The 452,857-nt window shown below is 41.2% G+C and overlaps 2 protein-coding genes across 2 annotated transcripts; both read left to right on the top strand.

Moving 5' to 3' along the window:
- The first annotated feature begins 4,277 nt into the window (after window positions 1-4,277).
- Window positions 4,278-14,831, top strand: TMEM212 (transmembrane protein 212). The gene is made up of 4 exons (XM_038416891.2): window positions 4,278-4,442; window positions 9,347-9,406; window positions 10,009-10,332; window positions 14,448-14,831. The coding sequence occupies exons 1-3, from the start codon at window positions 4,278-4,280 to the stop codon at window positions 10,327-10,329; spliced, it is 546 nt and encodes a 181-aa protein (XP_038272819.1). The 3' UTR covers window positions 10,330-10,332; window positions 14,448-14,831.
- Window positions 14,832-79,886: 65,055 nt separating this feature from the next.
- FNDC3B (fibronectin type III domain containing 3B) lies at window positions 79,887-439,854 on the top strand. Its single transcript, XM_038417217.2, has 26 exons — window positions 79,887-80,203; window positions 154,004-154,142; window positions 168,389-168,464; window positions 259,630-259,706; window positions 272,718-272,961; window positions 276,824-277,117; window positions 308,284-308,342; window positions 318,324-318,481; window positions 320,612-320,671; window positions 328,435-328,573; window positions 329,739-329,792; window positions 343,681-343,805; window positions 347,481-347,655; window positions 348,709-348,795; window positions 354,619-354,757; window positions 356,304-356,375; window positions 357,963-358,081; window positions 359,879-359,984; window positions 361,840-362,012; window positions 363,327-363,440; window positions 365,267-365,416; window positions 372,310-372,590; window positions 385,300-385,512; window positions 407,285-407,451; window positions 414,412-414,539; window positions 436,373-439,854. The coding sequence occupies exons 2-26, from the start codon at window positions 154,032-154,034 to the stop codon at window positions 436,682-436,684; spliced, it is 3,633 nt and encodes a 1,210-aa protein (XP_038273145.1). The 5' UTR covers window positions 79,887-80,203; window positions 154,004-154,031; the 3' UTR covers window positions 436,685-439,854.
- The last annotated feature ends 13,003 nt before the right edge of the window (window positions 439,855-452,857 follow it).

The following is a 452,857-nucleotide window of genomic DNA, read 5'->3' as shown; positions in this document are numbered from 1 at the left end:
TCTCATGTAGACAAGCCTTTATCTCGCCAGTGCTATCATTTTGGTATCCAGAAGAAGTATTAAATTAAAAAGAGAAACCACTGCTCTCATTAGGTTATGGCCACTATTGCATAGATTCTGCTCCATAATTACTAGTACATCTCCAGTACAATAACATCCTCTGGGATTCTCAAAACAAATCCATGAATGGTTCCCTTCTTAATCTAGCTCCGTCCCTCACATACTATGGGAGGGAACAGATTTGTACTGTGTTACATGCATAAATATGTAGGCATCTAGGTAGGGAGTAGAACTGAAAGTACAAAATGCTGTTACATGTATTTTGTTGTGGGCACACTTTCATTAAAGACAAAGGCCTGGATCATTGTTTATTCCCCACAGACTCTCCCAAGGGGGAGGGGTGGACAAAAGGGCCAGGAAAATCTGTGACATTCAGGTCTATAAGGAAAAGCCACAGTGTGCACAGGGGGCCTGGCTACTGAAATCCACCACCCCCAGGGACCTGCCTGAAAGTGATGAGTGGAGGCAGAAGCCTCCATGCTGCCCCCGGCTCCCTGCCGCTGATAGCAGAGCTCCTAAAGGTGCTGACTTCCGCATAACTGCAGAATAGAAGTTGCAGAAAGGACATTGCAGGAGTTGTACTGCTTGGTTTTCACACTGTGCTGTTATCTGCTCTTTTACTGACATGCCAGGTTGCTTTAACCTCCAGATAAAAGATTCAGTAAAAGTCAAAGCATGACTCAGACAATGGACTAAATTATTTGTACGCTACTGTGCAAAGGTCCCTCTTCATCAGGGAATGAAATACAACCCTGATTACCACTTAACAGCAAGAAAATATGAAATGTTAACCATTCCGGTCATGAGAAAGGCATTAAAGAGTGTTTTGGAAACATGCAGCCAAAAAGGAGATCAGAGCTGTGATTTGTTATTAAGACATTCACACTAGATGGGAAGCACTAAGTAACATTAAGCTGTTAGGCTCTCTTTCTTCACTCTACGTGCAGGAAATTACATTTTAAAGTAGTGTATGATCTTTCTAAGTCTTTAAAGGGGTCACGCACTATGAGCATCTGGTATGCTTACGTTGTCATTCAAGACCATGAAGTCATCTTGCAACTTGCATTCCTAATAGAGCCAATAGCGTATAATTTTCCATGTGTCACTTTATTGACTTGCTAATAGAGCAGAGATTAAAGGTAATCTAAGAGAAAACAGACTGTGCATATTTAACAAAATAAAAGGCCTGCTAATTTTAATTAAATTAAATTGGAGTTTGGATAATATTTCATAAAGAAAGTCAATGTTGTAAGAATAAATATTCTTTTTCAAACTTATGGTGACAACCTATAGATCAATTAAGTGCCAAAAGAACCCCAGACTTATCCAGTGAAATTAATATTGTGAAATCCATCAAAGGCACACATTCAAAGTTAAGGTTGAGGTTCAACCTTCATGCCCCGCTTTACTGAGTTATTGCAGTTCCTATTAATCCTGAGTGTAAGAGCATAAGAACATAAGAACGGCCATACTGGATCAGACCAAAGGTCCATCTAGCCCAGTATCCTGTCTTCTGACAGTGGCCAATGCCAGGTGCCCTAGAAGGAATGAACGGAACAGGTAATCATCAAGTGATTTCTCTCCTGAAATCCATCTCCACCCTCTGACAAACACAGGCTAGGGACACCATTCCTGCCCATCCTGCCTAATAGCCATTGATGGACCTAGACTCCATCAATGTATCTAGTTCTTTTTTGAACCCTGTTATAATCTTGGCTTTCACAACATCCTGTGGCAAGGAGTTGCACAGGTTGACTGTGCGTTGTGTGAAAAAATACTTCCTTTTGTTTGTTTTAAACCTGCTGCCTATTAATTTCATTTGGTGATCCCTAGTTCTTGTGTTATGAGAAGGAGTAAATAACACTTCCTTATTTACTTTCTTTACACCAGTCATGATTTTATAGACTTCTATCATATCCCCCCTTAGTCATCTTTTTTCCAAGCTGAAAAGTCCCAGTTTTATTAATCTCTCCTCATATGCAAATGCTCCCTACCCTTAATCATTTTTGTTGCCCTTTTCTGAACCTTTTCCAATTCCAATATTTCTTTTGTGAGATGGATCTGCACGCAGTATTCAAGATGTGAGCATACCATGGATTTGTATACAGGCAATACAGTATTTTCTGTCTTATTATCCATCCCTTTCTTAATGATTCCCAGCATTCTGTTCACTTTTTTGACTGCCACTGCACATTGGGTGGATGTTTCAGAGAACTATCCACAATGACTCCAAGATCTCTTTCTTGAGTGGTAACAGCTAATTTAGACCCCATCATTTTATACATATAGTTGAAATTATGTTTTCCAATATGCATCACTCTCCATTTATCAACACTGAACTTCATCTGCCATTTTGTTGCTCAGTCACCCAGTTTTGAGGGATCCTTTTGTAGCTCCTCGCAGTCTGCCTGGGACTTAACTATCTTGAGTAGTTTTGTATTATCTGCAAATTTTGCCACCTCACTGTTTACTCCTAAGGTCATCTGGTTTCTGGGGTTAAAGGTCTACAATTCATTGCATTAAGGATTGTGTCCCATGTCGTCTAACCAGATGTCCCGATTTTATGGGGACAGTCCTGATATTTGGGGCTTTGTCTTATATAGGTGCCTATTACCCCCCACCCCACCCCGATTTTTCACCCTTGCTATCTGGTCACCCTAGTCGCATGCCACCTTGACTTTCCAGGGCTAGATTCTCTAGCCTGTTTGCACAACTGCAGCCATGAAACTGGAATCGTGTCACATCTTGCTAGCTCAGAATTCTCCCAACCTGGTGAATTCCTCAGCTGGCTTAGAACTGGCATGGCACCCCCTCCTCTATCTAGTCCTAGGGGACATAAGTGGCAGGAAGAGAGCTGAATCTCTGTTTGTTACCAGCTGGTGTATATTAGAGCAGCCAGGGCCAACAAAATTACAGCCTGAGAATTAGGGAGCCACAGCTGGATGTTTTGCAGCCCTTCTGACCTCTGCTGGGCCCATTGGACACTAGGGTGACCAGATAGCAAGTGTGAAAAATCAGGATGTGGGGGGGGAGGGGAATAGGCGCCTATATAAGAAAAAGCCCCAAATATTGGGACTGTCCCTATAAAATCAGGACATCTGGTCACCCTACTGGACACAGTAGTGACCCTGAACTTGCTGTCAGTTCTTGTCACAAATAAACTAACATTACACAGGTAGAGATGTGTCCACTCACTCAGGAGGGCTGGAAAATAGTTCCCTTCTGCCTCTGTGTAATACCATTGCCATCTCAGATGCCACCCTAACTGAAGCATCATATAACCATGGCAACGCTCCAGGGGCAGCATGTTTGAAATGAGTTCTGCTGTTTTCAGTATTGTGCAGTTGTGACTCAGAAGTTACGTGTGATAATGTGCATCAAATATAATGACTTAAGTCCTTTCAGTCAAAATATTTGCCGTTGCAGGTACAGGAGCAACTGGGGAACCTGTTCAGTAAACAGTGTAATTTGTGGTAATCACTAGTCCTGCTCCGATTGCAGTCAATGGCCATTTTGCCCCTGAGTTCAGTGGCAGCAGGAACAGGCTCCAGAATCTTCCCAAGCCCCTCTTCTGTCCCATGCTTGGAACTGAAATGATCTGCCTGTTTTTGGGGGGATGATCGAAAGTTAACAACATGAATTGTGCAAGGCACTTGATTTTAAAATAGAAACAAGCAAAATCCCCAGTGAAAATCTCCTGACACAAATTTTATGTTGCTAGGGGAGAGCATGGTCACATGCAGAGACATATTCATCTGTGTTCTGCACATGCTGACCTATAAGACACAAAGGATATTGGGTTCAGTCTTGGCTCTAATACACTAGTCAGAATTGGAAACAATGACTATAGTGCTGTCAGCAAATTTCTGGCTCTCCACAAACTAGGAAGTGGTCACTCCTCATGGGAAGACAGATGAAGAAGTAATTCAAAATCACTAGATGGGTTTTTCTGCAGCTGAAAATGGACAGGGATTATTCTTTTAAAGAAAGCTATTTTATGTTATTGGGCACATTAGGTGCCTTTTCGATTCCACTTGTGGCTATGTAGGATTAATTTAAGTTAACTAGAATAATGTTTTGTCATGGTAGGTACACAATCTGCATGCGTCATGACTACAGTCTCTAAGAAACTTCTGTTTATAATGAAACGTCTTTGACTAGGCTTTAGTTACTAATCCTTGATGTGGATCAAGCAGAGGGAGAGAGAGAGACTCACAATGAAAACAAAGAGCCTGTATGAGGGTACCGGAGGGACACTTATTACCTTTGGGATTATAAGCATTTTCTCTGGAATTTTTGCTTTCTTTCCTGTTTTTTCTTATAAGCCTTGGTTTGCTGGCTGGAGCGTTCGAATCGCCTGTCCCATCTGGAATGGAACTTTGGTAGGCCACAACAAAAATGTTAGCAGGGAAAAGATATTAGAGAAGTTACTGAAATTCTAAGAAAAGTCAACCATGTCTGAATTTGATTCCTATTAATATAAACTCTTTAAAAAGAAGTACTTGGAGTATTCAACATTAAATTAAATACAGGAGCTCCCTGCAACTCCTTGATAAGATTTAACTTTGCAATAAATGTTAAGATATTGATTGTTTCAGGATATTTGGCTCTCACAATTTTTCTTTGCTAGCAAAAACGAAACTCTCCAACTCTGGGCCAAATCTGGATTTCAGTTACACCAGTGTCAATGTGAAGTAACATGACTGGAGATATACTCTTGCAAGTGATATCAGAATTTGGCTCCTCTCTCACACTGATTTGCTGCTCTTGGGTTCATGTCCTTTAGTTTCAGCAGAAGCCTGTTTATGTTTTAGGTTTCAAACTATGTATACAAGTGCAGCAAGTTTTTGAGTTAAAAATGATGCAGCCACAGACCCATGAAATCTCTATAATAGTTTAAGACTCAAATTCTGCTTTGACTTACACCTAGTGCATCCCCACTGAAGTCAGCTCATTGCAGGGGGCTGTATGTTATAGGGCAGAATTTTGTAACAAAGTTAAGAGATTGCAGCAGTTACAAGTTACCAGGCTGGTCCCATTGCTGCTTGGGTGGAGCGTAAAAGCAAGGGGAAGCTGAGTCAAAAGGAGAATTAAAGGGTGTCCTTCCTTCTTCCCTACTAGCTGGTTCCAGTGTGGGGAGCCTTTAGGGGATTATTGCTCAGTGTTTTTTAATTGATCTGCTTTTGGTTTTGTGATTGTTTGGATGATAATACAGCCCTGAGGAAAGGGCTTTAAAAGGATGGGGGCTTGGAGTTTTCCTTCAGTTCCCTGGTTCATGAAATCACCCACCAGTTTCTACCTTCATTTACTAGAAAAGAGGCATCAAAAGATGCTCAGTTAAAAATCCTTTACTCTGAGCGCCTTGGATTGCTGACATTTTTGAAAGTTACTGATGTCCTGCAGATGTTAGGATCCAAATAATAAATTACATTAAAACAATATGCCAGAACTGATTGAATTATGTTCTATGATCCTCATCCTATCCCTTCCACCAGTGTTTAATTGCAGTTTGGGGTATTGCTTTACTTAAAACATTGCTGTTGATAGGATTAGGGTGTTTCTAACAGTGACATCTGTTTAGGGATGATTTTGTGTCAACTTCTTCTGGTACATTCCACAAAGAGATGTGGACAAACATGGAGTGGGTTTGATTTAGCAAAATGAAAATAAGGGTGGTACAGCTATAGATCCCATTTTATCCAAGCCACTAAATTTAAACTTCCGGCTTTGCCTCAGCTCTGATTCCACAGTCCCCCTTGAACTAAGGAAAAACTATGGTGTTTCATCAGTTTTTAAGCAGAACTTTTCATTGCCTTCAAGAGGGAGGTTAGGTTAAAACTGGATGGAAGACTCTGGCTCCAAGTCCTGAAGCTGGTAATGCCATTGCTAATCTAGTGAACAAATAAGTTGTTACATGTATGATCAGATTTGTTTTCACTGTGATGGCCAAGATACCATATCATGGGAATAGAAAAAATTCTTCACATTGCTTATGTTTGGCCCTGCCCATTGATCCAGCACCATTCATCCAAAAGTACAGAGACAGACAGTGAGTGCTAAGTAGAGCTGGCTGAAACTTGGAATTTCTGGCTTGCAGGAATTTTCAACTTTTTTAAATTTGGTTTTGTTCCAAGTGTGAATGAAACCTATTTATTTATTTATTTCCTGTGAACCAGAAATTCCAACAAAGGTTTGGTTTGGAAACACCAGCACAGGAAATGAAATACACTCCATGGACCCTTGCAGCTGCCAAAAATAGCAGCAGTGAAACTGACAAGAATCACGTCAGCTTCACAAGCTGCTGCCAGGACTTCCAAGGTCTGTGGCTTCTGAGAAGCCCCACCACAGGGTCTGCCTAGAGCTTCCAAACTCCTTGGCCAGCCGGCTCTCCTGTCTGCCTGATTCTCAGGGCAGTTCACTCACCAGGCTGTGGGAGTCAGGCAATCAGGGGTTTGGATGCCCTAGCGTCCCTGGCCCGGAGAAGCCCACGTGGTGGGGCAGCCTCTGAGCCACAGACAGGAGAAGCCCATTCCAGGACTTCCATTCTCCCAGCTGTGCTGTAGAGAGAGCCTGGAAGCTTGAGAGCCCCAACCTGAGCCCCACAATGACTGGGATATGGTGCATTAGGGGGTATTTCTGTGCAAACCACCAGGCATCTTTAGATTTTCTAGCCAGTGGTTCCAAGCCTGGTGGCAGCTGTCACAGGACATCCCAGACACTCCACTGTTTGTGAGGGGCCTGTTTGGTAGGATGTGCTGAGACTGGGGTCAGTCATCTCTACTTTAGCCTTGCACTTATGGCCAAGTCATGACCGAGTGGAAAAAGAACTGTAAAAGACAAATTGGTTCAATGGATTAGGAAAAGCTGCTTGAAGGGGGTGAAGGTGAGAGACAGGGGGCTGCTGGGAGGTGGCTTGATGCACAAAGATGATTGCATAAGGGGGATGGAATAGACACACAGATGTGCCTGAATGATAGGTAAGGGCTGGTAACATGAAAGTGATTGGGTGCTATGGGAGGGTCTGACAAAAGAGGTACATGGGGGCTGGGGAAAGTCATTGGAAGTGTACCATTTTGGTGGGTTACTGGCATTTGGTAGGGGAAGATCAGGCCAGACTGGGTCCGTGTGGAGCAGGGGATGGGGAAGGAAATTTGAGCTGATGGTGGTAAAAGGATGTTTCACTGATGGGCAGCCCATGGAGAACTGTCTGGAGGATGGGTCAAAGCAGGATCATGCACTTGGTGCTGAGTGCACGCGTATATGGGAAGAACACAGACTGAGCACAAATACAGATTACACAGCACAGAGGGAAATCTGACTCACCGTTCTCTCTATCCATTGAATGTCTGGAGTCCAGGAGCAGGCGGTGGAGTGCATCATGTTCTGTGGCCTCGGGTACTGACGGTGCTGAGGGGGGATTCCAGTGGGAGAGGAATATGACTCCTTTTCCTTCTCCAGCTCCGAACTAGATAATGGTAATGGCCTTGTAGATGTAGGAGCTGCAACAGGTGAACATGGTGTAAGACTGCAGTGTAATTGTTTCAGGCAGACACTGGTGCACAGAAGCTGACCTGTCTCTTATCACTTAAAGGTTGCCTCGCTTGTGTGGAAAGTCCTGTTAGGCAGGGCAGTACTCAGATCCCAGGATTCTGTAGCCTCCATATTTAGGTGCGTACATGACCCCAGGCAGTGAATGGGGAGATAGGTGGCTAAGTGCCAACTACTTTAGGACTGAAAATTCTGCTAGGCAGCAGCCTGTTTAGGGAGTTTGGCTGTACAGTGCTGAGCAATGCCTTTAAAAACAGACCCTGAGTCAATGGAAAGAATCCCATTGGCTACACTGGATCAGATTAAGAATTAAGAAAAAAACCCCAAAATGGCAGTGCTTATAAAACTGCAATGTTATGGCATTTTAAACTTTGGGATAGAAAGTAACATTTCTTGCCAGAGTATTTAAAACAAACTGGAAACTGATCATCTACTAGTTTAAATTATCTGCCTGGAGCTAAACCAGCATGATGTATAATCCCTCCCCTGCTTTTATCCATCTTCAGTTTTTCCTTTGTTCCACGAACCACATATGCATTAAGTGTAAATTGAACCCCTCTCAGTTGACAAAGAAGATTGTGAAAGAGTTTGGCCCTCATCTTATAGTGCAGCCTCAGTATTACAATTATTCTTAATAGTGCTCTTATTTTGTAGCCTAATTTATTCTGGCTAGAACCCTGTAGGATCCCCTGCTTGTGGCTTTTCTTCTGATTAATTTAGCCAACAACCACTCATGACTCCAGATGTTTCTCCTTTTATCCATGAGAACTTTATGTTATGGCTATGCCAAGATTATCATTTCAGGCTCGGCCTGAGGAGAAGTATTTTCAAATTCCCTAAATCAAAAATTTTAAATACAAAGTACCATGAAAAATTAAAATCTAGGTCTTAAAACATTTAACATGCCAGAAATGGGAAACAAACCACAAAACCATATTGCTCAAGGTTCTGGGTTTTCAAACTTGTTGATACATTTGCCTCTGTGTCAGCAATGAGAGCCCAAATTATGCCATTTTCTGATCTTCTGACCTTCAGAGTCTTGTTTCAGACACATTTGCCTTTGATGGTTCCATTCATCAACAATATATTATTAGGAGCAAAGATACAGGCAGATCCAAGATTCATGGGCTGGCAAAAAGTTGAGCACAGTGAGCCAAATTCATTTCTGATATATTTAGCAAAATTGGAGTTGTGCCTCCAGTGGGGAATTCAGCATAGTAACCACACAGGTCTTCCTCATCAACTTCCTATTGATGAATTGGCGTATACTCATTCTCCTAGCTTCAGCCAACCTTGTTAGCCTACCCATTGTGCAGGCAGAGTCATTAAGGTTAACAACTCTCTATTGTCCATAATCTTATGGGTATGTGCTAAAAGCCATCAGGCCATGGTGGACTCCACATGTACACAGAGGTATTTTTTATATATATATATATATATATACACACAGTAATTTTCACAGTAACAACTTCATAATATGACCCAGAATTCATTGGCTGTACAGAGTTCCCAAATCATCATCACCACATACAGTCAACCTCAGTCTAATTGCTACCCTCAGTTACACCTGTGCCACCCCACTGGGAGCGATGCAGGTTTAATGAATATTAACGAAGGCAGAATTTGGCCCATCAAGTTATGATAACAATTAAAATGTTTGCAGAGCATTTCAGAATTTAAATTACTACTAACATTACGAAGTATTACGGGTGTAACTGTCTGTTTCCCTCATCCACAGGCTGTTATTGCTGGTGTACTTATTCTTTTGGCTGACAGAGGACAAACACAAAGATCACTTGTAAGCTTATGTCATTATTCTATATGTTGTCTAAATACAGCAGAGAAGTCTTGGGAACTGCAGAGTTAATCCAGATGATATATTCAAGAAGAAAAAGCATATTTTGCTACTAAAATTGTGGATCAAATACACTATACAGGGCTTAAAGCGAACAAGCTTTAAATGTTCTACCAGCTTGGTGATTCTATTAGTTCCAGAGTTACTTCCTGTCTTTAAAATAGGGATTTTTGTTAGTGTTCAAGTTTGGAAGTTAAGGCTGCCCACTGCAATTTATGTCTTTCTGTGATACATAACAAATGCAGAAATAAAATACATCTGCTTTAATTTGTTCTAGTGTTTTTAGCAAAATTTGGTTTCCCTGCATTCATCTTCCCTGTAGAGAATCCACATCATTTTTTATAGCAAGTGGCATGTATGATATTGATTTTGCTTATTTCCCCCTCCAATATGTTTCTTGTTCTGATCACATTAGGGTTTAGAATAGAAAAGAAGAAGAAGTGAAGTAATAGGAAATCTCCCACTCTCTTTAGTCAAAGGTTTTTAATAGATTTTTTTCTCTCATTAGTCAGAAGAGTAATAGTATGTTTTTGTCTCAATTTCAGTGGGAAGCTAGCTTCACCTTTGGCGTATTGAGCATCGTGAGCTCCCCAGTTCAATTTGCTGTTGCAATTGTCTCCATCCTGCTTGGTCCATATTGCTATTATTCATTTGCTGGGATTGCAGGGACCAACTATCTCGGTTATGCAGTTTTGTTCCCTTTTCCCTACAAGGAATTTATGTCTCTTTGCAAGGACCCATTGCACTATGAGTGGTACCATCTGGTTCTACAAATACTAGACCTTTGCTCAAGTTTTGTCATGTTTTGTGGTTCTTTGACTATTGTGATCAAGCTCGCTGCAAGACTGCTCCAATTTGGACATTAAAATGTGAGTATCAATCATTAAGGGGAAAGTGGATTACTGTCGGTAACACAGTAGCTATGACTACCAACTTCCCTTTACTTAGTGGCATGTCAAACCTGCTCAAGGTTAGGCCAGATCCTGAACTCACTCACACCAGGTTTACACTTCAATAACTCAACTGAAGAAAACAGAACTATTCCAGATTTATGCCCATTCAAATGAGATAAATAAGTGGCCCTGTGTATCCTTTGTGCCCTAATACTATTTCAGCTAAATGGGATATTCCGTTAGCATATGCAACATGGGCCTGTGATATTAGGACCTGATCTAACACCCTCTGAAATCAAGTGGAACCTTTTCTTTGACTTCAATAGAGTCAAACCCTTGGAGTAGAAGGTCTTGAATTCGCTCCTCCTTTATGACTGTGAAATTCTGACTGGTTACAGTGTGAGGTATATTTAAAAGCTATGCAGGCACAGACATGTTACCTGAACAGCAAGGCAAGGTGCCAAAAATAATCATCATTAAAGGTGTGACATCCCTACTCTGTGTGCAGATTTATCAGGCACTGTCTCTGAAAAAGCATGGAAGACTCAAGGCTAATGTACAGGTAGTGCTAGGAGTCAAGGCCAAATTTCTTGGCAGTTAGGAGCTGTCAAGGCTGAATCCCCTCTCTGTCACTCTGAGTGCAGAAAGTGGGGGCCTGCAAGGATTCTAAAAATTAATACTTGCCACTCCAGGCTTGTACTGAACTCCCAAGGTTACAGCTGGTGGTTAGAGAGCCTGCATGTAACTGCAGCTGAGTGTGTCCCTACCTGTGTGAATGCTGGTGAAAGTGCAGCCTGGAGGGCTTTGCAGCTTGTCATAGTAGTACAGTGTGAAAGGGAGCCCAGGCTGGGAGGAACCTTTCACAGCATGGACCTCACCTTCTTATTTGGCACTGTTGGCACTTACTGAATAATGAATCATGTCACATCAATGGCTATTAAAGGGCTACAAGCCTAATGAAATGGTTGCAAGTCATGAGCCTAGTTTAAAGTGAGGTTCAAAAGACCAAAGAGTTTGCAATCCACAGCACTGGACATCTCTTGTATTTGTATTTCCCATGAGCTTTATTGATATTGTTCATAATTTCCCTGTCTTCCATGGTATTTTTCAGAAGACATGAACTGAACTTTTGTTATTTTTATGGATACTACTTCTCCTCCAATATATATTTCCCCAGATGGATGTTCCTGCATTCTGTTGACCACTGTTAACCACTTCCTATTCTTCATTGAGAGTTCAGTCCTGTTGATACTGAACATTCTGGCCCTGATCCAGCACTCAGTTAAGCACATGCTTTGAGTTAAGCACATAAATGGTCCCATTGAAGACAATAGGACTATCCACAGATTTAGGTGCTTTGCTGGGCCAGGGCTTGGATGCTCAGCACTTTGCACAATCAAACCCTGATTATCTAAGAGTTTTCTCCTACAAGCAGTACAGTCAGTACCCTGCCTGCAGACCAGCCTCCAGCTGAACACCTAATTGATCCACCAGTCATGAGACTCTTTTAAAACCCATCCTTCCCTGCCTCATTGCTGAGTCCACCCTCAACAAAGATTTATGAGTGCCTTAGCTGTGGATGAGACTGCAAAAGAAATTTGAAAGATTTGATGCAGAGCTAATACAAGCTTGATTAAGACACTACAATAGTCTCCCTTCATATTTGTACCTTATTCTGTACTGCACTAGATCATTTCCAGCATGTGAGCATGGCACCCAGATACATAGGAGCAATTCAAAAGTAAAACCTAAAAGAGCAGTGGGGAAATGTGCCAGCCTGACAATGGGGTTTCATTTAATAAGTATAGTTCCAAGTGTGGAAATCAAATCTGAAACAGTGACAGACAGCATTGTCTGCATTCTTGGAGCAGCACTAAACTAGCAGAAAGAAAAGAAGTGAGACACTGGCCCAGACATGCTCCAGCTGGCTGCAACTATATCTTCCCTCCTCCATGAAATGTAACCATTCAGCTTGTTTTCATTTAATTATTGGAGGGTATTTTTGCAACCTGCCAGGAAAAAAAAAAAAGGAAAAACATTCTTTTAAACGCTTTGGTATTTTTTTAAATGAACCTGTGGTTATTCACGTAACTTGTACTCCTTTTACATTGAGCAACTTACAATTAAATAGCCATCTACAACATCCACAGAATCAGCTACAGCTGCTGCCAGGTAGCTGTACATTTTACACTCTTTTTTGCCAAATTTTTCAATTCTCTTCTATGAATTCCCATGTGCATGTGGGAGAACAGCCGCTCTTTACTCTCATTATATTACTGGCTAGCAATGTAAATCAGGCATTTAATGAATTCATCTAAGGCAGGGATTGGCAAGCTTTGGCACGCAGCCCATCAGGGAAAGCCACTGGTGGGCCGGGCCGGTTTGTTTACCTGCAGTGTCAGCAGGTTCGGCCGATTGCAGCTTCCACAGGCCGCTGTTCACCATTCCAGGCCAATGGGTGCTGCGGGAAGGACGGCCAGCACATCCCTTGGCAACCCTAACGCTGCAGGTAAACAAACCGTCCCGGCCTGCTAGCAGCTTTCCCTGGCAGGCCGCATGACAAAGCTTGCCGATCCCTGATCTAAGGCCTGATCCTGCAGACTTTTACTCCTGGGTGCAGTTCCATATCAACTGGAGGCTCAAGCTTTCACTTTGTTCCCTGCCTGAGGGGTGAGCCTTCAAAGAACAGAGTTCATCAGTTTTCATTTTACAAATATTCATATTCAAAATATGCTACTGTGCAGAGATACTTGCTCTCTGCCCTCACCTTGCAGAGCTGGTGGAATTCCTGCTTTGGTCCTTATTTGAGCAGGGGGTTGGACTAGATGACTTTCTGAGGTCCCTTCCAACCCTGATAGTCTATGATTCTATGACTCTATGACTTCCACCTTGGTCAAAAATTGAAAAGCTTTGCTGAATTCAGATCAAAGTGAAATTTCAGGAAGAAATAAAATTCACAGCCACCTAAAGGCAGTGACTATACAGAGTCCCACAGAACATGAAAGCCTCATTCTCACTATACTCCTTGGGCAAAATTCTCTCCTCAGTTTATACCTATGCAGTCCAACTGAAGACAATGGGCCAAAATTCTGCCTTAGCTATGTGGCAGCCCTGCTTGAAGTCAATGAAGTTGAAAGAGCTGGTCCTAGGAATATGTAGCAAGTGCAGTTATATGTGACTCATTACCTATGCTACCTCCTTGTTAGCCATACTGATGGGGTGCAGCTTGATGGCTATAAAAAAATGTACTTTAAATAGGGAGCTGATATACAGCGTGACAACTCTGGGAACCACATGAAGGGGCTGGTTTTCATCAGTGGAGACACCTGGTGATGGGAGAGGACAATGGAAGAAATTGGAGTCCCAAAGCATCTGCATATCACGTTAAAACAGGGTGGACAAAAAAAAAATTAAATCAAGGAGTTTTTTTAATTTAAATTGGATGTTTTTATTTTGTCATTTAATTTATAATAAGTTTTTCTCTTTAAAATAAGTCAGTTTAAAATGAAATCTGAATTTAATATAAAATATGTAAAGGCCTAAATTTATTATAATCTCTTAACACATTTAAATAAAAAATAAATAAGCTGAATACATGAGCCTCAATCTAAAGCTTTGAGTTAAAGGCTGCTTTTCTATAAAAAGAAAGAAGCAGGGGAAAAACATTTAACTTTTGAGGTCAAGCATAATAAATATGGCACAATAAGTCATGTACTTTATTGAGGGCTTGTTTTGTTTAATAAAAATGAATTTTATATGCTGTTTGTGTGTGTTTAATTAAATTCCACTGGCCAACCTAATGCAGCTTGACACAAATCATAAGCAAAAAGTTAATTATCTAGTAAATAAGCAATATATCATTCACTGTTTTCTAACATGCTAAAAATGTACAATTAATTAATAAGAATTTGAAAATATTAAGCTATATAATTACTTGTATAAATGTCTGTAGTTATAGCACACTCTCCTAGGTAGCAAAAATCTGTACCAAATGTCATGTAAAGGCTCTATTTAGTCATAAAACAATATGTTTTAATGGTTATTTCAACCAACAAAATCAAATGGACCATCACCTGGCTATTCTTTGGCAGGAATAAAGGTGTGAGTGAGAAATTTGCATCTTGGCAAAGAAGCAGCTGGAGGTTCCCATCCCCACAAACTTTCTGTCTCCTGAACCCCAAGTAGAGATGATTCTCAAAGAAGAGGAAAAAATATCAGAATGGGGGATAGACCTCCCAAGTTCTCTCTCCCTCCACCTCTACTCACAACATTGACAACAGTGCAGAACAAAGGAAACAGCATTGGACTAAGGGAGGGATTGTGACTGAAAGATTCAGCCCATAGGACTGCTAGAATATGTGATGAGAGATGTTTGCTTTGAATTCATTTAGCTTGTTAAGTTAATCTTGTACTTTTTATTTACTTGTAATCAATTATGATTTTATGCCTCATTACTTGTAGTCACTTAAAATCTATCTTTCTCCAGTTAATAAACTTGTTTTATTGTTTTATCTAAACATTGTGCTTGGACTGAAGTGTTTGGGAAACTCCATTTGAGATAACAGATTTGTGCATACTATTTTCTATTAATATAGCGATGGACTTAAGTGAGCTTTTATTGTCCAGGAGAGGACTGGGCAGTACAAGACACACATTTCTGAGAGGAAAAGGAGTACTTGTGGCACCTTAGAGACTAACAAATTTATTTGAGTGTAAGCTTTCATAATGCATCCGATGAAGTGAGCTGTAGCTCACGAAAGCTTATGCTTAAATAAATTTGTTAGTCTCTAAGGTGCCACAAGTACTCCTTTTCTTTTTGCGAATACAGACTAACACGGCTGCTACTCTGAAACATTTCTGAGAGAAAGTCTGGAACTGGGAGCCTGCTGATTTTGCCCTGCAGTGTATTCAAGAATGGTTGGACATAGCATTCATAGCATATAGCTAGGAGGTATACACATGCTGGAGGCTGTGTATGAGCAGACCAGAAATGGTTGCTGCCATAGCAAAGCAGTGTAAAAGACCCCCATGTTGGAGAATTGAGGGGACACAGCTGTTCAGCAGTTCATATTGTAATGCCACAGTGACTTGTGTAATGCCACAGTGACTCCTCCAGGATTCCTAGAGAGGTTGAGGGGGAAGCAGCCAATCAGAGAGAGGCTGCAGGGAGCAGCCAATCAGAGCCCAGCAGCTGCATATAAAAGGAGCTCCTGGAGAGTGCAGTTGCAGGCCGGAGCAAGGAAGGTGAGCAAGAAAAACCTCAGTCCTGAGATAAGGGAAGTGGTCAAAGGAAATGCAGACAGGAAGCTGCTACTTATAAGTTCTCTGGGTCTGGACCCAGAGTAGTGGGTGGGCCTGGGTTGCCCCCCAGCAACTAGGGAAGTGGCTTAAGCCCTGAAAAGGGAAGTAGCCCACAGCCACAGAGCTGAAGTCCCAGAGACAGGGTCAACATTTGTGGGACTTTTGATACCACTTCGGAAGGGGGTTGAACTATAAAAAGTGCCCAACTGGAGAGCGGAAACCACAGGTGAAAAGCTCCCAGGGAGGAAGCCCTGGGGGTAATGCTCCATATCACAGCAGGGACAGTTTGAGAGACAGTTTAAAACAGGGTACTGTGAGAGAGTCCTGTTGGACTTGCACCCCAGGAGGGGTTTGTTTGCACTTTGTTTGCAGTTTAAACCAGGGTACTATGAGAGAGTCCTGTTGGACTTGCACTCAACTGGAGGGCTGAGTCACTGAAATTCTCCTAAGTTTAACTGCCAGCAGAGGTCACCACAAGCAGCACAATGCAGAGGAAGTGCAGGTGTAGACACACTTGGGCAACAGGTGCACTCATGTGAGATGAGTGGCCCTGTCACAAAGTTGTTGGTTTTTGGTTTTGTTTTTTTTAAATGTGCCTTCTGGTTTGGGAGCCTTTTAGGTTACACTTGGGTCACATTTTCATGCTCTAATTACCAAACCTGAGGGCTAGATATTTTATTTTTTCAACAGAAGTTGAGTCTCCTGTAATAACCTGACTCAAGGAGCTGAGGCTTTAAGTAAAATATCACGTCATGAGCCTGGCCTTAAAATCAAGAGTTGGCAAGACTGCTGACTGCTGGGGTTTTATAAAATCAGGGGAGAATCCAATAGCCTCCCATTGTGCTGTGGGGATACAAAGGGATTTTGTGCAAAAGGCTCTTTGGTAATAGTTAATCAAATTTGGGTTTACCTGTACTAAAATAAGTATGTGTCGAAAGTATCAGATGCCTTGTCTCTGTGCTGTGCATTGGGTGATGGAGTGTGATTGCATGGATCTGTTAATCTGACATACTTAAACATAGCCACAACTCTTTCAGTGATACTTTATATTTCATTTGATAAATTGCTAAAAGTGTTTGAAATAGTAAATTTCATTTTATTTATCTGCCTTCTAGGGACAAGCATATATGGTAAACCAGAATCTTCACTAATCGTGAAACATTTCTATACACTTATTGGAATGCTATTGTCATAATATTAGTCGTAGGTAAAGCATGTTTTCATTAACGTGGGGGTACACAGTTAACTTGTTCTCCTTCAAAATGTTGTTTTTAATCAGGTAAATAATTGGTTGTGCAGTTCTAGATTTGAAAATTTTAAGCATTAACCAAGATTATCAAGGGTTTGTACAGTAGCTGACAGCTACATCTGGAGTAATATTGTCTAGTAAGTAGTAATTATTTACCTTGCATGAGCTTTATCCTGCTTAGTCTACTTTCACTTTTGCATAAACCACAGGAGCTCTCACTTCTGCTAAGCAATGCTGACAGTATAAAGTTGGTCAGTTCAAAGAGAAAAGGTCTCCTATGGCTTCCACTCAAACACTTTCACAAGCCACAGCAATGGCATTTGTCTGTAACTTGGGAGAGAAGGCAGCCAGGCACATAGGCATTCTGTAGAAGATGAAAGAACATATCAGTGTGACTGCACCCTATCCACCTAGGTGCAAAGCTGGTATACTGGGAAACCTGAATTCATTTTAGATCTGGCTGAATAATGGGGAAATGTGAAAAATTATTTTGAATTTGTTTCCATTTCTCAGCATTCAGCTGGACCCATTTTTGTCTAATTTTTTAATCAAAAGAATTTTTAAATACTTCTCAATCTGTGTTTTCCTATTGAAAACTTTTTTTTTCAATAAAGGGGGAAAATAACTATTCAAAGAATGATTTTGATAAGTTCCACAATTTCAGAGAAACACTTAAGAATCTGCTTAAAGTTAAGCCCATGAGCAGTCCCATTAACGTTAATAAGACTGTTCACATGCTTAACTTTCAGCACTTACTTAAGTGTTTTGCTGGATGGGGCTCCGGTACTCGGCCCCTTGGAAGATGAACCCCAGCTGTTACCAGGATTAGCCAGCTGATTATACACAGATCTCAGCAGCCTGCATGGCATCACCTACACACAGGTCATGGTAAGTACAAATTCTAGATTACTTCATGAGGATCGTAACATTCTGTGCGCCAACATAGCTAAAGCACAGTGGGATCCAGGGTGCTGATCCAGAGGCCAACGACATCAATAGGAGACTTTGTGATTGGTCTGTGGATCAGGTCCCATGTGAACAGAAGCTGCTTTAATCCTGGGCACAGGGGACCAGTTAGGGACAACAAAGCCTTATGTTAGCGTTAAGTTATCAACATTTATTTTTTGTATTGCATCCTGCTGTGTGGCAGCCTCCAGTACACCCAGAGAAAGCCATTGATGGGATGGTTGCCTCAGAGGTATAGTAGCACATGTATTGTTAAGCATGCATTGAAACTAGGGTGACCATATTTCCCAAAGGGAAGATGGGACACTGCGTGAGGCTAGCCTGAGCCCTTCCTCCCCCACCCCTCAGTGTGGGGCTCTCCTGAGCCCAGGGGTGCTGGACTAGTTTGTATAGTGAGGGTGCTGAGAGCCATTGAACCAAACTGTAAACCCTGTATTTAATGAAAACCACATCAAACCACAACTACCTCAGTGCCCTTAGTTCCAACACCTATGCATGAGCTGCTCACCTGAGTACCTCAAGGCTGGCCTGAGATGCTTGCCTGAGTCCTGCCCCCACCCCTTTGGGTGGGGCTAATGTCGTTGCTTGCCCGAGCCCTGCCTTCCCCCTGCAGAGGGCTGGCATCACTGCTCATCCCACACATTCTTCTACACCCCAATTTTGCCAAAAAAGGTCAGGACCCAGACAGGGCTCAAAAAAGAGATTGTCCCAGCCAAAACGGGATGTATGGTCACCCTAACTGAAACCTCCAAACACAATGCCACATTAGCACCCACTTATGGTGATCACTTCAGGGAGCACTCTGCATTACGGTGCAAATAATGAGTATCAAGTATCCTCTTCAGAGCCCCTGACAAGGGAAAAAGCAATTCTGAAATCAAATCATTGGTAGTAACAGCCTTTTGGCTTCAGCTATAAAAACTATATTCCATCAGTTGTTAAGGTACCTCTAGAATGCTAGGCACTAACCCACAACACCTGAGTGAACAGAGATTTGCCATGTGCTTCCTATTTGATTGGATGAGAGCTGAGTGGATTAATTCTTGCACACCATTTAGATGTAAAAGCTCCCATTCTTACCCTTACCCCCAGTTTCATCCCATCAAAAACCTTCTCAGCAATCCTTATGAAAAGGAGTTGGGGTATCTCGCTTAAGCAATCTGAGCATATACTGATCTATTGCAAGATATTTGGCTACAGGTGACAGCTGATTTATTGAAATTGGGAATATTTTGTATGCCAGCCAAGGTGAGGGAATAAGTGAGGGGGTGGAAAGGCAGGGGCAAGAGACCTACCTAAAACAGTCTTGATCTAGAGAGAAAATAAAAGCCCTTATTCATCAAAGTACTTAAACGTGCATAACTTTAAGCAGATATGTAATCCCTATCCCACTGAACCTAATGCAGCTTTACACAAGGATTGAATGTGGCTTGGTGTTTTTGTATGAAACAATAAGGATTCATGCAGAGCTGGGTGGATCTGAATTACAGCTATGCAATAAACTTGTATTTTTCATCACTGGGCTATTTCCCCTCCTCCTCCAGCTGTCAACCACATGTTAGGAGTACAGTTTAAGTTAAATATGCAGGTCAGTCCTTCTAAGGATCATAGACGGTTAAGGATGAAGATCAAAGCTTCCAGTGTTTTGAAGTGACAGACCGTGTCTGTTGCCTGCCCATACCCGCTCACCTCTCCCATTCATACTCCACTGAGAGTAAAATTGTACTTTTTGATAGCACTGAGAACCACAGTCTACTTTGCAAAATTATTCTTTTGCCCAGCAAAACAATTTGCAAATCTATAGTTTCAAAGTTTTATTTAATTTTCTTCTTCAATTATTTAAGTACCTTTTATGACATGCATCTCCTTTTTGTGAAAGCACTAATGTTCTTTTCAGTGCCTTTTTTGCTAACTGCACTCTTGAAATCAGATTCCTCTGCTAAAATTTGAATATATTTTGAGAGTTTTTCATCCAGTTTTAGCAGCTATTTGTGAGGCATTCCAAAAAATAAACACAATATACAAACCCAGGCCTCTATCCTGCAAACCCTGGCTCCATGTAGGTCCAGGTATCCATCTGTAGAGAACAGTTTGCTGGTGGCCTGATACTCCAGTCTTCACTCAGACAAAACTCCCACTGAAATCAATGTACCATTGCTGTCCCCAGTTCTGCTCCCTCAGGGGTAGCAGTGGTGAAAGCACTGATGTAAACCATGTCATCTAGACCTATTCTAACTAGGATAGTTAAACCCTGGCAGCTTGTCTACCCCAGCACCATCATTGCTACCATTGATAGAGCTGCACCAATAACAGCAACAGTGGGAAATCTTTTGAAAGAAGTCTAGTGTAGGCAGAACCTATGTACCTCAAATCTGTCGTCTAGGCACAAGGGGCTTATCCTGTTCCCATGATCATTTATTTATTTGCCTCTCTGCTGAGAGTGGCAACAAGGGTGGCAATTAGAATAATCTGCAATGGGGTGGGGGTTATGATTGTAATGTGAGGAGCTATAAATGAAGACCTGAACTGAGCCCACCAATTCCTCTCTCACAGATGGAGGGCTTTAATTCTGATAATACATCCCATAAACAAATATAGCCAAATCATCTTTACACTGAAAAATGTGAAGAAAGCTGTGGTTTCCAAAGAATGCAGGGCTTACAAATTTTACGGAAGACTTGAAAACGTGAAGTCTACAAACTACCAATTAAGTAAGGGACACATTTTCTCATACATACAAATATAATTATGCTTTGTGCAAAGAAAGGTTATTCAAGTTCACATTTCCCAAACATTTTTTAAAACATCCATCATCCTCTTGATCTTCTTACCTAGACATTTCCACTTTACTGATCTCCCTGCTGAAATGTCTGGTTTCACAGCAACCTCTTCTCAAGTTACTATTCAAGTGCAATCATTTATGTTTGACCTACATTAGCAAATGCTGGACATTAATCCTACCAGGCAGGTACTAATAACACTGAAGAAAACAACATCATTAAAGTCCCCTCTCAACCTTTCCCTCCTCAGGACACCTGCTAATGATTTATTATTGACAAACTATTTCCTGCTTTGTTTTAACATGAGACTTTACTACAAATGCTAGTCAGTAGTAAGAGTCACCTCACCTCGCATCTTTTGCCTGCAAGGCAATTTAGTTTAAAGTCAAACCACATGAAACAAGACAATGTTTGTCTGCATTTACAACTAGACAAAAATTGCCATCTGATATAACAAAAAGGCAATTTTTGTAGCTGGCACTGAAGTGTGGCGGGTATAATAGGCCAGGCAGGCTAAGCCTCCCCTGGTAGAGCTGTGGCCACCGGTTGCAGGGTTTGAACGGGAAGTTTTTTCTTATAGCTGTCGATTAATCACAGTTAACTCACATGATTAACTCAAAAAATTAATCTTGATTAATCGCACTGTTAAACAATAGAACACCAATTAAAATGTATTAAATATTTTTGGATGTTTTTCTACATTTGAAAATATATTCTATTACACCTCAGAATACAAAGTGTACAGTGCTCACTTTTTATTTTTATTACAAATATTTGCACTGTAAAAATGATAAAAGAAATAGTATTTTTCAATTCACCTCATACAAGTACTGTAGTGCAATCTCTATCATGAAAGTGCAACTTACAAACGTAGATTTTTTTTTCTTACATAACTGCACTCAAACAAAACAATGTAAAACTTTAGAGCCTACAAGTCCACTCGGTCTTACTACTTATTCAGCCAGTCATTAAGACAAACAAGTTTGTTTACATTTACGGGAGATACTGCTGCCTGCTTCTTGTTTACAATGTTACCTGAAAGTGAGAACAGGTGTTCATATGGCACTTTTGTAGCCGGCGTTGCAAGGTATTTATATGTCAGATATGCTAAACATTCTTGTGTCCCTTCATATTTTGGTCGACATTCCAGGGGGCATGCTTCCATGCTGATGATGCTCATTAAAAAAAAAATGTGTTAATTAAATTTGTGACTGAACTCCTTGGGGGAGAATTGTATGTCTCCTGTTCTGTTTTACCTGCATTCTGCCATATATTTAATGTTGTAGCAGTCTCAGATGATGACCTAGCACATGTCCGTTTTAAGAACACTTTCACAGCAGATTTGACAAAACGCTAAGAAGATACCAATGTGAGATTTCTAAAAATAGTTACAGCACTCGATCCAAGGTTTAAGAATCTGAAGTGCCATCAAGAATCTGACAGGGACAAGGTGTGGAGCATGCTTTCAGAAGTCTTAAAAAGAGCAACACTCCAATGTGGAAATCACAAAACCCAAACCACCAAAAAAGAAAATCAACCTTCTGCCAGTGATATCTGACTCAAATGATGAAAATGAACATGCATTGGTCCACTCTGCTTTGGATTGTTATCAAGCAGAACCCACCATCAGCATGGACGCATGTTCTCTGGAATGGTGGTTGAAGCATGAAGGGGCATTCAAATGTTTAGCATATCTGGTACATAAGTACCTTGCAACGCTGGCTCCAAAATGCCATGTGAATGCCTATTCTCACTTCCAGGTGACATTGTAAACAAGAAGCGGGCAGCATTAGCTCCTGCAAATCGTAACCAAACTTGTTTGTCTGAGTGATTGGCTGAAGTAGGACTGAGTGGACTTGTGGTGCTAAAGCTTTACATTGTTCTGTTTTTTGAATGCAGGTTTCTTTGTACATTCTACATTTGTAAGTTCAACTTTCAATAAAGCAATTGCACTACAGTTCTTATATTAGGTGAATTGAAAAATAGTATTTCTTTTGTTTTTTACTGTGGAAAATATTTGTAATAAAACAAATGTAAAGTGAGCACTTTACATTTGTATTGTGTTGTAATTGAATCAATATTTGAAAATGTAAAACACCCAAAAATATTTAAATAAATGGTATTCTATTATTGTTTAACAGTGCAATTTAATCATGCAATTAGTTTTTTTTAATCGCTTTACAGCCCTTAAATACAACTTATTATTATGCCCCATGAATGTTCTCGGCTGGCTGAGGCAGCATTGTGTTATTCAGCTTCCGGGGCTCATCAGTAATCTCCCTGGGGCAGCTAAGTAACACAGACCGCCTCTCAGCTACCCTGGAACCTGCATTGCACATATAAAAAGCTCAGGTTCTTCCGGAAGAGACAAGGTGTTCCTACATAGCAGCTTGGAAGTTCCGGTTGAAAACTGGACATCTGGCAACCCTATCCCAGTTGAAAAGGGACCCTGGCGGCTCCGGTCAGCACTGCTGACCAGGCTGGTAAAAATCCGGTTGGCGGGGCGGACAGCCTCCCTACCTGGCTCCGTGTAGCTGACCCTGACAGCCCGGAAGTGGCAACATGTCCCTCAGCTCCTAGGCAGAAGCATGACCCGGGAGGCTCCGTGCGCTGACCCTGCCCCAAGCACCGGCTCCGCAGCTCCCATTGATTGGGAACCACAGGCAATGGGAGCTGAGGGGACGGCTTCAGTGGGCAGAGGCAGTGCGCAGAGCTGCCTAGCTATGCCTATGCTGAGCAATATGTCACAGCTTTTGGGGACCTTCCCAGATAAGTGCACCTTGGACCCCACACCTTCTCCCACACCCAAACTTCCTCTTGGAGCCTGCACCCACTCCTGAGCCCCCTCCCGCAATCAAACTCCCTCCCAGAGCCTGTACCCCGCACACCCTCCTGAGCCCCCTCCAGCACCCAAACTCCCTCTCAGAGCTTACAGTAACTCAGCCAGAGGCTAGGGGATCTATTTCAGGAGTGGATGAGGTTCTGTGGCCTGCAATGTGCAGGAGGTCATGCCGATGGTAACAACGGTTCCTTTTGACCTTAAAAGTGTTTGAGCCATTGGCTTTTTGTTTCTTCTACCTGCAATTTGGATGTGCTCTGACTTTGAAAGTGGCTCCTTTCATTTTGGAGAAAGGGTGAATCTCACAGGAGAGTTTATAGCTCCAGAGGTGGTTTGTATTTGAAAACTGTGAGTTTGCTTGTATTGTATGGAGTGCCCCATAGCAGAACTGAATGTTTACTTCCCAAGGAATTGTTTTGCTGGGAATATTCTAAAATCTCATGATGATGTTGTTGTTGTGTGACACTCCCTTTCCATCACCATTACTGAGTTTTGATTCCAGAAGTATTACAATGCGGATGTATGTCCAAAAATAAATACCAGAGTATAATTATGCCCAGATACTATTGTGGTGGTCAGCTGCAGAAAACTCTTAAGATAGACATTCTAAATTATATCAAATATCTGTACTGGAGGAGGGCCCTTGGCAAGAGGGACTTGGAAAAACTGACTAGAAGGAATTAATATACAGATTTTATTAGCCCATACCTACCAGAAAGCACCAAATAAATACTCAGGTTTCGCCTAGCTATGTAAAAGCAGACACGCAGAAATATCTTTGAGTGTTGATAGATTCCCATAGATAGTTAACTAAGCAGCTTGTAAAAATACTAGCAGTAAAATATAAGTGAAATGACCTGAGTGAATACACTCCGCTCAGGTCGTTACAGCAATGTCACTATGAGGTTACTTCTAAAATTATACTTTCATTTGAATCCAAAATGGGACAGGCCTTTCCAATTTTAACATGCCTGCAGGAGTATCCTGGGAAAGACATAATTATAGCTCAACAAAAAAGTCACCATTCATTCTGCCCTGTCATTTAGGCTCTCTAATTGACATATTATTAACAAAGGACTGTACTTCTGCTGACATATTTTTTCTACCAGTTGTGGTCTTAGGGTACAAAATTCAGATTTCAAACACTCCCCATTAAGTTCAGAGGTTTTTAGAACTGGGTTTTGGGCTCTCTCCCTTATAGAAGTAAGGGCCAGTCACAAAAAGCTGAATCCCAGATTTGAACTGAGTCCATTCTTCCCACCCTTATCCACCTCAAAATGGAAAATTAAGGGTGTTCAGTTCCAGCGCTTTGGTCCAGGTAAGTATCTATTTCCCCCAAAAAACAAGTGGAATATAAATTTCAGAGATCGGTCCAAAGGGAAATTCCTACTCCCAGGACACCAAAGATTATAGCCAGTTATCCATATGCACTCCATACAAACTATCAAGTCTTTTCCCAAATGATTGAATACTCTGGCGTTTGGATGACTCAGGCAATTGGTGCAGGACTGAAGATTTTTTTTTTTTCAGTCACCAGGCTGAATCCAGCCCCGCTAATGACTGAAAGTCCTTGTTCTCTGTTGGTTGTTACTTGTTTGGGGTCACCGTTCAAGCTGGTAGCCTTTCAGTCTAGCGCTTGTCACAAGAACACAAAAATTAAATAATCTGAGGAGCAAGTGGCCTTCAAGGAATAACTGCTAAAAAGGGAAGATGTTTTAAGTCATGGTTGAATCCTCAGGGATTTACATAACTCAGTGATAAACAATCAAAAATGACACCTCAGTATCATCTGAGCAGACAACAATAACAATTAGAAAATGAGATGTTTAAGGTACATTAGAATTTCCCCCTCTCTGGGGCATAATTATGAAAGATGAATTAATGACAGAGACAGCAACTCATGAAACAGAGTGTCACTGGTAAATAGGAAGTCTGGTAACGGTGTGAATACAGGCCAGACTCTATCAGCCTCTTCACTATCACAATTGAGGAATGAATGGAAAGATGAAGATATTTAGTATTGATTAAGTAAGATTTTACACTAGCTGCAGCTCTGCTTTATCTAGCAGGGATGCGTTTCTCAAGGTCAAGAGCTCAGTCGAGTCACAGAATCCTTTCTATTTTGCCACTCCATTGTTGCCTTCTATAAAGAGTACAAAGGGGTGAAGACTCAAAACTCTGCCTATGATTATGCTTCCAGCTGACCTGAAGCCATCCCATGGGCACTGGTGATTATAAAGCCCAGTTGAATTTGGATATCAGGATCAAGAGAACCTTTCTGATGTACAGCTGGGTGTCCAAGTACCTACTTGAGATGGACTTAATTTTGAGCAGCATTATGAATAAGTTCCAGGGACTGAACATCCAATACAATGGGTCTGGAATACTAACAGTAAGTCCAGTGCAGAGCAGAACTTGTCCATTCAGGGAAGACCTTGACTCAACCCTCGGGGATTGCTCTACCATGCAGCCTAATGTGCTTTTAGCTAGCCGGGAGGTTTGATGCAATTCTGTGGTGAGGGGCAAGGAAGAATAACACCATATTCATGGACTGGGCAACCAGGGACCTGAGTAGCTGGACTGGGAGATGCCCAAGATCTTGTTAGGATCTCAAGATTTCTTTGGGGAGCACCAGGATGCCACTATAGCGATGGGGACGACCGCCAACCTGGTTCAGCCAGTATCGGAGGAGGGGTGACAGGCCTCCAACAACACACAAGAAGTTATTTTATTGAAACATTACAAACAGGGTCTGATTGTGAATGCTGGGGGAAGAGATTTCCAGGTTCTATTTAGCCTTTTTGAAAGCATGAATATTGCACATTAGGGAAGAAGCATCCATCTCTCCCCCAGCTCTGCCAGTTCCTGCTGCCCCATCGTCTTCTACCCCTTGCCTCCACCACTTTCACTCCCTACCTCTGCAATGCTGGCAGCTAGGTTATGTTCCTCACAGCCCAGAGATTTGTTCTCCCCATGCTGCCACAAGCTCAGTAATACTTAATACATGCACTCTCTCCTCTCTCGCCCCTTTATGGCTGTAAGGCTAGCTATTCCTAGCTAGATCGGGAGTGCCCAGAATGGCATGAACAGAATTTGACTTATCTGTACAAGACCAAAATAGACAAGCAAGATCCCTAAACAATAAACGATATTTCTGTAAAACACACAAGTCCCATCTACATTGCAACTAATGCTTGCATAGTAATTTCCAGAGACTCAGTTAAAACATGAGCTGAGTTTTGTTGGGGGACTAACATGTTTGTTTGACTCAGTAGTGAAGATGTGACCAAAGGGCAGAGCCATCACTTGGATAGGGCAAATCAGGGTGACCACTTGGGCCCTGTGCTTTGGGGGGCCCCATGGGCCGGTGCAATTGGCCAGTGCAGTCGGTCCCGGAAGAGACAAATCCATCACTTCCGCCTCTGGTCCCACGCCTCCCTAAGGACAGCCCTGTGAAAGGGAATATTTAAATAGAGCTGGGTAAAAATTTTTGATCAAAACTTTTTTTGGGGCAAAAAATGCACATTCAGTATCATGGAAATGTTGTGCAATTTATGTTAATTTCACCAAATTTGTTTCCATTAAAAAAATCTAAAAGTAATCAAAATATTTTGTTTTGATGTTTTCAACATGAAATGTTTTGGTTTCATTTCATAATGACTTTTTTTTTCCCAATGTTTCCTTGAGTTTTATTTAAAAAGGAATCAAAGACATTTAAAAATGTTCAGAAATCAAGACAATCAAAATTAAAAATTTTTTGTTCTAAAATCTTTTTTCTATGTTTTGATTTTCCCCCAAAAAATTGTTTTTGGTTCAAACAAAAAGTGATTTGGAGGTACTTTTTATTTTATTTTTCAGAATTGCCAGCAAACAGAAAAATCCTTTATTCACCCAGCTGTACTCCCTAAGTTTTGATTAATTTTCCCCTTTCTAGAACAAGAGTACAGGCTGAACAGGGGATGGCTGGCTGTGCCTGCACTCAGCTATTCTGGTGGAGAAGCAGGGATGGACTTATTTTGGTGTATGTTTGTTTTACAGTAGTATGCTTAGGCAAAAAGATGAAGAGTAAAGGAGGCATTTATACTGAAAAGGCTAATTGAAATATGGCCATCACCATGAAAAACTTTATGGAGATTACACAGATGTGCTGTACATTACATATGAGCCTCAAGGTTCCTTGTCCCTCTTGAAGATGATAGACAAAAAGACCTTTCCCTTTGTTGTATTTGGTAAGAGTCATATTAAATGGAATACCATGCATTTTTGCCTGTTTAAAAAACTCTGTCAAAGACTCTCAATAAAAATATTCTGCAATATTCTGCTCTGTGCACGATCTTGGAGCTGTGTTTCCTGTGGGGGGTTTTCACTGAACCTCAGTGAGGACAAATTACTTGCTAAAGGTAGTTTTGAAAAGCTATGGTAGTGGTGAGTTACGGCAGTAAATCACTTAAACTTTTGTTAAAGTTTTGTAGATTAGATTGTTCAAGGGGCAATAAAGGGCTAAGGAACTTTACCCATAGTCCACTTGTTCAGGTTGAAGTTGGGCAATTGGTGATCAAAAAATCTTTACTAACAGATGTCTGTTCAGCATCCTATGTAGTGAGTTTGTCAGCCTCACGCTATCTTCACTGCGAAAAAAAAAAAAGAAAAAAAAAGAAAAAGTGCTTTTCTATCAAGATAGCTAACTTGCATTAGCTAAGCCCTAGTGGAGACCAGGCACTGTACCTTTTACTGTGATGTAGCTAATCAAGGTCCAACCTATACCACCACCTGGTGTTGATACCTACTAGCTACATCATGGTTAAAAGCTACCTGTGCTTTGTCTCTATTAGCTAATTTGAGTATTTCAGTATAAAGCCTATCTTGATGAAAAAAGACAAACAGTTGGTTTGCAGTAGAGACAAACCCTAAAGGTCTGCTGTCCTTCAGTCTGTTGAGTTATATTGACAGGTATGGAGAAGCTTGCATGGTCTGTGCCATGGTAAACCTCCTCTGCATATAAATGGAGACTTCATTGCCAAACTGTTAATCCGCAGTTTTACGAGACCTAACATCATGCATACACAAACTTTTTTTTTAATACTTCCAAAACTTTTTTGGAATCTTGGGGGAAAAAAAAAAAAAAACCCTAACCTTGCTCTAGGTTGAAACTCTGCTAGCCACGTTGAAGTTAGGAAAGCATTGGGTTGTTGGGTTTTTTTTTTTAAACCACAATGCTTATAAAGCTGTCTACACTACAAGTGGTACAGTGACACAGTAGCAACTATGCCGCAGTAGCATACATGCTTCCTACATCAATGGAAGGGGTCTTTCCATCAATATAGTTAATCCACCTCTCTGAGAGGATTAGCTAGGTCGTCGAAAGAATTCTCCATAAATCTAGCTGTGTCTACACTGGGGTTTAATTGACCTAGCCATGTCATTTAGCATGCAAATTTTTTCACAGCCCTAAGCCACATACATAGATCAAAACAAATGTTATGTTATGGCAGTCATATTTAACTGACAATAAAGAAAAGGAGTACTTGTGGCACCTTAGAGACTAACAAATATATTAGAGCATAAGCTTTCGTGAGCTACAGCTCACTTCATCGAGATTCCTAAGAATGGTAGAATCTCAGGCTCAGGGCATGTCTCCACTACAGAATTAAGTTTACTTAAGTTAGGTCGACCTACAGCCACTACAGTAATTAAACTGCCTCTTCGTGTCCCCTGTAATGGCTCCTGCTGTCAGCCCTGGAGCAGTAGGGATCCAGCCGTCAAAGGCAGCCACAGGCAATGCAAGCAACACAGTGTCTACACGGCCACTGTGTGGACCTAACTACATCGAACCAATCACTATGCCTCTCACAGAGGTGGAGTTATTAGCTCAGCATAGTGGGCGAGTTACATGGGCAAGAGGAACATTTTAGTATAGATGTTTACACCATTAGGTAGACATAAGCTGCCTTATGTCGACCTAACTCTGTAGCGTAGACCAGGCCTTAATCTTAGAGGGGCTATTGCAATGCTGTTATTTTTGGCTACCAGACAGCAATCAATGTGTTCCATCTCTCATTTTATCAGTTAGATTTCCTGTTTAATAGATTGTTGTAAACCTCGGTCAAGCTGATGTGTGAACACACCTTTCACTTAAGATAGTTGTAAGAAACAGTTAAGGGGCCACACCTAAACCAAGGGCTAATAGAAACTGCCCAGAAACTAGCGCCATGTGGGTGGGGGCTTCCACTGGGTATTGTGCCCAGGTGGGGGTAGGGATGGGAGAGAAGACACAGAAACTGGGGACAGATAAGAACAGAGAAAAACAGAGGCATAAAAGCAAGAAAGCTAAGCAGGAGCCTGTGAGTCTCGGGAAAGCTAGAGAGCGCACTTTTGGGGCTGTTGTCTAATCAGACTTAGGACTATAAGATAAGAAAACTGATTCTTTTGTCTTTATGGTTCATCCTGAATTCAGAGAAGCAGGACTTTGTACATTTCTTGTAAATAAACAAGACGGCATAAAAAAAAAGACCAGACTCCATAAATTTCTACTTCCAACTGCAATATCCCCAGCACCCCAAAATTTGATTAGCTCTTTGGGTCAAAAAGAGGCAGTATCTTAGTGCAATAAGTAATTTTAGCAGCTGATTAGGATCCATTCACAGAGGTGTTAGTCTGTGTGGCTGATATTTTTCTACCTTTATCATGAAGTTAAAGTAGCTCTTATGTCAATCTTTTGATAACTTATATTTTGTCTTGTAAGCATAAATTACATTAAGACTACTTTCAGAGTAGCAGCCGTGTTAGTCTGTATTCGCAAAAAGAAAAGGAGTACTTGTGGCACCTTAGAGACTAACAAATTTATTAGAGCATAAGCTTTCGTGAGCTACAAGCTCTCTTCATCGGATGCATAAGCTCCTCTGTTTTTTCCACCAAATGCATCCGATGAAGTGAGCTGTAGCTCACGAAAGCTTATGCTCTAATAAATTTGTTAGTCTCTAAGGTGCCACAAGTACTCCTTTTCTTATTAAGACTACTGTAAAGCTAACTACTCTTAGTAAGTAGGAAAACAGCTCAGCTCGGATGTGACAGATTTGTCACTCTTGTTAGTGAGGATAATGGGGTGATTACTACAACAAAAAAGTATCCAGAGATTTCTGGAGGACAATGTCTGTGTCAACTTGATGAGCTACTAATCTCAGACCAGGAAACAGATGGCATGTGAATCAGAATCTAGCTTCCCCACCTTTAATTCTTCCTAATTCTCATAACCTGGGCTGGGCACAAAACATAGACTAAAGGTCAAATTTTGTACCCCCTTACTCACATGAGTAAGATGTATTCACCCAAGGATAGTTCTATTGAGCGATTCCTCACCAATGTGAATAAGGACTTTGTCACCCATCCCTTAAAGGAAAGAGGTAGCTTTTTCAGGAAGAAGGCATGTATGCTCTCCTTGCTTGCAGTTTAATACAATACAGTCATTTTTAAATTGCTACTTATATTCTGCACTGAAAGTAGTTTTATGCATCATGTTCAGCAAGGGAGTTGTGCAATGGCTCAGTTACCTGTTCTCATGTCAGGCTGAAAACTGCAACCTAAGGACTTGTTCACAGGATGCTTTAGTGCATACTAGAGGGGTATACATTTTAGTATGCACTAGCATATTGTGCACTAACTGGCCTGTGTAGATCTTCCTAGCACACACTAGTTTTCCTTCTCTCGTGGGGAACTACCAGCATTCTGCACTTTAGGTCACTGAGGTGACTTGGCCCTCCAGACAAGTTACAAAAGGTCCACCCTTCCAGGGGTAGAAACCAAGTCCAAACATAACCACTGCAAGTCTTTCACCCCAGTCTTGCAGGACACAGTCCTTCCTGCTAAAGGGGCTCTTCTCTTTTGCAACACACTTATCCAAGCCTGCCCTTCTCCTAGGCTCTGCTCTAGCTCTCTTGGGCTTTAGTCAGTCCTTTTTTCCACCCCCTGCTCACAGGGTCACCACATCACCTCACTAGGCAGCAGTATGCACAATCTCCCCATCCTCCTCTTAATAGCAGGGATCACTGAACCCCCCCCCCACTTAGAGAATGACAGTATAGGGGATCCTAAATCCATACTCTACTATGGGATCCCAGCTCTAGGAACCCTAAACAGCCAAGTTATTTAGCTTCCATTGCCTCACCCAGCGCTAATTCTTCCCAAGGCCTCTTCCTATACTCCCTGCCCTCCCACGGTTGATGAGCACCAACTCCCAGGTCTCTTTGGTCCCTGAAGTCTCACCTTCCCAGATCTGCTCTCCCTCTGGCCACAGCCTGTTCTTATCCCCCAGGACTGATCTTACTCAGATGTGCCCCATCACATGACGTCAGCACTCATTCCGTCTGCCTGAGGAGGTGAGTTAAGTGTGGCACAGGTGCAGCTGACCTCGGTCCTCTTAAAGGGCCAGCTCACCTTGCTATGGAAAGAATACAGCAAACTTCATAAGAACAGCTGCTTGTTCATCAGTTATTATGTAAGCTAGAGAGTCTGTTAGTTAAAGGGCACTGGGTTCTTCTGTGCTGTGCAGCTTTGGCTCAGAGCCCTGAAACCAGAAGCCTGCCTAAAGCTTCCACCAGCCTGGTTACTCCTTTCAGGATGACACCAATACACCTCCCAGTCTCAGGTCTCCCCAGGGTCCACTCCAGTGATGGATGACACAATGGCTTTTTGCCTCCGCTTATATCTTCCCAAAGTTCATTAACCCTGTTTCAAGAGACCAGAAGGTTTTCTGGCTGTGCATTCTCCATCCCCCATCATGATTGTTCAGTGATCATATTCCCCCTCTTGCTCGCCTGATGGCTTTGTTTACCTTACATGTGACTATACTTTTCATTGTCTTTGGTCTCACCTTGCTTAATTTATGGTGGAGACATAGTCAAGCTGACGAAACAACGTTCTTTTGTCTAGGGCAAGCTGGGCTTAGACATTGCCTGCCAAACACATTTTTAGGAACATATTTCCAGCACACTCCTACAATTCTTTATACATCACTTGTACGTACATCATGCAATTAAAGTATTGGCCAATTCGTATGTGACACCTTACACAACACCTTGTAGACACAGATTCTGACAACAGTGAGTTGGGTAATGAGTATGTCAGGTCTGATGAGAGTTATGGTATGGTGTGACCTCTGCTAGTTGGCACTAAGGGGTTCCCTGGGTCCAGTGGGTATACTGCTCTCCAGAATGAAATCTGGAGGCACTGACTTTTTATTTGCTGCTGAACCAGCCAATTCACTCCACTGTATCACAGAACCCAAAGTTCTTTGTAGAGTTTTCACCTGTATGTCCAGCTGTATTAAAGATGCAGATAAGTATTGAAAATGTGCAGGATCCCCTCTCTGCTTAAGGAGTGCTCCAACAATTTAGAGCTTTTGGAAGGAAAGCCACTTAAGATTTAATATTAGAGATTTCTCATATTCCAGCCAGAATTGTTGATGTTTGGATTAATGAACCTGAGTACAATTCACAAGAACGATAGTTCCTATGTTTCTGATGGGTTACTAAATACCTAATACCACAACACTGGAAACCCCCTACGCCTCCCAGGATGAAATTCTGATACACTGCATCAAGATCTAAGTTTTCAGAAGTGACTAGTTTTATTTGAGACATCTCAGTTTTGGCTGCCCAACTTGAGACACCTTAAAGGGGCCTGATTTTTAGAGTCGGTGCCCACTCTCTGAAAACCAGGCTCCTTTTAAGTATCTCACTTTGGACATCCAAAATAACTACAGGTTAAGCCTCTGTAGTCCGGCACCTGACCGGATGCAGAACCAGAGAATTTGCCAAACCACAGGAGGTCAATACTGTAGCAAGTGGTTCTCTTTTTATTTTTATCTCACTGAGGCAAATAAGCAGAACAACGCTTGCAATGCCGCCTAGCCAAGGCTTACTGGCTTGCTTCATAACAAAGTGTTAGTGTTGTTATGCAATTTTATTGTCTTGGCACAAGGAAATAAATAGATAAAGCATAAAAAACATAAAATAAAATCATGCCGGACCGTGGATGTTGCTGGACCATAGAGTGCCAGACAAGAGAGGTCCAACTTTTAGTCATTTTAGAAAAATTAAGCCCATGTGACATATCAGCCCTTAAAAGAGTATCATATATTACAAAAATTGACCCTTGGGCCAACATTTTTCAAATGGAAATGCTTAAAATTAGGCTCCTAACGACATGTGGCCTGATTTGCAGAGTTGCTGAGGTTCCACAGCTCTTATAAACTTCATGTGGTTATTTGGCACCTCTGAAAATCTTTAGATGCCTAAGTATGGATTTTAGACCCTTTTGATGGAATTTGGGTACCTAACTCACTTAGGCTCCTTTGAAAATCCCAACTCAGGTGCCAAAATTTGAACTAAATTAAAATCTCATTTTTATATTGGGTGCTGCCCTTCCTTCTCTTTATAACTTCCTTGTCCAGGGCTGGGTCATCATCTTTATCTTTCAGTAAGAAATTATTACATACTCCAGATGGGGTGTGGAGTCATACAAATCCTTTTAGCTAAATACACTGGTTATTCTAAAAGATTGGAACATAAAGGGAGTTGGTGAATCTTTCAAAGTATTTGAGCTGAAAGGACAGTTTTATCTCTGTGGGAGTCACACAGACACAATACAAATGTTTGTCTTACTCTGTCTCACTCCTTTACAAGGCCCCTTATAGTTTTCAAAGGAATAGATTACAGGACGGTGACAAAATTGGCAGCTTCCTGGAGAATTTGCAGTAGACTGCTCTAGAGAGGCGGAAGCTAAAGGAGCCACCCAGACAGTCATTGCCTGGGGTTGATTACTGTGGGCAGAGGTATTCTGGGATAACAATGAGGAGAAAACAGCAGATAAAATAGGGAAGAACTATGCAGTGAAGGGAGAGAGAATTATCCTGCTCCAAACCCCTGTATAATGAAGGGATTTTTGAATAGTAAACTAATTAATAATAACAGTAATCTAATCAATCCTCTTCCTATTCCTTATTCCACTCTTCTCACAGAGCTACTTCACTGTGGCCCAAATCTTGAAATCCTGAATATAATTTTCATTCCTACCTCAAGTCAAACTCTTATTGGGCCAAATTCAAATCTTGGGTACACTGGTGTAAATCCAGAAAAACACCATTCTTTTGGGGAGTAAACAACTAATTTCTGGTCCCATAACTGGGTTGTCTTATATTTCATCAGCAAAGGGGAAATACCCTTTTCATCCACTTTACCTGCTAGAGTTGAATGCAAAGTACATCTGATGCAGCCTAGTAAAACACAGTACTGGGGGGGGGGGCACGGTGGGGAGAATCAGCTTGGCACCTCAGCAAACTTTCCTTTCTCAGGTTTCAGAGTAGCAGCCGTGTTAGTCTGTATTCGCAAAAAGAAAAGGAGTACTTGTGGCACCTTAGAGACTAACAAATTTATTAGAGCATAAGCTTTCGTGAGCTACAGCTCACTTCATCGGATGCATTTAGTGGAAAAAGCAGAGGAGAGATTTATATACACACACACAGAGAACATGAAACAATGGGTTTATCATACACACTGTAAGGAGAGTGATCACTTAAGATAAGCCATCACCAGCAGCAGGGGGGGGGAAGGAGGAAAACCTTTCATGGTGACAAGCAAAGTAGGTTTCAGAGTAGCAGCCGTGTAAATTTGTTAGTCTCTAAGGTGCCACAAGCAAAGTAGGCTAATTCCAGCAGTTAACAAGAATATCAGAGGAACAGTGGGGGGGGGGGGGAGGGAGAAATACCATGGGGAAATAGTTTTACTTTGTGTAATGACTCATCCATTCCCAGTCTCTATTCAAGCCTAAGTTAATTGTATCCAGTTTGCAGTTTTCCTTTCTCACCGAGCCATCAGGTAATGCAGTATCTTAACATACATATCATGAGTATGTGCTGGGTCACATTTGCTGACTTACTAACTTGTTTTGTTTGAGGGGCACTTAGAAGGCTTTGACATTTACAGGTCTCCAGGAAATGTGACAGCAAAGAATAGATCCTGTATCTTCAAGCTACCAGCTGCTGGTAAATGTTCACTCTAGGCACCAACCATCCACGTGCAATCAGAAGGCATTATTAGGGACAGAGCTTGTAGCTCACGAAAGCTTATGCTCAAATAAATGTGTTAGTCTCTAAGGTGCCACAAGTACTCCTTTTCTTTTTGCAAATACAGACGAACATGACTGCTACTCTGAAACCTGATTGGTCTGTAAATGAAGAAATGGTACCAGATTGAATATATTGAAACAAAGTAGGGGCTGAAAATGTAAATCCACTTTTAGGTAAGAGTTGGAGTCTATGGAATGTTGTATTGCATTTAGAAGGCTTTCTATTGATAGCATGTAAGTTGAGTTCAGAAAGCTGCCTAGACTCTGTGGTTAGCAGCCATGTATCATATACTGAGTGCACACTGGCTATCCTAAGACACTTAAGCTGAACGGAGTTTTAAGATTTCAGAGTAGCAGCCGTGTTAGTCTGTATTCGCAAAAAGAAAAGGAGTACTTGTGGCACCTTAGAGACTAACAAATTTATTAGAGCATAAGCTTTCGTGAGCTACAGCTAGATGTTTTCCTTGACTTTAATTGCAAGAACAGTTTTGTCTCTGTGTGAGTCACACAGACATTATACAAATGTTTATTCTGCTGCATGGCTCCTTAACAAGGGCCTTATAGTTTTCAAGGAAATAACATGCATAAATGTTACTAAAGGCAGAACATGCAAGTATCATTAAGCTTTAAGTGCTGTATGAAGTTATGTTATTTTCCATAGATGTAACGGTTATGTTTTAATGTGTTAGTCCTGACAATTGTTTCTCTTTAAAAACCAATGAAGAGAACCTATTTTAATACTACCCCTCTTAACAATAAACACGAGAGTCAAACATGATCTTATTATAGCATCTTGTCCATTCTGCTTTGGCTAAGCAGCCAGTCGTACTACAATATAATATTTTCTACTTAAAGCAACTTTTATCTTTCTTCTGATGGGCAAGAAGGAGCTAAGGAAACTAGTTGGTGTGTGTTGCCTGTGTTAGCAAAGCTGATACCATGCTACAACTGTACTGTATTAAATACAAACTTTAAAACCACTGAAATAAGGGACAGATTCTGTTATCTTTAATCACACTGTGTAGTACCTTACTCTGTGAGTACACCTAATGATTTCAATTAGACCACTCATGGAGTAAGCTGCCACAGGTCTAGTCAAGCTCCCGCTCTTGACCACTCACCAGACTGCTGTGAGGGGATCCAGCTGCAGAACCACTAAGTGTTTTAAGTTTCCAGCCTCTGAACAAAGTCAAGCCCTGATGCTATTTTGGAGCCTCTAGCTGGCACCCCTCCTGAGAGCTACAACCACAAGGCCCATCAACCAGTTCCTGGGACCAGTGCTGACACCTCAAACACTCCCTGTAACTTAAACATACCCCCTCCTACGATTCCAGCGATGTGGGTGTTCTAGGACCAGTTTAACTCTTGAAGGGCCATGTGGTAGGTGTAATGCATAACATTCACAGACACTTTGCATGGGATTCTAACACTGCTCTTTACTTTATCACATGGTCAGTTAAGTTCTGACAGGCAGAGTTCCTCCTGTTTCCCTCTGCTTGAACTGGAGAAAATGGCCAAAAACCACAAGTCAAGCAGCTTCTGCCCATTTATAAACTTCCAGTCCCTCTGTCAGGTGATCCTAGACCCCTACCAGGTGACTTTGCTGCCTCTCCCCTGACAAACCAGTTCTCCTGGGTACTGTTCCCTCTAAGCTGTGCATGTGTGCACGCGCACTCAGATCCTAAACCCCGCACACACAGCAAAATACCGTGCACACAAAAATTTGCACAGAAGCACAACAATTTGCAAAGAAGGAATTTTTTGCACACATGACCTGTCAAAAATTTGCACAGAAGACATTTTTTGCTAACACGGCCTGTCAAAAATTAGAGGGAATATTGCTCCTGGGTGGGAGCCAGTCTATTGTCTAGGATGTTTGTCTTTTAATAAAGGACCATCCAGATTTAATGATCTTCTATTGTGAGTCCTGTATCACTCTCATTTGGAATTTCAGTCAACATGGTAAAAGCATAAAAGAGAAGAAAAAAGGCTGCAGCTTCAAAGTAGATCGATCTATCAATCGATCTATCTATCTGGAACTATATATTCACCCTCTCTTCCCTACCTTTGAGGAGTAGGTGCATCATGATAGTCATTCCCCCATATGCCTTCTCCAGCCCTTGGATTCTCTCCCTCCTCCCACGAGCTTCATTTGCTTTGATCCAGGCAGTAACCATTCCTGAAGCTGGGGTGAAATACACAAGGGCAAGGGTTCTTATACTTTTATAGCGTGTATCACACCTCCATCTTGAGATCTCTTCTGTCCCAGTCATGATCATATAACATCCCGGTGGCAACTATAGCAAGGGCTTGCATGAAAAAGTAATATTGGGAAAGTGTTTGTCATGTGATTTAGCAGCTAGAAATGAGGGGAGCCTGCCTCATGTGACCAGCCAGTTCTCAGCAGACCACCTATAAGTGCTTCCTGCGCTGACACCTGGGGACACTGTCTCTAGCAATGCTCACAACCCACACCCATGCCTGTCTCCACAGGCCTTTTGGGAATGGAATGCCAACACTCCTAATTTCTCTAGAAACCCAGAGCCTCCTCCCCAGTGATGAGAGAAGCAAGGAGTTGCAAGTAGGACATACTTGCAGTCATTCCCACCTCTAGGGGTAGTCACTGAGAAAACTGGCACCTAGAAGTGTTCCCATCACATCGTGCCACCACCAATGGCTGTCTCCAACAGCTTTCGGGTAATGGAGCTCCAAAGCCCCCCAGCTCTCTCCCAGAGGCTGCCCCTTCACATACTCTGCGCTTTCCGACAATCTGCTCTTCTTACATACTCACCTGCATCCTGTGCCACCAGAACAGCACACATCTTCAGTACCACTTAGCTTTTCCTCACTAACCTGCCATTCATCTGCTTTACACCATTCAAGGACATAGGCAAGGCTTAACATAATTTGAGCAAGGGTTGAAGGTTAAAAATAGATGCAAAAGGCCAGGGTTAGATATAGCTAATACACTCAAAAATAGGAAAGGTTGTGATTAGATCTGATAACTAGAGACAGAGGTTAACAAAAGGCAGGGGTTTAAATTGATGTCAATATAAAATGTGTTATATAAAATAAGGCAGAGTTAAATATATATAGGCAGGGTTAAATAGGAAAAAATAAAATAATCTAAACATTAGGGTTAAATATAAATAACCATTTTAATAAATACGTAAATAAAGGCACTAATGAGTTGCCTAGCAGTTATCATCCTGACAATTTTACTTCTGTGATGTATCCTGCTCCCTCTGCCTTCATCAGTTCTGGTCCTTGGCCCAATCTAAAAAGGCTAAGGCCTGAATCATTATTCAATTCCTAGCACGAAAGAGCCCCAGTCTTGATTTGGTGATGCCACTAATGTCTGCAAGCAGAGTATACATTTCTGCTAGCATCTATCAGCAAGTAATTGCTGAGAAGTTATGCATTTTGGTTAGGTCTGCCCAGCAGCTAGAACAGCAAAGAGAAAAGGCCTGAAGTTAGTTAAGAAGCTGAGCCATATTAAAGAGGAAATAGAGAAGCAAGAGTAAGAGATCTCTAGTGAATCACCCAAGCAGAACTACTGTAGAGAGTTTATTATTTGATAGTTACAAGTGCTAGGGAGGTACTGGATCACCAAAAGACATCTGCACAATGTTTTCATCAGCTTAACAGTGCCAACGTCAACATCAGCCAACAGGAACTGAGCTAAGTATATTAAATAAACTGGCCAGTATTAACCTGTTAAAACTTCATGAATGCTCTACTTAGCCAAGTCCTTCTTCGTTACACCTGGAGAAGCATATGGTTCCATAGCCCATATTGGTTTTAAAACCAGGGAAGTGGGGAATTAGTAATGGGATACAAAGCCTTCCACCTCTAGGTCACTGGGTCAAATCCAACCGAGATCAATAATGACTTTCAGTCACTACTATCCCATAGATGGTTTGTATAAAATTGTTTCAGTTACTGTTGTCATTTCATTTCTTAGTGGACATGTGATCACTGGAAACCTAGCTACCAGTGTCAGCAGAGAGGTCTGGGACTGAATGGGCCATAGAGATGGAAGTACACTGTCAGCCATTTTGGCAATCCCTCTAGGTCATGGGAGAGTCACAGTGGTGGGGAAAGTTGTTCTACAGCTGCTTGGTCTGTGTTTGGGCTGTGATTAAACAGAGGACCTCAGTCTCAGGTTTTCAATCTCATATTTTGTTTTAAAAGCACTACATTTGACCGGACTAATTAAAATGACAGACAACCTACAGAGCACATTGTAGGGCTTGTCTACACGGCCCTGCTGTGCAGACTAAGGGGATGTGATTTACAGCACACGCTAAAGCGTTGTGCTGTAACTGCCCTGTGTAGAGCCTGCTAGCGTAAACTACAAGGCACCTAGTTCATGCTAACACAGTCCCATTTGAAACCGGAGAGAGAGAGAAGAGGAATATAGGCAGAGTATTTCTGACAGAGCCTGCTTCACTCTGTAGGTTTGTAACAGTTTTCAGACCAGATGGAAGGTAGGGCAGCTCCATTGGAGTTAGTCCACTAGCATAACACTTGCATTTGACCCCTTAGTTTTGCAGTGTGATACCTTCATTATCTTTTGGGACGTTTTCTATTATTTTCTACCATACTATGTCCAGTCCAGTGGCTCAACAATGACTCATACTCAGGAGACCTTCCCCAGAAATAGCTCCCTGGAGAAAGACTTTCCTATCTGAAGTAGGACAGGCGTACATTCCATGTGACTCTTGTTATTATATAATCCATGGTAAATGCACCCTTTGGCTTGGATTCCTGATCTTAATCCTCCCATTTTAATATCCTACATAGATGTACTAATGTACCCGAGTGAATGGCATCAGATTTTCAAGAGCTTGTGATTTGCCTCCTCTAATTACTAATCTATAATAAGGATACACTAAATCATATTACTAATGACAACAAATAGAGTTCCTCCTTTTGGCTCAAGCCAAAGGAGAGAGGGAGGCATTTTTGGAATATGACCTATATTTTCCCATGCCACATGTACATGGTACAGTTAACAATGTTGGTATCTGTATACAGTCTGTATGTAACCAGAGATCATTACACAGTGAGTATTTTGGGGCTGACTAGCACCATGCTTGGGTAGGCCTGACCTGGAAAGATCTAGTTCTTCAGGGTGAGGGGTGGCACATACAGTAAGGCAAATACTGAATCCAACTATGTTGCCTTCTCCTAGAGCAGTAGGGCTTTTTCCTTTGGGGTCTGTACTGGCACAAGCTACTTCCTCAATGAGTCTTGGTTTTCTTTGGCAGACGAGGTTTTATTATTCTTGCATAATTTCTCTTCCACGTGGTACAGTCTCTGACTGCTTTAAAAAGTATTTGGCAGTCTTTTTCTCATCCCCACTTCGGCTGTTCCTATTTTCTGGAGCTACTAATGCAGTGATGTATTTCTGCTGGGTGACATTTACTGGCATATTGCCTGGCTTGACAGGAACAGTAAGTGAGCTACAAAGATTTTCTGTGGATAAACTTCCTGATAGTGTGTGTGGTTGCTGCTTTCATGTCATGTACCAGCTGTGTTAATTACTTCATCATCATCCTGGTACAAACCCCACTCAAATGTCTGACAGTTCTGCTGCCTGGAATTAAGAGCCCCAGGTTCGGATGAACCCAAAGAAAAGATTTAGAACTAACTCTGACCTTTCCCAGGGAGTTTGGGTATGGGGTTTTGATTCAGGTCCATCACATCTTTAAAACCGTGGCCATCATTAGGAAGTGACTAATACCAAGTCCCCTAGCAGATGTTTAACATCAGAAAGATGACAAGTGGAATATGGAGTTCTGCATTTACTCTCAATAATTTCACATCAACCTTTTCAGCTTTACAAGTTGAGACATTACTCTTTTGACTGGCAAAAGAGCAAACACAACCTATGATTTTTGTGGGGAGAGAGAGGTTGGAATCTCTGTTCTGTCACTTACAGCATCACCAGTAACAAAGATGCTGAATTTGGTACATAAATGGCAGCTTGTATGATAATGAGGGTATGCAGGGCAGAATACATTGGGTTTGCATTGTGCTTTGAAAGTGTCAAGTTTCATGCTTAACCTGATCTCTTAAGGGAGTGAGTTCCAGATTCAGGGGCTATTTGCCAAGATAAGTCCTCTATAGACATAAATTTCACTGAATTGACTGCTCCATTGTTCTGGTGGAATGCAGAGGTTGTGATAGGTTAAGAGCATATATAGGTAATATGGGCTATATTCATGGAGGACTTTAAAGGTGAGAAATGAGACTTTGCATATGATCTGCTATTCAGGGGATGTTAGTGAAGAGAACAGAGCATGGAGGTGAAGTGCTCTCCTTGGGTCATATTGCTGTGCAGACCGACTGCTGTATATTGTCCCTGCAGTATAAACATTAATAATGGGCTTTCAATTTGGAGAACACCGGACTCTGAGTCATTCCTGAACTTGAATTGCCATGTGAGATCACAATACTTAACATGGAGATGTTTGAGGCTTAAGTTATTAATATTTGTAAAGCATTTTGAGATCCTTGGATGTAAAGCAAATTCATTACTGTTTGGACAGTAAGAGAAACCTTTTTCATTTAAAGAAAAGGAGTATTTGTGGCACCTTAGAGACTAACAAATGTATTTGAGCATAAGCTTTCGTGAGCTACAGCTCACTTCATCGGATGCATCCACTGAATGCATCTGATGAAGTGAGCTGTAGCTCACGAAAGCTTATGCTCAAATACATTTGTTAGTCTCTAAGGTGCCACAAGTACTCCTTTTCTTTTTGCAAATACAGACTAACACGGCTGCTACTCTGAAACCTTTTTCATTTAGAAACACTCAGGCAACAGATGGAGAGAACAAAGGCTGCAGTTCAGCAAAGCACATGCGTAACTTTAAGTGTGCAACTTCCCTCAGTCACCTAAAAGCTTTACTGAATTGGGGCCAAAAATATCATTTTTTACATAGTCGCTTCAAATGGTATTACTGAAGCAAGTTTATCCTGACTGCTATCTAAGGTGTGAGTTCCAGAGAATATGAACAGATGGGAGGTCAAAAAAACAGCAACAGGCAGGTCGGTTACAGATTGCCTTTTGTAAACAGATTTATTCTTGCAGCTGAAAATGAAACCTATGTGCACTGTGCTTATTTTCTGTGGATATGTTATCGACTGCATTTTAGTGCAAATACATGTAAACACTGCAGCCTTGCCTTAATCTGTTGTAAAACCACAGATTTTTTTCTGATTCTTATTACACTGCTTTTAACATTTTAAAAAGCTAATTACATGGAGAAATTATTAGCACATATAGGTCAGCCTAGGGGTAAGTTCACCATGATTTCAAGTATAGCAGACTCAATCCCACTAAGAACTGAACATCCACAACTTCTGTGGAGGTCAGCTCAGCATCACCTTGCAGGATTGGGCACGTTATGGCTGAGTCATGGTCTGTTTTTATCCTGCACTAAATTGTAAGCGCTAATATTTACCCCAGTTTAAATAGCTTTTTAGACTGGATATTTCAATGGCCTTGTAAGGCTCTGAAGTTATGTTTTTTATTTCGGGTTTAAATGGGTAGCATTTCAACAAGTCAATTAGGTGCTCTCGTGATTAATTTCTTTGAAACAGTCATTTGCTCTATGTTGCTGTGTCCATGACTAGAAAAATTGTCCTCCTGTGATCAGAAATATTTTACAATCTTACATCCCTTCTGGGTGCTTCTCTGTCGTGACTACAGAATCAAACCCACCATCAGAAATTCTGTGTATTTGTCATGGCATTCAGTTTATTAAAAAGAAAAATAAGCAAATAATTGAGGGGAGAAGCAAGTTAGAGAAAAATCTATTGCTTATAATTGTGCTAAGCACTACCCAGGACACAGCAATTAGAGATCTTGTCTGAAGATTCCACATACACAATGACACATACAAATGAGACAAAATGCCTTGGGCAAACCAGAGAAGAGAGACAGCTGAGATTTTTGTTCTTTTAGTGCAATCTTAGGGTAGGGTGAGCATTCCGCATAGGTTAGTATTTATGGGTTTGTAGCTCTTGTGGAGTCTTTAGGAGATCTTTGATTTGATGGAATGGGATTCTGAGCTCATTCCACGTATGGGGGAACATGGAGATGGAAGAGGGATCGGATATCAGTAAGGTATACAAGCTGGCTTACTGGCAGAACAAAGGACAGGGATAAGACTGGCCACAAGGTAAAACCTAACGTAGATGTGTCCAGGCCGAGAAGCACAGGGCCTTGAAGGTGAAGACAAGATATTTATATTTGACACAGTGAGTGAGTGGAAAAATATGTTGTTGCCAGAAAACTAGTGAGGATAAGAATCTTAGCTGCATTTTACTTGTATCACACCCTTTTAGGGTACCAGGCACATTGGAGAAAGAGGCTGAAATAATCAAGAAGGGTGATGGGAAGAGCCAGATTGAGGCTGCTATTCAGTGAATACTGTTCCACATCCCTGTTCATATATTACCAGACTCTCATTGTTTTATGTGGCTACAGAGCTTTCCCTATAAAAATACAATGGCAGGCTGGAACTGAAAGTGCAGAGCTGTGCAAAATATACTAAAATAACAGGGCTGAATGTTTAAGGATACGCATTAAACCTTTGTTCTGGATTTAGTTCAAGTTATGGGTAAGCATTCAAGTCACTTATTATTTTATCCAAACTAGTTTTCCATCCCTAACTAGCTGCTGGCCTTGCCAGTTTAGGTGAAGAAGAAGAGAAGATGGTGCAGGGGTATCTTCTGTGGCAACCTTTCCCTTGCTCTCATTCCTGCCTCACCGTGGTCTTCTGCCACTTGATGTACCTACCTCTGCTTTTTGTTCCGACTCTCAAATGAAAACACTCCTTTAGTGGTAGATGAGCTTTTCAATTAGATGGGTCAAATTCTGCTTTCTTTATAATACTTGTCATGGTAGGATATTGGTTGTCAAGATCATGGCCCATTTGTGCTAAATTTTGGAGAAACCTAGGGGTAGACATGATCCCTGGCTTAAAGCATTAGAATCCAAGTACCCATCCCTGCAATCACTTGTGTGATCTTAACTTTACCCACCCAAGTCTTCCCAGGGGGGAACACAATGAGAATAGAATAAAAGTCTCTTGCCACCCTATGTGACAACATGGGTGTTACACTTGTAACTAAGAGCAGAGCATTAGTAGCTAATGGTCTGTAGAACGTACTTATTTTACTTCAATTCTACATTGGCTTAGTAAATTACATCCCCTTATCATTACTAGTGGAAGTGAGTATGCCAGGGTGTTCACCCCACACTCGCCCTGAAGGGGTTAATACAGGCAAGGGAGGTCGATTAGCCATATGTTGCACCTTGAGGGGAGCTAGGATGCAGTGAGACCTAACTGGGTATGAAGCTCATCTGGGCAGAAACAGGCAGGTCTTCTATAAAGCCAGGATGCTGGCAATGGAGAAGAGGGGATGTCTTGCAGTCACACTCCTTGACCCTTGTTATGAGAGAGGAGCCTGTAATAGACAGTATAGGAAGCAGTCCAGGGAAGGAGCAGTAAGGGCTGGGAGAATAAAGACCTGAACTGTTGAGTAAAGGATCCCTGGATTAGTACCTAGTGTGGAGGGTGGGCCCATGTTCCCCTACAAGCCGCTGCAGGAGTGGCATGCTGGGGTAGCCTGTTTGAGATATGTTTGGAAGGAGACTTTGATAATACCTGAGAAAGTGGTGGTGGGGACTTCAGAGTGGGCTAAGAAAGATGTGAAGAGCTCCAGGAGTGTGAGAGAGGCCACGCTGCTAGTGAGTGGGATGCTGGACTGAGCAACTGCAGGAAGGGGAATCAGACCATGTGGTGAGTTAATCCCCCAGATAGTCCACTAGGAGAGCAGTAAGAGAGTGTGTCCTGTCCCACTGAGACTCATCTTGCATCATACACATGCATGTCTCTTATGAGTCCTGCACAAAACAAGCCTATCTGGAAGGAACAGGCATTAGATTAAAAATGGTGATATTAACCAAAAAAGTACCAGAATAGACTCTTTTGAATGGAGTCATGTGACTCTCATTTTTTGAGCATTGTGTAAAAGGGAAGTTTCCATTGGAATGACTGATTATTATTTACACGATTGTGTATTACAGCTGGGGTTGCCAACAGTCCCTTTTTACAAGGAATGTCCCTCATTTTTTCATTTCTGTACAACAAGATTGGGAGTTGCTGAGTGCTGCAAAAAGTACCACTGGGAATGTGAGTACTGCTTATTATTAATAATTTTGGGAGGAGGTGGAGTGGGGGTGCTAATAAAACAGTCCCTCATTTTTTGAAATAGAATGTTGCCAACCCTAACTGCAGTGGTTCCAAAACAGTGATTTGTAGTGCACTGGTGGTCCACAGAGAGATGACTGGTGGCATAGAGCTGGCCTCCTTGTTTTCAGCTGCTAACTTGCATTGGAAGACGGCTTAATACTTTTCCATGGAAGTTAGTGTTGTGGTTGCCATGGGGATGTCATGAGCTCGCAAATTGGAGGAGAGGTGGCTCACACAACTGTCTCATGGACACTTCCCCTCCATTTCACAATCTATTAAGATGTGGGCTGCACTATGGAAATTCCTTAGCGTATTACATATACTGTAATCATACCAGACAGCCTAATAGGTCCTTCCAGCTAACTTCTATGGTTCTACCTATTAAAAACAGTTTAATATTTTCCTGCCTTTTCTAATGTCCCATATAGGATTCCAATAGGACCCAGGAGTAGAGGCTAAGTTGGGGCTATGTAGAACTTACCCTCCACCATTTGTATATCTGGTGTTCTGGGAGAGGATAATAATGATAATTACATCAAGGTACAGCATAGGCCCTGATTCCGTAGTGGTCCCTATGAGCACAAATACACGAACCTATGCAAAATCCTACTGTAGTCTGTGGGTCTCTCCACATATGCAGTCCCTACCTCAAGATCTGAGATCAACTTTCATCCTTTTGGCCTGACCCTGCTAGATTTGCCTGGGTAAGGATGGCCCTATCAGGTTCACTTTCTTCTACCATCACCCTGGGTTAACATTTATGTTGGTGCCTTATGATTTTAACCATGCAGCTTTAATTTGCATTAACAAAGGTTTCTTTGCATTTGAGGAAAAGGGCCAGGTAACAAGAAATAAGAGTGAATGATAGAGAAGAGAAAAAGATTCAGGCTTGTGGATCTTAGAAGCTTTGCATTCTGAGATCATTGAACAAAATGTCTGCTCCTTTTATCTTGTCTCCACAGCATCTCCCCACAAAGTCATTAATGTATGTGTTCTATATGGGTTTCTATGATGTATAAAAATACTGTATGTGTGTCTCTGCATATAGTAACTTATTAGTGCTGAGTTTAATTAGGAGGGCAGAGGAAGAGAACCCACACAAATTTGTTCCTCTGTGGCTTCTGGTAAACTTAGAGCTTCAGTAGCTGAGGGATGCAGTATGCTTCTCAGTCTGAAGTTTGAACTAATATAAACTCTACAGTTACATTACACAAATCAAAGTAACAACTTATTTATGTTCGGGCTGCACTCACTTGTTCTCCATGTCACTCTGGATATTTTCTTCTGTACTATGTTTTTTCCCTCCTGTTCTACTACATACATAGGAATATTTTACTGTGCCAAAAATAGGCAGTTCTTCCAGTTTAGGGAAGAAGTGGAGAAAGCTATTGGAATGTACCTATTTATCTGCAAAATGCAGAGCCATTCATTCTCTTACTAATGAGTTTCTGGTCTGTGTAAAGTCAATTTAATACAGAACAGATGGCAGATACAATTAATGTATATATCTTATTGGACAATGCCAGTTCAAGCACAGCTATTTTATTGTGCTTCCACCACCCCTTCCCCCCCCACCCATCATGAGGGCCAGAAGTTTCAGAACAGCCGCGTACCCACAAGACAGATTTTCAAATTGGGTGCTGAGCCCTTCTGACAAATTTGGCCATAAATATTGTTACAAGGGCTGCTGGATGTTCACCATTTTTAAAGTCTGGCCTTGAAGGAACAAGAATCACTCTGCAACCTACTCAGTCCAAATGCTTTACGATTGGATGGAGGGAAGCATTGCTATGCTTTACGATTGGATGGAGGGAAGCATTAGGAAATGGGTTCCAAAATTATGGGAACAGGGGATCAGTTAATGGAATTTTCCTGTTAAAACAGAGTGGGGAGAATGTATAACATACCTAAACCAGAACACAGAATCAGCCTGATCCCCAAGGTTGCTTATGCTATGAACAACACAGAAGGTGGGAGTTAGGCATTTCGTTTAGGAATGAAGTCCTGTTTCTTGTTCATTTCTGTACTGATAACTGCAGGAAAGAGTCAAGTGTTGGAAACGGAACTCTGCATCCATAGCAATATGGTCATTTAACTGTTTAAAACAGAGTTAGGTCTTTTGCTCTTTAGATTTTTTTTATATTTTCAAAGTTTATATCAGCAAAGGGACCTCCATGGAGGCTTGGCATGTTCTGGCCATTAGTGACCAGCTGAGTTAGAGGCCTTCATTGAATCTAGTCATTCAATGCCAGGAAGTGTCTTCCCTTGTTTTTATGTACTGCTTTTTTAAAAAAAGGAGAATTGCTAAGCAATATCAGCTTTGGTTTTTGCTCTTTTTGGATGTATGAAGACAGCCTCATACTACTATTTCAGGTGAGACCCTTTTTTGGCCTGCTTTGACATTTGAAATAGGTGGAATCTCAAATCCTCACCCTCTTTTTGTTGGAGTGTTAACGTCACATATGGCTGACACCTGAGCAGCAGATCTTCCCTGCAACTGAATAGGGGAGGGATCTATCACTCTGTTATTATGGCCCCTACCACTGTAACACCCCAATAGCTCAAGAGTTAGGCCATGTCTACACTACAAAGTTAAGTCAAGATCGAGCCTCCAACTTAAGCAAGTCAATCTTGCCTGTCCACACTACACTCGTTGTGTCAGCAGAGTGCATCCTCACTAGCAGGGCTTGCATCTATGCCACAGTGCATGTAGCCAAGTGGAATTTTGGGTTGGGCTTGCAATGCCTTATGGCCCGGGTTCTCAAACTGGGGGTTGGGACCCCTCAAGCGTTTGTGAGGTTATTACATTGGGAGTCACAAGCTGTCCGCCTCTACCCTGAACCCCACTTAGCCTCCAGCATTTATAATGGTGTTAAATATATTAAAAAGTGTTTTAATTTATAAGGGGGGTCACACTCAGAGGCTTGCTGTGTGAAAGGGGTCACCAGTATAAAAGTTTGAGAACCACTGCCTTATGGGACCAAAACGCTGGAACACGTGGTTCTGGGAACATGACATTAGCCTCCCATGATGCACTTATCTCCCTCCCTGAAATCAACAGCAAACAAACCAAGCCTTTTTCACAAGCCTGGGTTACCCATGTGGATGCCATAGCACAAAAAGCATGGCCTCTGCTCAGCTGTACACTGTTGTGAGCATCACAAACACCTTGCACCTTATCCCGCAGTATTTACACAGCCAATAGAGAAGCTGCCCTGTGGATCCATGTGATGCCACACATGCAATCCTGCTGGAATACATAGAGCAGAGCAATTCACAGTTCCTGGTGACAGTCACGCATCAGCTTGACATATAGCTTGGTGCCGTTTCTGGGCCCTGGAAACAAGCACTAACTGGTAGGACTGCATCGTTATGCGGCTATGGGATGACAGGCACTGGCTGCAGAACTTTCAAATGTGTAAGGCCACTTTCCATGAACTGTGTGACCAGCTTTCCTCAGCCTTGAAGCACAGCAATAATAAAATGAGAGCTGCTCTGACAGTGAAGAAACGAGTGGCAATAGCTCTGTGGAAGCTTGCAATGCCAGACTGCTACCGGTCAGTAGGCATCAATTTGAAGTGGGTAAATCTACCGTGGCATCTGTTGTGATCAAAGTTTGCAAGGCCATCAACAAACGTCTGCTAAGAAGGGTAGTGACTCTGGGCAACATGCAGGACATAGTGGATAGTTTTGCCACAATGGGGTTTCCTAACTGCAGTGGGGTAATAGGGATATGCGTTCAGTCTATCTTGGCATCAGACCACTCTTTGAGTACAAAGAGTACATAAACCATAAGGAGTACTTCTCAATGGTGTTCCAAGTGCTGGTGGATCACAGGGGCTGTTTCACCGACATAAATGTGGGATGGTCGGGAAAGGTGCATGACACATGCATCTTTAGGAACACAGGTCTGATCAGAAAGCTGCAAGCAGGGACTTTCTTTACAGACAAAATAACCATTGGTGATGTTGAAATGCCAATTGTAATCCTGTGAGACCCACACTACCCCTTGCTCCCTGGACAGCAGTAAGGACTGGTTCAACCATTTGCTTAGCAAGTGCAGAGTGGTGGTGGAATGTGCCTTTAAATTAAAAGGTCGCTGGTGTTGTTTGCTTACTAGGTTAGACCTCAGTAAAAGCAATATTCCTATTGTTATTGCTGCCTGTTGTGTGCTCCATAATATCTGTGAAACAAAGGGAGAAAAAGTTTCTGCTGGGGTGGAGGGTTGAGGCAGATTGCCTGGCAGCCAATTTTGAGCAGCCAGACACCAGGGTAATAAGAAGAGCACATGAAGGGGCTCTGTCTCCATGAGGCTTTGAAAACCAGTTTCAGCAATGAGCCAGAGTAATGTAAAAAGAAAAGGAGTACTTGTGGCACCTTATAGACTAACAAATTTGTTAGTCTATAAGGTGCCACAAGTACTCCTTTTCTTTTTGCGAATACAGACTAACACGGCTGCTACTCTGAAACCAGAGTAATGTGACACTTATCTGTGTTGTTCCTTACCGAACTGTCCCCTCCCTTGCATTTTCTCCCCTGTAAACTCTACCCCCACCAACAACCATGTGTTGAATGAATAAAGAGCCTTTTCTCCTCAATCTGTTAAGTTTTATTATGCACACAAACACAAAGACAGCAAAGAAAAGTAAGATAATCTGGGGCAAAAGGGCTGATAACGCTGTGGGGGTAGAAACAAGGAAAACTTGCTTACAAATGCACTGCAATAACAATCAAAGGTGAGGGAATAGGCGCCTTCTGGTCCTTGTACCCTCCCCTGGTTTTGAGTGCAAGGGATATCAAACTCTCTCTCCCCCCACCCCCAGGACATTTGGGGGAGGAGGATGTAAAACTTGGCAATGGCTGCAGGTTCAGCATAGGCTGCAGAGGGACTCTAGCATCCAGCTGCCTTTCTTGAACCTCAGCCAGATGTCTCAACATGTGATTGCTCCTTCATAATCTGCCGCATCTCTTCCTGCATGGCACGTTCTTGTTCCCTACATGCTCTCCTGTCCATGTCCAGGTTCTCGGACAGTGTAATCCTCCATGCTCTGAACCCGTCTTGTCACTCTCAGGGCCATGCATTAACTTATTGAATATGTCCTCCTGAGTCTTCTTTTTCCACCTTTTAATCTGAGTAAATCTCTGTCCTGGTGTAGAGGATGTGCCAACAGACAAGGTTTCAACTGCAAGGAATGCAAAGCACAAGGGTAGCACTGACAGTGCATACATTGTTTCTGGTGAAAGGTTAATTTTTTATATATATATATATATATATATATATATATAAAAATCCCACCCCTCAATACACTTTACTGCAAGCCACAACATAATCACAACCGCTGACCATTGCAAGAGTTGGTTTGCTGCTCCAGCCATGGTGAGTAAGGCCACGAGGCATGAGCAAGAGGTCTTGTGCTGCTGCTTTTGTGAAGACATCTTTGGGATCCCGGGTTGGAACTTGAGAAAAGCTCCCTTTCTCCTAGCAACCTGGATGGTGCTTGAGAACAGGCATCAGTGTAAAGCCCCCCAAATGCTTTTGTAAAAAAACTAACACCGGGATGTGGGGAAAGGGAGACAAACAGGAAGCCAAACCCCCGCTTTTTTTCTTCCATCCAGTGCTTCCCTTCCAACCACAACCATGGCATGTTTGGGAAAGTGTGGTTGTGTGACCCAAATTTCACCAAACGGGGGGGCAGATTACTTGTTGAATTATTTGTGGTTTAAGGGCTAGCATTGAAAACTTCCCCTGTTTCTCTTAGGTGACCCTATGTGATATAACTCTCCTGAGGGTAACAGAGACAGAAAGGGAGCAGATACTGCGAGCATCTGGGTACAGACCTGGTCCTCATGCTGCAGTGCTGTGTGCTGCAATGATGCCAGCAGAGTGGCACAGGAAAGTGTCCTACCATGGTGGATGAAATAAGGCAGCCCTTCCCAGAAACCTTCTGCAAAGGATTACAGAGTACCTCCATGAAAGCTTCCTAGAGATCTCCATGGAGAATTCCCAGGCCACCCCAGTGCACAAAAACAGTCTTTTTCGGAGAGCCCCCTCTGCGTAGCTGGAGTGGCCACCAATACCCACCACATCTACTTTTTTGTTCAGATTAAACATAAAAAATAACCCCTGTAATCCCTACACTTTGATTGGAAATGTGTACTCACTAGAGGTGCCTTCCCTGGCATCATGCTTTGTTGCCAACTGGTCATGTGAAAGGATGGGCTACAGGGTTAAAAACAGTTCTTGGCTGTTGGGGAGAATGGATCGTCCACTTGCCTGCTTCACATTGTCCTCAACAATGTCCTCCTTGTTGTTGCTAGAGGTCATCCTGGGCTCCTGGGAGGTATCCATGGAGCGTTTTGGGGTAGTGGAGGGGTCGCCGCTGAAAATCACATGCAGCTCCTCATAAAAGTGGCATGTCTGGGGGACAGAACCAGAATGACTGACTCCCTTGTCTTCTGATACATTTGCCGAAGCTCCTTTGTTTTCACCTGGCACTGCTGCGTATCCCTGGTTTAGCCCTTCTCCCCTATGCCCTGCATAATCTTGGCATAGATGTCAGCATTTCTTCTGCTGGATCAGAGCTCTGACTGCACAGACTTCTGCCCACACAGCAATCAGATCCACCACCGCCCTGTGTACTCCATGCTGGAGTGCATTTGCGGTATTGAGACTCCATGATCAGCTGTGCTGATGAGCTCGGCACAATGATCAAGCAGGAAATGAAAATTCAAAAGTTCCTGGGGCTTTAACAGAGGAGCTTCTGTTTCCTGTGTACCTGGCTGACATGCAGTGGAGTTGAAAGTGTTCTCCAGAGCAGTCACAGCGGAGCACTGTGGGACACCTCCCGGAAGCCAATTCATTCAAATTACACAAAGCAGCAGTTACACTAGCCCCATGTCGACCCATGGATGTTGAATCAAGTGCTACGTCTCTCATGGAGGTGGAGTACAGAAGTCAACTTTACAGGCCACTTAGGTCAGCAGAAGGGACTCGGTAGTGTAGACACACATGTTATTAGATTGACTTAACGTGGCTTATGTCACTCTAAGTTTGTAGTGTAGGCCAGGCTTTAGTTACTTTATACACACAGTACCTTTTTACAGATGAAGAAACGTGGGCACAGCAATCCTTCTACAACAGAGATAGGAAGTGAAGCCACACCATTCCAGTTCCAGTCTAGTGAACTAGCCACACGACTGTCCTTCCTCCCTTATTTATTCTTAGGTAGGCTAGTTTTCCCAGAAGGGATGGGTGTGGTGGTGGACAGTATGCTCCCCTCTCCAATAGACATACACAGAAGCAGACAGGAGACCACGCCAAAAACCTGGTGGATTTCCAGTGAAATGCACCATTTCTGGCCCCCAGTATATTCCTCCCCAGCAGCACTAGAGTTGCTCAGCAGGGTCCTTTGGCAGTGGTGTCCCCACCCCGGATAGGCTGTGTATAATATATAATGGAACCTGCGTTGTAATATCTTTTCTGGTCCTCTTTTGCTAGCACAGATGAGATACACTGCATTGGCCCCACTGCCATTCTGCACAGTGTCCCTATCCAAACCCTGAAAAGAGACAGTCACAAGAAATGGAGAGGACAGATGAAACTGCTGACACAGATGAGCCCTATTTCATGCAAAACAGGTTGGACCAACTTCTGTTGGTGAGAAAGAAGCTTTCAAACCACACAGAGCTCTTCCTGAGGTCTGGGAAAGGTACTGAGAGTGTCACAGTTAAATAAAAGATCAAACAGATAGTTTATCATAAATAGTTAGCACATATTCTAAGGGACCACTCAAGGTGACGTGGCCTGTTACTACCTCTGTTGTCATAGGACAAAAAAGGAGGGATGGTGAATTACAGATTATTGTAATGAACCATAAATCCACTGTCTTTTTTATTAAGATCATGATTTTTAGTGTCTAGCAAAGTTATGAATTTAAGCTCCCAGGCTCATCTTTTGAAAGTGTTATGTAGGTTTCCTTGGAGGATGATAGATCAGATACAGAGAGTGATTGCTCTCTCACCAACAGAAGTTGGTCCAATAAAAGCTCACCCACCTTGTCTCTCTAATGTCCTGGGATCAATGGCTACAATACTACTCCATCCCAACTATATTTTTCACATGAATTCACTGGGTACAAGCTTCCTCCCCCCCCCCACGCCGACCCCCGACCCTTCCATCATCTGACAATACATCTTAAATGGGAGGCAAGGCTGGCATGTGAAGTGAGGCTCTTCCCAATTCCCAGAATTTAAGCCAAAATTTGACCCCTAACTCCTACTAGCTATTGGGTAAGATCTCAAGCTGGGCATTTGTTTCCTAGGGTTCTGTTTCAGTATAAATGGCTGCAGCTCAGCACTGAAGTTAACACTTCATTAAGATTAATGGAGGAAGTTCACACCTTTGTTGGAGCTGTGAGGGTTTATCTTCCAGATTCAGCAAGATGGAAGTGCCTTGATTTACACTAAGAAAAGGAGTACTTGTGGCACCTTAGAGACTAACAAATTTCTTTGAGCATAAGCTTTGGTGAGCTACAGCTCACTTCATCGGATGCATAACTGTGTATGATAACACCCATTGTTTCATGTATATAAAATCTCCCCACTGTATTTTCCACTGCATGCATCTGATGAAGTGAGCTGTAGCTCACCAAAGCTTATGCTCAAATAAATTTGTCAGTCTCTAAGGTGCCACAAATCCTCCTTTTCTTTTTGCGGATACAGACTAACACGGCTGCTACTCTGAAACCTTGATTTACACAGTCTTTGTAGCCATAACTTTTATTTTATTTTATTTTTTGGGGAAGGAGAGGTAAATGCAGATTACTGAGAACAGAGTAACAACTGAGAAATGACCCTGCTTCCAGAGCATGGCTTCCTCCCAATGAGGCGCCGGATCCTTCACCTACTGAAGTGAGTGGAAATTAACAATAATACTGGCACTTAGTGCTTTTCATGGGTAGATCTCAAACCATTTTACATGAGTGCGAAAGCAGTAATAATCCCCATTTTACCAGTGGAAGGGGGGAACCAGAGACCGATGTTCAGGCCAAAATCTCTAAACTCTCCACTCATTCTGGGAGCTTTGATTTTGCATTCCCTAGAGTCAGTCATAATCATAGAATTTAAGGCCAGAAGGGACCAGCAGATTATATAGTCTCACTCCTGTATATCACAGGCCACCAACAGCACCAGAATCTGCACACTAACCCAACAAGCAAAATTAGACCTCAGTATTACAGCCCACGGGAGACTAAACTATTCTCTGCCTGTGGTACATAATAGGAAGGACTGAGGTGCACAAGTGCCTGAGGCCTCTGCATTGGCAAGGAAATAATTAAGTGACATACCCAGATAATCCTTGCACGTGACCCAGATTCTGCAGAAGAAAGCAAAAACACTGCAAAGTCATTGCCAGTCTCACACTTTTGCTCAGTGATTACCCCAACGTTAGTCAGTGGAAGAGAGAAGGAACAAAGTCAAAATCTCCTGTCTCTCAGGCCTGTAGTCAGTCCACTAGACCACACCCGTTAACTTCAACAACAGAATGGGGACATTTGGAGTTGGAAAATCAGAAGACAAAACTGAAACAAAAATTAAGATTAGATTCAAGTTACATAATTTTGAGAAGAACTGGGGAAAGGTTTTGTGATGATTTCCCCGCACCCTCTAAAAAAGGGAATAAAAATGTTTGAGTGCCTTTGCAACATAGGAGTGCAATGAGAAAGATGCATCTAAACTAGAGCAACGCAATGGCAAACTATTGCTACAATAGCACTAAGTACATGTATGGGGGGAACCTCATGGTGAGAGCCTCTTTTTTGTCCATTGCAAGAGCATAATTATGTCCCACTTACAATCATATCACGTTTGTAAAAGAATTGAACAAGGTAAATATCAGATCCTATACCACGTGTCAAAGTCCATATTCAAAACAGATTTTATTCATAATCAAATTTCATCCTTAAGAATAGGTAAACCTCAAAATCCTTCACAAGAATGCATATAAACCACTGTAGCACTGGGTTAAGAGAATTCTCCAATCTGGAGAGGATTACTTCCATAATAAAGACGAGGTTGATTTCTTCCATGATATCTGGTCAGCATTTTGAGAGGATGATGTAGTGTTTGAGAGAGTTTTCATACTTACCACTTTGTGCAAGATAGCAGAAACATTCCTTATAGTACAGTCAGTTTTTGGTACTGCTTTATCTTCCTTTTACTCTATTTATTACCTGAGGAAAACAAATTTAGAAATAAGCACCAAGTTTCCATTATCTTGAGTGAAATCCTGGTGCTAGTGAAGTCAATGGCAAGACGCCCACTGACTTCTGTGGGATTAGAATTTCAATTTTTGAGTGCCACTCATCTCTATTCGCAGTCCTTGAAGCAAATTAGAGATGGCAACCTTGCATCTGAATCCACCTAGACTCAGGGGTATGCCTACACAATCCAGTTGCAGTACAGGGGCCACAGTGAATCTCTTAAAAGTAAGAGCATAAGGGATTTTACCTTTTTTTTTTTTAAGTGTAGGTTTCAGTGTTAGTATTAAAAGCCATTAGTATTATTTTAAAAGGAGGCTGATTTAAAAAACAAAACAAAAACAAAACTTTACAGCTGTGACACTGCACCCCACATTCTTCACAGTGATATTATTATGATACGTGACAGGGTCGGGCCAGATGGCTATAGGAGAGTAATAGAAGGCAGATATATAAGCCCCAGGCTAAGTAGGTCCCTTTTCCTGGGGTAAAGTAACAGGGAAGGTTCCAGAACAATCAGGAACCTTCTGGAGACAATTAAGACAGGCTGCAGCCAATCAAGAAGCTGCTAGAATCAATTAAGGCAGACTAATCAGGGCACCTGGGTTTCAAAAAGGAGCTCACTTCAGTTTGTGGTGTGCATGTGAAGAGCTGAGAGCAAGAGGTACTCAGAGCTGAGAGTGAGAACGTGGACTGTTGGAGGACTGAGGTGTACAAGCATTATCAGACACCAGGAGGAAGGTCCTATGGTGAGGATAAAGAAGGTGTTGGGAGGAGGCCATGGGGAAGTAGCCCAGGGAGTTGTAGCTGTTGCACAGCTGTTCCAGGAGGCTCTCTAGACAGCTGCATTCCACAGGGCCCTGGGCTGGAACGTGGAGTAGTGGGCGGGGCCAGGTTCCCCCCAAATCCTCCCAACTCCTGGTCAGACACTGGAGGAGTCGAATTCAGAAAAATGGCCAAGCTGAGGGACGCCGTGAAGCTCCAAGGCGAGCAAATATGCCAATAAGCACAAGACCCACCAAGGTAGAGCAGGAACTTTGTCACAGATATTATAATATATTTTATGCAAGATAAATGAGATGTCATTGAAAAGGTTATGATTTGCTGAATATGATTATCTATTTGTATGCATGTATCATTTTTGCATCTGAAGTTAGGAATATTGACTATATATCTCTGTATGTCAAGACTGAACTGAGGAAAGTGCTGGACCCAGGCTAAAGGGATTTTTAACCTGTGGATGAAACACCTGGGGGTTCCTAGCTGTAAAGCAAGTGCAGCTTGCCCCTTAAGAATCTGCAGCCTGCTTGTATCATCTCTTAGGATGAGAATTTGCTATTCATATCCAATCTATTTAGTATATAGAATTTAGTTTGCATTTTTTGTTTATTTGCTAGGTAATCTGCTTTGATCTGTTTGGTATCACTTAATCTTTTATAGTTAATAAACTTATTTTTGTTTGATATAAACCAGTGTGTGGGAATTATAACTCAGGGCAAAAGGCTATTGCATATTCCTCTCCACATTGAGGGAAGGGGCGAATTTTATGAGTTTACGCTGTACCGTGTCCTGTGCAGCACAAGACTATATAATTTTGGTTTATACTCCAGAGGTGGTGCTTGCCTAAGGAGCTGGGAGTAGCTTTCCCATGAAGGGGCTGGTCAGAGATCCTGCTTATAAGTGCAGCAGGGTGTGTCCCTGTCTGTATGTATGCTGGTGAAAATGAAGGCTGGAAGGCTGTGTACCTTGTCACAGCAGTGCAGTGTAAAAGGGAGCCCACGCTGGTGGGTGAAGGGGCTCAGTTGTACCCCAGTTCCAGGTGGCACTCTGCGGGGAACCTGTCACAACAACCATTTCCCTCTCCTTCCCCAATTTAATATAATTAGGCTTTTTCTTAATATATGCCATAAAGACTGCATCTGAAATAAGAAACACCAGTGTGAGAAAATAAGAGTAACAGGAAAGCTTACTTTTTTATGCTATCATTGTGTGTGTAGCAAGCAGAGCATCAATTAAAAGCTACACCTATGGAGCTCTTTAGAACTCCAGGCAATATGGCTTCTCCTTAGAGTTTCTTTCTCTGGAGAAGCTAGATCTCTTCCTGGCATTCTGCTAGCAAAGCCCAAACAAAGAAAGTGAAGAACTTGTAAAAGATTTCAAAACCAAACAGCCCTTCCTCATGGCTTTTTCCTCCTAGGCATTCCTGCTTGGGTCCCAGACTTTCTCTAAAGAGCTAGCACTCGACACCCAAGAGTCTCTCCTATACTCTGGGAGAACTAGTGTCCACTCCAGCCACAGCCTCTCTTGTTCTGACCAAAAGGAGGCTATTTATACAATGTTCCCTTTCCCACCATGCTCTTCTGGGAAGGCTCAGGAATCCTAGGACTGCATCTAGCCAGAGGGAAGCCTGTCCCATGCATACTTCCCAACAGACTAGACTGAGTTAGCAGTCTGACATCTGCTCAGATCACAAACTGACATCAGAGCCAGTGCTAACCCACTGGGGGCCCTAAGCAGGAATATTCCCCCCACCCACAATACTAAACCAGGCAAGTTCTTATAATAAAAAGTGAAGGGGGGGGAAGGGTGGTGTCCCTTGAGTGCTCAGGACCCTAAGCAATTGCTGCTTGTGTCTAGCACTGGTTCTGTCTGGTGCCTCAGGGCCTCCTTTCTCTCAGTGGCTGCCTCTTTTCTTCCCTCAATCTGCATTTATTGAAACAACCCTAGAACAGGTTAGAATGGTCCAGCGGCAGGGTTTGAATTGGGCCAGGACAATGACTCGGCTTTTTTTTTTTACGGTTATGAAGAAAATGTTGAAAACGTTAATTGAGTATAAACTGAGAGGCCTGCACTGATGCCTGTCTGCAGCTGCAGAGAGGACACTTGTTATGAGAGAGATGAGCTGCCCCATTCATCTCTAAGGGGCAATAACGCAGAGGATGATAGTTAATAATGTTCATATTTAAATTTATGTCACCGTTACCAAATCCGATGAAGTGAGCTGTAGCTCATGAAAGCTTATGCTCAAATAAATTTGTTAGTCTCTAAGGTGCCACAAGTACTCCTTTTCTTGTTACCAAATAGAGGATGGATCACAGATCTGCACAATCTACACTATAAATGATGCCTCATTTTGGCTTCTGAAATGGGCGAAGTTTGGCTTATTCACCAAGTTTGGAGTCCCACTGTAAACCCATCCTATTCCATAAATATTAAAATAGACATGTGCCAGTTCCCCTAGACAGCCATTGGGGGATTGGGGTGTGTGTGGGGAGGTAAGAGCTCACTGATAGTAAAATGGGCGTTATAATATCCCACTCACAGTTTGTTTGTGTCTGGTCCTCAGCTATTACAGGCAACCCAATGACCCAGGAGGTCCCTTCCAGATGCACGTTTTATATTCCTCATTATTGTCCTTATATTTCCGTATATATTCCAGGTACAGATAGATGCAGGCAATGGCTTCCTGGCTGTTGTCTACAAAGGTGCCAATAAAAATGCTGCCAGAACCCCACTGGCTAGTGCAACCTAAAGAATGAGGCCCATTGCATTGTCATTGATTCAAATTTAGAAAGGGCATTTGAAGATGTAATCTAAATGGAGTGACCTTTGGTCTCCTTGGATCATATAAGTGGAAGTTACAACATATCCATGTATAATGTGTGTATTTTTTCAAAATGCTTTTTGGAGCAAATATTTGTGCAGGTGAAAGATCAGATACTGGCTGTACTGGAACTTGAAATCCCCTGTTTGTTCACAGGTCGGGTACAAATCAGATGGCTAGAGCACAAACTGCCCTAGCTCTGACCTCCATTGTGATCCTTTGTAAGAAAATCTAGGTTAAGTATAACAAGGTTCTGTTGGCATATGTTAGAGGGCCTGTTCTATTTTCACAGCAAAGCACTTCACTAGAATTTTTAAAACTCCAGTTTCATCTCTATTAGCAACTTTTCTACACAGCTACACAATAAAGTGGTGATACAGCTCAGCTAGACAACCATTTCAGAACCCCTTTTTATAGGAGAAAGATCTTCCTACATAGGAAGAGTAAGACTGGATTCCTCTGTTACTGGCTTTTTAAGAATGGTGGAGAATTATACAAGTAGCTTTAAAAGAAAATAAAAGAACGTCTTCAATTGAATATTTTAAAACATTTTACATATGTGCTACTGTAATACCTTACGTGTACACTACTAGTCATCTTGAAGAACCAGACTCTAAACTAATTTGTACTGGATGTTAACACTGAAAGTTGAATGCAGGCACTAGAGGGGGCATACTAACCAGTGCCAGCAGCACTGTGATGGGTAAATAGAAAGTAAAAAAGTAAAGTAAAGTAAGAAAGTAAAAATAGAAAGTAAAATATCTACTTAAAACAGCAAGGGAAACTTAAGTAGGAGAGATTGCAGTTATCTGTGTTTGAGTTTAGCTAGGGCACCCATATTCACCCCTCTTGGAAAAGTTCTGTGAGAACTATGGGTGATGCCTTTTGCCTGTGATGTGCAGGAGGTCAGACTGCATGATCATGGCAGTCCCTTCTGGCCTTAAAAATCTATGAGGTCTTTCAGGACCATTAGAATTCATGTCCTCAGTTATACAATCCATCCGAAAGGATGGCACCTCCATCAGCCCACTGCTGGTAGCATACCTGGACACTGCTTTAGTTCTAGGTGGTCATGAGGCTCTGTAGGGTCCAGTTTGTCTGATATTCACCAACTGGTGTGTTCACAAAGGCTAGCACCAGAGCTGCTTCCAGGAACATTTATATTTATGAACTTGCAGCAGGAATGGTGCATTTACCTGCTCATTCTGCCCAATGAGAGGCAGGGAATACCTGTCTCCCTTCCCCACAAAAGCCATTTGGATTGATGGAGCAGTGGCAGACTGCAAAAATATTGTCTGACCCTCACCTTCATGAAGATCAAGGAGAAGCCAGTTTAAAGATAGAGGCCCTTGCAGCCTGGAATGGAAGAAGGCAGATGGGGAAAGTATTCATTAGTTGAAGGGGCAGGCAGTACAAACAGAAATTTTTCTGCAAGACATGCAATTTATTTCCCCCCATTTCCAAACTGTAGCAACTGAATCAGTGGTTCAAGAGACTGGAGAATCCTTTTTGGTCAAATCAACTAACCTGAAAATACCTCACTCTGCATTTGGTTGGGAAAAATAGCAAGGTTCCTGGCTAATTAGTCATAGTTAATGGAAGGAAACAAAATTAGTGCCAGATTCCATATCCGTTGTCTTTGTTAGAGGTTATCAAAGATAGGATCTATGTCAGATTTAGCCTAAAACCAAATCAGGATTAGGATTTAGATTTGAGAGTGCCAACATCTCATGAATTGTTCGTCACAATTTTGGCTCCAGATAGCAGAAGTCATGTGACATCAGTAAAGGCCCACTCTTTATGTTTTAATCACCTTGATCCTCACACTCCTTTTCACAAATATTTGTACTCTGTGTGGATGTGTTGCAGGAGTATCATAAATCCCTAGTGGTAGTAGGCAGGCATTCTGAGAAACCCTATTTCTGCACTGAAATGGAGATAAATCAGCTCATTTGCCATTTACTTCACATCCTCATCCCATCTCTTGTGAGAGAACACAGATTCTACTTTGAGTCCCAGTGGCCAAGGACATCCTGATATCTTGCTTGTGTTCTGTTTTCCTTAGTGAATGAAGAGGTAATTCTACAAGCCTATAGCTTTTATATTACATACTAATGTGTTAAAGGAATTTCACCACACAGCTGTTGGCAGATTTTTAAAAATACAAGAGAGGCCTGTGTTTTATTTGTTTTAGGTCTCCCTCTCACCTCTTTTTCACTAAGGTCAAGTTCCCAGATGACTGCACAGTCTTGAAGGCTGCAATTTGTTTAATCTAGTTTTAACCTTCCTTTTCCTGTTTTGCTATTTACTTTTCAATCCATGCCAGGCAATACTGTAGCTCCATTATCTCCATAGCAAGACCCTGGAAATGTATGTGTTGGCTTAGGTCTGTGTGTGCGTGATCAAATAAATACATACTTGACCAATAGATTCTTTGTACAATCAGTTTGAGGACAGAATTAATGAAGAACCATCTAGGAATCTCCCTCCCTCCCAGAAGTCAGAAATATTAAGGCCACTAGTTATACAAATGCATCCGATGAAGTGAGCTGTAGCTCACGAAAGCTTATGCTCTAATAAATTTGTTAGTCTTTAAGGTGCCACAAGTACTCCTTTTCTTTTTGCGAATACAGACTAACACGGCTGCTACTCTGAAACTAGTTATACAGTTTCAAAGGCAGATATAATGTCTTAAAAACTGCATCAGTCAAATAGTTCACTCTGAATGCAAATGTTCTTCCTAAAAAATATTTCTTAACTTACTCCTTGGTATAAGGAATGAAGGGGAAATATTTTAAATTATACTTCAGTTCTTATAACCAAAGTTCAGAGGCGTTGAAGAAATAAAGTCCACAGAGGGCAGATATTTTGATCTTCGCTTCGTTTTTCTCCTTTTTCCTAATGATACCAATAGTAAGCGTCTTAACTAAACACTGAGTTTACAATCCCCAGGTCTTTTCATCTGAAGATGATGGAAAGTCAAGACAAACTTTGCTAAATGCTTTTTTTACTCCTGCAGGTTTTCCTTGAATTGAGACACTCAAACAAGTTATTAGGAAGAGTCTAAACAATGCCAATAGTTTGGCTATATTAAACCTCTTGCTAGGTAGGGTACAATCACGGGTACCTATTCTAGGAATCCTCATTCTATCATGTATGTTGGTTCTCCAGGTAAAAAGGCAACATCCCAATAAGATCCCAAAGGCCAAATGCTCTCTTGACTGCACAAATAGAGGAGAGAAAAAAGCAGCAGATAAGAGCAAGGGAAATAGGGCTGGCTCCATGATACAGCCCCTCGTTATTTCCCTTTTCCCTGGAGCCCATGGAAACCCGTAAGCAGTGGCTGCCTAGTTGGTGAGGCAGTGGACCAAGGGCAGAGCTGAGGGGAATGTCTCCTCTCCATGCCAATGTTCCTTCCAGCAATCTTAGGGGCAAGGGCAGAAATAAACATGCACTCACAGCTTTAGGGCACCCTCTCACACCTGAACACAACACTGCAGGGAACTTTACCTCTTTCACCTCCCAGGTGGCCAGTTCCTTGGTCTGCAATGGCTTCTCATCCTGCATGTTCTCCTGGCTGTCCCTCTCAGTGTTCTGTGGCTTGGTCTCCACACACATCACATAAAAGTCTAAACCCTTTCTTAGGTAGCACAAAAAAATCCCACACGAAAGTACAAACCCTCCTTCCACTCCCTCTCAGGCTTCACTATAGTACCCTTACTGGCTCTCCCACAGCAGCCTAACTTGCTCCTGTAGCATTCTTCTTCTGTTGTATTCTGTTAAACCCTATACCAGGGCTTTTCTGTGTCAAACAGCCCAATCTTCCCTCCCACAAATAACTGCCTTCAGTCTACTTATAAGGTTTAACTCTGCCTCCTCTGGCCAGGAGACTCATGCCACAGGTGCAGAGCGTGACTTACTGGTTTCTTTCTCTTGCCTTGCAAGGGATGGGTTAAAACCCCATTACAGTAGAGAAACCAACATTATTGTAACAAACATTTCTCCCTCTGGCCCTGCTCCCCATACCTCCAAATTAAAAACTCTGTGATGCCTGGAGATTTAGGGAAATGACAACACCACACTCATTAAGAGAGTGAAAGCTAAGCACTTGAGAAGGGAAGGTATTTTTAGTCAGACTGTTTTACTTTTGTTTGTTTGTTAAATGTAGTTAACTGCAGTGACTATGGACCATTTGAGAGCGGATTTCTTGAAAGATTCTGCACCACTGATCCCTTTAACTAAAATACAAGAGTATGCGCTACTCAGAAACTCAGACATCCAGGAGGTCCTCCAGCAAAACCAAGGAAGAACAGACTTGACCAGGCTTTTAAACCTTTTGGGCTATCATAAATAAGCCCAAAAATCTTTTGCATACCTTTTTTAAAAAAAGAGACTAATTCCTTTAATCACAGTGGATTGTTCATCAGAATTAAGCAAATTTCATTTTGGTCAGATTTGCAGACCCAGATTTGCTCACCTCTGAATCATGTACCCTGAACTGTTAACAAATAGAGAAGATAGTCCTTTAGTTCAAGAGTAAGGGGCTTTTGTTTTGGAGCAGGAAGAGCTGAATTCTTTTCTTTGCTGTAAACTTTTCCGTGGCCAGGGTGTGCAGCATTCTGGCAGCCATGAAATCCTAGCTGGCAACAAATTCCTTAGTGTGTTTCTAATATAGATGGCTATTAATACACAATGATTTGGTGTTGCCTGCAGCACTCTCCTTCTGGGAGGTAGACTCTAGCTGCAGAAGATGAAGAGATATATTTGCAGAAAATCCAGTGGTACTAAGATTATTTTACCCCCAACTTCTTGGGTCATGTGCCTGTTGACTCAGTCTCCACTTCTTGGCTCCCCAATGAATAACGCATGCATACAGTTCAAGCAATATCCCCCCACTTGAGGTCTGGCTTATTAGACACACAAGTAAAAGGAGTTGCTCCCCTTGCGCAACAGGGACTTCACAAATTTGCCTGTCACTCATACCCCTTCTGCCTTAATTCTTTTTTCTCTCTTTGTGAAGCAGGGTCTCCCAGTTTGCTCTGGGCTGTGTATTCTGTTAGCCTTCGACTTGGCTCAAATACCATCTCATTCTCTGCAGCCTTTCTCCAAGGGTCTTCAGTGTAGTCCCATCTATGGAGAGCTATTAAGCACACACACAGGCAGGGCCACACCCAACTGCAGAACGAAACAGACACTGAGATCAGTTCTGGGAAGGCTCATCTTAAGGGACTTGCCCCAGCACTCAGGTGTCTACCTCCCTTGGAGTGCAGACCCAAAGACATATTATGAAATCTGCCTCCTCCCTCAATGTGGAGGAAGGTATGCACAGCCCCTTGCGCCTCCCCCCCCACACAGTTATGAATTGCACCATCTGGGTTATATTATAAACAAGAAATAACTTTATTAACTACAAAAGGTGGATTGTAAGTGAATATAAGAGATAACAGACAGAACAAAGCAGATTACTAAGCAAATAAAACCAAACACACAAACTAAGCTTTTTCACTAAAGAAATTGGTTACAAATAGTAATTTCTCATCCTATATCTTGAATTTAGGCAAGATGCAGAATTTCTGTAATTTCTGCAGCTTTGAGTTCCAGTTATTTTTCTTACAGACTGGACCCCTGTCTCAGTCTGGACTCACCCCTGCCTTTCCCTTCAGGTTGGTTTCTTTGTCCCATCAGGTACTTTCAGCAGTCTTCTTTCTTGGGTAGGCAAAAAAGGGGAGTCCCGTTTGTCTTCCTCCCCACCCTTAAATAAGATTTACATAAGGCAGGAATCCTTTGTTTTCCAGTGGAAAAACCCTGGCATTCCAAAAGGGGAGGAAGGGTGTCCAGTACCAGGTGACTCAGACCCATGTCTCTGCATGGCTGTGGCAGCCATTGCTCGTAGGCTGTCTCAGCGTCCACAGGAAGACTAAGCTCTTTGACAGTCAATTGTCTTTGCTAATGGGCCATTAGCCCTGTCTGGCTTTTCCATTGTTGTACCTGAAGGGCTGGTTGGGTGTGACACCCAAAGTAACACAATTGAAATACAGATACATAGTTAACATTCCTAACTTCAGATACAGAAATGATACAGGCATACCAATTGAATAATCACATTCAGTAAATCATAATCTTTCCAGTGATATCTCACATGAGCCATCTTGCATAAAGTATATCTCAGTTATGTCAGATCCATATTATAAGTATATTTTCATAAAGAATCTGAAGTGAAACGTCACAGCGAGGTCAACCGTGGGTAGGTGGTAGAGGGCTGGCTTCCACTAGGATTTTACAGTACTATAGCTAACGCATGTTAGTTATCTCACTGTGTTTATAAACAAACACCTTCTTCAGTTGTTAAAAACTCCTGTCTGCTGCCCCGCCTGAGCAGCAGGATGTCTTATATCAGATTTCCTGTAGGTCACATGCTTGCTTCTGGTCATGTATCCACTGAGACTACAGCTCCCAGCTTTAAAGCACGGGGGCCCATACATGACTCACTGGGGCATTCCATAGTAACCACTGCATACTGAAGTTGAATGTTGCTTCACTCCATTTTCTCCAGCACTGACTGTTTCTGCAACAATGCAGATTACAGTTCATTGTGCACATGGATATTGTCTAACTATAACAAGACAGTTGGAAATAGTTAACCCTGGTTGCAGTGAAAATCTTTCTGCAGGGAAGCTGAAAGGCCTATGTTCATGACTCAAGAAATGCCCTAATTTCTTTTCTTTTTCTTTAGAGATGAATGTAGTGCATGTGAAAGATGCCAAGCCCAGACATTGGAGTCCTCTATTTATCCTCAGCACAGTTAAAAATACAGGTAGTGGCTGTGCAAGCATCCTCCGTGCTACCCTACTGATGTCTGAACCCTGACCTGGGGGAACCTCTTTTGTGAGTGACAGATTAGTTCAGTCTCAATGGCCAATTTAATCATAAACCTCTTCTGGGATTGCCAACAATGTAGTCAGTTAGTGCTAATTGTCATAAAACATTTTGTTGGTCCACTGAAGAATCATCAAATGGGGACAATTTTGACTCATGACCAAACTGTGCTGGATTAAAATTTGTGACCTAGGAATGAAAGGCTCCATATCCATGATCCAACCAATTCCCCACACTTTCTGCTATGATAGGCCAATATTTTATTTGGCTCCTTACTACTATGTTCTGCGTAGAAAGCACTCATCAGGATATGTAGATAGGTTGTGCAACTGAAGAACTAACTTGATTTCTATCAAAGTTTTCGTAAGTAAGATGTAAGTAAATTACACTCTTCTGCTTGGCATGTTCATTGACATGGTAATATCCAGAATGCTCTTTCAGCACACAACTAAGTCAAAGAAGTGTCGGAGTCTGGAGAACAATCTAAATAGTCTGGACATACTTCTGTTTGCACAGTAAATGAGGCTGGAATTAGTTTTCCTTGGGGACAAGACCCTTTGCAGGTGGATGCTTCTGAGAACTGGAAACATCTGGGAGAAGGAGTACAGCAGCTTTCCTAAACATGGAAAAGGAAGGAAAGCCCATGTGGAATGATGAAAATGTTTGGAAGGGAGACTTCCCTAGGGTAGAAAATATTGCTTAATTGGATTGTTTGAAATGTCCTGCCTAAGCCTAACCTTCCAAATTCAGTAAATGCTTTAGTTAAAGCTGGTCGTTTTCAAATGTTTGTAGCCAAAGTCAGTGAGTGCCAGAATAAAGATTTCTCTGGAACTGTTATTTTTCTTCCTCCTTGATTTTTGGAGGGTGATCAGAATTAGTCCTATATTTGGAGTACAAACTATAAATGACTAAGAGTGAGGGAGGACTTATAATTTCTGTTTCGTTCTCTGATATACATGCATGCCTGGGCTAATATCCTCTATACTTTGCTCTAGCCTGACCTTCTCTTATTGTATGGTGTCAAGCCATTTGTTTATATATGTCTCAGAGATGAATCTGAGGGAAGAGTCTGGCCCTGTACGTCATCTGTATTTCACAATTATAAATGAAAAGGTAAAAAATTAAGGTTTATTTTATTTTTTCATACTGGGGGTCAGTACTGGGTTTACAATGGTGCCAGTGGTGCTGTGGCACCAGGCCCACACTTGGAAGGTCCCATAATGACTACATGCAGGCTCACAAATATGTCTGGCGCCAGGCCCACAAAAGGTTAATCCATAATCCAGCCCTGCTGGGGGTAGTAAAAGAGCAATGTGATGCTGGTTGCTATATGTTCTTCTCCTAAATAATGGTGCAAACTAAGGGTATAGCCTTGTTCTTCTCATGGATCAGAGACCATGATTTATAATGAGACAGAAATTCAAGCTTCCTTTGATTTCCTCATCCCAAAAGTTTTGTGATATTTTTTGTTTAAAAGTTATTCTCAAAACAGCAATGAGTATTTACTATAAAGTGTCTTGTAATAATGATTAATTATATTGACTAACGGCTCAATTCAGTGCCCATATAAAGGGCAGTCAAACCTGACAAATCCAAATGCTTATTGGCATGTTTATTTTCCTTGAAATTTTTGCTAAAGAAGAAGCACACTTAGGTTAAGTGGCTTTCCCAAAGCCACACAGGAAATTTGACTATCCCAGATTCAAGATGCTGATATACAAATTATCGCAGGCATTACTTTTTAATTCTGGAAAGTTATAAACTAGGTAATCATTTCATAGCTCAAGTAATTTTAAAGCAACTTTTAGCCACTTTCGTGTACCCTTTGGAAGTTCTAGGAAAAAGTCTGATTGGTATAATGATATCTGACACGAAGTAAATGAGTGGAGAGTGTAACACTATATGGAATCTGGGAGACACGTTATGATATTGTTAATACCAATATTAAAAAATTGCAAGGAATCTGACTAGATATGCCATGTGAGGTATCTGTGAAAATGTTATAATTTGTCAAGTATGATAATCTTGTTTCTTTGTTTGTATCACGTTTGTATTATGAGTTATAGATATGTATAGTATATCTGTATTTTCAAACTTGTGCTGTGTTTCTGGGTGACACCCCCAGACATATTGGCATCAGCACTAGGCCCATCAAGGGACATCAACTGTACAATGGATCAACTGAAAGGGCCAGGGACTACATCTTATGACTCAGCAAGGCATTCAGGGGCATGCCTATGGAGAGAACTCTAAATCCTTTCAATGCCACGTTCTGTGAGTTTGTGTTTGGAACAAAGGAAGTACCAGACACATGTCAAAAGGACTATAAAGGGCAGCTGCATCATCTCCATTTGTTTTCAGTCCTGCTTCTTGTCTTCATTCCTGCTTCTTACCTCTTGAGAAACTTTGCTACAAACTGAAGCTCTGAACAAAGGACTGAATGACCCATTCAAGCTGTGGATGTGTTCCAGAGGGACTTTCAAGACAGAAAACTCACTAATTCTGTTAAGAACCTGATATATAGATTTTGAGGTCTTTGTATGTATGTGACTGCTTTACCATTTAACAAACTCTTTTTTCTTCTTCTTTCTTTTTTCTTTACAATAAATCTTTAGTTTTAGATGCTAAAGGATTGGCTGGCAGTGTGATATTTTGAGTAAGATCCAAACTCATATTGACCTGATAACGTGGCTAACCCTTTGGGGTCAGAAGAAGGTTTGAATATGTGCACAGTTTTAAAATAACTTCTCACTGTACTAGACCTAGGTGCTGATTGGGAGCCAGAGAACTGGAATGCAATAAGGGGGCTGTGTGATTTCTTTTTTTGCTTCTTGATAACCAGCGTGGGGATCAGAAGCAGTTTGTGACTGTTGAGGAGTTTAACTTCAGTGTTACTCCCACAACTGATGGGTATCTGGTCGTCTTTTTGCAGCTTGCCCTGCCCTTGGTATTTCCAGTGAGGGCTACCCCAGACACACTGGGTCACAGAGAGCATAGTTATAAACTTTGTGGATGACACCAATCTGGGAGGGTTGCTACCACTTTTGGATGACAAAATTAAAATTTGTAACAACCGTGACAAATTGGAGAACTGATCTTAAATCAATAAAATGAAATGTAATAAAGACAAATGCAAAGTACTACACTTAAGAAGGAAAAATCAAATGCACAAATACAAAATGGGGAATAACAGGCAAGGCAGAAGTACTGCAGAAAAGGATCTGGGGGGGTTAGTGGATCACAAATTGAGTATGAGCCAAAAACATGAAAAAGGCTAGTATCATTCCAGGGTGTTTTAAGAGGAGTATCGTGGGTTAGACACTGGGCGTAATTGTTCTGCTCTGTTTGGCAGTTGTGAAGTATTATCTGGAATAATGTGTCCAGTATTCAGTAAAGTGTGGACAAATTTGAGAGAGTCCAGAGGAGATCTATAAATCTGATAAAAGGTTTAAAAAACCTGACCTATGAGAAAAGATTTAAAAAAATGAGCATGTTTAATCTTGGGAAAAGAAGAGTGATGGGGGAACCTGATAAAATTGTTTTTTGTGTCCACTGAAGGTAGGACAAGAAGTAATCAGCTTAATCTACAGCAAGTGAGGCTTACGATGGATATTAGTAAAAACTTTCTAACTATAACAACAGTTAAGCACTGGAATAGGCTTCCAAGGGAGATTGTGGATTCCCCATCACCGGAAGCTTTCTAAGAACAGATTAGACAATCACCTGTGAGGGATGGTCTATGTATACTTGGCCTGCTTCAGTGTAGGAGGCTGGACTAGATGGCCTCTAAGGTCCCTTCCAGTCCTACATTTCTATGATTCTCTGATTAAGAACCCATATGTAACGCTTCCTCTTAGCAGAAATTTCAAGGAAAAATAAACATGCCAATAAAGCATTTTGGATTTGTCAGGTTTGACTGCCCTTTATATGAAAGGGTCTGTATAATCTGCACAATCACCTGAAGGAAAAAAAAAAACCTAACAAAGGGAAGGTAGTAAATAGGCAGGCGATACCATCTGATAAAAAACTACTGTATTAGAAAAGGGCAAAGGATCAATTTAAGAGCAGTGGTATGTCCAAAAATGACAACATCTGAATATTTACAGTGAGTAGAGTCTATTAAGCTTATTTCAAATCATCTGTGTTTTGTATTTTCAACAGTCAGCCCCTATGTAGTTTTTTTCTTTAATGACAAAGAAGAAACTGGGAGTTGTAAAAAGTGCTGCAGGGGAAACACTGGGGATATAAGCATCTAATTATGAATTTCCTGAATTTACCACATGACCAGGAGCAACTGGATAAGATTAGTATTGTAGGCTTCATTTTCAGTTGTTTCATTAATATCAATCTGCAAAAACTTCCAGCAGGAATTTTTCTGTGGACCTGCTTTTCATTTTGACATTCTGTTGCTTTCTTTACTGATGACAGATTGCCTGAGCTGAAGGAAGAGCTTATAACAAACAAACAAACAAAACCAAGGGAGCAAAAGAATTGCATAGTGCTAAGGGAATTCGACTAGATACGTATAGGAAAATCAAAAGAGCATCCTTGTCTTTGGCAGAAGTGGAACTAAAACTGAGAAGACGGATGATTTTGAGACAGCTATGAAATTGTATTTCATTCTGTCAGAAATTGTTGTCTTGCCTGAGCACCACTTATGAGTAATCTATGTAGCAAGCTTCTTGACCAGGGTAAATGTCAATGCTCTTTGGAAACACTTGGCAGGTGGGAACCATTTATTTAGTAAACACAATGTAGGCAAAATAATGCAAAAAATGTAGTGTGCACATCCTCAGCTTGCATGAAGACATGTTACAAGAACAAAGATGCTTCTGACTGAAGGGACAATTAGAGAGAGCTTTTTTAAAGAATTCTTCCTATGATGCCCTTGCAAAGCTTATGGCACAACTAGTAGACTAATGTTCCTGAACACCAGCTACCTTTACCCTCACAAATTAAACCATTAGCATAATGAAACTATGCTGACTTGCATATAGAAGACTCAAACTACCTCCTGTTGAAGTCAACAGGAGTGTTTCTACTGACTTCTAAGGGAGCTGAACCAAGTCGATATTGCTTAGCACAGAGGTTCTCAAACTGTGGTCCATGGACCACCAGTGGTCCACGAGCTCTATTCAGGGGGTTCGCGGATAGTTCCCTCTAAGGTGCACGCCTGAGCGGTTGCACACAAGAGAATGAAGGGCCACCCACATAATTAGGTGCTTGGACCCTGGAGAAGATGCACATGCAAGGTGAGGTGGTAGCCTTGGGGGGGAATAGAGGTGGTAGATGGGAGGGGGTAGTGAGTGAGAAAAGGGGGTGGGGGGAATTTAGAATTTGCAGGGCTGTGGTGGCCAGAGAAAGGAAACTTTCCCCAGCTCCAGGGCTGTGGCTTCTGGGGAGAGATGGCCCGCCTTTCCAGCCTAAATTCTGTGCCTGCTATGGCGGGGGAGAGACCCCCTGCTCCTTCCCAGCCCCAGCTCAGGGAGGAAGAGTCCCCCCACTCCTTCCCAGCCCCAGCTCGGGGGCTGCTGCGGTGGGGGAGAGAGGAAGAGACCCCCTCCTTCCCCGCCCCAGCTTGGGGGCTGCCATGGTAGGGGAGAGGGCACATCCATCGCATTAGAAAGGTAAGATGACTGATATTAAAATGAGTTGTGCACTTTTATTTGAAGAACAAAAAAAGTTTACTAAGTTTTTTATATATATATATATATATATATATATATATATATAGTGCTTTTACTATAGTTTTACAATAGTTAGCTAACGGTACAAACAATATTTGGAAAGATCATTAAGTAGTCCGCCGAGACCCTCAGCAATTTTCAAGTGGTCCACAAAAAAAAAGTTTGAGAACCACTGGCATAGCAGTAGCCTGGAAGACTCAAACACCAAACTAAAGGCTTTGCTCCAAAGCCCGTTTAAGGCATGGAAGCACACCCAATAACTTCTGTGTACAAAGGAATGTGCCCTAGATGAATGTGTAAAGCCAAATTACTATGTAGTCCACTAAAAAAGAGACTAGGACAATTTTATTTTAGAATCTTGGAGTAATTAATCTTCATAGTTCACCCTGGCAATAAAATTCTGGATTCTGATTTCACCATGTGTTGTCACAGGTGTTCTAAAAAGGTAAAAGACGTGTAAAAAATAACATGCATCCAGGCTGCCTTTTGGAACTTACTTTGTTTTATGGAGGTAATAATTATTGAAGTACGTTTTGAGCATTTAATTACTCAATGACTGGGTTTCACTTGCTCGAAATACAGATGTACACATAGAAACCCTGATTCATGCTAATGTTTATAAGTCCTAGCTCTGCAATACTTAGTCACCTCCAGAATTTTGGATCCCATGACAAGATTTGTCATAAAGACCTCTGCTCTCCACCTACCCATTTTTTCTGGCTTGTGCTTGTCCCCCTCTAGAGCCATGATGCAAAGAAAGCAGAAGAGTGAAAATGGAAGGAATTCAGTTCTATTCCAATATATAGCATTTAACACTGTACTTACATTTCAATTTCTATTTAATCAGATAACAGACCTAAAGAAGAGCCGCTGCAGCCAGCAGCAAAGATATGATTTTCTTTGCATAATTAACTATTTAAATTGTAGAACCCTTTAATTATTTACGGTACATCAAAAGGTCTAGCATAGTGACCTGAATAAGGATTTATTAACAAGTAAAGCAGGTTACTGTATCCTTTGCAGCCCCTTCTATATACAACATGAAAAGCAAGTTACTGTACATGGTCTTAAAGCAGGAAAAATGCCTCCTGGGTAATTTTGATCTGGAGTTTCTTTGAAGAGAATCATTCAGTTCTTTCATTTGTGTATGTTGCCCACTCCAAGGTCGCACGACACAAAAACCTTTCTGGCAGAGGAAGACCTGATTGGGGACTGCTTTGGAATCCATCAGTGCCCTAGGCTAGTCAGTGGGTTTGCTACAGAGTCAGGTGAAACCAAATGTGTCTCTCTTCCCCAATCTCAGCCTCTCCTGGCTCTGAGGTCTGAACTCAGGTCTCAGCCTGAACTCAGGTCTCTTACAATATAAGTGAAGATCATTAGCCACTGGAATACGCAGTCAGACCACCCGACAGCTATTCCAAAGGCATAATAATGTGTACAGAAAAAGGTCCTGTGGTACAGTCTATCCAGTGTTTGGGTAGAGACATCATCTGTACATACCAGTGTTATGTGGTATTTGAAAAAATGACTGAAGGCAGCATGCCTCAGGTAAAACAACAATATTTAGCAAACAAACTAATCAAAGCTTTCTCTGTACAGTGTTAAACAGAACTGATGCCAAGATCCCAGCCTACTTGCCTTCCCAAATACAGTATGTACAGTTTATTAAAGCAGTCTAAGTTAAAGCATAATCCCACCAGAGAAACCTGAGAGAGGATGTCTTGGGAGAATAAAGAATCTCTTGTAGCGTCCACGCTGCCTTTGAAATGATGTCTTACCTAAGACGTCAGACAGAGTTATGATTGTACTAAGAGAGCTCTTCTCCTTCCACAGCTGCTTCTCTGGAATTTTTCAGCTACTGGGACAGATGGCTGAAGGGACTGAAAAAGGAATACTGAACCTTTGACCAGTTTGAATCCAGCCCCAGTCAATAGTGACTTCAAGTTGTTACCGTCTGATGACTGTTCAGTGCCTGTTAGAGAGGAGTCAATATTTTCAATCCAGTTCCTTGCGGATAACTATCCGCATCACAGATACCACCATAACTGGTGCATAGGCTCAGCAGTGAGATCCAAGGAAGGCATGGGAATGTTGGAAACTGAATGCCCCTTTCTGTCTCTTCTTCTGCATCAGGGCTTAGGCACTGTTGCTCCTTGGCAGCGGGATGTGAGAGAGACTTGCACTGCCGCTGTTCAGGCTCTACCCCTTCTGAGAATAAACAAAAGAATGTTATTTTTGACAAAGAAAATAGTGTATATTAATGATAGGGTAAAGTGGAAGGACAGAAGCTGGCAAAGTCTTTAAAAAGGAAAAGGTTGGCCTCTAAGGCAGTAGAATGTGTAGCAGTGATGGGAGGTTTAGAAAAGCACCCTCAGATTTGGAAGTTTATCTTAACTTCTTGCGTCTCCAGAATTAGGCTGGAAATTTAGCAAAAGCAGACTTTCTCATGAGATTTCCAATGCTCCCTGCTTCCCTTTGAGTCTGAATCAGGCAATGGAGAGACACACAACAATGAAAACTAATGAACCTGGAAAAGTTAAAGGCACCTTTTCACACTTCAGGATTCAATTGCTGTTTGTTTATTTGGATGGAGGTTCAGGTCAGTTTTTATTTTCTCCAAACTAGTTTGCTCAGCCCTGATGTGTAGTTATTTGGGTAATTCTCATCCCTTTCAGTTGTAGAGGCTGAGATATGGTTCCCTGTTAATGCTGTTCCTGGGTCAACTGGCCCAGGGAAAGTTGATGATCTTTTTATATGCTCAGTCACTGTGGAAATAATTTTATCTATCCCTGTGTGTTCTTTTAAAAACAACAGTCCCCTCCCTTTTCCCTTCCCACTTCCCCCCATTCATCCCTAACTGCCCCTCCCCAGTTATATCATGTACAATTTCTGTTGAGCCATTTTACTACTGGCTGGCTACACTTGGTCCTTGGGTTATTCTGTGCTGTATATTATTGGTACAGAATGACTGAGTAGAAGGCAGTATATCAGGAATATGTTTATAATGGTTTCAGATCCCAAACTCAGACCAGCCTTGATGTGTTTCATATGGACCTGGACAATGTTATGGTTTCAGGTGAGACTGGAAACCATATGAAAGAGACTACGTACATTTTGTTCCCAAACTTGGCAAAGTGTGGTCATTGCAACTGAATTTCTCTTGGAGTTGTGCTCAAACCTAAAAATCAAAGTGAAACCAGTGGGAACTGAAAAAGCTTTATACAGCCCTATGCCAGTGTAAAGGGCTGAGGCAGGGTAGCTGGAGACATAGTGCATACATATTTAGATTTCATATACCCTAAAATTAGAGTGTGTTTGGATCCAGCATTTTGGTTCAGGCCCATCTGAGAGAAAAACTGCAAATGAGTTTGGGAAGCTATACAGGCAGGTTTATCTCAGTGATAATTGGTAACCTTCTTCTCTTCTTTGCATCTATCTTTATCTTCTCTTACACAACTTTGACTGTGATTACTCTTCAATTTTATCTTTTTACATTTTTTCCTAATTTAGGTCACTGATTTGTCCCTTCCACAATGAACCACTTGTTCCTGCTTCCCTGAATTAACTCACAAGACCACAGCATTCCCTCCCAAATGTATGATGCCATGAGTGCAGGGGACTGGACTAGGTGACTTTTCAAGGTTCCTTCAACTCCTACGATTCTATAATTTGGCTCAACCTCCTTCTCTAAACTCAACCCAGGAAAACATCTCTTTCTTCCCACTGCACAGGTGCTGGGATGGGTTACTTCTTGCCCTTTCTGTGGCAGAGGTGCAGGTCCCTCGTGGGTTGCACTGAGGTGGCTTCCTCACTCCAGGGATTATCGCAGGTGGATGACAAGATGTTTCTTCTCCCTAATCCCATACCAAGGACCAGACAAGGGGGAATCTGTAGAGGTGTTTCTTCCCTCTCATTACTGCAGGGGCCTCTGCATGGTCAGGAAGAAGAGGGAGTGCTTGGCAGCAGAACTGTATGCATGTATTTAGTGGTTCCTGTGCTGGCAGTGTGCTCTGCAATCCACAAAAGTAAAGACTGTCCCTGTCCCAAAGAATTTACAATCTACACAAGATGGATGGAATCAGGATTCCCCAGTTGGGTACTGGGGATCAGGAGGGAGGGAAAGGTGTGATGGGGCAGGGACTGGGGCAGAAGGGGATGCATGGGGTAGACACTGCGGGTCAGGAGGGAGGAGATGAGACAGGAGGAGATGGGTGGGGTAGAGACTGGGGTCAGGAGGGAGGGGATGGGGGCAGAGAATGGGGTCAGGAGGGAGGAGAGAAAGGGTGATGGGGCAGAAGGGGATGGGGGATAGAGACTGGGGTCAGGAGGGAGGGCCTGGGGGACAGAAGGGGACAGGCGGGGCAGAGACTGGGGTCAGGAGGGAGGGGCTGGGGGGCAGAAGGGGCCGGGCGGGGCAGAGACTGGGGTCAGGAGGGAGGGGCTGGGGGGCAGAAGGGGCCGGGCGGGGCAGAGACTGAGGTCAGGAGGGAGGGGCTGGGGGGCCGAAGGGGCCGGGCGGGGCAGAGACTGGGGTCAGGAGGGAGGGGCTGGGGGACAGAAGGGGCCGAGCGGGGCAGAGACTGGGGTCAAGAGGGAGGGGCTGGGGGGCAGAAGGGGACGAATGGGGCAGAGACTGGGGTCAGGAGGGAGGGGCTGAGGGCAGAAGGGGCCGAGCGGGGCAGACACTGGGGTCAGGAGGGAGGGGCTGGGGGGCAGAAGGGGCAGAGCGGGGCAGAGACTGGGGTCAGGAGGGAGGGGCTGGGGGCAGAAGGGGACGGGTGGTGCAGAGACTGGGGCCTGGGGGCAGAAGGGGACGGGCGGGGCAGAGACTGGGGTCAGGAGGGAGGGGCCGGAGGGCAGAAGGGGCCGAGCGGGGCAGAGACTGGGGTCAGGAGGGAGGGGCCGGGGGCAGAAGGGGCCGAGCGGGGCAGAGACTGGGGTCAGGAGGGAGGGGCCGGGGGCAGAAGGGGCCGGGCGGGGCAGAGACTGGGCTCAGGAGGGAGGGGCCGGGGGCAGAAGGGGCAGAGCGGGGCAGAGACTGGGTCAGGAGGGAGGGGCCGGGGGGCAGAAGGGGCTGGGCGGGGCAGAGACTGGGCTCAGGAGGGAGGGGCCGGGCGGGGCAGAGACTGGGCTCAGGAGGGGGGGAAGGAGGGGCCGGGCGGGGCAGAGACTGGGGGCCGGGGGAGGGGCCGGGGGCAGGAGGGGCCGGGCGGGGCAGAGACTGGGCTCAGGAGGGAGGGGCCGGGGGGCAGGAGGGGCCGGGCGGGGCAGAGACTGGGCTCAGGAGGGAGGGGCCGGGGGGCAGGAGGGGCCGGGCGGGGCAGAGACTGGGCTCAGGAGGGAGGGGCTGGGGGGCAGGAGGGGCCGGGCGGGGCAGAGACTGGGCTCAGGAGGAGGGGCGGGGGGCAGGCGGGGCCGGGCGGGGCAGAGACTGGGCTCAGGAGGGAGGGGCCGGGGGGCAGAAGGGGCCGGGCGGGGCAGAGACTGGGGGCAGGAGGGAGGGGCCGGGCGGGGCAGAGACTGGGGTCAGGAGGGAGGGGCTGGGGGCAGAAGGGGCCGGGCGGGGCAGAGACTGGGCTCAGGAGGGAGGGGCCGGGGGGCAGGAGGGGCCGGGCGGGGCAGAGACTGGGCTCAGGAGGGAGGGGCCGGGGGCAGGAGGGGCCGGGCGGGGCAGAGACTGGGGGCAGGAGGGAGGGGCCGGGGGCAGGAGGGGCCGGGCGGGGCAGAGACTGGGGGCAGGAGGGAGGGGCCTGGGGGCAGCAGGGGCCGGGCGGGGCAGAGACTGGGCTCAGGAGGGAGGGGCCGGGGGCAGGAGGGGCCGGGCGGGGCAGAGACTGGGCTCAGGAGGGAGGGGCTGGGGGGCAGGAGGGGCCGGGCGGGGCAGAGACTGGGCTCAGGAGGAGGGGCGGGGGGCAGGCGGGGCTGGGCGGGGCAGAGACTGGGGTCAGGAGGGAGGGGCCGGGGGCAGGAGGGGCCGGGCGGGGCAGAGACTGGGCTCAGGAGGGAGGGGCCGGGGGCAGGAGGGGCCGGGCGGGGCAGAGACTGGGGGCAGGAGGGAGGGGCCGGGGGGCAGAGCGGGGCAGAGACTGGGCTCAGGAGGGAGGGGCCGGGGGGCAGGAGGGGCCGGGCGGGGCAGAGACTGGGGGCAGGAGGGAGGGGCCGGGGGCAGGAGGGGCCAGGCGGGGCAGAGACTGGGCTCAGGAGGGGGGGAAGGAGGGGCCGGGCGGGGCAGAGACTGGGGTCAGGAGGGAGGGGCCGGGGGCAGGAGGGGCCGGGCGGGGCAGAGACTGGGGGCAGGGGCCGGGCGGGGCAGAGACTGGGGTCAGGAGGGAGGGGCCGGGGGCAGGAGGGGCCGGGCGGGGCAGAGACTGGGGTCAGGAGGGAGGGGCCGGGGGCAGGAGGGGCCGGGCGGGGCAGAGACTGGGGGCAGGAGGGAGGGGCCGGGGGGCAGAAGGGGCAGAGCGGGGCAGAGACTGGGCTCAGGAGGGAGGGGCCGGGGGGCAGGAGGGGCCGGGCGGGGCAGAGACTGGGCTCAGGAGGGAGGGGCTGGGGGGCAGGAGGGGCCAGGCGGGGCAGAGACTGGGCTCAGGAGGGGGGGGCCGGGCGGGGCAGAGACTGGGCTCAGGAGGGAGGGGCCGGGGGGCAGGAGGGGCCAGGCGGGGCAGAGACTGGGCTCAGGAGGGGGGGCCGGGCGGGGCAGAGACTGGGGGCAGGAGGGAGGGGCCGGGGGCAGGAGGGGCCGGGCGGGGCAGAGACTGGGGGCAGGAGGGAGGGGCCGGGGGCAGGAGGGGCCGGGCGGGGCAGAGACTGGGCAGGAGGGGGGGGGCAGGGGCAGGAGGGGCCGGGCGGGGCAGAGACTGGGGGGAGGGAGGGAGGGGCCGGGGGCAGGAGGGGCCGGGCGGGGCAGAGACTGGGCTCAGGAGGGAGGGGCCGGGGGCAGGAGGGGCCGGGCGGGGCAGAGACTGGGGGCAGGAGGGAGGGGCCGGGGGCAGGAGGGGCCGGGCGGGGCAGAGACTGGGGTCAGGAGGGAGGGGCCGGGGCAGGAGGGGCCGGGCGGGGCAGAGACTGGGGGCAGGAGGGAGGGGCCGGGGGCAGGAGGGGCCGGGCGGGGCAGAGACTGGGGCAGGAGGGAGGGGCAGGGGCAGGAGGGGCCGGGCGGGGCAGAGACTGGGCTCAGGAGGGAGGGGCCGGGGGCAGGAGGGCGGGCGGGCAAGACTGGGCAGGAGACTGGGGGCAGAGAGGGAGGGGGCCGGGGCAGGAGGGGCCGGGGGGCAGAGACTGGGGCAGGAGGAGGGGCCGGGGCAGGAGGGGCCGGCGGGGCAGAGACGGCAGGAGGGGGCCGGGGCAGAGGGCCGGGCGGGGCAGAGACTGGGGGCAGGAGGGAGGGGCAGGGGCAGGGTGAGAGGGGAGTGGAGCAGCAGGAGGCAGGGTGTGTGAACAGACAATGGGGCAGGGGCTGCTCCAGGCTCCCGCTCCCCGCAAGCGTCACGCCACAAACACCCTGCTCGGCCAGCTGGGTTCTGCGGGGGGCCGGGCCCGTGCGGCTCCAGGCGGGGGCGAGGGCAAGGGGCCAGGCGGGGTCTTGCTGGGCGCTGAAGTCGGCCCCGGGCGGCCGAGCGCGTCCCTCCCTCCCTTCGCCCGCCCCCCGTTCCCCGCCCGCCTCTCCTCTCCCGCCGCGGATTTTTTCCACGGTAGCTGCTACTCCAGACTGTACGGTAGCGTGGGCTGGTCGCAAGTCCCCATGTGGTCCCGACATCATTGACATGGCGGAATCCCCCTCCGAGCTCTCCTGGTAGCCCCCGCCGCCCGCCGGGCTCTCACCGGACCGCCTGCCGCCGCCGGGCTCGCCGCGCCCGGGCCGCTCCCCCCGCCCCCGTTTCAGCCCCTGCGAAGGTAAGGCGGCGCCCCCGGCCCGGCAGCGCCCCCCCGGCGGGGCTCACGCCGAGTCCCCGCGGCTGCAGCCGCCCGGAGTTGGGGCAGGACGAGCGGAGCCCCCGGAGTTAGTCGGTGGCTCCCCGCCCGTCTCGTTTCGGCGGGGAAGGGCCGAAGCAGGGGGGCTGGGTGGGCGCGCCCCGGAGCCGGGGGGCTTGCGCGGAGCACGGGAGGCGGCAGCACTTTGCAGAAAGTTTCCCCCCATTTGCCGGTGCCGGGAGGAGAGTCCAGCCAGCTTGGGCCTCGTGGCCCCCCGTTTCGTGGCTTGATCCCCCCCCCCTTGCATTTATGCACCCCCTTATCTCTGACCCCCCCATCATAGGGCTTGTGTAACGCCCCCAGCCCTCGGGGGCAACCGGGGGAACTAGACCCAGCCGAGACCATCTGTCTGCTCCTGGGGCGGCCCCCCTGCAACCCCACGTTGCAGCGCAGAGCGGGGGGGGGAGGATGTTTCTTGGGGGGGACGGGACGGGTCTCCAGGGTGGAAAGTGGGAATTTTACAGCCCCGGGGGAATGGGGGGGGGGTGAAATGCTGGCACCTCCCCTGGAGCAGGCTGGGGAAGGGGCTGGTGTCGGGGCTCGGCCCGGGGAGTGGAAGCAGCAGTTTGTTTGGGAGCCGGGAGACGCTCCATCAGAGCCTAGTAATCCAGAGAGGCTCCGCGGAGCGCTGCCGGACTCAGCCTGCCTGGCCTGTCCCTGCCCCCTCCCCATCCCCCGTCTCCTCTCCCCGGTTCCCCCACGGCCGCCGCTTCCTCCTCCTCCTCCTCTCGCCTTTCTTTGATAGTCATCCTGCAATGGCAATCTGAGCCGGAATGGAAAATCGGCTTTAAACTTGGAGGAGATTTGTGTGTGTGTGTGTGTGTGTGTGTGCGCCTCCCTCCTCCCCAGCTTCTGGCTCCCTGCAGGAGGAGCTGGGTGTGTGTGTGTGTGTGAGAGAGAGAGAGATTAGAAGGGAGGCTGGAAATCTGTGCCCTGCGGCTGGGTTTGGGAGCAGGAGGCGATGGGTGCAGGGAGGGGAGACAGAACCTCCGCTCTGCGGCCAGCACGTACTGTCTGGCCCCTCTGCCCGGCTTGGGGAATGTCACCCGGGTGAAGAAGCCAAGGCTCCTCCTCGTTGCACCAGCAGAGTCTCCAGCTATCTACAAACTCTTTCCAAAATGTCTGGATCCAGGGGGCACGTTGGAGAAAAAGAGCGAGAGACAGACCGACCCAGGCAACATCCTCCCAGCCTTCCTCCCTCCCACTTTGTGAAGAAAAAATCCTGGAAACTTTATTTCTTGTGCCAGACACCTTTAAAAATGGAACCTTACCAGGAGAGAGAGAGCTTGAAAAATATAATTCTCTTTTAAGTTTATCCTCTTTCAGACTCAGCTTAGCTCTTTTCCCCTCACTCCTGTCAAATATTCCGTTTATATACTAAGGTTTTGGCTAAAGTTGTGTGGTCTGGAGTTTAAAGTAAGGAGCAATTCATGCCATCCATATTCATTAGAATTTTTAAAAAATTTGTTACACATAGGCTTAATAATAATAATAATTAATATAGCTTGCATTTTAATAGCACCTTCCCTCTGAGTATCTGTAATCACTTTAAGGAGATAGGGCAGCACTATCTCCATTTCACAGACGGGGAAACTGAGGCACAGAGCGATTACTTAACTTCAGGTCCCACAGAGAATCAGTGCCATGGCTGGGAACAGATTTCAGGTTTCCTGGTTCCATGTGCCTTCATCACATTCGTTCTACCCTCTAACTGTTTTCCTTACTGAGAAGCTTAGGGTAGACCACAGTTAGATAATGTTTTTTAAAAGGTGTTAAACTCTAGTGTAGATAGTGTTTAACAACATGTTAGCTGTTAGGTCATGTTCAAAAACATATTTTCCTAGTCTAGACGTGGGCAGAGTGCTGGCTGGACAGCCTCCTTGGTAAGAGATATGCTATCCCTATCGTCATCCCCCATATCCCTCAGGAGTCAACTGGGTTGGTAAATTGGATGGCTCCTTCTATTAGTAGCAGCATTCTGCTTCCCTCACCCACTACTTTCTTACCACCTGCATGTCTCTGGGCAATAGTAGAGGAGCTAGTTAGGGAAGTATGCTGTTGTTGCCGCCATAAGAGGAAGACATTTCATGGCAGCATGCCCGGGTCATTCAGGCTATGAAGTGCTCTTTTCTTATACACTGTTCTCAGTGGAGTCTTACACAGAAGCAACCTGTCAGTGCTCTTCTCCCAGTTTCTTCCAATATCTGCTCTGCCCATCATCAGTCTCAAGGGTGCTGTATTTTGGTGATTACATCTCAGAGCCTAATATGACACAGGGTTCTACTGGCCCAAAAGTGCCCTATGTCCTTCATCCCAGTTTGGTATTGTTTGAGTAGCTTATGCTCTTAATGTAGCCCAAGGCATGGAAGCTGAATCATTTACCATTTTTGAAGTCGATCTGCTCATGTGGGTTCATCTGAGGTCATTGCTCGGACATTGGTGAGATTTTTCACTTTTTATCTTACCCACTACCTGGCCAGGAGATAAATGAAGAATGTCAGCTTCCAAAACAGACCGTTATAACTGAGTATATAGTTTACATATACTCAATAATAACAAATATATTTTGGATGGGAAGCTTGAGATTGTGTCTATGGGAAGCTTGCAGTTTGAAACTATCTTCTCAATAGTGCTGTCTGTTAATTAAATTTTTAATTGGAAGTGATTGTACTTTGGCTCCCATTTTCATAAAAGCTCTTTAGGTTATAATAGTAATCACCTAGAAGTCAGAATAAATCAGAAACTTCGTGCACATAAATTTTTCATCAGATGTAAATTTCATTAATCTGCTCACTTTGTCTTCCATCAGCACCCGTAAGGAAAGGGATGGGGAATCTGGACTTGTGTAAATTTAACCCCCTAAATTTACACAGGTAAATATATGAAGTGTGTGTGTGTGTGTGTGTGAGGGGCAGTTTATTTGTGAACTGTTTAATTGGTTTTTTTTGCTCAAATATTTAGGGCCCAATTTTGCAAACACACGTGAGTCAAGTTTACAGTATGAATAAATGGTTTCAGTATTGGGACCTTACTTTTAACTTCTAAAATGTATATTATTAGAAAAAGTATCACACAACTGAATACAGCAAGTGACTTTGTTCAGCCAAAATTATCTTTGTCTCTCAATCCATTTAACCACCTCTCCCGCCCAAGCAAAAGCCTGAGAAAAGAGATTGACCTTTGAGATCAGTACAAGGGCCGGCAAACTCCAACTCTGTCAGACTACCAGGCAAATTAATTCCAGAGTCGAGGACCCTCCACAAAGAATGGTTTGGTATCAGGCCATTAAATCTGGGGACTTGTGTGTCTCTGTAGATCATAACTGTGTGGTGAAACATACTGCAAGTCAGCAAGACTGAAATTTTAATTTCTGTATAAGCCGACGTGGAGCTGAAGGATTTCTCAAATAAGCAGTTAACTTGCTTAGTTGATCTTCCCAGCGCTACCAAGATACAGCACTTGAGCAACAGGGAATCCTTTTAAACAAGAATATCAGAAGTAGGGTTGTTTATGACCATGGTTTAGTGTCACCGTGTGATCTGCCCCTGGAGACAGAAGGTATGTGGGAAGAGGGAAGTTCTTCAAACAACAAAGTGGAAATAGGAGCCAATAGATACACAACGGTAACAGGCCATCTACAGGCAGGAATGTTCGTGAATTAGAAAATAGATAACTCCTTAAACAGTTTTCCAGTTGAGATGTGTGTGTTTGCATTTTAATCATCAGTTTTAAACATATCCTCCCTCAACATAACAAATTCTTTATTGGATTACAGATATCCAGGGAAAAAGATCATTTAAACTTGTGCTCTGTTATGGAATTTGTAATAGCACACTGGAGAGATTAGTCTCCTTTGAGAGCATGCTGTTACATACACTAAATCTGTGCCCATAATCTGGATGCAAAATCATGACGGTATCAGTATGTTCACTAGAAGATAAGTGCAATCACTCTAAACTTCAGTTTTGCACAAAAAAGCCTGTAGAGTTTATTAATGATAAGGCATTGAAGGACAATTTAAGTTTCGTTTCCTTGTGAAAGGATAGATTGCCATTACATATAATACTAAAAAGTTTAAGGTTAAAATATACCACTTTTTGAGTGACACTTTCTGTTGTTAAACTAATTAATAATCTTGTTACAAATAAACTATACTGTAGATATCTTCGGTATCTTCTAAGTAAAGAAAAGTTGAAAACGATCTGCATCTGTAACATATAAACAGCAAAATGTCAATTTTAACTAAGTATATTATAAGAGTCCTTTTCTAACAAAAATGTATTATAATACATTCAATATGGTATTCTCAAAAATAACAGCATTTTCCGCCAATACATTTTTGTCAGAGCTGTAAAAGTCACAAACTCCATGCATAGATGTACATTTTGGAATAAGTATAGCACTTAAGTAGACTATTGTAATTTAATGATAAAAAGCCAGACATTGATTTTGGTACTTACTCAACTCTGTTCAGGTCTGTTTATAAACTGAGGTCAATGGCAATTTGCTCAAGGTAATGACTAAGTAGGGGCAATAGGATTTGTCCCAGAAGTGTACATAGTAAATGTTTTTGAGATAATTTCGGTAAAATATAGCTAGAATTAGCTGTATGAAGGACTTAGAATGAAAGTTAAAAGGATCCTTAATTTATGATGTTGATATTTTAACTGTAAGAACCATATGGTAAAACTTATAAAAGAATTGGAGCAAATTAAAATACTTTGCAACTTCTTAAAATTACCTATTAGTATATTGCATGTAAAATATTCTTTGTGCAAATCGTGGCAATTAAATGTGGGATGTAAGACAAATCCTGCTAAATACAGTTGGCTAAATTTTGCCCTTATATGTGTTTGCTGTTCTCAGTGAAGCATTTGAGGACAAAAATTGAGTCTTTATGACTTGCAACTTCCTGATGTATGTGAAATTTGGTATGCTGCATAGCTTATTTGTGTTAAAAGTACAGGTAAAAGTATTGAAATTTAAACGCATGTTTTTCCTTGTCTACTGAATTATAAACAAATAAGCTGGAAATAGGACTGGAGAAGATTATAGATTTTATATGATCACTAATTTTCTGTTAAGTTATATTACACAATCTGTTATGAAACTCACAAGCCGTTGACAAATAATGTACCCTTGTAATTTGTCAGCTGTTAGCTGCATAAAAATACATGTTAATGTATAATTACTGTATAGAAAGCATTCCCTGTTTGCCTTTCTGAGTAATACTGACTTATAATTATAGCGGCATGCAGTTATTAGTGAATGATGGTTACCATTTGGGATAATCTTCCATTTACTAAACTGAGATCATTACAATGCCGTCTTATAAGAGTGACTTACAAAACATAAATCTAACATTATGAATAATAATTGTGTTGCTTTTTTTTCTCTGGAGAAAGCAAACAATGCAGCTAATTGTTGACATCCACTATCCAGGCACCTCCTATTGCATTTGTGCTGGATTCATCCCTGGTGTAACTTTGTTGGCTTCAGTGGAGTAATGCCAACAATTAATTTAAATGTTTCACTTTGCTTTTTTGCTCATCATAAAAGATGAACATGGGAATTTTCTGGAATCGATAGGCTATATGACTCCTTGCTTTCTCTACTCTGTGATTTAAGTTTTAGTATGTAGTTGTTCCCTTGCTAAAGAGTGTATAACTTTCCTCTCCTTATGGTTATATGACATAAAGCTGCTTTATATAGGATTATATGGAATTCTTTTGGAATGGTCTGTCGAACACTTAGTTTGAACACGTGTATTAGATTCTCAGGGAAGGATGAATTATAAACAAGGAGTATGTTTTGTCTCTAAAAATGTGCTTTATTCTTTCGGAAGTATGCTTCATGAAGCATATTTTGAAAAGATAAGTGAGAGAAATTGCTCTTTATGCATGGAAGTGCTTGGAATGTCATAGAACAGTCTCCCTCACCCCTGTAATCTAGTTAGAAAAAATTCAGACACATCCCACTTAATGAGTTTTTAGCCAGTTTTGTCAGGGCCTGGCATAGGGGTGGTAACTTTACTATAGTAACTTTTTTTTACTCCTCCCCTCCTGCTTCCTGCAACTGAATATTAGTGTTTCATTACATTATAGAACAAAGCAAATTCCACATCTGTTGATCTCCATGTTTTTGTAGTGTTGGTTAGTGAAGCTGAGCCCTGCTATAAAGTGTGATGGTAGAGCTCCTGAACCTTGGATGCAGAAGCTGAATTAGAATGGATAGGTTTGATTTGATTTGTTTTGGGATTCCATCTCATTGATCCATATTTGGTACTCGATTGCTTAGCTACTTGCACCCATGCTCGTGTATTATGATGCCATTGTCAGGGAAGTACATGCCTGTTTTATGACAAAAGATGAGTGTCAGTGGGCAGCCTGGGTAACATGGTAAGTAACTTCACTTGTAGGAAGTTTGGTCTCTGGCCCGGGTGCCTCATTAGTGTCACGTGCCTCTTGAGTGTTATTTAGCAGTGTAGAGTAACGGAACAGGAAAGGAAAGGAAGATACAGCTTTCATGGATACTTGAAAGGATTAAATAGATTTCCTGTTAGGTAGTATCCAGGAAATCAAATAACGAGAAATGTCTAAACAGACATGAGCAAAGAAAAATGCTTTCAGGAACTGTAGTTTAGAGCACACATATAGCAGGTAATAGTACCTACATACCAGGTCAAATCAATAGAGCAAAGATGACGGAGCCGAAAACACAAAGGTTCTGGACTTGAGACTTGTGAGTAAAGTTAGACGCCCAATAACCTGTCTTAGGTATCTAACAATGTAAGTAGTAAAGTTTAAAAATCAAGCCCAAATTGTGCATTTGCACTTGGAAGTGAACATTATTATTAAGTCTCATGATTTTGGGTGTCTTTTCTTAAAGCCTGAGTTCCTGGAACCTTGTAATTGAGAATCTCAGCTTTCATTTCAATGAAAAAAAAAAAAATTTGAAAATGTGAACCTCCAAAGACTCCCAAATCAGAAGGCAGATATAAAGAACCCAGTGCGTGTGTTGTTTTTAAATCTCATGATTTTTTTTTAAGCCTAACTCATGATTTTGCATGGCATGACTTGTGACTTTGGAATGCTTGGATCTGGCAATACTAAAAAAGCCGGCAGAAGGGGATTATTCTTGATTAGACCCACTGCTCTCTGCTTGGTACTAGTTTATGTAGGGAAAAAAATACAAAGCATATAGTGGTTCTCTATGAACTTACTGGGTTAAATTCAGAGGTGATATGTAAGTTACACAGTGGTAAGTAGGTCTAATGGGGTCCAGGCTGGTATAATTTGTGTCATAGGGCTGGGAGAATTTTGTAAACTGCACCAACTTAGTCACTCACAACTTGTATACTGTCTTTGAATTGGCCCTTTATGCCCAAAGGGGGGAACATGGGCTAAGATAAGAACATAGCAGATGGATACTCTACTAAGCCATAGCCAGGCAATGTACAGAAATAAATTGAGAATGTGAGTTTTATGCTTGAGTCTGTTAGCTTTTTGCTGTCAGAGACTTGACCAGTGTTCCCTCTATTTTTTCCCAAGCATGTGCGGAATGAATTTTGTTGTGTGTGACGGTGCACCCCATAAGGCTTTATGGAAATATGCTTATGAATGTATATATAACATAACTGGAATATGTTTTATGCTACGTGTGCCATATAATCTATCTCTGTAAAGGTTATGATCTACTGAATCTATTCATCCTATTTGTAAGTATGTATCATTTTTGTATTTGAAGTTATGAATATTGGCTGTGTACTTGCTTGATTTTTAAGTAGACTTAGTAAAGCATTTGGTCAGCTTCTTGAGAAAGGAATGTGCAAATTAAGTGCTCAATCAGAAGCACTTAATGGACAATGGATCTTGGAAGCCTCCAATCCACATAAGAAGTCTACATGAGGACGTTAAAGGTAGCATGTAAACCAGGGGTCTCAAACATGCTGCGGCCCGCCAAGCTCCCCCGTGCCCGCCCAGTTATTTCCTGTGGCCACCAAGCTCCCCCTGCCAGTGCGCCTCATCCCCGCTCCTCTACCTACCTCCAGGCGCTTTCTGCTGCCAAAGAGCTGTTTGGCGGCACTTAGTGGTTTCTAGGAGGGAGGGAGAAGCTGTGTGCTCAGGGGAGGAGGCGGGGAAGGGGTTGGAATGGGGCAGGGAGGGGGCGGAGTTGGGGTGGGGACTTTGGGGAAGGGGTTGGAATGGGGGCGGGGAAGGGGTGGGGCGGGGCCTCATGGAAGGGGTGGAGTGAGAGCCAGGGTGGGGCAGCAGGGGGGGCAGGGGCAGTGATGTGGCCTTCGGGCCAATGTATAGTCTTCATGCGGCCCTCCTGGTAATTTGAGTTTCAGATCCCTGATGTAAACCATGGCTGCTACCTGTAAGTTCTGAGTCATGCGTGGACATGTGACTTTCCCATGTGACTCCAAAACTCCATCTTATAGCTGGAATTCTGCACAGGGGGAGGGAGGGGTATTCATCCACAAGAGAATGTCTATTTAAACTCCTGGGAGACCCCCTCCATTTTGTCTTCAGCTGGCTGAAGAGAAAGCCTCTCCACCCCCAAGGGTACCTGAAAGAAACTGGAGCAAAGGACAGTACTACAGGGGGTGTGAATGATTGCTAGACCTAGATTAGAAGGAGACTAGTCTGTGAAAGGAAGCTTACTGGAACTCCTCTTAGGGTGAGGTTTTATCTGTATTTAGTTTTCTTACTGTATTAAGCATAGACTTGCAGGTTATTTTATTTTATTTTACTTGGTAATTCACTTTGTTCTGTTTGCTATTACTTAGAACCACTTAAATCCTACTTTCTGTATTTAATAAAATCACTTTTCATTTATTAATTAACTCAGAGAATGTATTAATACTTGAGGGGGAGGGGGTGTGTGTGCAAACAGCTGTGCATATCTCTCTATCAGTGTTATAGAGGGCGAACAATTTGAGTTTACCCTGTATAAGCTTGATAAAGAGTAAAATGGATTTACTTGGGGTTTGGAGCCCATTGAGAGTTGGGCATCAGAGTGTTAAAGACAGGAACGCTTCTTAAGCTGCTTTCAGTTAACCCTACAGCTGTTAGGGGATGTGGTTCAGACCTGAGTCTGGGTTTGCAGCAGGCTAGTGAGTCTGGCTCAAACCAGGCAGGGCACTGAAGTCCCAAGCTGCCAGGGCAGGAAAGCAGGGGCAGAAGTAGTCTTGGCACATCAGTTGGCAGCCTCAAGGGGGTTTTTGTGATCCAACCCGTCACAATGTACACCAATATGGAGGTAATGTGTGATACGCAACCACCATATTGGTGCACATAACAAAATTCATGTGGTCGGGGTGGGGCTGAGGAGTTCAGAGTGTGGGAGAGGATTCAGGGCTGGGGCAGAGGGTTGGAGTGCGGTAGAGGGTGAGGGCTCCAGATGGGGGTGCGGGCTCAGGGCTGGGGATGAAGGGCTCAGGGCTGGGGAAGAGGGTTGGGTTGAGGGCTCTGGCTGAGGGTATGGCTTGGGGATGGGGCCGGGGATGAGTGGCTCAGGGATGAGGCAGAGGGTTAGGGTGCGGGGGGGAAGTGAGGGCTCTGGCTGGGGGTGCGGGTTCTGGAGTGGGACTGGGGATGAGGGGTTTGGGGTGAAGGAGGGGCTCTGGAGATACAGCAGAGAGAGAGGACTCCCCCCAGCTCTCTGTTCCCCCAGCTCTCTCTTCCCCACAGCATCTCTGGGCCTGGGCTGGGGCTGGGGAAGGGGCGCCTCTCCCCTGGCTGCGGCAGGTCCGTCCGCAGTTTGGCCCACTGCTGTAAGGCTCCTTTCCATCTGCCTCGCCCCCTGTCATTGGCAGGCAGCCTGCTAGCTGAGAGGAGTGAGTAGGTGCAGCGGGGAGAGAATAAACTGAGTATTATCTGGGCTGGGCTGGGTCAGGGCTTGTGGAGGGGCACTATGGGAAAGGCATCTCTCCCTGCTGCAGCCCTGAGTGCCTGTGGGCACAGCAGCACAGCTTAGAGGGAACCTAGGCCTTGACATATGTTCACAAAAAACCTATGCAATTTCTTGCGTGGGCAGTCAGCTACAGTCATATTGTGTGTCAGCCACTGAGCCCTTCCTGGTGTTCTCACATTGTAAGACTTATTCCTGAGGGCATTCTATGCCAAAAAATAAAAAGTTCTGCGCGTAATATTTTAAAATTCTGCAAAATTATGTGAGAATCTCAACTTTATTATCAAAGCTGTATCTTTATTGTCAAATAAATGTGGAAGCTTGAGCATAGACCACTGGAGAAATCCCTGGAAGATCACTGTGTATCCCCCCCCTCCCCCAGGACATGGACTCAGCAGTGAGGCTGCACACAACCCTGACATAGTGCAAGGACTGGACCTGCCCCAGAAACTCCCCAGAGCCCTGCCCCTCTGTGCCAAGTCCACCAGGTGTGGGCATGCAGGCTCAACAAGGCAGGATCCAAGTGTGGAGGGGTTTAGTGTGGGGGGATCCAGGTGTGGGTTGAGAGTGTTCTATGTGGGGCTTGTTGAGGGTTTCTGGGTGCAATGATAATGGGACTCTGCAGGTGTCAGAGTAGCAGCCGTGTTAGTCTGTATTCGCAAAAAGAAAAGGAGTACTTGTGGCACCTTAGAGACTAACAAATTTATTTGAGCATAAGCTTTTGTGAGCTACAGCTCACTTCATCGGATGCCATCCTATGAAGATTAAGTGAGCTGTAGCTCACGAAAGCTTATGCTCAAATAAATTAGTTAGTCTCTAAGGTGCCACAAGTACTCCTTTTCTTTTTGGGACTCTGCAGGGGGGGTCTAGGTGAAGGTGGTAGGGACTAAGTGGGGGGGGTCTGGATGTGGGGGGGAATAGAGCTCAGCAGGGGGGTCTGGGTGTGGAGCCTCAGTGGGGGTCCAGATGCTGGTGGGGTGGGGATCCAGGTACAGCTGGTTGGGGCTCAGTGGGGTGGGGATCCAGGTGTGGGTGGCTCATTGGGGTGGTCCAAGTGAAGGGGGAGAGGGGCTCATTGGGGGGGTTCTGAGTGTGGGGGAGTGAGGCTCAGTGGGAGGGTCTGGGTATGAGGGGGTCTGGATGCACGGGGGTTGGGTGGATGAGGAAGCAGCTCCCTATACAGGGATCCCTCCCCCTGCAGCTGAGGAGTGATGGGTGTAGGAAGTATGTGTGTGAGGAAGTGGGGGAGTTTGCAGAGCTTCCTGCAACTCAGGGAGAAATCTGGGGGTGGGTCTGACCCGGTCCTGGATGCCGTGCAGGGGGAGAGGAAGTCCCGTCCTCCCTAGCCCAGCCGGAACTAGCAGCTGAGCCTGGCGCAGGGTAGGAGCCACCAGCTGGGTTTTCCCCAGTCCCACCCCACAGTGATTTAACTCTCTGCCAACTGCCTTGGGCACCCAAAACTTACTGCTCGGGAGGGTTGCGTGACTGCTGTTGTGGCTTCCCTTTGCTTCCCTGTTAAAAGGTAATTTTTCTGTGGGGAAGAAAAGGGTCTGAGGGAGAAACAGCTTCCTGTTTGACAGTGTGGTTGGGTAGCCAAAACACCCGTGGTTGATTGTGTTCCGTACACACCATATAATGTATGTCTGGATACACAATTAATAGTTTGCATCTAGCAAACTAAGTTTAGGTTCTAAATTCAATTCCATGAATGGAGATACTATGGTGGTGAGTGCTATAGAAAACCCGAAGTAAGCAGGTAGCTAGAGGACAACTTTCTTGAAGGGAATTATAGTTGATGATTCGTGTTACTATATGGTATGTCTCCTCAGTGAAACGGTTGATGTTTTTTATACATTCCTCCTCTGTCCACCAAAACCCCTTCTGGATGGGTGGAGGGGATGAGGAGGTTTCTGCAAGACCTTGCTGGCACCCAGAGAATTTTTTGTTCATTCACTTTTCACATTTAGTTCTCCCACATTTAGTTTGTTACCTACTGGAGGCAGAAAATGTGTGTTCTCTTTGTTTGGACAGTAACTTGTACACCAGGAATTGTAGATGTGATTGCTATACAAATAATAATAATGATTAATAAAAACACCCTGTGTTGTGTTTTTTGTTTAGTTTTTTTTTTTTGCTAAACACACTTTCTTCTGGAGCTTGTGAAATTGCCAGAGATGTCTTCATTGACTGACCTAAAGCTCTTCCTCCTCCCTCCCTCCCACATGTGTAGGGTTGAATGAACTGTCAGTACAGTGGCGGTGGGACTATCTACCAACTACCTACAGTGTTAGTGGCTTTTGTGGTGGTATATCTGGCCAGGGCTGTGACCTGCATAACAATGACAGTCATGGCCCCTGACTGCCAGCGAAACTGTGCTGGGGCAGGGAAGACTGGGGGGTACTTCTCTACCAGATTTAGGAAGAGCCCCTTTCCAGTGTTGTCCCACCTAGCCAGTGGAGGAATTGTTTCCTTTCATAGTCATTGCCTCTTAGCTGAGTTGCCTCCCTGACCCCCGTAATGTGTTTTGCTTTATAGAGGGCACAGCATTACCTATTGTGGATCTCTGACATCTAACTATTTTTTATAATTGGGGTGGAAATACTGAAACCTTTACAAGTGAATACATTTCAATAAGTGGAGTGATTGCAATGTGAAGAGTTGGGTAACTAATGTGGCATATTAGTTCAAAATAAATTGGAACTTTCTGCCACTGTGGATGGGTTAAGCAATAGCAAGTGCTGAAATTACTGACTAGTGTTATATCATAAAAACAGAAGCTTGGAATGCACTTTGAACCAAGTTTGTTTTTTCAGCTAAAAATAAATTTGTTTGACAGCATAAGATAGTGTAACGTGCTCATTCTTTTGTAGCAATTCTATAGGAACAGTTGCATTGCCAGATGGAACCTGATTTACTTTTTACTGTTTGCTTACTGAACATTCCTCAGCTTGGATAGTGAAACTATATTGGTCCATTTCAGTCAGTTGCTATTCCATTTAACTTAGCAGGTGCTAACATAATGTTGTTGTGTCTGGGTTTCCAGCACTTCAAGGGAATACTTATTTCTACAATCTATTTTAAATCCCCTCTTTCCAGTCACATACAATTAATGAAAGTCTTTCTATTCAAATTAGATTTTGTAAAATCATTTTTAAGCAAAACGTGTTGGGCCTGAATATGCGACTTTAATTCACCATACCATAGTTAAGTGTGGTTGGGCTGGAAGGCTATTGCTTTAACAAAAGTGAGAAATTTGTTCCTATTCAATTGTACCTAGTATAGGATGACAAGAAGTTTTTCAAATGCCAGTTTCCACTGAGTCATCTCTTGAGTTCAGTAACGGGGCACTGCTAGCGGTTGTCAAGTATTCTGCATTGGCAGATTGACTAGGGAACTTGTTGTACGGTCTGCCTTGAAGAGGACTGTTGCAAGCGTTATTTTGTAATGGTGGAAAGTGTTTGTCTGAAATACTGTATCTCAAAGCAAAATGCATTAAAGGAAGTAACTGTTTATCTTACTGTATGTTAAAAAAACAAAGCACTCTTCTGCTAATGAGATGTTTCCATCTGTGGGATCATCATGTGTTTCAGTGGATTTGCTCCATCTAGCTTATTCATTAATCAAGCACACATCTGATAGATTTGTCATTTTTCCATGTACAGTCAACCGAAAAAGCAGCTGTTCAGTCATTTTTACTATGCAGTGATGATATTATTTATTATTTGTATTATGGTAGCACTTAGAGACCCTAGACAGCCTCAGAGTCCCCGTCTTCTAAAGATTCAAGAAAAAAGGGTCCCTCTCCTGAAGAACTAATGATCTAATGACTGTACTAACTGAAATTTTCTTTTAAAAAACATGCATTTAAATAGGCCAGCTCTATGCAGATATAGCTGTTTTAGATTTATATCCTATTTATAAAAAGAAACAAAATACAAATGTCAAAAGTGCCTGCTGGCCATTTACCTAGCCCTAATCAATTGGTAAGTTTCCCATAGGCATCAGTTAGAAGTGGGGCTTGAAGAGAGATTTGCAAGTGGGGTAGTGGTTTTTCTGATTGATTTGCTGAGGGTATTCCTTGCATAAGGAGCAGCATAGAAGAAAGTGAAATTGCTTGTGGGACCAGTGAACAAATTGATATGGAAGCTGGCATCATTGGTAGAGTTGGGGGCAGGGGATGCTTCACAAGTGGATACATAGGAAGGAGCTAAGTTGTAAAAACTAGAAACTTGCACAAGATCCTGTGGGGGTTTGGGGGAGGGGCGGGGGGAGAAGGCAGGAGAGAACAATATGGTCAGAATGACTAGACAAGATAATCTTCACAGTGTTTGAATGGACCTGAAGGGAGTGAGTTGGATATTAGGGAGGTTTAAGTGGAGGAGGTTTCAGTAGTTGGGTTTTAGTAGCAGGAGACAGCAGATGATGGGTTTCTGAATAGCAGTGTTAGTTGTTTGGACAAATGGAAAATAATGTATTTTGGAGAACTTATAGAGGGTAAAAAAACAGCAAAGTTTGGATATGGCCTAGATGTGTGGGTTAAGAGGGAGGTTGGAGTCAGGTCACCCAGGTTGTGCTTTGGGTGGCAGGGAGGGTGCATAGTGTTGCCAACAGCAATGGAGAGTAGGGAAATGAGGAATTAAACTTACCTCTGAAATTAAACTTCAAAGCACAAACTTCAGGCGGTGTTGTCAGAAAGGGTCCCTAAAATGCTTTACGCTGTGTTTGTAGAGCTGAACATTGTTTTTTTTTTTTTCCCCCCCTTTTAAATAAGAGACATTATTAGGTATTGGAGAAGAAAGAAGAGGCACCAGAGACACAAAAAGGATACTGTTACAAGAACAGTTTAAAGAAAAAATGGAATCTTAAATCTTGTGCGGTGCAAAATGATTTGTTAATTTAAGTGAATGCTCCATTAAGGAGAATTAACTTTTTATGCTCTACTTGTGCATGTTTTCAGCTCTGTTTGGAAAATTACAGTCCTGTTTTCTGTTGGAAGACAAGTAATACAGTAAATGTCTTGGACATAAAGACAAGGATTAATTTTGTAGGTTTAAAAATTGAATATATTGCCATTTAGATTCATAACTCTTTAGGCTGTTAGACAGACCAGTATATCTCATTGTGCCAAAACAGTGGAAATTCTTGATCTAGTTATTATAGGTGCTCTGGTAGTCTCAGTAATTCATTTTTATCTACTCTGAGGATCAGAGCAAAACAGAATTTTCTGAGAATTGTCCACGTGCTTATGAGTCTTCCTGCTTTTATGCTGGAACAGCTGTTACCTCTGTGACTTCCTTGCACAATGCTTGATTTAATATCCTTAGGCTATGTTTGTCAATAAAATAAAAGAGCAAATAAAAAAGGTGCTTCATATCAGCTGAATCTCAGTGGAGAGCAACCTACATGTCAAAAATAAAGTGACTGTTGTTTTCATATTTATGTGGGCACTAGATGTGTTGTGTTAAAGTTCGGGAAATGTCACACTGGATCGGTCATGGTGTCTCAAGTCATAGAAGTTATCAAGACTATTTCCTAGCATTCCTCCATTGCATTCTCACCCCAAATTCTGGATTCTTTCAGTACAAAGATCAGCACTGTCCCTCCCATGAATGTCAGGACTGGTAGCTGTCTTAGCCCTGGTCTACACTACGAGTTTAGGTCGAATTTAGCAGCGATAGATCGATTTAACCCTGCACCCGTCCACAAGACGAAGCCATTTTTGTTGACTTAAAGGGCTCTTAAAATCGATTTCTGTACTCTTCCCTGACATGGGGATTAGCGCTGAAATCGACATCGCTGGGTTGAATTTGGGGTAATGTGATGCAAATCGACAGTATTGCTCTCCGGGAGCTATCCCAGAGTGCTCCATTGTGACTGTTCTCGACAGCACTTTCAACTCAGATGCACTAGCCAGGTACACAGGAAAAGCACCAGGAACTTTTGAATTTCATTTCCTGTTTGGCCAGCATGGTGAGGTCATCAGGATCTGTTTATCACCCTGGAAACTGGACCCAGTACCCCCCGAACCCTCCCAAGGCAGGCTCCCGGACCTTGAATGTGGAGAAGGCACCTCTGGTGAGTGTACCTTTGTAAATATAATACATGGTTTAAAAGCAAGCGTGTTTAATGATTGATTTGTCCCGAAGACTTTGGATGCATTCATGGCCAGTACAGCTACTGGAAAAGTCTGTTAACGTGTCTGGGGATGGAAGGGAAATCCTCCAGGGACATCTCAGTGAAGCTCTCCTGGAGGTACTCTAAAAGCCTTTGCAAAAGGTTTCTGGGGAGGGCAGCCTTATTCCATCCTCCATGGTAGGACACTTTACCACGCCAGGCCAGTAGCACGTAGTCTGGAGTCATTGCATAACAAAACACGGCAGCGTATGGTCCTGGTGTTTACTGGCATTCAAGCAATATCCATTCTTTATCTCTCTGTGTTATCCTCAGGAGAGTAATATCATTCATGGTCACCTGGTTGAAATAGGGGAATTTTATTAAGGGGACATTCAGAGGTGGCCATTCCTGCTGGACTGTTTGCCTGTGGCTTAAAAGAAATCGTCCCCACTGTTAGCCATGCAATGGGGGGACGGGTGAAGCGATCATCCCAGAAAATTGGGTGTGTGTGAGGGGGGCACATGTGCTATGTAATATTAACAGCTTGGTTCACTGTGAAAGAGTCTACCCATTGTTCTCTAAAATGTCTTTTTAAATACTACTCTCCCTTTTTTTCCTCCCACAGCTGCAAATGTTTCAATGCTCCCCCTATCATCTCCATCCCAGAGGCTAGCACAGATAAGAAGGTGAAAAAAATGTACTTGCGATGAAATGTTCTCTGAACTCATGCAGTCCTCCCGCACTGAAAGAGCTCAGCAGAATATGTGGAGGCAAACAATGTCAGAGTCCAGGAAAGCACAAAATGAACGTGAGGACAGGTGAGAGGAAAGGTGGCGGGAGCAAGAGGAGAGATGGCTGGATCAAGATGATAGGTGGCGGCAGCATGATGAGAGGAGGCAGGATGCAATGCTGAGGCTACTGGAGGATCAGACTGATATGCTCCAGCATATGGTTGAGCTGCAGGAAAGGCAGCAGGAGCACAGACCGCCGCTGCAGCCCCTGTGTAACCAACTGCCCTCCTCCCCAAGTTCCATAACCTCCTCACTCAGACGCCCAAGAACGCGGGGTGGATGGGATGGGACGGGACGGGACGCTTCGGGCACCCAACCACTCCACCCCAGAGGACTTCCCAAGCAACAGAAGGGGGGCATTCAATAAGTTTTGAAGTGCAGTGTGGCCTTGTCCTTCCTTCCTCCACCACCTCACCCGGTGCTTCCCTCCTCCCCCACCCCTCCCAGGCTACCTTGGCAGTTATCCCCTATTTGTGTGACGAATTAATAAAGAATGCATGAATTTGAAACAACAATGACTTTATTGCCTCTGCAAGCGGTGATCGAAGGGAGGAGGTCGGTTGGCTTACAGGGAAGTAGAGTGAACCAAGGGTGAGGGTTTTCATCAAGGAGAAACAAACAGAACTGTCACACTGTAGCCTGGCCAGTCATGAAACTGGGTTTCAAAGCTTCTCTGATACACAGCGTGCCCTGCTGTGCTCTTCTAACCAGCCTGGTGTCTGGCTGCACGTAATCAGTGGCCAGGCGATTTGCCTCAACCTCCTACCCCACCATAAACGTCTTTCCCCTTACTCTCACAGATATTGTGGAGCACACAGCAAGCAGTAATAACAATGGGAATATTGGTTTCGCTGAGGTCTAACCGAGTCAGTAAACTGCACCAGTGCTCTTTTAGATGTCCAAATGCACATTCTACCACCATTCTGCACTTGCTCAGCCTGTAGTTGAACAGCTCCTGACTACTGTCCAGGGTGCCTGGGTGTGGCTTCATGAGTCATGGCATTAAGGGGTAGGCTGGGTCCCCAAGGATAACTACAGGCGTTTCAACATCCCCAACGGTTATTTTCTGGTCTGGAAAGTAAGTCCCTTGCTGCAGCTGTTCAAACAGACCAGAGTTCCTGAAAATGCGAGCGTCATGTACCTTTCCCAGCCATCCCACTTTGATATTGGTGAAAGGTCCTGTGTGATCCACCAGTGCTTGCAGCACCATTGAAAAGTATTCCTTTCAGTTTATGTACTGGCTGCCAAGGTGGTCCGGTCCCAAGATAGGGATATGCATTCCGTCTATAGCCCCACCACAGTTAGGGAACCCCATTGCAGCAAAGCCATCCACTATGATCTGCACATTTCCCAGAGTCACTACCCTTGATAGCAGCAGCTCAGTGATTACGTTGGCTACTTGAATCACAGCAGCCCCCACAATAGATTTTACCACTGCCAACTGATTCCCGACTGACCGGTAGCTGGTGTTGCAAGCTTCCAGAGGGCTATCGCCACTAGCTTGTGAACTGTGAGGGCTGCTCTCATCTTGGTATTCCTGCGCCTCAGGGCAGGGGAAAGCAAGTCACAAAGTTCCATGAAAGTGCCCTTATGCGTGTGAAAGTTTCGCAGCCACTGGGAATCGTCCCAGACCTGCAACACTATGCGGTCCCACCAATCTGTGTTTGTTTCCTGGGCCCAGAATTGGCGTTCCACGGCATGAGCCTGCCCCATTGCCACCAGGATGTCCAAATTGCTGGGGCCCGTACTTTGAGAGAAGTCTGAGTCAATGTTCTCGTCTCTCTTGTCACCATGCTGCTGTCACCTTCTCGCCTGCTTTTGCAGGTTCTGGTTCTGAACATACTGCAGGATAATGTGCGAGGTGTTTACAATGCTCATAACTGCCGCAGTGATCTGAGCAGGCTCCATGCTTGTCATGGTATGGCGTCAGCAGGAGAGCAGAGTTGCAGCGGAAGCAGTGGCTGATGATGGATGCCTCGAGAATAGATATTTATAGAGAACGATGAGAGGACCTGCGAGGTGGATTCATGAGAGCAGAGTTGCAGTGGAAGCAGGAGCCCATGACAGCCAACATGGAGAAATTCGCTATCGAGACAAGAGCAGGAGAGCAGAGTTGCAGCAGAAGTGGTGGTTCGATGACGACAGTTAGCAGTCCTACTGCACTGTCTGCTGAAAGCAGTATGGCATCCGCATGGAAAAAAGGTGCAAAACGATTGTCAGCCATTACTTTCACGGAGGGAGGGGCAACTGACAACGTACCCCAAACCAGCTGCGACAATGTTTTTACCCCATCAGGCATTTGGAGCCTAACCCAGAATTCCAATGGGCAGCGGAGACTGTGGGAACTGTGGGATAGCTACCCATAGGGCAATGCTCCGAAAGTCGACGCTAGCCATGATACTGTGGACGCACTCCGCCGACTTAATGCGCTTAGTGGGGACACACACAATAGACTGTATAAAATCGATTCCTAAAAAACTGACTTCTGTAAATTCAACCTAATTTCATAGTGTAGACATACTCTTTGACTGCCTTATTACTAACCACTCTTGTGCTATACCTGGTTTAGTTTAATACTGCCTTTGTCTTCTAGGACTTGATCCTGATCCTAGTGACTCCAGTAGGAGGTGGTATTTTTGTTTTGTTTTGTAACCTCAAAGAAAATAGGATTGCTTGTGGATCCTCAGTTCATTGTATCCACTGGCCTGGTTGGGTATCTCCCCTTGCAGCGTGTTCGCTGATCTCTATCAACTTTTTTGTGCAAATGCTCCATAAATGTTGTTCAGCTATTTACCTGTTCATTCACCTTCCTGTCCACCCACTCACTGGCACACACAAGTCCACAAAATGTCAAAAGTCATGGACATTTTAAAAAGCTCATGGGGAAATAGTGGTCTCTGACTCCTGAGACCTGTATGCAGTGTTGTTATAGATATTAGAGAGCAAGGTGGGTGAGCTGTCAGCTCGAAAGATTGTCTTTCTCGCCAACAGAAGTTGTGCCAATAACAGATATTACCTCACCCATCCTGGAGAGCTGTTACAGATATGCAGACTTAGTATAGCTAGGTTAAAATCAACACCCCATCAAAATCCAGTAAACTCATAATTCGGGCTGGTATTAAATCCATAACTCACTTTGCTGTATGCAGCTGCCTGAGGTACAGCAGTTTACACAGAATATCAAATGAGTTTGTGCTGAGGTCCTCCCTGATGTAGGATTGTTGTGTGCAGTGTCCTTAAGGTGCAAATTAATGGTGAGCTAAGAAAGAGTGTGAGCCTCAGCTATGAATTTCCAATTTTAATTTCCAGTTTAAGGTTAATCCGAAACTATTTTAACTGTGATTTGTGTGTTTAAATGTGTTTGCTTTTACTTTTTAACTGCTATCCAAAAAGTAATTCTGGTGGAAGTTAGAGAAGGAAATGTTCAAAATTCATATTATTTACTTCATATTTTGAATGCTGAAAATGCAGATATGTTTTCAAAGGAATGGAATATGCTTTTATTTTTTAAAAAAGTATTATATATCTGACTGTTACTTTAGAGCCGGCATGGTTGCCTGATGCATATGTACTTGAGTCTCAATGTTTTGTTTTTTTTTTAAACTTGATAGAGCCACATAAAACTGGTCTGTTAAACAATATATAAGAGCAAAGTCTTTTTGTCGTTTTTATCAACCTGAATTTAGGGCCAAATTTTTGCCTGCACAATGTGGGCCCAATCTGCATTTGTGCACACCAATGGGTTTTTCCAGGGTCTGTGTTCATTCTTGCAAATGCATGACTTGAACCCATAATTAAAAATGTGGTTCTAAGTCACACGTTCAAAAAAGTTTTGGCCTAATCCTTGTTGTCATTTAACCATGGAGTGGACAGGATGGAACTATTCAGTGATAGATTATTTATATGACAATCTAACAACTTCGTTATTTCACTTTCACTAAGTCCACTATAGTAAAAATAGTTTGGATATTGTTTGCATAGGTACTGTTTTAAAGATATTTTTCTAAATCAAGTAATTTGACTATTATGGGCCAGATTTTCTTCTGAAGTAAGTGGACACAGTTTAATTTGCTTCCACTTATGACAGCAGAGAATTTGGCCCTGTATCTGCATCCAAAGTCTCCAAAGGGTGAAAAGAAAGTGAGCAGTCTCAGGAGTTTAGAAGCTCTAAAATAATGAGCTTTAAAAATTGCTAAATTTATAAATCCTACTCTGGTTTTAGTATAAAAACATTCTCTCCCAAACTGACATTGTTAATGCCATCCTTTATTGCAAATTTTTATGGCTGGAGTTATAACAAACCTTAGAAGAGCTTAGAGCCACACAAACAGCGCTACTATAATAAGAATTCAATAAGACACTCTCAGTGCTATATCACGCCATTATTACAACATTAGGATAATAAATCCTGTTAATAGGCAAGGAGCTCATGGTTGATTGAGATTTTGTCATTGTACGGTATGTTCCAGCTTTGATTAATGAAAGTCTAAGAATTTGATTCTTCTAATGTGATTTCACATGGAACACCTGGACTGCTGCTGGTGTACCATAAGTTGCATGATATTTCAAGTGTTAGGTAAAAAGAAACAAAGGGTCAAATTCTGTAGTACTTAATGGTGTAAAACTCCCATAGAACTTGGTCCAAAATAAGGGTGTGGAAATGACCCAAATGACCCTGTTAAATAAACACTCACCCTGGGCTTTAATTTAACAGATTTGATGTTAGTTTTTCATACCCTGTCCCTGTGGCGTAATTTACCTGTTTGATTAGGCTCTATTGAGCATATGGCTGGGGATTGTTTTTGCTATTCCATAAACTGTTCTAACAGGGTTATATTTTTGCTGACTTGGCCAGTTCATTGGTGCTTATCATAATAACCAAACAGAAGATACATGTCTTGATTCTGTCTGTCTGAGACTTATTTAGACATAGAACATGGACTGTAACTCATTTAAAATCCATTAATCACATGGAGATGTGTTACAGGTGGCAGTGGTTGCTATGCACAGCTGTGACAATGGCTATGCTTTCTGGCAGTAATGAAATAGAGAGAAATGGTGTAGCTACATAATTTTCTTAGTGTTTTTATAAGCTTTTATACGGGCAACATTTTATCAGTTATATTTCCTTTCCCCCTAGATGATCTTAGCAGGAGCATCCAGATCTATTAAACTGCTTTGCACAATGGCTAGGAAACGGTTATGTTTGTGCAAGTTATGCAGCCCTACTGCAAGGAGCTGTGTGGGTAACATAACTAAAGGGATCTCTGATCTTTTTCACAGCAGTGATCGTCTCGTTCTGGATAATAACACAAGATGTAGGAGTGAGCCAGGTCATTGAGAAACTTCTGTAACAAAAATCTGTTTACCATTTAGAGATGACTACATTTTGATTTTCAGTGTTGCCTGAATAGCCTGCATCAAGATGTTGCTGGGAGTTGTTGGATTGGCCTTCATGGACAATGTTTATATATAAACATATACACATTGAAGTTACACATCAATGGTTTTATTTCCTCTTTATATTTCTTGCTCATTCAGTAAAAGGAATACCCTAGATCTTGAGCAAGCTGTGGTATGACAAAAAGAAAAGGAGTACTTGTGGCACCTTAGAGACTAACAAATTTATTAGAGCATAAGCTTTCGTGAGCTACAGCTCACTTCACGAAAGCTTATGCTCTAAAAAATTTGTTAGTCTCTAAGGTGCCACAAGTACTCCTTTTCTTTTTGCGAATACAGACTAACACGGCTGCTACTCTGAAACCTGTGGTATGACAGTTTCAGTTTCTCCAATTTGCTAACTGTGGCATAGTCTTTCTGCTGGCAGTGCTATTGTTTTAAATATCTGTCTGAGCTAACTTCATGTCCCTTATCCATCCGGTAGGTTGTTTGGGACATAGCTTATTAAATGTGACATACTTTAAAGTGTCATATTGGTTATGAGGAGACAAAGCGAATGGGGTTACTGGTACTTATCTGCTCTGCAAACGGAAATAGAAAAGATAAGAGAGGTAGAACATGGAGGGGTAAGAGAGAGAAGGTGTAAGCAGAAGCAAGATGAAGGGAGGGAGCAGGCTGAGAATAGAGAGCATAGCACTATTTCTGATAAATATGGCATTTTTGGAGCACTTTTCATCTGTGGTGTTAGGGATTGATAATTACAATTATACAAGATCCATGACAAGCTGTAGATAGTTTGTTGGACAAGTGCCAAAGAACCCCCTCCTAAACAGATGGACCAGTGATAATTTTAAGGTTTCATATCTTCCTTTCTGTCAGACTTGGAATTAGATATTATGTACCATTGGAGAGTTAGAAATGCTGTTCCTATTCTCAGGTGTTGTCTGTATGGCAGTGATAAGTGCTTCCTTCAGGGCACCAGACAAGCATTACTCAAATTTTGAGACTGTTGGCTTTGTGAACCTGTCATCATTTAAGAACCTACAGTATCCTGTAAATGAAATATGGACAAACCTATTAACGTCCTGTCTCTCATGTGACTATGATTGGCTTTGCTCAAAGGTGACATTATCACTGTTCGGTTTTAGCATTGAGGATAGGGCAGATTTATTTGGAAACACTTTGGTTTTACTGCATCTGTAAAACTCCAGGGCATGCTGGGTAGGATATGAGGTGCTCCCTTCTGGCTATGCATTAGCAATGTGGCAGTTACTGATCTGTCATTTTACTTTGAGAAGGAATTACAAAATTTTGGCCCAATGCCTGGTCTAGCTCCAGATGGTCAGAAAATATTTTGTATTCAAGCAGAAAGTATATTGGAACTGCAGGCTGGATCGGTCCACTTTTTTCTCCTCTTCTATCTGCTGCAGAGTTATTTTTCTATTAATTATGTGAAAAATGGTTGCCTCAGTTCATTGCCTTGACTGCTCAGCTGTGCCCAGGCTTAAGACAGTAGAAGGCTAGTGCGTGAGGCCTTCTACCTCTTCTTTTTTTTTTTTTTTTTTGTCTGGTGCCTCCTTTAATAGGGCCATGTTGGATGGAATGTTTCTGGTTTTTCATCGAAGTGGATAAGACCCAGATCGTCAAAAGTATTTAGGCACCTAAATCCCATGAGGATGTGGGATTTAGTTGTATGACATGAGATTAAAGGTGTTTCTCTGAACACTGGATCAGAGAGAGATGAAACTGCTTGCAAGATACCATTGAGAATAATTATGTTTAAAGATTTCAGAATGTAAGTGTTGAGAAATACCGTTTTTTCCCACCCATAGTCAAAAATTTTTTCTTTAAGCAGAGCGGAAAGGCATTTTTCACCAGGAAACTTTAAAATATGTTTAGTTTGTATGTGAGGGTACTTAATCTGAATTTTGAGACCAAATTTTAAAATAAATAAATAAACTCTATATTTAAATACTGGATGCTCACACACTGTGTTCCATGGCAATGCTATTCTGACTGTTTATTAATGTAGGAAATTTGAAGATCATTAAGAAAATGTTATATTTCATTTACACCTCTATAGTACCCATGGTTACACTTGGTGTTAATATGAACACACAGACAGGATCTTCATGTGCTCTTGGTTTTTGTAGATTGCTCTGGTTGACAGACACAAACAATTTAATGAAAATTTAATTAATATCTTCTGTATGATTCCCAAAACTTGTATCAACTTCATTAGTAATCCATTCCCTGGACAAATCAAAACCAACTGATAATTTAATTGACCATTTAAAATATATTAAACAGAAATGCAGTCCCCCCAGGTCTTCTGCCACATCTCATACAGTAAAATCAACCCCTTATTGCAGATGGGATGCAGCATTGACCTCGTAGTGGATTGGGTATATTAAAGTGATGGGTCACATGCTTCTTCTCTAAAGAAACTAAAAGGACAGACTACTGTATCTATTTTCAAATTTGGTACTGTTTAGTATAATTATTCTAGAGTATGAACATGTACATTCAAGTATAGATCACTGAGTTTCAGCCAGTTCCTAAGTCTTCAATTTTAAGTAGAATAGAATTTGCTTTTCTATTCTACTTACCATGCCCAAGATAATCCGAATTTATATTCAATTTTTGCATTCTCTCCCCTGATGCTTGATTCAAGAACCACACAAATGATAAAGGAATTTGACTTGATTTTGTAGGGGAAACAGTGATGCTGAAGTTATTCAAAAGTGCTGTCATGCACAAAGTAGGCAACCGGGGCAGGGGGAGAGGAGAGAAATAGAAAAATATTGTTTTCTCTAATCTCTCCGTTTAGGAACTACTTGTAACCCTAATAGGTGAACATTTAATGTGGTTGCTATAGTCTGTTCGAGCCATGACTGGGTGTTGCTGGAGCATTACTAAATATTGAAGGTTGATTTTCAAAGCTGACTTAAGAGATTTAGCTGTACGACTTCCATCGAAGCGAAAGGAAAATTACTGAGATTTATTTACCCTTCTCCAGGCCCTTGCACATCTGCAGAATGTTGTACCTTGTGTGTGTATAGAGGGAAGCTAGCATGCCTGATGGTATAAAATGACCCCAGTGAGATCTGGTCAGCTGCTATAGCTCTGGTTCGTCCTCGTTCTAGCATTCTTCCTACTGGACAAGCCAGCTTTTCCCTTAGAGCTGGATACATCAACAGAGTTCAATATGTTTGAAAATATTTCTTGGGCCCTCACTAGTTAGGATAACAAATATGACCTTTGATTCTCTTTCTGTTGTGCTGAGCTAAGCCACCCTGTTGCTTTGTGCAGAATTAGTCAAGTGCAGAAGAACCATGTCATGTGAAAATGCTAACATTGTTATAGTCCGTGTATATATGTCATAGAGAAGTTGCAGAACTGTCAGCAATAAATCATGAAAAAGGGAACCATGCAATTAGAATGGCTGCCTTCTGGGCATGTAAAATTTGCTTTATATTAATGTCATCTTTAAGAATTGTGCGTTTCGGTTGCTGTTTAATTATCCAAAAATATATTAACCCTATTTGAAGAATGTTTGATTTTTTTTTAAGTACAAATATTAGTTTAATAAACTGATCTTTTTAAATTTGGTGCTTTCTCAAAATGTGGTAAAGAGGATTATGCAACTTAAAAACAACAATATTTTTTGGTTTTCTGCATATCAACTGATAAATATTAACAGCTAAGTTTACGGGCGTGTTAGAAAAGGCCTTCATCTTTTTGCCTAATGCCAAGAGTCATACACTTGGGGTTTGTCTACACGGGCACTTCACAGTGCTGCAACTTACTTGCTCCGGGGTGTGAAAAAACACCCCCCTGAGCGCTGCAAGTTTCAGTGCTGTAAAGTGCTAGTGTAGACAGTGCACCGGCGCTGGGAGCTATTCCCCTCGTGGAGGTGTTTTTTTTTTTTTTTAAATAGTGCTGGGAGAGCTATACGACTGCACAAGCCATGTTGAAGGGCTGCTGTGGCAGCGCTTTAACGTTGCTAGTGAAGATGTGCCCTTAGATATAACACTTAAGCATGTCTGTACTGTGGGACTGTCGTGGCATTGCAACGGTGCTGAAGCTATGCTGGCATAACACGTAGTGTAGATGGAGCCTACAACACCTCCCAAAGCGATAATAGGGCAGTGGAAGCATTCTTCTGTCCAGCTAGCTAAGTCTACACTTACGTTTGTACTCAGAGGGGGTAGATTTTTCAGACTCCTGAGTGCCGTAGTTATTTCAAACTGAGAATAATCTAAGGCCTGGTCTACATTTCAAATTTAAAGAGCTTGAACAATAGAAGTTGAACAGTGTATATTTTCTTCATAAATATGGGATTGATCCTGCAGTCTTGAAGGCAGAGCCTGACAGGCCTCAGCAAAGACTGGAGGACTGTATCCAAAGTCATTAACAATAAGTACATTGCCTATTCGCTCCCCTTTAATACGTTAACTTCTAATATAAATCAGGTTTCACTGAATACTGTGTTTACATGAAGCCAATCAATATTTCCATTTTAGTTTAAGAAAAGGTAACCAGGCCAATATTTTGCATTCAAAGAATATTTATGATAATCAAAACATCTGCATTTCATCTTGCTGAAGAAGTGAAGGGATTTGCATGAAAATGATATATTCAAAATGATGTATCCAAAACTGGAAGGGGTTTGATTAATGTGAAATACATTTTACACTAGCTAAGAGTTCTTTGTGGATGCAGATTCATTTGTGCACCTCCAAAGTAGTAAAGATGTTGATTGAAAAGAATAAAACTGGGTCTTTAGAACTTTAGAGCTGGAATGTATAACAGTGAATCACTGTTTATGCTAGCCCCAATACTTTCAATTGGAAAATCAGCATGTACAAGTAAGTAGTAGTATTATCATATAACTGATCGCTTGCGAGCCAAGCTGAACTTGCTTTGTTTGCTATTGACTCGCAGTGTTCTCTTTCTATGTAGAAATGCTTGTGTCAGTGAGTGGTTAATATTTCTTGGGCAGAAGAATATGGATTAAATAGTCATGCACATTTTCATCTGATTTATTCTCTTACAACATAGGAACACAGGATCTTGTTGACAAAGCTGTTTCTCTGACAGGAACAGGAAAATAAATCAGTGCATCTGAAGCAAGGTTTCACTTTAAATGAGACAACATGGATTATGCAGTGTTGTTGCAGCCATGTCTGTCCCAGGATATTAGAGACACAAGGTGGCTAAGGTCATATCTTTTATTGGACCAGCTTCTATTGGGGAGAGAGACAAAGTTTTGTGCTTACACAGAGCTCTTGTTCAGGTGAAGACAGAAATTGTTTTGTCTCTTTGTATTAATACAATTTGGGAGATTGTGTTCATCCATCAGTGTTAGAGATATAAACAAAAGCCAAGCAAACTTCCAGATGGTGACAGAGTCTGGGTATGAGCCACTTAACAGAAATAATTAAGTGTGTCTGCCTCTATACCACTTTACAAAACAGCCATCTTTCCTTGTTTATGAGTTTGGACTCTGTCATTATTAGTATTTACTTAATTGAAGAGCATGAAGAAGTACAGTGATGCTGAAACAGAACTCGTGGGATCACTGTTAGAACTCTGGCTATGATTCCTTGTAAACAAAGTGAGAATTAGCTTGCAAGTACTCCAGGCTCGTAGAATGACTGGATACTCCCCTTGTAGAGCTGTATGAACGTTCAGCGCAGAATTAACCTTGGCTTGAGTTTGACCTGGACTTGCAAACCAGTGGTGGTTTCATATGCATCTTTTTTTTGTGCCAACAAACCTCTTTTTGTTTGCTGTCTGGAACCCTAGTATTATACTGAGGCTGCAGTAATTTAATGCAATTAAAGCGTAAACAGCATTTGCTGGGAAATGTTGGCATGGGGCAAGTCACATGGTATTTTGCATTGTGGTCACTCTCCCTTAACAAGGGTGCTAATTTGTGTCCAGAGTGTTGATAGCATTTTTTTTTTTTTTTATGTAGACACGTATCCCTGAGGAGCTGGACTGATTTGCAGTAGCATCCTCGATTTGTGAGGCATTTTCTAAACATTTAAGAAAGACAGTCTGGAGATCTCGCAGTCTGCAGACTTGAAATTGATATATCACAGGCCACAAAGCAGGCATCATGGAGTAACACCTTTAGTCACCCCTACTGTCTTGGGTAGGCTGTATATCCCTATATTACCTATTCATTAGCCAAATTTTAATAGTGATAATACTTGGCTGTTATATAGCACCTCATCAACAGATCTCAAAGAACTTTACAAAGGAGTAAATTTAACTGCATTTTACAGTGAGGGAAACTGAAGCACAGAGAAGTGAAATGACTTGCCCCAAGTCGCAAGCAAAGCCTGTGGCAAAAGAGTGAATAAAACTCCCAGTCCAGGGCTCTGTCCACTAGGTCAGACTGCCTATTATGTTTACAAAAGTAGAGTAAAATATTTTTTAATAATGGTAATAAATGTTTTTAATTAGAGACCCAAACTGTAAGATTTAAGTAGTATCTTAATCCAACTCTAAACTTCCCTAAGGCTGTGGAGTGGTGGTATTCAGTTTAATATAGCAGGCAAGTTTAGAGTTACAGTATTGGAATTAGAAAAGGAGTACTTGTGGCACCTTAGAGACTAACAAATTTGTTAGTCTCTAAGGTGCCACAAGTACTCCTTTTCTTTTTGCGAATACAGACTAACATAGCTGCTACTCTGAAACCTGTCAATATTGGAATTAGAATCTAAATTTCTTTACAGTTTGATGCTTGGGGGTGGGTGTGTTTCAGGCTTGGTGTCCTACTTAAAGCCCCGCTGTAATTTTAATTTGAGGAGTGTGTGTGATATCTTTTATTTTTTCTCCTCTCCAAAATGAAAATGACAAGACACCACCCTCAGGGATCTATATATGTTCTTTGAGTACACCTCTGAAAATGTCTACTAACTGAAGATAGTGCCAAAATGTTAATATGGCATAAAAGGATGTAATTATTCCACTTTCCTATAATAAAGAATTAGAGTGTGTGTATAAGAAATGTTTTGAAAGACAAAAAGCAAATCATGGTGACTCAGTGCGATGGTTAAGTTTGTAAATGGTAAGAAAAACTATGTTTAATCCTAGTAAATGCTAATTCTTTGATGCACAACCCCAAACTAATATCGAGGACAGGAAGCAACACTGAATACGCTTACTTCAGCGAGTGTCACTTTACAGATTACCACTGATCTCCCTTTTTTTCTGAATGAGAAATTAACCCATGGAACTTTATTACAAAAAATCTGTTAGTGATGAGAGCAAACTGGAGTTTTAATGTTCTGTCAACTGCACTGGCATTTTGGTACCATCATTAGAAATGCATAAAGTTGGTGGAACTTGATTTCAGGTGAACTGATTTTCTGAAGCTCAGGCCAAATTAACTTACTGTTTTTTTGTTTGTTTGTTTGTTTTAAAAGTAGCATAATTTCTGTTTTTTCTTGTCGGGTTAGTATCTCATCTGATAATGATACCAATAGTTATAACACAGATGTAATGAGTAATACAGAGTTTGGAACAATATTTTTTTGAATATTTTTTCCTATCGACAGTGAATAGTCCTAGTAATTTTTCCTCTCACTTTTCACGTCAATATTTTAAACAGTGAGTTTTATTTGTTCTAACTGAAATAGGTAACGGGAATTGCCATACCAGATCAGACCCAAGGTATGTAAATTAGACTGAAATTAGTTTTCCTGTAGGTTTCAGAGTAGCAGCTTATAGTAATTCTTGTTATGCCCATAACTATCAAGAGTCTCATTGGCTGACCTGACTGAATATATTTTGACTGAATGTACGAAAATAAAACTCCTATTTTATGAAATTTTGTGCATGCAGAAATTGCAGGATATGAACAATATCCCTTTAAATGTCCAAAATTTCATTGGTTTTGTTTTTCTTTGTGTGTTCATATGATTTTAAAGCCATGTTAGAATTCTTTGAGTCTGATTTTTCTTGTGTGAAGTAAATCAATGCATTTCTTTAAGGTAGCTGATGAAGGAAACCTCATAGCTGCCATGCATGCAAAGCTTGGCCGATGACTCTGGCTTTAGTGGCCACAGTCATATGATTGTTTTTAAAAACCAAATGGATAGCAACAACTAAGGTCTTGCAGACATGCATCTTGTACAATTGATGCCGTTATTTTATGTTAAACTAAGCGGAGTCAGCTGCAGCTTTTGACTGGTCCCCTCCTTTTAAATACAAAGAGTCTCAGAGTCTGTTTCTTTTTTTTCTTTCAAATCATTGAATGCTAAATAATGATCCTGTCACATCTACTTGTCTTTGGCAATAAAACACCTTCCTGATTCTAAAGCAGAAGCAGTCACTGATATACTTTTCCAGCACAAGGGAGGAATATTTTTGGAGATATAATAGTGGAAGTGGGAGAAGTTGGCATTGAATGAGCTATCTAACTTAGACATTTGTAGTGCAACCAGCACTTCGGAAGAGCAATTCAAATGCATCCGATGAAGTGAGCTGTAGCTCACGAAAGCTTATGCTCTAATAAATTTGTTAGTCGCTAAGGTGCCACAAGTACTCCTTTTCTTTTTTCAAATGTTAAGGAATGTCAGTGAATGCTTTCTGTGCCCGCCCTCCCTCTCCAACCCCCCCCCCGCCCCCACAGTAAACACAAAAATGTTATAGTGGCTGAAACATCGTTAACAAATACTTCACCTAATCGGTCTTCCCCCCACTTTGCTGTTCCAGCAAGGGCTACTAAATGTAGGGCTGGCATGGTATTTACCAGAGGTGGTTTTTACCACCCAGGGAAAAACTAGTTAATCTTAGTTTAAGGCATTTTCTGTTTTAAAAACTGTTTCATTAATGCACACCACATTACACTTAGCTTTAGATATATATTCAAATTGTGGTTATGTAAAGCAGTAAATCTATAGGTTAATTTGCACTTGTACAGATAAGTACAATTTTGGTGGGGGTAATACTCATATATGTAACTACAATACTGAATGTACACATTTTGGTTCATACCATGACTCACATTTCAGTTTTTCAATATTATATACACAAAAGTAAAAAAAAAATTGATTATGTGAGAATGACAGTAATGCAGATTTGCAGGCTTGAAGCATTAAGAAGCATGCAGAGTTGCAGACAACCAGTCCAGGTCCATCTGGCTGTGCAGCATTCTGTAGCAGAAGACCAACTTGGATGTAGTGTAGTGGTTTTCAAGCTTTTTTTTCATTTGTGGACCCCTAACACATTTCAAATGGAGGTGTGGACTGCTTTGGAAATCTTAGATGTAGTCTGCAGAGCCCCAGGGGTTCACAGGTCACTGGTTGAACACCACTGATATAGAGGAAAGAATGAGTCTATTCCTCAGTTTTGAATGGATGTATCCAAAGTTTGAAGAGATTCATTCTACGGTTGCTTAACTTGCTGGACACTGATGCAATAATTTCCCCCAGTTTCCTCATTTAAACCGGGTTTAAACTGTTATTTACCAGCACACTGTCCTATGTTACTTTTTCCCTGGAAGTTGTCAACCCTGGCTGAATGTGCTGCTATGTAGAGAAGTAGTAACTTTCCTTGTGTGGTTAGAGATGGGTGGACCTCAGAAAACTTTGTGGTTGTCTCAGGGAAATTTGGATATATAGTCAGAATTTTTGATGTTCTCCGTATGGTGTCTGTATAATCACCTGCCTTCTTAGGTCTCTACTTCCTCTTTCCTCGGAATTGTCCCCTGGCTCTTGTACCTTTTATGTTTGAAGTGATCTCTTGAGTCTCCTCCCACAGAGAGAATACCAAGGCCATTCTTCATCTCCTTAGTATGTGGATATAGCTTTAAAGCCACATTCTGGTTCTCTTGTGGGCTATGGATCTTAGCTGATCGTTCACTGCTAGAATTTGGCATTAAATTACACTTTAAACAGAAGCTGAACTTCAGATACATGTGAAAAATGAACTTCATAGATAAAGTCTGGTCATTTTTGTTAATTAATATGTGTCTGCTGTTTGTCAAAGGTAATTATCTTTCTGGTACTACAGTAAACGGAAGTTTATATGGAATACAGCTCAGCTCTAATCTACTAGTCACATTAAAATCCTTAGCATAAACTATTATGGGGTATATTGCTGAAACAAATGAGATGGCTACACTGGGATTTTTATGACTGGGATCTTCATGAAAGGGAGTGTAGCACTTTTTGAAGCACATGCAGCAATTATAATGTAAAAACAAAGCCAAATTATGAACAAATTATCAAAGACAGATATCTGTATTTATATACTTACCAATTTCTGGAAGGGATGTTAAAACTTTGAAAACTACTAGAAGCTTAGATCTTTTTGCTGGGAAAAGAAAAGTCCCAAATATTAGAACCCATACAAAAAGAAATGTGTTGCTCTGCTTCTCGACATTTGGCAAAGCCTGCCTAGAACGTACGCTTTTTGGGTTGGTATGTGCTGTTGTGTCTTCCTCCATATGAAATCAATATCTACCACATTGTGCGCATTGAGTTAATGGGCTTAACTCTGTTGATTTTGGCTGAATTTATTGCAGTACTTGTTGTTACTTCCCAGATATGTCCTCTATGCCCTGCCTTGCGGAAGTGTGAACTGTATAATCTATTAGGTCTCTTCTACAGGTAGACAGGAACCAAATCCTGGGATCTCAACACCTACAGACTTTGGGGGGAATTTAAAATTCAGAGCTGAACTTTGGGGACTCCATTACATCTGTAGACCTTTCCATTTCAATTACCATAAAGCAAAAGTTTTTATTAGAAACAATCGATATATTTTGAATCTGGGGAAAAACATCCTGATGGGATTTTTTACATACCAACTGTTCTGAATTCTAACCTACAATTCTTTCTGTCTAAATCAGTAATTGTTTTACTTAAAACAACAACAAAAGAAATCTCTGTTAGTGCCCAAATTTCTTTCCAATACTACTCATCAAACCATAACTGTAATATCTATGCAAAAATTCTGACAACTAGGACCCAGTTAAGCCCTGGTGGAAGTGGGCACCTATACCATTGAATTCAGTGAAAATTGTCCTTGTTGACACAGAGGCACTGTGTCTGGGACCCATAATAGAAAACCTTGTTCTATATGATCAGGTTGGTTTGTTAAGGAAAGACTTATTTGGACAACACTCACAAACTTTGCAACGTTATTCCCGTACAGAAGATACTACTGCTATTTCCTGGGACACAAAGGAGCCATTTAGTATCAGAATTTTTGCATGTTGAAATTTCCACTCCACAGTAACCTGTTTTGCTAGAATTCTTGGAAAGGGAAATCAAAGGCATGATGGTACCTAAGCTCAGTACATATAATTAAAGTTAGTCTGGTGTCTGAAAGGACTTTACATATTTTAAATGGTTGCAGTGACATAGAAGGTGACCAAAGTGGTGACATTCATTTCAGATTAGCTTTATATGTTCATTAGATTCTTAGTATGATGCTTAGATACCTGTGATAGGTGTCCTAGAAATATTTAACATGGGTAAAATGGATGATTTCCTAACGATCTATTATGTCCAGCCATGTTAGTTCCCATATTTTATCAAAAATAGAAAACTTCTGATGCTTTTTTAGTTAGAAAATTAGTAGAACATCCTACTCCATTGTTGTTCATTAATAGAAGATTTTGAGTAATTTTGTTTGTAAAACAAAATCGCTTAGCTGTTTCAACAAAACAGTAGTCACATGTCTTGAAAAGTTGTAATTAATAAGTGATGACAGAGTGCATGGAATTGGAATTTTGATAATCAACTGCCTTAACCAGACAGATTTAGAAATATTCATTAAAAAAAATTAAATATCAAAGTGGATCTGGAGTAATGTAGCTGTTCAAGATGTTTCCAAAAACTATCCAAGTATTTTCATGGTCCTCTTGTTGTTAGATTGGGAATCTTTTTGAATGAGGAAAGAACATTTCTTAGTCATAAACTCTTTTAAAAAACCTATTTAACTTTCTATAATAGGTCTGTATTCTCAGAAATCCTGATTAATAAATGTCAACTCATTTTTTGCACAGAGACTTCTCACAAGTTGAGAAATGAGTGTGAGAAAAAATGTTTGTTTAGATGGTCTTTGGAATCTTACTGTATGCTGGACTGGGACTCATTGGGATAGTCAAACTTTGCTGCAAGAATCAGGCAGGTCACATTAGTTAGTTTAAATATGGAGTCTTCTGAATAAAACTAAATATAGCTGTTATTTAGTGTTTTACTTTACAACTTTTTAATGTATTGTACCAATATTAATTCTCACATCTCTGTGAGGATATGAGCAGGCAGACATGGTTTACTTTTGATTTACAGATGGTGCAACCCAAGATATGGAGAAGCTTAGACCAAAATTTTTCAACTTTAGGAACCCAATTCCATACTTTAGTGCCTGAATGAGTGGCCTGATTTTTCTGAAATGCTGTATAATTGCAGATTCTGTAAGACTGTGCACTTGCAGATGTCCAGAACATCTGAAAATTGGGACTCCTATTTAGGCACCTGAATATGGAGTTTGGTGCCTAAAGTTAAGCACTCAAATTTAAATATTTCGGCTTAAGTGACCTGTCCAAAGAAAATCATTGGCAGAGCTGGGATTAAGTTCAGGAGTTCCTTGCTTCAACTCTCCAGCATCTGACTTCTAAGGAGACTGTTTGTTTCTCTGAATCCTGAAATTTATATTGACTCCATCTCTCACTTGGATTTCCCATACAGAAAACTGCATAGCTCATATAACCGTGAGGGGGACAGACATTTCAGAACTCTTTCCAAACTTTGCAAATTTGTTTACATTTATCTTTATTTAGGAGACGTATACAAATATGTGAACTCACAAATAAAAGTAGCAGAGGGTTACTTGTGTTTTAGAGAATTGTCCCTTTTTATTTTCTATTGTACAATAAAAGAATTAAGTAGTGGTGTTTTCTTTTAAAGAAGTGTGCTGCTTTAAAACGATACAAAGAGTTTGATTGTCCACCTGAGCTGAGCTGCTTCTCTGACCCCAGTACACCCTGCTGCCAGACAGAGGAGTTCTGCTGCAGGAGGTGGAGGACAACGGCAGTGTGTGTTGGGTGGTAACTTTATGTGGGCAGTGATTTCCCCCTATGGGAATTCTCCAAGGAGTAATTCTCTCTGCTGTGAGTTCACTTTGCTCTACATAAGCAGGGCAAAGTGAATCTGGGAGACTGACATTTCCGGCCCATAATGTTTAACTCCCAAGTCATTCGTTTTCTTGTTCTTCCAGTGTTGGCAGAAATAAAGTAAAGAGGATAAACTAGAATCAGTTTTCTAAAACCAAGTAACATGGTAGAAACATTCAAAGAACAAAACCCTATAAGACTGGGAATAATGGACACTTAAATTCTCAGGAGAATGATTCTTGAGGTGAAACTGCAGTTGCCAGAAATAGAATATCAGATAATAGTTTTAACTACCTCTACCTCAATATAACGCGACCCGATATAGCACAAATTCCGATATAATGCGGTAAAGCAGCACTCCGGGGATCAAAGCAAGTTCGGTATAACGTGGCTTCACCTATATTGCAGTAAGATTTTTTTTTTTGGCTCCCGAGGACAGCGTTATATTGGGGTAGAGGTGTATTTTAATAATTGCTGTGCCTGGGTGGTCTCTAAGGCACCAAGAGAGAAGTACCAATTCAGAGAATAAGAATAGAAGGTATAGGAGAGGAGAGAATCTATACTTGGAAACAACTAAGAACTAATGAACTATTTCAGATTTACATTGTTTCCTTCATGTTTCAGCTTAAAAACAATGGGCTCTGTAGTGCTTATTTGAGCAAAACTGCTGTTGAATTCATCGGCCGTTGCAGACTGAATAAGTATTTCAACATGGGGCCTGTGGTCAGACATGAATAAAGTTATCAGTGTTCCTTCTGTCCTCTTAAATCCAAAGTAATTGCACTTGCAATGTGCACAAATGATGTACATTCTATTTGTGTGCATGAAAAAGCTTGATTTTAAAAATCTGTTCACTATTCATGTTTCTCAGAATTGTTATGGTAGATGGAAGTAAACTTGGAAACTGAAGTGCTACAGACAATTTCAAAATTTTACCATACGTGTGCTATATGCAGTTCATCTTTAATTTTTTTTATTAAATGTACATCAATTGGAGAGAGTCAGGTTGAATTGTATTGATTTGAACATTTGCTTTTCTTATTGACAGATTCTTAAATGTGAATATGTACTACAGTTAACACAGTGGTATAACTGAAGAAAGTTTGACATTTAAATTAAGTTTTTTTTATTACTTACTTATAGTAATAATGACTAGTGTTGAACAATGAGTCACCTTTGGCATCTTAGTCCCATTGATGCTAATGGAAGTTTTCCAAATGACTTCAGTGGAACTAGGCTTTCACTCAAAGATGCAATATTCGGTTATCAGACATAGATCCTTTCCTTTTCTAGGGGTTTAGAATAGCCTTTTGCACTCTTATGTTTAAAGTTGGTCTGGGAAAGTAGAAGTTGGCTAAATCTAATTGATAAGAGAGATTTTGTGTCTGTTAGGAAAGTAATTTTATTTTGTTTACAATAAATCTTATCCAGCAATAGTGTTTGATTAAAATGTCTCTTTGATTAACTTGGAAAGTGGTTATTTTCTTGGGTGTGTATTCTCCTGCAATATATTTGACACTTTTTGATACAGTGTAATTAAATGTGTTAATTCAGGTTTAGGCCTTCATTAGACCTATGTTTAGATATAAATTAAAGACTGTTACACTTCCAGAGAATATTAACAACTTCTCTGTTACTCTGATTGCTCTGAAAAAGATTAATTTATTATTTTAGTTTATAAAATGCAGTTATACAGCTTCCTTAAGCATATAAAACTGAGAACACATTAATTGCATAATGAGTTTAGCATATGTATTGATTTAGTGTCAGTTAAGGGAATAATAAACTCCACCTCTTCCATTACCGCTTCTTTCCACCTGCCATTAACCAAGGCAGAAGACTGTGTAAATACACATAAGGCAACAAATAGAGCACACTGCATCAAGTTGATGAAAAATTGCTGTGATAGGGCTTGTCTACATGGGAAATAGACCATCATAGCTATATCAGAATAAGCTATTCCAAAATAACTCCCTGGCTGGATACTCTATTCCAAATAAAGTCACTTTCATTCTGGAAAAGTGTCCACACCGGGAGTTATTCTGGAATAGCTGTAGTGGAATAATTAATTCCAATATAGTTAGTCCTAGAAATTTCCCCATGTGGACAAGTCCTTAATATTACTGATGATGCAGGTCTTTAATATTGGTTATGGGAATTTTTGTCTGAAATGGGGTAACCTAACAGCCCTGCTCTGTAAAGTGACTCTAAATAAACCTGGTTGGATTCCATTTGCGTGTGACCAGTGACTTCCAGATAAATTTTTGTTCAGTTTACAAGTAAATACATGTCTCTCTCCTCCCCCCCTCCGCTTAATTAAGCCTGGTATCTGAAAGTCAAGGCTGGCTGGGCTCTTTTCCTGGTTCGTGTATTATCACCAGTGATAAATATTCTGCTCTCATTTACACTTATGCAAATCCATTATCCCCATTGTCTGCCTATACTTTCACCTCTGCAACCCCGTTGGTTTCTCTGGGGTTACATAGGTAAAGGCAGAATCTGACAACAAATGGAGGACTTAGTTGGGAAGTAGGCTGCTGAGGTGGGATCCAAATTAGACTCTAGCTCACTCTTAGGACATGTCTACGCTACAAAATTTTGGCGACATAAGTGATGTCTGCATACAGCCACCATAGTTTTACATTGTTTATGTGTGCGCACACTTGGCTGTGTGCATCCTCACCAGGAGTGCTTGTATCAATGTGGAGTGCAGTGCACCGTGGGTAGGTATCTCACTGTGCAATTTGCCACCATCCAGAGCAGGGTCTTTTGGGAAGTTCTTGCAATGCCTGATGGGGCTGAAACGAGTCACACAGGGGTGACTGAGCATAGGGTCAACTTTGCATAGTGCGGTGTTCTTCATCTCATCATTTCATCTACATCCCATATCTTTCATGCCTTCTTTTCAAAATCCCACAAACCTACATGTCCCTCCTTGCTGTCCGCAATCTCTGACAGAAGCATGGAGCCTGCACAGCTCTGCACTATTGTCATTGAGCATTGCAAGCACAGGGTGCATGATCCTGCCCTATTTGCAGAGCCACGAGAGAAGCCATGGGGAACATGACGATTCCTTGGAGGCTAGATTGCTGTGGGACACAGAAAGAAACAATTCAAGATTGTTGTTGGCATTCACAGAACAGATGGAGATCGACCTGAGAAACAATCACTGACTGGTGGGGTCGCACTGTCATACAAGTTTGGGATGATGAGCAGTGGCTGCAGAACTTTCAGATGTACAAGGCCATATTCCTGGATCTGTGTGTCAAACTCTTCCCAGGCCCCCAGCACAGGGACCACCAAAATGAGAGCCTCACCAACAGTTGAGAAGCAAGTGGTAATTGTACTGTGGAAAGTTGCAATGCCAGATTGCTATTGGTCAGTCAGGAATCAATTTGGAGTTGGGAAATCCACCGCAGGGGTCGTTGTCGTGCAACTGGGCAGGACCAGTAATTGCCTTCTGCTGTGCAGGACTGTGACTCTGGGCAATGTGCAGAACATAATGGATGGTTTTGCAGCAGTGGGGTTCCCAAATTGCGGTGGGGCAACAGTTGGCATGCATATCCCTATTTTAGCACCAGATCACCTTGCCACAGAGTACCTCAACAGAAAGGGCTTCTTTTCTATGGTTATGCAAACACTGCTGGATCACTGGGGATGTTTTATCAAAATCAGTGTGGGGTAGTCAGGGACAGTGCATGACACACGCATCTTAAAGAACAGAGGACTGTTCAGAAAGTTGAAAGCGGGACTTTCTTTACCGTCTAGAGGATTACCATTGGGAATGTTGAAATGCCAATAGTGATCCTGGGCAACCCAGCCTCATACTCATAAACACTGGCCACCTCGACAACACCAAGAAGTGCTTCAAAATCAGGCTCAGCAGGTGCAGAATGACAGATGAATGTGCCGCTGGTGGTATTTACTTACAAGATTGGACTTCAGTGAGAAAAATATCCTAATGGTTTTAGCTGCCTGCTGTGTCCTGCATAATATATGTGATGCAAAGGGGGAAAAGTTTCTGCCGGGGTGGAGATGGAGTAGCTGTCTGCTGAATTTGAGCAGCCAGATACAAGGGCTATTAGAATAGCGCAACACAGAGCTATACAGGTCAGGGAGGCTTTGAAAGACCATTTTAATAGTAAGCCAAAATAGTGTGTATTGCTGTAGTGTGCTCTACCTGGCCTTGCTCTTTTGCGTCCCAGTATGACTCTTTTAGTGATTGCTGTGTATGCAAGAATATAACATTGTTAATGCACTTATTAATATTGTTTGTGAATGATGTTATGGGTTGTGTGACACAATGCAGTAACATGAAATTCGTTGCTATCTGACCTGCTCAGCACTGATCAGCATATGTTATGAACTAATACAGATCAATTTTGTTCCTAAAAATAGAATTTTATTCTGTAACATGAACTAGGCAATTAAAAACAACCATTTCAAACTTAACAAATTAAGGGAACAGAACTTATGAAAGGGAAAGAACAGATATTTCCATTTCAGAAACACATACATCAGCCGTAGCTTTCACCAGTCAGTGTATGTGAAGCTATGATTGTCTTTAATGTCCCCCTGGGTGGAGTGCTAGGGGTAGTGCACTGACCCCTGATGCCATGTGGAATGTTGAGGGGGGCTATAGGGATGTCCCGATATTGAGTTCTCTAAGGGCTGCAGAAGGAGGCAAGCAAGGGGTGGGCTGCAGGTCCACCAGGGTCTGCAGCATCTTTCTTTGCGGTCTGAGAAGTGCAAGCATGTCTTGTTGCACGTCCCTCTCCTTTTCCTGTGCCTTTCCCCTCTCCACTCTATCCTTTTCCACAGTGTCTGCAAGGGTGATCCTACAAGCCCTGTGCTTGTTCTCTGATGCAGCACAGGCTTGCAGGATCTCACCGAGTCCTTTTCTTTTTCCTCCTTACCTGGCTCAAGTATTCCACAGGTGTGGAGGAGGAGACCCTGAAGACTGCAATGGCAGCAGCTACATGTACAACAGACAGTGGCATCATTATCAGTGTATTCATGATAGAAATCAAAACTTAAGGTGCTGAACTCACACTCTGTGCTCCCCAAATGCTGTAAGCACTACAATCTCACTTTTGATAGGGATTGACTGAACACGGTGCCAGTCACAGCACCAGCCATGGTGAGTATGGCCCTTCGGAGATTGGGGAAGTGAGGAGGGAATGGCTTGGTTGCATGATACTACTGGTATAGGGCAATGAAACTGAATACTGGCACCGTTTTTCACAGGGGTTGTTGGTTTTAGCTGATATCTCACTCCTTAGGTTAACAGAGGCAGAGAGAACGCAGCTGTTGCTGGCATCCCGATGCTACCCGGGCCCATATGCTGCTAGCCTAAATGGTGCCTGGTGAAGTAATCGCTGAGTAGTATGGGAAAATGTCCCACTTCAGTGGAAGAAATAAGGCAGCCCCCCCCAGAAACCTCCAGCAGAGGATTGCAGACTACCTCCATGAAAGTTTCTCTGAGAGCTCTACAGAGGATTCACAGGACATCCTAGTGCACTTAAACAAACTTCTCTGCGTGGGTCCCCACTCCCTAACACTAGAGGGGAATGACAAGCAGATAGCAACTCTACTTCTCTGGTTGTTCCTCTACCTCTTCTAGCACAAATAAAAATGAATAAATCAAAAGATGTGTCCTGCTACTTTGGGGATTCCATCCCTGTAAATTCAAAGTAAACTGCATACTTACCAGAGGTTCTTTCCCTTGCATCAAGCTTGCCCATGCTCAACTGTCGGGACTGGCTGAACTGCAGTGGAGTCTAAAACTGGTCCTGGCTCACTGTGCAGCTGGATTCCCTGGTTGCCAGTTCCCCATACTCCTCCTCCTGTTCACGGCAGGGGCGTGTGACTTGGGCTTTTTGGAGGTTTCTGTAGTGCCCTTGGGGGTGGTAGTGAGGTCTCAGCCAGGTATGGCATGGAGCTCTTTGTAAAAGCAGCAGGTGTGTGGCTTGGCACTGGATCGATTATTGGTCTCTCTGCCCTTCTGGTTTGCCTGTTGCAGCTCCTTGGCTTTCACACCACACTGCTGCTGGGCCCTGTTGTAGCCCTTCTCCTGCATCCCCTCAGCAATCTGCTCATAGCTGTCCATGTTTCTGCATCTGGTTCAGAGCTGTGCCTGCATGGGCCCAGGAGATCCAATATCTCCTGTCTGCTCCAGGCAGGAGTATGTCTGAAGCATGTAGTTGGCATGGTCAACAGGGCAGTTACACTCAATAATGAAGAGTTGCTAGGTGTGCTTGTCAAGCTGGGCAACTATGAAAAGGAAATTAAAAATTTCTTGGGGCTTGACCACCTGATCCCTGGGCAATGGAGTTCACAATGGTGACCAGAGCAGTTAGTTTGGGGTATTGAGGGACAGCTGCTGGAGGCAGTTGACGTAAGTAATGCAGTATTTACACGCTTACTGCATCGACCTAACTACATCGACCTTGATTCTACCTTGCTCAGGGAGGTGATGTTATTAAATAGGCATAGCAGAGCACTTAAATTTGGCTCCCGCCGACCTAAGTGAAGACACAGTCACAGGTTGCAAGACTGCTTATGTCAACCATCGACCTAACTGGGTAGTATTGACCAGGCCTGAGTTATGTTGGTTCTTCATTGCTACCAGGAGTTATAGCAGAAAGGCCCACATTTTTAAAAGTATTCAGGCCCCTAACTCCCATTCAAATCAATGGAAGTCAAGACACCTAAATATTTCTAAAAATGTGGCCCTAAAATCTTATTTTTGCCACTAAAGTAATTAGGTGTGACTCTACGTAGGTGCAGAGATCTGATCTGTGGAGTAGAAAGATGCAGTTTTTACATTGTTGTTGAAGCCATATTGGTACCAGGATATGAGAGGCATGGTCAGTGAGATAATATATTTCATTGGACCAATTTTTGTTGTTGAAAGAAACAAGCTTTTGAGCTTACACAGAGCTCAAAAGCAATTTTTAGAGTCACGTGTAGAGTTGCATTTCAAAGAGAATATTACTGATAACTAGCAAAATAAGGCCTACACTTAACTCTTAAATTGCAGCAGCAAGTCTTGGGTGGTAGAGAATTTCTCCACAGGAGGATAACAAAAATCAGTGATATTTAGGATGATTGTGAAGTAAGAATGTAGATTCTAGAAATTGAGAGCTCAGTCATTTCCTCATTGAAGGTGATGGGAGTTTCATTACTAACCTTTCTGAGAGAAGAATCATGTTTTGAATGGGTATATTTTCGAATGCAGACTGTCAAGTTTGAATGGCTTTCAGCAAGCTAGTCTTAAATGCCCTGGTCAAAGCTTTGTTTACTGCATAAAGAAAGAGGAAACCAATGAGGGCATTTAAATATAACCAATGCTTACGTCTGTAGTTATACATGTTTAAACAGGTGTGACCAAATCTCGTGCTTCAGGGCAAATTGATTGCCTTAGGGATCATGAAGACATTGTCTTGCCTCTCTGAGGAGATTGACAGGACATATTAAAAGACTAGATATTCATAGAATATCAGGGTTGGAAGGGACCTCAGGAGGTCATCTAGTCCAACCCCCTGCTTGCTGGGTTTCTTTTTTGCCTTCCTCTGGTGTGGGCTACTTGCCAAATCGAATCAATACCACAGCCTCTTTCCTTAGAAATACATTATTCTTCTTGGCCTGAAGTAGCCCAGATCTGTTAATTTTCAGGCAATGTTGCAAAATTCACCCTTTGAAGGGAGCTTTTGGGAAGGAAAATGCCATTGAAGGGTGATGTGTTTTCTTGATCAGCTTATTAGGTTTTCTATGGTAATTTTAGGGGCTGCTGCTTTATTTTTTTGTTGGTTGTTGCCATAAATATAAAGGGAAGGGTAAACACCTTTAAATCCCTCCTGGCCAGAGGAAAAACCCTTTCACCTGTAAAGGGTTAAGAAGCTAGAATAACCTCACTGGCACCTGACCAAAATGACCAATGAGGAGACAAGGTACTTTCAAAGCTGGAGGGGGGAAAGAAACAAAGGCTATCTCTGTGTGATGCTTTTGCTGGGAACAGAAAAGGAATGGAGTCTTAGAACTTAGTAAGTAATCTAGCTAGATATGCGTTAGATTCTGTTTTGTTTAAATGGCTGATAAAATAAGCTGTGCTGAATGGAATGTATATTCCTGTTTTTGTGTCTTTTTGTAACTTAAGGTTTTGCCTAGAGGGATTCTCTATGTTTTGAATCTGATTACCCTGTAAGGTATTTACCATCCTGATTTTACAGAGGTGATTCTTTTTACTTCTATTAAAATTCTTCTTTTAAGAAACGGAATGCTTTTTCATTGTTCTTAAGATCCAAGGGTTTGGGTCTGTGTTCACCTATGCAAATTGGTGAGGATTTTTATCAAGCCTTCCCCAGGAAAGGGGGTGTAGGGTTTGGGAGGATTTTGAGGGGAAAGACGTTTCCAAGCGGGCTCTCTCCCTGTTATATATTTGTTAGATGCTTGGTGGTGGCAGCAATAAAGTCCAAGGGAAAAAGGTAAAATAGTTTGTACCTTGGGGAAGTTTTAACCTAAGCTGGTAAAAATAAGCTTAGGGGGTTTTCATGGAGGTCCCCACATCTGTACCCCCTAGAGTTCAGAGTGGGGAAGGAACCTTGAAATTTGTATTTTTAAATGTTTTGAGAACTAAGGGTTTGTCTACATGGCAAAGAAAAACCTGTGGCAACGATTCTCAGAGCCTAGGTCAGCTGACATGGGCTCTCAGGGCTTGGGCTGCGGGGCTAAAAATAGCAGTATAGGTGTTTGGGCTTGGGCTGGAGTCCAGGCTCTGAGATCCTCCTCACAAACTCCAGCCTGAGCCTGAATGTCTACACTGCTATTTTTAGCTCCAGAGTCTGAGCCCCACAAGCCTGAGTCATTTGACCTGGGTGGGCTCTGAGACTCGGCACCATGGATCTTTTAATGCACTGTAGACATGCCCTTAGAGTATAAAATACTCACCTTTTTTTGCTTAAAACTTTAAATATTTATTATTGAGTCTGTCATTCAAAAGATCATTGTGAACAGTTCTTCCTTTAGAAAAATCATCAAAGCTATATAAGATAGAATACCCACGGCACCAACATACAGCTTTACTCCACTCTTTATAAGATGAGTGTTAAGTGGCCATAAGTTTAATATTCCAAAATACTGAGGGGGCAAATATTTTGTTTGGATCAGTAACTGGTTAAAAGATGGGAAACAAAGGATAGGAATAAATGGTCAGTTTTTAGAATGGAGAGAGGTAAATAGTGGTGTCCCCCCAATGTCTGTACTGGGATCAATATTGTTCAACATATTCATAAATGATCTGGAAAAAGGGGTGGTAAAATTTGCAGATGATACAAAACTACTCAAGATAGTTGTGTCCAAAGCAGAGTGTGAGGAGTTAAAAAAGGATTTCACAAAACTGAGTGACTGGGCAACAAAATGGCAGATGAAATTCATTGTTGATAAATGCAAAGTAATGCACATTGGAAAACATAATCTCAACTATACATATAAAATGATGGGGTCTAAATTAGCTGTTACCACTCAAGAAGAGATCTTGGAGTCATTGTGGATAGTTCTCTGAAAACATCCCCTCAACGTGCAGTGGCAGTAAAAAAAGCTAACAGAATGTTAGGTACCATTAGGAAAGTGATAGATAATACGACAGAAAATATCATATTGCCTCTATTTAAATCCATGGTACACCCACATCTTGAATACTGCATGCAGATGTGGTTACCCCTTCTCCAAAAGGTATACTGGAGTTGGACAAGATACAGAAAAGGACAACAAAAATGATGAGGGGTATGGAACAGCTACCATATGAGGAGAGATTAATAAGACTGGGACTTTTCAGCTTGGAAAAGAGACGACCAAGGGGGGATATGATAGAAGTCTATAAAATCATGACTGGTGTGGAGAAAGTAAATAAGGAAGTGTTATTTACTCCTCATAACACAATAACTAGGGGTCACCAAATGAAATTAATAGGCAGCAGGTTTAAAACAAACAAAAGGAAATATTACTTCACACAATGCACAGTCAATTTGTGGAACTCTTTGCTAGAGGATGACGTTAAGGCCAGGACTCTAACAGGGTTTAAAAAAGAATTCGGTAAGTTCATGGAGGGTAGGTCTCTCAATGTCTATTTGCCAGGATGGGCAGGGATGGAAAACCATGCTCTGAACTGTACCTAGCCTTTGTTTGCCAGAAGCTGGGAATGGGAGACAGGAGGTGGATCACTTGATGGTTACCTGTTCTGTTCATTCCCTCTGAAGCACCTAACATTGGCCACTGTCAGAAGACAGGATTCAGGGCTAGATGGACCATTGGTCTGACCCAGTATAACCGTTCTTATATTTGAAGGGGGAATGCAAAGCCTTCTACACCACTCAAATTCCTCTACTGGGATAAAGGGTGAGTGAGGGTGTAGTATCCATAAAAATCGTATGTCTACCTACTCCTTGTGAGGCATTGACACTATGGAGGTGTCTCTATCCTGGCTCTAAATAAATCAGGGCAAAATGGAACAAAGGCATGCTAGAGAAAGAGGCTAGTGATATACCCCAAATCTTCCTTAGCTAGGGCTACCATTCTACCTCATAGACTACAGTGGTTGTTGTATTGTGGCTGGCATTACAACCCCCACAGAACTCCCCACAGAATTCTGTGCTTTGTGTGGGTGACTAGATTATATGCAGTAACATGCATGAAGGATCAGCACACAAGAAACCTTGTAAAGGGCTTGGCATGTTTTTTGGAAACAATTAACTTTTTAATGTATTCAGTTCAGCCACAAGCTTGTCAGGTGCTGTGAATAAAGTTCACTGGAAATTGAGTTAATGTTTTCAATTAAATATATTAGATGTTATCAGAGAAGTAGGTTTACCAACATGTTCGTTTAATGCTCCACAATCTCTGATGCTTTTAAACTCATGATTACAAATGAAGGCTCATATGGAAAAAAAATTCACAAAAATAAATTAAAAGAAGAAACATGGAAGCTCAAACAGATTTCAAAGAAAGAGAGAGAGTAGTAAGATACACACACACTCTCTTAAGCATATGTGAGAAGGGTAGTGTGGGTTAAGTGTTCTTTTCCCATAAAATAACGCTTCATCATAATAATAGTACCAAAATTTATTAAAGATTTTGATAAGTTCCATAGTTGACTCTGCACAGTCAAAAATTGCCTGTGTCCTTTGAGTTAAACAAAGCATTGAGTTTTTCATTCAGCCACACTCACTTCATTGAGCTTTTTTCCAAATTAGGCTTCTTTTGGCATTACCTCAACTACTTTTCTGCTGCCTTCTTCATGGAATTTGAGTTTCTCATCATAAGAAGGGAGAGGAAGCTGCTTGAGAGTAAGAATGCCTTAATACAAGGATTTAATACAGACTGTCTTATTAAGATTGCTTTGTTGCCAGTTAACACGAACTAGCAGTTATTCAGCAGAAAATGTGAGAGATGTGAGTTCATCATCTTAGATACCAAATCTTTAAGGATTGAATTGGTCAAGTAGAGAAAGCTGCAGGACTTTGGGTTATGTCTACACTGCAATAAAAGAGCTACAGCACTGGCGCGGGTCAGCTGACTCAGGCTTACGGGCCTATAAAGCTAAACATAGCAGTGTAGATGATTGGACTCGGGCTGGAGCCTAGGATCTGAGACCCTGTAAGGCGGCCAAGTCTCAGAGCCCAAATGTCTATACTGCTATTTTTACCTTGCAGCCCAAGCCCTGTGAGCTTGAGTCAATTGACCTGGGCTCTGAGACCCAGTGATGTGGGTTTTTTTTTTATTGTACTGTAGATGTACCCTGGCCTAAATGATACTGGTGAGTTGTAACTTAGAGGCCTGCTACGTAAGAGGGCTTTGTTATCATACAGTCACTCTCTGTCACTATAGTGTCTGAGAACTTCTCAGAAACAAACTAAAGCAGGAAAGAGTCCACTTGTTGGACTCTGTCTCTCCTTCCTGATCAGGAGGTTACTGGAACTGTTTTGGTTTTCTAAATGTCATCTTCTCTTCTTCCCTTTTCTGTCTTCATTGCTGAGAGGTCTGTCCATTGCTTCTCAGAGTTTTGCCCTTGAGATTGACAATGTCATTGTTCTTGTGGAGCATGGTTGTCTTAGGCTGGTGGTGCCTGAGGAAGGTGCTCTTTTAGGTGTCTCGGCCTTTCATCATGATGATTGTTGAACATAACCTTTGGACTGCTGTGGTGCGATGGGGCTTACCCCATCATCTGCAAGGCTAGGGTATACACCCAATTAGTCATACTCTGCACCTGGGCAGCTGAGTAGCTAATTGTCTCCTGTTCAGAGGTGGTGGAGCTAAGCCCTACTAAGTAGAATTGTAGGACTGGAAGGGACCTCAAGGTCATCTAGTTCAGTCCCCTGCACTCATGGCAGGACTAAGTGGACTGAATGAATTCAGTTGTGGGGAGAATGCAGAGAAGACAGGTCTCTCTCTACCAGAGAATCTCCCAGGGTAACAGACAAGATATTATGGGGGGGGGAAGCAGCACAGTACAGAGGCAGTGTAGATTCCTACAAGGGGAAGTCCTTAGATAGGATGTTGCACGTAGAAGAAGACCTCAGTGGGGCAGAAGAATTATTCAGATTCGTTTGCACTTGTTCGTAATTCTGCGCAAGGGGTTTAAACTTCATGAGTTGCCTGGAGGGCAGAGTCACAGAAGATTTGGAGGCAAAGGCAGACAGCCAGGAGGAGGTGCTGGGGCTGAGGAACCTGACGAAATTACATCCGGATGAGGAGAGTACTCCAACAATGAATATGCCCTTCTATAGGCAGTTATATGTTCTTTTGGGTGTACAGTGAGGTGAGTAGAGTGCTTAGGAGACATTCTTGGTGGCCAGTGTTGCTTAGGAGATAGGCTGCTCTCTTCATTTGGACTGTATGTAATGACTGGTGTGGAGTGTCTTGAAAGAGTTGATTTACTGAAACATGTTGCAACATTGCTACCACTGTGTGAATTGGAATACATGAGTAGACAGAGTAGCCCTTTCATTATGTCTGTTAGTAAGTAATGCACTCACTCATACGCTGAAAATAAACTTCTGTGCACATAATGATATAGATAAGAAAGTATTTACAGTATTGGAAGTGTCCTAACATTCAATATAATTTGCTCAGGATATTTCATGTCCCCAGAAGTTTCATTTCCCCAGTAACAATTTTGGCAGAAAAGCCAATGAACTTGAGGAAAAACTAGCACTTGAATTAGGTGTTTTCCCCACCCTTTAGTTAATTGCTCGGAAAGATTAGGTTTGGAAAACAGGAAAACAAGAGCTTGTAGATTTTAAGACCAGAAGGGACCATCATGATCATTAGTCTGACCTCTTGCACATAGAAGACCACAGAACCACACTAACCCACTCCTATAATAGACCCACAAACTCTGGCTGAGTTACAAGGTCTTCAAATAATGATTTCAAGACTTTAAATTACAGAGAATCCAGCATTTACATTAGTTTAAACTGGCAAGTGACCTGTGCCCAATGCTGCAGAGGAAGGAACATCCCCCCCTCCCCCCCACAAGGTCTCTGTCAATCTAATCCCAGAGAAAATTCTTTCAGTGGTCAGTTGGACCCTGAGCATCTTGGCAAGACCCAATAGCTAGTCACTGGGAAAGAATTCTCTGTAATAGCTCAGAGCCCTCCGCATCTAGTGTCCCATCACCAGCTATTGGAGATATGTGCAACTAACAGTTGCAGATTGGCTACATGCCATTGTAGTCATTTTCATCATATCATCAAGCTCAGTCTTGAAGACAGTTAGGTTCCACCCTCCGCTCTACTTGGAAGACTGTTGCAGAATTTCACTCCTCTGATGGTTAGAAACCTTTGTCTAGTTTCAAGCCTAAGCCTAAACTTATTTTGTCATTATTTAGTTGCTGGATTTTTTAAAAAGTATTTTTGATGAGGAAGAAAAGTTTGAGTGTGGTGCTAATAAAAGAAGTAGTTTATTTTCCATGGAACCCAGTCCTTTAGTTGGGAGTGTCATGCCAATGCAAACCCTTCCCTGTTTCTACACACAGCTGTGCATATTTTATTCCTGTGTGTGATGGTAAAAAGATTCATTATGTTCACAATAGACTTCTTTCTCATGACTAAGTTCTAAGTGACTGTCTGTGATCTGTTTGAACCTAAAGGACAAGACATTAAAGGACATAAAACTGCAGTGTGTTTATCACTGCTGCTTTTTCCCTCTCTTTCCTTTCATGGTTCACTCATATTACAGTGGCATACCTTTGGAGTCAGCCCCAGGTGTGGCAGAGAGGTGCTTGCAACTTCCTGCAGAGGAAATGCCTTTGCAAGCCTAATTTTGTGGGTGCTTTCTCTTGTGAATTTAAGCCAGAATTCTTCTTCCCTTATGAATATGCCTATGCTTTTTCTGAAAGGACATTTCTAACAAGGGCTTAGTCCCATCAGTACATTCTCATTCTGTTGTGCACTTCTAATTTACGTACCATAACTTTTCCTTTGCACTTGTTTTCAGCAACAGTATTCTAAAAAAGAATTCGTCCACCCATAGACCTCTTTGAGAGTTGTTAGCAGCATCGATGTAGCAGCTTGTTGTCAAACTCTGCAGACAGAGGCCAGTGTAATCATGAGGTGAGACCTTCACAAAGGGTTTTGTTCCTTTTGCTGTCTTCCTTGTGATAAGGATTAGAGGAATTTGCAAAGTGTTTTTTGGAGGGCTCATAGCTGAGCTGTGCTTTTTAGAAGCAGGAGGATCATGCTTTTGAAATCTTTTCTTAAAACCCTTCCTGAAACTACGTTTTGAAACTCGCAGGTTGCATTTTGGGATTGGTATACACTGTAACATGTTAAAACAGAAACCCAACTTTGAGAGTGTTAATACTGATGTCAAAATATGATTTGGAATCTTTGGTATGTGCCAGGGGCCACTGTTCAAGAGCTGAATCCCAAGTACGCTTGGTTCTCTGATGTGAATGTTATGTAATGATATCTGATGTACAGACGTGCTTTGTGTAAAATATGAAGGGGACTTTTAACAGGGTACAGAGGTTTTTTTTTTTTTTTTCAGGCTAAATTATGGAAAATCGGAGAGGAAAATAAGAGATTTTATTTAATAGTACTTTGAATGTCTCTAACACGTCACTTTCTAATCTCAAACCTATTTTTCAAACATTAATTAAGTCTTCTAATTAATCCTGTTATGACAGCAAGTATAATTACTGATGAGTAAACTGAGGCATGGAGACCTTAAATTGACTTATCTAAAGGCAAGCAGTAAACCATACCCAGACCTATGCAGTGAGACCACCCTCCCAATCCATGGGCACTAGGGTACATATACCCTTCTCCTTGACCCCATGTTGTCTTGAGAAAGCAACTTCAGGGTGAAGCCAGCCAGAGACTCAGCAAGAGCAGGTGCACCAGCAGTTTCATCAGGGATTTTTGTATCTGATAGTGTCATCAGACTCTATAGTTTTCACTCTAGACATTCTCCGTCTCTAATTGGATGCTTACTCCAGCCCAGTACAATCTCACTCTACCTGCCCTCTCTTCTCTCCCTCCTGTCATTGACATGTCTTTCCTCCCATGCTGTGTAATAAATATAATATCTGTATAATAAAATAAAGAACACCCCACAGACTCTTTGGAAAAACCAAAACAGGACAACTTGTGGAACTAACAAGCAGTGCAAACAATGGTTTGCAAGGATTGTGTGTGTTATAACCCTTCCCCTCCCCCCACATCTCTGATGTCCATTTAGATTGTATGCTCTTTGTGACAGGGTTTGTATGATGCCCAGTGTGTTGAGCAGCGAGATGCTGCCGGAATACAAATAATAAGTTGGTGGCAAATGTAGGACTGGAATATAGAAGGCCTGACATCCAGTGTCCTGCTCTGAACTACACTTTTAGTGTTTCACTCTTTTTCCAGTGATAGTCCTCTCTAACGTAACACTGTCGGGGTCCTATTTGTGGAGAAGAGCAATTACGAAGACAAGTTTTCATTTCATGGGCTAGTCTAAAAATTCTGCTGTCTTAGCATCCGGAGTGTGGTTGCTCTTAATGAGGATCACCAAAGCCCTGCAATTGTGCTATGTCTCCTCCATTAATCTCCAAGAATATTATAAGCCACTTACCATCAAGAAATACTTCACCACTTATGGTGAAACTCAAATGCAGTTGGACACACATTCTGTAACTTCCTTTTGGTTTGATAAGACCGAGGCAGTTGCTTTCTTGGGACAACTGTCAAATAACAGGATCAACACACAAGTGTTTGTCACAAACAAGAAAAGCCACTTTGTTGGTAATTTCTTTTTTAACCAACGTGACAAATGTACAAAGGCGATATTCTTGATGTATATATCAAAGCATTCTTATTAAAAATACGGTAGAGAGACCATTTTACGTACACCATTGTCTCATTCATTATTTTTTCATAAAGTATTCTTTGAGATGGAAGTCTTAAAACTAACAGCAACATAAAAATATAGAAAGCTTTCAGCTGCCTTCTCAGCAATAGGAATTCAGATTCAAAGACAAAAGTTACACAATATTCAGGCTTCTGTTTTAAATGATCATGAAATCTGTTTTCTTCTTCCCTGGACAGAGAGAGCATTGAGGGTGAAGTGACTTGTCATGGTGTTGAATTTCAGAGAGATAGCTTTTGAATAAATAGGATTTTCACTGTACTCTTTTCTCTTTAAAACTACAGTGAACAAGGAATAATTCTTTAAAGGCTGCAGGATTCATAATTATGCATGAGCTGATCTAACCCGTTTTCTGTAGTAAGTGGAATGTTTTGCTCTGGCTACCCTGTTTAAGTGTTGACAATAGTTTTATGATCTTCAGAAAAAGAAGTATACCCCGAAGTCCATGATTTAGAATATACATAATGAGTTTTTGATAAAGTCAGTAACTAGGAACACAAAGCAAGATTAGATGTGAAGTTTTGACCACAGGGCTTTTCTCAGGCAGTGGAAAATATTGGTCAGAATTCATTAAGGATGAGGAAATTTCCTTAGTGAACGTTAAGAGTGGGGGATGAGATAGATGTTGTACAGCTGTCTACAGAGGTTTGGAGGGTTTCCCTGGAACACCATGCAATGCTTACATAGTCATCAGCAGATTTGGGGGAAAAAAACCGAAAAACCCACACATGGGTGACTTAAGAGTTGTGTTTTTCCATTTGCTTGAATAACTGCTGTTAAGAGTCTTTTTATGTTAGAGTTCTTGAATAGACTTGATATGCATGAGAAAAATAACTGAGGGATGTGTTATAGTTGAGCGATCAGATAATATTGTTTGATTTTTATACTGGAAATGAAAACAACATCTCAGACATGCTGTAGGAAAAGAGTTGTTAATAACAAAAGAACAACATCCACCCTGCCCCCAAACCAGAAGTTTGCCAAGAAGAGTAGGACTTGGCTTATTCTCCAGATTTGAGAGTAGAGCTTGGAGATGTATGGTTTAATGGACTAGGGTTCTGTTTGTTGATATATTCTTCACATTGTTAGTAAAAAAATCTGCATTTTTTTCTGCTCTGTGCTGTAAAACAAGTGTGTTCGTGTAGGGGTTAAGAGTGTGAATGCTGGAAGAGATGGGGTGTGCACTTCTATTTGTGGTACAAATGTGACAGTCTCCTGCTTGCGAATACAGACTTATAGACGTGCATGGGCAATGTCCTTTCTGTATTTTAGAAGGCAGCAGAATATATGCCTTTTCCACTATTCATCAAGATCAAAATGGCCTCTTGTGATGTAGATTTGCAAAACACAACTACATTTCAACACACCACTTTGAAAATGTGCTCCACAATTAAGTTAGTTTGATTTTATTGAAGTAAATGGCTTCAGGTTGGTTCCATGACTCCAAGTAAACTCCCTTGACAGAATCTGTTTCTGCCCATGTTCCTTCAGCTTCTACTCCAATTGTCTAAAGAGAAGCTGCTGCCAAGATGTCCTCATTTGCTGTTACAAGTGACACTCTCCAGAACCTCATATGTCAACAGAGAATCCTTACAGTTTTGGTCCAAAAGAGATGGAACTGTGGTGGTACTGAAAATCACTAATCACTACTGTTTGCTTTAAAGCTGTGGAGTGCTGAAATGGAAGAACTCCTTCAAAAAAGACATGGATCTAGAATAAGGTCTTTCACTCCATCGGCATCTGCTCAGATTTCTTCTGTGCTGTGCAAAGTGATGTCTATGTCCAGAAAATGTTGAAGATGAGAGAGAGAGAGAGAGAGAGAGAGAGAGAGACTAAACATGGTGAAGTGGGGAAAATTGAGGGAAGTCATTCATACCTTATGTAAGACTTTGCAGAAAAGAAAAACTTCCTAATAGATTTTCTCAATATTGTTGCACAAGTAAAACAACAGCTTTAAGTACCTTGTGTCTCGTTACTGAGGCCAGCTCTAAGTTGTTCTGAACTCTTTTTTGAAGAGCTTCAACATCTGACTCTCTGATTGCTGAATTATGGCGGAATTGTGCATCATTCCTACCTACTCACTGGCCTCAAAAACAGCTTACTTTTTATTTTTTACCACATCATTTTTCCCACCTTCCCGCCCCACCCAAGTCTTTGCCTATTTCTTGAGCTGATTTCTAGCCACAGTTTTAGAGACTCTTAAATGTTCAGAATTATTCTCCCCTATTTTCTCATACATTTGCACTTGTGAGTTGTAGTTGGACTAGAACCAGAATCACTAAAATGCTGCAGGGAAGCATGTGCTATGGCATTTTTGTCTGAGACAGAAATCTGGTGAGACAGTCTGGTCTCAAGAAATTTCTCACCTCAGGCTTGCAGACTTGGAAAGTCTCAATAAATGTCAAGACTTTTGAACCCTTGTCTGAAATGGACTGTACTTCCCATCCATTTGAAGATTATCCATGATTAATTTCCATGTCCTTTCAGCTAGCACATCCCTAGGACTGTATAATGCATGAGCCTTTGTTTTATGCTGTGGCAGGCTTTCTGGTTATTTGTAACTATTAAGTTAACCTGAGAAGATGGTAAATTTCTTTACTAATAATCAGTAGTGATAGATGGGAGTGTGGAAAGAAGAGAATTCTTGTATAGTTGCGGTATGAAAGGCTTTTCAGCAGGAGGGCTGAAAGAAATATGTTCCCTACAATAGGAAGACGGGGAAGTTTACAGTTCCCTGCTGTTTCATGAGAATATTAGGTTGCTATGACAATATTAAAGATATTAGGATGGTATTTGAGCTGGAGGAAAAAAAAGAATTGAACATAAATTGAGTGCCCTGTTATTGGCCTAGGACGCCTGTTAATATAATTAAGTGTCTCACTTATATAAAACACACAATTAAAAGATGATTTCATTTTGGCATTTTAAAAATTAATTATATTGCGCTTCATGAAAGCAATTTATATAAAGAGTAGCCTTTTTTTTTAAATTGTTGTTAATGCAGTTTATTCCAAGCAGTTTTTTTGCTGAGTAGAATTACAAAGAGGTGCTGACATATACACTAACTACATGCAGGCATGTACAGTTTTCTGCAGACTTGAAAGCATTTCTCTCTTTTCAGGGAGAACTTGCCCTCTGAAGCATATACAATATTATCCTCTAGGAGGGAGAAAACAGAATGGGGTGGGGAAAAATATTCTGCAGCAATTGCAATGAAGCTCTCATTCCCCGACCACGTCACCATTGCCATTTACAGTAGGATCCATAGAGCTGCCTCCCTCATGCAAAAGCGAACTTTCATCTTAAGTAATACTTACTGGACAGCTCTCAAGAATACAGCAGAGCTTTAACTGCAAGATTTGCAGGGATTTTAATGCAAATCACACATTCCTACACCCTGTTCTCCCATACACAGCTGTGAAAATATACCCCTAAATATCCTAAATAAAACTGAAATCGGGGATATGCCTGTTGCATGAAGCTAGACAGTTATAGCCATCTTTTTTTTTTAATGGAATCCATTCATTGGAATGCATACTGTGAACAACCCAAATGGCATAACTCTGCCCCAGAGGTATAGATTTAAGATTAAATATGCATATGAATAATTTTAAAGCATTTAATTTGAATGCATTAGAGCTGGGTATCATTGGGAAAATAAAGACTGAAAATAGTCAACCAAGAGCTGCATAACCATCTCATACATCCTTCACAGTTACTTGTTTGTAGCTTTTATTAAAAATTAGGAGTCACATTCATCCCTGGTGTCACTGTGGTGAAGTCAGTAAAGTTTAGGGATGAAGTTAGTCCAAAGAGTAATTCGCTTTGAACCTCTCATTATTGCCCTGTATTTCTCAGAATTCTTCCCTTATTTGACTCCATTACATTAAAACAGGTTTCTTGTCCTTAGCTTTGCACTTTCTTCCATGCCTCTCTTCAGCCCTGGAATGCCCTATTCCAACTGATCCATAAAGTAGCTAACCCACCCTATGTCAAATCTTTCTTCAGAACCCATTTTGACTGTGATGCCTATATGATACTGCCAAGTGATGATGTAGGTAGATGGCAAGTGCGAACTTCAGTTATTTATCTTGTGTGTTTATATTTGATGATTTATTATTGTTTGTTTTTATAAATTAACTGTCTCAAAACCGTCCAGTATATAGGCGGCCTCTCTAAAAAGCATGTTATTAAGGTTTCTTGCATCCTCTCTTCCTTTTGCTTTCTGAATGTTTGTTAAAGCTGCTGTCTTAAATTAGACCATAAGCTCTTTGTGGTAATGACTTTTACTCTGATTCTACACAGCCTTGCACAATAGGGCCCTGGTTTCACTTGGGGCCTCTAGGCATTTCTGTAGTAGAAATTGATTTTTTTTTTTAAATCTCCTTTCATACCTTTTTTGAAAACTTTGCTCAAGAAGATTGTTATCCAGACACTCTGAAAATAATGTGCTATGAATTGATAATTTTAGTTTGTGTAGTAGAGTTCAAGTGACCATTCTGGAACTTTTCAGCCATTTTTCAATACTTGAAAAATGGTTTGCATAAGTTCTGCTGACATCCTTCCTTTTGCTGTTGCTTTATTTATTTATTTTTTTTTAAAAGACTTTGGTCCCTCTTCATGTCCTCTTTACCTTGAAAGTTGCAGTAAATTCCAAAGTTGGAATATTAAGAAATCTTAATTTACAAAGTGTTATTCATAACTTATTAACCAATAACTCCCACTTATTAGGAATGTTGCTTCTGAATGCATACTGGGCATACTGAGGGAAAAGCATCTGTTTCCCCTGGCTCAGTGCCACCCAGACTGCATTTCGGCCAACAGTGCTGGGTTTTGCGTATTATTTTTTTTAAAGTGGAGTCATTTTCTAGTTTAATATAAAAACTTGTCTAGTAATTGTCCGTACTTCTTATCACCATGAACAGTACTAATTTAGTTTTGCTGACAACAGCTACCTCTGACTCCCACTGCTCTGATGAATCGGTACCTCTCGAGGTGACTGACAGGAGACCCTGCAGCCAGATGTGCTGAATTAGCTTTGCAAGAGAAGGGTAGATTCAGAGATAAAATAATGCCAGTTAAAAAAGGGAATGGAGATAGGTGGAAAGAGAACTGGTGCTATATACTGGCTCTTTCTAGCAAAACATTCTAGTTATACCTCAGGTATATCTAGGGCCTGATTCTCATTTACACTGAGGCTGCTTTAAATTGCTCTGGCAATATAACAAGCCTTCAAGAATCAGGCCCATGGGCTGCATTATTAACCTACAAGATTGCCTAGATGCTGGTAAGACTGTTCTCATTTATTCATCGTTGTGCTTGGTGCTGTACAAATAAGTAAAACTTGGTCCTTGTCCTGATGTTTTTACAATTAAGGAGTCCAATTTGAGTCCTGCTAACTTCAGTGAAACTTAGATGTTCCGCAGTTTACATACATAGGTTAGTTTATTACTAGATTTTCTTCATGAAGTGTTTTATTACACATCGGATGATTGCAATTATTTGTAAGTGAAAAAATAAGAGGTCTTGTATGATAATGACCATATTTTGGCTCAGGTCTGGTTTACAATTGCGTCAGTTTGCTATCTGATAAGTTACACATCAGGGGTTGAGGGTTCAGTACACAGCAGTGTTTGAGGGTTCAGTCTTGCTTTCGCAAAATCATAGACTTAATATAATAGGTCTCTTCCAGCTCTGTTATAGAGCAATTTGAAGTCCAAAACTATTTTGTTTTAGAAGCTACTTCAGTTATCTGCAAGTGCACTGTCTCTTTGAAAGTGTCATCCAAGAGGAGCATCATCTGACCAAGTTATGACCTTATTATTCAACTCTTGAGATTCATTGGTAGAATTTTAGATTGTTGCCTTTTGAAAAATTGCTGCTCTATCTCCAGTCTGGATTGTAGCTGTGAGCGCTCATTCTCAGAACTTCGCACACTGTTGTAAATCAGGACTAACTCCAGTGTGGTCATTGGCATTGCAGTCATGTAAAACTGGAGTGAGATCAAATTCAGCCCTATTTCTTCAACTTCACATTTTATTAATAAAAAGTGTTCAGTAATTACCTTTTTGTTATTGGTTTTCAAGCATCATTATTTTTAATAGTCTGACATTTTACAGTTGTAACTAATATGAAAAAGCTGAGTGGTTTGCTTTTCCTCTTAAGATCCAGTGAATTGCTCTTTTTGCCATGAGGAGACAGATATCTTTTTATTGTTTTCAGTTGAATACATAATTACTGCCTGTTAAGTAGTGGTGTTTTAGTCCACCTCAAACATACATAAAACTACCAAAAGGCATTGCATCTTTCTGTGTTGTACCATTTTGTACATTTTTCTCCATAAATAACTCAGAAAATCAAAGAAGTTATTGGAGCATTTTGCTCTCTGTTGTACCAAACTGAGGTAGCACAAGAGGATGTTTTATCTATCCTGTGTTTCCCTCCTGATATTGGAAGGTATTTGCTTTGTTTTATTCTGAAATCCAGGCAATTAGAGCCTGAGAATGTGACATTTACAGTGGTTCGACATTTCCAGTGATAGAAATTCCAGTGGCTACTATACAGAGGTGCTCCATTCCAGTAGCTGTTCCAGCTTCTCTATGTGAATGCCTATTGTTCAATCCCTGGGTTGAATGGGAGATTTGTGTGAAGTGGTTTCCCACAATAATACAATGTACTACTCACTGTCAATACCACTTCAACCAGGGGGCCAGGCTAACAGTAAATGGCTAAAGTAAAGAAGACTGCCTTGCAAAAAGGTGTGCTGAAAGCAAGTTGTTAATTAAATCTGCTTTATTTATTTTCTATTGCTTGTTTGCTAGAGATGTATATAAACATTTAAATCCTGTGGGGGGAAAAGTAGCTTTTTAGTTAAATTGATCCATGTCAATAGACTTACATCAATTACTGTAGATGAATTATGACTGGCTTACCTTTGAAATTTTGGTGTGATAATACAAAATATTAATAATTTAAATGAGACAAGAAATGTTTTCATGGTCTTAACAAACCAGTTTTACTGGGGAGGAGGGTAAGGTCGGAGGGGAGGACTCTGCATCGCTGAACTATGACATTAATCTAATCGTGACCCTAAATACTTTTCAGACACTAGCTGTGGGCTTAAAAAAATTTAGGTGAAGCATGTACCATATCTGCCTTCAGGTCTTTATATGAATATTACATGTGAGAAACGTGCTTGTCTGTGATATAGATAGCCTAAGCTAGGGGTTCTCAACCTTTTTCTTTCTGAGACACCCCCCCAACATACTATACTCATAGTATAGTAAAACTCCAGAGCCCAGTGAGGGGACCTCAGGGCTCCTGCCTTCAGCTACCATGTGTGTGTTGGGGCCCTCAGGGCTCAGCTGCAGGGTGGGGTGGGCTTGGGGCTTCTGCTCCACAGGGCCCCGGAGCTCTTGGCTTTAGATCTGGGGGGAGTGCCAGGGTTCGGCGCTTCAGCCCCATTGCTCCATTCCTGGCTTCAGCCCCTCAGGGCACTGGGGTTTGAGGCACGCAGCTCCAGCCCTACAGCTCCCGGACCTGCAGCTCCATTTCTGACTTCAGCCCTGCGGGTGGTGCTGGTGCTCCCCATGGCTCTGCTCCGGGTTTCAGCCCTGTGGGGACTTGAGGCCCCACGCTTCAGCCGCAGGGCCCTGTGTCCCCCTGAAACCAGCTTGCGGCCCCCTGGATGAGAACTGCTGACCTAAGGCCCTGCTCAACTTTATGCCTTATTGACTTCAGTGGAAGGCCCACAGTGGCACAGCACTCTTCCTTCTGTGGCTTGCCAGCTCTTTAGCGATAAGCTGCAGAGTAGGATGGTCCTGCATCTTTTCTGCGCTCTTTGGGGTAGTTTGTAGTAGCTCAGAAGAGCAGAGGGGTAGTGGATATGGTTCAGTGTGCTTTTACCCCTTTCATCTTGTGAACTTCTATGGAAGCTGGCCACAATCTTGCCAATAGACATTGTTCTTGTTCTTCAAATGGTTTTTATTCAGGGAGCAGGGAGAGAGGAAGCTGATGAATATCCATAGTTGAGGGAAGTCACATGCAAGGTTATGAAACCTATATATTTTTACCTTTATAAAATAATCAGTTGGCAGAAATTTAAAGGGACATGCCAAAAAGGTCAAATTGATCCCGAGTCAATCTTAAAACTGTTATAATTTGTTAAGCTCCACAAAATACAAAATATTTGAAAATCCAACAACCAACAATAGCCACAGCTGTGTTAGGTCTGCCTGGTGTTAGGTCCGACTAGTGTCTTTATTTAAAGAGGCGGTATGGTGCATCCTGTGATCATTAGAAAAGGAGGAAGAAAGATGCTCTTGTTTGGGAGAAGGAGAAGGGATACAATAGGCAAGGAAAGACTAACTATTTTTAGCTCCTAGAAGACATTTATAAACAGGTAAAGAAAAAAATTCTCATAAGATAGCTTAAAGTTTTATTTGTAGTTTGGCTATCTGTAATTTCAGTGATATAAGCTTATGACAGTTTGAATGACAGTGTCCATTAAGCACTGTTTTCATTTCACAGAGCAACGATGTATCTGTAAAGTAACTGATTTTTCAGAAAAGCAGGGTAATTTAGCTATAATGCTGTCCATGCAAATGGAATGCAGTGAATCCATGGGTTATTTTGTTCAGGTGTTCTCATTATAGATCTTAATTGATTTTATTAGGCCAGATTTGCTCCTGGTGTAGCTCATGGATGTGAATGAATTTGATGCCATTGTGTTTTATCTGAGTTCTTATCCCTTTTTGGCATGTTAATTGTGTAGGGCCACACACACACCAGGAAGAATGTTTGTAAATTTTCAGCATTGCACAAGGTATCTTGGGACAATAGAAAACATGGAAAAAGGCTAGCAGAGTTGCATTATTTCTTTAATGATTAAGGACTCCTCTGCGTACCAGCCTGCTGACTTTGTTCTGGTACTTCGTCAGAGGTATCATACACTGATTAGTTTTAGTTGCCTCATAGTATAATGCCATTTAAACTAATCTCCTCATTCTTAAACTTCTCCTTTCCTACTGTGCTGTTGTAGTCATGGTATTTGCAACTAGTTAACAACATGTTGGATGTTCTCTGTGCCTCCTTCCCGTATAATTGACTTATTGAATGTCAGGTTCTTTTCTAATTACTTTGGCTTCAATAAATTAAATAGTGCAAACATTAGACTGGAAAAATAGATTCTCAAAAATGATATTGTGCACAAAATTGATTTTTTTGCTGGGCTAGCAATTAGAATAGTGTTTAGCGCCTGTGGTTATTGTAAAGTTTCACTGAGTAAATTAAAATTCCCTTCCCAGGGATAGAATGGTGTAACCTAGTTAGATCAGAGATGGGCCAAAGCTGCAAATTTAAATACAGATTTTGCTCCTTCACTCCTTTTCCGAAATTCAAAGTTAGGCATCAAGTTGCTGGTTTATGCCCATTTCTACTGCACCTAGTAACCTATTCTCCGTACAGTAGATGAGATTGAACTGGAAAATGATTCTTTCCCAAATACAGGAGGCGTAATTCATTAATAATGACGACTCTGGCCCTAATTCTGCACTTGTGTGAGTGCTGCCACATTGAAGTCGCTGTTGGATTGGACTTCTAGGGTGGGATTTTCAAAAGCACCTAACTGATTTAGGAGCACAACTCCCATTGATTTTCAATGGGAGTCAGAGGGACTGGTGATCCAAAGTCAGGTGTAGAATATTTGGTTGGAATATTTTTGATTAAACTTTTGTTGTTTTTGTTAAAATATGCTACTTAATGTATTGATTTTGATGAAGTCTCTGAGGGAAAGGTTTCTGAGGTTCAAGTTGGACTTTCCAATGAGAAAGGCAGGCCCGAACTGAAAACTGACTTTTTAAATAAAAAAAAATTGGAGGTTTTGACAAAATTACATTTTGCGAAAATGTTCAAAAGGTTTTATTTTTGTTCCAATGTGGGGGAAAAAACAAACAAACTTCAAAAATTATTGTGGGAAAGGAATTGTTGTCCAATATCCAGCTCTATGTAGGTCCTTTAGACAGTCCCAACCATTATCCCCTTTTAAAGTTGTAATATACCATTTAACCAACTGCATTTTGTATATATATTTTTAAACTTAAACACTTGTTTTCATTTATCTGAGTGTTTTCTACATGGCAGTTCTGATAGGATAATCTGATATTTGTGACACTGTTTTAGAGAAACAATGGCCATTTTCTAAAATGCCAGTTAGTTTTTCAATCAGACATTCCTGCGTCTTATATTCGTTTTGAAAAGAAATAAAGGATGAAGATCAGTTTGGCACAAAGATCTGTCTTATCCTAACCAATCCAATTAAAACATATGAATTGTTACAAATAAGTCTGTCTCTTGGGTTGCTTTCAGATTAATCTACCATGTTTGCAATTAGACAAAGAAAAAATGCTTTTAGATTTAAGTCGTCTTTCGGACAGATGTGATTTAACTAGGGCTAATGAACATACCTCAGACAAGAAGACAAATTCCAGACTGTTTGTTCCCTGTCCAGCCAGCTGTGTGCATACCTCCAGGTACTGCTCATGTCTCAAGAGGCTTTTCCTACATGAACAATTATCACCACTCCTGCTTGCATTCAAGTGGCAAGCCATGGCAAGAGTTTTTCTTGCATACAGCTGCACTTGCTGCAGAGCTGGAGTATACTGTTCACCTGGAATAAAAATAGAATCAATTGTACATGTTGATTTAGATACATTTTGTGAAATATGTTTTTAAATAATAACATCTGAAAAGCGGACTGGATTCATTAACTGGGGTTTGTAAAAGCACTTTGAAGCTAGTATGCGGGTGCTGAGTATTATTAATAATAACACATAAAAGAAGCACTTTAGGAAGGACATAAGCCTTACTAATGGAAAAACTTGAAGTGGCTGGGTGCCTAACGTGCGCTTTTCAGTTCTCTTTCTCCAGCAGAGGCAGTTCAAAATCATCCCAGTTGAAAAGCCCTAATCTTATCATGTTGGGAATCTGACTTCTCTAATTAGCAGGACAGAACTACTGTGCTACCAATGCTCATACATTTAAAAGAACTGACATGCTTCCTAGAAGTGTACTAAACTGTACCAAGGAAACATTCCTTTTTATGGAAGAATACTTTGCACTGCAGTTATTGCCTGTTCAATGCAAGAAAATGAAATGAAATGAATTTTTCCCTTACCAATCCTCCTTTTTATTTATTTACTTTTTTTCTTACTGCAAGTACTTCTGGAAACATTTGAGTACTAGTTCTTATGAAGTGTCAGATAACATGTCTCACATATTAAGTCCAATGACTTTAAGAGGACAAATCTTTATAAGCACTGAGAACCTTCCAGGGGTCTTTAGCAGAGGTCTGAACCTTTCAAGGTTTGGCCTCTTTGCAAGTAAGGGTGTTCATTACCTCCCAGGATCAGACACTTAGGGCAGGTCTACACTAAAAATGCTGCAGCCCTCCCATCGACAGAGCACTGTCTACACCGCGGGTTAGGTTGGTATAACCATGTCGCTCGTGGGTGTGGCATTTTCACAGCCCTTGCACTGCCGTTATACCATTGTAAGTTTGTAGTGTAGACCTGGCCTTATTTTTATTTATTTATTTATTTTTATATTATCTCTTAATATATATATAATCTCTGTTTTGCCAGCATGATATACATAGCCTCTGATGATTTCCTGTGAAGTTACAGTGTCCATGCTGTCCTTGGCTACTTTTGGGTAGGTGTTGGCAATGAGCAGATCGGAAGGATGTGAATTAACTTCCTGCGGAAGATGTTTAGTGTTGCTGGAATGTAAATGGTGGGAAAGGAGAGTCTTTTAGATTATATGTAAACTATATGTATCTTAAAACATTCAGGTTTCAGAGTAGCAGCTGTGTTAGTCTGTATCCGCAAAAGAAAAGGTGTACTTGTGGCACCTTAGAGACTAACAAATTTATTTGAGCATAAGCTCATGAAAGCTTATGCTCAAATAAATTTGTTAGTCTCTAAGGTGCCCCAAGTACTCCTTTTTTTAAAACATTCAGGTGCGCATTCAAAATGGAGAAAATCCCCTTCCGTCATGTGCATGTATGTGAGAATTACAGCAAACTAGATTATCTTCTTCAGTTGTTACCATGAGAGTGATTTAGTTGTTTTCATTTGAGATTCTATTATGTTACTTTTTTAGCCACTATCAATACTTATCTAAAAGCTATTTCTAGCATCTCTGGGTGGGTCAGGAAGTGCAACTTCATTTGCACAGTCAGGATCCTGAAGCGTGAGTTGGGACGATTACTTTTTAAAGGCAATAGATGTCTTGGGATAAAAAGGCAGAGCAACTTTTGTTGCAGAATTCTTTGAATAAAACTGGTATTTTGGAATAGTATGTGTGGTGGACCCAGATTTGGTTGTTTGGATTTCTTTCTTAGGACAACACAGTACCATGTTCACTTCATCTTGAGAAGTAATTTGCAAAATTTAAAAAACAATTGTTTAAAAGCCATGCATATTAAAGGTAATTGAGGAGGAAGTGTTCTGCAACAATCATCTTCTGTTTTTCTCTTGTTCTGCGGCAATCTCTGGGTTTCTGTGGTGGCAATAATGTACAATCTTAAACTCATATGTGGTGAACTAAGAAATGGGATGATCTAGTGGTTTGAGAACATGATTGGAAGCTAGGAGCTCTTGAATTCTAGCTCTAGCTCTCTGCTGGAGCCCTTCAGCTTTCTGCTCATTGGGTTACCTTGGGCAAGTCGCTGAGATTTTCTTTCCCTGTTTCTCCATCTGTAACATTAGTATAGAACCTACTTGCCTGTCTTGCAGGGAGGTTGTGAGGATTAATTAGATAATGTTTATAAAGCACTTTGAAGAGATATAGGACTGCCTTGTTGGCAATCCCTTGAAGTTCGAGGGTGATTGTCTTCCATAAAGTGATAGTTATTGCTGGTGGATGCACAGGTGGCTAATGAGACCAATCCGGAATCCACATGTCTTGTAACAGTTGGGGCAGACATTTCCCGGTGGAAGGGTTGGATCTGGATTGTTGAGTCAGACTGCAGCGCATTCTTTCCTCTCCCGTTTCTCTGTTTCCTGTTGTCTTTGTTGGATCTCTAAATACTGGAATCCTTGAAATATGCACCAGTGGATTGTGACCTTGATGTGGTGGAACGGCTCGTGTGTTCCCATGATCCTGAGAGCAATGCCATCAGGAGTCTCTGTCATTGCTGGCAGAATCATCTAAAGTAGCAAGGTGTGGAAGGTGAGGTTCCAGATGACCAGTGATACAATTCCCTCTCCCTCTTTCTGCCCACTTAGCAAGTCCTCAGTGGCAGAGCAGGTGATGAAGAGACAGTTCCTCTCAATAGCTTTGAAGGCTGCAACAGGATGAAGGTCTCCAGTCGTCTTGGTTTCCTTGCCTTTTGATTATGATCCTCATCCTGGCAAGTGCTATGTGGACACTGGTGTGCAATGGTGTTCTACATCACAAGAAATTACATACAGGCATCTTCCATATTCAGGTCTGACACCTGTGGTGATCAGCAAGTGTCGTCAGGAACAGGAGAGTGATGACTGGAAGCTCCTTGTTCTGGACTAGCACGGAGTCGATGCTCCCCATACAATGACCAGCATTGTTCACCCTCTCGCCGATCTCCCTCTAGATGTTGGTCCCGGTCGCCGTTACCATGGGAATGCTATCTTACTGCTGGTCCCCCGGCACCGTTCTCCCTGACGCCGGTCTCCCAGGCACTGAGACCATTCTCCCCGGTACAATCACTGATCAGTTATGCCTGGCCAACAATCATGGATAGCCACAACCAGTAAACAGACTCAGGCATCAATGGCTCCTCCTGGTTGCCAGAAGGTGGTTCCTCTGGCACAGAGGCCCAGTTCAGCTCATCATTCTGGTCTTAGCGATGGGATTGGGCACTGGAGCCTGCTCCATTGTCCAGGGCACTGCAGTGGCAGCAAGGCCAACGCAGTGGCCGTGTTGGGGAGCATGGAGTGTTCCCATGATGACGATGCCCCCTTCACATCACTCCTCTGGGGCTGCATAGGAAGCCCATTCCAAGGTCAGGGTAGAGGATCCTGTACCCACCGCTAAATCTCCTCCTGCGGCAGCCAAGCCTCAGTGCCTCCACTGGAGTTGAAGTCTTTCTCATCTTCCCTGGACGAGGCAGGCCTGGGACCTTCCAGGGCTAGACCCCCGGATGATTTTAGGGAGCATCAAGCCCTTCTCCAGCAGGTGGACAAGAACTTGGGGTTGGAAGTGCAGGAGATGACGGAGCAGGAGGATACCCTTTTCAATGTCCTCTTGGCCTCCACGCCCACCCAGGTCGCCTTGCCCATACACGACGGGGTCCTCAAGATTGTCAAGTCACTGTGGCAGACCCTCCTCCTCCATCCCGCCCAGCTCAAAATGGGCAGAGAAAAAATACTTTTGCCGGCCAAAGGTTTTGAGTACCTTTGTACTTACCGGGCTCACTGGTTGTGTCTGTGTCCAATGAAAAGGACAAGCAGATCCTCACCGCTTCCACTCCAAAAAATAAAGAAGTCAAAAAACTCGATTTATTTGGCAGAAAAATTTATTCTACAGTGAGCCTACAATTCCCGATGGCAAACCATCAGGCCCTGCTGGGCCAATATAATGGTAATCTTTGGGGCGGTCTTAAAAAGTTCTCAGATTCCCTTCCTCAGGGTCAGGCTCAAAAGTTTGGCACGCTGGTAGAGGAATGTACTGCGGCAGCGAGATGTTCTCTACAAATGGCATGGGACTCAGCGGCAAGGGTGGTCACGTTGGCTGTGGTCATGCGACGCAGTTCCTGGCTCCAGATGGTGGGCCTCTCCCAGGAGATGCAGGCCTCGATTCAGGACCTCCCCTTTGACAGAGTTGGGCTGTTCTCTGATCAGACAGACGCCAGGCTACACGGGTTGAAGGACACTAAGGCTACTCTTTGCTCGTTGGGCATGCATACCTCCACAGTCTGCCAGAAAGCCATTCTGGCCTCCACTGCCATCAAGACCTTGGCAAGCCCATCAGGGATCTGTAAGAAGAGGGGATGCTAGGTTTAGCCATCGCCGCCCTTCTTCCTCCCGCTTGCCAGCCTAGCCTGGAGCCACTAAACACCCGGGGGGCCAGAAGCGATCATTTTGAGGGTGTGCTCAAGAGCGACACCCCAGTCATCCATCTGGATCCTGCCTATCCTTTCCTCAACCATCTTTCCCGTACCAACCGGCCTTGTTGTGGGTTACGTCAGACCACTGGGTCCTGGACATAGTAGCTCGAAGCTATACCCTGAAGTTTTTGGATACCCCTACTTGCCGACCCCTTGCTTTCCCGTCCCTCTTCAGGGACCCCTCTCATGAGCAACACCAGGTTCAGGAGGTCAACAAGCTCCTGTGGTTGGGGGCTGTGGAGGTGGTTCCTCGGGAAATGGAAGGAAGAGGATTCTATTCCGGATACTTCCTAATCCTGAAGGCCAAGAGGGGCCTCAGACCCATCCTGGACCTGCGTGGCCTCAACAAGTCCCTCAAGAAGACGAAGTTCTGCATGGTCTCCCTGTCCTCCATTATCCCTTCCCTGGATCCAGGGGACTGGTATGCCATTCTTGATTTCAAGGACTCTTACTTCCATGTCTCCATATTCCTGGGACACACATGTTTCCTGCATTTCCTGCTTCGGACCTGAGCTGGGGGGCCCACCCGGGTGAGCTCAACACCCAGGGCCGCTGGCTGCAGCATAATCTAGCCCTTCATATCAATGTCAGGGAGTTCAAGGCAGTGCACCTGATCTGTGAAGAGTTCTTGTCCCACCTGAGAGGCAAGGTGGTGCAGGTCCTCATGGAAAGTACAGCTGCAACGTATTATATCAGCATGCAGGGTGGCGCCAGGTCTTTGGTCCTGTGTTGTGGGGTGCTCAGCCTCTGGAACTTTTGCATGCGGCATGCCATCCATCTGGTGGGCACCCACCCTACCTGGAACCAACAGTGTGCTGGCATGTCACCTCAGCAGAACCTCTTTGTCTCGCCAAGAATGTTCCCTCCATCCGGAGGTGGTCGGCCTGGTCTTCCAAAGGTCGGGGACTCCCTAGGTGGACCTGTTTGCAACTAGATGGAACAGAAAGTGCCACGTATTCTGTTCTCTGCATGGCAGAGACAAGGGATCCCTATCAGACGCCTTCTTGATTCCGTGGTCAGGAACGCTGACATATGCTGTTCCGCCAGTGCCACTTATCCACAGGGTCCTGTTAAAGGTAAAGCAAGACAAAGCTTCTGTCATTCTCATAGCCATCGAATGGCCTTGCCAGCACTGGTTCAGCATGCTGCCGAGTCTTTCAGTGGCCTACCTGCTGCAGTTACCTCTCCGACCAGATCTGCTGTCCCAGAGCCACAGCAGTCTGCTGCCCTCGAACCTGGCGTCGCTGCACCTGATGGTGTGGCTGCTTCATGGCTAAGTATGGATGAGTGAGAGTGCTCTGCTGCAGTCCAACAGGTCTTGCTGGGCAGCAGGAAGCCTTCCACCAGGGATACCTGTGTGGCAAAGTGGAAGCGCTTCACATGTTGGGCCTCGGACAAGCACGTTCGTCCAGAGGCAACCCCACTGCAGGACATTCTGGACTATTTGTTGCATCTTAAGCTCCCAGGCTTGTCGTTGCCTTCGGTCAAGGTACACCTGGTGTCCATTTTGGTGTTCCGTTCTCTGTTTCAGGGCAGGTCGATCTTCGCCCATCCCATGACAGCGTGCTTCCTGAAGGGTCTGGAGCACCTTTAACTGCACGTCCCGTGGGATCTGAATCTTGTGCTTTCAAAGCCCATGTACACCCCCCCCCCCCCACACACACACACCGCTGCTCGAACCCGTAGCTTCCTGCTTCCTTCTGCTTCTCTCCTGGAAGGTCTCATTCTTGGTTGCTATAACTTTGGCCCAGCAGGTGTCCGAGATCAGGGCGCTCATGTCGGAGCCGCCTCATACAGTCTTCTATAAGGACAAAGTCCAGCTGCGTCTGCACCTGGCTTTTCTGGCCAAGGTCGTTTCGCAGTTCCACACTGGCCAAGACATTTACTTAATCAGATGAGGACCACAGTTGCATATGCTGGACATCAGATTGGCGCTGGCCTTCTACATTGATAGAACACACCCAGTCCTACGGGTATCACTAAGGCAGAAATCTCTGATGGCAGCGTACTTGGGTGTGCGCACACCTAGAATGGAATGAGCAGTACATCTAGAAGAACAACAGTTACAAAAGGTAGGTAACCATTTTTTTTTAATAGAAACCAGTTCATAAAGCTAAATATTTAGAAGAACTATTACTTTACTAGGTTTTCATTTTGGAATTCCATCTGCCTTGGCTGGAAGAGGTTTTTTAGTTTTGTAAAAGAGAGAAGGTGGAAATATCATGAATTATCTTGGCTTGTATCATAATTAAAGTGAAGTCAAAACCTTCTAAGAAAAATTAGATCATTAGGCTCTCTCATTATGTTTAAACTCCTCTTGGAATTTAAGGATAACTGTCTTAACAAATTGGGTCACGTTAATTCATCATACATGGAAATTTGTTTTGGATAGTTCTACTTTGTTCTTTTGTGTTTTTAAGTTTCCATCTGTTATCACATGCAACTACTATATGTATCACAAATTTATATATTGAATCAATAAGGAAACTTGAGGGTCATCAACTTATTTTGCGAGAGGTAGGACATTGCATTATGAAGTAGAAGATCAGGTTCACAGTATTGACTAGTAAACATCAAAAGGTTTGGAAGCTTAGACTGGGTGGAGAAACATCCAAAAGCTTGGATGCTTATCTTTACTTCCTTGGTCAAGAAACTGAGCTGGAAACCTTATGAAATTTCTAGTATTTCCTGGATATAACTAGCTTGGAAACACAGCTTCTCTCACTGAATAGTGGTATTTCCATATCCTGTTCCAGCCAAACCCTGGGAATGAAGACACTCAGGAAATATTTTCTAAAAGTTTAAATTTATTCAACCTTTTAGAACCTGAAAAAAGTTTGGGGTTTTGTTTGATTCAGGCTTTGGGTTAGTTTATGGTAGTTCATATTTTAAGGAAAGCAGAGAAGTTCTCATGTCCTGAACTCAGAATTTGTTTTCCCAGCCCCTTGGCCTGGAGTTTTCTTGCAAGTAATGTGCTTGACTTCTTAGAGGCAAAATTGATCACAGTCAATTGTTTTCCTCTTTTTAATCAAGAATCAGTCAGAAAGAGAAACCTAGTGGGTCAGTTTATGAAGCTGGTTCTAAAACTTTAGGGCTTGATACATTAAAGTCTATGGTATAATTTCAATTGGGACTTTAATTGTTGTATTTACACTAAGGCTTTCTGTTGAAAATTTCTCACCATTGTTAAAAAACTGGTGCACTTCCACCTAGTGTAGAGAAGGTTCCTATGGTTGCCAGTGATTTCAACAGCATGCTATCTAACCATGCAGAGAACAGGTCTACATGACTGTGTTGGAAAATGCTGATGGCCAACAGTCCCTTGTCAACAACTAGCGTTGCCAGTATTGGTGGAGTTGCACCAGTATTGGCAATAGGAGGAAACTTTTCTGAAAAAAAGGATAGTGTAGACATGGCCATAGTGAGAATGTAACTACTAAACTTTAAATAATGACATTCAGCAAATACACATCAGCACATTGGTTTGTTGTGCCTGGAGTGGGGGGACATTTAATATGGAAAAATATAGTTTCAAACTACATTCTATATTTAAATAAATAAAAATGGTATTGCATTATTTTGAGATAAAAAAATCTCTTTTAAAACTCAAACTTCCAGATTCAGACTGGATGGATTTGTCATTTATTTGTACATGCATTTTAATGTGTTTATAATGGCTCCTGTCAGCCTTGCAATCCTTTCAGAACTCCTTCATGAAGTTATATATATATATACTTAAAAAAATAAGAATGAATTGAGGACATATGTCCTCTAGATTGGCTTGCCAGTAAATGCCAGAGAAGGCTTAGTATTGTGAAGCTATCCTCTATGTATGATTGATGAACTCACAATGAAAGTCTTCATGGACCAGGGATACAATTAGCTGTTTTATGAATTAATCCACTTTAATTGGAAAACAACTGGTCATGTTTTTTCCTAAGTGATCTGTACAACCAGGACACAAAATGGTTACAGCTAGGTTTTGCAGGGCCTTGGTTCTATTGCTAATCCCCAGCGATTAAAAATGATGAATTGTGGGACCTCCAAAATTGTGAGATTTTAAATAATTTTGGAGTTTGATTATATTCTCGGTTTTGAACTTGTAGGGTTCATGTTTTCAAACTTTTCTCCACAATCCAGAGGGCTAGAAAATTTAAAAAAAATGAAAGCTGAGATTTTCATGTAATCACATGGCTTCAGGATCTGGGGCTTTAAGAGGCCCCTCGGATATTGCAAGACTCGCAGTAAAAATTGTGAGAATTGGCAAAATTGCCTTGGTGAAGAAGGGGCCTCAAGCAGACTTGTGTAGCTCACATGACAAGTAGAGAAGACTTTATCAGCTGCCAGCTTTACGTTTCAGAGCCAAGGAGATTTTGGCAGATGATGGATGGGTTGGATCATCGTGCTTGATGTTGTGAGCAAGGGAGGTATTTGGTTTCCAGATTCCTTTTTTATGTGTGTAGTCACTGTGGGTCAATCAATATGTGGGGCAAATGGTATAGGGTTGTGATATAGGCCCACACTAATGCTTGACCCAGGCCTAGAATGAGACTTAAATACAAAGACATGAGCTTATTGTTTACCTGGTCAATAGTTGATATATGTCTGCATTTTGTTTGTTACGTTATGTTACTCTTCCAAGTTGGTGAGAATTTGTGTTCTATAATTGGGTCTCAGATAAAAGGAGGAGAATCTGTCATTTTGAAATAGATGCCCTCTATTTATATCAATTTGGAGTGACAATTAGAAAAGCTGTATTTTCAGGATAGTGAGAACATCAGAAAGAACTATGTGAATCATGCAGAATTTGGCACCAGCTACATTAAAATAGCCTTTACAGATATATGCCAGAGGAAGGGTAATGGTGCTGAGCAGGACACTTGTTTTAGAAGAGATGTAGATTGGTTCACCATCACTTTCTATGTGTAAAGATGCTTGACATGATAAGAGTGAAAGGTTCAACACTATTCATCTTAAGGGGGTGCAGAGTTTTAAATAGGCACTTGAATCATTCTCAGTACACAAGTGGGTTGTCTCAGTTAATCAGAATATTCACTCATGGTCTGATTTATTCTCTGATCGTTAGGTTGCTCAGCAGCTGACTGGATTTTAATGCTGAGCTCTGGATGGGCTCATTTTTCAACAGATCTAAGTAAATAAGTATATAATGGTGAAGAGAGAGCATATTTCAGTGTCCCATCCATTTAAATTTAAACATGGCTTTTAAAAATCTAAATTTAAATACTAGCAGCAGGAGAGGGAGTGGCTTAGTGGTCTGTGTATCAGGTTGTAAATATCTAGACTCCATGGAACCACAGGTCCTAATCCCGGCAGGGTTGACTCAGCTTCTCACCCTTCCTATAGTAGATAAATTGAATTCCACACTATTTATGTTGTATGGCTCTTGTAGATGGAACTTTAAAGGGCAAAGTTCTGTCTATTCCATGGAGACATTAGATCCTACAACACTCTCCACATAAATAGGTTTTCCTTTGTTTTTTCTCCCCCGGCAAATTTTCCTTCTGCACAGAGCTATTCAGCATTGTGTGTGCCAATTACTTACCTGGCTACTACACTTCACCACAATTGTTAGGTTTTCCTACCTGAATGTTATTGATGCTGTATATTAGTCATTTGTAAGCATTTTGGGATTCTTTGGCATGAAAGTATCAGAGGGGTAGCCATGTTAGTCTGGATCTGTAAAAGTGGCAAATAGTCCCATGGCACCTTATAGACTAACAGACGTATTGGAGCATAAGCTTTCGTGGGTGAATACCCACTTCGTCTGTCATGCTATGTGTCCAACAAAGTGCGTATTCACCCATGAAAGCTTGTGCTCCAATACGTCTGTTAGTCTATAAGGTGCCACAGGCTTTGGCATGAAAAGCATTAAATAAACTTGATTTAACATTAGGATCATGGGGATTTGTACAAAGGTCTGCTTCCTTTGCCATGATAAATTACTTGACTTTAGGTCCTATCATTTATTTCTTAAGGAACTAAATTATTGCCTTGTAAAACAGCATGATGCTACTATTAACTGAATTGTAAGACTTGTTATTATAAAGCTTTCATCTGATTTTTAACAACTTTTCTTATGTAACACTTCAAATAATTATCTGCGAGGGATGGTATTATAGTGAAGGTGGTGTGTTTCGTTACAAATTCTTCTTATTTGCTGTCCTAACAGTGGTCCACTTTCTACATATTGGATAAGATTCTAGGCAAGAGCTTTCTCTTCTCTTGTGTCTCAATTAAGTGGGGACCACTGAAAATTTTAAGTTTGCTCTTTTTACAATTCATGTTGTTTGTAGAAGGGCTATCGAGATTAAAAGCATTTGGCTCTTGCTGTATCTTAATGTCGAGTAATAGAACCTCTTATGAATGCTAAATATGCAAAGGAAGCAGATTCCAAGAACTACCTTACAGAGTGAGCATTGTGGTGTTACAAATCAACAGACTGAACCATAAGCTACTCATACTATCATTCAGAAATTTCAGATCTGGGATGAAGGCTCTGGCTGAAGATAAAGCCTTGAAAAGCCCCGAAGAAAAAGAGTAAAGACTTCACCATGTTTATTTTGCTGAATACTAATTCTGGAATGTTTATTAGAAAACAATGAATTTATCCATGACATGATCTGAAAGCCATTAACAGTCCTCTCATCTAGTTTCCCTCGACACAGGATATACCTTTTTAAACAAGTGGGGTTAATGGGCAGGGTACCACCCTACTGAAGTGTGAATAGATTTTTCTTAGTCTACATTTAGAAGAAAATTAATTTTAAAACATGTCTGTCTTGCAGGAAGCCCGTTGAGGAAAATTCTCCATGAATGTACGTCACAATGATGATGACCGACCAAATTCCGCTGGAGCTGCCACCATTGCTGAATGGGGAGGTAGCCATGATGCCTCACATAGTGAATGGAGACGGATCACAGCAGGTCAGTAAGCTTTGTGGGATGAGTCGGAATTTAAGAGCTATTGAATGGTCTGAATGTGACCTATTTAAGGGCCAAATAATGACTTTGGTGCATGGGTTTGGCTCCCATTAACTTCACGGAGAACTGTTCCATGTATTTGAGGGCAGAATTTGGCCCAAATACTGGAATGCCTACACTGAGGCCTGGATATTGTATTGCATCACTGCTTTTGCAATGATCAGTTCCATGTGGTGTTTAAATATATTCACTGGAGTTCAAAATAATGGGACAAAATTGTTAAACTTTGGTGCCTGATGTTAGGCATCTAGTTCCATATTAATATTAATTTTGGGCACTTACTTTTGAACAATTTGGCCATAAAAACTTAATAGGGATGGATCTGAACTGAAACCTGTGTATAAACACCTGTAAAATTTGGGAGTGTTTGAAATCCAACTCAGATCTGTATCTGGATTATGCAAATTGTACATTACTGTCCCTCCTATTTTCTGCCTGTGGCACATGATAGTTCAGCCTCCTGAGGGCTGTTCTACCTTGGTCTAAATTCAGTTGTGGGGTTAGTATGCAGGTGATGGTTGTAGCCAGTGATATTGTCAGACTTGATGATCTGGTGGTCCCTGCTAGCCTTAAGTTCTGTGAAATGGCCTGCTGTCTTTATAATAGGTTGAATCAAAACTTTGGATCCAGATATCACTTCACTTTGAGGTATTCAAACTCCAGACCTGAATCCTTTTTGAAAAGATACTGAACCATGATCTTGAATCTAGATTAGTCTCCACTAATGGTGATTTTTCTCCTCAGGTAAGGTTATAAAAAAGAACCTGAGACATGAATTTTTCAAATGAAATAGACATGAATTGAGCTCCATGAAATTAGTTAAACTCATGTGCAACAGATTTCTTGAATTAAATTTCTGTTTTGGAATTTAAATTTGCAGTATTTGCTAATATACGGTTGTGGTTTTAAGACGTGTTTACAACTCTCCAATGTACTTCTAATGATGGAAAAATTATGGAAATGATTTATAATATTCCAGATTATGTTTACAAAACTGATGCATCTTTTATGCTTACTTTTTTCCACAGAGGCTAATTCTGAACACTGTATGTGCAGAATGTTGTTCTTGTTTAGTCATCAATTGAAAAGGATTGAGCCAGAGCGGGCATAGGGAAATCTGATCTTGTGTTAATAAGCGCTCAGCCACCAAGTCACTTCTGCCTAATATTGCTAGTAGGTTCCCAAGAGTGGTGCCTAATTATCATGATGAAGATCACACCTACGCCAATGTTTCTTCAGACACCCCAGTTCTGTGCCCATCACTTTTTATTCTGTGCACTTTGCAAGTAAGGAAGGAAGTTGGTATACAGTGTGCATGAGATGCATCATTTCACTATGACGTATAGAAGACTCTGCTTAATACTTAACTATACTTGCCCTCACATTTAGGGTGAGATTTTAACTTCCCCTTTTTCTGGTCCTACCTCAGTAAGTGGCCCTTAGCTTCTATTCATAGTGGAGTGCAACCAGTCTGCGTACTCTGCTGGGAACCTTGCAAGAACTTGCAGGCTTCTGACGGCTTCATTCCTGTACAGTAGTTAAACAGCTGCATCTGGACTTGTTAACAGGACTTCTTTAGAAGCTGAATGAATTAAGGAGCTACAAATATTTGTGATACAGTACTTCAGATCAGCTTACTGTTTTGAATTGCTTCTGCATTTTGTTCACAAAAACAGATAAAGGTCAACCAGACTGTGAGAATACTTTTGAGTCAAGTGCAGCTTTATTTGATAGATCAGGAACATAGGCTAACCTTCTTTTTCTAGTCCCACCACCCCACCACGGGGCTGAAGCCCCGAGCACCAGCAGGCATACTCCAGCTCTTGAACATCTGAAGATTGTCATATGCAGCTTGGAGTGTCAGTAAATTTGGCCACTCCTGCTGTATGTAAAAGAGCCTTCACTGGGAGAGTTAAATCAGCTTCTCTGTGTTTGTATGTATGAGGGTGACCAGATGTCCTGATTTTATAGGGACAGTCCCGATTTTTGGGTCTTTTTCTCACATAGGCACCTATTATCCCCCACCTCCAGCCCCAATTTTTGATGCTTGCTATCTGGTCAGCCTAGTATGTATGCATGTTATTTTAAAGTTATCATCTGTATTCAGCCTTTTAGCAGCTTCTCATATCACAGATGGTATATATATTCCTTGGAGGCCTTTTCCTTCTCTATACCAGTAGATGATTTTTTACAAAACAGCTCAGTTTGCTGATGTCTCCTTAGCTGAAGAATACAGGAAAACTCAGATGTAATGAGTGACATCAAAAAGGAGTTACTCACAGCAGAAATAACAATGATATCTATGGAAGAAGAAAATGAGTTTTCTATGGGTATGTCTACACTGCAGCTGGGAGGGTGTTTCCCAGCATGAGTAGACAGACACATCCTAGCTGAGCTCAAGCTAGCATGCTAAAGGTAGCAGTGTGGCGTGGCACAGGTGGCACCTTGGGCTAGCTGCCCGAATAGGTACCTAGGGGATCGGATGGGATTGTACATAGGTGGCTAGCCTGAGCTGCCGACTTTGCTGCCACAGTTATCTTTAGCACATGTTTGTCTACCCATGCTATGAAGCATTTTCCCAGCTGTAGTGTAGACATACCCAAAGAAAATACATTGTCTTCCAGCACAATCTTTTCTGTGGGAAAAAGATGATATGCATTTTTTTTCAAGAGGGGAGCCACAAAGCTTTGTAATCATGACCAGTCTAAGCTGCCTTTGTTGGGAGGCATTTTAGGATTTAATCAGTCCAAGGAAGATCTGAAGCAAGATTTAAAATCAATAGGTTTAAACACAGGGAATTCAAACTGTTCCAATGCTCTTTAAAAAAGAAATGAGATCCAGGATTGCTGACAATGGCAGGCAGAGTTACAGAAGTAACCCATGGATGATGTGTGTTCTTTGGAAAGCCCGTCTGTGGAGCTCAGAACTTACTTTTTTTCTAAACATCACAAGTTTAATTTTTTCATCGTAGTGAATGGTGCCTTTAAGCAAAGGATGCTGATGACTGAACTCTGCCCAGCCGTCTTCTTGCACAATTACCGTTTTCTTTTTGTTTTCATCAATGGCAGTATATTGCTTTCAAATATCATGAGGCTTAGAATTGCCTGCCTAGTGGAGTACTTATGTTACAAAAGGATACTGGATTTTCCCTTACTTCTAAACTTGTCATTTTGAGTTGTCTTCTTTAAGTTAAGGGTATTGTGGTAAATAACAGGCTATGGAGATCTCAGTTTTCTTCTGGACTCTGTCACAGGCTTCCTGTGTAACTTCACTTACCCTCAGTGTCATCTCTTGTATAGAAAGGTGGATAATACTACAGAGAATTATTCTGAGGATTCAAATATTTGAGAGCCTAAAATGAGGGAGCTTTATTGTTATCATGTATTATCTGACTTTTTCCCTTCTTGAAATGATTTTTCCTTTTTGTTCCCCTCGTCTTTTGTAAACTGAAGAAAGAGTAGGGTAACAACATTCCTTACCAGAGTAAACCACAGAGAGAGAATAGCCTGAATTGTTTAGCTGTCCCACAGAAGTGGAATGGGACTGCAAACTGAGGCTCAAGAACTAACACTGTGTATAAGAATTTATCTCTATCGTAAGTTATTCATTAGTCATCATATAAATAACTTTGGAACATGAAGAGTGAAGTGGTATCTATTGTTGATAGGGTCACATTTTGAGGATCGAGGCCCAAATGGCCCCTGCAAAATGTGTGCATGCAAATACCTGTCTTCATACCTGCAGCTAGGCATTTGTTTGTATGTACAAAACACGTAACTGCATACACGTGTGATATTTGTGTGTACAGATATGTATTTTGCACAGAGATGGTTGGTTTCAGGCAAACTGTGGATTTTTATGCACTCCAAGTGTGTGTACGTATGTGCATGCACGCACTAAAATCCATAGTTGTGCATTTAAACAGATAATTGCATATACAAAATAAGCAACTGCACTCGCTGTTGATCACTTAGGTGTGTGGTTACCTGTTTTTTGTACGCTTGCCTGATTGTTCACATGTGTAAATTAGGGCTTTTTATGCCCAAATTTAGGCCTTGATCCTGCCACCTGATCCGTGTGGGATATTTTCATGCTGACATAGAGTATCTGCAAGTCTCATATGGGCATAGGAATCTGTTTTTGTGGATCAGATTGCAGGAATGGGGACGTAGGCAAAATGAATTTGGCCAGTTTTGAAATTTCACTGTGTGAGATTATATATGCAAGAATTAGCAAACTGTATGTAATTTAGTAACATTAATCATCATTTTAAAAGAGCATAGTCATCTTTGTGAAAACTAAAATCACTCTCCTAAATGTAAAAATACATGTATTGCCAAAGCATATATTGCTAAGATAGCAAGTGTCCTACAACAGAATGCCAGGGAATGGTAGACTTACATACTGTGTGACTATATTAATTTCTCAAATTAAACAGATAGTTACCAAAAGGTAAATGGTGCTTTTTAAAAAAATGTTAGTATTGTGATAACACTATAGTGAAGATTATTACAACTCAGTCATCATAAACTTCAATTTTTAAAGCCTGAACTCCATAGCAGTGAGACTGAACTTGGCACAAAGTGAGAATGGATTAATAACATTTTAGAGAGCTTGATTTAACTGTCTTAGGGCTTGTCTACACTACCAGCTGGATCGATGGGCAGTGATCAATCCAGCACGGGTCGATTTATCATGTCTAGTATAGATGCGATAAATCGACCGCCAATTGCTCTAGCTTCGACTCCGATACTCCACCTCAACAAGAAGCGTAAGGGGAATCGACAACACACTACAGTGAAGATATCGCGGTAAGTAGATCTAAGTACGTCGACTTCAGCTACATTATGCACATAGCTGAAGTTGTGTAACTTAGATTGATCCCCTCCTGTAGTGTAGACCCGCCCTTAGTTTTAAATATTTATTTCTGTTACACTAATTATTTCACGTGGCCAAAACTGCTGTACCTACTCTCCCAAGTCCCCTTAGAATAATTTGAAATGCTCACAATAGTAAAGGGAGCTGGAGCTGGTCTGGGATCCAAAGTTTGTGATTACACACTATGACAGAGAGAGTTAAGGAGTTCAGACATGTTGATTTTGCCCAGTAGCGAGTATCAGACTCTAACAGCATTTAGTGAACCTTCTCAGAAGTGAGAGGAATAGCACAGGTTTCTTTGTAAAGGGGCAGTCCACTACGACTGTAATCCTCACTACATCCCTAAAAAAAAGTACATAAAATGCTGCATTGAAAATGTTATGGTACATAAGAACGGCCATACTGGGTCAGACCAAAGGTCCATCAAGCCCAGTACCCTGTTGTCTGACAGTGGCCAATGGCAGGTGCCCCAAAGGGAATGAACAGACAGGTTATCATCAAGTGACCCATACCTTGTCACTCAATCCCAGCTTCTGGCAAACAGAGGCTAGGGACACCATTCCTGCCCATCCTGGCTAATAGCTATTGATGGACCTATCTAGCTCCCTCTTGAACCCCTTATAGTAATGGCCTTCACAATACCCTCTAGCAAGGAGTTCCAGAAGTTGGGAATGCGTTGTGTGAAAAAATACTTTTTTGTGTTTGTTTTAAACCTGCTACCTATTAATTTCATTTGGTGGCCCCTTGTTCTTGTATTATGAGAAGGAGTAATAACACTTCCTTATTTACTTTCTCTATACCACTCATGATTTTGTGTATGTTCTTATGGTAGTGACTCAAGCCAGTGGAAAGATGGAAATTAACAGTTCAAGCTAACAGACGTATTGGAGCATAAGCTTTCGTGGGTGGCATAGGAAGCAGTTAGGATAACAGAGAATGGCATGCTATTGTGCAAAAGTTCAGTTAATAAATATTTTTCCATTAACAAGATGGTGTAAGGTGTGGTTCAAGTCAGTCCTCGTATCCTTCCAGTCTAGTGTTTAATGCAAACACTGTGCATGTTCTACTTCAGTTCTTTTAATCACCTCTGTAGTTTAAGGAGTGCACTTTTTTGGAAAGCAGACAGTCATATAAGTGATCAACTTATGGATGCAGCCAGGCCCAGAGCAAAGGAGCAGCTGGTTCCAAACTGATTTTTCAATCACTGCCTCCTCTCTGGGTGAAAAATAGGAGGCATGGCCTCGTAAGTTAAGGGTGTGTGTGCAGGCTGATGAGCTGTAGTATACAATACATCTTTATTTCCTTATGCTGTTTTCAGTTTTTTATTTTTAAGGCACTATGCTTTGACTTCTATGTCTTTGCTTAGATTTTAATTGTAGGTTTCAGAAACAATGAGCTCTCTTAAAAATCACTTATGCATAACTTTGGGAAGAGAACTGGAGTCACAAAGCTGCTCCAGGACACAGAATATTATTTTGTTGTTTTGGAGGACTTGGGAAATAAATCTTCAAGCAAGTTCTCTTACCACGAAGACATACTTAGTGTATATAAACAAAAGAAGTCACAATGTGCCTGGCCGCTATTTGTCCCAGATGGGTTTCTGAACTTGGCTCATTAGATAGCACTGATGTTATGGTGCATAAGTAAGCCCTGAATTAGAGGCTTGCTTAGAATCCATTTGATTCCTGTGTGATTGGAGTGGTGGTAGTGGTGGTGGGAGTGGGGATGCTGGTGGAAAATGTTTCACGTCTTTCTTTTCACTGTCTGCAGAGAACAGTGTCAATTAAAGGATTTGGAAGTAATGCCAAATGGAATAGTCTTCTGTCCACCTGTTTGTGTGGGGAGGAGGAGTGTTGGATTTGTACAGTATGTGCATCCATCTTAAATCTGTAACTTCCTGACAAGGGGCTCAGCCTTTGAAAATTGAAATACATTTTTAAAAAGTGCTGTCTGTAACATCTTGACCATAACTGTAGCATTGCTAATGTCATGCTGTACTGGAAGACCACAAGCTGTTGGGTTCTTGTTCACCATGGGTTGGGGACTCAGAAAATTCATCTGTTTTAGTGAGTGGTGAAACTCCCTATCCCCAACAAAGACAAGACTAAACAGGCTCTGTGTAGTGATTAGTACATGAGGACAGTGGGGAGGGACTGAATCCTGCCACTAGCAGGAGACAGGGTGTAGAGCAGCCCAGCAGTTCATGGTGGCTGTTACGCCACTGCCTAGACTCTCAAAGGGGCCACAGCCCACAAGTGTTTGTGCCACATTCCTGACATAATCAACCCCCCTCCCCCCACACTCTTCCTGTGTGTAGCTGACAAAGAGCCCAACTCTGCCTTGAGCTGAGTACCCCACCAAACTTCAAGCCTTAGGCAGGCCTGGCTGGAGAAGTCAAACTTTCTCCATCTGCAGCACAGGGATAATAGGAACTATGAGCTGGATTTTTAAGGGTATTTAGGCACCAAGATGGACTTTCAGCTGTGCCTGTCTGCATCTTTAGGTGCCTACATACCTTTAAAAAGCTTGTCCTAGGTACCTGATAGGAATGTTATGAGTTGCAGCCTAGTTAGGTATTACTTGCAAAGTGCTGTGAGATCCCGGGATGAAAGGTGTCATATGAATGCAACATAAAATTTCATTAACTCTAAAGGTGAGAAACTTGCATCAAGATGGGAAAGAGTTAGATCTATTAGACACTTAGGTCACCATTGTGACCATTTTAGGATTGCTGACGGCAACATAAAGGGTTCCTCCCAGGTAATGTTATAATAATAATAATTAATAAACTATTTTAACACCCAAATCACCTATGGCAACAATATAAGAGACCCAGAAAGAAATAATGTAATGATCTTGTACTTGGGAGATGAAATGGAAAAAGCAGTTCTACCCCCTTCCTCTCCCCTTCCCCTCCCCCCAGAATTACTTATGATGTTGAATTTAGACATTAAGGGGGGGATTTTTAAAAGCAGCCATGGTAGGTGCCTAATTTCCCTGTGTGCTTTTGAGAGTTCTTGCTACCTTTATAATTGATCAGTAAACCTGCTGCTGTTGGTTACGGTGGAGATGGTGATAAATGTTTTTTTTTTATACTAAAAAACAACCGATGTTTAGATATGAATGGATTTGGGAAACTGCAAAAGACAAATTGAGTTCTTCTACTGGGAAATTATGACTTTCTTCTCTGACAAGAGTGGCTTCATGCAGGCAGAGAAGAAAGTGTTGTCAAATGTGAGACACAAAATGCAGGAGAAAAGAGGTGGAAGCTGCCCTCATGTGTCTGCCAAAGTTCCATGCCAGATGATAAGGCAGTTTATAGATCATTAGCGTTTTGAAAAGATGACTGAGCTCACCTTTAAAAGAGAACAAATAGCCACCCCACTCCCAAAGCAGAAATATAGAGAGAGAACTCAGAGGTGGTGATGGAAGAATATTCAAAATAGTTAGTGGGTGCTTTGACTGTCCTAAAAAGTTTCAGCTTCAAAGCCACTCCCAAAAGCTGCTCTTCCATTTCATAATGCATTTTTAAACTCTTCAAATGTCAGCCATTTTAGCAATGCCTTGGAGCTGGACTTTTGTTTAATTTAATTTACAAGGTACCATAAATGGGCATGTGGGGAGGATAAAAAAGAGAACCTGTTGGAGCCCACAGTGATCCACAAGCACCTGGAGAACGATTGAGAAATACCCCCAGCAATTAATGTACTCGGTGGCTTGGTAGTCTGGTGCCAGAATTGGAATACGTGTGCCATCTATCACCCTTCTGCAGTTAGGGAATCCCATTTGTGCAAAGCCATCCACAATGTCATGCACATTACCCAGAGTCACGGCCTTTCGGAGCAGGATAGGATTAATGGCCCAGCACAGTTCCGTCAACACAAGTCCAACGGTTGACTTTCCCATTCCGAACTGGTTAGTGACCGATCGGTAGCAGTCCTGGCTGCATGCATCACTGACCTCCGCGTCATCCTCTGCCTCTGGGTCCCCCTCCCCCTCCACATCCTCATCCAAGATTTCCTCCTCCTGGCTCGGTCCACTCTCGACTGGCATGCGAGCCACTGAAGTCTCCACCTGGTTTTCGCAGTGGAGGTGGGGTCGCTGCCGAGTAATGTGTCTGGCTCTTTGTAGAACTGGCAGCTCATGGGCTCAGCACCGGAGCAGTGGTTTGCCTGCCGCGCCTTGCGGTAGGCGTTCCACAGCTCCTTCACTTTGACCCTGCGCTGCAATGTGTCCCGGTCATGGCCCCTTTCTGTCCTGCATTGTGAAATCTGTCTGTAGGCATCATAATTCCTATGGCTGGCGCACAGCTGGGACTGGACAGCCTCCTCTCCCCAAATGCTGACGAGGTCCAGCAGCTTGACATTGATCCAAGCGGGGGCTCACCTGGTGCGTGGAGCAGGCCTGGTCACCTGGAAAGATACACTGAGACCACTGCGCGCGTCACTGAGCAAACAGGAAGAGGACTTTCAAAATTCCCAAGGAATTTAAGGGGTGGGGCTGCCGGGTGGTCACCTGAGGGCAGTAGAGTTCAAACCAATGACCAGAGAAGTGAGAACAGGCATTGTGGGATACCTCCCGAAGGCCAATTGCAGCTCTATAATCAACCAGGGTGTCTACACTGGCACCATGGCGCTTTAGCTTTGGCGCAGAAAGCTGTCTGCCTCTCGTCGGGGGAGGTCCGGGGGGGTTACAGTACTACAACTGCGCAGTTTCTGCGTACTAAGTGGCTTGGGAGTTACAGCACAGAAAGCTGCTTTACTGTGCACAAACTTGCCAGTGTAGACAAGGCCTAAAATGAAAGATGTTGGATTCACACCTTTGTGGATGATTCAGTCCTAGGAAATTCTTTCCAGTCATGTTAAACTTTAATAGAAATCACTGTAAATTTCAAAAAACTTGTAATGTTGAATGACTATTCCTGTACTTCTGGCTCTTGTTTTCTTTTGGTGTAGATCTTTGGTAATGTTAATTTATTTTTCATCAGATGTCTTTCAAACTGTTATAAAGTGTATGTTTATTTTGTTTGTATAGATCATCATACAAATAGCCACCTCAGCAGTACATCTTTGAATCCATTATAATGATTTTAATCTCCTGGTATTGATCTTTAATGACCTTCTCTTTTAAACATCTCTTAAAATCTACAAGAAAAAACTGACATCTCAGATTATCCCCATGTATGTTGAAAGTAACTGTCCGCACTTTGGAGGTTAGGGAAAGTAATATTTCAGTGAGTAAATGAGTCCTAGAAAAAAACAACTTGGTCTGAACAGAGATTCTGTGTTTCATATTCTGTATTTGAGAACTTTTAACACTGATGTCTGCTTTGCAGCAGAAAAGAAGGGTTCGTTCGCATGATACAAAAGTGTCTCTGACTCATTGGACTACTGCTGTATGATGCAAGGCCTGTTGCTGTCTCATTAATGTCGGTTGTCAGGGAAGAGTCATCAGCTTTTCCCCTCATCCAAGGCAATGAGTCTGCAATAGCCTCCCTCCCATGTTCAGACAATAAGCTGTCTTCTGTTGATGATACCTTGTTGGTGTCAAATGAACTAGCAAAACTGAGATGATGTTGAATTTTGCATTTAAGTGAGATTGATTGTAAGGAATTTGAAGCTTGGCTAATACAGTGAGGTGACTTCTAGATTACAATCAGGCTACCGCAGCAACTCAGAAACAATGTATATTGCAGGAAGTAAAAGCTTGAAATGTAGTATTTTAACAGGATGCTGAAAAGCTTCTCATCCAGTCATTAATCTCACTGAAGCATGGTGGCAATCAATAGGTTCTATTCACCTGCACATTCTGAATTGCCTAAGGCCTCCTGTACACTTGTGAATTTGTAAGTGTGTGGCTGCTAAAGAAGCATGTTTTGAATGTTTTCCTATAATATGACCATAAGCAGCTGCCATAAACAGTAAAGGGAAATGTGAGGGTGTGGTATTTTCTTTCCTTTACTTCAGTAGCACAGTTTATTGGATGACTGAGGACCTGCACACTAAGAAAAGGGTATTGCTGCTTTATTTAACTGTGTCATCGATTAGAAATGCTGTTGGGAATACAGCTTTAATGTTAACTGTTCGGTATTTTTAAATTTAAATTGAAAAGCAGTAATTTTCCAAATGCATTAATTGCCAAAAAAACAAAACTCACATTATTAGAATGTGGACATTTTGACTGATGGATGATTGACATTTTAAAAGTGACTGTCTCAAAGGCTCCTGCATCTTAAATAATAGTCACTAGTAAGTCTATGGACCAACATAACTCTGCTGAGTTAAAAGATTAATGGCAGAATGTAAGTGAACATGGTCAGGGATGGATTAATGGATGTTCCTGTGGAATATCAGGATTTGCAGTCCAAAGAGACCTAGACACAGGAGTTAGAGGCAGAGAGGTAAGCGAAGTGCAGTGCACAGCTGATTGTGGTCAGGCGGCCTCTGGCTGGAGTGGGTATGGTCTGTGTAGGCTGTCTCACTTGGGGAGAAGGATAAAGACGTGGAGGTAAGAGGGAGATTAATTAATTCAGGGTGTGTGTTTTAGGAGATGGGGGGTCTGTCTAGGGCCCCCCAAGGAATTCAGTGGATCCAGGTCCTGATTCACCTTAATCTATCCATCACCATGTTATATTGCCAGATAAATAGCTTATCTGGAAACAACTGTTTAAAAACCCTATACATAAAAGGAGTAACAAGGTCTTGATGATGGACCCTTTGCCTGCTGCTTTGCCTCACTCCTGTGTGTAGGTCCCTATTTTCTTGATCCAATCCCATCCATTTGCTCTGCATGACTTCTTTGGCAATAAAGTAAGCACCCACTCTTGTGAATTATTCACCTCTATTCAGAGGCAGAAAAGCAATGGTCTTTAAGTGTTGCTTGTGCATAGGTTATGGGTGGAATGGCTTTTGTTTCTCTAGTTTTATCTCCTCCAAACCATTTCTTGTGGCTTGTGTCTAGGTGGCCAGGTGCCCGGTTTTCGACCAGAAAGTCTGGTCAAAAAGGGGACCTGATAGTGTTCGGTCAGATCTACTGACTGGACACCCAAAGTCCAGTTGCTGTGGGTAAGGGAGGTGCCAGATGACTGCAGCTCCCAGCCCCAACTCCACAGGCAAGTCCCTCCTGACCCGGGCAGAGGGGAAGAGTAGGGGAGTGCTGAAAAGCAGTGAGCGATGGAGGAGAAGGGGGAAGAGAGGCAAATGGGGGACAGGCTTAAGGGAAGGGGTGGGATGGTGGGAGAAGGGACAGGGCCTCCGGGAGGAAGAGGTGGGGCAGGGGAAGTTCCGGCACTCTTGCTGGAGTGTCAGGTTTTTAAAAATTACAATGTTGTCAACCCTATCTGTGTCTACTGGCTCAACGCCGCTTTAATTAATGTTCTGTGAGGCAACTATTGTTGCAAACCTAAAATAATGGCTCACATATTGTCATTTCTTTAATTGACTTATAATTTATGTGTTAAAAATTTAACCATGACCGTGGGCTTCTGCAGGATTACTGTAATTTGAAATCTCATATATTCAGTAATTATTTTATTGTATGCCTTTAACTTAGATTTCAAAAAGCATGACACAGTATCCTTTAATTAGCATCCATATTGCAGACAGGCCTAGACTAAAATGCTGGAACCAAACACCCCAGAACCTAAGGGCTGATTCAGAATCTCAATTTCCATACTAGGCTGAGCCAAACTCTGGATCCAAGTAACCCTAAATTTTGAGTGATCAAAATCTGGATCCAGAAGTGAATTTTTCATATCAGATAATAACTCTAGCTCAATAATAATGAGAATCTCTCTTTACGTGACTACAATAACCGCAAACCCTGAGACTACTGGACATTATATTTGAAAAAAAGTATTGTGTATATAACACATTTAATATATAGTATGTGGTAAAACGTCAACTTATTCCAAATAAAACATTTCTTTAAAGATGAGACCCTGAAGGGTAAGTTGTCAAAACATGACCTGGTGTTTTAGCCATGTGAGTCTTACTGATATCAGTGGAGGTTGTGCACACCAAAACTCCACACAATGGTTGGTAAACAGACTCCAAATTGTATATTAGTTTAAAACCAGGCTGGTACTATGAATGATTGTATTGATTTAGGGTCTGATCTGCAGGGAACTTCCATTGAAGTCAATGAGTGTTCTGCTATCAGGGACAACCCTTATTTGAGGCTGACTAAAATAAACACAGACAGCCCCACATTGTGATCAGGATATTGCTGCTTACTAAGTCCTGTAGTGTAAACATTCTTTTACAGTCTCACTATAAAAATAGCCTTTTTTCCACATTCATGTCTGGAAATGAGTAAAACAGGCAAATGCAGCACGTTCTGAAACAATTTTTCTGTACAGTTAGCAGAAAGGGGCAGTGAGTATTACGCCTTAGGATACTTTTCTAGTCCCTGTAGCGTTCCCATTATCTGGTGGCTTGAGCAGTGGGAAACCAGGAGTGGGACCTAGCCTTTCATTCTAAAATGCTTATTGTTTATTCTTAATAGTGTAAATTGTTTGCTCATGTACTTTACTGCACCCATTCCCATTTATGCCTGGATGCTTTTCAGTAAAAACAAATACAAAGAGCCAGAATCTCTTATCATGCTGGATGGGTCCCAGGTCCGATCCAGTGAGACAGTTCTTACTCCTGTGGAAAAAGCATATGGCCCAAAATATGTCACTCAGTCTGTCCTGCAATATCCACTCTCAGGTGCCAATCCTGAAAAGAAACATCTGCTGAATTCGCAAAAAGAAAAGGAGTACTTGTGGCACCTTAGAGACTAACAAATTTATTAGAGCATAAGCTTTCGTGAGCTACAGCTCACTTCATCGGATGCAGTGAGCTGTAGCTCACGAAAGCTTATGCTCTAATAAATTTGTTAGTCTCTAAGGTGTCACAAGTACTCCTTTTCTTTTTGCGAATACAGACTAACACGGCTGCTACTCTGAAATCTGCTGAATTCTAAGCAAGTTAGCAGCCCACTGACTTCAGTGGGATTACTTGTGTGCAATAAAACAATCATTTGCTTAAGTATTTGCAGGCCTGGGGCCTAAAATTCCAACTTTCATCTTTACATTCCAGCCCTTTTGGGTAATAATGTTATTTTCAGAATAAATTTAGTGATTTAGACAAACTTCAAATCCTGTACTAATTCCAGGACTCTGCTAGTACTCAAAGCTGTGGCTAATCAAGCCTGCTTTACTCTTTACATCTTGTCTAGTGCATAACTTTAGGTAAGAAAACGTTTGGAATGAATATACCCGATGAGATCTGAGCATTAGATTGAAATGAATATATTTATTTTGGCAGGTCATTTTGGTTCAAGTTAATCCAGGCGAAACCTTTACAATAAGGGCTGAGGATGGAACACTTCAGTGCATTCAAGGTAAGAGATTTTCTTTTTCCCTAAATAATAGCTTTCTGATAATGGAGCATCCCTAAATGTATGTGTTCAGTGGGTTAGTCATGGGTTTTTCTTGATATCTACCTTTGTTTAATTTTAAAAAAAGTAAAATATAGTACACGTGAGTCTACAGATTTATTTAGTTTTATTTTGTGAAAAGTTAGGGATTTATAACTCATACTAGAGTGTGAAATGCTGTGCCACAAAGCTATGCACTACTATGAGTGGGAGGCTGTGTATAGGATTACCGTGTATGTTGTAGAATTTATTGAAACACTGGTTTTAATTCAGTATGAATCATGGAGTTTTACAAATTCTAATGGATGCTACTAGGTAAAAAGTGACTCCTCAGCATTTCACTTTTTAAAGTAATCTTTTGCAAAACCTAAGATCAATAGACATATCTATGTTAATATAATAATAAAAATTCAGGTGGAAACATTTTTAACTAATGCATAATCCTTCAGAGTATTTGCAGCCCAGACATTGCTGTTTTATAGTAGTGCGTAAGAAGCAGAAAGTGAAAAGTATGTAGAAATTAACTATCAAAATAAAGTGAAATGTATTAGTCCAATATGTGGTCCACGTTGAGGAAAGTAAGATTACTAAAACTAAAATATTTTATCGTCTAAGATAGTAATAAATCTAACCCAGGTAAGGAACTTCTCCGTTTTCTGAAATATTTTTTTTTAACCTGGCAGTGTCGATTAAACGTTTGGAATGATTAATTTTTGCTTGACTTCCCCATGAGGGAGAAATATTTGAATGCAAAAGACTTTCTACTTGGTTTTGCTGCTGGATAACATCAAATATTTACATGTAGGCCAAATATTTATCAGTTTCCTCTTTTTTTATAGTACTTTCCTTATTCTATGTTACTAGTGATACTTACAGGAAAGCAGGATCTTTGTTTAATAAGAGTGAATTTGCTTTTCTCTCTTATTTCTCACTTGAGGCCATAATTCTCAGTCAGTGACATCTTCGTTTCCACAGCCGCCAGTTCTGATGTCAGAAATGGAATTATGAATCAGATGGGGAATAAGCAACAGGACTGGATGGGTGTCTGAGGGCTTGTCTACAGTGGCAATTAACAGCACTGCAACTGTCTCGCTCCGGAGTGTGAAAAAACACCCCCCTGAGCGCAGCAAGTTGTAACGCTGTAAAGTGCCGGTGTAAACAGTGCCTCAGCGCTGGGAGCTACGCCCCTTGCGGAGGTGGGTTTTTTTAGAGCCCACAGCGCTGTGCCGCGACCACACGAGGCATGTTAAAGCACTGCCGCGACAGCGCCTTAGCATTGCCAGTGAGGACAAGCCCTAAGAAACAATGATTTTGTTTACATGCAGATGTTTCTAGTGATTGTTGGGGTTTCCCTGGGACCTCTTTCACTCAGTTCCCCAGTAACTCAGTTCAGCTCCTGACTCGTCACTCAGTTTTCTTTATTTGGCATACAGCTGAGTTGATCAGATTCAAGCATAGAGAGTGGGCATAAGGGGTGTATATATACCACACATCCAGAGTGACACAGCGAACCTCTTCCTTTGTACATGTTTACACGTTACACTGCATTACACTTTTCGGGATTGGCTTGGTCACTTCGTAGGAACCAATCTCTCATTGGCCATGCATGACTTACTCTTTACCTCATCTTCCTTTCCAGACCTATCTTCTCCATTGTTATCTTGTTTATTGTAATTGGTTCCCTGGGTGTTCCCCCTTATCTTACCAACTTTCTGTTTCCAGCCTGCTGATTCATTTACCCACTAATCCTGTCTCCTAAAAAATGAGGCCTCACCCATGTCCAATTACTCATTTCTAGCCAGGCCTACAGTGATAAAGAGTCGAGGTGAAATACAGAAATTATACAGTATGCTATAGAAGCCAAATTGTTTCTAAACAATTTGTCATCTGCTCATTTAGAGGTGCATGAAGTAATTTATGCAGACACTGAAATTAATAGATCAAAACTTTCTTATGATTATTGTCATTTTTACAAAATTATTTCCCCTGTCTGGTAATATTTATTGTAGTTTTGGGAGGTCTCTAACTATTCTGAAAACCATGCTGTTATAAACAGCTTATATGAAGTACTAAACAAGTTGAGGTTTCTAGCCAGCTTGACACTCTATCTAATATGACTAGAAGAACATACATTTTCTCTAGGGCATAGGAATTGTCTAACAAAAGCACATTGATTTTTACCTCCATGTTTAAAGGGAAATGGTTTAAAGCAGTGGATGTAAATGTATGTCCCTCAGCCCGCGCCGCTTCCAGCAGCTCCCATTGGTCTGGAGCAGCGAACCGCAGCCACTGGGAGCCGCGATCGGGTGAACCTGCGGACGCGGCAGCTAAACAAACCGGTCCAGCCCACCAGGGTCTTTCCCTGCACAAGCGGTGGAACGAGTTTGGGAACCACTGGTTTAGATCATTTAAGGGACCTAGCATAACAATTATACTTCATAGCCATTTTCACCAATATTTGGTGTATACATATATGCATTTTAAAATGTTTTGATTTCTTCATGATGTTTGTTAGCATTCTCAGTATGCTGTTCATCCAGTAGAATCTCCAAAATAACATGGCAGTATATTGGCAGTTGTGTTAGTTAGTCCCATACTAGAGTGGTGATTTCAAATCTGCACAGAACACTTTTGACTGCATAAAAGACCAGGTGAGGTCATAATGGGTAGGAAAGACTATAGAAGAAACAAGGCAATTTTCAAATAACTTTCCCAATGCCGGATCAAGATTTTCCTCTACATGTTCTACTCTTTTTGTGGAGAACACTGGCATCTCTAAGTCAGTGGCTCCCTATCTTCTGTTGCTGATGTCACTACATATGTACAGGTAATGGGGTCAGTCTCTATCTCCATGTGCCAAATGCAGACTACCCATTTTGGTGTCTAAATCAGTTAAAGTGGATTGTTACAAAATCATGTAACCAACTCTATGGCTTTAGCATTTAGAAGAATGATCCTATAAAGAAATTATAGATTCTAAACAAGTTCCTGTCCTACACTCCAGCTTTTGTACTCCATATGTTTCTTTGAGAGTCGTATGTAAATTTAAAGGTAAATGTCAAGTGGGATTTTCCTTGCAATGGACACTATAAAAGTGTTTTGTCAAGAAAATATTCATGCTTGATGTTGAAGAAGAGCACATTTGGGTTTAATAGGGTACATGAGAGAAATTATTAGGCAGAGTTCACTCCTGTAAAAATATTACTGCCTGTGATGCTTCTGTAGTCTGGGAAATGTAGTGTTATCAATCATACATATGTGAGCCATGTTAATTAAATCAGCTGGAGGCCGGGTATTTTTGTTCGCTTAAAGTTAATGCTCATGGAAGTAAGGACCTAATGATTTGAGCTAAGCATTATGAAAATTTCTCTAACCAGCTGTACTAGCACTGTTCAACCCTGATTTACAGTATGGATTCCAATACAATTAATTGTGCCAACTTCTAGGGATATTTTATTATATGAATGAATAGAGTGCAGTAGGACCACCAAACCTACTTTTGCTTGTGACGTAAACTAGGTATTGATCCTCCAGATCTCTAAAGGCAAAGGGTCTGGGAGCTAACTGAATTTGCACAATTGAACTTAAAAAGTGGGTCTAGAGTCTCAGCTCATGTAAATTAGAACAGATGCTTTAGTCAGTGGAGCTACACCAATGGAGGGTTTACTCCCAAATGCTTTGCTTTTCTAATTTGAGTAGGTCAGAATCAATCGATTGCATCATTTTTTCCATAACTGAAAATCTATCTTATTCATAAGAAATAAAATTAGGACAAATTGTGCCAGTTCCAGTTGTGATTGTGACGTTTTAAAATCAGTTTTAAAAATTATCATTAAAAACTGTTATTTGTTGATCTTGAAAGTCGAGTTGAACACTGTTCTGCAGTTTCTATTGTTTTGTTTCCAGATGTGCTTATTTATTTTTCATATGGAAACACTTTTTAGATTAATTAGTTTAATAATACAAGTGAAAGTACTGTATCTACAGCTTGTTTGGTGTGAGTAATCTAAAACCACGTGTTAAGATTAATGGTCAACATGCTGTGTGATGGGGGAGGACCTACATGAGAATTAACAGGCTAATAAAGCTGAGTAATCCTTTTATTTGGGACACAGCACTTTATACTGGTTGGTACTTTGCATTTTTTCCATTTTTTATCATTATAATACTTAATATTTTTCTTGTTAAAAATGTTATATAGACATCCGATTAAAAATGAATGTCATTGGAGCCTCTTAGTGTTTTCAGTAATTTGTTGCTATTGTATTTGTGCTAATAGTGTTTGGTTGCCACTTAACACTTATCAGCATTTTGTGTTAAAATGCGTGTAGAAATTCACTACTATATTTATACGGTATGGTTTTGGAAATTGCAATTGGAAGTTTTGCCCTGCAAATGCTAAAGAAACACACACATTTATGTCAGGTTTCAGAGTAGCAGCCATGTTAGTCTGTATTTGCAAAAAGAAAAGGAGTACTTATGGCACCTTAGAGACTAACAAATTTATTTGAGCATAAGCTTTCGTGAGCTACAGCTCACTTCATCGGATGCATTCAGTGGAAAATACAGAGGGGAGATTTATATACATAGAGAACATGAAACAATGGGTGTTTCCATACACACTGTAACAAGAGTGATCACTTAAGGTGAGCTATTACCAGCAGGAGAGCGGGGGGGGGGACCTTTTGTAGTGCAGTGTACAGATACTGTTACATAAACCTTTTATGACAAAACTTTATACGCTGCTCTTTATACTGCTTTTGAATCTAAACTATCAGTATTCATAGAAGTAGTCTTGGTATTACCATAGTATGTAGGAGCCTCACTTATGGACCACTGGGCGAGGCGCTGTACAAACAGGGGGGAGAAAAAGATGATCCCTGCCCCAAAGAGTTTACAATCTTAGTATAAAAGAAGAGACAACAGCTGAGTACAGACAGACATAGTACATGAAAACAATGAGACAGTATGATCAGGATGATAGGTAGTGGTACATCAGCAGCCTATCAAGTTTTTTGTAAGCATCAGTTCAGAGGAGGGATTTGAGGGAGGATAATGAGGTAGTTTTGCAGATGTTTATGGGAGCACCTCTTGAGTGTGAGTGGCAGCAGCATGGGAGAAAGGACAAAGGTCCTTTTGAAAATTTAACATGTGAGCGAAGGAGGCTGGCATAGTGGAATGGGCATAGTGGAATGATGGGAGGTAGGAGTCAACATTTCAGTAGCGAATGAGGGATACAAAGAGGGGTGACCTGGTCAAAGCCACAGGCTAGCAGAGTGATCTTTTCATCAGCATTCTGGGTGGATGTGAGCAGGGCAAAATTTGCATTTGTCATGACCATAGAAAAGGATGTTGTCATAATTGGAATGCAAGATGATGAGAGCCTGGATGAGAAAATTAGCTGTGTGGATGGGTAGGAAAGGCTATATTTTAGAGATGTTATGCAGAAGGAATCTGGAAGATTTAGACATAGCCTGGATGTGGGATAGCTGAGGATGACACTCAGGTTGCAGGCCTGAGTGACAGGCAGGATGGTGCCGTTGTCCACTTTGATCAAGAAAAGAGGTGGGGGTAGGACTTGGGAGAGGATATTAAGAGTTCTGTTTTAGCCCTGCTGATCTTGAGCTGACACTAGACATTCATGAGAAGATATCAGAGATTTTATTTTGGAGAGGAGACAGGTCTGAAGCAGATACTCCTGAATTTGCTGACAAGGATGCCCATTCTGATGATTAGTTTTTGATGTAACATATACATATTTTCACCAAGAGGTCCACTGAGTCCACTGCTTTATTTTTACAGTAAGGCACGGAATAATCAGATACTAATGACAGCTGAACTTGGCTAGATTTGAACCAATGAGCTACACCTAAATCTGTATTGTCTGAGCCATCCTGTCTCCTGCCATGTGAAGCTTCTCTGCACCAATGGCACAATAGTGGTGTCAGAACCAATTCAACAAGCCAATGACTGCTGTAGTGTTTGAGCTGTTTTTAAATGACGGTTTCTTCTTTTTCTGGCTCTTTACTTACAAATCCAGGAAAGTGTCTGTTTAAAGTTTTTGCTTTTTAAATGTGATTTGATCTGTGTTCAGTGTGGGAGACCCCATAGGCATATTTAAAGCTGGGGCATCTGTCTCTGCCTTTCTTTTTTTCTCTAAGCCTAACCTTGGAAAACCTTCCTTCTGTGACTAATCCTAACACACATAAGTAATCCAATTAGAAAGATTTTACAGGATTGGAACATTCATTATATTTTTGTTGAGAACCTTGTTCTTTACCTTTTGCTTTTCTAGTCCTCAGTTTTGAAACTTGGTGGCAGTGTCGGACCTGTCTTCTTTTGACCTCACTTGGCTCCGTGACTGTGCTGTGGGCTAACTTGAAATTGAAAACAGTTGTTAATCAGTACTAAAAGATTTCATGCCCTTTCACTTCCATACTGTCACTCTCTTCATGAATTAAAAGGTCAATTTATGGCACTGCTGCAGCCCCAACTGTGTGATTGACATATATTGACCCCTCCTTTGGAAGATCTTAACTCTTAAAAGTATAGCACTAGAGAGTAAAATCCAATGCCTTGATAAAAGACCATGTGAAATGTCCCTGATTTTAGCTATAACCATGTCATTACTATGATCAAATCTTAAATTGTAGGAAGAATGTTTGTTTCTTAGCAGTATTGTTTTATTGATTAAAGCGTGAAACTGAGGCTTAAAACACAATAGTGGTTTATGGTATTTAAACTGCCTGATCCTCCTTGTTAAAGTGCTGACCAGCTGCATTCTAAAATTATTGATCACAGCTTCTGTTTATTTTTCCATCCTCAAAGAATATTGTGGGGTGGGGGGGATGGAGGGAGCCTATTTCCTGGTAGAATTTGTCATTAAGATAATTATATAACTATAATTTAAATTTTGAGAAATGGCAAATCTTAGAGCATTGTCATTAAATGTCAGTGAACTTTTCTGAAATGAGACATTTTAAAACTTGTTTATTATCCTTTCGTGCCAGATTCACAAAATACTAGCCTACTCAGCTGAGAGAGCACCAAGAAACTTCTGTTGTATATTGTTTGATGTGCTTTTTTTGGTTTGTTTTAAATTACGAATGACAGGAAAACACAAAGTAGGTTGTGGTTCTGAAGATGAATATGGTCCCAGTCTTGAGGGCAGACGTTATTACCCATTACATTGGTGTGTCTTTCCTGGAGCCACTTTGACCATTTTTCCATGCATTATAGTGAAGCTGCCAAGCAAAGGAAACCTCAGTCAGTGTAAAAACTAGACTGGCATTCAGTTGCTGTCCTTCCATAGTTAAATACTTACATACTTTATCCTAGACAAACTAAAGAACGCCATAGATTTAAGGCTACAAGAAGACCATAAGGGCTCAGGCAGGAGAAATTGTGAGTAGTCTACATAGTAACCATATATATCATCATAGGCTGGTCAATCGAATGGCAGTCACCACTAGACATCATTGTCCTAGATTTCCAAAAAGCCTTCGACACAGTGTTCAGAACAGTCTTATGGAAGTTGCTATGCCACTGTGCAATCCCCCAGAAATTTGTGAATATCATTCAGAGCCTCTATGAAAATATGACATGCCAATTCATAATACAGAACTGACTAAGCTATTCAGGTTAACTACTGGTGTCAGGCAAGGATGTCTTATGTCACCCATATCCTTCCTACTGATAATAGCTTGGGTAACGAGACCACAGAACAACCAAGGAGTATACAGTGGACTTTCACACAGCAGGTAGAGAAGACCTCGACTTTGCAGACATCATCAACTTGCTCTCTCATTCCCACAAAGATATGCTGCAAAAACAAATGATCTTCTGACCTATGCACAGTTAGTAGGGCTGAAAATCAACCCTGAGCAAAGAAAAACTATGAGAATCAACACGCAACAAGAAATATCAATAACACTTTCTGGGAATGACATAGAAGAGGTCCAACGCTTCTCATATCTTGGCAGCATCATAAGCAAAACAGGTGGAACAGATGAAGACATTACAGCTAGAATAGCGAAAACAAGACATACTTTCACAACCCTAAAGTCGAGCTGAAGAAACAGAAATCTTGTCCCTGGAACTAAACTTTGAATACTTAACACTATTGTAAAATCAAGACCTTACTATATAAGCTCAATTTTTTAAAATAAACAGGTGCTGGATACAAATCCCCAACATCAGATAGCCAGAAAAAATAAAAAATGAACAGCTTTGAAGGAGGATGAAACAGAAACTGATAGGACAGGAAATCAGGGAACAAAAATGGAGGTAGCTAGAATATGCATGGAGGAAAGACCAGAACAACATAACAAGACAGGCACGGGACTGGAATCTCTAGGACAAGAGGCGATGAGGTAGACCAAGGACAACTTGGAAGCGCACAACAGAAGCAGAACTGAAAATCATTAAAATGACACGGGAAGAACCTAAAACTGCAGCAAGAGACTGCCAAAGATGAATGGCAGTGGTGAAGGCCCTGTGTTGTGCATGGAATAAAAAGGTATCAGTCAAGTCAATTCATGACTGTATAGTTCTACATGGAGTTGAAACTGTTTATTTCTGCTTTCTGAGCTGCCACATGCTCTCTGAAGATCTCTTTGTAAATGGGTTGCATTAAGATATGTTTGTCAATGGAATGCATTCACATTTAACCAATGTGCAAATTAGGAAGCACTGCCTATGATATGCTGTATCATTCTTAATCAGTTTAAACTGGGTGAGCTGTTTTAATAGCACTTTGATTTAATGTAACTAATCTATGACAGACCCACTTCCACATTTCCCATTCAGGAAATCCGAACGCTTTTATTTACATTGAGTCACATGTCCATTTAGCAGCTGTATCTAATTTTGGTTATAGAGAGTTACTTATCTAAATAAAAAACATTTTTGTATTGCTTTCTAAGGATTTTAGAATCCTCTATTTAAGCTCAGATATCCTATTCTGGGATAGCTTTCCTTATGCAATACTTATGCAAAACCTTTGACTTGTTGATTCTTATCTTTAATCATACATGGGTGTATCATCTCATTTGTCCCTACTGTACAGCTTAATCATAATGTATAAATAAAAACAAATAAAAACTGGCAAGTGCAGAAAAACATTAATGCATCTAAAGACATTTTCAAAATATTAAAGGAAAAAATTCATTTGAAAAAAAATTTGTGGAATTTAAATCTCTGAAATATCTGTCTTAAAACATTGGAAAGTATAATTGTTCAATAAGCCTGTTAATATTTTTAAAAGAACAAAAGAGGAGACATACATTTATGTCTCTGGTGTTTGAGAAATTGCTTATAGCACCCTCTGAGCATTTGCTATAACAGTTTGAATAGCATAAATATTCCTTTGAAAGTCTCAGACTTTACTTTTGTGCCATTTTTGGAGAAGTTTGGTTATGTTTTGCTTCTCAGAGAGGTTTCCCTTTCTTAATGGGAATTCATCACCTGATTGTTAAAGATATATAGCTCCGATAGAAGATGTTCAGTTTGTCTTGTTCTATTTGTGTGTGTGTGTGTGTGTGTGTGTCTGTGTGTGTGTGTACATGAGGTAAGTCACTGGTTAATGACATGGAGGTGGCTGTGTAATTGAAATTTTTAAATTTGTCCAGTAAGAGTTTGGCCTGTTGTGTTTTTTCCCTAAAAATTTAGACTTTTTTAATATGTAGGGCCCAGATATATTTTAAATGAAACCACATTTTAAATACCAGTACTGTCTTAGAATATCTAAATAAACCTGGTATATATTACATGTAGCAAGATATTTATGGGATTCAGTGACTGTGCACCAACTCTGTGTTGCCTTATCATAGCAAAAGCAGAATTTTTCAGTCTCTCTTAGAACTAATGGTGAATTATGGGTGAAGTTACACAAAATGTCAACTTCATACTTTAACTGCTGTTTGTTCTGCTGTGCTGATGTTGTCCATTAACTTTACATTAAGAGGGATGTTACAATTGGAAGTTTACCTGGTACATTCATGTGCAGATCAGGAATGTTCTACCTTGACTTAATACTGTCCGGAGCTGTCAAATGGCCGAAACCATTCTGTAACCTTTTCTGAGATCTGCCGTATTAAAACAATGGTAAATTCAAAATAATCTCACATGAACTCCAATCTATGCCTGGTCTGTAGACTTGAATGCCTTAAGAGTTCCTTCTTTCACGACCTCTCTCTGTCCTGTTTATCCCAAATCCTAGTGTGTGCTCTCATGTTTCTTTCTGCTGGTGTTCTGTTCCTGCTTCCCTTCTATTCAGGGTGAATTCTGGTGACCACACCTGCACCCAGAAGTTAGCACTGATTAACCTGAATTCAAATGCTTGCTAACAGGACAGAGCCACAGGAGAATTCTGCCACTTTGTTACACATCCAAATAAAATGAAGAATCATGATAGAAAAAGTTACATCACCAGATGATGATTAATACTTATCAAAATAACAACTCTATGGTACACAAAGCATAAAAGAAAATGGAATGGAAGTGGGGGAAAGTACATTACAGAGGTGTTGTAATTATCCCAAATTCAGATGTTCTAACTGCAGGAAATTCAGAATTGAGACTAAACATTAAAGAAATACAAACATGTTAAAGTATGGAAATGCAGAGTTAGGGTTATGATCCAGTTGCACTTTGCACCAACTAAAGGATCTGGTTGTCTGTGTAAGAGAGCATATGTTGCAGTTCATAAAGGGCTTCTTCCTAAGTAGCACAAAGCCTCATGAAACTCCTGCTGGGCCAGTTGGATTCTGATGTGACTAAAAGCAGCGATAGATCTCTCAGTATGTAAAATTAAAGTAGACTGGTCAGTTTCACTTTTTTGTTCTTGTGCACTAACTCAATGCTTTTGTTTGGGTTTTAACACTGTAAGGAGATAATTAATAAAAACAAAACAAATTTTGCTTTCATTTAATTACATTTTTTTCATGGAATCGTTGTTTTGCAAAATAGGTTTTGTAATCTTCTTTATCTCCTACCCTCTCACATCTTTATTTTCTTTTTTAAAAATAAAACGTACATTTTCTTCATAATCTACTTTAAAACCCTTAAATGCATTTGGGTAAGGGTTTGGGAAATCCGTTAATTGTGAACCCAGAAATTGAGGAGGAGGAGCAGCAGAAGAAAGAAGGGAAAAAACAAACAAACCCTAGACTATGAAAAAGTAATTCTACTTTTTGAATCTTAGAACAAAATCATTTCAAGCTCGGTTAGAGCTTTGAATGAACCTCTGAGTGTTTTCTGACTTTATCCAAACAAATGTTCCCATCCCTAGTGGCTGATCTCGGGTTGATGTTTGTAGTCAAGTATTTTTAATATCTCATGCTGAATCTTAGATATTGCATAAGAAAATCTCACATGTTAATCTATTAAAAAAGTCCAAGGCTGTGGATTAGTCTGGGGGGTTGGAGCCATCTAGTTAAACATCTGTTCAGTGCTTTTTCATTCTGGAAGCCAATAATGCCAAGTTGTCATGCATACTGCACTATGGTATGAATAATATGGATGAAATGATTATTTTGGCACAACTTGAATTTTGCATGTCATCTCCATGCTGAGATTACATATGTACAAAACCCCTGATACAGACATTGTAACACTTTTTAACCAGTGATCACACCACAAAATAGCATAGTTATTGCTAAACCTATTTTTATATTGCCATCAATCTAAATGAAACCCAAGCTTATTTTCTGCCACATATAAGCCAAACTGAAAATTTGCTGTTGTAAAGGTTTTCACATAAAAGTTAGGTAAGTGGAAAAACATTTAACAAAAAGTATAGAGCAGGAGGGAAGGGGAGGGAGAAATGTAATAGCAAGAATAAGAGCAATTTTTGAGAGAGGAATTCAAATTGCTGAGTATATTTTATTTAGGCAGTGTTGTCCACAGATGCTAATTGGGAAACCATTGAAAAGTGGTGTGTGAAACATGTTTGTGACTGTCACTTTCTGTGTAATCAGAAAAAATGTACTACCCAGGTGAGGGAGACGGTACTTTAAACCTGGTGGAATCTTAGGTTAAAATATATATGCTTATAACATGTTTTATTCTGTTCTCACAGGCAAGACGAATTCATGTTATGATATGGTAAGGTCACAATCATATGTGAGATCAGATCTTACTTGCCTCTCTTTTGGTTTCCCATTTTGAACCATAAAGGCTAAATTATAAACATCTCGGATTTCTTATCTGTTGTGAAACCACAATAACTAGTATTTGCCAATAGTTTGTCATTGACTCTGAATACTTGCCTTATATGGGATTTGAATGAAAATACAACTGAAAAAGGGCACATGCTCATAAGCTGCTGTTTGCTTGTTTCCCTGAAGTGGTATTTTTTCCAGTTAATAAAGTTTCAAAGAGCTAAAGGGATCTTTGGGGTTTTTTTGTCGTATGAAACAAAGAGCGAGTGTGAATTTAAACTTCATTGTTTAGCTTCTTGTGGTCCTAAATGCAAGTATCCTAAAAGGAAAGCAAGTTACATGCTGAAACTTCCAATCATGGTTCAAATTAATGACTTTTTTTTTAGAAGTCATCCTTAGTTTAGTGCAAATTTTCTTCTCAAAAGTTATTTCAGTATATTTGTATAATGTTGTAAATTAAGAGGAAAAGTTGCTAAGAGGCTTATTCTCAGTTTGATGTGATTTTTGACATGTGGAGCTGGAGCAGAGTAAACAGAAAACTGACTTTGGGAAAACAGTGAAAGAGCAAGTAGTGTGTTTGCTTATTCTTCCTTCAGGCTAGTTAAAGTAGTAATGTGGGAAGAAGTGTGTGTTCCTAGCTGGGAACCTAGACGTTAGTGTCCATTGTAGTCCAAAGTGACAGAATGTTGTAGTGTGTGAGATTGGAAGAGAGGAAGTGACTCAGTTTCTCTGAGGGAAGGAAATAGTTGAAAATAGATAGGACATCGTGCAAGCAAATGAGTAACTGGCTGATAACTGTGGAGTGTTGCTGGGCGGAGACTGAGAGGAAATCAAGATTGGAGGAGTGGAGGGAGCAGCCAGGGGAATTGATGGATATAGGGTCAGAAATGTAGGGTGGAGCAAATGTGTGGAGAGTTTTGGAAAACAGAATAAAAAGAATACTAATCCAACTAGCTGTTGCATGTTTTAAGGCACAGCTAGTTCTCTCTGAGTGAACTCTGGGAATGAATGTACAGCTGTACTGTTTCCTGAAAGTGTTTCCATTGCTGTGCAGGTACACACATGGTTAGTAGATTGATCACTTGTGCACCTGTATAGTTTACTTTGAGTGAGATGAAATATCAGTGCTGAAATCATACTGCTTTAAAAGATTTCTAGAAAGCCAGAACTATAACTTTGATTAGCCTGCATTCCATCAAATTCATGGGCATGTAACTCCTGTAAGCACTTCACTGTACTTGCCGTGCGGCCGTTGTCTATTAACATTCCACGAAAGGCAATGGATTGCTGGAATGTACCTGGAATGTTCAGTAGCACAGAAGGTGCATGGCACCCGGGCATAATGCACCTGGAATATTCAGCAGCAGTCAGTTAGTTAACAATCTGCAAGGAGTTTGAAGAAAGGGATATTCTGGGCCAAATTTTCAAAAGAGCTCCCATGTAGGCTCCTAAGTGGTCAGATTTTCAAGTTCTCTGTGTCTTGCAGCATCTATTGTTCTGAAATAGGATCTGCAAGGTGCTGAGTATTTCTGAAAATCTGTGCACTTAATATAGGTGCCTGCTCAACTGGGAGTTGAGCAGTTATGAAAATCAGGTGTCAAGCAGGTGTGTGTGTGTGTGTGTGTGTGTGTGTGTGTGTGTGTGTGTGTGTAAAATCATATTTTTTTTTGTTATGAAGTAATGTACTGATCCGAGCATATTGGAGATATGTAGGAAACAGAGGAGGCAGAAGCAACCAACGCACCCAACATTTGTTCCCTTTAAATTGATCTTTAATCATACATTTCTGCGTTATTCCTCCACCGTGGGGTACTCTGAAGCCCAAGAGGTAAGAGGATCCAGCACTCCCTTGAGACCAAAAAAGGCACCAACATATAAACCTTACAACTCACTAGCCAGAATGACACATTTAATTCCTAACTGAATCCAATGCTAACAGCTGGTTAGGCTCAAGTTCCCTAACTTGCCAACCCACTAGGTAAATTGCCATCAGCTCACTCACTTTGTTTTCTGATGTATGGGGATGGAGTGATCCACCAGAGCCTCAATCAGTGTGGAGGGGAAACAAGGTGTGAAAGAGTTGTCAGGAGAGATTGCAGGCAGGAGGTGTCCAGAGGCGTGTGTGTCATGGATAGGTAGTGATGGGTAAGGCCTCATGTGTGGGGGTCTTCATCCTGAAAAGCTATGGTCCACCTATGCTTTTTGTTTCTGATTTTTGCCTTGTCACTTTTCCTAACTGTTTGCTGATATGGAGAGTCACTAAGTTGCGCTGGGAGCCGTATGGCTGAAATGTGCTGTTTAATAGAAAGTGTTACTCTTTGTATCATACTGTCAGTGTTGAGGGTGTGCTGGTGTCCTGTCTCCAACTTGTGATGATATATTTCTGGTTAACACACTGTATAGTGGTTAGTTGTATGCTCTTTATTTTGGTTTGTGACTCTCAGGCTTTTTTAGTTTACTTTGACATTATAGCCCCTCAACTGCCCCCCAAATCACCTCAAAACTGAGTCCTCCCAAATCTAAATGGGGGGATGCATCATCTCATTTCCTAGCTTTAGCCCCAGAATACTCTGTGTAAGTTGCTTAGTTAGCCTGGGGAGAGCATGCTTGCACTATGTCACCTTCCTTAGAGTATTACGGTTACATATTTGTTAATGCAATTAGCAAATGTTCAGCTAATTAAAATCTCTCCTATTAACCAACCTTTTGCCCTGGATTTATCATCTGCAAAAATGTTCTCCAGAAAAAAACTACAGGGAAGGTCAGTAGTCACTCCTAACAATCATGTGACTCTTTATTGTTCTTAACTCCTATCCAAATGGTGTCCGCTATGTTAGCCAAAATATTTATGTCTCTTCTCTCTGCAGACTCAATATCATCCCTCAGAGATCTTGCCACCCATCTTTCTGCTTTATTTGCTTTATTCTCTTGGTAAATTCAGCATTCTGGCATTTTTAAATCCCCAAATGTTTTCCTTTTTCAGTCATGTCCCTCTCATTGTGATATTACTCTTAGCGTATGTACCCTTCAGAAAGGTATAGCCCCAAGACAGCAATCTTACTGCCTTTAATGCTTACATGAAAAGTATTTAAAGTGGCCCTGTCTTGCTTGACTTCCCCCTTTTTGCCCATGGTATTTGCCCCGAAGGTACATTAATTGGAAACTTTCTTCCTTTAAATCCTTCTCTCTTTAGTTGCTAATCTAATTTTATTCCAGATATGTGGGGATAGTACTGCGTTTTTATACTTTTTTGCCTTTTAGTTTGAAGTATCATTTAACAAAGGAACTGACATCTTCGGAGTGTGTGTGCATGGTGTTGCCAGTAAAACTGTAGTTTTGTGTGAAAAAGTGAAGCATTAATCAGACACGCCAGGGTGCTGGAATGAAACCTAAGTGTAGGTTGCTGTACAAGAAATCAGAAGTAAACAGGAGGATGCTTCATTTGCTCTGAGAATAAACTGTTTGCTCTTCCTTTCCATCTTAAATCTGCAACTCCAGTGGAGAAATAATACCCAAGGATTTTTGTGTGTATGTGTGGAATTAATATTTTGTAACTCTCATGTAAACTCATCAGTTTAATTTACTGAATATTGTATATTGAGTCCTTTTTTAAAAAAAATCAATTTTGATGTAAGGATAGTAAATCAGCGACTCTTTATTTGATGCAATCCTCTTGAGAGAAGCCTTTAAAAAAGATCAGATAAACAAAATTATGAAGTTTGCTTTGGTTTTATTAGTCCTTTCCAAATACCTAATTTGGATGTTGTACAGTACCTACTCCAGGGAGAGAGAAAAATCTGTGTAACTGGAAATATTTTTGGAATACTTTGAAATATGGAAACTTTAAACATACAGTAGCTGTGAAACGCTGGGCTTATATAGTGATACGTATATTCAGAGGCTAGTCTTTTTCCAGGCTCGGAGCCCTCTTCACTTTTGAAAACCAAAGAAATGGACTCTGTGCTGCATGCTGACTGCTCCAGACAGTCATGAATGTGACCTGGCAACCAGCACTGTTTCCTGCTGACGTGGCCTCCCACAACAGGAGCCGAACAGAACAGCTTCAGTATAATGTGGAGGAGAGGGGCAAAGGATGAATCATCAACAGGATGAGAAATAAATTAAGACTCAAACTCCGACAATTCGAGTTTACAAGTATTTAAAAACAAGACATTTTGCTTCATAGCAGAATCAAGCAGAGAAAGACTTCATTAAATTTAACAGTTCAAACAGAATTGCTTTGGTGAACTGAAGAATTTTTTTTAATCTCAAATCAATTTCCCCGGTAGTGGATTCTTAATCTCGAGCCCATAGATGAATAGCTACTTTTAAAGAGCAGTATTAGAATATACAGTATAGACTGTATTTTCAAAGATCCTTGAGTTTGTCAATGTGCAGAATTTGCAATTGGAGTTTGCGGCCCAGGTCTTCAAAGATATTTAAGTGCCTAGTTCCCATTGATTTCAAATCCCTTGAGGGCCTGGGCCTGTGTGCCTACTTATCTCACTTGCTAGCACATATTTCTGATTGGATCAGCAAGTGTGGAATTGGTGTGTGCAGACACAATGCAGAGATCTTTGAAAATGGCAACTATATGTTTGGACAACATAGGGTATATCTACATGGCAATAAAAAGCTCATGGTGCTGTGTCTCAGAGCCCAGGTCAATTGACTAAGGCTCGTGGGGCTCGGGCTGCAGCGCTAAGAATAGTAAACATTCAGATTTGGGCTAGAGCCTGGGCTCTGAGACTTTCCCACCTCACCAGTTTTCAGAGCCTGGGTTTCAGCCCTAGCAGGAATATCTACACTACTATATTTTAGTCCCACAACTCAAGACCCATGAACCCAAGTCAGTTGACTTGGTGCCATGGGTTTTTCTTTACAGTGTAGACATTCTTCATAAAGAATTTTCAGTGTGACCCTATGGGAATGTCACATCCAGCTCTGCAGGAATACTAGAACTGTTATATAGCAATCTTTAAAAGTGTAAATAATCTTCCAAATGTTGTTCCATTACAGTCCCATAAATGGTGTCAGTATTTTAAAATCCAAACTCCACATTCTTTGCCCAGTACTCAGGGCCATCCCTAGGGTGGTGCAGGGCCTGAGGCAGAAGTGACGCATCTGTCACTCCTGGAACTGACCCGTCACTTTCGGTACTGATTGTGCCAGCCAATTGCACCAGCCTGTGGGGCCCCCCTCAAAGCACGGGACCTGGAGCGGTTGCCCCGATTCGCCGAACCCAAGGGACAGCTCTGCCAGTACTACTGCATTTTAGCAAACAACTGAAGCACATCCAACAGTCCTTGTATTCTTTTAATACAGTTCACAAATACAACCACAGTCCTAAATCAGTAAAGCAAGACTTGCTCCAGTTGTATTTTTTAACAGTTCTACCAGATCAGGAATTGATTTGATCAGTTTCATTAAGCTCCAGTACCTACCTTCCGTCTCCCTGATAAATGACTTGTTTCCTTATCGCTATTTCTTCTTTGTCCCTTTCACCATTTCAGTAATGTTTGCTTTGCATAGGCAATGCAAATTCTGTGTGTGGCAACAAAAATCCTACAGTGAGTTGCAAAATAATAGCTTTGTATAATATTTAATGTAACTAGTATGAGCTGCTGTAATTCAGAAATATTAGTGTTTACAGGAAAAGCTTTATCTAGTTTTCTGGAGAAATTTTATATCTGGGGGAAAAAAATTAGACGCAATACAGTTGTTTTTTTTCTTTAAGTATGTTGACTTGATGACAACCTGATTGATATCTGGTACAGACACCAGGTTTTGTAAATCCACTTGAATTATTCAGATTGATAATTGAATGAATGGACTGCAAACATCTAATGGGTTTGTAGTGCTGGTATCTGAAGTGCTCTCTGATCCTCAGGCCTAAAACCAGTGCAGGCCAGTCTAGTCCAAATTGACATGAAGCTTGATCTAAAGCGAGGGTATTGTATCCAGATGCAAGGAGCAATTTGGTGTCCATGACAGCTCTGTCTTGGGTCCCCCTCTGTGCAGTCTGTGCCATATGTTGCTGGCTTATTTGTAAAGAGGTCCACTACTGTCCACTAATGTTTTGGCTAAACCATCAAATTAACAAAAGCAGAGACCTCAAGTTAGGGTGGAATAAATAGATAGGGACAGTAGCCTATTTGTTGCATTTAGCCCAATCTTTAGTTTAGACATTCCAGAGGAGAAGGCATTATGTCTGTGTGATCATTTGTTTTTCCAGATTTTGCTGCCTTCTAAGGACTAGTATCAGTGTTAGTCTGTATCCACAAAAACAACAAGGAGTCCGGAGGCACCTTTCTATTTCTCAAAGTGTATTTGGCAAATGTGTGCTCCATACACGACTGTCAGGGAGTGGGAAACTGTTACAATCTGGAGGATCATTTTTTTGTGTGGAGTAATGACATGATTTCTATATTTTAGAATGCTAAGAACTGCTTTCTTGTGGAAGTGGAACTTTATATTTGCCACAAAGCAATATTAACAAGTTCAGCCAGTTTCAAAACTGTTATTAACTTCATATGTTCCATTGTGACTATCTTTGGAACAATGATATTGAATATTATTTTATTACTTTATATAAAATGGCTCAGGCAGCCATTTCCTTCTCCTGTAGGCAAAATCTTACCCCAGCCAAATACAAAATAAAGGTTCTGTGCTTTTAACACGAGTCATCCACTTGGAATAACTTACCAGACCTTCCAAATGACAGCCAAGGCTTATCCCAAAGTTTCTGTTAGGAACATGCTGGTGACACTCTGGGGTTTGCATTGAAAATTCTGGAGAACTAAGGCTGCCCTCAAACTTTAGACAAGGCTGAGATCACTATGTTCAATGGTGGCAGAGATATCATGGCGCAATGCAAGAACTTCTGTCAGCTCATCATGGAACCCAGGTAGGACCTGTGGATTGGGGAAGCACAATGCCACTCAACATTGTAAGGGCTTTTTGTATTAATGTCCCTAAAGGCCCGAGACAAGTCAGGACTTGTATCAGTGATACCCCCGGGCAGTGTCATATTTTTGCATGAATTGAATTGCCTTGAAAACATCTTGATGGAAAAATTGTTTTGCTGGATTTTAAATGTACTTAAACTTATACACACCATCAAAAAGAAATACATGTCACATGTTAAAAGTCTCTGATGCATCACGTGATTGTGATGATGAAGTCAATTGTATCACTTCCACTCTGAGTGTTTGAATCATGTCACTTTCACTCTCAGAATGTTTGTGTAACCTCCAGGTGATGCTCTATAGTTATGTTCTGAGAAATTTTATTTGTTCCTCATGATGATATAGTATCACCTGGAGGTTAAACAAATATTATGAGAGCGAAAATGATCCCACCTAGAATTTGGTACAGTTTAATGTACAGTAAATGTACACTAGGGAACTTTTAGTGTATGCCAGCAGGGTCCACGTAGACCCGTTTGTACACAACACGCTGGTGCAAACTAGAATTCGCATCCCACTGGTGCGCACTAATGGACCACATAGACAAGCCCTTAGGCCTTGTCTTCACCGCCAAAAAAGGTGCATTTTTTACTTCTGGGTAACTAATGTATATGAACCATCCCAAAGTAAAAACACAGTGGAGAGAAGGCACTTGAATTTTATCTTGTAAACTGCCAAATGGTAAAACTCTGTTTTTACCTGGAGACAACTGTTGTTAGTTACCCTCAGGCAAAAAACACACCTTTTTAGCAGTGAAGACTTTAGAGAATCATCACTGGCACTCATTCTTCTAATAGCTATTCAGAATAGTCTGAGAAAAATAACAGAAGTGCTTATTAGATGGCATTGAAATGAAGTCACTACATCTGCCTTGCCTATGTATTTACGCTATTTCAGAAATTGCACAAGCATAAAGAAAATAGGTTACCACTTCACCTCCTTCTCCAGCTTGTATTTTGACAAGTTGTTTTCCTGTTGTTGTGTTGCCAGGATATTTTCCAGCCTTAAAAATGGCTTAAATGGCCAGAAGTGTATTCTAATACCTAGTGTCTTTTTGAGCCTTGAGGTGTTACATGAAAGTGAGTGATAAAGTTTAATAGAATTCTCGTGACTTAACAGAAAATCTGGAAACTTGCGAATACAAAGTAAATGAGCATGTGGGTTGGCAGCTTCTGATAGTAATCTTTACAGTTTAAACGTGTGTGTTTGACTACAGGTTCTGTATGTGGCTGTGATGTGTGGTAATACAGAATGTGGTGCAGGTCACCAGGGTTGTATTGGTGTTTTTCAACAAAACATAACCAGTTATGCCAGCTCTTGTGTAAATTGTGAGATCCGTTTATTACTTTGAGAGCTGATTTGCATTTGTATTGTAATCTCAAAACCACTGGAACATAAAAGTGGTACTGTGAAATGAGGCCAGTCCTAGATCATATAATCCTTATAAAAACAAGGAATCAAAGGTTTAGAATGATGTGCGCTCCCGACACCACTTATACCGCTGCTGATGTCTTCATAGGTGAATATGCTGTAACAGTGTAAAATATTATTTTACTCCCAGCAGAAGATATTATCTCATAACATATTTTGTAAATGTCTAGCAGAATTATGTTGCAAATACTGGAGCTGTGCCTAGAGAAGGAACAAAAACACAATGCCAGTCATTCTCAATTGTTCAAACTAAGACCTTTGAACTGAGTGAGAAGCTACAGGCAGGGTGGAAGTGGGGAAGGACTAATAACTTTTGCATTCCAATTCCCTGCATCTATTTCTTTGGGCCCTATTTCCAAAATGCTTGAAAAAGGTATATTCTAAATCAAATGGATATTTTAAAGACCATTTTTATTTATATGCAATTACTGGTATTCCTAATTAGTTTTAGAATTACAATTACTTGGCCATCAGGTACTTCAAATCGTTTTAGTCAAGCATGGCTGTTTCTGTGCCATAGGCTAGAGCTTCCTTCCTGTCTTTGGTAAGAATTTATAAATGGTGAGGAAACACTGGGTAGTTTGCCTGCAGGATTTTCACAAAGGACGTGTTAAGACTATTTAACAAGTAAGAAGTAATTGGTTTCTCTTGAGGGACAATTCTCATATTTTGAACATTTATCAGTCAACTGCAAAATGGAATGAGCCTAATTTGTGGCTAATTGGTCAAAGAACTGTGAAATACAATTTTGAAGAACAGTTAAGTTGAAGCCAGTTTTGTTAATGTATGAAATCCAACTAAAACAAGTCCCACTTTAATCCTGCAGGCATATCAAGAAACTTGATTAGTATAATTAGTAGTATCGTAATTTTCTTGGCAACTGGCCGCTTTGGTTGCTGCTGCTTTTTCTATTTTAAAATAACTGGAGCAGACTGTGCCATCCTGTCGGGTGGTGCCTTCTGCATTTAGTGCTAAAGAATTATCATATTACTGTTTTTACTTCTGGTGTTTACGTAGGAGGCCCTAAGGATGGTGATTAGAAAAATTGCTCTAACTCCCACTTTACAGAAACTGTCTCATTGTGATTGAAGTTGATGTAGTTATTGCACACCTTACTATGAGACATCTTACTTTACAAGACACACTGGGAGCTGAGTATCTGGGCGGAACTGAGACTCTTGTTTGCTTCTTGCCATTGGACGACTTCTAGATTATCAGGCCAAGGGAAAGTGAACGAAAAGGGCCTTGGATTCTTTCAGTGGTGTTTCTTTAATTTACAGGTAGTGAAATGGTGTTTCACTTAAAGAGCTCTCTGAATGGTAGTAAATCTCAGCTACCATTTCCTGTTTTGATTATAGTGCTTTGCAGGATGAACAAGTCAGCCTTTCTAATGTCTGAGCCTTTCCCCATTAAAATCAATAGGAGTTTGGCCATAACTTCAGTGGGAGCAGGATTGAGCCATAACAATGTAGAATTCTACACAACAGTTAAGGACAGAAAGTGAAGACTAAAAAAGAAAAGGAGTACCCGTGGCACCACGGGTACTCCTTTTCTTTTTGCGAATACAGACTAACACGGCTGCTACTCTGAAAGTGAAGACTGATACTGTGTCTTTCTAAGGGAGCATATACAGTGTACAGATTGGTGAGCAGAATGTAATTACCTGTGTTGTGTTGTAATTTGGCCAGAACACCTAAACTATTTACTTACATGAAGTGTCTTAGAATCTTTCATAACCACAAGTAGTCAGGATATTTGTGTTAAATCTCCTTTAAACATAGCACTGTGCCCCCTAGTACCATGCTGGGGTATGATCTTGATACTGCACTAGTCTACTGAATTGTCAATACCAGTTCCTGCAGCAACCTGCATTTTCCCTGGAGCTCTCCACTCCTATTACTGACCTGGCCTGACCCTGTTTAGCTTGTGATAGAATTGCAGCACAAAGTTAGCTTTATAAATACAGCTTCAATTATCAATTATACTCAGTTGTCAGATAAAGATTTGTGTTTTGTATTTGTATAGCCTTAGGGTAAGTTAGTGTCAGTTGCAAATTCCATGTAAAGAAAAATTTAAAAGACACAAAAAGAACAAGTTGTATGTGGGTGGCTTTTTTAAAATTGGACAGGCTTAGTGACATGCAGAGTTGCGTTATGGAAGCTTTTGTACAGATTGTGGATGTCTTGCTCTTTCCTTCTTTTTTTTTTTAAAGCTGCAAACTACAATTATGTGGTTTCTTGTTAACCTTGTTTGTTTGTTTGTTTTATTTTGATTTACTACACAGCACCAAGCACCCTCTTAATTTTATACAAAGAGCCTGCCCTAAAGATCTTACAATCCAGGGCCCATATCCAGCAATATGATCCATGCATGCCTACTCCTGTGTGCATGTGGAACCCCACTGACTATAACAAGGCTCGTTGCGGACTTCAGGGACCACACACATAGGTCAGATTGCAGAATTGGGCCTGGAGACTAGACACAATGAAGATAAGATGCAGTCAGATATCCAGTGATAAATAATAACCTGAGGCTTTAAAAAAAAAAAAAAGAAAATCTCCCCAATGATTTTAATAAACACATCTTTATCCTATTATTCATGTTTCTTTTTCTCTCTGATGCCTATTTGCATGAATTTTTCATGAAAAGTAAATTATTAATATAATTAGATTCCTGTCACATTTTATTGCCTTTGTTTGGGCCATAAACTGTAGACCTAAAAGCCTTTAGTCAATGAAAGTATTTTCACTTCCCTGGAAATAAGACTCAGAGTTAACTTGAGAAGGTTCCCAAGAAAAGTGATATCTCGGTCTCTGGAGTAGCAATCACAGATGACATATGTCTGAAATGTTGGTAGGAAAACTAACTTCCAGAAAATTAAGTGCAGGTATCGTGCAGAGGTTGCAAGCATGTGTTTTGTTGGGCTACATTACATTACTGATGTTTATTGTGCATTGAGCTGTATGTCAGATGAGAACACACATTTTGTATAAAGCATACAGTCAATATTATTATAGCAGTTTGCATGGCTCTACTACAAATGCAGTCAATTAGGGAGTAATTCATATAATGTCTTTCTTTGATCCCTGTTTAACAATTTAATTGTGACTTAAACACTTTGTGCTTGTTTTCCAAAATTTCCACTTGGGAAATTCTCAGAAAGGAAGTTTTATGTGTCAGGGACACATAATTGTTTTATCAAGCTTTTCCTGAAGCTTTCTTTTGGGTTTAAAGATTTTATTATCTCTGCTCTTTCCTCGTAAGAGCTGAATGATAGCCAAAATGTCAGGAACAACTAAACGTAAGGTGAAGAAAATATCGTTCTTTAAGAACATGCTGTTGATTCCTTTCATAATCCGGATACCTATTCTTTATTTTGTACATTATAACACCATTATGAATATTTATGTATTTTGATGCAATAATTTATAGATAGGTGATACTTCTATTGCATCCAGGGCCTAAGTCTAATGGAAAACAATAGCAAATCTCCAGCTAAGTTCAACTGAGACATCACCTCTTAGGATAGATTTGTTTAGCTGTTCCTTGATGGCACTTGTTTTTGTGTTTGTAATGTGGTGTTTATATATTGCAATATATATTTTGAAAACTAACATACTTTACCACTGTGTTCAGATTCTTATGTGATGCATTTTTCCCCAATAATAAATGCCATTGTTGCTGTTCCCTCCTACTATGCTTTGTGGATGTCAGGTGTGAGGGAAAGAAAACTACTGCATTTATGTAGACAGGCTGTAGACAGGTTGCAGTGCAGCTTTTTTACAGTTGCTGCTTCAGTTTTTACGGAGGTTTCCAACCACTGGATCCATGTAACCACAGACCCAGTGGGCTGTTCTGTGGCTCACCCCAAATCTTTCCTATATGCTGGTGTCTTTGGCATTGGCTGGAAGATGTCTCTCAGGCATGTACCTATGTCATTCCCCTTTGCCCTATTCATAACTCATTTTAATTCATTTGGGTTTTTTCTTCTTTGGATCCCCTTCTCCTCTCTGCTTATTTTTATGGGGGCCAGTGCCCCCTTCTATCAATCATAGAAATGTAAGAATGGAATGGACCTTGAGAGGTCATCAAGTCCAGCCCCCTGCGCTGGACCAAGAATACCTAGACAATCCCTGGCCGTTGTTTGTCCAACCTTTGATTAAAAACCTCTGGTGATGGGGATTCCACAACCTCCCTTGGAAGCCTATTCCAATACTTAGCTATCCTTATAGTTAAAAAGGTTTTCCTAATGTCTAACCTAAATCTCCCTTGCTGCAGAGTAAGCCAACTACTTCTTGTACCTTCTGTGGACATGGAAAACAATTGATCGCTGTCCCTTTTGTAACTGGCTTTAACATATTGGAAGACTTTTACCAGGTGTCCCCCTCCCCCCCCTTCCAGGGTTGTCTTTTCGCAAGATTAAACATGCCCAGGTTTTTAATCATATCTCATAGGTTAGGTTTTCTAAACCTTTTATCAGGTTTCTAACTCACCTCTGGACTTTCCACATTTGTCCACATCTTTGCCCAAAACTGGACACAGCACTCCAGCTGAGGCCTCACTGCTGCAGAGTACAGCAGAGCAATCATCTCCTGTGTCCTACTTAGAACACTCCTGTTAATATACTCTGGAATGATGTTTGGCTTTTTCAAAACTGCATCATGCTATTGGCTCATATTCAATTTGTGATACACCGTATCACTAGATCATGGAGTTCCAGGGCACCAGAATTTGTTTAAATTTTAAAATGTGTCTTTTACCTGGTCATATTTTTTGAGAAGAGAAATATTCAGCCTAAAGGACAGGATTTTTCTCCTCAGTGACTGGTATCCTTTGCTTGTGAGGGAGTGTTTTTTTTAACTTTCTAATGGAGTGCTTTCCTATACTTTCCCAGCCAAGGAATCTTGGCCTGTAAAGTGCTTTTTTGGAGAGGGTGTGGTTATTACTCTATACTGGAAGGTTTTTTCTCTAACATGTAGAACATTCTGATGGCTTTCTTTCAAAATGCTTCCAGTACAGAATAACTTAAAATTCTAGTAACTGAGGTCTCATTGATGTACAATTGTCATAACAATTAATCTCTTTTTAGTTAACTAGCTGCATCTATTTAGTGAAGTAAGTGCTAACTACTGTTTCTAGATTTGGCCTAACTTAATAATATTTCAGTCAATAAAGTTACCACTAATAAAATAAACACTGTCTAGTGTTTTGATCAGAAATATAAAGATGGCTAGATACTGTTCTATTTCAGTGCTTCCCAAACCCTTTCCATACCATACTCCTGAGGGCATTCTGTGCCAAAAAATTAAAAATTCTTCGCACAATATTTTAAAATTCTGCAAGTTTTATTTGTCAAAAAATAAATGCAGAGGCTCCAGCATGGCCGGGGGGAGCACAGGCTACTGGCTGTACGAAAGTGGGGATCACCTTGCAGCCTCCCCACCACCCACCCGGGACACAGACTTAGTGATGAGGTTGCACCGACCCTGACACAGCACAAGGCCTCGGCCTGACCCAGAAACACTCTGGGGCCCTGCCACACTGCGTACTGGGTGTGGGGCAGGCAGGCTCAACCAGGGAGGATCCAAGTGTGGGGGGAATCCAGGTGTGGGACGAGAGGATTCTGGGTCGGACATTCTGGGTACAGGCAGCTCAGTGGGGGGTCTAGGTGTGGGGGATCTGGATGCACAGAGGCTCGTTGAAGGAGTTCCAGGTGCAGGGACTTCCAAGTGAAAGTGGTTGGAGATCAGCAGAGGAGTCTGGATGTGAGGGTCTCAGCACGGGGATCTGGGTGCTGAGAGAGTGGGATGGGGTCTGGGTGCAGCTAGTTAGGGTCAGTGGCATGGGGGTCTGGATGTGGGGGCTCAAGGGGGTGCAAGGGGTGTGGCTTGTCAAGGAGGGTTGAATGTAGGGAGTTCAGTGGGGGATGGTCTGGGTGCAGGGGTGGGGGTCTGGAGGAAGGAGGTCTGGGTGCAGGGGAGCTCCAGATGCAGGGTTGAGGTTCAGTGAGGTGGAGTTTGCGTATGGAGGGCTAGGGGGGTTCTGAGTGTAAGGGGGAGGTTTGACGGGGGTGTCGGGCTATGGGAGGTCCAGATGCACAGGGGTTGGGTGGAGGAAAGAGCAGCTCCCCATTGAGCGACCCCTCCCCCCATAGCTGAGGAGCGATGGGGGCAGGAACCAGGGGAGGGTGTTGAGCTTTCTGCAGCTGGGGGAGGTTTCTGGGGGTGGGCCTGACACAGCCCCAGCCACTCCTTGCAGGGGAAGAGGAAATCCCATCCTCTCCTGCGTCCAGCCCAGCCGGAACTAGCAGCTGAACCCGGCTCAGGGTAGGAGCCACTGACGGGGTGTCCCCAGTGCTGTGGTGATTTACCTCTCTGCCAGCTGCTCCGGGTGCCTGAAATGATGTACCTGCACAGCAAGGGTGTGGTGTGTGACTGCTCTTGCAGCTTCCCTTTGCTTCCCTGTCAGAAAATCATTTTTCTGCAGGAAAGTAAAGAAATCTTCGGGGGACATGAATTCTGCATACGCGCAGTGGTGCAGAATTCCCCCAGGAGTTCATGCCAAGAACCCAATCAGATGCCACTTCCATCCATCTGGTTGGCATCCCCCTTCTATTGAGCATTAAGGGGAAGGTCAAGGTGAGTGCAAACTCCTGATACCAGTTCATTACTCCCTGGAAGTCATGGTGCCCAGTCTGAGAACTCATGCCATATTTATTTGCTTTCCTTAGCTGTCAGGTGCAGAGTGGAACAGAGAAGAGCAACATGGGACTGAAAACACCCTCAAATAGCAAAAGGGACACTATTTCACAGTGTTCTTCCTTCTCTGGGATCTGGGGGTTTTGCCTCATCCACTGTGCCCAAAAAAAGTTAAAACATTAAATACCATGAAGTGAACATCACAGAGGTTCCTGAACTATCTTTTCCTCTTCCCACAGATGATAGCATGAGGAGGATATAATGTGGTATCCTTGTCCCTTAATCTGCTGCATATGTCTTGTTATATTAAAGGCAGATTTTGAGGGAGTCTCTCCTAACTCTTAGCCCAGCAGAAGAATCTGTCCTATCTCGGGGCCTCTCCTTTTGCCCCTCCACCCCCATGAACATGATAGAGTTCTTTGGTGACCTAGAATCCTATTTTCGACGTCTCCGACTCAAGGAATATTTCCAACACACCTCTGACCAACATATTAACCCACAGAGACCTTCCTACCAACACTACAAAAAGAAGGATTCTGGGTGGACTCCTCCTGAAGGTTGAAACAGGAGCCTGGGCTTCTACATAGAGTGCTTCCGCTGACGTGCATGAGCTGAAATTGTGGAAAAGCAGCATCGCTTGCCCCATAACCTCAGCCATGCAGAACACAATGCCATCCACAGCCTCAGAAACAACTCTGACATCATAATCAAAAAGGCTGACAAAGGAGGTGCTGTCGTCATCATGAATAGGTCGGAGTATGAACAAGAGGCTACTAGGCAGCTCTCCAACACCACTTTCTACAAGCCATTACGCTCTGATCCCACTGAGAGTTACCAGAAGAAACTACAGCATTTGCTCAAGAAACTCCCTGAAAAAGCACAAGAACAAATCCGCACAGACACACCCCTAGAACCCTGACCTGGGGTATTCTGTCTGCTACCCAAGATCCATAAACCTGGAAATCCTGGACGCCCCATCATCTCAGGCATTGGCACCCTGACAGCAGGATTGTCTGGCTATGTAGACTCCCTCCTCAGGCCCTACGTTACCAGCACTCCCAGCTATCTTCGATACACCACTGACTTCCTGAGGAAACTACAGTCCATCGGTGATCTTCCTAAAAACACCATCCTAGCCACTATGGATGTAGAAGCCCTCTACACCAACATTCCACACAAAGATGGGCTACAAGCCGTCAGGAACAGTATCCCCGATAATGTCACGGCTAACCTGGTGGCTGAACTTTGTGACTTTGTCCTCACCCATAACTATTTCACATTTGGGGACAATGTATACCTTCAAATCAGCGGCACTGCGATGGGTACCCGCATGGCCCCACAGTATGCCAACATTTTTATGGCTGACTTAGAACAACGCTTCCTCAGCTTTCGTCTCCTAATGCCCCTACTCTACTTGCGCTACGTTGATGACATCTTCATCATCTGGACCCATGGAAAAGAAGCCCTTGAGGAATTCCACCATGATTTCAACAATTTCTATCCCACCATCAACCTCAGCCTGGACCAGTCCACACAAGAGATCCACTTCCTGGACACTACGGTGCTAATAAGCGATGGTCACATAAACACCACCCTATATCGGAAACCTACTGACCACTATTCCTACCTACATGCCTCTAGCTTTCATCCAGATCATACCACACGATCCATTGTCTATAGCCAAGCTCTACGATATAACCGCATTTGCTCCAACCCCTCAGACAGAGACAAACACCTACAAGATCTCTATCATGCTTTCCTACAACTACAATACCCACCTGCTGAAGTGAAGAAACAGATTGGCAGAGCCAGAAGAGTACCCAGAAGTCACCTACTCCAGGACAGGCCCAACAAAGAAAATAACAGAACGCCACTAGCCATCACCTTCAGCCCCCAACGCATCATCAAGGATCTACAACCTATCCTCAAGGACGACCCATCACTCTCACAGATCTTGGGAGACAGGCCAGTCCTTGCTTACAGACAGCCCCCCCAGCCTGAAGCAAATACTCACCAGCAACCACACACCACACAACAGAACCACTAACCCAGGAACCTATCCTTGCAACAAAGCCCGTTGCCAACTCTGTCCACATATCTATTCAGGGGACACCATCATAGGGCCTAATCACATCAGCCACACTATCAGAGGCTTGTTCACCTGCGCATCTACCAATGTGATATATGCCATCATGTGCCAGCAATGCCCCTCTGCCATGTACATTGGTCAAACTGGACAGTCTCTACGTAAAAGATTGAATGGACACAAATCAGACGTCAAGAATTATAACATTCAAAAACCAGTTGGAGAACACTTCAATCTCTGGTTACTCGATTACAGACCTAAGAGTGGCTATCCTTCAACAAAAAAGCTTCAAAAACAGACTCCAATGAGAGACTGCTGAATTGGAATTAATTTGCAAACTGGATACAATTAACTTAGGCTTGAATAGAGACTGGGAATGGATGAGTCATTACGCAAAGTAAAACTATTTCCCCATGTTATTTCTCCCCCCCACCCCACCCCACCCCCCACTGTTCCTCAGATATTCTTTTTAACTGCTGGAAATAGCCTACCTTGCTTGTCACATGAAAGGCTTTCCTCCTTCCCCTCCCCCCGCTGCTGGTGATGGCTTATGTTAAGTGATCACTCTCCTTACAGTGTGTACGATAAACCCATTGTTTCATGTTCTCTGTGTGTGTATATCAATCTCCCCTCTGTTTTTTCCACCAAATGCATCCAATGAAGTGAGCTGTAGCTCACGAAAGCTTATGCTGTAATAAATTTGTTAGTCTCTAAGGTGTCACAAGTACTCCTTTTCTTTTTGCGAATACAGACTAACACGGCTGCTACTCTGAAACTTCTCCTAATTCTGTAATAGACCTTTTGTTTTAGGAAGTTTTCCATAAATAAAAAGTTTTATTGCCCAATACAGAACATCAGAAAAACACTAGGCAGGCTAAGTGTTGTTCTGAGTGATGCTTTGGACCCAAGTGTGCTGTTGAGAATTGACTTATGCCAGTAGTTCTGTTAACATCAAAGAGATGACTTGTGTTAGTAGGTTCTCAGCGATGTGCATAAAGTCTCCTCATTTGAGTTTTTAGTATTCAAAACACAGAACATTTATATTGAGAACCATTCAAGTCTCCAGATAAGTGTTGTTCAAAATCTGTCACTTTATATGTACACCAGGGTGATAGCAGATTTTTCAAGGAGTGGTCTAACAGGTGGCAGAATTTGAATTAAACTCTGACCTTTTCTAAATTCTGTATGGAAACATACAGTCTTATCACAAAACGTGACAAGACATTGGACAGGCAAGGAGTAACTGATGGCAGGTTTGTAGTAGATACTATTATCTTTTGTAGCAATATTAATAATAATTGTGTGACAGTAACGCCAATCGCATAGTAATGTCCCAGTCTTGCACAGCATTCAGAGGCCTCTTGAGTGTGGTGTGGGTGTCAACAGCGTATGCCAAGTGTTTTCAGAAACCAAGAGGTTTCCTAGTCCCTCTTGCATATGGTAGGTGTGATTCTCCTCTCTCAGCACTTTCCACAGTCCCTCAGCATCGCCAGCTATATCTCCCCAGTAGAGTTGCTAACTGTCTAATCACACAAATCCAAACACCATTGCCTTGCCCCCTTTTCTGCCCCTTTCCTGAGGCTCTGCCCTTGCGCTGCCCCTTCTCCAAGGCCCTGCCCTGCTCACTCCATCCCCCCTCCCTCCATCGCTTGCTTTTCCCCACGCTCACTCACTTTTACCGAGCTGGGGCAGAGAGTTGGGGTGCGGGCTTTGGGCTGGGGCTGAGGGGTTTGGAGTGTGGGAGGGGGCCCTGCGCTGAGCCTGGGTTTGGGGGTGCAGGAAGGGGTGCGGGGTGCAGGCTCTGGTTGGGAGGCGCTTACCTCGGTTGGCTCCCGGTTGGCAGCACAGTGAGGCTAAGACAGGCTCCATGGCTGCCTGAGCCCCATGCCACTCCAAGGGGCCAGCACATCCCTGGGGTGGGGGTGGCAAGGGGCTCTGTGTGCTGCCCACGCCTGCAGGCACCACCCCCGAAGCTCAGGGCAGGGGGCAGTGCGCAGAGACCCCTTGTGCCCCTCCCCCGGCCTCCATGGGCTGTAAGAAGATGCCGGCCACTTCCGGGAGCGGCACGGGGCCAGGGCAGGCAAGGAGCCTGCCTTAGCCCCGCTGCGCTGCTGGACATTTAGCGGCCTAAAATGTCCTGGTTTGGCTTCAGTAGCCTCTGGGAGATAGAACCCGACTCCAGGACTCTCCCTGCGAAACCAGGAGGGTTGGCAATCCTACTCTATAACTGTGTGGCTTGCTTGACTGATAATTTAAAGACCTGAAGCATGGCCTGCTATCATTATATACAAGTTTTGTAGTTTGACTAACATGATGACATGCAATGCTGTAAAAGACTGGTGACTGAGGCATTTAAGAAACATATCCCTTCTTGTGCCATGCTCGGCCAACTGTGTTAATATTTCAGGTTCTCCATCACTGAGCCCAACACTGTACTTCTCTACCTCTTCATTCACATACCTCTTCAAGACTCTTTACAACAATAAAGTCAATGTTGAAGCCTGGTCAGAGGTGCATAACAGATCTTGTAGTAAAGAGTTTTTAAGGGTTGCCTGATAATTACTTTGGATTGTGTTGCATCATTCTGAGCACAGTGAAGGGCTGCCTTAAAGTAAAGTAAAGAAATCTTGCTTGAGATCCTTTAGAGAAGTTATAAAATGTAAAACTGCAGGCTAAACATTTTCATGAAGGAATGTTCTTGAAAGCAGGCCAGTTTTGTTTACAGCAGCGACTTATGTGACAGTTTGTACCCCAACTTGGAAAGGCCTTGGAAAGGATGAGTCACAAATTTCCTGGCTGCTTAGCCAAGACAAAATAATTAAAAACAATTTCATGGGTTGGCCAATTCAGCCAGAAAATCATCTTCTCTAGGGAATTGCTTTTTGCCACCCACTCATTCAACAAGAGTAGGATTTCTTAAATTGTTCCCAAAATGACACCAACATATAAGGTAGTGGGGAGGGGGACTGTCACATGTTCAACTAATAGTGTTAATTATATTCTATAAGTGTCTAGTTCAAATTGAGACAAAATGATAAACCAAGTATATATAAAGTTAGACTGATAATGGAGACAGCATAGTACAATGGCAGGTTCATAGGATCTGGAGTTAGAAGACCTAGGTTCTGTTCCTGGCACCGCTGCTAGTTCACGCATGACAGGACAGTTCACTTAACCCTTTTGTGCCTAGTTTCACCATATGCATAATGGGAAATAATGATGCTTTCTCACCTTTGGCAGAGCACTTTGAGATCTATGGATGAATAGCACATTGTAGGTCTTAGGTATCTATTATTTCACACTTAATCCTTCTTGATTTTACTCATATATCCTGCATAATATGAACTACTTTACTCAGATGCAATAGGATAGATTTGCAACTGAGGTTCAAACATTAATTTGAATTTCCTTTTGAGACATAGAAGTTAATACCAGGAAGGACCACCAGATCATCTGGTCTTACCTCCTGGTCATCAACACAACCTTATACCTTCACACTAAACCCAGCAAACAAAATTAGACCAAAGTATTACAGCCCACAAGAGACTACATGGTTAGGTGCCACAGATAGAGAATAGGAGTGACCAAGATCCTGAGATCCATACAATGGCAGGGAATCGAGTAAGTGAGATATACCAAGATAATCATAGCAAGTGGCCCTCAATCCATGCAGTACAGGCAGGCAAAAACCCCCAAGGTCAGTGCCAGTCAGGGAAATTGCTTTTGGACCCTCCATGTGGTGATTGGTTAGACCCTCAGCATGTGAACAAGAGCCAGCCAGCCAATCGTGTGAGAGAGAATACTCAGTGTCGCCTCAGATTACTGACCCACCCGGTCCAGTGTCTCATCTCCATTTGTGGCCATCTCTAATACAGCAAAGAGCAAGTGCACATTTTTTTGTATTAGTTTATTTTCCCTGGTATCCTGGATGGGTATGTCAAGCAAATGATATGGTTGATCTTGTTAATTCACATTTAACAGGTTGTTACATTTGCACAAACTGCATTTTATCTTTAGAAACTTTCTCCAACAGTTTTTTTTTAAATTGGTTTACCTATTTAAAATAAAGATGTAAAATGTTAATTTAAAATAAGCAGTAACTGGTTTATTTGATGTATAAATATTTTCATAGGTGCAAATACAATTAATTAAAACAAAAAAAATCACCCCTTTCAGTCTAACCAGCTGTGATGTCTGGGAATAGATATTGCAATGGGTAAGCAAAAAGTCTTATGCTGCAATGACCCAGGTGCAATAGTTGGATAATGAAAAATTGTCTCTTTGCTCAAAGAGCCCTTCATTACCTGTTGTCTTGTGTGTTCATGTAGTATAATAGTGCACTGTGCATAGGGAAAACCAAGAAAAAGTAACCCTCACAATAACCTCAATTTTTTTATTGTAATCACATTTGTTCACTGTGGTTGGCTGTTTCACTCTCAGATCAGCATAATGTTGTAGATAAGGAGGGTTAATTCTCAGATTTTGGTTTTCATATTTGTTAGTGTTTCCAGCAGCCTTGTAGCAGAGATTTTCAAAAGACATGAGCAATCCTTTCTAATTTATTTGTAGTCTTCTTGTAATGGTATTGAAGCTTCAAATTCCTCTTTAGGAACTGATCCCTACACCTTTCAAGATTCATGGATCCTTCTACACATGCCTATCACAACATGTGGTATACCTCATCCTCCTGTAGTAACTTTGTGGATAAATGAACGTACACAGGAAAAAGATAAAAGAGAAAACCACCCTGTCACCTGTTGGTAAACACTTGTTACAAAGTGATCACTCTATATCTGACCTGTCAGTCCGCATCCTCAAAGGAAACCTGCTCAAGGCTTTCAAAAGATGAGCCTGAGAGCTTAAATTCGTAACTTTGCAAGATACTAAAAGTCATGGTTTGAATAGAGACACTGGATTAATGGCTTATTACAACCCCTAGTTGCTTTCCCCCCAATCATTGGAGGCATATTAATGGGCCACTTCACCTTGAATGGTCCCTTGAAATGTGTCCAATAGGTATACTAAACAATTTGTTCAAATCTTGTATTTAGCACTGACACTTGGAGTTAGTTTCCTAGACCAGAAGAAGAGCTTTGTGTTAACTTGAAAGTTTGTCTCTCTCACCAATAGAAGTTGGTCCAATAAAAGTTGACTCACCTACCTTGTCTCGCTAATGTCCTGGGACCAACACTGCTACAACAACACTGCATACTACATCTTGTAGAGTCATTTTCACTCATGCAAAATGCATATAAAACATAACCAAATCAGAATGGCAGTGTTTTAGGCAAGGTCTGCACTACAAACTTACGTTGGTATAACTATATCACCCCTGAGTGATGTAGTTATACTGACCTAACCCCCTCTCTGGACATCACTATGTTGATGGATGAGTTTCTTTTCTCATAGCTCCCACCTCATAGCTCTCCCTTCGGCTAGCATCTTCACTAAATCACTAGAGCAGCACAGGGGCATCTGTGCCACTGCAGCACTGTACATGTAGACAAGGCCCCACTGTGCTCTCTTTGCACAGGTGTAAAGACTCCACAAGATGAAAGAGTCGTAGATAGTTCTCCGAAAACATCCGCTCAATATGGAGTGGCAGTCAAAAAGGCTAACAGAATGTTAGGAAACTTTAGGAAAGAGATAAATAATAAGACAGAAAATATGGTAATGCCACTATATAAATCCATGGTACGCCCACTGCATGCAGTTCTGGTCACCTTATCTCAAAAAAGATGTATTAGAAATGGAAGAGGTACAGAGAAAGGCAACAAAAATGATTAAGGGTATGGAACAGCTTCCATAAAAGGAAGACTGGGACAATTCAGCGTGGAAAAAAGACAACTAAGAGGTGATATGAGAGTGGTTTACAAAATCATGAGTGGTGTGGAGAAAGTGAATAAGAAGTGTCATCGACTCCTTCACATAACACAAGACCCAGTGGTCACGCAATGAAATTAATAGGCAGCAGAATAACAGGAAGTACTTCTTTACACAGTGCACGGTCAACCTGTGGAGCATGTTGCTGGGGATGTTGTGAAGGGAAAAACTAACTGGATTAAAAAAAAGAACTAGATAAGTTCATAGAGGATAGGTTCATCAATGGCTATCAACCAAAATGGTCAGGGAAGCAACCCCTTGCTCTGGATGTCCCAAGCCTCTGATTGTCAGACGCTGGGAGTGTATGATGGGATGGATCTCTCAGTGATTGCCTGTTCTCTTCATTCCCGCTGAAGCAGAGGTTCTCAACGTTTTTCGTTCTGAGCCCCCCTCCCCAACATGTTATAAAATATCCAAATCCAACCTGTGCCACAACAACTGTTTTTCTGCATATAAAAGCAAGGGCTGGTGTTAGGGCAGGGATGGGCAAACTTTTTGGCCCGAGAGCCACATTGGGGTTGCAAACTGTATGGAGGGAGTAGGGAAGGCTGTGCCTCCCCAAACAGTCTGCCCCCTGTCCTCTATCTGCCCCCTCCCACTTCCTGCTCCCTGACTGCCCCCCTCAGAGCCCCTGACCCATCCAACTCCCCCCCACGACTCCTTGTCCCCTGACTGTCACCTCCCGTGACCCTCTACCCCAACCGCTCCCTGTCCCCTGACTATCCTGACCCTTATCCACACCCTTGCCCCCTGGGACTCCCAAGCCTATCCAACCCCCTCTATTCCCACCCCGACCCTCCCTCCCAGAACCTCTGCCCCATCCAACTGTCCCCTGACTCCCCCCGGGACCCCCTGCCCCTTATCCAGCCCTCCCACCCCCTTACCATGTCGCTTAGAGCTGCAGGACTGGCAGCCGCACCGCCTGGCCAGAGCCAGCCGCGCTGCCCACGCTGTGGCATGGCTGCGGGAGAGGGGCCGGGGGCTAGTCTCCCCCGCCAGGAGCTCAAGGGCCGGGCAGGACGGTCATGGGCCGGACGTGGCCCACAGGACATAGTTTGCCCAGCGCTGTGTTAGGGGGTAGCAAGCAGGGCAATGAAGCTAATTTGCTCAGGCTTCAGCTTCCTCAGCCCCAGATGACAGGGCTCAGGGCCCCAGGCTTCAGCCCCATGTGGTGGGCTTTTGGCTTTCTGCCCTGGGCCCTAGCAAGTCTAATGCTGGCCCTGCTTGATGGACCCCCTGAAACCTGTTTGTGGCCCCCCAGTACCCTTGGACTTTTGGTTGAGAACCTGTGCTCTGAAGCACCTGGCACTGGCCATTGTCAGAAGACTGGATACTGAGCTAGATGGAACATTGGTCTGTCCCAGTATGGTTGTTCTTTTGTTCCTATGCAAGGCTGTGGAGAATCAGGCCCTGAAATGTTAACCTCATTTAGTTCCTTTCTCCTCTGCTGAATTGCTGGTCTGGGGTATTAAGAAAGAAATCTTCTGCCCATTACTTATGACTTCATTATAGTTTTGCTATTTTAAACACTATATTCCACTCGCTAGTATCTGCTGTTGCTGCAATCATAATATCTCCAGTTCCTTCCACAAAAGAATCAGTAATATCCTTCTTTGTATAGTAAGGATTTTTCTCTATAGTAGCTGCAAGTAGATAAACCCTGCTGAAACCTCCTGGCTCTCCGGCCTTCATAGGTTTCCTGCTCTCACTGATCCTTAGTCCATACAAACCTTCTAGTAATTATTGTAGGTACTTTAATAGTGCATGTAGAAAATGTTCAAGGTCATAGCTTTCCCCCTTAAGTGTTGTGATTTATAGATGCAGTGCCTTCCTTCCTGCTTCCAGTGGATTCCACATGGTGGCATAAATTGTCAACCTCTGTTTTTAACATTTCTATTTTTGTGCCTACCATGGCTATTTATCTTGGCCATTTCCATATGATGAGAATTCAACAAGGTTTCTATTGGCCAGTTTGGCAGTTGTTTGGGAGCTTCTAGTGGAGGGGTGTCATTTAGGAGGAGGCAGGGTGGATAGGGGCTTGATTTGTGTGTTGTAAGACTTCAAATGTAAAAATATCAATTGTTTCAGTCTTGAGTTTAGTTTTCATAAAACTGTGTGTGTGCATTTGTATGATGTTAGAAGGACATAGCCAACTCATATTTGATGTGATGTGAAGCTGAGATGATTAAAAAACCATAGAACTATGACAAATAGAAATGTATCCATTTGCAAAAGTGTTAATCAAAATTAGCTATTTTAAATAAATGTACCCCATGCATGGTTGAGAACGCAAACATTGCATTTTTTCAGTGTCAAAGTGAAACTTACTTTCTTGACTTTTGCTGCCATAGCTGAGAAACATGCAAATAAATAAATAAATAAATAAATACAATAAAATGCATTTCTAAAAGCCTTTCAATTTTAATAACCTTGGGTTTTGTTAGCAATACAGGTGATGGCACTTTTGTTTAGAAAAATGGGTTTTTTAGTGGATGGGGACTGCTCGCTGCTCCCCCCCGCCCAGCATTTACCTAGAGCGGCTCCAGCCCGGAGCGCATGGGGGGCAGGGCAGGCTCCCCACCTGCCTGCCCTGCCCCCACGCTGCTCCGGGAAGCAGCCAGGACCTGGGGGAGCACGGGGGGTCTGTGTGTTGCCCTGGCTGCTCCTCCAAGTACCTCCTCCGAAGCTCCCATTGGCCAGGGTTCCCAAAGCATACAGTTCCTGGAGCGGCGCGGGGGTAGGGCAGGGAGGGAGCCTGCCCTGCCCCTGTGCACGCTTGGCCAGACCTGCCCCCCCGAACTGCTCATGCAGCCGAGCCCCCCTCCCCTGAGCCCCCTGCTGCACCCCACACCCCTCCTGCACCCCAACTCCCTGTCACACCTCTCCTGCATCCTGACCCCTGCCCTGAGCCCCCTCCTGCACCCCATACACCTCCTGCCCCCTGACCCCCTGCCCTGAGCCGCCTGCCACACCCCCACGCCGCCTGCACCCTGACCCCCTGCCCTGAGCCCTCTGCTGCACCCCACACCCTGACCCCCTTCCCTGAGCCTCCTGCCACACCCCGCACCCCAACCCCCTGCCGTAAGCCCCCTGCTGCACCCTGCACCCCTCTTGCACCCCTTGAGGGGCAGGGAGGGGGCGGAGTTGGGGTAGGGATTTCAGGGAAGGGGTTGAATGGGGGCAGGGAAGAGGCAGGGCGGAGCCTCACAGAAGGGGTGGAGAGGGGGCGGGGCCGGGGCAGCGGAGTGGGGGTCAGTGGTGCAGCCCTCGGGCCAATGTACTAGTCCTAATGTGGCCCGCGTGGTCATTTGAGTTTGAGACCCCTGTCTTAGAGCGCACTGGCTCTGTCTGTCATGTAAATGTTTCTGCTATATGCCGTGCACCCAAAGTCTTCCCTATACTGAAGTTCCCTATCCAGCTTTTGTATTTTTTTAAAAAGAAGACCATACATGCATTTTTGCCTTGTATTTCCTTAAGGGAAGTAGGAAGAGCGTTACTGATCTGCATTGTGTACTAACCTGTCCTATCTGTCCATCAATATTTCAGTTAGAGGAAGAAGGAAGAGCTGAACAATGGAACCTGCTTAGAGTGAATTTAGAAACAGAGAAACTGTCTCTAGTGAAGTAGCAGGAAAGTTCCAGATTATTCATTGCATTACAATGTGTAAACTTAAAATCTGCTTCCGTTGATGCTCTACTCAGAAGGAAAAGTCTTTCTTGCTGCAGAGAGGCTATGGTAGGCACCTGAAAGCAGTAGGGCTGCTGTGACTCCGCAGTGTGGGGAGGGCCCAAGCTTCAGAGGCCATGTAAGAAGGCTACACAGCCCTGTGTGTACTGAGGAACTGAACTCTGTGTCAGCTCACTAGGTGGGAGCAAGTGGTGGGACATGCATCTGTTTGTATATAGGCCAGGAAAGTGGTTGGTGCACAGCCAGCTCTGCAAGGGCAATGGACTATAGTAAGGGTCACAGATCAGCTGTGTGTGTGTGTCCCATCCTTTAGCTATGAATCGGAGGAGGATTCTGTCTACTTCATCCCCTTTTTTGGGGCTCTACTTGAGACAATAAGAACTGCACCCACCAAAGTGGTCTTTGAAATACAAACGAATTTATTGTAGACCAGATTTTGCCCTAGAAATTAGCTGCTTGTGTATTTCTAAAGGCACCATCATCGGATGGTTCTGCTCTGCTTTGAACTGTGTGAGTGAATCAAGTGTGTGTGGAAATTTCCAGGTAGAAATTTTGCATTCCTATAGCTACTCTTCCCCTCCCACCCCCCCACCTCCACCTGCCTGCCAAAACTGTGCAAAAAAAAAAAAAAAAATCAGTCCACGGGAACACTTTGCAGTCTTTTCACTTGCCTGTAAATCTCCTGAAAACGTGATGGTGTTTATAATGAAAATACTTCCACAAGTATTTTATTTTAATGGTGCAAATGATGTTTCCGTAATGTTAAATATTTTACTGTATCTGCTGTAAAATAAAACTCTTGATGCATTCAGTCACTGAAGAAAGAGGGTCCATGGAGGCCTTTGCCAATAACAGCACAAAGATATCCATCCAGAACAGGCATACAAAGGGCTTCTGTGCTTGATTTGTTTTGTGTACCTTTACAAAGGTTGTAAACTGAGCTTTGTGGGGAAAGTATACAAAAACTGTATGCTCAGGTTGTAATGCAAGCATTTCAAAGGGGAGCAGTGGTGTGCCTACAGCAACTGGTTTTAAAAATTCATCACATAATTAACTTGAAAATAGGCTTAATATTTGTTAATGTTTCTCTGAAATGCATCTGAGAAAGCATGTTCGATATAACCTCATTGAGAGCTGAGCCATGAACATATTGTACAAGAATGGTATATAGTTTTTGCATTTTATCTCCTGGAGTGTCCCTTCACTGAGTTATTCTAGTGTGAGTCATCAAATGAATGTGTAATATTAATGATAATTCTTTTCCATCTAGAGATTTTGGTATACTTAACTATGGTAAGTGTCATAATTCCCCTTTTACTGGTGGGGAAATTGAGGCATGGAGCGGCAGGGACTTGTCTCAGGACATGCGGTGAATCTATGGCAGAGCTGAAACTAAGACCCAGGTGACCAGTAGTCTAATCTCAGGCTCAAAGCACAGAGAAATACTGCCTTATGTAAAATGAATGTTTGTGCTACATGACTGGCCAAACGTGTTAGTCTCAAAACGCACTCTGCAGTAGAGTGAAGAATATACATGGGAGAAAAACAAATTCTTTTTAACATTCCTTGAAGCAAATACAGCTGCATTAAACAGTTTTTTAAAAGCACAGTGGCATTTCCCTGGATAATCAGAATTACAGCTGAGCATGAACAGCATGGCATAATTTTGTCTGGAATTAATTTACTTAAAGTGTTGCAACACTGATTATTACCCAATACAAAACAGCTGTATTCATTACTAATAGAGGCAATTTGACAAAACACCAGCATGGATTTTTCCCACAAGTAACAGATGTGTACAAGAGATTGCCATCCCCCTCCCCCATGTTGGCTACATCTGCAAACTGTGTAATACTCCTATGGACTTGTAGGTGTGGTGTTTGCCATATTGCCTTCAAGAATAGATGCAGTTGTTATAAGCGTATGATGGATTAGTTATGTTGTGACTCAGGGTGATCTATCAGCTGGAAAATTTTAACATCTTGTAAGAAAATGTTTCTGCCTTATTTTTTAGTACTAAAATATTTTGTGGATGCAAACACACACTCTGTTCCCAACATGTATACCAAGCGCATCGAAATAATTTCCTAGGATTTTGTTACTGTTAGTTGGTAAACAGATGATTTAAAGGATTTACAATTTGCCACACACCTCCCAAGTTTTCCCTAGAAGTGGAACTGTTTTCTGTTGGGTACACATGGGAAAATATGTATTGTACAGCAGAATGCACGTAAGGATGCTGGTAGTAAGAATTAATTTCCCTGCTCCTCACCAGAACAATCATAATTCCATGATTGATTGGCAAGCGGCAGTATAATATACATGTGACATCACAATGGAATATTTTCAACAAATATAGTCTATTAAAGGGCATCAGTCAGCTAGTGTATCTAACAAAATGGCCTGAAAGAACACTATTCTGGACAGGCAAAGTAAGTTTGTGTAGCTAGAGAGGAAGGGAGGGAAGGAAAAAAAGCTGGTACTGTGTAGGAACCTAAGGGGGCACAAAAAGTTCTTTATTACTTGTGATTGTCTCAAGAACTCATTTAAAAAAAAACAACCAACCCTTCCTTTTTGAAAGATCACATATTGAATAGTTTACTATGATCAAAATAGCTTTAGAAGTTGGTACAATTGCTTGAACATCAGTGAGTAGAGACTGTAGTTTGATTTCCGGTATCAGTGGGGTCATCTGTTTCACAGCTGCCTTACCAACTGATAGTTGGTGAATTTTCATATTTTAGATTTTGGGAGAAGTTTCTTTTTCGAGCTGTCAGAGAAATGCAAGAAACTTAGGACTGCTGGTTGACACTAAAAAAGCTTTGCTTGAGGAGATACCGATAGGAGATGAATGATAAGAATAAAGGACAAAGAAAAAATGTATCCAGAGGAAAAGCTTGAACAATACAAACAATCCTGAGGGGTTGCAGTCAGTGTTCCCTCTAATATTTCCCACCCCTGTGCGGAATTAATTTTCTTATGTACACCACTATGAAGGTGATGTGTGACACATCACCTTCATATTGGTGCACATAACAAAGTTAATGTGGTGGGGATGGGGCAGACAGGTTTGGAGTATGTGTGGGGGGGGGCTCAGGGCTGAAGCAGAGGTTGAGGTGGGAGTAAGGGCTCCGGCTGGTGGTGCAGCCTCTGGAATAGGGCTGGGGGTAAGGGGCTCAGGGCTGGGGCAGAGGGCTGGGGTGCAGGAAGGGGTGAGGGCTCTGGCTGGGGGTGTGGGCTCTCGGGTGGGGCCAGGGATGAGGGGTTTGGGGTTCAGGCTGGTGCTCTGGGGCTACTGTGGGGAGAGAGGACTCCCCCCAGCTCTCTCTCCCCACAGCAGCTCTGGGGATCAGGCTGCAGGATAGGCGCCCAGCCCCCGCAGGTCCGGCTGGGCTGGGTTTGGGGAGGGGCACCCTGTGACGGTCTGGGTCGGGCTGCCGCCCGGGCTGCAGCTGGGTCAGGGCTGGGCCAGGCCGCCCTGGCTGTGGCTGGGTCCTGGCTGGGCCATGCCGGGCCAACCAGGTTCAGACAAAAGGGTAGGGGTGCCCCAGCCGCAGCAGTTCCCTAGGTGGGTTCCCTGCGTGCCTGTGTGGCACTAAATAGGCTGCTGCACGGTTGTGCAGCTTACAGGGAACTTGGGTTGCAGGAAAAGCCGAAAGTGGCAAATGTGGCTACAAGCATTGGTAATGGGACTCAGAGCCTTTTACTTCACTGGTTAGAATTGTTTAGTGACTAAAAGTCTTGACAAACTCATGGTGGCCTGTGTGAAATGAGTAGAGAGCAAAGATTGAATGTCATTTGGCCTTTAGTAATGAAATCATTACAATTACGTGTCCCCTCTTCAACAGATGCCAGTGGAGAATTCTTTATTATTTGTTGGCTTCCCGTGGTTCTGAGACCAACTGTCAAAATAAATTAAACTGTCAACTGTCATTAAATAATTTAAAACATTGATTACAGTTCAAATTTCATGGACTTGAGGCTCAGGTTGTTAAATCACCACAGAAACGTGGGAGTCCCTAGGGGCTTGGGCATTTTGTTTCCCTAGCTACAAAATTCAGATCCAGATCAAAGTTTCCTCAGAGTTTGGGGTGTTCAATTTGGGATTTGGTTTGGCCCACGACAGAGAGAGATGACAGCTTCAGGGTTGGATCCAGGCTTGTCCTTTCCCAAATTACAAGAGATCCAGGGTTTTGTTTCAAGCCCACTCGATTCCATACAATTCTTATACCTCAGATACTACAGTATAATACAGAAGGAAAGTTATACTGAGTCATGTTGCACAACTGTTTTCAGTTTTGGAATGGTTTAATAGCACCTAATGTATTTGGCATGTAGAAAATTAATTAGGTCTCTACTTAGATGAAACGAGTAAAGCAAGATATAACTAGTCAAAGATAACAATTTTAAATTGCATTCATTTTCTTTGCTAAAATGTTTTAGATTTTAACTATAATATAAAATCATTCAAGCACTTACTTTGTGTGGACCAATCTAAGGGCTTGTCTACACTTAAAACTCCACGGCAATGCAGCTGTGCTGCTGAGGCCACACTCCTGTAGAGCTTCAGTGAAGATGCTACCTATGTTGAGGAGAAGGGTCTCTTATTGGCGTAGGTAATTCACCTCCCCAACAGGTAGTAGCCAGGTCAACTGGAGAACTCTCCCATTGATCTAGCCAGTGCTGTCTACACTGGGGAGTTACATTGGTTTAACTATGTTGCTCACGGGGAGGGATTTTTCACATCCCTGAGTGACATACATATACCGACCTCATTTCCTAGTGTAGACCAGGCTTGAGAAAACAGGGCATGTCAAAGAATGTGGAATTCTTTATTTAAATACCTCTGTAATTGCTTTGTCTTAGATTTATATATGAAATGCAAGGAAGCTGCTTATCATTTTTGTTCTGTGATGTTTTCCTGGGAAATTTGTATCCTAATATCTATCTTTATCTTTTCCCCATCTCTGTGTTCATTTGAACTGCTATTTATATATACACTGTGCACACTATTTACTGTGCTTATCTGAATGAACAGGCACTATGAAACTGTTTTTATTCCAAGGCTAATTCCATTTTTGCTGAAATGTAAAGGTTGTCGTAATCAATGTGCACAGAATGTCGTGCCAGTCCTGAAAAGCAGTGCAATACCATGCACGTTCAGAGAGAATCTGATGATCCAATTGTGGCAGAACAGCGTCGGGTGTAGACAGAATTGGATCACCTTTGCTTCCCCTTCAGCACCCATACCCATCTGTTGGGATTATATCAGCAATGACCTCTCCATTGACTGTCACATAAGAAAATATTAGTTGTAGTTATAGACAGTAGGAAATCTGAGACCTACATGTGAATTCCTAGATTTCCAATTTTTTTCTTTTATAATCTTTATATTTTGGACCTTTTCCAGCACTCCTTAAATAGCTAATATATATTTTTAAAATGTCATAGTACATTCATGTGTAACTATGCATTTATTTTTATACCCTGTTTCCAGCGTTGACAATATATAAAGAGCTTAATTAACCATAATTTTCAAAACAGGATGCAGTGGTGCACCTGCAAAAATGTGCACGCAACACTGTATATTCAAGAACTCATATTTGCATGTACATATCAGGTGATAGCGCGGAAATCTGTTTTGCATACACAATTGCCTGGTTTCCTTGCTCAAATGCAGGGTTTTGTGCGTGTAGATTTTTTTCGAGCAAAATAGGTGTGGTGCTATTTTTGCACGTGTACTTATTCTGAGTTCTAAAATATGACTCACTGTGTAAATAAAAGGAGGCAGTACAGTGTGATGGTTTTCACTAGTGTTTGGTTACTTGTAGAGGCGCCTAATGTCATTTGGCTATTAGCTTGTGTCTTGCTCTACTGTTGGTCATCCATCTCATGGTTGTCAGATTCATGCTAAGAGGATCCATTAGGTCTGAGCAGAAGAGTTGTGATGTCTTGTGAGACTGATTAGCATCAGGATCGCTACTGAAAAGTCACTCACATTTAAAAAATAAAAAATCACTAAACCGTTTAAGAGACTCACCAGGTAAATATCAGTTCAAAATGAAAAATGTAAGCCTTAATTATAAGCTTACAGTGTACATCACGGGTGGGCAAACTATGGCCCATGGGTGAGATCCGGCCCACCAGCTGTTTTAATCTGGCCCTCAAGCTCCTGCTGGGGAGCAGGGTCTGAGACTTGGCCCCCTCCGGCACTCCAGCCGGGGAGCAGGGTCGCTTCACATGGCTCCTGGAAGCAACGGCATGGCTCCGCTTCAGCTCCTACGCATAGGGGCAGCCAGGAGCCTCCGCTCTGCATGTTGACCCCCCCCCCCCCCGTGCCGCCCCCACATCTCCCATTGGCCGTGGCTTTGTGTAGGAGCTGGAGGGGGCACATGACCTCTGCTTCCAGGAGCCGCTTGAGATAAGTGCCGCCTGGAGCCTGTACCCCTGAGCTTCTCCCCGCACCCCAACCTCCTGCCCCAGCCCTGATCCATCTCCTGCCCTCCAAACCCCTTGATCCCAGCCTGGAGCACCCTCCTACACTCCAAACTCCTCATCCCCAGCCCCACCCCAGAGCCCGCATCCAGCCAAAGCCTTCATCCCCCCCTGCATCCCACTCTCCTGCCCCAGCCTGGAGCTCCCTTCTGTACCCTGAACTCCTCATTTCTGGCCCACCCTCAAGCCCACACCCCCAAACAGAGCCTTCACCCCCTCCCACACCCCAACCCCAATTTTGTGATTTTTCATTGCCTGCCATACAATTTCTTTTCCCAGATGCGGCCCACAACCAAAAAGTTTGCCCACCCCGATGTACATGCTGATCAATGAAAGTATAAATGTTAAGAAGGTCATGACTTACAACTCAGAAGAAAATGCATTGCAGCCTGTCCGGCTTTAGAATACCAGACATTCAGTTAACATTTGTGGTTTTATTTACACCTTTGATATTTCTTTTCCTGCCGGAAGCTTGTTATAATCTAAAAATTTCACAACTGTGTGCCAACAAATACTTTCTGGTAGAGACTGACCAAAACTGTTAGAGCAGTAGACTGGCAAATGAGCAGCAGCTCTTTGGCAGGGTTCCACTCTTTATCCCTTACTTGGCTGTCCACAAATTGGATTTTCAAGATTTTATGTATAAAGTACTTCATAATTAAACCAAAAGGAAGGTGTGCAGCAATATCTGTACCGATTGCACACACCACAGTAAGAGGGCAAACCCCCTGAAAAGTCCATTGAATATGCTTTGTTAACCTTTTTTTTTAACATCCCCAGTTATTAACAGAATAGACTTAAAAACAACAAATACTGGATTCAGCATTCAGTGTTTCCACCAAACCACCTAAAAAAGAGAGGAGCATTGTAGAAGATGCATTGCCATTTCTTAAGTTTATTCATAATTCCTAAAAATGATGATCTGTTTTCTTCAGGTAGCTGGCTATTATGCGAACTAGGATTCTAAATTCATAGGCCATATTAATTGTGCATAGTATCTGTTCTTGCATTCCTCCAGTAGCATTGCACACGGTGCCTACATAAGAATGGCCATACTGGGTCAGACCAAAGGTCCATCTAACCCAGTATCCTGTCTACTGACAGTGGCCAATGCCAGGTGCCCCAGAGGGAGTGAACCTAACAAGTAATGATCTAGTGATCTCTCTCCAGCCATCCATCTCCACTCTCTAACAAACAGAGGCTAGGGACACCATTCCTTCCCCAACCTGGCTAATAGCCATTAATGGACTTAACCTCCATGAATTTATCCAGTTCTCTTTTAAAGCCTGTTATAGTCCTAGCCTTCACAACCTCCTCAGGCAAGGCGTTCCACAGGTTGACTGTGCACTGAGTGAAGAACTACTTCCTTTTATTTGTTTTAAACCTGCTGCCCATTAATTTCATTTGGTGGCCCCTAGTTCTTATATTATGGGAACAAGTAAATAACTTTTCCTTATTCTCTTTCTCCACACCACTCATGATTTTATATACCTCTATCATATCCCCCCTTAGTCTCCTCTTTTCCAAGCTGAAAAGTCCTAGCCTCTTTAATCTCTCCTCACATGGGACCCATTCCAAACCCCTAATCGTTTTAGTTGCCCTTTTCTGAACCTTTTCTAATGCCCATATATCTTTTTTGAGATGAGGGGACCACATCTGTACACAGTATTCAAGATGTAGGCGTACCATGGATTTATATAAGGGCAAAATGATATTCTCTGTCTTATTCTCTATCCCTTTTTAAATTATTCCTAACATCGTGTTCGCTTTTTTGACTGCCGCTGCACACTGCGTGGACATTTTCAGAGAACTGTCCATGATGACTCCAAGATCTTTCTCCTGACTAGTTGTAGCTAAATTAGCCCCCATCATATTGTATACATAGTTGGGGTTATTTTTTCCAATGTGCCTTACTTTACATTTATCCACATTAAATTTCATTTGCCATTTTGTTGCCCAATCACTTAGTTTTGTGAGATCTTTTGAAGTTCTTCACAGTCTGCTTTAGTCTCTACTATCTTGAGCAGTTTAGTATCATCTGCAAACTTTGCCACCTCACTGTTTACCCCTTTCTCCAGAACATTTATGAATAAATTGAATAGGATTGGTCCTAGGACTGACCCTTGGGGAACACCACTAGTTATCCCTCTCCATTCTGAAAATTTACCATTTATTCCTACCCTTTGTTCCCTCTTTTTTAACCAGTTCTCAATCCATGAAAGGATCTTCCCTCTTATCCCAGGACAACTTAATTTACATAAGAGTCTTTGGTGAGGGATCTTGTCAAAGGCTTTCTGGAAATCTAAGTACACTATGTCCATTGGAGCCCCCTTGTTCATATTTTTGTTGACCCCTCAAAGAACTCTAACAGATTAGTAAGACATGATCTTCCTTTACGGAAACCATGTTGACTTTTGCACAACAATTTATGTTCTTCTGTGTGTCTGACAATTTTATTCCTTACTATTGTTTCAACTAATTTTCCCAGTACTGACATTTAGACTTACCAGTCTGTAATTGCCAGGATCACCTCTAGAGCCCTTCTTAAATATTGGCATTACATTAGCTATCTTCCAGTCACTGGGTACAGTAGCTGATTTAAAGGACAGGTTGCAAACCATAGTTAATAGTTCTGCAATTTCATATTTGAGTTCTTTCAGAACTCTTGGGTGAATGCCATCTGGTCCTGGTGACTTGTTACTGTTAAGCTTCTCAATTAATTCCAAGCCAGTGGGGGTTCTCTGTACATCAGGCCTGACCCTGAATTTCTTAAGTGGGAACACTAGTACAGAATTGTGCCTTGTTTACAAGTCCCTTACTAATGTAAGTAATCCTTACCCAGGTAAATAGCCCTACCTACTTCAGTAACACAGCTAGCATGATTAAGGGATTGCTGGCTTCACTCTGTTAATTGTAAGCTCTTGGAGGCAGAGACTGTCTTTTAAATAAATGTCTACAAAAGGGCCAAGCAAAATTACAGCACTATGTAAACAATTAATAAAGCCCTTGTATTTATTAATAGGACAACAAACAAAAAGCCACAAAACTTCTCATGACCCTAAAATTTTCATAGTGTTTTTTCACCAGTTCCTTTCTACATACGTCTGGTTAATCTTTAAACTTCTCTTTTTGCCCAAGTAAGATATAAACATCTGGCTAATATGTGAATCCTGTGATTGCTTTGCATGGCAGACTTGTAATTTATTCACAAATAAGTCTGCAGATGCTAATGAGAATGATATATGCCAGCTGTCATCTTTTCTGTTGTGTCACACTGGTCTCGTCTTATAAACTCTGCATTATTGTTATTTTACATTCTGAGAAGCTCATTTGTATGTACTTTTTGTTCTATTGGGTACTCAATTTTCAAAGAAAAGTGCCTGCCAAAATTGCAGATGCTGTTCTGCAGCCTAAAGTGTTCATTTGCCTCTGTAAATGCAGAATCGGTGTGCATTTTTGCAGGCTGTTTTTAGAAAGTGGCTCAGTGTGCACATTTCTGACTAGATGAAGCCATCAAATGAAAAAGTATGTCTAATGCTACATGTTTAAGTGGCTGCATTGTTTTGAAAGATTTTCTATATTACTAAAGTATTTTATGAGGCCTTTGGGCATACACACCCTATAAATTGAAATGAATTATTAATTATTATGAGACTTCTCAGATTAAAGTGTAATTTTACCTGATTGCTAAAACGTGTGTCACTTTGAAACACTGTGTGAGGTCACGTTCTCGCTTTCTGCTGCCCAAAACCATACTAAAGTGACCTGTTATTTCTTTAAACTTTTTTCATATAGTTATATTCCCCTAAAAATAGGAAAAAAATTACTATTTCCCTGTTCTCCATATTTAAGCATGCACAAGTTATGTTATGTATTGCATAATCAGTACACATTGTAATGTGTGTTACTTGATGAAGTTGGCATGCTGCACGGGCTAACTCAACTGTGAAGGATTAGTAGAGAATTAAATTTTAAAAAAATATTAGTTCTGAATGTGTCCCTTTTGGTTTTATACTGCTACATTATTATTTTGCAAATGACACAGTATTTTTTTAAATAATAATGCGGTGCTTTTCATCAGTAGATTTCGAAGCTTTTTACAAAGTAAGTCACTGTCATTATTCCCAATTTGCCGTTTGAGAAACTGAGATACAGAAGTAAAGTAACTTTTCCCAGATTACCAAGTAGGCCAGTGGCAGTACTGGGAATAAACCTCAGCTCTCTTCAGTCCAAGCCTAGTGTCCTATCCACTAGGCCACGCTTCCCAATATCATTGAAAATGCATAACACATAATGGGCTCAAACTTGAAAAACTGACTCACAGAACTTCTTGTTACTTAGTCAGCTGATTACAGTGGGATGCTTCTCTGGATATGAATTACCATATGAATGACCGCTACAAAATTGAGCCTAATTTTTGCCTTATTTTAACCCTTGAATGTAATACTTAATTGAAAAACTAGTGCTCCTGCTGTAACATTGACAAACAGTATATCATGTTGAACCCACATAAGATTTATGTGGAGTTCTCTTGTGTTTTGCTGGACTTGAACTGTAACCATTAGTGCTGTGTGAAGTATCACACATCCTTTGCAGGAGTTCATATGAGTGTTTCCTTTGGTTTTTATCTACATGGATTTGAGTCACCACCAAGGTTCACTCCGAGGTTTCAATAAAATACAAAATTTCACATTGTGACACCACTGAAGTGGGCAAAATTCACACTGAAACATGTGAAAGAGTGATTTTTGCAGGATATGGATGCAAATTCATAAATATACCCAGGTTCGTTTTGAAAGGATCATGAATTTTAGCAAACCTTTCCACAATTCTGGTCTGCAATTTGAGCTGGTGGCAGCAAAACTCTGTCTCTTTTTGTCTCCAGTGAGCAGAAGGCCACACCCAGGTTACTTTGCATTTCATAAACCCAGTACTCTCATATGATAAGTGTCAATGCCCAGTAATGTGAATGGCAGGGGAAAATGCAGGACTTGAATTCAGCATGGCACTCCTGTTTCTTCCAGCTGTATGCTGTCTCTTGGCATATGAGAAAACAGGACACATGTAATCCTTCCACAGGATTAACAGCAAATGTGTAAGCATTAATATGCTTTTGAGCTGTTTATAATGAGTATAGTTTTTCACTGTAGAGTATTTATTATTGTGTTGTGAAATGGAATCTGTTGATTTGGAAGCCTTATAGACAATGCTTATTTCTTGCCATTTACGATCTGCCAAACTGCCACGTACGGTTATGCTAGCAACAGATTTCTCACAAACTCACTTGAGAATTTAGTTGCTGTTGTCATGATTCTGGCTTGATGGTGCCAAAGAATTCTAGGAATTCTAGATATGGTGTGTTTGTCATTCCTAGGAATTCAGTAGTTCTGTAATGTGATAGGATGATGTAATGGTAAGAATGGCTATACTGAGTCAGATGGTCCATCCGGCCCGGTATCCTGTCTTCCACAGTGGCCAGTGCCAGATGCTTCAGAGGGAATGAACAGAACAGGGTAATTTATCGAGTGTTCCATCCCATGTAGTCCAGTCCCAGTTTCCGGCAGTCAGAGGTTTAGGGATACCCACAGCATGGGGTTGCATCCCTGACCATCTTGGCTGATAGCCATTGATAGGTCTATCTTCTATGAACTTATCTAATTCTTTTTTAAACCCTGTTATGCTTTTGGTCTTCACAGTATCCCCTGGCAATGAGTTCCATAGTTTGTGCATTGTGGGAAAAAGTTCTTCCTTATCTTTGTTTTAAACCTGCTGCCTATTAATTTAATTCCTTAATATTTACTGTAATTACATTAATCATGTTGAGCTCATTTAGTATTAATGCAGCTTTCATAAACACTTCCCCTGAAATTACCTAACTAGACAGGTCTTTTAAAGAGCTACCAGTACGAGTATTTTCCTTTGATAAAACAAGCTTGGCAGTGGTAACTGTTCTCTACTTTTAGAGAAAACTGCTTTGGAAAATTGGAAATATTTTATTGTATTGGCTTAATGCTCAACTGTCATTATTTGTTAATGCGTCTTGCACAACTAAACCTATGCTCCTCATTTAGATGATTCTATAAATGTACATTAGAATAAATGGCAACAAAAAATCTGATTCTATATAATTTTGTATAATCAAAATTAATTGAAAACAAATAAAAACCATTTGAGAGTAAAAACCTTACTTGTAAGTCATCTAAGAAATTTTTTTTCCTCTCACAATTTTCTCGTGTGTGTGTGTGTATTATGTAATATATACAAATACTCTTCTGTTTAAAACAGTTTGCAAACATCCTCACAAAACCCCTACATAAAGTATTTCCAATGTAAGTATTTGTTCATTCACTAACCAAGGAAGTGCTTAAGAGAAAACAAAAGGTTCCACTAATGAAAATGCTAATAATGCACCATTGATTAATAAGATTTAAATGATAGGCCATTAGCTGGAGTTACTACAGCACCTCTCAATGCATAATCTGCTTCATGTTTTAAAGAAAACCATTGCAACATATAGGATGATCTGATACCGGGATTATCACAAATGGCAGTTTTGTTTAGCTATAATTTTGTGGATTATCTTTATTGTATGTTTTGTGATCAGTGCTTCATACTCTAAAATTTAATACATAAACACTAAGGCCCAGATCCTGTAGCTGGCGCGGTGAAGGCAGACCCACCCCTTTTGAAGTCAGTGGGATTCTATGTGGGCACAGGTATCTGACCAAACAGACATCTGTAGGATCAGGGCCTAATGTAGTATGTGTTTGACTGCAGTATTTGACTGTGTTGCAGAAATATAGAATCATAGAATATCAGGGTTGGAAGGGACCTCAGGAGGTCATCTAGTCCAACCCCCTGCTCAAAGCAGGACCAATCCCCAATTTTTGACCCAGATCCCTAAATGGCCCCCTCAAGAATTGAAGTCACAATCCTGCGTTTAGCAGGCCAGTGCTCAAACCACTGAGCTATCCCTCCCCCTGTCATGAGCATTCAGTAGGTACAGTGTACTTTGCTGTGTTATACCTGCATTTATACTCTTTCCTTCTATCCCTATTGTGTTTTTTGTTTTTACAAAGTGACACTAGGTAAATTTAAATGAAAGCAAAGGGACTCGATCAATTTTTAAAAACCACATTTTTCTCTGATCATTCAATTTATTACTATTACTGCAAATAACCCCTCAGAGTATTATAACAACTGAAAATTATTTGGAAAAAGTTCTTCTGTATGTTTACTTTATCCTTTTGGTAGTACTTTGTGAATATTTGCATTCATTGTTTTTTCTATATGGTCACTAAGGAGATTTTTTCCTATTTTTATGTAGATCTTTCACACAACAATAGGGGAGAGAAAAACACTTAAAATAAGAAATCGCAAATCCACACAAAGTGGCAGGAAATCTTAGGGACAGATTGTCATATCTACAACTATTTTTTTAATTAATTGACTAGATTTGAAGTTGATACCATCCTTTTAATTACAGAAGCATATAATTGATGGTATTATATTGTTTCCATAAATTCTAACATGGAGTACTCAAACAGCGAGCTGAAAGCATCTGTCCCACTAACTCAGGCATGCAGCATCTCTGCTACATTCATAATCAGGAAGCCTGCTCTAAATCAGACTTCAGTGTTTCATTCCATAGCTTTTACAAATGTGGCAAATGTTATTGCTTATTTTCATTGTTACCATTTGAAAATTTTCAAATGTTGTATGCACAAGAGTATCGAAAATGTCTCTATGTGGTTTCTAGTACTGTATATTCCGGTGAGACAAGGAAAATAATCTGATTATTGTTCTCTGTGTATCAAATGAAAGAAGCATCTGTTAGTAAAAAGATATACTAATGCTGATCATAAAAATCTGGATGATAATATTAAGTGTTTAAGAAGTACTAGAATTTATTCTAGTACAGGAGAAATACAAAAATTCCGGGCATTACGAATATTAGAGTTTGATTGGTTGGAGAGAGAGAGACAGAGAGAGAGAAGCCATGAAAACTCTACCAAATTAATCTTCTTTAGTTAGCTTTAAACTCTCTTTAGAGATGAGAATAATTCTGAAATTAGGACATTTATTTAGAAACCTTCCATGTATGGTAGAAATTATTTGTGTTTAACTAATACTGTAGTTTCAGGAGGATATGGCAAAAGATGAGAATTTGGAATTAGAAATTATAGAAACTCATCATTTGTAAATTCCAAACTATTTAAGCCAATTAAAAAGTGGTATGTGGCGTTAATGCAAAACAACAACAAAAAACCCAACCCCAAACAAACAAACAAACAATAACTTAGAATAGGCTTAGTACTTTTCATGTGCAAAAAACCATGCCTATTCAGACTGCAACTCTTTGCACTGCTACCTTTGGTGGTGTGGGGGTGTTTGAGGATGTAAGTAGTTATGCTATTGATGCATGTGGCCTTTCAAGGACACCTTTCAAGTAATGGATAGTAATAATAGATGACTTCACGTGCAACCAGAGTTGTGGGTAGTTGTGAACACATTCTCTGATGGTTCATGAAATAAGATACAATCCTGGTTGAAAATTAATTTTGATGGTGAGAGATGGAAAGAAATAATAGGGAGTGCCATAACTTCTTTGCATTTAACCTTTCCTTATTGTGATGGGGTAACCACCCCACACAGGACTGAAAGGCGTTAAGGTGGCCAGGCAGGCCAATTAACTCCATGGGCTGCTCCTGGAGGGAAAGCCAGGGAGCAGGGACCTAACTGGAAGCAGGTTCAGCGATGCAGGAACAGGTGGAATCTATATAAATCCGGGTAGCTGACAATTGACAGGCTGCTGGGAAAGACTGCATGAAGGCAGCCAGCCAGCCAGCCATCATTCCCTAGGAAGAAGGTTTTGGAGCTGGTACACCCAGAGAGAGAAGGGGAACCAGGTGTGGTAGGAAGCAGTCCAGAGGTGGAGCAGTGGGGGCTGAAAGAGGAAGGCCCAGAACTGCTTATCTGAGGGTCCCTGGACTAGAACCAGAGTAGAGGGTTTCCCTACCAGTCACTGAGGGAGTGGTATCAGGGGGCAGTGAGAGGGAAGACTGTCTGGGACTGCTAGGGAGAAGGAACTTTGCTATCCTGGAAGGGGGAATATTGAGTGAGCCGGCCGTAGGGCTGAGTCACAAAGAGGATGCTGCTGTTCCTGGGACAAGAGACGAGCTGCAGACCTGTGAGTAGGGTTGCCAACTTGCTAATCGCACAAAACTGAACACTCTTGTCCTGCCCCCTTCCCCAAGGCCCCACTGCTGCCCCGCCTCTCCGAGTCCCTGCCCCCCACTCACTCCATCCTCTTTCCTTCTATTGCTCACTGTCCCCCACCCTCACTCACTTTCACTGGGCTGGGGCGTGGGGTTGGGATGCAGAAGGGGTGTGGGCTTTGGGGTGGGGCTGGGGATGAGGGGTTTGGGGTGCAGGAAGGAGCTCAGGGCTGGGGTAGGGGGTTGGGATGTGGGAGGGGGTGTGGGCTTTAGGGTGGGGCTGGGGATGAGGGGTTTGGGGTGCAGGAAGGAGCTCAGGGCTGGGGTAGAGGGTTGGGATGTGGGAGGGGGTGTGGGCTTTGGGGTGGGGCTGGGGATGAGGGGTTTGGGGTGCAGGAAGGAGCTCAGGGCTGGGGTAGGGGGTTGGGATGTGGGAGGGGGTATGGGCTCTGGGAGGGGGTTAGGGTGCAGAAGAGAGTTCCGACCTGGAGCAGGGGGTTGGGGTGCAGGACGGGGTTTGGCCTGCGGGCTCTGGATGGGCAGCACTTACCTCACGTGGCCCCCGGAAGTGGCCAGCATATCTGGCTCCGAAGCGGAAGGGCCAGGGGGCTCTGCCCACGCCCTCAGGTGCCACCCCCACAGCTTCCATTGGCCACAGTTCCCGGCCAATGGGAGCTGCGGAGCTGATGCCAGCACTTGGGATGGGGGCAGTGCATGGAGCCCCTGTGGCCACCTCTGCGCCTAGGAGCTGGACATGCCGGCCACTTCCGGGAGCCGCACAAAGCCAGGGCAGGCAGGGAGCCTGCCTTAGCTCTGCTGCGCCACTTACCAGAACTGCCAGGGTCCAGATTTTTAGATAATTTTAAATGATTTTATTCTGGTGTAATTAATTCCCATGATTGTAGTGAAGTTGCTTCTGATTTGTTTAGTCTCCAGATGACAAAGCATGCTTCATTAAAACCCAGAAATCTTCTACTTGTAATGACTCTAATGCTTATCATGAGTAGTGGTGGTACAAGGAATCCAATCAGACTGTTGAGAGCTTACAAGGCTAATTTCTAGCAGGTTGTCTTAATTCCATATTTAAAATTTTAAAAAATTAAAAATATCAGTGTTTAGAAATGCATGTAGGCAGAGTGATTTAATCTGTGACACTTCATTAAAAGTTGTACTGTACTTGACCATTTCAAGAACTTTGTATCATTTTAGGAGCTTCTGCTCATAATAGCAAGTATTAAAACCATCTGTTTCAGAGGAAAGCTGTTTTACTCTGTGTCTTTTCCGCCATGAAGATGAACAGATAACCAGGTTAAGCTTCCAAAAAATGAAGTTACTCATGCAAATAAAATAATTTTCTTTGTCAGTTATTGGGATGCTGAATTTCTGCTTTTTTGTATAAATGATTCACACAATATTAACATGTGTTGAAGTAAACTGGGACCAGAATAACTGGTAACTTCCAGGTTTCTCTACCTGGTATGATTAGAATTCTTTTCATGCTTGGCATGTTTATAATAGAATTGCTACTCTGAGATAAAATAATGAACAGAAGGCAACTCGCTTAACAGAAAAGACTGAAGAAACAATGTATTATATAAGCCTGTTCTGTAAGTGGTTTAGTATGATACTCTTGTAAACATCAAATTACTAGGATTACTTTGTGCATTTTTCTTCATGGGGTTTAGAAAGCTCCACAGATAAAACTCTTAAGGCCTGGGTTCTTTTCAGTATAAATTAAATAATCTCTAGTATAGAGATTATTACAATTTCTCCGTGCTTTTTATCCAGTTTTCCTTTTAGTACAAAAGCTACTTTGTATATATGGACAAAGGCATGGTTTCTGGTTTAATACAGGGTTTTATCTCGGTGAAGAGATTGCTGATGCTATAGATCTTGAATTCCAAGTTTAGTGGTTTAAAATATGGAGTTAGAGCTTTGGAATTCATTCTAATGCAAAGCATGTAAATTGCTGTCCATAAATATCCAGTGGTTTAATCGTTTGTGAATGTTTAGGTCAATAATTGTTTTTAAAGTTTTCTTTCCTAGGGGGTTTTTTATGCATTTTTGTGTGCCAAAAATGTGCCAAAAATGACTTGGCTCATCAGGTTGTCCACTAGGAAATTGGAGGAAATTTGTAGGAGAAGGGCAATGATGCAGTTTAATATACACAGCGGAAAAACATGAAAGAAGTCAAGTGCTGGCATATTGTGATTTTTTTTTCCTTAAGAGTGTGAATTTTATAGTTTGCTGTCTCCTTTTTTAGCCCTTTTCCTGCTTCCCCTTTAAAGCTGGAATAAAAGATGGGGTTGTTAGATCTGGTGTTCTGGGTGAATTCCAATATATATTCAGCCTACATAAATTTTCTCGTGTAGTTTCAATTAATTTATGGTACCTTTCTTCTCTTTCTGCCCTAGAATGTCATTTTCTTACTGTGTGTTAAACAGCTGCTGTATTTCACCAAAGGGAAAGCTTCATTTCAGTGATAGATGGAAGAACTGTGATAGTGATTTGTCCATCTAAATCGCATATAATTTGTGGTGGCAGTATCCATAGGATAAATTACATCTGACTGCCTCACCTGCTCTCTGCCCGCTAAGCCATCTCTCCTGGGATTTATTCTAACATTCCAAGCTTCTGAGAAGCTGCAGAGAACTGCTATTTTGAAAATAAAATAAAATAAATTTTTCAACAAAAATGTTTCTTTTCACCCAAATATTTTTGACAATATCCCTCATACACTGTTCTAGGGTGTAGGATATGCAGTATTAAGTCCTGGACCAGTGCCAGGTTTAAGATCTAGTGCCCAGCCACCTTTTAGGGCCAGAAATGGCATTTAACCCCATCAGAGTTCTTATTTATCCAGTAGGATATACAGTACTCTTCTGTAAGGTGCCTAAATCAGGCACATGAATGCCTAACCCCCTCCCTCCCCAGGTATTTAGGTGCCTAAATCTGGATGTGAGATTTTGGCCCAAAGAGGAGTCTTAGTCTTCAGGGTTGTCAATCTAGGCCATATGGCTAGCATTATACTAAATATAAAAAATATGAGGAGTGAGGGGGGAATGGTACAAAGCCAGCAAGAGGGTTAGAGAAGTCAACTTTGCCAGTGGGAGCAGATTGTTTTCTTAAAATAGTTTTTTTTTTCACCTTCCCCCTTTTTTAAGTAGCAGCTTGAAGGTGAAAGGCTTTTCCCAGAGTTATTTTCCATACGTAGTTCAGTATTGGTTTGTTTTCCATTGGCTTAGTCAGTCTAAATCCACCCTTTGAAGCAAGGTCATAAAGGATCCTGCAGATTTAAAAATCAGCTCTTTATTCAATAGTCTACCCGAGACCCTTAGATTTTAATTTAGAAAAAAAAAAAGTCTCCTTCTCGTGCAAATGATGTCTGTGTAGCCTAAGGTTTATTTAAACAGAAAGCTGAAGTCAGCTTGAACAAAATTTGGCTAAAATGGGGCTGTGTTATTCAAGTGGATGGTTTGAACAAAGTTCTAAAGTTTCTGTGGAAATAATTTTGTTATACTGTATGTTTAAAAAAAAGTACCCTAAACCCACATTTGGAGAAAAGCCTTTTAGACAGAATTGTATATTCTGTCCTTTTAAACAGAAGTGTATGTATTTAGATTTAGACTGGGTGGTGTTTTATTAGTGAGAATTTAGAATTTTTCTATAAGCTCTTAAAAAAATATAATTTTTTAAAAAAGAGCTCTCCTAATTCCCGTGAAGTTACATTGATGTGTACACTATGTATGGTGGAGAGAAGAGGAACAATACTGCCTGCCAACCTGCAAGTTCAAAAATCACAGGATGGGGGGGGGGGAGGAGTGAGATTGGCTTAAAATCATGATGGACTTTTATTTTATTTTTTTAAACCCCTCGTGCTGTTTTTGGTTGGTTTTTGTGATTTCTGAACTCCTGAGGTGGAATCACCTCCGTCTGTGAGTGAGTGTTTCAGGAAATTCCTCGTTCAGTGCACAAAAAATATACACATGAGTACACACACGTTGGGGGACCTCCTCCCTTTTAGTTGTGTTTGAAAGATGGGACATCTTCCCCCCCCCATGCCTTTCCCCCTCCCCCAGAAAACCCCCACACCCATCCCTTCCCCAAGCACTGATCTCCACTCACTCCCCTGTGCCCTGCCCTCTGCATCACTTCCCTCCAACCGCCCCCTACCTTGTTCTTTCTATTTCCGCTGGGCACAGCCCTTACCCATTTCTCATTTACAGCTCCCTACTCAGCTCCTTTCTCCCTCCCTCCTGGGATTATGGCCTGCTCAGATCCCCACCCCACCCTGGCTCAATTCCTCCTGTCCCCAGGACATTGCCCCTGACTCCTGTCCAGGTCTCCAACCCCACCCCTAAATACTGCCCCTCCCGAGCTTCCTTTTCCCAGCTCCAAATCACTTCTTCCTCTCCTCCTTGTACCCCCTCTCCCCCATCCTGTCCCAGCCTCTGCCCATTTCTGGGAGAGTGCAAGCAGGCTGCAGCCGACTCCCTGTAGGCTTGATAGGAAAGTGGGGAGGGGGCATTCTCCTGGGATCCCCTTCTCCCCATCCCACTTTGTGGTAGATAGAGGGAGATGATGGATACAAGCTGGTTCCCTGCTTTCCACGTGCCTTATGGGTGGCTGTCTCTGTCTCCAGCAAAAAAAGCAGGGGCAAGATGCAGCAAGCAGAGCAGTGCCATCTGCTGCCTCTAGCTCAAAGCTCTCTGCTCAGTCTCCCAGCAGAAGCTTGTGGCAGCTATAGCCATTATGCAGGCAGGAATCCCGAACTGCCGGGAACTTTTCACAAGATTGCAAGAGGTCAATAGCAATGTTGCAAAATCTTAGTATTCAAGACAGTATTGGGAGAGTTGGCAGCCCTGGTTGCTGTGCAGGCCAACCACGAGGCTGAGGGTGGCTGACTGCTTCCCCCTGCTTCCTGCATCAGCTTTTCCCAGCTCAAGTTTAGAGTGTACCTAAGGCAAAAAAGGGACAGAAAAATCAGAATATGGACACAAGCCCCTTGCCTGTTTAGTATAGCATCTATAGTGATGAGACCAGTTCAATAAGTTATAGGCAGAGATGGTAGCACTATCTCTAATTAAGGAAGCCTGGCACTTTCCGTTATGAAACAATTTTCACTTTCTTATAACTTTGCCAAACTTCAGTTGTTCAAGCTGAAATTTCCTATGCCAGATGTCTGTCTCTGGCTGACTTTTTTTTTTTTCTGGCATTTCAGCAAAAAATGGTTCAGTAGTTTGAGAGAGATTAGGAGAAAATGTTGTTGAGATGCTCTGCTCCAAAGACTGGTGGTGCTAGAGACTTGAAATTTGGCAGGAGGATTGCTCTTCTGTCAAGCAAGTCTTTTGCGGTGGATGTGAAAAATACCCCAAACTTGGCCAAGTTATAAAGCCTTTGAAAATTTTCAATTTGCACATACTCAGGGGCTAGTTAGAATTTAGCAGCTAAATTCTCCAAAGATTCCGTTTGCATTGAGCATGCTCCAGCCCAGGGATGCAGGGGCTGAGCAAGACTTTCCCAGCAATTCCTGCTTCTAAGCTCTTGTGCACTGGAGCTAGGGCTGGGCACTGGTACACTGCCTTGCTTGTGCCCTCCTTGTCTCTTCGGTTGGTGCTCAAGTAGCATGGAGGAGGAAACAACATGACTGGAATGCAGAGGGGATAAAAGTCAGACTGTAGAGGGTGTAGGGATTGGAGGGAGTGGATTCAGACAAGGAGCCTGGGTGTACAACTTTGCAACCGAAACGTTCTTGAATGTATTGGGTTTTTTTAATGTAGTATAAGTATCTGTTGGCTGGGACTGTGAACATCCTAACTGTGTTTAAAATCCTGAGACAGTTCTGATCGAAGTGGGACCATTGTCAAGTACATATAATGTGAACTAGGCCTCCCTATCAAGGTTAATAGTTATAAATAAAAAATTAGTAATAGTTGAAAGTGTACATGGGGGGAAGGAAAGGGAAATGGTTCAACTGCTAGCTTGGAGGCTTAATGGAGGCCCATTATGTCACATTCTTTGTGTGCTAATGAGACATTTCAATTTCTTGGAGTGAGAGTTGATTTCATATTCCCAAATCAGTTTGAAATTCTCTAAAGGCAGAAGCAATGCCTTTACAAATATAATGGGGAGGGGGAGGGGAGGGGAGGGAAGGGAGAGAATTGATTAACATGGCAGAGTTTTCTACTGTAACATTAAAAGAAAAGAGCCCAGAATTGAAAGACCATTATATGAACTGTTCCTATTACATTGCCTTGCCTGTGAGCTAGCTAGTAACAATCAGCGACAGGAGCATAATGAAGGGAGGCTGACAGTTGTGTTGCGGTCTTTGGGATAAATGAATGCTATCCTGGGCACTATAGTTTATGTACATTTCCAGCCCTTACAAACATTGTCACCTTTTTTTTTAAGAGTCTCGGACTCCCTGTGAAAGCTGAAACTTGCTGTTGCGCTGGTTGCCGGTGATTTAAAAACAAAATCTTCCAAAAATAATTCTTAATGAGGCATAGCCTTGTGCAATGCATTTGTCATTCACTGGCCTTTCTATCTGAAGGCATTTATATACGTGTTGGTGGAGACCAGATAATTATCTAGACAGACAGATTTGTAGTTCTGTCTGAGGATTAAGTTATTGATCATGCGCTTAAATGTAGTTCTAAAATATTTCCCATCAGTTTTTCAACTTTTTAATAATTTTTAGTTCTAAACATAGTGCTGAGCAGAGAGACAACACTTTTTGAAAAGCTGTTGTGCTTATTGAATTGTAAGTTTCAGACAAAGACCTTTTTGTTCTAGAGACCTATCCCCAGGGGTTGCTAGAAATCTAGAGAAGGGCTTGCAGTGTCTGGTTCTCCTTGCTGTGGACTAATAGGAATGCTGATATTTGCGGAGTGGATGGCTATACTTGCTGTCCAAACAGATCTGTGTTTGCCAATTCCGAACATATTGCAGTCTCTGTGAGGCACTCCATCATGGCTTGAATAGGTTCTCTTGTGTTCAGACTTTCTGACTTGAGAAATATTTCTTTCAGCCTTCACTGATGCATCCATAATCTCACCAAACTGTTAGTGACCAAATAAGAACCAAAGATGACATTCTCAAAGGAGGAATAGAAAGGGGAGGAAGTAAAAAGAAGGAACTATTGCAATGTCTTGATTTTACCATTTGTTGACAGTTTTTGATAAATTGAATTTGGTTCTTGCAAAGAGAATGGGGCATATTGCAGTTTCTCCCTGAGCAAAAACTGTAGATGTAAGAATTAATACACAATTCATTTTATTTGCAAAATGTATTCCTTTTGTGTCCCTAACAGATGGGATGAGACATTCATTCTAACAGAATTAATTTTCTTTTACAAATTCAGTTAATAGAGGCTGAGGTATGATGGGTTTATACATGTCCTTTTGTTTTCTGAGACTTGGGGTTCTAAATATGATATTGTTATGGTATTACTCCTTGTCAACACTGATCCATATGCAAAACTACTACAGTAGTGCCCTGCTTCTACAATAGGATTTGTGTGGCCAGGTCTTTGAACCCATGTCAGTCCCAGTGACTTCAGTGGCCTCTATTGAAGCCTAACTTATCCTTTCCATAAACCAGTGCAATATCTTTGGAATAGTACAGATCAGTTAGTGCTTGTCAGGAGTGAGGTGCGTTTGGAGAGCTGGATAGGAAAGCTTTCATAAAATCTGCATTGCCTGATTGTGTTAATCTCTTACTTTCAATTATACTAAAATTTCCCTCTACACTGAAAAAAGAAATGTTCCCGCACTGTAGTTAAAAAATGTAATCTTAATAAGGACTGTGGTTCCCTTTTAGAATATGGCTCATCATTTTCCATTTTCAAAGCACTTTGCAAACAATTATTAATTAATTCTCACAACTGAATGACATATTCTGCTTTACAGATAATGAAACTAAAGCACAGAGTTACCGAAGGCCAAAGAGGAAATCTTTTAAAACTGGGATCAAAATTGGTCTCAGATTTGCATTCTGTACCACTGGTCCACAACTCTCCCCATGTAAAAGGAGATAAACAAGGAAGCACTTTTTATTAAGTGTTTGTTGAAAAAAGTCACTGCTTCAACAACTCTATTGTTTCTATATTTACAGCTGATTCTGAAGAGATTATTGTCATAAAGTGTAGTCAGTTGTTTATGGCAAGAAGATTTAAAGAGAAAAAACAGAACCACAACTAAATGGCAAGACAGTAAAAACATTAAATTTGCACATGCCTTTCACTTTCTTTGCAAGACCCTACATTAATTATTTCATCTACTGTGCCTTCTGAATACACAAATTTATAGGCACTTCACAGTACGTTATAAATTGTGTAGCTAGAAGTTAATTCATTTTCTGAGGTTCTTGTGATATACTGCACGATAAAATACTGGCAAATTACTTGAGTATAGCACGCAATACTGTAAAATACCTATAAATGAGCTTGGTTTCTGCATTTACTGCAGTGTTACTTGACTAAAATAGTTAAGTTTCTGAACATGTTGCACCTTTTTTCTAGTGGAGGAAGAGATGATTTGCGTAACAGCACAGATTCTTCATGGTATGGTAAAACTACACACATTCCAAAGACTGAATAACTATGGTTATAACTTGTTTCTTTGGCTCAATATGATAGACAGCTTGAAACTACTGTTCAGTCTGCTGGTTTTGAGAACCAGGGTTCAATTTTCTTGAAGTTCTACAAGTGGAATCAGGAGTGAGAGAATCATGGGGAAGCTGTAGATATTAGTTCTTGACATGGTAAAGAGGTTCTTTGTTGGTCTTTGACCCTTGCATCATTTAAAATTGAGACAGAAAGTAGAATTTATGGGACAAGTTGAAGGAGTTTTAAAAATATTTTTTCCTTCACCATTAAATTGACAAGCTGTAAATCAAGTTATTTTTACTCTCCAGAAGTAGATGAATGATAGAAAAGCAATCCTTTATATAATAACAAAAGGTACTTATGAAAATCCAGCCTCTCATCCTGACTCCTGAATCTTAGATTTTCCTGCTTGTTTAAAAAAAATCGATGTAATTAACATAACTGATTCTTATATGTGATTAAGTGGTTACTGGATCTCCTGATTTCTGCTGTTGACTTTGTGACTTGACCTTAGGTAAAAACACTTAACATGAGTTTAACCATTGATAAAGTGGGTCTAATAATACTGACTCATGTCAATAAAATAGCTTTCTCCACCCCAGCAGTCTATAAACGATGGGAAAATAAAAACAAGGGATGAGGAAAATTTTTAAAATTAGAACTAAAGAAATAAAAACAAACACACTAAGATGGCACTTTTTTGTGGCTCTGCTGGTGCATCTATCTTGTCTTGTCTGTGTTTGCCATTTAGACTGTGAGCTTCCTAGGACAGGGCTCTTTATTTCTTGTCTTAGTACATTATTCATGAGCACTTAAAAATATTTTTATCCTGGGGTAGTGATGTTGAGAGAATAAATGCATGTCCTGTAGGTTGAAGATGACTTTTCCTTATTTCCACTGTTTGTTATTTCATGTATTATTTACTATTTTGTATTTTCCTACATCAAAAAAAGTGTTGCAACCAACATGGAATTATTCTGTCTTAGACCTGTTCTTAACAGATAAAGAACTCATTACAGAGCTAAAAATTAATGGTACCTTAGATACAAGTAATCATGGCTTGATCACATTTATAATGTGCAAATAGAATAAAGTCCAAAATGCACATATACACACTTGGTCTTTTAAAATGGCCAGTTTCATAAAGCTGAAAAAAATTATTAGCTAAATCAGCTGGGAGGAAGAATTTAATCAGAAAAATTTTAATGATAATTGGGAATTGCTTAAGAACATGAACAGCCACAATTGAGGAAGAAGACGTGTGTTTTTTTTAAAAAGCCATGGTTTAGAGGGGAAGTGAAGGTTATTATAACAAGTTGTGTGTGTGAAGATAAAAACAAATGGGAGAAAGGGGAAGTTGATAATAATGAATATCAATCAGAGGCTAGGAATTGTAGAAAATTGATAAGGGAAGCAAAGGGACACAAGGATCAGTACAGTTAGACTAAAAGGAGGAGTTTTTTAAAGTATATTAGGAACAAAAAGAATCCTAACAATGATATTGGTCCATTACAGGATAGAAATGGTAGAATTATCAATAATAATACAGAAAAGGCAGAAGTGTTCAATAAATATTTCTGCTTTGTATTTGAGGAAAAAAACAAATGATGTAGTCTCATCATATGATAATGCTTTTTCCATTCCACTAGTATCTCAGGAGGATATTAAAGAGCAGCTACTAAAGTTAGACATTTTAAAATCAGCAGGTTCAGATAATTTTAATCCAAGAGGTATAAAAGAGCTGGCCGAGGAGCTTGCTGGACTATCTCTGATTTTCAATAAGTCTTGAAACAGTGGAGAATTTCCAGAAGAATGGAAGAAAGCTAATGTTATGCCAATATTTTAAAAGGGTAAATGGGATGACCTAGGTAATTGTAGGCCTTTTAGGCTGACATTGATTCCAGGCAAGATAATGGAATACAGGACTCTTATTAATCAAGAGCTAAAGGAGGGTAATAAAATAAATGTCAGTCAACATGGATTTACGGAAAATAGATTCTGTCAAACTAAGTTGGCATTTTTTTTATGAGATTTCAAGTTTGGGTGATAAAGATAATAGTGTTGATGTAATCTACTTAGGTTAATTAATATTAATTTAATGATTGCAGGTTCCAGCATCTGAAAAGATCAGACCCATAATCTATAAACACTGTACTGCAGCCAATAGTCTTCTAGCAAAAGACATCTCCAGTTTTAAATTTATCAGTCATGCTCCTTCATCAGCCAGAGGGGGTCACTTTAGCAACCCAGTGCAGTTTCTCCCAGCAAGAACCCTGGTAGACTGCCTCTACAACTCTGGGATGGAAGATGGAACCTTGGTATTTACCCTGCATGACAATACAGAGTAATGGCACCATGCAGGCTTTGAAACCTTCACCATCAGAGAATTGCACTGTTGATTTTTTTTTTCCCACTTGTCTTGTGAACTTCTTAGCATCTGATACCTTGGTTATCTATAACTCCCGCAAATGTGGAATTGAACTGAAAGTAGAGACTGTGTTCTCAACTTTAGATGCCTAAATTAGATGAAAAATCCAGTTTGTGCTCAAATGGGTATTTAGGCCTCAAAATATACCTTTAACATACATACACAATATAAATATGTACCTTCATGCTGATCTGAATTTTCAAATGGGGAATTTCATCATCCATCTTAGAATCCCAAGTTTTAAAACTGGACTGACCATATATTCATGTATGCTGATCTCAACTCCCTATCAAATAATACAGTTCAAGACAATCACCTATATTTTTGTATACGTTTCCGTAGAATGTTTTGAATTTATCCCTTTAAGTTGGCTAATCACATTTTTGCCCTAACTTTAAAAAAAAAAAAAAAAGTGTAGGTCTTGCTTAGTAGTAGTGCTTGCTTACACTATGAAACAGAGGAATTCACAGAACTGAGATGTTTTCACTTAATATATTGCAAGATAGTGCCAATGTCTTTTGATTTCACACACAAAGGACTGCAGCAAACAGCAGAGTCCGTATCATACAATAGTACAGAGAATGTATTGATACTTGACCTTAAATTGTTAATTATGTCAGGTTTGTAGATTCAAGTTTTGCCATTAGTAACGCCTCATAATTATATATATTGCAAAAAAAAGTTCTTTAAAACATATGGTACAAGATAAGCTTTTCTTTATGCTGAAATAATATGTTTTGGGAAATATAATTTTGCTAAAAGGATCTGTACTGAGTTAATATAATTCAGATTTCAGAGTAGCAGCCGTGTTAGTCTGTATTCGCAAAAAAGAAAAGGAGTACTTGTGGCACCTTAGAGACTAACACATTTATTTGAGCATAAGCTTTCGTGAGCTACAGCTCACTTCATCGTACAATTCAGATGTACTGCAGAATGCACAATGACAAGCCATGTTTTCCAAGAAGTCTTTATAACTGTTTGCTTTGAGCGGGTATGGAAGGTTATAGGACTTATTGAGGCCCTCCAAGAAATAAGAACGTGTGATATGCTGATTAGAGCACAGAATTGAAAATCATGATTCTTTGGTTCTAATCTTGACTATTCCACTCACTTGTATGACTGAGGGCAAATATTCTTCAATTTCGTCTTCGGTAAAAGAGGAATAATCCTACTTACCTAACTCGGGAAAGGTTTTATTGGGATTTCTTGGATGCTATGGAAGTGCAAAGTGTTATTCATTATTGACATTTTTCCCTAGTAAATAACTTTGATATAAACAAATTGTATTGTTTTCTGGTAGCTTCTAGACATCCTGGGTTCAGTACTGGACTTAAAGATTCATGCACTTCTGCTTCTCAGAGGCTAGAATAAAATGTCATTGGGGCTTCCTGTCTCAGCAGAAAAGGGTCAGCCCTCATTTCTCCTCTGCACTTTATAACTGTCACTAATATGAAGAAGCCTTGAAATGTTCTGAATTATTTAAAACCTGCCAGCTGCTGGAGAAGTGTGCATTGCTCATGGAGAACATCAGTAGAGCTGAAAGATGGGAGGCTCATGGAGGTGGAAATTCTAGTGGGGATTAAAAGGTAGGGTAGAATGAAAAGGACAGTGGAAATGCTTAGTCCTCTCCTGAGACCCCCACCTCCATAACTGAAGTATGAGAGCTGTGACTGCAGTACACATTTTTCTATCATCACTGGACTAAGTTATCTTCTAAAGATTGGCTGATTTTCTCCTCTCACCATAGTGGTTCATCAGTGGAGGAGAATTAAAGAAATTAAGTAGTATGGAACAATTTATAACCTTATCAATTTATAACCTCACAATTTATAGCCTTTCTTAAATACCTTGACTCATAAAAAAAAGAAGTGTGAATGCTATTGTCACACACATTCACGCTCACCATCGTGCTCCTTCCAATCTCTGAATGACTAACCTGCCTCCCAAGCCTGGAGTGCATAACATTGTTACAAGGGAGGAAGAGCCAAGCATCGGCTCAAAGAGTGGGGAGAAAGGGGACACAGCCATAACTTCTGTGGCTTCCTGATTTTCAGTAGAGTCCTTGAGGGTAAAAAGCATGTTTCCTGATGGTCAAACTTGAGATCTCTGCTTTTGAAGCAACTGCATTAAGTATTCAGTGATACTAGGCTGCAGTCATAATTCAAACAGAGGCAAGAAGTTTACATATTTGTGTGCGCTTTCAGTAAGTTTTCTTAATATGCATCTCAAACACTTAATAAATAAGTTACTGAGCATCTGTGCAATCTTAAATTTCTAGTAGAAAGATTATATTAAGAGTGAAGACTTAAACCAGAAAAGAGCTAATGAGTTGCAATTCTTGTAAACTTCAAATAGAATTAACGTATGGTCAAAGCTGTTTTTGGGGTTTTTTTAGTCTTCCTAATTCAATAAAATGCCTGTCTTTAGTTGCAATTGGCATCACTGTCTAGTGTAGCGCTATATTTTCTTTGGTTTTTACACTAGATTATATACTGATGTTCACAAACCAAAAAAGTTACTGTTGGATTTGTAATTTACACAACCATGTACAGTGGAAATAGCTGAGTCTCAAGCCCTGGAGTTCTTCATGGGGACAGAACTTCATCATTACTCAATCAGTAAGAGCTATTACGTGAGCAGGGCTTTCTTCAGAACTAGTGATGGGAATTCTGAGTCACCCAGTCTTGATTGTGTTCATTTGTTTTAGTTGTGACTGGAAGGATTGATGTGCTGAGTTGTATGACCCGATCTATTGTTTTAGTCACTGTTGTGTAAGATGCTATTAATAAAATGTGCAGCAAGCTGTAAGAGCCTTGGAATTGTGATTTGGTCTGGAGACCTCATTCTTAAAGCCTTAGTTTTGCATCATAACTAAATTACATTGTCTGGGAAGCATGAAGTGGTGAAATCTCATTTCATGGGCAGGTTAGTGACGGAAAGGTGAGGGAGTTGTCATTCTATTTGTAAAAATCTACAGAATCCTAATTTCAGTGGTGTGACCCTCAATGCTATCGCAGGGAATACTTGCTGCTCCCACTTCCTGGCACCCAGCTCCAGGTTCTCTGGTTGGTGAAAATTTTGATAATACAGCATCATTGGAAATGGGCTGAGTTGGGTATCATTTGAAAGACCTTTGTCTCTCCCACAAACACAATGGTACCAAACACAACAAACCTAGAACAATTATGTAGTTATATATTTGAGAAAATAAAAATTAACAGTTTTTTTTATGACACTTTAACACAGGGATTCACTGCCTACATTAAAAAAAAAACCCCACAACACATTGACCTTTGATAATCCTAGGAAAGTTAGCCTTGAGATGAAGAACTGGAAACATTTATTCATCAAAGTCCTTGTCTAGGGATAAACATGTTGTCACACTGATACTCGCCCACAGTGCACTCACACATCTCCATACAATGCAGGCTGCTAGCCAAATATTTGCAGTATGGTGAGCATCTGGTCTTTGCCCTGGAGCATTTGATTAGCTGAAGGATTGATTCAGGAGTGCATGGTATTTCACACACAACTGGTGTGATCAGTCTATCCTCCAAAATCCATCCATACTTGACAGAGGAGGATAGTTTTGGATGCACTTCATCATCCGAGAGCCATTCCATTGTTTGATAATTTGCCCTCTTGATAGCAGGTATAAATGCAGCCCGTATTGGTGGCAGTTTTTCTCCATTCATCTGCTTCTTGGAAAACATCCGCCTGCATAGCTCTGCAAGTGTTGTAATGTTGGTCTTCAAATGTTAAATTCAGCATATGAATGCCTCCAGTATATTTATGACCTCAGTGACTGTCTCAGCCATTTCAAGCACCTTCAGAGCGAGAGAGTGTCTTTGGAAGCTGAATCAAATGCCTTCCAGTAGCATAATTTGGACTTTCCGACAGGTACTTGCAGTGACAGATTACACATATGCCACATAGTTGGGGTGTGTGTGTGTGTGTGAAACCTGCCTTTCATTCAAGCACTCATACGTGAGGCTTTGTGATAAAATGGGAGCTTTGTGCTCTACATGCTTATTGTCATACTTGCTGATGCTGAAGTCGCTGTGACTGCTGATGCGTCACTTAAAGAAGAATTACAGGGCATTGTGGTGTTTAGATGTTGCTTGTAATTATTAGAACTGGGGGCACTGGCTGTTGGGAGTCTGAAAGGACAGGAAACAGGAAGGAGGGGGGAAGAAGTTAAGAGGCTGGGAGAAAGCTACTGAGGGTGCAGCAGCAGCTTGGTAAAGAGGGTTCCACTTTGAAAATAAAGTGCTGTTGAAGCTTGTTAGTACCTTGCCTGGTTGATACAACAGGCATGCAATATTGTTTTTTCAGGTTTGGCATCAGATATGGTCCCTGAAACTCTCACATACTGCAAAACAAAATGTTTTTCCATAAACATTTGGCAGCTTGAAGCAGAGTCTTCACGTTACTGTTGAGATCAATGCTTTTTTCCCACTTTTGATAGCCCCAGGTCTTTTAGTTTTTAAGATATGCGCTGTGATTCATTTCTGTGGATAGAACTGCTGAACTACATCCATATCCCACATTTCATCTCCAGTTTAGTCTTTCTGCTAAGCATTTGTTCCTCTTCAGTCCCGTTCAAAGTGCACATTTCTCTGTACTCAGCCTCTGCATTGGCCAGTGTCACCACTTTCCCATCCATTAGAGCCTCTGCCACAATTATTGAACTCCAGCTGCGCCTCATGGTTTGTAGTAGTAAAATCAGTATTTGTTTCTGTTGCTTTTACCTTTTGATGCAACACGTTGCGTATACTCTTGGTGTAGCACTCTGTGGTACACAATGTGGTATGCATGGACCTTGTTTGGGTCCATGCACCCATTTAACTTTACTTTCCATGCAACATTCTTGTTAAGAATGATTGCTTGATACAAAAAAACCCAAAAAAACAAAACGAGTACTTTTGGCACCTTAGAGACTAACAAATTTATTAGAGCATAAGCTTTCGTGGCATACAGCCCACTTCATTGGATGCATAGAAAGGAACATATAGTAAGAAGATAGATAGATAGATATAGATATATATATATATACACACATATATACATATACATACAGAGAAGGTGGAAGTTGCCATACAAACTGTAAGAGGCTAATTAATTAAGATGAGCTATTATCAGCAGGAGAAAAAAAACTTTTGTAGTGATGATCAAGATGGCCCATTTAGACAGTTGACAAGAAGGTGTGAGGATACTTAACATGGGGAAATAGATTCAATGTGTGTCATGACCCAGCCACTCCCAGTAGCTATTCAAACCCAAGTTAATGGTATCTAGTTTTCATATTAATTCAAGCTCAGCTGTTTCTCGTTGGAGTCTGCTTTTGAAGCTTTTCTGTTACAAAATTGCCACCCTTAAGTCTTTTAATGAGTGGCCAGAGAGGTTGAAGTGTTCTCCTATTGGTTTTTGAATCTTATGATTCCTGATGTCAGATGTGTCCATTTATTCTTTTGTGTAGAGACTGTCTGGTTTGGCCAATGTACATGGCACAGGGGCATTGCTGGCACATGATGGCATATATTACATTGCTTGATACAGTTTCACTCCTGTCTCACATGTTGAAATTATGCTTAATGCATGCCTTCAGGCTTCCAGCTTACTACAGAAGAAGCAGGTGTTCTCAAAATGCATGCCAGGGGACCTAGTATAAGGCGAGTCTCGCACTCAGCTGGCATTTGTCCCAGCATCTTCAACTTTTTCCTGATGCTCAATGTATTTCCTGTCCAGCCTTGTCAAATTCAGTTTATGGGTGTGCTACTTATAGCATATAAGATGCCACTGAACGTTGCTTTTTAACCAGATCCTCTGCGATAGTATTTTCCAAAGATTCAGCTGCTAGTTGGTACTCTTCCTCTCCCCTTTCATGCCTAAAAATTATCAAGAGCAAAGTAAAAAACTAGAATTTTGTAATTAATTACATTGGCATTATAGTTAACTATTTAACATTATATAACGGTGTGCATACATTTTGTGGATGGATTCCACTAATTTCTGGCTGGATACCAGCATCTTAACCAGTGCCTCATTATAACTCTTTTGGCATAATAAAGCTGATATTCAGTACTACCGAACTGCTTCTTTAATCAACTTGAAGTACCCCTTCCATTTATAAAAAGAAAAGGAGTACTTGTGGCACCTTAGAGACCAACAAATTTATTTGAGCATAAGCTTTGGTGAGCTACAGCTCACTTCATCGGATGCATTCAGTGGAAAAATCCACTGAATGCATCCGATGAAGTGAGCTGTAGCTCACGAAAGCTTATGCTCAAATAAATTTGTTGGTCTCTAAGGTACCATAAGTACTCCTCTTCTTTTTGCGAATACAGACTAACATGGCTGTTACTCTGAAACCTTCCATTTATAGTATTCTGTAGCATTAAAATAATTTATCAGGTATCTGAGCATTAACTGATAATATAGTTTGTTTGTGAGGGCGGCGCGTTTAAATACTAGTATTAAAGTATAATTTAAAACAGTTGATTTTTAAAAAACATTTCTTGACTATAGAGCTACATAATTGTTCCAGGTTTGCCATGTTTGATACCATTGTGTTTGTGGGAGAAAGGGCTTTTGAATGATACCCAACTCAACCCACTTCTGATGACATATTAATAAAATTTACACCAACTGGCGAGGCAGTGAGTCCCCCCCGACACTCCGCAGCGGTTGACACCATTGAAATTATGATTCTGTAGATTTTTACAAATCAAGTGATACCTCCCTCACCTGTCTATCATTAATTTGTCCATGGAATTTCACATGCTCCAGATTAATATACAATCTCCACCTTTGTGTGTGAGACAGAGGGAGGCAGAACTGTAGCTCATATTAACAATGATATCTAAAAACTTCATTATGGGTTTTTCATATTTCATTCCCTTTCACTAAATTGGACTAATTTACCAGCTTTAGGGGGAAGAACGGGAGGGAATCTCCTGTGAAATACTGTACTACTTCTCTTCTTTCTTCCAAGAAACATTTTTGAATGAAAACGGACCTTCTTTAATATGATCTTATTAGTGAATGAGAAACTTCTTCATAATATCGGTTTCTTTTGGTGGAGGTGGTGGAATCATTTTTCTCATTGAAACACAAACATGTTTGAAATATCACATGTTTAGATGCAAAAGTGTTGTAAAGAGTGATGTTCTGGGACCAGAAAATAGCCCTGAATGAAATCAGTGTTTTTTTTTTTAACAGCTAAGTTGGCACATCTGGGTCAGAGCACTGACTTAACCCCCTTTTCTCTCCACTCTGAACACCCGGAATTAATGTACTCCCTACCAGCTCCTGGCACAAGAAGATTTCTGGAATGGGGCAGGCAGAGAGGAAGGAGGGAGTTAGGTTGGAGTACGAGGAGGTTGGCCTGGGTATTCTTCTGCCCCAGCAATTCTGTGCATCTGGAGTGGTCTATAGGGGCCATTGCAACTGTCAGGGCAGTTCACAGCCTGTTCCTTGTAAGTCCCAGGCCTTCTTCTCAGGCCCTGGCTATGCTGTATGTGTAAGCAGCGGAATAGTCCCGCTCTTGTGGTAAACTTTCCTGGCTTCTGCACTACCCTGGTGAAGTGGGCTAGCGAAAGGATCCGAGTCCTCACTCCCACTTCCTTTACCCACTGGCCTCTCTGCCCTTGAGGACTCCCCTTCCACTCTCAAAGATGGGCTAATGTAGTGCCCATCTTTAAAAAAGGGAAGAAGGAGGATCCTGGGAACTACAGGCCGGTCAGCCTCACCTCAGTCCCTGGAAAAATCATGGAGCAGGTCCTCAAAGAATCAATCCTGAAGCACTTAGAGGAGAGGAAAGTGATCAGGAACAGTCAGCATGGATTCACCAAGGGAAGGTCATGCCTGACTAATCTAATCGCCTTTTATGATGAGATTACTGGTTCTGTGGATGAAGGGAAAGCAGTGGATGTATTGTTTCTTGACTTTAGCAAAGCTTTTGACACGGTCTCCCACAGCATTCTTGTCAGCAAGTTAAGGAAGTATGGGCTGGATGAATGCACTATAAGGTGGGTAGAAAGCTGGCTAGATTGTCGGGCTCAACGGGTAGTGATCAATGGCTCCATGTCTAGTTGGCAGCCGGTGTCAAGTGGAGTGCCCCAGGGGTCGGTCCTGGGGCCCGTTTTGTTCAATATCTTCATAAATGATCTGGAGGATGGTGTGGATTGCACTCTCAGCAAATTTGCGGATGATACTAAACTGGGAGGAGTGGTAGATACGCTGGAGGGGAGGGATAGGATACAGAAGGACCTAGACAAATTGGAGGATTGGGCCAAAAGAAATCTAATGAGGTTCAATAAGGATAAATGCAGGGTCCTGCACTTAGGATGGAAGAATCCAATGCACCGCTACAGACTAGGGACCGAATGGCTCGGCAGCAGTTCTGCGGAAAAGGACCTAGGGGTGACAGTGGACGAGAAGCTGGATATGAGTCAGCAGTGTGCCCTTGTTGCCAAGAAGGCCAATGGCATTTTGGGATGTATAAGTAGGGGCATAGCGAGCAGATCGAGGGACGTGATCGTTCCCCTCTATTCGACACTGGTGAGGCCTCATCTGGAGTACTGTGTCCAGTTTTGGGCCCCACACTACAAGAAGGATGTGGATAAATTGGAAAGAGTACAGCAAAGGGCAACAAAAATGATTAGGGGTCTAGAGCACATGACTTATGAGGAGAGGCTGAGGGAGCTGGGATTGTTTAGTCTGCAGAAGAGAAGAATGAGGGGGGATTTGATAGCTGCTTTCAACTACCTGAAAGGGGGTTTCAAAGAGGATGGCTCTAGACTGTTCTCAATGGTAGCAGATGACAGAACGAGGAGTAATGGTCTCAAGTTGCAATGGGGGAGGTTTAGATTGGATATTAGGAAAAACTTTTTCCCTAAGAGGGTGGTGAAACACTGGAATGCGTTACCTAGGGAGGTGGTAGAATCTCCTTCCTTAGAGGTTTTTAAGGTCAGGCTTGACAAAGCCCTGGCTGGGATGATTTAACTGGGACTTGGTCCTGCTTTGAGCAGGGGGTTGGACTAGATGACCTTCTGGGGTCCCTTCCAACCCTGATATTCTATGATTCTATGATTCTATGATTCTCCTGTCTGGCAGAGTCCTTGTAACCCCAACAAGGCTGGGCCCAGGATTCCTGGGGGGTTCGACCCCCAATCCTGCTGTGGTCACCTAGGACAGGGGCTAGGGTGTCCCCACTCTGGGGTACTCTCTCTGCACTGGGCACGTCTCCAACCCTCTGACCATTACATACAATTTAAAGCAAATGCAAGTTATTTAATCAACCATTAATTTGAAAAAGAATAAGGAAAAATGGGAAAGGTTAAAGGAAACCCATCAACCCTCTCTGTGGCCGGGAACATCACAAACAGCGTCTCTGGAACGTCAGGGCAGTTCACAGCCTGTTCCTTGTAAGTCCCAGGCCTTCTTCTCAGGCCCTGGCTGTGCTGCAGGGATGCTGTGGGTTGGACACTCGCTCTGGTGGTGGCCACATGCTCTCAGGCTCTAAGTGGTAGGACCCTTCTTCCCAGTGTCACCCCCACCCTGTCGGGGTTACGATCCAAACCTGGCCTGCAGAGCCTCCTGGCTGAGGTGTCTCCCTGTGCTGGGCCCGCTGCCCAGGGTCCCCTTCGCTCTCCCCAGATGCTCACCGCACCCGGCTCTGGACTGCTCCAGCCCCAGCTGCACCACTCTGTCTCTGCGCTGCTGCTGCTCTGCCTCCAGCTCCTTGGGCTGCTTCTCTGCCCCCTCTGCCTCTGGTTGCTGCAGCTCTGCTCCCAGGACAGGTCTGCTCTGCAGGCTGCTTCTGTGACTCAGCTCCCAGCACTGACCTGCTTCCTGGGCTGCTTCTCTGGCCCCTCTGGCTCTGGTTGCTGCGGCTCTGCTCCCAGGGCAAGTCTGCTCTCTCTGGGCTGTGCCTCTGGCTTTGGGGCTGCAGCTCTGATCCCAGGACAGGGTCTGTTCTCTCTAGGCCGCTTTTCTGGTCCTTCGGGAACTGGCCTAGCTCTGCTCCCCAGCTTAGCTTGGGCCCCTGCTTTCTCCTTAGCTCGGCCCCTCTCTGTCTGACCCCGGCAAGTCCAGCTCACACAGAGGACGGGACCTCCCTGGCCTCCTGACTCCCTGATTAGCCTGCCCACCCTGTCACTCAGGCTGACCTGGAGCATTGGCCTCTCCCCATTGTTCCTGGAAGCTGTCAGTCTCAGGGTCCTGATTCCCCATTGACCCTTCCCCTTTTAGTACTGGGAGCTAGCCAACAAACCCCCCCCCACTGACTGTTAGTAAGGGGGCAACAGTCCCTTTACACATGGTAACCTAGCTTTGTAGCTCCCAGTAGTCCCACACTAAAGGCTGTGCAAACTCTTTGCTCTTGCCAGCGCAGAGATGAATTCAGCCTGTGGGTTTCACCTATTACCACTTTGACCTTCATTCGGTTAAAAACATTAAATTGTGACTCAAAGTTTTTAAAAAGATTTATTCAATAAGCTGCATTTCCCAGCCTTGTAATACATTTTTTTTTTGTGGGGAGAGATTTTATATCCATAATACTGCAGCAAGAAATGTTTAAAACAAAAACTCCTCAATCCACTCAAGGCTGTACTGTTAAGCCAGGTAACTGAGTCTTTAAATCTTAACACTGAAGGTCAAGTACGAAGAAATGCAAATATTTAGTTAGGTTTTCAACTTATAGTTGTTAAGATGAAGTCAAGAGCATTCCTTAAATATTCGCAAAGAGGATGCATTTCCGCCCTCCCATTTGCTTTCTACAGATTCCAGACTTCTAGTCATAGCTGACTTTCTGTTATTTAGAGTGGTAATCCCTCTGGGAACGTCACTGTTTGGGAGACCCATATCAATGTGATTATTCCATGATAACTGCACCCGTGAAAACGTGCCAAGCTGAGTGAATGATGCAAACAAGTTCTCTTGAAAGGAAAGTGTTTGTTTTCCTCTTGGCCTAAAATGAGCAAGCCAAAGAAGTATAAACCCCTGAATTGACACTGCTATTCTTATACATCTTAAAAACCTTGTCAATAACCCACATACTTCACCTCCACCCCCCTATTTACCCATGTTAAGTGTCCTCACACCTTCTTGTCAACTGTCTACATGGGCCATCTTGATTATCACTACAAAAGTTTTTTGATTATAGCCCATCTTAATTAATTAGCCTTTTACTCCATCTTTTCATGTTCTCTGTATGTATATTGTGGCAAAGTGCCAGCACTACTATGATGGGTCTTGCGCTTTCTCTTCTTGGGGGGAGCACCGTTTCTTGCCCCTGAACTGGGGTATTAACTGCCCCACTAGTGTCCTAGAGGAAGGGAGTGGAGAGGGAGGGACCTGGGCCCATCCTCTACTCTGGGTCCCAGCTCAAGGGCCCTAGGGATAGCACTAAACCACTTGAACTAGTCGTTCCTTCTCCTGGGCTACTTCCCTCTCCTGCCCTTCAGCTTGTGGGGCTTCCTGCCCTCCCTCTGCACAAACCAGTTGCCTCTTTACCTAGGGTCTTGGTCTTCTTAACCCAGATGTGCAACCACAGCACTTCTCCAAACACTCCTCTGCTCCCCTCCAAACTGCTCTCTGCTCCAACACCAATCCACTCTGTTTCAACTCCTCCAAACGGCTCTTTGCTCCAACACCAATCCACTCGGCTTCAACTCCTTCTCCTGTCTGATTGGAGCAGGGAGGTTTTATCAGATGACTGGCTTCAGGTGCTTTAATTGGCTTCAGGTGCTTTAATTAATCTATAGCAAACTTTCTTCCCTCTACAGGGAATAAGGCTCCCTTCTAACACTCTCCTGCTGCCCTCTCGCCCTGCTGTATCACAGTATATATATATCTATATATATATCTTCTTACTATATGTTCCATTCTATGCATCCGATGAATTGGGCTGTTGCCCACGAAAGCTTATGCTCAAATAAATTTGTTAGTCTCTAAGGTGCCACAAATACTCCTGTTCTTTTTGCGGATACAGACTAACACGGCTGCTACTCTGAAACCTTAATGAATTATATTTACATTTTATAAGCAGTTAATTCTTTAATGTTCTCTGTACTGAAGAGAACTTTAGGCATTTAGTCAAATTCTGTTGTTGCATCGTGCTATGCCATTAGATTAGCAAGGTTTGCATGTCCAGGGCCATAGAAAAATAAGTCTGTATGTTTGGTACTTAAGTTTATTTTGTAGAATATAGTGATACCACAGCATAGAAGCAAGTTTTTAAACACTGTTTGTTTTTAAAGGTATTAAAATGGAAAGTACAGTTCCAAACTAGACCTTAGAGACAGCTGTTCATTGAGGTTCCTGTGAGTACCAAATGGGAGCCAATACTTGTCACTACTCGAGTCTGAAATTAGCATTTGTACATATGCACATTGAGGGACAGGTTGCTCCTGGCATAACGATGGATGGACTAGCAAGATGAAGAGAAGGTAGAGGTGTGATGACTCTAAACTGTACTTCCAGGTTTAGATCATAACTCAGTTTTCCCAGAATGTAGATTATAGTGCACCAGTTCCTGGAATCAGGACTGCGCTCTCTCCTGCATGGTAGTGACACGCTAATTTCTGTGATCACTTCTTGATTTATTTGTGCTTACATAGTGCTTGTCACCTAACGGTCTCAACATGATGTACCAATGATGATGTGAGCCTCATGGTTTAATATTTCTGTGAAGTAGGTAGATATTATTACCCATTTTACTGATGGGTAAACTGTGACCCAGAGAGATGATTCACTCAAGGCCCCACTGAGTTGGCGGTAAGCCAGGACTAGAACCCATTAGTCCTGGCACCTCAGTTCTTTGCTCCAATTATTAGTCATTCCCAGGGCTAGAAAGGTGTTGGCTTGACAGTCGGCTTTAGTTTTAGTTGCATAGTTTAGCTATGCAATGTTTCTTGCTGTGGGTGGGTGAGTACCAAATAACCATTGTTACCTAATTATCTTCTAATGAAAATACGTGTCAAAATTATAAGTTTTTGTTTTTAAGTATCTCTTGGTAGTGTCTGCTGCTATCCTACACAACATCTGACAGTACAATTGTGTTGGTGTTGCCACGGTAATGTAATAATTATATTATAAATAATAATTGGAGCATGTCTTGTTTTGTTAATATCACAAAAAACTGGTATTAATGTGATTATAGTCATCTTTCACAGAGGATGTGATCAAAGCAAAACTTCTGTAAATGAAAGCATTCTGTATATGTCACAAAATTAACACCCACAACAAAAAGCATTGCATCATTGACACATTATTTTGTTGTCTTTAGGTTGCAATGGCAAAAGCATGTGTCCTTGTGGTGGTTACAGCATATTCAGCATTTAGTGGCTTCGTGTCCCTTTACCAACAAATTATCTATATTAGCATCAGGCACTTAATACAGTAATACATATGGTACATAGCTATGTGGAATACAAGCATTAAAATGGACATTTCTTAACACGTAATCAATACTGGCCATAAAAATCAAGGTGCCTCCATCTCGGTCTCTGTTAGAGTACATTAAATTCCTCACAAACTAAAAATCCTGATTAAACAGATATATTTTGCACTATGTCTGAGATTAAGTGTATGGACCTGCTTGAAAAGTTTGGTTCTAGAATCATAAACTTCCATTAGGAATTTGGGAATCCCTAGATGCAGGAATAGGCCCTTAAATGTTTCATTTGGCTGCTAATTTGGACAAATCAGTAGGCAACAAATTGCTGCTATAAAAGTATGGTGCATTGATCATTTTATAATTTTAACATGGAAGTGCATAGTAAGTGGAAGATTGCTAATGTATGAAAAGATAATCTATTTATAAACAATTTTGCATGAAAACAGGGTTGTAGGATTTAGCAAAAAAAATCTTGACCTGAAGTTTTTGGGATTTTTTGTGCCAGTCGATGTGTTTGTTCTAATGAGGATTATGATGGCACAAAACCATGCCTTCCAACTGTATCTGTTCTGCAGATAGAGGTACCTCTGTTTCAGGGCCGATGCTATTTGAAAATGTACCTGCTGAAGTGATAGTTTTTTGTGTGTAATATTATAATATAAATTGTTAAAAAAACATTGTTGGCAAAATCAAGCACTAAAAAGTTAGGAAATGCCAGAATTAAGGTTGTACAGGCAGTCTTATTTCTATCCCTTGAGTACTGAATATGCGCTATGATAGTCTTTAATTACATGACGACATACTGTTTGTCTCATTCAGTGCTAGAGGTAGACCGTGTTCACTTACTGAACAGCTATTCAATATTTTGTTTTCTCATGGTTAAACAGGGGCTCCCTGCCTTATTTACTGCACATTATTCAAAACCTGCTATGAAGACAGAATTGGTCATTTCCCTATGAGTATTTCTATGGCCCCCATCACTAGTATCTGAGTGCTTCACAAATATTGAGGAAGTTATTTTCACAACTGTGAAATGAGGGGTACCATCCCTTTTTTATAGATAGGGAACTGAGGTACAGAGATTTTAAGGTCAAAGGTATCCGCTAAGTTTGGATGCCCAATTTGAGGCACCTAGCACCTGATTTAATATGATCAAGCAAAGCTCTTATTGAGTTAAGTTGTAGCTGGGAATGCTCAACACTTCTGCAAATCGGACCCCAGGGCTGCAAATCATGCACATGCAAAATGAGGAACACACAGTTAATTACCACCTGTGAAAAGAGTGGTTTAAGTGACTTGATAGTATCACAAAGGAACTATGTGGCATAGGCAGGTATGGAAGACAATTCTCTTGGTCAACGTTCAACTGCCTTAACCATGAGACCCTCCTTTCTTTTTCTGTGACTTTGTGACTTGTTCATTAGACACCTTCCAAATTCTGCAACAAATGAGGCAGGGATCCTATAGACAACAACCTCCTTTACTACACAACCCTGATTAATCGCCAGAACAGGTCCATCCTGTGATCTGAATGAGGCATGGGTTGATACATTTGCTTTCTATCTAAATGTTTTGGAAAGTCTAAATTGAAATTCATCATGTAATCTGTGTTGTTGTTGCCATGTCAGTCCCAGGTTATTAGAGAGACAAATTGGATGAGGTAATACCTTCATTGGACCAATTTCTATTGGTGTGAGAGACAAGCTTTCGAGTTTACAGAGAGCTGCTTCTTCTGACCTGAAGAGGAGCTCTGTGTAAACTTGAAAGCTCGTCTCTCACCAACAGAAGATAGCCCAATACTGTAAAAGATATTACCTCACCCACCTTGTCTTTCTGTTCATCATATAGTCAACAGCTTGCTCATGTCAGGTTACTGAGAAGAATTTGATCATGTGCACAATGTTTTTGTGGGATAATGGATTTAGTTTAGATGGTTGATTTTCAATATATTTGGGTTTTTTCCCATTTCTTTCAATAGTAATCCTAATTTCTTTAACAACATTTGCTGTTCTAGTTAACTAATTCTAGACAGCTGTTTGTTTCTTGTTTTATGGTCTAGACAGTTGAGATTTACAGACTGTAACCCATCTGGTAAATTGCCATGGGATTATGCCTATTTTCAATGCTTAAATGTTTGCAACATATTCTTTGCAAGTGTTTATGCAGTGGTGACCGATGAGCCAACCATCAGAAGAGTTTTATTGTAGCAGCTGAACAGAAATCTTTATTCATGTTAAGTAACCATGCAGGTTAGGGCAGCAAAACAGTTAATCTTCATAGCACTACTTAATACATTTGATGTTGGTAGTACCTGTAAAACACACTAATTATCTTATTAGTGCTTATTACAATTGAAGATTCCTATTCTCTAGTGGCATCTCCTTAAATTGATGCTTTGAGCAGAAGATAGTTGTGAAGAAGTTGTGAAGAGTGAATAGGTGGCTGCTTGCAACATTGGAAGGACAGATTAGCAAAATGCTCGTGCAATTAATGCATCTACATAAATGCATGTTCACCGCTATGCTTGCAAAGATCTGCATTTGCCCAGGCAAAGGGGTGTTTTTAACTACAAACCTAACTACACATTTTCAATGGAGTGTGCACACCATTGAGGGTGCATTGGTTGCACCTTGCTTTAAAGGGACAAGTATAAATATACTCATGATGTGTGCAAGGGTATCTGTTTGAATGCTGTGGGCCCTTCCAGATTTTCAGGTTATCTCCGCAGTGTATGAGTAGTCTCACTGACTTAAGGGACTATTCACATGCCTAAAATTAAATATATGGGCTTGAAGTATTGGGCCTATATGAGGATAAATTAGTGAGGATGAGAATAAAAACTAGCATTGGTGAAAATAAAAATCTCACCAGTGCTGTAGAAAAGTATATTACTGGGGAAGAATGTGATGACTGAAAAAAAGGTCCAACAGTAGGGATGTAAAAGGTAAAACCTCTTCATTTGTGGAACTTCTACTATTTCCAAAACATCTGGTCTGATTTCTCCCAGACTGTAAGATTCTATTCTGGATTAACATCTGGTATGCAAAATGTCAGGTGGGATCCATTTGTTGTGGTTATATGTAGATCCACATTGAGCATTTAAACTAGCTTCAACTTCAGTTATGGATGCAATACAGCCTCTTCATAATAAACATGTCCTATTGTGTTAGTTTTGGACAAAAAATGTTCAGTGAGACTGACCTAATATAGTTAATTTCCTGTTACTGTGTACCTTAATTTGTTGTTTACATACAACATGCCTAAAACTAGAAAATTATATCTGGGACACATATGCATACTTACGTGATAGCATGCTGTTGATTAGGAAAGCTCTTGATTTGTTATGTTAATTATTAAAATATTTCTAAGGATTGGTTATTACTGTTCAAAATATTAGCTCATGTAGTCTTATGCTGCTCCTTAACTACAGATCAGATCCACCTTTGTATAAACTGCTTGATCTTCCCATTGTGTACTTGTAGGTCAAGTAATCTATTCTGAAGGACCTGTAGCACAGAGCAAAGAGATCTCATGCACACAGACCAAAAGAATGCATTAAGCACTGTCTCTTTGATATTCTTGGCACCAATTCTAAGTGATTTTGGTCTGATTTTTGGTTGAGACAGTTTCTCTACACGTTTAATATCAATCAAATCCAGACTCTAGCTTGGGTTTTACTATAGCACCCATCAATGTAATATCTATGTGCTGAACAGGTAAACCAGATCTGCATGTTTAGATATGTAGATAATATCTCTAGATATTCATAGAGAAATGGCACTGGAATACTGAAGGTAAACCTTTTTTAAAAATGCTTCTTTTGATTTAATTTTAGAATATGCTTTTTGGCAAATTAACTTGAAAATCTTATTGCTGTTTTTTCACTGCACCCCTCCTAATAAAGTGTCATAGGATTTATAGGTGGATTTCACACTAATGTGTAGCAAAAGAACCTAGCAGAGTTACAGAAGACTTGGACAGGCATATTTTGGCAACAAAAAAGGTGTTTTAATCTGTGTCCAAACCCCACATATGCATGTACAACTTGAGTAACTGCACTTACAACTCAATTTTTGTATGTTAATTCAAAAACTTTTTCTTAAGGTTTTATAACGTGGGTGGTAGGGGGTAGAATCAGTTTTTGACCTCACCTATGTAAATCCAGGTATAACAAGTGAATGGTATTTAAAATCGTGTAAAACTGATGTGAGAAGATAGTGAGGCCTTTGACTTGTCAAATGCACAATCATCAGCCTTGATGACTGTATTTGGCACCTACAGCATGATCACCTCATGTTTTATTTTAAGTTATATATTCAAAAACAACAGCAACAACAAAGTTTGCCCTGCATCCTTAGAAATACCCAGATGGCCTTAACCTTGTCCCCATCCCTCACCAAACTGCCATACTATCTACCTAATAAACATGCAGGTCAGATAAAAACATTTTTATAAGACTTTCTATGAAAGAACTCTGTAGAACATACTTGTTTTTAACCTAAAGCTTTGATACATATGTGTGACTCTCTGCCACCCAGTGCCTCTAGTGTGTAAGGTTAAGATACCTTCATCCATCCTTTTTCTGAGGCTACAAACGCTTCCATTGACTTCAGTGGAGCCAGGATTTCACCCTTTGTTTATAAGTCTCAGAGAGGACAAAACTGAAAGTCCTGTAGATTTCCAAGACATAATCCCCCCCAAATTGTCCCAAAATGATCAGAGTTTTTGAAGAGCCTAAATACATTATTACCACAGCAGACAAATACTTCTTTTTTGCGGGGGGGGGGGGGGGAATCTAAAGAAAATACACTTTTGTTTAAATGCTAATTAGAATGTATATGACTAGACACAGTGCAAGACAGATTAGATTCTGTGTACGTATTCTGTGCTAGTGTGTTGTATATCCTTCCTAAGGGATTACCTGTCTGTCTGTCTGTATACATAGAGATGTTCATTATTAAGTCAGCAGTTACCACACTCTAAAATTCATTTTTAATCTCAGGAAGCGGGAGATAGTATACCACAGTGCATCAGCTGCTGGTTAATACTGCCTTTGTGTGTCACATCTGTTTATTTATCCAGATGCTTATGTGGCTCCCATCTCTGCATCATTTAAGGACTTTTCAGTGCTGAGTGCTGTGGACGTATGTATACAGCATGTGTCTATATATGCATAATGTATGTGTATATGAGGTGATAAGCCATGTGATAAATTCCTTTACTACTTCTGTATTTTGGTAGATTGTATTACTGTATTTATTTTGCACTTTTGAGTGCCTCACCTGTGCTAACACTGATTTATCATAGAGGATGGTTTCTAATATTCCAACCCTTCTAAGAAGCTTACAAATAACAGCTCATTTTTTCCCTTTAAGCTCCTGCCACCAAAAAAAAGTTTCTCCTTTTTTCTCCTGAACGTGGAATCTAATCCAAAGTCTGGGATCAGAAACATTTAGTCCTGGATAAGTGACATTAAGATCTAGTGTTGCGCTAACCAATATTAGAGACATAGGGCCTAATTTTTCAACTACCTTACACCTTGTGATGTCATTTACAACTGTGCAGAGAGAGAACCCAGTGCATAGAAATCACTGCCATTCTGATTTAGTAATATTTTACACCTATTAAGCACAGGGGTGAATGACTCCACAAGAGGCAAGGCAGTGGAGAATCAGGTTCAAAAGCTCCAACTCGTTAGACAGCTATGATTCATGGCTTTCCAGTAACACATACAGTATCTGATATAGCCCTGATGGTTTGTGAAATATCTCACCTTAAAATTGTGGCAACATGTTGTAGACAAAAGGTATTTGAGATTAATATGATGAAGAGTTATGATTTTATAAAATGGTCTGAATGACTTAAACTTTTATCATGCCACAGCAAGCATGTGCTAACTAACACAGCTTCACTGTGTAGGCAAAGAAAAAACCATTATTGGAACTTGACCAGCAAAGGTGAGCAAGCCCATTGGCTTGAGAGGTGAACAGATGTGTCTGATTCTCCTTTGCAGTGTCCACCTTATAGTAGATGATACGTTTGTTTGATGATAATGGAGTGTAAAGAGATGACTTGTATTCATGATAGTGAATGTTTGTGCCTACTTCATTGAGGAAATTGTTCTGGAACAGCTGCTCATCCTTGTGGAAACTCTTGGATTGCTGCCAAGGTCAATGAGACCTGGGTTACTCTGTTCTCTGAAAAAGTTCTGGTCATTTGTTTTAGAGAAGCAGGTGTATGTCACTGGCCAACATGCCCTTTAATTGTCTTCTCTCCATTTTGGTCACCCTCTTACTTAACAGATGCGTTTCTCGAGACGTGCCCTGTATTCCAAGCCGAGATCATATAAATTTTAGTATGAATGGGAGTGATGCATAGCACTTTTTCTGTTCAAATTATAATCATAAAGCTAAACAAAACTCAGTGGATTTACTTTGCAGGGATTTATGTCAGTGTTTACTGAGCCAATCCATGTAAGTTCACACTCCTCCTAAATTTTGAGTTCCCAGCACCTCTCAATTTCAAAGTGAAACTCAGCTGAAATCAGCAAGTTTCAGGTAATTTCTCCATTAATTTCACAAATTTCAACGTAAAATTGTACGTTGACCCAAGTTCTCTTGCTGAATTCATGAAAATCAGTGAAGCTTTCAGTGAATGTGCTCTGAATGTGAAGTTTTATTCTGAAGCCAGGTGGGTTACGAGTCCTAATAATAAGCCAAGGTAAAATGGTTAATGGTATCACACAACAGAGCCTATGCCCAGATCCTGGAACACACTGTGAATAATATTGTACACTAAATGTTGTTTAGCAGTAAAAATAAGGCAAGTAATACATTTAGGTGGAACAGTGGAGGAAGGAAGAATAACATAGTGCCATGCTCGTGAGGCCTCATTTGAAAGACGCTGTGTGATTCCACACGAGAAGAAGTAAGTTGGCAAATTGCAAAGGCGTGGTGCAAAGCAACTGAAATGATCCAAGGCAGAAAAAATTTACTAGCGTTGGCCTCTATACCTTAGAAGAAGAAAAGAGAGTAAACTAGAGAGATTTAATTAAATGCATGTATATAAAACGTCCTGCAGGAACAGGAAAGGACCTGATCTCTGCCAAAAATGTCATTGTGTCGTAATTAATTTAAAAAGGAGTCATGATCTGAGAGTGAGCCTATAAGCAGTTGAATTAGAATTTCCTGAAAACAAGACACCACTTTATACTTGGGGGCAGAGGGGGAAATAGAGAGGAGAATTGTCAACCTCCTCATGACAGAACTGGACACATTTTTGGAGAGAGACGGAAGTGAAGAATGTGTTGTTAAGCCACACTTTTAATCTACAATTCATGCATCAGGGCTGTATTATTACTTTATAGCATCAAAAAAGCAATGACACATTTAGGGTTACAAATATCATTATTTATGTTGTACAGTAGAGATAAATGCACTTTACAGACAGCACAATATTTTAAAACTTCATCAGGCAGCTGCTTGCCAAGGACTGAACAACTAGTCAATGGGCAGCGCAGAAGAAAGCGGGGAGAGGAGCACCAGCAAGGAAGGTCCATGGTCAGTAGTTGGTGAGAAGATCAATCCTGCACCTGTCATCTGCTGAGAGTTTGGGAGGATGCTGGGAATCTTCCCAGGTACTTCCCACAGGGTTGCCATCTTGTAATGGCCTCTGGCTAATATGTGTCTGATAAATTTGAAGCCTCCCTCCCATTGTGGTTATGGGAAGAAGAGAGAGAGTACACTCTCGTACCCTCCCTCACACCTCCCCCAATCTCCTGGCTGCCTGTTGAGTGTGTGTGTGTGTGTGGGGGGGGGGGGGGGTTATCTCTGCTACTTAACCACTCCTTCTAGCCTTACATTTTAAAGGGCTCCTCCATTTTGAACAGATCTGGCCATAGCATTTGGGGGCAGGCCTTTGAAAGTCAATGGAGTTACTTTGGATTTACACCTGTGTAACTGGGAGCAGAATTTGGCCTATTGTGCAGCAAGTAGAGGTGTCCCACACTCCTCTGGCTTTGTGTTTTGTTACAAACTCAACACACAGCCCTGGTTTAGTAAACCATTCAAGTGAACCTGGCACCAATATATGGCTGCACATTAAAACAAAGTGAAGTTTGGCTCTTTCAGTTAAATTTCACTTTGAATGTTGTGGTTTTGTTCAGAAACTTGAAATAAAACTCATTGCATTCAAACCCTTTAAGGAAATATGGGCATCACTTCTGACAGAGATTGGTAGAACTGCAGCTGTTAGTCCCATTTTTCTTAAAATCAATAAATATTTATTTCCCTAAAAATGACAGTTCCTTTTGTATTTGTTCAATACTCATTAAAGGTGGTGTTGTTACAGAGAACAGACTTTAACAGCTCCCAGGACATGTCCCCCTTTCGAGACAATTTCTGTCTGTTATACAATACCACTGGAAGTTGTTTTGATAACAGTGATGAGAGAGAAGAAATAATGTATGCTAAAGTAATTTGGTGAGGCTTGAAATCAAGACAGTGAAGAAAACGTTTTCTAGCAGTAAATCATTCACCTGTCTGACATTCTTTAAAAACTCTTTAAAAATTAAATTAAAAATTAAAAATTCTTTAAAAACTGCATCCGATGAAGTGAGCTGTAGCTCACGAAAGCTTATGCTCTAATAAATTTGTTAGTCTCTAAGGTGCCACAAGTACTCCTTTTCTTTAAAAACTGTTATCCAAATGACTTTAACAGTTTAAGGGTCATGCCTGAGGTTAAGAGACTGTTTGCATGCTTCACATTTTGATGATAAAACACAATATTTTTATTGAACTGGTAGCGTTACAGTCAACAGCATGTGTTATACAGGAGTTTGAGTTCTTCTTGCAATAAGATTGCTGCTCCATATGAGCAACTGGCAGATGTTTTAGTGTAAACGGTTCTAAAGGAAATGGAGTTAGGTGTGTTTTGGTTAGTTGAAGAGTAGTTAGAGCCTGCTGTGTATTTGCAAGTACTAAAAATGTTCCTTTTTAAATTTAGTTCAGAGCTGGTAGTTCTATGTGATTGGAAATAATCACAGGGCAGCCATTGCATGTTAGACCCCCTCCAACTATCAGCGGATCCCAATTTGGGGAGGGCTTCAAATGGATGAAATGTTTTTCAGGGTTTATTGCATTAAGCAACATTCACTGAATTCTATATAGCAACTGAATTACTGGTCACTGAAATGCTAAGTTATGGTCTTTTCATTTTATCCAGTAATTTTTTTCTAACAGTTGTTCAAGTAAAAAAACCCAGCGAATGACTCATGTTGCAATATGTACATGTGACAGTTTTAATTACATCTCTACCCCAATATAACATGGTCCAGTATAACACGAATTCGGATATAACACGGTAAAGCAGCTCTCCGAGGGGGGGGCAGAGCACATGATTTCAAAGCACATTATTTCTTTGTACACTCTAATTCCTCTACCCTGATATAACGGGGTTTCACCTATAACCAGTAAGGTTTTTTGGCTCCCGAGGACCGCGTTATATCGGGGTAGAGGTGTATTTAATTATTTACCTTCATTATTGTGATGTAGGTCAAGTTCCATATGCAAAATTGACTGTATGTGTGTTAAATGTATCTGATATTATATATATCTATATAAACTATAAATTTTTCCTTGCTGAAATACAACCACTTTTGGGGTGAAACTTGGCAGTTATGTGCAGCCTACAGTAGCTTAGGATAGAAATTGAAAAATATGTTATATAAATGAAACCACATAGACAATTTACATTTTCCCCATCTAATTATCCAAATGGGAATTCTGATACATGCCTCTGTGAACTGGTCACCACTTCATATTTTTGATGAACTAAAATAAAGCCATTGCAGATGGCAATAATTCCCACAAATTTATTGCTACTTAATGCTAACCATGTTGCTTTTGTTCCATTTCCACTTAAATATATGCAAGATAAAGAGTTCAATATGTGATCTTTAAGGAAAAGAAATGCCAGGATTTATTAGGCTCAAACTATATAAAGGGGAAAGCCTAGATGGATTATCTCTTTTCCTTTATTCTTCATCAGGATTTGTCCTTAGGAAAAAGGATGAACAGCAGGTGAGTTCCCCAGTTGGTCAGGTATCGAAAAGGAAGGGGGCTAGTGGATACAAGAACACTTTTTCTGTTAATGTCTTGCCCATTGTGTGGACCACATATTTTTGTCCCGTGATCATTTCAGAAGCTGCTTTATCAAATTCTTATTCGTCTGGCAAAATCTTCCAAGTTAATCACATTTTGGAGCTATATCTATCTGTTGTAACCCCTAATGTCAAAATAGATGGATGAAAAATTATTTAATTTGAGAACCTGAGCAAAATTCAGAAGGGGGATGTAAATGGTACATGCCAGTCAGTTGGTGAAATTTAAATGCAGAGAGAGCAAAAGGAAAATCAGATGGTATAAGGTGTATAGAGACTGGGTTAGTTAAGACTTCGTTGGTTGCTATTCATGCAATAACCTCATCCCTGCACCTTTTGGGGGGTTGGCGGGAGCTTAGATGCATTTACCAATGTGTAACTTGCATCACCATTTGTATCACTTTGTGTTGCAGCTGGTCCATTGACAGATGTCATGTGTTTCTCGGAGGTGTTTAGCAAGAATATCTCAGCAGGATCAGATCTGGGTATTACTTAAACAGGAAATCTCAGAAGAAATATCCAGCTTGCTGTAGAAAGTGGGGCTGGTGATTAGATGACCCTGCTGCTGTTGGTGTCATCTTCCCAATGAAACATGAAAAAAAGGTCTAGACAATTTTTGGTAATGAGAGATCTTGCAGAACCTTTCTTAACTTTAGGAGGACTCAGTGCCAGTCTCCTGGCCAAATTCCAATTTAGGCAATTACATTCTGCCTATCAACATTCCCTCCTTCATTTGCTATTGGATGCAGTATTCTTAGACTCCTCTTCTAAAATGCTGGGTAGTGTTGAGGTATGCTTTTAACTGACTGCTGTGTTGGACCTCAGCGAAGGTGTGAATTCATGTGTAGAAATATAGGACCAAACTACAGTTTCATTTACTGTGCTGTAACTGGGAGCAGAATTCTCCCATACTCTTCTCAAGTGTATTTGGATATTATAGATTGCTTCACTGTATACACGTTATTAATCTAGCATCACTGGCAGGCGCCACTACAATATTTATTTACAATATCACTTGTAACTGATATGTAATAAGAATTTACTTAGATAGCATCATACTTTTTCGAAACAATCCAGTAAAAAATCCCTTGAGATTTTGTTGGCACTTTGCTATCGGGACAACTTCTGCTGTTGTTGACAACTCTGCATCTCTATTAATTGCCTTTCCTAATCTTAACTGCGACTATTTAAACGTTGCCTTAAATTGTTGAGTGAACAATTTCTATTTTCCATTTTACCTAGATACTTTTTAGTTGTGTGGCTCAGTTCGTAATAATCTAATACTTATGGCACTTACTTTATTATAGTTGTATTTGATACCTCAAAATGGAACTAGTACATCTGGGGCTGGGTTTCTGGAAGCTATAAGCCTCTTGCTTACATAAGTCACATTCCAAGGTTAGTCTGAATTGCTGAGATAAAGAGTTTGGTCCTAGTGTGTTCTTGAAAAGACACTTTCACATATGTGAAATTTGTTATAATTGGAGCCTTTACTTGGGAACTGTCTAGAACGTGCAGTCCCAATTTTCTTAAATCTCTAAAAGAGGAAAACTCATTCAGTTTAATGATACATAGGAATTGTGCCTATGGAAGGGGGAGTTCACATTACTGCTTACCTATATCTTCTTTGCTATGTGGATAACAGCATAAAGGCTTTATTTTTAGTTCTTTTATAACTGAAAACATTCATTTAATAATTTTAAAAAGTATTTTTAAAAGCTATACAGCAGTGGCATCATCTTGAGTGTATTGGCCCAAGAGAAATTATCCAGACACTAGAAGTTATTTGAACTGTTCAATTTCAATTGTTACAGGTTTCTAACGTGATGATGTTTGTCAGCACAATTTATGTGTGCTTAATTGTGTTTAAAAATATATATATATATTTTTCTTTTATCCAACTAGGACCGGCAGAGGTTCCCATGATGTCACCCAATGGATCCATTCCCCCTATACATGTGCCTCCAGGTTATATCTCACAGGTATGTTTCTTCAGCAACATAAATCTAATTTTGATTTTTAAGGTGTACATTTGCATATAAGGGCAGTAGCCCTGATTCTCAAAAGTCTGGCTAGGATGTTCCTCACTTCCTGTTGGACAGTGTAGTTATGCTGGCAAATGTATAATGCATTTTCATCTCAGAGGTGAATACCATTTCCGCAGTAGGTAAAGCAATTCTCTTCTTCCCCCTCTACATCTGTATATATACAAAGTAATAAAATACCATCTGTACCCATATTCTAGTAATAAAAGCTACACATACACACTGTGTAGACAATAAACTCCTCAAAATATCTCCTATCCAACAAGTTTCAGTTAATGGGTTAAGAAGAGTATGAGCCAAAAGAGAAGTGGGGAGGAGAAGAACCCAGTGCATTTATACTGCCTGCAAAAGGCATTATTGCTCATCATTGTCATCATACCAGGAACTAATGCAGAATAACTAATGCATATTGTTTTTTAAAAGGCCGTGAATTGTCTCCTATTTTTTAATTTATGAAAAAGGCAAAAAAAAAAAAAAAGCAAGTGTGTTAAGAAAAAGTCCCGTTTTTAGGGTATAATCTGTTTGGTCTCTTAAAAACAGTACTTGTTATTCTATATAAGACATCCACATAAGATTATTAAAAATCTGTTTTCTTTGCGTCTTCTGTAAACTTGTATGAGTTTTCAAGTAAAGAGGTTGGACAAGGTAGCCTGATTTGGTTGTGATACAATAAACCTGATCCTATCGCCATTTCAGTGACTCATAGGACTTTGTCAGGTAAAAGTCCCACTGAAGTGTACACATACATTTAATGTTTAAATATTTTAAATTATATGAATTTTTAAATAACCAAAGAAAATCTTGAATTATTTTAATATCAAATCTTTTTGTATTTTTAATAGGAATAGACTGGATATTGTCTTTTTTCCCCTCCAGTAAACAATGTATGGGTTGACTTTAAATGGAATCTGTAATAGCCATATGTGTTTGAAAGACTGTCGATGGGATTACATTTACATCCCACAAAATACTGTAGTCATTTGGTGGGATTTTAATTTTCAAGTACAGAGACAAAATGTCATAAATGCAGGGGAAGTGATTACCAATATATAATTTCAAAGGACCTCATGAAAGATTTGATTGTAGGCTGGTCTAAGGCCTAGCAGATAGTACAATATGCTTTTCTGTGGCAGAGTTCTAGCTTCCTCCCAATTCCTTAGGCTTTCTGGAGCCAGCAGTGCTGGAGATGGGTTTTAGGGCACCGTGTGAATCATTCTCTATGGGGCCACCAGGTTTGTTGGAGTTTCTGTTGCAAGCACCGATGATGTAAAGGATTACATAAGTGCTGACCTCGATGTGGGGGAGAGTGTGTTGATGCATATGAATCCATGTGCAAGATCATAACCTTTGAGAAAGCATCTTATTTTTTTTTTATGCAGGCTCTCTGTTTGGGGATCTTACTAAATCCTGGCTGCTCTTGAACGTTCAGGTAGCAGCTGTGGCTAAGAGCCATTGATTTGGTTTTCTCTCTGCACACTGAGAAATGACCTTGCTTCATGCAACCGAACCCTAGTCACTTTGAGATTATCTTATATAGTATGCATAACAGTGATGATACTCCTTAAAGCCATTCATGAGCTGAAGCTGGTGCTGAATATTGCTAGCCACTGAGCGTCATACAGAGAATACATTACACTGATACTCCATAGTCCACTCTGGTTTCTGATTGGCTTCCAAGTGGAATGAAAAGTGATAACTGATTTGAGACCTGACTACCTGAGTGGTCATCTCTTTTCCATTGTGATATCATTGGAAGTGTCCTTTGTTTTCAGTAGGTGGGAGCTGGAGGCAGGGCTTTTTCCATTAGGGAGTTTTGACTCTGGACCTTGCTGTCCTTTTCATTTGGTCCAACAGAGCCCAAAGTTGTTAATATTTTGGGCACACTGCAGAACTCATCATTTTTCTAAGGGCATTGTTTGGAGATGTGGGTGATTAGATGTGGGTATTTATATTATATATATATATTAATTTCTTTCTTTCTTTCTTACTGCATTTTAAGTGTTATAAAAATACCGTGGGCCATTGTGAAGGGTACTTTACAGAAATCTGAGGGGAATCTTTTCAGACTCAAATGGGAATTGGGTACTTAACTGCCATTCGTGCCTTTAAAAATATTGTAATTTAATGAATAAAATAAAAAATCTGCTCTGATCACTGGTGGACAGTACTGGAAAAAATACAAGATTATAATAATTAAAATGGTTTTATTAAAAACAAAACAGATTTGCTTATTTTCTCTTTGAATTTGCTTTCTCTTCTTTTTAACACCTTTTAGTACTAAACTCCTTTTCACTCATCTTGGTTCAGGCTCTACCAAGATAAATGGCAGTATATTATATAGGTGTCTCCCAAAAATTGCCTTTGGAAGTAATAATCCACAGATTGTACTTGTTTCTGAACCCAGTGCCACTTCAACTCACAAGCATTTCTGCAGACCACCAATAATAATCTATACCAAAGAAGCCTTTTAAGTACCTTCTAAAAGATATTTTCTTTCTAAGAAAAGCAGCTGGAAATGCATATTGCAAAGTTTTAGGGAAAACTATATACTAATTTTTAAAAGCCTCAGAATGTCCTTTCTGTCATGTGGAAAATGAATATTTTGCCTTACAGATGACTTCATGCTCAATAATAGTTGAAAGAACATAGCAGTCAAATTGGTTGGTTGATGATGATGATGTACTAGCTGTGTGTGTGTTGTTCGCTTTTGCCTTTGCTCTGTTGTGTTGGTATTTAATAGGGTTTATTGCATGATAATTTGAATTGTGTTCTGTCTCTTATGGCAGAGCCTGGACAAGGATATAAAGCAATATAAGTGGGATATAAGTGGGACTCCAAGATGTGAATAAAAATACATTTTATTTTGGTTTTGTCTGCCCTCAAAGTGTACATCTCAGATTCAGGCAGAAAGCAAATAACCCTGTGGAGAAATAACCATGTCTGTTAAGAGAGAGCCATGAAAACTTTTTTCCATTTTGTTATGCCAAGCTTTTGGAGCTGAGTGTATTAGCCTTGAACATTACATTTGCCATCCAGTGACTGCAATCCAGGATTAAAATGCTTCATTACCTCTGCAACATTGCAAAAACGTTTGGTAAAAGGGAGCTGGCAGGATGTCTCTCTGCTCTGCAAGACCAAGTCTATTGGCAGTGAACAGTAAAACAGTTGGAGTCTATTTCTAGACTTCAAGGACTAGTGAGTAGTCTTGATTAGGAAGAGGGGTTTGTTTCTGTTATAAGAGTCAAGAAAATGCTTCATGCTGTAAGGTCTTAAGCGGGGGAGAAGAAATCCAGGAAAATAAACATGTACCAACAGCTCTCATCACCCATGGGTTTTTTTTTTTGGGTTGGGAGGTGTTGTTTTTTTAGCAAGGCCCAGTACAGCTAGTCGCTTTGTACTATAGGACATTAACCAGATTCCTTTTCTTCTCAGCTAGCCAACTTCTTTGTGATGGGGAAGCTGTTGGGTAATAGAAGTCAGGGGCTGTAGGATCTACTTCTGGTTTCCATTGATGCTTGCTGTGTGACACTCTGCCTCCATTACCCCCCGCTGCCATATTACAATGAAATTTATCCACCTTTGTAAAGCACTTCAGGATCTAAAGATAAGACACTGTCGAAGTGCATACAATATTATTTTTCTCACAGTAAGTGCTATCTTCCCCTTTTATGGTTGTGTATGTATGTAATTCATCCCTAGCTTGTCTTTGTTTCAGCCTCCTGCTTTATTAATCCTTACCCAGTTTCTTCACAACTTTCTGTTTTCTCCATATACATATCCTAAGGAGGCCAACGTTGACTGACAAGCTGGTCCCTCTATAGAACCTGATATTCAGACTAAGTGTACTGTTGTTTGTGTTAAATGTAATTCATAAAAGATGCAAATAAATATATGCAATTCTGATTGAGGCAGTAAAGCAACAAGAGGGATAGAAAAGGAAGCATTAGAGTAGGATAAGATTATGTTTGACTCTGTGTTAAAGGGTTAAGGTAATTATAATCAAGTTACTTTGCTGATGTGTTGCTAATTTTTATGATTGTACTTTTTAAATTTTGTGTGTGTATTCTTCCCTTTGAGATCCTATCATAGACAGCAGCAACTGATATGGGTGTTTTAATTAACTTCACAAGCTTAAACTTAAAAAAATCCCTTATAGCAGCAAATCAAATGGGACCAATAGCATAGCATGAAGCATGTGCTTAAGTGCTTTCCTGAATAGGGATCCTTTCCTGAATCAGAGCCATGGTCAGTTGCCTGAAATTTCCTGTCTTTGCTAGTTTAAATACAATGTTGTTAATAGTTCTTGAACCAGTTGGCAGAAGATGTAATAAATTCTGTCACTTTTAATTCGAGTGGAAAGAGTTGCTCACAGTTAATGTGGCTGCTGGAATCTGTTAATTTAGAATATTTTTATGGCTTTCTTATGTCTTCATAGTCTTCAAGAAAAACACATACATATAGAATCATATAGGGTTGAAAGAGACCTCAGGTCATCTAGTCCAACCCCAGCTCAAAGCAGGATCAACCCCCACTAAATCACCCCACCCAGGGCTTTGTCAAGCCAGGCTTTTAAAACCTCTAAAGATGGAGATTCCACCACCTCCTAAGTAACTCACTACTCTCCTAATGAAATAGTTTTTCCTAATATCCAACCTAGATCTCCACCACTGCAGACCATTGCTCCTTGTTCTGTCATCTGCTACCACTGAGAACAGCCGAGCTCCATCCTCTTTGGAACCCCCCTTCAGGTAGTTGAAGGCTGCTATTAAATCCCCCCTCACTCTTCTCTTCTGCAGACTAAATAAGCTCAGTTCCCTCAACCTCTCCTCTTAAGTCATGTGCTCCAGAGCCCTCATAATTTTTGTTGCACTCTGCTGGACTCTCTCCATGTCCTTTCTGTCCAAAACTGGATGCAATACTCCAGATGTGGCCTCACCCATACCGAATAGAGGGGAATAATCTCTTCCCTCGATCTGCTGGCAGTGCTCCTACTAATAAAGCCCAATATGCCATCAGCCTTCTTGGCAACAAGGGCACACTGTTGACACATAGAAGTGAGCAAATTCAGTCCATACGCATGTTTAATATAAACACACAGAAGCATCATTAATATTATTATTATCCATGTCTGGACCTTTCTGTAACGTTCCTCATGAGAGGAGAGAATGAAGGGATCAGGGGAGTATTTGCTAACAGACACAGATTGTCTCCCCCAACATGCCCCTTCCAGTCTTCGCAAAGAAATGTACCTTTCTTCTGCTCCATACATGAAGAACTGCACTGTAAATGCCATACATTTTGAGGGGGTTGGACACTACAGTTCTCTCCTCTCTTCTGTAGCTTTTTGGGTGTATTTCTGAAATTTGGTTCAATACAGTATAGTTTTATTTGCAGGATCTTCTAAATAATTGGTTTGTGTCATCATATTAAGACCTTGGTAATGTCTCAAAACATTGCACAGGAATGGTGTGCACAAACCAAATTAACAATTTTTGGGTGTCCATGTACTGCTCAGATCACCAAGCCTGGGATGAAGTATATGAGAACTGAAGTTAAAGCATCCTTGGTCGAGGGAAACTGGCTAGAGACGTCACTATTACTGTTGATTTTACATGGAAGGTGCTCAGATTTATAGAGTTTAAATCCAGAAAGGACCATTAGGTCTGATCTCCTATATGTTACATGGATACTACAGTGATCGGCGCCAGTGTAAAACTCTAACTGCTTGTGTACACTAGAAAGATTTGATGTTTTAAATAGACTGGTATAGGCAGAGTGGGAACTTCTCCCCTCAAGTGTGAATGCAGTTACTGTGTACCGGTATAGCTTCTTCTGGTTCGGAAAGCAAAATAGGCTTGGTATAACAGTGTCCACACTGGTATAGCTATAGCAGTTTAAAAAAAATCACATGCCTATTGAAATAGAATCATAGAAATGTAGGGCTGGAAGGGACCACAGCAGGTCTTGTAGTCCAACACTCCACCCTCCCGCCCCTCCACTTGGAGGCATGATTCAGTATAACTAGATCATCTTTGACAGGTTTTTCTCTAGCCTGTTCTTAAAAATCTTCAATGGCAGGCGTTCCACAACTTCCTTATTTTGGCCCAAGATCCTCCCTGTTAATATTAATTGAGTTAAGCACCTGGTCACAATTAACTTACTGAAGCAAAAAAGGCATTAAACAGTTCAGCCTTCTCTGTGTCATCCATTATTTGCTCTTGTTTCCTCTTAAGTAATAGACCTACATTGTCCTTGGTCTCTTTCTTATTTCTAATTAATGTATAGAACCTCTTCTTATTGCATTTTATGTGCCTTGGGAGTCGTAACTTATTTTGTGCCTTAACCTTTCTGATTTTTGTCCCTTCATGCTTGTTCAATTTGTTTGTACTCACATGACAAACAGTATGCATACATTCACAAATTTTTTTTAAGTCCCAAAGGGGGCCATTATAATCATCTAGTGTGACCTTCTGAATAACACAAGGCATACATTTTCACCCAGTAATTTCTGCATGAAGTCCATAACTTTTGATGGAGCTAAGTGTATCTTCTAGAAAGACATTCAATCTTGATTTAAAAATTTCAACTAATGGAAAATATACCACATCCCTAGTTGTGTTGTTCCAACAGCTAGTTACCTTCACTTAAAAAAAATGCACCATATTTCAGTCAAATTGTCTAGCTTCAGCTTCCAGCCATTGGATCTTTTATGTTTTTGCCTGCTAAATTGAAGAGTCCTCTGCTAACAACTCTTCTCTTTGTGTATGAACACACTGTGATTTAGTCACCTTTTAACTTTCTGTTTGATAAACTAAACAGATTAATTTTCTTAACTCTCTATGTAGGACAGATTTTCTAGATTGCAAATATCCTTACAGTAAATGTTGTAGAGTAATCCTTCTTAATTCATAAATATCAACCCCATATACAGTAATTGTTTCTTAAGCGCCATAATGATTTATCATGTCATTGAAGCCAATGTGCATATTCCTACTGTCTACTAGCTAAGTTAGATGTCTAGATTTAATAGTGAGTGTTTTTAAGTGATGGATGCCAAGAATCTGGCATTGAAATTGTCAGGACTGGCATGAGCTTGGATAAATACGTCTACTAAATCAAAGTGAATAAATAAAAATGTTAAGGCACGCAGTTTCTTGGAGACAAGCTCATTACTCAGTACTTTTTCCTGGCTAAAAATTGATATATGAACTGATTTGCAAATGGGTTCATGAAATGCTCAAAATATCAATTAAAAACCAGACTGTTTAACCTCCATCATAAAGTATTGCACAATCAGCACCTTCTTGCTGTGCATCAGAAATTAACCATGTTGATGTAACAATTATTGTTCCAGTTACACTTTCTGAAGTATCATTTATTTTGTGGTGTGTAAGTTAAAGTATACTTTGAATGAAGATGTAAAATGAGTTCTATACAACTAAGATTCAGTCTTTTGCATGGGTATAATACAATATATGTGAGCTATATTGAATTCCTTTTAAAAAGTGTGTGCAATATCTGTACTTAACGTAGGTTTCAGCTACTTTCTCAATTTTTTCTGTAGGAGAACACAAAAGTTTATGGGTAGAATTAACATCTTTGAATTTTGTTAATTGGTTAAGATATTTAGTTTAGTGGGGGCAAAAGCAGTGATGAACATACAGAGCAGTTATGTTTTCAGAATAGATTAACAACCACAATTTGACAGAATTGGCATTGTCATAGTGACTTAATGATGACATCAATATAAAACCAAATGAGAGTAAAATTAAAAAATGTACTAATGTCAAGAATGTGGCAAGATAAGTGGGAGCTCAGTGGGGAGAGAACATTTTATTATGTCAAATTAATGTCTATGCAAATTCCAATGAAAGTTCACCCCACCCAATAATTACACCCTCAAAACAAAACATGAAGCAAACACAGAAATTATGCTATAATAATGTTATTAAAGAGGCATGCCAGCTAGACTAGAAGGCATTTAAAAACTAATGATAAATAGCCTTTCTACTAGTTATAATTTGGAAGCAGACTAGATAATGAAAATTCTAGGTACCAAATGAATTCTTTTCAATATATATATAGAATAGGCAGCTGTGAATGTGACAGCACAAGTTATTATCAGCTAGTTGTTGTTTATATTCCAGTAGCACCTAAAGGCCACAGTCAGAGTTGGGACCCATTGTACTAGGCACTGAACACACACATAATAGAAAACAGTCCGTGCCCCAAGGAACTTAGTCTACAAGGCAAGACAGACAAACAGGTATAGATGAACAAAAACATTTGCTGACTTTCTTTAAATAGCAAAATTTTACTTTCCCTATTCTCTGTGCTATTTAGACAAATGGATCAAAACTAGATGGGACTAAACCCTTTTTATTTGGGAGGTTTGGATGAAGTGGGACTTGGATTTCATCTCCAAGTATGGTTTTGCAAAACCAAAATCTGTCAAACATGAATTTTACAAAATCAAAACCATCTGAAGTTTTTTTTAACTTCTGCTTAGTTACCTACCCTCTGACATATAATATATAGAGTTGTCATTTATTTATTAAGAATGTAATGTCATAAGTAGACATCTGACCTGCACCTGCAAAATTGACAGGTGCATGCTTCACCTGAAAATCCCACATTTGGCCATGAAGAGGATTTTTTGCCCATGTAAACAGAGCATTGGTGTATAGGGCTTGATTTGGAACAGCCGTGTTGCTTGCAGGCACAATTGAATTGCCAACATTTATGAATTTGGAATAAACAAATAAAAGATGTGCTCTGTTCGCTCCTTGATGCATTCGGTTATAAAACTAGCTGATCCTCTGACCTCTCAAATATGCTGATATCTCTTAGCTCCATCCAGTGGCAGAAATTCACCTGAAGGTCTTCAAAAGGGTCTTGAGCATTTTTTTTTCAGGATTCATCTTCTAGAAGACAGATCACAGTTTAATTTTCAGTTATCATTGCACCACAGTCTTTCTGTTCGGTCTGTTTGTCGACATATTTATATATCTCCTTCATCGAAAACATAAAATATATATAAAATCGAATCTAACTTTGCAGATAAGAGCTTGAGCTTGCCTGGTACATTCCAAGCCTTCTTTCAGGCTTGGCCTAATTAAAGCCAAACGATGAAAAGACTTGTTCTGTCTCCGACTAGAATTTTTGGGCTTTAAATGCCAGTCAGGTTAGAACGTGATCTAAGCTTGAGATAAATAGAGTTGACATTTCATTACAAACTCTTACACAACACAAATGAGTGTTCATTTTAAAATCTGAGCATTTGGACACTCCCCCCACTGCCTGAATTTCTCTTCAGTGTCTTGGCCAGAACTGATACATGGCTGGTGAATAAGAGATATCATGCAAGCTGAAGAGAGCAGAATATAAAAGATCGACAGTCTGAAATTACAAGAATTAAAGTAATCTTATGATCTAAATGAATCCCTGAAGTCCCATTCAATGTCTGTCTGGAGTTTTATAAATCTCTGAAATCTAAGAATGACAGTTTTCAAATTGCTGATCTACACTGTAGGGTTAAAGGTTAATGACCAGATATATCAAATTAAATGCTTTGTATTTTGGTTTATACAGAGTAGCACCTACCAGGTATTATGCTGAGACCAAGTAATACATAAGAAACTCAAATTCACACCAATGCTTTTGATTCTAATTTTTCCTCTGTAAAAATTTCATTTAAAGGTGGAGGGTCTCCTGTGTGTATTTGTTTGATTAATAGTCTCTCATGTTAACAGTGTGAACCTGACTGAGTCTGTCCTGAATGAACTGAATGAATGAATCTTGCCCATATGCTCAAGGTTTAGCTGATTGCCATATTTGGGATCGGGAAGGAATTTTCCTCCAGGGCAGATTGGAGAGGCCCTGGAGGTTTTTCGCCTTCCTCTGTAGCATGGGGCATGGTTGACTTGAGGGAGGCTTCTCTGTTCCTTGAAGTCTTTGAACCATGATTTAAGGACTTCAATAGCTCAGACATGGGTGAGGTTTTTCATAGGAGTGGGTGGGTGAGATTCTGTGGCCTGCGCTGTGCAGGAGGTCGGACTAGATGATCAGAATGGTCCCTTCTGACCTTAGTATCTATGAATCTATGAAACTGTGATAAGAACACCTAGATACAAATAATACTACCTCCAGGACACTGTGTACTATATAGATAGTCAATGGGGCAGAAGCCCTGGCTTCTTCCCTACATCCTTCCTTTAACTGTGTGGCAACTGGCAGAACCCTGAAACTGATTTATTGTACAGAAGGTACTCTTTTCACTCGTCTACATTGCTCAATTCCGAGCTCGCTGTGTCTCCCTCCATATGCACCTTCACATGCTGGAATGTAGGCAGCACTTCCTACAAATTTTCCCAGTACTGACAGTAAACATCTGCAAAACTATCTCCTCCTTCAAACCCCTCCTTAAAACTTATCTTTACCATGATTTGACAACTTCAAAACTGTTAGGCAGCTGGAATTGTGAGACAACAATCTATCTATACTTATATTGTAAGCTCTTTGGGGCAGAAGCTGGCTGTTAGTTCTGTCTTTGTCCAGTGCCTAACACAACAGGGTCCTTGTTCATGACTGGGGCTGGTAGGCCGTATAATACTGCAAATAGTAAATAATAATAATTAGCTGCTGTTACATGACTGTATTAAACTCAGTGTACTTGAGCAAAGTACATTTTATAATCCCTATATCTCTGACAAATCACAACCAATTTTCACCAAACCATCAATAAACAGACCTATGACCTGGGACAATCTTCACATACTTCTGAAGATGCAGTGCTGTTCAGAAAATAAATAAAAGGTTAAAACATTTTTTTTTCAAATGATGATGGGTTTTTGTCAGTCTTTATTCCCAAAAATGACAGCATCTGTTGGCTTAAATAAGAAAAAAAATATTGTCTCCAAATCTGAGAACAAACATGCCAAATTTCAGTCCAAAAGTAAAACCACTGAAAAAATTATAAACAACTGAAAATTACTATTTATGCTAAAAATGTTTGCCCCTTTAATAAGACACACTGTCCCATGTTTTGCCCAAGATACTTGGGGTCAAATCATGCACATCTAGGAGCTCGTCTACCAGGGAAAGTTGGCTGACATAGCTGTGTACTGAAATAAGCTATTCTGTAATAGCTATTTCAGCAGAGCCTACTGTGTGGGACAGTCTGTTGTAAAATAATTTATCCACTTTCTGAGTGGAGTAATTATTCCGGAGTAAAGTCACTTTTATTCTGGAATAGTGTCCACATTGGGAGCTATTCCAGAAAAACTAGCAGAATACAAAAAGAAAAGGAGTACTTGTGGCACCTTAGAGACTAACAAATTTATTAGAGCATAAGCTTTCGTGAGCTACAGCTCATTGTATGCAGGTCAATTTCCCTGTGTAAATGAATACTTGTTCCCTCTCCTGTTGACGTCAGTGGGATAACTCATGTAAGGCAAAACTTGCCCCTTAATGAAAACATTCTTATTTTGTTACTTTCTGGTAACGTCTGAATTGTTCTGTGCTCTAAATACATAAACAGTAGACACTCGTTAGAAGCAACATATTGGTGCCCTTTTGCTATGTTGCTCGTCTGCAGCTGTTGCTGTTATGGGAGTGTCATCTGCCCAAAGGCATATGAAGAGTCGAATGTGTTGGAAGAGGTGGGGCAGCCAAATTGTGGGGGTGGGGAGGAGTTGGAAGGAGTGGGGGGGACCCAAGTTTGGGGAATGGGGCAGGGGAACAATGGGTGTGGCAGGGGAGCCCCCAATTGGCAAAATGACTGAGTGAGCCTGGCTGTCGAGGACAGGCTGTGGATGCTCCTGCTGGCAGCTTCATGCTCCACTCTGTCGAGGGAGGGATGGAAGGGGAGGACACCATGTGCAGTCTGCAACGGAGGCAGGGGCGGCTCCTAATGGAGACAGAACGGGAGATGGGGACAGGTCAGTGCTCTGGGGAGGGAAGTCCCACAACCCCTCACTGCAAAACAGCACACCCACACCCTCCCACCAGCAACTGAGATGGAGGGAACAGCTCAGTGCGTGGGCAGGGGATCCCTGATACTCCCCATTGCAAACCCTTCCCCTTCCCCTGCTTCCCCCCTCTCCCCTGGCCACCTGTAAGCCAGATGCTGAGAAAAGCAAGGAGGAAACCTTCCAGCTGGGCCTCTGCTGCTCCCCAGAGTGCCCCCACCCCCAATCCCTTTCTTCCAGACCCTCCCCCCAAACTCCCCACTAAACATGCTCTCTACATAGGCTGTGTGAGGCAGGGCAAGTGGATGGGGCTGTGTGCCCTAGAGCTGCACTGAAGAGCCAGGGTTGGACGGGGAGCGGAAAGATGCACACCATGAGTATTGGCCCCCGGCTGGACAGGGCCTCCTGCTGACTTCAGCCTTTGAGCATCGCCCTGTCTGCTTTTTCTGGGCAGGCTCTGTCAGGCAGGACAAGAGGATGGGGCTGTGTGCCCTGGAGTTGTGCTGAAGGATCAGGGTCGGGAGAGGAGCGGAAAAGTGCAGTTTGCAGTGGGCAACACCCCTGCATTCCTTCCATCTCTGCCCCTGGATATGACGTTCCAGCGTAACAAATGTTGCTCTTATAAGGCGGCTATGTTCTTGTTACCGAATGGATGATTCGCAGTTGGGGAAATGTTGCCCCTAAGCAGCAGTGGCTCTTACAAGGTGTTGCTGTAAACAAGTGTCTGCTGTACTACTTTTCTCTCCTACTACCCCTGCAGATCTAACCAGCTGCAATAGGTTTATTAATTAATTAGCGTGGCTAGCTGAGTCTCCACTGGAAACCACAGTACCGCTAAGATTGCTTGTGCTGATCGTAACTGTAGAAACGTGGGTTATGATCCTAGCCAAGGAGAGCTCATTTAGATGAATAATGTTATTTTTTAAAATGGTATTTGAAATGATACATGATGTATTAATTTCCCTGCTTCCCTTTTCAGGTGATAGAAGACAACACGGGCGTTCGCAGGGTGGTGGTTACACCCCAGTCTCCAGAGTGTTATCCTCCCAGCTATCCCTCCGCCATCTCTCCAACCCACCATTTACCTCCCTACCTGGCACATCACCCCCATTTCATTCACAATTCTCATACGGCTTTCTACCCTCCTGTCACCGGCCCTGGAGACATGCCACCCCAATTTTTCCCACAGCATCATCTTCCCCCTACAATATATGGAGAACAAGGTGAGCAGAAAGAAATCCTTGTGTTTTAGACATGTATCCAACATATTTGCAGTGCTGGGAAAGTGGAGATTTGCAGATGAACTGTACTGTTGGTTCAGTGGTTTCCCCCACATGAACTGAACTGAACTCCTTCCTTTAATCTACAGAATGGACAAGGTATTGGGGAGTGGATGCACCCATTCTGAAAGAACTCAAGAACATCACATCCTGAAGACATAGGGTGCAGGATGCAAACCTAATTCCCAACTCAGTTTTGTTATAAGGGCAAAAAGTACTCCATCCTATGACTCAAAGTGCTTCTGAGAGTCAAGTTATTGAATCATCCTGCAGCACTGTGACATAGCGTTTTTTGTCCTGTATTCAAATTTTGCCAACCCTTGTTTGGGAATGGAGGAAGGGGGCCATAGGAAAGGGGGATTAGTTTTGACAAGTCTTATGGCAATCATGGTTGGAAGCTAATAGAAGGTTTCCTCTTGAGACTAATGCATGAAGATGATGCACCTTCCTGACCCTTTGTCATGTTAGAGCTGCAGTGGACTTCTCAGAAATAACAAAAAGGGACTTTCTAGTTAATCTGCTTCTTTAAAATGTGCAATAGGTCATTTCAGAAGCACTATCTGGTCCCCAAGGGTAATGTGACAGCCCTAATCATTACAGGTTAAGTAAATAATTCAAGTGAAAGGAGTGAAAACACAATTTATTTCTGTCTGCACTGTGCATTATTATGTCTGTTCCACCCTTGAGATAGTCTTTGTGTGGTCTAAAACTGTGTTAACCAAAAAGAAATGAAGTTACTGTACCTACATCAGCAAAACTACTTGAATTGCTTAACATGGCAAGTTTCTCTTTGTAGATTCAAATTTTATTGTATTGCCAAATTATGAAATATCACAGAATTCACAGAATTTTTCTAAACAACACTGTGAAACTGTAAATCAGCTGAATCATCAGAGTGAATTTTGCCTTTGAGAGCTATAGGCATGGGTATCTATCTGGTTTATTTTCCCCCTCTCAATTTTATATTGATTAATATATTTAATTTTCTCATCAAGAGTGGAGTATTATTCTGAATTTGATTAGACAAAAGAAAAACTCAACACTCTGTCTTTTAGATGTCATTGCCTCATCAGAAACAATATCATAGCCAAAAACATTAGGAACAAATTTTCCAAGTAGCTCAAGATCTCACATACTTAACACGTGTATGTTTCACAGAGGGCTAATAAAAAATTGTGGCGTTTCCATCCTGTAAAAAACGACAATATTTTTACAACTGAAAAGTCACTGTTTCACTTTGGCATTTTCAGTAGAAACACGTTTCATTTCAACATTGCCCTGAGGCACCACAGCAGTTTAGCCAGAAGGGAGACCAACATGCATCATGGGAGGTGTAGTTCAGGCAGGGACCCTGGCCCACAGGGGAAAATTGTGGGACAATGCACCCGAACTGACTCCCATGAGGCACTGAAGTAGCTCAGACAGATGCAGATTAATGTTGAACTGATTCAAACTAAATGTTTGTTTTGATTTTCCATGGGGAAAATAGAAATTTTTTGCCAAAACCACCTTTTCCTCAGAAAATGTTGATTTTACAGAAAATTCCTGACCAACTCTAGTTTTTTGTACATTGGTTGTTCTAGAAAAGTCAGGACATTGTTTAAAAAAAAAAGAAGCTAAATGATACTGTCACAGTTTCTAGGCATGACATATCAGTAGGATAGTATCCAATCAGATAGGATAGGAACTTTACTGTTCCATTTTACAAAGGCACAAGTTGCTTATCTCTAATACAGTTGTTTTGCTTAATAGGGAAGCTAATACAAAAGCTCCAGTACATTAGGTACACATTCAGACTACCAGCTGCTAGAACTGTAGGCGGTAAATATTTCTGTAACCTGGGGTTACCAATCAGTTGCACAAATTCACAGTGTACAAAAATAGTGTAGATGCCCGCTTTGTTGGAGTGGTGTTCTGTATGTTTGCAATACTACAAGAATCTAAACTCTGATTGTTACCTGAATGACATCTTATATTAATGAATATTAATTCACTGTCCCCAACATGTTTCAATGCAAAATGTAACATACACTAACCAAAATGACAATTAAATTGGATTTTCTTTTCTGAAAAGCGCGACTTGTAAATTCTTCCTTATCAGCTCTGTACTCCAACCCCCAAAATAACATTGATTGCATTTAGTGTACCACATTCTTGGAATACTATATATAGAAAGCTACTTTATGCTAGCACTTTAATGTGATCATGTTACTAGATAAGGAAAAATAAATGACAAGACACTTCTAAAAGAAAGGAAGTAAAAGAACCAAGCAACTGGAGCAATTCAACAAGTTCTAATTACAGTATGTATGGCAAACTCCGCTTCAGAAACAAAGAATTAATACTAGAGCTGGGCAGAATGTTTGCTTTGGAAACCAAAATGCTGGCTTAGTTTGCAAACTGGGGTGATTATTGAATTAATCTAGACTGGGCTTTAATGAAACTTAGGTCTCTTTGGCGTTTTGTATTGAAATAAAGCAAAAGGTGTATTTTCATTTTGCTTTGAACTTGAATTTGTTCACACTCCAAGCTCAAAGCACAATCCAAAGGTAATGAACCCTTGTCATGGAAAAAATGAAAAAATATTTGCATAATTTCCTGCAAACCCAAGTGACTAAATTTCACACAGCCATTCCTGGAAGTTCATATTAAAGTTATTTGAAACTTTATGTATTTTAACTTTTCTTTTTAAGATTTCCTCCCTAATGGTCCCATTTGCTCATCTCAGCTCCCACATAATGGTGTGCCTTCACTTGCTGCAACTACGTGCGTCAGACATTGTGGGTGGTGGTAGAGAGTATTGCAAAGTCTGGCTGTCCTAGAAAACCTGGAAGGACACAGCCAATAACTGACCTCGAACCCTATCTACGGCAACACATTTTGGTGGTTTGATTGCTGTTGATTTGTGTGGAACCTTTTCTTCAATTTCAGTCTGCCTGGGTTTTAGCTCTTCCTGGGTTTTGCTGTGAAGTCCAATAAGAAGCACAAAGACTCAGAGCAAAACTTCTGCATTTATTTGATTTCCCATGATAATCGCATTATGTCATGTTTCAGAGTAGCAGCCGTGTTAGTCTGTATCTGTAAAAAGAAAAGGAGTACTTGTGGCACCTCAGAGACTAACACATTTATTTGAGCATAAGCTTTCGTGAGCTACAACTCACTTCATAGGATGCATATAGTGGAGACTATAGTGGGGAGATTTTATATACACAGAGAACATGAAACAATGGGTGTTACCATACAGAATGTAACAAGAATGATCAGGAAAGGTGAGCTATTACCAGCAGGAGAGCAGTGGCGAGGAGGGAAACCTATTGTAGTGATAATCAAGGTGGACCATTTCCAGCAGTTTACAAGGACAGTAGGAGGGGAAATAAACAAGGAGAAATAATTTTACTTTGTGTAATCACACATCCACTTCCAGTCTTTATTCAAGCCTAAGTTAATTGTATCCAGTTTGTAAATAAATTCCAATTCAGCAGTCTCTCTTTGGAGTGGGTTTTTGCAGTTTTTTTGTTGAAGAATTGCCAATTTTAGGTCTGTAATCGAGTGTCCAAAGAGATTGAAGTGTTCTCCGAAACCTGAAATAATATGTGGGCTGGGTTTATGCAACAGGTTTGCCAACCTTGCAAGTAACCCTTCTGAATCTCAGGTTTGCTGTGAAAACCCATCTTAAGCAAGTTTTTCATAGCTTTATTTAGAGATGGCTGAGGGGTTGATAAGATCTAGGTCAGGATGTGATTCTGTTTCTCAGTAATGATGATTTTAGCTTTAAGGTAATGTGGATAAATTCTTGTTATTTCAGAAATTATACCACTATATGGAATGTCCAGCTACATTACCAGGGAAGATCAGTACAGCAAACCACAGCACAAAAAACTCAAAGACAGACAGATTGATCGCCAGAACCGCCTCAACAGCCCTCCTTCATCCATCTATAAAAGCCACCTGGGCAACTGCACAACTGTGTACAATGGTTATGCAAAGAGTCACAATGGAGCAAGCAGTGGAGGAGGAGGTGTGGCGGGAGCACCAGGAGTAAAAAAACTAGAGCGCAGAGCAAGAAGCAGCCCAAAGTCTAACGAGCAAGACTCACATGGTAATCTGAAAGATTATTATTTTTATATTTTTAAATTCCTCTTTATTGCACTTTTCAGGCCTCCAAAAATGTGCACTTAAGAGGAACCATCTCCCTCCTGTCTTTCATGGGTATCTCCCACTAATAATCTCATTCTTAAAAACATCTTTTTGCGGCATGTGATCTGGGTTACTTTCTGGTTCTGAGTGACTTTGTACTATATGTAAATCCTTAAAGCACTTCTGAATTTTAAACCAGCTCTGCCCTTTGTGTCCCTACACTGCATCTCAGTATGTAAATGTGTTAGATTTAAGTGACTTATTGGACAATTTAGAACTGTTTCTGCTTGAAGAAATATGCCGCATGGGGAGTGTGATGCTAACCAAAATGGTTGATTTGAAAGAGATTCTAGGACAAAAATGCTTATTCTTGGCAATTTTTTTAAATCTACAAATGACTAAACCTCATCAATCCAGGAGTATCATCAATCAAGAATGGTTTCTTCAACCATTTCTGGAATCTAACTATTGTGACATGGTCAGGCCAGATGGCTACAGGAGAGTAATAGAAGGCAGATATATTAGCCCCAGGCTAAGTAGGTCCTTTTTCCCTGGGTAAGGTAACAGGGAAGGTTCCAGAACAATCAGGAACCTTCTAGAATCAATTAAGGCAGGCTAATCAGGGCACCTGGGTTTAAAAAGGAGCTCACTTCAGTTTGTGGTGCACGTGTAAGGAGCTGGGAACAAGAGGCACTAGGAGCGAGAACGTGGACTGTTGGAGGACTGAGGAGTACAAGCATTATCAGACACCAGGAGGAAGGTCCTATGGTGAGAATAAAGAAGGTGTTAGGAGGAGGCCATGGGGAAGTAGCCCAGGGAGTTGTAGCTGTCACACAGCAGTTCCAGGAGGCACTCTAGACAGCTGCATTCCACAGGGCCCTGGGCTGGAACCTGGAGTAGAGGGCGGGCACAAGTTCCCCCAAACCTCCCAACTCCTGGTCAGACACAGGAGGAGTTGACCTGGACTATGGATTCACGAAAACGTCCAAACTGAGGGCTGCCATGAAGCTCCAAGGCAAGCAAATCCTCCAATAAGCACAATACCCACCAAAGTAGAGGAGGAACTTTGTCACATTATTCATAGAGTTTAAAGCTAGAAAGGACTATTAGATCATCTAGACTGACTTCCTGTATACCACAGGCAATTAAATTTCTCCCAGTTATTCCTGTGTCCAGCCCAGTAACTTTTGTCTAAAGAACAGCATCCAGTCTTGAGATGGAGAATCCACCATTTCCCAGGTAGTTTGTTCCAGTAGTTAATCACCCACATTTGTGCCTTATTTTTCCATCCATTGGTTCTTACGTCTGTCTCCACTAGATTAAAGAGCTCTTTAGTGTCTGGTGTTTTCTCTATATGAAGGCGCTTATACACTATAATCAAGCCACCTCTTAATCTTCTTTTTGATAAACTAAACAGACTTAGAGTTTTCAGCCTGTCACTGTACAGTGAAATTATTGTTTGAAGGAGAATTGTTCCTTGTTTACATATATTTTAATTTCACATGCAATAAAACAGTGTTTCCCTAAAACATCCCTGATAGAAATGATCATATGAATATTTTACAGAGTAAAACAGAAATAAGGTAAGGTAGTAAAATAAGAATGTAGACAAAGGAGTGAGCAAGCACACAATGTATAAATACATTTATATTTGCTCCTGTGACTTAAAATGGCTCTCTCCATATATTAATGTAGGAATATAGATATTGGGTAAAATTCTCTGCTGATGTAGCTGTGCCAGTTTATACACCAGCAGAGAATTTGGCCCATAATGTAATGTGTGTGTCACAGGTACTAGGATAGTTGCACCTCTGTCCACCCTCTAGTGTCTTTGAGTGCATGCTTTTAGGTGTCAGGCCTCGTACCTTTACCTATCTTGCTAGAGGTGGAATTCCACAATTCTCTCACTCTTAGACAGAGTCCTAGCCTACCAGACCCTGTGTATCAGCTATGCTCCCTTATCTTCACTATCTGAGACAAGTGGTGAATATAATGACCAAACAATCTTCTTAAACCAAGGAATTGTTATCTTTGTGGTATGAACAAAACATTTAGAAAAACAGGATTTTAAAATAATTCTCTACACATGTCTGTTTTACCTTATGTCTAACCATCCCCTGATGGTGAGCTAGGCAGGCTTAACTTCTTCAGACACTCCAACAGGTGCCTGTGTCTTAGTCTGGGACTCCTGAACAACATTCCGTCTCTTGAGAGAGAGACCCGTTTGCAAATTGCTGTAGTCTTTTTGATCTCTGGTGTGTGCCAGCCTTTCCTGGTAAGGACATTGTCCCTTAACAGCCCTCAAGTGTTTGCACAGAAGTTGCTGATCTTAAGCCATTCACTTTCCTTCCTGCTTGTTTTTCTCTGCTTTTAAACAAACCCAGTATATTCATACAGTAAACATCCCAGTAGCTTGGTGAAAATACAATATTAAATTATTATAGAATAGTTCCCGTTCCTTCACATTTGCATCTATATTTAGATATTCAGTATACATATCGTACAGGATCTGTATAATATATATACGTAACAGGTTGCCAAGTTTTCGCCTGAGCTACCCTCATGTAAAAGTCACATGAGATTGCATGGGTGTAACTGAACGGAATTACTATAATAAAGGGGAGAGAGCGAGAGAGACGTGCACACACATCTGTTTCAGCTTTTAAAATTGGGGACAATAGTTTAAGACACTTTAAGCCAGGAAATTTAAAATAGAAGTCCTCTTTGGAACAACAAAGTGCAGTGTATGTGCGAGGGGATGTGGTAAAAGCATTAAAGTTCAGCAACAGAGCAAAGGCAAGGAAATAGTCATCTGACGTGTGAGCTGGGAAAGGAGTGTCCGGTGATGCCTGGATCTGTTTTAGTATAGTTGTGGTGCTAGGCTGAAGACATGAAGTAATTCCTGAATGCTGACTAAGCACTGCTGCGTTGCATTATTTTAGTACTGTTTAAGATAATCTCTCAAGGCATAATGTGCCCTGAAAGACTTTGGGGCACACTCATTTGTTGCTCGCTTTTAGTAGCACCAGTTGGTTATGGCACACCTGACTATAGGCTGTGTTACATCTGAGTGTACCCAACAGGCCACTTCAACTGCTTTTCTGCTAATAAGTGTATAGGGGCATCTGATTGTTAGTAAAGTATTGTATAAGATTCTGCATTATTTTGTGTCTGATAGGCTGTAGCAAATGAGGACAACTCATATTTGTGAAAAGACAAGTCAGTATTTAAATATTGGCTCTGTAATAGAACATAGAATTTTGCCACCTTCAACTCCATCTGGACTGTAACGGTGTTAATAGATTCTAATGCTGTTTGGATCCTGAATTTTACAATAACTGTCAATAATCTGATTCTCTTCTGCACATGGCATGGGTTGCTGGAGCCTTTGGAGAGTATGGCGTGGTCTTTTTGTATTTGATTACCTAGTTCCCTGATTATTTTGTTATTTGTATTGTGATTGTTATAGGTGGGCTTTTTATCTTGTATTGTAGGATTACGTTAGTGCAAATAAACACTTTGGTATAAATCAAAATAAATAAATAATGCCTGCTTGGACAGTCACATAATTTAAGGACTAGAAATCTCTTGCCTTTCTTTGACCTGTGTGTGCCTTTTATCCTAATTATTAGGTTAAGGATGTCTTAGAGCCCTTCTACTTGTCTAATTTTCAGAATGGTGTTTATGGAAGAAACCTCATCTGCAGCAGCTCATCTCAGAGGGGCTCAGGCTGCAGGGATAAAAGTAGTAATGAAGACATTCAGGCTTGGACTGGAGCCCAGGCTCTGAAACCCAGGGAGGGTCTTGAACCCTGGGCTCCAGCCTGAGCCTGAAGATACACAGTGAGCTCTGTGACCTGAGTCAATTGACCCGGGCTCTGAGACTCGGCATTGCGGCTTTTTCTTTGCAGTGTAGATGTACCTGTTGAGTCTCGAGGGAGATTTACTTGAGGCTAGAGATTTGGATTACATCTTCCTATTCATTAGTTTCCCCCTCCGTCCCCCACCTACAGTTCTGCCCATCTTTCTTTTTTCTCACTCTAAACTTATAGGATTGTCATTACCCACCTCTGATGAGGAAAACAGTGGTACAGTGTGGACAGCAGTGGAACTTATCAAAGAAAGATAATTTCACTGTTGAAGCAATTTGCTGTTCTGTAAAAGCATCATGTGCTCCAGAAATGGGAGTCAAATGAAACAGCTTCCAGGATAGGGAAGCAACAGAACAGGAGAGTAAACCCAAAGAAGGGAGTCAGAGCTTGCAGAGAAAATGTGTTGAGGGGCAGATAAGTTCCTAGTGGGGGACACTCCTGCATTAGGCCAGGCACTTTGTAATCTTATATCCTTTGAATGGCTGCTGTTTGTGCATTATATTGACAGAATGTGGAAAGATTTTTCTTATGGGACTTCCAATCGAGGGGCCTAATTTGCACACCATGCTGTTAATAATTTTCCATTGAAACCAATAGTAGCTCCATGTGCAGAGTGGCTGCCAGGCTGGCCCCTTAATTTTGTACAGCTGTGTTCAATAGAAATGGAAAAGGAACTTTTTTGTTGCTAGTATTGCAGAATATTGTATCCCATACAAACTTCATGTTACTAGGTTCGCAAAGTGATGGCATGTGCTATAAACCCAACTGATATTGAGTATCTCAAATTGATTACTAGTGTTGCTGACTAGATAGAATAGAATATAATTATCACAAAGTACTGAGTTTCCAAGGAAGATCTTCAAGAGGGATGGGAAAATTCCAGCCCTTCCCCACTTCAGCTGCCAACCTTCCTTCCAAAGAAAGCATCTGAGCAGCTAATACAGTACATAGTTCTGATGCTGAATTATTAGCCTGAGAGGAATCTGAGTGTAGGCTTTGCACTGGGTGTTGCTAGACCCAGGCATGTAAAAACTATATCAGAAAAGACAAATTGGATGAAAAATAGAAAGAGGGAGAAAGAGAGGAGTAGAGAAGATAATGGGGATACAAATATAATCCCATATCAGATGCATGTATCTCAGTAAAATATAACTCTTTCCTGCCTCTTCATATTCTGCTGTCTATATAACTGGCTCAGCAAATATATGAATTGTGCGTACCTTTTGTGTGCATAAATGTTGCATCATGCTATGCTTAGTGAGAATTAGTTAGGTTTTGTTAGACACGTGTGTTTTACCTAGGGAATAAAAAAAAAGGGAGATTTCTAATGTTTGTTGTCTTGGCATGACAGAGTTCTTCCTCCTACGTGATTTTGTAGCCACGATGAAGTTTATGAAACAGCACACCTGTGCTATCCTCACAGTAGTTCCCTTTGTTTCTGTGACAGTGTCTAATGTTAATAGGGTCTGGCATGTCAAGGCTGCAGACAAAGGCTTTTCTTTCATTTTGCTTTGGAATGTTTTGCCATGTCCATTGACTGCAACAGATAATTTTAATGTCTATAGTTTAAATTAGAAAACTAAAAACGGTTTTTAGTATCTTGCTAGGGGAGCTATCCTTGAGAAATGAATGGGAGGGCGTCTGTATTCATTTATTCACCACTTTGTCAGGGACAATGCAAAATGGGTTGTTTGTCAAAGAGAATAGGCCTCTCACTATAAACTATGTTTGGACTTGATGTTCTGCTGTTGTACAGGGAATTAGACCTACAATACTGATTCTTTCCAGTGGCCGTTGTGCTTCCTTTTGCTCACAATGTTGAGAAATAGACCTTTCTCTGGGTTTTGGACATTTCTCATCTCCCCTTTTATCATGGGGCCTCTCTGCATTACAGTTTTGCCTCTGTGGTTGCTAAGGCCAGGGTGTTCTGCAGGCCGGTACTGCTCCACAGCTGCGGAACAAGAGTACAAATGAAATGCCAAGAAAAGTAGTGAAGTCAGGGCCATGGAACGTCCACTCTGTCAGCCAAGAAGAGTCTTAAAAGTGGAAAGGGACCAAATGGTGGAAAATAACATGGTGTCTTCCATCAAACTGGGAAAAAAATCCTTCTTGGCAGGAGACCAGGTAATTAACATCATTCTATCTCCTCCCAACCTAATAAAGCAAACAAACTCGCTGGCATTTTGAAATTGAGTGACAAGCTCATTCCCAACTATGGCTGCACTGAAATAAGTCTAAGAATCATCTGGCATTAAGTCCATGGCCCAAATACTGCTTATGGGCAACAAAAGGGGAATAAAAATCAATTCCTCAGAATTAGGAGGAATTTTCCACAGGGAATGTGCTGCTCGTTAGTATGAGCTTTTCAGCCCATGGCAGTGCTTTTTGGGAAGGCCTGGAGCCAAACATGTCACAATCCTAATATATATATTTTAAAAGCCTCCTGTGCACTGAACATTTTTCTGTCTAAATGACTTGTCAGGTGCGGTGGCAAGATATGCAGAAAGGTAATCAGAGGGGCCCTGGAATAATTCACAATGAACAGAGCCCCATGTAGGGTTCCATATTTGATATTTGTACAATGCATCCTTCTAATTACAGCTGCTATTTTGTATTTACGTGTATTTCAGCTTGAATTGTTTGCAGATTTATCGATAATTGGTTAAACAACATGATCTCTTTTAGTAGTTAGGATGAGTGTTAAAAGCAAACTAAAACGTCCAATCTGATAACTTTATTAGTGTGAACCAACCCAGCAGTAAAGCACTAAAATAAAATGGCCGAAAGTGACAAGTAGCAAAGTTGTTTAAATTGCAAGCTTTTCTTTGTGGATCAAAGCCTATTAACAGTCAGAAGTTTGATTGGCTGACTGCTGCTTCTTCCAAATTTACACATAATCCTGGGGGGAAATTATTAGTACCAAAAGGATGAAAAGAATAATTTTGACAGTCTCTTTACTGACTTAGCAAATGTTTGTAAAAACCTTTGGGATTTCTGGAGATGGACAGGAAGTTACAAATTTGGGTGAGGGATACCTTTTAAACAGAAGTACCATAAGTGATAGGTTTCCTTGCATAAATTCACAAAACTAGATGTGTAATGTGTTTTATAGTACTTAAAGTATGGAGGTTAGATCCTCAGTTTGCTTGATGTGTATATGAAATAGTAGCTGGCAGGCTCATTCTGAATATTCAAAGAAATCTGGTAAGCCAGCTTCTGTGATGTGATTTTGGCAGGCATGTTACTGTCATTTAAACAACAACAGTCTTGTTGCCACACTGGCTGCCAAGGGATGGTGCTTTAGGATCCCTATACATAACTGGTGCAGAAACTCTCAGGTACTGGATTCTGGTTGTCTCATTTGAGAGCAGAAACAACTCTATTTAACACCAGTGCTAAACTATATGGTGTAGAAATCAGTTTCCTCAAGGGAATGGGCTTTTGAAGAACAGTTGTTATGTTCTAAATTGGGAATCTGAGGTTTTCTCTATTGCTTCTCAGTTCAGATTCTGGGATGCATGCACTGTGTTTTTACTGATAGACACGTTTAAAACTTTTGTCTTTTACAGAGCTGAATGCATGCTGTCAGTAGCAGTGTCTCCTAACTTGACACTTTTTAAAGGGTAATTGGAGTGGATGTTTTATTGGAGAAGCAATGTGGTCTAATGGATTGGGTGCTGGACTGGGCATTAGGAGATATGAGTTCTATTCCTGGCTCTGACTTTGGGTGACAGTTAAAAGCAAAATAAAATGTGTGACCTTAAACAAGTTATTTCCCCCTCTTACCCTTGGCCTTTAAATTGTGAACACAGGGACTGTGTATCATTATGCATCTGGACACTACTTAAGACAATAGGGCCCCAAAGTTGGATGTGGCTTCAAGATGTTACCATAATAATACTAAATAATAACAATATGGAGGAACAAATGCTGTATACCATGCAAGAGCAATTTTTGTATTCATACATGATATTCATTGGAAAAAGTGTGATACAAATCACAGGGTCTGTAATTCCCAGACTACAGATGCACTCAATCTTTAAAATGAATATTAAGTGTTCCGCTTTTCCACCACAGCATTGAATGAGCACTTTGGAAAACTCGGCCTCGTGTCAATATTTCATTGCTTCCTTCCCATGCTTAGAGAAGTATGGGGCTTTCCAAAGAGTTGATTCAGCTTGCGGGGAGCGGGAGAGGGGTTGGTGGTAGAAGGGATGGCTTGGTGGTGGTAATAATAATATATGTTTTTTAAATAAGAGGAATGGTGTGACAGCGCCCTTGTGGAAAAACCCTATTCTTTGAATGGGAATGAAATCAATAGCTTTCTACAGAAATTGAAGCCCTGATTCAGAAGAGCACTTAAACATGTGCTTAGCTTTATGCACCTTTAAAGCATGAGTAAGTGTGATCTAGAATGGGGATACTTTCCTGAATCTGGGCCCAAATAAGGTTCTGTAGAAACTACTCTAAAATCGCCACAGTATTTAACAGAGAATGATCTTGTTTCTGTGGGTTGATTTTAGAGGTTTCATATTGTTCTCTATTGAATTCTATATACTTTTTCTGTAAGGGGGCTTATTAATTATTACAGTAGCACCCAAAATGTACAGAACTATAAAATGCATTGTAATTGTGAGTTATGTTTGCTAAACTAATATCCTGTTTGGATATCCATTTTTTCATATTAGTAACTATTGCCGGAGCAGTATCATCTATCCTATAACAAATTTTCTATTATTTTTACAGTGCCGTTATTTTGCTTGATGCTTTGAAGAAAAATAAGACTCAATCCTTGCCCAAAAAGGTTTAAATCAATGTGGTGGAGCCCTCCAAAAATAGCAACAGAGCATATGGGAGATGAGTAGTGAGGTGGGATGAGAAAGGAGGTGCTGCTAATGGGAGCATCATTTCTTATGAAAAACACATTGTTGTTTAAGCATATTTCTTATTTGTTATGTTAGAATGTTTTTAAATGCATATAACAAATAATTATCTCTCCTTGTTTTTACCCAGCGAGATGGTGTTGCTTGAACTAAAATGTTGACTAAAATACAGCATTAAGTTATTTTAATGATTATGCATCTTGTGAGAAAGGACAGATCTAAGTTAAGAATTACATACATAGTACATGTCTGGAGATTTCTGAATGCATGGCTTATACTTACTTCTTTTGAGCCAGATTCTCTGGATTTGTTGAAAAGCTGTAGCACCCTAGAGAACGCACAATGCTGGGTTTCACAGGTCAGATATACACTATCACTAGGTTACAACTTAAAATGGTTGAAATATGGTCATGCAGCGTAGGTGCCAGAAGATCTTGCTTTTATAGTCATGTGAAAATCTGTTGTTTAAGCCCATCAAACTAATAATTTATGACCTTTGTTAAACACCTCAGGATATACTGCTTTTCATAATTACTGGTATGTTAAAAATCTGCCAGTGCTTCTTTTACAAACTCCTATTTAAGGCTGGCTCTGTGGCCAAGCTTCATGATGCTATCGTCTCTGTATCTCCCGGCTAGCAGAGAGATGACAATTTCGGTTTAGGCGCATGAGTACTATAGTAGATTTTCCTCCCAGCCTCTTATGACTGGCAAGTTCCAGTGGGGGCAGAATTGTGTCCTTAAGGTAGAAGTTGTTGATGGTGCGTATGCTGGAAAGTTGTGAGATGTGCTTTAAAGGTAGGAGTGACCCTGGGAGGGTGAGGGATGTGGAGAGGAGGAAGGAAAATTGATTGATTTAATATGAACAAACTGCTGAAAGTGCAGCAAATCCTTCTGAGCACTGGAGATAGCTTGAGTACTGCCTTGCATGGACCCGGCACCCAGAATCTAGGGATTCTGTTTTTTTAACCATAATTATAACTTTTTAAAGAACTGTCTTAAATAATCTTTTTTTTTTAATGGCAAGGTTCCATTACAGAGGAGCAGTCAGTGGAATTCCTGTCCCATTCACATTGTCTTCTGTAAATTACAGCCTGTGTCACTTCCTGTTCAGAAACGCCATGATTTCCTCCTTGATCATGTAGGGCAACGGCCTAATAGGCTATGAGGTTTTGCATGTGTGGTTATAGACAGTGTGGGAAGATAGGTTGGCTTTGAATAGTTTTATAATGCTTATGTTTATTTCATTGCTCAAACTGATGTAATTATAAACATGTAAACCCATAAAAACAGATTTTTCCCTGCAACTTTAAGATACTGAAGTAGCCAAAAATAAAACTAGAAACAAGAAATAGAATCCCTACATATGTCCTCATCTAAGAACAGGGAGGAAACTGGAAATGGGATGGCAGAATAAATTAAGAAATCCATTGTGGGGGTCGGGAGGTAACTTTATAAGTTTGAGATGGCTTAAAATATACTTGGTTTGCAGAAGCTATTGTGTGTACAGTTCTGTTCCCAACATCTTGTCATACTGTTTCCTATTTAGACATATAGGGCAAGCAGTCATGGCTCTAACAGCTGCCGAGGGAGTGATGAATGCAGCCACAGGATTACTGGGGAGTGTGCTTTACTAACTCTGTCTCTGTCTTATTGCTGCAAGCAGGTGGTCTCTTGTAAGTGGCACTGACATGCTCTAATGCAGAGGATGGAGAACAAAGAGAGAGTGGAAGATTAGAAGATGATTTAGTAGTTAAAAGAATAGCTGAAGATAGATCAAAGAGCTTTCTGTACCATCATTATACAGATACACATACATACCATTGATAAAATATGTTCATGTCTAATTCTAGGTTTCAGTCATTTGTTAAATGATAGGGAGTAATATTCACATTTGTCTGTCCACCTCAGCAACGGCTAGTTACTTAAGTATCTATGCAAAACAGGCGCTTCTGACAATGTTACCCTTTAGTCTAGTGATTTAGAATTCTGAGTTCTGTTTTCCAAAGTAGGCATTTAAGAGCCCAAGTCTCATTGGAAGTCAATGGGACATAGGCTCCAAAGTGCCAAAAGGTCAGATTTTAAAAGGTGTTTAGGCACCCTAAAGATGCAGATAGGCACCTAGTGGGATTTTCAGAAGAACCTGGGCACCTAACTCGCATGGATTTCAAAGGGCATTAGATGCCCAGGTGCTTTTGAAAATCCCAGTAGGTCCCTATTTGCATCTTTAGGTGCCTAAATACCTTTAGAAACCTGGCCCTAAGTCACTTTTGAAAATGGGACTTACTCATAAGTCATGTCAATGCTTTTGAAAATTTTACCCTACAATCTAAAAAAACTATTTAACAGCATGGGCCAAATTGTTGGAAGCTTCAACTCAGACCTCAGAAATCAAAGGAATGATTTTTTCCCCCCGTGACCAATAGTTGCAAACTTGGATTTGTGCATGTAAAAACCTAGGCATATATTGACGTGCACATACAAATATAGCATAGCATGTGGAAACAGCCATGTTTTTTTCACACTTACCCCGATGATTATTAAAAAGGAAAAAAACCCTGCACGTACAGAAACTGTTCTCTGTGAAATTGTGCTCTCAGATTTAAAGCTTGCATTTGAAAATGTGGCCCAATGTTTTGTTCCGGAAACATAAAGAATTGGTTTAATGATTTTCGGTCAAACTTTATTTAGCATTAAAATAAATATCTATCTGCTGCCTAACATATCCTTAGAAAATATTTACGGAAGCTACGCTTTCATTTATGGTAGCTAATAAATAATCTTTAAGTCTATTACAGCAGGCCAGTTGAAGTAGGTGATAAAGTTGGATGCAGAACTAGTTGAGTCACTCTAGCTCAAAGAAGAAAAATGAATTTTCTTGTAGTATGTTCTTTAATGCAATAACCTAGAATGGCATGCATCTGTGCACCTGTGAAATGATTGTCTGATTAACAAGTTAGGTACAATAGCTGGTAAGACTAATTATCCTGGAGAGACAATACATGTGAAAAAACAAAATTTGAAATCAAGAGAATTAGAAGATAGCTAAGATTATATGTAAAATATTTTTGTCACAACCTGGTGTGGTATCGCACTGTATGTGCACCAGTCCTCCTGCAAGTGGACACAGCAGCTGGGTCCCATATGCTTCTTAGCCCACTAGGTATGTATAGAGTCAAATCACTCTTTCTGTCTCTAGGGTTCCTAGGGCACACTGAGGCTCAAACCTCTCATCTGAGCCCTTCTTTGGGATGTGTGACTCCACAATCTAGCTGACCTAGACCCTGAAAACAGTGCTTCCAACTCCCCCCCCCCACCGCCCGTCATTAACACCTGCTCCCTCAAAGTTCCACGTGGCTGTGGGGACTCTGGCTTCTAATTTAACCCCTTTGGGGATGATACGGCAGGGAAGCAAAGAACACAGGCTTGGCTAAGGAATTTCTTAACCACAGTCACTTTACTTGTAAAAAGCCCTAGAAGGGTACAGATCGATGCAAAATAAGTAAAGTCCTGACACACACACTCACACCCTCCCGTAGACTGATCTCACCTCTCCTCTGAGTCTGAGGATTGTTTGTCAGTATTTCAGTCTAGACAGAATGCCTTCTATCTCTCCAGGCATTCTGACTTGCATATGGTGATGGTCTGCTCCCGTGCTCAAAGAAGCACCCCCACTTAAATACAGACTCATTTCTTTTCCCAGGTGTCCAAGCCGAGAAGCTGCAGGTCCACAGCCATGCAGGCACCTCTGTGTAGAAGATCCATTGTTCCATGAAGTTGAGCCAGCAGTTGAGAGACAATTAAATTTGGTGGCTCCAGATTGTTCTGTGATTGTCCTTTGGTGAGGTGTCAAGTACATTTCCTGGTCAGGGTGGCTATCTGAAATGCAATCCAATAATCTTACCTTTGGCAAGGCGATGTGTTCAGCACCCCATACAAAATGGAGGTCCTATTGCAAAATGGAGGTTACGATACAAAATGGAGTTCACAATTTGATACAGACATACTTGTCTCTGTTACAACTTCAAAATGCTGAGCTGTCATCTTTACAAATGGTTAGGCCTCATAAATCTGTTCTTCTTTTAAAAATAAATCTTTATTACACTCACAAATGTCTCTAGACTTTGTGAAAGTGACAGAAACGAAGTACTGACTTGAGGTAGAGGTACCTCAAGTAGAGGTAGAGGTAGAGTGCAGGCAGATATCCTCCAATGCCTCTCACACCTGATCTTGTCAAATTGTTGCTATTCCAGTCCTGAACCTTGAACTTCACCGTTATGTTGAATTGAGCAAGAATATGTGGTGGTTTTGTGATGTGTCCAGAAGAAGGCAAATACGTTATTATTTGTATTACTGTAGCACCTAGGAGCCCTAGTCATGGACCAGGACCCCACTGCGCTAGGTGCTGTACAAACAATGAACAAAAACGCAACTCTGCCCCAGTGGGCTTGCCATCTAAGCATAAGACGAGACAACAGATGGATAGAGACAGAAGGTGTTGTACAAGTAAACAATGAGAGAATATTGCTCAGCATGTGGGCAGTGGTATGGTCTTAATATTAGATGCATTCATGGACTTGTACACATGATCACCTTCTAGTCGTCTTTATCACTTTAAGCTTAATGACTAGTTGGTTCATAAGAAACCCTAACAATATTTTTTGAGTAGCATGAATTTAAGGAAAGTTAGGGAAGCCAAGTTCTCCTTATAAAAATATTCCAGAGCTTAAAGAAAGGTGAGTTTTTCCAGTTAATTTTTTACCATTTGATCACTGAGGCAAGCACCTTGAAATAGTAATAATTATGTTCACTTGGCCAAGGACTATAAGAACAGTACCTCAGTAGTGGAATGTAAAAATGCTGTGCGTTCAGAACACGTCATAAATGATGTTTCTTCTGTTAGTTCATCAATGCCTTTGGCGAATTTGCAACTCTTTAGTTCATTCAGTGTAGTTGCTTCTATAACATAAGGAGACAGAGCAGATTTGTCTCCTGAAGACAAACTGTCAAAGCCGACAGTAGACTTTATTAATATTGAAAAAAACACCCTGTGAAGATTTAAATAGATTTGTCATTGTATGCGAATTTCAATATTTCCCTGAGCAGTGAAACACAACCTTTACCCCAAATATAAAAGTAACATGCTGAAACTTGAGTGTATAGATTAGTGTTGAGTATGAAATATGGAGTGATATTTCTAGTCAATCCATCCTCCTTCACAGATCTCTACTAAGAACAGTACCTGGATGAACCAGTCAATTTTTTATCTACTTAGAAGATATTTCAAAAAAATTGGAAATATAAACTCATTTTTTGTAATTAGGTTTAGTAAGAGTGAGAGGAAGGATGACCTTATGATTAGGGCACTAACCTAGGACGTGGGACACCTCCGTTCTATTCTCTGCTCCACTATAGACTTGTGCAAGTCATTTAGGCCTGGTCTACCCTTAAAATTTATACTGACATGCCTATGGCTGTCAGGGATGTGGAAAAAGCCACACCTGCTAGGAACATAGCTCTGCTGTTGGCTTAGCTAGCATTGTTTGGGGAGATAGTATGGCTACCGTGACAGAAAAACACCTTCAGTCAGCGTATGCTGTGTCTACACTATATGCTTTGTAGTTCATAAGTAACCTTAGTCTGTCTATGCCTGAGGATAAATACATTTAAGATTGTAAGGCACTCAGATGCTACAGTGATAGGGACAAAAGAAGTACCTAAAATACAAAGATGCAAATAAATGGATCAAGAATAGTGGGAAGTGTTCATCTGTGAATGTGAAAAGCTTAATCTCAGGGACTTGTTCCGCCTTTGTTTTTGTATTTTCTCTTACCTTGAATAAACTGCATGTGCTATGATTTTTGGGTCACCTTGACTTCAGGCATATTTAAGTGTAAGCAGGTAGAAGTTGTCCTTCTTTCTGTCTTCAACTATAGCTGCAGTATTAATATATTCCACATGTTGTTCTTTATCTAATGTAGATCCTGATCCTACATATGCATTGATAGACTCCTGTTGACTTCAGTGAGGCCCTGTGCAGGCTTAAAGGCTCTTTTGGATTCAGTTGCAAGATTGGGGTCTTATTCTGCAGTCCATAATCATAGGGAAGTCAGTGAGGCTATTCCTGGGAGTAAGTGCTTGCTCAGTGTGAGTGAGGATTGCAGAATTGGGACGTTATCTTCTTTTTTCTTTTTTTTTTTAATAGCTCTCACATTTATATGGAGCTTGGCATTTTTCATTTTCTAACTTGGCTGTTTTCTACATGCTAAAATTTTTTTAATCTTCTATTGCTGCTTTTATATTTTCTTTAAAATATGTACTGAGACTGTATGTATCCATATTGTATGGAACAAAACAAATATTAACATTTTTGTAAAAAGATTTGTTGTACCCCTCCTATGCCATGAACATGCAGTCTTGTGTACCAAAGTCAACTGTATCCACTAGGCACTCAGATACTTTAGTAAAGCAAAGCCAATAACACTCATGTATATTAGGCACTTGAGTGAGCTCATAGAGCCCCATAAATGTATTAGAAACATATTGACATTTCAAGCAAAGTGCACTCTCAAGTTCATGTCAAAGTTTACATGCATGCAAAAAATTATGAAAACCAGACTAAATTTATGTCTTTGCTTCAGAAAAGAGAACTGGTAAGATGTTTTTCAGATATAGCTGATAAAGATGCTTTCCTGGGGAACAAATATTTGGAGAACTCACATAGCACTCCTTCCCCTCTGCTTACTGGAAGCTCATTTCTAAAATAGGATTCTGCAGAGAAAATGAAAAGGGATAAAGGAGGCATATCACAAACCAATCAGGGGACTGGCCAGAGGGGGGCCCATTCACAGTGCTGAGCTGTGTAGTCTGTCTCTTGTTCGACCCAACTCCAGACCCGGGAATTTCTGACATTGGCTATCTACATGACACCCACCCTACATTGGCCTTACAAAGCACCTTGTCACTGAGGATTCTTTTCCTTAGGCCCACTGTGGTGCAAAACAATTTCAAGGGAATATTGGTGTTTTAAGGTTTGCGTGCTTGTTCAGGATTGGGACTGTGGAGAGCATTTCATGCAGTACTCGTAGTTCAGGGACAAAAACATCGTTATTTAGAATTTTAAATGAAATCAGAATCTCATCAGCTTTTGAACTTGCAACCTTCTGTACCAAATCCTGCACTTTACTACTGCACTAGGCTATAATGTCTTTAATACCCAAGCCTTGTGAACGTTTAGTTTCAAAACTAACCATCCTGCAAAACTCAGCTAGTTTCAGGCTGAACATAAACAAGCAGAACTACAGAGTCCAATGTTTTTATAGTTTCTTTGAAATTGTAGTTGAAAATCTAAATAAAACCCTTCATTATCTGTGCATAGAAACAAAATTTTGGAGACTTAATTTCATGCTTCAGTTTGGTTTTGTAACAAAATTTTTGTGACAGTCCTTCACATTGAAAGGTCTTTCTGAATCCTACAAAAGCTAACCTGAACAAAGCTACAGGCAACAGAGCAGAATAAACAAAACTAATTGGTTTCATTTTGAATTTTAGTTTAATCATACACAGTCTATGTTCTTTGTGCCTGAATCTATGCAAACTGTCAAAGCTTGATGAAACTGATTGAAACTGAAACCTCATGACTCTGCTTAACAGCAGTGGGCCAAATTTCTGATCTCTAATCACACATCTCATTGACTTTATGGGTTCCTTGGGCATAAGTAAGAAAAGAATTTGGCCCCCTGGGCACCTGCTGAAAGTTCACGTTGTGAGTTTGTTAGATATAAACTCTGCATTATATTTCTGATACAGAAACTCCAGAAAAACAAATGGGGTCCAGCACTGAATTTAAGCCCAAGCCCAAGCCCGAGCCTTGTCAGAGTCCGTGGAAGTTTACATTTGATTTCTCAGAGAGAGAGGTTAGACTAGCAAATTGTAGATCTGGATTGTGGTATTCAGATCCAGTGTTCTCATTTGTCCCCATTTCTAACTGCATAACACATTTTTTACTGTGACTAGAATTTTTTTTTTTTTACAGGGCTGTTCTCCACATTCCTGATAAAGCCCTGTGGACTCCTTTATTATTTTCCCTCATCTACTTTCATCCCTGGTCTTGGCTCGTATTGCTACCAACATCTTTCTGGGGGAGGAAGACTGGATAGGATGGCTTTTGAGGTCTATGAGCACTGTCCCACAGTTTATCAGAAAGGCAGCTGCTGAAGGATGTTAGGGACACCCCTCCTCCCCAAATGCTATTTAGACACTGCTGCAACTGACAATTGAATCCAGATCTCTAACAGGTCAGTGGAAAGCACTACTACACTGCTTCCCCTGTGTGTGGAACTTAAACCATTTCTAGACACTGGACCAACAAAAGAAATTGTCAAACACTTCTCCATCCTGTTTTAATACTGATTTACCAGAAATCCCTATGCTGGGAGAAGAAAGCCACGCAAAGGTCTCAAAATATCAGACCAAGATAAACAGTATATTGTAATATATTTAGCACATGATAATGCAGACTATAGAAAACTATATACAGAGGAGGGGGAAAATTGTTTCCCTGGCTGGGAGGATCTGGAACATTAAGAGCCAGGGGAATGAGTATTTAGAGGGAGGAAATTTCTCTGCCTTCCTCACTATGTATTTAAAAAACAAAGCAAAACTAAAACAAACAAACAAACAAAAACCCCATTACTAGGTCTAACAATCAGAAGTAAAATTTTAAAAGATGTTCAAAACTTTTGGCTGGGGTTTTTAAAGGAGCCCAGATCCCATGAATGTCAATGGAATGTGAGCCCCTAACTCTCTTAGGCTCCTTTGAAAATCCCAGCTTTAAAGTTTCCCTTCTGAAGCAGAGTGGAAATTGATGTCCAAGGTTTCTGTAACCTGGTGTGTCTTATCTAAGATGCCAGTGTGAATGAATAAAAGTTTTGTAATCTGCTGTCTTTATGCACTGAGTGGTACTTCTGTAAGGTTTCTGAGATTCTTCTCTCACTTAGACTTGGTCTACACTTACAAATTAGATTAACTAGCTATGTCGCTCAGAGCTTTGAAAAAATTTGTGCCCAGTATGATGTAGCTAGGTTGACTTAACTCTTACTACAGACTCAGCTCTTCCATTGACCTAGCTTCCGCTTCTCAGAGAGATGGATTAACTACATCATTGGAAAAACCCCTTCCGTGGATATACGAAGCATCTACACAACCTCAACTCTACAGCTGAGTTGCTGTAGCACTTGTAGTGTAGACAAAGTCTTAGCATTGCGTTGAACTAAATGGCTTCAGCTTTCCATTAAATGAGCAGTGCAGTTCCTTTCCTTCACATTTATATTATGCAAGACTTAGACCTGCTCTATGTAAAAAGACATCAGAATTGAAGCTGTGCTAAAGGCATCGTTCACAGAGGTTCACGTGAACTTTTTCATGGTTTTGGCATGACCCTGATTTGCACCATCAGATTTTAATTTGGTGGTTTTGAATGAGCAAACTCCAAAACTGGAGCAAAATGAACCCCAAAACTCAAAGTTGAACTGTAGTGATAGCTACTGAGTTCCCTTTAGTTTTGACAAAAACTTGACTCTGCTTTGCTTAAAACTAGGCTAGGGTAAGCATCTGTGATTTGTAGCAAAATATTAGCAAACATGATCTGAGTTTCATCTAAATCAAGCTGGAATTCCCCTAATTTTATTGAATTCTTTTCAGGTAGCTGTAGTCAGGAATCCATTTCAGTGAGACATTTTAAACATCTGAAAAGGTTCTCAGTGGTGAAAATTAACCTGTAAATCTTCATTGTTGCCTACTGTTTTGTTCATGTAGAGTATGCTAATTGCAGTATCAGATGCAGGGCTTGGGGGCTACATTTAATTTATATTTCTAATTGGTTGTGGACTCTTTGTACACACTGTGCTTGAGTGTAGTGTGTAGGCCATACCAGTGCAGTGTTCCTGATAACTTCATATTGTTCTTTTTTCTCTTGTACACTAGAAAGCTAGCACCTGTCAGTGAAATTTATTTATCCTGCATTCACTTGAGACAAATGTCTAAAAACCAATCCTGGCAGTGAGTGTGAAGTAAAAATTTTGAAGAGTTCTGGATTCTCATGGTGAGGTGCAAGCTGTAGTTATTAAAGGGGATTAGGGAACACAGCTGGTGAGCAGATGGAATGTTTGTAATTTCAAAGCCAAACTCAGCCATAAACCAAAATGTGCACAAAGTCTGTTTGCTTCTTTACTAGCTCATTTCTTTTTCTCCAACTAGGATCATAACTCTAGTCAAATTTGGCCCTGAAGATATGTTCTACTTAATAGATTTCTAATTCAGATAGTCATAGTTTATCATTCAGGCTGGACTGTAGTGTAATTTAGATTGGCAATATCATTAATTTGGAAGCTGTTAATGAACTGTGCTTCCCCATCTGCAGGACAGTATTTTGGCGTAGGCTTCTTGTCCAGCCATGGATGTTCGGGCTGAATGAAAGGGAGCAGCCTCCCACCACACTTCTTGCTGTAGCCCAGTGGCTTCTTACAGTGATTAGTGAAACAGAAAAGTAGCTCTGAACCTTGTAGCTCTGTGCGTTGTACCTAATCACTCTCTTTTTATACATCACCCATTGCTGTGGTATTCTCCTCACTGTCTGACTTCTGACTCTTTGCAAAACCACAATTGCAATGCCACTGTGATATATTTTCTTTCATTTTGAGTCAATCAGATTCAATGCACACGGGTTTCAGTGAACCCAAATTATGAAAGTGAAGTTCAGTTGAAACCCCTTCAAAACCTCCCATTTTCATCTGGTGTTATTTTGAAGCAGTCTGAAATCGAAGACTTCTCATGGTTTTTCATGAAAAAAACATAGTGTGTCTCAGGCTGACTTTGAAACAGGACCAGGGGTTCATTCAAAAATTTGCATCTCATTTAATGCGTTGTTAATGAAACCAGTAGAGCTGGTTGGGAACCGAAACTTCCATTCCATGGGAAATTCTGACATTTTGGAGAAAAAACTGGTCTGAATCAGAACAAAAAGCCAAAATTTTGAAATTTTCTATGAAACAAAAATTCTGAAAAACTTCATTTGTATTAAAATATAATATAATGCACAGAATATTCCATATAATGAAATTAACATTTTAATATAAGTCAAAACAAGATTAAGTTGAAATAAATTTTTTTTTACTTTTTCCCACTGAAAATTTTTGACCAAATTTACATAGTGCTGTGAAAATTTCATTACAACAAAAGTGCATTTTACACTGAAAAACTATTGTAAGTTTTTCAACCAGCTCTAACTTAGGAGGTTTTTCATGGTTTCATTGGGAGTATTTCACACAAGTTGTTAAGTGGATCACTTAAAGATCCTCTGCTAGCTAATGAAGTAAGTTGGGTAGAGTTAACTAGAGCCCGATATTGCTGTGGGCAGTTGTAAAGAAAGCAAATACTTTTTTGCAGTGATGCTTATAAGAAATCAGCCAACTATAATAACAGAAAGGTTGATCGACAGTTTGCGGTAACTGAAAAAAAAAAACAACCCCAAAACACTCAAATGATATTAGAACTATCAAGTTGCATGCAGAACTAATCTGTGCAATCATTTGATCTTATTGTAATTACTCCTGTACTCACTATGCATCCATCGGATTATTTCTTACATTTGGTTGTCTCTTCCTTCATATTGGACTGTAAGCTCTTGAGGGGGGAGGAGCTGTTTCTTCCTGTGTGTTTCTACAGCTCTTAGCACAGTGGGATCTTGATCATGACTAGCTTCTGTGCTCTGTGATAATATAAATCCCAGGAAAAAAATTGTTAAAATGGAGTTGAGAATACATATCAATTTTAAGGAAATTACAGGGATGTTGTATGCATCTCAAACTCAAATGTTATAAACCCAGGAACATCTGAAGGCACCCAAACAACCTTAATTTTGCCCTCTACTGGTGTTATGCAACAATTGCATTTAAGGTATTGTGTTTGTGGTCCCAGATTAGGTTAGTGATTTTTAAAGACACATTTTGAATATTTTTTCCCTCATGACATCACTAGTGGGCCATAGTTAAGGGTGCTTTTCTAAATAATGCAGCTTTTAATTAATTTGAACTCATTAATTATCAAATTTACTTGTTAATTCTCAGAAAATTCATTCTTTATTCAAAGAGTGAATGCTCTAAAATTGGGAAGCTTACATTGTAGTTTTCATATATAACAGATGTTGAATCCCTACTGTAAGTGCAAAACTGGACTCATCCTTAACTATAGAGTCATGACTAGCACTTCCATAATAATAATAATAATAATAAAAAAAAATAACTTTGCTACCTTAAAATATTGTTAGCTTTAGGCTTCCCATGTTTCTCCATTCTTACTGTCTTTGTTTCTTGAATATATTGCTGAAGCAAATGGATCTGTCAGCCCATCTATCTTTGCGTTTATCCAGTCTGTTACCATTACTGTAAGATCTGAACACCTGGATCATTGATCATTATTTTTGCAATGGTGCTACATTTTAGTAGTCCTCTGAACTCATTATTTAACTACAGCTACTATGCACAAAGAAGTCATTTCCGTACCATGACAGAAATGTGTACCACAGAGACAGACCCAGGAAGATGCCACACGCTTCGAAAGAGAACTACTGATGTCGGGCCAAAAGTGTCGAGGATAGCAACAGCATAAGCAAGTCTTCTGGAAACTGATGACAGACAGACAGACCAATTGTCATAGTGGAAGAATACTGCAAACAGCTGTAATGATTAATCCCATCAATATATTCACTCCCCTTCTGGACCCACACTGTTTCTCTACACCAACGTCAATGTCAGCTGCAAAAATAACTTAACGTGCGTTTCTGCAGCAAAGAAACAATTGCTCCAGAATCCATGTTATTCCAGTGTTTAAGCACCCTGAATGTTACATTCATAGATGAGAAGAATGAAAAGAAGAAACAGCGTTTTCCTATAAAAACATTTTACTGGAGCAGCAATGAATCATGTGACTATCCATCTAGCTTTTAGAATAACAATAGAGCTCGCTTAGCTTGCCAGCCAGCCAGCCCTCAAAAATGATTAAGAAACGAGGTTTTGTGCATGGTCTCAACATGATCAGCACTAATTTAAAGGTGGGAATGTTATTGACATGGTTCTTCCTACTTCTCAGCATTCCTCATTTTTTTACCCCATTTTATAAATGTAGGTTATCTCAAGTAAAGTTTAAACTCTCATGAAAGAGAGGTTATAGGAAAGTTGTCTCCCCCCGGTCTCCCTTTTTTGTGTCTCATTAGAGGAGTTAGATTCACAAAGTGAACCCTGCTCTTTGATGCTAAGGTTGGAAGCCAACTGAATTGGCATGGTAACATGGCTCCTTTCAGTGGCACCAGGAACCCAGTTTCTGGTTGTTTTCAGGGGCCCAGTTGGTTGGGAGGGAGCAAGTGAGGCCAGCTCTAGGGAGGCAGGTTCATAGGCTCCCCAGCTGTCTGAACAAGGACAGCCCTTATATATTGAACTTTGGCAAGCGTGGGCCGATGTTTGCAAGTAAATCAAACTTCGAACCCATGGTGGCTTTGAATGTGTTCTTCAGCATCAGTCTGCATCCCTCTTCTGAGGGGGCTTAGATTCTGCTAACAAATGATCAACCATCCATAAATAGTTGAGAGAGTCAGAGTACTGCTTAAACACTGACATCTACCATCCCCTTTGGCTGTCTCAGACTAAAATCCAAAGGGAAATTCCTCCCTTAATTACTTCTCTGGCGCTATGTTTACACTACTGCAGTAAGTCGACCTATGCTACGCAACTCCAGCTACATGAATAACGTAGCTGGAGTCGATGTACCTTATGTCGAGTTACTGCAGGGTCTACACCGTGGGCGGTTGATGGGAGAAAATTTTCCGTCTATACCTTACTCCTCTCATTGGGGGTAGAATACAGGGGGTCGACTGGAGAGCAATCTGCAGTCGATTTGGCGGGTCTTTACTAGACCCGCTAAATTGACCGCTGGTGGATTGATCTCAGACCTTCGATCCCTGCCATAGTGTAGACCTGCCCTCAGGTGAGGCTGTGCAGTTATAACTAAGGGCAGAATTGGCCCCCGGTAATCTCTTAAAGGTTTTCAGACTATTATGGACAGCCTCTTGCCTCTGCATTTGTAAAGTGCTCTACTGCCTTTCATGTTGTTTTAGTAAACTCAATGGCTTTATAAGGTTCTTGCCAAGCAGATTGTTAGTTCTGGCTGCAGAGCTCTTTTTAATCCAGACCAAGTTTTGGGCTCCTATGGAGTTCATTTCGACCGTGCAGTCTGATTTTTTTTCCTGTGCAAATATGCAGATTTGCAGATTATTTTGCTATTTTTTGTTGTTTGGTCATAAAATAGCTGTTATTGTGTATAATAAAGTGGATTATCAAAGGCTTTTTGGCGATTTATGGCATGTTTATGTTTCTGAAGATTAAGAAAGAATAAGTTCTTTCAGGTTTAATAGGGACACCCTTGTTCCTTTCACTTCATTGGAACCCTATTTCAGAGGAAAATATTTCCTGGCTGTCATGGGGCATCAGTAATGGGATACAGAGCCTTTCACTTTTAGATCACCGGTTTGAATCCCAGCTATGCCAGTAACAGTTGAAAGTTGTAATTGTCTGTGGCTTATGTGAATTATTGATCTTTATTAAATTCCCAGAGGATATAAAGACCACCCCCACAATTGGCATTCCTGTTACCTGCCTTACAGGTAAACTGAAGACTGAAGGATAGAAAGACAAAGTTGCTCTTTCCCACTCTGGACTTTCTAGAACCAGCACTGAGGCAAGTAGCAGGAGAAACTGCCTGTGGCTGAAGAGAGGGCTTCAATTTGCAGTGCTGTTAGCCTGGCACTTTTCATTAACACTGAATTCACTTAAGGGGGAAAAAAGAAATCCATACTTCCATTTGTTAACTGTGTTGGGTTTTAGCCTCTTACTCCTCCTGGCATCAGAGAAACCAATTTAAGGGAACCCTATAGATCAGAGGAGAAAACTTGCACCAGCAAAGTCCAGATAACTTCACTTCACTGCTGATACCAATGAGGATTTCTCATGGGTCGCTGTTATTTTTTAAGAAAGCATAGTATCCTGACTTCCCACCCTGCTGCTCTGCATATCTTGGCTAGGACTGGGGTAATCCCTGGGATTTTTCTGACCATGTGGTGTTTGTGGCAACTGATAGTAGTAGTAGTAGTAGTAGTAACAGTGATCTTTTCAGAAGGTACCTTCTCTGAATGACTCCTCTGTTCATCAGACTGGCAGGGTTGCTTCTGACTCTCTTGCCAGAGTGTGCCATCACTCCTGAATACTGATGAAGAGGGGAGAGAGAGAAAAGCACAGATTCAAGAGACAGAAAATAAATTAGGAGAGCCAAGATAAAGAAAATAAGAAATAGTGCACAAATAAATGAAGGGACTTGAAGGATAGTATGTAGAACTGACACACATCCCAACCACCACAGAAGGGCATAATGTATTTTAAGAACCTCTTTTCTCCTAGAAATGGTTACCTTACTTTGTCAAAGTTTGTATCTGAAAGAGTACAAAAGAGACTCCCACAGAGAAGTTGAGAGTTCTGGGCTGTGTTCTTGACTGTGCTGTTGTCTCACTCTGTGACCGTAGGCACTTAAGCTCTGTCTTTTCATTTTCCAGATTGTAATATGGGAATAATAGTTACCCACTATAAAAGCACTATGGAATATAGCAATTAATAGAAATACATAAGTGCTACCATTAGGTTGTGGTGATACTGTCATCATTATTCATCAGAGTGTTGATGACATTGCATTACACCAGTAACTATTGGAGCTTGGGGATGGAGTTAAAAATAACTTGCAATTCTCCTTCTTGACTGCTCACACAAATGTTACTTTCAAATCCTATATTTGAACCTGCATTCCCATACATAAGACATATAAAAGGACTTCCCAGTCTCTGTTTGTCTTTATCTAATCAGAAAGTGCTGTCCCTTGGTGTTTGAGAAGTACTAAGTACCACGAAGGCAGCTCCTGTCAGAGAAGTTATAATTCCAGAAAAGAATAGGCAGGGGAGAGTTTGTGGTGATCTACCATATATATACAAATATTACAAATCTGTCCCAATCAGAAGAGGTAAAGAAAAGAAAAAATTCCATGAGCAAGAATTGTAAGAACAGAGGTAATGCTTATCAAAACAACAGACTTTCACACTTATTCTTTAGTTCTGTGCTCACCAGCCTTAATGTGGGACTGGGGAGACAACTCTTGGAATTAAACAAGGCAGCATTCAGGAAAAGCCATTGCTTTTGCTTTTTCAGCCTGGTATTTCACAATTAGAAGGAATGACAAAAATCATCCTTTTATTGAAGACAGTGGAGTTATATCAGGGATGATTTTTGCTCATGATTTTTTATGGTCACGTACTACATTCTAAGCTGAAGCTATACTCTGTGAAGTGTAATGAGATACAGCATAGCACTGTATATGTGCTCATATACTAGAAACAATACAATAGAGTAATTTCATTTTAAAATCTCTTCCTATTTTATTCTTGAAAAATCTGAATGTTTAACCCATTGGTCAAAGTGTGCTGAGTGTTCCCTCTTTGACCAATCCACAAAGGATGAGTCTATTATAATTGTCATCTGTAGGGACACACGTGCTTTTTGATTCTGGAGCTCCCCAGTTCAAATCTGATGGCCACTGTAACATATCCGCAAATGGGAATGTGCAAAGATAGATCTATACCTTTACATACCTTGCATATAGTCTGCCTACTCAAACAGGTTGCCAACACAATTTAAAAGGGTCCTTTGAAAATGTGGCCCTTAGAAGCTACACACACTTAAATATGTTGACTGACATGGGCCTCTAAATACTGTTTATTTGTAGATTACTTTAGTGTGACAGATATATCCACATTACAAAAACAAAAAGATGAGTGGCCATATTCATAAATCTTTACACACACAGTTCATGAACCCATGTTTAGTGAGCCCTTATTTCCTTTTTTTGAAAGTATCAACCTTTACTTTATACACCCAAAGATCTTGCAGACTTCTGTTGTAAAATAGTGTAGTAGAAGCTGTCCAAAAATAAAAGACTATTTCTGACACAGAAAACTAGCTAAAAGGGTCAAACATGTAGCTATTCATTATAGTGGGAGAAAAGGACTGGTGCATAAGTTGTCTGCCATACAAGCAGATCTAACTTGTACTTTATCCATTTTTGTGGGTTAAATCACTGTTTAATTTGGTGTTTCTTCAGAAACAACCAGCTGCAGCCATGTGTGATACTCTGCATCTGTTACTGTCTTTGTAAGACACAAAGCACTTCCTTGAGATGTAAAACTGATGCAATATAGACTTTGTACTTGCATTTTACAAAGAAAGCCCCATTTTGCCTTCTGGTGGATCAACTGCATGTTCACAGCAGGAATTTACTCAGATTTTTAGCCAGTAAAGTAGGAAGTGGTGGTTGTTGCTGTGTTCCAGCAGTAGCAACGAAGAGGTGGAAAAGAACAAAACCACTTACACACTCCATTTGACCCTTGCATCCAGCATTTCATTCCACTTGTGGAGTCAACCAATATTCTTCTTTGCACTTTCCTAAATTACAAAAAATATCGAAAGTGAAAATATTTTTAAAAAATTATATCCACTTTAATTTGATCAAAAATAGCTCTAACAGGAGTATCTCTCATTGTGCCTGTTTGACTTCCCTGCACACCAGCTTGCTCACAAGCCTGGTACTTGCCCATATTGCAGAATATTTTTAGTTTCATTAAGTACTGGGCAGAGCTGCATAAAGTGAATTGAAATAAGAATTGCTTTATCCTTTCGGGCCTGATCCTGTTTCCACTGAATGGCAGAATATTGACTGTGGAAAGTGCAGGAGTACTGAGGGTAAGTCTGCACGGCCCCAGTAGCATGAGCCCTGCGAGCCTGAGTCAGTTGACCTGGGCTTGTTGCATGGTTGTCTTTTCTTTTTCTTTTTTGTTGTGTAGAGATATACCTTGAGTTACCGGAAAGCTGTGAAGCACCTCCGTAATTCCATCCCCATTCAGGACAGCACTTAAGCAAGTGTCTAACTCTTAAGTGGGTGCTTAAGCCTCATTGTGTTCAATTGGAGTTAGGCATGTGTGTAAGTGCTGTCCTGAATAGGGATATGGTGTTGAGTTCTGAAAAATGTATGCTTTCACTTTTTACATTTGTTTCTTGCTGTCTTCAAGCATTTAGGGAATGTCCTTATTTAAGACATCATCGGCATAGGTCACGGAGTTTAGTGTCTTTCAAATTGTAGGTTGCACTTTATGTGACTGATAAAAGATCATTACTAGTATCTGAGCTGCTCATAGCTCCTTGTAAATCTGGAACAAATTCTGAGAAAGCATATTGTGTTATGACTGGCGTATCTGCAAGCGTGGTGCTGTGCTTGAGAATTAGACATAAGGTTTGCAAGGCATTCGTGCTGATGTCATTGCACTGGAATGGAGGGGCTGTTGAAACAGTAAATACTTTCTATAGCCAGCAGCTAAGTATCTACTGGACCTCTTCTTTTTCTGTGAAGGAAAAAATGCAGAACAAACCTAAAATCAGTAAACTGTATTTATGGTGAGAAATTTTAATTAGTTTAGGGCTTGTAGCTATTTCAAACATTGTGCGTAAACAGCTGCTATTTGGGCAAATGTGAAAGCCAGTATTTGTGGAAAGTTTAAACTTTGATATATTTTTGTCTGTATTTTTTAAACTTGCCTTGTTTTATAAAGCACTGTTGGAATGGTAGAAGAATTATGTTTGTACTGCACATGCAGGAAGAAGCAGGGACTTGTGCTAACAGAACACCCATGGGCTGTCTCTAAAGGGCTCCCAAGGTTCCTTGTTGGCCCAGGAGAAAGAGCTCAAGCTTGATACTTGAATATGTTGTTAGCAAAGAGACTGGCCCCTCTGGTGACAAATAGGACCAGCATCCTGCTGAGGGAAGGATCCATGATCTCTCTAGTTCACCATAGACTAGTGTAGCCCAGAAGGATGTGGATGATCATATTTGTTATTGAACAGACCTCAACAGCCAACAGAAGCCTGATAAAAATTCATCTGGTTCATCAAATAGTAAACAAAAAACCTAAAGAAATGCTGTAAGAACTGTCACCTCTGTGAGTGACTGTCCTTTATAATAATAATAATTAATTAAAAACTATTAGTGATATTTTATTTATTATTATTTAAAAGTTGTTGCTGTTTTGCCATATGTCAGTTCCACTATGGTGTTGTTACTACTTGCCTTTCATGTGCATCTCTATTGCCCATTGTCTCTTTAGTTTATATTTCCTCCCATTTAAGGTGTATGATCTGTCATCATCATTATCATTGTTTGTGCTGTTGTTTTGTGTCTGAATGCAGCCTGGTATCTTTTAAACCTTCCAGGCATCTGCTTTGTATAGTATAGTGATCTGAAAGTTCATATGATGAACAGCTCTTCTCTCTGTGTGTAGGGTGTTGCAATTATTTCCTTTCTTAAAAGGTAGAATGATTTATGGTACTAGCAGCAATGGAGTAAGCCTAAGATAACTCATACCTCCAAAAGTGCAAGGATCATGAATGAATGATGCAAACGTCATGAATGGAATATGCAGATGTCCTCAACTAGGTGTGACATTTGCATGTTCCTTGCATTAAGTTTATGAGTCTTATATTTTTCCTGCACAAGCCTGGCACTTTTGCTGATATGGAAAAGGACTGCAGTGCATTCTGTATCCCATTGTCTGCCTGTTTAAATATGTGCAGAAACACCCTTGATGTTGAATGTTTAAATAAATGTTCAAAAATGAAAATTCTTCCTTGGTTTATTAAACAAATATAAAAGCAGATTTGGAACTGGTTTGTAATTTGAGTGTGAGACTAACTGCCCTGAGAACATGGTCCATTCAACAGCACAAGTAATGGCAGTGCAAGTTTCAGTATGTTTCCCTGCCACTGTGTGCCTCAATGCTTCAAACCATAGAAACAACTGGAAGTGCAAAAAAGGGCATATCAATCTCTGATACTCATCAGACCTTGATCCCCCCCCATGAAACCACCAACATGCATGGGTGCCATTAGCACTGGTGTTGGTGGTTTGCAGTCTTTTGTGTTGGAATGTTTTGCTGAGGATGACACCAAATGATTTCACTATATAACAAATTGTTAGCGGTGGGGTCAGGGCTATTTTTGTGATTAAATAAATTAATTTTTAAGTGTTATGTGAGTGCCCTGGGGGTGGGAAAAACATCTTGCCATCAGAACCTTCCATACCCAGTGCTGAGCATCAGTGGTCCTTTAAAGAGCTAGTTGTTTGGTCATGTGGATTAAATTCATTCATAGGTGAATGAATGAGGTGAGCGTCACCTTGCCACTTCTCATTTCTGAGTTTACATCGACGCTGGTCTTTTTACTTGCCTGAGTTCTCTGATGAAGTTTCTTTTACTTGCTTCTAGCTCTAAACTGACCACTACTGCATGTGGACAGTCATGAGGACAGGCATTGTGCATCTGTCACCAAGCCATTTTGAGCCTGGAGGAGTGTGGGTGGCTGAGGTAGCAGACGTGTGCCGACTGTGTACTTAGTGAACTGGAATCAAAAGCTTCCCTAGGATCAAGGATATGTTAACTTTGGTTAGAAAGCTGATACTTTTACCATTGCTGGGGGTACCCTACTCTCTTAGGTCTCATTATCCAGCTCTAGAACTTGGAATGGCTTAAACCTGAAGCCCTTCCCTGCAAGGCATCAAAAAAGGCTTAGTTACTATACAAAGCTATCATTTTCCACAAGGAGAGGGAAGTGAAATTTCATTGAGCTTTAGGGTTGATTTTCATCTCTTAATTAGTATGCCACAGATAGAACCCTTGCTAGAAAGCAGACCGAGGAGAGAAAATTCAGCCCACATGTTTAGGATTTAAGGTCAAGAAGGATTCAAACTTAGCTTCTGGGACTGTAATTTAAGGTGACGTAATGACCACAAAAGAAACTTCCAATGGCAAAGTAACAGCATTCTCTTACCCACTGTAGGCATAGAAGCAGTTCCATACTGACATTCTTTAGAGATGGGCCCACAGCACTGAACCCCTTCAAAATTTTCAGATTTGGATCCAAACTTCATGGCTCGGGGCTGCTTCTGCAACAGGACTAAAGGGAATACTGAATCCCCAAAGTCCCTAATCATTGACTAACTTTTTATTTGGATCAACATCTGGGTCTCCTCTCAGTGTGGTCATGCCCATCTGTATAGTTGTCAAGTCAAATTTGTCTTATCCGTATTGAAGCATGCTAATTTATACGCTTCAGACAACTGGTAAAGTGTGTTAACACTGTGGAAAAAAATGGCCCTGCTATCTTCCTCTTATTCAGAATTAGCTTAGGTTAATTTTTGTCAAGTGGCTGAGACGGAAAAGCACTCCAGATCATAGGAGGCAGTCCGGCTGTCATTCCCGCTACACACTGAGGCACATTCTTTCAGGAGGAGATGAGCATTTACACTGAAGTTTTGCCTGTCTGTACTGAGCCAGTTTTAATTTTTTGGCATGCTCGCACATGGAACTTTTTAAAGTGGTGGTGGTGGTATTTTTTTTCCCAAGCAGGTTTTTGACAAAAATGGGCAAATTCTTGAGTTTCAAGTAGTAGGTCAACCTTTTGGGGAGTAGCCATTTCTGGAGGTTTTAATTTGAACCTGCTGTTTTTTCTTCATGAGTTTCTACATTCCCTGTGCCAGAATTTTATTCTGCTGTATGAAGGGTCCTGCTCATTTTGTTTTTACTTGTTTGTTTGTGGTATAATTACTTTGCTTTAATTTTTTTTTTGAAAGGTAATATGTTTGGTCAACAGACTTCCATTAAAATAAAAAGGCTATTAATTTTCCAGTAGAGCAGGCTCTAAGTAGAAAAGTGAGGACTCTCCTTGCAGTTCAGTTCCATGGATGACAGAATAAAGATATTTTTGGTTAATAAACCAGATTAATCTTAACATTAATTGAGTTATAGAATATCCTGGGGTTTTTTGCAGCATATCTGTGAAACTAAGTTTTGTGGGGGGGATTTGGCCACATGCAACCAAATATTAATCAGTTTAGGAAGTCTGCGGATGGCAGCTCTGTAGCTACAGTCATTAAGGCTTGAAAATTTCGCTGGCCACTCATTCTTGCACCATTTTTTCCTATTCATGTATAAGGAGCCATACATTGTATTTTCTTCTGCCGTTGTTACTTAAGAGCAAACTGTGCCACAAGAAATTGTTTTCTGATGAACCAGTCCTACTGTTCTGTCTCTTTCCTAGTAAAAACTTCACAGTGGAGGAATATAGAGTTTGGTGACATTATTGACATCTAATGATGGTAATTTACTTTTTTCCCATCTGTTTTACAGAATATGACTCAGAAACCAAAAGAGTTCAAGACATTCTTTCTGGAATAGAGAAACCACAGGTACGTGTTCCAGATTTACAAAAAAAGATGACTTCACATATATGCCAAGTGTATTTTTTTGTCCATGGGATAATGCTGGTGAAATACCGGATGGCCTCTGAATTATTATATGCCAGAATGTTGTATAAATGTATTTTCATCCAAGAACATTTTTATGGATCACAGTTCTGCAGTCCAAAGTACACACTGAGGCAAAACTCACAATCCATACAGTGGGCATAATTTCTAGGTATCTTATAGCATATGCTGGGGCTTAATTAATGGCTATTTGTAGAGCACTTTAAAATCCTTGGATGAATTTATTAATGTTAGTTATTTCATTATATGTGTTATATAAGATAATGCACATATAAGGACATAAATAATAAAAATACTTATGTATTTGATATCAATTCTCCTATCCCCTTCCCCCAACAAGCTTTAATTTGAAATAATAAATTAGGAATTAAAAACCAAAACTCTTGACAAGAACAAACCAAATTTTATTATTTAATAACATGAAAAGTGTGTAAGATATGTTCCTGTTGCAGTTTAGACCCCAGTCCTGCAAACAGATGCGCCAGTGCAGACATTATGTTCACATGATAGTCTGGACTCTATACACTTTAAAGTCTGCATCAATGCACCTGTTTGCAGGACCAGGGCCTTACGCAATAAAGGAATAAATAGGGAATCTAAATCCCTGCTGACTTGAAGTTGCAATGGTTTATGCAGCCTTTCCCTGCCCTCTCCCCCCAATTTAATTTTTTCCCTACAAACATCTGTGTCATGAAAAATGTGATTGACCTCATTGTTTTTCACTAACTCCTCTGTACTGTACTATTGCAATTAACATGCCCTTGGTGTATATTCATAAGCAGTGGATAGTTCTGCAGAGGAAAACTAGTTCACTATTGTGACTGCTGTGGAATTGCTATGTAATGTACTCTAAGAATATTGAGATGTAATAATTTATGAACACTGTCTGTGACCTGGTCAGTAAGATGCTGTTATTGTATGTGGGGTTGTAAGACTTTCCAGTATGAATGTATTGTTCTAGGTTAATAGGAGGCTGTGGGAAAAACAAGCAGGGAAGCAACCCAGTGGATCCTGGTCAGAATCTCCAAACAAATGGTTGGGGGCCAGTGACTAGACAATGGGGGAAACTGTTAGCTTTGAGGATCCTATATCCTGTCGCCAGTGAAGATGCAGGCTTTGTATTGCCAGGCAACAAGCCCAGAGATCAAAAGAACACTAAACAGTTAAAAAGCTCTTCTCAAGAGAGGAGGGTATGTATGTTTCACTTGTTAGCAGCTATTGTGGGAGAAAAGCTAACACAGAGAGAGACTCCCCAGAGGGACCCCTAGAGGAGTGGGGCTCTCTCAGATCCAGGGAATGGCGAGCCTTAACAAAAGACAAGCATGTACATAGACTGGTTTATTTTTTAAGATTTGTCTTCTCTTAAATTCTTTGATTCAAAATAAATAACACTCTGCTTTAAGAAGGAAGGCTGTTTGGTTACTAGATGCTACTGTCATTGCCCCTGGAGGGAACAGAACTGCAGGGTCTGAGTCTCAATCAGACCTGCTGAGATGAAGTTAGTAACAAGGGAATGCTGCCCAAAGCCTGGTCTGAGAGTGGGAGAATTGTATGATTCCACCCCAAGACTGGCCATGGCTTAAGGCCCAAGAAGGGATACGCTCAAAGGCACTTTGCCCACTGATCCATCTCTGAGATTGTGGCCAACATTCTAAACCTCTGACTAGTCCCCAAAGCCACCATTTTAAAAAAGAAACTTTCCTTCCTTTCCCCACTTCAAATGTGGAATCATCCGCTCCTCAAATGTGCCCACTCAAAGTTACAGTGGCCTATTGCCCAGGGTGGGCAATATTCAAAATGGCATCAATGACTGTTTTAATGTCTGCTTAGAGAGACAAGGTGGGTGAGATAATATCTTTTATTGGACAAACTTATATTGGTAAGAGAGACAAGCTATCAAGCTACATAGAGCTCTTCTTCAGACCTGGGAAAGGAACTCAGAGTATCATGGAATATTTCAAAGCTAGATACAAGAGACTGATACCATTAGAGAGGAGGAATATCTAACCTTGGAAGATCCTGATAATTCTGAAGTTAAATCTGTGAGTGTTTTTGTAGAGAGAAGCTATTTTAGAAGTTTTTATGGTTACCTCTGAATCCTGTATAATTGGACTCATGGTAACTAAGGCTGTCTACACTATGCACCTTTTAGCGACACAGCTGTGCCACTACAACCGTGCCACTAAAAGGCGCGCAGTGTAGCCACTGTTTGTCAGCAGGAGAGAGCTCTCCCACCGACAAAACACTGTTCACACCAGCGCTTTTCGTCAGCAAAACTTTTGTCTTTCGATGGTGTTTCTTTCACACCCCTGAAGGCCAAAGTTTTGTGGATGAAAGTCCAGTGTAGACAAAATCTAAGACTTAGCTTTACAGGCAGAGGGATAAAACAATAGTACAATTAAAGTTTTAAACTCTCTAGAACATTCCTAAAATAGCTTTTATAGTTGGGTTGTGTGTTGTATATGTGGCACGTGCTGATTACATGATGGTGTGGTGTAACCCTTGTATTGTGTGATAAAGTTCTGTCCTTGCCTCCGTGGGTCCCATGTTTCCTGGCGGATTTCGCTAGCCTCAGAGGCTCACTGTGACGCTCCATGTAACCCTTCTTTCTCTAGAGACAAGGGTCACAGTGTACTGAGCCATTTTCATCATAAGCCAGCGAGGGAGGTGAGGACAAGTTATCCTTCCTTGCCCAGTCTCTGTTGTCGCCCAGTCTCAGTGATTAAACAGGGGGCAAAGGTGGGGGGAGGAGCCTGGACCCACCCTCTACTCCGGGATCCAGCCCAGGGACCCTAATAGTATCAGCTATGGTAGCTGGCCTTTTAGAAACATGACATGTACAATTCCCTGGGCTTCTTCCCCCACAGCAGCCCTCACTTCCTCAAGCTCCACTTCACCCTTCCCTCAGGGCCTCCTTCCTTGTGCCTGATATGGTGTGTACTACTCAGCCTCTCCAACCGCGCAATTTCTTGCCACAGCTCCTGACATGCAAACCCACCTGACTGACTGGGAGGCTTTTAACTAGTTTCAGCCAGCCCCTGTTTGGCTTCAGGTGTCCCAATCAACCTAGCCTTCTCCCTGCCTTCTGGACAGTTCTTAATTGGCCCCAGGTGTCTTAATTGACCTGGAGCAGCTTCCATTTCACTTATCCTGGTACCAGGGATTTGTTTAGCCTGGAGCTAATATATCTATCCCCTACTGCTCTTCCATAGCCATCTGGCCTTGCCCTGTCACAATTGGTACATGCTTGGCATGTCCCACGCACTTCCCTGTAACTTTAACACTCATAAGTAACAAGGCTATCCCAACCTCATGCTAATAATAAACTTATATTGTTTCCCTTTTTTCACCTGAATGGCTAATCAAAGTTTGAGGCCTTGTGGGCGTTCCAGATAGGAGTAGAAATTCCTGATAGTCCAGTATTAGTTTGGTGCAGTTTTGTTTATTTACAAAGAACCAACAAAGTCCAGTGAACACAGAGAGAATCAATAGCAGAAAACAGCTTCTTTTGCTCACAATCCCAGAGCACACTCTTAGCCTGCACCCTGGGCCAAAAACCTTTTCCCAGGTTTCTTCCATATTTTCAGCTACCCCTTCAAGCTGTCTCTTTCTCTCCATCTCTCTCTGTTCTTGTCTCTCCTGAGTTTGGGTGATCTTTTTTCCTATACACTCCTATCTGAAACAATACTCAGACAAAAGCTCCTGAGTGGGTGCAGACAACTTTTATCTTAGGGTGGTGCATATGCTTATAGTTATATTAATTGAATGGTGAGTTCACACCTATCAATCTCAATGGTGTTTTAACTCAACCCATAACAAGTCTTCACTCAGCTCAATAACAATAACATAGGCTACCATCATTTATTGTGTGTGTATACATGTACATCTATGTAACGTATACATTCTATCTGTATATAATGTGTACATGTAGTTGGTAGTGAGAAAAATGGTATGTAATGCCATTGCTTCAATAGTAGTAAAATATTTGTAGCCCAAGCAGAACGTTTATAAAAGACAAAATAAAATTGTTTAATAAAAGAAATACCATGTATGTAAAACCAATGAAGTAATGAGGCATTACTTCAGTGAATCAGTTGGAAGTGGACTGAAATTCAAGCAATGAGTGCATTGTACAATACCTAATGTTGCCACCTATTTTGGGAACTTTCACATAGCTCAAACTAAATTTTCTCTTTTATAAGGCAGCTCTTTAAAGGATTAGATTTTTCCCAGGATTGCTTCTTTAACCTGAAATCCCAGTGAGTTTCTAGTTCCCAGTGTCACAGACAAGGTACTCATTCTCTGAAGCAGCCACCTTCCTAAGAGAGGAGAAACCCGAGGCCAAGCTTCAAAAATGGCTGAGTGCCGCTTTGTGTTCAACTACAATGGAACAGATCTAAGTGGCTACAGAGAAGCTTGAAAGGTTATTGCATCCTTTCAGCAAATGCTGACAACTGCAGTGGGGAGGTGTGTGGTGGTGGTAGTGGAAGTGGGGGGGGAGTAAAGAAGCAATACAGGTATGCTGGATCTGAGTTCAAATGAAGATTGGCTTTGTAATAAAGAGCCCATTCCTGTTGTCCTTTCAAGTCATTGTGATTTTTGCCTGACTAAGGACTGCAGTATCAGACCATGATTTGAAAGGGAAAACTTGACCTCATAAAAGCCATGAGCTCATTTGACTCACAAGTCTTTCAGACATTGCTCTCTGGGGAGCAAAGGAATGCTTCATTCTGTGTAGTTCGCACACATACAATAACCCCACCCCCCCAATCACAAAAGGCCTGTGAACACTAGCCCAAAATCTCAAAGTAAACTTGTACGGAAACGTTGGCCTTTGTTCATGACCTGAATGACTGGAAGAACTGATATTTATCAGTCTTGTAACTTTAATAAAGTAGTGCAAGGGTTGGGATTATTTTATAAGGACTTCTGTAAAATAATTATTTACTCCACCACCTTTTCAGTAGCTTATAAAGCAGACATTTACCAAGTAAGTTGAGAAACTTGCAGGAACTAATTAGCTGTGCTTTTTACTAGACACAGAAAACTCCTGTGACAAAGAATGTGTAGTTATTTCTCGACCTTAAAAAAAAAAATCTGTAAAAATCAAATACAGTAGCTTGTAGGACAAAGTGGCTTATGTTACCCAACTGGAAAAAGGACTTCTGACAGAATGGGCCTTATCATCTGCGTAAGGACCGTACACAAAGGGGAATCATCTCCCCAGATGATAAAGAAATCTTCCAGTTTGTAATATTTTGGTAGGGTAGACTTAAGACAGAATTAAAAATGAACAAATCCTATGCAGAAATATTTCCTGTTTAGAATTAATACCACACTTAAGTATTTTATACCAGTACTGCAAGTTCAGTGTTTAATAGAATAAAAGCATTCTGTTTCCAATGGAGAAGTAGTGGAAGCTCCTTCTTCTCTTGAGTCATAAAAACTGGTCTGGAAAAAATTCTTTGGTTAACAATCCTGCACTGGCTGAGGGAGGAAGAGTAGATGTTATAATGAAATAGAATTCATGAAACGGATCAGAATCTGACCTCCTGGTTTAAGCTTTGGAAAGCTGGAGTAAGATAAGAGGGAAAGTCCTCTCATGGATCAGTAATTAGTTAAAAGATAGAAAACAAAGTGAAGGAAAAAATGGTCAGTTTTCAGAATGGAGAGGGATAAATAGTGATGTCCCCCAAGGTTCTGTACTGGGGATAGTACCATTCAACATATTCATAAATGATCTGGAAAAAGGGATAAACAGTGAGGTGGCAACATTTACAGATGATACAAAACTACCCAAGATAGTTAAGTCCAAAGCAGACAGCAAATTATTTCAAAGGGATCCCACAAAACTGGGTGACTGGTTAACGAAATGGCAGATGAAATTCAATGTTGATAAATGCAAAGTAATGCACATTGGAAACTATAATATAAAATGATGGGGTCTAAATTAGGTATTGCCACTCAAGAAAGAGATCTGGGAATTATTCTCTGAAAACATCCACTCAATGTGCAGCAGCAGTCAAAAAAGCTAACAGAATGTTGGAAATCATCAGGAAAGGGATAGATAAGAAGACAGAAAATATCATATTGCCTCTATATAAATCCATGGTACGCCCACATGTTGAATACTGCAAGCAGATCTGGTTGCCCAATCTCAAAAAAGATTTATTGGAATTGGAAAAGGTATAGAAAAGGGCAACAAAAATTATTAGGGGTATGGAACAGCTCTCTCCATGTGGAGAAATTAATAGGACTAGGACTTTTCAGATTGGAAAGGAGGCAACTAACAGTGGATATGATAGAGATCTGTAAAATCATGACTGGTGTGGAGAAATAAGGAAGTGTTATTTACTCCTTCTCATAACATAAGAACTAGGGGTCACCAAATTAAATTATTAGGTAGCAGATTTAAAACAAATGAAATGAAGTATTTCTTCACACAATGCACAATCAACCTGTGGAACTCTCTGCCAGAGGATATTGTGAAGGCCAAGACTATAAACAAAGTTCAAAAAAGAACTAAATAAGTTCGTGGAGGATAGGTCCATCAATTGGCTATTAGCCAGGATGGGCAGGGATGATGTCTCTAGCCTCTGTTTGCCAAAAGCTGGGACTGGGCAACAGCAAAAGGATCACTTGATGATCATCTGTTCTGTTTATTCCCTCTGAAGGACCTGGCATTGACCACTGTCAGAAGACAGGATACTGGGCTAGATGGACCTTTGGTCTGACCCAGTATGGCTGTTCTTATGTTCTTAACTGCATTGTCTTGACAATAGGAACTTTGTCATAGACTTCAGTGGGTTTGGACCCAGCATCATGAAATAGCTATGATGCTCTCGTGCGCATAAAGAAACAGTTCAAGAAGGGGTATTGGGAAAGATCTTGCCCAAGTTCTCAGTATCTTCTGAAAGGTGTTCAACTCCTTCAACTGCCATTGGGACAAATAGAAGTTGAGAGCACTGAGCACCTTTCAGGATCTTGCCTGTTGTTTGGAAGTTGAATAGTTGGGACTGTATTCTTTCCTCCATAGCAGGCATAATATTCGTTGATCCTTACAGAAGTTATTTCTTCATACCGAGAAACAACTTAGCCGCTCATCAACGAAAATATTGAAGATACATAACGTGTGGCTGGAAACTGTGGTGTCAGACTGAGCCTATTGGCTCACTGGACAGATGATTGTTTTTCCCTTGAGTCATGCAAATTTGTTTGTTCCAAATTCTCACTCTCCTGGGGATAGTACTATTGTGGTTTGCCATGCTAAAAATGTGGACTCAGAATTTCAGTTTCTGACTTCATCTAACAATTAATCCTGTTTATGTATAAATAACCTTTAGTGCATGCCATGCAGGTTTTGAGAGGGTGTCAGAAAACCTGTTTGGCACTTTCAGGGTTCACTTAGGAATTACTTTAATTGTCAGCTACCTGTTTATTTTAAAACTCAATTTGTGACATCAGCAGTTGCTGTGTGTTCTCCACCACCACCACCACCACCACATGTCAGTAGAAGAACTAAAATCTGGATCTTCAGCACCAAAGCTTAAACCTGTAGCACTTCAGCTAATGGAACAACTCCCTTAGCTGGTAGCCATAGTAATCTTTTATCCTTATGTGAACCAGTCTGTGCAATTTGACTTCAGAGCATTAAATGTGTTCCACTATTTTCTTGTGGGTAGCCCATAAGATTTACTGTTTCTCTTACGTTAAGAGAAACTTCACTTTCTTCAAATCACTGAAGTTCATTAAAGGACAAAGCTTTTTACCAAATAAAGAGCATATATACGTGTGTCTTAGCTAGTAGTCATAAAAAAATTTTCAATAGAACATTGGCTGGATATTGTGTATAAAGTTCCAAATCCCTGTCTGAATGTATGAAAAACAATTATGCAAGCATATGTCCATAATAACAGAAGAAATCTGTAATAATATATGTCCAAAAAAAATGATCATTTGGATCTTTTTATTGTGAAATTCTCTTTGGCCTGTAAAATACTTAATTGACATCAAATGTAATTTTTTAACTGTAACTATATTTCGTTTTGGCTATGATTTCATTCTATTAGGATACCTAAAAGATTTCAATTGCTATGTCTGACTTGAGACTTTGGGCTTTTTTTATAGATGTCTGGCTAATCCAATGCAATTTTTAACCAGTTGAGTTGTTTGAAGCAAACAATTACTATATTACCTCTAGGACAACTGTAGGAGAACAAGAAATTATAGGAAAATTGGTGTAAGACTAACCTGAAAATGGTTCTTGAGAAATTTTTTTGATACGACTTAACATTTCATGTTCTACAATTTCAATTTACGTTGCAGAGATATTTTACTTTGGGCATAGTTAATTAAGTTTACTGACATTAAACTATAATGTTGTGGGTAACTTTTTGAAAGCAATGTTTACATTAAGATGAGAAACACTTTATGGTTGTCATCCCCTTCTCAGTATGTTAGGATTTAGGACTTGGTTTAGAAGGCATCTGCTTAATATATTATGATCAGGAACAATAGCTGGGGTGCTTTTCAGCTAGAGGCAATGTATTTTTCAGATGAAATGTTAAATGATCTGCATTATGGACATTAGAGATTTCCAGAGCTACTTTCTTGCAGGAAAGTACATCTTTAAACTCAGATATTCCAACCACATTCCCAATGAAACTACATTTTTGCAAGCTGTGTTGTACCTCAAAGAGTAAATTCCAAGTACAGTTGCACAGCACATTAGTTTTGCAAGTACTGGTATCATTAATGGGAGAGGAGTGCCAGATTTCTGTGGAAAAGTATAGAAAATTTATAACTGAGTCTCTAAATCATTCAGCGTCTGACACCTTCTGAAATAACAGAGATTTTTGTTCTATAAGTATTTTGGTGAAATCTGCTAGAATGATAAAACTTGTAAAAGTTGACATGTAGCAGAAATTAATAAGAAACATAAAACTTTGTGTGCTTGAATTTAACTTCAGCTCCTCCTCACGTAGGCTAATTTTTTTTCACTGTTACATTTGACATTGCAATTTTAAGAGATTAGTCATTTTCATTATCTAAACTCAAGAGATTATGTGGCAGAATGCTCAGGGCTACAGGGATTTATTAAGAGTTACTTAAAAGTACGAACTTTCTTTTCAGGATAGCCACTGTAAGCATTGATTTTAGAAGCATTAAGGGTTTTCCCCTCTCTCAGCACGGTATCAGAAGTCTGTTCAAATGAAAGCTACTGTACTGTACAGGGCTGTGACTAATATGATGCTTCTGGCATTATGCCAGTGGATTGTCTTGTTAAGGAATGCAGCAGAGCAAAAAAAAGCTGTGCTAGTTTTAGGTTCTGTCTACACTAATAGATTTTAAGGTCAGATGGGATCATCAGGGGCACCTCCAGTGACCCATTTAGTCCAGTATGCTGTCTCCAGTGGTAGCCAGCAGTTTACGCTTCAGAAGAAGGTGCAAGGAATGCCTAAATGGACAATTATGGATGGAATAACTAGCCTACAGCAGGGGAAATTTCTTCTTAGCAATTGTCAGTTAGAGATTGGCTTATGACCTGAAGCACTCCTAAATTGTTTTGTTTTTTCCTGTCTATGTATACCACTGTGGATATTTTTGAATCAGTGTTGCATCCTGAGAAGTGGTTATCATTGAACTGGCCACAGTGAAATCTAGGTCTTTGTCTCCTATCTCTCAGCCAGTTTCTAGTTCATTACAAAAAGAAAAGGAGTACTTGTGGCACCTTAGAGACTAACAAATTTACAGTTCATCATCTCTCACCAATGACTACTTAGTTTCCTTAATAACTCTTAGGGGTGGTATTTACAAGCAATTACTTGGTAAAGAGCAAATATATTTTGTATACTTTATAAGAGAACACACTGGAATTCACACTGACTCACATTTCTTTTATAGGTTTCAAATATTCAAGCAAGAACAGTTTTACTTACATGGTGTCCTCCAACTGGCCTTTTAAGTGTGGATAGACACAATAATGGCTTGCCTTACACTTGTACTTACGAGGTTGCCTTATCAGACAAAGGGAGGGATGGAAAGTACAAGATAATTTACAGGTAACTGTGTACTTTTTTCATGTGTTGTTCTCTATTTATATTTTAGTTAAAAATGAGCTATCCTGGTTCTTCAGGTCCTGCCAATTTCACAAAAAGTATTTTGTCCCAGTTTTTGTAATTCTAGCCCACCTGAAAAAGCTTCCTGAAAATTGATTGAGAGCATGTGTGTGGGAGAAGCCATCCCTTCCCCCTCCCCCGAGCAGACCTGGCCCACGTTGTCACTTTCTGCCTCATTCCTCTCCAAAGAATAGAGTTACTATTTCCTATCCCTCAAATTATCAAAACCCTCTCATATACACTTTCCAGGTGTGACAGCCACCTGCCAGAGCTAAAACCATGAGCTGCTACAGCTTGAATTTAACAGCCATGTCTCTATAGCTGGGGATTGTAACAGCTCGTATCCTCTGCAGATCAGGGGGACCTGTAATACACACTCACCAGTGCATTACATAGGCTCCCCAACAAAATCATCCTCTGTGCACTTTGCTATCACCAGACCCAACTGTGACATAAGTTATAGTTCTAGTGTGACTTTTCTATTTCTAAATTTTATGATCCTATGAGTTCATTTTATGGTCAAGTATGTGTAGTGTAATTCCATATATTCTTCACCCAGTGACCACCAATATGGAAAAAAGTGCTGAGATGCCAGATTGGCTATTATGAAGTAATTGACCTTCACAGATTTCACTAAAGGGAATCTAGGTAGCATAATAATTACCTTTTGTGTCCAAGTTCATGTCGATTCTCAGGATCTCTGATAACTTAACACACAGTTATAATGTAAATAGGACACACACACACACACACACACACACACACACACACACACTACTCCATGTATATAGATATACTCCATTATAAGCATCTAGGGTAATTGTTGTAATCAAGAGAAAATCTTGCAAAGTATTGACCATCTTATCTGCCCAAGAGGTCAGGCTGCACTAACTCATATGCCAGTGTGTCATAGGGAACAATCCTGAATTTTCAGGGAATTGGACTGCCTTGCCCATCTCTAACCTCTTTCAACCCAGAAAGCACATGTTCATACCTGAAAGGACACTTCCTTGTTTCAAAACACTTTCTAGTCTTGTATCACATCTCCATGAGACCTCACTTGACTCTGTAATAAATGTACTTATTGTATTAAGATGCTATTTTTTCTTTGTTTTAATAAAAGTGGGGATAAACCAAGTACTGATGTTACAGGGGTTCTCCACAGTTGCTGCTGGACTTAGAGTTGACCGTTAGCCCTAATAATCCAAGAGGTTTCTTAGAGTCCCATAATAGACAAAACCTCCACAGATTCAGCAATTTGTGAGTCATTTTAATTTTCCATCTCCAGCAGATGGCCTGGAAGACAAGACAATACATGGCCAGTTTCTTCTCCCATTGCCACTACAATTTAGGGACCCATATACTGGAAGGATTTATGGATAACCTGGGTGTTACTTTAAAAAAAACCCTTAGTTAACTAATCATTCAGTATCTAAGTTCAGTCCTCTACCACTGGTTTTGCCATTGATTTGAATGGGCAAGGCTGTGGTTGTTAGTAATGGAGATTATGTACTTCCCTGCCGAGCCCAAATATAGCATATAAAATTGGACAAGACGTCAAAATGAGGGCCCCAACTGAAGCATTAATGCAAGATTCTGAAGTTCAAGCCATGTTAGAATCTTTTGATATAATATTTGATATAATATTCACCAACCTAGTTTGATGATTCAGCATTTCTGAAGCAGGTACTTTGCAATAATAAAAGTAAAACATCATGGAACTGGGGTATGATTGAGTCACATTTTCAGCACAACTCAGGGAGACTGGAAAGGCCTTGTAAGTTAAATTGACAGGTGTGTATGGATAAAGACAGTGTAGAAACAAATCCATATTATAGGGTTACTTTATAAATGGAAAACGTAGCTACTTCTCTTTCTTTTAATATGGAAAATTGTAAAGATTTCCAATCTGTTGACAAGTTGGTCCTATATTATTTACTTTTATTTTCCTATCCTGGAAATTATTTATTTTTTCAATGCATCATTTGTAGGAGCCCCTAGATGTCAGAAATTCAATAGCTGTACTAACTGAGGTACTGTTTTTCATGATATATGGATGATTTCTTTCTGCAGTGGAGAAGAATTAGAATATAACCTGAAAGACCTTAGGCCAGCAACAGATTATCATGTCAGGTGAGTTGTTATGAATCTGAATATGTCTTAAATATAATCTGTTCAATTATATCTAAAAAAGAAAATGGAGTCTTTTGACTTCTGCATAATATAGCTCAAGAATTTCACAGTACTTTCTCAATAGCCCGTAAGTATTTAGTAGTAGCTTTCCATCTCTCAGGCAGTAAATTATGAGAGAGATTTTCAAACAATGTATTGTCTATCATAGTGTTGTCATTACTGAAGTGAAAGAAAAGATGTATAGCTATATCAACTGGCTAGAGACTATAAAACAAGCCTTAAAGTACCTATGTATGAAAGTATATCTCAGGCTTGCCAAAGTGTTTGACTAAAGATACTGGCATCTGTCCAATGTGTTATCTTGTTTGTTTGTTTGTTTGTTTGTTAGGAAAATAAAACCAAAGTGTTCCCATTTTTTTTTAATAAGTAGTATTGGCTGCCTAGTAAGTTACATTCATTGCCTACCCTACCCTTTATTAATTTGACTTTTACTGGTCTCTAAAAAAAAAAATGGATTTGACCATTTTTTCCAGCATCTGAATATTTTAGGTCAGCTTTGTGATTATGAGCTGCCTAGATTTTAACTTTACACTGAGAATCATATTTTGAAAAGTACATTCTAATATTGCAGATATTGTCTATGCAAAACTTGGCGGTGAAAAAGAAAAGTTTGTGCTAAAGTTCTGTGTGAGTATGAGGAAATTCTGAGCACAAAAATATTGGTGCACAAAATTGCACTGAAATTGCATTTAAGAATTTAAGCTGAGACCCCTGACAAATGCAAACTCTTTTGAAGCTGTTTATTCATATTCCCAGATCAGCTTTTTTGCAGAATTAGGATCGTCTGTAATGGAAGATTCTATATGCAGATTGATGGAAGGATATATTCTTCATAATGATCAGTTATCAGTATTCAAACTAAAAGGATAATGTCAGAATTAATCTACAGTTTTTATAAAGCTGACTTGATACTTTAAAAGGTTTTACTGCATGTTTATATGCCTCTTTAAAACTGACAAATTAACACCCAACAGAAGGCATTCACTTCTAGGTCGTGTTTCTCCTTAGATTATAGAGCTACATGTTGGTTGCTCAGTTATTTTTCATTGTTAACTCGTGTTTCAGTTTCACACACTGATATTTTAACACCAAGTTTTATTATCCATGTTTTTATGGCTTTCTTTAAGACTTTACTTATGAACCCAGGCCTGAAATTCACATCCTGTTCATTTGTGTTCAATATCCCGAACAAAATTTCCTTTCACTCCTTCTGTCTATTGTTTCCTTCTGTTTTCTAGACAAAGGCAAAGTCTGGCACCCTTTTTCCCATCAGTGCTGCTACTCTGTGTAATGGCTTAACCTAATAAACAGAAGATTGCTTCTGAATTTAAAATATCAAACATATGTCAATCTGCTAGTCTTAGAACTTTTTAAAAACAAATACATGACTGAGTTCCAGGAGTATCTTATAATTATTTTTCAAGTGGAAGAGCAAGAGGGTAAACAACTCCTTCCAAATCTATGGAACAAGCATGCTTTTGGATCCCAAACAAGCGGATAGTAATTAGCGGATAATTGTGATAGTTCTCAGGGTACCCAGGACTGTGAGTCACTTTGGACATGGCTACACTCAAAGCTTAGGTACTGTTTACACTGGCGCTTTACAGCGCTGTAAATTGCTGTGCTCAGGGGGGTGTTTTTTCACACCCCTAAGAGAGAAAGTTGCAGCACTGCAAAGTGCCAGTGTAGCCATAGCCTTAGTTACCATGTCTCTAGCGGGAGGGATTCTTTGCCCATGGTGGCTGTGTGTCAGCTCTGTCTTTGCCTTTCAGGTTAACAAGTTCTCAAGACCCTTTGAAGCATTCCCTTGTGATATCCAGTCCCTGGCACTGGCTACTCACAGAAATCTCAGATCCTTGCTCCCAAAGGAGCAGAGTACCCCATCTTACCAGCTTTACTTTAAACTTTCACTCCTGTAATACACACAGCACTTGTAATGAAACCAAAGGAGGTTTATTTAAGATAGAATGGGATGTTAACTAGAAACAAGATGGTGGAAACAAATGGTTACAATAAAAACCAAAATCATAAAATGTGAACCTGTGTCTACACTTTATTAATAGTTACTTTTCCTATCTAATAAAGTAACTTAGGATCCAGTTTTTCATGAGATCATCCCTGCTCTCCAAGATGTCTCCTCAGTGAAAGGATACAGAGGGTCTCTCTCCCCCTCCTCATATATCAGTTTCTTGTCTTTATTCACAGACAGAGCAAACCTGTGTTTATTGTAAAGTTCCTTTTTTTTTTACCTCCAGGTGACTTTGATTATTTGCAGTTGTCTTTGATGTTTTGCCATGCTTGAAAGGGCCATCACCAAGACATAATATCTCCCTGGTGACTAACTTTTACTCCCAAGTCCATAAAGCATACTTTCAATATAATTACATCATTCCTTAAATATTACCCATACTTACATCTCTCAATGATTATGAATCTTGACAAGTTATGCACTTTCTGTAGATACCTGACATACTACTCTTTATTGATAAATATCCTGGAAGGCATGTGTTTGGTGTAGTGAATTTGTCAGATCTGAGGTGAGAGGGGTGGGGGCGGAGTTGGAGGTGTGGAGAGGGAGATGGATTGACACCAGAATAGCCAATAGCCCAGTGGTAAGGGTACTCACCGGAGATGTGGGGTTCTGCTCTGAATCAGGCACTTGAATCTGGGTCTCCCACATCCCAGATGAATGCCCTAACCATTTCCCTCTCACCCCACCCCGGGGATATTGGCTATTCTGATGTGGGGTCTCACTCTTTTTTTTCATCAGAAATTTGAAAGTGTCTCCTTTTCATTCTGATGAAAACAAATATAAAAACCTTAAAATTGTTTACAAAACAGAATTCTTGTTTTCGGGCCATCCCTAGTAAATGTGTAAAGTCCATAAATAAACTTCCATGACCAGCACTTAATATGGAGATTATCCTAGGTCTCAGTGACCTTGGCCAAATTTCTAAGGCTTTACGTTTTCCCACACTGTTCTTGAAAATTTTTTTTGATGTATTAGGCACAAAAAACCCTCAGACTCTTACATAGCTTCACTATGAACCTACATCTTACTTTTCTTCAAAAAATATATTTTATTGCAACCATTTCAAATACAACCCCCCTCATCTTTTGATGAGATTTCATAGGTCCATCGTTTAGTACTTACCAGTGATAGGGAAGTCTGGACTTGTTGAAGGCACTTGTCTTTTTTTAAGGTGCATTCTACCTTACAACTCCAGAAACACAGGTGACTTGGAATTTAGAACCACTTCCCTAACACTAATGTAAGGGTTCAGATGGGTTTTCCTCATGACTTTCTCTGATCTTGCAAATCTAACATGAGACACTACGGAGGCATGAAATCATTAAGGTGTAAGGTCTAGTCTACACTGGGAATTTACATCAGCATAGCTACATCTGTCAGGACCGTGAAAAATCCACATCCCTGAGAGATGTAGCTATGCCTACCTAACCTCTGGTGTAGACAGCTCTAGCTCAACAGAAGAATTATTCCATTTGTTATACCACTAAAATAAAAACCAGCAGGGTCTTATTAAAGGAAATAAGGCAAAATGCCACATATATTGTGAATACAGAAAGAATCATAGTAAGCAGTTAGTTATAGCTATAACATTCCATTCAATTTCATATTTATTCACACACACACACGCACACACACACACAGGTTCTGCAAGGTTGTTATCATAGTTACCAGCCTTAGAGTTGCTCATGCCAAACCACTGGCCAGGTGGCCTGGACACAAGGAGGGAGCAGGGCCTTGTCAGATGCACATCTGACGCTCCTGGAAGTTGATTTGCAGAATCAGACCCCAAAGTTCTCAGTTTCTAGAGTCCATTTTTATAGGAATTTATTCCTATGCCAGTCTATGGGAATTGCTTCATCATGCTATTGCTGAATTAATCAGCAGATGACACATTCCTGACAGCTCTGTGTTGTTCTTCGGTTCTCCCATCCTTGAGGCTGTTGGGTGGATTCCAGTCTGCCCTCTGGGGGTCCTCTGATTATTTCCACTTGATGCCTTCTTCAGCCGATGGACACTGGATTCATAGGCTGGCACCTCCCTGATCATTCATTTATTATCCACACCATGCATCCATCCACATACATCCTTTATCTCTATTTTAATCACAATTGTTAACAAAGCAAAATAAATACAACAAAAGGGTGGGGATCTCTGTGTGAGTAATTGTTGTTACAAAGTATTGCTCTGAGAACAGACTCTGTCTTAGGATGTACTAACACAGTTAGTGGCTTGCAAGTTTCACACAGAGAGGGAGAGAAACAGTGAAAACAAGAGACCTCTTAATTAGTAATACTCTGGAATTTAAACTATGGGGAATCAAACTCATTTGTGATTTTAATACAGAACTTCTTTAATATGATCCAACACGTTAACCTAGCTTCTTCCTCTCTTCCCTATAAGAGAAGCCCTCTTGTCGCCATGGTTAGCATCTACACTGAAGTGCTACAGTGCTGTAGCTGTGCTGTTATAGCAGTTTGAGTGAGTGAAGATGTGCCCTGAGTGTCAATATGCAAAGAACAACTTCTAACTGGGAGAAATCACAATGCAGCTCTTGCTGTCTTGGCTAAAAAGAGGCTCCCTTTGGACTCACCTAGTTCGAATTGCTGCCTACAGCTGATGTTGATGTTGGTTTGACTCTTGGTTACAGTGATGCACAGGAGACAAACACGCAATGAATCAAGCCACCGGTGGGGACTCTGTTAATTAATTAAATTTGTTCTGACTCCTAATTGCTCATTGGAAGATCCCAGAGGCAATTCTACAAAGCATTTCTCATGAGTGCAAGTTGCTTGTGTGTTGCCCCACAGAGGTTAAATTACTCTTATCTACCCAAAACAAATTTGGTAATTGCCCATTTTTAAACTCCACATTCAAATACACAGTGGCTAAAGGCAACCCAGAAGTCACTGTCTGGACACAGTTTGAACGGTTTCTGACCAGAAAGCTGTGCAACTGACTAATTTGCTCTGCTGTACAGAACATCTACATGGGAAAATAAAACTGTTAAGTTTAAATAAAAATTTTGACAAGTCTTCAACCTGTTGAGTACTGGGGGAGGTATGCAAACCTATAGCATTTGGTTCCACAAAATAGCCCTTCATTTCAGTCCACAAGGGATTGTCTAAGAACCAGCCCCTTCAGATTGGCTGGGAGGTTATTGGTTTCAATAACTATATGCTTCCAAAGGACTATCCCACCTTATGTATCGATCCAGCAAACTCTAGTGAGTGTCTTCAGCTGAGGCCTGGTGACAGTCTCCTGGGACTTTGGGAAGTGTAAGCTAGCAGTGCCCCATCTTCTGTTTCTGGAGTTCTAAGTAGATCCTAGTTTTATTGAGGTATGCACCAATCGTGTCTGTTTGTGGGCACACACATATACACACTGTCTACAGAAACTAGGAAGCCCCTCAATCTCAGCACTAAACCTGTAAGGAAAGTAATGCTAAACTAGGTCTAGTAAAATAGCTAGGGAGCTTTCAGAGGACTCCTAGACACCTGCAGTAAGAGAGAAAAGGTTATCTAATCTCACTTTTATGGAGGGTCAGGTTACACTCTGGTACTTCTAGAAGACTCTTGGGATTGCGGTGGGCAGTGATCCTGCCTGGTGGATCCACAAAGGCAAAAGATGAATTGAGCAGGCACCTGTGACACCCTTGAAGGTCCAGGAGAAATGGGAGAGTTACTAGCGCACAGTTCACTTTTTTCTACCTGAAGAAGAGAAAGACAAGTTGGGAGTGAGGGGGATCCTCTGGGTTGGCGTTGAAGAGGAAGCGATGCCAACTGTGGCTAGAGGAATGTCTGGACTAATGATCATAGAAGTGTAGGACTGGAAGGGCCTCAGTAGGTCATCTAGTCCACTCCTTTGCACTCAAAGAAGAACCAACCTGTTCTTAAAAACCTCCAATGATGGAGATTTCATAACCTCCCTATTCAATTTGTTCCAGTGCTTAACTATCCTGACAGGAAGTTTTTTCTAATGTCCAATCCAACCTTTTCTTGCTGCAATTTAAGGCCAGGCTTCTTGCCCTATCCTCAGAGGTTATAAAGAACAATTTTTTACTCTCTTCCTTTTAACAACTTTTTATGTACTTGAAATCTGTTATCATGTCCCCCATCAGTCTTCTCTTCTCCAGACTAAACAAACCTAATTTTTTCAATCTTTCCTCATAGGTCATGTTTTCTAGACCTTTAATCATTTCTGTTACTCTCCTCAGGAATCTCTCTGAAATATTGGTATCTTTCCTGAAATGTGGCATCCACAACTGGACACAGTGCCCCAGCTGAGGGCCTTATCATGAAGTAGAGTGGAAAAATTACTTCTCGTGTCTTGCTTACAACACTCCTGCTAATACATCCCACAATGATGTTTGCTTTTTTTGCCACAGTATTACACTGTTGACTCGTATTTAGTTTGTGATCCACTATAACCCTCAGATCCTTTTGTGCAGCACTCCTTCCTAGGCAGTCATTTACCATTTTGTATGTGTGCAACTGATAGATTGTTCCTAAGTGGAGTACTTTCCATTTGTCCGTATTCAATTTCATCCTACTTACTTCAGGCCATTTCTCCATTTTGTTCAGATCATTTTGAATTTTAATCCCATCCTCCAAAGCACTTGCAACCCCTCCCAGCTTGGGATCATCCACAAACTTTATAAGTGTACGCTTTATGCCATTATCTAAATAATTGATGAAAATTGACCAGAGTTCTGGACCCAGAACTGATCCCGGCAGGACCCCATTTGTTATGCCCTTCCAGCTTGACTGAGAACCACTGATAACTGCTCTCTGTGAATGGTTTTCCAACCAGTTATGCACCCACCTTATAGTAGCACCATCTTTGCTGTATTTCCCTAGTTTGTTTATGAGAAGGTCATGCGAGACAGTATCAAAAGCTTTACTAAAGTCAAGATTTACCACATCTACCGCTTCTCCTCCATCCACACGGCTTATTACTCTGTCAAAGAAAGCTATTAGGTTGGTTTGACACAATTTGTTCTTAACAAATCCATGTTGGGTGTTACTTATCACCTTATTATCTTCTAGGTGTTTGCAAATTGGTTGCTTGATTATTTGTTCTATTATCTTTCCAGGTATTGAAGTTAAGCTGATGTTCAGCTGTAGCTTGTTTGAGGGAAATGTATTTGACCCTGTATAAACTTCCTCCTCCCAAGTACACAAAACACAGCAAATCTTTGAACCCAGGATCTACAAACTCTACTGACAACCAGCTATAAGATGCAAACTGCACATTCTTACGGATACTACACTTAAATTAACAATGCTGAATGAGAGTTGAATGCCAGTTCAGCAGCGAATGGGTTAATAAAGTTCACCCCATGTTTCTGAGCCATCTCTTGCTATATACTCAAGAAGATTCTAGTGTAGTGGGCCAAATATTTGCAGTAGTCAAGAAAAATGGTGGCAGAAACTTCCACCAATGGAAGGAAATGATTAGTTTGTGGAAGTAGTTAGACTAGCACTATAATACATATCTTCTGCTGTGAATTATTTTGAACACTCATACTGAATAAAATATACAAGGGAGAGCTGGGATGTGAAAAATCATGACAGTTTGTCAGTATGAATTCTTTGCTAGTGAAATGCTGTGGTTGAGAAAATGTAAAGCTCCTTTTTTAATTGTCAGCAAATTCATACATGTTCATTTTCAGGGTATATGCAGTGTACAATTCAGTAAAGGGATCCTCTTCAGAACCAATTAGCTTCACCACTCACAGCTGTGCTCCAGAATGTCCTTTTCCACCCAAATCCTCACACAGGACCAAAAGTTCACTAACCTTACAATGGAAGGTAAGTGACATAAAGTGTCTGAAACCTAGAAAAACAAAGTGAAATACAGTTACCTATAATCATGTAACCATTTTAAATTATTTAGTGCTGTGATTCTGTTGGTTTCCACTGGGGGAATTATTATGTGTTTTAAAATATTTCATTTTTTGAGATATCCTAAAAAAATATTCAAAAATTACATATATTGGGGAACTGCATATATTAGAGGCTTGGAACATTTGAAACCTTTTGCCACTTCTAAATCCAAACTTTGTTGACTAGGATGGAATTTTGTTACCATATGATGACTGTTTGATGATCTATAATTAGGGTTGACAGAATTGATTTTTTTTAATGATTTTGATGGGCATTATCAGTGTTTATTTTTAAGCATTTTTTATTTTTATTGATTTAACTGTTCACAGTTGAAGGAAATTGTGGGGGAGGACGACCAGACAATAATTATTTTATGACAATACATGTTGAGATTCAAAAAGTTAAAACTATACAATTGTTAAAATACAAATTGTCAACATCACGTCAAAATATACAAAGTAAATACCCTTAAATCAATGACTAATAAGTTCTCAAGCAGCATTTTTCTTTCTTTGCTGATCTGTATATTTTGATTATTATCCATGGAAATATTTTTGTCGGGTTGTGTGTGTAGAGTGAAATCAGTGTTTGCCAACATTTACCAATAAAAATCTAATCCTTCCAAGCCTGCCCATAATTTTGCCAATTTCAGTTTACTTCCTAGTAACAGGTGACAGTTGGCACTACTGAGCACTCTGTTGGCATTCTCAATGATTAAATAGAATGTGGCATCTGGACAGCCCTCAAACCCCGATATCTGGTCCCTCCAGGTGAGGCATAATGGCCAGTTAATATGACAGCTTGCATTGCTGCTGCTGCGCATGCTGTAGGTTTGGGTTTTGGTTTTTTAAAGACATCATATTTGCGATCTCTTAATGTAGTACCTTTCACAAACACTAAAATGACTTACTTTTTAAAATGTACTTAATTACTTTCATCCTGTTATTACCCACTAAAATGTTTGCCAAGCTGTGTGCAAAACAAGAGCTCTGGTTTCATTTTAAAATGTAGCCATTTGGCTGGGGGAAGGAAATGTGTTTGTAAACGTCTTTCCAAGATCTCATGTTTTGTTTGTTTGTTTTGCTTATAGGCACCCATTGACAACGGTTCAAAAATCACCAGCTACCTGCTAGAGTGGGATGAGGTAAGTGGTAACTAGTTACAGAAACATCAAAAAATGAAATTACTTATTAAATAACATTCTGATTTGATGGATGTGCTGTGTAAAGAAAAAGAATCAAAACACTGGAGAAGCAAACCATAGGAAAATGAACTCCTGATGGCATTCAATAGAAAGGAAAGATGGGGAAGTTGATTTTCCATACATGTTCTTGTGTACAGCATTTTGATTTTGCACCTTATATGTTCATTTATTTCTTAATCAGGTGTTTGGTGCAATGAGTTTATTAATTAATTAATTTATAATGCAGTAGTGTCTAGGAGCCCCAGTCACGGACCAGGACCCCACTCTGCTAGGGGTCAGACACACAACAAAAACACAATCCCTGCCCCAAAGAGCTTAGGATCTGATCCTGCAGTCCTTTCTCATATAAAATTCCTATTGACTTCAAATTAATAGTATCATTTATATAGTGGCCACACTATTGGTTGCTTTACAGAGACTATAAAAAAAAGATGAGGTCTGTGTCCCAAAGAGCTTATATTTTAAGTAGACAATATATCCGTGGGGTGGAGTGGGGGGGCAGTGGAAAAAGCAGCTGATGGAGCAGAATTGTTGAGCGTGCCTCTTGTTTTCTTCCATTATGCCAGTACTATTTTGGCACCATTTTTCCAAGGGGAGGTCTAGGGAATATAATCTTCATGGAAGAAGTGTGTATTGAAAGGAGACTTTACAGATGTGAGGACAGAATCATAGTGGGATCACAGAGGGGCTTCCAGGCTTGGGGCCAGCATGAAATAAAGTGCCAAAAGCAGGATTGGGAGGTCTGGAAGGAGTTGTTTAGTTATTCTGTGTGAAAACATCTACCTGCCTTATATAAGGATATTATTTTGTGAGCAGTCTTCAGCTGCTGGCTACTGACATATTCCCAGATTATTATACTACATCTGACATCTGGAAGCACACACTGTACAAACATTCATTCTATGCAATATCACGGCAAATGTGACCTGAATGAAGAGAAACCCACTGAACTAAAGAAATTAAACGATAGCTGCAGAATAGCTCGCTGCCCACAGTGCACAATGGAAGGAAAGGTTAGCAACCATTTAAAAATAAAATAAAATATAAAATAAAATGCAAGTTGGAGAAGAGTTCAGTGGGCGGAAAAAATCCTTCTATTGATTATTCTCATATATTACTTGTTCAGCATCAGACACATATGCATGCACCATAACCCAGGGAAGGCAGAGCAGAAAATGAAAATGAGAATAAAGCAGAAAACAAGTCAGGAGAACCAAAAAGATCTAGGCCAGGATAATCAGAGCCATAAGTCCTGCAAGACATCACACCTTCTGCAACCAGATCCAAATAGTGCCACCCTTTCTCATGCAAAACTCCTTTTAATTTCAATGGGAGAATATCACCAAACCCAGGGTGAGGTGCGAAAATATGGGACATTTCTAAAACATGCAAAGAGAGAATGAAAGAGAGCAGAAACCAATAGCATGCCATTAATAGAATATGAATACCTGCTTAGGGTATAAATTTTATCATCTGCCTTAGAGCCTGATCCAGAGCCCATAGAAGTCAATAAAAACATTCTCACTGTTACAGAGCTCTTAACTAATAACATAGAAAGGGTTTTAACCAAGAAGAAGAAGACGACTTTGCATTTACATAGCATTTTTATCTTTTAAAAGGGTGTATAACTACTACTCTTCTGCAGAAGTGTAAGTTAAGGTACAGAGAGTCTCAAGTAACTTGCTCCGATCAACACAGTGTTTCAGCTGAGTCCTGGCTCCCAGACCTTTTGTCTAGTTTACTAGATTACATTTCTTCCCTAGTAATAGCATTAAAGTTGGATCCCTGAGTGGATCCTCAGCCAGTGAACATGAGAGAATAATGCACACAATAAATTAATTTGGTATGCCTCATAATGGTTTGACATGACTCTGAGTGGATTAAAAAATAGAGCTGCTGGAAGTGGGAAGTAAACAAGATGGCTGTTTCAGTACCCTAGTTGTCAGATAGCTAATGCATAGATTGAAGTATTTTGACAGAAAAAATAATATTAGCAGACAGAAATGGACTGCTGAATTGATGTGTGACCTGAAAGTAGATTATGGTCCAGAATACAGAAGGTGATGTGCAAGAGGACTGTTGTCTCTGCAGGATCTTGTTTTTCCATCTGAAAGAAATGTATTCCGGAAGGCAAGACATTGACTCCTTCGTTTGACATTTCAGCAGTTCTGATGTCTCCGTATACTTACGTACATATTTCACTACATAAGTTATGGCATCCAAGTACATAGCAGAGCACACACTCAGTATTCTATACCCTCTCACATAGTTATCCCAAATGCATGTAAGAGAAAGCACAGACTTTCTGTTACAGTGCTGTACTGTAGCTCAATGAAATCAAGACACAAATACATAGGGGAAGAGGAGAACATTTGCCAGGCAACAGCAAAGGCTTAGCCGAGTCTCAGCTAGAGCAACATTCATTAGCTACAGGGCACAGAATAAAATATAAACACAGGAAAATCAGTGATGAGAAGGAAATTAAATTGTGTCTGTAAAGCAGAAGGAACATTTCATGAATGGAGAATGAGAAATCTATCAAATAAATACAATTAGAAACCCACCCTGAGAATGGTAATCTGCCTTCAAAAAATTACGCCCCTTCATAATGAGGGATGGCATGAGAGTTCCCCATGAAAAGCCCTCTGAACATGGGAACTGCAATACAGAGTATCAGACCTACTCCTGGAAGAGTAAAGCCTCACGCTACAGAAACAAAATTGGCATTGTGAGAACCAGAGAGCAATAAAACTGATCAAGGGAAGGCACCGGGCCAAAAGTCATGCAAACTGGCACATTCCCTATGGAAAAAGAATGGGACTGCCACTGCCACAGAACCACCTCTGAACAAAGCATGCAATCTGTTCACACTAGTGATGGTTTTTTTAGCAGCTTATTAACACTTCATAACAGCAACCAGTAACAGGTGCTATCACTCTGTGGTATGTTTCAAACCTTGGGGTATGTCTAATGTTAAACTCTGTCTGAAGCAATACCTTATTGTTTTATAAGATGTCTTTGGTTAGATTGTGAGCATTTAAAATGCTTCCAGGAATGCAAATAGCACCATTTTCAAATTTAAAAATAAACTGCAGAAGGGATATGCCACTGGGCAGTCAGGGGACTAGGCAGTACCCTAAAATACAGCAAGAGGACTGCACTTTAAATCCATTGATGGCCACAGTCACTGAAACTTCCAGGGCTGTGCTTATTTAAAGATTCCAGCTGGTAATTAGCACTTCATCAGGATATAGCACACGAACAGTGCATTCTGCAGGACTACAGAACTGCCCTTGTGTGGGGTGTACATACCACATTCCCAGGGCTCTCCAGATGTGACTCAAGTAGCTATCCAAAGAACATTCGGTCAGATTTTCTTGTCTTCCAAAAAGAGCAGATCATTACATCTACTGTGTGTAATCATTTTATTTTCTCGGTAGGACAGAGAATAAATGTGGCAGTTACTATCCAGAAAGCCCAGTCTTGCAGCCTAATGCTTCACATAAGTGGGTGATTTGGGACAGGATCCAGCTTGGATTCTGGACAGTTTTATCTGTACCAGGCACATGATGGTGGTACCTGAGAGCCTGTGTAAGAGGTATAGGGTTAATATTCTCTTCTAAAACTGTTTCTTCTCAAGGGATACAGGTTTTATTAGACGAAGAGACTTGAATTGATCTAGCGGGGTGTGGTTTTTATTATCTGGTTTCCTGCATCTTCTTGTGGGGATTTCCAAAATCCTCACTAACCCTTTAGGATCACTAGTTCTAGATCACAGCACAAATAAGTTGGCATTTGCTACTTTAACGGAATTGCAGATATTGCTTTCTTGCTAGAAAGGTGGTGAAACTTACTGAGTTGTGCTCTCAGATAGTGAAGTCAAGGGGTGTCCCATCCTATTCACATAGCAGGAGCATTATTACTTTTCTCAATATTTCTATATGCCAGTTTTATCCTGGTTTCTTCTTCTTTTCCCCAAATGAGGGATTTGATGAATTTTCCTCAGCTGCAGGGTCTGCTACCAACATGGCAAGAAGAAACTGAAGACTAAGACTATCAACACATTCCCCACTGCAATCCATACTAGGAATTGGGGCGGGAGGGGTGGTGGTGGTGGTTGTTGTTGTTGTTTTCCAATTTGGATTAGGCTGGCTTTAATGTTTGTTGGTTTGCTTGCTTATTTAGTAGAATTTGAAAATGGTAAAGAATGACAAAGATTAGAGTGGCACCTTTCCTTTCTTTTTCATATGAGCTCCTAGACCTGTAAAGGTGTCAGTCTAACTAGTAAAAATGGTTTTACTAAAATAGCTGAAGGTTTAATAGTGCCTGGTCTTTAACAATAAAATCTGTGCATCTTACTAAGTACTGCTCCAACTTTAATGCTTATTGCTATATACCCAATCCTGCTCAATAGAAAAACACCCCTTGCCTTTGAAAGGATCAGAACTGGGCCCTCTTTTCAACTCTTTTGGAATTCAGATGGGCACCCTGTGATATGGGGTCAGCAATAATAAGCATGGCAGTGAACTAGTCATTCATGAAAACTGCTCCTTGTGGCTCAGATTTTCCCTTATCCCCTTTTTGAACAGACACTGACTAACCCAGGGGTGGGCAAACTACGGCCCACCAGCTGTTTTAATCCTGCCGTCGAGCTCCCACTGGGGAGCAGGGTCTGGTGCTTTGCCTGGTCTGGCGCTCCAGCTGGGGAACAGGGTTGGGGGCGCTCCGCGTGGCTCCTGGAAGCAGCAGCATGTCCCCCCTCTGGCTCCTACATGTAGGGGCAGCCAGGGGGCTCTAGTCCGCACGCTGCTCCCACCCCAAGCGCCTCCCCTGCAGCTCCTATTGGCCAGGAACCACACGCCCAGCTGGAGCCCTCACCCAACCTCACACCCCCCCTGCGCCCAACCACCTCAGCCTGGAGTCCCCTCCTGTACCCTGAATTCCTCATTTCTGGCCCCACCCCGAAGCCCAGACCCCCAGCCAAAGCCCTCACCCCTTCCTGCACCCCAACCCCAATTTTGTGAGCATTGATGGCCTGCCATACAATTTCTATACGCAGATGTGGCCCTCGGGCCAAAAAGTTTGCCCACCCCTGCACTAAACTTAAATGATGAACTTTAAACTTTACTTAAACTTAAACTTAAAACTTTAATTTCCTTCTGGAATCCACTCAGCTGGTTGCAGTTACTCTCTATTATAATTAATTTGCAACTTCTACCAGAATGGTGGAACTGCGTTGTTCCAGTTTCATGGAACAGGCCTTGACTCTCACTGCAGCAGATATTTGCTATTGGAAAGATCAGGAGTGGAATTGGGCATCCTGGAATTTAGGACTGGAGAAAGAAGTAGTAGTGAACAGGTGACAGGGCATGTCTTTCCTCCCTCTGAAGCGATGTGTTTGAGGAAATGATGAGGTGTGTGGAAAGCAATTTATGAAACTTTATAAGATTAAAACTTGGAAGCTAAATATTTGAAGGATAAGAGGTGGGGTTCTGGGAGTATTGTAAGACTCCTGACCAGCAGCCAGTGCCAGCTTGTCTGTTGTTCTCCAAAATTGTGCCAGCATTAAAGCTTTCATAACTCTCAAAAAAGGACTTTTTCCAGGCTGTTAATGCCAGGATCATTAGAAATATCAGCCAGCCTCTCCAATTAGTGCCAATAGAATCTGAAATGCTACACAGTCTGAGTAATTGTAAATACCAATAAACGTGGACTAGGTCATCATCATGTGCAATACCAGCTCTGCCAGCAAATTATATGTTAACAGATTTATGTTGTTATAAAGTTGAACATTGTCATCTACTGTATGCTGAGGGTTTTTGGGGGCGGGGAGGAAGGGGAGGTTGGGGAAGAGATTGCACAATTGCAAAGGTTTGACCAAACTTTATGAAAATTATAGTTGCATGATATAATATGCTGGAATTCTTTGGAGATGACGCTTTGCTCCTAATTCAGAAATTACCATTTATACTGCTATGTCAGAACCACCCATGACTGCTTCATTTTCAGCCAGGACTCCCCTTACTGTATGTCTTAATTAATCCACTCATCATTCGCTCACTCCAATCTACAAGAGGTTTTTTTAGTGAGGGGAGCAAAAGGCAGAATTTTCATTCAAATCCGCATTTGTCTGCCAGATAAATAATCATTATGAACCAATAATCAAAGAAAAATGATCAAATAAACTTGAGGTTCAAACAAAAAGAAGAGGAACAAAAACCACTGATGCAAATACATCAAATGTAGTAGAATCAGGAAAGTTTTTAAAGGGTTGTACAATAAAATCATCATTAAAAGGATCTGAGTCTGCAGAAGTGTGTTTCTTAAAAAGAAGACCTTCTCTTAATAACCTGGCACTTACTAACTTGAACTTTGTTAATACAGGTTTCAGAGCAGCAACAATGTAAGTCTGTATCCGCAAAAAGAAAAGGAGTACTTGTGGCGCCTTAGAGACTAACACATTTATTTGAGCATAAGCTTTCATGAGCTACAGCTCACTTCATCGGATGCATACTGTGGAAAATACAGTGGGGAGATTTTATATACACAGAGAACATGAAACAATGGGTGTTACCATACAGACTGTAACGAGTGACCAGGAAAGGTGAGCTATTTTGTTAGTTGCTAAGGTGCCACAAGTACTCCTTTTTTTTTTTTTTTTGTTAATACAGTGGGTGTGGTGGATAGATTTTGCATAACCTAGATACTGAGACATGCTGCCCCTGAACTGCGAAGCATCACCTACCATTCTTTCTCCAAGATTTTATAGTTTATTAGGTTTTCTGTTATAATTTTTAGTACAGTATTAAGCCTTAGTGGGCCTAGTGTTTAAAATGTTCTCTACTGTATGTAGGAAATCAGAATGTGATCCAGAAGCTTCAAGAGTTGAAAAAGAGATGTTCAATGTGGACAGTTATGAGTGGGACCTGTTTCGCTATAAAGAAAGCCACAGATGTAAGATCTGCTTAAAGATATTGTTTTGAGCTATCAGAGCTCAGAAGGAGAAGTTGCAATCTTACCTTGCGACCCTCTGAGAAGCAGAACTCTGGTTTGCTGGCACAGTACTCTTTCTAGTTTTCTTGCAGTACCTTGAGTATTTGGAAATTGGAAACAATCCAACAAAATCTCCAGCTTCAAAGGAGCAACAGCATAGCTCCAGACTTTTAGTAAGGGCATCCTCTTTGAGTTTGTAAATATTGTATTATTGCTAATCTAAGTGGGATATTAAGGGATGTGTGTGTATAAACATAAGCATATATTATTATGACTGTTATTATTAATTATATAAGAGAGCACTGGAATGTAAAGCCATTTTCCCCAGCTTTTGACTGCTCTAGAAGTTGTACTGATTATACCAAACTGACTGGCCCTCTGAAGCAACAAAGGTAGACTAAATCACAACGAGATATGGGACTTGTCTGGATTAGGATTTAAAGGTGCAATGTTGGCATGTTTTAACTAACGCATGCTAGCATATTTGAAAAGACTAGTGTATATAAGGCTCACTGCTTTTAACATGTATTAATTTATGTTCACATTAAAGCCACCACTGTAATTTAACTTGTTAAAGTAGCATGCCTTCACTGTGATAGCCTTTTTAAATGTGTGTACAGTATTAGCACAACGTCAAGGTTGCAGAACAGTATTTCCACTAACACTTGGTAACTTACTGATTACAAATGTTAAGGGCTAAATATTTGAAGTTCCTGAAATAAGATGTATAAGGTAATAAGTCAAAAATCAGCGATACCCCTGGCTCTTACTGCTAATTTAATAAAAACATTAGAGACAAACTCTGCTACAAAAACATTGCATTGTATTTTTAAATAAAGCCAGAATGTAGATTTAAAAAAAAATTATCTACCTCTTCTTAAATTCTTAAAGCAATGTTATGGGTGATACTTAAATGAATAAGAAGCCAGTAAATTGAAAAGTTTTATGCTTCTAATTATGCTACATTGCAAAAATATTACGTTAAGGCAAATTAACTATATGAAGTACAAAAAATGTTAGGTTTATGCAAGGATGCGAAGTTAGTTACTGTGGGAATATTTTAATTGACTGATGTGTGTGTTTTAAGTCTTAATGTTGCATTAATATAGTTGTTTTCCCTTTATCCCCTGTATTTATAAAAGCAAGGAAGCAGAGCATTAATTGTTAATGTATAGTCAAACAAATGTGACTGTAAATTCAAATTAATACAGAGGACCATTAATTTGAATGTGCAGTCCGCACATTCTGGTCATAGCGCTTCAGTGTAGGCCCTTACTACACTAATGGGAGGGGTTCTCCTATTGCTGTTGGTAATCCATGTATCTGAGAGGTGATAGCTAGAATTGGATAAATAGAAGAATTCTTCTGTTGACCTGGCACTGTCTACACCAGGGATTAGGTTGATTTAACCTCTGTAGCATGGGGCATGGTTAACTTGAGGAGGCTTCTCTGCTCCTTGAAGTCTTTGAACCATGATTTAAGGACTTCAATAGCTCAGACATAGGTGAGGTTTTTCATAGGAGTGGGTGGGTGAGATTCTGTGGCCTGCGCTGTGCAGGAGGTTGGACTAGATGATCAGAATGGTCCCTTCTGACCTTAGTATCTATGAATCTATGTTTTCTATCCAATAACTGTGTTTGTCAACTGATTTTAATTTGTCATAAACTACTTCTAGCTATAAGTATCTTTTAAATAAGCATCAGTTTAGATAAGAGTCACAAATCCTGAACTGGAATTAATTTGCAAACTGGATACAATTAACTTAGGCATGCATCCGATGAAGTGAGCTGTAGCTCACGAAAGCTTATGCTCAAGTAAATTTGTTAGTCTCTAAGGTGCCACAAGTACTCCTTTTCTTTTTGCAAATACAGACTAACACGGCTGCTACTCTGAAACCTTACCTTTCCTGATCACTCTTGTTACAGTCTGTATGGTAACACCCATTGTTTCATGTTCTCTGTATATATAAAATCTCCCCACTATATTTTCCACTGTATGCATCCGATAAAGTGAGCTGTAGCTCATGAAAGCTTATGCTCAAATAAATTTGTTAGTCTCTAAGGTGCCACAAGCACTCCTTTTCTTTTTGCGGATACAGACTAACACGGCTGCTACTCTGAAATCCTAAAGTGTTGTTTCCTTAATTTAGCTGAGCTGTGTAGCAGAATTACAACAAGGGCAGCTGGGAAATGTCTTAATAGATTGTGCACTAAACTGAGTTCTTGAGCAAATGGTGAATGGTACTTTATGACTAAAAGTAAGATAGGGCTGTTTGTCAATGTGTTGAACATCACTCATGTGACTCTCAAGTTCTGTGCATCACAGGAGGTCTGCATGATTGTTCTGAGCTTTTATACACATACTTTCTAGATGTGCTACACTCTCCTTGGGGCGTTCTCAGGAACTAGAAGTTCAGAGTTGTGACATAGGCCCTTTCATGTGCTTCTGTAGCCGTTACAAAACAGAGCCTGATTCTTCAGGTCACTGCACCGTGCATAATGCATATAGTGTGTATATGTGCCAGATGAGTGCAAAGTGCTACCCGATCAAAATAGAAGTGTTTGACTGCCACATGGTACATGAGCAAGGAGTGGAGAACTGGGTCCATTATCATTGCTATGGAAATGCAGTCACCTAAAGTATATGAAAGATGCTCTTGGAATCATCTTTCTGTGATTGTGCCCATTTGAGGTCTGCAAACATCTTTCTGGGAATAAATTGGTTGCTTTTAACGTTTTGTGCAAAGTTAATATGTGCAGCCATTTTGTTTCTTTCAGGTGACTACAGTATGTAAATGATCCTTGCAGGTAGTTTGGTTCAATAGTTACAGAAGTGTTATCAGTTTGTAGAATCCTTGGACAGAACACTCCAATGCTAACAAAATTACAGGTCCCACTCCCTCCAGGGGAAGATCCTGGCCCTTCTTCCACAACTGCAGACATAGGGTCTAGACATAGGGTATGTCTACACTGGCAAGTTTCTGCGCCACAAGTTATACCACTTCTATTAAAATGCTGGACTTAAACCGCTTTTGCTGCTTGTGATGCTGGAGAACATTCACATTGGCAAAGACAGCAGTGCATTGTGATAGCTATCCCACAGTGCAACTGGCTGCAGGATGCTTTGGGAAGGCTTTGCAATGCTTCATGGGGCAGGCACAGCATCACATGATGCAGGTTTCCCAGTCCCATTGTTCCATGGGCATCCTACCACACTGCCAGCTGCTTTTCAATTGAAGGGGGGGGGAAGAGTGTGTGTGTTTATGGAGGTGGGGAGAGAGACAGTGTGTTTTGAGGGACAGAGAGTGTGTGTCAGCATGCTGTCTTATAAGTTCAGACAGTGGCAGGAAGCAACTAGTCCTGAGGCAGGGGGAGGGGAAACCTGGAATCAGCCCCCCTCCCTGGCTCTCTGCACAGCAATCTGTCACTCACTCACACACACTGGTGCGCCTCTGTGTTCCACAGCAGGAGCATTCTACATTAACGGGTTGCTTTGTGCCCCGGAGCAGATCAGCACAGCATGCAAGGGCCATCAGAAATGGTGCTTTGAAAGGGGAAGGGCAGCCGAGTTCAAAACAATGAACAGAGTGGTCACTATTATGGGACAGCTCCGGAGGCCAAATACATCGCAGAAAGCAATCAAGTGTCTATACTGGCAATAGAGCACTGGAGCCTCTGAGCAAATAGCCTTATGACTCTCATTGAGGTGGGTTTTTTGCAGCGCTGCACCTGAGGAGTTTCTGTGCACAAAGTGGCTTGGCAGCGTGTACACGTCTGCAGTTTGAGTGCAAAAAGCTGCTTTACTGCACAGAAGCTTGCCAATGTAGACAAGTCCATCATTCATTTGATGGAATTTCATTGTGTGGGGGAGGGAGGCACAATTTGGGGAACTCTATGTATCACTCACCAGTGTACCAGAGGCTTAAGCTCCACCAATACACTGATGTGAGCACCCTGCATGGGCTACACTCCAATGAATGCATCCGATGAAGTGAGCTGTAGCTCACGAAAGCTTATGCTCAAATAAATTTGTTAGTCTCTAAGGTGCCACAAGTACTCCTGTTCTTTTTGCGGATACAGACTAACAGGGCTGCTACACTGAAATCTGACAAGTGATTGAATCTTGGGCTGGGGAAGGAATGGGGGGAAGGGCTAATGAAGCTGCAGCTCGAGACAGCAGCCATTCACACCTTCTACTGCTTTGGCTTGCTGCGGGGAGGATTTCATGAGAAGCCCCTGCACCAAACTCATCTATTCAGGCTTTGTGCCTGGGGAAGAAATTTCTTTTCTGGTCCTTTCCGTCTCTTATGCTTTTTTCTCCATGTTGCAGTCTGAAGGAAAGAGTGAAATTCTCCCCTTTGCCGAGGGGGCAGCAGAAGATTTATTCACCACTTAGGTGTCATTGAAACTCTCAAACTAGGATTTAGTGGTGCAGCCTGCATGGCACTTGGAGGAAGGGGAACACAGGATGTAGGAAGGAAGAGTTTTGAGGAAGCACCGGGAGGTCAGTCTGTTTGCAGGTGGCTTGCTTGCTTGGTGCAGTTGCAGCATCTCTGTAAATAGTTCTCTTCAATAAAGAGCCAGTTTAATTTTAGAAACATGGAGGCCGCTCATGTTATTACCCAGCATTCAGTACATGAAACACACAGGTCTTGTATTGGCCCTCCGCACAGTGTGAATTTTACCCAGATAGAAGACAAAGTTAAAAAGGCCCGGAGAAGGGTGACAAAAATAACTAGCTGTATAATGGGACTTTCACATTAGAAGAGATTGCAGAGACTAGGATTACGTTTGCTCGTGGGTCAATTTTAGGGCAATAGCATGACTGTTCTCTCCCTGGGAGAGGAGACTGTGCTCTGTTCTCGTGTTCTGCTGCTTCAGAACCTTATTCTCAATGAATTTTACGTTAATATTTCATAGACTGAAGAGCTAAAAGTCCTCTCAAAGCTACTGCATACAGACCAATCACATTATTTGAGGTTTAAGCAGTCTCTTTTTCAGATCCCCTTTAAATTCAAAACCTAAATGATTTCCAAGGAGATTGTTACCAGATGTGCAAACAAAGTTGCTTACAATAGGAAAGTCCAGGATATCGAGGAAATATATTTGTGTAAAGCTGAGCTCAGTTCTTTCACTGAATGAAATATTTAAAGAGTGGGATTGGATTCGGAATTATTCATTAAAAAGGGGATGGGGGAGGGAAAGGCTTCTGGAAACCACAGACTCAATCCTTAGTTGCACTGAGTTTACCCTTGATGCAGCTAAGGGAAGACGTGGGGGGGAAAAGGATCTCTTATGCCCCTTTGCTGTTCCTCTAAGCCTGGGTAGGTTGAGGCCTGAAATGGCTCCCAGCATTACTTAGAGCAGCTTCAAAGGTGCTCTAAATTATACCTCCAGCAGCTAGGCACTGTAACAGCTGAGTATGTTGTCTGCCTTGCGTCACCTCTCCCATCCCTAATAAACACCCTTCCTATCCATGGCATGCCACTTATTCTAAAGGGAGCTGGCTGTATCAGCTTTGCACCACCCAAATATTCCTCTCTGATGGGTGAAACCTTAGCTGCGCCTTTAGGGTGGCAGTAAAGAGTGCTTTGTGCTGTTGAGCCAAAGGTCAGACCCTCTGTAGAATATTGCTCATATGTTGCACCTTCTAGACCAGGGGTGGGCAAACTTTTTGGCCTGAGGTCCACATCAGGGTTCCGAAACTGTATGGAGGGCCGGGTAGGGAAGGCTGTGCCTCCCCGAACAGCCTGGCCACCGCCCCCTATCCACCTCCTTCCACTTCCCGCCCCCTGACTGCCCCCCTCAGAACCTCCCACCCATCCAACTCCCCCTGCTCCTTGTCCTCTGAGTGCCCCCTCCCGGGACCCCACTCCCTATCCAATCCAATTCCCCCCCGCTCCCTGTCCCCTGACTGCTCCGACCCCTATCCACACTTCCGGCCTCCCGGGACTCCTGCACCTATCCAACCCACCCTGTCCCCTGACCGCCCCCCAAACCTCTGCCCCATCCCTTTTGTCCAACCCCCTTGCTCCCTGTTCTCTTACCATGCTGCTCAGAGCAGCAGGACTGGCAGCCGCACTGCCTGGCCGGAGCCAGCCATGCAGTGGCGCTGCCCAGCAGGAGCTCGCAGCCCCGCCACCCAGAGTGCTAGCTGGATGGCGAACTGAGGCTGCAGGGGATGGGGACAACAGGGGAGGGGCTGGAGGCTAGCCTCCCCAGCTGGGAGCTCAAGAGCCAGGCAGGACGGGCCGGCGGGCAGTAGTTTGTCCACTTCTGTTCTAGAACATGAGGAGTGAGAGCTCCCTTGTGGGGAAAAATTAGGAGCTAGAATGGGGATTAAAATTGTAGTTGAGGTCAGAAGGTAGCATCTACAAGGACTGGTAGCTGCATGCTCTGTGTAGTTCTTTGGCCAGGCTGAGAGGTGGCACCGACTTGTGGGAAAATCTCATCCTCAATTGGGTTTGTCTTCATACTGATTTTGATTCATAAATAGGATAAATGGAAGAGTTACTGAAGTAGATGGTTTCGCTATAAGTGACGCGACAGAACTGGAAGAGCTGTGTCACAAGAGTAAGACTGAAGCCCTGTGGGAATCTGATTACAGACTGAATATGACACACACTAGAAACTTATTTAAAATGAAGCTGCCATGGCTTAAATTGTTTAGACCGCTTTAATATTGCTGGTGCTAATTTGTGCAAAGGTGTTTAACCCTAATGTCCATAATTGGTCATTTAAGAAAGTAAGCGATAAAATGATAAATAAAATATGTCTGGATTCATTTCATTAGGTTTGTTTAAAGAAGAAACAATTATGGATCATTTTCTTTCTAGGGAAAAAGAAACAGTGGTTTCAGAGAATGTTACTTCGGGAGCCAAAAGCACTGCAAATTAACTAAGCTTTGTCCAGCTGTGGGCTACACCTTCAGATTAGCAGCTCAGAATGACATAGGCACTAGGTAAGTTACTTCTTATCGATGTTATCTCTGCTGTGGCAAAGGCATTCAAAAGACAACTCTAAATGACAGTATCTACTGAGAGGCTGCTAGTTTTTTCCCCCTTTGGGCTCCCTATTAAATGGCTAAAGTTTTATTACTCTACAAATAGTGCTCTTAGAATAGATCCTCTGAGAACTTTCACTCACCTCACAGGGAACTGACTTGAAGTTTTCAGACTGATGAAATGGATCTAAGAGGAGGATCTTTGGAGGTGTTAAAGGATGTTTTGTGGCCTGTTTCTTATACCAAAAGAACACACATCTGTTATGTAAAATTCCCACTAAGGATCTTGGAGAACCAAAAAAAGCAACAAGCCTGTGGAAGTTGAGTTACAGATTTTGAAAATAATCCTACTTTTTTTTAAAGTGATGTTCCTTTGTCTTCTTTCAGCACTACAGCAAAGTTTGTACTCACTTCCTCCTTTGGCAAGCCTTAGGTGGCTAAGCCAGCAGGAGAGTAAAACAAATGGAATAGCACATAGGGGCCAGAGTGGGCTAACACTGCTCAAGGGGATTTTAGCAAGGTGGGTCCTGATTCTCCATTCCCTCACACCTGGAGTTAAGTTCAGGACTGTGGGAATCGGTGGAAGCTCTGGCTAATGGGTTTTGCAAGATCAGGGAGCTGCTAGAAACCATTGGACAGAAGAAGTTACAACAGCTAGAATGCCAGAGTATACACAATTGTTTTCCTGTGTGGGGATTTTAGCTGCCACATACAAACTCATTGGAGGAAGGGGGATATTCACTGAAGAAGTTAAAATAATTTTTGAAGCTTACAAAAATACTTATTTTAAAAATAATTAGTCCCTTTTCATTGTTTCGTGACTTGGAATGTTTAGTTGAGCGGGGAAATAAAAGAATGAAGGAAAAAATAGATACCCAGAGAGATACATGTGGGTTTTTCTGAGGAAAACTCTGCCATTCTAAAAGTCCTGAAAATGCAGTTCCTAGCCTTATATGGTTTAATAAAGCAGCTCTGTTAATGTATATGTCTTCTTCCTCTACAAATCATTGGCCTTTATTTCTCAACAGTTTACACATGGATTCCCTTATGCACATACCCCGAGGGATCATCTTTTCTCTGTGAAACACCCCCTCTCTTGTCAGCAGAAGTGTAATATAAATGAGAGGGAACTGCTAACAGAGCATTGTCCATGAAGGGTGCTCAATTTTGGAATGCGTCCTCCCCATCTCTGGTTTGCCAGAGCCTAGATTTGTTAATCTTCTGGACATGTTCCAAAACCCAATTTTTCTCACATTATTGAGATGGGAGTGGGCCGAGGGTTGGGGCAGTTATATTCATGGTCAGTCCTTTTCTATTATAACTCTTTTAGTGGAGAAGCTCTAATGCCTTCATACTTTGGAGCAAGGGCTTGAAAATTAGCAGGGAGGGGGTGAGGCTCAGAGAATTGCCATTTGCTGTCCCCGTGAAAATCCACCGATAATTGTCTAGAAGTAGCTATGCGCACTTACTCAACGGAGACTTGTTAGAAGCTAATTGCAAAATTATCCAAACATTCCATCTCCATTGAGCATGTTCTACCCCCGACAGAGCTCTGTTCAACCCTTGAGAGCCTACTGAGCATACTCTATCCTGGGGCTAAGCAGGACTATTCCTACAGTTGTTCCTTAGCATGAGCCTGCTGTGGAACTGAGAGCAGATAGACGGTCTCTCCCATGCTCTAACTGATCCCCTTGCTGGAACCCAGGTAGCATGGAAGAAAAGGAAGGAGCCTGACTCAGGGATTATCTTCATGTACAGGGCTACAGCAGCATATCTGTAGCACTTCAATGAAGACACTCCTATGCCAACAGGAAAGCTGCTCCCATTGGTGTAGTTAATCCCCCTCCCCAAGAGGTAGCTATGTTGATGGGAGAAGCTCTTCTGTCGATGTGGCACTGTGTACATGGAGGGTTAGGTCAATATAACTACATCACTTGGGGGTGTGGATTTTTCACACCCTTGAGCAATGTAGTTGTACCAATATAGGTCTGTAGTGTAGACCTGGGTTAGGAACAGAGGGGGTTGGAGAGGAACAGGCTAGCAGGGGACAGACCCATGGAACAGAAGCTGGTGGGGATAAGAGCAGAAGGGGAGTGGAACAAGAGAAGAGGGAAATAGAAGCTGGAGGGACAGCAAAACAAGGGGACAGATTTGTCAAGGATATATGAGAGGGGACAGGCGCAGAAGGGTTTGTATTTACCAGAACACACTTCCCTCCAGATCAGAAAGAGAACCCTCATTTCCTGAGTACTAACATTAGTCTGTTCTCAGCAAATATCTCTGAAACCTACTCTCCCAGTATGCATCTCATCCTCTTCTAATGGCTGGCCCACCCAGAGGTTAACAGACATCTACTACTCACAGTTATTCTGTTAGCTCAAGTGGCAGAGGTCTATTTTAATCAAAAGGTTCAAACCCTGCTAAGGAACTATGTCAATATGGGACCACATAAAGAAATTTCTGTTTTTTTTTTTGTTTGTAATTTTCTCAGTTTTTAAAAAGCACACAAAAATAGAAAATCTTAAGATTGCAAAATCAAGCACACAAAAATTAAGAAATGCTAGAACTAAGGTTGCCTGTGCATGAGACGGTCTTTAATTACATCATCACACATTGTACTTTCCACACGATGCCTGACTTATTCATTGCAGAGGATAGACCATATCCTGGGGATGAATCAGGGTTGTGTAGTGAATGAGGCTTTTGTCTGCAGGATCCCTGCCTCATTTGTTGCAGAAGTTGGAAGATGTGTAGCAAATTCAGCATGGGGATGCGAGAAGAGAACCCTGGTCTCATTATTAAGGCAGTCAAATGTTGTTCTGGAGAATTGGATTCTAGCTCTGCCTTTTGCCAGAGAGTTTCCATGTGATGCTAAGTCAGTCAGTTATTTAAACCAGAATTTCATAGGTGGCTAATAACTGTGCATTCCTGATTTTCTGTGGTCCTATATTGCGTCACCTGGGGCCAGATTTGCGGAAGTGCTGAGTCTTCACAACTCCCACTGAAGTACATAGGAGCTGCGCTTTGAACCCAAAATTAGTGGACACTTGACACTTGTAGCTTTATTCACCCTTGTGCTTCAGTTCCCATTTTTAAAATGGGGTTAATAATACCTTCCTACCTCACAGGGGAGATAAATTAGTTTATGTTTTTGAAGCACTCTGATGGTGATGAGATCCATAAAAATATCTGTGATGAAATTAATAATTCGCTGTTTACTGTGGGGGTTTGAATGGAGTGTAGTATGTCATAGGGGCAACACACTGGACAATGAGGAGAAAACAAATATTGACTAACTGCTCACTGAGAGAGCACCATCCTTACTTCGTGCACTGAATGAGCCAGAGGTTCTGTAGAAATAAATGCATGCGAACATGTCCTTAAAGATTGTGTTATTATGCATGTGGGCAAGGGGTCTGAATTAATGTTGCACAGGTATTCTTAATTCTGGCATTCCCTAGCTTTTGAGCGCTTGACTTTGCAGTCTGAATGTCCTTTTACTGTAATATTTTTGTATGCGATTATATATAATTTATATGCCTATATGTTCTAACAATATATTTCTATACCAATATATGCAAACAGTGCAGTTTGGAAAAAAAATTGTGATATCTTCTCTCTGTTCCTGTACAGTGGGTACAGCCAGGAAGTGGTGTGCTACACATCAGGTAATATTCCTCAGACTCCTTCTGCACCAAGATTGGTTCGAGCAGGTGTCACGTGGATCACATTGCAGTGGAATAAGGCAGAAGGATGTACATCAGAAGAAGTGATTTCCTACACCCTGGAAATTCAGGAGGAAGATAATGTAAGTTCTGTGTTAGTATTATTATAAAGTGAATAGCGTGGACCAAATCTCTTCTCACTTGTACAGGTGCAACCCCACTGAAGAGACTATGCCCTGTATTATTGAGAACATTTCTGTTCCAATATTTACATAGTTACTGTACAAGATCTCACTGAAATCTCCTCAAAAGAAGGATGAGTTTAAAAAAAAAATAAAAATAAAATACTAAATACAAAGCAAAGGCCAGTGTCTGAATTTAGGGGATATTTCCTGGGGTGCATCACCAAAATGAAAACCTTCTTTCAACCTTTCTTTATTCAAATAAATTCTGTGTTCCTAATTCCATTTAAAAAAACAGCTCTGTTACATTGGTGACTCACTAGAAACGGTTTATCATTGAGTAAGGGTGTGATCCTGAAAAGACCTGAGCCCTCCTGTGAAGTGCTGAGTGCCCTCAACTCCCATTGTAGTCAGGTGGAGATGGGGGCACTAGACATCTCGTGGAGTGCTCAACATTTTGCAGGTGTACATACATGAGTTGTATGACTTATGCAGCTGTTCATGTCTGAGTCACACACGTCTGAAAGGATAACTAAGATGACAGAGTTCTGCTTCGCATCAGAACACAGACCTTGTAGACTTAGCAAAGTCAGGTACAAGTCTGTAATGCAGAGTCGTGCAGAATCCCACTTAGAAATCCACAAGGAAAAAGTCATAGGATTTGGAGTAATTCATCCTTAAAACAATTCAATCTGCCACATTCTGCCTACGTCTATGTACGATACTTGCTTTCTGGAATAGACTGTCACTTGCATTTCTATTAAATATATTAAACTGTTAACCAAATTGCTTTCTTACATTGTTTTATAGCAAAATGGCACATGATTCAGCTCAATTAGGCACTCTACCCTTTTAGAAAATAATTACCATGATAATGGTAGATTACAGAAAAGAGAAACTTTTGGACTCCATACTGATACGATGAATTATAGTTGTGTTGTATGATACAAATGTAATCTATACATGCTGATGATGATATATACAAACTTGGTTTGTTCTTGATTCAAATTTTAGGATAGCGTGTTTCACCCAAAGTACACTGGAGAAGAGCTAACCTGTACTGTGAAAAATCTCAGAAGAAGCACACAATACAAATTTAGAGTAAGTTTGTTTCTTTCCTTTTTCTGTTGCAGGGCATTTTGAAACGATCTGCACAATGAGAACCCCTTAACCCTGAAAAACTAAGCTATCAAACACAAATCCTTCCTCTGATTAAAACCTGATAGGTGTGGAAAAAGTGTCTCCTTCCTTGACAGGCTTCTTTTCCAATGATGATAATGTTATAGCTAAAATGTTTTACATCAGGAACATGTTAATTGCATAGACTGTTTGAGGACACAGTCCTTTGTACCGCACAGTTTTTTTTTTTTGTTTTTTGTTTTTTTTCCACCAAATGCATCCGAAGAAGTGAGCTGTAGCTCACGAAAGCTTATGCTCTAATAAATTTGTTAGTCTCTAAGGTGCCACAAGTACTCCTTTTCTTTTTGCGAATACAGACTAACATGGCTGCTACTCTGAAACCTGTCATTACCCTGTAGGTTTCACTTTATGCACATAGAGGAGGTGCTGGGTTAAGGGCTTGTACAGCAGGGGTACTGCTGGAAGACCTCCTCCGAGGACAAGGTGTCAACATGTAACAGCATGACTTAAGGCTCCAGTGGTCCTTGTGGTGCATTTCATTCAGCTGTTGGTAACTCCCTCAGGTGGCCAATCTGCCCTGGTTATAGAAACTGGGACAGAGAAACACTCTTTTTGGAAACCAGACAGGAACACTGAAACAGATCCTGAAAACAGGGACATTCCCAGCACTCAAGGAGACAGGTTCACCCAACATATGGAAAATGAAGCTTTCCCATCTATTAAGTGTGAATTTCCGATTGTCTAACAAGTTTATATTTAATGTCCTATATTTTCTTCTTCTAGTGATTGTGCTCCCTAAGATATGTTTTTATAACTCTTATAAAAATATATCTTTTAACTTGTAACAAAATTCAGAAGTCTGTCTCGTTAATACAGCACTTTGAAGACGTCAAGCACAATACAAGTGCTGAGTGTTATTTACTAATAAAAATGCACAAGATTACTAGGTCTGATTTTATGGAAGAAGAGTGTTAAATATCTGCTCGCTAACATAACAGTCCAGGCTGTCAGGTCTTTGAAAAGCCCATGCCTGTAAATTTATCATTTCTCCACAAGGTGGCATTACTCCATGCACTTTTTATTGCAAGTACTGTATATTGTGTGGAAAGAGGCTATTACCTCTAAAATTCATATCCACTGGGCTTCCAGCACATAACCATTATTTTACAGAGTAAATATCTGAAGACAGCCCCGTTTAATTTTTGTATGAATATTGTAAACTTAAAAGAGGGTAAAATTTCTTTCATCTCAAGAACATGCACTACAATGTCAGTGTGTCAAAGATGAAGCAAAAAGTTTTGCACGAAGAGGATTGCTTCAGGCATTAAAGACAAGTTTAAATAATATCTCTCAATGTCACATAAGAATATTAAATTACATGAACTTTAGAGTCAGGATGCTGTGGATGAACTGCCATAATATTGTGCTCTTGAGTTTACCATGGTTTGTGCTGCTGCTTGTCCCTAGATAAGTAAAAAGGATGGCTGTAGTTTTTCCTGTAGCTTTAGTTTAGCAAGTTGCTTTTATACTGAAACTAGGCTTTTCAAGGCTGGACTGACAGTGCAGTGATAACACAACCCAATACTGCATGATGGGTCTGAGACAAATGTTGATGTTGGTCCCTTCCTTGTAAGCAGACTGGGCAGCATACTTAGCTCTGGGCAGGTCTTACATAAGAACAGTCAGATCAATGGTCCATCTAGCTCAGTATCCTGTCTTCTGACAGTGGCCAGTGCCAGGTGCTTCAGAGGAAATGAATAGAACAGGCAATCATTGAGCTATCCATCTCCTGTCATCCACTCCTAGCTTCTGGCAAGCGGAGGCTAGGGATACTCAGAGCATAGCGTTGCATCCCTGACTATCCTGGCTAATAGCCATTGATGGACCTATCCTCCATGAACTTATCTAGTTCTTTTTTTGAACCCTGTTGTAGTCTTGGCCTTCACAACATCCTCTGTTAACGAGTTCCTCAGATTGACTGTGTGTTCTGTGAAGTAGTATTTCCTTTTGTTTGTTTTAAACTTGCTGTCTATTAATTGGATGACCCTTAGTTCTTCTGTTATATGAAAGAGTAAACAGTTCCTTATTCACTTTCTCCACACCAGTTAAGATTTTATAGATCTCTATCATATCCCCTCTAAGTCATCTCATTTTCAAGCTGATAAGTCCCAGTTTTTTTTAATTTCTCCTCATACAGAAGCTGTTCTATACCCCAAACACTTTTGTTGCCCTTATCTGTCTTTTTTGAGATGGGCCATCCAGATCAGCATGCCATATTCAAGATGTGGGTGTACGATGGATTTATATAGTGGGATTATGATATTTTCGGTCTTATTATCTATCACTTTCCTAATTGTTCCTAACATTGTTAGCTTTTTTGACTGCCGCTGCACATTGAGGGGATGTTTTCAGAGAACTAGCCACAATGATTCCACAAACTCTTCTTGAGTGGTAACACCTAATTGAGACCCCATCACTTTGTATGTATAGTTGAGATTATGTTTTCCAATGTGCATTACTTTGCATTTATCAACATTGAATTTCATCTGCCATTTTGTTGCCCAATTTTGTGAGATCCCTTTGTAACTCTTCACTGTCTGCTTTGGACATAACTATCTTGAGTGATTTTGTATCATCTGCAAATTTTGTCACCTCACTGTTTATCCCTTTTCCCAGAACATTTATGAATATGTTGAACAGCCCTATCCCCAGCACAGATCCCTGGGGGACACCACTATTTACCTCTCTCCATTTTGAAAACTGACCATTTATTCTTACCCTTCGTTTCCTATCTTCTAACCAGTTACCAATCCATGAGAGAACCTTCCCTCTTATCCCATTACTGCCTACTTTGCCTAAGAACCTTTGGTGAAGGATCTAGTCAAAGGCTTTCTGAAAGTCTAAGTACACTATATCCACTGGATCACCCTTGTCCACATATTTGTTGACCCCCTCAAAGAATTCTAATAGATTGGTGAGGCATGATTTCCCTTTACAAAAGTCATGTTGACTCTTCCCCAACAAATAGTGTTCATCTATGTGTCTTATAATTCTGTTCTTTACTGTATTTTCAACCAATTTGCCGGGTACTTAACTTAGGCTAACTGGCCTGTAATTGCCAGGATCACATCATCTGGAGCCTTTTTAAAAAATTGGCGTCACGTTAGCTATCCTCCAGTCATCTGGTACAGAAGACGATTTAAATGATAGGTTACACATCACAGTTAGTAGTTCTGCAATTTCACATTTGAGTTCCATTGGGTAAATACCATCTGGTCCTGGGAACTTTACTGTTTAATTTATCAATTTGTTCCAAAATGTCCTCTAATGATACTGCAACTGGGGACAATTCCTCAGATTTGTCACCTAAAAAGAATGGCTCAGCTTTGGGAATCTCCCTCATATCCTCTGCAATGAAGACCAGTGCAAAGAATCATTTAGTTTCTCCGCAATGGCCGTATCTTCCTTGAGTGCTCCTTTAGTACCTCTTTCGTCCAGTGGCTCCACTGATTGTTTAGCAGCTTCCTGCTTCTGATGTACTTCAAAAAGTATTTGAAGAGCAGCTAGCCAAAAAGATGCAAAAACAGCAAAAAAATTTTTGCCTGCCTAATTATACTTGACTTTCCAGAGTTTATGCTCCTTTCTATTTTTCTCAGTAGGATTTGACTTCCAATTTTTAAAAGGATGCCTTTTTGCCTCTAATTGCCTCTTTTACTCTGTTTAGCAATGATGGCCCCTTTTTGGTGGTCTTACTATGTTTTTTAATTTGGGATGTACATTTAATTTGAGGCTCTCTGGTGTTTTTAAATAGTTTCCATGTAGCTTGCAGGCATTTCACTTTTGGGATTGTACCTTTTAATTTCCCTTTAACTATCTTCCTCATTTTTGTATAGTTACCCTTTCTGAAGTTAAGTGCTGTTGTGATGGGCTTCTTTGGTGTTTTCCTTTCCACAAAGTTGTTAAAATTTTATTATATTATGGTTACTATTACTAAGCAGTTCATCTATTTAGCTCTTGGACCAAATCCCGTGCTCCACTGAGAGGTAAGTCAAGAATATCCTCTCCTCCTGTGGATTTCAGGACTAGCTGTTCAAGAACTTACATCAGTTTCTAGTAACACACACACCCCCTCACTGCCATCTGACCTGCAGGGGGTAATATTAATTGGCTATGCAGGGAGACCCATCCATCTTTTTACCCTCAGCAGAGAGGATCTTTGTAATCCAAGTCCTTTGATGGAAGATATGATTGAAAGGGAAGTTATCAGGAGATTAGCTGACGATCCCCGTGACGGGGTTAGGACACACCACCACTGCGCCTCTCACTGGCACATCTGGGAACTAGCTCTGTCCGTTGCAGAGCACCCTCTGCCGGTTGTTTCCCATCTGTCTCTCGCCGTCTGTTGGCATCCAGACCCGTGGTGCTTCCTGCTCGGTGATGTCCACTTCAGGACTCTGCCCTCCAGCAGTGCCCACTGCTCCGGTCTCACCCCTTTCCAGGGGTTTGGTGTTATCAGCAGTCCACAATCTGCACCTGCTGTAGTAGCCAGCTGCAGCCTCCGAGTCTAGCCCCTTGTCGCAGGGACCAGCCACAGCCTGGATCAGGCCACGCTCCTCTTCAGCCAGGTGTAGCACAAGGGGGAAGGGGCGGACTCAGGCCCACCCGCTACTCTGGGTCCCGACCCAGGGACCCTGTAGCAGCAGCCTCTCTGCCCTCCATCTCTCCCCTTGCCCTGCTATTGTCCCTGGGCTGCTTCCCCTTCGGCCCTATGCACCTGCCTGGCCCTTGGTAGCTAGGCCAGCAGCCTGGGGTTTTTCTTGGCTGGAGCTCCCCAGTACTGCTCTGTCCAGGGTGCTACCTTTCAGCTCAGGAGCCAGTTCTCTTCCCTTGACCACCAGGGAGAGATTGTCATGCTCTTTACTAGGCAGCCTTTATATAGGGCCTAAGCCGGCCCTGGTTGGCTACCTCTCCCCCTGCCCTGATTGGCTCTCCCCAGGCCCTCTCTGATTGGTTGCAGGTCTGCGCAGCCTCTCTGGCCTGGTTCAGCCCTTCTTCTCAGGGGTGGGGCACCACCCCACCACACTCCCAGGTAGAAAAACTTGCTCGTTTGTATTTATAATTAGTATTTGTCATAGTTGATTCAATATTCAATTCCTGTGCAACATATTTAGAGCCGAATCCTGAAGTCTTTACTCAGTCTAGCAAAATTCCCACTGACATCACTCGCAGATTTTCCTGAGTTCCATATTTGGAACCATATTTGGCCTATAGAGCGTATACTTCAGATACATCTTTTGTGCTTCAATAAGTGCAGATTAACATATGTTAGATGTCCCTGTAACTCTTCTCATGTATTTGCTGCTGTGTGTTCTGTGTTTGTACAGCACATGGGGTCCTAGTCCATAACTTAGGCTCCTAAGCACTATGGTAATACTGTACAAATAACAGTAATACATTCTAAAGCTACCATTATTTACCTTCTCTGTGGATAAATAACAATGGATTGCCATGTGACACTTGCTTTAAAAAAGACATTAAGAATTTTCTTACCTTAATTTACTGCAACACAGTACTGGTGGGGCCAGAGAAAAACTCAGAAGGGACTTACTAATGAAATAATTTTATGATCAGTTACCTATTGTTAGAATCATACACAATTTGCTGTGACTTGATAGTGCTGTCTATTTTAATAAACAATATTTGTATGGACTATATTAGATTAATTCATGCAAAGCTGCCAGAAAAGAGAACTGAATAGTTACATTAGTTGTGTTTTTGTTTCAGCTGATTGCTTCTAATGTGGAAGGAAAGAGTTGTCCAAGTGAAATTTTGGTCTGCACAACAAGCCCAGACAGGCCGGGACCTCCTTCCAGACCAGTTATTAAAGGGTCAATAACATCTCATGGCTTCAGTGTTAAATGGGGTAAGCTAATCCATTCAGTTTGCTGTAACACAGTTTTCTTATGGCATAACATAAATTAAGTGTAAACAAAACCTATGCGAATGGGCACTTAGGCTCAGATTTCACATGCTGCTTCTCAGTCCAGAGGTGAATCTGTTCAGAAAGTTAGATAAGCATTTGATCATTCTAAGAGATGCCCGAGACCTGTGGTGAAAAGCTGTGACTTTTTCATAATCAGACAGCTCAAAAATATTTTTAAGACATTTATAAAGTGAAAGCATAGTGGTTCAGCTATCTTCCCTCCCCCCAACTCACACACACACTCAATCCTTTGAGACAATTCACTGATTCCCTATTGTACTGTATGTCAAGTTCAGGCTTCGTCTTTGCTTTCGAGGGCCTGTATCATGTATATCCTGCCCAACCTATCTGCTCTACCAATGATGTTAGTCTCAATACCCCTCACAAATATCTCTTTGGACTGTGGACACACTCCGCCGACTACATGCTCTTAGAGCATTTGTTTGGGGACACACACAATTGACTGTATAAAAACTCTTTCTACAAAACCGACTTCTATAAATTGGACCTAATTTCGTAGTGTAGACATACCCTTAATCTTCTTCTATGCTCACTTAATGCTTTCCTGCCTACCAAGCTTCCTCCGTCAGATCCCTCCTAAAAACTTACTTCTGCTGTCTTGCCTATGAGAAGTGAAACGGACAAGAAAGGTTAAACAAATAATGTAATGCAACAGCTTAGGCACATCCACGCCTCGGCAGTCTTCTTAATGTCACCATTGTTCTCCCTCTCAACTTCCCCCACACCTCAGTTAGTCTGTTCATGATCCTTTCTGGGCATGTCAAGTTGCACATAGAATGTAAGCTCGTTGAGACAGGAACCATGTCTTCGGTGAGCTGACTATGTAACATGTTTATGATCAGCCAGTGATGATGATAAAGGATTCCAGACATCAGTTTTGAAAACCAGACTCCCTGAAATCACAGCTTTGCATAAACAGTAAAAATACATTCCAATAAGCTGTTAAAGCTCCTGATTCCACTCAAGTAGCAAGAGCAGAATATTTGAGTCCAAGTATGCGGTATGGTTAACAAATCAACAGTGTATTCTAAGATTCAAAGTTGTCTGGAAATGATCTGTAGATTGAGAGTGGATCCTAAAATCATTATCTTTAGAATTATGAATACCACATTTGGCAGCATCTAATAATTTTTATCATGACCTTTAGTCTTGTTGATTCAGTCAGACAGCAGCTATTTGCGGTAAATATCCTCCATAAATTCCGTTTTGGGTTATTTGTGCCCTAATTAATCTGTTACACTATGGATAGTCCACTAGGATAAAATCTGCAAGGTGCTGATCAGAGAGCCTTCTGCACCATGCAGCATTAGGTCTTTATGCTGTAATTAGTGCATCTGACAAGTCTTTTCTTATTTGATATATGTGTGATTTTGTAAGATCAAAATCAGTCAGTGTATTCTTTATTTTCTTGTAGATTCCATTTTTCAAATCTAATTTAGTAATAAAAGTGTTGCTCATTTTTCAGATTCTCCACAAGATAATGGCGGTTCAGAAATCCTAAAATACCTATTGGAGATTTCTGAAGGAAATTCTGAAGGTAAAATTGACAAGAATCTATCTATTCCAATACATTGTGGTTATACGTATTCTACAGTTAAAAAACCTGGCTTTTTCAGCTATTAATATTTTTAAAATTAATAATGTAATAACAATAATACAAGAAACAATTGTATCAAATATCATAGATGGTATTATTACATAAACAGTTTAGTCTGGCATCTTTTCCGTACCCTTTATTAATTTTATCAAACATTAAATATAAAAACAAGTTTCATATTAAAATGTAAATTGAAAAAAAAAATCTCTGGCCTAGGCTATATCTGTACTACAGGCTTCTCTCTGCTTGGCTATGTCAGTCAGAGAGAGGTGCAAAGAAGTGTGATCTCTGACTGACCCAGGTGTGGAAGCAGACATCCCTAGTATTCACTTTGTAGAATATTATTACTACCAATATAATAATAATAATATTATTATATTGTGTTTCTGTGCACCTTTTTCCTAAGACTTCAAACTTTAATGAATTAAGCACCCACTGCTTAAAGTGGGCGGGATGTGGGGTGCAGGCAGCCGCAAGGGGTTGCAGACCTGGAAAAAAAGGAAACAAATCAAGCCAGGTTTCAGAGTAGCAGCCGTGTTAGTCTGTATTCACAAAAAGAAAAGGAGTACTTGTGGCACCTTAGAGACTAACAATTTTTTTTCCTCCTTTCCCCCCCCGCTGCTGGTGATGGCTTATCTTAAGTGATCACTCTCCTTACAGTGTGTATGATAAACCCATTGTTTCATGTTCTCTGTGTGTGTATATAAATCTCCCCTCTGTTTTTTCCACCAAATGCATCCGATGAAGTGAGCTGTAAATCAAGCCAGGTTGCTGAAGGGTGCGCATTACCAACTATCTTACTAAAGCTGCTGCTCCCAGATTGTGATAGGACCCCACACACACTTTTTTCAGACCATTTTAAGCACTGCAAACATCCATGTGATGTAGGTGGTATTATACAAATTTTACTGATAGGAAAACTAAACAACAGAGGTAAAATGACTTATCAAAGGCTACCCCACAATCCAGTGACTGGAGTATTTTGACTGTGTCCCCTTTTCAATGGAAAATAAAGTATTCTTTAAGTAGAACCAGATTGTGGCTGCTCCTCACATAGGTGCTATGGGGAAGATATGAAGGAAGAAGTAAGTGGCCATTGCTTCTCTTTGCACCACATGTAAGAGCCAGCCACAGTTGCTGATCTGTAGCCTTAAAGTGCTACCTGTCCTGGCCTGCAGGTTGGATTATGATGACACTGACTACCTGGATTGTTTTTGTTTGTTTTGAAGTTGTTCGTGTTTTTACGTTTCCCTGTCCCTTTCTGTAGGACAGTGGAATTTAAGGTTCCAGGACTATACTTAGTTTGATTTTTAAAAGATTTCTTTTAGCAATAATAATATCGTCATTAATCGTGTATGAACATTTTATTTTCACAAAAAAGGGTTCAAGTATTTGTATAAAACCATGTTAAAGATTTTCTTTCTCGTATATAACTTCCTTGAAGAACAGTAGCCATGTACGAGAGAGTGTGTGTGGTGTGCACATTGTTTTCAAAGCAAACTTGAATGAGTTCATTTAATTTTACAGCAAATCAATGGGAAGTGGCATATAGTGGATCTGCTACAGAATATACCTGTACTCACTTGAAACCAGGCACTTTGTATAAACTCCGGGCATGCTGTATCAGCACTGGTGGACACAGTCAGGTAAGAATAGCTTAACATGGAGAACTATCATTTTTGTATTTTCCAGAGCTTCACCTAGCTCTACATTTTAGTTTTTCTTAGTTTTTACAATTAGTTTGCTAGTATTTCTGCTTTAAATAATAGATGTACTTGGCTAAAATTGTAGTATTATTGATACAGTAAAAACTTCACTGATTTCTATTAATGCTGCTGTGCAAATTACTTCATTTTGAAAGGTGCTGCTATCTTTGTGCATGCAAAATCTGGGCCTTGTAGTTTAGCAAAATGCAAATTAATGAGGTTCTACTTCATATTGAAAAAATCCTAAGTATTCATGTATTATTAAGGCCAGAAGGGGCTTTTATGATGATCTACTCCAGCCTCCTGCATAACACGGGCCATAGAATTTCACCTAGTAATTTGTGTGCACAGCTATTATATTTTTATGCTTTCTGTGTAGTTGTTCATAGTTTGCCATTGTGTTCAGACAGCTCCCTATTTCAGTTTACTATTTAGTAAATATATTTAGCAAATTATAAATGAAAAAACATTATGGATTCCTCAGTTTGACTGGCTGCTGTTTGGATCTTGCATGTGTGTTTGTGACTGACTGGATCCATGTGGAGTCAGATGCTCTGGAATGTAGTGTACTGTTGCACTGTGTTCATTTCTCTACATAATAACACTAACAAAGACCCTGATCGTGAACACTTTACTTACTGAAAACTCCCTTTGACTTCAATAGGCCTACTCATTTGCATAAAGTTAAGCATCTGGTTAAGTATTTGAAAGATCGAGGTGATATTGTTCCTACAGTAGAGAGCTGCACAAACTAGTGGATGCAAGTGACTCTTCTCCTCAAGGATGCATATGAACGATCCAAACCTTATTAGCTATCTTTTTGTGCTATAGGCCCCCTCTGGAACTTAGGCTCCCAAGGCACTTTTAAAAGTATTGCCCTTAGGTTCAAGGACAACATTTGAGTGCATAGTATACCTAAGATGAAGTGCTTTTTCAGGGATCAACCATGGGAAGTATAGGGGGAAAAGGAAAATAGTATTTTTGAACTGAATGTTATCAAGAAGAGGTCCTTGCAGCTGTTACTGATGTACTACTATGAAAAAATCATATTTTAAGTTTAAGGCCAGAAGGGGCTATTAGATCATCTAATCTGACCATCTGTATATCACAGGCCATTAAATGTTCACACAATTACCCTGGGTTGTGCTTGACTAAAGCATAATTGTGTTAGGCTAAAGCATATCTTTCAGAAAGACATCCAGTCTTGATTTGAAGACATCAAGAGAAGGAAAATGTACCTCTTCACTTGATAGTTTGTTGCAATGGTTAATCACCATCATAGTTTAAAAAAAAAAAAAAAAAGCCTGATTTCTCATTTGAATTTGTCTAACTTCAGCTTCCAATTATTGGTTCCTCTTATGCCTTCCTCTGCTGTATTAAAGAGACTTTTAGTACTCAGTATTCTTGAAAGCTCATTTGTACACAGTATTCTTGAGGGTCATGAAAAATACAGTAAAAGGTAAAAAATCCTTTACTAAAATATTCACAAATACCAGTGAAAACAGTATATAAATGATGCTAATAAAATTGTGTCAATAATACTTATATTAATGAAATGTTAACTAACCACTTGATAGTCTCTGATCATACATTTTTCTCACTGTTTCTTTTTTGTCTGGCAAAATAGTATTTTTTTAGAAATGTCTTTTTTGTGAAGATCATGACTCACATCGTTGTCCCCGGTTTGTAGATGAGTTTTCAGCAGAATTACTAATCTTAGGTCCTATTCTTTTCCAGTGTTCTGAAAGTTTACCTGTCCGTACGCTTAGTGTTGCACCGGGTCACTGTCGGCCACCAAGAACGTTGGGGAAACCAAAACATAAAGAAGTTCAGCTACAGTGGGGTAAGTGATCAGTAGTTGCAGCCATTTTAATTTTCAGGCAGAAACCTGGTTTGAAACTATTTATCTGGACCAAAACTTGAGCCACCATTTAAAGAATGAATTTACTCTCAAGACCTAAAGACTAAGTAAGTTGCTATAAGTCAGTGAGAGACTTTTTATTGACTTCAGTGTGCTTTGTATCAGGCTCTTGGAAATTAATTGTCTTTATTTTTTCCTTTGAGTCTGATACTGCAGTCTGTTCCCACTGAAGTCAATTGGAAGTTCTGCCTATGTCCGTACTATAACAAAGTTTCTAACCATTGGCCTTTCATTGCAAAAACATCACATCACTTGAGATCCATTTTATTTCACTGCACTCTTAGCCACAATGTTCTACTGTTTCATTCAGAATTTCACACAGTAATTTATACTGAGCCAGAACACACTGAAAATATTAGGTGACTTTTTATTTTAAAATTTTTATTAAGGCAAAGGTGCAATAAAACAAATATACTAAGTTGACATGACCAGCATAGTTCTTATAAAAAGCAGTTCCTTGCCTGTTTAGTGAGAATGAAATAATAATTGAGACATTTCAGAAGGTCATTGCGTGGTGACGTCCCACTGTTAAATTATATGTTAGAAGCGTCTAAGACACTACTACACTCCGGATAGTCTGTCGCAACACCATTTCCATTTGACAAATGTATCTCAGGTCCAGCACGAAGTCTAAGTTGCACTCATGTTCCAGGTCTCACGTTGGTTTGTACTTTATAGCTGAGCACCACTTTGCAGAGTTCAGCACTGGGTAGCTTCAGTGGCAGATAATAGTATATTTCCTGAAGAGCCATTCAAAGGAGGTGAATAGCCAAAATAAAGGTACCACGGTATCAGTGAGCTGTTTAAAAAAAAATGAAGCTTATGGACTGTCCAAGTGATCCTTGCACATCCTTGCAATCCCCATGGATTTCGCCAAGGCAATTGAATTGCTCAGAGAATGCAGGACTGAGCCTTCCTCCCCATCTGTAAAATGGGGATAGTGATACTGACTTACCTTTTGTAAAGCGCTTTGAGATCTATGGATGAAAAACATTATGTAAGAGCTATGTATTATAATTATTTAACAGCTACTGAGTCCATCCCATTATTGGTCTGCACAAAACGGTGTGTATTGACAGCAAAATCAGCCCCACTGAGCTTTTGTGATATATTTCCTTATTTTAAGATTAGTTTAAAAAGTCACCATATGCTTATGTTTTCATTTAGCAATATTAGTGTAATTTTTCCTTGTATTGAAAGAATGTACAGTTACTGTTTCATGGTTTTCCATAAGATGGGAATGGGTGACAGGGGCTGGATTACATGATGATTACTTGTTCTGTTCATTCCCTTTGAAGCACCTGGCAATGGCCACTGTCAAAAGACAGTATACTGGGCTAGATGGACCTTTGATCTGACCCGGTATGACTGGTTTTAATTCTTATGTTTTATGGCTTTGCAATTAAAGGAAGAGCAGATATCAGCCCCCATTGTGCAGTAGTATACCATGAGGGTTGTGCTTTCTACCAGTAGTAGAATCCATTGATATAAATGGGCCTACTTGTATTAGAATACCAGAGTAGCAGAGCTTTACAACATGGGACACATAGCTACTACTAGTTGCGGGTCTTGTCCTATAAATATTAAAAGACATGAATAACTTGATTCACGTGAGTGATTCCACTTACATATGTCTGGGTGTGGAACACTTATCAAAGAGGTGAAATCATTAGAGGTAGTATATGTCTGTGGTACAAGGTGAATCAATGTATGATAATCATCACGTACATCTGTGACTTTATATCAACAATAAATAAATGATACTGATTCTTTCTAGATGTCCCTGTGTCAGAAAGTGGTTGTCAAGTCTCAGAGTACAGTGTGGAAATGACAGAACCAGAAGAGGTTATTTCTGAGGTGTATCATGGCCCTGATCTAGAGTGCACGGTCAGCAACCTTCTTCCTGGAACAACATATCGGTTCAGAGTGAGAGCTTTGAATGACGGAGGGGTAAGGTTTAACATTCTGCGCAGCATGAACAGCAGTGTCCAAAGAAGGATGCCAAAAGAGGGTTTTTTTCAAAATGTTTCTTAACATGTATATGGGAGAGCAGTTACCCTGGCAGTGCATACACTAGTTCAGCTATCGCTGGTGAGTGGAAAGATAAAAGGGACAGGGGAATGTGGGAAAGGAAAAAAGTTGAGAGAAAAGGAGGTATCTGGGAAAGGAGAAAAGTGGAGAATAAAATGAAAGAGTTGGAGAAACTTAAGGAGAAGGCAGTGCATTGAGACTCAGAGGGTCCCATCCAGAGTGGCCCTTTAAAGCAAAGTTGAGAATGGCATTTCTGTTTAAACATAGGTTCAGCTAAACTGGTCTACCGTTTAAAGTGTGTTAGAACTGTACTGAAGAGATATATTGGCCCACACATCTTTAACAACAAAAAAGATCTTTACCTTTATAGAGACAAATGATACTTGAGTAATTTCAAGTAGGTCTTTGGACATTTTAGGGAAAACTTGTTTTGTTCATTAATAGTTTTTAATGTGCTTTCATTTAACGTAGGGTACGTATATTTTTTTCAGTTTTCTCATAAAAACCTATTTATCTAATCCCATTAGGAATTAAAAGCCTAATCCTGTGTCCATTGAAATTAACAAAAGAATTCCAATTGACTTCAGTGTTGGATTGGGCCCTGTCTTCTTTTGTCTGAGCATCATTCCCAGCATTTTGAAAATGTATCCTCAGTGGGACTAAGTAGTCTAATGCATTGCTTACTCTGCTATCAGACTGCTCCCAAGAAATCTATTAGGTTTCTAAAGATTTGTATGCTTCAACAGCAGGGTCCCTGCTGACAATTACTCAGCTCTTAATAACATAGAGCTTTTAAATAATGCAGATCACGGGGGGAAACTACCAAAATTAGTTCAGGTATTCGAAACTAAGAGTACCTGCAAATTGATAAGATATCCATTTCTTTCTTATGTATTAATTAATTGGGTGTATATATCAAAGTCTGATTTGCTGACTGTTCTGACTGACATATAAAAGCTAAGAGAGAGCCATTTCCTGTGAAGTAGCTTTGGACTGACGGTGTTTTAGGCAAACCATGTATTCTCAATAAGCAAGGCAACTTCTCTAAACACACCAGTGAGGTGAAGTGAAGCATGCCAAGATAAGCTTTACATTGGTAAGGTGTATATTAGAGGCCTAATCTGTCTTCAAGAAAATGTGTTATATTAAGAATATTTCTATGTATGGCTTATGAAACCCCTTTAAAGTGTGTGTGTGTGCGTGTGTGTAATATTTTTTTCCACCCCTTCCTAGTATGGGCCATATTCTGAAGCTACAGAAGTCACCACAGCAGCAGGACCACCCGGCCAGTGCCAAGCACCTTTCCTTTCCTTTGTGTCTGACACATGTGTACTTGTAAGCTGGGAGGTAAGATAAACACTCTTTGTATGTGTGATTTCTATCTTGCCTATCCAAACTAATGTGATCATCAGTACTCGAAAGCTAATTCAAGAGCAGTTCACAATCTCAGCCCACTCAAAAATACTCTTGTACATACAGACAATAATCTTCCCTGCTTTTCTTTTTTTAGAGTTGATCTTGAGTCACCCAGGTTTATTAGGGCCTTGAGAATGGAGACAAGGGGATCTGCTATCACTTCATCTTAATATAGGTCATAGATCGGTAAAGAATGATCTCTCCAGAATTTTAGCATGTTGAATCCAATACACTGAGTGGCTTCTGAACTGGAATCATGAAGTCAGCTATTCAGCTACGTTTTTATATGAGGCTAGAGTCCTTGATATAAGACAAACTCTGAGAGATTTGCTATGTCAAAGCGACTCTCCCAAAATAAAAGGAGGACTTGTGGCACCTTAGTGACTAACAAATTTATTTGAGCATAAGCTTTCGTGAGCTACAGCTCACTGTAGCTCACGAAAGCTTATGCTCAAATAAATTTGTTAGTCTCTAAGGTGCCACAAGTCCTCCTTTTCTTTTTGCAGATATAGACTAATATGGCTGCTACTCTGAAATCTCCCAAAATAGTCAGGTGTCATCTAGTTTCATATCAAAACCACATTAAACCATTAGTACAGGAGATGAAAGATGTTCTTGTGAATAAGGTACTAGTTTTGGACTCAGGAGATCTGAGTTCATTTCCCAACTCTGCTACCAACTTCCTCTGTGAGTTATGTGGGTTTTTTTCATACTCCCTCCACCAGTAACTGGGGACTTTGTCAGACATATATAGATTCTAGTGTGTAATCAGATTGTCCTGAGGATCCCCAAGGAAGAGAGCCTCTGCTGCTCACTTGGAGGCATGAAAGGCAAAACTTCTTTTATAATATTATGATACTGAAGTGTGTGCCATATCAAGGGCCACGCTGCTTAAATTTCACCATCATCCTTAGCTGTGTTAGCTTCTCTAACTCTACTGTCCTGTACCTTGCCCATCAGCTTGATGGCTGACTACCACTGGGTGCCTAGTGCTGCAGGCCTCTCTCCAAACCAGAAACAGTACTTTCCAGTTGGTATGATTTTCTGGGAAATATAATTATTCATTTCTTAATGACTTGAGTACATCATTTAGCCATGACTCTCCCACAGGTGCATTGAAACCACTAATCCTGGTCTAGAAGCAAACTTTTCTGTGTGATTCAAGGCTGTGCTGATACCAAGTCAGGCGAGTGGGGAGAAATTTTTATTGTGAAAGTCCTGATAGAAATTAAAGCCTATAGTGTCTGCTGTGTAAATGTCCTCACTTCTATGAATTAGGACTTTTCTACCCTTAAAACACTAAAACGGCACAGCTGCAGCTGCACCACTATAGCACTTCAGTGTAGTCTAGACACTACTAATGCGGACAGGAGATATTCTCCTGTCGGTGTAGATAATCCATCTCCCCAAGAAGCAGTAGCTAGATCGTTGAAAAAATTCTTCCATCAACCTACCGCTGTCTACGCCGGGGTGAGAAAGCTTAGTTACGTCTCGCACCCCTGAGAGACAAAGCTATGCTGATGTAAGTTCCCAGTGTCTACCAAACCTTAGTTTCTTTCAAGCAGAAAGTTCTGCTAAACATGCTTCGTTTTGGTAACCTATTCTGGGGCACAAATCCAGAATGTGTCCATTTGCAGTGATCATGGTTTCTCATTATGAACTCGTTTTTATGCATTTTTCTCCTTAACCTGTCAAACATGATGAGGTAGGCCTCCATTTTTAAACTGAACTACTAAATGCAAAGATTTGTTTTGCAGAGTCCTGAATGCTCTGGTGCCGACATCTCTGAATACAAATTAGAGTGGGGAGAAGATGAGGAATCTCTGGAACTCGTGTATAATGGCACAGATACCTGTTTTGAAATTAGTGAATTGTCAGCAGCAGCACATTATTGCTGTAGATTACAGGTACAGAAGCTTATTATATTTTGTATAGATCACAATCTAAGATGTAAACACAATTTACTTCCACTGGATTTTTATTGTCATCATTAACTGCTTTGAAATGAGGTACTTTTGTAAGTCAGAAGAAATATACCTTTCTCCTACATCACGTAGCACTGCTGCTAATCAAACGATTTAGATTCTAAACAACTCAAATTGATGAACATAGGGAGTTAATAGAACTTTCAGCCTTGGAAAATCGCACCTGTTCATCACATGCTTTAATTTCAATAAATAATACTGTTGACAAACAGCCGGCCCAGATAGTGATGCTCTTGCACTAAAATAGAAATATAATGTTTTAAACTTTAAAAAAAATCCCAAATTTTGAGTTGGCTCAAGTTTGGAAATGGTATGTAAATGACATTACCTCCCAAATGGATGTTAAAGATTCCCCTATCTTAAACAGTAATCTCCAACATCTGTTTCATTTATTAAGTTAAGCAAACCGTCTGAGTAGCTGATAAGATTCCTATGCACATGGGCGGTTGCGGCTGGCAATATAATGTACTTGCCATTTTCACCACCTCATCTCTTGAATTTATATCATTGTCTAGTGAGTCTCTGTAATGATCTTCTTCTCTTTGATATTTATGCTTTTCCCATTATTTTCAATAAAAAGCAACCAAATTAAAATATAAATCCTCTGATGGAACTGGATTCTTCTCCTGTCAAGTCCCCTGAAAAAATAGAAGAGATTTAGCAGAAAAGAGTGAGGCAAAATTCTACACACAAGCCTGCACAGCTTTGGAGACTCTTCCACAAGGTTTATTTATGTGCAAAGGCAGAACACCAGCAATAAATCCAACCAAGAATTCATATACCTACCCAGCTGGCAAAGGGTGGAAAATAGTTTCCCTTGAAAATCTTTTAGCTTGGACCACCCAGGGTTCATCACTTTGATCGAAGGCCACAAGCCCTCAGTCAAGTGTTTCTTTTCTTTTTGAACTCTTTCAAGTCAACTGTCCCATAAGATTGTCTCTAGTTCTTCAGCAGCTGATTCAAAGCCAAAGAGCCTCAAATAGAGTCCCACAGCCCATCCTCATTCATGGTCTGCTGTATTTGTCTGACTTCATTGTCACAGGACCTACACCTTGTATGGTCATTAGTTTGGGAAACTAATTGAAAGAGCATGTATGAGAGGAATGGCACTGCAAGCCAGAAAGCACATTCCATATGCCTGAGAAGGAAAGCTTTTTGTTTTCTGTCTTCTAAATTGGCATTTAGACTTCATTGAGTTGGGAGGACACTGTGATACCAGTTTCGTGGTGAATGGGGAACTCTAATATTTTTTTGTATTAAAAAATGGAAACTGCCAACTGTATAGTATTTTTGGAGGGGGAGTGTACATTTATTTTAAATTATCCACCAGAGAAATGTTCCACTACACTAATGTCTAACACAGATTTTAATGCCTCAAGCAAAACTTAATCCATAGTCAGAAGATAAGAAAAATATATAATAACACGGATACATTTTATTATTAAAGCCCACCAGTAATCCATGCAATAGAATTCTAGGCCTCTGTCTGTCAAGCTGGTCCTTACTTTGTGGAGAGTAGTATCTGTCTTACAAAGTGTATTTCAGAATGCATTAGAGCATTAAACAATAACAGGGTAGAGAGTAGAATTATGAGATACTGGCAAATGAGAAGTGTTAAATAATTAATGGAGATTTGCTTTGGGTATGTGTTTTAAAATAATAAATAAAAGGATGAAGGGCAAAAATAAAAATCATTCTTTCCTCTGTGACTATTAGAGACATTAACAGAAAAACTTAATTTTTCACTCTAAGATATAAAGAATTTTGTCTAACCCATGTTACTCTTTCTTCTAACAAACACACATCATTATCTCAATCCATACAAATCCAATAATGGAGAGAATCAGGCATAAATGGTTAGAGGGAGGCCAGTTTGTCTTTGTTTAAATTTAAAAAAAAAATTAGTAGCATTAGTGAAAATTCCCCAAAACACTCATGCCCTCCACCCAGAGAAACATTGTGACATTTACTGGGGTGAGGGAAGGAGGAGGAAACATCTGGTAAGCAAACGAAAATTAAATACCCATCAATTATGTTGATGAGGTTGTCCAATAAAACAGTTATAAGCACCACTAAAACAAATTGCTTGGAGCAAGATACAGATTGCCAAACACTGGTTTACAGGCGAGACACATAATGTCATTGACAGACCACAAAATGAGGCTTGCTTTAGCAGCTATAGGAGCGCTTCACTAGATAAAAGATGTCCCTGGAGCAGGATTTGTTTTTAAGGGCTTTTAAAGCGAACAAATGCAGCTTTATCATCTCTTCCTTCAGTACACCAGCTGAACAAAACATCTAATAGAAAAACAGAATGAGGTTTTCTATTTATCCCATGCATAGTAAACAAAATTATTCAGATACAGCAAAAGTAGGGGAGAAAACATATGTTTGTTGGTCCTTTACCCATGTTACTCCCACTTAAGACACTGAAAAGCGCAACTCTGCAGATCTTTATTCTTCTGTTGGGGAAGGAGGGGTTTGCCTGCCCCACTCTACCACGGACAAAGCAAAGTGTTTGGTGTGAATTGTGATGGAGACTCAAAGCCATCTGTTCAAAGACTATGCCTTTGCACAGATTTCTGGCTCACTGGTAGAATAACTCCTTCATGACCTGTGCTATGACAAATTCCCTGTCTGGGTGTTTTGCACTGTAACACGTAACAGTTCTGATTCCAATCAGTAGAGAGCAATAATACATATGAACCCTAGCTAATTCATTACTATAGTAATGAAGTACCACAGTTTTATTAATCTGTTTTTATCCATTTTACTAGAATATTTTGTAACGGTGTAAGTGATACAGTATACCAATGGAAATGTTGAAATAACAAAATCTGGTGATTAATGGATGGTACTTCAAAGGTAGAAACATTGGACCAGATTTTGAAACTTCAGATTTCCACTGGTGTCACTGAATTTGGCCTAGGAGTTAGATATAGCGGTTGCTTTATTTTCTCATGGAAAAAATTAACAGCTGTGAGTGCTTTAGTTGTTGTTTATATGTGGGATCTTAGAAAAAAGCATACACCGTGCTAAGGTAATGTTTTATTTTCATGGGAATTATGAAATTATTAATAATTAGTATGAAATTTTCAAATTAACTTTCTAAATTAGGACCCTGTAGCCGCTCTTAAGCAGGCCAAATGCCCACTGAAGTCAAAGGTAGATATCCCTGAGTAAGCAGAATATCTGACCTTGCAGATGTAACCATAAAGTAGATTCATAGATTCATAGATACTAAGGTCAGAAGGGACCATTCTGATCATCTAGTCTGACCTCCTGGACAACGCAGGCCACAGAATCTCACCCACCCACTCCTATGAAAACCTCACCTATGTCTGAGCTATTGAAGTCCTCAAATCGTGGTTTAAAGACTTCAAGGAGCAGAGAATCTTCTCTCAAGTGACCCGTGCCCCATACTACAGAGGAAGGTGAAAAACCTCCTGCAAAGGGCTTAGAAGGGATTTGGATAGCGAAGGGCTTTTCTTTAAAAAAGGTTAATGGTGACAATTCAACACAATTAATATTAACAAAAAGGGGGAAGGAACACAAGCCGAAATAAGGAAAGAGCGGGTTAAAGAATATTTAGATAAGTTAGGTGTATTCAAGTCAGCAGAGTTTGATAAAATTCATTCTAGGGCACTTGAGGAACTAGCTGAAGCAATCTCAGAACTGTTAGCAATTATCTTCAAGAAATCGTGGAGGAGAGGTGAATATTATAGGGCAAATATAGTACGTCTTTAAAGAGGGAAACAAAGAGTACCTGGGGAATTATAGACCAGTCAGCTTTAACTTGATACCTTAAAAATACTGGAACAAAACATTAAATAATCAATAAGCACCTAAAGGATAATAGGGTTCTCAAACTTCATTGCACCGTGACCCCTTTCTGACAACAAAAATTACTACATGAGCCCAGGAGGGAGACCAAAGCCTGAGCCCACACCTGGGCAGGGGGTCCAGAGCCAAAGCCCAAGCACTACCACCCCAGGTGGGAGGGCCAAAGTCAATGCCCAAGGGCTTGGGCCCTAGGTGGGGGGCCTGTATCCCTGAGCCCATGGCACCAAGGGCTGAAGTCCTCAGGCTTGGGTTTTGGCCCTGGGCCACAGCAAGTCTAACACCAGCCTTGATGACCCCATTAAAATGGGGTCGCGACCCACTTTGGGGTCCCAACCCACAGTTTGAGAACCACTGCCCTATGACAACCTAGTTCCTATTTCTCTAACCTCTTCCCCCCTCAGAGCCCAGCCAGAGGGCCAGACACCCACAACCCCTCACCCCAGAGCATAGGCGCCGACTCCATGGGTGCGCCAGGGCTGGAGTACCCACAAAAAAATATTAGCAGGTGATTAGCACCCACCGGTAGGCAAGCTCCCCTCCTATCCACCCCATGCCCCCACCTATCAACTGCTCCCATCCCTCTGAGGACATCCTGCATGCCACGGAACAGCTCTTCAGCAGCGTGCAGGAGGCATGGGGAGGGAGAGAGGGAGGGGCAGGAGCAAGGACGGGGTGTGCTTGGGAGAAGGGGTGGAGAGAGGCAGGGAAGGGTGGAGCAGAGGTGGGAAGAGGCGAGGCAGGGGTGTGGCCTTGGGGGGAGGAGTTGAGTGGGAGTGGCAACGGGTGGAACAGGGGTGGGAAGAGGCAGGGTGAGGCGGAGAGGGGTCTTGCGGGAAGGCACCAGGTGGGGGCGGGACCAGCCTTGCCCAGATACCTGCACCCCTGCCCAGAGCCAGCCGGGGGTCCAGACACCCACAACCTCTCCCACCCAGAGCCCAGCCACGGGACCCCTCCAGCCAATACGCCTGAACCCCCTATCCCCCAGAGCCCAGCCGGGGGGCATCCCTCAGCCCAGGCACCTGCCCCCCCCCCCCACCGCTCAGAACCCACGGATCCAGAAGGAGAAACAGTATGATGCTCGGTCCTAGGTTTGTGTGGGGTTTCCTGCATGCTGCCCTCTCCTTCCCACCGGGTGTGCGGGGAACTGCAGCTGCTGGGAACCATCCAGCTCCCCATCCCCCAGCAGTGTCTTCTGTGTGGAAGCTGGGCTCTACCGGGTCCAGCAGCCCCTAATGGTGGCCAGCAGCACTGCAGCCCATTTGCACACACAATGTTAATTTCTGCAAAATTCTGCATTGCGCTGTGGCACAGAATTTCCCCAGGAGTAAATAATACAACAATATAGCAGCAGTTATGAGGAGCTGCTTCCTGAGTTAATCTTTTAAACTGCCTGCTTTCCTTCCTGGGTTCTCTGGCTGGTGCGCTAATTATCTCATAACTCATTAGTCTACCAGCAGTGTAAGTGCTCCCTTCCACCTTAACCACAGCCATTGCCCTGGGTGTTTTAAGTGACCAGGGTACTGGCTTCCACAGATCCCAATTTAAAGCTGCTAACGGCACCCTGTCAAATGGGTGCACACGTGGTTGAAAGATTGCTCAAAGTGGTTCACTGTTAAACTGGAAGGGTGCATCTAATGGGGACCCGCAGAGGTCAGTCCTGGGTCTGGTACTATTCAATATTTTCATTCGTGACTTGGATAATGGAGTAGAGAGTGTGCTTATACAATTAGCAGAATGACACCAAGCTGGGAGGGATTGCTACACAGGAGGACCGGATTAGAATTCAAAACAACCTTGACAAATTAGAGAATTGGTCTGAAATCAACAAGTTCAAATTCAACAAAGACAAGTGCAAAGTACGACGCTTAGTAAGGAAAAATCACACGCATAACTACCAAATAGGGAATAATTGGCTAGGTGGTAGTACTGCTGAGAAAGATCTGGCAGTTGTACTGGATCAGAAATTGAATACAACTAAAAAATGTGATGCAGTTGCAAAAAAGTCTGTATTAACAACGGTGTCATATGTAAGACATGAGAGGAAATTGTCCCCCTTTAGTCGGCTCTGGTGAGGCCTCAGCTGGAATACTGTGTCCAAATCAGGGCTCCACACTTGGGGAAAGATGTGGATAAACTGGAGAGAGTCCAAAGGAGAGCAACAAAAAGAGATTAAGAAAAACTGACTCTGAGGAAAAGTTAAAAAAACCTGAGCACATTTAGTCTTGAGAAAAGAAGACTGAGGGAGGACCTGATAACAGTCTTCAGATATGTTAAGGGCTGTTATAAAGAAGGTGGTGATCAGTTGTTCTCCATATCCACTGAAACTAGAACAAGAAGTAATTGGCTTAATCTACAGCAAGCGAGATTTAAGTTAGATATTAGAAAAAACTTTCTAGCTATAAGGGTAGTTAAATTCTGGAATAGGCTTCCAGGGAAGGCTGTGGAATCGCCATCATTGGCAGTTTTTAAGAACAGGGTAGACAGACACCTGTCAGGGATAGTCTAGGTTTACTTGGTTCTCCCTCATTGAAAAGGGCTTGACTGGATGACCTCTTGAGGTCCCTTCCAGCCCTGTGTTCCTCTGCTTCTGTGGTTCTAAAAGATGAGAGTAGCCTATTTGTTAGACAAGAATGGTCATCACTGACAACATGATTCATGTGTGACATTTTCTCTCACAAAAAGTTTCCTGCTGATAAATCGGTTACTGCTAAATTTGATTAAAATGGTTATGCAGGGAAATTATATATATTTTTTTTAAAGACACTTCAGACTATATAAGTGACACCTCTGGATAACAGAGAAAGATATTAATTGTTCTCATACAGATAAACGGCATAAATTATTAAGTGATGAATTATTAAGGTGATAGGTATCTAACTTTTCCAGACTGCAAGCTACATTGGTCTAAGTTTATTTGATTGCCTTGTGAAATGAAATGTGTGTTGCTCTAAAAACATTATTTTGTTCCACAGGCTATAAACCAGGCAGGAGCTGGACCCTACAGTGATCTAGTAACCTGCAGGACTCCAGCATCAGTACCTGATGCAGTCTGTACCCTCTCTGTATTGGAGGATGAGTATATGGATTCCCATCAGATATCGCCCTCTGTGTGCCTTGTTTTAAACTGGGAAGAACCGTGCAATAATGGGTCTGAGATTACTTCTTACAACATAGACCTTGGTGACATTAGCATTCCAGTTAGTAATGTTACAAGTTATGTTATTGATGATCTGCTTCCAGAAACCTCATACCGGTGAGTGTCATCATCCTGCCATTTCTCAGTACAGTAATGAAAACTCATGTTGATATCACACAGATTAACTAGATAAGGGGAATCTTATAGGATGTATCATAAAGAAGAAAGAGAAGTCACTATCCTTTAAACATCTAGCAAAAGTGTAATGATGTCTTTATGGAGTGAATTGGAGTAGTTCAGGTTCGAAGACGCGTTCTCTTTGTTCACCTTTTTCTATCTTCTTTTGTCTCCATTTCCCGCCCCCATTTATCTTCTTTATTTTCTTTATGTGCTTTGTCCTTCTTTTTGTCTTATGTGTTTGAAAACTGTATTTGTTAATCTATGAAGCAAATACCAAGACCAAGACAGATAAAATTCATAATAATCTAATGAGGTTTACAAACCCCATACTGAACACGGGTAGAAGGGAGAGAAGAGTCTTCCTGGCTTACAGGCAACCAGGCTCACCAGCCCCCAGCATAGCTGCTAGAACTTCCAGTCATGGAGGCATCCACCAACAGCTGGGACCAATAAGAAAAATAAGTGTAGCAATAAAGGAAAAATAGAGAGATGGGGAGGCAGAAAGGCCTGGGCTAGTGGAGGGGCAAGTGCCCTCTGGCAGTCTGCCTCTAAGAAACTAACAGGGAGACAAAAGAAGACTACAAGCCCTGGAGTTTAAGGGCTGATAACCTAAAATGAGTCTAAGTTGATGGTCTGGGCTAATTTGAGATGAGTAGAGGGGAGACTGGTTAGGGGAAAGCTCAGTCCTCTAAAGAGACTGTCCCAAGAGCAGTTGACAAGTGTACATTCCAGAAACTGGAAATGATAAATGCTTCTAACTACCATAGTGCTGTGTTTATTGCAATGTATCATTTTTGAGATTCTAATCAGTAATATTCTTTTAAGTGTTTATAGGTATTATTAACCAAGTAATTTTCTTATATGGTGAATAAGTTGTGTACGGTTTAAAATGGTGATTTAATGTATGTTCTTTTGAGTAGCTATATTTGCCATCTCTTTAATATGAAAAAAATAACTAAAGAAGATGAAATTTGGGATTAAAAGTGATTGGCTCTTAACAACTCAAATTCTAAATTTTATTCTAAAATGGCTTCTCCAAATGTGTATTCATCCTTTGAACTAATCTGATTTTCATGCTTTTCATGATGTCTTTCTAATTGCTGCTAGAATTTAAATTATCTTAAACAGTGATTAGCAGATGAATAGTAATGCACAGTAGCATTGATCATGTCAAGGAAGCTCTTTTTTAAAAAAAAACAGTTATTCTTATAGATACATAATACAGAAAAATCTGATTGTACAGTTGAAGAAATTAGACACAGCATAGACTCGCAATATCATTTGTCATTGAATAATTATGCAAACATTGTGCAGCTTAGCTAGAATGCTCCACAGATTTTAACACAATAGCACTGAGAATAGTATAGTGGCATCTAGCTTTTTACCAGCCTGTGGAAATGTAAAATGTGAATATAAACTGCAAGTGGATGACTCAGGGATTGCTACTGGGATATGGAGCCTTTCGCTTTCAGGTCACTAGTTCAAATCCAGCCAACATTAATGATAACCAAAAGTCGTTAGTATTTAAAGACCCATCAGTGGCTTATATCAAATGAGCTGGAAGTTTTAGTTCAGATCCAGCTGGAAAAATGTCAACATGACAAATTCTTCATCAAAATTGTGACCTAATCAGCAGTCTCGAAGGATTGACTAGGTATAGAGATGGAACTACTCTCCCCCCTACCAGTGGTCCCTAGAAGTAACAGGACCGTGTAAGGAGGCTTCTATTGCCTGGGCAATACGTTCACTTTAGAAATTTTAAAAGAGGAGCCATCAATAGAAAAAAATCAAATTTATCTCTTTCTCCTCTTCATAGAATCATAGGACTGGAAGGGACCTCAAGAAGTCTTTTAGTCCAGTCCCCTGCACTCAAGGCAGGACTAAGTATTATCTAGAGTATCACTGACAGGTGTTTGTCTAACCTGTGTTTGTCTTGTGAGCTGCTACTTAATTTTTTTAAGAGCTGCCCTTAGTTGGTCTGGAACGTCTTGTTTTCTCCTTATTACGTGTGAGATCAGATGCAGGAGCAACAAAAACAAAATAAAAGGTTTTGATCAGTACCAAGTGACTCTATACAATCAGCCAGCACTTTTCATTAATATTAGTAACTGGGTCACAGAAAATGGGGCATCTAAAATTTCTGTTTGTGTTTTTTTTTTTAGCTCATGTTTTGTTCTTCTATAGCTGCTGTTAGGTAGGTGTCCTGATCTCCAAAGCCTGGAAAAAGAGATCAGAACTAAAAGTTGAGATAAGCTTTAGGTTCCTCTTCACTAATCATACAGCAGCTCTTTCTCTGAGACTCTTGTTCTAGCTCCCTCTGAGCAGGAGTATTATACTGAGGTCATACTATGATTTATGCCCCGAATCTTAGTTTACATTCTAACTTCTTTATTTTTCATAAGGCACCATATTAAATTGTGTGATTTTAGCTTAGGAGTGTGATTGTCTCTGATCTGAATGAAAAAGTGAAACCATAAACATTAACTATTTAACTGGTCACAATGATTACTGTGGGACCAAGCTTCTAAAAATGGTCTGATGAGAACAACAAGAAGTAAATGTTGAGTCAGGAAGCAAAAATACACAGCGGGGCATCTTGTACTTTTCAGAAAATACCATAGCTCAGCTGTCTTGGAAAGCAGAGGGCCAAAACAAGTTGCAGAAGCAGCTCATGCAGCATTGACCATACTTTGTAGTATTATGCTAATAAAAATAGCTCTGAAGAAAAAAACTTTTAAAATAATTGTTGGTGGATTTTTGTTCACACACGCACATCTGTGTATATCCAGTCTATCTCTGATATTTTTAGCGCACCAATCATCATATTACCTCGACATAACGTAAGAAGGTTGTTAGATTTAATTAATTGCCATTTGCAAATCCCTTTGAGCTACTCTGAATTGGAAGTATTATTATTTTCTGATATATGGGGGTATAGTAAAGCTGTGTTAAATTTGTGCAATGAAAGCAAGTGAAAGTTACCTGGCATTAGGTTTCTTTTCAAATCCAAATGTTAAGCAAGACCTCGGAGATTATCAAATCTCTTGGCAAGCCTGGTCTGAGTTTAAAGTCAGCAAAAGAGTCAAAACTCTGTGGTTTCAGTGGCATTTCACTGCCAGGTTTTGGGTTTGTTTGCAGCCAGAATCTCAAAGCAAACCTCTAGTTAGCAAGAACCAAAATTGGAAAAATGCATATTTTTCATAGCAGTAGTTTACCAAGTAAGTCTGCATACTGAGCTTATAGTATAAAAATAGTTTAAATAAAATAAAATCCTTAGATATGCAAATCACTTCACTGTAAACAGCATGAAGATGATCTGAGAGGATGTGACAGAGTCTTCCACTTAAAGATCTGTAAATATGTCCCAAAATTTAGATGCTTTGGATATGTCTGGTGGTAGTCAAATTGGTCATGTGACTAGTTGCACTTTAACTCTACCTGCCTGCCCCAGAGAACTTTGGAAAATTCAGCTTTGATTGGGACAAAGATTGTACTGATCTAGCAAAATGACTTGCCCACCATCTTTTTAATACTAACGTCTGCTTCAACTGCTTCTGAATTCACTTGTAGCTAGCAAAATCCATATATGCTGAAGTGTTCTTCTTCAGTGCAGCTCTTTGTAACTAAGGGAAATTGTTTGTCACAAGGCTCCAGCCCAGTTTAGGGACTTGTTGAAAGGGTTCATACTGTTTGTTAATTATATAAGCCCATAGTCAACTATGTTCATTTCAAGTTTACTCTGCACACTAATGAACAGTTTAAAATTAACATGACACAGTTAGATATTGTCACTGAAAAAAGGCATGAAATGGAATGCTTCAGATGCTCTTGTTGTATATTATGTGCTTATTTCTGTGCTCTTTAGAGAGGAAAAATATGTAATATCAAAATGCAACTCCCGGGATCTGCTTTTCTGTAACAAAAATGGAAACAGTCATTTCAGTTGGTTAGTACTAAAGCATTAGAGCAAAATTTCATGTGCTGACCTTCATTTTTGCAGGCACAAATTATTGACTTGCTCATTTTTGCACTCATAGGCCATTTAACTAGGGCAATCAGGAACTTGGACTTCAAAATGACATAAATGGTAAATAGAAATAATTGCCAACATAAGCAAAAATAAAGACCTGGTTAAGGTTTAACAAAGAAAACCCTAAATCTTCAGGCACAAAAAAAATTGTAGATTCTTTTAAAATAGTTTCTTTCTGCCAATATTGCTGTTTTCCAGTATCTAAGCTTTCATTTAAAAAAAGGAAATGGGATTAATTGTAGAGTTGAACACATTGTCTTCCAATCAAGTTTGATCCTGCAGTGTGTAGAGAACGTGCAGTACTTCAAAGGAAATATTCCTTCTCTCTCAAGATTAGGCCCTGAACCTAAAGAAGAAGTGGCATTTTTTGGAATTCTCTATTTTATGCTAATGAGATCTTGCCTTTGTTGCTTAGACTTATAGCTATTCATGCCAGAAGGAACTGTTATGATTATATACTCAGACCTCCTGAATAACACACGCTATAGAAATTCACCCAGTAATTTCTGCATCAAGCCCATAACTTCTGGTTGAGCTAGGTCATATCTTTTAGAAAGAGACATCCAGTCTTGATTTAACGATTTCAAATGATGGAAAATACACCACACACATTCCTTGGCACATTAGTGATTAATTATCCTCCATTGCATCTTATTTCCCATTTGAATTTGTCTAACTTCAACTTCCAATAATTAGATTTTATGTGGTTGTGTGCTATTAAAGAAACCTATTTTGAAATCTCCCAGTGTAGGTACTTACAGAACAGATCACAATCAAATCACCTCTTTATATTCTCTTTGGTAACCTAAGGAGACTGAGTCTTAAATCTTAAGTCTCTCACCAAAAAGGTTTTTCACTCTTCGAATTATACTTGTAGGTCTCTTCTGAACCCTTTCCAATTTTCAGCATCCTTTTTGAAGTGTGGACATCAGAACTGGATACAGTTTTCCAGTAATGGCTTCTCCAATGCCTTGTACAGGGGATGTACCCGTTCCTTATTCCTATTCAGTATTCCCAACTTTGTGTGTGTGTGTGTATATATCACTCTGTGTGTGTGTGTGTGTGTGTGTATATATCACTCTGTGTGTTTGCGTGTATGTGTAGATTCACAGTAAAAACAAAAAAGTAAATATCTTCATCCTCAAATCTAGGGCCTGATCCTGCGTATCTTTTCTCACACAATTAATTTGTACTTAGCATGAGTAATCTCATTGACTGCAGTGGAGGTATAAAGTACTTGAACACGTAAAAGTCTGCAGAAAGGGACCCTTACTTTTTATTAAGTGAAAGTTAATAAACTCTTCTGTTCTGACCTCTTGTATAACATAGGCCATAGAATTCCATCCATAATTTCTGCATCAAGTCCAATAATTTGGTTTCTTTACTAGACTTTCTGTGAGTACTTACTGCAGTACAGCTCCTTGTATATTTTTGAAGTACAATTACAACAATTGAGATTACATATTGCAGCAGTATTTTTATCACATAAACGATGTAATTTCTGTCAAAACTTCCTTTAACTGTTTTTTGTATGATTTGATAAGACTGTAAGTGAATAAATAGCCCATGGTATGCCAGCTGAAAATGGTAAAAAACTTACTTTTAACTACTGGATTTTGGGGGAGAAATTATCTTTTGTTTTCCTGTTAGGTACACTTTGTTCCTATGTTTTGTCTTTCTATTTTTCCTCATTAACCATGCTGTACTATTGTAATTCCATGCTCCCTCCCTACCGGCCACTCCACACCCCCAAGCAAATTGGCAGACTTGTTAAGGAGTGTTTGTTTACGTATGCATCACTGACATACTTAGCCATCTTACTGAGTATTTCTTTTAATAGGATAACTTATTTTAAGTTTGGCTTATAAGGATCTATGGAAATAAAAACATTGCAGTTGCAATTTGTAAACCATGTCAAGGGAAAGACCTTTCTGAATGAAAACAGAAATGCGTATGAAAATATCTCTGAGGATTGAGATTTGTGTGTTTTGAAGCAAAGGACTCAGTCTAGCTGTCGTTGAGCTACCAGTAGAAGTTTTACCAGAGTAAGGACCTGCAAAATTGGGCTCAACGTTCCAGAGCTCACAAATATTTATAAATATTTATGTGTGTAATTTAACCATTGAAAGTCCCGAATAGATTATGCTTCTTTCTTCCTTTTTAAGACTATATGGAGTTTTGCCTGAGTAAGATGGAATGCAGATCTCATACTACTCCAGCTAAAATAATTATAAAGCCTCTCCATTTATTTCAATGCTTAAAAGCAGGCTCATAGAGAGGAAGGATGGTCTAGTCTTAGCCTGAGACTTGGGAGATATGGGTTCAAGTACACCTCCATTACAGACTTCCCTGTGCCTCACTTTCCTAGCTGTAAAATGGGAATAAGGATGCCTCACAGGACTGTTGTGAGGATAAATGCATTAAATATGGTCCTGTGCTTAGATACTTAGGCAATGGGGGTCATATTAATACCTTAGATAAAGTAGAATTTTGAGTCTAATCATGCAGTTTTGCTTTCTTAAGGATTGAAGGATCAGGCTAGTCACTGTCAAACTAGAAATAATACCTTATTCTACCACAAAATATTTAATTCAACTTAATCTAGGCTATATTAGATATGAATCCTATTTTTCACTCTGATCTTTCTCCTTTCTAGAAATGGAAGAGTTTATATTTGCTATCCTAGCTCTTAGACATTGCTTTTCACAAGAATGGGTAAATTGTGTTAATTTTATGAGAACTTGTATATCAAACTCTTCTCATGTCAGGCTGCTTAAGAATAATTCAGAAGTGATTTTCCAGCTTGCAAATGGAATACTATACAAATTATTCCATTACCAAACCGAAAATAACATCCTTTTCAGCATGTTTATTTTCCTGAGTCAAAAACATTTTAAAATATGATCGGTTATTGAAGGTCCTATAAGAGTTTTTAAATTTGCCTAGTCTGAAAAATTATGTTTTCTGAATCTAATTGAAAAGAGCCAGTGGGAAAATACAAAAATGGATACAAGTGATAGAGAGGTCTGATGCCAAGACTAGAAGCATTAGGTAATGTCCCCCAAATTTACTGTTTACATTTTCCAAATATTTGTTTTAAAATTATGATTGGTTCATTTGAAAGTAGCCCTAAAAAACCCTCCATTGTTTCAGCATTTTTAAGTTTACCTTAGAAATCACTATTGAAGGCTGGGTAAGAGTGACTTTATGAATGGTTTTTAACACAAATATTTCAATGTAAAGTCTTAAATAAAAATAACTTGTGTGTGTATATAGATGTTTATAGTGATTGTTTCACCGTTCCCTTGTTCTTATGTATCTTATGTCTTATGTATCTGTTGCCTGTAGTCTTAGACTTAGAGTGAAAGCTGTTTGGGCTAGCTTTGTTATATGTAGAGCTGGGTGAAATTTTTTCAGTAAATAGAAATTTTATTGAAAAATGCATTTTTCAGGACTCCAAAACTATTCACAAATTTGGTTCTAATTTAGCAAATAGTTTCAGCAGAAAAAAAAAGTAGAAATGTCAAAACATTTTGGTTTTACATTTTTTAAATGAACCATTTCTCAATGAAATGTTGTTTTTAAAATGTCGACATTTTAACCCTTTCATTTAATCTGAGTAAATGTTTTTGTTTATTGTTTTGTCAAGGAAACCTCAAAACTAACCAAATTGGTTTGGGATTTTTCAGTTCGGCCACCAAACCAAAATCTGAATTTTTTGCTTAGCTGTAGTTATGTGCTTGTACATTGCCTTCCACAATGTGCCCCTAGCCTGTAGGTACTACTTTAATCCAAATAATAAATAACAGTACCACAGAGAAAGAGAGAGACAGAGTGTAAATATTCCTTGAGTCTCACTTCCTCATTTGCACCCACATGAAGGCCAGTGTAGTCTAGCCCATCGTATACAGCTGTGTGAACAGATGGATATACACACAGCCACATATGTCCAGCATTACACTGACAGTAGCAACTTGGCAAAGTCTTACAAGTGATAGCATCAGTGAGGACTTGCCTGGCAAGTTCTAATTTGGTAGAGTCAAACAAACCACCAGTTGTTGCTTTTCCGAGGGGTATGTTTGGGAAGATGCCTTTTATTTTGATTTGAGGCTGAATGCAGTTTTCACCATCCTTCTGATTTTCCTAGTTCATGAGTATATATATCTGTGTACATACAACATACATGCACACACCTCCATCCTTTAAAAGTAGGTTTAAGAAATGCAAGATGACATTTAAATGAAATTGCTAGTGCTCTCGTAATTTTTTCTTCAAAATATGATACTGTCATGGAGAAATGGTTGAAGCTTAAATGATTTGGAGACAGGTGGTTTGTTTTTGTTGAGGTTTGGTTTATTTACTGGAAAATGTAAAAGTAGTGGAACCTCTATTTATGAACTCATTGCTTTAAACTCCCTGCAAAAAGCTGATATTTCTTAATTTAGGCACATATCACCTTCCATATGTCATTACTAGATGATGAATTCTTAGCTTCCTATTGAAAATTATTTCCGCCTATTTTCACCTTGGAAAGCTATTAGGAGTTAATACGATGACTTTCGAAGCTGAAATAATGAGCATACAATGTGAAGTAAGAAAAAAGTCTGCATTAATTATGCTTCTCATAATACCAATAAAGCAGTCAGTCTGTTTCAATGTCTTTGCTTCTTTTTTCTTTTTCTTTAGCTTTTTTGACCTGCTTTGTCTTAACCATACTATAATTTCTGTATCTGTTAGTTACCTCCATTGCATCAACAAATGCAGAACACTATTTGTGAATCTATGAACGTAGATTGTGAAAATGAAATTGAATTTTTAAACGTTAAGGCCTGGTTCTGATCTCAAAGGTTTTACATTAGTGTAATTCCATTCTCTTCAGTAAAGTTATTTCTGATTTACACTCATGTAACAGAGATCAGAATCAGAATCTTAAGAAATAAAGAAACACACCTTACTTGCACTTATTTGGTCTATAAGAAATCTTGAAGATCATTATAATGCTACTACTACTTAGCACATTGAAAACTTTAACTTTATCTAACTAATCCTCAGAACACTGTTGTATGGGAGATAAGTAATATCATACCCATTTTACAGAGCAACTAAATGCTGAGAGGAAAAATAACTTGTCTGAGGCAAATTAGTGCAAGAACTGGAAATAGTATTATGAATTCCTAGCTCTTAGTTCAATGTTCAGTCCATTCAATAAACTATGCTGTTTCTATGATATAGGACTTTAAATGTAAAGATCTAGTATGCAGTATGTAGCCTCTTAATTTAAACTGTAGTCCAGAAAATAGGGTGGAAAGAAATGGAAATAAAATGACATCTACACTTTTTCACTTCCTAATACTAAGTTGTCTAAGTTGAAATTAGAGGATCCAAAAAAGCGACTTTTAAAGAAATGTGTCTTAAAAAGCAACAGAACAATCAGAAATCACACATTTTTAAAACAGTGAATGACAAACATGATTTGGAAACCAAAGTTCTTCTGGTACATCTTCCAGGCTTCTCTCTTGACCTCCCCTTAGTGGTTTACAAAATGGAACATTTATTTCAGCACAGGACAGAGTTAAAAACAGGAAAGGAAGAAAGTGAAATAAAGAGCAGGCAATGGTTCTTTCTAATTTAGAACAATCAAGTGAAGACAATAAAGATGAAAATGAATTCCGACTACTTGATCTCTAAATTACATTGCCCCCTCGAAGAAATATTGTATATGAAAAGGATCTGAGCCCTGACGTGTACAGAACACATACAAATCTAGATGAGGCCAATGAGCGTTCCAGGTATTCTGAGGGCAGAAAGTGACTCTCTTTTTACAGTCAAACATGTTATTTTTATCCCATGAGTAATTCTACTCACAATGCCGCATGGGAGAATGGTGCATTTCAACATTTTCAGTTAAAAGGTCTATGCTACCCTTAAGAATGTGCATAACTTCTACTAAAGTCAGTGCATGTTATGCTGGTATATGGAAAGCGGGACAGACTATTAGTTCTTTAGTAGGAATAAATATTCAAAATAAATTTTTCTAGCCAAAGCTAGATGCTCAGTAGGTTTTTCTTCCAAGTACAGAAGTAGAATATTAGAATCAAAATGTTTATGGAAAAGCACAAGACTGTCAAGGAAGAGACAGTGAATAGAGCACAACTTAGAGAGCCAGGAAATACTGAGTTCTAATCCTAGCTCTGCTTTGGATCCTTTTGTGACCTTTGGCTCACCTCATGACCTTTGTCAAGACATTTACCCTTTTCTGTCTGAATTCCCCTCTGTAAAATGGAGATGTTAATACATGCCTAAGAGAGCATTGTGAGGATTTGTAAGAGAGTTTTTTCCAAAGCAAAAGCATTTTGAACTTGAGCAGGGCCCTTCCTGCATGGCAGCTCCAGGCAGTAAAGGAGAAATAAGGTGCCCCTTTAATCTCCTGTGCTGTACTACTGTTTCCTGTGCACAGGGGCAAGTGGACTCTGCAGAGCCACTCCATCTGCCTCTCACAAAGGTGGGCAGTAACAGGAGGGGAGAAAGCTGGAGTCACCAATGTGCCCTGGGATACTAATGTGCTGGGGAGCATATGCTGAGATGGGTATACTTCCACAGTTTACTTCCTCCCTGGAATAGTAGGCAAAGTAGCATGACTCCCTAAATCATACGCTCCTTCTCAGGCTTCTCAAGGGCATCACAACAATGCTCTGCCCCTTGTATAACTCACTGCATTAATGCAATATGTTACGTGTGTGGAGGTATTGCATCTGCATACTTTGCAGGCAAGACTTCTCTTTACTGATGTATTTGTTAATGATTTTTTTCCCTACATTGATTGACTATGATTTTCCTCTTGCTTTTTATAATGAAAGAGAGAAAGTAAACCTTCTAAGGCAAAGAAATCCTTTGAAGTTTTAATACTATTTTTTTCAAGTTCTTTAATCTAAGTAAGTGGTTATGTCAAGTGGAAAGATCCCATATAGCTGCTGCTTCTCTTATAGTAGGCAGAGGCAATGTTTTTCTGCTGGTAGTTACTGGCTTCTTGGTGGCTTGTAGTTCTCAAAAGAAGCAACATCTCCTGTCAAGAATCTTTGCCCATGAGAAAATTAGACTGCTGTGCATAGCGTTTCCAAAGCAGGTGGCATCTATCCAGCCATCTAAACTAGGACATTCTTTGTAAAATCATGATCATTTTGTTTGCCCACTGGGTTTTTCTCCTTTCCGCTTTGACGTTAACAGATTTTTGAAGTATACATCTGCCCTGTCTCTGCCAGTATTACTGCTTATATAGTGTATAGTTCAAGGATTTCCAAACTCTCCAAACATGAACTTTCAAACTTTCACATATTGCGATCAAAGGAGATGATCTTATCCCCAAATTATTAAACTGAGACACAGAGAAGTAAATGGTTGAAATGGTCATAGAAGCCAGGATCCATTACTCTGGTGGAACAATTAGGTTCAGAAGCCTAATCCAATCACTAGGACATTCCCAGAAGAAAACCTGTAGGACAATATAGCTGATTTGTCTTCCTCTTATTCCCAAGTGTCACTTATTTTGATTCAGATGTCTCAGTAAGCTTTTGTCCATGAGCCAGGTTCTTGACTGAGCTCATAAATAAATCTTTAACTGTGAATATTTAAGCATACAAAATTCAAAGGGGTCATGTAATATTGGAAGTTATGCCCATAATCTGTTTACGTACTACTAACATTTTCCTTGGCACTTGGTTTGAAAAATCTTTTTCTCAGTAGTTTTCAGAGTATGAGAAACAACTAGATTCTGGGGTCCCTGATATGATCATACCAGTTTTCAAAACTCCCTTTGTGGGAAGAGCTATATCCATTAGAATAATACAGTGTTTTGGGACCAGGATGTAGCGCCATTCACCACTTAGCTGGTGGCTCAAATCTGGCCACAGTCTGTAGTGACAAAAAGGTGTTACCATCTGATGATAGCTTTGTAGTAGCCTTCCCAACAATTCTCCAGGCTGTGTTTGTGAGGAAAAAGAGGACCTCAGTCTCAATATTGCATATTTCATAATCACCATGTACCAGATTCTGCCACACAACCCACACTGAATAGTCTCTCTCTGCAAGGAGCCAACTGAAGAAATGTTACTATTGGCGTAGTGACTAACTAATCACCATGAGTAAGGCTGACCTTAAACTGGTAACAAAAATGAATGCATAAGTAGATTGGGATGCCCTTATTCACAGTGAGAAGTGCCTTATTGTTCATGCAGTCCCATTGACTACAGTTGGGCAGCTCATTGCATAGGTACTATTCAATGTGAGTAAGGGTATTGCAATGTGGCCCCGAGGCCCTGAAATTAAGCTGGATAGTATAGCACATCTCGCCTTTCTGTTCATTGCTCATTGTTGTCACTGCTGCTGCTATGATGTAAAGAAGATCATAATAGAGCAGGAAAGAGTGGGTAGGTTAAAGAGCCCTTCACTTTGCTAAGACAAGATATAGACTTGAGAGTGGATATATGAGCTACTAAATTGATGCTATACCAAATTTAACTCCAAAGGCCAAGAACAGCTTTGCCCTTTGGGGCTTTTTAGATAAAGTGCCTTCTGAAAGCACATTACTTAAACCTGTTTTATTTTTGTTGTTTATTTTAGAATCAGGATCCAGGCTGTCAATGAAATTGGAGCTGGACCATTTAGCCACTTCATTACGGCAAAAACCAGGCCCTTACCACCCTTACCTCCTCGGTTAGAGTGTGCTGCAGCAGGCCCTCAGAGCCTAAAGTTGAAATGGGGAGACAGCAGCTCCAAACTGCATGCTATCGATGACATGGTATATATCTTGCAAATAGAGGACAAAAACAAAAGGTAAAAGGTGCATGTTTCTGTTCTTAAATGTTCATGACAAACGAATGAATCATGATAAGGTATTTATGTGAATGAATCACAGTAAGGAATTTTGCTGTTTTCCTTATTATCTTATACCTACAGGCATATGAAAATTGTTGTTTTAATGTGGATTCAATAATCTAAGTTCTGTACATATAGTTTAACCTGCATATAAATCTGTGTGATCTCACCTGTTACACTGTTGGCATAAAACAGTTGAACTGCAAAAGTATTTTATAGTCCACATTTAGCAAATATCCTGATTATTTTTTCTCCCTATGAAAACCAGTCCATGTGTTTCACAATCATATCTAATTTGTTCCCTTCTCTGGGGATACATCATACAATGCAGAAAGTAATGTGATATTGCGCCAAAAGTGGCATTTGCATGACACTGAAATGGCAATTAAGAAACTAGTCACAAGGATAACAAGTACATGAATGGCAAGATAGGGGAGTGCCTTAGTCTGTAAGTGTTTCTGTGAGGCATCTAGAATATTTCTGGACACTAGAAAAATAATATAAATACTATAATATAAATGTATCGTGTTGGTAACTGCACATTGATTGCAAAATAAGAATGCACGGGCCTCATCCAGTATTTTTGGCTTAAAAAAAACTCTTTGAAGCTTTGGGTATGCAAACATGCAGAATCAGGCCTTATACAGTATGTGCTTCACAGGCAGCTTTTCCTGACAAATGGAATGGATAAAGTGGGTTCTGCAGTGGTGGAAAGATATAAGAACGGTTAGGGGAAAGACCAACACACAAGTGTACTATAATAGTGGGCTCTCTTTAATGAATAAATACAACAACATGCAGATTGGCCACAGCTAGCTCATGATTTATTAATTACATCTGGCTCTCAACCAGTTTAATCAGAAAAATAATTGACATCTAAAGCAGATAATCCTTGTACAGCTTCACACAGAGGTCCAGGTCCTTAGCTGGTATAAATTGGCACACTCCATTAACTTCAATGAGCTATGCTTATTTTTGCCCACTGAAGATCTTGCTCAGAAGCTCAGATTGGAAGTAATAAAACCACTATGAAAGTGACCACCCTCTGTACCATTTTGGGGATCACCCAGACCAATAAGGGGTTCTGTACCACCTGCCTTGCAACTTAATGCTACGCTGCTCTGGTTCAGCGCTCTGACACCAATGATCATCCTACAAGCATACAGTCCCACCCTGGCTTCCACCAGCTTAGTTTCTTCTTGAAGGGTGACCTCAGCAATCTCTTCTGGTCCCAAATCCAGCTCCCCGAGTGCTTAACTATCAGACTTTTCCCCTCTAGTTCATCAGTCCTGAAGGCATCAAACGTGCCCTCAATTATTAGTTCACTTTTAGCACACAAACTCCACACAGTTTGCACAACAGATACCTTCTTGAGCTAAAAATAAACAAAAAATGTATTAATAGAAAATTCATAGATGCAAGGATGAAATACAAAAGAAAAGTAAAAGGAAAAGGAGTACTTGTGGCACCTTAGAGACTAACAAATATATTTGAGCATAAGCTTTCGTGAGCTACAGCTCACTTCATCGGATGCATTTGGTGGAAAATACAGAGGGGAGATTGATATACACACACAGAGAACATGAAACAATGGGTTTTATCATACACACTGTAAGGAGAGTGATCACTTAAGATGAGCCATCACCAGCAGCGGGGGGATGAGGGGGGAAAGGAGGAAAACCTTTCATGGTGACAAGCAAGGTAGGCTATTTCCAGCAGTTAACAAGAACATCTGAGGAACAGTGGGGTGGGGGGGAGTTTTTACTTTGGGGAAATAGTTTTACTTTGTGTAATGACAGGTTTCAGAGTAGCAGCCGTGTTAGTCTGTATTCACAAAAAGAAAAGGAGTACTTGTGGCACCTTAGAGACTAACAAATTTATTTGAGCATAAGATTTCGTGAGCTACAGCTCACTTCATCGGATGCATTTCCACCAAATGAATCCGATGAAGTGAGCTGTAGCTCACGAAATCTTATGCTCAAATAAATTTGTTAGTCTCTAAGGTGCCACAAGTACTCCTTTTTTTGTGTGTCTAATGACTCATCCATTCCCAGTCTCTATTCAAGCCTAAGTTAATTGTATCCAGTTTGCAAATTAATTCCAATTCAGCAGTCTCTCGTTGGAGTCTGTTTTTGAAGTTTTTTTGTTGAAGGACAGCCACCCTCATGTCTGTAATTGAGTGACCGGAGAGATTGAAGTGTTCTCCGACTGGTTTTTGAATGTTGTAATTCTTGACGTCTGATTTGTGTCCATTTATTCTTTTCCGTAGAGACTGTCCAGTTTGACCAATGTACATGGCAGAGGGGCATTGCTGGCACATGATGGCATATATCACATTGGTAGATGTGCAGATGAACGAGCCTCTGATAGTGTGGCTGATGTGATTAGGCCCTATGATGGTGTCCCCTGAATAGATTTGTGGACAGAGTTGGCAACGAGCTTTGTTGCAAGAATAGGTTCCTGCGTTAGTGGTTCTGTTGTGTGGTGTGTGGTTGCTTGTGAGTATTTGCTTCAGGTTGGGGGGCTGTCTGTAAGCAAGACATGCATTCTTACAACTACAATACCCATCTACTGAAGTGAAGAAACAGACTAACAGAGCCAGAAGAGTACACAGAAGTCACCTACTACAGGACAGGCCCAACAAAGAAAATAACAGAACGCCACTAGCCATCACCTTCAGCCCCCAACTAAAACCTCTCCAACGCATCATCAAGGATCTACAACCTATCTTGAATGACGACCCATCACTCTCACAGATCTTGGGAGACAGGCCAGTCCTTGCTTACAGACAGGCCCCCAACCTGAAGCAAATACTCACCAGCAACCACACAACAGAACCACTAACCCAGGAACCTATCCTTGCAACAAAGCCCGTTGCATCTGTGATTCTGTGCTGTGATTCTGTAAACTCTCACAAGCTTGGATTACAGTATAGCTTGCATGGGGGACCTCCAAGATGCAGCAGGAATTATTCAAGCTTTGTCTGCACTGGAGAAAGCTACACTGATTGTTTTCTCTCAGTTAATTGAAATTTACCTTGTATCCATGCACAAAAGTGCGTCAATTGATTTTTGGGAGGCAGTAATTAGCTTGATTCACCCCAATAGCTATAGGACTAAGTCCTCAGGCCAGATCAGTTTTGTGCCAGCATGGATGTAACATACCAGTACAATCACTACAAATGCATCCGATGAAGTGAGCTGTAGCTCACGAAAGCTTATGCTCTAATAAATTTGTTAGTCTCTAAGGTGCCACAAGTACTCCTTACTCCTTTTCTTTTTGCGAATACAGACTAACACGGCTGCTACTCTGAAATCTATGAAAGCTTGTTTCTCTCACCAATAGATGTTGGTCCAATAAAAGATATTACCTCACTCACCTTATCTATCTACATAAGTAATAGTCAGCCAATGCTCTTTAGTGTGTCTTGGTCAGTAAGTGTAGTTCTTAGCTTTTCTATAGCAATAATGACGCTTAACAGTTAACTTGTTTTGGAGTAAATGCTTCACTGATTTCAAGACATGATGAAACAAGATACTTGGAACTCTTTCGGCACTGATGAATGTAGTGGCTTAAAAAGGTGTGCACATCACAAATGTACCTGCCACATGTCTCATTGTTCTTCATTATGTGACATTTAGGAAGATCAGATTAGCATCTCTTGTCTTCTCTAGTTTGTGCAGCCTTCAGTGGAAATGAAGAAAAGTCTGTTTTTGGCAAGCACAGTACGTTGTGAACATTGGGAGCAGTTGGCTTTTATGTAAGGCCAACTTTATAGCTTTTAATGAGAGGATGGATGTTGCAGTGGTTTGGGTTAATAGCTTGATTAAACCTCATTATGGGTTGAGTTAAAACTTCAATTACATTGATGGGTATTAAGGCACCCTCCCTGGTAAGGATATAGCCTCTACCTAGATAAAGGGATTCTGTGAACACACCCTGGATTTTTTGCTGAGTATTGTATTGGGTAAAGTTGTGGATTGGGAGGGAGGGAAAACTGACATATCTAGAAACTGAAAACAGGCAAGAACAGAGAGAGAGGCTGAGATAAAATCAAGAAAGCCAAGCAGTAATCTGTGAGCACAGTGTATGACCTTGGAAAAAGCTAGAAAGAGATCTTTTCAGTTGGTATTGACTAAAGAGGATTGTGTCTGTAAGCTAAGAAACTGCTCCTTTTGTTCTTGGTTCCTTCTGAGTTTGGAGAAGGAGGACTTTATATTAAGGTTGCCAACTTTCTAATCGCACAAAACCAAACATCCTGCCTGAGGCCCCACCACTGCCCTGCCCCTTCTTTGAGGCTCTGCCCCCCACTCACTCCATCCCCCTCCCTCCGTCGCTCACCCTCCACCACTCTCACTCACTTTCACTGGGCTGGGGCAGGGGTTTGGGGTGCAGGAGGGGATGAGGGCTCCAGCTGGGGGGGGCTCTGGGGTGGGTCCAGAAATGAGGGGTTCAGGGTGTGGGAAGGAGATCTGGGTTGGGGCAGGGAGTTGGGGTGTGGAAGGGGGTAAGGGCTCCGGCTCGGGGCTGTTCTAGGGTGGGGCCGGAGATGAGGGTTTTGCAGTGCAGGAGGGGGCTCCAGGCTGGGGCTGAGGGGTTCAGAGTGCGGGAGGAGGTTCAGGGGTGGAGAAGGAAGTTGGGGTGCGGGAGATGCTACGGGCTCCGGCTGGGGGTCTGAGCTCTGGGATGGGGCCGGGGATGAGGGGTTTAGGATGCAGGAGGGGGGATCAGGGCTGGGGCAGAGGGTTGGGATGTGGGAGGGGGTGCAGAGTGCAGGTCCAAGGAGGGAGTTTGGGTGCGGGAGTGGGCTCAGGCTGCAGGAGCGGGTTGGAGTGTGGGAGAGGGGTCAAGGTGCGGGCTCTGGCCAGACAGCACTTAGCTCAGGTGGCTCCCAGAAGCAGACAGCATGTCTGGCTCCTAGGCAGAGGGGCCAGAGGGCTCTGTGCACTGCCCACATCCCTCGGCACCACCCTTGCAGTTCCTGTGGTTCCTGGCCAATGGAAGCTGTGGCGCTAGCACTCAGGGTGGGAGTAGGATGCAGAGCCTCCCTGGCCACCCCTGCACTTAGGAGCCGGACAGGTCAGCTGCTTCCAGGAGCTGCGTGGAGCCAGGGTAGGCAGGGAGCCTGCCTTAGCCCCACTGCACCACCGACCAGACTTTTAGCAGCCTGGTCAGCAGAGCTGACTGGAGCTGTCAGTGTCCCTTTTTGACCGGACGTTCCGGTCGAAAACCAGATGCCTCGCAATCCTACTTTGTATGTTCTTTGTAAATAAACAAGATGGCATCAAAGAAAATACGCAGACTGCATTAATTTCCACTTCCAACTAGAACATCTCCAGGGTCCTGAATAGGGTGACCAGATGTCCCGATAAAATCGGGACAGTCCTGATTTTTAGCTCTTTGTCCCACATCCCAACCGATGCATGGTTGGGATGCCATTTGTCCCTATATTGTGGCTTTGGCCGCTCCGGCGGTTTTTTGTTTTGTTTTGCTTCCCCCATGTGTCCTAATATTTTGTCCGTTTTATCTGGTCACCCTAGTCCTGAACTTTGACTAGTTGCTGAGGTCAAAAAGGGTTAACATCCCCTTGTACTGGTGGCTCAAAATACTTACAAGAGCTAGTCCTGAAATGACCGAATAAACAAATCCATTAATTGCAGGTTACTTTCAGTTATTTCTATGTTTATTTTAGCAATGATGTATACAGTAATAAAAATGTATTTTATAACTTTGTGCAGATAGATAAATCCACTAGAATATGAAATGAACATTAGGAATAATTTATACATGTGTTTTAAAAGAAAGTCATCGGCAAGCATGGTGTGACAGAGTGCTGGGCAACAGCAACTGATGCAGTACTCTGGTTGCTTCAGCTCAATTAGTTGCTCTGGAGCAGTGGTTTTCAACCTCATCTCCTTAACAGAGGTTAAGGATCCCTTGGATCCCTCCACTCCTGAATGCCAGGGCGAAGAAGCCTAGGTGTGATTTGGAGGGTTGGGAGAGCCCAGGGCCCCAAGTAATCAGGGAGATAAGGGGAGACTACACAATCCGCCACAAGTAAGAAGGAAGAGAATGGGGAATGTAGCTCCCAGGATGCCCATGGTGTGAAGACTTGTGGGCTGAAACAGAGCTGTGGGGACAACCTCCCTCCTCCCCTCCCCCCCCCCGTGGCTTCTGTGGGGAAAGAGGGGAGAATGAGCAGATCCCACAAGAGGGACTTGAATGATTACCCTAGGGAGGAGGGAGATCCCCACAGGGTAAGTGAGGAAGAGCATGGGGGAAGAAAAAAATCTTCCTGTCAGGTAAGGGGGTAGTGGATAGGTGTGTGATAGAGTGCTGGGCAACAGCAGCTGATCCAGCACTCTGGTCACTGCAACTCCAATTAGTTGCTCTAGAGTAGTCTTGATTAAGAAGAGCTGTGTCTAATTGATTAATTGGGATGGGCTGAGGAGAGCTGACAGGCCCAGTAGCCCATTAGGCTGAAGATATGAAGGAAGTGCAAAGGTGTGGAGAGAGGGTGCAGACTTTCAGAGTCAGAGCCCAGAGGGGAAGATCCCTTCTGTCTCTCCCCTCCTTGGCCAAGGCAGCTAAGGATTGTATGTTGTTGTAAATGTGGGGCAGCACAAGTATGTAAAGGTAATGGGAGACACTGTGAAATAAACCAAAAGAAGGTCTCTGAGTTGTTTGTGACTTGAAAAGAAACAAGAGCAGGACCCCCGACCTATCACAGATGGGTAATAAGTAGGGTCCTTCCAAATTCATGATCAATTTCGGTCTATTTCACAGGAATAGTGACAGGATTTTAAAAGTTGTAAATTTCACAGTTTCAGACACTTAAATCTGAAATGTAACGATGTTATAACTGGGGGAATCCCAACCGAAAGGGATTTATGTGGGGGTCACAAGGCTATTCTAGGGGGGTTGTAGTATTGCCACCCTTACTTCTGCACTATTCCAGGCAGCTGAGCTGCCTTCAGAGCTGGGCGCCCACACACCCACAGCCAACCCAAAGCCTCTTTATCTCCTGAGCACCAGGGCACTGGGCCTGGAACTGGGGAGGAGCAGGGCTGGGGGTGTCCTGGTCAAGGGCACCTACCAAATGCCAGGCTCCAGCTGCAGGTCCTGGCAGGGCTATTGAGGGATGGGACTTCCTCTTCCCCTGCAGGGGCCACTCCTGGGGGCAGGTCAGACCCACGTCCAGGAACCTCCTGCGGCTGCTCTGAAGGCAGCACCACTGCCAGCAGCGGTGCAGAAATAAGGGGGGCATGGTATGGTATTGCCACTTTTACTTTTGTGCTGCGGCTGGCTGTAGCACTGCCTTCAGAACTGGGCAGCCAGCCAGCATCCACCATTCTCCAGCCGCTGAGCTCTGATGGCAGCATAGAAGTAAAGATGGCAACGCAACCCCCCCACACACAATAGCCTTGTGACCCCCCACAGCCTCCTTTTTGGATTGGGACTCCCAATTTGAGAAATGCTGGCTTCCCTCTGTGAAATCTGAAAGGTATAAGGTAAAAGTATACAAAAGACCAGATTTCACAATCTGACGGGTTTTGCATGGCCGTGAATTTGGTAGGGCCCTAGTAATAAGTAATGCTATTTAAAAGTCTGCATTTCGAGTTTTCAGCTAAAATGCCAGTGACTAGTCTCAGAAGGCCAAATGAACCAATCAGACTGTAAGGGCTAGTCTACACAGGAAGATTGGCTGGAATTACTGTTGTAGAATAACTATTCCAGAATAGCTCCTCATGTAGATATTCTTATTCTGGAATAGCTATTGTTCTTTAAATTTACACTCGAATTTATTCTGGAATAACTTCCCCATGTAGATAAGCACTAAGATAAGAAGTTAAACTGTAATACTTTTATTGTAAACTATATATACATAAATGGCTAAATAGAACATTATTAATAGTAGTAGTTTGCTTTAAAAATATACAAAGATGATTTGTGTGTGTATTGAACCATTACAAACATTTTACTAGACTATAGGTATTTGCACTGTTCAAGGGCTATATAATTTTTAACAAATGGAAAATGCATAAATTATCAAAAAAATAGCATTCACCTAACCTCTGTAAACAGTGCTTATGCAATGACAACACATGTTATTTGCACTGTGTGCCTCTCTTGGTATGGAGCCTGAAATTACATCCTCTGTTTCCCACAAGAGATACATGCTCCATCATGGTAATTAGAGTCTGTGGATGAAATCCTCCTAAAGTCATTTGGAGTTTTGCCATTGACTTCATTGGGTCTGGAACTTCACCCTATGGCTTTCTTATGATGCTGCATCATTCCTAACTTTAAACATTAGTAAAATGCTGCAGCAAGACTTGCAAACAAAGGAGCCGTTGTAATTTTTTTATTCCACCTAACAAAAACTCTGTTTAAAGTAGCAATCTGTTACTCAGAGAGTAGACAGACCATGTAGTATGTGGATTACTCCCCACCTTTGTTAATGGTAATTACTAAACACTAGAATCATTTCAGAAGATAAAACCCATATGATTATCCCATTCTCCGTTGATCCCATCCATCCTTACTTGAAAAAAATTCAAAATGTGAGGCATGCTTCCTGGGAGCACAGAAGAATCCCTAGTAGATCTAGAGAGACTTCTCAGTTGTTCTCTAGAATTCCTAGCTGTTAAATTTATGAAGAAAATATTCCAAACATGAAGTAAGTGTAAATGAAAAGAGGTATCTGCCTGAGTTTGCAGAGAGTCTGAGTAACTCTGAGATGTGAACTTCCCAGTTCATTTCAGTGGTTGCCAACTGAATGTCAGAGATACTTTCAGTTTCATGATTGTAAGTATTTCACTGTTCATTAAAACATGTAAGAAAGAAGAGAAAGTATCATAAAGATTTACACTAATGTGTCCTACAGTGGAGGTGATGTGAAGGACTAGAAAGAAGGGAGATGTTAAACACCCACACATCTTAATTATATAGCAGAAAGCAGGGCTGCAACTGTGATCATTTTTCTGAAGAGGACCTCAGTTTTCAGAAGTTTCGGAAACATGTCTTGCCATATTGAAGATACATGCATTTCTTCAGAATTGTTATAACATTCTGCCACAAGGCTACTTTCTAATTTCTCACTCTATCTTAGCCAGTGAGAACAAAAAGAAAAGGAGTACCCGTGGCACCTTAGAGACTAACAAATTTATTAGAGCATAAGCTTTCGTGAGCTACAGCTCACTTCATCGGATGCATTTGGTGGAAAAAGCATCCGATGAAGTGAGCTGTAGCTCACGAAAGCTTATGCTCTAATAAATTTGTTAGTCTCTAAGGTGCCACGGGTACTCCTTTTCTTTTTGCGAATACAGACTAACACGGCTGCTACTCTGAAACCAGTGAGAACAAAGTTTCACTGACTTTGTGCAGATTGAATTTAAAATAAGTATATCTATCCCATGTGTCCAACACGTTCTCTGAGTAGAAAAGGGCTGCACCCTTATAAGTGTTGTGGTCAGGTTTAAGTAGCATAGTCCCTAGTGAAGGAACAGAACTATGATATCCCATTCTACTAAGAAATGGGCAGTTTTCTTCTACAACATGTCAGCTTTAAAATAAAATCTGTGTTCACTACCCATAATGTACATGAGAGAGAGAATAGAAACACTGTAGAAATAGATCCAGATAGATGCATTGCTAAACATTTCTCCCTTTGTCTGAACACTAACATAAATTTTGTAATTACTACAGTTGTCAAGCGGTCAAATTAGAAAATTGTTCACTCTCTTAATTTAACTAAGTCAATTTACACCTAGTCTAGCCGCAATTATGATTTACATCTGACCTACTGGGTTGTAAAATATATTCAAAATATAATAATAGCTAAATGAACATTAGTGCAAAAAAATGCATGAAAGATTCTCAGGGTGGAAAAGAAGATGATAAAAGGAAATTCACAATTAAGACTGAGACATATGCATGTTCCTGTTAGTCTGCAGTACCTAAACTTGACGGGAAGTTAACATTCAGAAAGTCTTTAAGGTCTCAGGCATCCTGTTCTACTTCTGTACTTGTCTGTTGTACAGATGACTGTTGTTATATGACATACTGGTACATATTTGTTAGGACAGCATCCAAAGCCTCCAATCAGGATTGAGGCCCCTTTCTGTTGATGCTGTCCAAACTCCAAAAAGATGAGATCCCTTCCCTGAAGGTCTTAAAATCTGAGGACTATTTAGATACATTTCCCTTCTTTTCTTGCTTTTAGTCACAACTTTAATATTGCTTTAGTGGATGTGAGTCATTTACATATGTCTTACCTGATGAGACAAAGGGAGAGGAGAGGGATAAGTGTGTTAGACATCTAAGGTAAAATATTCTCTATATTAGGATTCTTCTGAGGTGCAGGATTATCTACTTCCCCCGTGGGAGTCTCAAAGAATTCCTAATTTAATAAATTTCTCTCACTGAGCTAAATAAAATTGAACACACAGGATCAAATTCTGTTTTCAGTCTCACTGGTAAGCATCTTTAGTAACTCCAGTGACTTCAGTGGTGTAACTTTGGGCTTGTCTATGCTTACCGGGGGATCAACATGCAGCGATCGATGCATCGACGGTCGATTTAGCGGGTCTAGTGAAGACCCGCTAAATCGATCACAGATTGCTCTCCCGTCGACTCCTATGCTCCATCTGAATGAGAAGCACAAGGGGAGTCAACAGGAAAGCATCTCCCATCGACATAGTGTAGTGTGGACCCCGCGGTAAGTAGATCTAAGTACATCAACTTCAGCTACGCGTAACTTAGATCGATCTCCCCCCGTAGTGTAGACGAGGATTTAGTGTGCTGGTATAACCAAGTGTAAATAAGAATAGAGTCTAGCCCACAGTCTGCTGCAACATAATGAAAGATGGTTTCTGTGCATCTGCAGTAGCCACATTTGAAAGATAATATCCTGTCCATCTCAAAACAGATTTTTATTCAAAATACCTACTAGCTCCAGATCAGATTGAGTGGCAAATAGTTCCCTAATGTGTCTCTATTTTAGTTAGTTCTAGCTTCACTCTGCAGAGGTTGGTATGCTAGAAATCAATTTAGCTTTCTGAATTAGCTTGTCTATATGGACTATGGAGCACCATAATTTCAGTCAACAATTATGAACGTGGCATGCAAATGAGATTTAATTACAAGGATTATAGAACTATCAGTTACTATCATGCTAGGAAAATAACTAACAGTACTGTAAGGGACTGCAGAAGACTTTGTTACGGCCTAGCCAGGGAACTTCCGCTTTCTCGAGCCGAGAGGTTACTGTGGAACACCAAATGCATCCGATGAAGTGAGCTGTAGCTCACGAAAGCTTATGCTCAAATAAATTTGTTAGTCTCTAAGGTGCCACAAGTACTCCTTTTCTTTTTGAAAATACAGACTAACACGGCTGCTACTCTGAAACCTGTGGAACATAGATAGCTGCTTCGTTATTGTGGGATAGAGAGAATTTTTGAAGGACATAGCTGCTTTGTTATTGTAGGAGATAATTCTTGAAGGACACAGCTGCTTTGCATGGCCCTTCGCCAGGTAGTAGAAAGCTCCCCTTTAAGAAGCACCTAATTTTATATTCATGAGCTGTTTTTGTGTAATGCTTATTAATGCTGACTGTCTGCCCCTCCGTTGGACTCCGTCCCAGGCAAAGCTCCGGTGTGCTGGGTTCCCCGCCTCCGTGACTGCAACGCTTGGAGTCCCCGTTGCGGGTGGGTCACTAACCTTCAATAAAGCCAATAACTCACAGCTGTGTGTAAGCCTCGTTTTTCTCAGAGTACTCCTGCCAGGCCTGTGGTGCTTCGAGCACCTTGGCCCAGAACGAGTACTGAGAATGACAAATGAAAATTCACATATGTATGTGATGAGTCACTGATGCTATCAAATGTTAGTGAAATAAAAGACAGTGTAGTAAGTCTGTTGTAACTTATTTCTGTTGTTATTAATTCATGTATGGCCAATATAGACCAGGTTATTGTTGACCTAATTGACCTGTTATCTCTAAAGGTAATAGTGTTGATGTAGTATACTTAGATTGTGTAGAACATTTGATTTGGTACAGCATGACGTATCAGTTAAAAAACTGCATATGATATAAAATTGGACACATTAAATGGATTAAAAACTGGCTAATTGATAGGTCTCAAAAAATAACAGGGAATCATCATTGAGTCAGTGCGTTTCAAGTGGGGTCCTGCAGGGATCTGTTCTTGACCTTGCATTATTTAATATTTTTTAAAATGACATGGAAGAAAATGTAAAATCTTCACTGAAAAAGTTTGCAGATGATGCTAAAATTGGGGGAGTGATAAATAATGAAGAGGACAGGTCACTGATACAGAGTGATCTTGATCACTTGGTAAAGTGGGTTCAAGCAAACAATATGTGCTTTAATATGGGCAAATGTAAATCTATGCATCTAGGAACAAAGAATGTAGGCCATACTTACAGGATAGGCAACTCTATCTTAGGAGGCTGTGACTCTGAAAAAGATTTGGGGGTCCTGGTGGATAATCAGCTGAACGTGAGCTCTCAGTAAAATGCTGTGGCCAAAAGGGCTAATGTGATCCTTGGATGCACAAATGCGGGGCGGAGGGGTGTCCTTGAGTAGGAGAACAGAGATTATTTTTCCTCTGTATTTGACATTGATGCAACGATTGCTGCAATACTGGGTCCAGTTTTGGTGTCCACAGTTCAAGAAGGATGTTGATAAATTGGAGGGGGTTCGGAGAAGAGCCATGAGAATAATTAAAGGATTAGAAAACATGCAGTGATAGACTCAAGTAGGTCACTCTTGAGTAGGATAAGTAAGTTAGTTTAACAAAGGGAAGGTCAAGGAGTGACTTGATCACAGTCTGTAAGTACCTACATGGGGAACAAATATTTGATAATGGGCTTTTCAGTCTAGCAGAGAAAGGTATAACAGGTTCCAGTGACTGGAAGTTGAAGTGCTAGACAAATTCAGATTGGAAATAAGGTATAAAATTTTAACAGTGAGAATAATTAACCATTGGAATAATTTACCGTAGGTTGTGGTGGATTCTCCATCACTGACAATTTTAAAAATCAAGACTGGAATTTTTTTTAAGGTAGGCTGTAGTTTAAAAGGAATTGTTTTGGGGAAGTTCTATGGCCTACATTATATAGGAAGTCAGACTAGGTGATCACAGTGGTTCCTTCTGGCCTTGGAAATCTATAAATCTATGCTTAAGTATTGTCTTGTTTCTCTTCATACCTGTAATGCTACTCTTTACCAGAAAGTTGGAATCAGCATTTAATCCATCACTAGCATGCAGAGACCTGGTCTCCATTCTCTGCCTACTTCTTACTTACACAAAGCTCCCACTTGACTTCAGTGGGAGGTTTGCTTGCATAGAAGATGTAGGATAGGACTCTGTTTGTCATTAAAGTAGACTGGCTAACAGTACATGAAAGAGAGAGCCTCACTGTCTCTAGTCTTTTTAATCTAATGGTTCTGAAACAGGGAAATAAAAAATAAAATAAATGTTAGCTAATTCTGAGAATAGGAAATTTCCAATTCCAGTCTCAATGTGAGCAGAGAAGGTGGGCTGTATGCAAACCCACCCACTTCCTATGGTGATTTCCAAGAGCATAAATGATTATGCAGGGCCTCAGCACCAGGGGCAGTGTAAGAAAACAATTGCAACCTTCCCTCTGTCAGGCAGGCCATAAAAGCACTATCTGGCAGAAGTGTAGCTGAGGCAGTTGGAGGATGCCTTGACTCAGTTCATCTATGCCTACAGGACTCTTATAAAGCACCAAACATAAATCAGAGCTCTCCCAAATGGTGTAAACTGCATGGGAGGATGTTGGTACGGCTGGCTGTCACTCCACAGGGTAAATTCTTCCCTGGAATGAGGAGGCCTCCGAATGCAAGCTCTTCTAGTTTACATACACTATGCTATAGCTGTCTTCCACCCAGTGCCTCCAAGTCATTAGAAAAATGGCACATAGCCATAAGTATGGGTTACAATATTGACAGGTGCTGCTGCATATGAAAGGCTGACCCACAGAATGCAGGTTAGATCCAAATCTTTTGACAACATGGGTTTATTCTGCGAAACTTATCAACGGGGATCTCCTGCAAATCACTTGGTTTGTAAAGTACAGTCAATGACTAAGCAGAAGAAAGGAAATATTTTGTCCAATTTCTCTTTTTATCTTTCTTTCTCTTTTGATTGATCTTTGTCTTTGTATACTGAAGGAAGAAGCACTTGATTATATTAGCTAGATAGAATGGTATGGTTGTAAATATCTGCCTATTTTAATAGGAGACATTATTTGTTTATATGGATCAGTTTAAAAAAATGCTATTTAGAAAAAACAGTGAGGGGCTTTGTTTTCGAGCAAACTTTTAAACTGGAATACTCTGCACTAGCTCTTTCATTTAGGTTACTTGGAAGAAAACATTTGTTTAGGTTACTGAATTGCTATGCCAGTGCTAACAGAATTAGGAGTAGTGCTAAACTCATTGGGGTCAGATACGAACTATTTTCTCCAATAACAGTATATAACACTGATGAAACCAGCACAAATAAAGTTCAAAAAATGTATTTACAGTTAATCTGCTGTTGACTTCAGTGATTTCTCTAGGTTTTAAAAAATATGGTACCACTCAGACAGTAAACTTTGACAAAACAGCCAAAACAAAACCATTTTTAAATACTGTGTTCACTTCAGCTCTTAAATCTCTGGCATTTTCCAGACAGTTGGTCAACTCAATGCTTAGGATGATACGTGTGCATGCGCATATACAGATCATGTATATATGAATTCTGTCTGTCTAGGTCTTGATTAATTACGGGTCATACTGGCTGGGGAGAGGGCTATGACTAGGGTGCCAGGGGATATACAGATGCAACACATTTCCCAGCTATTCCCAGCTTATGGGGTTCCTATGGAGCCCAGGCTGCAAATTTAAATCTGCTCTACCTTTCTGAAACCCTCGCTAGGAAGGTGTTTAAAATAACACCTGCCCTCATACTTCTGGCGCATCCGCCCCCACGGTCTCAGGAGAGACAAAATGACACTTTCTCACATCAATGGGAGAGATGTTCAGTTGAAGACTGGAAGGGGGTAAACCTCCAGACCAATTGTGGCTGGAAATAGGCAGGATTTGAATGTCTGTCATGATGCAGGGTTGTGTGTGAGGAAGGACTTCATGCTGATGGAAGTCTAGAGGTGAGATTCTATCAGCACTTTGGGGTCAGGTCCTACGCTCATGTGACTGAATGTAGCACCATTGACTTCAGTGGACCAGCACCCATTTTGATCAGCTGAGAATCTGGCTTCTGTTTTTCCAATTCAAGCCCTGCAAAGAACTTGATGTTCTCTTACTTCTCCGGTGAATTGTGTTCCTATTTTGCAGCTTCTGCTTTCCTAGGTGCCGCCTCACAGTGTGTGGAACTGCTGGTGAGAAAAGAAAATCACAAAAACAGATGAGAGTTTGATGTGCTCTGTAAACAGAGTAGAGGAGCTATCTATATAAAAAAAATGAAGTGGAAGCGGGGGTGGTAATTGTGCAGAAAACAGGAACATTTTTACTGTTGTGATAATCCTGCTTTATTAAGCCTATTAACCGCTGTTGATTCATGAAATGCATGAACCTTGATTTTAAATTAGGCAGTTGCTGTTGTTGTGGAGAAAAAAGCCTCAGGTTGCCAGGTTAAATTTCTCTTCAGCCCATTGATATTGAAGAGCACCATATTTTTCAGCAAGACAGTAAAGCATCAGGCTTCTATTTATGCCATTATACTTTGCTCGAGATTGCTCTCTTATTTAGTGCTGTGCATTGGATTTTTCTTTTAAATGAAGTTGTTGGGACATTAAAACGTGTTTCCAAAATCTAAGCAAAGAAAAACCAGCTGATTAAACTGAGTTGAGGACTTGTGAATGAACATTCGTAATCCTCTGTTTGATTGGAAGGGCTTGAAGTGGAGGTAATAAAATAGCTGTGACATACCTACCATTTCCCAGAAAGATCTTTATTGAGGAGAAAAGAGTATTGATGAGAAAATCAGAGCAATGATCTCTCCCGAACAATTTTTCTAGGACACCCTGTTCTCTCTTTTCATCTGTGTAAATAAATAAATGATTTCTGTGTTTGACAGAATGTCAGGGAGAATCATTCAAGTTGCTAAAGTAAGAAGGTGGGGGGAATTTCTGGGAGATGTCTCCTTCACCAGACAAAGTTACTTTTGTTTTCAGGTTTTGGTACTTATTGAGTGGGAAGGAGTACTACCTCAAGTTAAAATGTAGTCTTAATACTAATGGTTCACTCTTCCATGGTGTGATCTTCCGATGGTAAACACAATGCTGTTGGGATCTTTTACTGAACCATTGAACAAAATGGCAGCAAAATTGACCACCATCCCCATACACACATCACAGAGCAAAGCCTGACTTTAAGCTTCACAGCTTGCAGACTTCAAAGTCTCAGGCTGAGGGGAGAATAAGCCTCATGGAACCAGAGGTTTCTCAAATCTCACAGACTAATTTTTGGGTTCACATAGATGGTCCACCCAGCTGGATGTTTGAGCCATTTTTTCCTCTATAATTTAAACCTACGTTTATTTTTCAAGGGTGGGTTACAGCATTTACGTTCTTTCAGCCAATTTATAACCCATATGGGGCAATGTTCATAACTACGCCAATCTGAGTTAAAGGTTTTCAGAGAAACATGCTTCATTAACATCCTTACATTCCCTTCAACTGCTAATTTTGTTGATCTATCAAGCAATCCAATTTGTCCAATAAGATAGTGAGATGGCTGAGATTTCTCTCTACCTTTATCCCTGCCTGAGCAAGCAGATTTGGGTGGGACTTGGGGGAACCAGTGAAAACAAACTTAGAGTTCTCCTGGGCAAGTGCATGTAGTCATGCAGGGGAAACTCCGTCTCTGGAATTGTGCATTCAGTGCTTGTATGAGTTTCCCATCTCTCATGACAAAGTCATCAGACAGCATAAATTTTTTAGATATATTTTCTTTATTAAGTATGTTTTCAGAAGCCAATTTGCATTTTAATCGCTTTTGTTTAAATGAGAAATGTTCATACAAAAGGAAAAGCCGGGGTATTTGTCAGCGCCTGATGATGATCAGTTTATGTTGTTGCTCATAATGTACCCTGGAAGCATCCATGAAGGGAGGTACACTGCTCAGAGCTGCTCTCTGTCCAAGGACAGGCAAATAAATGGGTAGAGGTTAGACGAAGGGGAAGAACAGAGAAGCCTTTTTTATGTCTAAATCACACCCATTCTTGCTAGGCAGTCTTTAAGAGGGTCTCAAATGCAGACAAGATGGGGGCCTGGCAGATGGGTGCAGAACTGTTGTCTCATGCACCGCGGGCTGTGTGGAAGATGGCATGGAAGGGATTGTGCAAGAAGCAGAGAAATGAGCAACAAGGGTTGGAATGTCAGGAGCAAAGGGGATGGAGCAATGTGAAGTTCACCAAGGAAGACAAGCTGGGAGGGTTATATAGAGCTCAAGAAGCTTAATATTATTTTAAACTAGCTATAGATTTTAAAAGGGTTCACTAGCAACAGTCAGAATGAAAATAAATTAATCTTATCTTTAATAATCATTAACTGGCTATACTACACAGGAACATACAATCAGTGGTGTCTGACAGAACAGTGTGTGCTTTGTAAATGCATAGAATAGCTTATAATGCATGATGTAGTATGATTCCAAACATGTGCAATCCAGTGCAATCCTTATCCAGGGAATACTCCCATAGGCATTCCCCTAGGAGTTCTGCTTGAGTAAGGACTGCAGAACACGTCTCTCAGATATTAAAAGCTTTAGTGCCAAATGGAAAATACACTGCTTTTAAATGTAATGAAGATCACTTCTCAAGGAATACAAAGTGCCTACTGCAGGCTTTAATAGAATTCTACATGATTATCAAAAAGTCAGCTGTGTTTTGAAGTTTAAATGTTTGTAATCAAGATGAAATGTTTTCATTTCTTAAATCACAATATGCATCTTCCAACATAATTAAGATCCATTATTGTTATTGCAGACTCTAACTCTAATTAAATCTGATTGACTTAATAAAGCAGCCTGTTTTCCTCTAAGTCATCTGAGAAAGGATGACAACATTTTAAAGGTTTAAATCAGCTACCATTACAGTGTTGTGTATTGCAGCGAGGATGCAGGTTCTTCCTGGAAAGCATTTTACTTTCATTGACAGATGTTCCTTGAGATTAAAAAAAAGGGGGGGAGGTGAGGGAGAGAGTAATTGGAATAATTATGCCTATTTCCAAATGTCAGAGCGGGCTGAATAAGAATCAGTCTAGGAAACTAAGAACAGAAATTTATGGAGCAAATCCGGAAATTCCAACTCAAAACTTAACCAGCAGCATTCCCATAGTCCTATGTGGAAAGTTGCAGGTTAATAATCTTAGTAAGTTTTCCTGAGTTTTGTCTAAATTTTTAAACAATCGGTTTCTTCAAATCTTGAGAATAACGAAGTGATAATTAATAGCAAACATGGATTTGTCAAGAACAAATCATGCCAAACCAGTCTAATTTCCTTCTTAAACAGGATATCCAGCATAGCTGATAAGGAACTGACTGGATACTTCAGGACTTTAATAAGGCTTTTGACAGAGTTCTACATATCATTTTCATAAGCAAATATGGTATAGATGAAATTACTATAAAATGGGTGCATAACTGGTTGAAAGACCATTCTTCATATGTTGGATGCAAACAAAATTAAGCATAAGCACTGTGCCCATTGCTCTGTGCATTCACTATCAGTGTTAGGTGACTTAAGTCACATGGTATTCTTTTTGCTCTCTGGATGGCTGACTGAAACACTTGTAAACTGCGGGAGGACTTGACTTGTGCCACAAAAACTAGTGCAGATACAGCTTTGCATGGGTATTTGCAACATCTTCTCTTTTAACAAACAAAAATTGTGCATGCAAATGCTGAGGGCCTCTGACCTCCTGGGGAGGGGGGGAGGGAGGGATTAGAGCGTAGCATGTGTAAGCTAGTCCTCAGGAAAACAGAGAATTCCCCAGTCAAACAGAGTAGTCCCGCTGACTTAAATTTAAGCTCAAACATAAATGCTTTACTGAATCACTTCTTAATACCACTACAAAACCTTCAGTTTTGGATTCCTTGCCTTTATTTGAAAGGTCAGATTGTAAATTACACAATCTTGCTTGCCGTGGGGGTGATACAAGGCCACCCTGTGGCTGGGCATCTCCAGAAAGCATTATGCTCCAATAAGCACAACACCTACCCACAACTCCCCAGCCTGGAGGAGAGTACATTCTACATCATCCCTTTGAGTTGGTTCAATCTGTGTCCCTTCGTACACCCAGCTAGTTCCACTCATCACTGCAAAGGCAGCAGCAGGCTGGGACTCTGCCTCCATCTTGCCATCCACATACCCTGGACTGGCAGGAGTGAAGAATCCTCTCACTTCCATGAGTGCTGGAACTACTTTTGAGCTAGTCTTTAGGTTAGGATGTGCAGGGTGAGGGGAATGCTGCTTGTGTGTACACACACACAGACTATACCTAAATTTGCAGCCTGTTACCCTATATCCATTTTGAGCATTTAATATATATGCTCAATATAGTCCTATATATCTATATATAATATATATTATAATATATATTTCACAATATTTGTTGTGAAATCCCTGAACTAATTATTCTCTAAAGATTGTAAAAAGCCTAAAGGGCCAGGATTTATTATTCAGAATAGAACTCTAGATTTGGGGTAGGGAAAGTCAAAAGGAATCATTTTGTCTTTTTCCCAGTGGTTCCAAATCATCTAAAATAGTTAGAATATTTGAATGCATGTATTAAACCATCAGAAGACCACATGATTCACAGTCGTGAATTGTATAGTCCCATAAATTCAGGGTCCATTCAAAAAGTAACCAGCTGTGTTCTCCAACTGAGAATTAAGGATCATTTGCTTCAAGAGGCTGAGCGTGTCCTGTGCTGTGCTGTGTACCTTCAGTTCCAATTCTGCTCAGTCCTTTATAGGGACAGACCCTTACAGAGTGCATAAAGAACTAGAAATCACTGTCTGATGTATGACTATTATTGACATGTTCTTTAGTGGAAACAGCAATGTAAATTGGAATCCAGGTTCTCTCTGGTTAGCAACTTGTACTTTATGTATGGTATTGTATTATACAAGTACGTTTTCTTTCTTTGTGTTTGGCCCAGCCAGAACCAGTGTTTTGGAAGTCAGTGCCTAAGTACTATCTCCTTTTACAGTTCTTGTCTTCCCCCAAGAACTACTCTCTACATCTGAAACAATCTTCCTGATCTCATTCACTAGACAGTCTCTGTCATTCCCACAAATCACTCTTTAAAACTTACCTCTTCAAGCTTCCACCCACCTTCCTGATATTGATCATCTTGTGACATGCTCTCTTTTGAGCAGTTACCTTGGATGTTTGTCTTGTTTTATTTCAATTTGTAAACCTTTCAGGACAGAGAAATCTGTCTGGTCTATGATCAGTTCTGCAAATCCTGGTATGTTGATTTAAATGGAGTTACTCTGGGTTTAAACTGATGTAAATGAGAGCAGGACCTAGCCTGGGGGGCAGGGCTACTTATATGAGTAAGGACTAGTCAAGTGAGCCAGGGTTTGCAGGATTGGACCCTGTGTTTGTGAAGTGCTGTAAATTACCAGCACTATATCAGTGTACAGAGTTACAAATCCCTCAGGAATGGAGGTTGTTCATAACTCTGAAATGTTCGTAACTCTGAATAAAATGTTATGGTGGTTGTTTCAAAAGTTTATAACTAAACATTGACTTAATACAGCTTTGAAACTTTACTATGAGGAAAAAAAATGCTGCTTTCCTTTTATTTTTTTTTTTTTAGTAGTTTACGTTTAACACAGCACTTATCTGTATTTGCTTTTTTTGTTGTTGTTGGGGGTTTTTTTGGGGGGGGATTGTCTCTGCTGATGCCTGATTGTGTACCTCTTGTTCCAGATGTGGTCAGTTAATAACTCTGGTGTTCTTAACTGTGAGGTTCTACTTTTTCAGGAATCAGCAACCTTTGGCACGCGGCTCATCAGGAAAATCCGCTGGCCAGCCAGGCTGGTTTCTTTACCTGCAGCATCCGCAGGTTCAGCCGATCACGGCTCCCACTGGCCACGGTTCACCGCTCCAGGCCAATGGGGGCTGCGGGAAGCAGCAGCCAGCACATCCGTTGGCTCACTCCGCTTCCCGCAGCGCCCATTGGCCTGAAACGGCGAACCGCGGCAAGTGAGAGCTGCGATTGGCCGAACCTGCGGACGCTGCAGGTAAACAAACCGGCCCAGTCTGCCAGCGGATTTCCCTGATGGGCCACGTGCCAAAGGTTTCTGATCCCTGTACTATATTATAATGAAGGTGTATGGTAAAGTAATTTAATCCATTTTGATTAAGTCGCTAGTAGGCAACATATAGATAGATGTTTTCCAAATATAATTATTTTGAAATATAAAGGATTATTTGCAGAAGATACATTAAAGTGTTGGTTTTCCTAATATCTAATAATAGATTTATTATATATGCTTGTTTACATACTAATCTTTGTAATTATATATGATGATTTCCATGATATGATCTACAGTTCTTCAGAGTATGGATGGTTGGGTATAAAAAGCCTATATGCATATAACATTCAGAAAAGCTGTTGCCACCCCAAGTGCAATTGATTTCATTCTCTATTTGCTGGTTTCTAGGTTTATTCCGATATACAGGGGACCAAGTCACACCTACAAGGTACAAAGGCTGACGGAATCTACTTGCTACACATTTAGAATACAGGCAGTAAATGATGCTGGGGAAGGGCCGTTCTCAGAAATATGTACCTTCTGCACAACCAAATCTGTCCCACCTGCCATCAAAGGTATGGATTAATAATGGGATCTGATGCATGCTCTGTGGGGGCGAGGGGAAGAGGGAAGGCATGGTGATTGACTAGTTAAATAACTTTCCAATAATTTATGATAGGAAACTAAATTCTCATCAAAGAAAATCCCATATAAACCTGACGTGGTTAATTACTCTACAGAGATAGTCTAAAATACTGTTACTAACAAAAGTATTGTTACAGGGTGTGGGACCATTACCATGAAATATTTTAATGAGGGGCATAACTGATAGGATGTGTATGTAGGTATGCGTATGGGACTTGAAAACTAATGGAATTACATGTTGCTGTTCAACTGTGAAAATGCATTTAACACTCCAGAATTTAGTTTTTCTTTAATGTATGAAACTCCCATTCACATTTTATGTGCACAAGAAGGGAGATTATCCCCATCTGCATAGCCTTATTTAAGTTTGTTTTCCATAGGAAATAAGCAGAGTGCATTTAAACTAAATTCAATAATTAAAGCCCTTTTGCACTATATAAAATGATCACACTTTACAGCACCTTTCAAGGAAGTTGCATTACCAAGAAAATACAGGAGCCACATATAATTTTACATTAGATGAACTGAGTTGAATTCTGATGACATACTGACCATTTTAGTGTGTTTTACCCTGTTTACGATAGTTCCTGCAGGCTGTCTTGGTGTCTTAATCAAGACATTTCTTTTTCTCTGTTGCCCATTTCCTCCTCTCTTTGCTGATTCGACTTTGACCATCCAGTGTATCCATTCTACAGTACACCTTTTTTTACTCTCCCATAATTTGATAGTATCATCTGTATTGCAGTGTTGCTCCTTCATTCTCATTAGTTGTTTTCCAGCAATTTCTGCGATCGAAACATGAAATAAAGTTCACTCTTCCTTCGTGGTAGACAGTTGGTCATGCAATATAGAATATTTATTGGAAATTTCTACCGTGTAACTATTAGCAAGTGCTTCATAATAAAGCTTATCAACACTGAAGTATCTCAGTGTAGTAGATACCTGTCTCTGGAACTTTATTAAATGAAACATCATTGTTGCTAATTCCGGAGCAAGATAAGCATTCCTAAATACATGTACATCCTACATGAATTTAGTCAAGCGTTTCCAAACTAGAATGGGGATACAAGGTTGCATTGTTGTCCAATGGATTTCAAAATGTATACTTACAGCAATTCTTGTGCTGAAACTAAGTAGCCATTAAATATAGTCCATGTGAAGAAGCAAATTCTAATAGATCCACACCATTATCTGATCTGTCTTCTGGTAGGTCGTGTGGTTCCAGTGCTAGTTCAGATCCAGTTCCATTGTAGCCAATTCTCACATTCATATCTACTAAGATGACAATATGAAGGTGGGGTGAGGTACTAGATACAATGTCATCTAACATGGCATAAAAAGCATCTTTTTCAGCATCATGCCTTGCATCATGTGGAGCATGTACACTAATAACTACTAGACATCCTACCTTCAAACTGAAAATGGCCGTTATCAGGCATGGAGAATAAACCTGCAAAGCCAGTAGTGCAGATTACACCCTCAGGAACAAAACTAGAGCAATGCAAGTGTGCCCATCAGATGTATCACAGACATTCAACGATCAAAAAGTCTGACCTCTATAAGTCACAGCTGTGCTCTCGTTGTTTAAATTCCACCATATCTCCTGCACGCCACGTATGTCAGTATTCAATCTTTCCAATTCTTGAGCCAGGAAAGTCACTCTTCTGATGGGGCTGTGAATGATTGAACATTCCACAATCCCATCCTCAGATACTGACTTTGTTGCAGAAGTGGATATACCATCTTTAATCGGGATCTTTCCTCGTCTCTGGTTTATGGAAGATCCATCATCATATGGTCTGATGACTCTGCCTCTAGTAGAAGATTTAGATGAAGGTTGGTTTCATTGTGAGTGGCAGATGAAACTGCTGAAATAGATCAAATATATATGAAACTGCCAACATTTTATGTCCTTTTCTTCCACGTGTCAAAGCTAGAGACAGTATTTGAGAGCTTGAAGGTCCTTATTGAATGTCCATACTCATCGCTTCCACTATTTAAGGACAAAAATGGAAAATACTGCCAGGATATTGATGCACAACTTAAGCATTGGCATAAGTATTTTTGTGAATTAATTAATAGATTTCCACCATGATGCAACTCCTACTACAACTTAATCCCAAAATGAACCCATCAGAAAACAGGCTGGTGACATTAGAGAAAGTAATGCTTGCCATCAAATAGTTACAAAATGATGAAGCACATGGTCTTTATTTCATCAAAATTGCTAAATAGTGGAGACCCGGATTTAGTTCATTGGCTACACAGAGTTGTCTCAAAAGATTGGGAAACTGTTCACATTCCAGAAGATTGGAAAAGGGGCTGTATCATCCCATTTTTTAAAAAAGAAAAGAGCAATTAGCTTGCTCCAATTATAGTGGAATAATGCTGCTGTCACTCCCAGGGGAGGTGTTTACGATCATACTTCTGAAACAACTGAAATATGGTTTCCACATAGGTGGATCTACAGTCCATATATGCTCTGGGAAATGTTACTGAAGAATGACTAGAGTGACAGAACAAAGTTAATATCATGTTCATAGACTTTGCAGCTGCTTTTGACTCAGTGCATCAGTCAGCTCTATGGATACCGCTATGCCAGTATGGAGTGCCTAATGGAGGAACTGTACCGCTGTACATTTAGCTGTGTGAGTGTCCGTGGTTGTATTACAGACTGTTTTTAGTAGAATCAGGTTTGCACCAGGAATGTGTTTTCTTACCTACATTATATAATGTTCTAATAGACTGTTGATGAAGCTGACTGAGGGAAAAAGTTAAGAGGTGTGAAATTTGAAGATTCATCTTTCTAGGATCTTGAGTATGCAGGTGATACTTTCTTACTTGGAGAGATTACTGACCAACTACAGTTAATGCTGGAAAAGCTGTGAAAAACTTCAGATTCGATGGGACTTAAGATCAGTGGTGATAAAACCAACGCTATGCATGCCTCCTGTAAAACTAATGTTATGCCAATGCTGCCATGTAAATGACATTGAATGAGTGAATAGTTTTATGTATCTGGGTAGTTGGTTGACAGCAGGAGATTCTATAACCAAAGAAGTCACATATCGGATCTGTCTTGTGTCAGTCGCATTTCAGCATCTTAAAAGGCCTCTGTTTGGATGGCAGGTTGTCTATGACAACTATGATATGAATGTACAGCACAGTAGTAAGTACAACCCTGTTATATGGAACAGAAACTTGACTGTTAAAAACAGCTGAGGCAAGGAAACTAAGCAGTTTCCAGTGTCAAAAGTTATGGTGTTTTTTTTTTTAAACATACGTTGGTTTGATTTTTTCACAAATGAGGAGACAGATGTTCCCGGCAAGTTGCAATCTTGCACTATATGAAAACAAGATGGCTGCAGTGGTGGGGACACATCCAACATGCAGAAGAAGGTATTCTTTTTTAGAAGTTTTATAGGGGTGAGGTCAACGGAAAGAGAGTGCAAAGTCAGCCATGCAAGTTTGGAAGATGCAATTGTGAGGGATTTAAGAATCCCAAGTCCTCCCATATTGATTCTTGCCAAAGGAAGGAGATTTGGAAGGGACGGTTCAAGAGGGAAGTCCATTCTGTGTGCCACCCTGGCTACATCATAACCATGTGAATCTGCTGCTTTGCTCTTTACCATGTGTAGTCAATCTGCTCCAATATATTTGAAGTAAATGTCTATAGTGGTGATGTAGCACCATCATAATGGAATTTAGAAGGAAAATACTGCAACCACCCAATTTAAATTAGTGGACATGGAAACAAACAACTATACACCTACAAGGAATTCCAACAGGAGCAATGTAATGCTTTAGTACTGTATCTTCAAACAGCTAATATCTTTACTGATAACCTGGTGATAGGTAATATCTTTACAGGGATTTCCCCATTGTTTTTGGAATCTACTAGTGTTTTGTTTTGAAGCTGTACTTGTGTGACAGAAAGTTAAGATGTAAATTATATTTGCTCAGTGGAGAGCACTCCTTGTCAATTTTGCTGTCCCATATCCAAAATATAATTGGATCAGAACTCCATTTTTCATCTAAATGGAAGAGTACCTTTCTGCCTAAGTATTCAGTCCTAGTTTTTGCATGGTTCACATTCTGAAATGAATGTGAAGTAGCTATGATATTCCACACATGTTGGGGGGAGTGTCAGGGAGAAAACTAAATGTCAGAATACATGCATCCGATGAAGTGAGCAGTAGCTCATGAAAGCTTACGCTCAAATAAATTTGTTAGTCTCTAAGGTGCCATAAGTACTCCTTTTCTTTTTGTGAATACAGACTAACACGGCTGCTACTCTGAAACCTGTCAGAATACTGGCAGTGGTAGACCCCACAATATGGCAAACACTGTAGCCACAGAAACTGCAACAGGAAAGTGAAACTGAATGGAAAAGAGATGAGTCCTGTCGAGTTGGGCAACAAAACAGGCCATTTTTGATTCCCTCCAATGTCCATATTCATTTAAAGAAGGGGAAATGTATATGATGCCAGTTTTGTTCTGCAGTTGGCAGACAAAAACCTAAGAAAGTGTGTGAGGGTGAGAGGTGTACCAGCTCAGATGAAAGTTTCCATTCTCAGTCTCTCCAAGTAGGCAGGTGTTGGTATGAGAAGCAAATTTATATTTATAGTTGGATCTGAATATAATGCACAAGGCCCTTTTCAGTGGTAATGGATTAGTTTAGGGTTGATGTAATTTGTACAGCAGCAGTAGCAGCACCAGTTTGTTTGACGGCTTCTCATATTACTGTATTTCCACAGGGCTGGGAAATGTTACTTTTAATGTGCACATGTTCTTGCATGTGCATGTGCATGTGCTAACAGCTCCCTGAAGTGTATTGCAGCACGTGTCATTCTCTCCAGCCTCACGGTTTCACTTTTCAGCCATATGCTCCCTCTATAACAAACAGCAAGGTTGTTATAATCTGGATGCTACTGCAGTTGTTTTGAAATCATCAGGGGACAGGTGTACATGTGAACATATTGCCATCATTCAGAACTCTGTGGTCTGTTGACCTGCCAGCTTGCTGTTACTGGTGGGCATAGAGTGAAATCTGATGTCTTTTAGTTGATGAAAGATCATTTTTTGAGGAAGACAGCATTTCATGATTCATCATGCTTTCCTAGATGCTAGCATATGCGCTAAACCAAAACCTCAAATCTAATCCCTGAAACCTCCAGGATCGGGGCAGGGTTTATATATGAAACCCTGTGTTTGAACCTATTCATATGATTTTGATTCTAGGTTGAATCCAACCCCCCCAAAAAAACAACTCCTGAGGTGCAATCCTGGCTCTACAAAGGTCAATGGCAAAACTCTCATTGACTACAGAATTTTCTGTTGCAGAAAAATTTTCAAATTTATCTTCCACCTAGCCCCCTTCTATCTCCAACCTTGCCTTCCTAAGCAAAATAATTAATGAGGTAGTAGTAACCAAGCTCCAACACAAGTATCTTCATGCCCTCACAAGTGGACCATGCTACAGAGATGATACAGAGATCCCAGAAGCTGGACTGGATGATAAGGGATGGCTTACTCGATAATTGCCCTCTTATTTTCATTCTCTTTGAAGCACCTGGCATTGGCCACTATAGTAAGATAGGATACTGGGCTAGATGGACCATTGGTCTGACCGAGAATGGCCATTCTTATGTTCTTAGAGATGGCTCCAGTAGTACAGATGTAGCTCACTAGTGTTACAGAATTCCATGGAAAGTCAGCTTGCCGTCACTAGTCATCTCATTGCTTTCCACTTGAAAAGCACAATGGATACCATTACAGTTGAATTATTAAGTTCCAAAGCTTTTGCTACACTCACATACTACACTTCTGTAGTTTATTTTTTGTGTGTGTGTGTGTGTGTGTGTGTGTGTGTGTGTGTGTGTGTGTGTTTTGGGAGGAGGGAGGCGGAATAAGAGATATTTTGTCTCTTTTAGATCTTGTATTGGCCTTAAGAGTCAGAACCCAATTCTGATTTTACTTTGATTCAGATTAAAGGTCCCACCTCATACTCGAGCAAAACTATTTTTGAAGTAAATGGGAGTTTTGCCTGATTACTGGATCTAGTCCAAAATTTACAAAAAAGCTAGTGTATAGGTGGTATTTTTAATATTTTAGCTACATAAACACATTCCAGTTTCTCTTACCAGACTTGTGAAGTCCTCCAATTCTCTCTCTAAAGTGTTTTGTGGTTTTTGTATAGAGAAGGTATATAATTAGCCTTGGCAGAATTGGATTTTTATTTCTCTATAATTTTTTGGATAATATAAGTGTTTACTATTAAGCATTTTTTATTTTTATTTATTTAAATTTTCCCAGATACAGTAGATTATGGCAGGATCAGACAATAATTATTTAATGACACAAAAAGAAAAGGAGGACTTGTGGCACCTTAGAGACTAACAAATTTATTTTAGCATAAGCTTTCGTGAGCTACAGCTCACTTCATCGGATGCTGTAGCTCACAAAAGCTTATGCTCAAATAAATTTGTTAGTCTCTAAGGTGCCACAAGTACTCCTTTTCTTTTTGCGAATACAGACTAACACGGCTGCTACTCTGAAACGTATTTAATGACGGTAGATCTTTAGATTCAAAAAGCTAAAGCTTTATAACTGTTAAAACACAAATTGTCAACATCATATGTCAAATATACAAAGTAAATATCCCTAAATCAAACTCTAATGAGTTCTCAAGCAGCATTTTTCTTACTTTGCCTATCTGTAAATTTCTATTATGATTGATGGAAATATTTTTTCGTCAGTTTGTATGTGTACAGTGAAATCAACATTTACCAACATTTAGCAATAAAAATCTAATCATTCCAAGCCTATCTATTATTTATTGCAATGTCATTGTTTACAGTAGTGTCTAATATGCACAAATTTTATTACAGCCCCTCGAGTGACACAGTTGGATGGAAATGCCTGTGAAATCACATGGGAAATGGTCCCACCCATGAAAGGAGACCCTATCAGTTATGTGGTGCAGGTAGTGGTTGGAAGAGAATCTGAATATAAACAGGTAGGGTCTTACGTTTAAGCTTTTCATTTCTCATTAATATAAGAAACACAAAATTAAAAGCTATTCATGCTTTGAAATGTTTAGCTGTTGTGCTCACAACTGACATACTGGAAAAAGCTCCTGGCACTGGTTCCAAAACTGACATTTTCAGACTTTGAATTCAGTAATGGAGAATGGCTGAGAGCAGTGAATAAGAGGATGGAATCCACACTCTTAATGACTCAGAAAAAAACCCTCACTGTTCAAAACAGTTTATTCTCATCACAAATTCTGCGTGCCATTTACATTTACATTAGTAATTTGTTTTATGCACTCTCATAAGTACAATAAACTGATATGTGTGAATGCATCTGATTCCAGAAGAATACTATAAAGAAAAGCTTTGGAGAAACACAGATGAAAGGTTTGATAGAAGTGCCCGCTGCAAAATACATCCACAAAAAGGATATATGTCTGAATGATCAGGTGCTTGTGTACAGTCCCCAATGCATTTTCCAAGAACTTTGAATAATGTATGAGGCAGGAGGGAGATCAGTAACCTTTATTAAATGGACATATGGCTCATTGGTAGGGTAATAAATGCAACAAACCACAGTTCTTATTTCTGCTTATCTTACTCTTTTTATATTAAAAGTAGTTATTGAAGCCAGCTCTACACTTTGCAGGGCTTCAAATACATGACCACAGATTCTCACTGTGCCCAAATTCCATGGGATGCAGATGAGTGGGGGGTGAAAACACAAAGGAGCTCGTTGCAGTTTTCTGATTCTGGGCCTGATTTTATACCAGCCCCAGCATAGATGAGGCCAGTTTCAGGGCTCTAATTTATGCCAACAGGTTATGGCCCATAAGAGACATTCTTCCAGGCAGAGACGGTCAGAATAGAGCACACTCTCCACATGCCTCCTACGCTGGGGACTGCAAGAGTTTGGTGTAGGAACTGGCTATCCTCCCTGTAGGCCTGCTGGGAGTCTCCCATTCTGGGGAATCCCTAAATGGGGAGATCTGACTGCTTTCTGGGCCCTTTGTTTTGCCTGATTCTGACCTATGGCATTTGGTTACTTAAGGGGTAAAAAACCTGAGATCTGATCAAGTGCGGAGATGCAACAGAAACCAACAGGTCTTTCCTCATGGAAGTGCTTGTTACTGAGAAGAATTGTTGATGGATGACATAACAATGACTATCAAATACTCTGCCTCCATACATAGCCAGTTCGAGGGTACACAGTTAAATATCATTTTAGAAATTTCAGAGAGAATTTTTGAGTTTGTTTTGTGAATTGTCTATGTGAATTGTTGGGGGATTTTATTCCGTGCTGCTTGTTTAGAGTAACAGGTCTTGAAATACAGCTGGTGACTCACAAAGGAAAGGAGCATCATTAAGGTCCCAGCTCTCTTAGCACTTGGGTTAAAATTTCAGAATTGTTTTAGGCACTAAGCTATTTTGGTCTCAGTAGACAATACAGCGGTAAAAATGCCAGCTGGCAGTCCACACTATGTTTCTCACCAATGATAGTGGCATTGGAGTTGCGTCTGTGGTAGATATCCCTAGAAACCTCATTGTAGTCAAGGCCATGAGTCTGCATGGTTCATAAAACTGAATTATGTGTGGCTGGGGCAGATAGCAAAGACTCTAATTTTCCCTCCCAGACTCTGTGTAGTTATTTTAATATCTCTGGCAGAGGGAATGTTTTTGTTGTTACCTGTTTAGATAGGCTGCTACTTCCCCTCATGCACAGGCAGGAAAGGAGTGGCCAAAGCCTGCCCTCCTCCCCGCCCGCCCCCAACACGCTGGCCAGTGCAGCTAAACGAGTATAGAAGTGGAATTAATCTGTGCTTGGGAAAGGCCTAAAGTAGCTTACTTTCCCCTTTGAGCAAGGGAGAAGTAAAACTCTGCTCCAGGTGCAGTCTAACTACAGCTTTCCCCTTTCACTCGGGAAAGTGACAAGCTAGCCTGTAGAGCTCACAGTGGGGTCCTGATCCTTGATTGTGGCTCCTATTTAGTTCACCTTTAAAGAAAAATCCTAATTACAGTAATATTCAGGATTACTGTACATATAATAGATAAAGTTATAGTAGAAATCCACTTTTCAGATTTCCTTCAAAACAGACATACACATTATAAAACAGGCTTTTTAACAGTAATAAACAATTTGAAGTCAGTTCAACCAACTAAAACAAAATCTGTTCCCCTGTGACATATCAGTCAGTAACTGTCAATTGTCAGGAGATCACTCAATTTGCAGCAATCTGTGGGCAGCTATTTAAGACTAGGGCTGAACAGCTTAATTGGGAAAGCGTGTTACAAGTCCATGGGACAGCATCTCTCTGATTGCTACCAATTGATTTATTTCAGATGAGTGTAGCTAGCTGGTAACTGGAACATCTTTGCTAATTTAACTTCAAGCTAAAGCAGTTATTTGTGATGGCCAAAGTAGAGAAAAAGAGTATGTGTGTGAGTTACACAGAAACACCTTTCTCTGGAACAGAACTAACCAACATAAAGGATTGATCTGCAAAACACTTAGGCCTAGATCCTCAATGTTATTTAGGCATCTAACTCCCTTTGATTTCAATCTTGCTACCTATTAACTTCAGTGGGACTGTACTCAGAGTAGAAAGCATCGTGCTCAATAAAATTTGTAAGAGAATCACTTTTCTTGTATAATGAATGGGAGGAATGTTTGAGATTTGACATGCTTCTCTAACAGTGATATTACTATTAATATAAATGCAAGTTATAAAGACGGCGGTGGGCTCTATATGATATAGGATTCAGCATTAATTTTGTGTTAGGAGTTTTAAACTGCCCTGCTTGGTTTTACAAGTAAGGGTATTTTTTGTCATCATAGTTTTGCATCTTTTAAAACTCAAAAAAGGTGGTGGTGGTGTTGTTTTAAAAAAAAAAAAAAAAAGCCTTGCTGTAAGCAGCGCCCAAGTGGGGTAATATCCTTCTCTGGAATGTTCAAAGAAAATTGTTGATATTAAGTAAGTTTCCCTGTTCCTCACCACATGACTATTCTGGGCCTCCTTCTGGCACCTTTGTTACTCTGTGTGGTTCCTTATTCCACATGGAGTCTCCTTGAACTCTGTTGGAATGATCACATTGTAGACCTATTCTAGATCTACACTATAGATCTATATCTGTATAACTACGTCAGTCGGGGTGTGAAAATTCCACATCCCTGAGCAATACAGTTATACCGACCTAACCCCCTGTGTAGACAGTGCTGCGGTGATTGCAGAGCTTCTCCTGTCGACAGAGCTACCACCTCTCCGGGAGGCCGATTAACTAAGCCAATGGGAGAAGTTCTCCCATCGGTGCAGGAGCATCTTCACTTAAGCACTAAAGTGGCACCGCTGCATCAGTGCAGCTGCCCAATGCAGCATTTTAAGTGTAGACCTGCCCTCAGAGTACTTAAGGGTCGCAGAATCAAGTGCCATAGTTGGAAAACACATTTGATACAGATCGATCTTGGCCTCTCAATACCAGGAAGCCAGCTGAGGATGCAACATGCAATCTTCTGCCTCGGTGGTGATATTTTTCATTAAACAGCAAAACAACATGTACAGTTGATGTGGATACTGAGCATAGAGCCATCTGTTTCAATTTACTCTGTTTTCCCACAAATTAATAGGGACAAAGACAGAGTACAAATTAGAAATAACAATGGACCAGATTCTGCCTCCCTTACTCATGTTCAGCATTTCCTTATTCTGTGAATAATCCCACTGATTTCACTGGGACCATTTGTGGAATCAGGTACTCTGTACAGTGAATAAGGGTATCACACCTCCTATCCAGTGTGTGTTTCATCAGGAATCTATGTAACAAATGGGCTGGGGAGCAAAATATCAGTAGGAAATATTAGTAGGAGAGAGTAATTCCCTTAGGCAAATGTTAGCTTCAGGTGAGTTTTAGCACTTACAGACAGCATTAACATTAATGATGATCTATTGCTGCATATTAAATGAAAGATCTCTCCAGGAACAGGCATTTCAGGATGTATGCCCAGGAAGGGGAGATGTTCGCTTTACTCCTGAGGTGATATGTGTGTCAAGTAGTTGTTCCTCTCTGTCAGATTGAAAGAATGCATTAAAATCGGGTAAAATAAACATTCCTGTTGGAGTTGTGTTAGTTAATTACATTCAAACTACTAAAAATGACCATTTTACTAATCTGGGAGACCCAGTTTCTAATGGCTTTGAGCCCTCCTGTCCCCTGTGTGTGCTTCTCCTTCATATGGAGCAGGAAATTGAGTTTCCACTCACAGTAAGTCTAAAGAGAGGGAGAAAGCTACCATGGAAGTAGCACTTTCTCCTTCAGTCTGGCACTCCTGGGTATTCTATGTTCTTGTCCTCTTTGCCCAGAGAGGTAGAGGGTATGATAAGGACCTATGTGACCACCCAGTTTATCTGTTCTTCCCAACCTGGCAGGTCCATAGGCACTACTTATTTATGTACTTCTCCAGTTAGAATTTTATCCAAAGATTTAACTTATTATGTCTTCTCTTGGTGCCTGAAAACCATGCTATTAAAAAGAAACATTTACTTTTCCATTTCAAGATGATGATGGAATGTTCCTTTTCATTATATTTAAAGGATAGTCATACTCTGAAAAGTGACTGTAAATGACACCACGGGGCTCTGTCTTTATTCTCTTGCTGTGACATTCCATATCAAATTTGCTTTGTTTATGAGTTAAAAAGTGAACCTGCTGCAAACTCAGCCTGAGAGTCAACGGTCAAAATTTGTTCTTTATGCATCTTGCATTTTCATCTGTGATAGAGCTTCTGCAGCTAGAACTCAGCTGATAATTGTGTTGATAGTATGTAAAACAGAAGAGCTGCACTGACTCTGTAATACTAGCAGTAATAAAAACTTGGGCCAAGGTTTTCAAAATTAGTAGCCTAAAGTTAGGCTCTTAATCCTTATTTAGGTTGCTTAAAATTATTGAGCAGCCAACTCTTTTGAATAGCTGCTGGGTGCTCAGCACTTCTGAAAATCAGGCCACTAATCTAGGTGTCTAATAATGGGCTTTGGAACCTATCTTTAGGCACCCAGTTTCTATTATCTATGATAATTTAGATATAGATTTAATATATATTTCTCTAATAATTGGGTTTGAGTTCAGTTAGTAAAATAAATAGACATGATCTAAATATATGTTCAATAAGGAGGTGACATTCTCACATACTCTTGTCTAACCATAACTGTAATTTAACGAAGCATCTCCTTGAGTTTCTGCATGTTTGTCAGTTCAGTTTGTAAACACAAGTATGTGTCTTATCATTTACAGCGGAGTCTTGCCTTATGAGATTTCTCACAAGATTTTAGGTCTAGCTTATCCATGATTCCACAGGCCATCTTTTCTATTGGGAAATAGTAATGCACATTTATAGAATTGGGGGTGATATATCTAGTAACCTCATTATCCCTGATTTGTTTGCTACCAAAGCAAAATTTGCTACATCTGAGCCTCTCAGGTTAAGGGGATAATGATGCTTTGTTGTAATATTCCTATTTGTAACCCTACAATATATTTTGATAGAGAGAAAATATATGGTTATAGATCCATTAGACTGTGTAATAGTCTCTCAAAGGAAGTAAGAGGTCCTATCACTTTGATTATTTAAAACTGCATTAAAAACATACTGGATGGAACAGTCCAGCACTGGTAGGTAAATGGTTGAGAGAACCCAATTGATTTTAGCAATCTCTAATTTCTGTTGTTACATCTAGGTTTCATATTTATTTAGATAAAAATATGAATATCTAATTTGTGTTCAGGGTACATTTAATTTACATAAAATTCTAATTAACAAAAATTCGTTTTTCTTTATTCATTTCAAATAGCAAGTCAATATACTTAATTGACGTTGGATTACTTTGCATGTCAACAGAAAATGTAACGGCACAATATTCACTGGAGTCTTACCATCAGTACAGCTCACTCCGAGTGTTTTCTTCCTTCCCCATAGCTTTGTGTAATGAGTCAGAAAAATAATTTATTTTTATTAGACATTTTTACAGTGCAACTTGCCACCTGACTATTCTCAGTTATCTGTGAAATGGTTTGTTAGGAGACAAGGTTCTCAACAAAACTGTTAAGACTATCTCTGCAGTGGAGTCACTGAGACTGATTAAGAGACTGAATAAATAATAATAATCCTAAACCTAGTTTCATAAAGAGAAATCTTTCAGTCCTTTTAGAAGAAATTAAGCCTTTCTTACAGGAATGTTTTCTATATAATGATTCTAAGTCAGATTCTCCTCTTCTGAGCACCATACCAAATGGGTTTTTGCTAATTAAATATACTTGTCATAATTGTGGGGAAGTGGCAACAACCACACTGTTAAGGTTGCATTTAGAATTTCCATTATAAAAAATTCTTGCAGTTTTCAAGAACCAAGGTACTATTCGATCAAGGTACTATTTTTTGGCCTCTTGAAACTCTGTTCAGATCTGACCATTGCCATTTCTCATCAATAGTTTGCAAACTACAACTTGCTTTTGGCAGCATGCTAAAACCCTTCAACATTCTGTAGTGTTGCTTGTGCACTGCCCTGGTATCTCACATTAGCATTTCTCACAGGGCTCAGAGATCCTACAAATAACTCCCTAATCCACTCTATTACCTTCATCCATTCAGTGAGCACTATCCATCGTGCACTATATGAGGCAGGGGTCATGTAGGAAAAAAATAGCATGCATCATGTATATGAATAAGAGGGCCAAATTAAGGTTAAATGGCCACCCTTAATAGTGGTATTTCCTAACTTGTAAATGCTTGATTTTGCAATGTTAATAAGATTCTTGATGCACTGTGTATGTGTTGTGTATATGTATATGTTATCTGCCTATACAGTATTTTAACACTAAAAGTAACTCTTGACTGGCTTAATGTTCCCAATGGGAGTCTTTCCTATTTTTCTATATTCTCATAGCATGCCATCATTACGGCATCTGAGAGACTGTCTTTAAAGTAGCAAGAATCAGGACCTAAATATTAAGTGCAGAGAGTATGTGTGTGTGTATCTTTTATAGATACATAAAAGCCTATCTAGAACTATTTTAAGTGAATTTTATGTTTGATTAAAAAGTTAACATTTTAAAAGTATTAAGCTGTTTTTCGTCTCTCTTCTAAAGAAAAAGTTTAAGCACAAAAAGTGTTGGTGAGAGTTTGGGAAGACTGACAGTTCTGTGCTGCTCCACCACTCACTCTGTATTATTTTAATAAGAATAGAAAATATACAGTATATTGTTTCAAATGCACCTTTGTATGCTGCCACCTAAATAAAATTACCCTGCCTAAAGCTCTCCTGTCAGTGCAGGCAAAAGTCTTTTATATAATGGCATCTAATTTAAGTAAATATACTGTAAATAAAAGGAAAATATCTAAATTGTTACAAGTGGCATAGCTAGTAAATTGCAGACAAATGTTATTGTTCTCATTAGAATCATTTGCGATCGACATATTCATTAAGCTCCCCTTCATTTCCAGTGTGTTGATATGGGTAAATGTTCACTACAAGTATAAAACATGCAACGCACAGGAAACTGGGCTCAGGAGTAGTTCAGTTGTGCACAAAGATAAAGTAGTGGGCTCGCACTACTACTTCACAGGTTTGTCTCATGCATAGAGATTACTCCCTGGGGCAAATCTATGTATGAAGAAAAAAACCCTCCAAGTGTCTACAAAAATCTGGAAGCATTCCCAGCAGGAGACAGATGTGAAGATGCCCTCTGGAGTGATTCAGTCCCTCTGCTGGTGGAAATAGGAAAATTAAGGAAAGAACCTAACTAACTAATGTGATGCTTTAGCCCACGTTCCGATCACCAGGATAGCATTCTGTATCTCTGTTTTCCTCGTGGAGGATCAGAGTAATTAAATATTACCAAGAAAGGGAAAAAAACAGACATAAACACAAAAGAAAATAACTTGATGAGCAGCATAAAATATTTTTTTCTTATTTTAATACACCACGTGATAGAGCCTTCAAAACTGTTCATTTCAGTGGGAGATTCCACAGTAAAGGCATTGCACTGGCTTGGAAGGAGACATTAAAGTGTTGGAAATATTGGGTATCATTCTCATTATCTCTCTGTCAATGTAAAGTGGCTTTAGTAATAATGAAAATCACGCCTAGTATTCACAATAAGCCTCATTCTCACTAAGGCCACGTTGTGCTTCTCATACACTTATATCAAGCACATTTCAATTTGGCAACATTAGTGCCCAGTACTTAACAACCATAGGAGAACAGGGGGACTCGTTTTATTATATGACCAGGATTGAACTTTCCTGGTAGGGAGTATGGAGGGGAAGAAAGAGTTGCCCACAAAACCCTTTGAGTTCAGTCTGATTGCTGCTGATCAGTAGTATTGAATGTCAGGTCCAGCAGGATGTGTATGATGTACATAGATTGTAAGTCTCATTTTTTGTCCGATGTTTGTACAGCACCTAGCACAGTGCAGTCCTGCACCATGACTAGGGCTTCTAGGTGCTACTGTAATGCAAATAATAATAACTTGCTGTGGTGCTAGGTTCAGAGAGGGGTCCAGCAGAAAAGCTCAGCACACTTGTGTTATGTTCCCAAGCTCCCAAACAGCAGCTCCTGCTTCTGTACAGTGGCAGATTAGCCACTGGGCCGAAAGGGCCCGTGCCCAGTGGCCCCGTAAAAATGGGCACCCTTGCACACCTACCCCGCTCGTTGGCAGGAGCACCGGGTGGCAGGGAAAGCCCCAGCATCCGACCCCAGCTGCAGCCCCGGGCATATAGGTGTCGTTTGGGAGGGTGCAGGGGGGGCGTTTCCCTCCCAAACAAAGGTGAGGTGGTGGGTGGGGGGGTCACGCACCACTCATCCCTATTTCTGCGAGGGTCCCGCCCCCTGGCATGTTTCAGCTAGCGGGGAGCAGACTGAGCAGTTTTTCCCCTGACTTCTGAGTCCTGCCTCAGCAGCTGGATGCTGCCTCTTGGGTCCTAGTGCCCGCCTTTTTCCTCTACAGCCATGAGTGGGGTCAGGGGGTGAGGCGAAGGGAAGAGAAAGGGATACGGGAATGGGCGGGGGGAAGCAGGAGTCCAGCATGTGACGTTCCCCGGGCAGCAGCAGCCCCAGCAGGAAGGCAACTGCAGCACCACCAGAGCAGTCCTGTCCCCACCACCACCGGCAGCACAGGTACCACTGTGGGCGAGAGAGCCCGTGAACCAAGGGGACTGGCTTCAGCATGCACATGTGCATCAGTGCGCTTTGCCCTCCCAAACTACGCCTACGGCCCCAGGCCTGGAGGAGCGCTCACTCCCTGCTGCAGCCTGGGGCCATGGGGGTCCGGGACAGAGCTGCTGGGGCCATAGAGGGAGAGGGGCAGAAAGGAGCAACATTGCAGGGCCGCAGTGGAGGGGCAGAATGGGGCTGACTGTGTGTGGAACGGGGCTGGGCGGTGGGGGAAAGGGGCAGAATGGGGTGGGGCCATGGGCAGGGCCACAGGCAGAAGAGGCAGAATGGAGGTAGGACCGTAAGCGGAAAGGGTGGGGGGCTCCCCACTTGCTCCAGCCCACAAGCCCCAGAAACCTTAATCTGCCTCTGCTTCTATATAAAATAAACTTCAATTCAGTGATCCATTTAGTCTGTTCCAGAGAGAGATGCCCCAGCCCAAAGAACTGTCAAACAAAATGATTTCTTCTCTGCTTAGAGCAGCAGTTCTCAAACTGTGGGTTGAGACCCAAAGTGGGTTGCCACCCTGTTTTAATGGGGTGCTAGGGCTGGTGTTGGACTTGCTGGAGCCTAGGGCCGAAACTGAAGCCCATGCCTTATCACCTGGGGCTGAAGCCAAAGCACGATGGCTACAGCCCTGGTGGTGGGGCTCAGGTTACAAGCCCCCTGCCCGGGACTGAAGCCTTTGGGCTTCAGCTTTGGCCCTCCAGCCCAGGGCAATGGGGCTCAGGTTTCAGTCCCCCCTTCTGGGGTCGTGTAGTAATTTTTGTTGTCAGAAGGGGGTCACGGTGCAATGAAGTTTGAGAACCCCCTGATTTAGAGCAGTGAAACCCTGTATTGACCCCGCCCGGTCCAGGAACTGTAATGAAGACAAACTTCCATTGACATCAGTCTGTGTAATGACTTCAGGGTTGCCACTGCAGCCAGATGTGAATGAAGCAGCTGCTGCAGCCATGTGTGAATGGTGTACACAATAATAATTGCCTACCCTTTGCTGAGAGAGGATACAAAGCATGCATACTTTAATAGGCAGCTCATGTATAGCTAGAATCAACACCTGACCCAGAAGATGCTACAGTGATGACGACCATATGAGTACCTACTCAGATTTTTATAATTATTATTATAAAATATGTATATTGTGGTAGTGCCTAGGATGCTGAAGATTGGGGTTTCATTGTGCTAAGTGCTGTACAATCATATGTGAAGGGTCTACAGTCAATCTTAGGTACTTACATGGCCCCCATAAACATAGTACTTCACTGTGTTTATCCTCACAACACCCCCTGTGAGGTAAAGCAGTGCTAGTATCCCCATTTTACAGATAGGGAATGGAAGCCCGAAGAGTGATTTGTGTGAGGTCGCACAAGAGTGTCGCAGAGCAAGGAACTGAACCTCAGTTAGGGGACTTCCTTCCTCTCTTAGAAGAGTATTAGAGAGAGAGAAATATTAACCAAAACATTTCTTAAATTTATTTTAGTGTGGTTTTTATTTTCCTAAGATGTTGATCAACTCTAAGATGTTGATCATTAAGCTGATAAACTTGCTCATTAGCATTTGCCTTATACACCACAATTTATAATTGCTGGTTCTGTTAGATTTGAACTAAACTTCTTTAACAAGCTGCCTATTTCCTTTTCTTGTTCAAAGACCAAAGTTGCCATTTCCCTTATTGTTGTCCTTACTGGGCCAGATCCTCAGTGGGTGCCAATCAGCATAACTTCGTTAAACTCACCTACCATTGAAATCTTTGGAGCCATGCCAGTTTACATGAGCTGAGGACTGATCTGCTGTCTCTAATGAAAGAGAGTTGTAGTTATTTGTCGTCTTCACTCTTGGTCAGCACTGAGTTTCAAACTGTTCGTAGTCCTTTTTTAAATTCACTCTTGTCTCACTTCTGAGTCTCTGTCTGATTCTAAGAAGTGTCGTCGTTTGTTCTGCTTAATTGGACTTTCTTGGTCATCTATATTTATTACCCCATGATGAAGATCTAAATCTTTCTCTATCTGCGATTTAACTGTATTTAGCTTCCCAGTTACCTTAGAATGTAACATCCTTACAGGAAAACAGGTAACATCATCAATTTACCCAACTAACTTTTTGAATAATATGAAGATTGTTTATATTTATTCCAGCCCTACCTTTATTTAAATGTAAGCTTCCTATTTAATTATATTTCTTCATTTGGTTTTTTTTTTAGGTTTTCATTTTGTTTTAGGAGTGCTGGTTGTGACAGCAAGAGTGTTAATTTATGGCAAGGGCGGCTAGAGACCTGGGAGGGGCATTGTTTATGTTTCTTAAAATTGAAATAAATAAATAAATTACATAAAATGGCAGTCCTGATGGCATAAGTTATTCAAAGAGGTTTGGTGAGTATTAATATATTAAAAATTACAGTAAGAGGGACAGGGGATGTAAGTATCTAAGATAGATAAATGGATAGATACATTCTAAGAGTGGGATTGCCTAAGCAAGTTATCCTCCTTCAACTACTCATTTAAGCTACGTTTCCTCTTCAGATTTCTATTTCTTTTTCTTTTTTTGACAGCTTGTATTTGTGTGTAGGTTGAAGCACTAACTACCCAAATCATATGGCATAGAAAGATAATCAGGCAGTTACTTCTGCCCAACAGTCATTAGTAACAGGATTGTTATCTGGCCATATGGTAGTAATGACTAGTTGATATAAGAAGGGAGACACCTAAAAAGAGTGACATGCACTTGCAATAGGAATTTCAGCCATCAGGTTATTTCTACAGATGTTTGCACGTTTTGGCACCTTCTGTTGCATAGCATATTGACCCTAATGGCTAAGTTCTTTTTTGGGCATGGGAAGACAAGGAAAGATCACCAATATGACAAGAGAAGAAAGATGTGGTGAATCATGGAGATTTGTGGTAAGAAAATATGTTGTATAGTACTAGAATTTAAGACAGATTACATGTGTTAAGGATTATATTCTTCTTCGAGTGATTGCTCATGTGTATTCCACAATAGGTGTACGTGCTCACCATGTGTACCGGTGTCGGAAGTTTTTCCCCTAGCAGTACCCGTAGGGGAGCGCCCTTAGGAACCCCTGGATTGACGCCTCCATGGCACGGTATAAGGGGCGCTGCGTGCTCCCCCCACCCTCAGTTCCTTCTTGCCGCCAGTGAAGGTGCTTCGGAACTGCTCTGCTCCAGCTTTGCTGCAGCTTGTCCCCAGAACTCTTGTTCGTTCAGTGTATGGTACCTGTAGTTAGTAGTTGATTAGTTTTAGTTTAGTTTAGTTAGTGCGCCCGGGCCGGGGCATGCCCCACACATCAGGTTTTAAGTTGTGTGACACTTGTAGGTGACCAATGCCAGTGAGTGATCCGCACCCAGATTCTTTACGCTGTTTGGGTGAAACCCATTTCAGCAATCGCTGCAACATTTGCAAGTCGTTTAAGCCTCGGTCCAAGAGAGAAAGAGACATTAGACTCTGGGCCATCCTGATGGAGTTGGCGTTGACCTCGACTCCAGCACGCCGCTCCGAGTTGGCACCGGGAACCTCAATGTCAGTACACGGCGACCCACCGGCGCCATCTACCAGTCGGAACTGCTCCCCATCCACGGGGCACGCCAAGAAGGCTAAGAAGAGGCCTTCTTCACCGCGGCACCGGAGCAAGACTGCGGGAGAGGCTAGACCCATGTTGGGCAATCCTCTGTCCCCATCGGCCTCTAGGCCTCCGACTCAGGTCGAGCGGAGTAGCCTGGCCCGTTCAGAGCAGCCTTCCTCGGATGTCCTCCATGCCATAGGCCTTGCAAGCAGCTTGGGACGTTATATCCATGCTGGTACCAGGAGCACCACCAGTGTTGGCCCCATGGTCCAGAGGCAAGCCACCACTGGGATCTCCATGGTCGCCCCCAACTCAGTCTCGGTCAAGGGAATGTTCCGGATGCCATTCGCCGCTCAGTGACCGTCCCGTGTGTAGTCCACACAGGTCGCCATTGACCCCCACCAGGTTGTCTGGCTGGGTTCCATCTAACAGAGGCTCCAGGCACCGCTCCGCCTCGAAGAGCAGATATCAACAGGACCGAGGCAGACGACGCCGAAGGTCCTCATCTCAGCAGGGCTACCATAATCAGTCGCAACATGAACATCGACGCTATTTTATTCTTTGTCTCACTCTAGGACCCCGCCATGGCACCGCTCCTGTAGCCCCAGGCATCGATCACTGGAGCCTCGCTGTCGTGGAGCCGCCCACCGGAGCCAATCACGGAGCAGCTGCTACCAACAGTTCCGTTCCTCCACGTCGGGGTTGCAGTCTCATAGTCAGCACCACTCCCGGTGCTGCCACTTCTCCCGATTCAGGGACAGCAGCAGGTCGTATGTCAGCCTGGTCTCTCTTCATAGTCTGTGGATCAGGCCAGCCAGGCCGAACAGCCTGCTCCGCGGGTGCCACAGCAGGTGCAGTGGCACTGGGCCCTGTGGCTGGCACAGTGGTACCAGTGGGCACCATGGCCCCTGACGAAGCCCCCAGTCAGGGCTCGCTCGGTGGCCGGAACTTCTGAACGGCCATTGGCCTCCCTGTCCAGGCCTCTGAGAAAAGAGTCAGTAGGCACAATGCCCGGAGAGCAACCAGGGGGTGGATTCTCCGGTGCCAGTGGACACGCAAAGTACCACGCCTGTCTCCTTGCCCTCCCCTGATGAGGTGATTACAGTCCCTCCATTCCACAGGAGGACTCTAAATCACACCAGGAACTGTTGAAAAGGGTGACATCAAACCTCAACCTTCAGGCAGAGGACGTGGAGCAGCCCTCGAACTTCCTCTTTAATGTCCTGTCTACCTTGGTACCAGGCAGGATGGCCTTGCCAGTCCGTGAAGGGGTGGTGAAAATTTCAAATGCCTTGTGGCAAACCCTGGCCTCACTGGCCCCATCTCTAACAGAGCAGAATGTAAGTATTTTGTGCCTGCCAAAGGTCATGAATACCTTTACACCCACCCTGCTTCTAACTCCCTCGTGGTTGAGTCGGTCAACCACAGGGAACGGCAGGGCCAACCAGCCCCTACTCCAAAAAATAAAGACTCAAGGAGGCTGAATTCCTTTTGGAGAAAAATGTATTTGTCCTCAAGCTTCCAGTTATGGGTGGTGAACCATCAGGCTCTCTCGGGCCGGTACGAGTTTAATCTATGGGGCTCTCTACCCAAGTTTGAGGACTCCCTCCAGGAGCGTGACAGGAAGGAGTTCAAAGCTCTGGTGGAGGAGGGTATGGCAACCGCAGCAGATTCCCACCCAGGTCACCCACTGTAAATACGAGCCCCCTTATAAAAAGTCGCGACACTATAAGAAACAGCCGCAGAGGCAGTCTGGGTCTACCCCCCAGTCTGGGTACTCCAAAGGCAAACAGGCAGGGAAACAGCAGTTTTGACGGCGACAACCTACCAGTTCTCATCAGGGATCCACCCTCAATAAAGCTTCCCTTCTCCAACCGGTTGTGTGCTTTCCTCCCGGAGTGGTCACGGCTGACCTCAGACCGATGGGTCCTCAGCACCATCTCCCGGGGCTACACCCTCCAGTTTACCTCTACCCCACCCAACCACCCTCTGCCCCCGTCCCTCCTGGGGGACCCCTCTCACGAGGCTCTGATCGAGCAGGAGGTGGGGCGGCTCCTTGGCCTAGAAGCTGTGGAAGTGATGCCAGCAGAGATCAAATGCAAGGGGTGCTACTCCCTCTATTTCGTTATCCCGAAGGCCAGAGGGGGCTCACGCCCATCCTGGACCTGCGAGACCTGAACTAGTACATGGTGAAGCTCAAGTTCTGCATGGTCTCCCTGGCCTCCATCATTCCCTCCCTGGATCCCGGGAACTGGTATGCTGCCCTCGATCTGCAGAACACATACTTCTACATCTATGTATTTGAGGGGCACAGACGCTTCCTCCGTTTCATGGTTGGGCAGAAACACTACCAATTTACGGTCCTCCCATTTGTCCTGTCAACTGCCCCCAGAGTATTTACAAAGTGTATGTCTGGTGGTGGCCTACCTCAGGTGCTGTGGGGTCCAGATCTTCCCCTATCTGGACAACTGGCTGTTCAAGGGCAGCTCCCAGTCACAGGTGCAGGACCACGTGGCACTCCTCCTGTCCACGTGCACCACTCTGAGCCTGTTAGTAAACAACATCAAGTCCACGTTAGTCCAAGTACAACGCATAGAGTTTATCGGGGTAGTCCTGAATGCCACATCAGCCAGAGCCTCCCTTCCACCGGACAGGTTCAAGACCCTGAAAGAGCTCATCGACACAGTCGCAAGATTCTCAGTGACAACAGCCAGAGCGTGTCTCCAACTCTTGGGTCACATGTCGGCATGCACATATGTGGTTCATCACGCCAGGCTCAGGATGAGGCCCGTACAGCTCTGGTTGGCCTCGGTGTTCTCCCAGGCCAGAGACAGGATGGACAAGGTCCTCACTGTGCCTGAACCAGTGATCACCTCCCTACGATGGTGGTCCTCCCCAAGGAACCTGTCCTGTGGGGTCCCGTTCAGAGGTAGGCCCCCATCTCTGGAGTTGGTGTCTGACACATCAGACCTGTGGTGGGGAGCCCATGTCGGAGACGTTCAGACCCAAGGTCTGTGGTCTGCACAGGACCTGGCTCTCCACATAAACGTCAAGGAGCTCAGGGCATCCGGCTAGCATGCATGGCCTTCTGCTCACACCTGGAGGGCAGAGTGGTCAGAGTTCTCACGGACAACATGGCCTCAATGTTTTACATCAACAGGCAAGGTGGGGCCCGATCCTCTGCTCTCTGCCTGGAAACCCTCAAGCTGTGGGACTTCTCTATAGCCCCATGACATTTGCCCATAGGCCTACCACCTTCCGGGCACCCAGAACTCATGGGCAGATTGCTTGAGCAGGGACTTCTCGTCTCAGCACGAGTGGTCTCTTCACCCAGAGGTGGTACACAGACTTTTCCAAGAGTGGGAAACTCCCCAGATGGACTTGTTCGTGACTCGGCAGAACCGTCGCTGTCCCCAGTTCTGCTCCAGGGGTGTGGGTACTGGGACAGGGAGCTACCTCCGATGCCTTCCTCCTGTCCTGGTCAGGCCAATTTCTCTGTGCCTTTCTCCCGTTCCCGCTGATCGGCAAGGTCCTGGAAAAGATAAAGACGGACAAGGCCTGGGTCCTCCTGAGTGTCCCGGCGTGGCCCAGGTAGCATTGGTACGGGACACTCATGAGCCTGCCAGTCACCCCACCATGGCCGTTACTATCCTACCCAGACCTCCTCTCCCAGGACCAGGGCCGCCTCTTCCACCCCAACCTAGCGGCTCTCCACCTCACGGCATGGCTGCTCAGTGGTTAGGCCGGGAGGAATGGACATGCTTGGAAGGGGTTCAGCACATCTTCTTGAAAAGCAGGTGTCCCTCCATGTGCCGAGCCTACTTGGCAAAGTGGTCTCAGTTTTCCCAACAGGCAGCTGAGCGGGATGTTTTCCCCCGTGACTGCCCCGATCCAGCTCATTTTGGACTGCCTCCTTCACCTTAAAGCCCAAAGCCTAGCACCCTCTTCCATCCAGATGCACTTGGCGGCCATATCGGCCTTCAACCCGCCAGTACAGGGGCACATGGTATTCTCCCAGGCCAATTCCTTAAGGGATTGGATCGTCTCGTATGTTAGGCCTCCTGTCCCGCAGTGGGATCTTAACTTGGTGCTGGATTGACTGACAGGCCCCCCGTTTGAGCCATTAGCTACATGCTCCTGGTCGCACCTCTCGTGGAAGGTAGTCTTACTGGTAGCGGTCACATCAGCTAGATGGGTCTTGGAATTCAGGGCCCTGACCTCTGAGCCCCCATTCATGGTGTTGCATAAGGATAAGGTCCAGCTCCACCCACACCCTTCGTTCCGCCCGAAGGTGGTCTCCGCCTACCACATGGGTCAGAACATTTTCCTGCCGGTCCTCTGCCCCAAGCCCCATGTGTCCAGTGAGGAGCACCGTCTCAACACGCTGGATGTGAGATGGGCTCTGGCCTTTTACTTGGAGCAGACTAAGCCGTTCAGGACGTCCTCACAGATGTTCATCGCCTCAGCCGAGCACATGAGGGGTTGGCAGCTCTCCAAGTGGATCCTCTCGTGCATCCGTACTTGTTATGACCTGGCGGAAATTCCTCCACCGTCGATTGTGAGGGAAGAATCTACTAGGGTGCAAGCCTCGTCAGCTGCCTTTTTAGCCTATGTCCCATTCAGGACATTTGCAGGGCTGCCACATGGTCTTCAGTTCACACTTTCATCTCACATTATGCAATCTTCTCCCAGACCAGGGAAGACGCCAGCTTCGGCAGGGCTGTGCTCCATCCCGAGAGTTTGTGAACTCCTACCCAACTCCAACAGATATAGCTTGGAATTACCTATGGTGGAATATACATGAGCAATCACTTGAAGAAGAAAAGACAGTTACCTTTTCCGTAATTGTTCTTCGAGATGCATTGCTCATGTCTATTCCACTTCCCGCCCTCCTTCCTTTCTGTCGGAGTTGTCTGGCAAGAAGGAACTGAGGGTGGGGGGAGCGTGCAGTGCCCCTTATACCGTGCCATGGAGGCACCATTCCAGGGGTTTCTAGGGGCACTCCCCTATGGTACTGCTAGGGGAAAAACTTCTGACACTGGTGCATGTGGCAAGCACACACACCTATTGTGGAATAGACATGAGCAACATATCTCGAAGAACACCAGTTACGGAAAAGGTAACTGTCTTTTCTACCTACTGCTTTGATGCCAAACTCTCCATGAATGTTGAACACATGAAACGGGGAGAATATGAGTCTTAGTTTACATGTTTTATTTTTTATTTAACTTTTGGAGCCAAGTAGTATTGCTTTCTAAAATGAACCTCATCAATAGCGTATATGGAGAGATTGTAGCTGGCTTAGAGGCATTAAAAATCCATAGCAAGTCTTGACCCAGGCCTTGGCAGGTAATGAAATACTGATTTCTTGGCTGAGGTGTAAAATGCACAGGAGAACATGATGATTGGTCCATTATTGAGGTCTTGAATGTCTATTTCAATTTAAGCTTTGTAAAGACACCCCGCTTAACAGGAAAGATGTATTAGAATTGGAAAGAGTATAACAGAATTACAACTGGGTTCAAAAAAGAATTAGATATTAGATACAGAGTTATCTGTGTGTTCAATTGCTATTCGTTTGAGCTATTCCTTTTTATTTGGATGTGTAATGTTGTATTTCGTTTTCTAGCTCTACATATAAGAAGTTTTCTGTCAGCTCAGTTTTAATTTCTCTTTTGTTTCCTATTTATAAACCAGAACTCTCCCATTCAAGTGAATGGAGCCTGTCTTGGGGCTTCCATTCCTGCTGTGGGAAAATTAAAAACTGATTAAACAGCAAAAGGCAAGACAAGATCTTCAACCTCTGAAAAGATGGAGGCAATCTAGTTTTTGCACAGGAGGCTTATGTGGCATGCAACACATTGTTTTGCGTTTCAGTGTTCAATAAAATACCGACCTTAACAATTCTTTGCTACATAAATTGTTGTCAATGATTATGTGTTTGTAGGATTAACATTAACTCCATTTCACTTTTTCCACTTAAGTCTCAACATCCACTCCCAGTTATTTATGCAGATTCATATTTTATTCCACTTACTCTGATTCATACTCACTGAGTCATAAATTCTCTAAATTGTATTATCATTAACAGGTTAAGTTTTGGATACATTAAAAATTGGATAAAATGCAACCAAGAGGAACTTCACATAAGAATGGCCGTACTGTGTGAGATCAATGGTCCATCTAGCTCAGCATGTATCTTCCTACGGTGGCTAGTGCCAAATGCTTCAGAAGGAATGAACAAAACAGGACTATTTTGAGTGAGCCACCCCATGTGGTCCAATCCCAGCTTCTGGCAGTGGGAGGTTTAGGGACACCTGGAGCATGGGGTTGCGTCCCTGGAGCATCTTGGTTAATGGCCATTGATGGACCTATCCTCTGTGAACATATCTAATTCTTTTTTGAACCCAGTTATACTTCTGGTATTTGCAACATCCCCTGGCAATGAGTTCCATAGGTGGACTGTGTGTTGTGTGAAAAAATACTTCCTTATGTTTGTATTAAACCTGCTGCCTATTAATTTCATTGGGTGATCTCTGGTCTTGTATTATGTGAAGAGATAAGTTTCAGAGTAGCAGCCGTGTTAGTCTGTATTCGCAAAAAGAAAAGGAGTACTTGTGGCACCTTAGAGACTAACAAATTTATTAGAGCATAAGCTTTCGTGAGCTACAGCTCACTTCATCGGATGCATCCGATGAAGTGAGCTGTAGCTCACGAAATCTTATACTCTAATAAATTTGTTAGTCTCTAAGGTGCCACAAGTACTCCTTTTCTTTTTGTGAAGAGATAAGTAACCCTTTTTCTCCACAGCATTCATGATTTCATAGACCTCCATCATATCTCCCCTTCATTGTGTCTTTTGTAAGATGACCAGTCCAAATCTTTTTTAATCTCCACTCATATAGAAGCTGTTCCACATCCCTCATCATTTTTGTTGCCCTTCTCTGTACTCTTTCCAATTCTAATATATCTTTTTTGAGATAGGGCAACCAGAACTGCACACAGTCATCAAGGCACCATGGATTTATTTAGTGGCATTATGATATTTTCTGTCTTATTATCTATCCCTTTCCTAATGCTTCCTAACATTCTGTTAGCTTTTTTGACTGCCACTGTACACTGAGCAGATGTTTGCAGAGAACTATCCACAATGACTCCAAGATCTCTTCCTTGAATGGTAACACCTAATTTAGACCATCATTTTATAAGTATAGTTGGGATTATATTTTCCAGTGTGCATTACTTTGTACTTATCAACATTGAATTTTATCTGTCATTTTGTTGCTGAGTAAACCAGTTTTTGTGAGATCCCTTTGAAACTCTTATCAGTCAGCTTTGGACTTAACTATCTTGAGTAATTTACAAAAAGAAAAGGAGGACTTGTGGCACCGTAGAGACTAACAAATTTATTTGACCATAAGCTTTCATGAACTACAACTCACTTCATCAAGCTGTAGCTCACAAAAGCTTATGCTCAAATAAATTTGTTAGTCTCAAAGGTGCTACAAGTCCTCCTTTTTGCGAATACAGACTAAAACGGCTGCTACTCTGAAACTTGAATAATTTAGTATCATCTACAAACTTTGCCAACTCATTGTTCATCCCCTTTTCCAGAACATTTATGACTATGTTGAACAGCCCAGGTCCCAGTACCTGCTAGTTATCTCTTTCTATTGTGAAAACTGACCTTTTTTTCCTACCCTTCGTTTACTATCTTTTAACCTGTTACTGATCCATGAGAGGACCTTCCCTCTTATCCCATGACTGCTTACTTTTGCTTAAGAGCCTTTGGTGTGGGATCTTTCTGAACGTCCAAGTATATCAACTGGATCACTCTTGTCCACATGCTTTGTATATTTTGTTTTCCCACTCTCAGGATGTTATACATATTTCAAAAAACAGTTTATCTCTGGCCCTTTGCTTCTCTTTTGGAGATCATCAGATTTTATTTCTGGCCATGATTCATACTGTAGGTAATCTTGGAAAAGTGATTTCACCTGTCAGCTGTAAAAACCAATGTATTTTTACTCACATATGCTAGCTTTTGGTGACTATCATTAAAGAGGAAATGAATCTCTCTGTTGAAAAGTAACTGTTAGCTTTGAACAATCCATAAACTCCCAACACTTTGTATATGCTGTTCTAATAAACATCTCATCCTTTTATATATATAAAAGGCTAGGGCCATTTATGAACTACTGCTACTACTGTAAAATTGTAAAATTATAGGCCATAACTCTTAAGGGAAATATGAAGAAAACAATTGAAAAATAAGTTGCATCAAAACAAAACTTGTAACTAGTTTAGGATTATTCTAAGACTGCCTTCCAATAACATGATTTTGCAGGTTTTCTCTATATGTTGGCCAAATATTGCAATCAGACCTGTGAGTGGAATGCATGATATGGCAGAATTTGGCCCCAAATCTGTATTTATATTGTTATGTTGATAAAGCATAACTTTAATGTTGTTTATATTATTTACTGAACCACAAAAATGTTCAGAAAGTTTTGCCTCCTGAGATGGACTAATTGCTTGAAATCTTTCCTGCCTTTGTTTTTGTCTTTCTCTGTGTGTTCACTAGATGTTCACAAGTACTGAATATGGAGAATTGCCATAATTGACCATCTATTGTACAATCCTCTCTGCTCCACATTCTGGCTTCATTGACTGCTTGTGACATACTAAGATCTTGCCCTAAAATTAGTTTGGATGCTTCCTGAAAGAACTCAGCTTTAATGGTTTGCTTTAAAGGTCTGATGACAAACCCTTGCAGAACCAAAACTCTCCTGAACTTCATTGGAACTTGTAGTTATGTATGTAATGTAGGATCAGGCAGTTGGTTTCATAAAATGCCTATACCACTATTTAGATTATGAAGTAGTAAACTGAGTATTTGAAATCTAAATCTCTCACAAATGATGTTCTGTCAAGGATAGCATAATGCTATTTATGAATGGTGTTGATATGAAAAAAATCTTTGGCACATGAATGTCCATTGATTTTTAAATTTGATTGTGAATTTTAATTTGTTTTGCAGGTGTACAAGGGAGATGAGACAACATTCCAAATCCCAGGCCTTCAGACCAACACAGACTACCGATTCCGTGTCTGCGTATGTCGCCGATGCTTGGATACCTCACAGGAACTTAGTGGACCTTTCAGCCCGTCTGTTGCCTTTATGCTCCAACAAAGGGAGATCATGCTTACAGGGGAATTGGGAAGCATAGATGATCCTAAGATAAAGAGCATGATGCTTACTGATGGACAGTGGGCAACCCTCATTGTTATTGGCTTTGCATTTTTGTCAATTTTATTTGCCTTTATATTACAATACTTCTTTATGAAGTAGAGAATCCAATGAAAGTTTGAGGTATAAATTGAACTAATGCTACGCATTATAATCCACACATTTATTAAGATATTCCTTGAAATCTTTTTGTTCTACCATACATTTTATATACTTCTCTTATTTTTACAGTTCTAGCTAGGAAAAAGATAAATCAGTGTTTTGGTGCACCTTTTTGAAATTCAAAACTAGGAAGAGGTCAAACTGGAGAAATAAGCAAACCAGATACCAAAAGCAAGATTTTTTTCCTTCAAAGTTTCGGAATTGCAATCAATTTGCCTTTACGTTTTTTTTTTGTTTGCTTGGTTTTGCAACTGTTTCCCCACTGACATCCTTATAGTCTTTCATATATGTTACAATTTAGTAAATTATAATCCTCAGTCACTTATTTTGTCTCTTCTGTATCTGTAAACATTAATCACAAGTGTGTATAGTAATAAGGCTAGAATGCAGTGTTAGTCAACAGTACCAGTCTTTCACCGACCAGTATTACCAATGTTACCTATGATTTATTCACTACAATACATTTGTCCCAGTTTTTTTCAAGATAAAATATACACTCAATTATTTTAACTGCTTAGTGCATTTAAATCAAAACAATGCACTGCCATCTAAAACTTTTTTAATTATCTGTTATTTCTATGGTTACAACACTATGAACTGCCTGTATAAGAAATCAGATAATCAAACTGCATATAAATTATGAAGCATTATAGTTTTTTTTTGAGCATTTTGATTCACAGCAGTAACTTTAAGTAAGAGGGCATTGTGCAATAGTTAGTTATTCCCATGTTCAGCTGTTGGAAAGCTGCTTTAACTTTGTTTGTTGTTGTGTGTGTGTATATATAACTACTTTTAATCAATAGATTTATTATATTCTATTTTGTTCAGCCTGATTTCTAAGATTAGAGCTGGTGACAGCTTACTGCCTCTACTGATTATGTAAGATTTACACTCAATGTAAACAATCTTTATAGTCAATCAGTCACATCTGGAGGAAGATCCATTTTATAGACCTGTCTTGGGGGTATCAGAAATGAGGTCAGTTAATTTAAGTACCTTAAATGGATGCCTACATTATTCTCATGACAGAGTCAATCAAAATATTTGATACATTGCAAAAGCCAAAGTAAATTATCCGAATTTATCATTTCTCTTCTTACAGCAGTGGCCCACACATATATGTGTTAATCCATCAAAATACTAGATTTTTAACTCACGAGTCATTGGATTATTTATATTGAAGTCAACAACGTATGAGTACCTCAGGGACAGTAATGAGCTGGAGGTGCAAATCAATTCCAAAAGGGTGCAACAGATACACAATGTATATCCCTTCCTCTTGTTTTTGTATATTTTTGCTACTTGGTTTTGCTTTTGTCATAGCTGTTTCGTGCTCTCTTTACGTTGTCTAAGATGCAGTGTCCTATATTAGCATAATATTCCCTTAACCAAAGTAATGGGGAAACCCACATTATTTTTGTTTTAGGTTTATTTATACAATATACTGCATCCAGTACTTTAAATGCCAATTACAGTGCAATCTTTTATTTATTGTAAAAAAATAAAAAATAAAGAAGTGTACTTATGTACTAATTTTTTTCCCCTTGTAGCATGTTACATTTTGTCTGTTTTATACTGTTGTACTTTAGGTCAACTTTTTACCTGGCAGCATTCCTAGTATTATTAACCTTCTTACATTTTCATGTGTTTTTAAAGATGGGAGCATCTAGTGCATTAAATGCCAAAAAACAAAAAGGTTATCAGTGATTGAAACGTTTACATGTATCCAAAAAACATAATCATCTCTTGAAAGAAAGTGCTAAGATTAATGAATGATTCCTTGTGCCTCTCTAGATGTAGCAAATATTACAAATGTTCTGTATTTTGTTATTGACTATAATTAGTTTAATTTAGCCTTGCAAACTGATGGCATTGAGCTAAATATAAGTTTTTGTTTTTGCCAAAGTCATGGCTTGTCAAATTTATTTACATTTTATTTAAATTTATTTGTGATATGAAACTTTGTGATCTTGCATCTATTTTGTGAGCAAAGCATACACAGCTGTCTTCAACGGGGGGGAAGATGTATTTTTTAAAACAATGAAACGTCATCCGTAGTTTGAAAACCCACAGATTTGAATAGATTCCCTTTTTGAATTTTTGGAATACTGTTTTCGCAGTGCTGCTACAAAATCTAAGCCTGGTGTGTTTTTAAAAAAAAACTGTAATAAATAAAACTTGCTTTGGATAATATGTTTTCTTCTGAAAGTATGGAGCAGTTTTACAAGCAGTGAGCAAAGGTTGGAGAACAAAAATCTGTAACACTTTAAGCATTTCTAATTCATTTGGTATCCATTATAATCACAGTAATCAAAGAGCCCAATCCAACTCCTATTGAAGTTAATGGAAAAAGTCTTCTATGCAAGTTGGATCAGGCCCATATTAAGTTAATTTGACATCAGTATTTACTTTGTATATACTGCCATTATAATCCTAGTAATACCATTATAATCCATTGTCATGTAACCATAAAGTGTTACAGATTTTAAACCATTCCCGCTTCTACTTTCATTATCAATGATTACAACAATTTACTGATGCTTTTTAGTTCCTGTGCGTCTTTATATTCTTTCCCTGGCCCAATAAATATCAGTCATGTGAACCAAGCCCAAAAACCCTGTGCTCTCCAAGAAAGTGTAAAAATAAATTAAAATAAAAAAAGGAAAAATAAGTATTTAAAATATATTAAAAATGGAAAGAAACATTTTTATATTATCTGCCTTTTTCTTTATGAACTTGAAATGTTGTAGTTTTCTAATCCCGTTTTGTTGGCTACAGTAGTTCAGTATTCAATGTCACAATTGAAAAGTGCCCTAACTGAATGTGTATGAACATTATCCTTGCACAATTCTTTAAATTGAAAAAAAATAAAAATGTTTTTACCTCACTACGGGAACATACATTCCAAGCTTTTCAACTTTAAGAGAAAAAATAATCATGTTTTCTTGTATTGTAAATTTTAGACTATTTCATATGCATTGTATTAAAACTGCCATATCTATTTTAATGTATAGATTTTGCAGATACTACGCTATGTATGTAAGACTTAACTGTATCTGTAGTGTATATGTAATATATTTATGCCCAATAAATGTTTTAATTCTTTCTGATATTAACGATGGTTATTTTTAACTGAGTACTTTGTCCTTTACATCCTTATAGGTATTAGTCTGTTTCCTGCCAGTAGCGTTACAGCAGCCTAAAACTGGAGAAATAGCTATGAATCAAGCCCAGTATGTTGCTGAGTTGGAATCTTAAAGATTTTTAAAAGGGTTCATATTTCCTTTTCCTGTTCAGAGTGATTATCTGCCTGTCTTTGTCATTATATTGGGACCATCTTTTCAGACTATAAAGAGAATGCTTTGTAAGTGCTTGTCAAAGTCCATTAATTTTCTATAGCTTTCCTAATGGATGCTGTAGTCCCACAAGGTCACTAAATACTGCCTTGGAATAATTAAATCTCACTAAACTAGAGATGAGCAAACTGGCCAAACTCCTGGAGTTTGGGGGTTTTTTGTTTTTTTTTTAACCAAAGTTCTATTCTGATTTCTATCCCAGATACTGTTGTTCCCAACAGAAGAGTTGCACCTTCCTGAATGAGCAGTCTATTGGGACATTACCCTATCTGCTGAAATGGTCTGGTCACAGGATAGAATAATCACTGACTGCTGTAGCCTCTTGTGTGGCTGGGTAAATAGAAGAGATACCCCCACCAAAGCATGGCTTTGGTCTTGTGCACCTAGGGGACTCAATGTCATCTCCTTCTCTTTTTTAAGGCTGATTGGAGGCACATTGCAGGTTCCTAGTCCATCCATTGCAAAGCTTCATCTGCTTCCAAGTAGGGTTACATTCTGCATCATAAGTCTTGTGGCCATTGGGTCCCAATCCAAAACCCATTGACCTGAATAGAAAGACTCCATTGACATCAACGGCTTTGCCAGGGATCCCGGATTTGCTTGACATGACCCTAAATAGGGATTTTGATGCAATATGCTCACAACAAAGACATAATGAGGGGCACATGATTTGGCTGTAGTGGTCAAACCTGACCAGACAGCATGGTTATGCCAATACAGCCTGGGCTACCGTTGCAATCACAAGATAACATCCCTATGGTACCTATGTGAATGGTGAGGAAGCTTCAGTTAATTGTTTATGAGGAGATCTTTCTATGGCTTGCCATCTTCCATGGTTCACTAATATAAATTGCTATAGACAGCCTTCTCAGCCCATTAAAACTCATGCACATGTCCCCTGAGCCCTAATTTGGGGAGCTAACAAATGCAAAGGTGAATCTCCACTTTTTTTTTTTCTCAAATGTATGTTCCGGCCCCTTTCCTTGTGAAAAGTCATGAAAATGTAACCAGTGCAAACTGATCACTAAGGTGGGAGCGTAAACATAGAGCTCATCAAAATGTTCCCAGTGAACTGTGGGGTTTTGTTAAAAACAATATGCTTTTGCAGGAAAATGTTTCAAAACTCCCAGAGAAGAATTTAACAAAATATAACATGAAAATTTGTTTCATTCTGAAATTTTTGTTTTTGAAAAATGAAAGTTTGAAATCTTAAAATTTCATATTTCTCCCTTCTCTACTTTTTTTCCCTTTCTTTTTTGCCTCTGACTACAATAAAATGAATAATATCCAGCGGCAGTGGGTTTTTTCACTTTTTCCTCTTTCTTTTCTTTTTTCCACTCTAATTTTTTCAGAACTTCTCCATCTTTGGAAAAGTTACAGAAGAGCAAAAGGAAAAATGCCATTCTAACTTTTCAATGTTGCTAAGCTGGCAAAGTTTAGAACAGTCAAAGAGTATGGAAAGAAAAGGAGAGGGAAAGAGGAAAAATGGGGGCAGAGGGATACCCTAAACATTATCCATTTCTACTGCATTCAGTGGCAAAAAAGAGAAGAGTAGATGACAAAAAAAAAAAAAAAAGTAAAATTTAGAAATTTGGAAAATGTTTTCAAGAACCAAATTGAAATGAAAATTTCAATCTGAATCTAGATGAAAATTTCATTTTTTGTGATCTTCCTGCAAAATTTAACAAATTTCAAATATAGATTTTTCCATTTGCAATTTTTCAGAGAGAAAAATAGATTTTTCAACCAATTCCCACTCGCCTCTTGTCAGGGTTCCTTCCCCACTTTGAGCTCTAGGGTACAGATGTGAGGACCTGCATGAAAGACCCCCTAAGCTTATTCTTACCAGCTTAGGTTAAAACTTCCCCAAGGTACAAACTTACCTTTTGTCCTTGGACCTTATGCTGCCACACCAAGCATGTTAAACAAAGAATAGGGAAAGAGCCCACTTGGAGACGTCTTCCCCCCCAAGCCCTACACCCCCTTTCCTGGGGAAGGCTTGATAAAAATCCTCACCAATTTGCATAGGTGAACACAGATCCAAACCCTTGGATCTTAAGAACAATGAAAAAGCAATCAGGTTCTTAAAAGAGAATTTTAATTAAAGAAAAAGTTAAAAAAAAAAAAAATTCTGTAAAATCAGGAAGGGAAATACCTTATAGAGTAGTCAGATTCAAAACATAGAGAATCCCTCTAGGCAAACCTTAAGTTACAAAAAGACACAAAAACAGGAATATACATTCCATTCAGCACAGCTTATTTTATCAGCCATTTAAACAAAACAGAATCTAATACATATCTAACTAGATTGCTTACTAACTCTTTACAGGAGTTCTGACCTTCATTCCTGTTCTGGTCCTGGCAAAAGCATCACATACACAGACAGAAACTTTGTCTCCCCCCCCACCCCCCAGCTTTGAAAGTAACTTGTCTCCTCATTGGTCATTTTGGTCAGGTGCCAGCGGGATTATCCTAGCTTCTTAACCCTTTACAGAATGGGTTTTGCCTCTGACCAGGAGGGATTTTATAGTTCTGTATATAGAAAGGTGGTTACTCTTCCCTTTATATTTATGACACCTCTGAACACAGCTTATTAACTTTTTTTGACTGGATATAAAACAAGGTTCAAAGCTGTAGGGGCAGCTACTGCTGTAGGCACTAAGTCTGCTACAAACTCCCTACCAGCTGTCTGGCTGCACTGAGCCACTGCCTCTGTCCTTCAGCCAGTGTGTTCTGTGATCTCTGGTCACAAGGAGAGGAAGATCCTTTTGTGAGAGTCAGCACAGTCTAGTAGACTGAGTGAGGGACCATTCCCAGCTCTGACACTGTCTCCCTTTTTGGCCATGGTCAAGTCACATAGGACAAACATTTAAAACTTGGGCGCCCAGAGCTAAGCACCTCATTCAAAGGCATGGATTTAGGTAATTACCTTTATACAACGCAGATTTGAAAATGTAGGCCCGAACCATTTTGCATCTTTTTCGTTCAGTGAAGTGGGGATAATCACATTTAACAACAATTCAGAGGGCTGTGGCACAATCAGGAAGTTGATGTTTGTAAAGTGCTATGTCCTAGAATACACCAGAAAACACACAAATCCCTCCTAACTGCCCCCAAGTAATCAGCCTACAAAGGGAGAAAGACAAATTAATAAACACACCTGATTCTTAAAGTTGAGCCAATGTTTCATCACCAGTGATGCTGCTACATAAACGAAGAAGTAAACAAAAGAACGTTGGCTTGTGTGCCATAAGAAAACAGTCATTGCCATACTTGTTCAAACCAGTGACTCTATCTAGTTCAGTAGCTTGTCTGACATTGGCCAGTACCAAATGCTCCAGCAGCAATGCAAGAAACCCAATGGTAGGTAGTTATGGAATAAGTTGCCCATAAGGATAATTTCTTCCTATCTTCCAGGAGTTAAGTCTGGTATATTCTCTGATACATACGGCTTTATATCCCTTCCAAATTCTGGCTAACTCTTATATAGATAACAAAAACATCCAAGGCCAGTCCTTGTTTGAATCCTGCTAAACTCTTGGCATCAATAATATCATGTGGCAATGAGTTTCATTGGCCATTATGTTTTAAAGTAAAACAGTGCAGAACAACAATGGCGAAAAGCTGGTAAGAAATAAATTTTAAAATCAAGCGTCTAATCATTTATTAAATACTTTTACATTACTTTGACAATCTTCTGAATCTCTTAAGAATGGGTGATATATTTTAGAAAGCTAAAAATACTGTTATGATTTGTTACTTTAAAACAAAAAATTTTATATAGAAGGAGAAGATTCAGCTAATATTGCAGTAAATAAATGTAAACAATGTCTTTATTTGTCATAAATAATTCCCTGTAAATATTATGTTACTGTGCTTTGTCTTGATATAATTTTGGTCATGTTTTTACAGTCCAGTGAAGATATAAAGCACTAAGTAAATACTAAGGTTTATTGTTGTTTATTTTGTCCATTAGTGCAATTTAAATTTTATGTGCACCTTCTTCAAGGAAAAGTAACTGTTTTCATTTGGCCTCTCAACATTTGCTCATTAGACTGCACTTAACAAAACTGTATGTATCTACTCACATCCTTCAAAAATACCTATAGAATAATAATCTTCACTGTATTTTCTAGGAATGATGAAACATTCTCCTCTGTAAACACACACACATCAGTTTATTATCACAAGAGAGAGCAGGATGATGGAAAGCATCTAAGGCTGGGGCAAGCAAACTTCTTGGCCTGAGGGCCACATTGGGTCTCCAAAATTGTATGGAGGGCCGGTTAGGGGAGGCTGTGTCTCCCCAAACAGCCAGGCGTGGCCCAAACCCCTGCCCCATCCACCACCCCCTGCTCCCTGTCCCCTGACCACCCCCGAACCTCTGACTGCCCCCTGCTGCCCCATCCAACCCATCTTCTCCTTCCTGACTACCCCCAGGATCTCTGCCTCATCCAAATCCCCTGTTCCCCGCCCTCTGACTGCCCCAGCCCCTATCCACACCTCCACCCCCTGACCACCACCACCCCAACTCCCCTACCCTCTATCCAACCGCCCCCAGACCGTGCTGCCTGGAGCACCGCTGGCTGGTGGCGCTACAGCCGCACCACCCAGAGCACCGGGTCAGGCCATGGCTCTGCAACTGCGCTGCCCTCAGCCACCCAGAGAATTGCGCCAGCGGCACAGTGCGCTGAGGCTGCAAGGGAGGAGGGACGGCAAGGGGCGAGCCTCCCCGGTTGGGAGCTCAGGGGCCGGGCAAGAGGGTCCCACAGGCCAGATGTGGCCCGGGGGCCATAGTTTGGCCACCTCTGATCTATTGTCTCCAACCAGCCTACTGGGTAAAATAGGATTTATGGATACCACTTACTGGCTTCCCGATTGCTAATATGGTATAGTATGTGTTACAGTGCTACTGGTGTCTGTGTGTCCTCTGTAGGCCTCTCTCACCCAAGTCTGAAAGTAGAGAGCTTGTGCGATAAGGCAGATGCCAGTGTTGGATTTTACTTCAGGAAATGCAAACCACACTGTAATCATTCTTAGATTTTGCCACGTAAAGCAGCAACTCTCCAGTTCTTCGAGTGATGGTCCTTATTGTATTCTCCTGAGGTTTATATGAATGTGCCATGAGTCCAGAGCTGGAGCTTTTGAAAGCAGTAGTGTGCACATGGTCCTTGCTCTGCCACATGCTTTTGTCCAAGGCAATAAAGGGCAGGGCGGACCCACCACAACCTTAGTTCCTTCTCAGCACAGCATGGTGTGAGGAGCCTCTTCTGTTGTCTTGTCTTTTGTGACGCACTTCTATAATTGAGAAAAAAGACTTTTATTTCTGTACATAGTTAATATTTTTGTTGTTTTTTGTCAGAGTTTTAGTGTTAGTAGTAGTTTTTAGGATTTTAAGGACTTTGGGATGCACAAGTCACCCCTCTGCCCTCCAGCACCTTTCCTGGGTGCTGAGTTATGCCGAAGACTCCAGGGTTCAAAATCTTCACTTCCTGCCCTCACTTGTTCTCAGTCAGCAACAAGCACCTTTACTGCTTGGGGGAAGCCCATGTCACATCCAAGTTCAGTATCTGCCTCCCCTTCCTTGCCCATACCCAGGAAGGCCAGGCTGTCCACCTCATAGAGGTCACGAAGAGGCCACAATCGGATCCAGGTCAGGGAACCCCATCCCCATATATCAGTCTGAGCAATCAAGGAGCTCAGCTCCTACCCCGGAGACCCAGTCCTATTCTGCCGGTACCATTGCTATGGACCCCGCATTGGGGTCTAGCCATGAAGCAAGGAAACATGTGCATAAGCATGGCAATAAGTCTTCCTCCAGGCCCAAGAAGGATACTGCTCCATCCACAGGTTCTGGCCACGGAGAAACGGCACATTGCAAGGTGCACAAGCATGACAAGAAGCTGCACAGACCGTCGGATCTGTTGGCTCCATCCATTGAGCGTCATACTCCTTCAAGGTCAGCACCGCTGTGGTCAAGGGAGTTGCCAGTTCCAAGACAGACCTCCATTCCAGCTCCGGTTCCTAGCGAGGAGCACATTCTGCTGATGCCGGGGAGACTCGGGTCAGCCCCCAAGCCTCATTAACTGTTTGCCTGACCTGAGGAGAGGTCTCCACACCCTCATGTGACGTCGCCTCCTTGGAGGGTGCATTCCCCCATGTTAGACCTGCCTCCTTCAGGCCATGTTCCCACCTGCTCCCCTAAGGCTCCTGCAGTTCCACCAACTCCACCATTTGAACTGGGCTCTAATTTCTCAGGATCGAAGGACTCAGACAAGGCTCAGAGGCTGCCCCTCCCATACCACCAGTGTGACTAGCCCAAGGCCCCGCCAGCTCAATGGCAATATCCTCTGTAACTTTAGTGCTCTTGTGGCCAAGATGGAGTCTACTCTGCAGGCAGATCTGGCCAAGAGAAGGTGCGCGCAGGAGTGTAGCAAGGAAAGTCCCTTCCACTCCAGGGGCACCCAAGAGTGAACACACACGCACACCGGAAAAGTACAATATGAGAAAGGGAAATATTTATTTACAGAGGGATGAAAGGAGAAAAACAGGGCAATATATAGGGGGAGCAATAAAACAGGGCTGCATTCAACATAAGGCCCCACAGGCCCAGAGGTTTCAGTCTGAAAGGGCAGACACTGAGCAATGTGTCTTCACACAGAGTTCAGGAGTCCTGGGCAAAGTTACAGTCCAGTGGTGAGTCTTGGGTGCTCCTGGTCATCTTCGGCACCAGTAAACTTTCCCCAACAAACCCCTCCGGTGCCCTCTTCTGCTGCTCTCTTCAAAGCCACACAGAGCGACAACCTCCCCACTTAACTAGCTAACAGCTTCTCTCCTTATTCCCAATGCAAAGTCAGAAGCTCCAGTACTTGTGGCCCCATGCAGCTCTAGGCAGCAGTGGTACTGGGTCCAGCTCAGGTTTGTCCTTCTCGGGTGATTCCTCCCTGGCACAGTGCTCCTCCTGGCTCTTGCCCTGGGGTGTCCCCGATCAGCCACTCTATCCTTCCCAGGCTTCAGGCAGGTTTTGGCTGCTTCACTCTATGAGGGCCTGCTTGCTGCAATCCTTCTGTCTGGAGCTCGAGACACACACACACCCTGTGGGTCTCCCTTCTGTCTCTGCTCCCCATCCCCACAACAGAACTTCCTCCTCCTGGAACAATCAGCACTTCCCCCTCTTAGGAAGGGGCCATGCTCTCTAAACCCCAAAGGGGTTACAGCACAAGGGTCTTTGGTACCCTACTCCATGGGGCCCTCCTCAGCAGCTGACGGAACCACCGGGATGGCCGTCCTGGGGGTTGTGGCCACAGTATCCACTGTCATAACCCTTGCACTCTGCTCGTAAATAGTCTCCCATTTCCCTCCTTCAACTGTCATCCAGCAGGCAGTCCAAACCACTGTTAGACCATGTGCCGCCAAGTCCAATTCTGACAGTACTGACGGAACCAGAGTGCTTCCCTTCATTGTCCCAGGGTGCCACAGTGTCTTCGACTCCCTCCTCACCCCCAGATGACGACCAACAATTCCAGGAACTGCTTCGTAGGATGACTGGCGCCCTCAACATCCCATTGGAGGAAGTGTAAGATAAACAACACAACTACTTGAGATCTTGCTCGCCTCAGTACCAGCCCAAGTGACCCTACCAATCAATTCTGAGCCATCCTTCAACCAGCCCAGACTATCAGACACACTCCAGCCACCTGCACACCCACCCCCGAAAGGGGCAGAGAAGAGTTACCATGTGCCTCTAACGGGGTCTGAGTTTCTCTTCTCACACTCTCCACCCAACTCCCTCGTCATCCAGGCAGCAATGGAACGGGCTCATCAGCAGCACCCATGTTCCATCCTGGTGGATAAGGAGGGCAAACACATGAACCTGCTGGGCCACAAGGTCTTTTCCTCTGCCAGTTTTGTATTTCCAATTACTTGGCTATGTTCACAAAATACAACTTCATTACTTATAGCAAGTTACTGGATTTCACAGACAAATTGCCCCAGCAGGATCAAGACTATTCTAAAGGAAGGGAAGCAGATTGTGAGGACAGCGCTACAGGCTATGATGGATACAGCAGACACTTCTTTGTGCACAATGGCTGCAGGGATAGTCCTGCAAAGAGAATCCTGGCTACATTCGTAAGGTTTCCCAAGGGAGGTCCAGATCACCATAGAGGTCTTTCCTTTCAATGAGTCTCATCTCTTCAGTCAGAAGACTGATGACTCCCTTTACTCCCTCAAAGACTAGAGCAGCAATTCTCAAACTATGGGGTGAGCTTCCCAAGGAAGACATGGGAATGTGTCAAGAGAGGCACAAGGTTTGTATTTTTAGGGTTTTTTTTTTTAAGAGATCTGGCTGTCAGCCCTGGGTAGCTGTGGCTCATGCAGAAGGACTGTGCCCACCCATAAAGGGGACAGCCAGAGCCCCACTGCCCGGGCTTGGCTCTCCTTCCTCCAACTCCTCAATCCCTCATCAGGAGGCAGCCCTGGCTCGGGCTCTCCTTCCTCTCCCCTTCAAGCCCTCATCTGGAGGTGGCGGGGCTCCAGCTGTCAGCCACAGGGTGGCAGTAGCAGTGCAGAAATAAGGGTGACAATGGGGCGCTAAGTCTGCTGTGAAAAGTGATGACAAATGTCACTTTTCACATTGCCTCCCTTACCTCTATGCTGCTACTGGTGCAGTGCTGCCTTCAGAGCTGGGCATCCAGCCAGCAGCCACTGCTCTCCACTCTGTCTTCAGACCTGAGAGGCGGTATTTGTACTTGGGGAGGGGGGGTTAATGACTACAGACACAAAGAAAGGGGGCCTGATTAAATAGATTTGAGAATCACTACTCTAAAGCCATTCTGTGATGGCTGGGTCCAAGCACAAGTTCTACCACCCACCTCCAACTCAGTGATTCAAAGCTCCCCAGTTCTTTCAACAGCGGTCCTCTGAGCCTCTTCGCAAATGGCAGAGGACCCAATGACCCCATCCCTCAGGTTCATCGTCGTCACAACCTTCTGCATTGCATGCCCAATCCTCTCAAAAATGGTATTTCCGAGTACACATAGAGAGCCGCCAACCACCATATGCCTTATACTGTGCCCCTAACTCATCCCTGTTGCCCAGCACTCTTTGTACCAACCTGGAGTGCGATAATAACAGACAAGTGGGTTCTGCAACATGGCTATACAATCAAGTTCCAAACGCTACCTCGTCCACATCCCCCACCCTGAGCCCACTTCAGGGATTGCTTTCACAACAGTATCCTAGAAGTGGAGTCCTTGCTGCAAAAGGGCACCATCTCAACTGCTTCATAAGGAAGCCAAAGGTTCAAATGGTCACCATGGCGGCCATCATTCCTTCCTCAGAAAAAGGCATGTAGTTCATGACTCTCAATGTGCAGGATGTTTACTTTCATGTGGATATCCATCCTACCCACAGACATTTCCTGAGATTCACGGCACGTCATCGTCACTTCCAATACAGTGTTTTTCCGTTCAGACTTACCACTGCCTTATGCTTCTTCACCAGAGTTTTCTTGGTCATGGCAGCCCACCTCCAGCATCAAGGGGTCCTTGTGTTCCCTTATCTCGATGAATGGCTGCTGGCAGCCTGATTGAGAAAGGAAACTCGAGCCTCAACCACCATGCTGCTCACACTCCTCTTCTCCCTGGGGGTAAGCGTAAATGTTGAAAAATCGACTTTGGACCCCACTCAATCCCTAGAATTTATTGGGGACACATTGATGCGATCTTAGTGCATGCTTACTTACCAGAAGACAGGTTCAAGACCCTGCAGGAGCTAATTTCCAGGATGATATCCAGTCCTTCTGTCCCTGCCTTTCTTGGTCACATGGCAGCTTGCACTTACATGACTGCCTTCACTCCTCAATGTTTGTGCTTCCTACAACTTTGGCTCCAGTGTAGGCCTGAGACCTGATAAATGCCCTCCCCTCCCTCTTCCCCCTCATTAAACCAGCCTTGGGTGAAACTCAGGGAGTTCACCACTAAAATTGAAAAAAAGAATGTTCTGCTGTTGATAAAGTACCCCCATCTCAGGAATGTCCCTAAAGATAGTTATAGCCACCAAGGTTGTAAAGCAGAGACACCCAGGTGCTGGGAAATTAGGGAGGATACAGAAAGAGACTCAATAAATAGTAAGATAAGCTCTGACCAGCGTTTTAATGCTGACCACCTGCATAAGCAGAGAAGGTCATAACTAAGTTACAATATTGGCATGAAAGATAAATGTAAAAAACTTGTAAAGGAAGGAGGCTACATAGGTGCTCGTGAGTAATTGGTTAAGGTTTTGTTATTTAGGAATGGGATAACGTGATAGGTTTAGTAAATTTGAAGGAGGGAGCTAGTTTTACCTATACAATGTAAATGAAAAACAATGCATGTTGGGAACCATTTCCGGACTGCAGTTCAACCTCAAGCAGCTGGAATGCTGACCCCTCTGCACAACCATGATGTGCAAAGGCATCACCGGGAACCACCAGATGAATAAATCCTGACTGGCTGTCAGGTGAAATTTGTCTGTATATTGGGAATGGTGACCATTAGAGATTTGCTTGGTATATGTATTCTGTATGTGTTGCTAATAAATAGATGTTTAGAGCAAAGCTGTATAAGGCTTTTTCACTGGGAAAAGGTTCTGCAGACCTATAGAGCCCTGAGCCCCAAGGGAAAGAGCAGGTACTTAAAATGACCAGGTTTCTTCCTGAGCCCTGGGAGTAAGGATAGCTGTCTTACACCCTGAGCCCTCGGAAGGGAAAGGGTGGGAGTGCCTAAATTGAATGGGTCATGCCTTGAGCCCTCGGTAAGGTATAGGCGGGGTGCCCTAAATTGAGCAGATAACACCAGAGGATCTACTTTCCCATGCGACACTCAAGAGACTTTCCACTCACTGTTTCCTGCAAACTTCTCTTTTCCCTCCAGTGGTCAATGGCTCCGAGTCATGTCTGTAACAGAGTATCATTCCTTCTGTCTTCCCCCTCCACAACAATTATCACGGACACCTCACTCCTGGGTGGCTGTATGACTCAGGGTACTTGGACTGCTCAAAAGTCCTGGATGCACATCAACATCCTGGAGCTTTGGGCTGTGCAGAGAGCACGCCATGCATTTCTCTCATCCATTCCTTCCTGTCACATCCTCGTCATGTCAGACAACACCACCACTGTCTACTACAGCAACAAGCAAGGGGGTACGAGGTCTCCTGTATGTGAAAGCAATTCGCCTTTGGGATTGGTGCATTGCCCACAAGATCCTGTTGTCGGCAGCATACCTTCCCAGAACTCAGAACATGACTGGGGACTCTCTCAGCAGGAAGTTCATGATTGACCATGAGAGGGAGCTTTACAACACTGTGGTCATCAGCATCTTCAGCCTCTGCGGAACTCCAACCCGGGACCTCTTCACCTCCCACACCAACTGCAAATGTAACCAGCACTTCTCCAGAGGAGGGCATGGCACCCATTTCAGGGGGATGCCTTCATTTTCTGGTCTGATCGGTTCAATTATGCCTTCTCCTTCTGCCGTTTCTGTCACAAGTCCTGCACAAGGTCAGGTGTGAGACAGCGACTGTCATTCTGATAGACCCTTTCTGGCCTCACTATTTTTGGTTCCCCCTTCTCCGCATGTCAGCCTGCTCCCCACTTCTGCTGCCACCTCTCCTGGAATTACTCACGCAACAGGGCAGACAGATCTGGATCCTGATCCCCAAACTCCTGACCTCCAGGCTTGGTTTTTGGATAGGCATCTTTGTTAGAGTGGGAATGCTCATAAGCAGTACAGAATGTCCTCTTGAATAGCAGAAAGGAGTCCATGAGGTGATCCTATAAGGCCAAGTGGAAGCGTTTTACTTCTTGGGCCCAGAAGAAGAATCTTGCCTCTGAGGATGTGGACATTTCTCTTCTTCTAGACTACCGCCTCTCCCTAAAAATATCTGGCCTTGCTCTCAACTCTGTTAAGGTCCACATGGTTGCTATCAGTGCCTTCCACCCTCCAGTGGAGGGGCACTCTGTCTTTACTCTCCCACTGAATTCTAGGTTTTGGAAGACTCTTCTTCACATCTTCCCTCCTGTTCAGCCCATTGCTCCCCAATGGGACCTCAATCTTGTCTTCATGATGTTGATGATGTCATCCTTTGAACCTCTGGCCTCATGCACTCTGCTCTCCATGAAGGTCACCTTCCTGGTTGCTATGAATTCTGTGAGAAGGGTTAGTGAGCTGAGGGCCATGATGATGGACCTCCGCTTTATTATATTTAATAAAGACAGTTTCCCTGTGCTTGTACCCTAAGTTACTCCCGAAAGTTGTCTCTCATTTTCATCTCAACCAACCAATACACTTAGCTTCTTTCTTTCTGAAGCCTCATGCCTCAACAGAGGAAAGGCGCTTTCATTCACTTGATGTCTGCAAGGCTCTGGCCTTCTACCTGCAGAGGATGAAACCCTTCAGAAAGTCCCCTAGACTATTTGTCACTATAGCTGAACACGTTAAGGGGCAAGCGATTTCCACTCAGAGGATTTCTAAGTGGGTATCAGGATGCATTACATGCTGCTACCAGTTATCAGGGACATCTCTGCCCCATGGGATATGTGCCCACTCCATGAGAGCACAAGCATCAATTATGGCTGCGCTTCACAACGCACCTCTTACAGATATATGTAAGGTGACCACATGGGGCTTGGTACATACCTTCTCTTCCCATATGACATCTAATTTAGTAGCCTGTCTGACATTGGCCAGTACCAAATGCTTCAGAGGCAATGCAAGAA

This window comes from Dermochelys coriacea, chromosome 9 (genome assembly GCF_009764565.3).
Source record: "Dermochelys coriacea isolate rDerCor1 chromosome 9, rDerCor1.pri.v4, whole genome shotgun sequence".
Lineage (NCBI taxonomy): Eukaryota > Metazoa > Chordata > Testudines > Dermochelyidae > Dermochelys > Dermochelys coriacea.
This window is presented reverse-complemented; position numbering and strand designations above follow the sequence as displayed.

Bases quoted from the DNA above. Each gene is read 5' to 3' on its own strand.
- TMEM212 (XM_038416891.2), top strand. From the start codon at position 4,278: ATGAAAACAAAGAGCCTGTATGAGGGTACCGGAGGGACACTTATTACC. The intron at 4,443-9,346 runs GTAGGCCACAAC...CCTCATCCACAG, and splicing joins CCATCTGGAATGGAACTTTG to GCTGTTATTGCTGGTGTACT. The intron at 9,407-10,008 runs GTAAGCTTATGT...TCTCAATTTCAG, and splicing joins GACAAACACAAAGATCACTT to TGGGAAGCTAGCTTCACCTT.
- FNDC3B (XM_038417217.2), top strand. From the start codon at position 154,032: ATGTACGTCACAATGATGATGACCGACCAAATTCCGCTGGAGCTGCCA. The intron at 320,672-328,434 runs GTGAGTTGTTAT...GTTCATTTTCAG, and splicing joins GCAACAGATTATCATGTCAG to GGTATATGCAGTGTACAATT. The intron at 385,513-407,284 runs GTAAAAGGTGCA...GCTGGTTTCTAG, and splicing joins ATAGAGGACAAAAACAAAAG to GTTTATTCCGATATACAGGG.